The sequence below is a fragment of the Mirounga angustirostris genome, unplaced genomic scaffold, assembly GCF_029215605.1.
Source record: "Mirounga angustirostris isolate CCGP_5_RB_7025 unplaced genomic scaffold, mMirAng1.0.hap1 SCAF_15, whole genome shotgun sequence".
NCBI lineage: Eukaryota > Metazoa > Chordata > Mammalia > Carnivora > Phocidae > Mirounga > Mirounga angustirostris.
In genome coordinates, this window is record NW_026991723.1 from 22,723,902 (window position 1) to 23,300,617 (window position 576,716).

The 576,716-nt window shown below is 41.6% G+C and overlaps 4 protein-coding genes, 2 long non-coding RNA genes and 1 pseudogene across 19 annotated transcripts; 5 read left to right on the forward strand and 2 right to left on the reverse strand.

The window, feature by feature from the left end:
• Window positions 1-87,667: 87,667 nt before the first annotated feature.
• TLE1 (TLE family member 1, transcriptional corepressor) lies at window positions 87,668-178,335 on the reverse strand. Of its 11 annotated transcripts, none has more exons than XM_064579441.1 (20): window positions 177,038-178,333; window positions 176,118-176,218; window positions 174,617-174,680; window positions 174,453-174,497; window positions 148,695-148,757; window positions 146,932-147,006; window positions 132,641-132,842; window positions 131,890-131,906; window positions 118,714-118,830; window positions 114,725-114,778; window positions 114,066-114,218; window positions 112,607-112,751; window positions 111,432-111,622; window positions 109,780-109,856; window positions 96,425-96,674; window positions 94,286-94,533; window positions 90,970-91,117; window positions 89,379-89,529; window positions 88,398-88,474; window positions 87,668-88,251 (listed from the first exon to the last, which is right to left on the reverse strand). In XM_064579441.1, exons 1-20 carry the CDS (start codon window positions 177,059-177,061, stop codon window positions 88,144-88,146), a joined length of 2,310 nt encoding a protein of 769 aa, XP_064435511.1. In that variant the 5' UTR covers window positions 177,062-178,333; the 3' UTR covers window positions 87,668-88,143. The 11 variants fall into 11 exon arrangements, with proteins under 11 accessions (XP_064435511.1, XP_064435509.1, XP_064435508.1 ...); XM_064579439.1 differs by having other exon boundaries at window positions 146,902-147,006; XM_064579438.1 differs by having other exon boundaries at window positions 132,641-132,845; window positions 146,902-147,006.
• A 219-nt stretch (window positions 178,336-178,554) lies between these two features.
• LOC129045738 (uncharacterized) lies at window positions 178,555-349,884 on the forward strand. Of its 2 annotated transcripts, XR_010407714.1 has the most exons (8): window positions 178,555-178,769; window positions 227,679-227,838; window positions 230,709-230,820; window positions 298,380-298,742; window positions 303,157-307,844; window positions 346,129-346,317; window positions 348,546-348,959; window positions 349,079-349,884. It is a non-coding gene; the product is annotated as an uncharacterized LOC129045738 (long non-coding RNA). The 2 variants fall into 2 exon arrangements; XR_010407713.1 differs by lacking the exon at window positions 178,555-178,769 and having other exon boundaries at window positions 227,462-227,838; window positions 348,772-348,959.
• Window positions 286,096-286,188, reverse strand: LOC123850355 (U2 spliceosomal RNA; annotated as a pseudogene).
• A 6,187-nt stretch (window positions 349,885-356,071) lies between the features above and the next one.
• Window positions 356,072-365,052, forward strand: LOC135362713 (spermatogenesis-associated protein 31D4-like). 2 transcript variants are annotated; one of them, XM_064579450.1, is made up of 4 exons: window positions 356,072-358,606; window positions 359,888-359,932; window positions 360,529-360,599; window positions 360,848-365,052. In XM_064579450.1, exons 1-4 carry the CDS (start codon window positions 358,418-358,420, stop codon window positions 364,974-364,976), a joined length of 4,434 nt encoding a protein of 1,477 aa, XP_064435520.1. In that variant the 5' UTR covers window positions 356,072-358,417; the 3' UTR covers window positions 364,977-365,052. The 2 variants fall into 2 exon arrangements, with proteins under 2 accessions (XP_064435520.1, XP_064435519.1); XM_064579449.1 differs by lacking the exon at window positions 356,072-358,606 and having other exon boundaries at window positions 358,714-359,933; window positions 360,539-360,599; window positions 360,872-365,052.
• A 46,159-nt stretch (window positions 365,053-411,211) lies between these two features.
• LOC135362702 (uncharacterized) lies at window positions 411,212-416,574 on the forward strand. Of its 2 annotated transcripts, none has more exons than XR_010407693.1 (3): window positions 411,212-411,914; window positions 414,141-414,554; window positions 414,674-416,574. It is a non-coding gene; the product is annotated as an uncharacterized LOC135362702 (long non-coding RNA). The 2 variants fall into 2 exon arrangements; XR_010407692.1 differs by having other exon boundaries at window positions 414,367-414,554.
• Window positions 416,575-428,537: 11,963 nt separating this feature from the next.
• Window positions 428,538-430,598, forward strand: LOC135362661 (spermatogenesis-associated protein 31D1-like). Its single transcript, XM_064579146.1, has one exon. The coding sequence runs from the start codon at window positions 428,553-428,555 to the stop codon at window positions 430,557-430,559; it is 2,007 nt and encodes a 668-aa protein (XP_064435216.1). The 5' UTR covers window positions 428,538-428,552; the 3' UTR covers window positions 430,560-430,598.
• A 14,768-nt stretch (window positions 430,599-445,366) lies between these two features.
• On the forward strand, window positions 445,367-491,916 carry LOC135362747 (spermatogenesis-associated protein 31D1-like). The gene is made up of 7 exons (XM_064579875.1): window positions 445,367-446,785; window positions 448,758-448,823; window positions 450,018-450,126; window positions 482,410-482,471; window positions 483,191-483,431; window positions 487,479-487,539; window positions 487,812-491,916. The coding sequence occupies exons 1-7, from the start codon at window positions 445,367-445,369 to the stop codon at window positions 491,914-491,916; spliced, it is 6,063 nt and encodes a 2,020-aa protein (XP_064435945.1).
• Window positions 491,917-576,716: the final 84,800 nt, after the last annotated feature.

Here is a 576,716-nt window from a genome sequence, read left to right on the forward strand (position 1 = left end):
CTGGGGAATTCAGAGAATTCCCTCACTACCTAATTACTGGCCTCCAAAGTATTCAGGAAAACTATGTTTCTCTAAGGGGAATTCATCTTCTGATTATAGAAACAGTCCTTCAATTCATTTCTCTGTGGCTGCTCTCTATGGGTTTAACAGCAGCCAGGGCTTCCATTCATAGTTGAGCACAGCTGATTATCTTTGTTCTCTGTTTAGACAACTTAGATAAGCAGAATGCACTGCCTAAGTAAACATGTGAGTGGACATAAAAGGAAACAAGAAAATCTTCAGGTAGAACTCAAGTTCTGTAAATATATTTTAAGAGAGTGTTGAATGGAAGATCATTCAACATGTTTACAAAGATTGTTTTAAGGTGACGAGATTATTGGTGATATATAGCTATTTTTCCTTTCCTTTTTAAATGTATTTATGAATTTGCTGCAATAAGTATATATTTGGGGTTTTTTGTTATAAAAGAAAAAATATATTATTTTTAGCTTTATGTTAAGTAAAATACATGAAGAAAAAAGTACATGTATATGGAAGCTCAAGAAAATTGCTATTGTGACTATTCTATTTTCTCATCTCTTCACCTGTCTCCAGCTGGTTTACATCGTTCTGACTATTGCTTTCTCAATAGTAGCTTCTTAACTTTAGACATCTTTTGTATCTTTGATAATTACCAGACTTTTTTCTGGAAGATGTTAAGGTCAATATAGTAGTATGTAAGTCTAGAAAATAATAATTAGGAAATGAAACAGAGTCCAATGAAAGAAATCAACAAAATATTCTTTTATAGAACTTTGTGTTGATGTATAATATATAAAGAGAAGAATGCATAAATCAAAAGTATACATATCATTCACAAAATGAACATAAGTGTAACTTCCACCCAAGTAATGAAACTTGATGTTGAACATGTTTGTCAAGTCTATTTGTGCTGAATGTGACAGTAGTTTCATTTTTATTGTTTTATAAAAGTATCCTATTGTATAAATATACCACAATTTATTTATCTATCCTACTGTTGGTGGATATCTGGGTTGTTTACAGCTTGAGGATATTATCAAAAAAATGCCACAATGAACATATTTACTTATGTTTTTTAGAAGACCATATTATGTCCTTCTGTTAGGTGTATACTTGGGAGTGAATTATTGGGTCATAGGGTTACTGGATGTTCAGCCATAGGAGATATTGCCAAACAGTATTACAAAGTCATTATACCAATCTGCATTCCTACCAGCTCTGTAAGATAAAGTTCTACTTGCTCCACATTCCTACCAACTCTTGGTATTTTCCAACTTTTTAATTTTAGCCCATTCTATCAGGTATCAGTACTACATGTTATACCACTGTGATTTTAATTTACATTTCTGTGATGAAATATAATGAGGCTATGGACCTTTCATATGTGTCCTAGCTATTTGACTATCGTCTTTTGTGAAATGCCTGTTCAAGTATTTTGCCTACTCTTCTATTGGGTTGTCTGTATCTTTCCTTATTGATTTGTAGGTATGTGGGTTGTGTTGTTGTTTTTTTTTAATATATTTCAGATACAAGCTTTTTAACAGGGATATTTACTTCAAATGCATTCTCTCTTCTAGGTGTGTGCTTCTACCAGGGTGGGGAGCAGATCATCTTAATGTATCATGGAAAGAGGTGATTAGAGCTGAAATACAGTCCCTGTGGGGGATGGTCTATTTGCACGTCATTTATTATGATTTGGCCCTTACGGATCCCAAATGAAAGCCTGAGGTGACTACTGAGACCCTTTCTCCTTGGCAGGCCCTTAATTCCAATTATTTCATCCCAGCCTCATGAAAGTGCTTAAACCTCTGTTCATCTTCTCAGCCTCTCCATTGTTCCTTACAAATCAGCAAATACCTCTAGTGGAAAAGTCATGTGGGAGCATGTCCTCTCTATAAGCCAAGAGGATACAGGGAAAGATATGAGGAAACAGAACAGCAGCAATAGCAATTTGTTGGAGCTTCCATATACATGTACTTTTATTTAATATCAGGCCAAAAATAATATGCTGCTTTTAACTTTATAATAGTATAATTTTATAAATTATAATCCATTAAAAAGGCTTAGAAATAATCACCATTCCAGTAACAGTGAGCATTCTGTCACTCAGCTTGTGATTTCCAAATACCTTTTCCCAACAAAAGGAAGAGCTCATTCTAAGCCTATGGCATGAAATATTCCAGATGAACCTGGAACATTTTGTGAAACTAGAAAGCAAGGAACCTATTGAAGACTATCACAATTGTTAAAAGGGACTAGGAGACAATTTGAAAAGGATTACATGGCCAAAGATGAAATAATCTGAATATTAATATTAATAACCACTGCAATGAATTAAAACACATTATATATGTTTAAATGCATTAGACTGTTATGATGCTAAAATCATTACTCATTGACTACCTTTGGAGAATGCCAGGGAATGAATTCAACATTTTGAAAACTGGCAAACAACAAATAATCAAGAATATATTTGCCTTTCCTATGCTTACTGTACAGAAATATACCAGCTTATAAATTAGGGAGGAATTATAGTGTTAAATTGTCATCAATATGCAGCCCTGGTAAACTAACAAATGGAGAAAATTATCATTAATGGCTCCTTATATCATGAAGAGAGTGATAACCAGATATATGCCTGCTACTGGAAGTAGATACCATCACCTATAAAGAGAAGACTCCAGATCTAACTTTCAGTTTCTAATAGATATGGGGAAAGACAATCTCATTAAATTATAGTTTGAGGATACAATCTGCAAAATCAAGAATATGGACAACTATAGAGAAAAAATGACCCAGCTTCTCCAGTGAATGGGGGGGGGGGGGGAAGAGGAGAGCCTATAAATTACAAGAAAATTAAAAGACGTATCAACCAATTGCAATATACAAATCTTATTTGGATCCTGATTTGAACAACTGTTTAAAAAAAGAATTTTTTTAGACAATCTGGGAAATGTGACCACTGACTAGCTATTTGATGATATAAAGGTATTATTATTACTCTTCCAGGTATGATAATGGTTATGTGAGTCTGTTGTCTTAAAAGAGTCCTTACCTTTTAGAGATACATACTAAAATATTATGAATAGAATGATTCAATGTCTTGGATTTGCTTCAAAATGATCCATCTGTGGGTAGAGGTAGATGAAACAGGATTTGCCATGAGTTAAAAATTGATCACGAAAGGCAACAGGAATATGGGTCTTCCTTGTACTATTTCTTCATCCATTTGTGTAAAGATAATAAAAAGTTTAAAATTCTAGAAAATTTATGATTAGTACCTTCTTTCTCTGGGTGAATATTAAGGCTTGGCAAAAATAAACTAATGAGACTACATCAAAATAAAAAGCTTCTGCACAGCAAGGGAAACAATTAACAAAACTAAAAGGCAATCTATGGCATGGGAGAAGATATTGGCAAATGACATACCTGACAAAGGGTTAGTATCCAAAATATACAAAAAGAACTTACAAAACTCAACACCCAAAAACCAATAATCCAACTGAAAAATGGGCAGAAGACATAAATAGGCATTTCTCCAAAGAAGACATATGGATAGCCAACAGACACATGAAAAGATGCTCATCATTGCTTATCATCAGGGAAATACAAATCAAAACTGTAATGAGGGCGCCTGGGTGGCTCAGTTGGTTAAGCGACTGCCTTCGGCTCAGGTCATGATCCTGGAGTCCCTGGATCGAGTCCCGCATCGGGCTCCCTGCTCGGCAGGGAGCCTGCTTCTCCCTCTGACCCTCCCCCCTCTCATGTGCTCTCTGTCTCTCTCATTCTCTGTCTCAAATAAATAAATAAAATCTTTAAAAAAAAAAAAAACTATAATGAAATATCACCTCACACCTGTCAGAATGGCTAAAATCAACAACACAAGAGACAACAGGTGTTGGCAAGGATGTGGAGAAAAAGGAACACTCATGCACTGTTGGTGGGAATGCAAACTGGTGCAGCCACTCTGGAAAACAGGTTCCTCAAAAAGTTCAAAATAGAATTACCATATGATCCAGGAATTGCACTACTGGGTATTTACCCAGAGAATGCAAGAACACTTGTTCAAAGGGATACATGCACCCCCATGTTTATAGTGGCATTATTTATAACAGCCAAGATACGGAAGCAGTCCAAGTGTCCATCAATTGATGAACGGTAAAGAAAATATACAAGGGAATATTACTCAGTCAAAAAAAGAATGAAATCTTGTCATTTGCAGTGACATAGATGGAGCTTGAGAGTATTATGCTAAGCAAAATGTCAGTCAGAGAAAGACACCATATGATTTCACTCTTATGTGGAATTTAAAAAACAAAACAAACAAGCAAAGGGAAAAAAATAAGAGAGAGAGACAAATCAAGAAACAGACTCTAAATTATAGAGAACAAACTGATGGTTACCAGAGGGGGGCGGGTTGGGGGAATGGGTTAAATAGGTGATGTAAGAAAGTGTTGAATCACTATATTGTACACCTGAAACTAATAAAACACTGTATGTTAACTAACTAGAATTAAAATAAAAACTTAAAATATATATATTGGAAAAAATCACATGACTGTTTCAGAGCTAACCAGAGAGAAACCACAGGGCTAGGAGAAAGGCTGGCCAAGCTAAGTTGGGCAACGCTGGGCAGGCCATCAGAACTTACTTTGCAGCCCATGGCTTTAAAAGGCTGGTTTTCCAGAGTGAGTCCAATATTAATTTTATGACCAACCCAGGGACAGTTATGTAAAGCTTTTGCCTGTTTCATTTTTCTATCTCTTAATACAAGTACTTCGTGGAATTTCATAACCAAGAGTTGGAAAGCAGAAGAATGTTATTTTAAAGGGCCTTGGCAAAATTTCTCCTAGGAACAGAATTGTCCTTTGTTAAGGAAAATACCCTGATGAGCCATTTAGGTAGAACAATGGTGGTAGTCTAAAAGAGAGTAAAAGAAAGAAATAAATGCCTTTTTATATTTTTCATAAATGAGAAGAATCTGGATGGTGCACAGAGAGGTGAGTGACTTCAAAACAAAGTGCGGGGCGGGGGGGTGGGGCATGTAGAATGTACGGACAGTAAGGGAACCGAGCATCCTGGAGTAAAGCTTCTCCCAAGGCAAAAAGATTGCTCATGAAATTTTCAGTACTAACATGGTGTTGTAGCTATTTAGAACAGGGATGGCTAAATTTCAACTTTGAAGTATCTGTTGTGCTATAAGGTGATATGACCACCATAACCCTCCATTGTTGCCAAGCCATTAAGTAAAAGTAACTGCCCACACAGCCATATGTGAGTGGTTCTTGGAAGAGAACCAAAGGGAAGGCAGCTGTTCTTTATGTTGAGTGAATGTGGGCAGAAGGAAGAGAACCACGGAAGAGATGTGTATTCATTAGAACAGGAGCAAAATAAGACTGGGGGCTGTGGATCCTCAGATATGAGGCAGAGGACAATCTTAGGGGAGGAAGTTTGAGCCAGTTCATTTGACTATTAAAAGAATATCCAAGAAGCTAACATGGGAGGACAGTTAGAAAGCAATTTAGGCTACCATATTCTGTAATCCTACACTATGAATTCTGGGAAAAACCCTAGAGATCTCCCAGAATAGCAGTTTTGAACTTGATCCACAAAACACCTGGTTTCTCAAAGGTGGCTCAGGGGCTTTTTCAGAGGGGACATGGATTTGGGTCCCTAATCCTTGCTTCAACCAGAAAAGTTTAATCTATATTATATATTAGGATTCCATATCAGATGTTACTTTTAAAAAACACTTTTGCTGCTAAAAAGAAGGCAGCACTGGTATCATCTAACCACCCCCCTCCATGTTAAAAAAAAGGCAGAGGAGTTGAAAAATGCTGAGAAACTTGCCCACGATCACATATCAGAACAGATGTTAGAACCCAATTCTTATGATCCCCTTGACTGAGAGGCTATCAAAGGTGCCAGTGGAAAAATAGATATATACTCAAGGCAGAATGGCCTCTGCAGTTTCATGGCTTCTCAGCAATTACACAAAAGTCACCGTAGGCCAGATATCAGGAGTCTCTACCAGGTGGTAGAGAGGGGCTTGCAGGTTAAGGAGACTTTGCCCTCTCTCTGCCTGCTGCAAATACCCATCATAATTAAGTTTCAAGGCCCTGCAGAAAGCCTGAGGTTTAAGAAGAAGCCCCAAATTCAGCTATCCACCTCTCTTGCTCCCACTCCATGAGACAGTCTGAGCTGCCTTCTCCTGCATTCTGTTTTTTTTTTTCTTCCCCTTTTGTTGATACATAATTGACATACAATGCTGTGTAAGTTTAACATCTCCAGCAAAATTACTTGACCCTAATGTGCTTCTTTTTTTTTAAGATTTATTTATTTATTTGAGCGGGGTGGGGCAGAGGGAGAGGGAGAGAAGCAAGCTCCCCACTGAGCATGGAGCCGGATGTGGGGCTGGATCCCAGGACCCTGAGGTCATGACCTGAGCGAAAATCAAGAGTGAGACGCTTAACCAACTGAGACATCCAGGCACCCCAACCCTAATGTATTTCTAACAGTCAGCCACCATTTCTCCATCAAATTCTATCTTCAAAGCCAAAAATTAAATTTCGGAAAGTCTCAGGCATAATGGAAAGAAGACTAGGTTAAGAACCAAAAAAAAAAAAAAAAAAAAAAACAACTCTAGGTCAACAAGATAATTCTATGTGGCCAGAAGTAGATTAATTAACTCTTCATCTGTAAAATGGTTCTAATAATATTTACCTCATAGGGATATTACATAAGGAGCAAATGAAGTAAGCCACTTAAAACATCCATCCCAGGATATGTTAGTCACTCAATAAATATTAGTTGTTGTTTCTTCACATTGTAATTCAACCTCACAAAGAAGCCCTACATATTTGCTTGGCATTCTACCACTGGTACTCAGCAAAGGCAAGGAAGCCAGCAGCAGTCAGAAAGGACGTAAATAAGTATTCTTTTTTTTTTTTTTTTGAGGGGGGGAGGGGAGGGGGAGGGGGAGAGGGAGAGAGAGAATCTTAAGCAGACTCCACGCTCAGCACAGAGCCTGACTCAGGGCTGGATCTCACGACCCTGAGATCATGACCTGAGCCAAAACCAAGAGTCGGACACAACCGACTGAGCCACCCAGGTGCCCTATGTGAAGATGTATTTCTTATCTGTGACTGAATTCTGAATGTTCTTCCTGAGATGCTGATGTATCCAGAGTAAAAGGCAAAGTTGTTTCCCTCCAGAACATATGATCTGAAAAAAATGGTAGAGCTGTTTTGTGGTCACGGTTGACTGTCTGCCCAGGCCAGCCTTCCTGTGATGGCTGGGGAAACACTGGCATCTCAGAAAATATTTCATTCTGTTGGTTGAAGCTTGTAAAGAGGCCCAGCCACATCACAAGTCCTCAAGCAGATGAATATAGCCAACTCTAAAGAAAACTCAGCTCTCTCTCTTCACACAAGGTATGTTAGAACAGTAGGTTCTGAGCTTCCTATGGCAGCAGCAACTCCATCCTCTTATCCTTCCCCTTCCCCAAGCCCCCTTACAGCATTCTTCCTCAATTGCACATACTCAACTAGTGTATTTATGTAATTCAAAGAACAGCTATAAATCCCTCACAGTGGAATAACTGCTCCATTTCCCTTGCGATGAATGCCCAGTTGCCCAATTGCTAATCTGTAGCCATTCTGTTGCCTTACACATAGTCCCCTGACCTGCCCTCCGATGACAACCGTCCTTTCTAATCACAAACTCATTGCTCTGAATAAACCAAAGGTATGATTTTAATAGTTCTTCTAGAGTTTAACCTAATTTGCAACCCCCAAGGCAGCCTCAATTCATAAGCACAAGCTCAGGGGAAAAAATTTGCACAAAAGCTGATACACACTTGTATCAATCAGCAATTGTCACAATAATGGTAAGTAACAAACCAACCTAGTACTTAACAACCATACCATAAGGCTCTGCTTCAGGCTGTAAGCCAGTTGGGACAACTCTATTTCACAAGTGCTCATCCTGGCCCCTGACTAAAGAGGCAGCAGCCCTTATCATGGGGAGAGGTCAGAGTTCTCCCAGAGATTCATGTGGACACACAAAGCATCTAAAGGCCTAGGAACAAAGCCCACCCACTGTCATTTCCTACTACATTCCATTAACCAAACTCACAATGCCAAGTCCACATCAGTAGGGTCAGGAAGTATACTCTTCCTATGGAGGTAGTGGAGAGTAAGTGAACATTTGCTTAACAGTGATCTAATCCACAACACCAATGCACATGTCAGCTATTTGTTCCCTATACATCAAAAATTCTCAATATTGATGTTTTCCTTGCCCAGAATTGGAAGTTAGGTAACGTGATACTTCTACAAATAGAGAAGTTATCCACCACAACTCTAACACCATTGCCTATTCATCATTAGTTAAGAGATACGGACTAAGGCTTTCTGCTAGTTGTGTAAAGCAGTCACTAGAAATAGACGCATGTATAAAAGATGTGTCATTTAAACACACACACACACTCATAAACCACAGACATTTTTGCAAATTCGCCAGTACCATGGGGGAACCTCCAGCTTGTGATCTGGCCTTTTATGTGGAGTTTCACTTGAGTATTTGCTTTGGAATTTGATAAACACAGCTATTCACAGGGCTATCACCACATGGTACATTTGCTACCACAGAAACACAGAACCTCTTCTACAGGAACATCCCATACCCACCCTGTAAGCTGAATTCCTGCCATTTCCTAAAGTTCCCACAAAATAGCTCTATGCACTCCTACTTAATGGTAATTTGGAACTGGGGTAATGCATTCATCTTGCACACTCTTCTCTTGCCTCCTTCCTCTGTCAGAATTACCTTTATCATGTTTTATTTTTAAACTTAAAAAAAAGTCAAGAGGTAGGGAAAACACTGGGAATGAGCAGGGATGAATATATGGCTAGGGTTGGTCTTCTGGAACTTCTACTTTTCCTACCAAATTAAAAGAATTAGCAGCAGGTTGAGAATTAGCCTCAGAACTTATTTGCCTATTATTTAATTTTTTGTTGTAATGTTGAAAAAAACAAACCTTTCTTTCCCCTTCCTATATGCTCAGGATTTAAGCTAAAAGAAATTTAGCAAGAGACCCAGTGGGAAGTTAAACACCAATCGTGAAGTCTCAAAGACAAGAACACACAAAATAGCAGAGTGCCCCGGCTCTGTAGTCAGATACATGAGGGTTTCAATCCAGACTCTGTTGCTTCCTCTGCCATCAGGCAAAACTGCTTAATGCAATGCTGTTTTAGTTACTTACTGCTATGTAACAAACCACCTTAAAACTTAGTGGTTTAAAACAACAACCATTTTACCACAGTCACAATTTTGTGGCTCTAGAAAGTATACAGTAGGGATGCATTGTCTCTGCTCCACAATGTCTGTGGACTCAGACTAAGTAGCACGGGGGGCTGGGAATGGCTGAGATGACCCAATTCTGGACATATGTTGAGGTCTAGATTCTGGTTAGTTAATCTTTTTGATTCTTTTCCAAAGAGTATCTAATAGGGCTGGAATGTCCAAGATAATTCCTGGGTTAAGACAGCTAGAAGAGCTGGTTAGTGCTGGCCAAGCCTCTCCTCTCTCAATCTCTTTCTCTTTCTTCCCTGCCCCCAACCCCTCCCTCCCTCTCTTCCTCTATAGCCTCTCCACATGGCTACCTTGGGCTTATTCAAAGCAAGACAGTCTCAGGATGCTTGAATTCCTTACATGGCAGCTGGAACAAAAGCAAAAGCTATCAGGTGTCTTCAAGGTTAGACCCAGAGCATTCAAAGCCACTTCTGCTACATGTTATTGATCAAGCCAGTCTCAAGGGTCAATGCAGATTGAAGCAAAAGGAGAAAAATACCCAGCCTCTCAATGGAAGGGTGGCAAAGAATTTGCAGCCATTTTTAATCCACCACAGATGCAGTTTCCTCATCTGTGAAATAAGAGCAACAAATCCTATTTCATATGACTGTTTTGAAGATTAGATAAAATGCTTGTAAAGGGGGCGGAGCAAGATGGCGGAGGAGTAGGAGACCTGGATTTCGTCTCCTCTCAGGAATTCAGCTGGATAGGGATCAAACCATTCTGAACACCTACAAACTCAACAGGAGATCGAAGAAAAGAAGAGCAACAACTCTCTCATCAGAAAAGCGACCACTTTCTGGAAGGTAGGACGTGCGGAGAAGTGAATCCGAGGCGATATTCGGGAGGATAGATGGGGGGGAGTGGCCTCCGTCGGCCACTTCTGGCAAGTGATAGAACCACGGAGCACAAAATCGGAACTTTTAAAAGTCTGCTCCGCTGACGGACGTCACTCTGGTGGCTAAGTGGGGGGTGGAACCCTCCGGGACAGTGTGGTCTCAGGACCCTCGGGGTCACAGAAAGACCAGGGGTGCCTGAGTGTGGCAGAGCTCCCAGGTAACAGAGCAGGGAAGCCAGCTGCAGAGGCCGAGCCCAGGCGCAGGCTCTCAGCTCGGGGTTGCCATAAACTGTGATCCGCGGCACAGTCGGGCCCCTGCTCCTCCAGCAGGGGCCCAACAAGCGGCAGATCCGGGGAGACTCACCTTCCTCCCCCAGAGGAGCCGCGCAGGACTGCACCGCAGGGATCTGCTGGGTTTGGAGACTCTACCCGGGGTCGGGTGCCAGAGATAGAAACGCGCAGTCACAGGCCAGGTGAGCACGGAGTGAGGCCGGAGACCAGGGAGACAGGAGTGACTGACGGCTTTTCTCTGGGGGCTCACTGAGGAGCAGGGCCCCGAATTCTTGGCTCCACCGGGGCAGAGGCTGCCATTTTCACTCTCCGCCTCCAAAGCTGTACGGAAAGCTCACAGGGAACAAAAGCCCCGGAGAGCAAACCTGAGCAGATTACTTAGCTGGGAGGGGGCAAGGGTGGGGCAATTCCGCCTCTGGCAAAGACATTTGGGAACCACGGCAACAGACCCCTCCCCAGAAGATCAGCGAGAACAGCCAGCCAAGACCAAGCTTACCGATCAATGAGAACGGCAGAACTCCAGCGCTAGGGGAATACTGCACATAGAATTCATGGCTTTTTGACCATGATTCTTTAGTCTTTCAAAGTTAATTTTTCTTTAACTGTCTTTTTTTCTTTTTTTGAATTTTTCTTTTTCCCTTTTTCAACCAACATCTTATCAATCCCTTTTTTTAAAAAAACATTTTTATTTTTCATTTTTAGAGTCATATTCTATCCCTTCATAGTAGTTACCCGTATTTTTGGCATATATATATATATGTTGTTCTCTCTTTAAAATTTTGAGATAGTTTCTTCTAACGGATTAAAATATACCCTAAATCTCTAGTATATGGTGTTTTCTATTCCCCTGCCTGATCACATTCTCTCCCTTTTTTTTTTTCTTTTTTCTTTTTTTAAATCCTCTTCTTTCTTTTTTCAAACAACTTCTTATCAATTCCTTTTATAAATTTTTTTATAATTTCCATCTTTACAGTCATATTCCATCCCTTCATCATATCAACCCTTATTTTTGTACATATATAAAGTTTTTCTTTCTTTAAAATTTTGGGAGGCACTTTCTTCTAAAAGACCAAAATACACCCCAAATCTAGTGTGTGGCACTGATCTATATACCAGCCTGATCATATTTGATCACATTCTGGGTTTTTTTGTTGTTGTTGTTTTGTTTTGTTTGTTTTTATCTTTATCTTTTTCTTTTTTTTCTTTTTCTTTTTTCTCTCTTTCCGTTTCTTTTTCCACTGCTTCAGGTCTTTTCTGATTTGTTTACAGTATATTTTCTGGGGACGTTGTTACTCTGCTAGCATTTTGTTCTCTCATTAATCTATTCTCCTCTGGACAAAATGACAAGACGGAAAAAATCACCTCAACAAAAAGAACAAGACGTAGTACCGACTGCCAGGGGCCTACTCAATACGGACATTAGTACAATGTCAGATCTAGAGTTCAGAATCATCACTTTAAAGATACTAGCTGTGCTTGAAAAAAATATGGAAGTTATTAGAGAAACCCTTTCTGGAGAAGTAAAAGAACTAAAATCTAACCAAGTCGAAATCAAAAAGGCCATTAATGAGGTGCAATCAAAAATGGGGGCACTAACTGCTAGGATAAATGAGGCAGAAGAGAGAATCAGTGATACAGAAGACCAAATGATGGAAAATAAAGAAGCTGAGAAAAAAGAGAGCTAAACAACTACTGGATCACGAGGGCAGAATTCGAGAGATAAGCGATACCATAAGACGAAACAACATTAGAATAATTGGGATCCCAGAAGAAGAAGAAAGAGAGAGAGGGGCAGAAGGTATAATGGAGCAAATTATAGCAGAGAACTTCCCTAATTTGGGGAAGGAAACAGGCATCAAAATCCAGGAAGCACAGAGAACCCCCCTCAAAATTAATAAAAATAGGTCAACACCCCGACATCTAATAGTAAAACTTACGAGTCTCAGAGACAAAGAGAAAATCCAGAAAGCAGCTCGGGAGAAGAGATATGTAACCTACAAGGGTAGAAACATTAGATGGGCAACAGACCTATCCACAGAGACCTGGCAGGCCAGAAAGGACTGGCAGGATATATTCAGAGCACTAAATGAGAAAAATATGCAGCCAAGAATACTCTATCCAAATAGGCTGTGATTGAAAATTGAAGGAGAGATAAAAAGCTTCCAGGACAAACAAAAACTAAAGGAATTTGCAAACACAAAACCAGCCCTACAAGAAATCTTGAAAGGGGTCCTCTAAGCAAAGAGAGAGCCTAAAAGCAACATAGACCAGAAAGGAACACAGACAATATACGGTAACAGTCACCTTACAGGCAATACAATGGCACTAAATTCCTATCTTTCAATAGATACCCTGAATGTAAATGGGCTCAATGCCCCAATCAAAAGACACAGGCTATCAGACTGGATTAAAAAACAAGACCCATCGATATGCTGTCTGCAAGAGACTCATTTTAGAACCAAAAACACCCTCAGATTGAAAGTGAGGGGGTGGAAAACCATTTACCATGCTAATGGACACCAAAAGAAAGCTGGGTGGCAATCCTTATATCAGACAAATTAGATTTTAAACCAAAGACTGTAATAAGAGATGAGGAAGGACATTATATCCTACTTAAAGGGTCTATCCAACAAGAAGATCTAACAATTGTAAATATCTATGCCCCTGGGATCGAGCCCCGCATCGGGCTCCCTGCTCTGTGGGAAGCCTGCTTCTCCTACTGCTATTCAACATAGTATTGGAAGTCCTAGCTACAGCAATCAGACAACAAAAAGAAATCAAAGGCATCCAAATCGGCAAAGAAGAAGTCAAACTCTCACTCTTTGCAGATGATATGATACTTTATGTGGAAAACCCAAAAGACTCCACCCCAAAACTGCTAGAACTCATACAGGAATTCAGTAAAATGGTAGGATATAAAATCAATGCACGGAAGTCAGTGGCATTCCTATACACCAACAACAAGACAGAAGAAAGAGAAATTAAGGAGTCGATCCCATTTACAATTGCACCCAAAACCATAAGATACCTAGGAATAAATCTAACCAAAGAGGCAAAGGATCTGTACTCAGAAAACTATAAAATACTCATGAAAGAAATTGAGGAAGACACAAAGAAATGGAAAAACGTTCCATGCTCATGGATTGGAAGAACAAATATTGTGAAGATGTCAATGCTACCTAGAGCAATCTACACATTCAATGCAATCCCCATCAAAATACCATCCACTTTTTTCAAAGAAATGGAACAAATCATCCTAAAATTTGTATGGAGAGGGAGAAGCAGGCTTCCCGCAGAGCAGGGAGCCCGATGCGGGGCTCAATCCCAGGACCCCAGGATCATGACCTGAGCCAAAGGCAGTCGCTTAACCAACTGAGCCATCCCGGTGCCCCTTACACGGCATTTTAAATGGTAGCCTTCATTACTGAGACTGAACAAGAGAACATTTAAAATTCCCATGATCAGCTCTTAGTCTTACTGATATGAAAGGAATAACAGAATAAAACTTTCCAGAGATATCAACATATGACTGACAGATATAATTCAAAATATAATATAATATAAATAAATGTTACTATTCTATGGTTCCCTATTGATTTATTCCTGTTATTATTAGCCTTGTATTGTTTTCATGGCATGGATAAATCTAATATCCATTCCTTATGGTAGAACAAGCCAGCATTATGGTGGAACTGTACTACAATCTGTGGGGGGATGAGGAATGCCTAGTGGTAGGAGAAGATGCTTAGAAAGAAAATTCTATTGTTGGAAATGGCCTGTGTATGCCATACTTTCTTCTAAAGACATACAATGGACAAAGAGGAGAACTGACCTCCTGCAGAGATAGACTCTTCCCTGGGTGGTAAACAAGGCACTGTAGACCAGAGAACAGAGTCTTAAGGAAGAGAACTTGAGTTGAAATCCCAGCTCTGAAACTTGCCACATAAGAAAGTTCCTTACCTCTCTGCACCTCTGTTTCTTTAACACAGGGGTTTATGGTATGGAGTATGAGCACATGGAGATGCTGAAAGGCCCTTTTTTCAGGACCTGTGTCAATGGTCACAACTACTCAATGTCCCAGATTTTATATCCATTCTTCACTTTAAACTTCCTGTTCCCTTAAGGGTATTCATAACAATAGCACACATGACCTTAACTTTGAATTAGAGAATTAACTAACTTATCCTGGAAACAACTTGAGAAATCTGAGCCTCCAGAAGGGAAGGAGCATCTCCAGGGACCCAAGAATCCTGTGAGGAAGCACGGAGCTTTCCTATTGCTACCAAAAGCCTGTCCAGAACTACCTCTCCTGAACTGTACATTTGGTTTCCTGCCTCTCCCAGGTGACAGGATGGTCTCATGAGAAGCTGATGTCTACTTCTCCCTCTCCATTGCTTCCAACTATTTCCATCTGGGCTTTATATCCAATAATCCATCAGAACAGCACTCTCTAATGACACCAATGACACACGTGTCCACAAAACAACAGACATTTTGTTCCTCATCCCACTTGACCCTGTGCAGCAGCATTTGACACTGTTGATTTCTCCTTCCTTTCTGAAACACTTTTTCCTTGGCTTTAAGTGACACAAAACACATGTTTTTCCTCATACCAGTTGCTCCATCTATATCTCTTCACAGGTTTATCCTCCTGTACCTGACAATTAAATTCTGGAGTACCTCAAATCTTGGTCCTGGGTCTTCTCCTCTTTCACTCCACACTCAATGTCTCCGGGTACTCTTATCCTTGACTCTCCCTCAATGGCCTGTTAACTACACAAAAATTGACATCTCTAGTCCAGACCCCTCTGATGGACATTTCCTGCTAGGTGTCTCAAAGGCACTAGAAACCCAAAATGTCCAAAGTTGAATACTTGATCTTCCTCCACAAAGTATGGTCTATAAGTATACTCTATCATTTCTCCATTTATAAAACTGCCATCTGTCTAGTTTCTCAAGCCAGAAAACAAAGTCACCCTTGATAGACTTCGTTCCCTCTTTGCTATCTTATCAATTTTATCTCCCATTTTTTAGTCGTCAACTTCTATCTCTGTCAACCTCTCACTGAGCCTAAATAAACTAGTAGTTTATACCTCAATCAGTATTTTTTAAACTGATAATAAACAAATAAATAATAAATGTAGTAGATGGTAACCAGTACTCTTTTTAATGAAATAGGCTACTCTAGCTAAAACAGAAAAGAAAATATGAGAGTACACCACTCATAAAGAGGGTTAAGTCTTCTCTTGACATAACTTTGTGCGTGTGTGGGGGGACGGGGGCAGTATATACCAGGTCATGAGATAACATGTATTAAGAAATTAACAAAGAATCACCTGCAAAAAATGTCTGACAGCCTGACACAATCCATTCTGGCCCTCCTATAAAATATTCTCTAAAAGGCAACCAGAGTGACTCTTCCAACACATAGATCTGATGTCACTTACCACAGTGTCTCCCACTAACAACCACCAAGGAAGGCCACCTTTCTAGCCACAACCCAATCTGGAACATATTCACCCTCTTTTTCTGTGCTCCTTCTGATTTCCATATTCCCTCCTGTCATAGTAAAATTTCATAGGCTGTTTCCTTTGTCTGTTTCCCCTGCTTAACTGCCTAGTTAGCACTTACTACGTATCTTGCTTTATACACTAGAACACATTTGTACTTTTACTTGTTTTATGAAATTTGGTTAATGTCTGTCTTCTCCACCGAACTTAAAGGTCAGTGAGGTCAAGGACTATATTTTTATCCATCATTATATCAGTAGCGCCTATCTCATTCCTTGGCACTAGTAGGTGCTTTGGTTATATTAGTTAGATCAATCTGAATGTGAATCTCTGGTCTGACACTTATTAGTTATGGAAGAGCTCAAGGTATTATCCCCACTGAGCTTCAGTTTCCAATCTGTAAAATAAGAGTGACAACACCTCTCTGGGTTATGGGGACCAATATGTCTAAAGTACCCTGCATGTAATAACACTTAAATTATTTTTTGACAAATGAATATATGATGTAATTTCCCAAAGGATCCAGTTTTCCTGGTACTAAGATAACAGTCTCAATTTTCTTCAGCTTCAACCTCTAATTTTAACCTATTTCCTCAACTTTTGCCAGTTAGGGTGAGTTTTTTCAGTGTTTCTTTTAAGTAGGGCAGCCAAATCCAAGCAAACCCATTTGCTTGGCTAGCTCAATAGCCCAAACATCTACTGACTTCATAACTAATCACAGAGTTTAACACTGATTTGGTCTTTACTTATATCATTTTTCTTCCTCAGACCATGTACCCTGGAGAGCAAGTCCATAGACTCCATTTTGTACATATTTTACAATTTTCCCAGCAGGGGGATGAAAGGCAGCCTGGTATTTTAGAAAAGGCACAAGGTATGGATTGAAACGACCCCTTCCTTTTACCACTTGTTAGCTGGGTGACCCTCGGCCAATCCCTTAAATCTCTTTAAGCCAGTGATTCCCAAACACAGCTGAACACTGGAATCGCCTGTCATTTTTGTTAATATTTTTTTAAAATACTAATGCTGGCTTCTACCCCCAGGCATTCTGATGTAATAGGTAATGGTTGCTGCCTTAGCACTGGGATTTTTGAAAGCCCTCCAAGGGACTCTACAGCTAAGTTTGGAAGCCATTGTTCCAAACAACAAATTCCCTTGTCTATAAAACAGTGGTGAAAATATTCCCAGTTATAAAGCGTTAATGAAATACTTGGGGGGAAAAAAAAGAAATCCTCGAAAAAGATCACAAATGATACAGGGTCTGGCACACTGTACATGATCAGACAATAGCAGTCACCACTGTTAGCTGGTGGTGGTGGAAGTAGTGTACATAGTTGTGAGGGATCAGATAATAAAGATGCACAAGGACTCTCACCAGCCTAGCTAGCTATGTAGCACACTGAGACTCCTTTAAATGTCAGCCTGATTTCTATTTCTATACATCTAGAACTTTTCTGGACTTGTAGAAAGCACCTTACTGCAGAATCATCTTTAATTTGGATTTACCTGCAAGTGACATGGACACCTACCTTTTTCGCGTCATGTAGCAAAAGTACAACACATCCTATGAGTCTAAGAACTAACCAAGAAAACTTTTGCAGAGGCTTCAAATTTTACAGGGCTAACTTAAACACGTGAGGATAAAATTCTGATATCAAGTTGCATCTGAGCCTTGGAAACTATTTTGGGTCAGCTACACAGCAGAAGTTTGGGCCTGGCAGAAAGCCGTAAAACTGAGCCAAAAATAAACCAAGGACCATTATAAAAATGTTGTAAGTGCCAAATGCATGAGATGTTAAATTACAACATAATGGAGTAAAAATTTATAAAAGAGGCTTTCCAATGGTGGCACTAAGGTTTCCAACCCAGAGGAAGAAGGTTCAGGGGGAAAAGTCTAGAGAGTGAACCTATCCTTGGAAATTAGCCTTTCAGACAGCTATGAATGCCCCCATCCAAGGCTATTTACAATTTATTACCCACCAGGAATCAAGAGCATTGATTTTCCCCCTATTGGAGAACACAGGCTGGATTGCCAGAATACAGGGAAAAGTTTTCATAAAAATTAATTGGGCCACTCAGCTTTTCACTGTATTCAGCAAATGCTGCTCCATTTGCCCTTCTCCTGGCCTGGACATGCTCTTCCTGCTCTTCTCTCAATATCCAGCCATTCCACAATGCACTCGGGTGCATCTATTCGTTATTTATGGTCTTATTTTCCTGAGCTCCAGAAAAGGCAGTCCCGTGGTAGAGGCTTTCAGGAAGGACGACAGCAAGCTCTGGGCTTCTCCCTCCTAGCTCTGCCCCGCCTGCCAGTCTCTCTCTGCCCAGTCCATTCCCACCCTCCTTTTCCTCAATTAGGAACTGCTACCAATTGCACATGGACAGATTTATGCATGGCTGGGGACCAGCTAGTCTCCCACTGATTGTCTAAAAGAAGAGTATGTTCTGTGTCAAAAATGCTTTGCACAGAGTCCAACTGTTTTCTTGGAAATAGCTTCTTTGACCCAGGCCCATAATTTTTTTTAGGTTTGAATTTTATAGGCCTGATGCACAGTCTGTCAACATTTTCTCTGTGAGACTTATTCAGGGTACAGCATATTTCTGAAATGTACAAAGGTTTGGGGATATTTCTATCATCCAGTGCCAAGAGAATGTCCTGGACAAGAAAAGAGTGGGAAAGGCAGAGAAGCAGGCTTAATGACCACTTACTAAGGGATTTTTGAACACCAAGGCAGAAAGGATACTCTATCAACATTTTTGAAGTACTTGATATTAAAATAGCAGATTCAATTATGCTAACCTCTACAGTGAGGCCACTAGGACTACTAAGATCCAAAGAATGGCTTAACTGGCCCAGAGCCGTGCATTTCTTACCATATGGCCCTTGTCTGGGAAGACCAAATGGAGAAAGAAAGGGTCACCAATACCTCTGTGCATCAGACCACAACCTCAATTCTCCCTAAAGATTTGCCCTTCTCACATATGTTATGATATATCTTTGCATAAGCTAACAATAGGGCAGGCAGTAGGCTTCAGATGGATAAGGGTTATTTTAATCTATTCACACAACCGGGAATGCAGAGTCTCGATGCTCATGTGATACCCCCTTATGCAGAAATTCAAATAAAGTGATTTGCTTGCTGAAAATGGCAAGGTGATGATTACAGATAAGAAATAAAATATGGGGGGGCGGAGCAAGATGGCAGAGAAGTAGGAGACCTGGATTTCATCTGGTCTCAGGAATTCAGCTGGATAGGGATCAAACCATTCTGAACACCTACAAACTCAACAGGAGATCGAAGAAAAGAATAGCAACAACTCTCTGAACAGAAAAGCGACCACTTTCAGGAAGGTAGGACGTGCGGAGAAGTGAATCCGAGGCGATATTCGGGAGGATAGATGGCGGGGGAGGGGGCCTCTGTGGACTGCTTCTGGCAAGTGATAGAGACGCAGAGCACAAAATCGGAACTTTTAGAAGTCGGCTCTGCTGAGGTACATCGTGCCAGTGGCTAAGCGGGGAGTGGAACCCTTGTGGGACAGTGTGGTCTCAGGACCCTCAGGGTCACAGAAAGACTGGGGGTGCCTGTGTGCGGCAGAGCTCCCAGGTATCAGAGCAGGGAAGCCAGCTGCAGAGACAGAGCTGAGAGGCGGGCTCTCAGCTCAGGGTTGCCATAAACTGTGATCCGCGGCACAAACGGGCCACTGCTCCTCCAGCAGGGACCCAACAAGCAGCAGATCCAGGGAGACTCCCCTTCCTCCCTCCGGAGGAGCGGCGTGGGAGTGCACTGTAGGATCTGCTGGATTTGGAGACTCTGTATGGGGTCGGGTGCCAGGGAGAAATGCTAGGTCACAGGCCGGGTGAGCACGGAGTGCGGCCGGAGATGGGGAGACGGGAGTGATTGACTGCTTTTCTCTGGGGGCTCACTGAGGAGCAGGGCCCTGAGTTCTCGGCTCCTCTGGGTCAGAGATTGGGAGGCTGCCATTTTCACTCTCGGCCTCCAAAGCTGTACAGAAAACTTGCATGGAACAAAAGCTCCCAAGAGCAAACTCAAGCAAATTACTTAGCCCGGACAGGGCAAGGGCGGGGCAATTCTGCCTCCAGCAAAGACATTTGGGAACCACGGCAACAGGCCCCTCCCCCAGAAGATCAGCAAGAACAGCCAGTCAAGACCAAGTTTACCAATCCATGAGAACAGCAGAACTCCACTGCTAGCGGAATAATGCACATAAAATCCATGGCTTTTTTACCATGATTCTTTAGTCTTTCAAAGTTAACTTTTTTTAACCTTTTTTTTTTTGAATTTTTCTTTCTCCCTTTTTCAACCAACATCTTATCAATCCCTTTTTTAAAAGACATTTTTATTTTTCATTTTTAGAGTCATATTCTACCCCTTCATAGTAGTTACCCTTATTTTTGGCATATATATAAAGTTGTTCGCTCTTTAAACTTTTGAGATAGTTTCTTCTAACAGATCAAAATATACCCTAAATCTCTAGTGTACGGTTTTGTTCTACTCTCCTGCCTGATCACATTCTCTCCCTTATATTTTTTCTTCTTTTTTTAAATCCTCTTCTTTCTTTTTTCAAACAACTTCTTATCAATTCCTTTTATAATTTTTATAATTTTCATCTTTACAGTCATATTCCATCCCTTCATCATATCAACCCTTATTTTTGTACATATATAAGTTTTTCTTTCTTTAAAATTTTGGGAGGCACTTTCTTCTAACAGACCAAAATACACCCAAAATCTAATGTGTGGCACTGATCTATGCACCAGCCTGATCATATTTGATCATATTCTGTTTTTTTGTTTTGTTTTGTTTTGTGCTGTTTGTTTTTATATTTTTCTTTTTCTTTTTTTTCTTTTCTTTCCTTTTTTCTTTCTTTCCCTTTCTTTTCTCCCAGCTTCAGGTCTTTTCTGATTTGTTTAGAGTATATTTTCTGGGGACGTTGTTACCCTGTTAGCATTTTGTTCTCTCATTAATCTATTCTCCTCTGCACAAAATGACAAGACGGAAAAAATCACCTCAACAAAAAGAACAAGAGGTAGTACCAACTGCCAGGGGCCTACTCAATACGGACATTAGTACGATGTCAGATCTAGAGTTCAGAATCATCACTTTAAAGATACTAGCTGTGCTTGAAAAAAGCATGGAAGTTATTAGAGAAACCCCTTCTGGAGAAATAAAAGAACTAAAATCTAACCAAGTCGAAATCAAAGAGGCTATTAATGAGGTGCAACCAAAAATGGGGGTGCTAACTGCTAGGATAAATGAGGCAGAAGAGAGAATCAGCCATATAGCAGACGAAATGAAAGAAAATAAAGAAGCTGAGAAAAAGAGAGATAAACAACTACTGGATCACGAGGGCAGAATTCGAGAGTTAAGCGATACCATAAGACAAAACAACGTTAGAATAATTGGGATCCCAGAAGAAGAAGAGAGGGGCAGAAGGTATAATGGAGCAAATTATAGCAGAGAACTTCCCTAATTTGGGGAAGGAAACAGGCATCAAAATCCAGGAAGCACAGAGAACCCCCCTCAAAATTAATAAAAATAGGTCAACACCCCGACATCTAATAGTAAAACTTATGAGTCTCAGAGACAAAGAGAAAATCCAGAAAGCAGCTTGGGAGGAGAGATATGTAACCTACAAGGGTAGAAACATTAGATTGGCAACAGACCTATCCACAGAGACCTGGCAGGCCAGAAAGGACTGGCAGGATATATTCAGAGCACTAAATGAGAAAACTGTGCAGCCAAGAATACTCTATCCAGCTAGGCTGTCATTGAAAATTGAAGGAGAGATAAAAAGCTTCCAGGACAAACAAAAACTAAAGGAATTTGCAAACACAAAACCAGCCCTACAAGAAATCTTGAAAGGGGTCCTCTAAGCAAAGAGAGAGTCTAAAAGCAACATAGACCAGAAAGGAACACAGACAATATACAGTAACAGTCACGTTACAGGCAATACAATGGCACTAAATTCCTATCTTTCAATAGATACCCTGAATGTAAATGGGCTCAATGCCCCAATCAAAAGACACAGGCTATCAGATTGGATTAAAAAACAAGACCCATCGATATGCTGTCTGCAAGAGACTCATTTTAGAACCAAAGACACCCCCAGATTGAAAGTGAGGGGGTGGAAAACAATTTACCATGCTAATGGACACCAAAAGCAAGCTGCGGTGGCAATCCTTATATCAGACAAACTAGATTTTAAACCAAAGACTGTAGGGGCGCCTGGGTGGCTAGGTCGTTAAGTGTCTGCCTTCAGCTCAGGTCATGATCTCAGGGTCTTGGGATTGAGCCCTGCATCGGGCTCCCTGCTCAGCAGGAAGCCTGCTTCTCCCTCTTCCACTCCCCCTGCTTGTGTTCCCTCTCTCACTGTGTCTCTATCTTCAGATAAATAAATAAAATCTTAAAAAAAAAAAAAAAAAAAAACCAAAGACTGTAATAAGAGATGAGGAAGGACACTATATCCTACTAAAAGGGTCTATCCAACAAGAAGATCTAACAATTGTAAATATCTATGCCCCTAACATGGGAGCAGCCAATTATATAAGGCAATTAATAACAAAAGCAAAGAAACACATCGACAACAATATAATAATAGTGGGGACTTTAACACCCCCCTCACTGAAATGGACAGATCATCTAAGCAAAAGATCAACAAGGAAATAAAGACTTTAAATGACACACTGGACCAAATGGACTTCACAGACATATTCAGAACATTCCACCCCAAAGCAACGGAATACACATTCTTCTCTAGACCCCATGGAACATTCTCCAGAATAGATTACGTCCTAGGTCATAAATCAGGTCTCAACCGGTACCAAAAGATTGGGATCATTCCCTGCCTATTTTCAGACCACAATGCTTTGAAGCTAGAACTCAATCACAAGAGGAAAGTTGGAAAGAACTCAAATACCTGGAGGCTAAAGAGCATCCTACTAAAGAATGAATGGGTCAACCCCGAAATTAAAGAAGAATTTAAAAAATTCATGGAAACCAATGAAAATGAAAACACAACTATTCAAAATCTTTGGGATGCAGCAAAGGCAGTCCTAAGAGGAAAGTATATAGCAATACAAGCCTTTCTCAAGAAGCAAGAAAGGTCTCAAGTACACAACCTAACCCTCCACCTAAAGGAGGTGGAGAAAGAACAGCAAATAAAGCCTAAACCCAGCAGGAGAAGAGAAATCATAAAGATCCGAGCAGAAATCAATGAAATAGAAACTAAAAGAACAGTAGAACAGATCAACGAAACTAGGAGTTGCTTCTTTGAAAAAATTAACAAGATTGATAAACCCCTGCCCAGACTTATCAAAAAGAAAAGAGAAATGACCCAAATCAACAAAATCATGAATGAAAGAGGAGAGATCACAACCAACACCAAAGAAATACAAACAATTATAAGAACATATTATGAGCAACTCTATGCCAGCAAATTAGATAACCTGGAAGAAATGGTTGCATTCCTAGAGATGTATCAACTACCAAAACTGAACCAGGAAGAAATAGAAAACCTGAACAGACCTATAACCACGAAGGAAATTGAAGCAGTCATCAAAAATCTCCCAACAAACAAAAGCCCAAGGCCAGATGGCTTCCCAGGGGAATTCTACCAAATATTTCAAGAAGAATGAATACCTATTCTTCTGAAACTGTCCCAAAAAATAGAAATGGAAGGAAAACTTCCAAACTCATTTTATGAGGCCAGCATTACCTTGATCCCCAAACCAGACAAAGACCCCATCAAAAAGGAGATCTACAGACCAATATCCCTGATGAACATGGATGCAAAAATTCTCACCAAAATACTAGCCAATAGGATCCAACAGTACATTAAAAGGATTATTCACCACGACCAAGTGGGTTTTATCCCTGGGCTGCAAGGTTGGTTCAACATCCGCAAATCAATCAATGTGATACAATACATTAACAAAAGAAAGAACAAGAATCATATGATCCTCTCAATAGATGCAGAAAAAGCTTTTGACAAAGTACAGCATCCTTTCTTGATCAAAACTCTTCAGAGTATAGGCTTAGAGGGTACATACCTCAATATCATAAAAGTCATCTATGAAAAACCTACAGCGAATATCATTCCCAATGGGGAAAAACTGAGAGCTTTCCCCCTAAGGTAAGGAACGCGGCAGGGATGTCCACTATCACCACTGCTATTCAACATAGTATTAGAAGTCCTAGCTACAGCAATCAGACAACAAAAAGAAATCAAAGGCATCCAAATCGGCAAAGAAGAAGTCAAACTCTCACTCTTTGCAGATGATATGATACTTTATGTGGAAAACCCAAAAGACTCCACCCCAAAACTGCTAGAACTCATACAGGAATTCAGTAAAATGGCAGGATATAAAATCAATGCACGGAAGTCAGTGGCATTCCTATACACCAACAACAAGACAGAAGAAAGAGAAATTAAGGAGTCGATCCCATTTACAACTGCACCCAAAACCATAAGATACCTAGGCATAAATCTAACCAAAGAGGCAAAGGATCTGTACTCAGAAAACTATAAAATACTCATGAAAGAAATTGAGGAAGACACAAAGAAATGGAAAAAGGTTCCATGCTCATGGATTGGAAGAACAAATATTGTGAAGATGTCAATGCTACCTAGAGCAATCTACACATTCAATGCAATCCCCATCAAAATACCATCCACTTTTTTCAAAGAAATGGAACAAATCATCCTAAAATTTGTATGGAACCAGAAAAGACCCCGCATAGCCAGAGGAATGTTGAAAAAGAAAAGAAAAGCTGGCGGCATCACAATTCAGGACTTCCAGCTCTATTACAAAGCTGTCATCATCAAGACAGCATGGTACTGACACAAAAACAGACACATAGATCAATGGAACAGAATAGAGAGCCCAGAAATGGACCCTCAACTCTATGGTCAACTCATCTTTGACAAAGCAGGAAAGAATGTCCAGTGGAACAAAGACAGTCTTTTCAACAAATGTTGTTGGGAAAATTGGATAGCCACATGCAGAAGAAAGAAACTGGACCATTTTCTTATGCCACACACAAAAATAGACTCCAAATGGTTGAAAGACCTCAATGTGAGACAGGAGTCCATCAAAATCCTAAAGGAGAACACAGGCAGCAACCTCTTCGACCTCAGCCACAGCAACTTCTTCCTAGAAACATCACCAAAGGCAAGGGAAGCAAGGGCAAAAATGAACTATTGGGACTTCATCAAGATAAAAAGCTTTTACAAAGCAAAGGAAACAGTCAACAAAACCAAAAGACAACTGACAGAACGGGAGAAGATATTTGCAAATGACATATCAGATAAAGGGCTAGTATCCAAAATCTATAAAGAACTTATCAAACTCAGGGTACCCGGGTGGCTCAGTTGGTTAAGCGACTGCCTTCGGCTCAGGTCATGATCCTGGAGTCCCGGGATCGAGTCCCGCATCGGGCTCCCTGCTCGGCAGGGAGTCTGCTTCTCCCTCTGACCCTCCCCCCTCTCATGTGCTTGCTCTCTCTCATTCTCTCTCTCTCAAATAAATAAATAAAATCTTTAAAAAAAAAAAAAAGAACTTATCAAACTCAACACCCAAAGAACAAAGAATCCAATCAAGAAATGGGCAGAAGACATGAACAGACATTTTTCCAAAGAAGACATCCAAATGGCCAATAGACACATGAAAAAGTGCTCAATATCGCTCGGCATCAGGGAAATTCAAATCAAAACATCAATGAGATACCACCTCACACCAGTCAGAATGGCTAAAATTAACAAGTCAGGAAATGATAGATGTTGGCAGGGACGCAGAGAAAGGGGAACCCTCCTACACTGTTGGTGGGAATGCAAGCTGGTGCAGCCACTCTGGAAAACAGTATGGAGGTTCTTCAAAAAGTTGAAAATAGAGCTACCCTACAACCCAGCAATTGCTACTGGGTATTCACCCCAAAGATACAAAAGTAGGGATCTGAAAGGGTATGTGCACCCCGATGTTTATAGCAGCAATGTCCACAATAGCCAAACTGTGGAAAGAGCCAAGATGTCCATCGACAGATGAATGGATAAAGAAGAAGTGGTATATATATACAATGGAATATTATGCAGCCATCAAAAGGAATGAGATCTTGCCATTTGCAACAACATGGATGGAACTGGAGGGTATTATGCTGAGCAAAATAAGTCAAACAGAGAAAGACATATCATATGACCTCACTGATATGTGGAATTCTTAATTGCAGGAATCAAACTGAGGGTTGTTGGAGTGGGGGGTGGGGTGGGAGGGATGGGGTGACTGGGTGATAGACACTGGGGAGGGTATGTGCTCTGGTAAGCGCTGTGAATTGTGCAAGACTGTTGAATCTCAGATCTATACCTCTGAAACAAATAATGCAATATATGTTAAGGAAAAAAAAAAAGAAGAAGATAGCAGGAGGGGAAGAATGAAGGGGGGGAAATCGGAGGGGTAGACGAACCATGAGAGACGATGGACTCTGAAAAACAAACTGAGGGTTCTAGAGGGGAGGGCAGTGGGAGGATGGGTTAGCCTCGTGATGGGTATTGAGGAGGGCACGTTCTGCATGGAGCACTGGGTGTTATACGCAAACAATGAATCATGGAACACTACATCTAAAACTAATGATGTAATGTATGGGGATTAACATAACAATAAAAAAATTTTTTTAAAAAGTAAGATGTTAATAATGGGAGCTAGTGAGTAAAGGGTAGACAAGGTCTCTGTACCATCTTTGCAACTTCTCTGTAAATATAAATTTTTAAATTATAAGTTTATTTTTTAAACACAGTAAATACCTTCTTTTTAAAGAAAGGGGAAAGGACAGGAAGAAGAAAGCAACAGTCTTCTGTTAATCTGTATTTTTTCAAGAAAATAATTTACTTTGTTAGGTTTTTAAATTAATTTGCACAGAACTTTATCTGGGTAGTCATTTATTCTACAATGTTTTTAAAAAACACAAAAGTATATGGGCACCTGGGTGGCTCAGTTGGTTAAGCAACTGCCTTTGGCTCAGGTCATGATCCTGGAGTCCTGGGATCGAGTCCCACACCAGGCTCCCGGCCCAGCGGGGACCCTGCTTCTCCCTCTGACCCTCTACCCTCTCATGCTGTTCCTCTCTCACTCACTCTCTAATAAATAAATAAAATCTTTTAAAAAATAAAAAACACCAAAGTATAAAAATGTTATAATAAATTCCCATATATTCATCCCCACCACACCAGCTATTTTCATCATTTTTGCCAGTTTTACTTCATTTAATTTTTTTTAAAAATCAACACAGAAGGAACAAATAATGCAGCTGAAGACAGCCATCAATGTCTTGTAAATCAGAAAAAGAATGGTACTATTAATAATTACATTCAAAATTTGGTTCTTTGAACAAACAAATAAAATAGATAAACCACTAACTGATTATTTTTTAAAGGATAAAACACAATTGACAAAAGACATGAAAAGATAGTTGGAGAAAAGGGAAATTAAAAATGACTTTTAAATGTTTGAAAAGATATTAAATATCATTGCTAATAAAAGAAATACAAATAAAAACTATAACAAGATTCCATGGTTTAGCTATCCTATTGGCAAAGATCAAAACACTTGGTAACGTCCAGGGGGGCAAAAGGAGTGAGGAAAGAGGCAGCCCTGTGTAAGAAGACGAAGTGTAAACTGGCAAATTCTTAATGAAAGATGGTTTGGCAATATTTTTCCAAATTAAAATATTCATACACCCTTGACCCAGCAATTCCATTTCCAAGAAATTATGCTACAAATACACTTACAAATATAAAACAAAGATGCATGCAGAAAAAATTTATTTAGAGCATTCCCCCAAAAAGGCCATATTTGCATATTAGAAGTAATTCCAATGTTCAATAGATGATTATCTTTTAAATTATTATAGTACGTCAAAATAACAAAATATTATAGCACCACTGAAAAGACCAAAGCAGCTCTATATAGAATATTTTGAACAGGCTCCAAAATATAATAATGAGTTTAAAAGCAAGGTTCAGAAGAGTTTGTATAGCATGGTAAATCTTTTTTTTTTTTTTTAAGATTTTATTTATTTATTTGACAGAGAGAGACACAACGAGAGAGGGAACACATGCAGGGGGAGTGGGAGAGGGAGAAGCAGGCTTCCCACGGAGCAGGGAGCCCGATGCGGGGCTCAATCCCAGGAACCTGGGATCATGACCTGAGCCGAAGGCAGACACTTAACAACTGAGCCACCCAGGTGCCCCTATAGCATGGTAAATCTTGTGTGTAAAATAAGGAAGGAAGGAATCCCAGGTCATTGCATGGAACTTGTAGAGTTGGACATGTCTGCTCTTGTTAGCAGCTGAGTAGATTTTACTTTGCACAGACATCACGTTGTTCCTGAGCATGAATTTCTTCATGCTTTACTAAATCTCTCCTCTCTTCTGCCTTCCTTTTTGAAGGAATCTAGTACCTAATGTAATAATCATCTTCATTCAACATGACTAGATATGTTCTTCACCCTATCACCACTAACTGCCTGGTCGGTTGCCCGGATGTTGTAAGTGTATGATAAGAGAAGAAGTTTTCTATAATGTCACTAGGAAGGAGATGGACACTATTAATTTTAACAAAGTTCAGGAGATATACTAGTGGTACATAAATCTTCAGAGTGCAGGATGCCTGACTGCTGTTATCAGGTTTCCCATAAAGCCCTTTTCCATCCCTCTACTCTTACCTTGACTCTCACAGCAAAACCAGAGAAAAGAGGGGGAAAAAAGGAAAAAGAAGAAGAAGAAAAAAAAAAAAAAAAAAAAAAACCACGGAGACAATGACCAAAGAAAAAGAAATTTCAAAGTGGATGGGCCTAGGTGGAGAGAGAAGCTTCTCTGGATATCCCCCAAGGCAGATCTTTTTATCAATTTTTAAGTTAATGTGTGAACATGAGAGTTGCTGGGCTTATTATGAAATTTTATGAAAGCAAGAATCTCTGTTTCACACATGATCAAAAGATCAATTGTCAGACCATAATGCATTTTTTCATAGGTTCTCCTACCAGTCATCAGCCCTGGGGTACCTGGATGGCTCAGTCAGTTAAGCATCCAACTCTTGGTTTCAGCTGGGGTCTTGATCTCAGGGTTGTGAAATCAAGCCCCGCACCAGATTCTGTGCTCAGCATAGAGTTGGCTGGAGATTCTCTCCCTCTCCCTTTGCTCCTTCCCTTGCTTGTGTGCTCTAAGAGAAATAAATAAAATCTTAAAAAAAAAAAAAAAAAAGCACTAGCCCTCCACCTCTATTGCCAGGCCCTGCCCACAGGCTCCAACCTTACTAAGTAGAGGCCTCGACTCTGGAGGCCACCCCAGAAGACAGATATGCACTATTTGGATATGCGAGCTCTCCTGATGTCATCCATGGCTGCTCTTGTTGGGAGAAGGCTGAAGACACTGCAGAGTTGCAGAGGAGAAAGAGGATCCAGTGAGAACATTCAGGGGGGTACCCTCAGCCAGAATCAGAGTAATCCCAAAGCTACTTACCCATCCCCACCAGTGGTCATGACAAAGAAACCACTATCCTAGTCTCTTGCGGCATCTTGCAATATGTTTCATCAGAGATCATCTGATTTGATTCAAGACTAATATTTTTGCTTGCATAAATGTGGTATTTAACATTTTATCATTCTTCCTTTGCCTCTAGGGGATAATTTAGGTAAGCCAAGAGATCTACAATCAGAAAGGGATGTCCTTTTCACTTTAAATTAGCCCAACCAACTCTCCCACAGGTTCTAGAGCCAGTCAGGGCGAGCAAGGAAATGGGTTACTCTGGAATTACCTGAAGTGCCAAATGTACCTAATGACCTTTCTAATTTAGGGAATTACATTGCCTTCTGTGGCTTCTATGAGGAAAAAGAAATCCTTTGAAGGGTCAAGATGAAGTCACCTAAAGACTTTCCTCACATCTGAACCAAGAAAACCAGAGTCTTAGTTCCTCCTTTTAACTATTCAAATTACAGTAACTCCTTCTCAATTTGGAAAATTTTAATTCAACATCCAGGATTTAAATACACAAAACTAATGTTTGCCCCTTTTATTACATACCAAGTAGAAAAAAAATTAACTATCACTTATAAAGAAATTCATCTGTTTTCAATCATTCTTAAAATTATTTTATGCTCATTTGCATATAGGTAATATTCTAATTACAAATGTTACATATATAATCACTAAAACAGATCCAAGAGAACCTTTACTTGGCAAACTTTAGTATGTATTTGCACCAAGAACCACATACTTTAAAACACATATGTATATGTACATATGCGAGATTAAGAATGCTTTTAATTTAGGCGGTCTTTCCTCATTTCTTAGTATTCAAACAAGCAAAGGTATCCTACATATAACATTTCTGCTGATTTTATCTTTCTCATCCACAAGTCTTGAAGCTGAACAAAACATTTAAGAGAAAGACTGAAATCTGAGAAGTGAATGAGGTACCATGGCTTTCAAAATGTCTGTAATAATGTTTCTTGAGCAAATTTCTTAGTATCTGTTAAAATGTGTATGAGTCAGGGGCAGGATGGGGATAAGAGCAAGAGAACTAGATGCACATCCTTAATCATTCTCTAAAATGATACATTTTCAATAATTACAATTATAACAAAATATAGAGGAGGGGACAGAATAAAACAGAATTTCCCTGCATTAATCCATTCAACAAATGCATGTGGCAGGCATTATTATCAGGCCTGGGGATTCATCAGTGAATAAAGGGGTCCCTGCCCACTGGGAGCTTATGTTCTAGTGGAAGATGATAGGCACTGCATGAATAAGCATGCAGAAAATGAAGCGGGTTAAGGGGAAAGAGAGAGGTGGGAGGATTATGTTCTCTAGACAGGGTGGTTGGGAAAGACTTCACTAATGAAGTGGCATTTGCACAGAAAACTGAGTGTAGTGAGGGAGTAAGCCATGACAATATCTTCAAAGAGTACCCCAGGCTAAGAAAATAGCAAGTACAAAGGCTCTCAGAAAGGCCAGATCTAATAGGGCTTGATAGACTATTGCAAGGACTTTCTATTTCATTCCAATTGGATTTATGTTTTAAAAGATTCATTCTAGCTGCCATGCAGTGACTGATCTGTAAGTGACAAGAGTGGAAAAGAGTCTAGTAAAAGCTATCAGCACAGTGCATGCCAGAGAATTTAGCAACTTGGACTAGAGTGGCAGCAGTAGAGATGATGATAGATGGTCACTACCTGGTTTTAAGGTGAAAACAACAGATCTGCCAACAGAATGGATGTGAGGTACAAAGGTGGGAAAAAGAGCCAGGAATGACCCCCTGGGTTGTGGCCTGAGCAATACGCTAAGCAGAAGGACCACTTATTGAAATGGGAATACTGGAGTCACAAAAGATTGGGGTGTGGAACTCAAGATTTCAGTTTCACAGTTTTTAAGGAATCATTGCAATTCATTGTCCAAGAGAAGTTGCCATGGAGGCGGACAGATGTGAGTTAGAAAGTCAAGGAGGAAATCTGGCCTGCAGATATAAATTCGAGAATGGTTACCTTATAAATGGTACTTACAGGAATGGACTAGATGTAATCACATCTAATGGTATAGAGAGAAGAGGAAAGAAATGGAAAGACTGAAGCCTTGGACACACTGACATGTAGAAGCCTGGAAGGTGAAGCGTATCTCACAAGAGAGACTGGAAAATAGGCGATAATCAAGAGAAAAGAAAGCACTGTCCCTGGAAACCAAATGAAGAAAGTGCTTCAGGGAGGAAGGGAACAACTGTATCAAATACTCTAAGAGAAGAGTGAAATGAGGATTGAGAATTAACTACTGAACTTGGCCATACAGAGTTTGCAGATGACTTAACAGTCATCTGGGGTTACAGAACAATGGGGAGGAAAACCTGATTGGAATCTGTGGGCACATACACACTCATACGCACTCCTGTCCTGCTTACAGGCTCCTTCCTCCTGATTAGGTTAGAACGGAATCCCATATGTAGGGTAATTAACTGCTTTGTACTACATTTCACTTCAGTGGACAACTTTACACAGTTACGTTTTTATTTGACAATTTGGAATACATTCTTAATAAAGGGTGTCAGAAGAAAAAGAGACCTGGGGCAACTAGGAAATAATAGTTTATATGAAGGATAATGTTCCCACTAAAATAACTACTCCATTCAATGTGTCCTGAAGATGCCCTCAAAGACCTTAGTGTCATTACTCTGTTGGCTTTGCTAATGAGGATAAACAAAAGTTTTTGACAGGCAGAAGCCACAGAAACTTCCTTCACTAGCCACCAATGAGGAAGGCAAGCTGTGAAGACCGGAGTAAGCTTGGATCTGCCTAAACATGGAAGTAATCTTTTCACTGGTCTGTGTCTAAGAGCCAACAAAATAGAAGATGACATGTAAGTGAGACGCTCCTGTTCTTACCAAATGGGCTGTTTAATGTGTTGTCCTTTACTTGGGGTGTCTGAGCTCCCCAAAGGGTGCACACATTGCCTTTCAGCCTTGAGGACAAAAGAATAAAACACAATTCATCACTTTACCAAGAGGGCTAAGTATGGTTTGAATTAATGCGCTAATCTCTAATGAAGACAGCAGCCATTAGTTAAACAAGAAAACCATTAGGGCTGGAACAGAAATGCCAGTACATTCACAGATCTACTGATGGCTGCTAGATATTAGCCACAACCTACAAATCCTGAAAAGAGATTAGTAAAATGTAGTCTACTTCCAAGACTGAAAGCTCTACTCCTGTTAAATGAAACTGAGGAATGAACTGGGCCTATCAGCATGGCCAGATCTCAAAAGCATAATGCTGAAGGGAGAGGAGCAATGCTCAGAAAGACTGATATAATTTGATGCCATTTATGTACATTTTAGAAAGCACTCACAAAATAATATTCCATATTGGTTACAGATATGGAGAGAGAGAGTTTTTATAGAGGTGTATAATGCCCCATATTAAACTACTGATGGTGTCTGCCTTTGGAGGTGTTAGAAAGGGAAACGGTACAAGATATGATGGTTAAATGGGATATTAACAATTAATTCTGGGTGATAAGAATATGGGTATTTGCTATGTTCTCTTTTATACTTTACTATATTTGTTTTAATTTTTAAAAACATTTTTAAATAAAATGATAGCATACTGAGAAGTGCTCTACATCATGAGGTGCTCTAGGTAGGAAGGAACTGTGGAGACCTGCAGCCCATATAAAGAGAGGGTCCATGAGTGGCTGCCACATCAACTATCACATGGATTTGCCTGTGCATTGATCTTAGGTCTCTCTGCACCTTGACTACTGCCATGCAGTCTAGCAATCATTTCACAATTCACTTATCCTGGGATGATGTGGTCAGGGAGTTTACAACTAAATAAGAGTTTAACTATAAAGAACTACTGTGATCCAAGGATTCGACAGATCTTAGGCCAGGCTGTCTTTCAGAAGCAGCTTCTCAGCCAACCCCTCAACAGCTCATCAGAACCCACCCAGCCACATTTTTGACCACCAGGGAATGGAACACTCTGATTCCTCATTAGACAAGGATTGCAGGGAAGCCAAGGAAACTTAGCAAGATGAAGACTTTTTAGCAGACCCCAGAAGCAGTCACTAAGTAAAAGCTAAGTAGCAGGGAAACAGCAAAGCTTGTTGATAAATCAGATTCAGGAAGAAGAGTAAAGTATCAATTATGTTCAAATCCAAATTATCATTTTGGCAAGTGCAATTTGGCATCCAGATGGACCACACTAAACAGTTCAATTCTATTTAATTATTTAAATATCATTTTGCAAATCACTTACTCGGCAAGTAGAGCTGTTAAAAATCTAATGTTTTATAGGAACCACATTACAGTTTTGCTACACAGGGGAAGACTTTCAGTAGTCTTTACATCATTTACAGTAGATAACTCTAAGGTTTCAATAGAGTGCATGTTCCAGCAAGGAAGAAGGGAACTAATACTCACTGAGTTCCTTACATGTCCCAGGCCTGGGGCTACAATGTTTTACCCACCTTATCTCAACTCATCCTCACAACAGTATAAGGTCAATACCATCTAGAGATGATATCCTGAAGATTTATTCTAGAATCTAGAGTTCCTAGAGATGAGAAAACTAGGCTTGAACTGTTGAAGTAATGTGCTTAAAGTCAGACGGCTGGGAAGTGGCAGCTCCAGACTTCAAAGCCTTTCTTCTAGAGATAGCTCATTTAAAATAATAATGATAAAGCAATACAGATTTCAGCAGGAAACATTGTATGTAGCCATCACTGTAAGTGAAAATGAAAATTCTGTGATACATCTGAAGAGGTTTTATGAAAGGACCTGTAAGAAACATGAATTCTTCGGCCCATGATGCACTGTCCCCAGGATTCTGTAGACTGGAAATCTCCCTAACTGAGATTCAGTAATCCATGATCAAACTTTAATGAACACATGAATCTCTTGGGGATCTTGTTAAAAGGCAGATTCAGATTCAGCAGGTCTAGGATGGAGGTGAGATTGTGTAGGTCTAACAAGCTCCCTGTGATAATGATCTTGCTGATCCATGGACCACAGTTTGAGTAACAAGGTATTAAAGGATATTTAACTATTTTGGGGTGATATTTAACTATTTACGGGGACAATCTTCTGCTAAGGGAAATCATTAAATCATATTTTGAATGACAGGATCTCATCTTACAAAATTATTTTTTTATGTCATCAGATTTATATCTTTTAGAACACACCCTAAAGGATGACTTATCTATAAAAGGGGCTTCTCTCAACTTCCCAAAACTACAGATCTATTATTTCACAAAATATCTACCCAAATTCTGTGGTCTCTTTTTCAATACATTGCACACACTGAATTCTCAGTTAAATATAAGGCATAAGGAATAAGCTAGTTTCAAGATGGACTTTTTGCTAGTGACCATTAATATGTTTTGCCTCACATAACAAAGAAACTGGTTAAAAATAGCAGAAAGTACTGGACAATTCTAAGCATTTTTAATAAGATATGTCTCTATGATCTCAATAAAATGATCTAAGACATGTAAGGATCCTTTGAGATATTTTTTCTTTTTCTTTTTTTTAATATCATCTTAAAAATTACACTAAAGTTTAAGTATTTCAAACCACTATTTTAGGAAGCATAAAAAAAAGACTATAGCCACTTGCTTTTTAATTTATATGTGAGCAATTTGTTGAAATTTTCAGATACATGCCATCCTGTGATTTAAAAAAAAAAAAAGACTGGTTGTCATTCTTAGCCATTCAGAGAACGTAATCCTCCTCTAATGTTCTAAAGAATGTATACATATTGGTCAATTATAATCAGGTTAGAAGTGTTAACCCTGATGATAATTAAACCAAAATCATGGTTTTGGGCCAACATGTATCTGCCATAAGAGGGATAATGATAAACAATTGCGCTCCCTCAGCTCACTCGTTTGATTAATTGGAGTGTATTTTGTGGCTAAGGCAATCCTGACAAATCTATCAGAATGCCTATGTCATCAACATTTAAACTTCTACTTTCTGAATTCAAGAATCTTACCCTCAAAATCTTTCAAGAATAGTGAGTATTATGTATGCCTACAAAATAATCCACTGCCTCATTTTTTGTTGACTACTCAGCTCTCTCTAGATATAGATAGAGATAGAGATATATAGATAGAGATAGAGATATAGAGATATAAAACCATACCCTTCCTGCCCCATGAAGCCAACTCCACCCCTAACCAGTCAGCCCTAAGCCAAGCAGAGTATTCCTTTTCCCTGGGCAGAGTAATTGGTTCAGGGATGGACTCCTAATCCAACCGGAGTCAATAAAACATGAGAAAGGTTTGTTGTCACAATCCAGGAAAGAAGCTTCCTGACTCCTCAGAGGAATGATCCTGAAGGAACCCTCTCCCTATTGCTGGCAAATATTAATGAAGCCATCTTTTAACCACAAGGGGGAGCCAACCCTTATGATGAAGCTGGCACCAAGGCAGGGAGCAAAAATAGAAATAACTTGCAGGTTGTCCCATAGGAACTACCCTTCATATACTCTTTCGATCTCCTATGCAACCAATATTCCTCTAATTGATCTATGAAGACATTTTGAAAGCCCCTTCAAATGCCTTGCTTTAGTTCAAAAGTACACTCTGCCACATTTCCCCTGGCACCATAGTCCAATATATCTGTCAAAGAAGGAAATGAGGTTACTGTAATGATGACCCAACCACTTCCTCTTCTTGGAACTCCAGGAAATAAAATAAAGCTCATAATTCAATGGTTTGCAGAGTCTCTCTTCCTCTTTTTGAAAACTGGAATGGCCAAATGGCATTCTCCCGTATCTGATTTTCCAGCATACCTCATGGTTGCCAGGATTACTCAACAATCTCATTTACAAGTTTTTCTTAAGTTTACTGAAATAAAAGTTAAAGAAAAACATGCATTTATAGCAAGGGGGTGCTTCACTCTCTTTACAATCTTTTTGCCCATTTTGGCTCTCTCTTCCCATTTGACCGCAATTCTAATTAAGGAAGGATTATTACCATTTTCTCATTTGTGTTAAATTTAATAGAAGTTTCTTTATCCCAAAAAAGAAGTCCAGAGGTAGCTAGCACATGGTAGGTATGGCAGCTTCATAGTCATCAAGGACTTGGGTTTCTTTTCTCTTACACCTCAGCAATCTTTAACATGTTACCTCACAGTCCTAACTAATTAAGAATGTCAACCTTCTTATCCATATTCCAAGCAGTACAAAGGAGAAAGGGAAACAGAAGAATGTTCCCCTTCCTTTAAAGGACTGCATTAATTAATTTATGCTAGATTGTGCTATGCTTATAAACTCTAAAATATCAGGGGCTTACAATATTTTTTTCTCACTCTCTCTACTCCTCAGATTCATCTCTTACCACTCAGACTCAATCCCCATATGCACTTGTACCTCCTCTATTCTGACTCAATCTCTGACCCCTCTATGACTCCTTAACACATTGCACTGTGCGCTCTGGAACCCAAAGTCCGCTACGCTGGTAACCTCCTTTCTGCACCTTCTTGCTGCAGCTGGAGTTTTCAGGAACCACTTAAAGAGTAGCCTTTTCAAGCAGTGGCTGTTTTTATTCTCATACCCAATATTTAACAAGGCTTAAAGATAGGCCAGATTCCTTCCCCCTCCTGTTCCTTATCTCGATTTCCAAACAATTGTTTTCCCCCAATCTCTAAAATTCCCCAGTGACATGGAAACATGTGTTATCTGATTAGATTACCACATTAGCCTGCCCTTGTGGCAGTAATTTACCTTTCACTGGTCTGAAACCATATTAATGGTTTAACCATATTAACTGGCCTCCCATATTAATGTCCTAGACCTTGTCGTTACCAACCATACTGCCTCCAAAATCTCAGTTTCAAGAATCTCATTTAGGTCACCATCTCCTATTGTTCTTGCCCATCCCTCCAACAATCCTGATCCAATAATTCTTCAGCCATATTGGGACCTCCCATCGAGTGCCCTTACATTTCACTGTCTGCTACACACTCTTATTTGCCTCCTCACCCTTATATATGCCTGCTGTGTATGTCCTTGTATCTCTCTCCTCTGTCTTATACACCCAGCAAGATCCCAGTCTGACCGGGTGCCCGCATCCAAGCAGCTGAACATGGCAGGAGAAAGCCCCACAACAACACTAATGGTCACCATTCAATGTGTGTGCAAACCCGACGTGGGGCCTTGACACTGCCAGTTGAGCCTTATTCAACTTTTTCTGATACAATTCACTCTGCCACTCTTCAAGAGGTCCATCTCATAATTTCTCCTTTCTCTGCAAACCTCCAACAACTTGTTGTTGTTGTTGTTGTTGTTTTTACAAAAGGTTAACTGCTATGACAAACCACCCCAAAATTTCATTGAAAAGACCATGAGAGCTCTGGAGTCTAAGTGAAAAGCAGAGAGAGGTGGGGAAAGTATAGAAAATAAGACAGCATCAGCAACAGACTTTTTCTTCTTTACATCTGTCTTAAAGGCCAGCTCTGGTTTGCTGTGTAGGACACCCCCACAGCCATCTGCTCCCCACCAGGGCCAGAAAGCCTGGGCATACGGTGATTAATATTCTCCCAAAGTCATGGAGTCTAGACTCCAGTCTTGGTGCCACTGACCTATTGCTGCACAAACCTTCCAAATATGGAGAATTACCAACTACATCAAAGACGTGAAACTGCAGAGACATAATTTTCCTTATAAAATGGTACGATCAGCTTCTATGATTTCTTTCTTTTAATATATGCAAATGAATGGAGAGGTGGGAGTGGTTTAACTTCTGTGAATCTACTTGAACTCCTCTGGGGAAAGATGTAAATAAGTAGAGCCACAAGGTTCATTGTAAAGACACAGACATGCTATTATCATCATTAGTAATTATTTTATTAGCTAATTGTTATTACATTTTGATGCATTCACATGAAGGCAAATTTTGTCTTCCTGCTATCTCTGCCATTAAAACAAAAGAATAATGCTCTCCTAGATGATAAGAATAATGACTACACCTGTCAAAATAGATTTATATCTTGAGTCTCATGCAGCCTCTGCAGCATGTTTTGCCAGGAATAGTCATTTGTTCTTTTTCCTTTTCTTTTTTTAGGGAAGAAGACAGAAAGCAGATTTCCACCTTTACTCTTGAGCCTCCCTCTTAAATGATGCTTGGGGCAACAACCCTTCAAAATTAGGTACCAATCAGCACCAATTCCTTTGGTAACCATTGTAATAACATTAACATGATGAACTAATGAGATATTAATGCAGTAGTAATAGACATTTCCATAGGAGTTCCATTGTAATTGAGTAGGTTAATAATCTGCCTTAATCTGTGCTTGGCAAATGTATGTATGATGAATAGGGAAAGGCAGAATTTTGATGACTTTCAGCTTGTAAGGTGTTTACTCTTTCAAAACAGAAAAACAAAAACAAAAACAAAAAACTTGTTTTTAAAAGTAAATGTCTAAGTGAACAGTGGAGAAACAGCCCAGAGTGTCATAACCCTGATTCCTTGAGGTGTCGCAATGCGTTTTATATATTTTACTTTCTAAACAGCAATCGATGTGGGGAATGGATATTTAAGATCTTTATTTGTATTCGATATGCATCTCGTAATTCATTCATTTATTTGACTTTTAGTCTATCAATATTTAGCAATTATAATTACGGATGGCAGAGCCTTGGGGATTTGACAATGGTGCAATCAGTGTCACTTTTAAAGGGAAGAAACACCACATACCCACTCCCCACACACATACACACAGACACAGATACACACATCTACATAAACACACATAAACACTGTGAAAGAACATTCCAAAGTGAAGTGAGAAATGCTAAGAGAGTCATTCAAAACAGGGTCTGGAGGATATTGAGGAAGAAAGGCCTATGCACATCTCCTGTTTCAATTTTTGGAGTACCACAGACATTTGACTTTTATCCATTGCACCTAGGCTATCTTCTGGAAGATATCATTCTACTTTGGACTGAAATAGAGGTAATGTAACACCCGTTAGCTTAACAGCCAATCTTGTATTAGATAGTCAGTTTAACTTTGTCGGCACCAATCATAATTCCTTCAAAACACGTTATGTAACCTTGTGCTTTTTGCCTTTATAAATCTGCACTTCTTGCTTGTAAACTGGGGCACAATTTCAATTTCTAATTTCAGTCCACACTATGTCTTCTGCATTGAATCCCTAAGACCCCAAATAAACGCTCTAGTTGCCTTACAGCCTCTTCTTCTTGGTTGACACACACACACACACACACACACGCACATGCGCGCACACACACACACGTGAACACTCATTCACACACTGAAGAGCTCCTATTATTTGAAAGAAATAAAGAAATAAGGTCAAGAACCTAGAAAGAAATAAAAAGGAATATAGTGATGGAAAAGAAAAAGCAAAAGCAAGACTGAAAAGCCAAGATATTCAGTCTTTCAAATGGATTCAAGAGGATACCTGCAAATAACCCTGGTTTGAACTCTACTGAAAGAGAAAAGAGTGAAAAGAGCAAGGCCTTTATATGATTATTTATTCCAGCAAACAACAGCACATGGCAACTCAGAGCCTTTCTATTCCCTGAGCTAATATTTGGAAGACATTGTATCTCCAGGGCAAATTCTAAATGTTCCTCTTCTCTCTAAAGAGGAAAGGGGAAAAAATCAGAGGTTTCCATCATTCAAGGATAAAAAGAAAATACTGGTGAAATTCAACATTGAACATTGTACAAGGAAGATAAAAAATTAAGAGGAAATGTGCTGATAAGCTTTGCTTAGCAAATACAAATGAAGGCTAAGTAAACCCATGTGATTTTTTTTTTAAGGCAGACTGTTGTTAAATTAACTGGCAACATTTCAAAATCTCCTTAACAGTGAATGCTGAAGCCAATTCTATTCAAACACTAGCCCCATCCACATGGGATCCACTTTCTCGGACTGTTCCAAATGGTCTGGTTATGCCCACCTGAATACCAAGAGGAGACAGCCTGTGGATTTGCTAGCTTCCTCTCACCTTCCCCAATTCCATTTCCAGCTGATAATTACAATGGCCCCATTTTTCTACTTTCCTTGGAAGTACCTTAGCATGACTCAGCACCAAGAGCTGGCCTGGAGCACCATCTCCAGGGTGTTCCCTTAGCTCTCTCATCACAGCCAGGGGATGATCAGGGTCTGCCTCTAGCTTCACCCAGCATTTCATCACTTCCAAACTTCCTGACCTATCTGTAAATTTGACACCAGTAAGAGTTTTCAACTCTTAAGTCTTCAGGGGAATTAAACAGGCAGAACAGGGAGGAGAAAGACCATCATCACAGATTCAGAAGGGGCTATTTTCAAATCCTATTCTCAAATTCAAAACTCAGAATTCAAAATTCTGTTTTCAAATTCAAGTTTTCTTCACTTAATACTTTGTTACTTTATCTCTCTGCATTTCAGCTTCCTCATATATAAAAATATTGGTATTAGACCCCTCAGACTGCCATAACAGAATAACACAGATTGGGTGGCCTAAACAACAAAAATTTATTTCCTCACAGTTCTTTAGGCTGGAATTGCAAGAGCAAGGTATTGGCAAGGTTGGTTTCTATTGAAACCTCTCCTCCTGGCTTGTAGATGGCCACTTTCTCGCTATATCCTCACATGGCCTTTCCTCTGTGTGCACACAGACAGAGTTCCCTGGTGACTCTCCTCTTTTTTATTTTTTTATTTTTTTATTTTTTTATTTTTTTTTTTTTATTTATTTATTTGACAGAGGGAGACACAGCGAGAGAGGGAACACAAGCAGGGGGAGAGGGAGAGGGAGAAGCAGACTCCCAGCTGAGCAGGGAGCCCGACGCGGGGCTCGATCCCAGGACTTTGGGATCATGACCTGAGCCGAAGGCAGACGCTCAACGACTGAGCCACCCAGGTGCCCCTCTCCTCTTTTTTATATGAACATCAGTTAAGTATATGACTCTTGATTTTGGCTGAGGTCATGATCTCATGGCATTGAGCCCTGCTTCAAGCTCCACGTGCAGCAGGGAATCTGCTTCTCTCCCTCTGCACCGCCCCCTCCCCCCCACCACCACCGGGGCACTCTCAATCTCTCTCTCAAAATAAATAATCTTTAATAAGGACATTAGTTCTATCAGGTTAGGGCCCTACCCTTATGATATCATATAACCTTTATTACCTCCATAAAGGTCCTATCTCCAAATACACTTATACTGAGTGTTAGTGATTGCACATATGGATTTGGGGGAAACACAATTCATTCCCCTGGAAATATTTTAAGGATTCCCAGAGTTTTCATACTATATGATGGAAACTTCTGCCCAGAAAAGTACACAGAGGGTGAGAGGAGATAGAGAAGTCCAAATCAAAGCAGCATTGTTTCAGGAACATGTCTGTGAAGAAGGATAAAACTTAGTTCATATATTTTCTCTGGCCCTTATTAGCAAAGAGTCTATATTTATGATATACCTAAATAATGATCTTTTTTTCTCTTCTATTAGGAAACATTGGCACAACCATAGCCCATATGGCCAGAATATATAGAATTCTAATTTCTGTCCCTGCCATTGACAGATATAGTAATTTTGAATATTACAATTTCCCTCTGTTTTTAGAGGAAATCAAATATTACATAATAAACTGCAGTGCAAACAAAATGTTGCTATGCTTCTCAACAATTATAAATAACCAGATCAACCTTAATCAAATTGGGGAAAACATTTAGAGTCTACTGAGACCATTAGCTGCAGGGTAAGGTAAACAAAATAAATAGAATACTCTTAATGAAAGACACAGACCCTTGTTAGCTCTGCCCATACCTCTTCTGAATAAAAACAGTGGTGTGCAACACCCTGGGTCCGAGTTACCTAACCCTAAGTTTGCCTAACTCTACACTAGTCAAGGAAAGGACATGGTTTCCATGTCTCCCCAGCAACAGGGCTTGTAAGGCCCCTCCACTAGCTCTATTTCCTTGCAGACTCCATGAAACCTCATAACAACCCATTCTCCTTTCTTGGACTGGCTTCAGTGGGTTTCTCTTTCTGCAATCAAGGAAACCATCACTACCAATTTTGAGTCTAGGACTGCAGCTTCTCTGTGACTTTCAATGCCATCAAATCTGGGAAAACACTCCAAAGCCTGAATGTCTCTCAATCCAGTGGCTCCTAAAGGACTTTTTGTTGGTATTTTGTTTATTGGATGTTATGTGTCTGATTTTATTACTGTTACTCCACATTCAACGTATGTGGAGGCTGTCAGTACTGAATCACCATAACAGGTCATCTCCATTGGCGAAGAATTTGTCTTGGCATCTGCAGACGAATTCACGTATAAATATTAAAACATATCTTGAGCTAAAGAAAAGCACTGGTTAATGTTTCCCAGTAGAAAAAGAGCATCAATAGACAAGTTTTAAAACTGAGTTTCTTACCCTTCAAAGGATGCTAAATGCAAAAGAGGAAAAAGCCCAGAGCTAGGAATCAAGATTTGGTGTCAAATCTCCCTCTAACTAGGCTCCGTGACCTTGCGTACTTGTCCACCAGAACTTGCAGGTTCCTTCCCTTTCTAATGAGGATAATACCACCTTCCCAGGCTGCCAGAACTGTTACAGGAAGTTGGTAAGGCAACGGAAGCACTTGAAGGGCTGATGGAACGGCTAAAATGCAACATCAACGGTAGGTTTTAAAAAATAATATATTCTTTACTGGTATAAGTAAAATCCTGCCTTGATTATTACAAAGTATGATTATGCTCCCATTTTGAAATGTGAGAATATTACACTTAAAATATACAGAAATGCCCTTTTATCTAACAAGGCTCCACTCTGACATGCAAAATCTCCTTATGAGAACCAGCAGGTCTTCCTGTAGCTCCCCAACTCAGTTCCTGACTTGGACAGGAGCTGGGCATGATATGGGCATATGGTGGCTGACATCAATCTTCCTTCCTCATCCACACCTCTACTTCCATTCTTCCTATTTCAATCTTAAGCATCATGAGGCCAGCAAGTAAATCTTATTTTGCATTATATGCTCAGTGTCCCAGAAATACTGTGCTCAGTAAATACTGAACAGTTTTCAAATAAATAAAACTTCCCTGCAAACCATTCCTTCTTGTAAAGAAACTACACTGCTACAACACAAACTTTCTCATCCCCTCATTTTTATTTAGGAATCCTCACACTACCTTTAACAAACATATATAGTACTCCTCCCACTTGATTTAAATTGTTGAGGTCAGGAAATTTGTCTTCACCTTTTTATATTTTTTCCACTGCATTTAATGCAGTAGGAACACAGTAAATACTGGTTGACTGGTTGAATAATAACTTGAAAATTTAATGAAACTGATAATTTGTTTAAAAAAAAAAAAGGTCAAATTAGTTGTGTGATGAGTTGACTGACCGATGCAACAATCCTTTAACACATAAATTCTTCTCACTTTTAAGGAGCAGTGATTTGAACCAATATGTCCAAAGAGTCACAGATTTTTAATTCTTAGCCTTCTTATTAATATGTTATACTATTTTATTAACTACTCTGTGCCTTCAAAGCCTACTTTGTTTTAATGGGGAAAGGACAGGAGAAGAATATGTAAGAGACACCTTTGGGAAAAGAGAAAGGAATTAACATTAAGGTTTTCTAGTTTGAAAATATTAGAAAGCATTCCAAAATAAAACAAGTCAGCATTCTCAATACTGGAAAATGACAGTGACTAAAAGTCTTTCTGCCTGTATGAGCACTGTCCTCTGTCCCCATCCCTGGTGCTGGGTAACTCGGAGATATAATTTATGATGGATTCACAAACAAAATGGTCAATGGTTCAGCACAAACCAAACATGAGCAGACACATTTCTAAACCCAACCGTCATGCTGCTTACACAATCTGTTGATCCACTGAACAAATATATGTTGAAAGATTAAGCGGGAGTTGACTGCCATTCAGGAAGATAAATGTAGAGTAGACTCATTTTCCGCCTGACTTAATGCTTAAGGATTTGTATTAGAAGGTTGTTGGGGAGGGGGATGTCTGCGCGGGATGGGAGGGAAGGAAATTCCAGTCACCCAGATCTTTAGAATGAGATTATCTCACCAAGGACCTCACACAGAGGCCTTTACCAGCCATCTTTCACATATGGGACCTTCCTTTCCCCTTATTCTTTTATTGTAGAAAAAAAAAAAAATCCAAGGAAATAAACAAGTGCTTCAGGAGCACTTGCCTTGGCTATTCAGGCCTTGTTGATGGAACGATAGGAGACAGAATGTCTTATACAGTACAGTTTGAGATTTAAAAGGGGAAAAAAGAGTCAGGCTGTCATAAAAGCACATTGTTATCCAGCTGTCTCATAAAAGGGCTGTGAGCCATTAAGCTATAGAGAGAACTGAAAGCCTGAAGCTAGAAACTCAGTGTTCCCACTGTTGGAGCCAATGCCATCCCCAAGTAGAGAGCTCGGCCAGCCTTGATTCAGCTCATATTTGTTGACACCTTCCTCAATTGAGGTATGAGGCCAGGCTTCTGGAGTTGCATTTGTCCAGCTTTGTGGGGCTGAAAAAGACAGCCTTCACTGCTGTTGATCCTGCTATAAACATTTGAGTTTCACAAGAGAGCTTTGTTAAAAAGAACTAAAGAAAGAGAGGGGAGGGAGAAAGGAGAGAGGAAGAAGGAAGGAAAGAAGGAAGGGAGGGAGGGAGGAGAAATGAGAACAAAAGAGAAAGAACAACCAATTGTAAAACATAAGTAGAATTTCCTTGATGTTTAAACCGGGGACATGTCTACAACATAGTAATACAATCATGCTGCTTCCTTGTTTAGCAAGCTGTGAACAACTTTCAGAGACATCCAACAACTCTGGCCTGGTCAGGAACGCATTCAAAAAGAAAACCACTAAGCACTGCAAAAAGAGAAGGATCTTGACCTACTGAAGTACATGTGCCAATAAATGCACTGGAAAGCAATTCACTTCAATTCAACATTTACTAAACACCCACATGGATGGTGGAATAGGAGGAGGAATCGTACAAGCTTACAAAACACCTGACTCTTGTCCTTGCAAAGTACATATGCCAACAAAGACCATGTGGACATGTGCAGAATGGTACCTAGATGTCCAGGGAGAGGTATGTTTCCTTTTGTATTGAAGAAGAAGTTGAATCTTTTAAAATGGGGAGGGGAGGGGGAATTAGGCAGGTGCTAGATTTAAGCAGTGCTGTGAAGAAGTAAAGGGAGATGACTAAGGACAATTGCAAATATACATGGTGCACATGAAGGACAAAGAAAAATAGTATTCAAAGTGGGCTAAGAACATCTTTATCTGCCAAGCAAAGTGATGAGTTTAGAAAGCAAAGGGGTGTTGGGTAAAAATGACTGGTGATAGGTCTTGAAGTTATTCTTAGTCAGTCATGAGCCCTTGTTTTTCATTTTCAAATGCATCTAGTAGAGGATGGAGAATTGCTAAAATATAAATGTATGCACATAATTCTCTAAGCCAGACTTTTTTGGGTTCTTGTTCTCTTTAACTTTTAATTTTGTTCCTTCCCATCTGATTTCCTACCCTGAATCATCACAACGCCCCAAGTTGAAGATGTTAATGACCAACATATTCTCACCCACTGTTTTAGTTTCTCATTGTTTTAGTTGTTTTATTTTACTTGGAAATTTTGTGGGGATTTAAAATGATGCCACGCAACAGGTGAGTTTGGACCATTCCATCAACATAACAGCCCCATTTTCTCTTTGGTGCCACTGTTATTGGCTTTATTGTTCATGAGCTCTTCCTTCAGTTCTGAGTAAAACCAACCATAATAGCACTAAGTCTCAGTCAACGAGTTTTAAATTTTGGACCTATGAGTCTGCAGTCCATTTTATTCCATTTGTTTATTTTAACTAAATGTCATCGACTTTGAACTGTTTAATCTGAAGCATCTTTGAACTGTTTAATCCGAAGCATCTGATCTCTCCTGTTCTTGGATGGCTAGAATCTGGCAAGCCAAAATGTTAACTACAAGAATAGAAAAGAAGAAACACCGAAACTAATGAATTCACTGGAAATGGTTAGCAGTCTAAAGAAAATATGACCATCTGGGTTAAGTTATTATAGGTTATGGATTGGGCTTTCTGTTTGGTTTGGCTTGGAGCAGAGGGAAGTTTTCCCTCCTATCACCCTTCTATACTTGGTCTAGAAGCACAGTGTCAGATAGTATTATTCTGTGAGGGGCTTTAGATCTTCTGCAAGGCTATCCCATTAGACAAGCAAATCTATGTGAATCTTGCACATGATGGGAATTGGAACGCTTTCTCACATATATTCACACAGCTTCCTGAACTTTGCCCTGGAATGCACAGGGAACATAGTGTATGGTCTACTTTCACTAGATCCAGGCACCTCAGGTTCAGGTGAGCAACTCTGTCTTAAATTACCTACCCAGGTGAGTATGAGCTAGCTGAAGGCTAAGCACAATCTGAGAGTCTTTTCACCTAACATAGGCAAGGACTGGTGCAGGCTCTCCTGATTGATTTGTGGCTGTCCCAGGGAAGGGAACAGGATGAATGTGAGCCCAACCCTACTCTAGCAGGAGGTAATACTGGCCTAGATGCCCCTCAATAAAGGAATACAGAAAAATAAATGGTCATTGGGAGATTTCAAGGAGAGGAAAAGTTAATGATTCTCCACAAAATTCTATCTGGATTGAAAAAATAATTCTGTTTTTATCCCCTAAACCTAGGAGAAATTCTTACAGAATAGTAAAACTAATGGTAGCCAAAGCTAATGGAGTGTTTTAAAAAGTATTTTATTCTTTCTCAATGAAGCTCCCCATATAAGATTACATTTTCAGAAGGAGCTAAAAGTTATTTTGCCAAAATTAGAAGCATAGTTAGAAATTCTGCTCCAAATACAATGGTCTGCTGGATTTGAAATACTGCTCCAGAGACAAGCCACATGGCTCTAGAGAATACCTGAATCAGCAGAAGGTGGGGAGGACTGTGAAGATGGTATTTATTATGTCTTGAGACGACTCTATAGGTCACTGCTGATTTCTGTTTACACTGTGCTGACCTTTCACACTCCGGAGCAGTTTGTTCAGCTGTGATCTACAACCAAGAGCACATGCAGTATGTCATCTGTGGGGCCCTGGGCGAGCCAACCAGTATACCCACAAAAAGAGGCAGTACATGGACCGAGAAACGTCCATCAGCCTGCAGTTCTTTGAATTGTCTGTTTTCTCATTCTGTACTTTTGTACTAACAAAAATTTACATGTCTTGGGATACTAGTGTAAAGCATGATCCGAACAGACCGGATTTTAACAAAGTGATTATTTCCACTCTACATTATGGTAACTGCAAAATGAGCCTGTAGAAACAATCCTATCTCTAGGTCATTATTTTACCCATATCAATTAGGATATGTTCAGTACTGGAGTGCAACATAATACTTCTTGTAATGGTCTATGCCAACTCTTTTGCAAAGGATTATTTGAGGTCACCAAGCTGTGATTGTAAAGAAACCATGTGCAGTTCTTTCATCCTTTGAGATTGATGTCTGTGTTCGGACTTGTTGGGGGTCTGTTTCTTGAATTTGGAGCTCCCTGATCATTTTATCTAGCCATTCAAAAGCAGAAGATTCCTTCTGTTCTTCCTGGATGTGATTGCTTAACTTTGCCGCCACAGGGAAAATGCTTTGTGATTATTTCAAGGCTAAAAAAAAAAAAGTCTCATACATATGTAATGTAAGCGATAATAATATAGTGTTTGTTTCCCAGACAGAACTCCAATTCCAGGGACTGAACTACTTTGGTCACTCACTCCTGACCTACAGTATTAGCTCATGTGGGGGGGGAGGGGGACTCTCAAAGAGGAACTCCCATATACAGATTAGCCTTAATGATGACCTCCTCTAGAAAACCTTCCACATACTCTGTGTTCACTTAGCATGGTGTACTCCCCCACAACAGCAGTCCACACTGTACCATCACCCCACATAAGTGGCTATTTGAGGGCAGGACTTTATTCATCCACACAGCATCAGTTCCGAGCATAGTACCTGACAAACAGTAGGCAATCAATAAATGTGGAAGTAAATAGTGATTCTTTTACTTCTTTAAAATCCATTGCTACCTTGGGCTCTGAAGCCATGGATACCTTTAAAAAAGGAGAAGGATTGAGAAAGAAAAAAAGAGAAGGACAGGGAGAGGGAAGAGAAGAAGGAAAGAATGAGAGAAGAGGAAAGAAAACAAAAGATTAAAAGAAAGAAAGGAATAAAAGAAAGGAAAGAAGGAAATGAAGGGAAACCCATAGCTCTGTGTCTAAACATAAGGAATGAGGGCATAATAAAAGAAGTAATGTAGATGAATATAAAGTAATCAAGTAAGCATTATTTTTTGAAGATGAAACAAACAGAATTTAGAATCTGTTTCCAGCAACAGAGCAGACTTATCCCTCCAGGCAGAGCTAAAATGCTGAATAAAATATTTAAAATGTCATTTGAATGCATAGCTTGGCTAGCAGGAAAATATAAGGGTGGATTGGAGGCCAGAGATGAAAAGTGTGAATCTAGAAAGGTAAGCAAGCAGTAAAGAAAGAACTTGTTTTAGGACTATCTAAAAATCCTCAAAAGACCTATAACTCAGGGGCTCCTGGGTGGTGTAATTGGTTAAGCGTCCAGCTATTGATTTCTGCTCAGCTCATGATCTCAGGGTCATGAGTATGAGCCCCGCATCAGGCTCCACGCTCAGCACGGAGTCTACTTAGGATTCTCTCTCTCCCTTTGCCCCTCCCTACCACTCATATGTTATCTCTAAAATAAATACATAAAATCTTAAAAAAAAAAAAAAAGAGGCCAGGCCTATAACTCATTTTGCCCTGGGCTGTACCCCAGCTCTCCTATGAGAACAGGTCAGATCGAAAAGCTTTGGCATAAAGTACCCCCTCCACACTATACCCTCTCCTGCCCACCCAAATACACACACTCCCAGAGGGCAGAGGAAAAAAACATCCATACACTTTACAGAGGGAGATGTTGGGCATATATGCCTCACTGAGCTTTGGCTTTGAATTTAGATGAAGTAGAAAAAAAAAAAATTATACCATGATTATTTCTACCAAGAAACCCCATTTATTTGGGTATGAGAGAAGGATTCCTTCTGTCTGTATGACTCCCAAGAAATTACACATGGAAAAAAAATTCCTTTATGTGGTCCAGCCATCACATTCACAAGCCATGAATGAAAGAGAAGAAAAGGAGAAAGACATACCACTTCCATTTCCCAGAGGTTGTACACACCAATTCTGGCCACAATTTACTCATATGAACTTACCTAGCTGCATGTGCCACTTTTATTCTGGGTCCCAGGATTCTACTGATAAAGAGAAATGGAAGAATGAATACTGGGGTGGGGGGGAGTGGAGGTAAGCTCCGTCTTTACTTCCAAATACTGAGATGACCTCCAAGAGAGAATTAAGGTAATACTTGTACCTCAGACATCTTTCCAGTTAGTGACAGAACTTTTGAGTTTTATTGTGGAATAAATCAATTTTGTTTGTCTTTACATTTTCATTAAAAAATATAATGAGATAAAAAAATGTATGTGAAATTGGGAATCAATTTCCTAAATAATAAGAAAAGGGGAAGAAGAACCCAAGAACAACAAGTCATATAAACTGCAATTAAAGTTCTTTTACCAGGGAAACTTGGAAGTTTCTAGGATAGATGAACCTGATCAGAACTGAAGCAGCCTTATTGTTTCTTATCTCTTTTCTTTCATTTTTCTCCTCATAACACAAATTTCCTCAAAAGAGCATAGTGGCAAAGCACCCCTGCAGAGGTGGAAAAACAGGGAAATAACTGGTTTCTTTTTGATGAATGAAGCATAGGAAATTGTCATCTTAAATACTGAAAAGGTTTAAAAAAAGAGGTTTTCTATACTAAGATAGCATCTTTAAACAAAACAAAACAGTGGGACGCCGGAGTGGCTCAGTAGGCTAAGCGTCTGCCTTCCTGCTTTCAGCTCAGGTCATGATCCCAAAGTCCTGTGAGCCCCACATCGGGCTCCCCGCTCAGTGGGAAGTCTACTTCTCCCTCTCCCTCTGCCTGCCGCTCCCCCTGCTTGTGTACTCTCTCTCTCCTGTCAAATAAATAAATAAAATCTTTAAAAAAAAAAAAAAAAAAAAAAACAGCAAATCCACAGCTACTGTTACTAAATGTTCTTTGCAGAAGGGAAGTGTAAGTTTCTCTCTATGGGATTAGCTTTATATCAAAAACAAACAAAAATCACAACACCAAATCTGAAAATCCACAAGACAGGCATGTGCAATTTTCCAGATATAAGGGGGATATTTTGGGTTTTTGTGTGGTGCCTCCAACTAATCAACCAAAAATAAATAAATACATAAATAAATAAATAACACTGTTATGCAAATATCAAAATAGCAGTGATTAGTGGGAATGATTATTCTGGCTAAGTGAAAGAGAAAACTGTTATGGGCTAGTTTCAGGATATGAAGAGGACAGTCTCACATTCTCTTGCACACTCAAACATACATCTATACCGTATACTTTTGCTGAGTTCCAATAACCATTTATTTTTTTTTAATTTTTTTTTTTTAAGATTTTATTTATTTATTTGTCAGAGAGAGAGAGACAGAACACAAGCAGGTGGAGAGGCAGGCAGAGGGAGAAGCAGGCTCCCTGCTGAGCAAGGAGCCCGATGTGGGACTCGATCCCAGGACCCTGGGATCATGACCTGAGCCGAAGGCAGCCGCTTAAGCAACTGAGCCACCCAGGCATCCCCAGGATATGAAGAGGACAGTCTCACATTTTCTTGCACACTCAAACATACATCTATACCATATACTTTTGCTGAGTTCCAATAACCATTTATATCAGCACAAAAGATCTCCAAATGATTCAGCTCTATAATCTGAATTTTCAGTGTCTCTACTTAGTCCCTGCACATGAATAGCAATAAATCTATAATAATCTAGTGCCACAAGACAGGAGGAAAACAAACAAAACACCTCTGCAAAAAAGTGAGTGCTGCTAAAGAGCATTTTGCCGTCTGGTTTTTTAACGAATCTGTTAAGGGTTTTCCTTATAGCAGGTCATACAACAATCCTCTTCACTGGTCTTCTTCCTTCCCCTTCTATTTCTGGAATTCCCTGGGTACAGGATAGGAAGACACCAAAATGCAGAATTTACCCAATGGCCTTAACTCTCCGAAAGACTGGGATTATGAAAAACATTAAAGATATTTAGTTAAGTTGCAATTTGATATGAGTGTATTTTGTAGGATTGTTTTGGGTTTCATTGTAACGTAGATCCATATAAAAAAGCTTAACCAAACAGGGCTTTATGTTTCTCTTGTGACAAGTGGAGGAGTAGGCCATCCTGCTCTATTTCTATCTTTTCACGCTGCCATCTTTAGCACTTTGCTTTCATCCTCATGGTCTCAATGTGGCAGCTACACCTGCAGGGACATTCCAGACATGCAGAGACACAAGAGACAAAGAGGAAAACGAAATGTCTATATCAAGAAAGCAAAACTTTCCTAGATATCCCTAACAGAATTCAGCTTAGGTCTTGCTGGCCAGAATTGAAGGAAAAGCTGCAGGAAAGGCTAGACGATGCGCTATTTTCACTAGACATACTGCCACATCAAACAAATCAAGGTCCTAAATAGGAAAGATATGAAAAATGGTATAAATATTTAATGCCAAAATTCTAGAATTTCAATCCTTGGAAAAATAAAGCTTCTCAGAGGAAAGTGCAATATCATATTCACTTTTTGCTCTCCAAGTGCTGAAACATAGCACATAGTCATTCGGTAACTATTTCTTGAGTTCCTATTATATGCCAGGGGCTGCCTTAGGTGCTTGGGATACATCCAGATAAAAATTCTTGTCCTCTTAGATCTTACCTTCTAGCAGGCAGAGACAAATAATAAACCATAGTCTCAATAGATAAATACACTCTATAGCTTATTCATAGGTGATAAATTCTATGGAAAAAAAGGTATAGCTGAGTAAGGAGAATTTGGAATGGAAGGTTGAATGGATGGGCTATAACAAAAATAAACATAATTTTGTATTAATTTGCTCTTCTTTTTACCTCAGACCCTTCTAATTTCTGGAACATATAGTGTGTTTTATCTTAGAAAAAAAAAAAAAACAGTTCATTATTTTTTCAACTCATTCTTGAAAGGGCTGAATCCAGCTGCTGTTATTTACACAAGAAATGTCAATGATTGTGTCAGGTAGTGTGTTAGGCTAGACATTGCTTCACACAGGGGGAACTGTTTGCAATTTACTTAAAGGGTCTAATTCCATAAGGAAAAAGGAAAATTCTGAGGAAAAAAAGAGCAATCAACAAAGAGAAAATGCTCTCCTGACCTAGTGCCTTTTGAGTGTCAGAAGCATGGTCTTTCTGGGGAAGGTGGCTTTTCAGTGGGCATAGTGCAACTGAACTCTCTTCTGCTTTAAATCATAAAAATAAGAACTACACACAGACACACATACACACAAACACACGAAGTTACATTTCAGAGTTAAAAAAAAAAAAAATCCAAAATCAACATCTCCCAAGGGATTGGAGTTTGATTGATTTTATTTAAAGTCTGGGTGGGTTTCTGACCACTAAATATTTGCTTAATTATCCCAGCAATGAAGAGTGATGCTCTCATTAGCAGGGGTTAGAAGCCCATCTGTGTTCTCTGTCAGTTTTTTGTATAGGATTGTAAACCTGCAAATTGCATGTACAGTTGGGGAGTTGGAAAATTGTAATTGCAGCTCTGATGATATTCATTATGCTGTGAACTTGGGTAAGGCATTTTTTTCCCTGGGCCTTGGCCTATTTGTGCATAAACTGTAGCTAACAGTACTCCACAACAATACACAATTTCAATATTTTAATGCCAAGCCAAAAAGTCTTGTCTTGTGTACTACTCATTGGCAAAAACAACTGATGTTCTCCCAGATCCTGAAGCTGAGGTTATTACATAGAATCCAAAGAAATTACTACACAGTTAGAAAGTAAGAGGAATCTTATCACTTTGGAATTTGGAAGCACAGAAATCGCAAACATGCCATGTCCCCTGTCCCTGAAGAAAAGTGAAAATGAATATTTCTCCAGAAGGATGTGAAATACTGTGAGATGAATTTCACAAGTGTTTAGGGATTTAAATGACCAAACCAAAGTCATTTGATAGTTACTCTCAGCAGGGGCAAATCCAGATTTTGCAGGCCTGGAGCTTTTACGTTTTTGTCAGAGAGAGAGAGGAGCTCTTTAGTAAAAGGAATACTTACTGAATATTTCTTTAGAATGAAAAAAAGTCACAACACAATAATTTTTTTAATGGAGAATATCACAGAAGTCACAAGATGTATAAAAAACTGACATTGTAACTTCTTGATGCACCGCCCTAATACTTTTCCCTACAATTTTTTGTCTGCATCCTTGACCATCTCTTCACATAACAACAATTTTGAAAAGCACTTTCAGAGGCAGATTTACCATGAAGCAGATAAAGCTTCAGCTTCGGGGCCTCTCACTCCCATGGGTCCCTTGCCAGGCCCTATACCAATTTTGTATTTTCTTCAATTCCCATCACAAAAGAAAAAAAAATTATGGTGTTTTCCTAACTGTGTATGTTACATTATCAGACTATATTCCTGAGAGGAAAGAACTTTCATTTACTAGGCTTCGATGAGAACCAAATTTTCTACTAAGAACTGAGGATTGGACAAATTATCCCTATTAGTTCCTGACTCTGTACATTTCAAATTTTGTTTTTCCTCCACTACTCACACCCTTACGGTGCTGGGTTATGAAACACGTTCATAGTGCAAGACCACTGCTTCTCACACCTTCAGGGCACAACACCGGGTCAACTGGCAAAATAGGCAGGAGGAACATTCCAGGAAGCCATTCCCATAGCAGGACACCTAGCCTAATTCCCATTCTAAATAAACACTCTCTATGTACTTCTAAAAGTGACTATGAAGCATGTAAATACATCTCACCAAACCCAAACTACATGTATCCCCAACTCAATTTCCTCTTAGGTAAACACATATGGCCATTATAATACCACCCTATGCAAGAGAAAGAATAGTGGAAGGAAAGCTGGAATGGAAAGAGACCATGATCTTGGAGGGAGGAAAGATGGTGGAAGAGTAGGGGACCTCGTTTCATCTGGTCCCTCGAATTTAGCTGGATTATCTATCAAACCATTCTGAACACTCATGAATTCAGCCTGAGATGTAAGAAAGAGACCATGATCTTAATATGTTTCAAATGTTTTACTTTTACAAATTTTATACATATGATCTTGCAACTGAGTGGCCCTGAGTTGAAACATCATGCACTTAATGGTAAATCTTCACTGATTCTGAGTCCTAAGGGCTCCACACATGTTTCCATGATGGGGGTGATGCCTCAGAGGAAGTAAATGGCTACACAGGTGTATAATATTCTGAGCTTCAGAAATAGCATTTTGGCATTTCTAGCTCATTCGAATCTGGAGATGTGAATTCTGGTTTGGATTTCAGAGGACACATATGATTCTCTCAACTGTGATTCACTCATCTATCAAGTTACCCAAAAAATACTTATGGAATTCTATCATCCAGAGACTATGCTAAAGGTTGTAGTTGACAGAAGAATAAGTAAGCCACAGTTCCTGCCCTTAAGGGATCTAGAATCTAGTGGAAAAGAAAAAAAAAAATACATAATGCAAGGCAGACTGCATTGGAAGAAGAAAGGAAGGAGATGTTCAAATTAAGAGTCCAGGATGGTCAAACTGTGAGATCATTCATCTGAATAATTTTATAACCTCTGATCCTCTCTGATTCTCAGTTTCCCCGTCTATAAAACGCAGGTAGTAATATTCATCTCACAAGACTAATGTAAGGATTAAAGGAGATAAAATTATACAAAATTGCCTAAATTTAAAGCTTTCTGTAAATATCATTCCCTCGAAGCAAAAGCAATCTTACTCTTTTATATATCTGCTTTTGTTCTAATGCTCAATAAATCTCTGTTGAAAGTAGAATAGTAAATAACCAGGTGAATGAAATAAAAATATAAGAAAAGATGTAAGGACTTCCAAGGGAATATCTGATCTTACCCAAGACTTAAAGGATGTTTTGAACATGGTGAAGAGATAACAAGAATGCATCAGACAGGAGTCTTTCAATGACAAATGACACACTCAAACTGGCTTCATCAAAAAAGAGGGAACAGTTGGCTCATGAAACTGGGGAAATTTGGCCCCAGGCTGGCAGAACACTGGTATCCAAACAATATTCTCAGAACCAGATTCTCTCCACTGCTCAGCTTTGCTTTTCTTCATGTTGGCTTTATTCCCAGGCAAGCTCTTCCCATGCCATGGCCAATGGTCATCTTCAGCTCCAGGTTTGTTTACATGGGCCCAAATCTACAATCTCTGTGGAAAGAGTCTCAAATTTGGAACATGCTAATGAAGATGGTTGGAGGGGTGGCATACCTTCGGGGAGGCATTCCACCCAACCTGAATTTTGGACACTGAGAATGGGGAATGGGTAGATCCCTAAAAACATCCAGCAGCTTAAATAGAAGGGGGGGGAAAGAATTTCTGTGGAATTCTCCTACAAAGGACATTTCAGGTAGAGAAGAAAACAAGAGCAAAAGCTCAAATGTTTACTGAGTATGCACTGCCATGGTGTCTGGGAGGACAGAGAGGTTAGAAGGATGTGATTCTGGCCTCAGGTAAGGGAGGTAAGGCATGTCTGAAAAATAAACAACTATAATCCAAGATAGGAAGTGAGTAAAGCCTTAAAAAGGTAGATAAATATCATTCATTCAGAGAAGGCAGAGATCTCTTTCAACTGGAAGGACTGGAAACCTTTCAGAAAAGACCTGGCACCTGAATTTGATTTTGAAGGAGCCTGCAGGAAAATGGTATTCATAAATCATCTCAAAATCAGCCCTGGCATTGGCTTTTGGAACTGTGGACATCAGAACTTCCAGTCATTTCTCAAATCATCATCATGGTCAAAGATCGGAGTGGAAACAAAGGCAGATAAGAAAGGTTACAGGGTGGTTTGTATTGTGGCAAGAGTTATACTGCCTGGGCTAAAATCTCCATTTTAAATATCAAGTAATTATATGTTCTTGTATTTGTCTCTTTATTCGTCAATTTAACTAGAGGTCTTTCTTTTATTGAGGTAGAGTTCACATAACATAAAATCAAGCATTTTAAAGGGTACAATTCAGTGGCATTTAGTACATTCACAAGGTTGTTCAATCATTACCTCTATCTAGTTCCAAAATATTCTCATCTCCCTAAAAGGAAAACCCATACCCATTAAACAGTCACTCCCAATTACCCCATCCCCCACGTCCCCTAGCCTCTGGCAACCACTCATCCGCTTTCTGTCTCTATGGATTTCCCCGTTTCTGAATACTTCGTGTAAACGAAATCATATAATATGTGACTTATTGTGTCTGGCTTTTTTACTTAACACAGTATTTTCAAGGTTAACTGAACCTCTTTTGATATTCCTTCCCATAGTCTATAATGTGGGGCTATAAATATCAACTAAGTTCTACTGCCTAGCAGCACTCCTGAAATGGGCCTTCTACCACATAATGTCCACTCACCCTGGTAATCCGTATGCCCCAGGGGTCATGTCCTAAGAAGTTCTTTGGGCTCTTCTGTAGACATAAGCAAGTCTTGATGTATAACAACTGTAAATTAGCTGTTTGCATGCTGGGTGCTTGCAGACTCCAAAACACATTCTTTGGCCATACAGAACCCCTTCACCAAGGATAGTCAGTCAAGAAGCCCAAGAAGTAGGCAGAAAGCAGGGTGGCAGCTCAGCCTTCAATCCTATCCCCCACCTTCTTTTTATCCTTTATCACAAAATTTAACACCTCAAAGGTTCTTAGAGAACACCCAGTTTTTTACATAATGAAACTGAGGCACTACAAACTTAAAAAAATATCACATAGGCAGAGAGTATCAGAGCTCATATAAAAGCTCAGACATTCATGGGCTAAATTCAGTGTTCTGATATGACATGGTGTCTAGTACATTTCTCTCTAGAAGCAAGCACCAAGTGTAAGAAAGCAGCAAATCTAAAGAAAACCTCTCAACTCTGGGGAAGCTGAAAGGAGTCTCATCTAGCTGTGTTTTAATTTGTGCAAATAATAAATGAGGTAACACTGTCCTTCACAAAGGAAGAGAGAAGCTGGTGTATCTGCATCCCACCCTCTCATTTTGGATTTGCTCCCCAGGGCACTGAAATTGAATGACCCATACTGGGGGAGAGGGTAGGATTAGGGGACAATGTTTAGGATTCAAGGGCAATGAAGGCATCTTATTCATTCAGGAGCAGCTAAAATGCTCTTTCTCCCTCCCTGAAAAAATCGCTCGTAAATGGGAGCTAAGATCCTTCTAGGTAGAAATGCAAGCCTGTAAATACCATGTCAGGATCTTGATTTTTTTGTAACATAAAGTTAATGATGCTTAAAATATGCACAATATGTACCCCTGTGGAACACTGAATTATCTTGATGTCTGAACTTCGGGGATGGTCTATAAAGAAAATAATTCAGAAGTGAGTAGACATAGTCAGTACTGTAAAACGCAATTAGGGAGGGGGACGGGGAAGCGCCAGGTGCATATGCAGCCGAATTGAGGGGGAAACAAAACAATGCTCCAATGTGCTCATCTTTGTTTTTTAATCTCATCTTTGAAAGATTTACTTTCTGAATTTTTGCCTGACAGATTTGTAAGCATTTCCTTGGGACAATTTACTTCTTTCTTTTTACCTTTCAGGAAAAGGTGCTTTCAAAAACAAGCCAACTGGACCGTTTTCTCCCTGCAGAGCAACAACACTCAAACCCTCTGCAGCTAAAACAAACAAATAAACCAAAAAAGAAAAGAAGAAAAAAAATTCTTCTAACTAATATTTAGGCTTTCAAAAGCAGGTTGGCTTCAAGCCTCACTAGGATAATCATTTGCACCTTCCTTCAGCCACACGTAATACAGTCTTTATTCAGCAAATAGCAAAGTCGTTTCCCAGCAAGTCAAAGGTCACTTTTTGCTGTATTAATAGCTGCTCTGGGAGGGTCAGTGTTGTGCTACCCTACATTTTTTCCAGGGCCTGGAGATGCAATTTCCTACAATCTGCAGGCAATTTCCTACCAATTTTCTTGGGGAGCTAATAGGCTGTGACAGGAGATGGAGCTAGCAAGCAGCAGGCGGCTTCAGAAAAGACAAATTGCATCTCTGCCACCTAACTGGGCAATCTAGATCGACAGAGTTTATAGCTTTGTAGTGTTATTGGGCCCCATGCTAACAGCAAATCATTCACGCTGCTCGCTGAATTTCATATTCCCTTCCTTCCGACTTTGTTATTGCCACATATCACTTTGTAGCACTTTCCCTGGAAACTGCAGTAAAAAAGGGGATCACATATATATTAGGGACTTAAATGTCTCCTCAATTGCTTACCAGAAATTATTAGCATTCAATAATTTCTGTTTACGGAGTTAGGGCCAAGCTGGTGATTTTTAAGTGAAGGGATGGGAAGGTTGGAAAGAAGAGCCAAAAAGGAATGAAGAAGATGCTGTGCAACAGGTTGCAGCCCTTTGGCCAGCACAGGAGAAGTTATTTCTTCTATCTAGCAGGTCCATGTGCTTGTGTACAGTCAAATGCATTTCAAAAAATTATATAAACACTTGCAAAACGTGCTCCTGACACTGATTTATGCTTTGCCTAGATTGTTTTTAAAAAGTTAACAGTTTGGGGCGCCTGGGTGTCTCAGTCATTAAGCGTCTGCCTTCTGCTCAGGTCGTGATCCCGGGGTCCTGGGATCGAGCCCCACATCGGGCTCCCGGCTCGGCGGGAAGCCTGCTTCTCCCTCTCTCACTCCCCCTGCTTGTGTTCCCTCTCTTCGCTGTGTCTCTGTCAAATAAATAAAATCTTTAAAATAAATAGTTAACAGTTTAATACAACAGTGGAAATGCTTTCATAGGATTCAAAAGAAACACCCTTATTTTACTGAAATAGTCTTCCTTATTATGTAAGTAATACACATTCAACCTGAAAGATTTAGAAAAGATAAGAGAAGGGGGAAAAAAGTCAGATTTAAAAAAACACCTAGCCATTGTATCAACTCAAGCATTTTTGTCAATTAATTTACAAGAGTACTACTCTGGGCCAGGTACTGCACAAAAATGAGTAAGACAGGTTCCTGCTGCCAGGGATTTCAGTCTAGTGGAGGAGACGGGCAGGCAAAAAGATAAGTTGTAAGACAATGTGCCTCGGGATCTGAATGCTAAATGTGAAGAAAGGGGGAAGAGACTACCTGCAAAATTAAATTGAGGGGAGAAGCAGAACAGCTCAGATGGAGTTAAATAGTGCAGGTAAATAAACAGCAGAGATTCAGAGTCAGCTCTGCTTTCCTTAAAGTGGTTCTATTTGAGAGGATCGATGTGCAAATAGTAACCAAAGCACCTCATTATTTGCATCTAGAGACCATCACTTGAAAAGCATATAAACAGTAATGTTTTGGACAACATGATCTATGCTATAATGACTGTACTAATATTAGAGTAATATTACAGTAACTCCACCCTCACCCTGGTATAAGAAGGCTGGAAGGAGTTTAGGGTTACAAGGGTCTGCACAGGAGAGGGTGTGGAGCAGAGTATGTGTCCGAGAGAAATGCAGAATTCCAACCTAATCTTACGAACTGAAATGAGAAACACCTCTCATTTCTCTGGACTAGATTAGGCGGCCACTGGCAGAACTGTTTAGTCTCTGCTGTATTTGTTGATACCTCCATAAAAAATTAGTGTTATGATGCTGTTTTTTTCAGCTATCACACCAGGTATGTGTAGAGGTAAACAAAAAAGATCACCTCAGTGGCAGAAAAGGAAAGGTTTTGGTGTGGCAATTTTTAAACCTCGGGGATTTGCAGGGCTGATTTCAGCAGATCATCCTGGCTCACTGGTTTTGAGAGCAGGCAGGGGAGGTTCACTCAAGTAGGAGAAATGTGAAGGATTCCAGCAAAATTTTTTGTTCTAAATGATCTCTTCCACTTGCTACTTATGAATCTGAAACTTCATCATCCATATTTATTCCTATCCTGAAGGCTTACTTAGATGACCATCAGCCTTAAAGACAGAATGTGTTTTAATCTCAAGGTGTTCAGAGCCAGGCCTACAATAATCCTTGGTGTAAATGACTGGCTGAATTGAATAGAATCAAGAGTCCCTATATTAAAATGCAAATACCCTCTGGTATAAACCAGTCACTACCCAAGTACCCCCACCTGAGGAGGTTCTAGTTGAACAATCTGGGCAAAGGTCTGACATCTGCATGTTTGACTCTCCTGCATCGCTGATTTAGAAAACCACTGGGACAAGCATGGGGTGAGAGGCATGGAATAGACATCAAGTACACGCAGAAGGAACCTCTAAGGACACGATGACACACTGTGGAAAGAGCATATGAATGGGCCCTCCATTCAAAAAAAAAAACTTTAAATCTTACGAGCTATGGGAACCTAGCCAAGTGACCTAGTCAGAACACTTTATTTCCTTATCTACTATAGTGTGAGTGGTTATAAGGGTCACAGGAGGTAATACTTGTGAAGCTCACCCCATTACGGCCAGGACTGGCAGAGCACCTTGCACAGAGGAGGCTGATAATTAAATGGCAGCTCTTCTCTCTTCCTCTCCTCCTCCTCTTCCTCATCATCCTCCCCCCTCCTTCCTTCTCCTCCTCCTTTTCAACCCCTCCTGCCCCCAGTCGACAGTGGGATATACTATCCTCCCCTGCCTAAGCCATCCCTGACAACATGAAATGCAAAGCTCCTCCACAGTTTCTCAAGGATCCACATGGATTCAGTCCAAGCACTGGGTACGGTGTTCTCTCTGCATCCTCCCTCCTTCCCTTTCTCTGTCATTGCATTCTCTTGGGCATAGAACTTCCATTCTATGATGGGTGAGCCATCATAGAATACTATTACACCAGAATGGATACTCTCAGTTCCTTCTTGCCATTTCTAGACATAATGGTTTTTAATCAGATTCTGTACCACTTCTTGGATGCTGCGTTCACTTTGCTCTTTCCATAAGTATCAGAAAAGTGAGCCCTAAACTTAATACCACTGGAACCATATGACTCAAAATGGCACCCTGTGGCTTGAAAGAAGCAAAGGGCTTCATTAGGCGTTTTACTTGCTACTTGAAGCATTAGGTGAGGGAGAAAATTTAGCTCATCATATTTCCTTCATAGATAAAGACAAATTTAGGACCTATCCAAGATCACACAGTACTTCATATATTCCTCAATTTCAGAATTGAAAGAAAAACTTACGGGCATATTTTCATGACCTTCATGGACTTAGATATAAGGGGTTCAGACTCTATGACTGTCATGGGGGCATCTAAGAATTAGGAATGAACTAGGAAGGTCACCACTGAGACAAAAAAAATTACATCTTTCATATCTGCTTAACCTTTAAGACTAAATGCCCATCAGTTACTGAATCTAAGAATACTTAGAAATAATGTTGAATGAAATTAGTAAAGCTTGCAATTTTTCATAATATGAATAAATGAGACAGAATTAAAAATATTTCCTACTTAAATTAACACTGTCCAGTGGGAAAGAAAATTAGTTTATGCTTAGTAGAAAGATACATAAAATTTTACTATAATTCAGCCCTAAGGAATTTTTTAATTACCTGGTAATGAAAAATGTAAAATTACTGTGACTGCATGTGCTGAGATCTTTCAACACCCATTCCTCAGCTTTAAACCACTTGCCATTTGAGTATCTAATTTCATATGTATTATATGTCCAAAATGTTTGGCCCTTCAAAAGACAGGAGTGAATATAAGATAACATCTAGCAATAACTTGTACTCAACAAGGGAAAAAAATGGTAATATCCACAGATTGTACAGATCCAACTGAGTTCAAATTCCAGCCACTCATTTCTTAATCAAGAGCAGTGACAAAATCACAAATTCCATTGCTGCTCTGTCTTCAGAATTAGGTCCAACGAATCAAAAATCACAACCTTTACTAGTTTGTGTGATCTCGCCAAGGATTAAGCCAAAAAAATATTTTCCCAATCAGCAAATGTTCCTATGAATGGATTGGCCAACAACCCCAAATGCATTTCTTTGAATTATATCTTGCATGCAATTCCATTTTTCCAATGATCCATTAGTTAACCAGAAATACTGTACATATTTCAATGGATTAGGAGACCTTAAGGGAATTGATGCATCTCAAATGAATGCCTCAGGGGACTCTGGTTCATTGCATAGAAGATAATTCTTTCCTGAAAAGGAGCAAGCTTCATTTGAAATTAAGATTTGGAGATCATAAACAGAATCAATTGAGCCAAGAAGTCTTTTGTAATGTATGGTGCATGGGAGGGAAATGAGCATTTGCAGGTTATGTGGGGAGTAAAAGGAAGGCCTAGTGGAATGAGAGAAACCTTTTCCCCTACCTGTGTCACTTCAGAGCCTATAAACAGTATGCTTTGTGAAGGAGACTTAAAGGATTTCCCCAGTCAATGTGCTACACTAAGAAGTTCATTCTTGAGAGAGGGAAAAAGAGAGAGAGAGAAGAGGGAGAATAAATGTTGGTCATGTTCCAGAATATCTTGACGCCATTAACCACAAAATAAGTTATTAGCTTATTGTGAGTGCAGCCAGTTTTTAAAGTAAGGGAGTAATCCACTGTGGACTGCAGCAAGGAAGTGGAACAAAGGGTGTGAAATGGGCAGATGGATTTGATTTTAAACAAATTAGACCCATGACAAGGGATGTAACAAGTCATTTTTCAGTTTTCCATGCTATGGGTTAACTTCCCTTCGTGACCTTTCCAGCCTGCTAGCTCATTTTTCCCCTACCCAGATCTCAGTCCTTTCTGGGGCAGCAGTTTTGTGCTTTGTGATTGTCAACTACTGTCTCTTGCTTCTACTAAACTGATCAAACAAGGCACCACAGGGACTGCCACAGCTGATTGCTTGATTACTTAATCTCCAAACTATTTGTTCTCTTAATCTCAGACTCATTCCTGGACATATTGATAAATACAAGAACAAATGTTCAGGAGATGTCACATCTTTGTAACTCCAGATTCTCAGAACACTCAACGATCCCATACTGGTATATAGCCATCAACGCGGCTGATACCAACCCCAGGCTGACTCATGATATGGATCATCTTTGTCCCTTCCACTCTCTTTAATTCCATGCTTGCCTCCCTGCCCCAACTTCATGTGTTCAATGGCTAAAAGCTACCAGAGGCCAACCCTGTGCAGTGAGGTGAACCCCTCCACCAAGCCTGAACTCCCTAGCAGTATCCACTATCTCAAAATGTCCTGCTGTCATCTCACTACCTCAGTAAAACTCCCATGTCTTTACCGCTAATCTCAGCTAGAGTTTTGGAGGGAAGCAATGGGTATATATAAATTTCATACTAAGAGGTGAATGACTGACCCCTTTGACCAAAATTGCAAGTCTGCTAACTGACCTTTCCCTGTAGTCCACCTTCGCAGAGCTCCCAGGGTGATCTGTCTAAAATGAAAAACTGACCAGCTTCTGATGGTTCCCTGTGACCCACAGAAAATGTTTAAGGCCCCACCCTCACTCCTGGCTTCCCGGCTCTACCCAAACACCCACCATTTTGCCCAGGACTCAAACCTTGCTCCTCCCTCTTCCCATCACAGAACCATACTGAAATATTTACCTGTCCTCTGAACTTTCACAACTTGATTTAGAACACACGTCCTCAGTCACAACCATTTAGCAACATCTGAGTTCAAAATCTTAGTTCAAGCATCACCTTCTCTGGAAACTTCCTTGACCCGCATCCAATAGCAAAGTGTGCACGGCTCACTCATTGGTGTCAAAATCCTACCTAGCTCATGACAGCAACTCCCGGCAACATTCAGTGGATTTCTGCAAATTCACCCATACCCAAATTGTCCCATGTCCAGCTATAACATGCGAGTGGCAGGACACTTGTGTACTGAGAACAGAAAAACACGATCATCCAGTGTGTGAACAAACGGCAAAAAATGAGTGTGTGGTAGACTCAGGAGCCCACACAACGAGGCAGCTCGTAGCTGGCTTCCGCTCCCAGAAAGAGGGACACCGAGGCCATGCCCTTTAGTTTCGCCCCGCGGTTAGATGCAAGGGGACAGGCGGAGCGGGGAAGCCACCCAGGCCCCAGAAATGATGGCGGCCCCCACCGCCACCGACAGGTGAGGGTAGTCTGTCTTCCGCTTCTCCCAAACACGCCCTCCAAACCCCTCTTACCTACACAGCGGTCTGTCCTTGCCAGCCTAGTTCTCGCCCCGTGGTGACACAGGAGGCAGAGAATGTGCAGCAGGTAGGGCATGAGAGGCGACAGGAATGCGGCCCGCTGTGGGCCCGCGGATCAGGGCCAGAGCCGCTCCCCGGAGCAGAGGGACGTGCGGGGCACAAGGCGGAACAAGCCGCTACGGGTCACAGACAGTGAGGACGGGCCGGAAACTGAAAAGGTCGAAGGGCTGGGTTCCAGGAAATTCTTCAGGTGAGCAAGAGTGAGGCTGCCAGACCACTCGGGGCAGAGGAAAACCGCGGAAGCCAGGAAGGTGTCGTTAACCACTGCTGCAGATCTCGCGAGAAAGTAGAGACGGCCGTCATCCAAAACAGCGCTCGCCTTGGGGTTATTGACCGACAGGGGGCGCAAAGAAGCTCCCTGTGGTTCGGGAAGCTTTTCCATATCGTGAATCTGGGTGGTGAAGGCAAGCCAGATAAAAATCAAGGACAAATTTTATTTTATTTTTTTAAGATTTTATTTATTTATTTGAGAGAGAGAGAATGAGAGACAGAGAGCATGAGAAGGAGGAAGGTCAGAGGGAGAAGCAGGCTCCCTGCCGAGCAGGGAGCCCGACGCGGGACTCGATCCCGGGACTCCAGGATCACGACCTGAGCCGAAGGCAGTCGCTTAACCAACTGAGCCACCCAGGCGCCCAAGGACAAATTTTTAAAAAATTATTGTTTATCTGAAATTCAAATTTAACTGGGTTTCTTGTATTTGCTAAATCTGGCAAACCGAGGACGGTGGTTACATGGGTGTAAACCGGTGCTTCTCAATTTGGTGTGATTTTACCCCAGTGGACATTTGTGAGCATCTGGAGACATCTTTGGTTGTCATAACTGGGCTGGGCATGCTACTGACACCTAGAGAGTAGAGGCCAAGGATGCTGCGACACATCCTCCATTGCACAGAGCAGCTCCCACAACAACAGATTTTCCAGCCCAAAGGTCAGTAGTGTTCATCTGTGTAAAAATTCAGCAGCTGACATTTGATAGATTCATTCTACTGTATGTATAACACAATAAATGAATTTATGACCAAAAAAAAAAAATTCTGAACCAACAAAATTACTCTGCAATATTAGAAACCTTAAAATGTGTAAACATTTGAATTACTTCAGATAAAGCATCTCAAGAACACAATCAGAAAAAAAAAAAAAAAAGAGCTCCCATTTTTAAGTATATTTGTTAACTGGAATGTGCTTCCTTAAATTTGAGTCCATGAGGAGAGTGGGCAATATGGGGGCTCGAGGATTTTGTGAGTTGCATATTTCTTCAACATTTCTATAAGACTTCATGGCCATGACCCCCTGGGGCATCCCAGCAGACTCACAGGGACACTATGAGATATTTTATATTTTCTTTTCTTTTTTTTTAAGTGAATTCCACGCCGAGCATGGAGCCCAATGTGGGGCCTGAACTCACAACCCTGAGATCAAGACCTGAGCCGAAATCAAGAGTCCAACGCTTCACCAACTGAGCCACGCAGGTGCCCCAATATTTTACATTTTCAAGGGACACAGAGATGTACTTAAAACAACTGCCAGACGAGCGAATTGTATGAACAATTAGCTTGAGCTAATTTACAGTTTTAACATTAAGTCACAAAAAATCAATATGGATCAGGAAATGAGGGGTGGTGGTTTAATCTGATTCTAAAATTTGACAAATTGTTTAGTTTCCAACTGGTGTACACATCCATGAGTAAGTATGGTCATCTAAAAAAAACCAAAAAACCGAAGTTTTTTCCTTCAATTTATGTGTGTTTAAATGGCTACTAAGTTTATAGGACACAAGTATTATTAAGTTGTTTGGATATAACTTAATGCTGTTAGATATTTCTTTTGGCATGGGGTGCCATTAAAACGTTACAGGGTGCCATGAACAAAGAAAGTTTGGGTACCTCTGCCTAAGAGACCTGAATAATGATATAAATTCAGCAGTACTTATATAACACATACCACAATATTTTGCAGTTTTTGAAAATAAATGTGTCTTTTTCCTTAAGGAAAGGGATTGTCTTATCTTTGCCCAAAGACAAGGAATGTTTGCTAAATGACTATTGAAGGAAGGGGGGAGGGGAATGACTTTTCATTTACTTATTTTTATTTTATTTATTTTATCTTTTTAAAGATTTTATTTATTTATTTATTTTATTTGTCAGAGAGAGAGCAGGAGAGCGCAAGCACAGGCAGTGGGAGAGGGAGAAACAGACCCCCGTTGAGCAGGGAGCCCAATGTGGGGCTCAATCCCAGGACCCTAGGATCATGACCTGAGCCCAAGGCAGATGCTTAACCAACTGAGCCACCCAGGCACCCCAACTTATTTTTAAAACCACTTTTTTAAAAAAGAATTTATTTATTTGACAGAGAAAGAGCAAGAGAGCACAAGCAGGGCAAGTAGCAGAGGGAGAGGGAGAAGCAACCTCCCTACTGAGCAGGGAGCCCAATGTGGGGCTCAATCCCAGGACACTGAGATCATCACCTGAGCCGAAGGCAGACACTTAACTGACTGAGCCACCCAGGCTCCCCTTAAAACCAGTTTTATCAAGGTATGATTGAAAGACCAAAAACTATATGTATTTAATGTGCACAATTTGGTGAGTTTGGAGATAAATTTACACCTGTGAAGCCATCCCCACCAAAAAACATGTCTTTTTGAAAGAGGGAGCTTCTTACCCTGAGAAGAAAGTAGCTAAGGTATGATTTCAGTCAATGGGATAAAATATGAAAACCCACAAAAAAGAGAAGAAAGGAAGGAAGGGAAATTTGGGACCAGCAGATCTGAGTGGCAGGCTTTCCTTTCCCTGTGTCTTGACATGACAACACAGACACAACAACCCCTTCTGTTCATGGGAGTGGCTTGGACTCCATGTGAGCACAAAAGGCTCAAGATAAAATTTCCTGGGCTGAACATTAGAGAAGCTGATGTCACCACATCTATCTCATAATCACCAGTGGAAAACAGCCCATTCTTCCTCGAGTTAGCATAGAATTTTCCAGTTGTGTTCAAAGCACTGCCACAGACATGTTCATTTTGTCACCTGCTTCTCACTTAGCAAACAGCACGAACATCACTGGGCCCCCAAAGCCTGGCCCTGGTTCAAATTCTCTGGCTTTCCAGAAGGCATCCAGGCCTCTCTGCTTTTGCACAGGGCAGTATCTCCTTGACCGTTTGCAGTTTTCCCCGATTGTGTCATATCTAGACACTCACAGGCAAGCACAATTAGTTGCATCATCTAGTGCCAGGGCAGAAATGCCAAGCTGGTGAGGAAATGAATCAAAACGAATTGAAATTACCTGCAGAGAGCTGATGAGGGAGGCTCAAGCTGCAGCAAACATCAATGAGTGAAAAAAATGATCTGCCTGAGAAAATCAATGAAACCAAAATGAGCTGACCATAGAGACGAATTCTCTTATATACACAAGTCATGTCTGACCTCAGACATGCTTAGCAAATCCAGCACTTGCCCAGCTTACTAAAGAGAGCATGACCTCTTTCCTCTGTAGCAGTGCTTCTCGAACTTAATCATGCCCATGAGTTACCTGGGGATCTTGTTAACATGCGGATTCTGAATCAGTAGGTATGGGGTGGGGCTTGAGAATCTACTCTTCTAACACACTGAGGCTGCTGGTATTTAGACCACACTTGAGTTGCAGGCTTCATGGTGTGTTCTCTCTGGCCCAGCAGCATCAGCATCATCTGGGAACTTGTTAGAAAGGCAAATTCTTGGACCACAGTCCAGACAGACTGAATCAGAAACTCTGGATACAGGGTATAGAAATCTGAGTTTTAACAAGCTCTCCAGGTGATTCCAGTGCACTCTGAAATTTGAGAACCACCAATATTCTAGATCTGGACCACTTTTTCATATACATTCATTCCCATCTCTACCATGAAAACTTCTCTTGGTAAACAAACTCTAAAATCTCTTGCCATCCTCTGAAATCATCATCCCTTACATTTCTATTTTATGTCATTAACTTTTCACATATCCTTATTTGTCTCCTAAATCAATAGCTATTATCTTGTCTTCCAAGCTATATAAAGAGCTACTTGAGAACAGGGACCATACCTTGTTTAGCTCTGTGTCTCCAGTTCAGCAGGGCTTCCCATATACCATGTGGTTAATAAATACTTGCTGATAGGCTGATGATATGTGGATTCACACCGAAGCCAAATATGACTAAGCGAGGGGCAGGAATTCAGTTGCTAGTATGAGCATGCTCTTCAAGTGGATAAAATACAGGTATTTGTATTAATTATCTAACATTGCGTAACAAACCACAAGAAGAACCTTAATGACTTAAAATAATACTGATTTACTATCTCTCATCGTTTCTGTGAATCAAGAATTTAGGTTGGGCTTGACTGGGCAGTTCTAGCTTGGCTTGGGGTCTCTGATGAGGTTGCAGTCAGATATGGGTGGGCTGAAGTCAACAAAAGGCTTGACTGGGCTTTAAGAATCTGATTTGAAGATGGCTCACTCACATGGTTGACAAATTGGTGCTGGTTGTTAGCAGAGCCCTCAGTTCCTCTTCACAGGGCTGCTTGAGTGACATCACAACATGGCAGCTGGCTTCCCCCAAAGAAAGTCACCCAAAAGACCAAGGCAGAAAATGCTATACTGTCACCTTCTTAGTATTCTATTGGTTACATCTTCCTTATTCAATGTAGGAAGAGATTACACAGGGCCTGAATAGGATAACTGGTGGGCCATCTTGGAGGCTAGCTATTCTATGTATATCTTCTGGTTGCTACAGATAGTAAGTTTACTCTCAAGGAGTTCATGGTCTTAGAGAGGAAGAAAAAAATAGTAAGCAAGTTCACAAATAAGGATTTAAAACAAGTACATGCATAAAAAAATAACAGAAGGAGACAGATGAGAGAGTGATTTTAGATAATGAAGTCAGGGGACTCTCTGAGGTAATGATAGCTGAGCTGAATGACAAGAAGGAACCTCCATGTGGCAACAAGATGGAAGGAACAGTTGGTGCAAAGGCACTGGACAAACCCGAACAAACTTGGCATGTTTCAGAAACAAAAAGAAAGGTGAGTGTGTCTAGAGGGTAATAAAGAAACGGGGAGTGCCAGTGAGGAAAGGCCAGCATCCAGAAAGGCAGGAGGGAAACTGGAAGACTTTGGTGTCTCCAAAGCCAAGAAAAGAGTTTCTAAAAGGACAGGGTCATCAACTGTTTTAAAAGCTGCTGAGACTCTGAGCAAGAAAAACATAAAACGTTGGTCAATGGGTTTGGCAATAAAAGCATTGGAGACCTTATCAAAAGCAGTTTCCATGGCATGGTTGGGATTAGAAGCCTGAGTGTGTTAAACCAAGGCTGGACTTGAAGAAAGGGAGGGAACTGGTATGGGATTACTCTGAGAAGAAGTAATGTGACACAGAGAGGACAAATATAACAGTCCCTCAGGGGCATGGAGTTCAGCAAGCTTTTTTGATTTCAGGCTTTGAGTTTGGTTTTTGAGCTTTGAGTAGGTTACCCCTATGTGGACTGAAGGTAAGATATAGAAGTCTCTGGAAACATAGCAGTCACTCAGTATATGCACTTTCTATCCTTACCCTTGTGACTGGGTTTTATTTAGACCCAACTAATTTGAGACAGCTAATTTGGCAACTTGGGACATTTTTGTTCCTAACTTAATTGAGAATGGTTGTTCTTCTGGTAGCTCTTCTCATTTAACCCATGATACTCAGCACCAGCACACTCTACGTTTCCCCACCGTAACTTATTAATATTTTCCTGTTCTCTATGTGCTGCAACCTGAAGGAGGTTAGGAAATACTTAAAAACACTGAGTGGGAGTCAAGGTCAGACCAGGCCTTCTTTCTTTTTTCCTATCTCCTCCTGGATGGGCCCCTGGGTTTCCCTGTCCCTCCTCCCTCCAACTTCCATTGTCCATCCTGCCCTTCTCCTGTGGAGTTCTATCCACTTTCAGGTCGACAGCCTTGTACAGGACAGTATACTCAAGTTCGGGGCTGCTACCTGGAGAAAGAGGTGAGGGAAGAGACTGATAAAATCAGTGATCCACACGTGCGCATAGGTTAATAATGGCAATCTCCCTGGTGGCTCTGAGGTAGCATGACCCCTACTCAGGAATCCCAACTCCAGGGGCAGTTCATCAGGATGTGAAGAACCCTAACGAAGAGTCCATACTCCAGATTCTACAAATGCTTCAGATATTATCTAAATCAGCACCAAGTTTCCTTAATTGGCATAGGGATGTTAGGCTTAAGTTTTTCATCAGAAAACTAAGTATGTTCAAGCTTATAATTATATACATGTACCGCCATCCTGCAGGAACAAGGCAATAAGCCTACAGAACAACAACTCCAGAACCTTCTCCACTTCCAGAATGCCATGTGGTCCTGCAAGGACTTGTTACCTAATTCAACTAGAAGATTTGCTGACCTTTCCTCTAGGCTTGAACACCCCGAGGACAGAGAACAAGGACTGCTCAAGCCTAGAGGAAAGGTTGTATGCTGTTTTTGAACCTGTTTTCCTACAAAAGTGGGCACATTCTATTGGAGGCCAGATTCCACTTTTAACAGACCACCAACCACTTCAGTTACCTGTTGCTGTGTGATGGACCACCCCAAACGTAGTGGGATGGTCCTGCTTCTCCCTCTCCCACTCCCCCTGCTTGTGTTCCCTCTCTCGCTGTGTCTCTCTCTGTCAAATTAAAAAAAAAAAAATCTTAAAAAAAATTCACTCTCATTTATACAATAGGATATTACATAATGCTAAAGATTAAAACAAAATAAAGGGGTGCCAAAAAACTCTGTAATAAAAATCACTGAAGCAGTGATTTATTCATTTTCAAAATTCTGTTGGTTGGCAGTCTGGGTCATTCATTGTTCTGCTGGTCGCATGCAGGTATGGTCATCTGGTGGTCTGACGGAGGCCATTGGTGCTGGCTGTCAGTGGGGCCTCTCATCCACCATTTGAACACTGAGCCTCCTGGGGAGGCTAGACTAGAACTTTTTTTTTTTAAAGATTTTATTTATTTATTTGACAGAGAGAGAGCGAGAGCAGGAACACAAGCTTTGTAGATGATGATCTCAGGCTTCTCAGAGTTTAAGTGGAAACTAAAAGGCCTCTAGAGAAACTAGCTCAGTGTCACTTCCATTGTGTACTATTGGTCAAAGGGAGTCCCAAGACCACCTCAAATTCAAGGAGGCAGAAACATAGCACCTGACACTTGATGGGACTATCAGCAACATATCAGTGCAAAGAGGTGTGGCCACAGGGAGGAATAATGCGTGGGGACATTATTATAGTGATCTACTCCCCCACTGGTAGTGAGGTGGGTCAGGGACGGGATACAAAGAACTCCCACATATTCCCACCTCTGATCATTTAACACAAGAACCCAGCACATGAGGTTAAAGTGCATCCTTAACCAGAGTAGATGTAAACCTCTTTTTTCAAATAGTCTTCTTGATAATTTTGAATTTTTCTTCTGGACAAACTTCTTGTTAGATCTAATGAAGCCCTCTTTCCTCCCCACCCTCTTTTTTTAATCTCATCATTTATCTGACGGAGCGTTCCAAATATTCCAAGGAGGAAAAGGGTCAGCACTGACATTTTGGATTGCCTATGTTTGTATCCTTAACACTACTTTCAACCTCCAGCTCCAGGGCTAGAAGGTTTTTAAGTCACCTCTATGAGTGGTTAAGTTAGTTGGTTAAAATTAGACAGATTAATACAGAAATCTACTTCACCTGCACATGGAATTTGCAACGTATGACAATTTGCTTTTAGGACACCACTGTCAACCCCAGTCCACTGCCCTTGCCATTCCTTGAGGCACCTCGTGAATTGAATGGGACACGTGGCCTGCTGACGTACGGACTCAGTAGGGATTATAACATTAAACCTGCTTTTAAATATTAGTAAGCCTTATTTTATAAATATGTCAACTTATATCTATATATAAATATTGAAGTAGTAATATTTGTATATATATGCATGTATGTATATAAATAGTAAATCTATGTTTATAAATTGAAGCTATTTCTTCCCTTGCCTCTAGTGGAATATCTTTCACACCTCTCTTTGGCGACCCTAACAATTACCGTAATGGAATGTATCATTTGTTACCTTATTTTTTAATTAACTGTGTGTATGACATCTGTCATACTCAAGGCTGAAATTAGGGTGAGAGGCATTTGCTATGGGCACAAAATTTAAAGGGGTGCCAGAGGGGCGCCTGGTTGGCTCAGTCATTAAGCGTCTGCCCTCGGCTCAGGTCATGATCCCAGGATCCTGGGATCAAGACCCGCACCAGGCTCCCTGCTCAGCAGGAAGCCTGCTTCTCCCTCTCCCACTCCCCCTGCTTGTGTTCCCTCTCTCGCTGTGTCTCTCTCTGTCAAATTAAAAAAAAAAAAACTTAAAAAAAATTCACTCTCATTTATACAATAGGATATTACATAATGCTAAAGATTAAAACAAAATAAAGAGGTGCCAAAAAACTCTGTAATAAAAATAAATAATACTTAAAAAACCAAACCTGGGAGCGGAAAAATCCATGATAAACAAGTGTCAAAATTTTAAGTAAAGCCAGGATGGAACAGGATCAAAATTTGGGTGAGGTGAGTGGGGCAGCAATGTGCAAGGACAGGGTTAGATATGCCTTTATTTAAAATACTCATATTGTGTTCATGATAGATTTTTTTAAATAGTCTTTTTTTTAGGGCGCCTGGGTGGCTCAGTTGGTTAAGCGACTGCCTTCGGCTCAGGTCATGATCCTGGAGTCCCTGGATCAAGTCCTGCATCAGGCTCCCTGCTCTGCAGGGAGTCTGCTTCTCCCTCTGACCCTCCCCCATCTCATGCTCTCTCTCTCTCATTCTCTCTCTCAAATAAATAAATAAAGTCTTTTAAAAAAATAGTCTTTTTTGGGGGGGAACAGTTTTAGGTTCACAGTGAAATTCAGCGGAAGTACAGAATTCCCATATACGTGCTGCCCCCACGCAAACAGCCTCCCCACTATCACCATCCCACACCCAAGTGGTACATTTGTTACAACTGAGGAACCCCCATTGGCACATCATTCTCACTCAAAAGTTTCCATTGGGGTTCATTCTTAGTGGTGCACTTTCTGTGAATTTTGACAGACATATAGTGATGTGTATCCACCATTTTAGTTCCTGACAGAGAATTTTCACTGCCTTAAAAATTGTGCTCTACTTATTCATCCTTCCCTCCCCGTTACCACCCCAGCAAACACTGATCTTTTTACTCGCTTTGTAGTTTTGCCTTTTCCAGAATGTCATAGAGTTGGAATCATACAGTATGCAGCCTTTTCAGATTGGCTTCTTTCACTTAGTGATATCCATTTAAGCTTCCTCCATGACTTTTCATAGCTTGACAATTCATCTCTTTTTAGTGCTGAGTAATATTCCTTTGCCTGGATATGCCACAGTTGATTTATCCACTACATTGGCCTAGGTTTTTCAAGAAACAGAACCAATAGGCAATATATACATATATGTATATATGTATACACAGAGGGAGAGAGAGGAATTTATTTTATGGAATTAGCTCATGTGATTATGGAGACTGAGAAGTCCCAGGATCTGTAGTCAGCAAGCTGGAGATCCAAGGGAGCCAATGGTGTATGCCAATCCACCTCAGAGGCTAAAAGCAGGCAAAGACTGTCCCAGTCTGAAGACAGGTGGAGAATGAATTCCATCTTATTCAGTCTTTTTGTTCTATTTGGGCCTTCAACTATTGAATGAGGCCCACTCATAGAGGGGAGGGCAATCTGCTTTATTCAGTCTACTGATTCAAACATTAATCTCATCTAGAAACACACACACACCCCAGAATAATGTTTCAGCAAATATCTGGGCACACTGGGGACCAATCAAGCTGACACATAAACTTAACCACCACATCCACTCACCTACTGAAGGACATCATGGCAGCTTCCAAGTTTTGATAATTCTGAAGGAAGAGGCTATAAACATCTATGTGGAGGTTTTTGTGTGGACGTGTTTTCAGCTCCTTTAGATAAATACCAAGGAGCACTGACTGCTGGACTGTAACATGGTAAGAGTATGTTTAGTTTTCTAAGAAACTGACAAACTGTCCTCCAAAGTGACTGTACCATTTTGCATCCCCACCAGCAATGAGAGTTCTTATTGCTTCATATCATCACAGATTTTTGTACTAACGTTGATATTTTAAAAATTTCAGTAAACCATTATTTATCTTGATCACTGAGTTTTTTGGTAGCACCTTAAACTTGGAGCCCAAGAAGAGTCCTTCCTCATCCATCCTAATCCTGGACCAGGACTTGGCTCCTTTAGGGCAGAAACCATGTCTATTATTATTTTTAAAGGAAATTTGGCAAATAGAGTAGTTAGTAAAGTACCTGACATACAGTGAGTGCTCAATAAATGTTAGCCATGGTATTATTATTATGTCCTTCCAATAGTACCTTCCAGAGTTACCTGAACATAGTAAATGTTTGTTGAATGAAATATGGCTTTTTATACAATTGAAGTATCCTCTAAACTTTCATGTATTTTAAAAGCATGCTATTACCTGTTTAGCAGACTTGGTGTTTGGGGCCTGTCCATATTTTTTACATTTACCTCTAACATTTCAAAAGTTGGAAATCAAATCTACTGCTTGTAGGTAGTAAATGCTTCCACTGAGTCCTGGATGGGAAAAAGAAAATATTTTCTATTCAGGCTGGAAAAAAAACCTGGTTTCCTTTGCCTTTCTTGTTATGGAGTGCTGTGCGGATATGCGTTTGCTCTGGGATTCTATTGGTGATTAAAATAACATTATGACTCAATAAAAAGTGCACCAGGCAGCATCACTTACACATGGCTACATGTCACTGTGCTTATTTTCTATTTCAAGTTCTATTCAGTAGTGACTTTAGGGTTTGCTCTCATGTTTTTATCAACTCTAGTTTTACTTGATCAGCATTTGTTTCTTCTAGGATTTTCCTCACATCCTAGAGTCATTGAAATGTTGATCTGAAGGACTTAGAAGATTTCAATTGCTGGCAAATTACAGAATTACAATTCCTAATGTAGAAATAGCCATAAACTAAAGTAGCTCAGAATAGAAATAATGGTGACAAGAGAACCTTGTGAAACAGTCTATGGAAATGCCAGGAGAAACACTGTCCACCCGAACAGGATAGGCCCTGATATTTTTGTGACTATGCCAAGAAGTAATTCTCAAAGTTCTCACAATTGTGCAAGGCACAGCTGTCAATCACTGACATAAGGAACCATGCATTATGTACAATCAAATTTGTTCAAATCAAACACACATTTTTTGTTTATACTCATTTATATATCTCCCAACCTAACTCAAAGAAATCGTATGTGCCTCAAGGGCTTTAGTCAAGCCCGGGTGGGATGTCCGCCTGGACCACTTCACTGTGAAGAAAGAGAAGAAGGAACAGAGAAAGTGGCAAGTTTAATGTTTTTTAGCTTGTGGAAATATTAGCTAAAACTGGTGTCTTATCTTAATGTTTTTCTGCCCCTCCTCCCCCCAGGAGGGGGAAGAAAGGCCAGCACCAAAATCCATGTCAGCACGTCTGTGTGAGTCATTGAACCAACCCAACTAACTCTCCAACACCTCGCCCCCAGAAAACGCGTTGAGCTGTGGCTAGGGAGAAAGCTTCCCTCAGCTATGAATGCTAAGAGGAATGTAGCTAACGAGGGCAGCATGGACTCAGGGCTGAGCTCGTCATATGTGAGTACTGCTCTACAGAAGTGTTTTATCAGACAGGCAGGTATGTGCTAAAAAATTTAAGAGTTTATATATTTCATACCACCACTAACAGGTAGCAATTGATATTTACTAAGTGCAAATAATCCACTGATTTAAAACGTAGTCGATTTAATCTGAATAATTTAAACCTAGTGTTAGTAGAGGAGGCCAGAGAAGATGGCATGCTGAATTGTATTTTTATTTTAACAAAAGGCAGCTGGAAAGGCAAAAAATTCATAATGTAAGTGATTCAGCATCTCTACACAATGCTAAGGGTTGAAATCCTTTTGAAGCCCTCAGTTCCTTTTGAAGAGTTCCTTCTGCTGCTAATTTGCCCATGATACTAAGAATTAGCCATCCTGGGGCGCCTGGGGGGCTCAGTCGTTAAGCGTCGCCTTCGGCTCAGGTCATGATCCCCGGGTCCTGGGATCGAGTCCCGTCCCTCATCGGGCTCCCTGCTCCGCGAGAAGCCTGCTTCTCCCTCTCCCACTCCCCCTGCTTGTGCTCCCTCTCTCGCTGTGTCTCTGTCACATGAATAAATAAAATCTTAAAAAAAAAAAAAAAAAAGAAATAGCCATCCTGTGTTGAAATGTTCAGTTGGATTATGGCCGTGGCAAAGCATTTTTTAACAGTATATCGCTTACCTGTGGGGGATTCAGCTCTGCACATGTTAGGGACCACCTAGAGCTTTTTAACTATTTAGACATGTACATTAAGATTTCCAACTATTTTGGGGCACCTGGGTGGCTCAGTCAATTGAACATCTGCCTTTGGCTCAGGTCATGATCCCGGGGTCCTGGGATCGAGCCCCACATCGGGCTCCCTGATCCATGGGGAGCCTGCTTCTCCCTCTTCCTCTGCCCGCCGCTCCCCCTGCTTGTGCTCACTCACTCTCTCTCTGTGTGTGTGTGTCAAATAAATAAAATCTTAAAAAAAAAAAAAAAAAGATTTTCAAATATTTCATCCTAAGAGTCCACATCTTCTAGAAGGCAAAACATCTAAAATGGATATAAATTATAAGGAGATGTGACCAAATATTTAGGCACTACTGCAGAGATTAAAATCAACTAACATTTACATTCTGTATACTGAAAATTCAGAAAGTACACATATTTCAGTGTCAAAATATCTGATATAATAAATTACAGCCCAGAGGAGGTGGTCATCATACTGTGAAGTATTAGTCCAGAAATCAGAAAGACAAACATGGTAGACAAGGAGATTTGCACTTTGACAAAGTGGCTATCATGGAAAGCAATAGTAATCACCTGAACCATATTCCTGAATTATTTGTTTGATAGGAGTTAGGACAGACATCTTGGCTAGGTAGATTCTATTTTATTCACTCTTTAAATAAGAGTCTTTCCAGCCCAATGATATGTCATGGGATCAAACAAACTGGCATTTGCGGTTATCAAAAGGATGCCTGCCACCTAGGCAGACACGTGAGTTTACTGTCAGTGGCTGGCTGTCAGCGGCCTTTCTGATCTTGTTGCCATGGAAATTGACATTAGATAGGTGGGGAGAGGGGGAGTTATAGGTTGCATTCTTATTTCATTATTTCAAATAAGATGTTTGAACCTTTTGCCTTCTTTGCACCCATCTGAAACTGGTTTCCCTGGTAACAGAATCATGGATGCCACCCCCCTAAGAGCTGAGAGCAGGAACTCTTTCTTTGCTGATCTCAGAAGACAGCACTGAAGGGGAGAGCCAACAAGGCTATGATTCCTGGGATCAGCTAAGGGGGTATAAGGAAGAAAAGGAATTGGAAGTCACCTGAAACTTCCTAAGGTTAAAAAAAAAAAAAATGCAAGGTTTTCAATTCAGGATCTAGTCATTCAGGTAAAACAAATACCCAGGTGGTAGTCTGCCACCAATTTTAAAAATTGCCATCACACGAGGTAACTACCTAAACCCCACTGGTCCACACAACTCCTCTCAGACAGCCTGCTCATGCATTTTCATACACATCATGCTCGCTTTTCTTAAAGGGGACAAAATGGAAAAGGAAAATTCCAGACAAGGACTCATTGGGTCATCTCTCCCCATAGATCAATGTTTTCTCATCCTAAGTGGTCTGCTTTCCAAGGGACTGTAAGTTGTTCTTAAAAGGATTTTCACCGCAGAGGGGTGTATGTTCAGTGGAGAATGGGGTAGCACTAAAATGGTTGGTCTGCTTAAAAAAATACTACTACTACACAGGAAACCATAGGGGAAAGGAAAGAGTGGCCATTAAACTAAACTATTAAGAATGGTTGCACTTTACATTCCAAATGTGAAGTTATGTATCAGGGCTATTACAATTGTAGAGTGCTGTGCAATGGATTCAGTAGAATGGCCATGTAAACTGAAAAGCAAACTAATGTCTCTTCAAGCTCTGGAAACCACAGAAGGAATTTGTTCCCAAGTGGAAAACTCTAGGCAATCAACCAATGAATCACTCACCCAAAGAACAAGAGCTTTGTCTTTCTCATCAACTATCTTTTATGCACAAGTAGGATATGGTCACTTCATACAATTTCAGAAAGAAAACCAGAAGGGCACAGGTTTCAGCACAGACCTTATTTGAGTGCCGACGGTTTGTATTATGGAAAGGGAAACCGCGTGTTCCTTTCTTTAATTTTGCCATTTAAAACATTCCCATGAAATGTTATACCCAGTAAAATAAGTTTGATAAAAATAAAGCCCTTGATTGAGATGCTTGTGTTGGGTGGAGGTTAATAAATTTTACTTTTGTGCAAACAAGAAAGCCAACTACAGAAATGAAAAATAGGTTTATAATACATTCACACCCTATGATCTAGCAATCCTATTCCTGAGATTATTCCAAGGAAATACTTCAAAGGAGGAAGAAAGCAGTTCTATATGTGAAGATGTTTAATGCAGCAGTAGCTATTAGAGTTAAAATGTGATAGGCAACGTTGTAGAAGTAGTCTAATAAACAGCGCTGTGTCATTTGATGGAGCCAATAAAAAGAGCTGGACTACCCAGAAATATGAGGAAGGAAAGGACTCGAGATAGCTTAATAAAAAGAGCAGAATGCAAAATGGAATGTGTGCTGTGCTCACATATGAATGAATGCATGGGAAATACATCAAAAATAGAAATATTAGGATGGAGAGGTTTTGAGGTTTTTTAATGCTGTGTAGCCCCTTCCTTCAATGACATATATATCATATACATACATATATATCATATATACACATATATACACACATATATCATACATATACATATGTATATACCATATATACATATGGACCCTTCCCGCCTCACTTTTGCAAGTGGCTTTGCACACTGGCTGTTGCTTATTACAGAGCATACAGTAAAGCTGGGTTGTTACACTGGTTACTTCACTAACTAGACACAGAGTGAGGAGAATAGAGAAATAGAGAAATAATAGCATGCCCTGTTCACAGCAAGGGCAATGGCCACGTGCATCAAAAATTGCTGACACCCTGGGGCACCTGGGTGGTGCAGTCATTTAAGTGTCCAACTCTTGGTTTCGGCTCAGGTCGTGATCTCAGGGTCCTGAGATCGAGCCCCGCTTCGGGCTCTGCACTTAGCAGAGTCTGCTTGAGGTTTTCTCTCCCTCTCCCTGCTCCTCCCACTTGTGCTCTCTCAAATAAATCTTTTTAACATTGCTGACACCCTAACAATTAATGGACTAGGTAGAAATTGTGCAAGCCTTATAGCTCATTCCTTTTGGGTGAAATGCATAATATAGCCTTTAAAATGGCAAGAGCTACACACCACCTGGACTCTAAAGGATACCGAAACATGGATTTTCCTCTTGGAGAGGATAGTCCGAATGATTAGTGTTCTAAGAAATGAAGGGAACCCTCCCGATCTAACCTATTAAGTTGAAGCGCACTCACTGGCATGGCCAGCATTTTTCCAGAGCGCGGAGTGAACAAATACCCGTTGTCAGCTGACGGTGCCAGGACGTGAACATGCTGCAAAGCAATTCCAAGTTTCTTTACATATTGTCTTTTCAGAAGGTGACATTTGAGTACGGTCATTCTAGGGAAAGATGAAAGTGCAAAGGGTCCTGGACACAGAGGCTTGACTTCACAAGACACACAGATAGGCTTGAACCAACTGAACTCGAGTTCCCAGTGACTGTTCAGTTACTAATGGGACAGCTTTTGTTAAAAGTCTGCCCTGAGACCAAGGCATTTGCAATTAAAAGGCAGCTGATGAGGTCAATGGTCAGCTAAATGGGACCTCAAATAGCAAAGAAAAGTATGACCAGTGCTGTGTTAAATTCTCAAAACAAAGTCTGAAAAAAATAAAAAGATGGAAATTCTTTAAAATTGCTTAGAAATTCTCAAATTTGTTAAAATTGTTAAATTATCAGAAAATGGCATCTTGTTTAATCCCTTCAACAACCCTGTAAGGTAGGTATTTTTAGTTTATTTATTTATTTATTTATTTTAAAGATTTTATTTATTTATTTGAGAGAGAGAGAATGAGAGAGAGCACATGAGAGAGGGGAGAGTCAGAGGGAGAAGCAGACTCCCCGCCAAGCAGGGAGCCCGATGCAGGACTTGATCCAGGGACTCCAGGATCATGACCTAAGCCGAAGGCAGTCGCTTAACCAACTGAGCCACCCAGGCGCCCAACGTAGGTATTTTTATTTCAATTTTGTAGTTGGAGAAAAGTCCTGAGAGGGGCTAAGGAAGTTGCCCAAGGCCATACCCAAATGATAAATCCATATCACACCTGGGATCTGTGCCTGATTCCAAACTTGGTGTCCTTCCAACACATCACAGTGCCCAGTGGGCTATTTCTGGTTCACATTCTCATTACCAGTAGGGCATCACACCTGCTCAACTACAAAAGAACCTTTGGTTTTAAACAACAAAAACAATATAGAGGTAGGTTATAGTTCCCTACTTTTAACTCACTATTAAGGTTTACCATCATTGGGGTTAGGAAACAACCTCTTCGAAGCAAGCAAAGGATAACGGTGGAAAATAATGAACACGCTTTCTTAATATTGAAAATAGAACATACAAGTTTATGTAACAGAAACCTATCCTGAGAAAATTAGACATCCACTTTAGGTGTCTAAAAGAAGTTATCAAGGCTCTACAAAGGGTTTCCTAGATATGCTAATGGGACAGATATCTTAAGTATGGGGATCGGATGGTCAATGAGCTGCCCTCGTCAGGATCCTTTCGAAGAATGAATCTAAGCTCGAGCAAAACTAAATGGGAAAATGAGGTATTGCTTATTGCCTCTCATTAGCAAATATTTTTTTAGAGTAAGAACAATGTGGTGGACCTGAGGCAAGCTAGCATGACCATGCCCTGCTGGGAGTAGGATAAATAGGCCTAGGATTTCTAGAAAGCCATTTGGCAGTGTATATCAAAGATCTGAAATAACATTTTATCTTTTGATGCAGTAATTCCATTTCTCGGGATTAATTCTAAGGAAAGGAACAGAAATAAGGAGAGAAAATGATATATGAACATTTTCTTTACAAGGATTATAACAATATCTCAATGTTTGAAATAGCCTACATACCTAACAAATGAGAAATGAGCAAATTATAGTAAATATAACATTGAGTTGTTTGTGAATAAATTTTAATAAAGAAAAATAAAGTCAACTGACTTACAAAAAAAAAAAACCCCAAGTAACCCAATTAAAAAATGGGCAAAGGACATAAATAGATGTTTTTCCAAAGAAGACATACAAATGGTCAACAGATACATGAAAATGTGCTTACCATCACTATTAAGAGAAACAGAAATCAAAACACAAGGTGGTATCACCTTACACCTGTTAGAGGATACCTATTATAAAAAAGACAGACGCTAGCAAGTATGTGGAGTGGGAAGCCTTGGTGCATTATTGGTAGGAATGCTCACTGGTGCAGCCACTATGGAAAACGGTATGGAGGTTCCTCAAAAAATTTTAAATACAACTATCATGTGATCCAGCCATCCCAATTCTGGGTTTATCAAAGGAAATGAAATGACAATCTCAGAGATATCTGCCCTCTCATGATCAGTGCAGCACTGTTCACAACAGCCAAAAGAAAGAAACAACCTACGGGTCCATCAGTGGATGAATGGATAAAGGAAATGTGTCTCACACACACACACACACGTACGCACGCGCACGCACTCACGCACACACACAAATGACTATTGAGCCTTTAAAAAGAAGGAAATGCTGCCACTTGCAACAACACGGATAAACCTAGAGGTCACTATGCTAAGTGAAATAAGTCAGAGAAAGACAAATACTGCATGGTATCACCTATATGTGCAATTAAAAAAAAGAAGGTTGAACTAGAAACAGTAGAATGGTGATTGCCAGGGGCTGGGAAGTTGGGGAAATAGAGAGAGGTTGGTAAAAGGGTACAAACTTTCTGTTTTAAGATGAACAAGTTCTGAGGGTAACAACACTGTAGTGTATAACTGAAATTTGCTGAGACAGAACTTAAGTGTTCTCACTACTCCCCCCAAAATAAACATTTGAGGTGATGGATACATTAATTAGCTTGATGGGGGGAATCCTTTCATAATACATACTTCTATCAAATCATTATATTGTACACTTTAAACATCTAACAATTCTTTTTGTCAATTACACCTGAAGCTGAAAACAAGAAAAGAAAAAGAAAGTGAGAAACATTATAAAACCACACGGACAAGGTGGTAGAACAGAATTAAGACAATAGGCTTTGGAGTCTGACCACCTGGGTTCAAATCTGACTCCAACCAACAATTAGCTGTGTGATTTCCAGCTAGTTACTGCCTCTCTATGCCTGTTTCCTTATCTGTTAAATGAGCATGAACCCCGTAACTACCTCATTGGGCTTTTTGAAGATTAAGTGAGATAATACAAAGTGCTCAAATGTCCTTGAGTTATTTGGTATTTGGGAAATACTCAACAGATGTTCATTCCTATTAATCATCTGTATTACATTGAACATATTTGGTATGAAAATATTGTTTCTAAGAGGCACCATTATGAGGTTTATTTTCTTCCTCATACCTTACTATATTTTCCAAATTGAAATCAGTGGTATATGATACTTCTATGAATAAAAAAAAAATTATCATGCGGGAACATCTGGAAGCCCTTGGCCCATTGCCCGGCATACAACAGTTCTTCCAAACACTTGCTGAAATGGCACAATAGGTTGTCCTCGACAGCTAATGCCAAATGAGTAATTTACATCCCAGACTGTTGAGAGCTGCCTGTCAATCCTTTACTGTTGGGTTTCCTTAGGGCAGTGCCTCACCCATATCCCCCTCCGTCACCATCAGCAGATTCTTCCCCAAACCCCTCTCCCTGGAATAATTTCACCTTAGTCACCAGCCTGGTGGCCACCTCGCCAAGGGCTTGAGGTCACATCTTCAGTAAATGCTGGTGGGCTGACTGAATCTAATATGATAATCTGAAGAATAAAAACACTCTATAAAGTCAGCAGCTTATTGTTTTACACACAGTAAGTATTCCAATTTTCAAAGAACAATTTCTAACTTTTAATTATGCATCACCACTCCAATTAAACATTCTCAAGGCTTCCACTACATTAGGTCCTTACGGTAGGTTTTCCAACCCTGATAGAAGGCTCATATAACTCAGATTAAATTATGACTAAATGCAAAGAGCAACTTTTTAAAGTACTCAATTTGCACTTAGTTGTATTATAATATTCAGCTTCAAAAGTTCGTTTTGAGAGCAAAGACTAATGCAAGAACAGCCACTTCAAAACAGTATGTCTTGTGTTTTATTGTCCTTTTAGTTCTAATCCTTACCCACAAAGCTTAAAAGATGGGAGAGTTCCAGTCTTAAGAGAATATGAATATACTCTAATAGTTTTTGAACACACCGATAGTTCACTGTAAAGATTATTGCTATAGATTAGCAATTCTCAAAGTGTGGTCCCCAGTCCAGCAGCCTCAAGATCAACTGGGAACTCGGAGAAATACAAATTCTCAGGTCCTGATCTACTGACTCAAAAACTCGAGAGATGGAGACCCAGAAATCTGAATCTGTTCCTCCTGGTGATTCTGATGCAGTCTCAAGTTTGAAAACCACTTTTCTAGAAACATGAACCAACTAACAAGCATTTAACTGTTTAAGTGCCAGGACAAAATATGAAGCCAAAGCTTTGGTTGCCTGGAGAGTAAATTCCCCAGGGCAGAAAATAACCCTTACCCAAGCTTCATCTTGCTCAGGGGAGCCCGAAACTGTGGTGATCTGACAACTTCATTGCTGAGCGAAGAGGGAAGAGAAGATATCCGAGAAGAAAAAAATCCATAGATCTAGAGCAGAGTGGAGGGCTTGAAATGTCATCACTCAAATTTCAAGCTGATGACAGAGGCAGCAGTCTCCTGATGGCATGAAGCAGCATGCCGAAGTTAAGAATTTGATCTCTCCGATTTGTTGGAAAACTCATTTCGGAAAGTCACAACCTCTGTGTGCCATTAGCTCAAATGCCATTTTTTAAAATCCCTGTATGAACGCTCTATGGCTTTAAAACCAGATGCTACTTACCGGTCACGAAATTTAAAAAAAAAAAAATTAGGCCATCAAAAATCCCATCTCTCCACCACTGTGAAGATTATAATTTACGTCAAACACTTCCCTACCACCTGGCAAATAGCACAAACTTAAAAAAAAAGTTAATCATCATATTGATGAAATATTTTGTCCTAATTTTAAGTGCTAGAAACATCTAGTTAACTAAGGAAAGGCATTCCAAACCTAATCTCACTAGGATTTCAATTTTTACCCAGCGAATTTCAATTCCATGGAAGAGTTACATGGCAGAAACCCACATTCAAGGTGCAAAGACTGCAAGTGACCAAAAAAAAAACCCAAACCAACACAAAACAAAACAAAAATATTAAATACATCTAGGGATAATGACAATCATCTCCTAACATTTTTATAGGTGGAATTGCCTAGCACGGCTCTTGGCACATACAGGCGATCAACTTCTAGTTGAACCTGAATTTATAATCCATATTCAAGGCACAGGATATACCAGGGTTTCAACAACCCCATGATTCCAGGCTCCTTGGGGACAGGAGTGTGACTCCTAATTTCACAGTTTAGGAAGAAATCGCTTTCCCACTCATATCCCCCAATTGTGAGACAGTTGCCACTCAGTCCTGCATCACGTACCTGCTCCTGATCCCCAAGACTCAGAGAAGCAGGCATGACTACTGTATCATTCCCATTTTATGTGTAGGGAAGCCATTGTCTCAGCAGTTCCCCAAGATTCCAAACACCCTGAGCAGAGGAGTAGGACCAGCCCTCAAATGCCTCTTCCAGTACCTCACTAGCAAATGGAAGTGGTTTCATCAGATTCAAGATAGTCGATGAGCTGTAAGGGCTAGACCCTCAGAAAATCTCGCTAGAGAAAGAATCTCAGAAGCATGGGAAACAAGAAAGCATGGAAGGAAAAAATGCACCAACAGAAAACAGGACTATTTCTTTAACCCAGAGTCCTTTCAAATACGCTCCCCCTCTTCTTGATGGGCAGGTACACAGCTGCACAGCAAGCAAGAGACCCCACTTTCCAGCCCCCCGCGTGACTAAGTCCCAGCCAATAGAAATAATGACCAGATTCTTCAGTCACCTGCTTGCAAAGACATCCGTTTCCTTGGACTTTCACTTTCCCCACTGCTGGCTAGAATGGGGGCAAGGGAAGCAAGCATGAAAACACAGAGCTACACTGCTGGTCTGGGTCTCCAGGGGAGACACAAACCCCTGTGGTCTCTAAGCCACTGTACTGGTGGGTCTCTATTGTAGCAATGTAACTTCTCCCCTCCTATTACAGAAAATAAGGGAGGCAGGCAGGAAAGGAGAGACAACAGAAAATACTATATTAATAAGCCATCAGAGTCTACAGTATAGAAACGTACTTCATTATACAAGGAAGTGATGAGAGAGAAATCAGCCTTAGTAATCAGGGCTCTGCCATTCACTTAATGAGAAGAGAAAATATTGAAAAAACTCTCTGCATAAACAAATATTATTTTGGCAAAAAGCAAACAAAATAATGTTAAATGTATAAAAACAAGAAGGTCTGGATAACAAATGAAAAATATTAAGACAAACTGCCAACAACTTGCTCGATCCTAAGAAAACAAGAACATTAAAACTTCCTTAGGTGCTATTTTTAAATAGCCAGGAAATGTGGTTTAAAAATATTAACCATTCTTTCCTAAAGTATAACAGTAAGTAATAGATATATGAAGATATGAGCCATATAGCCTTTTCGGGAAAAGGAAACATGCATGGTCAACTTATTAAAAGCCCAGGGTTACAGGTTTCATCTAATCAAATTAATAAAAGCTTGTCCACCAAGAGGAAGACCGGACTAATGAGAGATTGCAATGGCTAGAAGCTGCAGGGAAAGCCTTAATGAGAAGAATGGGGCTCAGTGCTGGGTGTGACTGGCTCAGGTCAACCCATATAATAGATTAAGTAAGTATTACCGAGACAAAACCAGTTGGCATCCCACCTTTCCTTTACAGGTTAATGAATTCCACAGCTTTGTGAACATCATCAATCTTAACACTGAACATAAGTCACCCACATGTCTTGAGATGTGAAGCTTGCCAAGGGAGACAATAAAAGATCTGAAGATGCTGGACTCTCCCAGAGAAGAGGATATTCTGTCTCCCAGATAATCACTAAGAAAAAGCAGAGCTTTAATTTGTGACCTCCAATCACAAGAGTATTTTTAAAAAAACACAAATCTTGATGAAGTTATTTTAGCTTCCCAAATAAAAGTATCATGAGTAAACCTTCAAGTACTGACTATTTCTGGTCCTGAGTTCCCAGTAACTCAGAAGTGTTGATTAGGTACTAGCGCAGTGCGAGCCCACGACTGAATCTATTTGCAAATTCAAAAGTGCATGCTGAAACTTCCTCTGCACGTGTGTGGACTTTGCTTCTAAAACCCACATGAGTGATCCCAAAGCTTTGATTAAAAACAACAAAGAAGGAAAAGGAAAACCACTTATTGGTACTAAAGCCTTTACTGTAATAAACCAAATATATTTACAATTTATACAAATGTTTAACCTTCAACAAAAATACAAAAAAACATTTCACAAGATGCAAAACCAGGAAACAAGTTCATTGGAGACACCACTGCTCTACCAAGCACAGACGGTGAGGAGAACTGCAAGGAACAGGAAGGTAATCTCGGCAGATCACACAGACAGGAAAGAAGAGGCTCTGCCTACTCCCCTTGGCCCCTCTGTCCACTCTGCCTTGGTGCTCCGTTTGGTCTAGGTAGATGGGTGACCTTCAGTTGATGGATTCGTCGCCTCCTCTTTGTAGACTCAAAGTAGTTTTGTGTCAAGGTTTGGAAACAGGTTTTCGTGGTTTTTTTTTTTTTTTTTCTCCTTTTAAAGTTACAACTTTTCTATTTCTACAAATTCAAAACATTTTGGCCCGATTCAACTCTAAAAGTTAAACCACATCATGTTTTCAGTAGATGACTTCGTAGACTGTAGCCTTCTTGTCCCCTGAGCCAGTGACTATGTACTTATCATCCACAGAGATGTCACAGCTCAGCACGGACGAGGACTCTTTGGACTGGAAGAGAAAACAGTGGGAGCAGGTTTAATGTGAACAGAGCTGCTCAGGGGCCCTGCGCCTCCCCGAGGTGCCTTCACTGCCGGAGTCATGGAGAACGCCCTGATCAAACGGTCATTCTGGGTGAGGAGCACTGACTTACTTACCTGGAATATACTAGCTCCGTAGGGGGTCCGCCAAGCATTGAGGAGGTTGTCTTTGCCAGTACTTACAAACCACTTACCTAGAGTTAGCAAAGGAACACGGAGGTGAACACGATTAAAATTCCTCCTATACTCTTAGCAACCTGGACTTCAACAAACTCAGAGCATTTCTAATCATGAACTATCATGTCCAAGGGCTTGGCCAAGGACGGGAGGAGAGAGAGCAGGCTTTAAGTCAGGGCTCCACTGTGGGCCATCTGTGGTCTTGGGTTTTGTCTCAGCAGCAGCAGGGACCCTGTCAGCCCCACAAGCCACCGGATACACTTGGGACGGCATCACACCCAGCACACAGTGGGTCCTCAAATACTGACTCGATAAAGCTGCTGGCTTTTAGTCCATTTCCTCATGATGAAATTGGGACTGGGGAGGATTAAAGGATGAACTTAAGTAAAATGCCAGATACAATGGGCTCAGTGACTAACAGCTACTCATCCCTCCACCCATCTCGAGAACAAGGATCTGACCCCACGTGAACTTCTTCCCTCTTCATCTTCACCGCAGAGTATGTAACAGTGTGGGGCAAGCTGAGTGTGCCCTTCTCTGATCCTAGTTCCCTATGCTGCTCAGCCTGTAAGAACTTCCAACGTGGCTGCCCCAGGCTTCTATTAATCCTGCCCCCTTTCAGAGTGGTAACTAATTGCCCTCCACCTCTGCCCCAGACTTCCCCGCTTAAGAAAAAAAAAAAAAAATCTGTGTCAAAACCTTGTATTAGGCAACTACATCCCCTGCTGACTTTTCCCACATTAGGAAAACAGGCTGAAACGGACATCACTATGCTCTGAGGAACATATTAAGACAATAGAATTATTGCATCCAGTTGCTCAGAGAACATTTTTTCCAGACATGATCTCTACTATTTTTTTTTAAGAAGTATTTTCCATTGAGGCCATTGGCGTCCTCCAGTTTCCTTTCAGCTCAACTCACCACAATAAGCAAATTTTAGGGACAGCACGCAGCTCTCATGGAGATGCAGCTGGTACTTGTCAGGCTTATTTACGTGAAGAACTTCCACATTGCTACTCTCCATGCCCACGGCCAGCCACTCCCCAGTTGGGCAGTATCCAAGGGAGAAGATCTGTAGGAAGCAGAACAGGCTCACTAGTGATTTTGCCCAATAAACCGAGAAGTGAAATGGCAACCAGAAATGGGGGTAAAACAGCAAGAGAGGGGGATGTAATCAGCAAACTCCAGACTGCAGTATAGTCCACAGGACAAGAGACCCAACACAGACCAGCCAAGTGTTAAACATCTTTAGGAAAACAATCAGAAAGCTTGGAATACATACATCACATGTGATGAAGTTATTTTTTTTTTAATTTTACGTATTTAAGTCATCTCTACCCCCAATGTGGGGCTTGAATTCATGACCCTGAGATCAAGAGCCGCATGCTCTACCAACTGTGCCAGCCAGGTGCCCCCAAGAAATTATTCTTAATAATAATGACATCTGTGTGTAAGTATGTTCTAATGTGGTCCTTGTCTTTTGCAGATACTTAACTGGGATGCTTGTGGATGAAATGATACAATTTACTTTAAAACGATCCAGTGTTTGGGGGCAGGTACGATACAGGATATGATACAGGTCATGGGTTCGCAACTGTAAAGCTCAGTGATGGGCAAGTGGAGTTTACTGGACACTTCTCTGTACTTCCATATATGCTAGGGCATTCTCTGCACCCATGTATATTTGAAATTTTGCATAAGAGGTTTTTTTAAAACAAAAGGCAGACCAAAACAGTACCCTAGCTTATACTGGGAAAAGGGCTAGAATGAGGAAGACTCTAAGAAACTCCACAAAAGACTAACAGGACATGAAATTGAGTAATATGCATAGCTGTATGCAAGTAATGATCAGAAGAACAATTCCACCCACAGAAGACACTTAAAATGGCACCATCTTTCCCCAAAACAAGCCTAGGTTCAGACACTCGATATCTAACGCATTTCCACGATCCACAAAGATGCCATTTCATATCATTTCAAACCTCCATCAATCTAGTCAGCCACGAGTCCATTTTCCCAGGGATGAATAATAAAATGGGCATCCACAGAGACAGCACCGCATTTTTTTAAGCCCCCTAATGCAAGGGAAATGAACTAACTTTCAGAGCTGCTGTGATTTTTTCTCGACTCCTCGTGATAACCCTGCCTATTTTTCAAGCTCTCTTTATATGTGAATCAAATAATCATCTCTCACCCCACGTTGGACAGTGGGAATATGTTCCAACAGGTCAAACTGTAGGCTCTTCACTGAGTAAGTTCCTTCAATGAACTCATACATAAATAAAACTAACAGGTCTTCACCGATAGGGTTTTAGAAACCACTCTAAGCATTTCAGGGACACTGTCTGTTTGTCTGTGGGGGTTCTTTTTGTTTGTTTTAAATCAGCGTCTCATAGTCAAGGCTGGTCTATCTGCCTTGTTCTTACTCAGGTGGGGTGTGAAGGAGGGAGAAGGATGCCACACGCAGACCACGTCAGAGATTGCCGGGGGCAGGGAGCGGGGAGCCCGTCACCTGGGAGGTAAAGTCGTGCTGCTGCAGCTGCCGCCCCTCGCGCAGGTCCCAGGACCTGACCGTGTTGTCCAGGCCGCCCGTCCAGAGCTTGGTGCCGTCGTTAGAAATGTCAATACAGCTGGCCCCGTCTGTGTGGCCCTGGAATTGCCTGATAAAACAAACCAGATTGAATAATGATTTCCTGCCCAAGCTCAAGGTAAACACTGTTGTGTTGTTAGCTTTGGACTCGGTGTGCATGTGTCATCTCTTCAGTGTCTGCTGATGTGCAAGATCACACTAACCTTCCCCCGAGGAGGGAGCAGCACCTGCAGATTTTCCTTTTCTTTTTTCGAGGTTCAAGTGCCAAAGACGTGGAATGCCATTTTAGGTCATCACACGGGAGGAATAAAATACGCTCTTATAGCTCTTCTTACAAATCCGTCTGGAAGGGAAAATTCCTCCCAGGTCTGGAAAAGTGTCTGAGTGTTGAAGGGGGTGCGGGGGAGGACAAACACACAGAATCCCGAGTATGTTCTGTAAAGAAAGATGTAGGCCTGCATCACGACATTACGAGCTCAGGGTCCAGAAGCACTTACTTTTCCATGAGTGAATCCACACAGCGATACCCTTCATGGCAACAAAGCATATGAGCTCACATATTTACTCAACCTTGCTTTCTGTATTAGAAAGAGCCCTACATTAGGAAATCTGGACTCCCAGAGACAAAGGGTCATGCTGGCCTCCTGACTCAGGGGCCAGCATGAGACAAAGCTAATTGCTGAGGCTGACCCATGGGCACCTCAGCGGGGAACCTGCCTTGAAGCTGAGCACAAGGTTGTTCTCTTAAAGGGAACTCTTGTGCTTCAGTCAAAAAACACTACCAAAACCAATCAACCAACAGGGATTTGCAGAGTGCCGATGCTCTGCCAGGCCAAAGGCGGGGGGGGGGTTGCTGAGGGAGAGGCCAAGGTGAGCCATTGCAGGGCTGGTGATTTGTGGATCCGGACCTGGTTTTCCATGCCAAGAGGGAGCCAGCAGGGATGTGACCAGAACAGGCCCAGTCACTATGGTGAACCAGGAGGGATTCATTGGAGTGGTTTGAGAATTTCAACACCCAAAGTTTCTACGTCTGTCCTTCCTCTAGGTCCCCCTCACCTTATTGTTCCCGCAGAACTCCAAACTTCTAAACTGAGCTTAGAATTTAAAGAGCGTGGAAGGTAAGATAAAAGCACCACTTGCCATGAATTCTGAGACAAGAACTATCACTTCAAAGACTGTTCCTCCAAAAGCTATTCTTAATGTCCACCTTAGTCCTCTCTCCTGCACGCACCCAACCGTCCCCACCCCATCCCAGGCACACGTTCCCCAACCAGCCCCACTTTCCTCCAAGACTCCCCATAGGTCATGCAGGACTACTGAAGTCCCAGGTTCATCTTTTGAAAGTTCTGCTATTCCTTCCCTCAAACTGCTCTGGAAACCCAATGACCTCTCTGCATTTCACCCCTGCCTTCTCTAGAACTCATGAAATACTTTACTCCTTGACTACAAATGCCTTTCTCTGCGGACTTCAGGTGCCTGGTGGATGTTCCATCCCTCTGTCCACAAATCTCAGCGCTACTCTTAGGCTCCCAGAAGATAGGTTTAGACCATGCAGGGTCTCAGTAAATACTGAGATACTGAGCAGACTCCATGCCACCCTCTCACACAGAGTAGCCGTTAGCCACATGTGGCCAACCCAAAGTGAGCAAGACATTCATAAAGCACTACCCCATTATATCCAGCAGCTGTTTACTCCCGGAGACCGGCACAGAGCAGGGGTTGGGAGCACAGACATGAGAACAGCATGCCTGCGCCCCATCACATCTCCCCCACACCCGACTGTGTGAGCCAGGCAGGCAGACTTAACCTTTCTGTGCCTCAGGTTCCTCACCTATAAAATCAGGGTAATAGCAGTGCAGACGTTATAAGGATTAAATGGATTAATATTTGAAAAGCCCTTAGCATTAAAATTTTAAAAGTGTTATTTATTCAAATTTTTTTTAAAAAAGAAGAAAAGAAAAAAACAGCAAACACTGGCCAGGCTAAAAGTCTGAAGGGGCTGTCAGCTACAGCTACGTGTGTCCATTGTGCTCATTCTGAGCTGCCCAGCACATGACAAGAGAAAAATAATGGTCACGGCATCAGCCACACACAGGGACAGAGTGGGGCTCAGTGACACTGACTGGATACCTACAGGGGTGGTTTGGAAGGAGACGAAGCTGGTATACTGACTTCGAAAGTCCATCCATTCACTCTGGCACATGGACCCAAAGCATCAAAGGAGCCCTGCTAAATCATCCACCAGCCTAACACCACACCATAAATGAAGAGTGTTTCTGAGCAAAGAAAACGGAATGAAAAAGCGGAACACACATCAGGTTTCCCTGGGATGTTTAACTAGTGCTTCCCTTTGTAAAGACTTTTCTGTAACATCTCTGGTGTGGACTCTTGACTTCAGCAGAGGGAAGGCACTGGCTAGAGCCAAGGACAGACACAGAGGTGGCAGGACTGCAGCTGCCACCGCAGTTAAGAGAACAGATTGCAGGAAGCCGGGCTCATTCCTAGGGTGGAATGACTCCTGGACAGCACTGATTTAGTAATTGAGAAACATGCATACTTTAAAACCATTTTGTGGGCAAAGTTCATGGAATCTCCTTTTAAAAAATATATATTTATTTATTTATTTATTTGACAGAGCGTGTGCTCACAAGCAGGGGGAGCAGCAGAGGGAGAGGGAGAAGCAGGCTCCCCGCTGAGCAGGGAGCCTGATGCGGAGCTCGATCCCAGGACCCTGAGATCATGATCTGAGCCGAAGGCAGACGCTTAACTGACTGAGCCACCCAGGCGCCCCTGGAATCTCCTCTTCTAATGTCCTTTTGTTGATTTTCTGTTATCCTCTATCACTCGGCTCCTACTTACACAAACAAGGTTCTAGCCAAAGCCAAAAGCACCTAGTATTAAGGACCCTCCATACCGCCAGGTAATCCATGGTATGTATATGTCAGGAATATATTTTGAACAAGTCTGGCATCTGTAAGTGGCTGAGGAATGGGGATGTTGGGGAGGTAAAAGGAAAGTGTGGGGGACACCGAGCACAGCAGCAAGGCTATAAGCTCCCCAGAGGGGCAGGGTCACAGTTTTGTCTTCACACTCCCGATGCCTAGAGCTCCAAGCCTGGCACACAGGAGGCTCTTTACACGGGCTGAGAGCCTGGGTGCAGGCCCAGAAGCAGGAGGAGGTCTTCAGGCCCAGGTACCCAAGGAGGGAACCCCCACCCTAGAAAACCACCGCTGCTCACCTCACCAGCGTCTGGTTGTGCAGGTCCCAGACGGCGATGTTACCGTCACTGCAGCACGAGAAGCAGACCTTGGAGTCGGGGCTGATGGCCAGGGCGTAGCACGCGGGGGCCGAGGACGTCAGCTCTGCCTTGATGCGCGGGGTGGGAGCCGCCAGGTCCCAGATGGACAGAGTACTGGCCTCCCCTCCCACGATGAGGGTGCAACCGTCAGGGAGCAATTTGCAGGAACGGATGTAGTTATCCCTGTTCTGTGAAATAAACGTAATTCAATTGCTATGATGCATGACCAAGCAATAACAATACCATGCTCTCTAACTGCTATCTTGGTTTTTGACTTGAAAAAGTGGTATTTCGTGGACACCTGCAAAGCAAGAGTTCTGTAGCAAAGATTGGGTTCCAATTGTAACTGTCCCCTTTGAAACAGTCAACAAAACAAACTCTGAGGCTCGCTCGGGCATGTGCAAACACTAAATGGAACTTCTCTTGACGTCCAGTTTCCTGCTGAGTAGAAAGAACTGAAATGATCAGCGGATGTAAGGTAGGTGTGCACGTACTTCTCTGTGAAGAAACCACTTTTCAAAGCTAGTTTATAAATCTCTGACCTCATCACCCGCCCTTATTTACTATTTGGATAGTGCGGACCTGCTGCCTACCTTCTGGTTTTCATTACTCTTAAATCTCTATCTAAGGCTTGTGCTGACTCTTCATTAGCCACGTGGCTCCTTATTAGAACTTTAACAGAGCTGCTTTCTCAAGGGGTAATACGGCTGCTGCCGTTTTCAACCCTCTCAGTCCAAAGAAATCAATAAAAGAGGTCATCTCTCTATCAAAACCAGCACATATTAAAAAAGGAAGGTGGGAGGGGCGCTTGGGTGGCTCAGTCAGTTAAGCATCCAACTCTTGATTTCGGCTCAGGTCATGATCACGGGTCGTGGGCCCCGTGCTGGGTGTGGAGCCTGCTGAAGATGCTCTCTCTCCCTCTCCCTCTGCCCCTACCTCTGAAAAAGAAAAAGAAAAAGAAAAAGAAAAAAGGAAGGTGGGACCTGAAATGACCCTCCCTTCCCTGAAAGAGATAACTGCTATCCTTCAACCCAAATAGACAGAACTGAAGTTCTCGCTATGCTTTGGCCATGGCCTATTATTCAAAGATGAGAAAAAACTTTAAGCACATAAATCTCAAAAAAGGTGATGAGTGTCACAAAATACTCCTACTATTTTAGAACGTCGGCCTATGATCTTTTAAAGTTATGTGATTAAAAGGTAAATCAATAACTCCTCAAAAAAAAAAAGGCTTTTGTATCTCAAAACACCATTGTTCTTTTTTTTAAACCTCTGGCTCCCGAATCCTCAGCAATGGCTGGGCAGGCGGTGGGTAAACTGCACCACCGGCCGCGGCAAAGCATAGGCAGGCCCCGTATCAGGGGCAGTGTGGCCCTGATTCCGCGTCAGGCCAGTGGTATGTGGGCTATAAACTCTGGGGTCACAGTTTGTAGAGATCGGAACATGCCCCAACATGTGCTATGATCCTGAAAAATGCAAAACGGTATTCTACTCTGAGAGCAGGTGGATTAGGGTACTCCGGGAAAGCGTTCTCACCATTCCCGTTTCGCAGGCGGCCGCCCCCCGTTTTTTTGCAGTGTGATCTATTAACCTTTCCTGAAGTTCAGGTAATAAAACCCAGCCAGCCCTCCCAGGTCTCCCTGAAAACACAGACCCTGTTCAGAATGCTTTTTCATGCCACGTTATCAAATGTTTACTATTCAATATTTATCCGAAGGCCGCAGGGAAATTAAAAGTTGGGTGGATTGCAGGGCTCAGAGTCCAGGCCTCGCTGTGCTTTCATTCATTAAATGGGAAACCCCCTTTTGAATACACATTCAAACAAGGACAGCTTCTGTAAACTACTGTACAATGTTTTTTAAAAGAAATCCATCAACTCTGGGATTTAACCGCCGAAAGAGCAACAAATGAAACGTTCACATTTCAGGGAGAGGGGTGGGGGAGCTAACTAGCTAACACAGGAAACAGAAAGGGCTTCCATTTCCTCCTAATGGGAATAAAACCCAGGCCCAAACAGCCATTTCCTTATTGAGTCTCCAGAGAGACATTACCCTCGTGCGCCAGTTCCTGTTCGCTCACCAGACAGTCGAGCTGAGAGACGGGGCTCTTGTTGCCGGGGTGGCTGATGTCCCAGACCTTGACGCAGCCCTTCCCGCCCGTGTACACGTGTCTCGTGGGGTTGCTGATGGTCACGGCGCACACCACCTCCCCGTGGTTCAGGGTGTTGATCTGGCGCGCGTGCCGGGGGATTCCAGGTCCGATGAGGGCGTCAGGGGGGAAAGGGACAGGCTGCATCTGACCGTCTGCAGTAACGTGGAAGGAGTATGCACTTTTGGAGAGGGGGATGGTTGGAGAGAAAGACAGGATAGGAGACAGAGAAAACATTTATCATAAAGCAGCTGGTCATTAGCTCAGCAGCATCTATAAGGAAGACAAAGAAGGGAACGATTCTCCTTAGGATTTTCTTGAGATCAATAGAAGCTGAAGTATTTACCGAAGGAGCAAATTTAAAATACATAATAACGGAAGCCTAGGGTGTACCAAAAGACAGGTATATTGAACTATATTTTTTAAGTATTTAACTTATTTTTCAATTGTGTCTAACCATTCCATAAAGCATTCCTTCCAATCCCATATAAAATGCTAACTATGTTTCCAAATTAACATAAAATACCTCCTTCCATGTACATTGTATAATTTTATGATTTCTTAGCATAATTTTAAATGATTATTTTTTATGCTTCAGATGAAGCCCTTAAGAACTTGTAGTAATTTCACACAGTAAACAGTATATTTCAACACTGACAAACAAAAACAGTTTTCTCAATGCACCAGTTTCAGGCTTGAATTTACTCTCGCATAATCAAGAGAAAATAATAAAAGATTCTCTTACATCAAATAGCTTGATGATAGATTTCAAGTTTTCTCCTTGACAATCTCCCTGTCTCCTTTGGCCATGAACCCCAGTTTTATCTAAGGCAGCAAAGCTACTCTTTGCTTCACCATGTTCCCACCACTGAGATGTACATGGCTCAACATACATGCACTGCTGGGTGGCATTAAGCTCATAACCTCAAAGGAAGGGGTCCTGGGGGGGATACAGAAAGAAGCTCTCTGTACCTCAATTTTGCTATGAACCTAGAACTGCTCTAAAAGGTAAAGTTTATTAATTAAAAGAAAAGGAATTTTAAAAGGGGAGGAGCATCGGGGTTCCTGCCTGCCCTCTTTTCTTACTCCTTCCTAATGCCTTAACTATGAGCAAGGTGACCCGAGCTCCACCAGCCCTTGGGGGCCACAAGCTGACTCTGAAGATGGAAATCAACTGCTGAAGGAAGTGGAACACAAACACAGGATGCAGAGCCCTGCTGACAGCCGGTATCTTTTTATGGGAGAGAGAAATAAACTTTTATGTTACTTCAAGCTATTGTTTTCCTCCTGGGTTCAATATGAACAAACCTAATTCTAGGACATTCTTGTTTCCACCCCAAAATCTTAAAGCATATTGTACGCTTTAAGATCTAATGACTTGAAATCCAAGCACTAATATATCACAGGCATTATAAAACATGCACAGAAGAAAAGATACTTTAGAGGGTGGAAGATGCAGAAATGCTAATATCCACCCCCAACATCCAAACGGATGGAATTATGCACTTTGAAGACCACTGCTTTCACTTTCTTCCTATCTGAAGCCATCACTAGGCATTCTAGAAGTTCACCATGAAGCCTTTTCTATAGGTCTGCATACATAACAAATGAAGTATGTAGAGTTTCCTCCTGTCCGTGACCCACTGGGTAAGTCTGGGCCCTTTATGGAACTTGTCATTGGCACCTTGCAGTCCCTTTACAGATCTAAAGACCATGGGTATTAACACAGAACTCAAATTTTCATTTTAATGCTAACTCAAATTTTGTAAAATAACTTAGCATGCACAAAATTGAAAACTGATACAGGGTTATCAGGTTTCCAACCTGCTCACACATAAAACCTACATACTTCCCTAAGCTTGAGAAGAAAATATATGCTGTTGTTTTCACTCTATGAAAGCAAAATACCAAATACATGAAGGCTTGAGAAAGAACTTCCCCTTCTCCCAACCAAATGACACGATCTTAGAAATATGTTATTTCCTGACAAACTGGTTCCAATAACTAATATTACATGGCTAGCTGGACCAAATCCTTAACATTACTCTTAATGTGAATCATTGAGCACATATAATGGGAACCCTACAGAATGTACTAGAAAATTAATATACAAAACAACCATAGCTCAAAGCCCTTACATCAAAACAAGCCACTAAATCCCTTATTTTTTTTATCCAACAGTATCCTTTGGCGTCCTCAGTTAACATATCAGACCCACATGATATTTTAATACATGTGCATTGAACCTATGCCATTTATTATGGGATATTCAGAGTTGGGATCAAGTAGCATTGTACTGCCCTTGAAGATGGGACCACAAGAGCTGAAGAATTCTTCAAGGTCCAGGAGCAATTATGTGACCCCCTAAGCTGGGTCTGAAAATGACAAACAATGAACTAGGTAAAGCTGGAGAAATGACCAGAGTGTTTCATGAAACAATCAAACGGAACGTATTTGGTTAGAACAGTGGTTGACACAGGGGGAGAACCTGCCTCTTAAAGCTTTCTTTAAGAGAATAATGGCGCACGTGAAGGTCTGTTTCTTTGTCTGCCATAAATCAAGGTGGGCACCTCCAGGGAGGCAAACTCTCCACCAGGTACCCTTTTAGCAATTCTGGATTTTTAGGGGAAGAAAATTTTACCTTGCTTCAATTAGAAACCCTCTTGTTACTGAGTTCAATGTTCCAGATTAAAACAGATGCACGAAGTGTAGACAAGAGAGCTGTACGCTCCTTTTTTGGAAGACACCCACCTCTCTCCCAGGTGTCTTCTTCTTTAAACCACACAGGAGGTCTGTGATCATCATACTGAGGCAATTTAAAATTGATTCACAGAGCAGTGAACTGCTGCCAGAAGCTGGGAACATTTCTGGGTCCCCGGGGAAATGCACAGGGATGTTAATACATCAGTCACAGGGGGCCTCACAGGAAGCTGGTGCCGCCTGCGGTGCTGGAGAGCCTAATCAAATGAACAAACCAGAACGACACAAAGGGCTGATGGGTCTCAAAGAGAGATCAACTGGAAGGAAAAATCAGGGGAGCAGACGAGAGTCTGGAATTATTCACCTACAGGAACACAAGACACAAGCATATCGATGAGAAAAGGCCACGCTGATGGTGTATCATGACGACATTAAAGACATCCCAGAAGGAAACTTAGATTCTCTACTTATTGAAGAGCCAGGAAAAGTAAAATCAACCAGGAAGGAGAATTTATAAACACATAGTGAGGATTTATAAATATCTCCCAAGCCTGAATTCAGAAAGAGGCCAGCCACCAAAGAATGCATATGGAAGGACTGGATTTACAGAATTTCAAACACAGGCAGAATTCATCTGTGCTGTTAACCCAGAGTGGGGGTTCCCCTCAGCTACTGGAGAGGACACAAGAAGGGCTTCTTCAGTACTCTTGGTGCAGTCACTTAGCTATACACACACCATTCATGCACTTTTCTGTATGTCTATCTCAATTCTAAAAGCTGAGATTTATTTGTTTGTTCAAGAAAAAGTCAAGAGGGCTCCTGACTGATGATCAAGTGGACCAGGTCCACAGCTAAGTCAAGAGCCCAGACTCGTGTGTTAAATGTATGGGAGATGCCCGGCTCGCTGGCCTACCTGTGGCCATCCTTCCCGGCCTCACTACCTGTAGCCTGTAACGTGTCTGTTCCTGATCCACAAGACAGAAATACAACCAAGTATAAGGGATGCAGGGGTTGCTCTAAGGGTGAGAATAGCTGCAAAACCATTAAACATTGAACACCGTGCTCCACACCGGCAGGGCCCTCAGAGAAAGGGAGCATCGGTATCAAACACCCATGACTTTAAAAGAGGAGAGTGAGGGTATGCTCAATCAAGGGCTCTTTTATCAACCAGTGGGCGAGCGTGAGGATCAGGAATGCAGAAAGGGAGGAAGGTGCGGTGTGGGAGTCAGGAAAGCACATGGCAATGACGAGGCAAAGGAAATCCATAGATCCTGAAGGGCAAGAGTGGAGAGACAGCCCTTGACAAAGAGGAGAAGAGGACACGTAGCCAGGACTGTGGCACACTGTGAGGCAGAAAGAATGAGCTCCTGATGCCCTCGTTAGGGGCCACACTGCTGGGGCCACCCACTTGCACCCAAGAAAGCCTCAGAGAACTGAGCCCCTGCCCCAACCCAGCTTTCTGCACAAGCACCTGCTGATCAGGATCTAATTACGAAATCTGGTTGGAGAACTGAAAAGAATAAAGCCCCCTGGACAGCACAGATGTAAAAAACTGAATGAAGTCAAACTCTTTCGGAGCTGAGGCCACTTCCTTTATTGGGCACACAGCAGAGGGGAAGGAACTCAAAGGAAGGAGTCCCCACCAGGAAGCCTCTCGGGGACAGGAGCAAGCTGGAAAACAAGACCGTGCTTTGGAGAAGCAGGTTGTTTTTTTTCCTAGCTCTGCTGCTAATAAAACTATGCTGTGTTCTGCGGCCAAAGGAAAACAGGTGTTTACAGAGTCGTTGGTTTGCTGGAAATAGACAGGAACGGCAGCAGCGGGATCCAGTAAACGGTGATGAAGAACCACAGCCCCCAGAGATCATGGCCGCAGCCAAGACCCCGCCGCCTGTGGACTTGGCATTCTCAACGGGGAAGCTCCGGCTGTTGGAACAAGTATCAAAAATCCAATCACGCGCTCTTTGGGGCTCGCCAAGTCCTTCACAATATATTGTGGCTGGGCCTCAGTTCATGTGACCGTCCTGTATCTGGAACTCCCTGCCACGTGGGACAACAGGCCAGTCCCCTAAAATACCGCACCCTGTCACGTCTCCAAGTTGTGCAAATACTGTTCCCTCTGGCCTAGAATAGCGCCGCCTCCCTCCTAAGTGCTCGTCACTTGCTCTCCTCCTCAGTCTGCCACAACCTTCCCAGGCAGGAGGATTCTTTTCCAGGGTCCTGTCTCTTCCTATAAATCTCAGCTATGGCACGTACCACACTGTGGACTTCACACGTGTTTACACTTCTCGTTCGTTGTTTTTCTAACTGCAGAGTTCTTCAGGGACAGGTGGCCTGACTTCTCCAGCCAGCATACTGCTGGATCTCAACACCCCAAGTCATTCATCGCTACCCTACTTGCTTAGAAGTTGAGGCATGAAAGGTTACTCTGGCAAGGAGAGTAAGCTACAAGAAAGTGGAGGGTCCTCTAGCCACCTGGGTTATGCCAGCCAACTTTCCCCCAGAAATTTCCAGTCGTCCTACCAAATGTCACTAAGAGACAGTATCAACATTCCCGAGGGGGGAATGCGGTCCCTAGAGAGCCGATTTGGACCGAAACAAAAGGCAATGAAAGCAACCACAGTGATGGAGTGAAATCCATGGCCCTTCCCCAAGTCAGCAGAGCCCAGTGGATGCAGGACCCTTCCAGAAGCTGCCACAGGTCACAGGCAAAAAGCGCGATCCTGCGCCTGGCAGCTGAAGAGCATACCATAGAGTAAGTAAAAAAAAAAAAAAAAAAAAAGTGAGGAGACACAGATTAGAGGTTCAGCTAGCCACTAATAAGATGTGGGGGCCATAGGTAACTTACTTGTGCCTCATTTCCCTATATTTACAACATGCCCTGAGAAAACTTACCCACTAAACATGACTGAGGAGTTGTGGTGTAAATGAAGTTGCGTGGGAAGGTACTTCCAGAAAAGCATGACACACAACATAGATTCAACCTCTGGTTCTCGCATCAGGAGGTAGCTCACTATTCCTTATTATCTGGAGATGAGAAGCAATAGTACAGGACAGGGTCACTGGCCCACTGGGCTAGTAAGTGGAAGGGCCAGGATGCAAGTTCAGGGCATCCAGGGCAGGCCCGCCACAAAAGGAGAGCTCTTAATCCTCACCCTGTCTTCACATTGGCACTAACTTGGACATTATTGCCTCGAGAGGGAAAACACGTGCCCATCAAGATGGAGACAGGTAGCCTACACAAGAGAAATCTTCTTGTCAATGTCATCAGGGCACTTCATTATAGAGTCCTGGCCCTGGAGGCTTGGAGGGCTTGGGGCATCTGGGTCATCCTAAGGTATATGAGAATAATGTAATTTATGACTGTGAAGGATACTCTTAGCCTCAAGAACTAGAATAATGAAGGTGGTGGCAGGGGGACTGGGATGTGAGGTCATAAGGAAATCAGAGCCATATTATTCTAAGATTTCAGGAAAAGAAAATAGGTCCTTGGGAATACGATTCATCTATTTATGGTAAAATCTCCTTCACTGCCGATATAACAAGCTTTACCTTTAACATTTTGTAAGGCCTGCATATCTAACCCATAACATCTATAAAACACAGGATTTTTCTAGTTTGGCGTCCCAGGATCCTTCCAAACAGCAAATATGCAGATGAGGGCACAATTCCTATCCTATTTGGAAGATAGCATATCTACAGGAATAGAGGGCTTTAGTAACAATTAAATTACAAGGTGAGAACTTAAAGCATTAAGATGGGAGACTCTGTGTTTGTTTCCTTATTTATGACCTTAATGTAGGACTATTCCCATTTTTTTTGAAAAGGCAAATGCAAAACCTCTTAAAATGGACATGAAAAAGATGAAAAAGGAAATGGGAGATGGTCTAGTTGATAATCTAGGAGGTTCTCTAGCAAAGTTAACATTTATGACTTTGAATTCTAGGCCCTACTTCCTCTACCAACTAAATGTTTGAAAACCTGTGGGGAGCCTGGGTGGCTCAGTCGGTCAAGTGTCCACCTTTGGCTCAGGTCATGATCTGGGGTTCTGGGATAAAGTCCTGCGTCAGGCTCTCTGCTCACCAGGAAATCTGCCTCTCGCTCTCTCTCTCATAAATAAATAAAATCTTTAAAAAAAAAAATAAATGTTTGAAAACATGTAAATGTGCTGGGTAAAAACAAGGCTCCCATGCAGGACAAGGAATCAAACCGAGAGATTCCTGGATGAAAAGTAAGACAAAGAAAAGTTTAAAATACAGCCCTTTCAAAGCTCAATTCGAAAAGGCAACCAAGAATCATGTGAGCAAGAAAGAAACAAAGCATACTTATACCTGATAAACTGAAAGGCATTTCTGAGAAGGGGAAAAGGGAGAGAGAGACGTGCAAGGAGGTCAGCTCTCTAGTAGCTACACATAACTCACATCAAAATAAAGGGCCTTCCAGGCGCCTGGGTGGTTCAGTTGGTTAAGCGACTGCCTTCGGCTCAGGTCATGATCCCAGAATCCCGGGATCTAGTCCTGCATCGGGCTTCCTGCTCAGAGGGGAGTCTGCTTCTCCCTCTGACCCTACCCCCTCTTGTGCTCGCTCTCTCTCTCTCTCTCTCTCAAATAAATAAAATAAAATCTTCAAAAAATAATAAATAAAGGGTCTTCCATTTCAATATAATCTCAAGAAATTAGCTACACATTCCCAGAAGATCAAAGAGTAGAAAAACAGAAATTAAACCCAAACCCAAATGTGATAATGAGGCATAAAACAAGCATGTTACTTTTGGTGTTTAATAGACCAAAAAACACCCAAATATCATAACCAGTGAAAAGAGGGCCAAATTAATTTCCAAATCCACTAAATAAGCTAGCTGTGGATTCTAGACATGGTCAACAGAGGAACCAGAAGCAAGATCAGGACTGGAAAATGGGGTGGGGGGTGGGGGCAAGGGCTGGCCATGGAAATGTCTCCTCGGCTGGAAGCCGGGATGGCCTCTCCTCACTGCTGCAAAACATGTTTTCCTAGGAAGCAATTTTACCCCACATGTAGTTAAGATTTTCTTTTCTCTTTAGGCTCCAACTCCAAAAAGGTACTTTAAAGATTTATTTAAACACTAAACGAGTGGGTGTAAGATTTCTCAATTACATGTCTAGCATTAAAATACAGGGTGAAGGAACCTGGAACGAAGCTGGATCTTAAGCCAAACTATTATTAGTCTGAGTTATTACTGACCTCTAGGTGCCACCACACGAGGCAGGTAGGGCACAGCCTCCAAGCATGGTCGGAGAGGAAAGCGGTCCTTCAGGGCCAAAACGCCGTTTTGGGGGGAGGGCAGTGTGAGGCACAGCAAAGAAATGTTGACCTAACTAAACCAGAATTTCTCTTACCAGGAATCTCCACAAGACTCAGGGGAACACATTTCCTAAAACTAAAAGTGAGTTCAAGTGAAGCTGACCAAACAATACCAATTAAATCTCCCCTCGAGTGCTTGAAAACAGTCGGGGTTACCTCTTATAAATCAGCAGTGCTGAACTCTAAAATGCAAAATGTGAATCTCTTTTAGAAAGGATGAGTCACAGTCTTACACAATCCCGGACTCATTTCCCACGTACTCAATGCACCAAATATTTGTTTATGGGATATTTGTGCTCAAGGGGACAGAGGGACTTCAAAGTTTCAGTTCTCATAGGGAAGAAGCAGGTAGAGATCTGACAGGGGCACATGACGGTCACTCAAGGCCAAGGCGTGCAAGGGGTAACAAGATGTTACAAGGTGCTCCTGGAGAGGGATCACATTTCACAAGGCATCAGTGAAGGCTTCGTGTTAATAAGGTGGCAACAGAAATGGTCTTTGAAGGACAGAAAGTTTTTCCACAGAAAGAGGTAAGACTGGCAAAAAGGGACATTGCTCCAGCTAGGAGGAGGAAAGGCTCTCAGAGAATGGAAGGTTCTCTCTTTCGGCCCATGCACAAGATGCAAAGAACACATGACATGAGGCTAGAATAACAGGTGGGGGTAAAAGTACTAGAGGAGCCTTGAATGCCCCATCACCAGTTTATGTGCAACTGCTGAAGATCTCTGAGCAAGAAAGGAACCTAATCAGGTAAGCACTTTATAAAGGGGACAACTTATCTAGGATCTTACTGACAAAAGTCAGTAGGAATTAAGTGAGATTTCAACAATGAAGAAGACTGGTGAAATGTCACTTAAACAAGGAAGAATCACAGGCTAAAGTTTGCGCCCAGATGTCGGAGAGAATGAGGATGATGCCTTTAACAAAGATAGAGAGGTCAGGAGAGACAGGTGTGGGGGTGAAGGAGACAAGGAAAATGACCAGGTTGGTTGGGAAACCCTACTGAGTTCCTACATCATTTTAACACCAACAACAAGTACAAAATAGGGGCAACAGGAGTCACCTTGTTCTATTCTACTTTGATAAAAACAAAGCAACACAAAAACCAACAATGTAAGGCCAAGGGCCTTTGCATATGCTCCTTCCTCCTTCCCTATGGGATTAAAACAGCTCAGAAACACTTCTTCCTTGAAGCCTGCCACATGCTTTTACAGAATAGCGTTTCTCTCGGTCATAGCTCTTCTCTCAATTACAATTATGCATTCAATTTTGTGATTATTTGATTAATGTGGTCTCTCCATCACTAGGCTCTGAGCTTCCAATAGGGTCCCTTAGGCCTATGTAGCAGGTTTCAATTAAATCAGTGGGAGAGGACAAGAGGGAGGTGACTGTTAGATTTTAGTGAGCAGATGGTGCGGGAACCTGAAATCACATCGCACAAGACAGGGCTGAAGCAACGGACATATTCAGCCAGAAGAGAAGCCTTGTGGCAAGATGGTGGTCTCCAAATATCTGAAGAGCTGCCATGAGGGTGATGGATAAGTGGTGCGCTGTGTGGTCTCAAGGGGTAGGAAAGAACCAGGATCGATGGATAAAGGTTCCAGGGAGACAGATCTCAGCTCGAGGGCTGGAACAGTTTTCCCACAGCCAGGGAAAGTGGCTCATTCCAGGCACCACAGCAAGGCCCGGTTACTAGACACGCATGGGCAGAAGCACACAGCCACTGGTGAGGTTATCATGGGAGACTTGAACCACAGATGAGCATTCACACGAGAGGCACTGTCAAGGTCCCTCCAGCCCCACTGGAACTCTCCTGGCTCTGCCGCTCGGAAGGAACTCATCCATTGGCACAGGAATCCCTCAAGCTCCCATGTGCTGGGACCATGTGGCAGGCTGTCCCCTCTACCTACAATGGTCCACCTTTTCTGCCCTCTCTGCTCTGTGGGCTTGTTCCTCCTGCGCATGCTTAGCTTTCAGTGTATCCTCCTCACCCCGAGGAAGCCCTTTCCATCCTAACCATCATCACTCTACATGTCTGCCTAGCCCCCACTGCTCTGCCTTCAGGGCGCCTCACAAACATACTGCAGCATTTGTCCCTCTCATGTTTCCACATCAGCAGGCCCTCCAAAGGCGGGGAAGATGAACATTCTCTTTCCTGGAGTCTGCCCAGCACCTGGCACAAAGCCTGACACAGTTCTCGCGCAAATGTCCAAGAGTAACCATCCATCGCCCTACCCAAATATTATTTCGATTGGTATTTGTCAGAGGATGACACTCATAAACCTTTACCACACCTCGCTCACCCTTACCCTGGCCATGTTGGTTTGTCACCATTTCTCTTAGGTGCCTCAGACCAAAGCTGTTCGAAGTGTGGTCGGCAAACATTTGCTACCGTCAGCACGGAGATCAGCTCACTCAGGGACAGGAAGTGATGAAAATGGTTATACAGCAACTCGACAGAGTCAACTCATGACAGCTGACTCTTGTAATAAAAAACGGACTGGGGCGCCTGGGTGGCTCAGTCGGTAAGCGTCTGCCTTCGGCTCCTGATCCCAGGGTCCTGGGATGGAGCCCCTAGTCAGGTTCCCTGCTCATTGGGGAGCCTGCTTTTCCCTCTGCCCCTCCTCTTGCTGGTGCTCTCTCTCTCAAATAAATAAAATCTTAAAAAAAACACAAAAAAACCACAATAACTGGGACTTATACTGTGTATCTTTCTTCCCCTATTTGTCTGTTACAAGAGTACCAATCTTGGTCATGTTGGGAAAAAACTGGTCGCCATAGAAGCTTTGAGAAGCACTGCCTCAGGGAGTATTACTTTACTCAACAATGAGGACAGCAAGCCCTCTCATACTAATTAATGGATTAAAACAAAGGAATAGGATGTATAGCCCAGATCCCAGAGACAATGGTGAACTCCATTTTTCCCCTCTGATATTAACTCGATCTTCCTCACATAACATGGCTCCCCTCAACCTTAAAAGAGAATCCTAAAGAATATATTTTCGCTGTTTTGGAGGGCAGTGACCACTCTGATCCAGAGACTCACCCTCATACGTGACTCTCACAACTTTGCTGCCGTGCCCACTGTCATTGACCCTGAGCATGTCGTACCCTAGCTTAACATAGATGTGAACACAAAGAAATCCAAGGTGCTCGTAAGCCAAAGGCATGAGTATTTTGGCTCTAATAAGCATGACATCAGTACTATCATTCAGAGAAGGCTTCATCTTTGTGTCTAATTGCATTATTCTCACACACACACACACACACAAACTGTAAGGAGCTAGGTCTGATTAATGGTCCTCTGTACCTTCAAGACCATCACAATAGCTCATAGCTCGTCCCACCCCACCTCACCTGCCTCACACGTCCCATTTAGGGTGGGGTCTTGGCAGCCAGACATACCCCCACACCTCCGACTCTTAAAACTGGCTTTCCCTACGGGCGCCTGGGTGGCTCAGTTGGTTAAGCGACTGCCTTCGGCTCAGGTCATGATCCTGGAGTCCCAGGACCGAGTCCCACATCAGGCTCCCTGCTGTCAGCAGGGAGTCTGCTTCTCCCTCTGACCCTCCCCCCTCATGCTCTCTCTCTCTCTATCTCATTCTCTCTTTCAAATAAATAAATAAAATCTTAAATCTTTAAAAAAAAAAAAAGAAAGAAAGAAACTGGCTTTCCGTAATGGTCAGTTGAACTTGGCATTATTTGCTTATTATTTCCCTGAAGATTCATCAGTTACTATTAATTATTGCCTCTCATCACATTACTCATTTGTCCTTTATCCACTCACCAGTCTGTAGGACACACGACAGCTACGTTGCCAGAAACCACGGATAAGAAATACCCACTAAGGGCCCGGGGGCATCCCAGGCTGGATGCAGAGGGGCAGACCCAAGAAAATAAACAACATAGCAGTTCAAGGTTATTCAATCAGAAGAGAGCTACAAGGTAAGAAAACATTTACAACACTGTCCCACCCCCTAATCCTGCTCTTCCCTGGGCCTAGATATCACTGTAAGTTCTTAACATCTCTCTACCAGTTCTTAGTATAGAAAAAGTCTTGTTTCATCATGAATCAAATTACCATGAAATAGATATTATAATGCATGTAAAGTAGAGCCGTGGAAATGCAGGTGATGGAGTAAGGATTCCAAAAAGCAGGTGATGGAGTAAGGATTCCATTTTTCCTCATGCTGCTGGTTTATTTGAAGAAAGGCTCTGATTCAAATCACACAAAGGTGACCAGGTAGTTGAATGGACCACTCAAAATAATGTAATATGCAACATGCAGGAGACACATAAATGAAAGCTGAGAGCAACCACACAAAGGCAGAGAGTATAAGGAAAATAAACTGAAGGCCTATGACGCATACCCCTATTTGGAAAAATCAAAATTGTAAAAGGCCCTACAGAAGAGCAGAGTACATGTTGGGAAGTAAGACAGACCCCCCCCCCCATATTTCAATTTTGCTTTGTATGGAAATTAAGGACTTCAGAAATTCTTCAAAATCTCATTTCTAATTACTAACATATGGGAAGCAAGTGATTTTAAGTGACCCCGGAAGAATAACCAACGGGGTTTTTCAATTCTGAATGCTCTTTTGCCCCTTTAATCCATCTTTCATGCTTTCCCACAAAGCCACTCTGAGTTTTGTAATCTTGGACTTCTCCGAGTCAAGCACGCACCAAACTTTATTGGGGCTTGGGGAGGGGTGGGCAGGGAGGTTCCAACCTCCAACGCTGGGATCCAAAAGACGCCACAACTACCCTTCATATAACTCCAGTTTCCACCAAAATAAGGAAAAGGTAGCACTGAGTCAGGTAGAAAGATGACATGTTTCCAATTTCAGAGATCTCAACAGTTGGTGACAGCTTACTACTGCCCACAGCACAGTCCTGTTGAAAACCTCCAGCAGCTACGCTCTGACCAAAGGCAGAGCAGAGTAGCTTTCTGAAGAGGCGTCAAGCAAGGAGGGCCAACCACCCCCGGTTCTTGCCTCCCTCCTGGCCCCCGTCTACAACAGCTTCTCTCCAGAAATAACTAAATGCATGAGATCACCCATAGTGAGAAGACAGAGGCATGACACCTACAAGGTGCCTATTTATAGAAAGTGCTAACGCTCCTCAGGAAAAGACACTAGAAATCTCCTTGGAAACGTCCAAGCCTGTGTTCCCTTTGGAATTCTAGTCTGCTAATAGCCATGACTAAGTAACTGCCTTTAAAACAAAACTGAAGAGTCAGAGGTACTTACGGTTTCCCCCCAGGGATTCCTGCCAGGTTTGGAGGGATGGTAGGTACTCGCATGTGAGGGGGAGGATCAAACCCAACCTGGAAACAAAAATAAGACATTGAAGACTCAGTTTATGCAGAGTAGGCACTTTGTGAACATCTATAAAGACTTTTCACTAGAAATTCCTACATCTCCAACGAAACATAAACAGGAACAGTAACATGTGCTAACATTTTTCAAAAAAAAAAAAAATTACAATGCAAGAAGTAATATAACCACCTGTAAATATGACAAGCCATGCTTCTTTCTGGGGAGGTTGGCTGGAGTGTGGTCTATTTGTACATCGAGAACCAGCTTCCCACAGTAAATACTTTCTGTGGACTTAGGATGTCCTGCCTTGGCCAAGCAAGTACAGAGAGCAGTATGTTGTCTGAGTCAGGATTTCTCGACATTGGCACTATCAATGTTTTGAGCCAGACAGTTGTTTGGGGCTGTCTTGGGATATTTAGCACCATCCCTGGCTTCTACACTCTACGTACCAATAGCATTCTCCACTTCTGATAATCAAAAGTGTCGGGGCGCCTTGGCGGCTCAGTCGTTAAGCGTCTGCCTTTGGCTCAGGTCATGATCCCAGGGTCCTGGGATCGAGTCCCACATCGGGCTCCCTGCTCAGCGGGAAGCCTGCTTCTCCCTCTCCCACTCCCCCTGCTTGTGTTCCCTCTCTCACTGTCTCTCTCTCTCTGTCAAATAAATAAAATCTTTAAAAAAAAAAAAAAGTGTCTCCACATATTACCAGATGTCCCTAGGGGGACAAAATTGCCCCCAGTTTCATACCACTGGCCTAAGTTACTGCTTAAACACTCATGCCCTAATGAAGGTTATCTAGTCCGTTAGCTGCCCACTTTGCTTTAAACTATCTTGTCCCCAGTGCACAGCCTTTCTTACTAGTGCGACATGAGGGGAAAAAACCCACAAACTTCACTATCAGCCCAAACTACTGGAGATCATGCCATCTGAAGAGGGGAGACGAGAAAACTGAACATGACATATTCTAAATAGCCAAGAGAAATATATAGGGACTTCTATTTGATACAGGTTATCATCTGTTTCCTTTCCCGGATGCAACTGAGGATTACAGTCGATTTTGCCCTTTGCATAGTTTTGTATCTTTCTGGTCAAAAATGAGGCTATTTACATAGTCATAAAAGGCTGGGCAAGAAGATGGGCAAGCTGCCCCAGGGTTCAGTCACCTCTGTTTTCTCGTTGCCTTCAGATCACTGCTTACACCTGAGTCACACTGTTGGGTTTAAAGGATAATATAGACACGGAAAGAAAACATTACAGCTTCTCAAATAGTTTTTCCTAAGAATTAAAGAGGGGAAAATAAAAACCCTCAAGAAATGAATGAAAAGGCTTCTGTGAGCTACTTGAGTCATTCCACTGCCTTCCAAAAAAAAAATCTACTTGGGGGGAGAAAACCAGATGTCCCCTGAACCGCCAAAGTAGCTCCTAAACACTGCCTTGTTTCATCCACAAAAACAGCAAACCCAGAAGCGCTGCGCCCTAACTTAATGCAGCGGCATGCTGATGGCAGCGGGCAGGCTCAGGGACACTGGGGCTCTGTTCGCAGGCGTGGGCGGGGGTCCCGGCCCTGGCCTGCCCGCAGCACCTACCATCGGGGAGCGCCCGTAGGCCACCACGGCGGCGGCGGCAGCGGCTGCACTCATCTGCGGGGACATGTTGTGCAGGCTGGCGTAGGCGGCGCCGGGGCTGGTCAGCTCGCCATTCATGCCGGCGTGGGGCACCATCCCGAACGGGGCGGGGTACGGGCCGGGCACTGCCAGCGGCGTCCTCAGGCCGGCGGCTGAAAGGAAGCACAAGCCGTGTGATGTGACTCAGCCTGAACGTCAGTTCCAGAGTCACTTCTAGTGCCATTCATGAGGGGCGAGGACAAGGAGGAAGGCTTGGGTGAGGTGTGTGTGTGTGGGGGGGGGTTTCATCACCACCAACTCAGCCGAATTCATCTCCAGGGGAGAACGGACCCCAGGAGAAGCACTGCCCACGCACTTCATCCTTGGCTTGGCAGCACTGGGAAACCGGGCAATTAAAATTAAACAGCAGTACTGTACCCAATTCACAGAAGGCAAACCAAGGCACAGGGCACTCACTACCTGTTTACCTGACTTAATCTCAAAAGAAGGTTTTGATAAAATCCAGGATTTCTCCTTTCCATTCCCTGCTACCAATTCCAGATGAAAACCTGACCCTGGATTTATTACCTAAACCAAAGCCTGGGTTTAGGAGGAATATTCTGGGGCTTATTTTCCTCTGGGCCCAAGGTGTTAAGGAAGAGAAAGTTAGAAGTTACCAGTTGATTCACAGGCTAGATAGAGTCTCAGTGAAACCCTCCCAGGTTCTACTGACAGAGAGACCACAGATTCTTGAGGGATGGACCGGGAGAAACCCGGCCAACTCAAGTAAGCAAGAAGCACACGTGGGCTGGCCGTTCCGGTCAGTATTAGGGAACTCAGACATGCAGTGACAGTTTTGTAAGGAGCTTACGGGCGGAGTAATTATCGGAAACTTTATTGAAGTCCCTAGGATTTGGATTATGGGGGGCGGGGGAGAAAGAGAGCCAAATGTAAACAGTCGGAGACTGAACAGGGTGCAGCTGCTGAACCTAAGGACAAACATCTGTTTCTTATCATGGCTTTTCAGGGATAGGAAGGAGGCAGGCAGTTGAGTGCGTCTCATATTCACGGGGAAATGGCGTCAGGAGGGCACAGACAACGAGTCAAGCCCAGAAAGGGAAAAACAAAACAAAGCACAACAAGAGGCAAGGCTCTACCCGCTTGGTTAACGAGGGGGTCCATGGCTGGAGGCTTGCCGAGGCCTGGACGGAGTCCTGGAGCGGCACTGGTGCCCGGCGTTGGCATGTCACTCCGAGGCGTCGGTGTGCTGGATTTCAGAACAGGCGTGCTGGCTTTTTCATGCTGGTATCATTAAACAAATTAAATGAGTATTATTTTTAATCCAAGCCATATTACACAATTTATCACAACAGCAGCTGGGACACTGGGCACCTTCTAGCTACTCCCTCAGCCAATTTTCATAAATCCACACAATGTTGACAGCATTAACTTGTGAGCGAGAAATGTTGACCTTTCCTCTTCCTGCCAGAATTAAAACTCTAGCTAGAGACACAGAACATGATCACACTTCTTCCTCCACAGATTTTATTTTAAAAAGTATTTTTCCATCAGGCGTGTGGACTTTGGATCCAGGCCAAGTCAGAACGATGACCACCCAGCGAAAAATTCCCAGTCACTCAGAAACAAATGGCTGGGTCACCAAGAATGTCAGAGGGAGGATCCCTTTTCTAATCTTGCCTTTTAGTGGCAATGGGATTGAGACTAATGGTGAGAGGCAGCAGGGCCGTGGATTTGTTGAGAAACAAACCGGCATCTCAAAGGCAAAAGCCCTAGAAGGATTCTATCCGTCTGAGAGATGTGTGTGGAGGTAAGCACTGCCACCACTTGCCTACATAATGGGTGCGGACCCATTAGCACAGAGGCCTTCAGGAGTGTGACAGTAACAGGGTCCCGGGGCATCATCCTCTGCATCTCAACCTTTCATTCCTTTAAATCCCAGTCTGAGGAGCGCCATGGAGCAGCAAACAGCATGCATGGGGCTAGGGAGAGACCGCAGCTCCCTGTGGCCTTGGATCTGATGGGCAGTGTAAACTTGGCAAGCTCCTCAGGCTTTCCTCCCCTTCGGTGAAATGGGATAATGCCTAGGAAGGCTGTATACGAATCAAATGCAGGACCGTTATGGCTCGGTTTTTGTGAGTTAAGAGAGGACACGCTCCACACTATTTGCTGAATGGCTGAAAGCAGGCTCGGAGGCTCCACCCTCCCTGCACCTGCTCCAGGCTTCTCTGGAGGCTGCGTGAGTACATCCCCATTCTGACTCCAAACCCAATCCCAACATGCCCCGACACAGTGGGTCAGTCTAAAATAAGGTAAACTCAGGACTTCAATTTCCTATGAGGTTGCACATCCCCCAAATAAGAAAGCACTGGACATGGAAGCTTGCTGTCTCTCTCGAATCACGGCCCAAGACACACTACCGAGAGGGAGAAAGGAAACACCATGTGGGACAAAGAGCAGGAGGAGTTGTCTCACTTTTAAACTTAAAAATATACCTCTCACTCCGTAAAAGCCCACATTTCAAATACTTTCGGGTCCTCTGAACCGCAAAGAAAAATACACTGCTGAATGGGCAAAGTGACGGCTCAGGAGACCTACCAAGCTCATTTCTTTGGATTTCAAAGAAGTGGAGCTTCCCGAAGAGGCCGTGGACGCTGGGCTGCTGGAGGCATCTTTCTTCAGCAGGCGGTTTTTGTCGATCCCATTTTCCCTGGGTGAATGGGCAGGGCTTGCTCGCGGAGAAGAAGGGTCCTCGACAAGTATAAGCAAAGCTTGTGTGATTTCACTCATAACGGACGGACCTTGCCCTTTACGGACTCTATTTCCACACTAATTCTCTAAATTAAAGGAGGCCACTCTAAGTCCTTCAGATCTGGGGGACTTGGGAGTGTGCCCCCTGACTAGCAATGTTGTTATAATTAACAGGATGGTGTTTGCAAACACACCGTGAAGACAGCACAGAGGAAAGCACATCCAGGAACAATCCTAAGCGTCCTCATGCTCAAATACTTTGCCCAGAGGGCACAGGAAGGAAAGGAGCACCAGGCACCCAACTTAGGAATCCGAAATGACTGGGAAAATATATATATATATTTTTTAAAGGAAACCAAAGTTCTTGTCAGACCACTATTGCTCCATCTATGAACAACCACTAAGTTTTTAATGTGCAAAGTTGTGAGAAACCAAAATACCATGGCTCTACTTTCTGTTTCTCATAAGTCACCCTGAAAATAAAGTTTGAGAAAATGTGTGGTTACCTCATTAGACACATCCACAACTAAGTTGTCATCGCTTTTGTCACCATCGCTGTCCTGGAAAAAAAGATGTTCATGCCGTTTATTAAAGGGTTGGAGGCCCAGTTCAATTCCTATAGTTCTTGGTAGCAGACACACTGAAAAAATGGCCCAGGACATGCCTACAGGTCCCCTTCCAGATTGCCAGATTGCCTTCCCCCCCCCTTACCTGACATGGGGCTACCCAAAGCCACAGGCAGGAACTGTTGCAATAGAATACCTGCTATAGATCATTCAGGTGAGAGCAAGTTGCAAACACTGGGTGCACAGTAAGAGCTCAATGAATGTTTGCAACAGGTGCATCTCTTATAATCTGAAATCTGCCCATGGCCTTCTATCAGGGCTCTTTTCCCACTGGATGTCAAATTAAGAACATGATTTCAAATTAAGAACATGACTTCGTGTCATTGCTTTGTGTGTATCATCTTGAAGATAGCCAACAAATCTAGTGTTCACAATTTATAATTATAAAGAGAAACTTCAACCATGTTCCCATGGGGTTACTCATTACTGAAAGAAAAAAAAGGAACACTAAAAACCAAAAACAACAAAGCTATCAACTTGATTGGGATAACGTACCAAGATCTAACCTTATGTTAAGAATAAAAATCTTTTGCAATCAGCATGAAATATTTTAGGAGAGATGGAAGAACACGGGATGGCAAAATCTGGAAGGCACTCGCATCCTGCAGGAGGGCTCGTATTCCCTCTTCATAAAGCTGTAAAATTTGCTAACCCAGGAAACTGCAAGGTTGTCCTAAGTTTGAAAAAGCTTTAGAAAAGCTATTCAACTATGTGCTCACTCCTACATCGAGTTTAGGGCAGACTGAAAAAGTCTACTTTCTTAGCCAAAAGGCCTCCTGTCCTTTAGTACAGAGTGATACAATGAGCCTATGAAAGAAGTAAGATCTCACCTAATTCTCAAAAAGGAGTAGGTCACTAATTTATGATCTACACAATCCTTTTACTGAATCACTATCAATTACAAATACATGAAGGTCTGACAATTTGTACTAATAAGTACAAGTGCAAATATGAGCCATGTTGGCTTTCTGTGGGGCCTCCAAGTCCAGCTAGAAAGTTACCCTCAACTTTAAATTCGTATCTTTTACATGTTTTTTTCTAACTATACCTAGAGTTTTACATGTGGAAGACCCAATTTACTTTCTTCAATAGGATGTTACTAGATTTAATTTAATCACTGTTGTTAAGGCACCATGCAATTCACTACAACAACATAAAATTATAACCAACGAGGAAGCCTGGGTAACTCAAAATAACAGCCTACTGAAAGAAATATTTTCATGTAATAAAAGAAAAAAATAAAACTAAAGAAGATTTGCTTTTTCTGTTAGTAAAGACCACAGAAAAGCACAAACGTTTTCAGGTGTTAAGAACACAAAGACAGAGGCGCCTGGGTGGCTCAGTCAGTTAACCGTCCGTTTTCAGCTCAGGTCATGATCTCAGGGTCCTGGGACTGAGTCCTGCATTGGGCTCCCTGCTCAGTGGGGAGCCTGCTTCTTCCTCTCCCTCTGCTGTTCCCCCTGCTTGTACTCTCTCCAATCTCTCTTTCTCTCAAATAAATAAAATCTTTAAAAAGAAAAAAAAAAAGAACACAAAGACGGGGGTTGCCTGGCTGGCTCAGTTGAAAGAGCATGCAACTCTTGAACTTGGGGTTGTGAATTCGAATCCCACATTGCAGGTAGAGATTAAATAAAATAAATATTAAAAAAAATGGGATGCCTGGGTGGCTCAGTTGGTTAAGTGTCTGCTTTCGGCTAAGGTCAAGATCCCAGGGTCCGGGGATCCAGTCCTGCATCGGGCTCCTTGCTTAGCAGGGAAGCCTGCTTTTCCCTCTGCCATTCCCCCTGCTTGTGCTCTCTCTGACAAATAAATAAATAAAATCTTAAAAAAAAGAACCCAAATATGGTGGTGGTGAAAAAAAATATAATCCAAAAGGTTTTCTTACAAAAAAATTTATTAAAAAGGTTCACATAGTATACAAACTAGCAAGAAGAAGCAAACAGCTCACTTATTATGATGGGACTATGAAGTGAGTTTTTGAGTAGTCTGTAATTTCAATCTTAGGTTTGTTTTGGACCCTTCTGCAAATGTGAACCTTCACACTACAGTGTAGGCTGGTCACTAGAGAGCTAAGGTCTGAGGATTTTGCCCCAGATTCTCCAACATCAACTCAATACATCACCCTCAAACTACCTATACATCTGGACATACTTAATATGAGCAGGTTATAAAACAGTAATGCAGAGCTATGGATTCTAGATCACTCACCACTAAATATCTACAAGAGCCTCATGCACAACTCAAAATTGTATTACCGGCAACTTCCGAATTTCTGCACATCATGGACATTTTGAATAGCTTATTAACAGTTGATGCCATATATAAAAGTACCTGCAGGGGAAACCGGCTGTGGGCAAAGGTGAGGGGCAAACATTATGTGCTACAAAGCCCTGGACTGGAATGGGGAGAACCTACAACTCCAAGTTCTCAGAATGTTATCACAGTGCAGAGTGTGGACCATTACAAGGACCTCTGGCAAAATACCCTCTCCAAGGGGCGCCTGGGTGGCTTAGTCGGTAAGGAGTCTGCCTTCAGCTCAGGTCATGATCCCGGGGTTGTGGGATCGAGCCCCACATCAGGCTGCCCACTCGCTCCCTCTCCTCCCTGCTTGTGCTCTCTCTGGCTAACTAACTCTCTCTCTCTCAAATAAATAAATAAATAAAATCTTAAAAAAAAAAATACCCTCTCTGAGGCCCTCAGCTTGGGGATCCTGGCATAGTGATCAAGAGCATGGATTCTGGAGTTAGACTGCCTCCAGGTTCCACCACTAACTCTGAACTTGGTACAAATCACTTACAAGTTCTGTGCTTCAGTTTCTTTATCTACAATGGAGGCGACGGTACTGAATTCACAGAGCTGTTTGAAGAGTCAAATGAAAAAATCCATGTAAAAGCACATGGTATGTGGCACAAACAAGCTGTCGCTCAGGAAATACTAGAGACTGTTAGCTATTGGCTTGAACCAGCCAGCAGGAGGCAGAGGGGCCTCGTGTGTAACCCCCATCTTGCCGACCCGCCAGCCGCTTTTTCCATAAGCAACGGGAAGTGGGCTAATCCCAGGTTCTACTCTCATCCTGTTCCTGAGAATGTGTCCGTCTTGAAATAGACACACTTGGGGATACACAAGAAAACTCCAAGTCATTTATCAGCTGCAATGCTGATGACCCTCAGACTCGAGCCAATTGCCATTTGGCTTGGTTTTGCTCTCCTCATGAAATGTGGTTCCAGCTAGGTGTGAGTCAAGAGCCCTCCCTTCACAGTCATGCATTCTCAATCTGCGGGGTCTGATCTAGATGCTTCCGAGGTTTTTTCCGTTTTTACCATGGACTTACCTAGCCAAACTGCTCGCTGTTCAAGAGGATGAACTCTGCCTCAAGACCGAACATGAGCCTGAATAAGTCAACAGAATAGCATCCAAAAAGGTGCTCTGTGACAGCCATGTTTTTAGCCTGGTTATTTTAGCAGGATGGGCTACCAAATTTGCAGGACCCAGGACAGATGACAATGCAGGTCCTGGTTCAAAAACTGAGAATTTGAAGATGGTGAGGACAGAGCGTCAAACCACGGGCAAAAGTCCCTTTAAGAGCAGGGCCCCATGCAAATGCACAGGCTGGAGGTCTGGCCCCTGCACGCTGCTATCCCCTCTTATGAGGAACTTAGGCAGGAGGCCTAAAAGGTAATCATGAGCCTGACCGAGCAGAGTTCACAGCTCTAGAGGGAAATAGTACCCTTCTAAGAACCTATCCTCTTGATAGTATTATTTTAAAGGATGTGGAATTATCACTATGATCTTCGAGTATGCTTGTATGCTCACTTAGAAGGTGAACAAGTAAGCAAACAAATACTGTTTCAAGTCCTTTATTTACTTACATAGTGGCTGGAGTCCTTATCATCCACCTTTCTTTTTTTGATGTCATTGGAAAATTCAGGTCCATTTCTGCGTTTATCTGTGCCCCTTAGACTGTCTGGGACCAAGAGGGAATTACTCTGTAAGACACACACACAAAAAAAGAAAAAAAATTAATCAAAGATTCCTTCCCAGGTCTCTTTGTACACATGAAAACCCAACCTGGAAGTGATAGCTATTTTAAGAAAGGTGATACCTACACCAACTTTGACTCCATGTAATTCATCTCATCTGAAGACTTTGACGGCAAACATTTAGAGAGGTGTAAGCGCTTAAAAGGGAGACCCTGACTATGCAATGAAGCCATCCAGAGCCTGGTGGATCCTTCAGGCCCTACTCACTCAAAATGCTCTTCCATTCTCTTTTTACTGTTAGAGAGATGGGAGCTTGCTGTTTACAGGGGGATGTGTTTTTACTCTTTCCCACTGCGATTTCCTGGCCAGGAATGTAAACGGCCTAGGAGCGGAACCCTGAGATTTTTCTATCAGGCGTATTCTGTGACTGTGACAGTGTGTGCCCCCGAAAAAGACACACAGAGAGTAGGTGGGATTAACAGCATGGCTTCCTAAAAGGCAAATAACATTTTCCACAGCAACAATGAAGGAACTCTTTTGAATTCTTTCAATTTGCTGTTTGGAAATAAGATTTGGTGTTCCTCGCCAATAGCACTGAAATTCAAGACCTGAAGCAAGTATTTCAGCCAGGGAATCTTCAACAGCGAGGCCAGCTCCCCCCACACAAAAGCAGGAACAAGGACTAATCTTTTCTACCAACCACACAGGATACTTTCCTTCCCATGTGCTGAGTACGAACTGTTGACCCAAAGAAAACAGGCATTTTCGATATTTGGGGGGTCACATGACATGATCTGACATCCCTTCAATTCCCATCTCCCCTCAGGCTAAAGCATCAGAACATGTTACAATGAGTCCTTTTAAGTACATGATTAGCATGCGCAAGGGGGCAATTTGTTCAGTGATGTGTTACTGCCTTGAACAATACTGAAGGAGCTGTGCAAAAATCTCCTGCACAAAGCCCAGATAACCCCAATTTCTGAAAGAGGCTGGAGAACTACCCGGGGGGTGTCCAGGGCCAAGAGACAATTATGTTACCTTTCTCTGCCACAATTTAAAAAAGAAGGGGCTGGGGGAAACCTTTAAGTCAGACCACCTCTAAAGCAATGGCATGTACCAGAAGCAAATTTTTAAAAGCGGGGTTGGGAGGGGAGAGAAGGGGTGACTTCGCTCCTAACCATACCAAGGTAGTCAGCCAGGTGGCTGGGTCTCTAAGTTCCCTCATGAAAACTGTGGACCCCACCATGGGAACATTCCCAGCTCAACTACACACAGGAGGAAATCAAACTGGGGAGCAGGGAGCCATCTGAGGCCTCTTTGCCTACTGCAGGGGCTGACAGTGAGGCGAGCTGAGCTTTGATTCATGACCGGTCAAGCTACACAAATGCAGGAGGCTTACATAAAAGCAGAGGGAGGGACTCGTGTGATTCAATACAGAGTAGCTCAGAGTAATGTCTTTAGCACAGTGTGTGGGGCTGAAAGGTGACCTGGCCAGATCCCTCCACTGAAGACCGTGGTAAGTGTCTGCTAAAAACTAACCCCTCCGACCCAGACCCCCTGGCTGATAGGACACAGGAGACTTAACCAAACTCCTGAAAGTGCTAACGTGCACTCCAAAAAGCAGAGCCACGGGAGGAGAACAGCAGCGTGCACGCAGGTGTAAACAGTGTTCCAGTGCACCTGCCCGTGTTCTAGATCTTATCAGCTCTCCAAAGTCTCCTCGTCCAGACTCTGACCTGATGCACTGAGGGCAGCACCATAGAGCATTCCACTTTACATCTGCCCCAGGGCCCAGAAGAATGTGGCACAGACTTTGTGTCCACTGGCAACTTTATTTATTTATTTATTTTTAAGATTTTTATTTATTTTTTTGACAGAGAGAGACACAGTGAGAGAGGGAACACAAGCAGGGGGAGTGGGGGAGAGAGAAGCAGGCTTCCCACTGAGCAGGGAGCCCAATGCAGGGCTCGATCCCAGGACCCTGGGATCATGACCTGAGCCGAAGGCAGACGCTTAACCGACTGAGCCACCCAGGCGCCCCATCCACTGGCAACTTTAAAGTGAAGTCTCTCTCCACAGGGTCACCTTCGAAGCCTTCCTGCTGTAACCAGCGCTGGGCATCCAAACTGCTCAGCCATTCAAAGATAGCTTTTTAACGATCTTCTTTTTTTTTTTAATATAGTCAAGTGGTATTGTAAACATAAAAGTAAACTTTGCTTCTGTTAGCAACAATGCAATTTCTGTTAGAAACAGTAACAGTCCTAGAGTTGGACCCTGGAGCCTGTCAAGCTTTGAGGCCTCTGCTTCTACATGTTAGAAGTTACTACTGTAATTCCTGCTTGAACGGCTTAAATGAGGCCAGAATCTGAATAGGTTTTGAAAAGCTCTGGAAGTTCCTCTAAATTTGGACAGGGCTGGTAATTAGCACCGCTACTCATGTGAAAATTGGCTCCATTCAAAATGGCAGACTCAAGACAAGTTGCAAAACACAGTGTCTCATCGTAACTTTGATGCTGTAAAATGCATTCAAAACAAGGCAGCAAAGATGGTGGGCTGGGAAGGCCTGGGGGAACCACAGTCCGGAGCAAGTGGGGAGCTGGTTCACGTGGCAGCCCCGCCCAAAACAGGCCACTTCCTTTCACCCCTGTTCCCACGAACCTGTTCTTTGTGTAATTGTCCCCAACATCTGCCAGCCCTGACACTGCTTTCGTTGTCGTTCCTGATTTTTTTTTTTTTTTAAGATTTTATTTGTTTATTCATGAGAGACAGAGAGAGAGAGAGGGAGGCAGAGAGAGAAGCAGGCTCCCAAGGAGCAGGAAGCCCGATGCGGGGCTCGATCCCAGGACCCTGAGATCATGACCTGAGCCGAAGGCAGACGCTTAACGACTGAGTAACGCAGGCGCCCCAAGATTAACTTTTTTTTTAATTTAAGATTTTATTTATTTATCAGAGAGAGAGAGACAGAGGCAGGCAGAGGGAGAAGCAGGCTCCTTGCTTAGCAAGGAGCCCGATGTGGGACTCGATCCCAGGACCCTGGGATCGTGACCTGAGCCGAAGGCAGACGCTTAACCATCTGAGCCACCCAGGCGCCCCTGTCGTTCCTGATTTAAGCAAATGGCTCCAGCCTAACGAACTTCACTGTCAGCAACAACAGCTATTTTGGTTAACGACTGCCTAGGTGACCCTAATCCTCATGGTTCCCTCGTGTGCTCCCTAGAAACCCAAAAGTGACTTCACAGGTATTACTGGATGTCTCATGATACCAGAAGTTTTATTTCCCCGCCCCGCCCCCCTCCCCATGCTCTGTGTTTTCCTCACATACCAGCTTATGTTCCTCATGACCCAGGGGTGGAGTAACAGTCATACTGATGGTCATTGTGAGCCATTTTGTACACATTTTAAGTATAAAAAGATTCTACCTGGGTATTGAATGAATATCATTTGGATCTTTCAAAATTTATCTTGATTCTTTCTTGATTTGTTCGATCTGGACTAGAATAAGATAGTATCACATTTAACATTTAATCAACATTTAAGAAGAAGCCATTTGCAAAACAATGAAACTCAGGTTACTTGACTTTAAGTTTTTTTTTTCAAAACTTGTGCACTGGAAACACAGAAGGTTAATTAGAATCACACCTCTGAAGAGGCCAAAGCAACCTTAAAAGATTTATTGTTCATCTTCTTCATCCCCCCACCCCTTTATCTGGGGGCTGACCAGTGAGGGGAGGCGATTTACCTAAAGTCAAGGCATCTCCACTCCCAGAGGAGTGATTCTTATACTCAATTTATGTACATAAAATACTTGCCCCCACCTACTTATCACTTAAGAGTCACGCTGGCTCTTTAACCATTAACATTTAACCATTTAACATTCTAATGTGACATAATAATGCCTAGTGCATGCTGCATGCTTTCTCTGACCGCCCCCCGCAAACCACAGTCTCTATCTCTCTCTCACACACACAAACACACTTGGTTTTATGCCACTTTAGGAAAACCGTCAACATCTTAAAAAAATTACACTCGACATTAAAATGACCTGAAAACAGTCCCAAATTCCTGCCTTTCCACTCATGAATCCTGCCATTTATAACCCAAGATGCGTACAACAACAGGCCTCAGCAGAGAGCAACAAAGCGGTCCAGAGACCCACAGCACCTCTTCACACGATGTCACTCATGGCCGCTAGGACCTCTGCAGACTTAGCTGCCACCAGACTTCTCCTCCCAGGGTCCATATTTTCAAAGGCTTTAATCTACCAAACAGCATTCATCAAGGAAAGTTCAATTTCAAACATTTAATCTGCGAAATAAATATTTAATTGTGAATCAGAGGTTTTTTGGGTTTTTTTTTATCAGCATGAGAACTAGAGTTACCACGCTGACTGATACACTCTAATGCTAGCCAAGAAACTCAATGTTTTATTCACCTTGCAGCTGGTAAAATTTAAGTGTCTGCCAGAATTTTTCAGAAACAGTAATTACTGGGCAGATTTCTATTACAAATGTCCCAAGGTCTGGGATTTTTGAGACTGTATATATAGTTTCCCTTTGTATTAAAATTTTTTAACTAAACAAAATCATCTTATTTACTTTGTGTCTTCCACCAGAGCTCAAAACTGGACATTTATACAGCCCACAGGGGAGATTACGAATCTGAGCAAATCAAGGTCGGAAAACACACTATGACTTCAAAACAAACTAAAAGTCTAAAACCATGATGAGTTTCTGTATCTTACACGTTGCACACACTGATGGGAATGCAGCCAAGTCAAACAATAAAAGTAGAGGTATATCTGACAGGTCTCTGGAGAAAAAAAGATCCCCCCCGGAGCATTGAGTACCAGAGTCAGAAAGAGGGTCCACAAGACCTGTTAGCCCCACTGGTGTGCCTTTCTCTCTATTTGTAGGTGGAAACTACACATGAAATGAAGAGATGAGGGGCAAGGACCGAGAAAACATGCAGCCCAAGGGAACTCTCCCTCTTAAAAAACTGGAGAACTTAAAATCTCAGTGTGCACCTTCACTGACCAGGCCAACTGTTGGCTACCATTACTATATGCTTCCTGAGGGTCATTTCTCCCACTTGCAGTGACGTGATGCTTAAGAACAGTGACAAGACTACAAGAGCTACTCAGAGAAGAAAAGGAAAAGTAACAGAACTTCTCCTGTTACAACTGGGGTACACCAGCTCCAGTCGCCAAATCCAGATCACATCTAACTGGGTGAACCATGTTTCATAAACACACATACCAGGACTAGCCTCTGCTATAGTTCTCTGGGTGCAAGTTAACTAGAGAGTTGGCAGAGTGTTTGAACCTAGTAGGTAGAAGTGCACGATTATTCTCCCAAAGCAAAAATAAACATCCAAATGCAATCATTACACCATACCTTCATAGAAGAACTTCCAATGGTAAAGCATCAGAGCCTGCTGCACTTGGGATTCAGTTGAATCAAAAGAAAACATCACGATTTGGATCTGTGTCACCTTTATTCTCATGGTTCTGGACAATGCTGTTTCTATTTCATGCTCTGAATACCCACTACTCAAGATCGAGGCAGAGAGACCCAGATGCTTCAATATGGATAAAAACCCGTCCGTATATGCTGGTTCCAATACTTTTGCTTTTCTTTAGCAATTTAACAGTAATGGCTGTTCACGTAAACGGAGATACTCTGGAAGGTAAACTCCAGAAAAAATGAAAGAAAGCAGGTTTAAGGGAGTGTTACCCTGTCAGTGTTACCAGAATACTTGTTACAGAGCCTTCATGTTTCCTTCATCGATTCTGAGACCTCAAAGCAAGTCTTCTGCCAACCATGTCTAAACCTTGAAGGCACCAGCAGCAACTGTGCAAGGAAAACCCGCTCATGGAGACAGCAAAAGCTAGACAGGTTTCCCTAATGTGAAAATAATGCACATTATTCAAATGGATTTCTTTTAGCTGCCTTGCCGATTCCCCTTGGGATCTTTCTCCTCCCCGCAGGAAAAGCATTTGTGTCAGAGGTACAGACTGGAAACTCATGACACCTCATTTATCCTCCGTTACACTAAGGCAGTGGGAACCTAATTTGCTCGCACACTCCACACTGACAATTAACTTCTCGGTGAACATTAAAACAATTAGGCAGTGACGCACCCCCATCACATCTGTGTGCCTTCTCCATCTACACCTGGTACCAATTAAGCCGTCACCCCTGCGCTGTACTTTTCGCTTCAGTCCAACGGGTCATTCACAGATTCTGCCTGACATTTCAACAAATGCGTTTTTAACCCCTAAAACTAACAGGATCCCCACCTGTCAACGGGGAGGAGGGTAAGAAAGTGAAGATGTGTGGAAATGTGTCCATTTGGCAACCGCATCACATCTCAGGAGCCCTGCCTGTGAGGCAGATCTGAAGGGTACACATCGATTTTTCCTATAGTTTGAATGCAAAATATGGAAAGGACCCCGCGTGTTCTCGCACCTCGATCTGGGAACTCTGCAACTGTCAGACGCAGATGAGTGGTTCAGTCAGAACTCCCAGAAGGGAAGCTAGCCATGTAGCAGGCATACAGACCCAGTAAAGAGGTGAGCTGGAAGCTGTACTAGTGCAGGAGACAGATACCCTGGCATCACTCGCAACGTCCCCAGTTTGCCCTTCCACCGCTTCAGGTAAAGAAAAATAAAACACACCACACACACACACGTGCGTGCACGCACACACACACACACACTTTAGAGCTGACAATAAATATAGTTATTTCAAAATAATTTTTAAATGCCCTCATGACAACTTCATTCCCCTCATCAGGACCTTGGTGACAGCAAAAAATCAAATCTGTATTTCAAACTGTTTTTAAAAGCAGTTTTCGTAGAGCTACTATTTAGCTGTCACTGTCGCTCTTTGTTCTCTAGTCCCTGAGGACACACTTTCTAGTACAAAGAAACCAGAAAGCACTGGGTCAGGACTTGCCGGTGAGTTAACTTGGGTATCTGACGGCACTCACCTCCACCTCTCCTCATCTGAAAGACGGGAGACCCAGAGTTTCCTGCTTACTACGTTTCAGAAGTAATGATAAAAATGATCATGGGGCCAAAAGGAAAATAAAATTTTTAAAAACCTGCTCTCAATGGTGGGCTTAAGTTACGTTTTCTAATTACAGAGAACAAACTGAAATCTGAAGAGAGTTTCGGAGGAAGGTAATGTTTTCTACCCGCTTTCTGGTTTCTTAGAGTCAAGATGCCTGATGCCCATCTTTACCATGAGCACAGTGAGATAAAACCTGAACATTTCTCCAGTTACATATGGGCCCCGATACCCTCCCCGGTGAGTTACGGTGTCCACAGTAAAGACACACCTCCACCTAGTACAGGACAGACCACTCCCAACCATCTAGAAACTGCTGTCGCTTTCCTTTCTTCCGGGCTTCACCCTTCTCACGGCAGTGATGCAGGGAGCTATTTTTTAAGCACATAGTTTTAAATTTTGCCAAAAAGGAAATCTGCTGAGACAACTGAAGAAAACTTAGTGTTTTCCACTGTGCCTAAATATTGACATTTTAGGTGACTCATCTCAGTTTTATCCTTCACTTCTAGGCGATTCCTTGAAATAAGTCAGGGGATAAACAAACAGTTAGGCAGAAATACTTCCTCCTTTGATGAACTTGAGCATCATGAGCCCAACCAAGTTCAAGACGGGCTGGGGTCTGTCTCCTGCTCTCCGCACTGAGAAACATCAGTCACGGCCCACATCTCCACAACTGCCTCACACATTTGAAAACAGGAAAAGAAACCACCAGTAACTACATGGAGCATGACTAATGATGCATTTATGGCTGTCTTGTTACTCTGCAGGTAGAGAGGATAGGGAGGACATTCCAAAAGGCTTGCTATGCTCTGTCTGATGACTTCCTGTTTGTGGTCCCTAAAACCCCTCACCCCATGAGGCAGCTTCCATCACCAATTTATAGATGAGGCTAGGGGAAAGTTCCAAAGGATGAAACACCTGGTCCGTGACAGAACACCACTGTGGTCTGCCTCTGTCCAAAACCGGTGTTCTTTTTATCACCCCATGCTCGAAGGGCTACTGGGAGCTAATGTGATAGTCAAAAAAGCAAAATTTCAGAAAAAAGCCAACAGTGAAGTATTCTACAAAGAGACTCATGTCTTAGGTTCTCCTTGCACTCTGTAGTGTTCAGTGTGATTTGAGAAAAAAATCATGGGTGATCCTTAGTAGGATCTAGTAGGATCTGGTCTTACCAATTAACTAGTTAAGCAGAACAGCTCCAGAAGAAACACAAAATAAAGACACCACCTCATATTAAATCAAGTGATGACTGTCATCACTATTTTTAAGTTCTAAAGATGAACTCGATAATTCTACAAAGTCAGTTATAGGAGTGACAACCCAGTTCCTCAGAAAGACATAATCTAAATCTCTACCTCCATTGATTAACTGTATAATTAGAAGCACCTAGCCTCCCTGAGCTTGGTGTCTTATTGGTAAGATGATGGTGTTGCACCATTATGACCTCTAAATACATTAACAGTGTAACACTTTTCGGGGCCAGGGACCCCTTTTGAGAATTTGATGAAAGTTATCATTTCTCTCCACAATTAACAGAAAGCAGCACCAACCCAGAACATGATGCACACAGTTTTAGAGGGGTTCAAGTACCTCCTGAAGCCCACATGTGTACCCCGCCTAAGTCCACAGACCCTGTGCTCTGGAGTCTCTCCCAGACACCTATCCCCATCATCTCCTCCCTCTTCCAAACATTCCAAATAGTGATCACACGTGTTAGGCATTCCAGTGTTTTTGATTTAACAAATATGTGCCTGTGACATTAAAAGATATCACTGCAAAATGGCAGCAAGTACAACTAACCTTTGAACAACGTGGGGATTAGGGGTGTGCCTCCCATCTCAGTCAAAAATCCACACCTAGCTTTTGATTCCCCCAAAACTTAAGTACTAATAGCCTACTGTTGACCAGGAAGCCTTACCTATGACACAGTTGATTAACACGTATTTTGTACATGTACTATATACTATATTCTTAAAGGTAAGCCAGAGAATGTTAAGAAGATCGTAAAGAAGAGAAAACACACATACGGTGCCGTCCTGTGTTTATCAACAAAAATCCACACATAAGTGGACCCGCAAAGTTCAAACCCGTGTGGTTCAAGGGTCAATTCCACACGCAGTGCCTCACACAGTATCTGACACGTAGTACGTGCTCGCTAAATATTTGTTAAACGAATGAGTATCAAAGCACACGTTCTGTCATGTTTTTTCAAGACCCATACAAATGCTCTGTCAACTCTGATTCCAGGTCTTTCAAGCAGACTTACTGGAAGATTGCCTTCAGCCAAAACTGAACACAATTCATCTTTACATTAATTGAAATACCCAAAGTTTTTATTACCACGTAAGAAATAAAGTCCTTTTTGTTAGGTCATGTCATGTCTTTGCTCAACTGTAGCACTCTGACAAGTAGCCTTATGTTAAAAAAAAAAAAAAAAACAACTTGCAAACAAGTTTTGCAAATTAGTAAAAACAGTAGTCAGATCTTAATTTAAAATCAACAGCCAAATAGCAAAATAAACCTCTTAAAAGCTCTTCCCTTCATCATTCATCTCTTTCAAAAAGAAGAAAATTAAAAAACAGTGTCCATATTTTCACTGTCCTTACCTTCATTTTTTTCTTGGGCTTTACATTAAAACAGGCTACAGTAAGGCTCGTTTGTTTTCCTACCAAATAACCTTAAGCTAGCAAATGTAATAATTTTGTCACTAGAAATAAACAAATACAAACTATCTACAAACCAGGTTTAGATGCACAGATGAAAATCCATACACACTCACATTCCCTCTGGGTCTACAAAAGTCCCTGATTGCTGCACTTGATACAGATAATTATCATGTTTGTTCAATACAGAGAGAACAGCAGGAAAAAAAAAAAAATAAGGACCAGATACTAGCGTGGAATGTCTCAGAACTCCTCAGTCTTATTTATGACAGAGGTTCCCCGTTTGGTCCAAGGACCCTGAGGTTCCCAGAGACTGTTACAATCTCTACGGAGGCAGATCTTCTTCCTATACCTCAACCAAAACAATGTATTGCCACAGAGAGGACACGGAAGCTGATGAGACTACATCTATCCTCTCTGCAAACTGAAGGCACTGAAGATACCTGCAAACAAGTAGAACAAAGCCACTCTTCCCACTACAATTTTTTGTTTGGGAAAGTAGTTAATTTTCATTAATAAAGTTATTTATGCTAACACAAATTAAGTAGCTCTTTACCAGTTAAAGTGATTTTGTTTTTGTTTTTGTTTTTTAATTTCTTAATCCAGAAAAATTTCAAAATCTGTAATCCACACAGAGAAAAATTCCCTGGGGTCATCAATAATTTTAATTTAAGATGTAAAGATCCTGAGACCGTAAAGTTTGAAAACCACTACTCTGTTGGTTTGAAAACAAAACAAAACAAAAAAAACAGCAGCAATATAGGGTAATCAACTGACTTTTTCACCTAGTAAAATTTGACTTCATAATTCAAACCACTTTATTAAATAGAGAAGTACTACAATATTTTAGTCACTAGCAGTACACATCCTCTCATTACCCACTGCTTCTCATATTCAATTTTACACAAGTTTAAAGAGCTACTTCATTTTATATAACTGCAGCGAAACCCCACTTACATAAGTGGACAGTGAACAGTTTCATTCCTCTACAGACCGAGTTAAATGTTTAGGTTACAAATTAGTGCAGTTTTCCCATTTTATATCATCATCACCAAGAGAGGTCTATAATAATTAGGCGGAAAACACAGTATGTATACTTATTCTGAAAAAATTATCATTCAGACTTGTGAAAAATTTGATGTGAAAGAGACAGGCAAAGAGCACATTAAATAACCATTCATTTTATGGTATTGTACAGATTGGTTTATGCCATGTATCCACCATATTTTGACTTGAAAGTTCACTGGCGGTGAACTCAACTTGAGGACCTAAAAACGGATCGAAATGTAAGGACTGTTTTGCATTTGGAGGGTACAACTCCTCACCCTTCCTCCACCCCACCCTCACTTCCGCAAGTGAATTAAGTTCTTGCTTACATTTGTCAGCCAAAAATACAAACAGGTTATTTGATACACGGAGACACACAAGCAGAGCTATGGAAAGCAGTTCTACTGGGTTCAGCATGCACACCTCAGCTCATCACTCGTGCCATGGCATCTCAGAGAAATACATACTATGGTACCCCTTCCACAACTATCTAGAACTCTCGCTGAAACTTTCTACAACCCGAGATCTTCTCATACTTTTGTCACCTTTCCTCAACGCTTTGAGAAAGGGCTTGTAATATGTGTGCCTACATATCCCTAACTACAGCTACATTTCCTGTGTTGTCTTACATCTCACAAGCACTCGACAAATATACAGTGATTTAAGATGAAACAGTACCGAGAACAGAAAGCTAATTTAGAAATACAGTTCCAAACCTATAATCAGTTCAATAAATTAAAACCTGCAGCAGACTACGGGACAGGAGCTTTCTCAACATCTCCTGCCATCTCTGTTCTTCGGTCCAGGATTAGGGTTTTTAACTTGACATTCTATTGAGTGAACATGGCTCGAAAGAGGACAATCTACAGTGACACGGAGACGGCAACAAACATAAAAGTCACCACGATTAAAGTCAGTTCACGTAGGTTTGTACTTTAGGAGTAGGGTATTTTATTCCCTAGCTGGGGTTTTTTTCTCCCCTCTTTCCCTCCCAACATTTTCCAGAGAAAACTTATGAGAATTTTAAAACTAGCCACCCCATCTTTTCACCCTTATCCATTGCCCCCAAAGAATCCTGCTACATAAAGTACACAACCAACTCTTGATTTCAGCTCACGTCATGAGATCGAGCCCCATGTCGGGCTCTGCACTGGAAATGGAGCCCGCTTGAGATTCTCTCTCTCCCTCTGCCCCTCCGGCCCCATCCCCCATCTCTCTCCCTCTCAAAAACAAAAAACAAAACAAAACAAAAAAACCACAAAACAAAAAAAGTAACACCAAGATCAGTCTCAAAGAGAATTTTAAAAGTAGCCACTATTCTACACAGAAGAGGGAAAAAGAACTTTCTGCACACAAGTGATTCACCTATCTTCCCCCTCCCCCAAACTCCTAAAAAAAAAAAGGATCAGAATGATTTAAAAGTTCAGTATCCCAATTCTGCTACCATATTTAGATTCGACCTGGCCAAAATACCGCCATGTTCAAAAGGAAAGGAAAGGAGGAGGAAAGGAGGCACAAATTATAGGTTATCCTCGCTGAAAAGGGGCCAATTTCTCACTCCATTTTAGATTCGATCTCCCCATAGCTTACTGGCAGATACACGTACAGACTGAACGTGCAGTATGTAAAATGGGTAAGATTTAGGCCGATGAAAAAATGAACCCTATAAAGCCTAGAGCCTCCGTCCACGGAGTTTCCTTGTTCTTCAGAGCTTACTTAGACGCTCAGTTCTTTGGTCAAAAATAAATTTAAGTTCAAGTTCACCCTCCAAGGACAATTACGAAAAGAAAACTAGATATGGAAACCTAGCAACTAAGATGCATTTGAGGAGGATAATGAATGGTGTAGGTAGAAATAAGACATTACTAACCAATTTCACATATGGATTGTGACCTCTTGCCTGTAAAACTGATTTAAGACAAAAACGAATACTCTTTTAAAACTCCAGGCAACCTGGAGTCGGAATGCAATGATAAACATATTTTTAAAGTGAGTCTGGGGCACATACAGATCAAAGTGTATTTCCAAGTGAGTAATCACAGCAGACAGCTTTGCCTCCAAATCATGTCCCTCTCATCTCACAAAAGTTTTATTAAAAAAAAACACAAAGGTCGGGGGGAGGGAGGGTAGACCATCATAATATAAAAAAAGAAAAGAAAAAAACCAGGTCACTGAGAGAGACAGGGAGCATATGCGTGTCTGCGGCCGTGTTTAAAGAAAGGCAGCTTGGGGTGCATTGCTGGAAGGGCAATGTGTTTATGTACAGCAGGCGTTTGAGTACTTACTGTGCCCGGTTCTCTGTCTGCTCCCGAGGTTACCAAGAAACGCACAGACATGCCCGTTCAGACACAGAGGCAAGAACAGAAATAAAAAAAAGGGGGGAATAATTAGAACACAAGCCCCAAACAGTTTTAAAAATGGCTTTTATTTATATAAGTCATTGCACATTCCTAATACAGTGATTTCCTGAAAATTACAGTATTTTGTAAACATAAGATTTACAGTTTAACCATACACAAAGCCTATTTTTTTTATTTCTTGACAGAATAAATTACTTTTCTTCAAAAAATTAGTCAAGTGCAATTTTGCCCAATATTTAATGCATACTAGAATTAAAGCCTATGAAACTAAGTAGTAACAGATGCAATTATCAAACCTTTCATTTGAACACATTCACTTTCAAATTTAACTTCTTATTGCGCCCCATTTAACAACATTACTTTCTTTGAAAATTACCCAATTAAGCAGTTAACAGTTTTCCATAATATGGTACAGGCCGCTGGCATTAACTAGGCAGTTGCCAAGATGTCAAGATGCCTGCAACCTAAAGAGATCGAGAAATCTACAGATGCCCACGTTAAACCCTGAAAACTTCCAGGGAGAACTGGGTTTCAGTGGCCAAGCTTTGCGACAGTTCCTCTTAGCTCATTGTTTGCTCTCTGTATGGGGTGGGGCTTTCTTTAGCGGTGCACACAACTTTGCAGCACTGTATGAGTATTAGGACCAAGTCCTAATCTGGCTTGCCAGGCCTCTCACCTCTGTGGTGCTCTGCATCGTGGTGCTTCTTGTCATCTTTTATTGCCAAGTGAGACTGCCCACTCAGAGCACTAGACAGCGCCAGGAGGCCAGCACTGCCCCCGAGGGGCGGGATTCCAGGAGGCTGAAGGCCCGAAGGGTGAGGCGTTAGGGGCACTGGGGGTCCGTGGCCATGAGAAAGATGCTGAGCTTGCAACTGCTGCTGCTGTTGGTGGTGGTGAGAGAGGAAGGGGAAGAGGAGGTGGGGGTGGGGAGAGGAGGAGGAGACAAGAGGATGGGGAAGAGGAGGTGGGGGTGGGGGGAGGAAGAAGAGATGAGAATGGGGAAGAGGGGGTAGGGGTGGGGAGAGGAGGAAGAGATGAGAGGAAGGGGAAGAGGAGGTGGGGGTGGGGAGAGGAGGAGGAGATGAGAGGAAGGGGAAGAGGAGGTGGGGGTGGGGAGAGGAGGAGGAGATGAGAGGATGGGGAAGAGGAGGTGGGGGTGGGGAGAGGAGGAAGAGATGAGAGGAAGGGGAAGAGGAGGTGGGGGTGGGGAGAGGAGGAGGAGATGAGAGGATGGGGAAGAGGAGGTGGGGGTGGGGAGGAGGAGGAGATGAGAGGATGGGGAAGAGGAGGTGGGGATGGGGAGAGGAGGAAGAGATGAGAGGATGGGGAAGAGGAGGTGGGGGTGGGGAGAGGAGGAAGAGATGAGAGGATGGGGAAGAGGAGGTGGGGGTGGGAAGTGAAGGAAGAGATGAGAGGAAGGGGAAGAGGAAGTGGGGGTGGGGAGAGGAGGAAGAGATGAGAGGAAGGGGAAGAGGAGGTGGGGGTGGGAAGTGAAGGAAGAGATGAGAGGAAGGGGAAGAGGAGGTGGGGGTGGGGAGAGGAGGAAGAGATGAGAGGAAGGGGAAGAGGAGGTGGGGGTGGGGAGAGGAGGAGGAGATGAGAGGATGGGGAAGAGGAGGTGGGGATGGGGAGAGGAGGAGGAGATGAGAGGATGGGGAAGAGGAGGTGGGGATGGGGAGAGGAGGAAGAGATGAGAGGAAGGGGAAGAGGAGGTGGGGGTGGGGAGAGGAGGAGGAGATGAGAGGATGGGGAAGAGGAGGTGGGGATGGGGAGAGGAGGAAGAGATGAGAGGATGGGGAAGAGGAGGTGGGGGTGGGGAGAGGAGGAAGAGATGAGAGGAAGGGGAAGAGGAGGTGGGGGTGGGAAGTGAAGGAAGAGATGAGAGGAAGGGGAAGAGGAAGTGGGGGTGGGGAGAGGAGGAAGAGATGAGAGGAAGGGGAAGAGGAGGTGGGGGTGGGAAGTGAAGGAAGAGATGAGAGGAAGGGGAAGAGGAAGTGGGGGTGGGGAGAGGAGGAAGAGATGAGAGGAAGGGGAAGAGGAGGTGGGGGTGGGAAGTGAAGGAAGAGATGAGAGGAAGGGGAAGAGGAAGTGGGGGTGGGGAGAGGAGGAGGAGATGAGAGGATGGGGAAGAGGAGGTGGGGTGGGGAGGAGGAAGAGATGAGAGGATGGGGAAGAGGGAGAGAAAGAGGTGAGAGTGGAAAGAGAGGAAGAAGGGGAGGAGATGAGAGAGGAAGGGGAGGAGGAAGCGATGAGAGAAAGGGGAGGAGGTGAGAGTGGAAGGAGCAGAGGATGAGGGTGGAGGTAGCAACAACATCCAGGGGGAGAAGTACCCACAATGGAGGAAACACAACAGGAGGTTCAACAAACACATGACAGGAACAAAGAGACAAAGGGAGGAAAGGGGAAAAAATGTGATTAGCATTTTCAGTTCATCAAAAGCTTCCATCTATACAGTTATCTTTCCCCATCTTCCCAAAATATAATTCGAGATCTATCTACACTGCCTCTTTCTGGCATGAGTCATGCCCGCAGAGTATGGCTACTGATGAGCAGCCAGCCAGGCTAGCACTCCCGTGTTAGATCCATCTCTAAGCACCTCCGGGGATGAAGTCCAGTATGTCCCCAAATGCAAGACTCTTCCTGATTTCAGGAAGGTTAAAGCGGGGGAGGCACAGATGTGCACCCTACAAACCAGTAACTCTACTCTTCTCCACTAGTCACCAGTTACAAGTTGACTCTGTTTCTCCAATATTCTTGTGCTAACTTACCACGATGGTATGATGCGGTGTAACCAAAATACTACCTTAAATTAACGGAAAGCTGAAGAAAGATCTAGCGTCTCTTAGGCAAGCCCCTTCCCCTCACAGGTACCCCTGTGTCCTTATTTCACTGAGGCCTCACAGACCTAGGAGGAAGCACGGACACTCCCATTTCACAGAAGGAACCAAGGCGCAGGGCATCAAGGAATCTGCCGAGGTTCTCCGATTGGGGGGGGGGGGGTGTCACGTAGAAATGATCCTCATGGCTGCACTCGGGTCACCATCCCACCACACACAGAGGGAGGCCCTGGGGGCCACGCTGTGATAGCTCAGCCGTAGCCTGAGACTGTGTTTATCGCTTCTCTTCTCCTGAGCCCCACACCCCAAACCCATCTCTTCCATGTCACAGAGGGCAACACTGAGACCCAGAGAGGCCGTGACAAGGAACCCCCAGTGTGGGACTCTCCCCACAGTGACCCACATCCCCACTCCCAAATGCCTTTGCCTCTATCCCTTAACTCATTCCAGAAGTTAGAAATCTGTTCACACTAAAAAGTACCGTTGCTTTCATATATTATATTGAAGAGCATGTTGTAGTAAATGAAAAAGTATCCAAGAAATGGCCCCTGAGCCATAAATCTGGCCACATTTCAGCTGTCCAACATAAAACTCGTTTTTGATGAGACAGTAAAAACGATTAAAGCTCAATTTCTAAGGTGTAATGTTAGAAAATTCTTAAGATTCTGATTTGTGCTCACTTCCCTGGGACTCAATTACTCGTTTATTTATTATCCCCTTGCGTGTACTGAATATATTAAATCTTACGCCAGATCTTCAGTAATTTCTACCCAGACCACTGATCTTTAATTGAATCCTAAACATGCTTCCCGCCCTCGAGAGAAAATAGCATCTTAAAGCCAGAAATCTGTGTCTACAGTCAGTTTACAGTAAATTTTCAACCACTCTTGGCACCTTCTAAAAAAAAATCTTCAGGAGCCAACCTTCTCTTGAAATTCCCCTTCCCCTTCTTTCTAAGGGGGGAGCACAGGGCTAAGCAGAGGAAAAGTGGAAAGGGGGAGAAAGAGGTCAGAGAGGCCAGCATTAATAGTATTCTTGGCAAGTATTTATAAACTCCTCATTCACCATCTGAGATCATAATAACAATTTCTTTACACCTAAAATGACCTTCCTGTCATCCCAAAGACACTGATTCTTGCTCTGTCACCTTTTAAGAGCTTGGCAAGAGCAAGAAATAAAACTGGAGAGGCCGGGAGCGGCATCATGGTCCACTAGGCATGCTCATTAGCACTTAATTAGGAACTAGACACCTGCCATAAGAAATGTGCTCGGAGAAGGATGAGGAACAGGTCTGCCCTACCAGCAATTGCTATCATTACTTAGAGAAGAAAAGCTATGTCCGGCTTCTGGGGGGGAAATGCAATGATGCATACACAAGCAAGTGCAACGGGGTAATTAAGCACGGCGCGGATTACAAGATGAGAGAAGCCAAGCAGAGGGGAAGGGATTTAACTACTGGGTGGGGGACACCACCCTTTCACCCCTCCCTGCACACCCCGCTCTCCCAAAAGTCCAGAACAGAGTCAACAAGGGACTTTTCCAGGGGTGTGATTTTATGTCACGGCAAAGGCATACTCAGGCAAATGCCTGGATACATGAGAAGGAAAGTAGAGCTTTTCTGCCAAATCCAAGTTGGTTCTTAGAAAGATGAACTAGAAAGCGTTCTACAATATATTACTGAAAAGAGAAACTAGCTTATATAATAAAAGGGCTTCGCCACAGCTGCGAAGTAGACCACATGATTAAACCCCACAGTTAGGCTGAGAACTATCAACAGGGATGTCTGGGGGTGCCTGGGTGGCTCAGTTGTTAAGCGTCTGCCTTTGGCTCAGGTCATGATCCTAGGGTCCTGGGATCAAGCCCTGAGTTGGGCTCCCTGCTCAGTGGGGAGCCTGATTCTTCCTCTCTCTCTGCTGCTCCCCATGTCTGTGCTCTCTCTCGCTCTCTCTCCCGCTGTCAAATAAATAAAATCTTGAAAAAAAACAAAAAAAACAAAAACAGGGACGTCCAACAGCTGTAACTGGCTCTGGGAAACTCCCACCTCTACCCAGCTCTGGTTTCCCAGGATCCTTGAAGAAAGCTCACTATCCGTTATTAGAGGCAACCAAGTTTCTCCATCCCTTGCTCGGCCCTTTTGAAAGCTGCTCCTGCTTCTTCTTTTTATTTTTATTGCTATATTTTATTTTTTTGAGAGAGAACATGGGGTGGGGGGCAGAGGGAGAGGGAGGGAAAATCTTAAGCAGGCTCCATGCCCAGCACGGAGCCCCACTCAGGGTTCAATCTCACGACCCCTGAGATCATGACCTGAGCCAAAATCAAGAGTCAGACGCTTAACCAACTGAGCCACCCAGGTGCCCCAAGCTTTTTTTTTTTTTTTAAAGCAAAATCCTACCAAACTGGAAAGAGTAGTAAGCACTGAGAGCATGGATCACAAGTACTAAAGATGCTGTAGACCCAGGAACATGGATACTGCAGCCTCACGCTCTACTTCTCATCCTGACAGGCAGCGTGCCTACATACCCCCCGGCCACTGTCTGGCCTCAGCTCAGAACACTCCCAAGGCAGGAAGGGTGGGCATCGTGGATCCCATTTCACAGAGCAGAGACTGGCTTGCCGCGGGGCTCACAGCCAGAACAAGGAGAGCAAACCTTTTATTCCCTAGAACAGCCTTTCTCCTGTGACCCCAGCAGCCCAGCCATGTTCACGAGGAGTTAGCCTGAGCGTTCCCAAGCATGGGGAAGGAAGAGGGCGCTCTCCTTCTCCAGTGAAGACCTCACTGTCTTTCCCTTCCCAGGTAAGGGGAGGCTCCTGAGGGCGTAGAATACCACACATGCTGAGACACTCCACCTTTACCATGCAGCCCTAACGGAGGTGACAGATGGAAATTTGTTCTTAGATTCGTGCCTCATGAGTCCCACCTCTCTAATCCCCACTTCCCAATATTCTGCGCCCCTATATCTGAAAAAGGATGATCTCTTTAACTCCGGCTCTCTTCCAAGGAAGCATATAAAGAAGAATCAAGCCCAAACAGTGACAGCTTATATGGCTACTCTCAGAAGATGCTTAACAAATAGTGTCGTATCTGAGATACACACACACACACACACACGGGAATGAATAGAGGGCCCGTATCCACCAGAGTAAACAACTCCACACAGACAGCCCACCTGTTCCACGTGTGTTTGGAAGGACATTTTCTCTCAACAAGGCTTACCTGAGACAATCCGGGGCCTGGCACCTTCCCCAAAAGGGGGAAAAAAAAAATGAATGCTATTTTAAAAATGTATTTTGGAACAAAAGAGGTACTGACATTGCTATACAGCCAGCAAAACCTCAAAAAAACCCAATGGCTCTACCAACTGGGGAATCTGCACGCAATGGTCCTCCACAGACCCAAACCTGCACAGATCAATGGGGAAACTCAGATGTTTCTCAATGGGACAGCGAGGGTGGGAAAATCCCAACCTTCTACCTCCTCGTTACCTTCCACTAATTAGTAGACTTTTTTAAAATGAATGCTTGCAGATTTATATTGCACAGGACTCACAGGCAAAACAGTTTGTAAAGCTATAGGAAAAGGCATTTTTGATGAGCAATGGTGGTTTTTAGCATTGCAGGTGGTTTCTCAGATGACCAGTGGTTCTCAAACAGCAATTTTGACACCCCCCCCCCTTTTTCCACCCTGGGGACATGTGGCAATGTCTAGAGACATTTATGGTTGTCACACCTGGGAGGATGGGGGGAGGGACTATGTATGGATGCTATTAAACATCCTACAATGCATAAGACAGCCCCTCGTCACAGAGAATTAACAAGCCCCAAATGTCAATAGTGCTGAGGCTGAATGTTTTTACCCGAGATCTAAGCTGGAATTCTGTCCCATTACATCAGAATTCATGTTCTTATACAGCAAGCAACCTGACAAACTGTTGCTTAAAAACTAAAAATGCTTTCCAACACTCAATTGTTCACTGTCCCTTCATCGCCATCAAGTACCTTGTCACAACTCAAAAGACAAGCATCTGCTTCCCAGAGTGGACTCCACTGACAATTTTAAAATAAAACAAACAACAACAAAAAGCTCACATTTCGTCAAATGACTTTAAAAAGCTACACTGGAAACGTCCACGTATCGGTGTTTTGCGCCTCCAAGGTGGTCGCAGAAAGGTTTCGCTGTTGACAGAAGGAGAGACATGCACTCGCTCTTACCCAAACAGTGTGGACAGGCTGGGAGTGAGACAAGGAAAACAAACACCAAACCCTGAGTTAATGATAATGAAAACCCATGACTAAAGTCACCTCATCCATGTCAAACAACAGCGCCGCATTCAGAATTTTAATTCGTGTTTTACCTAGTGCAGCCTGGGTCAATTATGTTACTATAATGAAATTGACTTTGCTGTTTACATTCAGAGCTTTAACGTAACGGCGTCATGGCTTCCACACTTGTGTTTCTAAAACACGTGCTTTATCGCCACCGAGCTGCCTATACAACGGGAACGGACACCCAAAAGGAAAACGAAGGCCAACACCCCCCTTAACCTCACCAGATGCTAAGCTCTTTATCACCGACCACAGAATCAACTTGAATTTCAGAAATCTACCCTGCTCTCTAACCTTAGGGAAAACCATGTCACACAGATCACAAACTGAACCCAACCAGAACTGAAACCATGCCCCCAAAATAGCATCTCTCATGCCTTTAAAAGCATGCCAATAAGTGACATTTATAGCATTTGGTATTTAAACACTTCTAAAGGGGGAAAAATGTGAAAAGTAGCATTTGTTCCCAGTTCTCTCCAAATCACTCTTCCTCGATTTCTGCTATTTCCCTGTTCTTTAAAACACTCCGCTCTTACCTGGGGAGACTGCAGAAGGAGAAAATTGGCATGCTACAGTAAACGAGCCGGGAAAGTGCGGAAGAGCCATGTGGGAGCAGAAACGTCAAGGACACTACTATAGGAGTTATCTGAAAACCTCCCATTATGTGAATGGCCTCTCTCGTGAAGAGTGGCAAGGGTGATAAACAGGCAGAAAGTGCTTACTGGGGCCAAGAATTCTCAAGCCACTTGAACATAGTTTAAAAAAACAAACAAACAACAACAACAATCCACTGAAAGGCCCCATCTCCATGCAGGAGCATACAGAAAATGACACCCAGAGACAAAACTGATGGCCTGTATGGAGGCAGGCACCAGGATGAAGGCCTATAACTCTAAAAAAAGACCTGAACTCATCTTTACTCTTTCTGCATTGCAGCGAATCCACAAAGGCCAACTCCTCCTGCGTCATCACTGACGTCCTTGCTCGTCTCGCCTGCCCCGGATGACAGTGACAGCAGTGACAATGATCAGAGCGCTGGACTGAAAGGCCTGAATCAGATGAAGTTTTAAAAAGCCATGTTGATTTAGGCAGATCCACTTCTAAAGCCAAGGACGGTTTTGATGAAAAGATGCTCAACATCATTAGCCGGCAGGGAAACCTACAAATCTAAACAACGAACATCACACCCACTGGAACGGCTAGGCTCAAAAAGATGGACGATAACAAGTGCTGGAGAAGATGCTGAGAAAGTGGAATTCTCATCCATTACTTTGGAAAACAGTCTAGCAGCTGCTCAAAGTGTTAAACAGAGTTATCACACGACCCTGCAAGGACACTCGTAGGTTCAGTCGAGAGAAAAGAAAACAGGTCCACACCACATATACACAACGTTCACTGCAGCATTATTCATAAACAGCCAAAAGGTTTGGAAACAACCTCAATGTCCATCAGCCGGTGACTGGATTAATAAAGGTGGTGTATTAATACAATGCAATATTATTCATCAATAAGGACTGAAGTACATGCTACATGAACAAACCTTGAGAACTCTATGCAAAGTGAAAGAACCTCACCACAAAAGGCCACATGTTAGCGGATTCCTTTTACACAAAATTCCTTTTACACAAAATGAACACGCAAACCCACAGAGACAGAAAGATCGGTGGTTGCAGGGACTGGGGGGCACTGGGAGGCAAGGGGGGTGACTGCTAATGGATATGGGGTTTCTTTTTGGAGTGATAAAAATGTTCTAGAATGTGTGGTGATGGTTGCACAAGTTTGTGAATATACCAAAACCCCCTGATTCATATGCTTTGGGAGGGCGAATTTTATGGTATGTAAATTATGCATCAATTTAAAAAAATGCATAGGTCTAACTCTTAAAATGGGGTGCTCTACTTTCTACTCTGAAAAAAGACAAAATAGGATAATGTCTCCTTCCAAGGAACGAAGTACAAATCATATAAATATATGCGGGGAAATTAAAAAGTGAACAATGCCTCAACAAGTTTTCTAGCAACTAAAAAACCACGCTGACTATTCAGAAGAACCCAGACATTGAAGCCAAGCCCTGCAGAGATACCTACCTGTACTCTCAGTAAAAAATTTAACTTGAACCCAAGGAGAAGGAGGATACACACCAGACTTTGCAATATTGCTCCTTCTCCTTGGAAAATTAACAGAAGGGCTGGACTACTGGAATTTAGGAGGAGGGTAGATCACTAAATATAAGTTAGTAGAGCCAGAATATGGATGCTAGTTGTAGCCTGGTCATTTTCTGCTCTTGGTAGCAGGCAAGGCATTATTCTCCGAGGGCGAATTTGTTTTATAAAGAAACTTACAGCTGGGTTATTGATGGGCTTTCCAGGGATTAACTGCATACTCATAAGAATAAGAGGCTAACCTCATCCTCTTAAACTTCACACACTACAATCCAATAGATAGCTGACAGCTACAGCCTGAGGAGAAAAATAATCCAACATTTTGCTAATCTTTAAACCAATCATCTCATGCAACAATGGGGAGCCTTTAGGTCTACAACTCAATCTCTTAAGGACAGGAAGCGTCCTTCTACAGACAAATCAGGAGTTTGTACTCACAGCCATCCCCTACACAAACATAGATAGACACCACAAAAGCCCCGAGACCTCTTTTATTTTATACTAAGTTGTTTTAAAGCATACAGAATTTTAAGTTCACCTATGAAGCAGGGATATAAACATCTGACCAATAACTGGAGGCCCAAAGGCCTTGACAGAAGTTCTTCTGTTCACAGGAAATTAAGTCAGACTCCGTCCGACCAAATGAGAACGGAAAAACAAGGTGGCCGACACTAACCCAAATGTTTTGAGTTCCTGATGTTCACAGGCATTGCTATGAGCAACTGCTCAAATTTTCTTACATCCAACAGTCAGCACTGGGACAGCTGTCAAAAATCAGGCATTCTGTGGTATGGGAAGGACAATCCCCACTGGTCATCTGGCTATCTCTTCTCTCTCTTCTTCCAATTCCATCACAATGATCTGTGCAACCCCTCAGGGCCAGCAAAGGCCTTGTTCCCCTTTCTCCTAAGTAAGGACGCCAACGATGTCTTATCCTCACTTCTGCTTCTCAATTTTCTCTCCACCTGCTCCCAAAACTTAACTTTCCCCCCTCTGTTTTGAACCTTACGTCTGTTGATCAAGTTAAATAGCCAAGGCTTCTTCACTGCTACATCCTAAGTAAAAGCCATTCGCGCATGACAACTGAGTGGCAGGAGCAGAGCATCTGGATGGGTCTAATCTCAAACACTGACATCCACGTAACCACTAGAAAAGACTAAAGGGGAAGTGACCCGCTGCTCGGAGCCACCACCCCTCACACGAAACTTGGCCAACTGGACCCACAGATCTGCCTCAGGCACTTAGAGAAACAAGGTAGACAGAACCACAGTTCAAGGAGTCAGGACCATGCTGGGTAAAGGCTGCCAGCCAAGGTCCTATCCCCACAAAAGCCATGCAGGGTAGATGGTATTATCCATCTGCAGATGGAGACACTCAAAGAGGTTAACTGGTTATATGGGGTCGCAAAGCTACCAAGTGTCCTACTCAAGTCCATCTGACCCTAGACCCATGCTTTACCTTTGTGCAAGGTAAAACACAAGGCAAACGCTCTTAGAAAGACGAGCACATGGGGCTCCTGGGTGGCTCAGTTGTTAAGCGTCTGCCTTCGGCTCAGGTCATGACCCCAGGGTCCTGGGATCGAGCCCCGCATCGGGCTCCCTGCTAGGCAGGAGGCCTGCTTCTCCCTCTCCCACTTCCCCTGCTTGTGTTCCCTCTCTCGTTGTGTCTCTCTCTGTCAAACAAATAAATAAAATCTTTATTAAAAAAAAAAGAAAAAGAAAGAAAGATGAGCACAAAGCACCATGAAGCTGGGCAGCCAGTACTTGGATACAAGTGGACATCCAATTATGCAATTTTTCTTTTTAAATTACACTCAGCCAATCATATTTTACCTTTAAGCAAAAAGCAACCATCTTTCTTTGGGGGTGGAGAAACACTGGCTGAGAAAAAGTACAAGGGAACTTCCTGGGGTGAAGGAGAGAATCGGCACCCCAAAAGTAGTGTGGGTTACAGGGTGTGTGCTCATGCCAAAGTGATCATCCTATATATTTAAGATTGGTGCAATTCACAACATGGAAATTATACCTCAATTCTAAAAAAAAAAAAAAAAAAAGCCTGTGTGTACAAATACATACGTATCTATATCTATATGATCTGTATTAACTACATGTGATATAAACCCACTAAAACATAACACTAATTATCTGGAAGCCCAATCTCAACTAAAATCAATTATTATCATAGCAAGTAGAAGAAAGTTCTTAGTTCCAAGCTCCCTCAAATAATACAGGGGAAAGTGATCTCGAAGAGTCCTTCAATCGTTTTCCCTTTGTGGAATGGAAGATATCGACCATTCCACAAAGTGTTGTCATCTATTTTGTTTTGAGCATTTTTAATAGAATTCCAAATTGGGGGAAAAAAAAATCTTTGAGGAATTCTGCTTACATCACGGAGGCAGTACTGATGTAAGGAATAAATTAAAAAAAATAAAAAATTAAGGTCTCCAGTAAGTTCCCTTCCCACACAAACCTGTTTTCTAAAGCACAAGTGAGCTGTGTGTCACACCAAATAAACCCTATACCTATTAAGATTTCTGCATTATTACTCTTTGTATTGCTACAAGAACATAACACATTTAATAGCAAAAAAGTTATAAAAAGCAAAATTCAAAAAGTAGGGTTGCAGTTATTATTCTGCCAATTATCAAATCTGCTATCCATCACAACTGTTTAAAAGAAGTGCCCCACGAAAAGTAACTATTTCAACAGTTTCTCCAAATATCAAGTATCTAAGAAGCTTATCTTTCTGAAATACCAGTAATCTATATAAGTTGAAGGCAGGTGGTGTCTGGAATGGAAAAGGTTTAAAATTCAGTATTTTCTGTCAGGTAGGAGAACTAAGTTCCCCATGCTGGTGAGAAATGGGCATCATTAGTTCACTCAACGCAGACGGAAAAAAGAGAACCTCCCTTCCTCCTCTAAGACCAATCCACAGTCCCAGGACACAAGCTGAGCCCACCTTAGCAGCGTTGGCGTCCTTGAGAAGATTTCACGTTTTCCAGGTCTGCTAAAGAGAAACGTCTTTAGCCCTGCCAAGCAAGCAATAAGCCCCTTGACTGTACCTTAAAGGGAAGGAGAATGTTTTGGCTCCTTTGCATTTTAAAGGCTACTCTTTCATGATCTTTCACACTTGTAATAGATGTCTAAACCGTTAAATTACTATTTCTTTTCTTAGCCCGAAAGTCGATGCAGACGAAGAGCGTGGCCTCTCCTATTGTTCTTCGTCCTGAGCCGGCCCCTGAGTGATACTGACAGCAGCTATCAAGAGGGGGCTGCATTTACTCTGCACAGCTGCTGCCTGTAGGAACAGACAGCCTGCCGGAGCCTCCTCCCCTCTGGGGAGACAGGTTGACACACTGCATGTTCAATGAAGGGGTGCAAAGGTCCACTGAATTGTCAACTCAATTTTATGCTACTTCAATTTTCCAGGACGCGCACAATTCCTTTCGAGCAAAAATCAAGCATATGCCAGAGCATGAAACTTACAGTGCAGGATAATTATTGATCACTACAAACTTTCAAAGAGCCTTCTGACATAAATTAATAGACTGAGCCAAAAATTTACAATTAGGAAAACCGCACATGCTAGTAGGCTGAAGACATGCAATTGGCGTTAAGTCTTGTGCTCGGGGCCCAATTCCCTGATTTGGGTTATTGTTGCTAGCTATCAGAGCTAATCTGCCTTTATAATCTCAACAACATGTTTCCTGGATGAAAGCCATTCATAAAATTAGTGATTCATCTGCCCTTCTCAAGCGACCTGCCATTTTCATCTTCTGATTCAGTTCAAAAGGAGTCTTACCTATAAACATCTGGTTAATACAATTTCCTCCTTTCTAATGTGTGGGACTGGACAGGGCCTTAGGGAATTTACGGGCACGAGGTTCACCATCGAGAAAGGATATGTAAAAATCTAGAGACTATCAGAAAACAAACATGTTCCACAAAGTGTAACTGGGTACTTGAAAACTGCTTTGCATATGTTTCTCTTTAATCAAAACAGGCTTTTCCATCCTCATTCATTTGGGTTAAAAAATTTCTGTGCTTGAGCTACAAGTACAATTTGCTATTAGTCTTTGCTAATCAAACACGGTACATGCAAAAGTACCAGTGAATATTTGATTTGATCTCTGAAATAAAGCAATTCATTACACAAGAAAAGGGTACAGAAAGCAGCCGACAAATGCAGATGTAATTGTGTTTTTTGTTGAATGTGATTAGAGAACCCACTAAGTAACAGTCAAAAATGTGATCTAAGGGTGGAGGGGGGAGAAAGGCAGAGCCTGGGTCTGGGGGGAAGAGGAGGAGGGGAGAATTGTTTATGCAGAGCTAAGCTGTCAAGTGTAATAAAGCAGCTTGAATAAAATTTAAGCTGAAAATCCACTGAAGCTCCCCATTTCAGGGAGGAAAAAGCTATTAAAAGGAAATGAAGGTCACCCTCCCACTTTATTTCACCTAATTGACTGCCAATAGCTTACCACAGGCAACCCGACTGCAGATCGGCAATTGAGAAACTGATGAAAGGAGAGTTTTCAAGCTGAGGCTCATTCTTTAATCCTCCTCGGCTCTTATGTTTTTTCTCCATCTCCAGTTGGGATGTAATTTTAAACCCTGATGGATTAACTGGTTCCATTGTCTGTGGCCATCATTGGACTATGGCACTCTTAATCCATACAGCAGCATGTCTAATTATCATTACAAAGTGTCTGAGGGAACTATAAAGACCAGCAGGGCATCTTCTCACAAGCAATTAACATAAATTGATAAATGAGTGATTTGAATCCGCTCAAGGCACTCACATATGAATAAAATCAGAAAGGATGGTCCCTTGTTTCAGCTACTTCTTTGGCTTAGTCTGGAAGGGCAGAAAACATGAGAACGGTCCCGGGGTCCCCAGGCCTGCAGTGGCGAGGGCAAACTCAGGGGGATGTGGTGGGGGGACAGGTGGGGGATGGGTGGGGGACGAGATGGAACACTGAGCTCATTAATGCAGAGCAAATGACCTGTGATTGACAACCAGTCGTCGGCGTGGAGCACTAACTGAACTCAAGGCAGGAGAGCAGAAACCTGGTGAAAGGCTAGAGAGCACTGGGGCAGACAATTATCACTTCTTCAACGGCAAGAGAGCGCTCTTTCCATTGGGGTGCCACTTAAAAATTCATGCAAGAGGCACAAGGAAGAGAAAGAGCAAACAGTTCTCTTGGGTCTAACACCCCAGAAAGCAAAAGGCAAAAGCAAAGATGGCTAAAGGAAAGGATCATGCTGAGACATGTCTTGACCTCCCTGCAATCCAAAGTTGTAATAAGCCCGAAGTAAGGAAAGTATTTAAAACTCTAACCTGGAGCTTTTACTTGACTAAGAGAGCAAGGGTGGTTTAAGTGTCAGGGTATGAACTGTATCTATTTTCCCACTGAATAGTAGATCTATTTTTCTTCCCCTCCTAAAAATGTTTCTATCACTTTGCTCATGCTCATCTGTCTTCCCCTACACACCTCGCATACCTGAGCCCTCCTCCCCCACCCTTACCGACAAGCCAACGTTAAGCCTACAGGACATTATATATACAGATAGATTAAGCCATCAAATTAATAAGAAATGAAAGCTGGTTATACACACTGTAGGAGGTAGACCTGGTAGGCCACGTACCCCGATGATGGCATTCAACTCTGCCATGGTCACCTGCTTGGCACGCTCGACAGCCTGGGCCACCTGTTGTTGATGCTTTGAAAATAAGGAGAAGAAAAAGTGTTAGCAAGGAAGCCAAAGAATTTCACTGTACCTTCCAAAAACAACAACAACAACAAAAATATAAAAGCATATGCAATGCAGATTCAAGCAGAATATGGGGATTTAAATGGGAAGTTTCTCAAGCACGGATTATTTCACAGAACACATGTACAGCAGGAAAAGGAAAACAGAGGACAGGGCTTCCCTTATTTCTAACCAACACTAGTTCCCACTTAACTTCTGATGGGAATTTTGGGGTTGGAATGATAGAAAAGTCAAAGAAGACGTCAAAACTGGTAACTGGAAGCCTTAGAAAATCACTGTTATTAGGGATTTGGAAGATGACCCAGGTTTGCAAAAAGGGTTTGCTGTTAAGTTTGAGCAGGTACAGTTGACAGCCAGTTTAAAACCCCCATTTCTATACTTAAAATTTAAACATTCAATCTTTGATTACTTCTCTGGTCAACAAATCTTTTTTTTTTTTCTTTTTTTATTTTTTTTTTTTTAATTTTTATTTTATTTTTTTTTTAAGATTTTATTTATTTATTTGAGACAGAGAGAATGAGAGAGACAGAGAGCACATGAGAGGGGGGAGGGTCAGAGGGAGGAGCAGACTCCCCGCCAAGCAGGGAGCCCGATGTGGGACTCGATCCCGGGACTCCAGGATCATGACCTGAGCCGAAGGCAGTCGCTTAACCAACTGAGCCACCCAGGCGCCCTGGTCAACAAATCTTAACCCGCCAGTAGTTTTGGGGGATTCCGCTCCTTCTTTAGCCTTAAGATTTTTTATCTTCCTGAGAGGAAAAGGAAGGATTCCCCACCCCCGCCCAACTCTTAGTTCACAGGCTGGAAACACTCTGCATGTCTCCCAACTCCACTCACAAATAAAAACAAAGTCACATCTTTGCTTTGGGAGGCATGAGACTGTAGCAGAAACCAGTATTACTAAAGTCTAACAACACCATTCCAAAGGTCAACACATCTAAACTGTATCAATGAATAGACGTTACACTGGAAAAGGCAGAGAGGAGACCTGCTATCCACTCTGGAGCAGCAGATTCCAACAGGAACAGACACCCAATATTCTAGCTGTGGGTCCCAGTAAGCTTTTCACTGTCTCAAGATACATGCATCCTGTACACACTGAACACACAGTTTATCATTTACTAGCTTGTATCCAAAAGTAAACTTGAAGGCAAAACTAAACTATATTGGTTTTGAGTCCATTTCACAGATTACTCATATAAAGAGCTTTTCCCACGCAGACCTGACTTGATGTACAGGGACAAATGAAACACCTGCTTCCATGGTCAAGTCAACCCTGATGGAACCATTTTTAAAATACAGTACAGGAAAAGCTCTCTAGAAGGACACTTGAATCATCAGTAGCTTCCCAAGCTTATACTACTCCTCAAAGAAAAGCAAAGCTTTACGTTGAATCATCATTTTGCAGTCTTCCATGGGGAAAAAAAAAAAATTAATTTGAGGTTGAGCTATCCACACTACGTTTACAGTGTGCCCTCAGCTCTGTTAGATGGGATAGCAGGGGGTTCACTCACTTCAGCTGTAGCAGATGTTCTTCACACTTGTTCCTTGTGATAAAATTAACATCTTAAAACTAGCTAATTTGCAAACAGAGAAGCAACATAATTGCACTTTAACAGCTGAACAGTTTTACTTACTTCCTGAGACAGAAATGGGATGACTTGTGCACAAATTGTATTCAATCTCTTGGCGATTTCAGTCTATAAAGACAAAGCCATATAAATGTTTAGTATACTTCATAATCAGTTCAGAAAGATAAAACATCATACCCAACACTTTAGCCCTCCACTACCTCACTCTTGAGGGCATAAAATTGCTTTCCCAAGCTATGTTGCTAATATTTATCTTGAGATAAACAGTAGATATTAATCCCACCTGCAAAGTAAGACATAATCGCATGCTTTATTGGTCACTTAAAGGAAAGATAATGGGCAGTTTAATTGAGTCAGAAAATCTACATGGTTTAAGACTATATGATCCTTTAACCTGGTGAGTGCAAACCCCCTCGTATGCTTCTTCAATTATGGTGTACTACCGCATTTTTATGTCGTTATAGCAAGTTCATTCCAACTGGTGTCAGAAGCCAATGGGGCAGGGGCACCAACAAACTCGGTCTAGCCTTCAAGATAAGGTCAAAAGTGAGAGAGCAGAAGAAAGGAGCCCACGGGACCACCTTTCTGCTTGTCCCAACTCTTACACAACTCAAATGGGACTTTAACATCAGTAGCCTTCACGGAGTCTCACTATTTCAACAGGCCAAGAAAACATTGCTGAAACAGAACCCATGTCCAGCATGAGGGTCAAATCGAGATGTGCTGGGTTATCTGTCGAGTTTCACCACAATGCGGCATCAGCAAGCACCTTGCTGAGAGAGTCCCATGGGTCAGCAGAGGTCACAAATAATGTCCTGAGTCTGTGGCCCAGGCTTTTGTAAAGAAAGTAGGAGAGGTCCCTGCTCAGTTCCAAATCCACAGCATTCCCTCTGCTGCAAGGGACAAACTGGCCAAGGGAGGCAACAAAGAGTGCTCTGCTTCCAGCCTAGGGTAGAATCCACCTGCCCACCCGGCCTCCAATCTCCTCCTGCAATGCAAAGCAGCTCTGCTTTCCTCTAACTCTGAAGAACCAGTTCTGCTTAAAAAAAAAAAAAGTCATCTGAAGAGTCCTAGCCTTGACCTTATTTATTTCATCATTTTCTGTCAATGCTTACTAATGCCACCTCTATTACTGAATTAGGCAATGAAAAGGAACATGAGGAGAAGAAAATTATGAAGCGTACAGACCATGCCCTTGAGAAACAGAATAGAATAAGTAAGATGAAGTAGAAACTCACAAACTGTATAATCAAGTACATTAAAAAGAGCTGCCTTCGTCTTCCAAGACAATCCTAGTTAACTGAGCAACAAGGCCTTTGGTTTGAAGGGATGGGATTTAGGCCAAACCAACTCAATTCTCCCTGACCACCAATGAGATAGGGTTTCAGATCTCACCTTGGAAGAAAGGGGGAAATGACTGGTACAGAGAGCAAAACCATGACCTTGCTTTACCCAGCGGAGCAACAGATCTATGCAAAAAAGGTGCAGCTGTACCAGGTGCGAAAACAGAACTGTGTCAGCCCCACCCAGCTCATTTGATCAAAGCCACACACTCAAGCTAACTCAAGGTCATGGCTCTCCTCGAAAGTATGGGCAGGCTTCCCCTTACTTTGCACAGGAATATATATTTGAGTACACGTATAGGAGTAGGGATGCCCTTTGTGGACTTGTAGGTCCTTATTCCTTACTCCCTACCTACCGTACATTCCAATACCATTCTGTACTTTCCCCTTCTCCAAAATTCACATTTAAGGTCCACTTTTAAAGAGGATATATATATGCTCACTTTGAGCATACACAGGCACACAACGAGATATATACACAGAAATATAAAAGAAAGTCAAAAGAAACTTAAGTCTATCATCCAGGGATAACCACGAGTAAGATTTTGGTGATTCTGGAAAGGATCCTTCCACACTCTCAATGCATACATGCGTACAAGCCCAGAGTAGAAAGATATATTTCCTACACCAAGGGGTCCCATTATATACATGGCTTTTCTATACTATGTTATTTCCACCCAAAACTGTATTATGGATACCCTCCCACTCAATAAATACAAAGGTGAATAAGAACATCATTCCACTATACAAGCATAGTGGTGGTTAAGCACTCCTGATATCAGTGGATATTTATGCTTCATCTAATTTTCCACAATTACAAACTCTGTGTCGAATAGCCCTCTACATAGATCTCTAAAAGGAATCGCTAGAAGTGAAACTGCTAGGTCAAAGGGTATAAGGGTATACATGTTTTACCCTGTAATGCATGCTGATAAACTGCCCAGCAGAGAAGGTTACCAATTTACAGTATCACCCATCTATGAGGGGGCTTGCTCTCCTACCCAATGTCAATACGGGGTTTTGTTGACCTTTTTTTTTTTTTTAATCTCTATCCACCTAATAGATTAAAACAATGATCTCATTTTTATTTGCATTACTTAGATTCTTCCTGAAGCTAACTAAACATCTTTCCACATATTTACTGGTCCACTATTTTCCCTTCCTTTATTTTTCCCTTGGTATTTATTCACTGTCTTTTTGTCATAGTTCTTTCCATATGACAAATATCAACACTTTCCATAGCTTTTCCAGCTTGCCACTTGTCTTTCGACCTTGCTTACTATGGATTTATTGCCAGGAGTAACTTTAAATTTTTATGTGGTCATTTGCTAAAGAATATTTTTCCTATGTTCCTGGCTTTCGGGTCAGGGTTAGAACACCCCAAAATCATAAACGCCATTCTTAATTCTCTTCCTAGTGCTGCTAATGGAATTTATTTTGGTTTAAGAAGAAAAGATCATCTCTTTAATTAGTAATAATAATGATACGTGTTATTACATAGGATGGCTTCGAGGTAGAACTTAACTGTCAGGGTCGGTTAAGACCCATAAACCTTTAATAATATCAAAGTTCCTAAAAACAAAATAAAAGAAGTACAGATTAAAGCATAGGCAATATAAATCAGGTGAGAGTAAGTAAGAATGAAACAGAAGAAGAAGGTTAAAGATCAAAGCTCAGACCGATGAAGAGACATCAAAAGCCATACCATCTGTCCTGGGAATTCTCAATAAATGGTCTGGAGAAAGAATGGAAATAAGAGCAACATAGGAGGCTGTTATCCCAGCTGTCTCCCCCGCCCTCTGCCAGGTCTCTAAGCCCTCATCCTAAACTAGCCTCCAACAAGTGACCCTGATTTGGGGCCACAAAGCTAAATTCAGACCTCACCTCTGGTTTACCGGGAAATTCTCCAAGCTGCCCTGATTCTCCCTAATGACAGTATACCTACCCTCCTGCAGCGTGAGGATGCAACTTGTTTCCCTGACAGTGCCTTATGAGCTCGAAAACATCACCGCCATCCCAGGAGGGTTTCATAAACATTTTCCCCAGCCCTGAAAATAGTGTGGATGGCAGCATAAAAACTGACAATAATTCTTAAGTATTATCTCTTGCTTCAGTGCAAGGATATTTTGGTCAGATCTTTAATTCAGCACAAATTAACAAGCAATAGTTTGCCACCTGGGCTTCTGACCACAGAGTTTGCAAGCAGGTTCAATGGGACATTTGACCCGGCTTAAGCAGGTATTAAGAAAGTTCTCAGACTCTTTTAAGACTGCCTTCTACCTGCTCGGAAGGCTGGACAACTCCAGTGGAAAAACAAATGAACAAAAAACCCAAAGCAAACCGTATTTTCCACCTAGAAATCATTCTCCTGCCCAAAGCTGCAGATACATTCGGTACCTGCTAACAGTCACGACACTTATAAATAAATTTTCCCTGCGCCTGTATTTAGGACACCACGTAAAGCAACAACGTTAAGGCATTCGAGAGCTTTCCCCAAACCAGATCTGCCAAAGCAACTTCATGCCCAGAAACTTAAGCAGCAGGTGAAAGGCCCCAGCATCAAGCCTTACTTCAGGGATAGCCACCACACACTGGGGGAGCAGGAAGTAGGAATCCAGATTACCTGCCCAGAACAATCTGCTGTTTTCCTTGTCGATGCCAACTCCCTTCAATGATTCGCTTATGATAACAGGGCTGGCCCTGATAATCCAAAAACTTGGGTTTGCATCTCAGCGGATTAGCACTAGGTGTCCTCAGGGAAGTCACTTCAACTGCTGGGCCCCAGGTCTCTGCCAATCGCTTAGTCAGAATCAAGGGAGCAACTATGTCAATTACAGCTACACTATTACAAAGTGCTAGACTCCTACCCTGACCCTTCAAGGCCTTCCTCAAATCCACTTAGAAGCTGCCCCGTAACACAAACACTTCTCTAGGCCCTTCATGATCCTACTGTCATTTAGCAAAGGAAGCCTGTATGTTTAAAATCACATTTACAGAGGGACTCCTGGGTGGCTCAGTCAGTTAAGCGTCTGCCTTCCGATCAGGACATGATCCCGGGGTTCTGGGATCGAGTCCCGCCCATATCAGGCTCCTTGCTCAATGGGGAGCCTTCTTCTCCCTCTGCCTGCCGCTCCCCCTGCTTGTGCTCACATGCGCTCTCTAATAAATAAAATCTTAAAAAAATAAAATCACGTTTACATAAAGCTTCCGGCCAGCTTCCTAACAGCTTCTGGCATTAAAGTCTTCTCCACGCAAGACGGGAAGCATGACGGCAAGACTCCTTCTGAACGCGGACACAGCTCCTCACCAGACCTGCCCCACTAACACTGACCGCACGACGGCACACATTCAACACTTTCAAAGGAATGCTTTGAGGAACTAAGATGGAATCCCCACACACCCTAAACTCAGTGACCAAAATACAACCAGATAAGCTGTTCCTCAATAGCGTCTGAATAAGACTATTTACAGGAAGAAATCCTATCTTAGGAGGCATGAGATTCATGTGCATGGATATTTTAACTGAGCTCAATATGGTCAAATACCTCCAAGGCCAGCGAGGAACCAAATCCTGGCGTTTTCTCCAGGGCTCCTAAAGAGAACACATGTCCTTCCGGGCATGTGAACTTGAAGTTTTAGGATTTTATGATTCCTAAGAGCTCAGCTCTCCACCTTTTCATATTCCTTACACCTTGTCTAATTACTAGACTGAAGAGCCCACCCCCCCACGTCTGCCCACTTCGCCATTACACGCAGAGTAATATATAATGAGTGCTGTCTGAAGCTCAAACGGGGCGAAGACTGCTCAAGAGTAATTGCCCACGGGTCTCAAAGCAATCCAGTGGCACCTTGCCCAAAGTCAGCTTAGGGAGCGGAAACTCCACCACCATTAAATTGCAAATTGATGGCTCATAAAAAATGCTGCTTGTGCTGAGGGCTGGCAAACTGATCTTTTGGTTTCCTTGAACCAAGCGGGAAGCCAAGAGAAAAACTCAGTGGAGTGTTGGTAAGAAGTGTCTGGCAACAGATAAACGGGCAAGAACGTGAAAAACAAAGCATACAAAAAAAGGAAATAATCTCTAAATCCCTTCTTTTTTTGTGAAGATTTTATTTATTTGACAGAGAGAGAGAGAGAGCGAGAGCAGGAACACAAGCAGGGGGAGTGGGAGAGGGAGAAGCAGGCTTCCCGCCGAGCAGGGAGCCCGATGTGGGGCTCCATCCCAGGACCCTGGAATCATGACCTGAGCCGAAGGCAGACGCTTAATGACTGAGCCACCCAGACGCCCCTCTCTAAATCCCTTCTGACTAGAAGTCTGAGTCTATGAAAGGACAGCCTGAAATACAGGGGAAAAAAAAAAAAGTTTAACCTCACCGACAACCAAATAAAATGCAAATTTTGCTGTATGTAAGGAGGGTCATTCCACACCAGTTAAGTTCGTTTATTTAAAAAAAAAAGAAAAAAGAAGAAAATTAATAAAATCCAACAATGATGAGTCCTCTGGGAAGCTGGAACAATCATACATTACCGATGACAGAGTACATTGGCACAGTCGTCTTGGGAAGAACCGGGCAATGTGTTTCAAGAGCATGAAATTATTCAAACCCTTCGGTAAGGCCTCCCACAGCTAAGAATGTATCCTAGGGAAACGGTTGCGAAGAAAAGCATTCCAGGCATGAAGCTGTTCACTGCAGCACTCGTTTCAAAGCAAAAGAGAAAAAGCCAGGTAAAGATGTAACAGCAGCTCCACACATCACAACCACCTGCAGAGCTTTTGAAAAACTTAACATTCCGGGGCGCCTGGGTGGCTCAGATGGTTAAGCGTCTGCCTTCGGCTCAGGTCGTGATCCCAGGGTCCTGGGATCGAGTCCCGCATCGGGCTCCCTGCTCTGCGGGGAGCCTGCTTCTCCCTCTCTCACTCCCCCTGCTTGTGTTCCCTCTCTTGCTGTGTCTCTCTCTGTCAAATAAATAAATAAAATCTTTAAAAAAGAGAGAGAGAGAGGGCGCCTGGGTGGCTCAGTCGTTAAGCGTCTGCCTTCGGCTCAGGTCACGATCCCAGGGTCCTGGGATCGAGCCCCACATCGGGCTCCTGGCTCAGCCGGGAGCCTGCTTCTCCCTCTCCCTCTGCCTCTCCCACTGCTCATGCTCTCTCTCACTCTCTGTATCTCTGTGTCTCAAATGAATAAATAAAATCTTTAAAAAAAAAAAAAAGAAAAACTTAACATTTGCCCTCCTGAGAAATCAGTTGTCTAAGACTAGGAGAATGGTTAAATACACGACTACATCAACCCAAAGGCTATGGCCAGTAACCATTAAGGTGATACTTATGGATAATGATGCTTAAATGGCTAACCCATTTACTAGACAGAGCAGGAGGGGAAGAACAAAGATGTGGTGTTAGTGTGCCTGTTTTTTTTTTTTTTAAACATACGCGTGTGGCCAAACACTGACATTTGATACCCAAAATAAAAACAGTGATTATGCTGGGGTGGCAGGGTTATCTGTAACTTTTTTTTCCCCCTCCAGTGACCTCGGGAACACCACCCAGGATTGACTGTTTAAATGTATGATGGCACAGGGAAGGGAGAAAAGGGTAGTCAGGCCCACCATGCCCGTGATTGACGGTGGCGCCGGGTCATGACAATGCCGGCAAAGCCTGAAACCCTTTGGGTGCTCAGCCCTCTGGCAATCCTCTTACCACACTCGGAGAAACCGACGCCGAAAGGAAATGATTTGCCCAGGATCATAAAGCAAGATTAGAAGCCACTTCCTCTGCCTGCTCCTTTCTCGAGGAAGTGGCACTGGGAGATGGGGCCAAGCTCAAAGCCAGAAACAAAGCTGATGAACTTCAGCCTTGTCTGCAGGACCATGGCAGCACAGAGTCAAGAGCATGTCATCCCTCTGCCGACAACAGTACCCCAAGAAGCGGCCCCCGTCTGCCGGTAACATGGCAGAGGTGCTTTGCAAGGCAGAGGAGGAGTTTTATAATGGACCTCGGTTATAAATTGCCAACAAATAAAGAGCAGCCACCCAACTCACCGCACTTTCATCCTCCCCTTCACAGGCAGAGAGAATTCATGCATCAGCCCTAACATCAGACAATCCAGCGCCCCAGGAAAGCAAAATCCACAAAAGCACATCCACAGAATACATCTCTAGATCCTAAAGATGACATCGGATATACCTAAGAAAAATCCAGGATGGGGCACCTGGGTGGCTCAGTTGGTTAAGCGACTGCCTTTGGCTCAGGTCATGATCCTGGAGTCCCAGGATCGAGTCCTGCATCGGGCTCCCTGCTCAGCAGGGAGTCTGCTTCTCCCTCTGACCCTCCCCCTTCTCATGTGCTCTCTCTCATTCTCTCTCTCAAATAAATAAATAAAATCTTTAAAAAAAAAAAAAGAAAAATCCATGATGTCTGAATAAAAACTGCATGCCTAAAATGATCTATGCAAAGCACTGTAAATAATCTCCCAATACTCTCCCCTGCCCTTTAGAGGAGGGGAAAGGTTCCCTGCCTAGAGACTTTCTTCAGAAGGTCGGCTTTTCACCAGCCTGTCTCCCATGATGGCGCCTTGCTTCACCAGCACATTCACAAAAAGGTAATTTTATCTTAAATTCTAATGCATCAGGGGCGCCTGGGTGGCTCAGTCGTTAAGCGTCTGCCTTTGGCTCAGGTCATGATCCCAGGGTCCTGGGATCAAACCCCGCATCGGGCTCCCTGCTCAGCGGGAGGCCTGCTTCTCCCTCTCCCACTCCCCCTGCTTGTGTTCACTCTCTCACTGTGTCTCTCTCTGTCAAATAAATAAATAAAATATTAAAAAAAAAATTCTAATGCATCAGAGTAGCTTTCTGTTTAAAATACAGTTATGTCGATAAAGGACTAACCACATTTTGGGGAAATCCAAATGAAAAGGGCTTGGCGTCTCTCTGAGGTTTTAATGGTTTATTGAGGTTGTGTGTGGTTTTCAAACTTAAGGGTGCAGCGGGATCCCATGAATGGGAAGGCTGGGCCCCACTCCCAGAGTTTCGGAGTCAAGAGGTCTGCAACCCAAGCATCTGCATTTCTAACAAGTTCCCAGGTGATTTGCAACTCTTGAACCGGGGACCCCACTTTGAGAACTGCAGGCTCTGCCAAGACAGTGGCAGCATCTACTGCTTAGCACGCATACCAGGTCCTCGGACGCCTCATCAACCAGCACAGGTGCCCAGTGAGAAGGGCCTGAAAGGTTAGGAAAACCCACCTGGGGTCAGAAACAAGCAGGCGGGGAGGTCAGCCCTGCCTCTCCTCCAAAGCTTGGCCACAAGCCATGGCGCCCTTCTCTGCCCATTTTTTATAAAACAAGACCACGGCAGGAACAGAGCCCGGGGGGTACAGGAACACATTTGCCTACTGTGGGAAACCTCAAACAATATTCATTTAAATGATTCCATCCCTGGCAATGTAGTCTAGCCCCTTCTTCAACCCTATGATTAAAACAAAACAAAGAGTACCAGATGACAGAAACCCTTTAGTGGCTCAATTAATCAGAACAGAAGTCACCAATTACTGGCAGATAATAACTTTTATGTCCTACCTCCCCCTCATTTGGCAGCTCCTACCGTGTTCTAAACCTGAGCCCTTTCCAACTGGGCGCAGACTCCATCCTGTCCCTGCTATGCAGACTCGCGGCTTCTCTGAAAACAAGGAGGGGTTAAAAGGAAGAAGGGGGAGAAAAAACAACAACAACAACAACAATCCTGCTGAAGGCTGCCCGGGTGGAGAGCAACACTAATTGCTCCCATTCTCTGGCTCCTCACGAGGCAGATTGCAGGGGCCTGCATCTCCGGAGAAAGCTCTCGTATCTTCGCGGCAGCTCTCAGCAGAGCAACTCAAGTGCCCTTAATTGTTTATGTTCTTAATGCAGAGCCTCTTGAATGCATTCATTTTTAATAGCAGGCTTGAGTGTGGGGCCCATCAAAGAATGACAAAGCAACTCTACTCATTGGTTCTCTGTCCTGCGATGATGGTCTTTTGATGTATTTGCAAATGACAAGCTTGGCAGGCCCCACTTGAGGGCTGCCCTCTTTTTTTTTTTTTTTAAGGATTCAGTTGCATTTTCCAAGATGAAGTTGAGTCTGCATCACTGTGTATTTGTGTAAAATTCTCCCCCTTCAGTTCTTTCTAATTAGTGACTTAAATGTTTTGACCCAACTGTTGCCAAGCAGAGCATTTGGGCTTTAATTTGTCATTTTGGTAAAGAAGCATCCTTGACAAAAGCATCGCAGCTGTTTCAGGGCCCAAATAGCACATTTCCATTATTCAGAAACCCTTGTTACAGAGTTTAGCAAGTGCTGTTCACATGAAATCCTACCAACTTGTCCCAGGATGGAAAAAACCAGCTTTTGGTGGCCTTAAAGGAAAATGCAGTTACTTACGCCACAGAAGGTTTTCAAGACACTCTGTGGGGTGAATCACAGAGCACAACCATGAAGTCACCACCTATTGTTCTCGGAATGGAAAGCGAACAAGCCTCTCCTGGAACACACCCAGAGCAAGCCTACACCTTTCACCCTCTTCACAGGTCTTAGTCATTAGGGAGCTCATGAGAAATTAGATAATATCATACAATAGCAGGATGAGTGGGAGGAAAAGCAGACTACATCATCCTGGCACAAAGGCTAAAATTACAATCAGAAAAATAAAATATGCCCACGTAAAGACAAAGACTGCATGGGAATATGCAAAAATCCAGTTACCACTGAAAACCAGGTTTATGAGACTGTTTCTTTTCAAAATTTGTATAAATTTACAACATTTACTTTTCACTGTAGCTACCTTTTAGACCTGTGTTACCTGTCTTCGGTTGGTACTGACATCTAACCGTCAACAATGACTATCTCCACATCTTACATCATGACACAGCAAACAAGCAGTGCATACTACCCATAAAGAACTAGTTATCATTAGCTTTAACATTAACCATTGCCTCGCTCCCCGCATTTTGTTGGGAGATCACTGGATAAACAGTTGGGTGTGAGTATTTCCCTAACAGGTCCATAGCCAATCCATATAGTGGGAGAGGAAATTCCTGCCTGGGGTGACCATGAGCCAGGGGTGCCCTTATTTTATTTTATTATCTTATTTCATTTCATTTCATTTTTTTTTTTTTACAGATGTATTTATTCGAGAGAGCGAGAATGAGAGAGAGCACATGAGGGGGGGAGGGTCAGAGGGAGAAGCAGGCCTCTCGCTGAGCAGGGAGCCTGATGTGGGACTCGATCGAGGGACTCCAGGATCATGACCTGAGCTGAAGGCAGTCGCTTAACCAACTGAGCCACCCAGGCGCCCCTCATTTCATTTTTGAGAGCAAGCGAGAACACATGCATGTGCACACGAGGGGGTCGGGGGAGGGGCTGAAGGAGAGGGAGAATCTGAAGCAGGCTCCACGCCCAGCTCTGAGCCTGACGCAGGGTTCGATTTCACAACCCTGAGATCGTGACCTGAGCCAAAACCAGGAGTTGGACGTTTACCCAACTGAGCCACCCAGGCGCCCCAAGGGTTCCCTAATTTTAAAAGCATGCCGCAGCTGAATCACGCACACACATACATGACAGTGCTACTTTTCTTCCAAAGCAACATCTTAGGCAAAAGAGCTACTCCACCAGTAGGCCTATGACATCAGTGCTGTGTGGCATGTGACGGCAGAATGGCCACCGCTAGTTAGATACATGTTTGTGATGGTGAGAACCCAAGGCAAAGCCTTCAGAGCCTCAAACTCAGTCTCCGTCAGGAAGTTCCCCCCCCGCCCCCCACGCCCCAGGGCTTTACTGCTCCCAGGCTGAGCTACTGGAGAGGTGGTCCTCTGGGAAGGAAGACAAGGTTCCTGGTCTTCCCAGTTGGAACCTGGGATTCTCTCTGCAATCCACATCATGTGCCAAGAAGCCCGCCAAGCTCCAGGATGCAGCGGAATGGGGCATCACAGGCTGCGAGCCACTGAGGTAGAAAAAGAGCTTGTGCCCAGTGAAATCAACAGTCAAGAAAAAAAAAATTATTATTATTATTATTTTTTTAAAGATTTTATTTATTTGACAGAGACACAGCGAGAGAGGGAACACAAGCAGGGGGAGAGGGAGAAGCAGGCTTCCCCGATGCGGGACCGGACCCCAGGACCCTGGGATCATGACCTCAGCCGAAGGCAGACGCTTAACGACTAAGCCACCCAGGTGCCTCAAAAAATTATTTTCTTGAAAGCACCTAGGATCATGATTAAAATGAAATGTGGGCTGCTGGCGAAAATTTTCAACGCATACTCCTTTTGCAAAAGCTTTTAAATATTTAGAAGACGGTAAGTACAAGGATTCTCGATGACAGACTTCACTGGTGTATTAAAGATTCACAGAGTATTTACTCAGCCAAGCAGGCGGAGGCAAAAAGGAATCTCATTTTAAATACAAATTAAATTACTAAAAAAAACCCCAAAAACCCAGAAACAAAACAAAAACCCTGATCATTGCATCACAATACAATCCACAGAGAAATCAAAGCAAGAGAAAAATAATTACCAATTCTTCAAGATAACAATCAAGCTACTTTCAGGGGCAAAAGAAAAGAAAAGTGTGCTGTGAGAGGTAATTTATTCAGGGTTACGTGGATTGACCAAAAATATATATAATTAAAAGCATGTCAAAGAAAGGCCCGGAGTCCCCTTTTACCCAGTCATGCCAACTTATAATGTGAAAGTGACCCAGCGTCACGAGGTTACTGGGCTGTCCAAGCTGTACTGGGGAAACATTACATAGACGGGGGAACAGGTAGGGTCATGAATGTGAGAAGGAGTTATATGCCGCGGGCCCCAGAAGTTACCGCTTCTGTAACTCACCAGTTCTTTGACAAGTGGGCAAATCAACTTATGCGCTCCTGTGTGTTTTTAGAAAGCATCCCAGATACCCCTTCATTAATTATGTGGGTTTGGGACATGTCAATTCTCGTTTCCCAGAGCAGAAGAAACCAAACTGAACCCGATATTCTGTTACCCTGGTTCCCACTGGGCCGGGCTGGCTCCATAATGCTGAGCTCCTTCTGGAAGAACAGAAGAGACTTCCTGCCATTTGGACTGTGAAACACAGTAATCCACCAGGGAATAAAGGTCAATGTTGCACTTTTGGTCATTACTGAATCATTTGAGATGATCTGTGGTGAGGATGAGAGGAAAATCGAAGGCTGCGAGAACGCTGCAAATGGCCTGACCTCAGACCAATTTTCATCTCCATCTGTCTAATAGACATGTGGATAAAAGGCCCTCCCCTCCCTCCTTCTGGGCCACTCGGCTGTTTCCAAATCCGCGGCACAAGCCAGGAACCAGTTAAACAATACATTAATAAGAGGAAATAACCTTCTAAGCCCCAGACCGACGCTTACTCAGGTTTTAGGCCATCGGCTGAAGTTTGGAACACAATTTTCCAGTCTGCAAGCAGTGATGCAAAGTAGAAATTTTAACGAATACAGAGAAATCATCTGCAGTGCAGGAGCATGTGCCAAAATCTCCTTGTTTGTACATGCAAATATATGCATACTTACACCTCCACCCCCCACCAAAAGACAGCCACATGATTTCTATTACATCTGCTAGTACACACACCAAGGGACATAGCAGCAGTTCCAGAAACTGCATGCTGCTACGAAATAAATCTCTTTTTTTCAGGTGTCCAATTAATGCTGCTTAATCATTATTAAGGCATTTCAATCCTTAAATACAAAATATTCCTGGGAACGCAGAGCCTAATTATCATTTAAGTCACGGAATAAATGTCAACATCCTGACTTTATACTAATACTCCCCTTCACTGGTTTGGCCGAGCTACTTTTTTTAAGGTAATGTTGCACCATATATAAGTTTAGGCCCCCACAGTATATCAATGTCAAACAACATCGTGTCAAGCTAAGATTCAATTCAGGTAAGTGCCACTGCCAAATTTTCTTGTTCCCAGACGGGCTTTAAGATTATTTTATTGCTTAAAATTTAATTTGTTCCAACTCGTGTCTCCATGACAACGTTGGCTAACCCTGCAAATCATTTGGGTAATTGGATATCTTATCTTTCTATTGCTCTCAAATCGAATGATTCTGCTAGAATTGTAACAGCCAATCAAATTTACAGTCCTCCTGAGTAATAGACTTGGAGAAGTAGCCACATTCATCTCCTCTTTACAGCCATATTAACCAGTATGCGACAAACAGTAGAATCTGGTCTTCAAACTATACTCCAAATTATAAATGGTGTCAATACCAATATTCTCACAGTGCAAAGCCCACTCAAAAACTCCTTCCCTTTTATACTGTTTTAATTTGAGAAGCAACAACTGGTACTCATTCCACACAAACCCTGAGCAGTTTCAGTTACTTTGAGGGAAACTGACTAGAGTCCTAATCAGAAAAAAAGAAAATAAAAATCACAGCTTTGGGGGGTATTTGACCTTGCAATAAAATAATGACCAAAGCCATAGCTACGTAAGATTATACTAGCGCACTGACATTGATCTGTGGGGTTCTTTGGGTGGGAAAGCCATATTTGATGCATTCGTCAAGAAATAAGAATGAATACAGATGCAACAACTAGCTCAAAAATCTCTGTACCCCAGAGAAAGCCACATCGCCAAAATGTGACACCTCTTTGTACTTCCCTGAATGTACGAATATCACAGCATCGAGGGCAAGTCAATTATGGAATACAGATCTCTTATGAGATTCAAAAGTCAGCAATTTCCCTCGAGTTAGTGGTATGCTTCTGGCCTTTGGTCAGCTAAAAAGTACAGAAGTTGGATACGTTTCCGTGGTCCAGTTCCAATCTTCTCGGTAGCTGTGCACGGAGACGGGTTCCGCAGGCGGTAGCTCACAGCCCAGGCACTGCCGAAGAGCCAGGCTCACAAACGGAAAAGGCTCCAGAACCCCGGCCAACTGGCAGGCTGCATGGGTTGTCAAGAACCTCGTGCTTCCCCTGCAGATAGATACTCGGGCCTTCAAGACCGATTCTCAAGCTCAACAAAGAGACAGCAACATGGGGCTGCTCAGCACATAGATGTCAGCAGGCTGCCGAGCCTTTAAGCAAGTGTGAGAGCAGGTACCGGCACCATTTATCTGAACACAATTTGAACGGTGCCCTCCTCCATCCCAAACGCTTATGATGACATCCAAGAAGTTTCTATGGCACCTATGGCATCATGCATGATGATAAGAGCCAAAAAACCTAAACTTCCAGTGTGTCTAATCCCAATGCCCCTGCTTTTCTCCCCTGTGCATTTTTTTTTTTTTTAAGATTTGTTATTTATTAATTTGAGAGAGAGACAGAGAGTGAGAGAGAGACAGCACAAGCAGGGGAAGAGGCAGCGGGAGAGGGAGAAGCAGGCTCCCTACTAAGCAGGGAGCCCGATGCGGGGCTTGATCCCAGGACCCTGAGATCATGACCCGAGCCAAAGGCAGACGCTCAAGTGACTGAACCACCCAGGCACCCTCCTCCCCTGTGCATTCTTTTTCCTGCTTCCCCAGATATTAGCACGTAAGCAGCAGCTGTGACTGAGACCATCCACAAAGATCTCAAGCCCATGGAGGATGTGGAGAACGGAACACAAGTATCTCCTCAAACTTCTGCACAGCGTTTTACAGGTTTCCACAGCTACAAGGAAAATGGTCTGTATTTCTACCTCACTGAGGCTGGAGACTTCTTCCTTCTCTAACCAAGCAACAACTTCACCTGGTAATTCTCACCTCGCTTTTTTTTCCAGGATGACAAAGCCTCTCTTCCAATTAAGAATTGGATTTTCCACATTATATTAAAATACAATAAAATAAATAAAAATGCACCTCTCATCCTTTCATTCTGCCAAAACTCACTTCCACAAAATGAATTAAATCCTCTCTGTTGCTCCTCTACCCCCTTAAATGAAAGAACTCAACGTAACTTTGTTCTCACTGGTAGTGGTATGAACTACTTAAGGCTGTTGCCTTCCAAGGGCACATTTTGCTGTTTGGCCTAAATAAGGCATTTGAATTCCTCTGGATTCCTCGACAACAGGAGGCTGCCAATAGGTGATTAAAAAAAAAGGAAAGAAACAAAAGAAAGTTTCCTTTGAGCCTAAAGATAAATGCTTCAGATCTTAGAAGGAAACAAATAAAAATCTCTGTAATTGAGGGGAAATAATGAGAAGGGAATAATGCAGATATAGGGAGGAAGGAAGCTGCTGGGCTTGGAAAAACAAGATGGGAGCCTGGCCTAGAATTCCAACAGCAGGGTACAGTTTTAAAGGAACCAATAATATATTTGGATAATCAATTTCAAGAACAAGTATCCTTCCCTCGGGGTGCCCAAGCGCCAGGCACCAATGTAACCGCTCCTGTGTCAAAAACTCACTTATTCCTGGTAACTACCCTATATGGGGTAGGTGTTGTTGCCATCCCCTAACTTACTGGCCTGTTTTCTCTTCAGTGAGGAGGAACAATGAGTATCCACACACAAGGAGGCTGGAAGGATTTACAGACAGCTCCTAGGGCACATGGGCATTCAATGGATGGGAGGTGACTGCTCACTCTCATGTCCCAAATCAGCTTACTCTACAATAATCAGCCCAAGGAGCTGACTTCTGAAATCCGAAGAGCTGAAAAAGACAACAGGGACACCGGGGAACGGAGCAGGCACCTGTAGCTGCAGGCTGCTCGGAGACGGGGGGGACCCTTCCTCCGCCCCAGTGGCCCATCCTTTATCCTCTCCATTCCAGACCAAGATGCAGATCAATGTTAAGACCTCCTTCCCTAAACCGAATGCGACCTTTTTATTTTCACTCACTAATCCATAGAAGCCTTTCAAATGGCACAAATAAAGGCGGCTGCATTTTGTTCTCTAAATCAATTTTCTCCCCAGCCATCAACTAGATGTTCCCGCACAGAGAAAGAACAGCCCTTCCCTTCTAATTCAAAAATCCATACTGCCATTGCCCTTGCAAACTGCTAAACAAGCAGTATTGGCAAGTCACTTGTGTTCTGGAATATATTTACTGCAAATCCCAACGGCTCGCCTCCTAATGCAGTTTTCTATTGTGTCTGTGCCTGTCAATACACTGGCTGGTCACCTTACTTGTAAGAGGCTCTGACCGGCTGTTTGCTCAAAGCATCAAGAGGGTGCCTAGGAAAGACAAAGGCTGTTGCTCCTGGAGGGCCCAGCCTTGGAGAGCCTCCTCTGCATGCTGGGGCCCTCAAAGAGGTTTTGTTTTCTGGCACTTCATGAAGTCCTTGTACCACCCAGGGCCTCTGAGGCCAACGTAAACTCTCCAATAGGACAGTTTCCATCCATCCAAAGTTCCAAATCAGAGTCGTTTAGCACAATTTTTTCCGGGTTTCCTACCTAACAACATTAAAACTATTCCTCCCCTCAGAAAATATGTTGATGGTATCTTAAAGGTACACATTATGAAGGACCAAAAAGTAGGAAGGCTTGGGGAGCGGGGGAGGATGGCTTCTCTGTTAAGTGCAAATCTCTGCTTCCAGGTGACAGATGAAAAAGCAAGCACCCTAACACCATATAATACAACCATGCCAAAACACAAAGGGCAAAGTCTAGGAGAACAGTGCTGTAAGATGCTGTAAACACCTGTTGAGATGGAATTCTTAAAATGTACTTGGAGAAAAGCCCTCCTTCACGTGTCAGTCTAAAACGGGGTTGGGAGTTAAGAAAAGGCCTGGCCTTGCAAGTTTTCCAGAATTTCTCACTTCTTTATTGGGGGAAGGGGAGCGAAAGCTCTATGTTAAGATATGTGACGGGCAGATCCTGGGATCATACAGGTGAGAAGAGCGTGGGTGTTCACTGTTTATTTCCTTCTCCTTTTCTGTATATTTGAAATTCTTCCCAATAACATGTTTGGTGGGGCAAAGGAACTACGTAAAGACCGAAAGTAAATAATCAAAAAGGTATGATCATGATTCTTAAGAAATCTGGCAACTCAGACAAGTTAAACGTCTTTATACTTAACGCATTACGAGCTGCTGATCCCCAACTCCGTTTCAGGGCTGCGGTGGTCCTGAGGAGACCAGCAGCGGCCCCAGGACCAGTGATGTGTACACAGAGCAGACACCCAGGCCTCAGCAACACACTACTTCTGTTTTTGCTCTTCAGTACAAACCCAAATACATCACTATAATTAAACTCCCCATGAAGAAGCCTCCGTGGATGTTCTGACTCTAAGTCACTTGTCCAAAAGAAAAACTGAGCAGAAGTGGTTATATGAGAACTGAGGTCCTTTAAACATCTAGCGAAATTAAACAGACTTCATTCTTTTTTTTTTTTAAGATTTTATTTATTTGACAGAGAGAGACACAGTGAGAGAGGGAACACAAGCAGGGGGAGTGGGAGAGGGAGAAGCAGGCTTCCCGCCGAGCAGAGAGCCCGATGCGGGGCTCGATCCCAGGACCGAGATCATGACCAGAGCTGAGGGCAGACGCTTAACGACTGAGCCACCCAGGCGTCCCAAACAGATTTCATTCTTAATTTCACCATCAGAATCCAGCCTGGTACTCTCGGCTCAAGGTTTTAATCTGGATTCCACAGATTTACTGAAGGATCTTAAGATGTCCCCAAATGGCCAAAATTGTTGGGCAAAGCTATCCTGGTGTATAAAAATGTGTGGGATTTTTTTCCCCAGCAACTTCCACCTGATTTTCATACGGGTTCAGGATCCAAAATGGTTACAACTACCACTCTCTTAAGAAGCACATTAAACACTATCTAACAAGTGCCTACTCCATCTGACCCATTGGGAAGGGCATGGAGTAAGTCTCAAGTGCACGCTTCGAGGAGACTGCGGTCTAGTTGGAGTAACAAAAGACACACGTGAAAAAACATTATTACAGAAATTGCTGCAAAAATCAGTGATGTGACAGGCTCCTGTTGGGAGAGGTCATGGAAGGCCTTAAAGTAAACAAGGAGTGTTGCTATTTGAACTGGACCTTGAAGGATACTGAGGAAGGCCATGTGAAGCTGGACAAAAAGACCAGGGCTTTTTATAAAGAAAACAGAAAAATGCACAACATATTTTAGGGAGGAAGAAGAGACCCACTGGCTGGATTAAAGGATTTGGTGGAAGAAAGACAAAGGTGATCAAGTAAGACTAGCAGGGACAATAATCAGGGGCAGACACACAAGGCTGTGAGTGATGCACACAGGGGCCACCACTGGAGGGGGAAGTCAAAATCAGAAAGAACAGACAGACCAACATGCCCAAAGACCCACCACTTTAAAAGATGCTCCCATTCTGGGGCTGGAGTTCTGAGCGTTCGGACATAGGCTGCTGGTCTCTAGAGTGCACTTACCCAGTGGCCGCACAGGACATGCCAATAAGGTGCGTGGAGGAGGTGAGAAGTTTTATTTTAACCCCACTGCTTACAATTTCCATTTATTACAAGTGGATACAATATGTTAGTACATAATGCTTTTATAACTTATAAATTTGTAAGCAAACAAGTCTGGTGATGTATTTGCAAGCTTTTCGCTGCCAGGTTTCACAAAATACCACGGACTGACTAATAATTTAGTTAGGCCAATAACAGCGCCCAACAGCGGCAAACCCAGTACATCCTGCATGTACTTCGACAGTTCCACAAAAGGTGTGATTTGGACATGCAAGTTCAAATACACTTACATTCTCTCTTTTTTTTTAAAGATTTTATTTATTTATTTATTTGAGAGAGAGAGAATGAAAGACAGAGAGCATGAGAGGGAGGAGGGTCAAAGGGAGAAGCAGACTCCCCGCTGAGCAGGGAGCCCGATGCGGGACTCGATCCCAGGACTCCAGGATCATGACCTGAGCCGAAGGCAGTCGCTTAACCAACTGAGCCACCCAGGCGCCCTACACTTACATTCTCAAAACCCAATTCCACTCATCTCAAGTGAGTAATGAAAATCGAGTGAGTATCCACCAGTACACTGCAAATTGTACACACACCTCTACCTCTTTGGCGTATGCAGGAGTATAGACACAGGACGCCTAACAGCACTTTTCTCTATCTGGCAGATGAAAAAATAAATTCAATGGATTGAATCCTCAGAGTTTGTCTTTTCCTCCCAGTCTTCTCCCTATACCCAAAATGACCTTCACCCTACCCTCTTCCGGCTAACATTTTGTGGTCAAAGAATGACTAAGTAGCAAATAAAACTTCTAGAAAAACTAACATATTTGTTTGTTATGCCTACTGTGAGAATGTGTGCAGGAAGGGCCTAACCACTGGGCTCACAGTTGCTTTCCTGTTGCTTCAAAGCAGGCAAACAGAATTAAACTCAGTAATTATTAAAAACTGAAATGTGAAATAATGAAATACAGGTTTGTGCAAAATCACAGGTTACTTGATAAAACTTGTGTCAACATTTCTCGAAGTTTCATAAAATGCATGGCAAATGGGTGGTCTCTAAACTAAACGATTCTGTAAACATTACAGTTTTGCAAACAATTTTAGAACCATTTTCTGCTAAGCCAAGTGAGTAACAACACACAAGTTAAATATCTTAATTTGTTAAAATTTCACTGTGACTTTTTTTTCGTTTTTCAGATCAAACCATGCCTCAGAAAAAAATGAGAAAATCTCTCCCACACCTGAGTGCCCACACCTACACCCACACACACTCTAAATTAAAACACCAAGCCACAGTCATAGAACAATCCTATGGCACATTTCATATTACAAAACTCACCAATCTCATTGGTGAGGACTGTTCTCAATCTGTAAATGCCTACTTTTGTCAAATAAGCCTTCCTATAAAAACAACTGCCTAGAATTTAATTGAAAACCATTATACCAAATACTCTACATCAAAGGTACTAGTTCTGAAAATCTCAATTTTTCAAAACCTGAAGTAACAGTAAGCAACAGGGATGGGGGGCCGTAGGGATAATCGAGCCAATCGAAGCCTATGAGAAGCCCAGTCAGTTTCTTAGTTTTCTCCAACGTAATCCACTCCTGAAGACCACAAATATTTAAATAATAGAAGAGCAAACACTCAGATCTATGGAAACCTAAAATGGTTCCATGAGCCAGTAACTGAATATATCGTTAGCCTAACTACCACACAAGATGATTTATTTAAAGGCTTTCTAAAGGAACAGATTCTATGTTTCTTAATAAACACTATTTGGAGGATCAGCTTAAGCCTCTGGCCAAAGACTCTACTCAACGGACACAAGCAGGCACTGGGTTTTGAACACTAGTGAGGGGAGCGGTCTAGAGAGACAACTCTCCTCTCCTACGAGGACCCATTCTGAGAACCTGCCTAGTCTAACCCTTCATTTTACAAGGAGGGAAACTGACGCCCTGGCAACTAACTAGTCAATGACTCACCCAGTCACTAATCAAAGTCCCCTAAATAAGGGACGTCAATGAGCTGTATTTTTACACCAACGCCCATCCTAAAGATCACATATTTTGTGCCTTCTAGAGTTTCTTGGCATTAATTTTGAATTTTAAAAATATTTCTTATCTGAAGGACTATATTTTTTGACCCCTGCCTTAAATTCTGTGTCTGAGGCGCTGCAACCCTCACCTCACCCGAGTCTCGGCTCTGGATAGTAACCATGAACTAGCCAACTGTTGAAGGGGTCGGGTAGGGTGAGAGAGAACGTAGGGAGGAATTGCCCTGCTTGCTGATTAAAAAAACAAAGGCTAATCTTGCGCTTCAAAATCTGGGTTCTTTTTTTTTTTTTAAAGATTTTTTTATTTATTTATTTGAGAGAGAGAAGGAGAGAGAGCACATGAGAGGGGGGAGGGTCAGAGGGAGAAGCAGACTAGACTCCCTGCCGAGCAGGGAGCCCGATGCGGGACTCGATCCAGGGACTCCAGGATCATGACCTGAGCCGAAGGCAGTCGCTTAACCAACTGAGCCACCCAGGCGCCCCCAAAATCTGGGTTCTTAATACACAGGGAGCTTTATCTCTTTTCACTGAAGCTTGTGAAGGGCAGGCCTGGCTAATGATGTGAAGTTGGGGACCACTCCAATCTTGATGACAGCTAGTCCCTTTGTATTACAAGGTAATTAACACCTGGTGGAGCTTAACTCTTAAGTGCAAGTACTCCACTAGTCTTTTCCCATTCTGAGACGTGGACTTGGGGAAAAAAAAAATCTCAAAGTGAGAAACTGCAGATGGAAAACACACGTGGTTAAAAAGCAGGAAGAAAGGTAAGACTTGCAGACAAATAGTAAGAGTCACATCTAAGGGATTAACCTGCAGGTGAACCCCTAACAGTTCCACCTAAGCACTTTAAAAACACTACCAGAGGACAATTTATTTTTTAAGGGAAACTTTAAAGCACACATCAAAACTGTGAAAGTGGCTTCACTCTGAAATTTACGTGGTCTGAGACAGGGTGCTGGCTGAAACATCACATGGCACTTGGTTATGTTAAGCTCTCATCTGTTTCTCTTTCTCGTCTCCTTCCCCACCCCACAACCAGCACTGCAGAGTATGTCTTTCCTTCCAGAGCTAGTCCTTTCATTTATTTTTAAATTCTTGGCCGCCCTGGAGAGCACTGAGTGCTCACTCTGCCCGCTCTTCAGAAGAAGAGAGGCACAGAGAGACAAAGTGACTGATCACACTCACTGTGCCCTGGGCCTCAACCAGGAGTCCTGACAACAGTTTCCAATTTCTTTTGTTCTTAGACATATTTTAACCTGCAGTAGCAGTGCTCAGTTGGCTACGACTTTCTACCTACCCATGGCTGTGACCTCACAGGCCAGTCAGTACTACTGATTTTCATGAATTCTTAGAACATGCATCTAGCCCCGACATGATTGTGTATCATGAAGTTGTCAGCACAAAGAGAGAGAGCAGGAGAGACCTGCAGCCAGGCCGACTGGGTCACCACAGACAGGCCCAAAGGTGATTCCACCACTGGCCTCATCCTCCAATGGCAGGGGGCTGGGTAAAGTAAAGCAGCACTGAATTCTAGGGACCAGGTGACCCAAACTCCAGCTTCAGCAGAAACTTGGCCTTGACAAATCCGGACACTGAACACATGCCCATAGCCGTAGGCAGAGCAAAACACCTACCCAATCTACCTCACAGGATGAGACAAATCTGAAAACTGTTAAGTGCTGTACAAATTCATGTCACTAAAGACAACTTATGGCATGGCTTCATCAGCATCCTGAAGAGATACACAAGTGGAATAAATAAGGCTTATGTATGTATTTACAGTGCATCTTGTTCCAAAAATATCAAATGAGGTCATACCACACCACATGACAGAAAACAAAACTTGAAAGATCACACTGCCAAACACACCAGGCACAGCCCTCAAAACAATCAGACTCACGTTCATCTGCTGTTCTGTAACACACCCTAACCCTCTGGTGGCATCATGACGGGTCATGAGATGTCTCTACCTCTCCCGGGTAGATATACCTAGAATTTACAATCTACCTGGAGAGAGATGGACAGGCAGAGATCTACAAAAGACTCAAACAAAAACAAAAACAAACAAAAAAGAACTGTCTTATTTTAAGATTTTATTTATTTATTTTGAGAGAGAGAGAGTATGAGTGTGCGGGGGAGGGGCACAGGGAGAGGGAGAGAGAATCTCAAATAAGACTCCCCACTGAGCAAGGAGCCCAATCCCAGGATTCTGATACCTCGGCATGAGCCAAAATCAAGAGTCGGGTGCTTAACCCTGAGCCACCCAGGTGCCCCTCAAAAACAAAACAAAACAAAACAAACAAACCCTCCCCCCAAAAAACCTGTCTTAATGTTACAGTAAAAAAAATTAAGTACCCATTACCATCCCTAGAGCACTGACTTTTCAGTAACCAGCACATATGGGAGCAGAGAAAGTGAGGGGAAGGCTTATCAGGAAGTGTTGACACAACATAAACATGGACTGTGGGCACCAAACCAAGTAAGGAAACCACAATTATACCATTCTCGATTTGGACGCGCTTCCACTTTAAAACTTCCAGACGGAAAAGTCGGTGGTGAGATTTGACACTGAAATCTCTAAAACTCACTCCTTCGACAAACCCGCTGAAAGGTGGGGAGAGGGAGCGGTCACACTGCAGACAAATCTTAACAACATTAAAGCTCTCTCCGTGGAAAGTTTCCCCATTGCTGCATTTTTTTTTTCAGTAACAAAGATGTTGTCAGAAATGACAATTTTTTGTGTCCCCTGATGATGCCTTGCTAGCATTTGGTTATAAGCCATAAAGCAGGACTAATTTCAGCCTGTCAGGAGTCTCGCTAATGCCCAGTTTCCCCCCAGAGAGAATTCCTGTCAAATCTAATGAGAGCTCCAAAGGCCCTCTCTACAATATAATGAGCACTTAGGCCATGCTGGTGATCAGGCGGCAAAAAGCATCAATTTGAGCCTGGCTACACCCTGGGGGCCAGACGTCACCAGTTTTAATAAGAATTATGATTACTAGCTGCACCAAATGCCTCCTCAGAACTTATTATTAATGTGTGACATTCAGAAGGATGTTTTTCAAATGTAAGGCCACTTTAAACTGAATTACAGCACTGCTTTGCACACCACTCTAGTTAAGGGTCTGTCAGCATTTACAGTATAAACTAAATTTCAGGGGTCTCAATACCCTACTATGAAGAACATGGCATCTCTCAGCTTTTCACATTTGTCAAATTACTGAGCCAATTATACACAGCATATTATTAATGCATACTGGCTCATGGATGGACAATATTACCCACAAATGCCCAATAGTGTATAAAAACTCATTAGAAACCTATTTTCACACCATGGGGCTCCTGACCCTCCTCGCCCCTTCTTCCTTTTTCCTACTCGATAAAGGAGAGGTCATGTAACCATGTAACCTACAGGAACCCAGAAGAATTACACACCTCCTTTACCCCCCCCCCCAATAAATCCTATACCAGCATACAGCATCACACAGAGGTGGTGTTTCCTTGTAAAAGAGGTGGTGAAGTTATTAAATCCTCTCGAGTTTATGAATTTAAGAAAAAGCTCACTCTTCTCTTACCCTTCTAGAATTTTTGTTAGCAAAAAAATGTGCCTTTGGGGTAATTCATTTAAATGACCATAGATCTTCTGGCCCAATTACTATCAACAAGTTACAACTACCTCAATCAGGCACAAGCCATTGAAACACAAAAAACAAAGGCACAAGCCCAATGTAATCTAGGCTACCAATTTTGCAAATCAGGATAAAATCAGCATTTTTAAAGGCCCAATTATATTATTAATGAAAGGCCTTGAACCTAACTATCCCTTTCCAAACACATATCTGAGAACAGATCTAGTGTACACGACTTAACATTATGAAATCTATGATGAATTAAAAATCAAAGAGTGTGGAGTTACAAAAGCAGAATTCAACTCTGAAACACACTTGCTTAATGAAAGTCTTTGAATATAAGGAAGATCTGAAGGCTGAACTAATCAATTTTTCCACTGTGCCCCAGCCGGTCAGCCATGCTCTTTAATTTAATGAAACAAGGGTTTGAGATGAAATAGCACATATACATCAAGTAAGAATTGTATTGTTGCACTTTGAAATGTGTCCAACTGTGCAACTTCATCTGATGATAATTTTTTAAGAGGCAATCGATTTCTAAAAGACTTATTGTACCAGCGTCTTGATGAAAAAGTGAATGTCAGCATATCTCCAGAATACTTACACCCTGCCATTAATGCTTTCTTTGGCAGACAATGACTACTCAATCGAGGGTCCTTTGGGCTGAGCAATCATTTAGCTTTTCTTCTCTTATGAGGTCCTTAGTGCCTTGTTCCAGCTCAATACTCTTTTTATACACCATTATAGTAGCCATAAGTGTGAATTTTATGGGAACTTGCAAACTCATAGTCATAGCTAGAGCTTTCCAGTCACTAATCTTTTCATGCTTTTAAAACCACTAGGACTGAAGCGACTCCCAATATATGCTGTGGCCATAAAAGAATGCTTTTTCACCTCCAAATCTGCATCAATTGAGAAATTTTCCAAAAAGATGTTTGCTAATAAGCCACTAATCTTGAGTGTCACTTTATGCAACCTTGAAGCATGAAGAGAACCTCAGTTAGTCGTATACGATGTTTAACCTGCTTAAGGAACTCCTGAATATAAGACCACACTGCTGTCCAAACCAGCAAAAAAACAAGCTATTCTGAATTTCAGAACTCTACAGGATACCCAGGTCTTTCAAGAGGAGAATAAATCTACCCAGGTGGAAAAGTCAACTCAGAGACTCAATTTCTATCAGCCTAGAAACAGGCTGGTTCACATTTCCAAAGCACCTCTCACCTAGTCATTTAAAGATTTGTAACTGTCAAGAAGCGACCCTTGTGCAAAATACTACCACCAACTCACAGGAAGGGAAACCAAGGCAAGAAAACAGCATACAAATCCCCCCACCACTGAGGACAAAGCCAGTTTTATGGAATCATGACTGATTTCTCTCATTTCAACTAGAGATTTAACTAAAGCTTACCTGTTTATGCATTTCTATGTTTAATCCATATGACATTTCATAATACTGCAAAAAGAAAAAAAAAACCAAGCATTTCGTTAACTCACGTTTTGCAATGCTAGGAATGGAACACATATTTGCTAATCTTACATGAAAAGGAGAAAAGTCTAATCTCTGATACCTACCATCACATAGTGCCTCTGCATTTCTGTCTTTTCACTTGCCAGTTTCTCACATTCCAATTTAAGGCTACAAAAACAAAACAGGCAACTTAATGTAAACATTATGTCACTTGTTTTAACATCTGCCTCACATATTTGCACTTCAAGTAAAAACACAGACCAATTTGGAAAAGCCATAAACTATCTAGGTAAACATGCAAAAGCTTTGTCCTTGCATTTTATAGAGAAAAGGGGTCAGGTGAACAGGACAGGGTCTCCATTCAACTACTATTCTTTTTCTTCTTGGTGCATACCTGGTCAGATGCCAAGAATGAAAAATCTGTCAAAACCTCTGATCTACCCAGAAGACTGATTTCTCCTCCTGCTCATCTGTTCACTCCTACTTCCCCGCACCAGTTTGCTCCTTTGGACTCCATTAAAATCTGGCCTTTGCACAATTTTCAGCGTCAGACATAGGCCTGTCCCATCTCTGCCAACTCAAACAGTCTCTAGGTTTGAAAACTGTACTTGTAAAGTTACTTCTACAATTGTTGGTCCCTTTTAAAATCTTCGGTTTTTAAATCCCTGCCAAAATATGTGAAGTAGCTACTGCAATAAAGTGGGTTGAAGTCCTCCCTGCTTGGTAAACAGTGTGGGCAGGTATGCCTCAAGTTCCAGAGATGATTATCTTCAAGCAGACAAAAGGTCAATAATCAGAAAAACCTCTGACAAAATAAGAAAATTCACACCCAAGCATCTGTGTGCTTGTTCTCAAGCCTGACAAAAATAAAAACTGTCATTACACAGTTATTTCTTAGCTCTTATCATTGAAGACTTCATAGGAACAAGGGAAAAAACTAATATTTCCAGAAAATTTACAATCACTTTTCATTTACAAACCTTTTGAAGTAGGTCTCATTAGATGAAGAGACTAAGCTGGGATGTATATAAATGAGACTCCAGTCCCCTGTCCTGCCCAAACCAACCCAGAGTGACGCCAAAGAAGGGGAGCTTTCCCTACACCTATCCACCTCCCTCTTCACCACCAATGATGGGCACAGCTAACAGCATTTATAGCCTTCCATAACGAACTTTGCCTCAGACAACACAATCCTCTAGTAAGGCAAAGAGCGATTTCAACACCGGCTCTGCCTCCCTAAACCTGCACTCCAGGGCTGGGGCATCGATTGAACCAAGGTTTCAGCTCAGCCTGTTGCAAAATAAATAAACGAAGTGCAAATATTGACGGTTCTCATGCAACTTCTAAATACTCAAAAAAAAAGACTCCTTGGAACCGCAGCAAACGGGCAAAAGGGAAACAATGGTAGGAGGAGGAGACTAGAGAAGAGGCGGCCCGGGAAGAACCTGGAAAGGGGGTAACATGAATGACAGGTCTTAACCGCGACTCCACACGCCACCGCCTGGACGCAAGTACTAAGTACAGCCGCCACAGCCCCCAGGCTGCGCGAGGAGGGGACGGGGCTGCCCCTGGACTACCACGCGCCCTGCGCGGCCGGACACGCACCTGTGATACTGGGCCTGCAGGAACTGGAATTCCTCTTTAATCCGGTCCAGGGACTCCGGGATAGTGAACTTGAAGGGCTGGCCTGCGGCCTGGTGCGGCGTCTGGGGGCGACCGGCGAGGGGAACCGAGGGACAGGGATGCGGGTAAACAGATAAAACAGTTAAGTCAGAGGACGGAGAAGTAGGTGGGACGTGAGCAAAAAATAAAGTTAGAAGTGGCGCAAAACGGAACCCTGAACTCGAGTTTGCGCTGCACTTTATGCGGGGGGGACAGCGGACCCTCGCCGGATCCGGAGCCTCCAAAGATTCCAGGCCTCTTCCGTGCTCCAGGGCGGGTCGTAGTACATGCGCCCGGGGTCACCGGCTGGAGGGACAGACAGGGGCTCCCCAGCGGCCGGGGAAGACCAGGCCAAATTGTCGTCGTAGCCACCACCCCCTCCCCACGGGGGCGATAATGACCCCGGGAATCGGAGGAGAAAAACAACTCCTTAACGTTCCCCGTTCCCAGAGTCGCCGGGGCCACCTCCAGGCGCGCCGGAACGGGGGCCGCATTGATATGTAAATGGGCGAGACAAGAAACAAAGGGGGGGCGCCCTACCCGTCTCGGTGGGGGGGAGGTTAGGGGGAAGCTGTCGCTACGGGAAAGAAACCTCAGCCTCTCCGGGCGCCCCCGCCCACCCTGTCTAGACGTCAACTCGGAGGGGGCCCAGAGTAAAGGAGAAAAATTGAGAGTTTCAGCTCACTCCCCACCACAGGAGGGGACGGTCCCCGACCTCCCCAGCCTCGCACCCCTAGAGGCTGGGGGGGTCCTCCAAAATGTAGCAGACACCCGTCTCCCTACAGCACCGGAAGAGCGCCTATCCCCACCCCACCCCCAACCCACTGCTCGGCCCCTCCACCCAGCACCCTGCCGCGCCTCACCGGGTGTCGGCTCTGCGGGAACATCGCTCTGGCGGCGGCCGTAGCTCTGTTTCCGGGCAACTCAATTCTCCGCTCAATTTCCAACTTTAATCCCGCCGAGAAAAATTAAGCCGAGAGGCCAGGCAGAAACCCGGAGCGCGGGGAGCGCGCTGGCCACGCACGCAAGCGCGCTCGGCGGGGCGCACCGGCCACTCGGCTGCTCCTGCTCCCGCCGGTGCGGGTTCCCTCGCTCAGGGCCACATCGCGGGGCACCCGGGGCCCGAACGCACCAAGAACCTGCGCGGTAACGCCGGCGCCCAAGAAGAGCGCGCGGGGGCTGTGATCCAACCCGCGGGCCTCTGCTGCCCAGGCGGAGAGGTGGGGGCGCGGTGACTCCGGCCGCGCTCCCCTCGGCGATCCCCGTCCCGAGCAAACAAATCCAGGCGGGCTGCTTTCCTTCGTTCTTCTCCCGGTCCGCCTCCTCTCCGGGTTTTCCCCGCGGCGCCGGCCGCAGGCGAGGTGCAGGTGGCCCGGCGCCCCCGGCTAACCCCACACAAACAAACCTGGCGACGTTCGGGACCGACCGCTGCGGGACAGGGCAGCGCCTTCAGCCGGGCGTTCGTGGGTTCCCGGGAGGCGGTGAGGAGCGAGGTCCGGGCGGCGGAGGTTCCGCGCCTGGCGCTCCGCTGCCTCAGCCCGGGCGGAGGAGCGCGGGATGACGACGAGGCGGGGAAAGTGCGGAGGGCGCGCCGGGAGGCGGCTCGGCACGCCCCGTGCGACCGACACTCGGTGTTCTCCGCGGTTGCACAAACTCTCCTGGCCCGGCGGGGCTACACCGCGGAGGGCAGTCCCGCAGCCGCCCGCCGCTCCTCGATCCCGGGGTGCATCCGGGCGCCGCGCCCCGCGCGCACTCGCCCCGCACGGCCGCACCGGACTGTTCCTCCAAGCCCCTTCCTGGGCCCTCTTTCTTTCCTTCCCTTCGTCTGCCTCTCTGCAAAGGGCGCTCCAGCCCGCTGCAAAGTTCTCTCACGACCCGGGGGGCGACATCCACGAGATGGGGGCGGGGGGGGGAAGCAGGAGTGCGCTCCGCCGCTCGGCCTCCCTACCCGGCGGGCAAACTCCGCGGACCGGTCCGGAGTAGTAGCGGCGGGGTTTAGGTCGCCGCGGGCCGGCGGAGGTCCGGGCTGGCGGCACGGGTCCCGCCCGGCCGTGAGAGGGTGGGGGTGGCGCAGTCGGCTGCTTCGGGGACGCGGGGCACAGGGTACTTGCCGCTGCTGCTGCTCCTGCAGCCGCCGCTCCCGCCGCCGCCGCCCGCGCCTCTCGCGCCGGTTACATTAACACGCGGTTTCACACTCCGGAGCTAACCAGCGCCGGCCCCGCCCAGCCCTGCGCGGGCGGGGGGCGGGAGCGCAGAGCCGGCGGGGGACGTGGGTCTGGGCGGTAGCAGAGGGGAAGCGGGGAAGCGTGCGCCAGCCAATCGCGTGCGCCGTGCCCAACGTGGGGTGCTTACGCAACGCCTCCCCGAAGCCAACGGCAGCGCAACACTGGACGGGCCGTCCTCCCCCTCCTCTCCCACCCCACTCGCTTCCATCTCCACCGTCTCCCCCGTCTCCCCTCCCACACCCCCCACCCCTCCTCCGCCAGCCGCGTCCTCCCGGGCTCGGTGAGGAACTGTTCCTGGAGGAGCCGCGGGACGCCGAAACCAGCCAATAGGAAGAGGCGAGACGCGGAGTTTGGCACTGTGGATGGGAAGGTCGGTGGAAAGGAGAGCGGCGGGGCCGGGCTGTCAATCAAAGTAACGTGGGGCCGGCGAGGGTGCGCGCGGGAGCGCGCGAGCGGGAGGGACCGGCGAGCGTGCAGCCGCGGAAGCTAGGGGCTCGAGTTTGCAAAAATCCTGCCACTTGTTCACTTTTCCCTTTAAAGGAAATCATCAGATCTCCGTGAAAGTAACTCAGAGGAGACTAACCGCGTAGTTCCTTATGGGGGGGGGGGGCGGGGGGTTGGTAGTTCGAGCCAAATGCGTCTTTCGGTGCTTGCCCCTTGTTTGATGCTTCTCTTTTGAAAGTGAAGTCACATTCAAAAATTTCTCTGAGGATTGTTTTTCCTTGAGCTGCCTTTTCGTGAGAAGGGTTGGACTGTGCACTTGGTGGAAAATGCGGCAGCGCATTGGTTGGCGTACGTACACCGGCCGTCTAAGATTAGGCTTTTAATGCTCACGCCCCCCTTTGCACCCAAGGTGGTAGGGATTGGCTTTTATTGGAGCATTTTTTTTAAAGATTTTATTTATTTATTTGAGAGAGAGAGAATGAGAGAGAGAGAACACATGAGAGGGGATAGGGTCAGAGGACGAAGCAGACTCCCTGCCAAGCAGGAAGCCCGATGCGGGACTCGATCCTGAGACTCCAGGATCATGACCTGAGCCGAAGGCAGTCGCTTAACCGACTGAGCCACCCAGGCGCCCTTATTGGAGCATTTTAAACGACTTTGCAAAAAGGTCGGCCTGCCTTCGTTTGGCGGGAAGGATACCCTAAGGTGCTCCCAGGGTAAGGCACGCACGTCCCAGTCGCAGATGCGAGGCTTTTGCCCGTGGCTCGAAATCTCTGGTCCGTCCTTGTCTTCGACTTCGCTGTCGAAGGGGTCTGGGGTAGGGAGTCGCTGAGAGTTTTAGGGGCCTCTCAGCAACATGACCGAGTCTGTTTCCAATTACTAAAAACAAAGGGAGACAATGGGATAAACCAGCTTGGAGACCTGGAACCTGTCTTGCCCGCCCTTACGCCATACTTCGGGGGGTACCCCAGGGCTGAGCTGCGTGAGGAGCTAAATGGGAAGCGTTGGGTACATGACGTAGCTAAAATTCTTGTGAGTGGAACTTGACCTAAAAGGTATTTTGAAATTTTAAATAAATGGGGCATACTTGGTAAATCTCCAGTTTTTGTGTATTTCTCCAAATAGACCACATAGCAGAACACCTTCAGTGTTGCCGCATTTATACTTTTGTTGAAAGAACAGTTAGGTTGAGCTATTTCCATACGATTGGTGAGTGAATAATGCTGTTGTAGCCCAATGGTGTTGAGTTCTTCCGTAAGAAAGACATCTTTGACAAACACTCATCCTACGTTGGAAGATACTTAACAAGTTTTGGGTATTAATAACCCTCACGTTCTCATTATTTTATTTTCAAGGGACTTATGGAAAGGCATTTATTTAAAGAGAAATACATTTTATTCGAAGATTTGCTTTCTCAGAGACCTTTTTCTTGAAATATTAAAAGAATCATTTTAGATAATACATTTCACTGTTGAGGTTGTTTTTAAATATGCATGATATTGATTTGTCTATAATTGCATCAATCCCAAATATCAATTATAAATGAAAAATTAAAGGAGTCATTTTAGCCACCGTGTACAAGGCCACAGAAACAAGTTCGGCATGTGGTTTTGCAGTGTTCTCATTAAGTGGGGTTGGGGAGGGGGTTATAGTATTCCTTTTGCTAACATGAAGAATGAAAAGGAAGCAAGCACTGTCCCTCTTTCCTAAGTTGAATTGAGTGATGACTGGAGCTGGCTTTTTCCACATAGAGGACTTTTTGGAATAGTATGATTCATGGGCAACTAAGTTTTTTGTCCTTTGGCAACCTGCGTTCCTTGAAATCTTCATCTAGTGACTGGGCCCTGTGTGTCAGTCTGTGGTCAGTTCATCCCATAATCAGCTCCAGGACTGTGTAGAAGGAACTTGGATGCCACAAATAAGCCTGTGCATGCTGTGTCAGCTGGGGCAACTGACACTTCTCCCTGGCTTACCCAAGCTTTAGTTTGATTTACTGGCACACACTGGTAATTGGGTTTAAACAGAGAAATTAAAACGGTATATTTTGAGAAAGGAGCCTTCTAAATTTCTTATAATGTAGTATCTGGAGAAAAGAAGGAGTAATGATTTTAAAATTGGAAGACCTTTAATTGTGTGCATAAAGATGGTTGGTTTTCGAGTGCATCCCATCCTCCTTGACAGAGGGAGAAGGCTGGGCCCCTTTTCAAGGTCATATTTTCTCTGTGATTCTCATGCTGTAATAATTATACGACAAAACTCTCATCAAACTGCATTACAAATGATGGTGTTTAAACAATCAAGTAGCTTTAATCTTATGTTTTAAATAAATATGTGCAGATTGTCTACAGCCTGTTTAAAAAAAAATAATCCTACTCATGAAATCTATCATTTTAGTCTTCTATTTAAAGTCTGTTAACCATAATCTTTTTTACCTTTAACATATTCATATGTTGATGATGTTTTTCCATGAAATGATATTAAGTACTCCACTTCCATAGAAAATTATCTCTGAAAAAAACAATCCCCTCTTTATCCTCTGCAAAGAAACAAGAAGATTGCGAGATTGTTTATCTGTGATGCATATGGGTCTATTTCCATTCATTTGTTGCTGACTATCAAATTTTCAACTCAACCAATGGCATAAGTCACTACAAAAACTAGATGTTATATATCGTATAGGTTCTAGACATAATAGAAAAAGCTATGGATGCTGGTCATGGAAATTATGCATTTTTTTTTATTTTATTTTTTTTAAAGATTTTATTTATTTATTTGAGAGAGAGAGAATGAGAGACAGCACGAGAGGGAAGAGGATCAGAGGGAGAAGCAGACCTCCAGCCGAGCAGGGAGCCCGATGCGGGACTCCATCCCGGGACTCCAGGATCATGACCTGAGCTGAAGGCAGTTGCTTAACCAACTGAGCCACCCAGGCGCCCAATTATGCAACTTTTAAATCTATTACTTTTTAATTTGAAATGAGTATGTCAATTTCTGAAGATCACTTGTTATTTTCTCTTCCTTTTAGCTGTGAGTTATTGCTTATACATTTTATCATTTGACTTTTTTTTTAACTGAGAGTTTTATTAAACCCATGAATGTAGGGTCCAGAAGAATTTTCCCAGCATTGCTTTATAACCTTTTCCCCCAGACCTTTACCAAAGGAAAGAGCAGGATGGGTGTGGGGCATGGAGGAGAGAAAGCAAAGAAAGAAAAAAAAAATCAGTAGCAGATCCATGCAGCAGTAAAACCTCAAATAAAATCACATCCAAAGAATCTCTTGCGGTTTCACACAATATGGTAAAATTAGAGATTGCAGGAAACCAACTAAATTAAACTGGGAGCATTTGAAGAGAAACGAGTAGAGTTTATGAAAATGACACATTGACTGACCAGTATGGTTTTTTATCAACAATTTCTTTGTTAAGATGCAGATCAAAGGAACCTGCATATGTTTTCATTTTGTTCTAACTAGAAAATTACATCCAGATGTTTAATAGGCATTTGGTTGGTTTTTCAGCATTGATTAGATATGTTGGTTCTGTTTGCTTACAAGTGTAGCCGGATCATTAGCTAATGCAAAGAAATGTTTGCTGTGAGTTGCTAATTAGGGCTTTTGGAAACCCTCCATGCTCAAGAACAATTTGTACAGTGGCCAGATGAACTTGAGGGACTTGAGGAAGTTGTTTTCCCTTCTCTGTTAGGGTGGGGAGAAGCAGACAGCCCCATTCCCTAATCTCCCTTTGCCTACGGGGATTGGGATGCTATCCCTGAGGATTAGAGTGCAAATAAATTAGGAAGAGACCACACAGGCACTCCCAAACACAGAGATGAATGTGCCTTTTCTGGAACAACCACCATGTTGGGGGGGTGGGGTGTGTGCGGGAAGCTAACATCTAAAATGCTGAACAGTAACATGTGGAAGATGCTCGGTGCTAATGTTATCAAATACACAGCCTTTTTAAGTATACTTTAGAGACAGATGGGAAAGCCCTTTATGATAAACGAGTGTACTTGAATTCATTACTGTAGTACTTATAATTAAAAATGTCTCCTTTGCAATTTCAGTACTTCTGCAGGGTACAAGAGACCAAGCTTGGGAAGGGGAAGGCTGGGGCTAGTGAAAGGGACGGAGGGAGTGGAATTTTGGATCTGAGGATGAGCCTGGGAGGAAATGCAGTGTTTACTTTCACAGCCACTCATTTGTTTACCTTGTTAAAGCCCCAAAACTTGTAGGAGATTAGCCATTCACATGGTATTCAAATAAAGTGTTTGAGAATTTGAGGCACCAGGCGGATACACTTCTTAGCTGGCCAATCACGTTTTGTAAAAACACTTGGCCTGCAGACGAACACCACCTCGGTGGAGGCTGCACTTTTGTTTATTTAAGTCTGTATTTCTAGAGAGGTACCAGTCCAAAATAGCCTGTGTCCATAAGCTATCAGAGAAGTGCAGTCACAAATGCCACTGGAACATTTTCTCCCACATATTAATGCCCCCTTCTAGGCCTGTTTAGATCTTATGCACATGGATGGCACACTCCTATGCGTTCATGTAGATTCATGATTAGTTTTCCTTGAAATGGTTCAAGCAGAGGGCCTATCTGTCAGAGCTCTCCAAGTCCTTGGGGAGCTGCCCTTGAAATGCAAAGACAGTATTTTGGGGCAAGATCAGACATTTCCTGGAGCTCAGAGCATAACATACCAGTGTGTCTCAGTGAAGTTAGCAAGCCTCTGCCTTTTTTTAACCCATTCTAAAGTCTGATAAAAGTTGAGATAGTAACATTTTTTTTGTTATTCTTTCAGTTTAGCATTTAGCTCAACAGAAGCCAAAGTCATTTGGTAGGCAAAAGGAAGTTAAAGGAAGCACCTTTGCTGGTCCTTCCTACATGTTCACATAAAACAGAGCTGACCTTGACCCCTGAATGCTGTCTGGGATGGCCCACCTTGCTGCAGACCCTGGACTTGCTAGATCAACATTAAAACAGGACACCTCTCCTTTGACCTTAAAAGCTTTTGTTTTGGCAATATCGTTTAAGTACCTTTTCTTCTTGAAACTAGTAATTGCTTTGAAGAGTTGAAGCTGGAGTTCAGCTTAGCTGTGATCTCTTTGTTCCTCATGGTTGAAGGCAGGTCTCTGGGAATAGATAAGGAGCTAGAACGCTAGGCAGTATTCCAGTTGTCTTTTTAGTCTCTATTCTAGGCCTAGATGAACCAGTCAAATGACATAAATACAGAACGTTAGGACATTTCACAAGACAGCTGGCCTGTGCTCTTTAAAAAGTCAATGTTAGGGCTACCTGGCTGGCTCAGTCATTAGAGAATGCAACTCTAAATCTCAGGGTCTTGAGTTCAAGCCCCAAGTTCACTGTGGAGCCTACTTTAAAATAAACAAACAGGCGCCTGGGTGGCTCAGTTGGTTAAGCAACTCCAGGTCATGATCCTGGAGTCCCGGGATCGAGTTCCACATCGGGCTCCCTGTTCAGTTGGGGGTCTGCTTCTCCCTCTGACCCTCTTCCCTCTCGTGCTGTCTCTCATTCTCTCTCTCAAATAAATAAATAAAATCTTTAAAAAAATAAAATAAAATAAAATAAATAAATAAAAATAAAAAGCCCGAGTTACGGGTATGGGGAAGGGAATAGGGAGGACTGTTCCCTAAAAACAAAGGCATATGATGGACATGTAATATGTGAATCTTTATTGGCTCCTTGTTTAAAAACAAAACAAAACAAAAAAACCAGAAAAACAAAAAACCCCAACAACTATGAACGACTTTCTTGGGCAATTTGAATGTGGACTAGATATTAGGTAATATGGAATCATGGTTAATTTTCTTGATGTGAGAAAATTGTGGTTGTGTAGGAGGATGTTGTTCTGAGAAGATTCTTGGTAAAGCCTGTAACTTCAAATGATGTCTGTAACCGCAAATAAAAAATGTGTGTGCAGAAAGAGAAAGCAAATTTGCTGAAGGGTCTACCGTCACAGAATTTAGGGATAGAATCTGTCACTACTCCTTTTAGTATTTCAACTTTCCTGTATGTTTGAAATTTTTCATGATAGAAAGTGGGAAAACCATTTCAGGGATAGTGTTACATCTTTTTCATGTGCCAAAATGGAAATTTCCTTTATAGTTAAAAGATTGTTTCATGATGTTTCTAGTTTTAAAAAGTATGAAAAAAATGGTGTTGTGTTTGTTTATTTTTTTCTCTGATCATGGAAAAGTTGTCTGACTAATAACCAAAGGATTACCCACTCTGCTCAGGTTCTCTTAGTTCTTTTATTTTTTATGTTATTTTTGTTTGTTTTCCCTGCAGTCTTAAATGACCCTTAGTTATCAAGTAATATTAAATGGAAATCTTTAAATAAATTAACACATTACATTAGCAATCCTCTGATGCATCGTTTTTTGGGCCATCAACCTCAGAATTACCAGAAAATCTACTATAAAACAAAAAACAAAACTTTATATATTAAAAATAAGGTAGCAGCAAATAAATTTTAATTTCTTAATTCCCATTATAAATAGTGGTTCTACTGGCCTTTTCATTGCTTGAGCCTCACAGTGAAATTTATAAATTGTTGGTTTAATTTTGGAATTTCCTTAATATTTTGAAATACAATGCTGAAACAGATGATTGCTCTGCATACTAAGCTTTGAATATTAATCTTGAAAGAAATGAAAATAGCACTAAATCTCGGACACTGGTGTTATGCTCATCTAGAATCACAGAGGCACATATTTATGATGTGCTAATAAATAAGTAGTTTCCCCAAAAAGTCGTGAAAAGTGACAAGGCATAATCTAAGAGTTGATAGTTGGAAGGTCCCATCTATCTTTTCTTTTTCTTTCATTGTAGCTGTTTCGCGTGTTTTTTGTTTTTCCTATCACCATTATGTTTATTGAAAGGAAAAATTTCTGTGACAGTGGTAAGCAGATTCGGGTTCTGTGTGAACAGATTAAATCCACAACTTTCAGCGAAAAACTTGAGTACCTTACAGGGAGGCGAATAGGAAGATACAAGGCAACCGGGACTTTTCACATACTGACTAATCCGTCCATCCAATATTTCTAGCCACCATCCACCTAAGCAAGATTGTGTAAAATGAAAATGATAAAAATTAACAGCTTCACCCTGCAGAAAAAGCCCCCAGGGGACAGAGTTCCCATTCTGCTTTTCCCCATTAACAGCCTCCACACTTCAGAAGAACTGGCAAGCTACAATTGGCACTTGAAAAAAGTGTTACAAAACACTGACAAGTATTAGAGGAATGTTGATTAATGTAAACAGCCTGCCTCAAGGAATCATACCTTTCTTAGGAAAACTGGTTTTCCAATTAGCATTTCTATGGAGACCGGTATCTCCAGGTAACTCCGGGGAAGGTTTCAAGAAGTTATTTGCCTTGTTGGTGAGAGGGGGTGTCCTCATATTTACATCTTTAATTTATGAAAACTCAGAAAAAGCAGTTGATAGGTTAAAAAGTCAACGGACCTTAAAAAGGAAGGAAATTCTGACACGTGCTACAACGTGGACCAGCCTGTAGGGCATTATGCTCAGTGGAATAAGCCAGACACAGACAAATACTATATGATTCCATTTAGAGGAGGCACACAGAGAAAGCAAATTTGTTAACAGTAAGTCAAGTTGCCAGGGGCTGGGGAGGGGAGGGAATGGGGGAGTTATTGCCTAATAGGGACAGAGTCTCGGTCTTGCAAGATGTCCTCTGGATGGACAGTGGTGATGGCACCACAACCATGTGAATGTACTTAATGCCACTGAACTGTGCTTAAAAAGTGTGAAGGGGCGCCTGGGTGGCTCAGTTGGTTAAGCATCCAACTCCTGATCTCGGCTCAGGTCTTGATCTCAGGGTTGTGAGTTCGAGCCCCACATTGGGCTCCATGCTGGGTGTGTAGAGCCTACTTAAAAAGAGTTTTTCTTTTTTTATTTAATTTAAAAAATGGTTAAGATGATACATTTTATGTTATGTGTATGTTACCAGTCTCTTTAAGTCAATAGGATTCCTTTCTTTGGTCATGCACCAGTTTCACAGTGGATTCTCATCCTGTTATTTTCCTAAATTTGTGGGTATCCTTGCTTATTGAGCACTTACTATGTGTCAGACATTCTTCTAAGTGCTTTATTTGTTTGTATCACCTCCTTTAACCCTCACATCATTTCTATTAGGTAAGTACCATTATCATCCATGTTTTATTGACAAGAAACCTGAAGCCCAGTACTTTCCCAGAGTCGCAGTTGGGAGGGCTGGTTTTGAACCCCAGCACTTGGGAGAGCTCACTAGGAGCCACGTCCCACAGCTGAGTACTTAGGTACCATTTCTCACTCTCCTCTCATGGATTACATCCCTCATTGACCTACTGATAAAAAAACGTTTATATGTATTTTGCCCACAAGTTTGGTAGGATTTCCTCAGCACTTTGGAGGTAGGGTTGATGCTTTAAGAATTTATATCCCTGCAAACAGAGCTCACAGCTGCCTCAGGGCTCTGGAATTGTGCCCACCAGCAGGGAAACACAGCCACTTTCAGTCGTGTGCTTTCTGGCAGCACCCAGTCCATACCCCACATTGCAAAAGCAGCAGCAGAGGAATGAGGGAGACCGTGAGTCCTAACTCGATTAGGACATCAGGGCAAATTGTGTTTATTTACAGCTTCACAAATGATAACATTTTTAATTTTTTTTTTTAATTTTTTATTCTTATGTTAATCCCCATACATTACATCATTAGTTTTAGATGAAGTGTTCCATGATTCATTGTTTGTGCATAACACCCAGTGCTCCATGCAGAACGTGCCCTCCTCAATACCCACCACCAGGCTAACCCATCCTCCCACCCCCCTCCCCTCTAGAACCCTGTTTGTTTTTCAGAGTCCATCGTCTCTCATGGTTCCTCTCCCCCTCCGATTTCCCCCGCTTCATTCTTCCCCTCCCGCTACCTTCCTCTTCTTCTTTTTTTTTTTTCTCAAGATATATTGCATTATTTGTTTCAGAGGTACAGATCTGAGATTCAACAGTCTTGCACAATTCACAGCGCTTACCAGAGCACATACCCTCCCCAGTGTCTATCACCCAGTCACCCCATCCCTCCCACCCCACCCCCCACTCCAACAACCCTCAGTTTGATTCCTGCGATTAAGAATTCCTCATATCAGTGAGATCATATGATACATGTCTTTCTCTTTTTGACTTATTTCACTCAACATAATACCCTCCAGTTCCATCCACGTCGTTGCAAATGGCAAGATCTCATTCCTTTTGATGGCCGCATAATATTCCATTGTATATATATACCACATCTTCTTTATCCATTCATCTGTCGATGGACATCTTGGCTCTTTCCACAGTTTGGCTATTGTGGACATTGCTGCTATAAACATCGGGGTGCACGTACCCCTTTGGATCCCTACTTTTGTATCTTTGGGGTAAATACCCAGTAGTGCAATTGCTGGATCATAGGGTAGCTCTATTTTCAACTTTTTGAGGAACCTCCATACAGTTTTCCAGAGTGGCTGCACCAGCTTGCATTCCCACCAACAGTGTAGGAGGGTTCCCCTTTCTCCGCATCCCCGCCAACATCTGTCATTTCCTGACTTGTTAATTTTAGCCATTCTGACTGGTGTGAGGTGGTATCTCATTGAGGTTTTGATTTGGATTTCCCTGATGCTGAGCGATATTGAACACTTTTTCATGTGTCTGTTGGACATTTGGATGTCTTTTTTGGAAAAATGTCTGTTCATGTCTTCTGCCCATTTCTTGATTGGATTCTTTGTTCTTTGGGGGTTGAGTTTGATGAGTTCTTTATAGATTTTGGATACTAGCCCTTTATCTGATATGTCATTTGCAAATATCTTCTCCCATTCTGTCCGTTGTCTTTTGGTTTTGTTGACTGTTTCCTTTGCTTTGCAAAAGCTTTTTATCTTGATGAAGTCCCAATAGTTCATTTTTGCCCTTGCTTCCCTTGCCTTTGGCGATGTTTCTAGGAAGAAGTTGCTTCGGCTGAGGTCAAAGAGGTTGCTGCCTGTGTTCTCCTTTAGGATTTGGATGGACTCCTGTCTCACATTGAGGTGTTTCAACCATTTGGAGTCTATTTTTGTGTGTGGTGTAAGGAAATGGTCCAGTTTCATTCTTCTGCATGTGGCTGTCCAGTTTTCCCAACACCATTTGTTGAAGAGACTTTCTTTGTTCCATTGGACATTCTTTCCTGCTTTGTCAAAGATGAGTTGACCATAGAGTTGAGGGTCCATTTCTGGGCTCTCTATTCTGTTCCACTGATCTATGTGTCTGTTTTTGTGCCAGTACCATGCCGTCTTGATGATGACAGCTTTGTAATAGAGCTTGAAGTCCGGAATTGTGATGCCGCCGGCTTTGCTTTTCTTTTTCAATATTCCTCTGGCTATGCGGGGTCTTTTCTGGTTCCATACAAATTTTAGGATTATTTGTTCCATTTCTTTGAAAAAAGTGGATGGTATTTTGATGGGGATTGCATTGAATGTGTAGATTGCTCTAGGTAGCATTGACATCTTCACAATATTTGTTCTTCCAATCCATGAGCATGGAACGTTTTTCCATTTCTTTGTGTCTTCCTCAATTTCTTTCATGAGTATTTTATAGTTTTCTGAGTATAGATCTTTTGTCTCTTTGGTTAGATTTATTCCTAGGTATCTTATGGTTTTGGGTGCAATTGTAAAAGGGATGGACTCCTTAATTTCTCTTTCTTCTGTCTTGTTGTAGGTGTATAGGAAAGCCACTGACTTCTGTGCATTGATTTTATATCCTGCCACTTTACTGAATTCCTGTATGAGTTCTAGCAGGTTTGGGGTGGAGTCTTTTGGGTTTTCCACATAAAGTATCATATCATCTGCAAAGAGTGAGAGTTTGACTTCTTCTTTGCCAATTTGGATGCCTTTGATTTCTTTTTGTTGTCTGATTGCTGTGGCTAGGACTTCCAATACTATGTTGAATAGCAGTGGTGATAGTGGACATCCCTGCCGCGTTCCTGACCTTAGGGGGAAAGCTCTCAGTTTTTCCCCATTGAGAATAATATTTGCTGTAGGTTTTTCATAGATGGCTTTTATGATATTGAGGTATGTACCCTCGATCCCTATACTCTGAAGAGTTTTGATCAAGAAAGGATGCTGTACTTTGTCAAAAGCTTTTTCTGCATCTATTGAGAGGATCATATGATTCTTGTTCTTTCTTTTGTTAATGTATTGTATCACATTGATTGATTTGCGGATGTTGAACCAACCTTGCAGCCCAGGGATAAATCCCACTTGGTCATGGTGAATAATCCTTTTAATATACTGTTGGATCCTATTGGCTAGTATTTTGGTGAGAATTTTTGCATCCATGTTCATCAGGGATATTGGTCTGTAATTCTCCTTTTTGTTGGGGTCTTTGTCTGGTTTTGGGATCAAGGTAATGCTGGCCTCATAAAATGAGTTTGGAAGTTTTCCTTCCGTTTCTATTTTTTGGAACAGTTTCAGAAGAATAGGTATTCATTCTTCTTTAAATGTTTGGTAGAATTCCCCTGGGAAGCCATCTGGCCGTGGGCTTTGTTTTTTGGGAGATTTTTGATGACTGCTTCAATTTCCTTAGTGGTTATAGGTCTGTTCAGGTTTTCTATTTCATCCTGGTTCAGTTTTGGTAGTTGATACATCTCTAGGAATGCATCCATCTCTTCCAGGTTATCTAATTTGCTGGCATAGAGTTGCTCATAATATGTTCTTATAATTGTTTGTATTTCTTTGGTGTTGGTTGTGATCTCTCCTCTTTCATTCATGATTTTGTTGATTTGGGTCATTTCTCTTCTCTTTTTGATAAGTCTGGCCAGGGGTTTATCAATTTTGTTAATTCTTTCAAAGAACCAGCTCCTAGTTTCGTTGATCTGTTCTACTGTTCCTTTAGTTTCTATTTCATTGATTTCTGCTCTGATCTTTATGATTTCTCTTCTCCTGCTGGGTTTAGGCTTTATTTGCTGTTCTTTCTCCACCTCCTTTAGGTGTAGGGTTAGGTTGTGTACTTGAGACCTTTCTTGCTTCTTGAGAAAGGCTTGTATTGCTATATACTTTCCTCTTAGGACTGCCTTTGCTGCATCCCAAAGATTTTGAACAGTTGTGTTTTCATTTTCATTGGTTTCCATGTATTTTTTTAATTCTTCTTTAATTTCCTGGTTGACCCATTCATTCTTCAGTAGGATGCTCCTTAGCCTCCATGTATTTGAGTTCTTTCCGACTTTCCTCTTGTGATTGAGTTCTAGTTTCAAAGCACTGTGGTCTGAAAATAGGCAGGGAATGATCCCAATCTTTTGGTACCAGTTGAGACCTGATTTATGACCTAGGATGTGATCTATTCTGGAGAATGTTCCATGGGCACTAGAGAAGAATGTGTATTCCGTTGCTTTGGGGTGGAATGTTCTGAATAGGTCTGTGAAGTCCATTTGGTCCAGTGTGTCATTTAAAGTCTTTATTTCCTTGTTGATCTTTTGCTTAGACGATCTGTCCATTTCAGTGAGGGGGATGTTAAAGTCCCCCACTATTATTGTATTGTTGTCGATGTGTTTCTTTGCTTTTGTTATTAATTGCCTTATATAATTGGCTGCTCCCATGTTAGGGGCATAGATATTTACAATTGTTAGATATTCTTGTTGGATAGATCCTTTAAGTATGATATAGTGTCCTTCCTCATCTCTTATTACAGTCTTTGGTTTAAAATCTACTTTGTCTGATATAAGGATTGCCACCCAGCTTTCTTTTGGTGTCCATTAGCATGGTAAATGGTTTTCCACCCCCTCACTTTCAATCTGGGGGTGTCTTTGGTTCTAAAATGAGTCTCTTGCAGACAGCATATCGATGGGTCTTGTTTTTTAATCCAGTCTGATAGCCTGTGTCTTTTGATTGGGGCATTGAGCCCATTTACATTCAGGGTAACTATTGAAAGATAGGAATTTAGTGCCATTGTATTGCCTGTAAGGTGACTGTTACCGTATATTGTCTGTGTTCCTTTCTGGTCTATGTTGCTTTTAGGGTCTCTCTTTGCTTAGAGGACCCCTTTCAAGATTTCCTGTAGGGCTGGTTTTGTGTTTGCAAATTCCTTTAGTTTTTGTTTGTCCTGGAAGCTTTTTCTCTCTCCTTCAATTTTCAATGACAGCCTAGCTGGATAGAGTATTCTTGGCTGCATATTTTTCTCATTTAGTGCTCTGAATATATCCTTCCAGTCCTTTCTGGCCTGCCAGGTCTCTGTGGATAGGTCTGTTGCCCATCTAATGTTTCTACCATTGTAGGTTACATATCTCTTCTCCCGAGCTGCTTTCAGGATTTTCTCTTTGTCTATGAGACTCGTAAGTTTTACTATTAGATGTCGGGGAGTTGACCTATTTTTATTGATTTTGAGAGGGTTTCTCTGTGCTTCCTGGATTTTCATGCCTGTTTCTTTCCCCAAATTAGGGAAGTTCTCTGCTATAATTTGCTCCATTATACCTTCTGGCCCTCTCTCTCTTTCTTCTTCTTCTGGGATCCTAATTATTCTAATGTTGTTTCGTCTTACGGTATCGCTTATCTCTCGAATTCTGCCCTCGTGATCCAGTAGTTGTTTATCTCTCTTTTTCTCAGCTTCTTTATTTTCCATCATTTCATCTTCTATATTACTGATTCTCTCTTCTGCCTCATTTATTCTAGCAGTTAGTGGCCCCATTTTTGATTGCACCTCATTAATAGCCGTTTTGATTTCTACTTGGTTGGATTTTAGCTCTTTTACTTCTCCAGAAAGGGTTTCTCTAATAACTTCCATATTTTTTTCAAGCCCAGCTAGTATCTTTAAAGTGATGATTCTGAACTCTAGATCTGACATCGTACTAATGTCCGTATTGAGTAGTTCCCTGGCAGTTGGTACTACCTCTTGTTCTTTTTGTTGAGGTGATTTTTTCCGTCTCGTCATTTTGTGCAGAGGAGAATAGATTAATGAGAGAACAAAATGCTAGCAGAGTAACCACGTCCCCAGAAAATATACTCTAAACAAATCAGAAAAGACCTGAAGCAGTGGGATAAGAAAGGGAAAGAGAGGAAAAAAAAAAAAAGATAAAAACAAAAACAAACAAAACAGAACAACAACAACAAAAGGAAAACCAGAATGTGATCAAATATGATCTATATGGTATATAGATCAGTGCCACACACTAGATTTGGGGTGTATTTTGGTCTTTTAGGAGAAAGTGCCTCCCAAAATTTTAAAGAAAGAAAAACTTATATATGTACAAAAATAAGGGTTGATATGATGAAGGGATGGAATATGACTGTAAAAATGGAAATTATAAAAAATGTTATAAAAGGAATTGATAAGAAGTTGTTTGAAAAAAGAAAGAAGAGGATTTAAAAAAAGAAAAGAGAAGAAGAGACAGAAAAAAGGGGAGAGGATGTGATCAGTCAGGGGAATAGAAAGCACCATATACTAGAGATTTAGGGTATATTTTAATCTGTTAGAAGAAACTATCTCAAAATTTTAAAGAGAGAACAACTTATATATATAAGCCAAAAATATGGGTAACTACTATGAAGGGATAGAATATGACTGTAAAAATGAAAAATAAAAAAAATTTTTTTTTTTAAAAAGGGATTGATAAGATGTTGGTTGAAAAAGGGAAAAAGAAAAATTCAAAAAGAAATAAAAAGACAAAAAGACAGGTAAAAAAAAATTAACTTTAAAAGACTAAAGAATCATGGTAAAAAAGCCATGGATTCTATGTGCAGTATTCCCCTAGTGCTGGAGTTCTGCCGTTCTCATTGATCGGTAAACTTGGTCTTGGCTGGCTGTTCTCGCTGATCTTCTGGGGAGGGGCCTGTTGCCGTGGTTTCCAAATGTCTCTGCCGGAGGCGGAATAGCCCCGCCCTTGCCCCCTCCCGGCTAAGTAATCTGCTCAGGTTTGCTCTCCGGGGCTTTTGTTCCCTGCGAGCTTTCCGTACAGCTTTGGAGGCGGAGAGTGAAAATGGCGGCCTCCCAATCTCCGCCCCAGAGGAGCCGAGAACTCGGGGCCCCACTCCTCAGTGAGCCCCCAGAGAAAAGCCGCCAGTCACTCCCGTCTCCCCGCTCTCCGGCCGCACTCCGTGCTCGCCCGGCCTGTGACCCCGCGCCTCTATCTCTGGCACCCGACCCCGGGTGGAGTCTCCAAACCCAGCAGATCCCCACAGTGCGCTCCCGCGCGGCTCCTCCCAGGGAAGGAAGGTGAGTCTCCCCGGATCTGCCGCTTGTGGGGTCCCTGCTTCCAGGAAGTGGTTGCTTTTCTGATGAGAGAGTTGTTGCTCTTCTTTTCTTCGATCTCCTGTTGAGTTTGTAGGTGTTCAGAATGGTTTGATCCCTATCCAGCTGAATTCCTGAGAGGAGACGAAATCCAGGTCTCCTACTCCTCCGCCATCTTGCTCCGCCCACAAATGATAACATTTTTAAAAATAAAAATACAAAATGGGCGGGGGGCATAGGTAGTTCTGTGATTAATAGTGGTTTGAAATGTCCTGGTAACAGTAGACATGTAGTCAGGGCCCTGATAACACGTCTGGAAACATTTGGCATGTTGAATGTGAATGGATTTATTCCTAGCCTCCAAAGCCCTCTTAAAATCAATGGCTTTCAAGGATCTTTGACCAGGACCGTAGTAAGAAACACATTTTTTTAAATCTCAGTCTAGTTCTCGGTCTTTCACACATGCACATGCACGCACACACAGGTCACAAGCACACTTTGCAACACCTCATTTAAAAACATTGCTTTCAATTATGCAGTCATACTAGTGAGGGTTCTCCAGAGAAACAGAACCAGTAGGGGACTGAAGTTAGGAACTGGCCGAGAAGTCCCACCATCTGCCATCGGCAAATTAGAGAACCAAGATAGCCAGTGGTATAATCCAGTTCATGTATAAAGGCCTGAGAAGAGAGGGACCACTGGTATAAAGTTTTGGAGTCTGGAGGCAAGAGGACCAGGAGCTTCACATCCCAGCTCAAGAAAAGAGGAAAGTTTGCTGTTCCTCCACCTTTTTGTTTTATTCGGGGGGCCCCTAATGGATTAGCTAACGCTCACTTGCAGTCGTGAGGCCCACTGAACACCTGAAACTGATATGCTACATGTTAATTATGTCTCAATTATAAAAAGGCCTAGTGCCCTTTTCATAATGAAAAGGACCAGCAAAAAAAAAAAAAAAAAAGCTAATCTCCGGAAACACATCCACATACACACCTAGAAATCATGTTTTACCAGCTATCTGAGCATCCCTTAGCCCAGTCAAATTGACATAAAGTGAACCATCCCAGCTATACAATTTTTAAATTTGATTAACACCTCTGGCTTACAGAAAGTCGTGAACCCCAAAACTATAATCAATGACATTAGGACAGATTGTTTCTTTCCTTTACACTTTTTCCAACAATAAATCATAATCCCTGCCTTTAAGTCAGTCATAGTTCCAAATCAGTAGGATTCAAAGCTCTTCAGGGAATTTCCTGCATATCCTTTTGTCACCCCCTGCTCTGCTGGCCCTTTTCTGCCTCCTCCCCTCCCCTCTCTGCATCCCCATCCCAGCATCCACATCCCAGGGTACCCCTCACCCATCTCCCTGCCCACACACACCCCCAAGCCTAGAAACAAAAACAAAAACATAAAAAGAGAGTATCAGGCTCAGAGACAGAGGGTCCTAAAATGGAATTCCTATCTGCTTCTTACTATATGAACTTGGGCAAACCACTTGCCCTCTCTGGGCCAGTTTCCTCACTTATAAAATCAGGATGATAGCAATGGGTTTCTCATGGTGGTTGCTAGACTGAATGAGATGAGCTGAGCTAACAGTATACTCCTTAACACGGTGGTTGGCCCTAACCGCCTGGTTCCCTTTCCCTTTTTTTTGCCTGGGACTTAATGAAGACCCTTCCCCTAGCAGCTGGGGGAGTACCATCCTGCTACGATGCAGCCTGGAAAATCACAGAGCAGCATGGATTCCCAAGGGGTTTTCTGTGGGACTCTAGTCTGGGTCTGCTCATGGCCCAGTCCTCTGGGGCTCAAGAAGTACATCATCATGGTGTTTCTTGGGGACAGGATAAGTGGATCTCAGGGAAAGGCAGGAGCCACTGACCTTGAATGCCCTCCCCCTCACCCCCCTACCACTACATTCATAGGCTGTTTCATACTCAAGAAGAAATAACACTAATACACATATCTTTTTGGAAGTTAAAAATGGAATTTGAGGTGGGAGGGCTTTGAAAAATAATGAACAACAGTTCATCACAACATACGACGGTTGCTTTTGGTGGCTAAATGACCCGGGCTGCCCCTTTAGATAATATAATAAGAAAAAAACGTGGCTAACCAGTGAGAGCTTAATGGAATTAGGTCTCACATATGCTCCTCTTGAATGTCACACCATCTCACCCAACAAATATGAAGTTGTGCGTTGGAAAGACCTTGAGAAACACATATAGAAATTAGGAAGTCATTTAGATATTAATGGAACTTTTTTTAGGAGTGTGGTCTGGTCTAGGATTATTTTTGAACTGGGAACTTTCACTTTCCTCCCAGAGACTTTCCTTTCACATCATCTATTTTATTAGCAATGGCCAAGGTCTCTCAAATTTGTGAATAAGGTTTAGTGAGAATTGATGAGCCCTGTCTAAGTAAGAATCCTAATGGCCGTGGGTTGCTGTTATATGGTAGAAGTCAAACTCAGTTATCTTTAAATTCAACAATTCTGTGTCTACCAAGAGACTATTTAGGACCTCTTCTATGTGTCTTTCTTCATTTGAAATCTTTCATTTGAAATCAGCATACTTTAGAAAGATGGAAAAAATTGAAATATAAAACCTGTGTTTATGAGAAGAGTGAAAGAAAAGAAGAAGTGGTTTTTCTCTCTAGGTGTGGCTATTTCCAGTCTGGAAAAATTAGACCATCAGGTAAACAGTCTTGGCTACTCAAATTAGGCTTTAAAAAAAAAAAGAGGGAGAGAAAGAGAACCTTATGATTTATAAGACATAGTATATTTAGCATTGCTGTATATGTATACCAATCCTATCGGCTTTCCCTCCCCCATGGCAGCCATTTCAGGAAAAGTTCTGTTTGGGAAGATAGAACAAAGCCTATCTTTATGCTGTGAACAGTACTGAGCTCCCAGGATTGGAGGAGGGGAGATGGAGAAGGAATAATGAACATGCAGAAGGTGGTACTTAGTTCTTTTTAAATTTCACTCAATAAGAATTCCTTCAGTGTCATATGGGGAGGCATATTAAGGATTTGCAATCTGCCAACTGTTATCCAATGTCTTCAAACAGGTCCTTCAAAATATACCCCTCTTTTTCAGTAACTGTGTTCACATAATAATGTTCATTCACAGGCATTAGGATGAGCATGGACTGGAAGGTCCATAACTGCACTGGGCTAGAATTAGGAGATTTTTTTTTTAAAGATTTTTTTATTTATTCATTCGAGACACAGAGATACAGAGAGAGCATGAGCAGGGAGAGGAGCAGAGGGGGGGGAGAAGCAGACTCCCCGCTGAGTAGGGAGCCCGATGTGGGGCTCAATCCCAGGACCCTGGGATCATGACCTGAGCCGAAGGCAGACGCCCAACCATCTGAGCCACCCAGGCACCCCAAATTAGGAGATTCTTTTCTAGGCATGAAGTATTCTCATTTCCATCACCCCTTTGGGTTGCATGTAACAGCCAAGATGGTGGTGGGGAAAGGTATGGGTGGGGAGAGGGTGTTCATTGTGAGTGGAAGAGGTTAAGGCTGAGAATGTTGATTTCCAGCGCAAAAAGAGCCTTCCTTCTATGAACCCTATCATTCACGTTTCTTGAAAAAGAAAGATTCTATCTGATAAGATAGAATACTGTATAGTTCAATAATCTCAACAGATATCCAATAAGAATCTCAAGCTAAATTTAGTTTCACTGAGTTTAGCTCAGTGGTCTATGCAGAAAGCAAAAGCAACAGTTCTTCCATATGTAAAAGGAATCAGTAGGGAAATAGCCTCTTGTTAGGACCCAGAAAAGTGCAAATCATTTACAGTTTGGTAATGATGGCCTCCAGCAAGCCTTTAAAGGGAATGGAACTTCTTTGGTGGAGCAGGGTTTTTTCCCAGCAACAACTCTTAGGGGCTAATGCCCTACTCATAACGCTCCAGCTATAGACCTCATAGTGTGGGCTTTTGGTCCTTAGGCAGACATTTTCTAGTCCCTTAATTATTTTTTTTTAAAAGATTTTATTTATTTATTTGAGAGAGAGAGAGAGAAACAGCATGAGAGGGGATAGGGTTAGAGGGAGAAGCAGGCTCCCCACCGAGCCGGAGCCCGATGTGGGACTCGATCCCAGGACTCCGGGATCATGACCTGAGCCGAAGGCAGTCGCTTAACCAACTGAGCCACCCAGGCGCCCTCTAGTCCCTTAATTATTATTATTATTTTTTAAAGATTTTATTTTATTTATTTGACAGAGAGAGAGAGACAGCTAGAGAGGGAACACAAGCAGAGGGAGTGGGAGAGGGAGAAGCAGGCTCCCGGCCGAGCAGAGAGCCCGATGCGGGGCTCGATCCCAGGACCCTGGGATCATGACCTGAGCCGAAGGCAGACGCTTAACGACTGAGCCACCCAGGCGCCCCTGGTCCCTTAAGTATTAAGACTTAGCTGCCCCACGTCTCATTTTGGGGGTGGTTAATGGAAGTTAAAAATTTTGAAGCATAATCCATTCCAAGTAACAAGTTATTAACCAATATGTTTATTTAGATAGACACTAAAAATACAGTTCTCTTCTAGCCATTGAAGACATAAGGAGCTATATAAAAGTCAATTCTTCTTTCAGAGAGTGTATAACTGGGAAATAAAAACTAATATTTTAAATGATGAGTAATAATAAGAATAAGAATAAGAAACTCTGTAAGATAGTACATGCTAAGGGTCAGATGAGTGTTACAGTCAGTGAGCCCTGTACCTGGAGATGACATGAAGGCCTTCAGTACCTCATGTTGGGGACCCAGATTCTCTCAGCTAGCACTGAACCTTTGCCTCTTGGTAGGGCAAAACCAAATACTGACATATTTCATTCTCTCATACAAATTAAGGCTAATTTTACTAGCAGAAAATAACTCTTATATTTATGCAATCTAGAATAGAAACAATTGGGTACATCTTCATGAAAAATAATCTGGCTATTCAGCTATGCCTGGGCGACTCTTTCTGAGCATTTCCAATAATACTTGTTTTCTACTCATTAATTCTTTCCAAATGCTCACTTAGCACTAAAGGTGTAAAAACTAATGGGATGAAAATTTAAGTTAAAAAATTCTATCCATTAACTTAACTTGGGCTGCAGTTGGTGGAGAGAGGGCCCGGGAAGACTGTCACTACTCTATTGTAGCAATCAATTTCTTTGGCTCAGCTCCTGAAACAGTAGCATCCCCTGAAGCAGAGTTTGGGGACCGCTTTCAAGCTATAGCAGTGGTCAGAGGGTATTTTAGTACCAGCAGGTTGGCAGGTTGAAGGAAGATGCCTTTTGGCACCTTCATGGTCTCCATTACCATCATTACCACCTTCTAACCATTGTTCCTGAGTTCACTGTTCTGAGTACTTTACATATGAATTCATCTATTCCTCACATTGACTCTGAAGTCACTACTGTTAACACCTGATGGTTAATCTTATGCATCATCTTGACTGGGCTAAGGGAGATGCCCAGAGAGCTGGTAAAACATTATTTCTGGGCGTAACTGTGGCAGGATTTCAGGAAGGGATTAGCATTTGAAGCAGACTGAGTAAAGAAGATTGCCCTCACCCGGTGTGAGTGGACATCATCCAGTCAGCTCAGGCCTTGAATAGAGTAACAAAGGTAGGACGAAGGGCACATTTGCTGTTCGCTTGATCTGAGACATCCATTCTTTTTTTTTTTTTTTTAAGATTTTCTTTATTTATTTGACAGAGAGAGAGACAGCGAGAGCAGGAACACAAGCAGGGGGAGTGGGAGAGGGAGAAGCAGGCTCCCGGCCGAGCAGAGAGCCCGATGTGGGGCTCGATCCCAGGACCCTGGGATCATGACCTGAGCCAAAGGCAGACGCTTAACGACTGAGCCACCCAGGCGCCCTGACACATCCATTCTTACATCCTGCCCTCTTACAGCACTGCTGGTCCTCACACTCCGACTGGGATTTACACCGTCCCCACTCCCACCACCTCTACCATGGTCTCATCCTTGTTCACTCTTTGGCCTTCAGCTGAGAGTTATACCATCAACTCTCTTGGTTCTCAGGCGTTTAGAATCTGACTGAATGACACCACCAGCTTTGGCTTGCAGGCGGCCTTCTCAGCCTCCATAATCACATGAGCCATTTCCTGTAATAATTCTCTCCCTCCCTTCCTCCCCCCATATATCTCCTATTGGTTCTGTTTCTGTAGAGAACCCTGATGAATACATCTCCATTTCACAAGTGGGAAACTGAGCCCCAAATCTCACAGCTAGTGAGTGGCAGAGCCACGTTGCAGTCAGCGTTCTTAGCCTGGATGCCGGCCGCCTCTCAGATGGATTACTGACCACCCCTTCAGCTAAGGCCAAACCTCTGGGTTTAACTGAAGGAGCTGGACTTAAAGCAGTCCAGTTTGGAGATGTTAGGAGTTTCTGTCACCCAGAAGCATCAGAAGAACCATAAAAGGAAGAGATCTCTCTTGAGCTCACCAACAGCAGCAATATAGGAGTGGTACATTTTGGGGCAGGTACAAGATTTGTTCAGATGATCAATATCTGCTCTGATTCTTCCCTGGCATCTTTTTTTCTTTTTTCTTTTCTTTTCTCTTCTCTTTTTCTTCTCTTTTCCTTTCGTTTCCTTTCATTTCCTTTCCTTTCTTTTCTTTTTTCTCTTTTCTTTTCTTTTCTTTTCTTTTCCACTAAGCTTTTTATTTTAATTCCAGTATAGTTAACATACAATGTTATATTCCTGGCATCTTTTTCTTCACTTCTGGCCCTTAAGGAAATCGAGACAGCTTATAGCAAGTGTTGTTCTTTTCAAGGGCCTCATAGTGTCTTTTGGACCTAGTTTGGGTGAGCAAATGTGGGCTTTACCTGAGGCAAGGAAGAGTAAACATGTTTGGAGAGTATGCCTGGTAGTACTTGTAGGAGAGGGAATTCTATCCCCCTCTTGTCACAAATGATAACTCTGAGGGAGTCTAGGAGAAGTCACATTTCTGCCCCCTTTCTATCCTCTTCTTGACTACCTTTCTCTCCATCCTCCATTCCCTCCAATAAGCTAATCTGGGTCACACATTTTTGGTGGATGTTGTTACTGTTCATTAAAGTTCAGAAATCATGCCCATCTTTCTCTTTTTTTCACTGCCATCATGAAAGGCCAGCTTAGACTTCCAGGTGCATTCTGAAGATGCTTAGACTAAGGAGGTAAATGCAAGTGGGAAGCCTTGCTTACAGGTCCTGGCCTTGGCCTCCTCGTCCTCTACATATGTACCAGACATGCACTGATTTGGAGAGGGGGCATGAGTGGAGCTGGTTAGTGCACTTGCCCACCTAGTTCTTTCTTCCCATTTTGGCTCTTGTTCAGAGTGTGTCTGTTCTCTCCATCAGCAAAAATCCCTGGGGAACTAGAGAAGGAAGGGATAGGAGCTGTACTTCAGAACTCTCCTCTGAACTTCTAGCATCAGGAGGACAATGTTAGGCAATGCTACCACTTTAATATTAGCGACTGACACAAGCTGAGGGAGGAGAGGCAAAGATATATGGTCCCAACAGGGCCCACGAATGGACTGGTTGTATCTTTGTCAATATTGAATCAAGAGCCATAAAATATTTCATCTTCTGTAATCCAATAATCTCACTGCTGGAACTGCGTCCCGAGGAAACAGTTCAAAGTTAAGACAAGATAATGGTAGGTATATGGTGCCCAGATCTTAGTTTCTAAATACCATTATCCAATAAAAGACATTAGAGATCCTTGGAGAAATGGCTGATTCAGATCTGGGGCAGGGAAACCTTTTGTTGTTAGTGGATGAGCAGTTTTGAGTGGAGAGGTAGTGAATTGTGCTTTGGATTGAGCTTGAGGTACCTGATAGACAGCTACAGGTGTTCAGTGGGTACTACCCAGATATGGATGTGGATGTAGTTCTGTATAGACACAGAGATGTAGATATAGACAGATTGCAGATTGGTAAAAGGGCCTGCCCAGTAATTCCTTCATCATTTTGCAGGAAACTTCTCTCAGGTCCTTGGTGAAAATGAATTTTTCTGGGTCCCACCTCAGGGAGCAGAACAACTGCATTTTTATGATATTCCCCAAATCATTTTTTGAAGCATATTTCAGTCTAAGAAATATTTAAAGGATTGTGAATATGCAAGGAGCTATTGTGGGAAATTGAGAAGAGTGAGAGAAGCACAAGAAGTAAGACATAACCCTGGGTGATATAGTGCCTCATGGCCAAGAAGCAGAATTTGACTATGGAGCCCTGGCCAATCTTGTTGGGAGGGCAAAAGGGATACTGAAAGCATAAATATAGAAGGGAAAACCATGAAACCAAACAGGAGAAAATATACATAAAATTTTACCCAGTCACAAGGTAGAGACTTTGTAAGCATACAAACAAATGAAGGAAACACAGTATGACTGGTTTTGACTTCGTGAATGTTAAATGCTTCAGCATGTCAAAAAAAAAAAAATCACATACACACAAGATTAAAATGAGAATTGGGGGAAACCCTGCAGCATATATGACCAAGTAAAATCATATCTTTAATATATGGGACTTGTATAATCCATTTAGAAAATTATGAATACCTTAGTAGAAAATGAGCAAATACATGAATAGGCAATTCCCAAAGAAAATATAATTGTCTATATATGAAACAAATGAGTATGAAATACATATTTAAAATGTTTTTTTTTTAAATAGTAGGCTCTACACCCAACATGGGGCTCAAACTCACAACCCCAAGATTAAGAGTTGTGTGCTCTACCAACTGAGCCAACCAGATACCCCTAAAAATGCCATTTTTATTTTTATTATTTTTTAAACACCGTTTTAAAAAATTCCACATATAAGTGAGATCATGCAGTACTTGTTTTTCTCTGACTTATTTCACTTAGCATAATGCCTGAAATGCCACTTTTTAAAAAAGATTTCATTGAGAGAGCGAGCACACACGGGTGGGGGTAGGGGCAGAGAGAGAGGGAGAAGCAGACTTCCCGCTGAGCAGGAAACCCAACTCAGGGACTCAGTCTGCACCATGAGATCACTACCTGAGCCAAAGGCAGACTCTTAACTGACTGAGCCACCCCCATGCCCTCTGAAATGCCACTTTTAATTCTTCAAATTGGCAACTACTTTTGCCAAAAAGTATAGTAATGCTCTGGCATAGAGAAGAGGGAATAAGCAAATTCACCCGTTGTTAGTAGAATGCATTTGGTGCAATTTTTCTGAAATGCATTTGGAAGTATATATCAAAAAGAAAATACTCCTGCCCTTCAAAATCAATTCTGCTTCTAGGAATTTCTCTTTTACATTTATGTAAAAAGATGTTCCTTCCAGTATTATTGGTAATATCAACAAGCTGGAAACAACTTAAATATGCAACAGCGGTGATTTGGTTCAATAAATTATGGAAGTCATAAAATGCTGTATTTTCCTTTTTTTTTTAAGGTTTTATTTATTTATTTTAGAAAGAAAGCATGCAAGAGAGCGAGGGGGGAAGGGCAGAGGGAGAGGGAAAGAGAGAATCTCAAGCAGACCCCCTGCTAAACACAGAGCCTGACATGGGGCTCAATCTCACGACCCTGAGATCATGATCTGAGCCAAAACCAAGAGTCAGACGCTTAACTGACTGAGCCACCCAGGTGCCCCATTGCTGTATTTTCTGAAGCTTTTACAAAACATGCTTTAGTAAAAGGATCCCAAACCTGGGTGCCAAGAGGTAACAGAATTGAGTGAGGTAGTCTGGATATAAAGTAGAGACATGGAAAAGAGAAGGATTGTTTCACTTTCCTCTTAACCCTACTATTAATTTTTTTTTTTTTTTAAGAGTTCAAGTGAAATTAGACATAGTAGCTGCCAGTGTCAGTTGGAGAGCAATAGAGTAGTGGAGACTTCAGTAAAGTAGAGAGCATAGGCCCTGTCTTCACAGGATTAGCTATTCCTCAGCTCCATGTGGTTGACCACTGTGTGAGCCAATCAAACATCTTCATTGGCTATCAATTTACAACACTTGCCTTACAATTTTTATTGGCAAGAAAATATGTATAATTATTAAGTGAAAAAAGTACATAATGCAGTAGTATATGATATTAGTATATCATAGTATGATATTGGATTGGAGAATACTTGTGTGTATTTGTATATGTGTGCATATCTTAATATATGCCCAGAAAAAAAGCCTGGAAGGAAATAAACCAAAATATGGCTTTATGTAGATCTTATGATCAAGGCTGTTTGAATTTTTTTGTTTGCATTTTTAATATTTTTAATATTTTCCATAACAAATGCATATATACTACTTTTTTTTTTTTAAAGATTTTATTTATTTATTTGAGAGAGAGAGAATGAGAGACAGAGAGCATGAGAGGGAGGAGGGTCAGAGGGAGAAGCAGACTCCCCGCCGAGCAGGGAGCCCGATGCGGGACTCGATCCCTGGACTCCAGGATCATGACCTGAGCCGAAGGCAGTCGCTTAACCAACTGAGCCACCCAGGCGCCCCCATATATACTACTTTTAAAAACAACCAAACAGGGGTGCCTGGCTGGCTCAGTCAGTAGAGCATGTAACTCTTGATCTCAGAGTCATGAATTCAAGCCCCCATGTTGGGCATGAGGCCTACTTAAAAATAAATAAATAAGAATAATAAAAGCAACCAAACAGGGGCACCTGGGTGGCTCAGATGGTTAAGCATCTGTCTTCAGCTCAGGTCATGATCCCAGGGTCCTGGGGTCAAGCCCAAGTCAGGCTCCCTATTCAGTGGGGAGCCTGCTTCTCCCTCTCCCTCTGCTGCTTCCACTGCTTGTGCTCTCTAGCTCTGTCAGATAAATAAATAAAATCTTTAAAAAGTTAAAAAAAAATAAATAAAAGCAACCAAACAAATCATCAAAAGATTATTGTGAAAATACCTAGGCTTGAGTGTTTCGTTTTATTGTGTTTTTCTCTATAGGCTTGAGTTTTTATACCCAAGAGGAATATTCCTGAAAAGCTCAGCTGAAGTCCTATCTCTAGCAGTAATATTGTCACCTCTTGACCTGATAGCCTGGTTATTTATTATTATTATTATTATTATTATTACTACTACTACTACTACTTTCTATGTTTTTGCTTACGGGCTTTTGGCAACCTCATCACCATTGCCGAGAAGTTTATGGTAGTGTGAACCAGTGAGAATTTACCTGTTCCAAGTTTTGGGAAAAGTTCTGTTTCTTCATAGTTATGGATGTACACTTAATAAAGACAGCTATAGAAATATATAATATCTACTCAAGACCTTGCAGTGCTATTAGCTTAAATAGCACAAATCCGTGCACTATACTTCAGTTCAAATGTCCTTATAAAATCAGTTATGGAAAAGTTGCTGTTCACACAGGTACATGAGCAATCTTAAACAGTGATAAGTTGGCTCTTTTTCCCTGAGCTTGAGAACAGCGGCCGATTCACACTTTGGAAGTCAGGCCAACAAATCTAGCAAATGCAAATAGAGAGTTGGAAACCTGTGAACGCTTTTATTCCCTTCACAGACTTATATAGCAAAATGGGTTGCTTTGCAATTGTGAAGGGAGAAAAAAAAGAACAGGGAAGCAAAGAAGAAAAGAATGTGTTGGCTTTGTCTGCCAGTAGTTTGAGTAGAGAGTGGTTTTTTGGGTGTTTTTTTTTTTTTTTTTTTGGATGAAAAGTAGGATCTTAATGGGCGCTCAGTCAGCTCAGTCAGCCTCTGAAAGCTCTTCTTGTCAGCTCCCTGGATAGAAGGACCCATTGTTTTCCAAATCTGAAGTTATCACTCTTCCCTTTATCCTTTCTTTTGGACCTTTTAGTGTGTTTGCTTTATCAGAATATTTTAATCCCTAATGTGGGGACTTGGTGTAATTTATCTCATTAAGCCTCTCCTATTTTCTTCTGTTTACATGACTAATATTATTGTGCTTTATAGACCTTATACCAACAAGCCACTCCTTTGTCCCATTGTTTCCGCTCTCGGGCCAAAAATCAACAAATGAAGTTTTATCTTCCCAATCTTGGGCCTCACCTACTTGTCATTCAGTTTGTATAGATTGCATGAAGAGCATGTTCCTTTGAAAACAATGCAAGGATTCATTTTTATGACCTAAAAACAAACAATTACCGTTCTCAAAAGGTCCTGGCCGTCTCTCTTTATGAGTATAGACTGGCACAGACTCAACTTATGAGGGGAATAAAAGCATATACTTCCTTGTGGGTGGAAAGCCCAAAGTCCCCAACTAATGATGCCCGGCTCCCTAACTTGTATTTCTTTTGTGGTGTATAGAATATCCTAGAAGCAGAGAACCTGAGCACTGGAAGGCATCTAGCGGGGTTATCTTGTCCAAAGCCCTGCCCTTCTCCAAGACCACACCCAAGCCAGACTGAGTCAGACAGAGGAGAATCAGTCTTGAGCCATACAAAGGAGAGCCTTCGCTGAACATGTATTTTGAAATACCATGTCAGAAAATTCCTTTTCTAAAAATCCGGTCTAATAAAGCTTCCCTTGTCATTTTCTCAGTGACTTTTTCTTTTCCAGATTGAAAATAAGTGGGTACTATCTTTAGGGAATCAACAACCATTTAATGCGCAATTATTTCCTAGAAGGCAGCGGGTCTCAAACTTTAGAGACCATCAGAATCACCTGGAGGCTTATTAAAAACATGTATGGGGTGCCTGGATGGCTTAGTCCTTAAGCATCTGCCTTCGGCTCAGGTCATGATCCCCAGGGTCTTGGGATCGAGCCCCACATCGGGCTCCCTGCTTGACGGGAAGCCTGCTTCTCCCTATCACACTCCCCCTGCTTGTGTTCCTTCTGTCGCTGTCTCCCTCTCTGTCAAATAAATAAATAAAAATCTAAAAAAAAAACCCCAAAAAACATAAATTGCTGGATGCCACCCCCCAGAGTGTCTGATTAGGGAGGTGGAGGAAGGCTTGAGAATTTGCATTTCTAACAGGTTCTCAGGTAATGCTGATGCTGTTGGACCAGGGACCCCACTTTGAGAACTGCTGATTCTAGGACCTCTCAAGGAGAAATATGAGAATAATTAGGAGGCAGAAACAAGTAGATTAACAACAAGTTAAGCAAGTTAACCTCCACATGGAAAGTGATGTTAAACAAATTAACCCCTTCGTAGAAAATGCTAAATGCCTATCAGAGAAGTTCTTTGCTGTCACAGAGCTCATAAGCTCAGAGGCCAGTGAGCGAGGCTGGCCATGAATGGGAGTTTAGGATGTTAGCCGTTTACACAGGGAACCGTGTGAATACAGAGGAGGAACACAGCATTCAGGTTAGTAGGAGAATAGGCCTGAAAGGCTCCTTGCAGAACTGGAAGCCTGGGGAGTAATTCCCAGGCTGATTTTTCAGGAAGGGAAGGCATCCAGACAAAAGGGCAGGGGTGGCCTGGCTCTTCCAGCAGAAGGAAAGAGGGAGCAGGGAGTTTTCATGGAGCAGCAAGTCATTCAATTTTCTCAAAGTGGGGGGGCGGGGGTGACAAATGAGGTGGTGATGACAGAGCTGGAGAGGTAGGCAGGGGCTAGATCAAGAAGGAACATCAGAGGGGCACCTGGCTGGCAACTCTTCATCTCGGGTTTTTAAGTTCAAGCCCCACGTTGGGTGTAGAGATTACTCAAAAATAAAATCATAAAAAAAAAAAAAAGAGGAAGGAATGTCAGAGCAGGTTGCAGGAATTTGGTAATATTCTGAAGATTACTATTTGACGTAGAGTATAAGGACAATTTGATAAGGCTCCATATAAGGGGACATTGGAGATAAAAGAGTAGACAGCTATCTCCAATGCTTGTATTTCCTTTTCTCAAACTAGGACTCCTCTACCCAGTTTACTTTGGTTTTCAGCTGATGTCGGGGCTTGGCTAGCCTTCCAGTCTATGTGTAGACAAAATTCCCTTTCCTTTTAATTTCGATGAGATTTTGGAATTTCATAAAGGGGGTTTGCAAAGACACCAGGCAAACATAAAACCAAAGTGAACAAAGAGAATACAGAAGTTGGGTCTGGAAGTAAACAGACGAAGTTTTTAGCTACGTTGTTTACTAGCAATACTGCCTGGGGCATGTTACTTAAGTCCTTGTGCCGTGGTTTCTGTACTTAAATTGAGACTTAATTCCCTAATAAGATCCATAAGATCTTCTGTGGTCTGGGCCCTACATGCCTTTTTCAGCCTCATCTTAGATTCATCCACTCTTTCTGCTCCAACCAACCACATAAATGATCCTTCAAGCTTGTGTTCGTTGCGCTCCCTTCTACTACAGGGCCATTGCACATACTGATTCCTCTGGAATAGTTCTTGTCTCCCTCTTCAGTAATTTCTGCATTTATTTTTTTTTATTTATTTATTTTTATTTATTTTTTTAAAGATTTTATTTATTTATTTGACAGAGAGAGACACAGTGAGAGAGGGAACACAAGCAGGGGGAGTGGGAGAGGGAGAAGCAGGCTTCCCGCCGAGCAGGGAGCCCGATGTGGGACTCGATCCCAGGACCCTGGGATCATGACCTGAGCCGAAGGCAGACGCTTAACGACTGAGCCACCCAGGCGCCCCAGTAATTTCTGCATTTAGATCTAAGCCAACTCCCTGTAGGAAATCTCTGATCTCCCTGAACTGGTAAACTCCCTCCTATTATTACAGGCTTTTTTGTTATGGGGAACTTTGATGTGATAGCACTTCATGGTTATTATTTGTGAAATTATTTGCTCAGTGTTTGTCTCCTACTAGACCAGGGTTCAGCAAACTATAACCAGCTTTGGCCTGTACCGTGTTTTTGTAAATAAAGTTTTATTGGAACACGAGCAAACCCATTTATTTACATATTACCTATGGCCATTTTTATACAACAATGGCAGAGTGGAGTAGTTTCAGTAGAGACTTTATGACCTAGTAAAATATTTACAGTCTCTTTATAGCAAAAATTTGCCAATTTCTGTACTAGACTATAATCTTTATGAGAGCAGGTACAAGGTCTGCTTTTGCTTATTCACATGTCTTCGGCATCTAGACCAGTGTCTCCTACATAGAAGATGCACAATGAATATTTGTTTTTGTTTTTCTTAAATAAATGCAAGGAGTTCGTTTTTTTGTTTTTTGTTTTTTGTTTTTTTTTGACAGAGAGGGAACACAAGCAGGGAGAGCGGGGGAGGGAGAAGCAGGCTTCCCACCAAGCGGGGAGCCCGATGCGGGGCTTGAACCCAGGACCCTGGGATCATAACCTGAGCCAAAGGCAGACACCTAACGACTGAGCCACCCAGGCGCCCCAAGGAGATTTTTTTTTTTTAATTTTATTATGTTATGTTAGTCACCATACAATACATCATTAGTTTTTGATGTAGTGATCCATGATCCATTGTTTTCGTATAACACCCAGTGCTCCATGCAGTACGTGCCCTCCTTAATACCCATCACCGGGCTAACCAATCCCCCCTCCCCCCTCCCCTCTAAAACCCTGTTTGTTTCTCAGGTCCATAGTCTCTCATGGTTCATCCCAAGGAGATATTTTTTAAATGCCTATTTTACCAGAGTGTTAAAAGGGTTAAATAAGATAATATATGGAAAGAGCCCTGCAGTATACTGCCTGGAACATAGCAGATGGTTAATAAAAATGTTAGCAGTTATTCTCAGTTGTTCCTTAGGGCATTTTAATCATTTTTCTGGGTCTGGACCTAAGCCGTCCCCTGGCAATGGGCTGAATTGCATTCCTGTCCTTCACCTGTCCTACCATCCCTTGTCTTCTTGTCTTGGCCTCCTGAGATGGGAAAGGCATTTCCATTTTGGGCTCCAGGAACTCCTTCCTTGGAGTCAGATTCTTAGCAACGTCTTCTCCACCCTTCCTGGAGATTTCCTTCAAGGATGTTCAGTCTATTTGAAAGCATATTGTTCTCAAAGCTTGTCCTAGCCTTAGGGTGACACTCCTTTCACCTGCCCTGGAGCTTAGCTTCACCGGGTCACCTAAGTGATGGCAGTTCTGTCTTATCTTATGGCCACCTTCTTCAGGGACAGCAGACAACCTTTCTTCTGGTTCAGCAGGAGAAGCTGTAGTGTTGGGAGAGAGCTCCTAATGAGAGAGCAGTGTGCAGAAGCTCAGGAACTGAACATGTGTGGTTTTATAGGCGAGAGGAAAGAAGGATCAAAGCCCAGCCCAGAGGCTGTTCAGCCTGGATGCAGGCCCAGCTGGATGCAGAACCCCAAAGGAGGGAGCATTTACTAAAACCAGAGGTCAGCAAGCTGTGACCTATGGGCCAAATCCAGCCTGCCTCCAGTATTTAGGTGCCTCTTGCACTGAGAATGGTTTTTACCTGTTTAAGTAGTTGGAGGGGAAAATCAAAAAGAAGAATAACACTTTGTGACATAAAAATTATATGAAATTCAAATCTCAGTGTCCATAAATAAAGCCCTATTAGAATACAGCCGTGCGCATTCCTTTACGTCTCTGGCTGCTTTCATTTTACAAAGGCAGAGTTAAGTAGCTGGCCTCAGAGATCATTTTCGGCCCATAAAGCTGAAAATGTTTACTGTCTGGCCCCTTAGAGAAAAGGTTTGTCAACCCCCGAGTTACGCTACTAGCCTGAGCTGTGAGGATGACTTTGACCCGAGCTCAGCAGTGCATGACCTGTATGCACCCCACCAGGTCCCATCCCGGGGTGCAGCCCAGGGTGTAGCAAGGGAGGAACAGGTTAATTCGATGGATTAGAGGAATCATCTCTGATGGGGGTGGGAAGGGATGAGAGGAGAGAACAAAACAAAATGGCCTGGTTTCACCACTTTCAGCAGTGGCACCCTGAGCTAGTGTCTTCACTTCTCTAGGTAGCAATTCTCACGTTCTGAAATCCGAATAATTATAGTCAGATATAAAGGTGATGTTGCAAGGACCGGATGAGCAAATGCATGCAACAATGCCTGGCATTTGGTAGGCACTCAATAAATATTCACTGCTATGACTAGGATTGGATGGAGTACAGCAGGGGAAGAACTGGCCTTGGAGAGGAGAGAGCCACCTCACTGAGCGGCCTGTAGATTAGAATAAAAACAAAGGACATTGGTGGTGAACAGACCTGGGGTCAGTTCAGTCTCAGCTGGTGATGCATGTATCCATCACTGCTGTTTGATCTCCGTAAGGTCAGTTGACTTCTTTGAGCCTCAGTCCCCCTGCTAGCCCCTTGATGTATCTCCAATGTCAAGTGGGGCCTTCCTGCTCTTTGAGGAAACATATCCTTCTGGTACCACCTGTCACCATTTCAGGTGACACACCCGGGGCTTCTGTTTCACCCTGTGCCAACAAGCCCATTCTGAGAATTCTCTTTCGGCAAGCATTTCATAAGTTTAGCACATTTATTGGAGATCAGAAGAGTGTCTCTTTGGAGAGTGGAGCATGTTGTGCCCCTCACCCCACCCCACAGTCTTTTTCTAAACCTCCTGCTCTCCTCTTGCTTCTGTCTCTTCTTTCTGAGTGAGGAGCCCCCAGGATCCCCCTCACCCCCAATTCTCCACACATTGCCCCATCTCCCTGCTTCATAGCCCAAAGAGGCTGATTAAGGCATTTTCCCACAAAGATGGTTCTGTTCCCAGGAGGAATTCTTCTACCAGCTGCTAAAAGAATAAATTTCCTCTATTCCCTAACAAGCAAAGTAGGGCTAATTATGCCTACCTCACAAGGTGTTTGTGGGAATTAAATGAGGTAATGTATCTGCCCGCTCCTGGCATGTAGCAGGCATTCAGCAAATGTTACTTCCCTCCCCTCTTGATTCTTCCTTTGAGATTTGAAGGAACAAAGAGAAGCTGAGAGACATTTTGAGGTGGGACAAGGGTAGATAAAGCAGCCAGGAAGGTCATCTCCTTGACCATCACCCTTCAGTGAAGTAGAAGAGATTCTCTGCCAAGACAAACTGGAAAAGGTGGAGGGGCTCGGGGCGGAAACCAGACAAGACTAGTTTATCTTGGAGTCCATCCAAAAGGGCTTAGTTACTAAAACAGCAGTTCCTCTGCATAAATCCTTCAGGTTCTTGAAAAATATTATTAAATCACTTCAGTATCATAAATAATCCTAATTTTATTAATCTTGCCTCTCAGGCTGAAGCGCAGCTCCTGCAAGGCTCCCTGCCCTCCTGAGCACACAGCTGGAGGGGAAAGGCCCCCAGGCAGAGGACAGTACCTGGGCCCCTGGCTGAAGGGCATTAGGTGGCCTGCAGGTGAACCGGACATTCCCTGAAGCTTCTGAGCCCTTTCAGAGAACAGCTCTCCCTAGTAATCTTTCTTTAGGTGCAGGACTCAGAGAGGGAGCTTTATTAGCAAGATACGGGGTGCAGGGGCATGGGAATTCATGGAATTCTGTCTATTTGGATTTGACTAATGTCCTGTTTGCATTAGTATTCTTTTGCTTTCTTTTCTTTTTATTTTTTTAAACCCCAGACTACATTTTTTTTTTTTTTAAACTTCTTCCAAAAGAACTGGTAGAGGGCTCTCTTCCATTTTGTTCGGGGCCAAGGATGTTTCTACCTGATGTTGTGAAAACAAATGGTTCTACTTAGTTAATGCCAAATTGTACCCTAATGCCTTAGGAAGCCCTTGCTGTCCTCCCCAACTGCCCTCACCCATTTCTCTCTCTCTGTCTTTCTCTGTTGTTTGTTTTTTAGTCAAGAAATTACTCAGTTTTTCTTTCCAAAGCAAAGATAAGTTGAAGAATAGCAACACCTGTCTCTGTTATTTGGCATTGTTTGGGGCTAACACACACACACACACACACACACACAGAAAATACCTAGGGATTTAGGAAACATGGGTTCAGTTCCTGTTAGTCCCCTGTGTGTCTTCTGAAAGAGTCTTTATTAAATGTTTTGGCTTTATGACTTAATTTTTTCCTCAAATATAAAATAATTTGTGATACCAAACACTGTCAAGAAATATAAACAAAAACCATGGGTAATGTCCTTCCACCCTTAGAAACCCCACTGTGCACATCTTGATTCATCTCCCTAGAGTTTGGTTTTCTTTGCAGATATGCGTCCGTAGTTACCAAATGTGGTCTGTTGAAGTCGGCTTTTCTACTCACCATTATTTCATGAGCATTTACCAGTCATTAAAAATTTTTCAAAAGCACCCCTCTTAGTGGCTTCGTAATATTTGTAGTGTCATTCAGTCGTTCTTAGATTGTTCCGCAGGTAGGCTGGGTCTCCTTCTTCACTATATAAATAATGCCACAGTGAGCCTCTTTGTACTTTGTGCTTCAATATTTGAAAATTTCCATAGATGGCATTCCTAGAAGTAGGATTACTGGACCTCACATTAGTCTTCACTGACTTCAGTCACTCCAACCTGTTACATTTTGGATCTCATAACAAAGTGTTTAGGAACTGAAATAGGTTCTGGCTAATTTTTGTCTGTATGGTGATTTCCTGGTATGCAGCTAGAGGACAATAAAATATAATGTGTTGTAATTATGATACTGCAATATTCCTAGGTGATAGTCATAGTAGCTAACATTTATTGGGTGGTTAATATGTACTAGCCCCTGGTTTAGTGTTTTACAGATGCCAACTTATTTAGTCTTGCCACAGCTCTAGGAGGTAGATACTAATACCATCGCCATTTTACAGATGGGAAAGCTGAGGCACAAAGGGGTTAAACCACATGGTAGGTGGGTGAGCCAGGGTTCAAACCCAATCATTTAGGCAACAAGCCCTTAACCACTAGATGATCCTGCTTGGAAATAACCAAGTGGGTGAGATGCCTTATCATCCACATGTTGAGGCTGCAGTGCGGGGTGGGTGGGGTGTCTAAGCTGGAAGGGGGATGGTGACCCCACTGCTCACTACTGAGTTACAAACCTCCTTCCTGCCCCCTTCACTAGCTGTGCGCCAGGCTGGGCAAGGACAGGAAAGAAACCAAGTTGCAAAGCACTCAATTCTGTATTTGAAAGGAAAGAAGAATATATATTAGCATGGTCTCAGGAAACTCATTATTCAGGAAGGGAGGAAGGGGAAAAAAAATGAAATATACTGCTGTAGGGTTTTGATTTTTTTGTTGTTTTCATTTTTGTTTTTGACAATCACTCGAGCATTAGGCTTGCCTAATTAGAAGCAATATTTTCCTTACATTTTTCACCAATCCCATTTCAGTGGGTTCTCAGCTTATCTGTTGCTACAGTATTCAGAAGGGAGCTAAATAATGGGAGTCTCTGGAGACGACTGTAACCGTGAATTCTGAAGGAGGTAACTAATCATTTTTGATCCTGTCCACTGCAGATCGCCTTGGTTACAAATGACCTCCAAACAACTGTTCGACTTGGATGGTTCTGAAGGCACCTGGTTGTGGGGAGTGCTGCTCAGGACTGAAGTTCTGATTAATAGCCATTTTCTTTTGTCCCACCTCCTTACGTTTACTTAGAATAATACTGGTGTGACAAAGACTACACAGGGTGTTTCTATTTAGGTAGCGAAGACTGGTGATGTGGTGAAGCAAACACAGCACAACCACCACAGCGAAAAACAAACACAGTAGGAAGTACATCTTGCTTCACCTTCCTATCTTGCCAGGTTCCTCTTAGGGAAACCTGTCCAGAGGATTTGCTCTGTTCACCCCGCTCAGTACTGAAATGGGTAAAACTGGAAAGAGCACCAGCAGTGAACTAAGGAAGAAAGAACCAGAGAACATTTTGAGAATGCTGCTGCCATAGAAATCCTCCCAAGGGGTCGCTGCAGTCATCCCAAGAAGGGGCCAGATGGAAGCCATCTCACATTTCATGACCTAGTCTTGAAGTCATGAAGTGTTATTTCTGCCTCATCCTATTTGTGGAGACAGTAGATACCCTCTCCTCCCACCCCAGGTTCAAAGGGACCCTGCCTCTCAATGAAGGAATGTCAGTATCACGTTTGGAGAAGAGCTTGTGGCCGAATGTATATTAGGGTGGACATCTTTAGAAAATAGGATCAGTCATACTTGTACACAAAAGAATCTTGATTCATAGATGGAAAAATCCCCGAAACTCAAAAAGTTATCAGAGATCCCAGAAAATTATCCATGTGGTGATGGAAAATATACTGGTTGGTGGATACAGTGAGAATTCTTTTTCTTCCTATTCTGAATTGATGAACATCAAATTTATCCATAGGTAGGGGCACATGGCTGGCTCAGTTGGTTAAATGTCTGACTTTATTATTTTTTTTTTAAAGATTTTATTTATTTATTTGACAGAGAGAGAGATAGCGAGAACAGGAACACAAGCAGGGGGAGTGGGAGAGGGAGAAGCAGGCCTCCTGCCGAGCAGGGAGCCCAATGTGGGACTCGATCCCAGGACCCTGGGATCATAACCTGAGCCGAAGGCAGACACTTAACGACTGAGCCACCCAGGCGCCCCAAGTGTCTGACTTTAACTCATGTTGGTGTCTCGGGGTCCTGGGATCAAGCCCTGTGTTGGGCTCCCTCCTCAGTGGGGAATCTGCTTGTCCCTCTCCCTTTGCCCCTCCCCCTGCTCGTGTCCTCTCTGTCTCTCTTTCAAATAAATAAATAAAATCTTTAAAAAAAAAAAAAAATTTATCCAGGGGCTCCTGGGTGGCTCAGTCAGTTAAGCATCTGCTTTCAGATCAGGTCATGATCCTGAGGTCCTAGGATCAAGCCCCCCCCCCCCCTTCAGGCTCCCTGTTCAGGCAAGGGGTGAGCCTGATTCTCCCTCTCCCTCTGCCCTTGCCCCCTCATATGCTATCATTCTTGCTCTCTCTCTCAAATAAAATCTTTTTTTAAAAAATTATCCATAGGTGGTCTCACTGGGTTTTACCTAGGAAGCAGCATTTTAAAGATGACTTGTGTCCTTGATTTCAGAACCATTTTGTATTTTATTTTACCATATAAGTAGGCATGGATCAAGTTCAAATCCCTTGTTACTTATAGCAAAAGGTTTCTGGTCATCTTATTTTCAAATGTCATTTGTAAGCATATCCTTTCTTCTTGCTTGGTGAGTGAGGCTTTCCCTCCAACTGGATCTTTCTCATGCTTTTAATAAATAATGATCCAGGTTTTCAGGATCCAGAATACTCCAGAGCTGTAAAGTAGGCACTGCTGAAAGATGTATTAACTCCTTCAGGCCTCCAAGGTGCTATTTAAAATGTTATTGCTTCATATCCTGTAATAGAGGCTTGAACCTTATTGATGGCCTTTCTCTCAATTGTGTGTGGAGGGTGAAGGCTAGGAGAGCAAGAGGTGATGAACTGGAACAGGAAGCTGAGTTAACTCTTTCAACAAAGTTTAAAAGAGACAATTTGTTTTTATAAACTCTAAAGCCTAAATAGTACTGAAGCTTCCAGAATAAATCAGTAGCTAAGATAATGTTATTAGATGTAATAATTACTGGAGGGATTACATCCTTATTGATGCTGAATGAAAATAGGTACGTTTTGTACTTACATTATGGCAACGTTTCCCATACTGTACAAAAGTGATGTTAACTATAAAAATAGGTGCAGCCTGATTACATATAGAAAGCTTCAAGTTGTCATCTTTTTTATTATTATTAAAGGTTACTCAGGTTTGTGCAAACATCTTCAATTCATAGGTTCAGCTGTTATTTGATATATGGAATAGAAAGATAAAACCAGGGCTCCTGGGTGGCTCACATGGTTAAGTGTCTGCCTTCAGCTCAGGTCATGATCTCAGAATTCTGGGTTCGAGTTCCACATCTGGCTCCCTGCTCAGTGGGGAGCCTGCTTCTCCCTTGCCTCTCTCTCTCTCTGTGTCTCTCTCTCTCTCTCTGTGTCTCTCATAAATAAATAAATCTTAAAAAAAAAAAGATAAAACCATTGATGGTGAGTTTTTAAAATTCTACCTATAATAAATGAATATGTACATATTCATTTATTATAGCTGGATAATAGGTATATTTTGGAACTTGTATAGCTAGTGAGTGGTCTGATAAATATATAACAAACAGGTCTCAGGCAAGAGAGCCCTGACTTAACAGCATTGACCAGTTTCTGTGGTGTAAATATTTCCACCATGACTGATTGCATTCTACCAACATGGCATCACAGAATGCAGAACTAAGGGGAGGTATGTTCAGTGGGCTCTTCTGAGCTCTATGAGCCAGTCCTGCACACCACTGTTTACAATTTTTGGAAAGATAGTTGGATGATTCCCGGATAAATCTTGTTATAATACTAAGGGGGACAAAAGACAAATTTTAAGTGGCACATTCTGTGGCAGGGACATTTAATGCTGACTGAATTTCTGCTTACTCGTTGACATTTCTCATGGGCCAATGAACTGGGAACAGAGATGGAAGCATTTAAAAATTGATATGCAATGCCCAGCCCTCTCTTGCCTTGCCACTGCAGTAAAGGAAGTCATGTGTTCCCAGTGGTACAGATAGAAAATGTAAGACACAACCTGTATCAACGTGTTTCTGTGAATGTCCCCATATACCAACACTGCCTGTCTACCATGCTTCTCTTAGCAATTGCTGCCTAATAAGCCATCCCATACAGAATGGCTTAAAACAATTTATTGTTATGTCTCACAACCCTGTGAGTTGGCTGGTCTCTGCTGGACAGTTCTGCTCTTCTCATTTTGGGTTTCCTGTGATTTGTAGTCAAATGGTGGCTGGGGCTGGAGTCCTTGGAAGGCCTGAATGGAATTGAACTGAAGATGGCTTCTTTAGTCACATCTGGTACCTCAGTGCTTCTCCACATGGGGTCTCATTCTCTAGGCATCTGTGTGTGGCCTCTCTCTGCAGTAGGATGGCCAGACTTTTATATCATGAGTGACTTCAAATACAGAGGCTGTTGGGATTTCCTAAGCTTGAGGCTGAGAACTGTCACAGTATCACTTCTGCTACATTTTCTTGTGAGTCATGGGATCAGTGCAGAGGCAGAGGAAGGTTACTGTCCAAGGGTGTGATTCCAGGAGAGAAGAGTCACTGGGGACCCTCTTTGGAGAATATCCACCGCATACCACAAATAAGAATAAACCTTTGCGGGCGCCTGGGTGGCTCAGATGGTTAAGCATGTGCCTTCGGCTCAGGTCATGATCCTGGGGTCGTGGGATCGAGCCCCACATTGGGCTCCCTGCTCCTTGGAGAGCCTGCCTCTCCCTCTGCCTCTGCCTCTCTCTCTCTGTCTGTCATGGATAAATAAATAAAATCTTAAAAAAAAAATAAATCTTTGCTATGTTAAGCCACTTAAATTTCAGGGTTAATTCGTTCCCTTAGGAAAACCTAGCATAATCAGACTAATCCAGAAATCAGTTCTGTTATTAGTGAAGATAGGGTAGGTTCTGCTGCAGAAGCAAACCTGAAAACTTTAGCAGCTTAACACATGGTCCTCTGGGGTTCTGATGGCTCCCCAGTGCTGCCTCTGTTTAGTGGTGACTCAGCGGTCCAGGTCACTTGCATTTTGTTAGTACACCATCTAGAACATGTGGCTTCCAGTTTAGTGGGGCAGGAGGAAAGAGGACAATGGGGAACTAACTCATGGCTCCTGAGTACCTATTGACCAGAACTGGTCACATGCCTCTTGTCCCAACTATAAGCAGGCTAGGAAATTTGATGGAGCATGTGGGTATTTTGTGATTAGTAAATGTCTCTGCTATAAAATTATATGGAGCTCGGTGTCTCTTTTGTTTTTCCTCCCTTCCCCTTACTTTACCCTGTATAAGAAATTTAAGAAGGGAGAGGGTGGAGTGGGGAGGGAAAAAGGAAGGAAGCCGAGAATGAGAGAAGTTGGAATACAGGAAGGAATTTATAAGATGCAAAATACGGTCATTAAAACTATCAACAAAACAAAACCATTAACAAGTACTGATAAAAACTATTAACAAATAACTGTAATAGCAGAGGTTTTCACTATGCTTTTAACCCATTTTTTTTCTTTTTAATCAGCAATGATAAGGAAACTAAACCAGATTCAGTGTCATCTTATTGGAGGTACAAAGGCAAATAAGAGGACAGAAGTGATTGAAGAGCACTTCAGAGAGCTCAGGACATTCAAATCAGCAGGGCCTGATTACTTGCATCCCAGGGTACTTAAGGAATTGGCAAATGTAATTGCAAGACCACCAGCCTTTATTTTAGAAAAGGAAGGTTGGACAGGAGAAGGTCCTGACAAGTGGAATCAGCAGATGGAGTACCTGCTTTTTTTTTTTTTTTTAAACAGGGAAAAGCACAACTGTAGTAATTATAGACTATTCAGCTTATCTTGGATACCTGGGAAGATACAAGAACAAATCACCAAACAATCAATTTGCGACCGCCTAGAAGAGCACAAGGCACTGGGTAGTAATCAACGTGATTTTGTGAAGTACAAATTATGCCAGACCAATTTAATTTTATCTATGAGAGACTGATGAGCCTGGCAGAAGGGAAAGCAATACTACAATTGGACTTCAGTAAGGTTTTTTTGTTTTCTTTTGTTTTTAAATCCATCCCCTGACAGATTCAGCATCAACTCTCCAAGAGGATACTACCTACAACAGCAGTTGTGTGGGCATGTCTCTGGATCAGAGTGGTAAAAGCCAAGATTCTGCTCCAGTCTGACACATTCGTTAATAATAGTATTATTATTTTAATGAACTGATGTGAACAAAGAAGATGACAGTAGAGAAGATGTTGAGGTACAAATAGCATTCTCCACCACTGATGGGAAATATGAAAGAAAAGAGGAGATATAAAAACCTGTCTAAGAAATCCAACAGCTAAGTAATATGAGATCCAGAAAGGTAGAGAATGGTAAAAGAAAAATCATATAAGGGAGCAAGATGGCAGAGGAGTAGGAGACCTGGATTTCGTCTCCTCTCAGGAATTCAGCTGGATAGGGATCAAACCATTCTGAACACCTACAAACCCAACAGGAGATCGAAGAAAGGAATAGCAACAACTCTCTCAACAGAAAAGCGACCACTTTCTGGAAGGTAGGATGTGCGGAGAAGTGAATCCGAGGCGATATTCGGGAGGATAGACGGCGGGGGAGGGGCCTCCGTCGGCCGCTTCTGGCAAGTGATAAAGCCACGGAGCACAAAATCGGAACTTTTAAAAGTCTGCTCCGCCGAGGGACGTCACTCTGGTGGCTAAGCGGGGGGTGGAACCCTCCGGGACAGTGTGGTCTCAGGACCCTCGGGGTCACAGAAAGACCGGGGGTGCCTGAGTGTGGCAGAGCTCCCAGGTAACGGAGCAGGGAAGCCGGCTGCAGAGGCGGAGCCCAGGCGCGGGCTCGCAGCTCGGGGTGGCCATAAACCGTGATCCGCGGCCCAGTCGGGCCCCTGCTCCTCCAGCAGGGACCCAACAAGCGGCAGATCCGGGGAGACTCCCCTTCCTCCCCTGGGAGGAGCCGCGCGGGAGTGCACCGCAGGGATCTGCTGGGTTTGGAGACTCCACCCGGGGTCGGGTGCCAGAGATAGAAATGCGCGGTCACAGGCCAGGTGAGCACGGAGTGCGGCCAGAGACCGGGGAGCCGGGAGTGACTGACGGCTTTTCTCTGGTGGCTCACTGAGGAGCGGGCCCCGAGTTCTCGGCTCCTCTGGGGCAGAGATTAGGAGGCCGCCATTTTCACTCTCCACCTCCAAAGCTGTACGGAAAGCTCGCAGGGAACAAAAGCCCTGAAGAGCAACCCGAGCAGATTACTTAGCCCGGACCGGGCAAGGGCGGGGCAATTCCGCCTCCGGCAGAGACATTTGGAAACCACGGCAACAGGCCCCTCCCCATATGATCAGTGAGAACAGGCAGCCAAGACCAAGTTTACTGATCAATGACAACGGCAGAACTCCAGCGCTAGGGGACTACTGCACATAGAATTCACGGCTTTTTTACCATGATTCTTTAGTCTTTCAAAGTTAATTTTTTTTAACTGTCTTTTTCCTTTTTTTTTTTTAATTTTTCTTTTTCCCTTTTTCAACCAACATCTTATCAATCCCTTTTTTTTAAAAAAGAAACATTTTTATTTTTCATTTTTAGAGTCATATTTTATCCCTTCATAGTAGTTACCTGTATTTTTGGCTTATATATATAAGTTGTTCTCTCTTTAAAATTTTGAGATAGTTTCTTCTAACAGATCAAAATATACCCTAAATCTCTAGTATATGGTGTTTTCTATTCCCCTGCCTGATCACATCCTCTCCCATTTTTTTTCTTTTTTTTTTTAAATCCTCTTCTTTCTTTTTTCAAACAACTTCTTATCAATTCCTTTTATAAAATTTTTTATAATTTCCATCTTTACAGTCATATTCCCTCCCTTCATCATATCAACCCTTATTTTTGTACATATATAAATTTTTCTTTCTTTAAAATTTTGGGAGGCACTTTCTTCTAAAAGACCAAAATACACCCCATATCTAGTGTGTGGCACTGATCTATATACCAGCCTGATCATATTTGATCACATTCTGGTTTTTTTTTGTTGTTGTTGTTGTTTTGTTTTGTTTGTTTTTGTTTTCATCTTTATCTTTTTCTTCTTTCTCTTTTTTCTCTCTTTCTTTTCCCACTGCTTCAGGTCTTTTCTGATTTGTTTAGAGTATATTTTCTGGGGACGTTGTTACTCTGCTAGCATTTTGTTCTCTCATTAATCTATTCTCCTCTACACAAAATGACAAGACGGAAAAACTCACCTCAACAAAAAGAACAAGAGGTAGTACCGACTGCCAGGGACCTACTCAGTACGGACATTAGTACGATGTCAGATCTAGAGTTCAGAATCATCACTTTAAAGATACTAGCTGGGCTTGAAAAAAATATGGAAGTTATTAGAGAAACCCTTTCTGGAGAAGTAAAAGAACTAAAATCCAACCAAGCAGAAATCAAAAAGGCTATTAATGAGGTGCAATCAAAAATGGGGGCGCTAACTGCTAGAATAAATGAGGCAGAAGAGAGAATCAGTAGTATAGAAGATGAAATGATGGAAAATAAAGAAGCTGAGAAAAAGAGAGATAAACAACTACTGGACCACAAGGGCAGAATTCGAGAGATAAGCGATACCATAAGATGAAACAACATTAGAATAATTGGGATCCCAGAAGAAGAAGAAAGAGAGAGAGGGGCAGAAGGTATAATGGAGCAAATTATAGCAGAGAACTTCCCTAATTTGGGGAAGGAAACAGGCATGAAAATCCAGGAAGCACAGTGAACCCCTCTCAAAATCAATAAAAATAGGTCAACACCCCGAAATCTAATAGGAAAACTTACGAGTCTCATAGACAAAGAGAAAATCCTGAAAGCAGCTCGGTAGAAGAGATATGTAACCTACAAGGTTAGAAACATTAGATGGGCAACAGACCTATCCACAGAGACCTGGCAGGGCCAGAAAGGACTGGCAGGATATATTCAGAGCACTAAATGAGAAAACTGTGCAGCCAAGAATACTCTATCCAGCTAGGCTGTCATTGAAAATAGAAGGAGAGATAAAAAGCTTCCAGGACAAACAAAAACTAAAGGAATTTGCAAACACAAAACCAGGCCTACAGGAAATCTTGAAAGGGGTCCTCTCAGCAAAGAGAGGCCTAAAAGCAACATAGACCAGAAAGGAACACAGACAATATACGGTAACAGTCACCTTACACGCAATACAATGGCACTAAATTCATTCCTTTCAGTAGTTACCCTGAATGTAAATGGGCTAAATGCCCCAATCAAAAGACACAGGCTATCAGACTGGATTAAAAAACAAGACCCATCGATATGCTGTCTGCAAGAGACTCATTTTAGACCCAAAGAAACCCCCAGATTGAAAGTGAGGGGATGGAAAACCATTTACCATGCTAATGGACACCAAAAGAAAGCTGGGTGGCAATCCTTTTATCAGACAAATTAGATTTTAAACCAAAGACTGTAATAAGAGATGAGGAAGGACATTATATCCTACTTAAAGATCTATCTAGCAAGAAGATCTAACAATTGTAAATATCTATGCCCCTAACATGGGAGCAGCCAATTATATAAGGCAATTAAAGAAAAGAAACACATCGACAACAATACAATAATAGTGGGGGAATTTAACACCCCCTCACTGAAATGGACAGATCGTCTAAGCAAAAGATCAACAAGGAAATAAAGACTTTAAATGACACACTGGACCAAATGGACTTCACAGTCATATTCAGAACATTCCACCCCAAAGCAACGGAATACACATTCTTCTCTAGTGCTTCTCTGGAACATTCTCCAGAATAGATCACATCCTAGGTCATAAATCAGGTCTCAACCGGTACCAAAAGATTGGGATCATTCCCTGCCTATTTTCAGACCACAGTGCTTTGAAACTAGAACTCAATCACAAGAGGAAAGTCGGAAAGAACTCAAATACATGGAGGCTAAAGAGCATCCTACTGAAGAATGAATGGGTCAACCAGGAAATTAAAGAAGAATTAAAAAAATACATGGAAACCAATGAAAATGAAAACACAACTATTCAAAATCTTTGGGATGCAGCAAAGGCAGTCCTAAGAGGAAAGTATATAGCAATACAAGCCTTTCTCAAGAAACAAGAAAGGTCTCAAGTACACAACCTAACCCTCCACGTAAAGGAGCTGGAGAAAGAACAGCAAATAAAGCCTAAACCCAGCAGGAGAAGAGAAATTATAAAGATCAGAGCAGAAATCAATGAAATAAAAACAAAAGAACAGTAGAACAGATCAACGAAACTAGGAGCTGGTTCTTTGAAAGAATTAACAAGATTGATAAACCCCTGGCCAGACTTATCAAAAAGAGAAGAGAAACGACCCAAATCAACAAAATCATGAATGAAAGAGGAGAGATCACAACCAACACCAAAGAAATACAAACAATTATAAGAACATATTATGAGCAACTCTATGCCAGCAAATTAGATAACCTGGAAGAAATGGATGCATTCCTAGAGATGTATCAACTACCAAAACTGAACCAGGAAGAAATAGAAAACCTGAAGAGACCTATAACCACGAAGGAAATTGAAGCAGTCATCAAAAATCTCCCAACAAACAAAAGCCCAGGCAGGGCCAGATGGCTTCCCAGGGGAATTCTACCAAACATTTAAAGAAGAATGAATACCTATTCTTCTGAAACTGTTCCAAAAAATAGAAATGGAAGGAAAACTTCCAAACTCATTTTATGAGGCCAACATTACCTTGATCCCCAAACCAGACAAAGACCCCATCAAAAAGGAGAATTACAGACCAATATCCCTGATGAACATGGATGCAAAAATTCTCACCAAAATACTAGCCAATAGGATCCAACAGTACATTAAAAGGATTATTCACCATGACCAAGTGGGATTTATCCCTGGGCTGCAAGGTTGGTTCAACATCCGCAAATCAATCAATGTGATACAATACATTAACAAAAGAAAGAACAAGAATCATACGATCCTCTCAATAGATGCAGAAAAAGCTTTTGACAAAGTACAGCACCCTTTCTTGATCAAAACTCTTCAGAGTATAGGGATCGAGGGTACATACCTCAATATCATAAAAGCCATCTATGAAAAACCTACAGCAAATATCATTCTCAATGGGGAAAAACTGAGAGCTTTCCCCCCTAAGGTCAGGAACGCGGCAGGGATGTCCACTATCACCACTGCTATTCAACATAGTATTGGAAGTCCTAGCCACAGCAATCAGACAACAAAAAGAAATCAAAGGCATCCAAATTGGCAAAGAAGAAGTCAAACTCTCACTCTTTGCAGATGATATGATACTTTATGTGGAAAACCCAAAAGACTCCACCCCAAACCTGCTAGAACTCATACAGGAATTCAGTAAAGTGGCAGGATATAAAATCAATGCACAGAAGTCAGTGGCATTCCTATACACCAACAATAAGACAGAAGAAAGAGAAATTAAGGAGTCGATCCCATTTACAATTGCACCCAAAACCATAAGATACCTAGGAATAAATCTAACCAAAGAGACAAAGGATCTTTACTCAGAAAACTATAAAATAAATACTCATGAAAGAGATTGAGGAAGACACAAAGAAATGGAAAAATGTTCCATGCTCATGGATTGGAAGAACAAATATTGTGAAGATGTCAATGCTACCTAGAGCAATCTACACATTCAATGCAATCCCCATCAAAATACCATCCACTTTTTTCAAAGAAATGGAACAAATCATCCTAAAATTTGTATGGAACCAGAAAAGACCCCGCATAGCCGGAGGAATGTTGAAAAAGAGAAGCAAAGCCGGCGGCATCACAATTCCGGACTTCCAGCTCTATTACAAAGCTGTCATCATCAAGACAGCATGGTACTGGCACAAAAACAGACACATAGATCAATGGAACGGAATAGAGAGCCCAGAAATGGACCCTCAACTCTATGGTCAACTCATCTTTGACAAAGCAGAAAAGAATGTCCGATGGAAAAAAGACAGTCTCTTCAACAAATCGTGTTGGGAAAATTGGATAGCCACATGCAGAAGAATGAAACTGGACCATTTCCTTACACCACACCCAAAAATAGACTCCAAATGGTTGAAACACCTCAATGTGAGACAAGAGTCCATCAAAATCCTAAAGGACAACACAGGCAGCAACCTCTTTGACCTCAGCCAAAGCAACTTCTTCCTAGAAACATCGCCAAAGGCAAGGGAAGCAAGGGCAAAAATGAACTATTGGGACTTCATCAAGATAAAAAGCTTTTGCACAGCAAAGGAAACAGTCAACAAAACCAAAAGACAACGGACAGAATGGGAGAAGATATTTGCAAATGACATATCAGATAAAGGGCTAGTATCCAAAATCTATAAAGAACTCATCAAACTCAACCCCCAAAGAACAAAGAATCCAATCAAGAAATGGGCAGAAGACATGGACAGACATTTTTCCAAAGAAGACATCCAAATGGCCAACAGACACATGAAAAGTGCTCAATATCGCTCGGCATCAGGGAAATCCAAGTCAAAACCTCAATGAGATACCACCTCACACCAGTCAGAATGGCTAAAATTAACAAGTCAGGAAACGACAGATGTTGGCGCGGATGCAGAGAAAGGGGCACCCTCCTACACTGTTGGTGGGAATGCAAGCTGGTGCAGCCACTCTGGAAAACTGTATGGAGGTTCCTCAAAAAGTTGAAAATAGAGCTACCATATGATCCAGCAATTGCACTACTGGGTATTTACCCCAAAGATACAAAAGTAGGGATCCGAAGGGGTATGTGCACCCCGATGTTTATAGCAGTAATGTCCACAATAGCCAAACTGTGGAAAGAGCCAAGATGTCCATCGACAGATGAATGGATAAAGAAGAGGTGGTATATATACACAATGGAATATTATGCAGCCATCAAAAGGAATGAGATCTTGCCATTTGCAATGACGTGTATGTAACTGGAGGGTATTATGTTGAGTGAAATAAGTCAAACAGAGAAAGACGTATCATATGATCTCACTGGTATTAGGAGTTCTTAATTGTAGCAAACAAACTGAGGGGGTGGGGTGGGAGGAGGGATGGGGTGACTGGGTGATAGACACTGGGGAGGGTATGTGCTCTGGTAAGCGCTGTGAATTGTGCAAGACTGTTGAATCTCAGATCTGTACCTCTGAAACAAATAATGCGATATATGTTAAAAAAAAAAAGAAGAAGAAGGTAGCGGGAGGGGAAGAATGAAGCGGGGGAAATCAGAGGGGTAGACGAACCATGAGAGACGATGGACTCTGAAAAACAAACTGAGGGTTTTAGAGGGGAGGGGGGTGGGAGGATGGGTTAGCCTGGTGGTGGGTATTGAGGAGGGCACATTCTGCATGGAGCACTGGGTGTTACGCACAAACAATGAATCATGGAACACTTCATTTAAAACTAATGATGTAATATATGGGGATTAACATAAGAGGGAGGGAGAGAGGGAGGGGGGGAGGGAGGGAGGGAGGGAGGGAGGGAGGGAGGGAGGGAGGGAGGATCGATCATATAAGAAAATGCCCTGGAAAAGGACATGCATCTTTACATTAAAAGAGTCTCCTAAGGGCCAACTATAGTAAGTGGGGGAAATAACCCACTTGGATGCAACTTTATAAAATTTTAGCACTCCAAGAATAAATAAAATTTTCTAAAAGCTTCCAGAGGGAAAAATTAGACCACCTACAGAGGAGTGAAAATTGGGCAGCCAAATTCTCATTAACATCTCTGGCTGCTAAAAGATTAAAATAGAGTAGTCCTTTCAGTTCTGGGGGAAATTGAATTTGAAACTAATTTCCATACTCAGCCCAACCTTTCAATCAACTGTGAGAGTAGAACATAGGCATTTCACATAAACCAGGACTAGGAAAGTTTATTTCCCGGGAGCCCTCTCTTAAGAAGTTACTTGAATATGTATTCCAGCAGAATGAGGAGGTTATCCAACAAAGAAGAATTCAAGGGATCTAACACAGGAAAAGGAAGTCAAATATGATATAAAATCTTCCTTTTTTTTTTTTTATTTTTTATTTTTTATTTTATTTTTTTTTTTTTAAAGATTTTATTTATTTATTTGAGACAGAGAGAATGAGAGACAGAGAGCATGAGAGGGAGGAGGGTCAGAGGGAGAAGCAGACTCCCTGCCGAGCAGGGAGCCCGATGCGGGACTCGATCCAGGGACTCCAGGATCATGACCTGAGCCGAAGGCAGTCGCTTAACCAACTGAGCCACCCAGGCGCCCCTAAAATCTTCCTTTTTTTTTTTTTTAAAGTAAGCTCCACATCCAGCATGGAGCCCAATATGGGGCTTGAACTCACGATCCTGAGATTAAGACCTGAGCCGAAATCAAGAGTCAGAAGCTTAACTGACTGAGGCACTCAGGCGCCCCTAAAATCTTCCATTTGGGGGCAGGAGAATGAATAGCTCCAAAGGTAAGTGTTCCGGGGCAAAAGAGAACTCCATGCAGTTCATAATGTGATTGAGAGAATGAAAATCAACCAACTGGGGCACGTGGGTGGCTCAGTTAAGCGTCTGCCTTCAGCTCAGGTCATGATCCTGGGTTCCCCGATTGATCCCCGAGTTGGGCTCCCTGCTTCTTCCTCTCCCACTCCCCCTGCTTGTGCATGTGCACTCTCTCTCTCTCTGTCAAATAAATAAGTAAAATCTAAAAAAAGAAAAGAAACCAATCAACAAACCAAGAAGAAAACCTTCAGAAAAAGTATATATTTAGTCAATAAAGACAGGCAATTAAGAAATCCAGAAAAACAAAAGGCTAATTAAGACTATTATCCAATTTTGAAGAATTATAATATATTATATGGAGTGTCAGAGAAAGACCAGCACATGGTGCTAAAACATTTTCCTTTGAAGTAGAAGAGAGTTTATGACATTGCCCTCATAGAAAAGGAAATAGTCCTAACATGGTACTTAGCTTGGTAGTGTACAATATTGATATAGTCTTAATGTAAGTACTCTGATTGATTTTAAACTCTTACAGTCACCCTAAGGACAAACTAAGGAAGATCTTGGTTATGTTGCAGGGAAAAAAAAGCAAACATTAATCTTCATAATATAAAAGTATAGCTGACAGAAGGTGGAAAGTGGAAAATGAAGGAAATAGGAGAAGAAAGATAGTATCACTGATAACCCACAACTTCTATAATGGGAAGTCAAGATAGTGATTCAAGTTTTTAGAATGAGAAATTGAGGCATAGCATAGCATACTATTTAAAGTTAACAAGGGTAACCAAAACAAAACTTAAAAACAATGATAGTGAATACCCCAAACTCAGAGGAGTTGGGAGGAAGAAGAAGATAACAAAAATGAGCTGAATTCTTATTATTTCATAACTGGAGGCCATTTACAACCAAGAAATTGAAAAGAGGAACGATTTTCCAAACACCCCATATATTCAAAGAATGCATAATTCATGAGTGGTTTTTCATAGGCATACATGTAAGATCCTGGGGCACAATCTCAGAGCACAGGTATCAGCAATGTCTATAGCTTAAGGACACAGTATGGTGCCGATGATGTTACAGCCATGGCATTTTTTCCCATTCCAATATTCATGCCCGATTATAAGATCATCTTTGCAAACTTCAAGTTGTATATGCTTTAATACTCTTTTAAATTTTCTCAGAATTATCTCTAATATTTCACAGAGTACTCTCTCCAAAATCAATAGTGTGATTGTGGCCTCCTTACAGTATTTTATTTCATTTAACTTCTGTTCCAAAAAAAAATTCTCAGAATTGGTTTTTTTTTTTTTTTAATATTTTATTTATTTACTTTTTAGAGAGCGAGCGAGAGAGAAACAGCATGAGAGGGGAGAGGGTCAGAGGGAGAAGCAGGCTCCCCGCCGAGCCGGGAGCCCGATGTGGGACTTGATCCCAGGACTCCGGGATCATGACCTGAGCCGAAGGCAGACACCCAACGATCTGAGCCACCCAGGCGCCCTCAGAATTGGGTTTTTGCTCCCACTGAATGAAAGCTTAGATGACCTTGTTACTGGATAAAAACTATTTTAAAATTATAACTCTAAAGATTAAACTAACATAAAAGTTACTTGAATCATGTCTCGTTCTTGTGCATTTAAATAACAGCATGGTTCATAAGCTACTGTTAAATGATGGCAGGTGCAAGTAAAACTCTGCCATAACTTCCTAAGTGAGATCCAAAAAATTCAGTCACCTAACATGTGGAGTCAACTTAGTGCAGAGTTAACAAAATGAGCACGATGAGCCAGCTGCAAGAGGACAGGAGCCAGTCACCAAACTTGTCATATCCAAATTCCCACTATCCAGGAGGGTGTAATTACAAGTTCCACTGTACTTCTGATTACTGGCTAAAGTGGCATATGCCCCATAGCCACACAGATAAACACAGTTGCCATACACACTGCCTGCTAGCTTTAAATTATGCAATTCTTGATTACTCTTGGCAGGAGTTAAACTATTTCAAATTTTGCACAAAACAAGTACTTACCCAATAGGCCAATTACACTATTTCAAATATTCATTATCCTTATTTATCTGAAATATAACCATAGTGTAAAAGAGCAGTCAGTATTTAGTTCTTAAAGTTGGGGGATGGGTTGGGGCTGTTTGCAACCAGAAGAACTAAAAGCAGAAATGTTTAAAACAGTGTTTACAGGAGATGACTGGGGTTGGGAGGAATCATCATAAGCTTCTTTGTACCATTTCATCTATACTGCTTAATTTATTTATAAGGTGTATTTACTACTCTTAACACTAAGTATTGTACCTCTTTTACTATTTCTCAAAGAAATACCTGTTAAGATACTTGTAATACTTGTTAAAATGCAGATTCCCTGGTTCTAAACATAGTCCTGCTGAATTTGATCCCCTTTGCTGGGGCCCAAGAATTGGCATTGGAGCTGTTGGTTTAGGCGTAGATCTAAAGTGTTTATTTGTTCATCCTCTTCCACTATATTTCAGGATTGAGCTTCTTGTGAGAGCATTACATGCTATCTTTCCTTCTGTGGTGCTTAACGTATCCTAGCATCCTTCCTTTTTATTTCTTTACCACCAAGATGGAAAAAAAGATGACTTCTTTCTCTCTCTTTTTGCATGTGGTCTTATCTAGGGGAATAACAATTCTTTTCAAGATCCTTTAAGCTGTGTCACCTCTTGAACATAGAACACCTAAGAGAATCTGTTAAGTTTTAAAATTCATGACAGTGACCAGTTTCTTAATTATGTAGGGAGAAACATTTTGCGACTGTCTTTGTATCTTATTTTGGTGCTGATAATTTTTTCTCATTCCTGTGGACTGCAGGAATATTGATCTCAGCTTTACTTTGACCATTAATGAATTATGATGGCAATAAGCAGAGACACACACCTCCAGCCTCCTGGGAGCTTAATCTTCTGCTACAACGTTTGTATTGGTAAGTCAGCACCTGTGTAATCTATATTCTAACTATTTGTTATTCTCCTTTAATTACATATTGGTGGTGGTCCATTTGCAGCCTGAGAGCAACCAACTAGAGAGTCAAAGAGATTATTAAAATATTGACTTTAAATTAGAAGGCCAAAAGGAAACACAGCTGGCTGAGTTCCTACCCATTCCAATATGATGGCTCAGGCATAGTTATTCCCTTTCATGTCAAGTAAAGTTCGGTCTAAAAAATTAGTACAGAACTTTTACCTTTAAAAAAATTTGAAGTATGATTAACATAAAATGTTATATTGGTTTCAGGTATACAACATAATGATTCAACAATTCTGCATATTACTCTGCTCACCACGATAAGTGTAGTTCCCAGCTGTACCATGTGGTGTTCTGGTGTCACCATATTTCTGTTAGCATCAGCTTTACCTCATCTGGTAAACACCATTTTGTTCAGTAGCTGATACATTTTAACATCCTATACTTCCTACTTGATACAGATCAGTCACTCAGGTTGGGGTTTGGGCATTGTGGATGGCCAAGTCACTCCCAGAAATCTTTTCCTTTTAGCATTTGGGTAAATAACATTTTTGTCTTGACATAATTTCAAATTTACATGAAAGTGTCAAGAATGGTACAGGAAACGCCCTATGCCCTTTATTGAGAATCATATTTATTTATGTCTTGCACCATTCACTATCATTCTGTGAATCTATTTTTATTGCAAACTTTTTCTTTCAGAATTATTTGTAAGTTGGAGACATTAAGCCCTTTTACCCTGAAATATTTGGGTATGTTCCTAAGAACAGCATTCTCTTTTTTTTTTTTTTTTAAGATTTTTAAAATTTATTTATTTGACAGAGAGAGACATAGTGAGAGAGGGAACACAAGCAGGGGGAGTGGGAGAGGGAGAAGCAGGCTTCCCGCAGAGCAGAGAGCCTGATATGGGGCTCGATCCCAGGACCCTGGAATCATGACCTGAGCCAAAGGCAGACGCTTAACGACTGAGCCACCCAGGCACCCCAAACAGCATTCTCTTTAATAATCATGGTTGTTATCAAAAACAGGTATCTTTTTTTTTTTTTTTAAGATTTTATTTATTTATTTGAGAGAGAGAATGAGAGAGAGAGCACATGAGAGGGGGGAGGGTCAGAGGGAGAAGCAGACTCCCTGCCGAGCAGGGAGCCCGATGCGGGACTCGATCCAGGGACTCCAGGATCATGACCTGAGCCGAAGGCAGTCGCTTAACCAACTGAGCCACCCAGGCGCCCAAAAACAGGTATCTTAATAATGATATAACATAAGCCACATTCCAAATTTAAATTCACATTTTCTCAGTTGTCCCAGTAAATAATTTTAAGCTAATTTTTTCCCCAGACCAGGATCATACATTGAACGGAGTTGTCTTGTCTCCTTTGTTTCCTTTATTCTGGAAAGTTTTCTCAGCCTTTGCTTTCTTTCTTTTTTTTTTTTTTAATTTTATTTAATTATGTTATGTTAATCACCATACATTACATAATCAGTTTTTGATGTAGTGTTCCATGATTCATTGTTTGTGTATAACACCCAGTACTCCATTCAGTACGTGACCACTTTAATACCCATCACCAGGCTAACCCATCCCCCCACGCCCTCCCCTCTAGAACCCTCAGTTTGTTTCTCAGAGTCAAAACTCTCTCATGGTTCGTCTCACCCTCCGATTTCCCCCACTTCATTTTTCCCTTCCTGCTATCTTCTTCTTCTTCTTTTTTTTTTTTTAACATATAATGTATTATGTGTTTCAGAGGTACAGGTCTGTGATTCATCAGTCTTACACAATTCACAGCACTCGCCATAGCACATAGCCTCCGAAATGTCTATCACCCAGCCACCCCATCCCTCCCACCCCCCACCAATCCAGCAACCCTCAGTTTCTTTCCTGAGATTAAGAATTCCTCATATCAGTGAGATAATGTGATACATGTCTTTCTCTGATTCACCTATTTGGCTCAGCATAATACCCTCCAGTTCCATCCACATCATTGCAAATGGCAAGATTTCATTCCTTTTGATGGCTGCATAATATTCCATTGTATATATATACCACTTCTTCTTTATCCATTCTTCTGTCGATGGACATCTTGGCTCTTTCCACAGTTTGGCTATTGTGGACATTGCTGCTATAAACATTGGGGTGTACGTACCCCTTTGGATCCCTACTTTTGTATCTTTGGGGTAAATACCCAGTAGTGCAATTTCTGGGTTGTATAGTACCTCTATTTTCAACTTTTTAGGAACCTCCATACTGTTTTCCAGAGTGGCTACACCAGCTTGCATTCCCAAGGAGGGTTCCCCTTTCTCTGCATCCGCGCCAACATCTGTCGTTTCCTGACTTGTTAATTTTAGCCATTCTGACTGGTGTGAGGTGGTATCTCATTGAGGTTTTGACTTGGATTTCCCTGATGCCGAGCGATACTGAGCACTTTTTTATGTGTCTGTTGGCCATTTGGATGTCTTCTTTGGAAAAATGTCTGTCCATGTCTTCTGCCCATTTCTTGATTGGATTCTTTGTTCTTCGGGTGTTGAGTTTGATGAGTTCTTTATAGATTTTGGATACTAGCCCTTTATCTGATATGTCATTTGCAAATATCTTCTCCCATTCTGTCCGTTGTCTTTTGGTTTTGTTGACTGTTTCCTTTGCTGTGCAAAAGATTTTTATCTTGATGAAGTCCCAAGAGTTCATTTTTGCCCTTGCTTCCCTTGCCTTTGGCGATGTTTCTAGGAAGAAGTTGCTGTGGCTGAGGTCAAAGAGGTTGCTGCCTGTGTTCTCCTTTAGGATTTTGATGGACTCTTGTCTCACATTGAGGTCTTTCAACCATTTGGAGTCTATTTTTGGGTGTGGTGTAAGGAAATGGTCCAGTTTCATTCTTCTGCATGTGGCTGTCCCATTTTCCCACCATTTGTTGAAGAGACTGTCTTTTTTCCATTGGACATTCTTTCCTGTTTTGTCAAAGATGAGTTGACCATAGAGTTGAAGGTCCATTTCTGGGCTCTCTATTCTGTTCCATTGATTTATGTGTCTCTTTTTGTGCCAGTACCATACTGTCTTGATGATAACAGCTTTGTAATGGAGCTGGAAGTCCGGAATTGTGATGCCGCCGGCTTTGCTTTTCTTCTTCAATATTCCTCCGGCTATGCGGGGTCTTTTCTGGTTCCATACAAATTTTAGGATTATTTGTTCCATTTCTTTGAAAAAAGTGGATGGTATTTTGATGGGGATTGCATTGAATGTGTAGATTGCTCTAGGTAGCATTGACATCTTCACAATATTTGTTCTTCCAATCCATGAGCATGGAACGTTTTTCCATTTCTTTGTGTCTTCCTCAGTTTCTTTCATGAGTATTTTATAGTTTTCTGAGTATAGATCTTTTGTCTCTTTGGTTAGATTTATTCCTAGGTATCTTATGGTTTTGGGTGCAATTGTAAATGGGACTGACTCCTTAATTTCTCTTTCTCCTGTCTTCTTGTTGGTGTATATGAATGCCCCTGATTTCTGTGCATTGCTTTTATATCTTGCCACTTTACTGAATTCCTGTATGAGTTCTAGCAGTTTTGGGGTGGAATCTTTTGGATTTTCCACAAAAAGTATCATATCATCTGGAAAGAGTGAGAGTTTGACTTCTTTGCCGATTCGGATGCCTTTGATTTCTTTTTGTTGTCTGATTGCTGTGGCTAGGACTTCTAGTACTATGTTGAATAGCAGTGGTGATAGTGGATATCCCTGCCGTGTTCCTGACCTTAGGGGGAAAGCTCTCAGTTTTTCCCCATTGAGAATGATATTTGCTGTGGGTTTTTCATAGATGGCTTTTATGATATTGAGGTATGTGCCCTCCATCCCTATATTCTGAAGAGTTTTGATCAAGAAAGGATGCTGTACTTCGTCAAATGCTTTTTCTACATCTATTGTGAGGATCATGTGGTTCTTGTTCTTTCTTTTATTAATGTATTGTATCACATTGATTGATTTGCAGATGTTGAACCAACCTTGCAGCCCAGGGATAAATCCCACTTGGTCGTGGTGAATAATCCTTTTAATGTACTGTTGGATCCTATTGGCTAGTATTTTGGTGAGAATTTTTGCATCCGTGTTCATCAAGGATATTGGTCTGTATTTCTCCTTTTGGATGGGGTGAAAAATCCTTTTGTCCAATCCTATTGGCTAGTATTTCAGTGAGAATTTTTGCATCCATGTCTATCAAGGCTCCTGGTATGTAATTCTCCTTTTGGATGGGGTCTTTGTCTGGTTTGGGGATCAAGAGAATAGTGGCCTCCTAAAATGAGTTTGGAAGTTTTCCTTCCATTTCTATTTTTTGGAACAGTTTCAGAAGAATAGATATTCATTCTTCTTTAAATGTTTGGTGGAATTCCTCTGGGAAGCCATCTGGCCCTGGGCTTTTGTTTGTCGGGAGATTTTTGATGACTGCTTCAATTTCCTGAGTGGTTATAGGTCTGTTCAGGTTTTCTGTTTCTTCCTGGTTCAGTTTTGGTAGTTGATGCATCTCTAGAAATGCATCCATTTCTTCCAGATTATCTAATTTGCTGGTATATAATTGCTCATAATATGTTCTTATAATTGTTTGTATTTCTTTGATGTTGGTTGTGATCTCTCCTCTTCGTGATTTTATTTATTTGGGTCCGTTCTCTTTTCTTTTTGATAAGTCTGGCCAGGGGTTTATCAATCTTGTTAATTCTTTCAAAGAACCAGCTCCTAGTTTCATTGATCTGTTCTGCTGTTCTTTTGGTTTCTATTTCATTGATATCTGCTCTGATCTTTATTATTTCTCTTCTCCTGCTGGGTTTAGGCTTTATTTGCTGTTCTTTCTCCAGCTCCTTTACGTGGAGGGTTAGGTTGTGTATTTGAGACCTCTCTTGTTTCTTGGGAAAGGCTTGTATTGCTATATACTTTCCTCTTAGGACTGCCTTTGCTGTATCCCAAAGATTTTGAACAGTTGTGTTTTCATTTTCATTGGTTTCCATGAATTTTTTAACTTCTTGTTTAATTTCGTGGTTGACCCATTCATTCTTCAGTAGGATGCTCTTTAGCCTCCATGTATTTGAGTTCTTTCCGACTTTCCTCTTGTGATTGAGTTCTAGTTTCAAAGCACTGTGGTCTGAAATTAGACAGGGAATGATCCCAGTCTTTTGGTACCGGTTGAGACCTGATTTGTGACCTAGGATGTGATCTATTCTGGAGAATGTTCCATGGGCACTAGAGAAGAATATGTATTCTGTTGCTTTGGGATGGAATGTTCTGAATCTATCTGTGAAGTCCATTTGGTCCAGTGTGTCATTTAAAGTATTTCCTTGTTGATCTTTTGCTTAGATGATCTGTCCATTTCAGTGACGGGGGTGTTAAAGTCCCCCACTATTATTGTATTGTTGTCCATGTATTTCTTTGCTTTTGTTATTAATTGCCTTATATAATTGTCTTCTCCCATGTCAGGGGCATAGATATTTACAATTGTTAGATCTTCTTGTTGGATAGACGCTTTAAGTAGGATATAGTGTCCTTCCTCATCTCTTATTACAGTCATTGGTTTAAAATCTAATTTGTCTGATATAAGGATTGCCACCCCAGCTTCCTTTTGGTGTCCATTAGCATAGTAAATGGTTTTCCATACCCTCACTTTCAGTCTAGAGGTGTCTTTGGGTCTAAAATGAGTCTCTTGCAGACAGCACATCGATGGGTCGTGTTTTTTTTCCAATCTGATAGCCTGTGTCTTTTGATTTGGGCATTGAGCCCATTTACATTCAGGGTAACTATTGAAAGGTATGAATTTAGTGCCATTGTTTTGCCTGTAAGGTGACTGTTACTGTATATTGTCTGTGTTCCTTTCTGGTCTATGTTGCTTTTAGGCTCTCTCTTTGCTTAGAGGACCCCTTTCAAGATTTCTTGTAGGGCTGGTTCGTGTTTGCAAATTCCTTTAGTTTTTGTTTGTCCTGGAAGCTTTTTATCTCTCCTTCTATTTTCAGTGACAGCCCAGGTGGATATAGTATTCTTGGCTGCATATTTTTCTCATTTAGTGCTTTCAATATATCATGCCAGTCCTTTCTGGCCTGCCAGGTCTCTATGTTTCTACCACTGTAGGTTACAGAATTCTTCTCCCAAGCTGCTTTCAGAATTTTCTCTTTGTCTCTGAGACTCGTATGTTTTACTATTAGATGTTGTGTTGTTGACCTCTTTTTATTGATTTTGAGGGGGTTCTCTGTGCTTCCTGGATTTTGTTGCCTGTTTCCTTCCCCAAATTAGGGAAGTTCTCTGCTATAATTTGCTCCATTATACCTTCTGCCCCTCTCTCTCTTTCTTCTTTTTCTGGGATCCCAATTATTCTAATGCTGTTTTGTCTTATAGTATCACTTATCTCTTGAATTCTGCCCTCGTGATCCAGTAATTGTTTATCTCTCTTTTTCTCAGCTTTTTTATTTTCTATCATTTGGTCTTCTATATTACTAATTCTCTCTTCTGCCTCATTTATCCTAGCAGTTAGAGCCTCCATTTTTTATTGCACCTCATTAATAGCCTTTTTGATTTTGACTTGGTTAGATTTTAGTTCTTTTATTTCTCCAGAAAGTGTTCCTCTAATATCTTCCATGCTTTTTTCAAGCCCAGCCAGTATCTTTAAAATCGTCGTTCTGAACTCTAGCTCCGACATCATACTAATGTCCATGTTGAGTAGGTCCCTGGCAGTCGGTACTGCCTCTTGTTCTTTTTGTTGAGGTGATTTTTTCCGTCTTGTCATTTTGTCCAGAGGAGAATAGATGAATGAGAGAACAAAATGTTAACAGGGGAACAATGACCCCAGAAAAATATACACTAAACAAATCAGAAGAGTCCTGAAATGGGGGAAAAGAAAGGGAAAGAAAGAAAAAAGAAAAAAAGATAAAAAACAAAACAAAACAAAAAACAAACAAAAAACAGTATATGATCAAATATGATCAGGCTGCTGCATAGATCAGTGCCACAGACTAGATTTTGGGTGTATTTTGGTCTGTTAGAAGAAAGTGTCTCCTACAATTTTAAAGAAAAACTTATATATGTACAAAAATAAGGGTGAATACAATGAAGGGAAGTAATATGACTGTAAAGATGAAAATTATAAAAGATTTTATAAAAGGAATTGATAAGATAAGAAGTTGGTTGAAAAAAGAAAGAAGAGGTTTAAAAAAAAAAGAGAGAGAATGTGATCAGGCAGGTGTTTAGAACAAAGCAAGACACAAGAGATTTAGGGTATATTTTGGTCTGTTAGAAGAAACTGTATCCCAAAAATTTAAAGAGAGAAGAACTTATATATATATATACCAAAAATAAGGTTAACTACTATGAAGGGATAGAATATGACTCTAAAAATGAAAAATACAAAAGATTTTTTAAAAAAGGGATTGATAAGATGTTGGTTGAAAAAGGGAAAAGAAAAATTAAAAAAAAGAAAATTAAAATAATTAACTTTGAAAGACTAAAGAATCATGGGGAAAAATCCATTAATTCTATGTGCAGTATTCCTCCAGCACTGGAGTTCTGCTGTTTCCACTGATCGGTAAACTCTGTCTTGGCTGGCTGTTCTCGCTGATCATCTGGGGGAGGGGCCTGTTGCCGTGGTTCCCAAATGTCTTTGCTGGAGGCGGCATTGCCCCGCCCTTGCCCAGTCCGGGCTAAGTAATCTGCTCGGATTTGCTCTCGGGAGCTTTTGTTCCCTGCAAGCTTTCCGTACAGCTTTGGAGGACGAGAGTGAAAATGGCGGCCTCCCAATCTCCACCCTGGAGGAGCTGAGACCTCGGCCCCGCTCCTCAGTGAGCCCCCAGAGAAAAGCAGTCAATCACTCCCGTCTCCCTGTCTCCGGTCGCACTCCATGCTCACCCCGCCTGTGACCGAGCACTTCTGTCCCTGGCACAGGACACCATGTGGAGTCTCCAAACCCAGCAGATCCTTGTGGTGAGCTCCTGCGCCGCTCCTCCCAGGGGAGGAAGAGGAGTCTTCCTGGATCTGGTGCTTGTTGGGTCCCTGCTGGACGAGCAGTGGCCCGACTGTGCCATAGATCACGGTTTATGGCAACCCCGAGCTGAGAGCCCGCGCCTCGGCTCTGTTTCTGCAGCCGGCTTCCCCGCTCCGATACCTGGGAGCTCTGCCACACTCAGGCACCCCCGGTCTTTCTGTGACCCCGAGGGTCCTGAGACCACACTGTCCCACGAGGGTTCCACCCCCTGCTTAGCCACTGGAGCCATGTCCCTCAGCGGACCCAACTTCTAAAAGTTCTGATTTTGTGCTCCGCGGCTCTATCACTTGCCAGAAGCGGCCTTCGGAGGCCCGCTCCCCCACCGTCTATCCTCCCGAATATCACCTCGGATTCACTTCTCCGCATGTCCTAGCTTCCAGAAAATGATCACTTTCCTGTTCAGAGTTGCTGCTATTCTTTTCTTCAGTCTCCTGTTGAGTTCATACGTGTTTAGAATGGTTTGATCCCTATCCAGCTGAACTCCTGGGACCAGATCAAATTTAGGTCTCCTTCTTCTCTGCCATCTTGCTTCTCCCCCAGCCTTTGCTTTCTTAACTTGACAGTTTTTTTTTAAAGATTTTATTTATTTGAGAGAGAGAGCGCATGCATGCATGTGTGAGCAGAGAGGGGCAGAGGGGGAGGGAGAAAGAATCTGAAGCGGACTCCACACTGAATATAGAGCCCCATGTGGGGCTTAATCCTGGGACCTTGAGATTAAACCAAGATTTGGATCCTTAACTGACTGAGCCAGCCAGGTACCCCATTAACTTGACATTTTTAAAGAGGGCAGATCAATACTCTTCTTTTTGTTTTTGTTTTTAAATTTTGTAGAAAGGCCCCTCATTCTGGGTTTGCCTGGGGTTTCCTCATATTTAGCCTTGGGTTATGTATTTTTTGGCAGAGATACCATTGAGGTGATGCGTCTGTTGATGTACCATGTCAGGAAGTACCTGATGTCCATTCATCCCAATATCGGTGACATTGGCATTGATCTCTTCGTTAAGTAACTTTTTCCACCATAAAGTTACAGGTTTTCTCCTTCTAAATTACAAGTAATTTCTGGGAAGATATTTTGAGACTATGTCAATATCTTGTTTCTAAAATGTTTTCTGACTACTTTAGCCTCCACTGCTGATGTTCTGACTCCATTATTCCTTATGGATTTATTAGTTGGCATTTTGCTGTAAGGAAGAGTTTTCCATTCTCCCATTTACTTATTTAAGTATGAACTCATGGATTCTTACATTTTTCTGTGTGTTATAATCTCTTATTGTCATTTTTTATTTTGAATCCAGATTTTCCCCGCTTTGCCCAGAGGCTGGCCCCGTCATCCTGGTTTGTCTTTTTGCTGTGATTCCGTGATGCTTCGACGCACCACCTCATCCTCTTTAGCTCATCTTCTAATTACTCTGCCCCATCCCAGGAATTACTCGTTTCCCCAATGATCCCCTAGGTCACTTTGGTAAGAAAATCGAATGTATCTTTTATGCCCACCCTCACTTTTCCCTTCACCTTTCAGTAACTTGTCCCATGAGTCCCTACTGTGACCATGATTTTCAGCATCAAGGTAGAGGGAGAATTCTGATCAATTTATTTACCTTAAAACTGTTTTGGAATGGTTGTATTACCTTTCTTAGAATTGTTTGCAATTTAAAAGAGGAAACCAGTTAGGAAGCAATATTCAATTTTTAAAAAATAATCATAGGATGTTAGTGGTAAAGGAGATGTTAGATCACAGGGTCACAAACTCACGAACTCAGGACCCTGGCATTTAACGTGAATGTGTGTGTGAAAAGGCCACTGGTGTCAGTGACAGAGAGTGTGGTACAGAATGGGTGGAACTGGAGGGTACAAGTCTACCTAATGACATTTAAATGAAAATAAGTGAATAAATAAAACGCTGGGCAGACCAAGCAAAATTTTGTTTATAATTCTTATTTATCAGGGGGTCTATTGTTAAGGACTTTGGTGTTACAGAAAAGCTAAACTCTGGTGGTTTTAACACTGTACTTAGGGGAACCACTGAGGTACTTTGTGGAACTTTGCTGTGGTCTCAGGAACAGTGGACAGATCCACTTGACCTCCTAAACTTCTGCTTCCTTACTACCCATTTGATGCGATAGCAGTGTGTGAGATTCTGTTTGAAGGAAGGGATCTGTGGATTTAAAAAATATATATATTGGAAGATTTATTTATTTATTTTAAAGAGAGAGCACGCGCGCGAGCAGGGGAAGGGGCAGAGGGAGAAGGAGAGAGAGAAACCTGAAACAGACTCCGCGCTGAGCACAGAACCTGATGCAGGGCTCGATCTTAGGACCCTGAGATCATGACCTGAGCCTAAATCAGGAGGCAGTTGCTTACCTGACTGAGCCACCCAGGTGCCCCAGGATCTGTGGATTTTAAAACAAGTTTGAAAGGCGCCTGGGTGGTTCAGTTGGTTAAGCAACTGCCTTTAGCTCAGGTCATGATCCTGGAGTCGATCTAGGATCGAGTTCCACATCGGGCTCCCTGCTCAGCAGGGAGTCTGCTTCTAAATTTCTTTTTTTTTTTAAAGATTTTATTTATGTATTTGACAGAGAGAGACAGCGAGAGAGAGAACACAAGCAGGGGGAGTGGGAGAGGGAGAAGCAGGCTCCCCACTGAGCAAGGAGCCTGATGTGGGGCTCCATCCCAGGACCCTGGGATCATGACCTGAGCCAAACGCAGATGCTTAAGGGCTGAGCCACCCAGGCGCCCTGAGGGATTCTGCTTCTCCCTCTGGCCCTCCCCCCTCTCATGCTCTCTCTCTCTCATTCTCTCTCTGTCTCTCAAATAAATAAAAATCTTAAAAAAATAAATATAAGTAAAACAAGTTTGAAAACCACTGAGGCAGACCAGCTCCCTCATCTTGCTGATAAGTAAACTGAGGCTGTCTGGGGATAACCAGCATTGCCACAGTTGTTAGTGGCAGAGTTAAGACAAAAACCCTGGCCTTCCAATACGTGGTCCAATCCCTTTTCCCTACACAAAGCCATTTCATCTAAAGGTGGAAAATCAGGTACCAGTGGAGTGGGTTGTCCTAGTGTCATATAGCATACACAATCAGTTACCTCTGAGTGAAGATGTCCTGGTTGACAGGAAGTAGACAGCCCTCCATGCTCTGAAGACAAATATCCATCTTGATTCTATAGCTTTACAATTTGAACATGTATGTGAGTGAATATTTGGGTAGAACTAGGTGATCAGACACTTTCGTTGCTGATTGGCATATTATAATGATACTTTATAAGGAAAATTTTTTTTTAAGATTTTATTTTTAAGTAATCTCTACACGGAACATGGGGCTTGAACTCACAAGCCTGAGATCAAGAGTCATATGCTCCACTGACTGAGGCAGCCAGACCCCAGGAAATATTATTTCCAATAAATATATCAGTAAATTTTTCAAGTGTAATTCTTAAAACTGCTAGAAGTGTTTTTCTTAATTGACAGAATATCAAGGAACTTTTCCATTTCCATTCTCATGAAATCATCCTTTTACTATCATAAAGTGTTTTATTTCTCCAGTTAAAATTCACGTATTTTATTTTATTTATTTATTTATTTTTTAAAGATTTTATTTATTTATTTGACAGAGAGAGACACAGCGAGAGAGGGAACACAAGCAGGGGGAGTGGGAGAGGGAGAGCAGGCTTCCCGCTGAGCAGGGAGCCCGATGCGGGTCTTGATCCCAGGACCTGGGGTCATGACCTGAGCCGAAGGCAGACACTTAACGACTGAGCCACCCAGGTGCCCCAAAATTCACGTATTTTAAAGAAAAATAAGCTCTATTATAAATAATTATATAGACCTTATAAATCACTTGAATACAGCTGTTTTAATCATGTTGTGATCTATTAAAGTCTCTAGTTTTATTACAGTATAACAATTAACAGCTGGCCAACTTGCCTAAGTAATTCCGTTTTTAAATTTTTAGACTGTTTACACAAAATATAAAACTGGAGTAATGATCTGAGTACTCTTGCAAGGCCAGTTCAAAATTCCTATGTCTCTTTTGTCTTTCATACAAAAGTGAACTTTGTCTTCAATCACCCACTTCACTTTCTCTTGTGTAGTAAAGGTAGAAATAATATTTTTAAGAGGAAGGTATATTTGGAGCGCCTAGGTGGCTCAGTTGTTGGGCGTCTGCCTTCGGTCAGGTCATGATCTCAGGGTCCTGGGATTGAGCCCCACATGGGGCTCTCTGCTCAGCAGGGAGCCTGCTTCTCCCTCTCTCACTCCCCCTGCTTGTGTTCCCTCTCTTGCTGTGTCTCTGTCAAATAAATAAATAAAATCTTTAAAAAAAAAAGCAAAAGAGGAAGATAATTCAAAATGTATGTTAAGTGTTAACATATGATTTAAAGAGGACAGGGACCCAGGCAGCATTCACCCTAAAGTCCTTACAAACTCGATTTAAAATATTGCCCATTTAAAATCTAGGTCCAAATGTGCTTCTGTCCAGATTAGATTGCTCTTGAAAGAGGCATTACTTTAACCTTTTGTGGATTATTTTCTGATATTTTAGACTGTACCATTCCTTTCACTCTTTTTTCTGTCATCTTTCCTTTTAGGAGAAAGGAGGTTTTTTAATGTTTTGTATTTTTTTTTTCCTTGAAAGGAAATACTAGACAGAATGAGTGAAAGTGCAAAGAATCATATATTATTACTGAGCCTGAAATGAATTATATTAGCATCAGTGTCTACTTTTTAATAAATTACGGTCCATATAGGCCTTCTTATTATAACTTCTTAACTCATGGATTCTTACATTCTAATTATTGTTTGGATTATTTCCCCTCATCCAATAATTTATCCTTGGATTTGTCAGTTTACTAAGCTATTTTATTATTTGACATGTTAGATTTCCCCTGTTGTTAACCCCACAGGGCTATATGAATATTTATTCTACTTCATGGAGAAACAGTTATTAAGTGTTCACAGGGTTCAGGGACATTTTTCAGTTGTTTGTTATCTGTTTCCTCTTCCTTCCCTTTCCTTTTCCATTTTGAAATTGTTTTCACCTTTTACCCATAAGAAGAGGTGGGTTGTAGGGGGTAGACTTTATAAAATATAATGCCTGTTTCACAGGGCCATTGGGAGAAGTAAATAAAACCATAGCTAGGGGGCTCGTAGCACAATGCATGACATCCAGTATTTACTTTTACTTTTCTGTCCTTTCAAGAATCTTAGTTTGGCAAGCTTGATAGGTCATCAGAACTGCTGTGCTGGACAGAATTTTCCTTTCAGTAAAATGAGAGCCTAGGAGTAACTAAGCATGGCTCTTGTAGGATTTCCATTTAAATTACAATGGATAAGTTAATAGTTTTGCCAAAGCTGGAAGCAAGACAGTGTAGTGTGATGGGAGGAGCCTTGGTCTTAGGACAGAGGACTAGGGCTCAGTCACTAACTTGCCAGGTGACCTTAGTCACCTTGCTTTGGGGCTTCAGTTTCTTCAACTGCATAAGGATGTGGATGATTCCCAGGGCACTTTTGATTCTAGAACCTGATGGTTCTACTAATGCAGCATTTTTAGAAATGGATTTATCTGTGTGATGGAAAAAGACTTGGACAACGTACAGCCACATGGTCCTGCTGGTTATTCCTGAGTGCTGGGACCAAGGATGGCCTTGTTGCCTGCCTGCCTGCCTGCCTGCCTTCCTTTCTTTTTACCTTCTTCCCTCTCTCCTTCCTCCCTTCCTTTTCTCCCTCCTTCCCTCTTTCTTTCCTTCCCTGTCCATTTCTTCTTTTAGTAATTATTTATAGCTCCTTCCATGAGCTAGGCCTTCTAGCTAAGCCCTGGGATCCAAGAGTGAACAAAATGTCAGTCCTGCGTTCACGGAGCTTACAGTCAGTCTCTCCCCCCCCCCCCCCCCCCCCGCAGATATATGAATATATATATTTTTCTCCTTTCCTGAAAAGTGTCAAACATATAGAGAACCTGAAGGAAGAGTTCCTTGAACATCTGTATCCCCTAGATTCATGCATTATTAACATTTTTTGTTCCCTCCTCTATCTCTGTGTATATATGTGTGTGTGTATTATCATTTAAAAGTTGCAGACACCATGCTTCACCTCTATGCAATTTAACATGCATCTCCAAGAATTAGTATACTCTCATAAATAACCATAATACCATCATCATACCTAACTTACCTAACCCCCCAAATTATCACCAATTTTATAGAATTATATGATGTCCATTCCATATTCAGATTTCCTTAATTATCCCAAAATATGTCTTTCATCGTCTTTCCCTTCAGATTCCAGTTCAACAGTCAAAGTTCACATATTACATTTGGTTTTTAAGTCTCCATAGTCCCTTTTTTTTTTTTTTTAAAGATTTTATTTATTTATTTTAACGAGAGAGACACAGCGAGACAGTGAACACAAGCAGGGGGCGTGGGAGAGGGAGAAGCAGGCTTCCCGCGGAGCAGGGATCCCGAGGTGGGGCTCAATCCCAGGACCCCGGGATCATGACCTGAGACAAAGGCAGATGCTTAACGACTGAGCCACCCAGGTGCCCCTGTAGTCCCTTTTAATAAAAAACTATTCCTCCACCTTTTTAAAAAATTTTATTATGTTATGTTAGTCACCATACAATACATCATTAGTTTTTGATGTGGAGATCCACGATCCATTGTTTTCGTATAACACCCAGTGTTCCATGCAGTACGTGCCCTCCTTAATACCCATCACGGGGCTAAGTGAGTGAGTGAGATAGAGCACAAGCAGGGTGAAAGGCAGAGGGAGAAGCAGTCTCCCCACTGAGCAGGGAGCCCGATGCAGGACTTGATCCTGGGACTCTGGGATCATGACCTGAGCCAAAGGCAGACGCTTTACCGACTAAGCCACCCAGGCACCCCTCCTTAGCATTTTTAAAAAGAAGGGCTCATTGTGACTACCCCTCATTCTTCCCACCCTTCTCAATCCCACCCAGGGTTAAATGCCACTAGTGTTCTGTGCCAGGTGTCCTCATCTGAGAAATTTGAACCATCTCTACCTTGAAGCATTGTTGTGAGAATTGGAGATTAATAGTAAGACAGGTAAAGGGCATAGGGCAGAGTCTGCTGTGTTACTATATGCTCGATACATCACCACTGTTATTCTTATTGTTGTGGTATTTGCCAAAATGAGAGAAAAAGAGTTGAACTTGAAAAGAGACAGGGCAGAAGAAAGAAAGTAGAGAAGAATATTCAGTTTCTACATGGTTACTTCAAACAACTTTCCAACAGTGTTTTGTGCTTATGTGGTGACCTCAGTAAATGTTCCCCTGCGACAGTGGTATGACACAGTCATCATTAACATTTTTGCAGCCCTTTACAGTTTACAAAGCACATCCACGTTCATTATCATGTTGGATACACACCGTCTTTCATGGAGGTAGATGTGTTTCCTGCTTCGCCCAAGGACACAGAGGAACCAGTGGGGGAACTCAAATTAGGAGTTCTGATTGCACAACAGACTTCTTTTGCTGAAAATGTGCAGCCTGGCACAGACACCAAATGTCTCCTTTCTAAATTCCTGACCACGGGACTCTTTCCTTATGGTGTAGGTTACTGAAATGCTTAGTTAAAGCTCCCTGAGTCTATTTCAGACTTGCAGCTCCTCAAGCTGCATTGGGTGACATTTTCTGTACTGTCATGTGTTGTCAGTCAGCCAGAAGGCTTCCGTTATTTCTTTCTCTCTGCTCTCACAGAGAGAAGTACTGGGTAATGAACCTGAATTAACACCGTCACATGCATATTAAAATGCATTCAAATCCCTTAGCTGGACTAATTTCCTTGCTCAAATCGTATAGCATTGGACAGACTAAAAAACACCCAAAGGTTGGCCCTTGTTCTTTGAAGGAGATAGATTTGGTATTTCTCAATGTTGACATTGAATTTTTTTTGTCTGGTCATGTTTAGCTCTTTTTTGAGAAAGGAAAGTATTGCTATTTTAAACAAAAACAGACAATCTTTGGGGCACCTGGGTGGCTCAGTCGGTTAAGCGACTGCCGTCGGCTCAGGTCATGATCCTGGAGTCCCAGGATTGAGTCCCGCATCGGGCTCCCTGCTCAGCGGGGAGTCTGCTTCTCCCTTTGACCCTCCTCCCTCTCATGCTCTCTGTCTCTCTCTCATTGTCTCTCTTGCAAATAAATAAAATCTTAAAAAAAATAATAAATAAATAAAAATTAAAAAAAATAAAAAACAGACAATCTTTGGTTTATCAAACTAGTAGTGTGACATAAATCATTTTAGAGGAGATGAGGTTTTTTTTTTCATTTACTTCAAGATTTTTTCTAGTTTCTTTTGTGATTTCTTCTTTGTACCATGAGATACTTAGATCTGTGTTTTTTTTTTTTTTTAAGATTTTGTTTATTTGACAGAGAGAGAGCAAGAGCAGGAACAGAAGCAGGGGGAGTGGCAGAGGGAGAAGCAGGCTTCCTGCCGAGCAGGGAGCCTGATGTGGGACTTGATCCCAGGACCCTGAGACCATGACCTGAGCTGAAGGCAGACACTTAACGACTGAGCCACCCAGGCGCCCTAGATCTGTATTTCTTAAGTTGCGAATATTTCTGATTTCCTAGTTATCTTTTTGGCAGTGGGACCTGTATTTCTACTATGTTTTAGTATCTGTGATGTCCAGGGAGCAGGGTTTTTTTTGTTTTTTTTTTTAAATGTAGGCTCCACATTCAGCATAGAGCCCAATGTGGGGCTTGAACTCATGACCCTGTGATCAAGACCTGAGCTAAGATCAAGAGTCGGATGCTCCGGCGCCTGGGTGGCTCCGTCGTTAAGCGTCTCCCTTCGGCACAGGTCATGATCCCAGGTCCTGGGATCAAGTCCCACATCGGGCTCCCTGATCAGCGGGAAGCCTGCTTCTCCCTCTCCCACTCTCCCTGCTTGTGTTCCTGCTCTTGCTATCTCTCTCTGTGTCAAATAAATAAATAAAATCTTAAAAAAAAAAAAAAAGTCGGGTGCTCAACCAACTGAGCCACCCAGGTGCCCCCAGGGATCAGATTCTGTGTGATTTCGGTCATGTGAAAGTTGCTGAGATGTGCTTTGCTATCCAGGTTATGTCAATTTTATAAATACTCCAGGTACACTTGAAGAAAGAAATGTTTTCTATAGTTGTTACTGGGAATGTTCCTTGTACATCAGTTACAGCAGGTTTGTTAATCTCTTTCAAACCATCTGTATTTTTTACCAACTTACTTATTTTGACTGTTGGCCCACTCTATTATTTACTGAAAAAGGGGTGTTTAAATCTCTCACTAAATGTGTGTATGGATTCATTTCTTTCTTCAGTTTTTGCTGTATATATTTTGATGCAAAGTTATTAGGTGAATACAAATTTAGAATTGATCTATCTTCTGGTGAATGTAACCTTTTTCTCACCAATTTATCTCGACTGGTGCTTTCCTACTTTGATATTACTACATCTGTACCATCTTTCTTCTGGTTAATATTTGCATCCTCTTTATCTTCCTTTTCCTTTTTCTATCCAATTGCTCTCAATCTTTTTAAATATTTTACGTGTGTCTCTTTTAATATTCTACCATCTTTCCCTTATATATTTTTGCTGATGATTTGAACTTAAATTATAGACATTGTGCTGTTCAAACTAATTTTTATCATATATCCCTCCCAGATAATTCCCTAATATCATCTAGTACTCAGCTGATACTCAAATACTACCAGTTGCCCGTAAGGTGATTTTTATAACTGTGTGCGTCATTGCATTTGACTGTGTTGTGTTGCTCCTAGTCTTTTTAAAATCTAGAATAAGCTAACTTAATTGATACACTGTCGTATCAATAGTGACTGACTATAAAGGAAATGACACAGATATTTTATTTTTTTTCTTTTTTGATTGTGTATCATACTTAAAAAGGTTGAAAAAAAACCACACAAGGATTCCAAGGAAACTGTCAACAATCAGTAGGATCCAAGTGGTACCTGCAGGAGGAATATATAGGACTTTTAAGACTATGTCATTGATTTGAAACAGATATTTTAAAAATCACTCTTAAGCTATGTATAAGAAATACAGTCAGTACATCTTGTTTGTTACAATTATCTGACATCCAGAAAGTAGAAGTAAGAAAAAAACACGTGCTTTTATATCTGCCGTCAATTGTGAGCATGACTGCCTTCTTGATATATTTATCTATTTCTATCTACCTACCTATTTGTCAGTATTTTTTATATGGTTGAGACTATTCTGTATAGAATTTTGCCTTTAGTGTAGGCAATTTTATATCACATTTTGTACCTTCTTATTCTTTAAAATTAATATAATTATAATTTTTAATGGGTGCATAATGTGCTGTTAAGTGAATGTTTCTTGATTTTGCAGTCATCTCCTGTTGAATGTTTAGATTTTTTCCAGTTGTTTTTAATTGTTAATAATAATATCATAAACATATTTTTGAAGAAATTTTAGCCTGTTTTACATTATATCCTCATTTTAGAGGCTGAGATTATTCTGAGGTAGTCTCATTATAGAGAAGTAAAATTTCTGAGTTTAAAGGCATAACCTCTTTTAAGGCCTTCCAGAAAAGTGTTGCAAATTTTAAAAATCCGAAAGCTTACTGCATTGGAATGGATGTCCTGTTCAAAGGGGACACAGACTAGACTCCCTAGAAGTGAGGGCATTGGCATGTGACTTGGCATAGACCAATCAAATTGGCCCCTTCCCCACACTTTGAGGATGAAGTTATTTATGCAAGGAAGCAGGCCCAACAGAGAATCAATCTGGAGGCAGCATATGATGTACGGTGCTGAGATGGTAGTTCAAGCCATGAGGTCCAGCATGCGATGGTGTTGGCAGCAGTGTCCTTAGCAGCAGGACTCAGACATGATCTTGGCTCTGGCCCTGACCAATGTCTAGTGTCTCTTATTCTTTACCATTTGCTGAGCCTGGTTGACCAGTCTTTCCTGATCTATGTTAATCCCAATATCCTTTAATAAATTATTAAAACCAACCAGAGTTGGATTCTACTGCATACAAAAAAGAACTTGACCAGATTTCCATGCAGGGATTCTGCCCCTGTGTAGCAGGACCTATTTTAAACAGCAGGAGAATCAGCATGCACAATGGGAGATCTGAGACAGTAGAGAGGGCTCAGTAAGGTAACCTACCAGGACTAGGAGTTGGGAAAGTCTGGTTGAATGAACTGGGGCGGGGGGAGGGGGGAGTACAGTATTGGAAGCTGATGGTGAGATCAGCTTCTTTAGAAGATAATATCAATCATTCATGGACTCTGGATCTGGTTGTCAACAGAGTGATTCAGGAGTCCAGCCATTGGAAATGTGACTCCAGAAACCAGGTCTGAGAAGGTGACGAAAAGTTAAGCCACTAAATGTCTGGCAAGCCACGCAGCCTTGGTTGGGGCTGATTGTGGATGTGAGGCTGTAGATAGGATAGAGGGGCAGGAGCGGAGGATGTTGTATAGACTTGAGGTGGAAGATTACAATCATCATGGAAAGGCCATGCAACCACTTTTGGAAATTCTCTTTGGCAATTCGGAACCAGTTTTCAAGTAATACTACCAACGTAACCTCATTACATACAAAGTCTGCTTTGTGTCTGACCAAAACTTGTGTTGCCCTGGCTGGATCACCTTTGCCATGGGAATGGGCCTGGGGTAGATTTAGGCCACTTCAAAAATGCAGAGAACATAGGTTGTAACCACTGAGGTACCTAAAAAGCAATCTTTAGAATAACTATTTATTTAGCCTTTATAGTTTTCCAAAGTTATACCAGTGCTTCGAATCAACTGTCTCCTTTAAATCTCTCAACAACCCTGAAAGGTAGGAATTAGTAACCCTGTTTTCCAGATGAAAGCACAGGCTGAGAAGTTAATTACCAGATAAGATAGCAAATGAGTAGTAAAGCAAGAATTCAAACCCAGATCTGGTTCACTCTAAAACGTGCTCTTTCTTTAGGCAGCACTTAAGGAGGGTCCAGAAAGACTTGAAACAATTTCAGCGTTACTGTTGTCTCCTCCGGAGACTGCTTTAAAAGGAACAGTACACATCTGACTCTATAAATTTGGGATTTTAAAAATCACTGTTAACATAGATGGAAGTCCATTTGCAAAACAACCAATAGAATTCTGCCCAAATGTGGTGAAATCTTTGATTCAGGGCTTAAAAAACAGTAAAAAGTAACAAACAGTAGATCTGAATACAACTGGAGTAATAAAACATCTTCACTGATTTTCATACTCAGCAAAAGTGTTTTTTTTTTTTTTAAAGATTTTATTTATTTATTTGAGACAGAGAGAATGAGAGAGAGAGAGCACATGAGAGGGGGGAGGGTGAGAGGGAGAAGCAGACTCCCTGCCGAGCAGGGAGCCCGATGTGGGACTCGATCCCGGGACTCCAGGATCATTACCTGAGCCAAAGGCAGTCGCTTAACCAACTGAGCCACCCAGGCGCCCTTTTTTTTTTTTTTAAAGATTTTATTTTTAAGCAATCTCCATACCCAACGTGGGGCTTGAACCCACAACCCCGAGATCAAGAGTCAGAAGCCCCACTGACTGAGCCAACCAGGCGCCCCTGTACTAATTCAAAGACACATTGAAAAGTTAGCCTAGCTTGTGTGACCCCGACTGAAGATTGTCTCTGCATGAGCATGCACCTTTCTGCCAGGGTACCGAAGAGCTAGCCCACTTGTGAAGGGGTTCATTTCTGGGCATTTCTTAATGTATATTTGTCACTGCACACACACATAATAGCTAGAAATGTAACACTCTAGAATTCATTTGGCTAACAGCAGGCCTGTCTTCAGACGGACACTAATGCTAAGCAGTGATATCTTCCATGCTGTTTCTTTCTTGCTACACTTATTTCAGAAACATCCCAGCTTCCAGCCAGACAGTCCTAGACTGGCCCTGCACAGCAAGCAAAATAAACCTGTTTTGTAAAAATCACTCCTTTGATTTGTCCCAGCCTTGGACTCTGCTTAGTTAGGGGCACTGATCATGAGGCATGTCATCTTGGGCCATCCTGGTGGGGTGAGGAGTAGGCCACCCGTGGCTTCCCAGCTGCACTGCTTGGGGAGCGAAGGATTCAGAGCAAAAGACTTTTAAAAATATAATAATAATAAAAAAAAGAGAACAGAAGGGAGAAGACCTCTTTGAAAATCCTTACTGTCTCTGACTATCTCCATTTCATTAGTGTTGGCCTGACAATGTGGAAATTTTCTTTTTACTTTGATATCTGTCTAACCCTTGAGTTTAAAATTGCGGTAAGCCATCCATCAAGGTTAGCTAAAACAAAGTTGGAACTGGGGATCACCACCTCGTCCTTTAGCTGTTGTACATTTTCATGTTCATCCTTTGAAAAGTAAGACCACAATATATTTTATTTACTTGAGAGCAAGAAAAAGAGCACAAGCAGGGGAGAGGCAGAGGCAGGCTCCCCACTGAACAGGGAGCCTGATGGAGGGGCTCAATCCCAGGACCCTGGGATCATGACCTGAGCCAAAGGCAGACGCTAATCAACTGAGCCACCCAGACACCCCAACAGTATATTGTTTTTATTATTCAAGATCCCCTTGGTTACTGACAACCAAAATCCAAATTGAATTTGTTTAGGAAAAAGGGAGGAATTTATTAGGGGGATATTAGAATATTGTAAGTAACCAAAGGTGTGGTTAAAAGTCAATCTATGGGAAAGACAAGGAAATAGCCAGAAATTTAACACAAAGTAAAATAAAACCAGACCCAGGGAGCAAACTGCTATTAGTATTCTTTTCATCTGTACTCTTCCTGGTTGTTCAGGTCATTCTCTCATTGTAGGTATTGACTTTCACATATTGTGGCTAAAACACCAAAGAGTCAGTACTTTATTTCTTAATTCCAGACAGAAAAGTCTTGTGGAAGGCCCTGATTATCCTGGCCTCAGACAGGGGCACCAGCCTGGTTCAATCAATTGTGTCAATGGCCTGGGGCCATCTAAAAACATGGCAACATGGCAGCCCAATCTCTTTGAACCACATAAGGAATATGGAATGGAGCAGTTACAAGAAGGGAGTTTCTTGGAAGGAAGAAGGGGTTCTAGTCAAACAAAATAGCAGACACCCATTATAAATATATATAATATACTTGCACACAGACCTGAGAAATGGTTCTTATCTGGTGTTGGCCATTTGCCAACCAGACTCTTGATAAAAGTCAGAAATCAATATGATATGTATATATGGCAAGAACTATAGGATTCATTCATTCATTCATTCAAACTTGGGACTCCAAAGAAGACAAAATATATTAAGAATAACTGGATCCACACTCTAATGAAAATCAAATACATGGTAGTTTACACTCCTATTTACCCTTGTCATTGTGGAAGAGGACCAAGAACTGCGAGTTCTTATATTCACCTCTAGTTCCTCCTTCTGAAAGCAGTGACCACTACAAAATTATGTAGCTAAGGGAATTTTCTTTTTTCTTTCTTTTTTTTTTTAAAGATTTTATTTATTTATTTGAGAGAGAGAGAGCGAGAGCAGGAACACAAGCAGGGGGAGTGGGAGAGGGAGAAGCAGGCTTCCTGCCGAGCAGGGAGCCCGATGCGGGACTCGATCCCAGGACCCTGGGACCATGACCTGAGCCGGAGGCAGACGCTTAACGACTGAGCCACCCAGGCGCCCTGCTAAGGGAATTTTCTATGCTTGTTTGAACTGGATTCTCTTCTGCATGCTCTCCATTGTTTTTGTCTTATCTGGTTTGGTCTAAGCTAAGGTGTCCCACTTTTTATCTTGGAGCTCTTACCTCTGTGTATATTGCCTCTGCTGATCCGCTGGAATGGCTGTGTTCACCATGGCCCCCTGACCTGAGTGAGTTCTGTAGGCACCGTCTTGGGTTACTCTCTCTCCAGGGGCTGATGGTAGGTGGAATGTTCAAAGCCCCTTGGCAGGATGAATCCTCTCTTGACTGTTGTCTGAAGAGCATATAGGGAGATTGTTCCTTTACTAAACTCCATAGTGTTGTGTTATGTAAGATCATGAAACACTCCTTCTCTCCACCATCCATCTCACCTGACTCCCTGACATGATATATTGCCAGCAACTTAGATATTACTGTTCATTAATTCATGCCTAACATGCACTGGCTTATGCTAAGTGTTATTGAATGTCTAAAAATAGGCACAGAGCCTGGAAGTGAGAAGTGAAAATTGCAGAATAGTTGGGTGGGAAAAAAATGATGGGACACATAGAGGCCTTTTGATACTTTTCCCTGTGGTTATCTTTTATAGGTTAAATAAGATTAATATTCTTGGTGAACCAAGGACAATTAGCCACTTTAGATGTTTTATTTCTTCTTAGCCTGCTCCAAAATCTGTTTTATTTATTTAATTTAACAGGACATTGCCTTGATTGGGGTCATTCAGATAAGATGCTTTGCTTTACATGTTTGCAATCATGTTTGCATGTTTGCATTTCTGAAATTTTGCATTTCAAATCAGGCAACTAGTTTTAGCAAATACACTTTCATGTACATTCGTCATGAAACCATATTAAAACCAACCCCCAAAATGGTCTTTAGAAGTGAAAGCCATTTTCTATTTATAAGGAGAATTTGGGGGGAAACAGGGAGGTTTGGCTTTATTTTAAAAACAGTACAGTTGAGGAGTGTCTGGCTGTCTCAGTCCATAGAGCATGCAATTCTTGATCTTGGGGTTGTGAGTTTGAAACCCACATTGGGTGTAGAGATTACTTAAAAATAAAAAATCTTTAAGAAAAAAACAGTATAATTGAGTATATAATTTTTTTAAAGATTTTATTTATTTGTCAGAGAGAGCAAGCGAGAGAGGGCACAAGCAGGTGGAGCAGCAGGCTGAGGGAGAAGCAGGCTTCCCGTGCAGCTGGGAGCCTGATGCGGGGCTCGATCCCAGGACTCTGGGACCATGACTTGAGCTGAAGGCAGATGCTTAACCAACTGAGCCACCCAGGGGTTCCAAGTATATAATTTAAATGAAAAATTGTAGGCTGGTGAAATTGTGGAAACAGCCCAAGTGTTCATTGACTAATGAATGGATACGGAAACCATGGTGTATGTGTGTATGTATATATTATATATACACACATACACTGGAATATTACTCAGCCATAGAAAAAATAAAATATTGCCAATTGGAACAAGCTAGAGAGTATCACGCTAAATGCAATAAGTTCGAGAAAGACAAATACCATATGATTTCATTTGTATGTGGAATTTAAGAAACAAAACAAATGAGCAAAGCGGGGATAAAAGAGAGACAGAGGCAAACCAAATAGCCGTCTCGTAACTCTAGAGAACAAACTGGTGGTCACCAGAGGGGGGTTGGTTGGGGGGATGTGTGAAATAGGTGATGGGGACTAAGGAATGTACATGTCATGATGAACACTAGGTGTTGTATGAAAGTGTTGAATCATGGTATTGTACACCTGAAACTAATATTACACTGTATGTTAACTAACTGGAATATGAATAAAAACTTTAAAAAAATTGTAGGCTAGGGTTTTTCTAATTGTATTAACAAACTGAACATTCTGACAGGGGCAAAGAAAGGTGGCAATACTCCTATCCCTAATGATTACTGAAGTACAGACCTTTCTGCCTTTATTTCACTCCTGCTCCCCTGGGACAGTACAGGATGAGCATATTGCTTACACTCATCCTCTATTTTCCAGGAAACCTGGCTAAAGCATCTTCTCACATGCTACAAAGCTGATTTCACAAATAATTTTATTACTATGGTATTATTTAATCTTTCTAACATATCTATAAGGTAAATATCCTAGGCCCACTGGCTGTCCAGGTCAGGGCTGGGATGTGTATCCACAATTTTTGATTTCAAGTTAAGGACCTTTCTCACTTCATTCATATTTCTCAAATGGGTCTGACGATCCTTGGAAGTCTTCAGTTGTATTCTTAAGGGGTCTCTAGTTGTCTATGAGAATTTAACTTTGTGTTTCCATTTTGGTGATGATAATAAATGACTATCAACCTCTTTTGGTTCCTTTGGATGAGCAGCTGAACAGAGAGCTGCCACATGCTTTTGGGGCCTGCGTTTCTATCTGTGTTTAAGATTTTATGGTGCCAGGGAGTGCTACTTTAATTGTCGGAGACAAATGATTTGGGGGAAGAAAAGAACACACAGGTAGTTAAAATGTGAAGGTTGTGTTCTCACTAAGTGAAGGCCAAATGACTTCATCACAAGATGTATGAAGGAAGGTTCTGCATAACTTAGAGACAAGAGGTAGAAACACTGAGTCATTGTACAGCATGTCAGCACACTAGACTCAGCCTGCACACTGGCCATATTCAGGTTGTGGGGTGGAGTGGCCATCTACACCTGTCCCATTAAATTAAAATCATTCATATGAATATTATGAGTTCTGTGTTTGTTGATCTGCAACTTTGTTTTAATTTTATTGTTGTATATTTATATGCAAAAATCCTTTATGTCTAGTTTATCACTATGTGATTTATTTGTTTGCTTGTCTATTGTCTGTTTTTGTTTTTGTTTTTACATTAGTATATAAGCTTCTGGAGAGCAAAGGCCTTGCTTGTCTAATTCACTCTTTTACATGATAGTTGGAGCTTTGGGAATGGAAAAAATCTAGGGAGATCTTGTAGACCAAGTGCAGAAGAGGGTCCAGGATGTAAGGCTAAGGAAGTTAAGTATTTAAGAGGTGAATAATAGAGGGTGAGTTGGCAACAGACACTAAAGGAGCATCTAGCAGAATGAAGGAGTATAGTCTCATGGAAGGCAATGGAAGACAATGTTTCAAAAAGGAGGTCAGAGTTAGAGGTATAATCTGCTGCCCAGAAGATAAATATAGTAAGTGTCCCTCAACTGTAGTGACTTGGAGGATGTTGGTAACCTTGGAGGAAGTACATTTTATTGGAGTGCTGGGGTGGAAACCAGACTGGAGTGGACAGAAGCATAAGAGATGGGGCAGTTGAGGCAGTAAAGGTGAACAACTCAACAGCTTTATGAAATTTGGGAGATCCAAGGATTTAGCTAGAGTTGGACATAGGGCCAAGGGAGGAATTTTAAATTTAAATGGGAGGTAGTTGAGCTGACGGTCTGAGGCTAGAAGAGAAGCTGGAGTTGAAGAAGATGATGTCACCAAGTCTGCAAGAGGCAGGAAGGATGGAATCAGAAGATAGGACATAGTGGGCTGACATTGAGTAGGGTACCACTTCCACTGAGAGGAGGGAAGACAGGATATTTACTCAGTACCTGCTGTTGACAAACAAGAAGGAACATAGTCCCTATCCTCGAGAAGCTGCAATCCAGTTGGAAGGGCAAGACTTTGCAACAGAATAGAATAACTCCATCTGTGATCAGTCTACAGTGAGTGCTGTAGCATTTCAGAGGAGATCAAGGAAGTTTTCATGAGAAGTGGCATTTGATTTGAAACTTGAAAGCAGAGTAGGATTTTCTAGCTGGAGATATAAGTGGTAAGAGAAAATAAAGGAGAAGAAGAGCCCATTTCATGTAGAGGGACTGGCATGAACAAAGGATTGAAGTGCTGTACTTCAATGAGTTTATCCTTCAGGAAAGAAACAGGGACTTCTTTTTTATTTTTATTTTTATTTTTTTGGACCTGTACTCTGATAGAAGAAAGCAATTTAGAGGAAGAAAGAGACCTTAGAGATTATGCCGTCTAGTGTCCTTATTTTTCTAGGTATTGAAAATTGAGGTCCAGAGAGATGGAAGTGACTATTGAAAGTCACAAAACTCAAAGGCTTTAGTTGGGCTCTGGCTCACAAATGTAGCATCTGCAACATTACACGTGTTATAAGAATAAAATACGTTCAATAAAACTGATTTTTATTGAATTACATCAGAGATGCAAGGGAGTAAAGATCAAAAGATGTTTAAGATTTTTGTTTGTTTATTTGTTTTTAAAGAAATATAGTTACATAGTCAACATGGTTATATTCTAACAAAATTTTGCTATGGAGACATTTCATTACACCCCACATTAATGATGAGATAAGGACAAATTGTTACTAAGAGATTGATGATTTCCTGCAATTCACTGGACCTTTCTTATACTTGTCTACTGTGCCTTGGCCATTTTAAGCCCCAATGGGCCAAAAGTGAATTTGAAGAAAAATTTATGTGAACTGAAAGTATATATTTACAATGGAAGAGTAGAAGGAAATAGTAGCAAATTGGTAACAAATTACCACACACTTAGTGGCTAAAAACAACCCAAGTATATTAAATTACATTTCTCAAGGTCAGAAGTCCAACACAGGTCTCACTTGGCTAAAATCAAGGTATTGGTAGAATTACATTCCTTTCTGGAGACTCTGGAGGAGTATGTGTTTCCTGCCTTTCTTTAGCTTCTAGAGACCACTCATGTACTTTGGCTTGTGGCCTCTTTCCTCTGTATTCAAAGCCAGCAACATTAAACTTCTCTCATCTTTTTCTGTAGTCACTAGAGACCTTAACCTACCTCTGAGCACAGCCAGAAAAGAGGTTCTCTGCTTTTAAGGACTCGTGTGATTAGATTGGACTCACCTAGTTAATTTGGGATTACCGTCTTATCTCCAGATCCTGAGCCTTAATCATATCTGTAAAGTCCCTTTGCCATATAAAGTAGCAAATTCACAGGTCTGGGATTAGGACATGGACATATTTGGGGAGAGGGATGTTATTTTGCTTACCACGAAGAAGAAGGAGGAGGCAAAGAAATACTATGGATTATTAGAGAGATGACTTACAGGTAATTAGAGAAGAAAATGAGCATCAGGAGCTAGTATAAATTCACTGAATCAGAGCAAAGATCATTTTCTTGCTTAGCAGAGTTACTGGGCAGACAGATGTGGAAAATGCCAGGGACAAATTTGTCAGCCTGGTTTTTCTCTTAAGATGTTCTTGTGGAAAGATAAAGGAATGTGTGTAAGATGTCAACGCAATAAGCTCTCTTCACAACTCATTAAACAACTGATGAAAAGTGGAAATAGATATAAACCTGAATGAAGGCCCCCGATGTGTCACAGGGCTTTTTGTCCTTGGTCCTTCTTAGTCATAGCATTATCAGTGACTTGGATGGGGACTTAAAGCTCAGGCTTGTCAAATCTGCAGGTGACACACTAGGATTAAAAAGTTAGGGGAAATCTTAATAAACTGGGAAGATGAAAGCACATGAACTGTGACAATAATAAATGTGAAATCTTTTTTTTTTTTTTTAAAGATTTTATTTATTTATTTCAGACAGAGAGAATGAGAGGGAGGAGGGTCAGAGGGAGAAGCAGACTCCCTGCCGAGCAGGGAGCCTGATGCGGGACTCGATCCCGGGACTCCAGGATCATGACCTGAGCCGAAGGCAGTCACCCAACCAACTGAGCCACCCAGGCGCCCCAATAAATGTGAAATCTTAAATTTCAGGGAGAAAAGCAGTTAAATACAGGATGGATGGTACTAGATTGGGTGTCAGTAAAAATAAAAAAGATAACAGTGTATGTGTGTGAAAGTAGAGGTATTATCAATGGCATCAGTTAACGATTTTTGAGCCTCTGCTATGTATTGGATACAGTGCTAAGGGCTTTATATATGTCATCTATTTTCACCCTCAGAATTCATAAGGAAATAATGATTATATCTGTTTCACAGATTAGGGTTTGGGAATGTGAACTAACTTGCCCAAGATTACAAAATTATCTGTCAATACAAATTCAGGTCTGACTCCAAAGCCCATACTCATGTAACAGAATCACGGGAGTGTTTTCAAAAAGTTGAGGCATTGTATTAGTAAAAATACAGTGTCCAGGTCATTACAGAACACATGTTGGGTGTATCTTCCAGTTTGGGTTCTTCACAGTAAGAGGAGATTAGACAGACTTGAATGTACAAAGAGGAGTATGGCCAGGGTCTTGAGTGGTTTGGACACCAAATCATGTAAGGAGTGATGGAACAAACATGGTATATTTTGCCTAAAAAAGATGTGGGTTGGAATGGATGGCACAAAAGTATTATCACTTCTGAAAAATATTTGAAGACAGAGTTTTTTTCTTCTGGAACCACGTGGGGGCAGGTTTTGGTTCAAGGCAAGTTGATGATAAGGATTTATGTCATGAAGCCAGTATTCAAGGACAGGTTTGATGTGGACATAGCAACCAAGTTCTTTCATCTTTAGGGTTAAATAATGCTTGGCAGGGATAGGTGCTCAATTTGTCTCTGTTGAATGTGTGAATGAGTGACTTTGCCAGGGACATCATATAAGGAATTAGTGAATTCAGAAGCAAGTCAAAAGAGATGAACTCCAGAGTTATTTCGAAGTGGAATTTTTCTTTGATTTGATTTAGATATTGACTTGAGCTAAGCAGGGCAAACCACCCACAGCCCTGGGTCTGCTTTCTTCACCTAACTGTAAGTCAGTTCAAAGTCCTGATGGCCTGATTCACACTAAGTTCTAATGACCTGAATATCAACATTGAAAGTATTTCATATTTGCATTACTAATAGGTCTCTTTCTAAACATGTTGACATTTTATTTTATTTTTTTTAAGATTTTTTATTTATTTTTTGACAGAGAGAGACACAGCGAGAGAGGGAACACAAGCAGGGGGAGTGGGAGAGGGAGAAGCAGGCTCCCCGCAGAGCGTGGGAGCCCGATGCGGGGCTCCATCCCAGGACTCTGGGATCATGACCTGAGCCAGAGGCAGACGCTTAATGACTGAGCCACCCAGGCGCCCCAACATGTTGACATTTTAATTGTTCTTGAGTGGCCTCCATTATTTTTCCCCTGCATTTTGGCAATATTGGTTAGATAAATCATAGGAAAAAACAAATTAAATTTGCAATCTAGCCTCTTTCAGTAAACAATCTGGCAATATAAGGGTCCTTAGAGGTTGTAGCTATGATAGTAGCTGCCTTGAGTCAAGTGGAATTTGTTTACAGGGTTCATTTAGAAAGTGAGTCATAAACTATGGAACAGTAAAGACCAAGAGGATACAGACATGGAAGGAGATATCACAGAGCTGGGCAGAGTTGGCGGTGGCCTATATTCTATATTTGAAGAGTCTAAGGAAAGGCCATTGTCTAGCTTTAATATGTTATTATTCATTAATAATAATAAATAAAAATAATGTTGAGGCCATACATGAATCAAAATCCCATCTTTAATACAACAAGATACATAAATATTACTAACTTGTGGTTTCAGTAGAGTAAGACAGCTGAATTTCCCCTAACATCTCTGCATTTCTTTTGCTCTATTTTGATGCCTGGCTAGTGGACCCAAGTGGGGGGCTGTCATTGAGTTGGCAAGAGTAATACTTTTTTTTTTTTTGACAGAGAGAGAGACAGCAAGAGAGGGAACACAAGCAGGGGGAGTGGGAGAGGGAGAAGCAGGCTTCCCGCTGAGCAGGGAGCCCGATGTGGGGTTCGATCCCAGGACCCCGGGATCATGACCTGAGCCGAAGGCAGACGCTTAACAACTGAGCCACCCAGGTGCCCCAAGAGTAATACTTTTAAATCCACTTCCCCAGCCCACCAGTATTTTATACTTAGTTATTAGTAACCCCTGCCATTATTATGTCTTATGAAGTTCATTATGAGACCATGTCACCATAGATACCTACAAGTAATCCATCTGTACAGTTATTTAGCCCTTTGGAAGGTGCCACATTGAAATTTAATTTGGGGGATTCCCAAGTTAATTTCCCATTATGGTCATCCTAGTTAACAACCACTTGCTCATTTGTCCTAGGTGCTTGAAATTTCTACTCTTGAAGTAATTCCTTTAGTTTTCAGAGAAGACTATTTGGGAAAGGTAATGCTAAATCACTTGAATAGAGTTGGTTTATCAGATTAATTTGCCTGTCTTTCCTTTCCTAGAATCCCCTCTATATCACTCAGGCTCTCTTCAGGATATGGATAACCTAGTCAAGCTGGGTAATTGAGGAGAGTTTAATGAAGGGGCTATTTACAAAGTGTGTGTGGCTTAGGAACACCCCATGCTAGTGATACATGGGCTTCATTACCATACCTAGGCCTGAAGGCGCAAGGGTCAGTTACTGGAACCTGGAGAGGTAGCTGTATGAAGAGGGTACCTGAAAGTTGCTATGCCATTTGGTGGATAGATGGAGCAGGAAGTAAGCTGGAGAATACATATCCACACTTCACTCTCCTCTCTCCTGTCACCTGCTGCTTCCCCACATTAACTGAAGCCACACAAAACCAGAGGGCAAGGAAACCATTGATGTCCACATAGGTCACTCTCTGGAGGCAGGATGGAGAGTGGATCTGGAGGGACAACAGCAAGAGATCCAGAACAATCTGTAGCAAAGTCGGTGTTCCCAGGTCACTGTTCTTGGCTTCCTTCTCATAGTCCTATTCCCACGGGCCATCCCACTTATGGTATCTACTACTTCACCCTATAGGCTGATGTCCAAATAACTCCACCTGAATCTTCTGGAGGCACCTCACCCTTAACATGTCCTGAATGAATGAACCATCACACTCTTCATCTTTATGTCCTTTATTCAACCTGCTTCTTCTCTTGTATTGTCATAGTTAAGGTATCTCTATCTTGGTGTCCAAGTCAGAAATCCAGGGATCATTTTATACCACAGTCTTTCCCTCACTCCCATCATCCAATCCCCAATTCTGCTGATTTTACCTCCAAGATATTTTTCTATCTAGCTTTGTATCTAGCTCCTGTTTTCTGTATTTCTACTCCCACTTTTCCGGTTTAGGTCATTACTACGTCTTATAATCTTATGTTCTGGCCTCCAGTAGATTCTCCCCCTTAGAGAGAAAGTGTGTGTGTACGGAAGAGGGAAGGGCAGAGGGAGAGACAGAATTCTCAAGCCTACTCTCCACCAAGGGCAGAGCCTGAGGCAGGGCTCGATCCTATGATCTCAAGATCATGACCTGAGCCAAAACCCAGAGTTGGATGCTCAACCAACTGAGTCACCCAGGTGCCCCTCTCCCATTTTTTAATTTTTATTTTTATTGAAGTATAGTTGACACACAGTGTTACCTTAGTTTCAGGTATACTATACTGTGATTCAGCAAATGTGTACATTATGCTGTGCCCACCACAAATGAGGCTACCATCTGTCACCATACAACACTATTACAATACCATTGACTCTATTCCTTATACTATGGCTTTCATCCCTGTGATTTATTCATTCCTTGGCTGGAAGCCTCTATGTCTCGCTCTCCTTCAAACATTTTGCCCATTCCCCTCTGACAACCATTAGTTTGTTCTTTTTATTTACTCACCGTTTCTGCTTTTTGTTTGTTTATTCATTTCTCTTATTTTTTAGTTTCTACATGTAAGTGAAATCATATGGTATTTGTCTTTGTCTGACTTCTTTCACTTAAGCATAATACTCTCAGTCTGTCTTGCAAATGGTGAGATCTCATTCTTTTTTATGGCTGAGTAATATTTGTGTGTGTGAATTCTTTATCCATTCATCTATTGATGGACATTTGAGTTCCTTCCATATCTTGGCTGTTGTGAATAATGTTGCAATAAATATAGGGGTGCATATATCTTTTTAAATTAGTGTTTCTGTTTTCTCTGGGTAAATACCCCATAAAGGAATTACTGGATGATAGGGTAGTTCTGTTTTTCATTTCTTGAGGAACCTCCGGTTTGGCTGCACCAAATTACATTCCCACTAGCAGTACACAAAGGTTTCTTTTTCTCCTCTTCCTTGCCAGCACTTGTTAGTTCTTGTCTTTTTCAGTAGGTTCTCTTTTGAAACTATGACTCTCATTGCCATCAGAGTATATCCTTGGAAATCAAATTCTATTCCACTTATTCATTTATTTAGAAAATATTTCTTGAAAACGATTGTGTGCCAAATATGCTAAATGTTGGAAATTCAGAAATAAATAAGACATGTTTTCTGCCTTTAATTGTAATCTCATGGTGGAGAGAAGTAAGGATAGATTCATAGTATTATAAACAAGGCACTTAGCTTATAATAAGGGTGAGGGTGGCAGAGAAAACTCCTTGGAGAAATTAACAGTTAAGTTTAGCCCTGCAACACTAATAGGTCTTAATCAGGTAAAAGGAAGAAGAGGAGGAAAGACAGGCAGGGAAAGATATTTTAGGCTGTGAGTGCAACCTGGTACATGATCTGAAAGCAAGGGAGAGAGCATAAAGAACTGGAAAATTTTAAGGTAATATAGTGTGCGTAAAGCAGAAAGCATGAAATCCGTGGCCAGACAATGAAGAGTTTTGTTAAGGATTTTGGACTTCATCTCAAAGATTATGGGGACCCCTGGAGGAGTTTAGGCTTGACATGATCAAATTTGTGTTTTGGAAGGATTACTCTTGTAGTTGTTTGGCAAATGGATTTGAAAGGAGTTAAAACTGGAGGCAGATTAATCAGTTGTTAAAAGCTTTCACTGAACTCAGGAAGTAGCAGTAAATATGTAATGATCCAAAATATATTAAAATAGGATCATTTATAGGATCCATTGAAGGATTGAACTTGAAGAGTAAAAAAGAAAAAGGAATCTAGACTGATACATGGGACTGTGGCTTGGGCAACTGGATGGGCAGTTGCTAGTATTCACCAAGGTAGATAATTCAGAAATATGAGGTATAGGAAGGTCAGATAATGAACTCAGTTTTGGACACACTGAATTTATGGTTCTTATGGGCCATTCAAGTGGAGATATTGAGTTAGATATTCATATCTAGATTTTGAATTACAGTAGGAGATGAGATTTCTCAAGTCATGCCTATTGAATGAAAATAGGCTCCATGAAGGACCAACTTTAAAGCTTGTGGGAGGAAAGAGAGAACAAGTGTTCAGAGTTAGGAGGGGAAATGAATCTCCATATCCACTGGATCAAGGCCAAGCTCTTAAATTGTAACTTTTCTCTCCCACTTTATCTCGTGCCAATCCCCAATTTACATTTTAAGTTTTATTAGTTCTCTTAAGTTCTATTAGGTCTTTTAAGTTTTTTTTTTTTTTTTTTTTTTTTTTTTTTTAAAGATTTTATTTATTTATTTCAGAGAGAGAGAATGAGAGAGAGCACATGAGAGGGGGGAGGGGCAGAGGGAGAAGCAAGCTCCCCGCCGAGCAGGGAGCCCGATGCGGGACTCGATCCTGGGACTCCAGGATCATGACCTGAGCCGAAGGCAGTCGCTTAACCAACTGAGCCACCCAGGTGCCCAGGTCTTTTAAGTTTTATTAGTACCAAGCTGCTAGTGGTTCTCCATGCTTATGTAGGGTCTCTATTCCTTGGATATCTGTCTATTGTTTGTTTTTAGTGTTTCTTTCTCTACCTAGAATACCTGTTCCCTTCTTTATCTGGTTACAGCCTCATTAGCTATCAAAAGTCACCTGAACATTGCCTGCCCTGGGAAGACTTGAGTCCCCTTGGTTGAACTAGATACCCCCTCCTTCATTCACATAGCTTTTGTTTATGTATATATTCTAGCACTTATCACATGGTATTGAAACCATCTGTCTACCTAGCTTAGCATACAGATTGTTCCATGGGTTCAAGAATGGTGTTGCAGGTTGGATTCCCCAGGAAGCAGATTTTGAGATGGAGTTTAGTGTACAAGATCTTTATTTAGGAGCACCCTTGTAGAAACACCTGTGGAAAGGAGAAGGAAGCAGGAGTGGGCCAAAGGAGAAGTTAAGCCTTGATGCAAACCCAGTTGTCTCATCTGACACCATAAAGAACTCTGGAGCTAGAACAGCTTTTCAGAGTTGCTTCAAATTGGCAGTGGGATGGTTAGGTATCCCCTACCTAATAAGTCACTGGGAGGAGCTGAGCAATAGTTTTCCTCCTCAGACAGGCTTGTGATCTCTAATTCTTTAGACACACACCTCCCTGCTCCCTAATGCATGGAATCCTGCCTGCTGCATGTATTTATATTACTTACAGTCCTTTGAGTTTACTACCCCTGTCAGTTGCTAACAGATGTTTATTAAACTGAACAAAAATCAGTATCACTGCATCACACTTCTCAAGAACATTCATGTATATTTATTTAATCAAAACAGCCCTCAAAAGTTAGATATCATGATCACCCCCATTTTACAGATGAAGAGACTCAGTCCCAGAGTCGCTCAGTGATTTGCCCAAGGTCTCTAGCCAGGAAGTGATAGGATTATGACTTATATCAAGTGTTCTTATTTAAAACTTCATACTCTTCCACTGTGACATCTGAGGGTGTTGAGATGTTACTGATGGAAGAAGACTGGGTGGAGATAGGTCTTGACTAATCTAGGCTAGATGGAAAGGAAAAATATACCTTAACAAAACCAAAAATATTCAGGGAGAAAGAAACTAGAAAATTTCCAAGCTGGCAGCCTTGGAAAAGGAGACTATTCTTTTAGGACCTCCTTTCCTCAGAAGGTTTCAAAGGAGTAAAAACAATTAGAGCTGCAAGGGAGAGTAGGAGACAAGACAAGGTTGATGATCAAAGGGGAGAGCAGCGTAGGAAAATAACATTTCATAGACAGCCATGCACACACTGAAAATGTGTCAGCAGCACGAGGTCATTGTTAACTGCCAAGGATAAGACTGAAATAGATTGTTAAATGAGAGACAATATTGCCAAGGCTGAGTTGTTTGCCTGCTTCAAAAGGACAAAATTCTGGGAGGCAGAATGAAAGAAAATTTATCCAATTGACTATAAAATGGAAATATGATGGCTCCAGTGCTGGATATGGATTAGAACTTTTTCTTTCATTACACTAAACTTGACTAGTCAAAAGACTTTGAAAATAACATTTTTCTTCTCTACATAACTTTAAATAAAGGATTTTTTAAAAGAAATTTGTTTTTTGGGGGGCGCCTGGGTGGCTCAGTTGGTTAAGCAACTGCCTTCGGCTCAGGTCATGATCCTGGAGTCCCGGGATCGAGTCTCGCATCGGGCTCCCTGCTCAGTGAGGAGCCTGCTTCTCCCTCTGACCCTCCCCCCTCTCATGTATTCTCTCTCATTCTCACTCTCTCAAATAAATAAATAAATCTTAAAAAAAATAATAAATAAATAAAAGAAATTTGCTTTTTATTAAAATGCTGGAGGGTAAAATTTTTGTCTTCATTAAAAAAACATTTTAAAGTTTAATTTTTACAGTCACAGAATACTTGTTTCAGACAGGAGAGATTTAAGGACACATACAAGATATTTTCTTCAGGTAGAGCTAGCTAGCTGATGAACTGCATATGGAGTGTGAGGGCAAGAGAAGAATAAAAATTGATACCAAAGGTTTGGGCCTGAGCACAAATGAATGGTCACTGAGATGCAGAAAACTATGACAGAAAGGGCAATGCACATGGTAAATATCTGGATAAAGAGAATATTTTTCTCTCTTAAAATCTTTAGATATTGATGACTATCAAAGGCAAAAATTTTAACATTGTCTAATGGGATTTTCAGTGTAAGTAGATATAGTACTTATGATTGTATGTATTATAGGGTTGTAAGATTTCTGCATTTCACTTGAAGGGTAACATGTGAATTCTAAGTAAACTGAAAAGTAAGGTATGTAATTGTAATCCCTAGAACAAACTCTAAAATATTTATGCAAATAAATAAAATACTAAAAATATATTTTTTAAATCCAATAAAAGGCAGAAAAGGGAAGACAGGAAAATCAACACAGAGGGGACCAACATAAAACAAATAAATGGCCAAACTAAATCTAAATAAATCAATAATTTCCTTAAATGTAAATACTCTAAACACATTAATTAAAGACAGGGTTAAAAAAAGTACAAAACCCAACTATAGGATATCTGCAAGAAATTCACTTTAAATATAATAATATAGACAGGTTAAAAGCAAAGTGATGCAAACAGATATACAACGTAAATACTAATAAAAAGATAGTGGTAGTGGCTTTATTAATATCAGACATAGATTTCAGAATAAGCAAAAATACCAAGGATGTTACATACTGATAAAAAGCATCAATTCATCAAGAAGATATGATGGTCCTAAATGTGTGTGCACCTAAAAACAACTTCAAAATATATGATAAAAACTGATAAGATTAAATGGAAGAATATTCAAATCCATTATACTTAGAGACCTTGAAACCCCTCTCTAAATAATTAACAGAACAAGTAGACAGAAAACCAGCAAGTATATAGAAGATCTGAATAATACCAACACCTATTTGGCATGTATAGAAATGTTCACACAATGACAGCAGAATACATGTTATTTTCATCATCACATGGAACATTCACCAAGATATACCAATTTTGGGCCACAAAACAAATCTTAACAAACCTAAAAGAATTGAAGTCGTACAAAGTATGTTTTTTGATCACAACAGAATTAAGCTATAGTAGCAGAAAGGTATCTGGAAAACTCCCAAATATTTAGAACTTAAAAACATACCTCTAAATAATTCATAGGTCAAAGAAGCTTCCTAAGAAATTATAAAATATTTTGAGCTGAATGAAAATAATACAACATATTAAAGTCTGTGGAATTCAGTTAAAACAGTGCTTAGAGGAAAATTTATAGCACTAAAATGTTTACATTAGAAAAAGAAAGGTCTCAAATAGTCTTTCATTTTAAGAAACTAAAAAAAATGAACTGAACTCAAAGCTATCAGAGGAAAAAAAGTGTAACAATAACAGAAATCAATGAAACTGAAAACAAACATTAGAGAAAATTAATGAAATTAAAATCTAGTTATTATTTATGTATTTAAAGATTTTATTTATTTATTCATGAAAGACAGAAAGAGAGAGAGAGGCAGAGGGAGAAGCAGGCTCCCCAATGAGCAGGGAGCCTGATGTGGGACTCAGTCCCAGGACCCTGGGATCATGACCTGAGCCAAAGGCTGATGCTTAAACGACTGAGCCACCCAGGCACCCCAAATAGGATTTATCTTGGTAATGCAAGGTTATTTTAAGATTCAATATCACTGTAATTTACTACATTAACAGATAAAAGAAGAAAAACCAATTAATCATTTCAATGATTTTAGAAAACTTTTTGATAAAATTCAGCCTTGATTCATGATAAACTCAGCTCTCTAGGAATAAAAAGGAACTTCTTTTACATGATTAAAAAGGATATCTATAAACACCTGTAGTTAACATCATACTTAATGATGAAAGACAATATTTTCCCCTAAGACTAGGAACAAAGAGAGGATGTCTGCTCTACCACTCCTATTCAATGTACATAATGGAAATCCTAACCAGTGCAGTAAGGCAAGAAAAAGAAAAAAAAGGCATTCAGATTGGAAAATAAAACTTTCCAGATGACATTATCCCATAAAATTTTGAAAATGAACGAGGTTGGAAGACTCATACTACAACATCAAGACTTACTAGAAAGCAAGTCACCAAGGAAATGAGATACTGATGAAAATATAGACACACAGTTCCATGGAATGGAATAGAGACTTGAGAAATAGACTCACAAAATTATGGTGGGTTAATTTTTGAAAAAGATACAAAGGCAATTCCATGGAGAAAAGATAGTCTCTTCAAAAAATTGTGCTTGAACAACTGGACATCCATGTACAAAAACACAAAAATGAACCTTGACCTATACTTCACATTTTATACAAAACTAACTGAAAATGGACAATAGAAGTAAATGCAAATCATAAATCTATAAAACTTTTGAAGAAAGCCTAGGAAAAAATCTTTGTGGGCTTGCATTAGGTGGAGAATTCTTAAATATGACACTAAAAGGAAGATTTGTAGGAGAAAAATTGACAAATTAGACTTTATCAAATTAGAGACTTTTTGCAAAGTTGCTGTTAAAACAATGAAAAGACGAGTCACAAGTTGAGGGAAAAACTTGCAAATCATACATTTAGCAAAGACCCTGCACTTAGAATATATAAAGAACTTTCCAAAATCAACAATAAGAATACAGCCCAATTTTTTAGAAGGCAAAAAATTTCAATGGACACTTCATCAAAGGAGACATATAGATGGCAAAAAGTGCATGGATTCTCAGCATTATTAGGCATTAGTCATTAGAGAAAGACAAATTAAAATTACAAGGTAAACTACACACCTACTATAATTACTAAAATTAAAAATGAACAAACAACTGGCAATACCAAGTCTTGATGAGGTTGCAGAACAGCTAGGACTCTCCCCATATATTGCTGTGCGAATGCAAATTGGTACAGCCACTCTGAAAAATAGTTTGGAAGTTGCTTATCAAATTAAACATATACTTACCATATGATGCAGTGATCCCACTCCTGAGTATTTATTCTGAAGAACTGAAGAGTTACATTCACACAAAAACTTGTACAAAAATGCTTATAGCAGCTTTATTCAAAATTGCCAAAATGTGAAACAACCCAAATGTCCTTTGATGAGTGAATAGATTAATCACTGTGATATATCCATGCAATGGAATACTACTTAACAATAAAAAAAAATAAATGATTTCATACATCCAGCAACTTGGATGAGTGTCAAAACCATTCTGCTGAGTGAAAGAAACCAAGTTTTCGAAGTTACATACTATGTGATTCTACATACATGTCATTCTGAATATGCTGAACCTTCAGGGATGAAGAACAAATCCGTGGTTTTCTGTGGTCAGTGGTGGAATGTTTGACTAAAAACAGGGGGTAGGGGAGTGATGGAAACTTGTGTCTTGATAAGGGTGGTGGTTAAATGACTGCATTTGTCAAAACTCTTTGAATTTCACATCAAAAAGTTCGATTTTATTGTATGTGGATTAAAAATAAAAATTTAAAAAGTAACAGTAGTTTCAGGTTAGAAATCACACAGACACACTAAGTTGAGAAGAGAGAATTTAACTTCTGTGCTCCTACCCCAATGGTACTTCAATTATGTTAGAAAAGTCTGTAGATAGGTAATGGAGTGTGTGCTGTTGGAAGGGTTAAATAGCAGGGGATCATTAAGTGTATGGGCTAGAAAATGCACTGCATAGTTAGAGTGGTAGTTAGGACTTACATGTGTGAAGGGGGTAAAGTGGCTTAGCTTGATGAGTGTCTTCATCTGTTGCGGTCTGCTATAATCCGATACCATAGACTGGGTGGCTTAACAACAGAAATTTATTTCCCACAGTCCTAGAGGCTGGAAAGTCCAAGGTCAGTACCAGCAGATTCAGTATCCTCACATGGCAGAGAGAGAGTGACAAAGCAAGCTCTCTTGTGTCTCTCAGGGCACTAATCCCATCTTAAGAGCTCCACCCTCCTGACTGAATTATCTCCTAAAGGCCCCATCTCCAATACAGTCACATTAAGGCTTAGGATTTCAACATATGAATGGCGGGGGGAGGGGGGCACAAACATTTAGTGCATAGCAATGGACTCCCTTGAATTGCCCAAATTGAGTTCGCTTGTGTTGGTGATAATAGGGCTAGTTCCCTTGGCCAGGTCTATACTAAATGGAATAAAAGCTTTTCTGAAGTCCTAACATTGCTTAATCACATCCCCTTACCCTCCTCCTTGTTCACTAGTAAGGGAGGCTGGGTTCATCAGGCAATCAGTGTCTAGTTGTGTTTCCCCACAAAGGTCTCTCTAAAACATTGAGCCACTCTGAGAACAATTCACCCCATGGGGACATTTTCCAAATTAATGCTCTTATTTGTTATGGGCCATTAAACTAGAGCAAACAAAGAAACTTAAAAACCCCAAAACCCAATTATCCAATTTTGAGGTGAAGATTAGTTGGAACCAAAAGTATATGTTAAATTTCTTAAAAGACTCAAGAGTTAGAGCACAAGTATTAGAAGATCAATGAGAAAAAAAAATCAAGCGCTCTCAACTGAAATCTTGCAGAGGCCTGCCTTTCATAAAGAGATGACTTATGGCTTTTGGTCTCAATTCTTTAAGGAAGAAATGTTGGTTTTCCAAAGTCCCTTGGAGGGAGAAATGAAGCTAAAAATGGATGTTCTCAAAAAATAAAAATACATTAGAAAATAAATGAGATTCACTTATAAAAAATATTTATAGGTTTCCTACTAATATTGAACCTCAATTAATTAAGCTTCAGACTTTTCCTTTCTGACCAGAAAAGCATCTGTTCTGGGTTGTTGATTCTGTTCAGTGCAGTGCCCTGGTTACTAATTAGCAAGGTTGAGAATGAGATGGACGTTCTTTTGTGGAAGTTAAGGAAACTGACAAAGACACATACATTCCATCTATTTCTAACTAGGTGGAAGGTAGAAATAACTTTGAGTAAGACCAGGATTTTTCGACTTAAATACTTTGGGGTTTGATCTTGGATGCAGGTGAATATGTAGGTATTCAGATCTCCTCCATTCCACCCCATGGAGTAAGGATGACTTAACATCGTGCATGTGTTCCCCTGCGATCCCTCCCATACTTGTGCGTACCGTGCCCGAATTCTTCTTCACATAGTTGCTTTGGGCAGCCAACAGTGTATTGGTTTGCTAGGGCCGCCATAACACAATACCACTGGCTGTGTGGCATAAACAACAGAAATTTAGTTTTCATAGTTCTGGAGCCTGGCTGTCCAAGACCAAGGTGTCAGCAGGTTTAGTCTCTTTTGAGACCTCTCTTGGCTGGCATATATATGGCCACCTTCCTTCTATGTCCTCCCATTCTCTTTCTTTCCTCTGTGTGTGCACTTCCCTGGTGTCTGTTTTGTGTGTTTTCCTCTTAGGACACCAATCAGATTGGATTAGGGCCCACTCTAAAAAGCCTCATTTTAGTTAATCACCTCTTTAAAGACCCTTTCTCCAAAAACAATCACATTTTGAAGCACTGGGAGTTTCAACATACGAATTTGGGGTGGGGGGGAGCAGGACACACAATTCAGCCTCTTCCACTCACTCCACTCACATATAATCTATTTGCTCTCTGTGCCACAGAGTGTAAATGCAGTGTTTTACTTAAGAATAATTAAAAAGTGAGTATAACCTACTTTTTTTTTTTTTAACTGCAAATATTTGCCAACCCCTGAACCAGAGTATACTGCTTTAAAAAGGTTTATTGCACGATCCCATCTTCATGCAGCCCTCATGTGTCTTGGGGCAGTGGGGCAGGAGGTGCCCACTATGAGCAATACTCCCCTCAAGGGTACAGCAGGATCATCTGGAAATGGTTTCTCAATGGAATCTGTGTCAAGGCTTCATTGCCACCGCAGAGTCAACCAAAGCCAAGAGCTGTAGGGGACTGCCCTAAAACACTGAGTCAGCGTCGCTGCCTTTTGGAGTGTTCCTCCACCTCCTTAGCCTGGAGGGGGGCCAAGATTGTAAAACCTAAAAAAATTTGAGCCACAACGCTTCTATCTCACTGGAAAACATTGCAAACACATTTGCACATGCACACACACAGATTAGAAGAATATTTCTTAACAAACTTCAGTTAACAGCTATTGTCACTGAAGAGCGACGAAAACCGTTTATCGTTTAAGAAATTACTCACGCTCACAGATTGAGAGCTAGGAATAGTCCCATTATTCTAAATGTAACATCCAGGGAACTTACATTGAGAAATGGGACAAAGGGATGGTTTAGGGCTGCGGATGGGCGTTTAGTACATACGAATGTATTTCTCAAGCATTGGTGAATTCTCCAGAATTATGCAACAGACACTGGCTCAGAACAATCCACTTGAAACAAAGCAGTGGTTATATTTTAGCTACCGACTTTGTTACCTTTTTTTCCCTAGATAATCTATAGTATTCTTTTATTCGAGAAGCACATTTTAGCATTTCTGGAATTGGACTTCAGTCTTGCAATAAATATAAAATTTAATGGAGTCCCTCTCCTTCTCTTCTTCCTCTTTTTCCTTCTCTTCTCCCTTTTCCTCCCTGGAAAACCCTTATTAAAGAGCTGGTACATTTTACAGAAAACCGTGTCTTAGAATCGAGGTCAAGTGTTTCCAATGTGTGGAAGTCCAGGTTGAAGACTAGCATTTCCATTTAGTTCTCCTCATTTGGTTCACAGTGTAGACGCTGATGATTTGCCCTCTAGGATTAGAAGGAACCTCAGTGGGTCTGTGCTCTGACATCCTCTCAGTTCTCTACCCTTAGCAGGGTTCTTATCAGGGGTGTGTCCTCATAAGGCCCCGAGGGGACTAAGCCTGCCAAAGGCCATGTGATGTGCTGGCACATGCCAAGTTCCAGAAACAAACACAGTGACCTTGATGGCAATACAGTGTAACGTCTCTTTGCTTCAAATCTATTCAAACATATATTTGTATAAGTATAAATTTCAGAGAAAACCTTTGTTTTGCAAGGTAAAGTACACTGTGTGTGTATATATATATGTATATATATCACACATATAATTTATAATATATATGTAATTATAGTATTACATGTAATTTTTATAATAAAGATATATAATATATATGTACTTTCTAAACAAAAAGTAAAAGCTAACATCTTACTATAAGTTAGAATAAAAGAACATTAGCTCTAAAATCACTGGAATATGCTAAATAATTACATCAAGAATAGGCTAGAAATTAGTCTTCTAGAACAATCTGTCTCATAAATTAGCATGAGAGCTTATTTGCATATATGCTATGGGTGCATTTGAAAGTGTGTGCGTGTATATAGTATATATGGCATATGTAACATTTTAAAGGGAGTAAACACATGTAGTTAATTCCTGCGGCAAAAGATAATTTCAGTGTTTTTGCAACATTTGACAATCACTTCATCTTTGTAATACCATCTAAATTAGCATTTTTAAGAATCCCATATATTACTTAACAGAAAAGGCCTAAGTAGTATCAAAAGAGACTGGAGGCAAATTAAGTTTCCTTTTGTCCAACTTTGTGTCACTTCCTGCCTCCATAAATAGGGAAAGCAAAATATCTGTGTTTCTTATTCATGTACATCTGCCAAACCAATTAACACCTCCTGAATGTTATCTTAATTGCATTTATTAACATAACATTAACATAGCAGGGAGATAACATTCAGGAGGTATTAATTGGTTTGGCAGGCACTCTAGAATGGGGAGCACAGAGAAGGGCCCTTCTCAGTATCTTGCTTTTTTTTTTTTCTTTTTTGGTGGAGAGGAAATGAGATTACATCGGAAAAGAGAAAATATATCTTAACCAAAATGGCAGACACATCACAGGGTCACTTGGTTCTGCTTTCTGAATGTTGCAAAGAGATGCCCAGCTCTAAAGCCTGACTCCTGGACAGTTTACCCAGATGCTTCCTCTGTATCAGTGGCTCTTTACAGTTCTGGCTCAGGAGGCCTTTGGAAGTGTGGAGGCACAGAAATGCCTCCCGGGGACGCACTGAGCTATAGTCATAAATCTTTACAGTACCGTAACTGCTTTAAACGTAATCAGAATAAGTTCCCCTGATGAGAATTTAATACAGCTCCTACCCTTACAGAATCATAGAACTATAGAATGTTATGACTAGATTCATCCATCCATTAATTCATTCAGTAGGCATTGTTGAGCACCTGCTATAGTCCAGGAACAGTATAATGCTGGGGTAAAGAGATAAACAAGACTCAATACCTGGCTCAAGATGTCCAGCTGACCCAGGAATTAGCCGTGTAGATAGTGATTGCAGATGTGTGGCTTACAGTAGACACCTAATACATATTTATTAAGTGAATGAATTCATGAAACGTTATCATTGTGGTTCCGCTCTGGTGGTGGTATGGAGGGTGGGAAAGGTGGGGTTTAGAGACTCGTGTATAAGAAGGCAAAACTAAATCGCAGGAGACACACTGAGGGTTGCTGGAGTGGGGGGGGGGATGGGGTGACTGGGTGATAGATACTGGGGAGGGTATGTGCTCTGGTAAGTGCTGTGAATTGTGCAAGACTGTTGAATCTCAGATCTGTACCTCTGAAACAAATAATGCAATATATGTTAAGAAAAAAAAAGAAGAAGAAGAAGAAGAAGGTAGCAGGAGGGGAAGAATGAAGGGGGGGAAATCGGAGGGGTAGACGAACCATGAGAGATGATGGACTCTGAAAAACAAACTGAGGGTTCTAGAGGGGAGGAGGGTGGGAGGATGGGTTAGCCTGGTGATGGGTATTGAGGAGGGCACGTTCTGCATGGAGCACTGGGTGTTATGCACAAACAATGAATCATGGAACACTACATCTAAAACTAATGATGTAATGTATGGGGATAATATAAGAATAAAAAAATTAAAAAAAAAAAAAAGAAGGCGGCAAAACTGAAGACAACAGATGATATGGAAAGAGTCGAATGATTAGGGCCCAAACCAAGGCAGAAACACTAGGGATGAAGGGGAGGGTGTAGGTAAGGAGGTCCACATATAGCAACATTTGTTGAGGGTTTTCTTTGTGCCAGGCAGAGCTCTTAGCACGTGGTATGAACTTAATTTTCTCAACAACCATGTAACGCAGTCTTATTATTATACCCATTTTAAATGAGGAAACTGAGTACGGTGGGCTGAATAGTGACCCCCCAAGGCTGTCCCCCTCTAATCCCCAGAACCTGTGAATGTGTTACATTACATAGCAAAAGGGACTTTGCAGATGTAATTAGGTTAAGGATTTGCAATGGGGAGATTATCCTGGATTATCCAAGTGGACCTGATTCCAGGGTCTTTATATGAAAGGGTCAGGAGGAGTAGAGTCAGAGTCAGAAGATATAAGGATGATAGCAGAGGTCAGAGAAGAGAGAAAGTGCCACGCTGGAGACTTTGAAGATGAAGGGGCCATGAGCCAAGGAATGTGGGTGGCCTTTGGAGGGGCTTTCCCTGGGCACTGTGGAAGGACACGCCTCTCGGTTACTCACCCTTTTCTCTTTCTTTCATTTTCAGTATTTCTGTGGGAAAATACTTTAATTGTACAGTATCTTTCCTTTTTATCTTTATTCTATTTTATTGTTTTTTGTATCTTTTTAAAAAAACATTTCTCCCATTACATTATAATTTTCATGAAGGCCATTTTTGTATTATATCCCTTTGACCCCATATCTGACACTGTGCCTGACACACACAAAAATGTGCTCATTAAATGTGTGTTAAAGAAAAGTTGGAACGGAAGAAGCTCCCCAATTTTCTTAGGGTGACATAGTTCCTGCCTGTCAGGGTGTCCCCTCAGGGTCAACAGACTTGCAGTCATTTTGTGACATGGAGGTACACCAGCTCTGATCCCTCTTCAGTGAAGAATTTATCGACCTAGCTATTGGGAATGCAGTCTGCAGATAGACTTTAGTTATTAGAGCCTTAAGGAATTACCTCACCTGCAGGAAACTACCTTGCCCAAGGTTACATCCTTCTCGTGGTGGCCCATTCCCAGCAACTGATTGAAATGGGTGTAACAGCCTGGTCATTTCATTCCAGCATGGGGCAGCTCTGGCAGGCCATTTTAGCTCCTGGCTGAGCTGTCCCAGGTTGTCATTAGGCTCATATTGCGCTTGATTTCGGTTTCCTCATCCCTTCCACAGGTATTGATCCCAAGGATACTCCTTGATAAACATCCTGCCCACTAAACTCTTAGAGTTGGCTTCCTGGAGACCCCAATCTCAAACAATCACTAAGCATGAATTCTCTCTTGAGCCAGGTAGTTATAAATAAACAAAAACAGAATCCAAAATTTAAGAAAAAATTATAGAAGAGCTTACTATTAAGGAAATCCTATCCATTAATTATTACCTTTTCAATGAGTTACGAAAAGACTGCTATTATTAAAGATTTATCAGTAGGATCCCTCAGTATGCTGATGCCCCCCCACCCCCGCCAGAAACATGGTTTGACAGTCACATCAGATCTCTCTGTTAAGTATCTCTTGAACTTGTCTCTTTGCATCACCATCATCCTTTTAATTCAAGCCACCCATAACTTCCCTCTTGATGTAATGAACACGTGTGAGTTTGTTATTTTGTCTCCTTCCAATTTTTCTCCATGCTGGAAGGGTCACTACCCACCCTAAAGCTCTGTTGTAACTCCCCATCACCCTAAGCATAGAGTCCAATTCCTTAACATGGTATCCAAAAGCCTAATTGGGCTTCTTCCTGTTTCTAGACTCATCTGTGGCATGCCCTGATCAGCCTCCCCCTTCACCCCTGCCTCCTTTGTTTCCTGCCAAAGTTCTCCAGACTGTCCACACTTCCCGCCCACTTCCCCAGCCTTCTCCTTGAAAGATTTCTTTCTCTTTTTCTTTCTTTCTTTCTTTCTTTCTTTCTTTCTTTCTTTCTTTCTTTCTTTCTTTCTTTCTTTCTTTCTTTCTTTCTTTCTCTTTCTTTCTTTCTTTCTTTCTTTCTTTCTTTCTTTCTTTCTTTCTTTCCTTTTCTTTTCTTTTCTTTTCTTTTCTTTCTTTCTTTCTTTCTTTCTTTCTTTCTTTCTTTCTTTCTTTCTTTCTTTCTTTCTTTTCTTTTTTCTTCCTTCCTTCCTTCCTTCCTTCCTTCCTTCTTTCTTTCTTTCTCTCAAGATTTTATTTTTATTTTTTTTATTTTTTATTTTTTAAAGATTTTATTTATTTATTTGAGAGAGAGAGAATGAGAGACAGAGAGCACGAGAGGGAAGAGGGTCAGAGGGAGAAGCAGACCCCCCGCTGAGCGGGGAGCCCGATGTGGGACTCGATCCCGGGACTCCAGGATCACCACCTGAGCCGAAGGCAGTCGCTTAACCAATTGACCCACCCAGGCGCCCTCAAGATTTTATTTTTAAGTTATCTCTACACCCAACATGGGGCTGGAACTCACTCACGACCCCTAGATCAAGAGTCGCATGCTCTATCAACTGAGCCAGCCAGGTGCCCCTACCAGATTGATTTCTACCTACGTCTACTCACCTTTCTCTCATTCCCTGAGGATGCATTTGGTATCTCTCCTATTTGCTGTTATGGCACCTTGTACTTGGTCGTTTCAATAGCTTTACTGTTCATAACTGCCTCTAAACTTGGCTGTCTCAACCACCAGACTGAATTCCTTATTCGTAGCCATGAGCATAGCAACTAACCCAGTACCTAACACATAGAAGGTACGTGGGTAACATTTGTTGAAGAATGAATAGGTAACTGAAGTCTCATGAAAACCCTAATACGTAGTAGGCAGGGTAAACCTTTTTGGCCATATTTTAGATACATGGAAATTGAGGGCGACTTAGCCAAGCTTATATTGCATTTACGTCTTCTGATGGCAAATCTAGTGCTACTTACTATAAATGCTTTGATCCTTCATTCATTCCACATTATATGATTCCACAAATATTTGAAAGCCTAGTGTCTTGGGCTCTATTATAGGTGCTGTATTGACATAATCTCTCTTACTGAGCTTACATTCTGGAAGGAAAGATTGATAGTAAACAAGTAAACTATGTTGAGTAGAGGTAAGTTCTGTGAAGGAAATGTGATGTGGTGATGTGATAGAGCAGCAGGATGTAGAGGAGAGTGGATTTTTTAGAAATGGAGATTAGGGAATGCCCCTTGAAGGGGGTGACATTTGAACTAAACCTGAAAGATAAGAAGGAGCCAGTCATGAGACAAGCCAAGGAAGAACCTTCGTGGCAAAGCAGAGTATTTGCTAAGCCCCGCAATGGGAAAGAACTCAGTGTGTTCAAGGATCAGAAAGAAGGCCAGAATGACAAGATCACAGTGAATAATGGGGCAATGATGGGAAATGCAATCAGAGAGAGCATCAGTCTAGATCATGTAGGGATGGTAGATCCTGACCAAGGGTTTGGGTTTTGTTCTAACTGAAATGATAAGCCACTGGAAGATTTAAAGGAGGGTCTGGTAGTTACTTAATCCAGACGATGATAGACTGGGAGTCCTAATGATACAGGATATTTGAATGATTAGGATTTCAGGAAATAAAATCTCATGTAATTTGGAAAATGTAGTCTAGTGAGATAAGAGCTCTAGAAACTTTGTGTACCCAGTGGTTATTTTACCTGGAGAATTACCATGATTTTATGGTGATAAACCATGATTACCTTCATACTAATAAACCCCATATCCCAATTTCCAGCCCCTTATTTCTAGTTGCCTGCTGGACAGCTCCTCCGTGATGTCCTGAGATTTATGTCTAAAGGCAGATCTATTGGCTTACCCACGTACCCTACCATACAGTGGTATCCTCCTTTATAATTAATGACCTGTTAATTTACTTTTTTAACTTATAGGCATCCTAAACAGCAACCCAGTAACAAAAACCCAGCTGATGACCAGGTCCTGCTGCTTCTACCACCCAAGTATTTCTCAGTCTCAGCTTTATTGTCCTTGCATCTCTTCAGTTTCTCATCTGCTGTCACCTGGACTTTTGCAGCCAATCCCTAAATTATCATTAATCTTCTTTACTCCAGCCCATTTCACACTATTGCCAGACCAAATCTTTTTTTTTTCCCCAAAATGCAAGCTCTGTTCTGAAATATCTCCACTACAAAAATACTTTCTTATTGTTAAATAGCCAAATCCTATCACCAAATAAAATCCCAGAGTGTATCCTTCTGGACCTTCTTCTATGATTATACATACATACTCACAAATTAGATTATAACCTAATTCTGTTTGGTGATCTGCCTTTTTTAAAAATAGATTTTCAGTATTTTTCTAAATGAATTAATACACATCTACATCATTTTTGGTGGCTTTGTATTATTTCATTATATGAACGTACTATAATTTAAATAACTTCCTTTTGAGAGCCATTCAGATCATTTTAGCTTTTATGAATGATACTATATTGGACATCTTTCTAATATTTATATACTTATATCTCTTTCTGTTTCACTTTCTTAGGAAAAATTTACTTGAAATTGCACTTTTGATCACATATAATTTCTTTTAATGTTTTTGTGGTTTCATGGTTTATAATTGTCTTCAATCGGAAATTTTTTGGTATGAGGTATGAAACAATGGTCTGAACATTGTTTCTCCTAAAATGGTTGGCCAGCTTTCTGATTATTATTTATAGTTCAATTCAACCTTTCTCCAGTGATTTGGCATGCCAGCACTTTGTCATACACTAAATTCTTACAGAACTTCAAGTCTATTTCCGGGCTTTCTATTCTATTCCATCAGTCTGGCTACAAATTCTAGCAAAGATGCCCTGTTGCTTTAAATCTAGTAGTTTTCTAATAGGTTTTAATATTTGATAGGCCAAATTCCCCTCTTTGCTCTTTATTTATTTGCTTTTTTTTTTCCTGGTATGGCAGAGATTTACTCTACCCGCCCCCCTGCATTTTATTTTCCAAGTAAAATTTAGCATCATTTAATCAAGTTTCAAAAAAAAACTTTGTTGAAATTTTTATGTTGATTGTATTAAATTTATAAATTGTTTTGGAAGAAATTGGCATCTTCAGAACTATCTTTCTAAAATAAATCTCGTCTTATCTTGATCCTGCTTAGAAACCTGTCATACATAGTTCCCCCTGAAGGGAAAGTTATATTTCTTTCAATGGCATGTAACACCTTACATATTTTCACTGCTGCATACCTTTCCTTGTCCTTCAGAGACTTAGAAAATCTTAGATTACAATACCTCAAAGAACATGGAGTAGTCACTGGAATCTCAAAATTGGGGCAATGGAGGAGATGAATTACAGAGAATGTACTGGCAGTTCAAAGATGTAATTTGGAAATCTGTCTACCTCATTTGCAAAGTTGTAACTGGAGTTAGGAGCTCCCAAGCTTGATTGCATTTTGGCATGTTAAGTCCATCCAGTGGAAGAACATCAGTTAGAACCTACAAGCATTCCAAGAATATGTGCATAATCAAGGCTATCTTTCTTTTAAGTCTTGGGAAAACTGTGACTTTCTAAAGTTTGGCTCCTGCCTCTTGACACTGAAGAAGAAAATTCCACTAACTGCAAAATAAATAATTTGGCTGCTTTGTGTTTAGCTTACAACATTATCTCCAAACCCTGGCCCTTGTAAAAGTTTCTGTTGGCTCTTTTCATCCCTCCTCTCCCTTCGTTGTTCTCTGTGTGTTTCCCCATTCTCTACCATGTACAATTTGGTGGTAGAGATCTGGGTCAGTGATAGTGGGTGAGCGAGAAGGAAATGAAAGGGAACAGGGAGAAATGTTAAGAAAACTAACTTTGCAATGTTAAGTCTTGCCGAGAGGACTTTAACAGTCTTTTAAATTTTCTTTTTATTTTTAAAATTATTTTCAATTATTTTTAATTTTTTAATTAATTAAATTTCAACTGCCCTTTCAGACATAGGATAGCATGTAAGAATTCAAATGTAAACACTCTCATGGGATATAGACTATGATTTTTTTCAGACATCCAGCTTGGTCCTGGATACTCAGTGTACTTGTTTATATAAACCATGTTAGCTGGAAAATCTTATAAAAATTCAGTCACAGTATTCAAGCATTGGATTCCATGGTTATCTTGCTAAAGTTGGGATATAAAACAACTTCCTCATTGCTTTTAGCACTGGGAGGAGAGTAAGTGCATGAGTCTTCAATCTCCAGAGATTTCCATTTTGGTCAGTGGTTTTAGGTTTCCCTCCAAACCATCTTATTGGAGAGACGCTAAAATGGGTACAATAGATATAGCTTGTGTTTTTTCTACCTTTATTTCTTTGCCTTTTCTTTGTAAAGTTGATATTAATATTGTGTAATAACATAATTAAAAGATGGGCCAAATAAAACAGAAGGAGATGGGTGCAGTTTTTAAACTGAATCATCACCATTGAATAATCAAAAGCCTGGGATCATAGCCCATGCAAGTTGAAATGAAATTGCTATATGACAAAATAACGCCAAGAGTGTATTGACCTTTATTTCTAATGTATGTTTTCTGGATGTCCTACATGTGCTTCTGCAAAGAAGATAGCCCTGCTTCATGATAGATGAAGCTGTGAAGCTGTAAAACCACAACTGTTAGAGGAGTCGATGTGTTTTTGAGATGATTTTTCAAAAGTCTAGAATATCTATTTCAAACTAGTGAAAACATAGTATCAATTATTAAACATTAAAAGTAAGGGAGGAAATATAGAGAACCCGTACAATATGGTTTTTATCCTTAAGAAATGTTATACGTGCACCACAAGCCTAGTTTCCCCTTTTGAGTGCAGAAGCTTAGTCATATAAGCAGGAATAAAAAAAAAAAAATCAACCAAGCCATTTGCCTCTCCCAAGATCATGAATTACAGAGCTGAGGGTTCAAGGACACTGATTGCCCATACAACTCTGCAGGGAGTTGAACTGAACTCAGTTTGAGGTCACCACACGGCAGCAGAGGACAGAAGATAATGAGATGTCTGGGCAGTGGGGTAGCTCTTCGGCTGCTCATCTGAGAAATCCTGGTGCATGGATGAGGCGGATGTGACTCACTGATTCAACTTGAAGCAGGAAGAATGGTGAACACAAGGAAGGGGGAACAAAGAAAAACTCAGGATGGTGGGAAATAGCCGAGATTAAAAGCAATCTTTACAGGGGGCCTTCCCTAACCAGGGCTAAGAGTTGGAAATGTATGTTTATCTGCTATTAGTCCACTCACCAGAAGGGACTTTTTAGTAGAAATTTGAAAGGAATTTCATGCAGTAGACATGCACAGACACATTAGTAAGTTATGTCCTTTGCATAGGGAAGCTGCAAGTTTACCAAACATTATAGAATGTATATTCAGATGTAGAGAGATACTTCTGTTTTTTTTTCATTGATAAAAAATATCACAAATATACACATAAGTAAAGAGGAAAAATACACTAAACCCCCTGTACCCATTGCCCAGCTTCACCAACATTTTATCTATCTTGGAGAACATTCTTTTTGATGAAGGAAGTTGGCATCAGAAGAGGCCTAGAAACATACTCTGAAGAGGGGCAAGCAAAGGCCCAAATTGTCAGCAGGGTTCCCTGAATCCCTCCAGTGTGACATTATTAACACATTATGGCATTACTTGTTAAATGAAAGGTATTAGCTCTGTGAATAATCAGGTAATCAAAAAGTACTTACTGCTTTGGCTTTTTATTACAGGTTCTTCAGCCACTTACATTTAAAATTTTTTTAATATATCATTATTTTAAACAGACATCATTATTTTAATTATATCCAATTAAATATACCTGCATGTCCTCAGCATGCATCATTATGTACTTTACTAAAAAGCACTTTGAATCAAATTACATACCAGCATTCTTTATTATAATTTATGTGCACATATCTGCAGCAGATTTATACATTTTGGAGATTAATTATCAAGAAATTTGTTTAGACTTCCAGTAAATGTGAAACTTAACTTGAACTTCAGTATACTTTGGTATTTATAATTTTGTGGTATTTTCTAATATCATCCTGGAAGACACCGCTTTGTTTTTTCATCTGAGGAGAGTATGGGTACACGAAGAGAAATCATTACAATTTCCAGATCCATTTGTGCCCAAGTCTTTACATTTTTTCACCTCTCTCATTTTTGATTCTCCCAAATAATAGACTGAAAGATCGTCTATGACTCAGTCCCAATCACATGAAAATAATATTGCTAAGTTATAGGAATATAAGAAAATATAGCCCTTAGTGATTCCTATTGAAGGATTTTAGCTCTTTTTACCCAAGGGTTTAGCCCACTTTTTATATATATATATTTTTAAGATTTTATTTATTTGAGAGAGAGAGAAACAGCATGAGAGGGGATAGGGTCAGAGGGAGAAGCAGGCTCCCCGCTGAGCCGGGAGCCCGATGTGGGACTCGATCCCAGGACTCCGGGACCACGGCCCGAGCCGAAGGCAGTTGCTTAACCAACTGAGCCACCCAGGTGCCCTATATCTGTTTTTGCATCACTCACAGATAAGCATGAGTAATTCTTACTGCTGGTGTTTGGCATATGATAGAGTAGTGCAAGGATCCTTAAACTAGAATTCAACATGTTGTTCTTACATTCTAGACAGCAGTCTAGTGTCACCTACCACCCCATCCCTGTGATTGTTTATAACAAACCGAGCCACTAAATAAACTCACAAAGGAAAGGCTCAATCTCTAGAGGTGTTGGAGGCAACCTGTTGGTCCAGTTTGATGCTAATGTCTTGACTGATTCCCATAGCCCAGATTCCAAATTTTTGGATTGACTCTATGACTTGAATCCTTAACCTTTCCTCAACTCATATGCACTGGTTTTTGGCATATTTCTTTATTTCCTCCAGTATATGAACCAAAGTTTTCCTGTGTGGTTTCTGTGTTAACTCATCTCTCAAGCCTTGGCATCTCTTGTTTTCTCAAGGGAGGATGCCTGTTGTTAGAGCAGCTCTTTGCTGTTCCCCACCTCCTTCCTTTCAAGGGAGGGTAAGAGTTAGAAACTGGGTTATTCTGTGACCTGAGGTATGTCAGTTACATTCTCTAATACCAGTTTTATCCCAACTGAGGGATTTGTGACTAGGTCATCTCTAATGGTTTACATTCTCTTTTGTGTTTTTGAAATATTTGCCTTATTTTTTTTATATTACATGATTCTGTATGATTATATTGTCATTGTAAAGGTTTTAAATAGTACCCAGATACATAGAAAATGATTGTAGAGACCTCTTAACTTCGCTGCCCCTCCTAACTCTCCTTTTATAGCCAAAGATAACTACTCACACTAACATTTCTTGATTAATTTGTCTAATAAAACTTTGTCAAACAAAGTTGATTCTTTGTGACCTTTTAGCAGCTATAATTTGTGCATTCTATTTTGAACACTGTTAGTCATTCAGGAGGCTGTGTTGGTGAGGAATGGTGTGGGTGATCGAAAAGGCACGAGCTTTCAGCAGAAGATTTGAAATACAGTGAATTGTTCTTCTTGGCTTGAATAAGATTCTGTGAAGTTAGTTTTCTCCCTTTCCAATGACAAGAAAACTTGAGGGGGAGGAGATGGTGGTAAGAGCAGAGGGAGGAAAAAATGTTTTCTGTCATTTTATAGATTGCCGTGTGTAAAAGTAGTCATCAGAAAGTTTATTTCCATCTTCACAATAGCCCATGAAACTTATGTGTTTAGTGGTATATTTTGGATTAAGTTTTGTGACTTCAATGACTAAGTTTTCCATTGACTAGAATAACTGAGAACAAAGATTGTGGTGAAATTCTTTGTTCATAAATAGATGTTTCTCTAAAAAAAAGTTTTCTGTTAAAATGATAAAGCATGACAATTTCTAGTGGCAAATTACTGTATTAACAACATGAGAGCAAAATTTAAAGAACTACAAATATATTGGTATGCTCTGGTTCCCTTTTTGTTACTAGTATTACCTATTATCAATAGCTAATTATTTGAGCAAAGTACTATTGTAGAAAACAATTTACCTACCCTTATCAGACCCCTTGTAGAGTAAATATAGTTCCAAGGCTTTTAGAAAGTGACTTGAATAGCATATGAAGCTCTTTTGGTTCCCTTTCTATTATTAATCTCTTCGTTTTAGCAGATGGTATTTAGAACTCATTTTACATAAGAATTTATTAAACTGATAAGAACAGATACTACACTTGATCTTAGCCAAAAGGCCGAGAAGCGATTTTACATAAGAATTTATAAGAATGAATCCCATTTTAAGTTTCAGTTTCTTTGCTTCTTTGCCCCATGTAAAATTAGATAAAAAAAAGACAGTTCCTATATGCTTTAAACATCAACCTCAGTAATTTTTTTCCCCACACAGGAAAATTTAACACATTTTTCTTCTCATTAAACAACAACAGCAACAACAGCAAAACCAAATCAAAACAACCCCCCCCCCGCCAAAAAAAAAACACAAAAAAAACAGTGACTAGCACTTAGAGCCAAACTACTAAAGATTATGTTACTGAAAGCAAACAATTTTGCACCTCAAATTTTATACCCAATCAAATTTGTGTTCCAGTGAAAGAACAAAATAAAGATATTTTGGACATGACCAACAGATTACTTTGAAAGTAATATTCAAAATATATTGCTGTAAAACAATAAGAAAAGGAAAAACAAAATGAATACAGCAACAAGAAAGATTTGGGCCCAAAACTATTAAAGTTATTGCTGAGTCTAAAGAACTATTGACACATAATAAATAAACAGTTATTAATAATATGGAACTAAAATTCCAACCTGTAAGTAGTAGATGTGGGAATAGAGGGATTTAGAGAATAGGAAGCCAGAATTCTGGTGGGGCCAGAACTGAAGATGTCTTGAAATTCTTTCCTTGATCAGGAAGATAATAGAGATCCTGATTATTTCTAGATATTGAGAAGATACATATGTTTGTTTGTTTATTTATTTATTTATTTTAATATTGTATTATTTGACAGAGAAAGAGAGAGAGAGAGCACAAGCAGGGGGATCAGGAGAGGAGAAGCAGGCTCCCCACTGAGTGGGGAGCCTGATGCGGGGCTCAATACCAGGCCCCTGAGATCATGACCTGAGCTAAAGGCAAACATGTAACTGACTGAGCCACCTGGGTGCCCCAAGATATATATATTTATATGTGAATATTAAAATGTCAAGGCAATCCCTAAGAAAAATAGGAAAAGAATAGAATACATGTCTTTTTAAACATTTAAAAAAGAAAAAAATGGAACAACTACATTAATTCAACAAAAGGCAGAGGACAAAAGAGACTGATGGGAAAGAATGATAAATGGAAAACATGAAAATAGGTCGTCAGAAATATGTCAGACATAGAAGTAGTGACACTAAATGTGAATGGCTTACATTCTCCCATTTTAACACAACCTTTTAGACTATATATATATGTATAAATTTTATGCTCTTAAACTCTGTGACATCCCCAAAGAAAAGCAATAAAAAATGTTTGACAAGAATATGCAATAATTATGAAATTGTATGCAGGACAAAGTTATGAAATATAAAGCAAAGCGAAGAAAAAAAAGAATGATGAAAATACAGAGAAGTGGATAACCCATAATCATAGTGGGAGAATTTACTATAACTTTCTCAAAAATGAATAAATTCAGGAGATAGAATTTTAAAACACATTTAACAACCTTGCTATAACATATATAATTTACACATTTTAAATATTTATAAACTTGATGATCATCAACTAGAGAATTGACACAATTTTCAAGCATCCCTGGAACATTTACAAAATTTGATCATATGTAAGTCTACTGGGAAAACCTCCATAAATTCCAAAGAGCAGAAGTCATAGTTCATATTTTCTGAAAAAAAATAGTAAAATTAGGAAACCTGGGTGGCTCAGTCGGTTAAGCGTCTGCCTTCAGCTCAGTCATGATCCCGGAATCCTGGGATGGAGCCCTGCATCAGGCTCCCTGCTCAGCAGGGAACCTGCTTCTCCCTCTTCCTCTGCCTGCCGCTCCCCCTGCTTATGTATGCTCTCTCTCCATCAAATAAATAAATAAAATCTTTTAAAAAATATAATAAAATTAAATAGTAACAACAAAAGGAGAATCCTCTAGCCTTAATCTACATATTTCAAAAAAAAAGATATACTCTCTTCTAAATAACTCCTGGTTTAAAGAGGAAATAAAGACAGGAACTATTAATTATTTATAAATAAACAAAGCTCTACCAATCATCGCTTGTTGACTGTAGCTAAAGCAGCACTTAGAGGAAATTTTATAGCCTCAGTTCAGTTATTAGAAAATAAGAAGGGATTGAAAAATTCAGTAATTGAGAAAAGAAGCAATAAAATAAACAAGAATGTACACGAATGGAGATAATAAATTAATGACATAGAAAAAACAGAACAATTGGCTTTCTCTATAAAACCCAAAGCTGCTTCCTTGAAGTGGTCTATGAAGTAGACAAAACCTTTGTTGAGTCTGATCAAGAGAAGAAGAGGTAGGATAGAAATATATTGTAGAAACAAGGGCGAGGACTTAACTACAGATTCAGAGGAAATCTTTAAAAATCATAAAAGTATTATGTCTTCGACCTTGAAATAACATATTCAAAATCTATTTGAAAAGACACACTTTTCTAGTAAAATGTAAATTACTAATATTATGTTAAAAGGTGATAGAAAACCTAAAGAGAACAGTAGATGAAATTGATAAAATAATAAAAAAAAACCAACCCTCCCAAAGATACACAGTCTTAACTATTTTATGAGCTTTAAATCAACAAATGCTTAAGAACCAGTTAATCCCTATTGTAAATAAATAGAAGGAAATCATCCCAACTCAGCTATCTTTCTATACACAGTCAAGATACTGAAATTGACAGTGACTGCATGCACACTCAAAATGACCACTTCGGGACAAGCTTCCTTATATACATACATCTAGAACTCCAAGTAAAATAGTATCAAGTTGAATTCATTATTACCAAGTAGTATTAATCTCAGGAATGCAATAGTTGAACACTAGGAAATCTTATTAATGTATTTTACTACATTAAAAAGTTGGAGGAAAAACCATTGGTTCACCCCAGGAGTGCTAAAATACACATGATATAAAGTCCACATCTCTTTGTGATTTGAAATAAAACAATTCCTAGGTTAGTCAGAGAAGGAAACTTCATTAACTTGGTAGAGGGTATCTACCAAAAATCTAAAGCAAATACAAAATTATATGGTAAAATAGAGTATACCATTGAAAGCAGGAACAAGACAGGAAGGCTTATTATCACTACCCTTACTCAAAATAATAATAGATGTCCTAGCTGAAGCTTTTAGATAAGAATAAAAAATAAGAAAAAATAAGGAAAGAACAAAATATTTCATTATATTTTATTTATATAAATTTTATTTATATAAATACTATATATATGTATTCTGTCTACAAAATCCAAAAGAATCTATTGAAAAACATTAGCACTCTTAAGAGTAATTAGTAAGAATTACAGTATCGACTTGTCAAAACCAGTCGCTTACCTGGATCTCTACAGTAAGTAATCAGAAAGTTTCATAAAAATGCCTTGTGCACAAAAGCAACAAAAACTATTAGGAAATATGCATGCCTATATGAAGAAAAATACAAGATGTAATTGACAGTCATAGAAACCCTCTAAAAAAATACCATGTTTCAGTTTGGGAATACTTAATGTTTAAAAGGTGTCAGTTCATTTCTCTCTGGTTAACCTATAAATTTAATGCAGTCCCAGTTATAATTCCAGCAGGATTTTTTGTGGAATTAGATATACTGATTTTAAACTTTTTCTGGAGGACAAAGTGTAGGATGGGGGTTATATATGTATTGATTTTATTGTGTTTTTTTTAAAAGATTTTATTTATTTGAGAATGAGCGCACATGAGCACAAGTGGGGGGAGGCAGAGGGAGAGAGGGAGAGGAAGAAGCAGGTTCCCCACTGAGCAGGGAGCCCGATGCGGGACTTGTTCTCAGGACCCCGAGATGATGACCTGAGCCAAAGGCAGACGCTTAAACTGACTGAGCCACCCAGGCACCCCATATTCATTTTATTGTTGTTCTTTGTATCGCACACATGTTTTAAAATTCTTATTTATTTCTTTGATGTCTAGTAAAAGGTTTAAAAGAGAGAATGTACAATATCAACTATAAAGATTTTGAAAAAAGAACAATGAAAGAGGACTTGTTCTACCAGATACCAGAACATGACATGTAGCCATACCAATTGAAATGGTGTTGAAGTGATTGGAGAGAAGATAGATGGCTAATTGCAATAGGCATTAGAGAGTCCTGAGCAAGTGTGTATTTATTATATGGACAAGTTTGCATTTCAGATTACATAGCAAAGTGCAGACAATTTCATAAATGGTGCTGGGAACATTAGTTTTTTATTTGGAAAGAAAATAAAGTGAGAGCCCTGTCTCTTAGAAAAATGAATTTCAGATGCATCAAGGAGCTAAGTGTAAAAACTTAGTGGAAAAGTCCTTTTTGGGGTGAGGCACAAAACTCAGGGCCATTAGGAAAAAAAAAAGATTAGCAGATTTTTATAACAAAATTAGAACTTCTATAGGATTAAAGGCAATAAAAATCTATGACCATAAGTTTTTCATATAGCGCATTTGTAGCTTATGTAATTCAAAATGGATTATGATCAATAATATATTGAGTTCCTAAAACTTGAGAGAGAGAATCTTAAGCAGAATCCGTGCCCAGCCGAGAGCCAGGTGAGGGGCTCGATCCCATGACCCTGAGATCATGACCTTAGCCAAAGGCAGATACTTAACTGACTGAGCCCCCAGGTGCCCAAAACCCAACATTTCTTTTAACGCAGTATTCCCACCATGTGCGCAAAATATACACACCTGAATGTTTATGGCACTATCAATTGATCTAAGTAGGAGAATCCATAGTAACTTATGGAACATCCATATTCTTGAAAGTTAAGGGACAGTTAGAAAAATGAGGCACTACTAACCGGAGAAGATCTTTGACATATAATATTTCTTTTCTAAAAAAGTGACAAAACCGTGTATAAAGTATAACCTCAACTATATAATGTGTTATAATATTTCTTTTCTAAAAAAGTGACAAAACCGTGTATAAAGTATAACCTCAACTATATAATGTGTTAAAAAAGGCCAAACCAGATGGGCGCCTGGGTGGCTCAGATGGCTAAGCATCTGCCTTTGGCTCAGGTCATGATCTCAGGGTCCTGGGATCGAGTCCCACATCGGTCTCCCTGCTCCTTGGGAGCCTGCTTCTCCCTCTGCCTCTCTCTCTCTGTCTCTAATGAATAAATAAATAAAATCTTTAAAAAAAAAAAGGCCAAACCAGATATTGGTAGAGGTATACATATGTGTGTGTGTGTGTGTGTGTATAATATATATAGTAGGAGAATATATATATATATACACACACACACATATATGTATATATATATATACACACACACATATATATATGTGTGTGTATATATATATAAATAATAGAAAAAGAACTGGAAGGACACATACCAAATTGTAAAGAGACAATTCTTGTGGAGATGGGGAAAAAGATGTGGGAGAGGAAAGATGCACATTTGTTGCTGATATTTATATCAAGTTGTAGATAATTTGAAATGTATTGATTGATATTATATTTCTTATATTTAAAAAAAACTATCTCCTTTTCAAACTTCTGATTATTAAAAGGGAAGGTCATGGTTTCACTAGTTTATACTTGATCTATTATGTAGATGACATAGCATTGCAAAAGGGAATTACAGCCTTCCATTTTTATTACATGTTACGCTCATGATTTTTGCACTCAGGACTGTTCTTTGGGTGACCAGAATGTGCACAGAACAGTGGATCCTCGGGTGCGGTGCCTGAGGGGCGGCCTGTTCTCACTCCGGGATTACTCTGGTTGATTTGCCTGAAGACCAGATGCCCCCTGACAAAGTAGAGGCAGAAGCACAGAGCATCTTGCCCTCGTGCTTTTGTGGACTGCCCTAGTCCACTAAACAGAAATTCCTTTGCAACGAAGGTCAGCCTGGTGCTGTTTTGTGTGTAGCAGATGAAAAAGTCACTGGAACCAAGAGCTTCTGTGAATTTCACATGCAGAGACTCACGCCTCTTTGCCCTTTCGTGTTTGCAAGATCTGTCATTCATGGAAGGAAGTTAGGTCGTCTGAAATAACTTGCTGTATGACTAGCCATAGTGGTGGTTATCACTGCTTTGTACTCTGCCCTGGGATAGTAACAAATTTAGACTGTCCAGTATAGTACAATTCCCAAAGCAATTTCTCTCTTTGTTTCTCTTTTTTTTTTCCCTCTCCCTCTTTCTGTCTCTCAAAAGACAGGCATTTTTTAAATGTCTGTTTCCTACTTTAAGTTACATCCATTTCTGTCCACGAGTCTTAAACCAAATAGTAATTCAACATCAGATTTGTCAATATGAATACAAGAAGCTTAAAATTAAAAAACCAAAGAACAAAAAAACCCACCAACCTTCTGCCCTTCCTTTCCCCTAGGAGAGTTACCCTGTGTTGGAGTAGAAAGGGGGTTACACTAGGAATCCAAAAATCGGTTTGAGGCCTGCCTTCCGGGATCTTTTGCAAGTTACTTCTCCTAGGCTTCACTTTATGTCAGCTGTAAAATGGAGAGATTGGAGGAACTGAGGAAGAGGGGGGATGGAGGGGATATAGATAATGAAGTAGAAAGGGCTTTGAAAAGTGTAAAGGACAGACCAGCGTGAGACTTTATACAAGCCCATTGCTCCCCGTCTTACACACACACACACACACACACACACACACACAGGGCTGCATGCATGCTTTGGATTTCTGTTCTCTTTCATTTATGTTCCCTTTAAAGTAGGCATTTGAATCCCTCGGAACACATTCAGCTTTGTCTTTTGTGACACATACCCATTGATCTCACCAACACCTGAGGCCTTGGATTTACTTGGTTCTACCTTTTAGGCAGTCCCTGTTTTCTCCCAGAGGTGCATTTAGCTTAGTGTCAAAAGCACAGTGTGTTCCCTTTTTTGTTAACTTAACCTCTGTGTTGTTTTTTAAAAATCAGATTTGCAAGAACAGGGACTCTAGAAAGCCTGTGATATGTAAATATTTAGCCAGGCAGATAGGGATAGCGAGCGTTTTTCTCTCTTCACAGAAAACATGATTTTATTTGCTAAAGCTGTAATCTTGTTTGATAATCCATCAGTTTATTATCAGCTATGTGGTGAGACATAATGCCACAGGGAGATAATGAAGAACCTTCACCTGATACAATGGGGTTGATTACAGTGACCGCAGGAGAGAGAGTCTTCTGGAGGGGATTATGTTAAACATAGCCTTTCTATTTACAGTTGATTTCCTCTGAGCGCTTTAACCGTTCCGCTCCCAGCCTAGGTAAGTAGGTCATCTGAAAAACCTTCAAAGAAGAGCGCAGTCTGCAGGTGTAGAACAACTAGACGTGTCTCTTTCTCAGGCCTCATTAAGTCATTGTGTGATGCTCAAGGCATTTATGAATCAAACAAAAAAGAGATACTAAGGCCTGGCATTGAAGACCGTATTTAAAACAAACAGAACCCAGAGAAGTCCAGTTTGGAAAGGAGCAGGAGACCCTTCCGCCCAGCTCTACGTGTTAAGTCCAGTAAACCAGATTAATAAACTGAAATTTTAATATAACCTCGATTTGTAGCACTCTCAAGGGTGGTATATGTGGTTTTGGAACCAGGGGCAACACCCCGCTAGGACGACCCTCCTGGTGGGGCAGTGGGAAGGCACAAATCCCCAAGGGGGGGGCAGGAAAAGCGGGAGAGGGGAGGTGCCCCCAGGATACTGCTGGCTGGGAAGAGACAAACATTACTTTCCAGCTCTCATCTTGAAATTCTTTTCTTTCTTTGAAATGTCTCTTCTTGGGATTATCCACTCTGCAAGATGTCTCCCCCTGAAATCCTGTCTTCAAGGGGCAGGCCTCCTGAAAATAGAGGCTGTGTGTTTGGTAGTTCTAGATTCTCTCACTTGAGCCTCTCTTGAGAGAAGCAGATGAGCAAACTGAGTTTCCAGGAATTTAAGGATCTTGCCGCGTGAAGTATCTTCTTTTGCTCCCTTCCCACCTTCCCTTTCCTCCTTTTCTTTGTCCTCGGAAGACATTTTCTTAAAAAGGTAGATTCTGAAGCCGATGCGTGGTTTTAGATCCCTGGCTCTGCACGACCTTGGGCAAGTTACTTATCTTGGAATGCCTCCGTCCTCGGCAGGACAATGAGGACCACAGTATTAGTTACGTCCTACAGTTACTTGGAGGCCAAAGTTGGTTCGTACCAGAGCAGCACTTAGCCCAGTGTCTGGCACACAGCAAAAAGTGAGGTTTAGTTCTTGCTTCTACTGTGGCTGTTTCCTTCCTTCCAGTCCCTGCTTTGTCCCCTCATCACACATGAAGTGAATGTAATCTCTGTGATGGGCATTGTGGCAGGCTGGGGAAATGAGGGAGGAGGGGCTCCCTTTTCCAGAAGATTCACTCTCTGTGAGGGATGGGCCATCGGATAAGTGTAGGAGACGGCCACATGATAGAGGTGTGTCGCAGCCTCCAGGTTATCACAGACCAACAGTTTGGTGTCTGTGGTTAGCTGGGAAGGCCTCCTGAGGAGGAGACCTGGCATTTGAGTTGAACACTGGAGAGGAAGAAGTGTCCACTTGGCCAACAGTCAAGGGACAGGTGTTCTAGGCAGAGGGGGCAGCACGCGTGAAACCATGGCTGTGTGTGAAAGACCATGGCACGGATCGGGAATAAGAAGTTTTATTAGTAGAGCTGCCATAACAGAATACCACAGAGGGGGGTGGGTCGAAACTAACTTTCTCACAGTTCTGGAAGCTGAGAGTCAAGATCAAGGTATTGGCAGGTTTGGTTTCTTCCGGTTTCTTTCTTTCTTTCCTTAGCTTGCAGATAGTTCCTTCTCACTATGTCCTCACTTGGCCTTCTCTCTATATCCTAATCTCCTCTTCTTATAAAGACACTCGTCGCGTTGGCTAAGTTCCCACCCATGTGACCTCATTTCGCCTAAATTACCTCTTCAAAGGCCATCTCTCTAAATATAGTCACATTCTCAGGTACAGGGGGGTTAAGGCTTGCACATTTGAATTTGGGTGAGGGACACATTGCAGGCCCTCACGGAAGGCATCTGTGAAGTCTGGCTGGAGTCAGGTGCATGTGGCTGAGTCTCGGGACGACGTTGTGATGCCCGGATCTTGAAAGGCCGGCTTCTCATCAGGCTGAGGAGGGCGTCGGGGACTGGGTGTGGGGGGCCTGGGAATGGAGCATGTAGGCTCTGCGGGGTGAGGTGCGGACCAGAAGGATCCACACCGTAATGTGTCAGAGGAGACTCTGGCTTGAATTCCAGTTCTGTTCCATCACTCCCCAGGGCTTAGGTGGTAGTTGAAGGGAGGTAGTGATTCCCCAGCATGAAGAAGGCCCCTGAGAACAAGGATGTGTGTGGGTGTTGGGGGAGGGCAGGTGCTGTGGCCGCATCAGGCTTGTCAGGCTGGCGCACGTGAAACAGCACCTGAGTAACAGATGGAGTGGACTCTGCTTTTTCCGTTTCACCTCAAAGGCCCCTCAAGTGTTCCTCACATAATCACGTATCTTACTACTGTAGTTTGTAAATGAGAGAGCAGCCTCCCTTTCGGGCTCCTGCCAGGTAGAAGCACACAGCCGCGTCGTGCTGTTGACAGTCAGAGAATGAGATGATTACCCCTCTCCATTTTTAGAATCCAGCTCAAACTCAAGCGCTTCGGTGCAAAAAAAAAAAAAAAGAGGTGCCGTGCCGGGAGAGCGGCATCATGTCGTGTGGGTCCCGTTGGGTTTGGAGCCTGGAGACGGGTGTCCTGCCCTGGCTCTCCCTGCCATGCCTGTAGCCGCGTGGGCACACATCAGTTCCTCTCTTTGAGACTTGGGCTTCTCTTTCGTAAAAAGGGGAGAACGAGACATACCTGACTAGGGACCGGGGTGAGGATTCCCGAGAAAACGTAAAGCCCTTTGTCGTCATTAACGCATTATGCAAATGTCAGTTCCTGAGATTAAAAAGAGAAAGATTCAGGGTGTTCGCATTTGGCAGTTTTGGTGACTGGGTAGAGAAAAGGAAGCGTTTCGATTCCAACCCCAGCTCTGTACTTGGGTGAGGACCTTGGGCAAGGCAGTTACCAACGCTGCTCTCCCTACCCTGCTCTGTGTAGTGGGAAGTGGTGTCTCTCTGTCGTCCTCCTTCCCTTCCTCCCTCTGTCCCTCCCTCAGCTCCTCTTCTCTCAGACGATGTAAAGATTAATTGGATGGTGTCCATGCTGTCTGCCAGGGAGATAGAAAGCATGAAGTATCATCTGGATGGGCTTGGTAAGCACTAGATTCTCCTTCCTCTGCTTTTGACAGAGTGACAGCCCATCGCTGTGTTTAAACAAGTTAATATGTATGTTCCTTGACATAAGGAAACGCTCTAATCATGAAATACAGCTTGCATGTCATTTGGTTTTGAGATTTTATTGAGTACTACTAATCTTGACATATTTTGGTTGGCACCACATTCTTGGTAGTGGGTTAGCGGTTGAATAGTTTGCAGACTTTGTGAAACAAAATCCTCATTTAATGGTTTAGTTTGGCTACATTTCGAAAATATACAAAAACATAATGCACTTTTATTTTATAGGGATTTTTTTTTTTCCACTTGTGGCTTCGGTTTGGCTCTCCCCCCCCTTTTTCCTCAGTGCCCTTTCTTTTCTTTCTCTCTCTCTCTCTCTCTCACTACACCTCTCTGTCTCCCGTCTTTCTCTGTCTGTCTCTCTGTGTTATGTTCCAGTTCCACAGCCTACAAAGAAGGCTCCAAAGAAAGACAAGCTTGCGAAGTGACTGAACCGCAAGCAGAAGAATCCTCTTTGTACTACTTGATGTCGGGAATGTGTTTACACCCTGGCCTAATGCTCTGGACTTTTGTGTGTGAGTGCAGGGGTTCAGAACATCTGAAGGCCACCGCACGGTGGAGTGACAGGTCTGAAGCTCCCCAGTAGAAGCACCTGGACCTAAATGTGCAACAAGACTTCAGTCAACACCAGCCCCCAGAGTCACTGAACTCCATGACATTATGCCCAGGCGGGAAAAGTAACAGGCCTCTGGCTCGGGTTCTCCTCCTCTATTTTCCTTTCCCGGGCTCTCAGTTCTGACCCAGCGACAATGTTTAGAAAGCAGAGCTCAGTTCAGGCAGTCCTCTCAATTACTTTGGCTGGAACCTTCCTGAGTACATTTTGCTATCTCTTTGTGATATAAACAGGGGCACTCACAGTTGGCAGGGGACGCTCTTTCTGTTTTAATTTCGCAAGGCATAATTATAGTTCCAGGGTCTGGAAGCAGCATAGAGTTCTTTGGAGAACTTCACAGGGATTCTTCTGTTATGACATAGTTTATCTGGGGGAAAAAAAAAAAGTAAGGCAAAAGGCATTTCCAAAGAGGAAATAATAACACTATTCATGTTAGCATGCCATTCCATATTGAGTGGATCACAAAATCAGAGTAGACTTTTTTGTGGCGGTTCGCGGCGCGGGGGGTGGTTTGGGGAGAAGGAGGTGTCTCAAAATGCTGGACTCATAGAGTGTGGGAAAATCTGGATAAATCCTGATGAATGGATGTGGGTGGAGTGGGATATAAGGATATAAAAATAAATGTTTTTACTTAGGAAAGCAATAATGAAACATCCAGCTGTATCTGAGTGAATTTTTAAGTACCCTGGGCCCTGGGGATATGGAAAAAGATCTCACCATAGTAATAATAATCTGGCCTAAACCTAAGTCATAAAATTCCCTCTGCTCCCAGATGTTCAGTTAGAGGGCACTTGGTTACTCTGCAGATGTAGCGAGAAATCACAGCCCTGCCAGGGTAATGGAGAGAGAGTGACGGGGGTGGGGGGGATGGGGCTGTTTTCTTTGTGACAAAACCTGTTTTTATAGGTAATTCTGATGTACAGTAGGTATTAAATAGAGCAACTAAATGATGTTTTATTTGAGATTAGTGCTGGAGCGATATTCTCCCCATGGCACTAATAATCCAGCAGCTTCCCCTGCCCCATTTCTCCCAGGCTCCCTGCTCTGTGTGTTCTGGCATAAGGGCGAGCCACTGCCTCCACATTTCTGTCTCAGAAAAGGAGAGAATCACCTTTACTAACTGTGCTCATGGTATTTAGAAAAGAGGGGTCTCATGCACTTTGTGTGTGTGTGTGCGGTGGGGGTGGTAAGGAAGATAGTAAGTGAATTCTGCCTTTGCAATTTAGAGCTAGGGATGTATAGAGAGGGGCAGCTCCAGGTTAAAAAAAAAAAGGGCATTTCAAGAATGCTTATTTCAGAGGTCCTTTTATGCACGTACGCAGGTTTGAAGTCCAAGGGCCCTACCGTGTCAGCCTCACATCTCGGCTTTCTGCGCCACACAGGATGCACAATGCCTGCTTAATTGTGTGCTCCTCGCATACTTCAAGGGCTTGTCACAGGAACAACAACGAGAGGCCTGTTGTTGAAACCACCTCGTGTCCATCACAGTGGGGAGAAAAAAATAAGGTCATTGTGAGCTCGGAGCATTGTGAGGTTTGAGCCTGCCCAGATTATTTCATTCATGTTAAAATGGAAGGAGATGAGAAACGTATTGCATGAGAAGACAGAAGTGATTTTACATCGGCCCCTTACCCTCTCTGGGATCTGGGAGCTCCACTCTCCTGGAGTGCCCCCCATAGCCGGAGGTGAGTTCTCTGCCACCCCACCCCCTACTCCACTCTGCCTGGTTGTGTGTGTGTGTGTGTGTGTTTCAATTTGTTAAGATGCTAAAATCTGCTTTGTGTGATTTATGAAGGAACTTGAAGCGATTAGTTTCACAGTGCATGAAAATTCCTCAGGTTCGGGGGAGGGGGTTGGCCAATCTGTTACACTGTTTGCCGTGGACTGGATGGGAACATGAGCAGCTCGGAGCCATAAGGAGATTGTGTTGAGTTATTAAACACTTGTGGTAAAGCTGCTTATTGTTAATTCCCCGATGTCCTGCTGAAGCGATAGGATAAAATCAGATCGGATTAGATCAAAGAGCCTGGGAGCCAGTCTTTGGAGCAGATTCATTTAATCAATAAAGAGACCTCCTGAGAGAGGGGCAGAGAAGAGCGGCCCGTCCTGGTCGCTCCGGAGATTAAGATGGGGGTGGAGGGGGGAGTGGTGGGAAAGGAACAACATTTACACGTATTTATGTTCCCCCTTTTTCGAGATGTAATTCTCCTCTGAAACATTTTGCCACACTCACCAAAGGATGTAAACATTTCTGTAAGATCTCATTACTCCAATACTCCCATTACTCAAATAATGCCCTATAAAGCAGGAGTTTATTTAAAAAAAAAAAAAAAAAAAACTACCAAACCAAAACCAACTTCTGTTCCATAAAAAGTATTTCAATAAAAGCAATTTAGGCTTAAATGATTCCCCAAGAAACATTAATCCCTTATGAGTTAATCTGCAAATTTTCCTATTGTCCCTTTGTGAGGAGAAAGAATAGAGAAACACCCAAAGGCCAAAGTCTGGCCCCACCCCCCTCTTTGTATTCTTCTTGCTGCCTACCTCCCAAACCCTCTCCCCTCCCCGCCCCCGCCAATAATTAGAAAGCATTGTGTATTAAGAGGTATGATGCACGTCCTTCATCCGTGATTAACACTTAAACCAGTGCATATTCATTCATCTCTTAGCCCTACCAAACCCCACTAAAATGAGGACTCGTCAAGAAGGAAGTGACACCCATTAGAAAGTTAACCACAGAAAATGAGAGAAAAAATGAAGGATGGAGCAAATTAAGGATGCGAGTCCCTCAATGGTTATTGGCTTTAATGGTGTTATAAAAATGATGTCGGCTTTTACCAGGAATAATTTATATTCCGAATTAAATAAGGATATGTATCTATAAATCCATTCTATAAAACTTAATTTTCCGTCTAGATATGCTGATTACTTCAGGCCCCAGCATACCTTTACCGGTTGTTAATTACCACGGGATGGTTTAACACTATTTTCCAAATCAGCATGCATGCATAAAATGACTGCAATCCAATTTGACACATTATTAGTGATGATTATTGTCACAGATAAATTAGATTGAACAGAAAATAACCTTCATCCTTAGCATGTTTTAGCTCTCAGAATTAATGTGATTTGGTGAACACATATAAATAAAAATCTGATGAGTCCCTGCTGACTCCAGGGCCTGCTGGTGCTGAAGTGTATCAATTTCATGCAGATGATGAATTCCTTAAGCATTCAATGATAATCATGCTTGATTTGACAAGACTTTCTCATGCTATTTTAGGGCCTTAATTTTCTGTGAAGTTCTGTCAAGTGCTCATCAAGCACCCACTTATCTCCGTATCTTAACCTGGCAGCCAATCACAAGGTTGCCTAACAATATAGCTACCGAGTGCCAGTCCATTAATATTCGAGTCACGTGACTGTCCAAGGAGAGAAACCAATCAATGGCTGATTAACATTCAGGTCACATGACTCCCGAGGAGAGTAAATGAGTTACACAGTAAGACATCAAACAAATTTTCATCTTGAAAGAGTGATTGCTTTTTCTGCTGCTGTGATGTTTGTCAAATTCGCTCTAGCCTTGTCCAATTAAGCTCCATGAGCTGAATTAATAATGAAGAGATGTAAGTACTGTGCCAGCATGAGAACTGTGAGTGGTGCCACGGAATATGAACTGCTAAAAAAATAAAAAAAATAAAAAAAATTCTTAGAATGATTGAAAAACCACATCTGGATAACTGGAATAATTGCTTTTGCAATCTCGATGCTGTTTTGTACTCTCCGGTGCAAAGCGTGAACTGGAGTATGCTGGGACGTGGTACTTTGTGTGATCCTTCAAAGATGAATGTGGTTTTGAGTTTAGAATGACTTTAAAGGCATCACACACATACACGTTAATTGGATTATTGTTTGTGACCCTGGTAATGAATTTCATTTGCACACTCAATTATGTTCTGGGGCCTTCTAGAGACATGATCTCTCAAGATTTTTAAACTGTCCACAGAGGGGAAGGAGATTATTCGTATTCTTGTTTCCTGAGTGAAAGAAATGACTAAACCAAGTACTTTCGAGAGAATTTGCAAACGTGTGTGCATGCGTGCATGTGCCCATGCGGGCTGTTCATTTCCTTAATATTCACAGGTCAGTCAGTTAAGTTCATTGAATTATTTCAAAATGCACAGATGAATCTAAAGAGAGTTTTCTGAAAAAGGCACATGCTTTCTTACTGGTGATAGCCAATGACAGCTTTCTTGTAGTTTCAGGGGAAGTTCTATTTATTCACAAAGTCAATTGCATTTCAACACAGATGCGCTACTAAATTCCAGTGACATGTTTAGAATAGAGACCCTATGACTAATAAAGCTTTCATTTCTTCCCTGAAGGGAGTGAGACTTGACTAATGGTTTATTGGAATTATCAAAGAGTGTCAAATCCCACTTAATAAGTTCCAGCATGAAATTAGCTAAATTCCCAAAGGCCTTTCTAAAACAATATAGTCAAATAAAAGGTGTTGCGTGCGCTGGAAAGAGTGTTAAAACCAGTTCCTTGGAAATGACGAGAAATAAATCTAACTGTAGGCAGGAGGCAATGTTTATGTATACAGTTAATAACCTTCTTAATGGGACTGCTTGGCTTGGTGATTCCCATATGGGGAGGAAAGTGAGATGTGGAACACAGGGTAGGCGAAGGGCCATAAGTCAATTCCCAGCACTGTTAGTCAAGGATGGAAATTGCAAGGAGAGAAGCAATGGATTTAAAAGCCCCAGCAAGCAGAGAGCGAGGAAGGAGAGATGAGAGGTGTGAGGGGCGGGGGTGGGAGAGGAATGGTTGAGTCCAAACTGGACCATCCTGATGCAGGGAAAACCTACTTATTAGGCCAAAGAACAAGGGATCCCTTCCGCCAAGAAGGATTCCTTTCTGACAGTTCCTTACTAATGACTCAGGAAGGAACATTGCCATTAATAATTTCTCAGGATGAGTGAAGACCGAAAGGGGGGCAGATTATAGAAATGGTTTTGGGGCGCCTGGGTGGCTCAGTCGGTTAAGCAGCTGCCTTCGGCTCAGGTCATGATCCCAGGGTCCTGGAATCGAGTCCCACGTCGGGCTCCCTGCTCAGCAGAGAGCCTGCTTCTCCCTGTCCCTCTGCCTGCCTCTCTACCTACTTGTGCTCTCTCTCTGTCAAATAAATAAATAAAATCTTAAAAAAAAAAAAAAGAAATGGTTTTGGGGGATTAGTGTGTGTGTGTGTGTGTGTGTGTGTGTGTTTAAAGCAAAATCAGAGATCGATCCCAACCACAAGGCTTAAACTGGATTTCAGAGACTTGTGAAAAGACAGCTCTGAGTTAGTCTGAAAAATCTGAGGCACCCAAGGTAATGTAAGTTTAACTCATCTTCTTTTCCCGAATATTTTACCCGTGACTCGAATTGCAGCAAGCTGGGAGCCTGGAGCCCTACTCACATTCAACCCACCAGCGACGGAGCCGCTTCCTACAAGCACCCCACTTCCTGACACTTGAAGCCTTGGCATGGAAGGCGGCTCAGTCGCTTTAGAAGGCCCTGAATAGAAGGGTATTCCACTTTCTGCATAACTTTACATAATTAATAGTTTTCCATGCAAACTATTGTTTGCCTTAATTGTTGTTTCAACAGCTGTTTTCATTAAATTGTAAAGCCCGCTGTGTCTAATCCTTTGAGCGCCACTATTGATAACAAGCACCGCTCTGAAGCTTGCTCTGGAGGAAGAGTTAGCTCCCTGCCAAGCTGGAAAACCGTCCTGAAGTTACTTGAAAAATAAGGCCTACAGTGGGACTGGTTGTGTAGCTAATCCATTAGGCTTTTCAAAAGAGCCGTGCTCTGGACCCTTACGGCTAAATTGACCCAACAACCAATCAATGCCTTTATTTGCTGCGTGGCTGCCCCTGAAGGGTCTTCTAGCTGGGTCCAAGTCATAATCCAAGCCTCCATCAGTACTGGGTCCCTGATGACATAAATGGCCAAACTTTCAGCGCGGCTGGCTCGGGTCCAGTCACACCATTTTGAAGATACAAAGAGGCTGTGTTGCGCGGTGGAATTCATTTTCTTGTTTACTTCCTCCAGAAACAAGAGCATCATCAGCACGCTCAGTGCATCGGATCAGAGCGCGGAGTTGTTGACAGAAGCTTGGCGAGGCTTGCCGGCTTTCCACAAGAAATGCTGGCTTTCTTCTCGTACACCCCCTACCGTTTGTGTCTCTGCCAAGTGTAGCACATCAGAGGGGCCATTCACATAATGACTGTGAAGTCTCATGATACACTTTGATGAAGTGTAACATTTTTTAAAGGATTTTTGTCTGTGCCAAAATGATCGAGGCAGCTGACTAAAAATCGTCCCATCAAAATCAAGGCTGATGAATGGCAGGCGGAGGCAGGAGCCTCCCCTGAGAAGGTGGGGGGATTCCGCAGCCCAAGTGTCTTTCTTTCTACGACTCTGTGCACCACAGATTCGTCTTCTGAAAAGTCATCTTTGTTTCCGATGAATATAGGTCAGTGGCTGATGCTTCAACCTCCAACATTTCTTAAGTCTTTTTTTTTTTCCTACCAACCCCCAGAAGATACAGGGAATGATTCCTCTCTGACGGTTCCCTACTAACGGCTTAGAAAACAACGTTGTTCCTGACACGCTCTTGGTTGGAAAAAGCATACGAGGCATTTCAGCGCAGAGGTTTGCAGGCAGAGGCCGACCCTGGACTCATGTTCAGGTAATTTTGGACTTCTCTTGTTCAGCCGGAATTAAGAGTATGATAACACAATAGTGGTCCTGAGCCAATGAAGAACAGAATCCATCTGCGAACAATGTCTACAAAGATCATGAGCTTCTTTGGGACAAACGTCATGTGTTTATTAAATGCCTGGTCTGTCACGACTACCATTTATTGAATACCTGCTGTATTCACATGGAGTTTGTGATCTTCACAACAGCTCCAGTTTACTCCCTCCATTTTAGGCGAGGGAAGCCAAGGCCCAAATGAGGAACCCGAGGCCGGGAGAGGTTAAGTAACTCAGCCAAAGAGCTGGGAAGTGGGGAAAGCAGGGTCTGACCCGTGCGCTTGCTCACATGATGTGTTCTCTTCCCATCTGTGGTTCACTGCTTCCATTTTACGCCTGATACAGCTCATTAAATGGTGCTCAGTGGGAGAAGAGGAAACAATTTGTGGTTGAATTGGTAAAGGCAGTGAATAAAATGGATTTACAGTTTGCCATTCTCACCTCTCCGCTTTTCAAGGAGACGTTAGCTATGTGGCATCCTTTTATACCGGTGAGCAAATGTATGCTCAGAAACCAGGTTTGGGCATGAGAGAAGCTGGAGTGAGGTTTTGGCTCACCTCGGCCTGTCTGTAGGTTATCTTCTTATTCAAGGTTGAAGCTCGGGACCGGTCCTGCCCTCGGGAGGAAGTGTGGGTGGTGAGCTCGAGGACTTCTCAGAATGTCACAATCGAAGAGACACCTGTGCTCCTGCAAGTTGATGCAGAAACCACAAGTGGAAAGGGAGTTACAGTTCAGTTGCCTTTCGAGTTTTTGTTTCTTTTGGAGCAAGAATCTGTGTCAGAGTGGGATGGAGGGGACTGGAGGAAGAGCGACAGTGAGGAAGTCAGGGAGAGGAGAATTATACAAATGCCTGCGTTTGAATGTGCAAATGACATTCCCTTGGGCTTCTTTAAATGTCTTCATATTGTTTCCCTAAGTACAGTCAAATAAAAGGTGTCAAAAGCTCAGACAACAGAACAAAGGCACCAAGCTAATTTTGTGCACACATTGCAAGGAATAAACTACAGGGTTTCACTCCCCTGTTTCCAAAGAAAGCATATTTCAGGAGCCAAGATGGATGCATTCCGGTTTGCACTTAGATCTTACTAATTATTTAGACTTTGAAAAGAAACAGCAACCCAAATCCAAGTGTTGCAGAGAAGTTTAGGCACCCAACTTTGTACACCTGAGGCTTTGTGAAAGAAAGGGTGAGGGAGGCTAACGGACCGCAGAGGTGTGGGGAAGGCTTCTCATGACATGGAAGCCAGGAAGGAGTTACACACAGCCTTCTGCACAGGAGCCTTGTGTAATGGACCCCAAGGTGTTGTGAGAGGTCTTTCAGCCTCCCTTCCATACCACAGTATGGGCTTATGCATTTTATGGAGGGTGAGTATCCTATTGGGGAGTCGATCACAAACTCCTTAGCCCATTTCAAATAGAAAGCACTCAGACTTGAAAGGAAAAGGACTCCAGTATAGTACTTTCAGGAGCCCTTGAGTGAGGGAACCACAAAAATCCATCTGATTTTAAAGAAGACTCTCACTATCTCACCCCCTACCCTCACTTTCCTCATTGGAAAAATGATGGTTTTAGATTCTCTGAATCCCTCCCAGCATTAAAAGTGGATAGTTTTGGCATTCAGTAAGTACAGACTAATGCCTTTCATTTCCACTGATTCTAAGAGGATCTTGAAACTAATTGAATCAGTCCAAATTGACAAATAAAAACGTCTATTTGTCACTTTCCAAATATGCTCTATTTCTGATCCTTTGCTCAACATTTCTCAAAGTGTGGTCCCTGGACCGAGGACATCAACATGGCCTGCCCCTGCCCCAACCACTTACTGAATAGAAATTCTGGAAGTGGGGCCCAGCCATCTGCATTTAAACAAGCCCTCCAGGTGATTTTGGTGCTTGTTCAAATCCCAGACCGCTTGCTCAAGCTCTCCTGGCTGCCTGGAATGCCTTTTTTGAGGTCTACTTGAGACTTTGCTCAGATTTTGCTTTCTTCAAGAAGCCTTGCCAGCATCTCACAAATGAAATTAAGTTCTCCTTTTCCTACCATCTTGGAGCATTTCCCTTCTACCATTGTCAAAGAACTTACTAGAACTTCCTTCCAATGCTGTATCGGTATGTGTCAATCTTTGTCCAAGATGTGGAGCCTGGCAGGGTGTGGTAGGCTGCCTCTAAAATGGCCCCCAAAGATCCCCATCTGTTGGTAGTCATGACTTGTGAATTCCTCTCCTTTTTTAAAAATTTTAATTAATTAATTAATTTATTTATTTTTTGTATTCCCCTCCTTTTGAATGTGGGTTGATCTATTTCTGTGGCAGAAGTGATGGGATGTCAGTTCAAGATAAGGTTATAAAAAGACTGACATCCATCTTGTCATGATCTCTTGCTTGTCCTCCCTCCCTCCCTCCCTTTCTTCTTCCTGCTTCTTCTCCTTCTGTCTCCCTCTTTCCCCCTTCTCCCTCTCCCCCCACCCCACTCCCCACCCACCAGCCCAGCCACCATGTAAACAAGCCCAGGTTATCCTGCTAGGAAGGCCCTGGAGGATGAGAGGCCACATGGAGAAGCATGGAGGTGGCCTTGAGGAAAGGCACGTGTGAGTGAGCATATTAAGCGGGTCCTCCCCTGAGTTGAACCTTGAAGTGACCGCAGACCCTGCCCACACTTTGATTTGCAGCCTTTTGAGTGACCCTGAGCTAGACCCACCAACTGAAGCTGCTTCTCCATTCCTGAGCCACAGAAACTATAAGATCATAAACGTCTATCATTTAAGTTGCTAAGTTTTGGAGTCATTTGTTATGCAGCAGTAGATAACTAAATATATAGGACTGGCATGCTTTTGCTTTGTCTCCAAAGCACATAATAGGATGCTTTGCTCATAATAGTTTATTATATGATTGTTGGACTCCGAGGAATGTTGCCTTGAGAAATTTTCAAGAGTAGTTAATTTCTAGGTTTAAAAGGGATGTATTCACTGTCAGTCCCAGGCAGCATATGTTGAATAAGTTACAGGAAAGGAACAAAAAAGGTGAGGGTTAGGGGAGCCTAGAATGAAAGGAAGAAGGGGAAAACATATGCTAAGTTTGAGGGAAACTCAAGTAGGCTTCTGGACTGCAGTTGTTGTTCTCCAGCTTGATGAAATAAGAGATGTTTTAAAAACCATCTGAAGAAGATTGAGGCCCAGCTACCCAAATAAATATGTGCAATATGATAGAGAAATCCCAGAAGTGCCAAAATGTCAACGAGAGGCCACCATTTGAAGACCCAAGTGCAACAATGTAGAGTCTGAGTTTGGATTCAGCCAAGACAAGTATCCAAATGACTCTGCCTCGCATCTCTTCTTTTGTCCCATGAGATACCTTTGTCTCAACATCCTGACATTCATAAGTTCTCATCGTCAGCTCCCAACTTTGCCTTGACTAATCTTCGAAAAGGAAGAACCACAAATCAGGTGGGATTTGGGAGTAGCTGGAGTTCAGTCTTCCTTCTTGTATGCACCATCGACCTCTTGCCTGGCTCAGGGTACCTCTGGTTTCTTTCCCCTTTCTTATCTGCACGAGGGCTGACCGTGCCTGAGAGGAAAGAGAGAGTTTTGAAGGCAGGCCAGCAGCCCACCTGCTCACAGGACCAGAAGCTTGTCCACAGTGTGATGACATTCTGTTCATTCCACCCTTTGGGAGCAGAAATGCAACCTGGGCGCTCCTGAACACTACTGCTTGGTGCCTTCCACCACGCATGTGCCCGCGTACACATGTACACACATGGGTGTAATGCACTCCTCTGAAAACTTGCATCACAGAGAGAATGCATCCATCTGGAACCAGCAATGGAACGTCCTTCTCCTGGTACTTCAGGACATAATGGAGACTGACCTCAGAGATTGCTGATTGGGTGAAGCATGAAGACTTCTAATTTCAAATGAGCTTGTCTGCACTTTGCTTGAGAAAACTCTTGGCTTGGATGACACCCACTAAAATACGGTTTATTTGGTGTAAGTGCAAGTATTTTTCTTTTCATTTTAATTTTCTCATTTCCTGAACACAGTGCTTTCTTTCTGAGAATTGTTTCATCCCACTCTTGTTGTCATGTTTGGCTGCATTTTGAAGAGTAAAAAATTGTTTAAGAGAAAGGCTCAATTAAGTTTTATATATTAGCTTGGCGCCTGCTTGTGTTACTTAACTAAAGAAAAGCCAAGTAAAACTCTATAATTCTGTGATTCAAGGCACAGCACTTTGGAGTAAGTGTCGGACAAAATTGTTTCTCTTACCATATGAGAGGTGGCCTCAGCCAGCTTTTTTGAGTTTGGAGGAATTTTGAAGTTGTTGCTTTACAGAAACTGTGATCTGGTTGGGGAGATCCTCTGGGCTCAACATGCTGCAGTTTCTCACTTGTTCCTCTCCTTACATGCCTTCCTCACCCTTCCCAGCGAACTTTCCTTCTGAGGGGCACTGGGGAGAAATGACCATCTCCCCTTGCTCTCTCCTGGGCTCTCCCCACGGAGAAGGGAAATGTGAGATGATGAGAGCCCCACATGGCTCAGTGGGGTGAGTGAGTGGGTGAAATGGCTCACAGGGGGCCATTTTCTCCTGAATTCTCAGTGGAATCCGAGTCATGCTACGTCCAAGGGGACGTAAGTTAGATTAGATAATGAATTCTCTGCAAAGCTCACTTTCCCCTTGTGGATTTACCTGAATCCACATTTTGAGGAAAGATATAAAAACCATATTGGTCTCTGGTCCAAGTAGTTATTTCTAATACATTCTTGTCAGATACTAAAAACGGTATCCTAATCTCTCTTCCACTCTTGCATTCATGTCTCAGTTGGCTCAGCAATCAAAGCCTGGGCTACAACCAACACCCTCTTTCCCCCTCCTCCCCCCACCCCCTGCCCAGCTCTGAGGGCTCGTTCTAGCTCCTCTGCCTGCTTGTCCTCACCTATCCTTGTCCAACTTTGATTTGTTTGGTCTCAGAAATGCTGAGGTGGGTCCTTGCTCTTCCCCATCGGAAACTTACTCTTGCTGCAGAAGATGCTGAGCGTAGTAGGCAGGGACCAAACAATGCTGGTGCACAGTGATGGCATTCCAAGATCCAGCGCTGCCCAGCCCCTGCCTCCTCCCTCTGTTTATCCTTTTGTCAACGTGGAAGACATTTTCCAGGACAGAAAAGCCACACATTCCTGGTATAATTTAGAGACTACTGTTAAGCAGATGGTATAAGTGGTTTATTTTTAAGGAGGTTATTACTGGTCACAAAACTTCCAAGTCAGCTATTTGCAAGGAACCCTTATGAAGGAAGCCCCTGTTTGTGGTATCCACCCTCAAGAGCATCTGACAGAGGGCTTACTGTACTTTTGCGCTCAGCCACACTTAATCCATTTATAAGACCCCTTTGTATGAGATGCCTTTCCAGAGGAAATTAATGTAGGATATTGCAAACAGCTTTTAAGAATGTCTTTTCTATAGAAGAACTGTGTCGTTCTGAGAGCAAAGTGAGCTTTTTTCCCCCCCACATTGTTATGACTTGACATCTCCAGTGTGGAATGTTTCCAGCCAGTTATGATAAGAAAAGCCTGGATTTTTCACTGTTGTGGAAACCACAGTAAAAGAAAGCTATTCTATTATCTATTCACTTACTCTCCTCCTATAAATATAAATGCATTTAAGAGATGGGTCCAAGTTTGGGGAAGAGAAGTGGCAGCACTTAAAAATCAGGCAATGAAAAATTGCAAGTTCAAGATGACAATGGCTAGTCATGTGGACAACAGAAAATAAACATGTGCCTTCCAGGGAGGAAGATATTTTCTCGCCCAGTAATAAATTTTAGATTTTGGATTTCTGGGAATGAAAACAAATTTTTAAAATTAAAAACTGACAGCAGATGCCAACTTTTGGGGGTTTTGTTTCATAAGTAGGGCATCATAAAGAAAGCAATTACTGTCTTCAATTTCATCATCCCATAAAATAAAGGACTGACAGTGTGATACAAAAAGAAAAAGTAAGCACAATCTCTTAAAGAACTGTTCTTTAATAAACCTATCTGTATGTAAAATGTCAATACAGTGGGCTTTGGTTTTTCATTCCACAACAGACCATGAACTTGTCCTTACTATTTGGCCCCAGGTCAAGACCTGGTATAGGGAACCGCTGTGCCAGGCATTACGATATGTTGGCAGTGGAGTCATATGACCTGTGGTCAGGTCTGTGCCTTGTCACAAGTGGGTGTGTGTGGTCTTGGGCCAGGTATTTCTCAAGTTTCATCTCTGCTTGTATACAACATGGATAGGAGTGGTCCCACTCTTCCTAAGGCTATTGGGAGGATTTCATGAGGCAACAAGGGAAAGGGACTGGTGCATAATGAGGGCACAGAACTTAACAGCTCTTATCAGGGGACTGACATACCTCCCCCCCCACCCCGACCCTTCCAAGGGCAGACTATAGACTTAAAGCAGAAATGTCGAAAGGAGTTGTCATTAGACGAGCATGATTTTTTGTTTTCTGTTTCTTTGCTGAAGTCATCTGGATTTTATTATTTACATTTATAAGCAAAGCATTTAGCAGATAGAGAATATACATTTGGAAGAAAAGAAACAATATGTCGTGGACATGCCAGTATGGAAAGTGGAGTTCATAGAGAGGCAAAACTTACAGCTTTTCAAGCAGAGACCCATAAGTCCTGGTAGCAGACACAGTCTTGTCTCCGAGAGCTGCTTTTTGCGGTCAGCTGGAGAGACCTCAGTGTTCTCCTCAAACCTTAGGTGCAAGAGTGCTCCCCCTACCATTTATTTTCTTTCTCTTGTTCTGATTTTGTCATCGTTAGTCAACTTCTGATTAATAACTTGCCTCATCCGATATTTTGCTCTGAGCCTCATTCTCACCTGGCCTCTGTCCTTTCTACCTGACAGACTCCTAGTCATCCTTCAAGATGGCCTCTTTTAAAAAGATTCCTTCGTCTGCCATTTCCCTAATTCCTTTTCACTGATTTCTTTTCCCTCTCAATCTTTTTCCATGAAATTATGAGATCTGTGAGATCTAGAAAGGCAGGGATGTCATTATATGACAGGGTAGCATTATTTGCTTTTCCAGGTGCAAAGTAAGCACTTCCAAATGCTTGTGGGCTGGGTGTTGTCATAAAGACATTGAATGAAGATCAGCTTGTAGGTGAACAAGACGTTCGGCGGTGTTGTAGCAGAGTAATGTGGATGAGCCATTTCTCGGGGGAAATGTTTGTGTGTTTTTAAACTGTTGCTGAAAGAGCACTTTCCTCTGGGGAGGGAGTTACTGAACCACAACCAAGCAATTATAACAATAGCAAGTGCATTTTATTGAGTGGGTACTATGTGTTGATACCCAGTGTGTTGATAACAAAGTGGCTTACCTGCATTATCTTCTTAAATGCTTGCAGTCGTCCCATTAGGTCTTTCTCATCCCTGCTTTACAGATGATAAACTGAGGTTTGGAAGGCTTACAAAATCTCATAGGTCACATGGGTGCTGAGTACTGGAGCTGGCACTTGAACCCAGGTCTGATTCTGAAGCTCAGGTGCCTGCTCAGGCCACCACATGCCAGGTAACCTCCATCACCCTGTCTGGTACCCTCAGAGCAGTGACGAACACCACAGAGCTTGAGGTCGCCGAGACATGTTTTTGCAAAAGCATTACACTTCAAAGGAACATGTCTTTAGAAATACATGGAACGCTTATAGCTGGGGAGATTCTGAAAGTTTGCTGATGGATGGGATGATATATTTGGGTACTTGAGAAGACTTTTATGGGGATGCAATTAATTTTGCAACAGGTAACATCTGAGTAAAAAAAAAACTTACAGGTATAAACGTGCGGCATGGGAAGAGAAATTGTGGTAGACTCAGCCTAAAACAACTCCAATTAATTTATATGTGAGGAGCTCAAACCCTCTATGAATCTTACCTTGTGGCAAAGAACCAGTGCCTAATTGCAAAAATGCTAAGTTGACAGCATTCTCCCATAAGTGAAATGCAGAAAATGGGCTCAGTTCCAGTCTTTTCACTAAAGATTTAGTTCTTTTTCTTTTTTGCCCCACGAACGTAAACTTAATAAACAAACAAAAGGATTAGGTTTTTTTTTCTCAGTAAGAATTTCTTCACTAAAGGACTATTAGCTAGCTTTGAAAAATCTGTATTAATGAAAACACATTGTTAATTACACCACTGATTATAATCTTTTATTAATTCCTAAGTCTAAGAAGCGCCTATTAACTGGAAACAACACAATTTAGGAAATAAACCACAACAAAATCCTAGAAGAATAAAAGTACTTTGCCACAAATGGTTTTGACCTCTTATCATCCCTTTAATGTTCTCTAACATTCTTGAAGACTGGGTTTGTGTTGACTCTTACTTTCATATTATCCACAGTTTCCTGCGGTGGTTGAACTGGAATGAATTCTCATCTTCTCGGAATTGATCCGAATATTGGTTTCCTTTGAAGTCAGTTTTAACTTTGCTTCTGAAGTAGCAGAGGAAGATCAGGATTATTCCCCCCTTTGCTTGACCATAGCTATTCTTGGCCTATTTTAATGTACAAGCACCTGCCTTTTTGGTTTTAAGGCCATTCCAATGAGCCAGGAGTCTGACTGGCTGAACAGAGAAAGACAAATACTAAGTATATGATCTCACTTACATGTGGAATCTAAAAAAGCTGAGCTTGTAAAAACAGAGTAGAATGGTGGTTACCGGGGACTTTGGGGCTGGGGGAATTGGGGAGATGTTGTCTAGGGGTACAAACCTGCAACTAGTAGAGAAATATATTTGGGAGGTCTAATGCACAGCATAGTGATCACACTCAACAAGACTGCATTATAAACTTCAAAGTTGCTGAGAGACTAGATCTTAATTGTTCCTAGTACAAAAAAGAAATAATTATGTGACATGATAGAGGTGTTAGCTAATGCTACAGTGGTAATCATACTGCAATATATAAATGTGTCATGTCAACACATCATGCATTGTAAACATACATGATGCAATATGTCAATTATATCTCAATTAAAAAATAAAAATATATAAAGATTTTGTTTATTTCAGAGAGAGAGAGCGAGAGTGAGCGAGAGAGCACAAGCAGGGGGAGCTGCAGACAGAGGGAGAGGGAGAAGCAGACTCCCTGCTGAGCAGGGAGCTGGACTCGGGGCTCCATCCCAGGACCCTGAGATCATGACCTGAGCCGAAGGCAGACGCTTAACTGACTGAGCCACCCAGATGCCCCCTAAAATAAAAAAAAAATTAAAAAGGAGTGGCTTGAGGGGCGTTTGGGTAGCTCAGTCAGTTAAGCATCTGACTCTTGATCTCAGGGTCGTGAGTTCAAGCCCTGCACTGGGCTCCACTCTGGGTGTGGAGCCTACTTAAAAAAAACAAAAACAAAAACAGAGTCTGGCTTGAAATCTGTATGTGGTATGGCAAAATGTGATTTTAACCTTTAAAGACAAAAGAATACCCTTTATCCTCTACTGTGCTGATTTCTTTGGGGGATAAAGATTAATTAATTGCAAGGGGAAGAAGTGTGCCGCCTATAATTATGTGGTATGTGTAAGAAAAGGCTAGGTCAAGTGCATGAACACAGCTTCTTTTATAAAACAAGACCTGACTTGGGTGAATAAAAGCAACACTGGGAATCGGACCAGTGAAAGAAATCAACCCAGATGTTACTACGTTTTATTATGAAAGTAACAATAGCATGAAATCACTTTTTTAAAAATTCAGAAACAACCTACACTTATTCTCAGTTAGAACTCATTATTGGTCCCTCGTTGAACTTTGGAAAGATTGAAGCTGAAAGAAACCAAGTGTTCAGAATGCACCAGCAAAATTCTCCTTAATTTAATGATTGGGAAAGAATAGGATCAGTAGAAGGTTAGATGTAGCATTGAATCCTTTAAAAAAAAAAATCTTAAAAGGCCACACGTCGTCACATCGACTGGGAGTAGGTATAACACAGACTTCTTTCAACAGAATTGGGTAAATATTTGACCTCCAATGTCATTACAGTTAATGTATATTCTGGACCTCAGAGGACATTCAGACGGGAGCTGTGCTTTCTGATTGGCTCCCTCCTAGCCTTTGCTTGCTTGGAAAAGACTGGTAATATACTTTGTCCTTAACTTGGTGAAGTTCAATTCCTAGCTGTTCAATAGCTAAGACAATAATGATCTCATCCATTGACGAATTAAGTTCATGTGATTTGTAAATCAGTACATGATAATAATAACTTCTGGGTTAATTGTTAACTCTCAGAAAGTATTCAGGCCAATACCATCCCTTTATCTAATCCTGAGAAGATGAGATTGAGATGTAGTTGGTGCACATACGTGCATGAATGTCCCATAAAATAAAAGTTGATTACAATTACATTAATATTCCTAGAACTTGTCTCTCTCTTGTGATTCCCTTTAAGGATGCAACAGACTCCCCTATGTTAAATTACTCATTCTGATAACTATGTGAGAAGAAGAGGCACAGATGGTATTTCTGAGAATGGCATCAAAGCATTTAAAATGCTCATTGGCAACATATCGCATATTTACATGTGAGTGGAAAGTCATCTTTTGGCTACATTAATGCTGCAAAAATAAACAGGCTTTGGTCTCTGATGCAAAGTTTAAAGTTCTCATGGCAATATTTGTTTCTTCACTTTGCTTCCCAGGTACAATAAAAAAGTCAACATTTATCCGTCAACTGCGTGTATTAAACACCCACTGTGTGTTCAGCATCAGGTGCTGTTGGAGCCTTAGAGAGAAAGACATTCAAGGACTTTATAGTTTAATGGGGGAGAAGGAGAAACACAAATGTGTACATGTAAACAAGCAGGGCTGCAGACGTATAAACATACACACAGTCCTGACCATCTGCGCAAAGAGAGAGGCAGAAACTGACTGCAAGGATAAAGGTGGGTGGAATGAGGCAGGCGCCTGAAATGAGGTGAGCCTTGTTTTGCAGAGGCTGTGGTGGGCTTTGAATAGAATTTGCTTTCCATTTCTCAAAAAATTGAGGAGTAATATACACACGGGAACAGAATTTTTCATCCCATTTGCGGTGCGGTTGGTCGGGGTCTGGGATTTGAGGAGAGTGTATTTGGAGTGCAGGCACATGCTGTGGCATGGTTCTCAAAGCGGGCTCCAGACCATCGGCATCCAGACTGGGGCACTTGTGAGAAACCCAAATTCTAAGGCTCCACCCCAGACCTACTGAGTGGGAACTGGCAGTGGGGGCCCGGCCCTCCGTGTTTTTCACAAGCCCTCCAGGACAATCCGAGGCTCATGGAGTCTGAAGACCACTGCTCTGTGCGGTGGCTGGGTGTGAGTTTTGCGCCAGGGCAGTATGCCTTTGAAAGGGTCTAGCGGATGTCCACAGGAGGCATTCTAGAGGGACAGAGCAACTGGTGAGGAGGGGGCAGTTAGTGAAGGCCTGAAGGCTCCCTCCAGAAACTTTAAGAGGCTACTTTGAGCCCTCGGAAATATATCTCAGAGTCTGATTCTGAGTTAATGTCTTTAGAGAATTCTAACTTTCGCATTTCCTGACTTTTATGAGCATGTTGAGTGTTGTAATTCCATGAGGCTTTTAGATGTAATTTCCTCTGCTTTTAAGGAAAAGATGAGATAGGGGGAGGGGATTTTTTAGGGGAGGGGTGGCGGCTGGTAGTGAGATGGTAAAAACAGGGAAACCATTTTCAAAAGGAATAAAACATCAGCAAAGTTATTCTTTAAAGACATTGCTGCAAAGCCCGTATACATGTACTGAAACATAACAGAATAATAAGAAAAGCTAATATTTTTATATAGCTTTGATGATGTGCCAGGCATGTTCTAAAGTACATACATATATTAATTCATTAATCCTCACAGCAGCTTCTGAGGTAGGGCCTATTGTTATTCCCATGTGATAAATGATGTAACTATAGCACAGATCGGGTAAGAAACTTGCTCAGGCCCACACAGCTACTGCTGGAATTAGAACTCAGGCTTTCACGCTGTGTTTTGAACCCTTAACGCTATTTTATGCTGCAAGAACTTAAACACTGGATGACGAGTATTTTCTGTTTTGAAAAAGTGACTCATTGTTCTGAATTGTTTGGCATTTGAGAATTAGGCTTCAGGGCCTGATGATTTTCTTATTTAATTTTCTGGTTGGCCAGCCGAGTATTTCCCAAGTCTACCCACTTCTCACAGAAGGTAGCCGAAGCTGACTTCTGGGTAGAGTAAATCAGTTACAAAATAAAGGTTAGGCTCAGCGCCCAGAGCAAAGCTTGAAAAGACTCTGGAATGATCTCCCTTCAGCCCCGAACCATTTAGCTTGGCCTCGGCAACCCCTCCAGGGCTTGGGAGCTCCTAGAAGCCCAGGTTTCCCCCTGAGTGCAGGAAGAGGGGCTTCCATGGGGTAGAGGGAAATAGGGGGAGAAGAAAGGAAGGCCTCGGCCTGTTTGTTGATAGGGTCTTGTCCCCTTCAGGTCATTCTCAGGACAAACAGTGGTCACCATTTTTTGGTGAAGAGCATGGGCTTTGGGGGTCAGATGACCACCTGGGTTGGAGGCCTGAGTCCTTCAGTTACAAAATGCAGATCATATTATGCTTGTCTTAGTGTTGTTGAGATAATGACATAAAGGCACTTAAAGTTCTTAAAACTATACCTGGCACAGAGTAAGCACTGGGGTGCTCCTTCTTACTTCTTCTCGTTTCCTGATCTCCTCCTACTTGCCTGGCACTGTTCTACAGCTTTTGAAAGAATGAATGATTAGCTAACTCTATTGCTCGAAGCAACACTATGATCAAGGTAGCTACCATTTTGCAGGGGAGGAAACTGAGTGTCAGTGGGGTCCTTTGCCCAAAGTGATCCAAGCAGGGAGGGGCGCAGTGGGGCTTTCTGTGTGCGGGACCTGAGCCGCCGACTGGGTGGCTCTGCCGTCCCTCGTCCCACAGACATACAGGGTCCCTGCAGGCGCCTGCACTGGATTCAGATACTTGGCTGCGGGGTCCTGGGGAAAGTACTACTGAGTTATAGCCTTGTTCATGCTTTTAAAAAGGCTGGATTTGAAGTCGCTTTTAATCACTTGACTCATAAACTTCTACCCCTCCTGGGGGAGTCCTCCCCATAGATTGTCTTGTGGATGCATCAGCACAAGAAGTGTTTGACGGGACCTGCAATTTGCTTGTCATTTTCTGCCCATGCGAGTGGTTGATGAATGGTCTGAGTAACACATGAGATGCTCTGTGAGGGTCCGAGAGTAGACCCTGCAGTAGCATTCCCTGACACTTCTCACATCTTCTGTCGCACTGCCACTAACACATTGACATCATACGCTTGGAGCTCGCTGTTCCGTGTTTACCTCTGAAGGACCAGCTGGTCCAAACTAGGAGAGACAGCATGTATGTTAGGATCCCTTGTGACCTCTGACCTCTGCCTAGGCCTGGGTTGCTGTCAGGGTCAAAGCCAGGCACACCGCTCAACCTCATGCTGCTGTTTTTTGCTGTTCTCTGTTAGTCAATCAACAGGTTTGGACTTCTTTAGTAGATTGATTTCTTCTCCTGATGCCTTACTGTGTCCATGTCAGACAAGGCAGGCCAGTCTTGGGGACCCAAAAGTAGGTATCCCTCGATGTGTTGTGAGAGACCGAAATTCAGGAGCGTATATGTTTTGTTTTTTTGTTTTTTTGTTTTTTTTAGAGAGTGAGCGAGAGAGAAACAGCATGAGAGGGGAGAGGGTCAGAGGGAGAAGCAGGCTCCCCGCCGAGCGGGGAGCCCGATGTGGGACTCGATCCCAGGACCCTGGGATCATGACCTGAGCCGAAAGCAGACGCTTAACCATCTGAGCCACCCAGGCGCCCAGGAGCATATATGTTTTAACTGCTATTTACACAGTAAATCTTTTGATGTTATAAGATTTACTTTAAAGTATACTATATGCCAAGAAAATAAAGAAGCAAGAAGCAAAATTTACAGTATCAATAACTACATAAACCTAAAAATACAGACTGTACTTGACTTTTAGGTAGCAGGTTGAAACATAAAAGGTTGCCAATATTTGATATTTTTGACCTATAAAAACAGAATGACCCTTGGGGAACAATGGAGTTAAAATTAGGTGAGAAAAGAAAAGATTCAAAAATAGCAAAATGGAAGCCCCCCTCCCTCTTCCCATTTGTTAATAAGACAAGTGATAAACTGAGGGAGTTTAGCTAGAAAATTTAGCAGTATCTTTATTGGCTAGGGGTGGGAAATTTTTATAATTCAGGAAAGATAAGTTGGGTGATACAAAATATTAGAGGAAAAGTATTGTCAGGGGCACTGACTTCACCCACCTGAATAAGTCTCAGTTTCCTCATCTGTAGATTGGGAACACTGTGCTGGATAATTCAATGTGAAGAGTCTGAAACTTAATAGACACCTGAAATAGGCATGGGATTTGGAAGGCAACTCTGTGAGTCGGGATGCTCCACAGTAGAGAAAATCCTTTTTGAAGATGTATTGGTTAGGCCGATCAGTTTAGGATTGGTATCTTTACATATATGTTTCCAAGGCCTGTTTAAAACTTGACATTAAACAGAAGCATTCCTGAGTTGCTACATTCCAGGGGATTTTAGACACACAGATTTCATGGCCATCATCCAAAAAAAAAAAAAAAAAAAAAAATCCATTTGTAGTTTGACCACAAACAGGAGGTGATTCTTGTTACCATCAGAACACCCAGAAACATCTTCTTGCATCTCAGTGTGACAAAGGGCATAGAACATACATTCTCACCCCCTTCAGAGGATTCTGAGGAGCTACAGGGTGGGGGTGGGGGTGCGTGGACAGAGAAGGAGCCTTTTCTGGGCAGTTAACAAGCCAGTCAGGTAAGAGCATTTCACAGATGCATTGGAGAGGAGCGATATCATGATAACATCTGTATTTTTGAGGAAGTCCATCAACAAGGTCTAAAGTGAATTCTTCAAATGGGAGTGTGATCCCCATTTCAAGGAAGTGGCCCAATGCTAAGAGAGAACATTTTCAAAATACCAAGAACATGCCAGGTATTCTTTCAAATGTTTAAAAGCATTCATTCTCTTAATCCTGAGAACTCTGGGAGTTCAGCATGGCTTATACACATGATAACAGTGAGGCAGAGCTGGGATGTGAAGGTTGGTGGTCCACACAGAAATGGATTAGGAAAGCCTAGATAACCCTGGGAGAAGAGAAACTGAACAAGGAACAGAAGCTTTCTTTAAGTCAGGAATAGTGGGAAGAACCACAAGTTTCTATCCTAGTCCTGCTATGATTCTTTTTTGGGGGGTGGGGGGAAGGGGCAGAGGGAGGGGGAGAGAGAGAATCTCAAGCAGACTTCCCACTGTGCTCAGAGCTCCACATGGGGCCCAATCTCACAACTCTGAGGTCATGACCTGAGCAGAAATCAAGAGTCAACTGCTTGGGGCGCCTGGGTGGCTCAGTCGGTTAAGCATCTGCCTTCGGCTCAGGTCATGATCCCGGACTCCTGGGATCAAGCCCTACATCCAGCTCTCTGCTCAGCGGGGAGCCTGCTTCTCCCTCTGTCTCTGCCTGCCACTCCATCTGCTTGTGCTCTCTCTCTCTCTCTCTCTCAGATAAATAAAATCTTAAAGAAAAAAAAAATGAGTCAACTCCTTAATGGATTGAGCCACCCAGGTGCCCCCCACTATGATTCGTTTAACAGAACAATGATGTGTCACTTAATTATGTTACACACACACACACACACACACACACGAGTTCTCACTCTCAGCTACTCTGTTGTCTTCATAAACCCTAAGATAATGCATCTTTCCAGGTGCTGTTAGCGGCTGGTGGCTGGATGGGGGGTGTGTGTGGCCTCAGCTGATAGTGCAGGTTAAGTGCAGGGCTTGGTATCCTAAGGACCTGGGTTCAAATGCTGGCTCTGCTACTATTCAGCTGTGTGACTGCTAATCAGCTGTGTGGCCCTAGTCAATTGCCTGACGTCAACTATTAGTAAAATAGGTTTAATAATACCTGCTTCACACAGCTTCTGAGAGGTTTATTTATTTATTTATTTATTTTTAAAGATTTTATTTATTTATTTGACAGAGAGAGAGAACACAAGCAGGGGGAGTGGGAGAGGGAGAAGCAGGCTTCCCGCGGAGCAGGGAGCCCGATGCGGGGCTCGACCCCAGGACCCTGGGATCATGACCTGAGCCGAAGGCAGACGCTTAACGACTGAGCCACCCAGGCGCCCTTCTGAGAGGTTTAAATGAGCGCAGAGGTATAAAGTAGTTAGCACAGTCCCTCGCACACAGTAAATGCTTAAGAAACAGTGAAAATAGTAGCTCTTTCTAGTCACCTAACAAAGGAAGCCGCCTCCTTTTACAATACTCAACAACGGTTCCAGGTTTGACTGGGGTGTGACACTCTATAAACGTGTTCCTCAAGGTATTGCAGTGGACCCAATAGATGAAATATATTTAAAGATACTGTTCGTTATCTTGCCAATTTTATGGGCCAATGAACCAGGATCTACACTAATCATGGAAATGAAGTGAAAAAGGCAGTTCTACTAAGCTCAGAGTTTTGGTAGGGCAACTCTTCCCACAGATGCCTCCACTGGGTTTCCTTTTCCCCATTTGCTTTTCTACTTCTGTGCACGAAGCCGGAGCTATGTGTATTTTTGTTCCCAGTGTTCTCATGTGTTGATTTGTTTCACCTACTAAAATGTAGTGAGCTTAAGAAAAGTTCAATTAAAATGAAACATAAATATTTTCTTTCTTACCGTGTCATTAAAAACTCTCTCCCCGACTCCTGCATAGTTACTTGGCACCCACCCAAAGGAAACATTTTTCCCTCTTGGCCCCCAGTGTTTAAAGCATAGAGGAAACAGATCTGCTTAGTCTGTCTCGACAGGATCCTTACATGGGGAGAGGAGCAGAGGTTTCCAAGGATTGGAAAACAGAGTACAAAGTAGGAAAGCAAGCAAGGAGGAAAAAGATGGAGAACACAAGCAGAAAGAGGGAGAGGGGGAGATGTCCATTCTAGGCTTTTCCATGAAATCGGTTTCTGGAAGATGGCATCTTGCCTTGGGTTTCTGCATCAAAGAGATAAAACTCACTGTTGACCTTCCTCCAGAAGAGAGTCCAATGCAGCATTATTCCTGGCTATTTTTGATGGATTCTACCATTATCCAACATAGCTAGTACTTCAGGTTCACGCTATTGGGTGATAAATCATCTTTACTAGCCACAGTGGCACTAATATTTATTGAGCAGTTACTGTGTGCTATGAAGTTAACAAGGATTAGTTTCTTTAATCCCTAAAGAAAATCTTATGAGCTAGATACAACTATATCCCCAATGTCAAAAATGGGGAGCCTGAGGTTTCGGGAGGATGGTGGAGGCCGGATTCAAATCCCAGCAATTGGACCCCAGAGCCTTGCGCCCTGTATCATATTCTATAGCACACTCCATGTTTTCAGACACTGTTTCAAAGCTCTTCCCATTCTAACTCTTCTCTTTCTCTCCTTCCTCCTAATCTTTTGCCTTCCCCTCTTTCCATGAGTCCACCCCATGCGTCAAGTTCTATTTTGTAAGTGGGGGATCATCCAATTTTATTTCCTCTCACAGAGTTAAGGTATTCCTACCAGGCATCTTTTCAGTAGTTACCAATCCAGTGAAAATACTCTGGCTCCACAGCAAATTCAAATAGAGGGAACTGCTCCATCTAGAGTTTCATTTTGCAAGTAAGTTGTTATCTGTTCCATATAATGCCTTCCTCCCATCCTCCCTGCCCCTCCTCCCCAGAAGCCTTTGCCTTGTCTAAACATTAGGCTTTCTATTCCAGGTTGGGCCCAAAATAAACTGATCTATGGTGGCGTGCACAGCCGGTCGCTTCCTGTAGAGATTTGGAGGGCAGCGCATTTCTTTTCATCCTCTTTTCTAAACAAATATATCTCTATTTCTATCTTTCTTCCTAGGGAATGGTTCTTCTCTTCTTCTTCCCATACTCTGCTCTCTTTCCTCCCCTGCCCCCTTTCTTTTATCCATTTAGCTTCTTCAATTTCTGTTCTGCCCACTTTAAAACAATACCATCGGCCCTGAGGTCAGAGTGAGCTGTCGTTTAACGGTGTGCTTGTTTGCATTGGCCCATCCTGACATTCAGGTAGAAAAATTTCATCCAGAAAAGTGACACAGAGGCAGCTGAAATCCAGATAAGGGTTTCTTCTGATCTTCATTTATCGATACATTTGTAAGGAGGACATGGAATTTTTTGCTTTCAATACCCAATTCCAAATAAGATAAATCCTTGACCCTCAAAAGCAGTGGTTGCTAACACCCTTAAAAATGGTTGAACAAAAAAAAAAAGCTCCCAGGCAGATTGGTTTCATGTGGTTACATATGATCGCACTGTCTTTCCTTATGAAGTACATTATATTTGCTAAGCTGTGTGATTTCGAGTAGCTAATCTCTGTGTGCCTTGGTTCCCTCCACTATGAAAAATGAGGGTAATCAGAATCACTACCTCATAGGGGTGTTGTGAGGAATGGATTATAAATGTATCTTAGAACTGTACCTAACATTGGAAGTTTAAGTTGGTACTTATTATCATTCACTTAAGATGCTAGACCTCCTCTTTCTTATCCTAGTAGTAGCACTTTGCTGCCCTGTCTGCCTTCCTTCCATCCTTCATAATGAAAATATTTATTTGGTACCTAATATGTGCCAGAAACTGCTGGGCTCTGGAACATAACCGTAAGCCAAAGGAGACCGAGTCCCTACCTTCATGGATCTTACAGTCTAGTGGGGAGGCAGGCAGAAATCCAACAGTCCTACAAGGTGGTGTAAATGTCCTGTGATACATTCCATGAAGGGTTCGTGAGCTGGTTGAGGGGGCCCAGGGAGCTTAGAACATGGGGATCTGGCCCAACCAGGGAGAAGAGGGTCTTCCTCAAGCATCCCTCAGGAGCTGATAAGGGTTAAGCGCTAAAAGGCGTATGGGAAACAATGTGGCAAAGCAGGGAGGCAGGAGTGTTCGAGGCAAGGGACTCTGGGTGATGAGAGCAGAGCCGTTGAAGAGGGAGGAATGTGATGCAACAAGGAGAGGGAAAGGAGCCCGAGGCCCGGATTAGGTCCGCAGAGCCCTCTGGGCCAAACCTGGGAGAGAGTACACACTTGAGTTAGTCTTTGGAGCAATGGAGAGCCAGAAGGAAAAAAAATAATTTTTATTTATTTTTTTAAATTCCTGTATAATTAACACACAACCTTATATTAGTTTTAGGTGTACAATATAGTGAGTCAATGATTCTCTACCTTGCTCAGTGCTCATCATGATAAGTGTGCTCTGAATCCCCTCCCCGTATTTCACCCCCACCCCCACTTGCCCTCTGGCAAGCACCACTTTGTAGCCAGAGAGAATTTTTAAGATAGGTTTTAGGTGTATGTGGGGGGTATTCTGATTTTAGTGGTAGTATTTCAATTTCTAAAAGATTACTGTGAATGAATTATTGTGAATTGATACTATGAATTAATGTGAAGAATGGTTGGGGGCGGGGCTAAGAAATAGGAGGCTATCGCGGTCACTTAGGACAGATGACGTCAGCATGGCGGCCGGTGCTGGGGGTGGCCAAGGTGGGGGATTTGCATGGATGTGAGGGCATTTCACAAATAAAATCCTGTAACGCTTAGAGATGGATGAGGTTGGGGTTGGAGCAGAGAGAGCCGGGTGCCACGGATGACTTCATGAATTCCGATGAGACTGAACACTTTCCCTTTTGTTTCCCTCCAGTGCCCAAGAGGTATAGGTCGGTACGCCCTGGGGTCTTTTACAGAGTAGCAAAAGCCGGCAGCCCCTAAACATTTGGGAAAGGCCACTTAGGCGTGCTGATTAGCCAAAATAAAAGAGGAAGTTGACCTTCAACCCTTGTCTTTGTTTTGTTCCAGCTGCAGAAATCATTTTCGGTTGCTCTCTGACTCTGGTAAACAACGCTCCCTGTCACCCTATCCCTTTGACGGTCGGTTCCACTTGTGTATTTCCACTGGGACATGATTCTCACTGACAGTAGAAAAGTTCAGCAACCAGACCTGCAGCTGTGAAAATACTTGCTCCTCTCCATAACTGTTAGTACTTGCGGGAAACACGTCACAGGGCCAACCACTCACGGGTCCTGAAGTGACCCTGTTATTTTGGGACGTAGCAAAGGAAATGATATTTTAAAAACCCAGGTGGCACCCTCTCTGGGTATTGAAAGGTGTAAGTGATAAAAATGGTCACCATACTTGAAGAGCAAGGGGTGGGGGTGTGAACCAGTGCTGGATGTTCCGCAGACTCTCTCCATGTGTCAGCAGAATATATCTGAGCTCAGTGAAACAACCCAGGACCAAAGTGTTCTCTTCAGTTGAATAATTAGACAGCAGCGGTGATCAAGTTAGAAAAGCTAACTATCTTCTGTCCCTGCTTTAGAATTTTTATTACAAGCCCAACACCATCCTTAGGTGGATTTAAGAGCGTAGGAGAAAGACTGCTAGATTTTGAACTGTGGTGAGGATAGCCCATGTTTTATTCCTGTTTGTATCCAGGCACATCCCTGGGGCTCGTCACTTAGTACATACTCAGTGCACGTTAGTTGGAGAAAGGATTCATATGTGTTTTCATGCGGTATTTATATGGTATGGCGAGTTCATAATTTTTTGCCCCACTAGGTAGAGATGGTTGCTTCCAGTCCTCCATATTTATATTGAACACTATTTCGCAACAAGGGTGTTCTAACGTGAAATAATAAGGAAATCATCTTTAGTACGATTTTATATATACAGAGAGACACGCTTGCTGGCTGGGTGCAGATATGTATGTTCGCCCTGAAAGACGCTTTAGCAACCTAAGTTGCACTAGAATGAGGTTATTGATGTGGGAGGAAGGGAAAGTAAGATAAAACTCAGAGCTTAATTTCTAGACAGGATTGCTACTTTCAGAACGAATTTCAAATGCTTCTTGTGTACCTGGCATGGGCTTTGGAGGTTTCCCGATGATTTGTGATTGGAAATGACCTGGCACGTGGTCCCATGGTCCCCAGTCCTTTGAAGCGATTGTCTGTTCTCCTGGTTGCTGTTCCCTGCTTTCCCACCATCAGCTCCCCGGGCAGGACCCCCCCCCGCCCCATTTCTTCTGGTCTGCGCTGTTGGATAGGTCCCTTTACTCCTCTCTTTCTAACTCCGGGTTTGACTTCTCCTTGTTGCCCCTTACTCTGTCACTGGTTCTCAGCTTGTGCTTCCCAGACCAGCAGCATTAGCATCACCTGGGAACTTTATAGGAATGAAAATGCTGGGGCCTCACCCTGGACCTACTCAAAAAGAAACTTCGGCATGGGGCACTGCAGTTCGGTTTTAACAAGGAGGTCATCTCAAATGTGAGGACCACTGCTGCTGTAGTATGTAAAGCTCAGTTCTGAGCATGTCACCACTTTGTTCCCTTTATTGGCATCCTCACCAACAGCCGTGGAAGCATGTATATCCATGTCCTTCTATCCTAGGCCTTCTCCAGCAGCACCAGCTCTCTGCCCTTCTGCTGCCTCTCTCCGTTAACATTGGTTCCTCGGCTAGGAATGCCCCCTCTCCTCCCTCCTTGTAGAAACCTTACTCATTCTTTTTTTTTTTCCTTCAAGTTTTTATTTAAATTCCAGTTAGTTAACATACAGTGTAATACTAGTTTCAGGCATACAATAGATTCAACACTTCCATACAACACCCAGTACTCATCACTGTAAGTGCCCTCCTTAACCCATGCTCCATTTAACCCATCCTTTGCCCACCTCTCCTGAAAATATTATCTACTCCCTTCTTGCCATGGTACATAGATTGTAGGTAGGTAGATCAAATTTAGTAGACATCCCATTTTGCTTTTCCCTCTTCTTAATGTATCCTCGATGAAATCTTGATTTCATGCCAAGGCGATCGATCCCCTTTTGTGGAATGTTTTCAGATACTGCTTCTCCTCTGCTCCCTCAGAGCACTATGACTCCCTGAGTGCATGCTCCCACCTCCTGTAGACAGTGTTTGTATGTGTGTGTCTCCCACCCCAAATAGAGTGTGAGAGCTGGGGAAATCTAACCTGTCTTTTACTTTGACTCCGTGTCCTCCCACAGCAAAGCACAGGGCCTGGGATATACTACACATTGAGTGAGTGTGGCCAATTTAACAATAAAGCAAAGTATTTGCCTGAACGTTGAAGTCTGTACTGTGACAGCAGGACTAGGAATGAGTTTTTCCTTTCCAATGTGGTTTTTCTCACATTGTGGAGAATATTAAACTGGAGTCAGGAGACTTAGGCCAGACCAAGCTTCTTTGGTGACTTCTTCTAAGACCTCGGGTATGGCATTTAATGGCTTTGCTTCCATTTTTTTCATCTATATAAAGTGGTACCAATAATATCTCTGGGCAGAGTTGCAGTGAGGATAACAGCACATGTTATCAAAATAAAATACTACATTGATTTCTTACATTTAAAACAAGGCTACCCGTTTTCTGGTTGCACATAGGGCTATTAAGAACATTAAAGACAACCTTTAAATAGAAAGCTTCATGTTTAGATTATCCAGGGGGTCTTTCTTCCAAGATTAGCCCAAGATTTTTTTTTAGGGAAATTGAAATCTTATGGTCTGAAATTTGAAGCAAGAAAATTCAAACTTTAGTACCATTTCCCTATTCTGACTTGTTGATGAGAAATCAGCGTTCCTGCCTACCTTTCAGGCTTTGAAGGGATTTTTCAAGCTTTATCTTGATTTGATAGTTGGAAAAAAAAGAAAAATAGTCAACCAAAGACACATTTTCTAAGCCCTTGTCCGGCCCTACCCATTAGAAAAGTGTGAGCTACTGTTCTATCAAAACTAATTAAACCTAAAATGTATAACCAACTCTCAATTACCAAGGTTAATGGGACTACGTGCATACATAATTATACGCTACATTTATACAGTGCTTTTAACTTCTTCAAAGCACATTTCACTGTATTGCATATATAAAACAGATGGATTTTTTTTTTTTGAAATCCACAAATAAGGTAAAAAAGAAATCTTGGAATCAATAATTTCAACTTTCTACCTTTCCAAAGCTATTAGAACTAGTGAAATTGTCTAACAGGGCTTTTCATTGCCCTATTCTCTCCTTGACCCATCTCAACTAAAGGTGAGAAATGACTGAAAAATCTGGAGGAATCTCTGGAGGAGAGGAAGCCAAGGACTCAGGCCATCCACAAACTAGATCATTAGCTCCAGGGTAATTAAGAATAATTGACTGTATGTGTGATTATATCCAGAAAGTCCAGAAAGAAATGAAAAGCCATAGGAAGTGATGCGTGAGTAACAGGATTTATGGGGCTCTTTTTATTGTCATTCACTCAACAAGCATTATTAAGCACCTACTGTATGCCAGGTGCTTTCAACAAAGAGGATGGATACAGTCGTAGCCATGAACAACCCAGGCAAGTCTGCTGTTGTCATGGAGATCATCTTCTTGAATAGTGAAGACAGACAGTAAACAGGAACATAAATACACAAACAAGCTAACTTCAGGTAGCTCTAAGCACTGCAAAACCCATCAACACAGGAATGGGATACTGAGTGCCTTGGGGAGGGGATGCTATTTTAGACAGGGTAGCCAGGGAAGGCCTCTCAGTATATATTTGAGCTGCAACCTGCCATGAGGAGCCCACCCTGTGTAGGTCTGCTAACCAGAATGATGGCATGAATGAACTCACCAAGTATGCCAGAGGGAGGGAGACCGGGCCGGTCCCAGGTCTGTGGTTTTTTGTTTTGGGTCCTTTTGTGGATATTACTAAAGCCTCTCCAGGACCCCTGATTTATCGCCTCTACAGTGGGGGTTGCTAATACTGATCACCTTGACAGGGGTGCTCTGAGCCATAATGGCTAAACAATTGTGAGGAGCTATATAAATGCTAAATAATGATCACAGTAATAACCTTTTATTAAAGTCAGCACCGTGATAGGCAGCTCACACTCGGATGCCTTGGCGAATGTGGAAATCGATACGGTGCTCCCTGTGCACACCAACACTATCCTTTAAAATAGAAAAAATAAATGAGCCGATGATCATGATATTCGAAGTGTTAGTGATCAAATAACTGTCTTGAGAGAAAGCTGGTATGTGAAGTGTAAAATGGGAGTAGCAAGATAATGGCACAGTACAGCCCAGAGCAGGTACAGGATGACCGGTGAAGGCCCCTGCGTGCTTGCTGGTGCTCGCGCCGCCTGCCCCAGGGCGGTCATTCTAACTCGTCAGGACTAGGCGCTGCCACCACCAAAAGCGTTGGCAGACGGAAAGCGGGATGAGACAGAGCCGGATCAGCAGCATCACTGCCAGCAGGCCCATCTGGCCCTCTTGGCCTCGCTAAGCCTTCGCCGGGGGCAGGACTGAGAAGCCAGCACCAAGGGGCCCTACCTTGGAAGGGCACCAAGGAAGTGAGGCGGGAGGGAAGAAGGCAATGAACATGGCGTTTTTCCCTTCTAGAATGAAATACCCCAATTCCGGGAAAGACTTTGGCTGGCTTCGTACCCGATCCTCCCTCCACAATTAGAGATATGAACCCATTCCGTAGCTGCTCTCCACCCTTCCCCGCCAAGCCTCTCCCAGAATTTAACATGAAAGCCACAAAAAACGAATTCTTTTGTGTGTGTGTGGGGGGGGAGGGGTCCTACCATCTCTTTGCTATAAATATGCATGTGCCTGAACATTCTTTCCTGTCTCGCGCCTCACGTGGGACAGTCACACTGTGTGACGCACACAAGCATGTGCACACCTGCTTACCGCCCCCCCCCCCCAGTCCTTTGTTAAACCCTGGCTCAGCTATTATGCAGTGCCTGTGGGGTGTAGGCCACAGAGCAGAAAAGTTTACATTATTTTTTTTCCTCTGAAAAGCAGGAAGAGAAGACAATTAAAAAACACTTATTTTAAGGCTGATACTAAACACTTGGTTCTATATTGACTGAGCAAGTCACTTTCCCACCATGGGACAGGTAGACTCGAGATGACCTCGGAGGTGCTAAGAGCTCCCAGGGCACACTGCCCTAGAACTTAGAGAGGTTAAAAAGAATATGGGGGGTGCCTGGGTGGCTCAGTCGTTAAGCGTCTGCCTTCGGCTCAGGTCATGATCCCAGGGTCCTGGGATCGAGCCCTGCATCGGGCTCCCTGCTCCGCGGGAAGCCTGCTTCTCCCTCTCCCACTCCCCCTGCTTGTGTTCCCTCTCTCGCTGTGTCTCTCTCTGTCAAAATAAATAAATAAAATCTTTAAAAAAAAAAAAAAGAATATGGCAGGATAATCCTAGTCTTCAGGAAATTATGGTTTAAATTGGGGTGAGGGAGGATCAAGAGCCTCAAAAAAATCTAGTTGATTTTGCCCAAATGGAGAAATTTTAAAATGTTAAGTACACTGGGGCATCACATTATGATATTATGTAAAGTATTTTGGATGAGCATGCAACATGGGACATAGTAAGTGCTCAGTAAATTTTCTGCTGGTAAGTAAAGCATTTCTACCTACCAGTGTCTCAGGCGGCTCAAACTTGAACTCATTTATTTAAGTATACCATTTCTTTAAGTGCTCTGTTTCCCAGAATAGTCAGTGAAGGAATGTAAGGACAACTGTCCTCAGGAGATGTGGTCATCCTCATTGTCAAATAAGTCCAGGCAAAGGTGGTTCAAGGCTTTCAAATTGTGTTTGGTAAATTTTTTTTTTTTAATTTATTTATTAGGGGAGAGGGGCAGAAGGAGAGGGAGAAAGAGAATCTCAAGCAGACTCTCCGCTGAGCATGCGGCTCCACACAGGGCTCCACAGGGGGCTCGAGGCAGGACTCAGAGATCATGACCTGAGCCGAAATCAAGAGTCAGACGCTTAACTGACTGAGCCACCCAGGTGCCCCTATTTGGTTAGTGTTTTTAATGCCTTGTTGATAATGGTCATCAATAGGTGGGAGATAAAGTCATAAGGAAGGAAGGTACCAGCTCAGATCCTGTGTTCTTTTTATATATTTGAGAGAGAGAGAGAGAGCGCGCACAAACTGGGGGAGGGGCAGAGAGAGAGATAAGCAGATTCTTCACTGAGCACAGAGCCCCAGGGGGGCTCAGTCCCAGGACCCCGATATCATGACCTGAACTGAAATCAAGAGTTGGACACTTAACCCACTGAGCCACCCAGGTGCCCCTGGATCCTGTACTCTTAAATTAAGCTAACCCATACTTAACAAAATCTGGTATCAAACCCCAAGCAATGGTTCCCAATTATTGTCTTGGATCCTTTATTTCACTTTGCTTTTTGCTTACCCATTTTGTATTTGATGAGTAATTTTGGCTTTCCCACTTTTCATCTTTGGCACTCCTTCAGAAATGGGTTATGTGTATCTTCTGGCTCTTTCTACCTCTGGCTGCTCAGAAGTTTTGCCCCTACGCAGCCAAGTTTTGATCCCAGGATCATTTCCTGGCTTTGGCCTGTCTCAGTGGCATCCATGCTGGTCTTGACTTCTCCAGATGGGGGCATGCACAAGAGGAAGGATCAAACAAACCAAACAAAGAAACAGGAAAGAGTACCTGGCTTACCTTATACTGTGCAGGACTGAGGGCTTGCTATTGTACAGTCTCTGCCTCCTTATGCCTCTCTTTTTTTATGTATTTATTTATAAATTTTTATTTATTTATTTATTTATTTATTTATTTATTTATTTATTTATGTACATAAACTCTATGCCCAACGTGGGGCTTGAACTCACGATCTTGAGATCAAGAGCCAGTCCAGGCACCCCTCCTCTCCTTTTTTTATTTCCTCCTGTTTCTGACTCTTTCTACTTCAATTTTTATTGTCTCCAGCTTCTAACTGGCCAGTCTTCTTCTAGTATCCCTTTGTAAGACTTCAGTGGGAATGAGAGTGATATCCATTATGCAAAATAAATTTGAGAGCTGGGAGGAATTGCTGAAGCTCTAATGTCTTTATAGCACTTATCAAATGCCATTTAACCATATTTTTGGCAAACTGCTCTGGCTTTCCAGGGAGTCAGCTGATGGGTAAGTAAATAAATATCTGTCAAATGATTGAGGGAATACGTACTACTTGTACAGCGTCATATCAGGACCTTTAAAAAATACACAGTATGTTTTATGACACTTCATCCTTGGCTTAAGAAGGACATCTTCTCATGCCCATGCACAAAAAGGCTGCTTTGAAATATCAGCAAGGGCCAGACTGGGTTCACGATTTCTTCTGGAAAATAAGAAGTCATCTCTCAATGCACAACCAGCTTCATTTGGGCAAAAGGGAATGTGAGCAAAGCACTGGTTACAGCTGTAACAGGCACCTAGGAGCCAATGAGTTGTAGAAGCTGAACATTTTACTATCCATGGTTTCCTCCAAAACATCTTCATAAACAGCAAATTCATAAGACATAAATGATTAGAATGAAGTGAGCACCGTAGAACTAGAGGCAATACAACTTTGATATCACCCCAGAAGCCTCTGATCTCCTGTCTGATATAAGAATCTTTTACTGACTTTTCTTTATAATTTTACCACCCTTAGAAGCTTCCCTTGGGCACCTGGGTGGCTCAGTTGGTTGGGCGACTGCCTTCGGCTCAGGTCATGATCCTGGAGTCCCGGGATCGAGTCCCGCATCGGGCTCCCTGCTCGGCGGGGAGTCTGCTACTCCCTCTGACCCTCCTCCCTCTCATGCTCTCTGTCTCTCATTCTCTCTGTCTCAAATAAATAAATAAAGTCTTTAAAAAAAAAAAAGAAGCTGCCCTAAAAAGTTTCATTTCACCCAGTTTTGATATCAAAATAGATTAAAAAAGAAAAACAACAACTGCCTGCATATTCAACATCGGACATGAAAAAGAAAACTAGGGTTTTTTTTAACAAGATATTTGGAGGTGTAGGGGCACCTGGGTGGCTCAGTCAGTTAAGCGTCTGAATCGGTTTCAGCTGAGGTCATGATCTTGGCGTGATGAGACTGAGCCCCGTGTCGGGCTCTGCATTCTCTCTCTCTCCCCCTCTCCCTCTGTCCCTCCCTCCCAGCTCACATGCTCTCTCTCTCTCTTTACAAAAAAAACTTGCAAAAAAAAGATATTTTGAAGTGTACAATTTCTTTTGGTGATCAGGACATTTATTCTTTGGTGCACTTTTATGTTTGCTGAGTTAGTCACTCCACTTTCTCATATTTCAAAGGTATTCTTCCCAAAGCTGCCTTTTCTCCCATACACATGCTTTCCTGGATTCAGTGGGACTTGGAAGGATACTGAGCTCCTCATAGAATGGTTGTTGCTATCTCATGATCAAAATTAGTAGTAATACTACTAATTTTTACTTTGCTTCAAAAGTCTCTTCCCTTGCCCCCTAAAGTCTGTACTTTCAAAATGGTATCTACATCTTTAATTACCCCTGACAATAAACTCTCACCTCAAAATCTGTTTGATCATGCACTACACCCATCATGATCTTCAAATATCCTATTTTTTTAAAATCCCATTTATGTCAGGTTCCCAAAGAGTTATAATATTTGCAGTGGGGTTGTTTTTTTTTTTTTTTTTAACTGTTCCTGTAATTGCTATTTGTAATTCTTGCAAATCAAAGTTGTATAAATGATTGGATACCAGTTGAATTATCTACCAAACTGGGATGAAGTGGTCCTTTAAACTACTGTGTAGCAAACAAATCCACAGAGTAGAATGAAATGGAACTTGGGCAACTGGGTATCCACAGAGAATCAGATCAGATGCTGTAGTTTTAACAAAGTACTTCAGATCCATAATAATCCTGCTAATTACATTTCTTCCAAATTAATCAGCTAATGTCGTTTTCCATGAAGAAGAGGTCTTCGTGAGTCCGGGTGAGATAGGATTTGGGAAGGCAGGGAGCAACAGGGAAAGCTCCCGGGGATGGGATCAGTTGGAGCAAAGGACAGAAGGTAAAAATGAGAAGGCTATGTATGCTTGAGAAGCAATCTGGACCTCAAGTGTGATAAATAGAAGCTTACGACATTGCCACCTCTTTGTGAAACATCATATTTTTGTTATTTATTAATTATTTTCCCTGATGCAGGTTTCCTATTTTTTTATGATGTAATAAATAGTGATATCTGGTCTCATTTTTCTCTGTATTTAGATACAGTGACTAGAGTGCTAAGACTGAATGAATAGTTTCATGAGAAACAAGATCAGTGGGGAAGGTTGGGTCAGATTATGAAAATCCTTAAAATGCTTATCTTGGACTTTACCCATAGAAGTCATTTAGTGTTTTGTTTGTTTGCTTGTTTGTTAATTGGGAGCACCATGAAGAAAACAGTGTTTTTGATGGTTTCTAAGGGGATGAAGACACTAGGCAGTAAGATGATACAGCAGTAATTTGGGCATTAAAAATAAGGTTGGACAGGGCTGGTGATGGTGGTGATGGATCAGAAAGGAAGGGGTGGGTGCAGCATTATAAGGGGAGGATTTGGCTTCTTTCTCTTGGTCTTTTCAGTCACTTAGGCTTAGTACTGTTCAGTCTTCCTGATTTATTTTCCTTACCATTTATATTTTCCTTCTTCCCTTGATAATTTACTTTTTCTTTCTGATTTTTCTCCCCTCTTTTCTTTCTTTTGCCTGCATTTAGAACTTTTTTTTCTTTTATGTTCCTATACAGGATGATAACTGAGTCAGTCAGGCAGATATCAGATGGGAGATATGGGTAGACATTAACCATTAGATTCACTAACTAATTAGAATATGTTGCTGCTTAAAAAATTTGTTTTATACCTTTTATCTTTAGTTTGAAAGAAGGAAAGAAAAGAGAAGAAAAGAGATAAGAAAAAAAAGAGTAGACTGAAAAAAGGAGAGAGAAAAATTTTCGTTTATTTATTCATTCAAGAATGCTGTTTCCAGGGGCGCCTGGGTGGCTCAGTCAGTTAAGCGTCTGCCTTTGGCTCAGGTCATGATCCCAAGGTCCTGGGATCAAGCCCTGCGTTGGGCTCCCTGCTCAGCCAGGAGCCTGCTTCTTCCTCTCCCTCTGCCGCTCCCCTTGTTTGTGCTCTCCTGCTCTCTCTCTCTGTCAAACAAATAAATAAAATCTTAAAAAAAAAGAATGCTATTTCCAGAGAAAGAGAGCCAAAAAGATAGAGAAAATACAACAAAATGACTTATGTTACTGTAATTTTATTATACGTTTCCCCGTCTAAGTCAGTTGGTAAAGTAGAGATGCCAGGAGGCAGAAGATGAAGGTGTGATGGGTAGTCTTCTTCTGTTCCTTTAGGTCATGTTGTTCTTCATATCAAAAGGTGGAGTTAAATCCCTACCCCTAGGCCTTAGTGACTGGCTCAATCACTAGGATGCTCTGGGAATGACTTTTTGGAACTTTTGAGGTGAGATCGCAAGAAGTCTGCGTCTTTTGGAACATTTACCTGTGGCATGCTCCCTTTTGGAACCCAGCCACTACTTTGAGAAAAGCCCAAGTCGTCTGAGACCCTCCAGTTGTCAGACCCAAATAAGATGCTAGCCAGCATCCCTTGCCAGTCATGAGTGAACCATCTTGATGTCTGGCTCAACTGAGCTATAGATAATTGCAACCCCAGCTGACATCTGACTGCAATTCCTAGGAGACCCTAAGCAAGAACTGCCCGGTCAATCTCAGTCAACCCACAGAATAATGAGACACAGGAATAAATTACTGTTTTAAGCTACTACACTTTGGTGTGATTTCTCATATAGCAGTAGATAATTCTTTCATGCTTATATGAGACATAAAGAAGTTTTATCACGTGTTTGAAAGATTCATACTGCCACCCAGAATGCATGCATATATTTTTTGTTTCTTTCTCCTCCTAAAAATCACTTTATTACTCATTAGCTTTGAAATTGGAATCTGAATTGACCTTGATCAGCAATCTTAGGAAATATTTAAGCAAATATTTTATTTTATTTTTTTATCATTTTAATTTATTTTTAAAGTAGGCTCCACACCCACAGTGGAGCCCAACACGGGGCTTAAACTTAGAACCTTGAGATCAAGACCTGAGTTGAGATCAAAAGTTGGACATTTGACTGACTGAGTCACCCAGGCGCCCCAGCAAATACTTTAAACACCATCATATTTTGTGTACTGGCTCAGGATAAAGTGATACAGATGTGACAAAAATAATTCTGTATAATCAAAAGATGGAGTTTAAGTCCTAGCTCTGTCATTCATCACTGTGTGATCGAGGGCAAGTTATTTAATGTCTCTGATTCCTAGTTTCCAATGCTATACTGTATTTGAAAGTATTTAGTAATGCCTAGCACAACATATTCAATAAATGTTCATTTCTTTCCATTTCTATGAAAGTCTCATGCTCATAAGTGCAACCATGTCAAAACATAACATATTATCGTACTGCTTCCTAAAACTGAATATTTTTATTAGTTATCAAATATTCCCCTTGATAAATATTTCATAAGCTTTCATAGTGTTGCCTTTACTTTTGTAATGTGATCTACTTTACTTTTCCCGTAGGATAACTTGTTTAGTAGATGTGGGGGCCTCATTCTGTTGCTAGGTCCTCGCAAAAGTACTTTAGTGACCACCGTCTGTTTTTCAAGGACATGACCCTGTTTCATATCTTGAATGTGGTTCTCTACCTTCGTACAAATGTTAATAAGTTAAGTGCATACCAAATAAGAATTTTAATTCAGTTCATCATATGTTTATGTATTTAAATTTAAGAGTCAAATTGATATAATTGGTAACATTACCCATTTGCTTTGATTTGAGATGCCAAGTGATTGAAAATTTTTCTAATTTGGAAGTGAATTACCTTGCTTATTTGAATTTATCATTTTTGCATAATTAGGATGAACTAATTTAATTTGCAGTTATCCTTTTAAATGACTTAAATGATGTCTGCTGAGATACTCAAGGCCACATGATTAGTGGAGTCATCCTGAGTAACACTCTGTCTCATGAGTTGGAAAGGACAATGGAACTTGTGAACCCGGGAATGAAGTTACAAACTTGATCTTTTCTCCATTAATATATATATTTTTCTGCTTGGTTTCCCTGACCTCACTCTAGGCTGCTTTATGTTTTCCAGAGGGACCACACATTGCAATTTGGTGATGGTCCTCCTTTTCCAACTCTGTTCTGATTCCATGTCATTTTCACTTGATGTTCAGCTCACATCTCAGCTCTTCCCTCAAAGGGAAGGCTGGTTACTCATTTGGCGGGTTATGGTAGGAATCCCCGACTGCTTTTTATGGGGACTGAGATTCTTCCAGCAAATACTATTTTTTGATGATATGTTTTAATGAGCCCTTTAAAAATTGGGACACCAGACTATGTCTAGTGTAGCTGGAACCTATAACTTTAGAACAGTGTTTGCAATCTAGTTTTGCTCCCATTAAAATGGCTGCCTATTAAACTCATTAGTGGAATCCACCATATTGTGTTGCTTAACTTTTTCCATCCTCTTATGGTTTTCAGTTTTTCCTTTCACAGAAAGCACTGGCCTAAATAAATCCTTTACTCTCTTATAATGCTTTCATTTTGATCCTACTGCTGCTGAAAATCAATCAAACTTCTTCATCATGGCAGTCTCCACCCCGCCAATCTCCCATCAACCTTGTTAACCACGTTTTCAAATATATACTCAAGAGGTAGTCAACAAAGTTGGACTCAAGCTTTACCTCAGCCTTTTTTTTTTTTTTTTATTTCCCTGTATAGGACATTTTCAAGAAATAGGAGCTTTGTCTTACTCTTTTCAAGGAGCTTTCAGACCAATTAATAAAACAAAGTAGATAACTTGTTACCAACATTAGAGTCTCATTTGAAACTAATTTCTACAGCTCAAAATGTGGCATAAGGCAGATCCCTATTTAAGAAGGGCCTTATTATTTAAATTGTCTTGAAGACCCTGAGATTGTATGTAAGAGTACTGCTATGGGAGGATGTGAAGCACAATCTTGGCCACTCCAGTATTTAACTTAAGTGCAGAAAGTGAGGTCATCTCCCAAAGCACAGGAATTGATTTTACCCTGAGCCCCTCCTTGGTATTAAACTCTTATAATCACAGAATATAGAAAAGGAAGAAACTTGGTGTTTATTCTCATGGTCTCATTTTACAAACCAGGAAATTGAGACTCAGAGGTGCGAGCTCATTAAGCTCATCCAGTTATTTAGTTGGTTCCTTGGACGAGGATAGTTTCAGAAAGGATGCCGAAAAGTAGAAGCATTCGAGAACTATTTAGGAACTGTAATATCCACACTGACTGACTGATTGGTGGTGGTGGGGGCTGCTGAGAGACTGAGTACGGACAGGGAAGATTCAAAGATCGTACAGATTCTTTAGCTTTAGCACCCATGCAAATGGGAGGCATTCATTTTGAAGGAGGACATAGGAAAAATGTATCTGCAGAGAAAGATGAATTCAATCTGGGAGTTTTGGGTGTGCCTTTGCAAAATCCAAGACAATGTGTTACAATTGAATATACAGAGGAGGCAAACCATGAGGCTCTTGAGTTAGGAAAGCTTCATAAAGCCTATGTCTGAGGGGACGTTAGCATCATCCATAGCCAGTGTGAGGCCAAAGAAGACAAAGATGGAAAGGCATCCCTTAGGTTTCGCTATAAGGCAATTATTGGTGACCTTGGCAGGTGACGGTTGAGTGGAGTGGTGTGGCCAGAAGCCAGACTGCAGTGGGTGGGAAAGTGAGTGGGAGGTGGGAAGTAGAAAAACAAATATGAGCAGCTATGAAGAAGTTTAGGACAGTTGAGGGGAGGGAAGGAGGGCAGGCCCGCAGGGTAAGATGTAGAGGGAGGGTTTGTCTGACACGGGACAGAGTTGGACATGTTTCAGTACCGGTGGGAAGAGGCCAGTTTTTCTATCGAAGTAATTTTTCTCTTCTCTGGCTCCTGCCTTCTGTCTAAAGGTCTGTGTAGTTCCTGGAAATCTCAGAGCAGATCTTTTAGGAGCATCAGAATGATCTCTTGCTAACCCATTATGAACTCACTCTTTTTTTTTTTTTTTAGATTTTATTTATTTATTTGAGAGAGAATGAGAGACAGAGAGCATGAGAGGGAGGAGGGTCAGAGGGAGAAGCAGACTCCCTGCCGAGCAGGGAGCCCGATGCGGGACTCGATCCTGGGACTCCAGGATCATGACCTGAGCCGAAGGCAGTCGCTTAACCAACTGAGCCACCCAGGCGCCCCATTATGAACTCACTCTTAACAACCAGCTTTTGTTATCAACTCATAAACCCATATTCCCCTCTACTTCCCAGATGCTCCACTCACATTAAATAAAAACATTTCTCAGATTTGTAAATGGAGGTAAAGAGAGCAGAACTAATCTTGCCACATCTCAAATTTGCCTGTGTGGGGAGTTCAAACTGAGAAATTAACATTTCAGAGAAATTTTTAAAGATTTGAAGAAATCGTATTTTATGATTAATATTAATCACACAGTTACTGACTCTCTTTACATTTACTCCACTACTTTTTTTTTTTTTTTAAGATTTTATTTATTTATTTGACAGAGACACAGTGAGAGAGGGAACACAAGCAGGGGGAGTGGGAGAGGGAGAAGTAGGCTTCCTGCTGAGCAGGGAGCCTGATGCAGGACTTGATCCCAGGACCCTGGGATCATGACCTGAGCTGAAGGCAAACGCTTAACGACTGAGCCACCCAGGCACCCTCCACTACTTTTTATTGATTGCCTCCTATATAGCAGGTCTTTGGCACGAAACACCTCAACATGACCCAAATATCTTGATTTCTAAATATTTTATGTTTTGAAGAGAAATTTCTGGGGTTTGTGGCGATTTTCTACATTTTTGGTACAGTGTTCTCTGCTATGTCAAAACAGTGTTCTTTAAGGTACAGCTGAAACTCTTTTGACACCCTACATCCAGATTCCCTTTCTATCGCCGAAGTAAATCCCTGCTGTGTGATTCTCAGTAGGAAAAAGGGCCCTGCTCCTCACTGTGGAAGTTGAGGAGGCCAGATGGCTTCTCTGGACCGAACCGGCAGCCTGAGGTGTAGACAACAGACCCAGTCATTCAGCGGGCAGCTGAGGTGTAGACAACTCTCCCCAGGGGTGTTACATCGAGGGAGTGGTAGGAAACCCCAGGGACATTGAGAATCACTCTCACTGATGGCAGCAGTGCTGAGTGACCCCCAGCGGGGCTTCCAGGAGCCGGTCCTGGCTACGTCTGCCACTGCCCGGCCTCCCTGGGTTCCCACCTCTGCTCTGAGCCCGCTTCCTGTTTGATTCACTGAGCTCCCCAAGACCTGCCTAAAGAAGTTCTCTTCCACTTGGGTTAGCTGGAGGTGGTTTCTGTCGTTTGCCATCAAGAACCCTGGCTGATTCAGAGGGCCACAGTGGAATAATAAAGCAATGAACCAAAACATTTATATTCAGCTTACGTTTTGTGGACTGCGGGCATTGTGCTAAATGCTTTATTTTTTTTTTTAATTTTAATTTTTTTTTAAAGATTTTATTTATTTATTTGACACAGAGAGAAAAAGCACAAGTAGGCAGAGAGAGAAGGAGAAGCAGGCTCTCCACTGAGCAGGGAGCCAGATGCGGGGCTCGATCCCAGGACCCTGGGATCATGACCTGAGCCAAAGGCAGCTGCTTAACGACTGAGCCACCCAGGCGCCCCTGTGCTAAATGCTTTAAATAAATGATGTCACCAAATCCTCAAAACAACAGGGTGAGGCGGGCATGTGGGTCTATTCTTTCTAGTGTCATCTGAAGAGCCTCCTCTTTTATGAGGCTTTTCTGACTTCTTCTTCCTCTTGTAAGTAGACTTGATTCCTCCTTTCTGTCCACTGTATGTCCCATAAAGAGGAGAGCATGTATATGTGTTTTTGGTACAATGCAGACATATATCTACACATTCTCTCCTCTCTCTCTTTCTCTCTCCCTCTCTATATATGTATATATATATATATCACATATATAAAGTATATTGGCAAGGTTTCAATATAATATAATATACAATATATATATTTTATTTCATTACCTCTTATTAAGCTCTTACTATGTGTAGATGTGCTTAGCAGTTCACTTGCATTATCACATGCTGTTCCCACCAGAACTCTATGAGTTAGATTTATTTATTCATTTTACAAAAGAGGAAATGGGAACAAGAAACGTTAAATAAATAAATTAATTAAATTTTCAAGACATTACCCTTTTCAAGAGTTGTAGAGTTGAAATTTGAACATACTCCATTTTGTTTGTTTTGACTTCCAACACCTCTGCTCTTAATACTCTGTAAATTACCTTCACATTCTCATTGTGCTCATATGGGTGATGCTTCCCTCCTGTCCCGACTAAGACAGAGTCTGCATTTTCCTTTTTCCCCCCCTCACTCTTCTAGGAGGGAAGGCAAATTCTCTGTTTCTTATGATACTTCGCCCATTCCTCTGTCCATGACAGACAGTGCGAGTCAATGATTATACTCTGTCCCATGAGCCATCTCAAAGATCTCTCTCCCCCTGTTCGACAGAAAGTAACTCCCACTTGGTTAGAGATGAATCTTATTTGCTGTGCCTGGCCTAGAACAATGCCTCTCCCATAAATAAATATGCTTGGCAAATTATTGTTAGAGTATTGCTTTTGTCTTTATCTCGCAGATGAAGAAATTATAATTAGAGAATTAAATAATAAGCCATTCACCTGGGGCTATTTGTGTCCACCTTGTTGGGTTTTTGTGAAGATTAATTGGATTCATACACATAAAACTCTTCAAATCGCATCTTGGCACAAGGTAAATTAGGTATTAGGACTACTGCTGAAAAGCACACAGGTTGTATCCGGGAGAATTAAATCCATAGAGATAGAAAAACTGATGGTGGTTGCCAGGGGCTGGGGGAAGGAGGGAATGGGGTGTGACTGCTTTAATGGGAACAAGGTTTCCTTGTGGGATGATGAAAATGTTGGGAACCAGATAGAGGTGGCGGTTGCACCACATTGTGATGTACTAAATGCCCCAAAAAGGTACACCTCAAAATGATTAATTTTATGGTATTATGAATTTACTCTCAAAAAAAAAAACACCCGAGTCACAGAGGTTGTAACAGGAAGACCCAGAGAGTGAGTGCTCACGCCGCCCTGGTAATATAGCCAGAATGTGGACTTCAGTTCTCTAAATAAAGCGTTCTTTCCACGTCAGTATGCTGCTTTAGAAATCAGGGAAAGTTTATCCTCACTGCAGGGCAGTTGTGATCTGTGTGCTGATAATTGCAGATGGAGGAGGAATGTTCCCACCTTAGGCAGGAAAACAAATACAATTTTAATGTCCTTTATAGTTTACCAAGCAGTTTTGGAGAACAATGGGTTGCAAATAATCAGAACTTACTGTACCTGAGTGACCCGTGTAATGTGCATAGTAAATATGACAAGGGGAGGGTGGGCCTGGAGGGAACTCTTGAAAGTTCACAGTCTGAAAGGTCTCTAACCTGCGCTTGGGGGATCGATCTGTCTTTACTGATTGCAAAGGAAACTCAAAGACTTCGGAATTGTATCTATTAAAAGCCAAGTGACATCATTCTCTTCCCTGGTCTATAAGCAGCGCCACTGAGCTTGCTGAGGCATTAATGGGGCTGGTGATGGCCGCTTAGTCTTGTGTAAATAGACCTTTAGGGTACAGTCATGACTTTGCCATTAAGCATGAAGCCACCGGGAGAGTCCTCATGAAAACACATAAAATCTCAGATCTTTCATTGCTAATCTCTTTGGAGTTTGCTTTATTTATACCTGTGTAAATGTGTTGTAGCAACAGCCCATTTCATAAACACAGCCACCTCATTGCTCCTTAATAAACAGGAAGGTATTAATAAACAGCCACCTCTCATTTTAAGGCAACTTGGCATATAGAACTTGGCTAAAAATTAAGCAGCAAATGGATGTCTTAATTTATTACATGTTCTTGTATTTGTTTTAAAGGGATGTTGAGGTGGCCTTGATCTGATTTCTGGCTCAAGTGGGAAGCCCAGATGTCTGTCATCTATCTCATACCCTGGGCCCTGATACACCTGTGGAGTGGAGGGTTCCCTCTATTGCTTATAAAACCTTAAAGATACCTTGAAAAACTTTTTAGATATTTTTCTCTTTCTTTCAGCTTAAACTATGAACCTTCTGCCTCTGCCACTGGAGATACAGAGATAACATTGTCATGGGAAGATGGTCACCACAAGAGCTATTACCTGTAGCATGGGTGATAAGGACCATTCTAAGGTCAGGGGACAGAGTACCAGGGGAGCAGAGGAGAAAGGGTGTTGAATTCTCTTGGCCAGACTGGGGTGTGGGTGTGATATGGGATGAGATTAGTGGGGGAGTTGAGAAAAGAGATGGCATTTAAGCTGGACCTTGAGGGCGCCTGGGTGGCTCAGTTGGTTAAACGACTGCCTTTGGCTCAGGTCATGATCCTGGAGTCCCGGGATCGAGTCCCGCATCGGGCTCCCTGCTCGGCGGGAAGTCTGCTTCTCCCTCTGACCCTCCTCTCTCTCATGCTCTCTGTCTCTCATTCTCTCTGTCTCAGATAAATAAATAAATAAAATCTTTAAAAAAATAAAATAAAATAAAATAAACTGGACCTTGAAGAATTTCCTTGGATGGAAAGGGACTGGGAGGGTGTGTATGTGTTTGTGTGGTGGGGACAGGGAAGAAAGTTTTCCAGAGCAATGGAAGAACCCAGAACTCTTTGTGTTTGTATTTAGAAAGAGAAAGAGTTCTGCACAGTTGGAGTGTGGGAATCAGCTGGAGGGAGGGGTAGGCCCAGGAAAGAGTTCGCTGAACACATCTCGCTTCCCTAGCTCATCGGTGAGAAGGAACAAAGCTGTGGAAGCTTTAGTTGGCCCACGTTTAGCTCACCAAGATAAGAAGGCAGAGAGTCATGGCAAAAGGACGCAACGGGGGGAAAAGGCCAAGAAGGACAAAGCTTTCTGTTTTCCTAGGAGTACAGATGATTATCATGATTTTAGACAGCAGATGTCAGAAAATGTACCACTGAGGGCCTGACTCAGCAAAGATGTTAACAGAGAAGGTGCTTTAGTGATCTGTGTAGACACGTCAGTGTGGGTGAAGTGGCTCAGAGGCTTATGGCCGCCATTTGTGATCCTACAGAGTGTCACTGCTTCTTTGGCTTTCATTTTCAGCATTTTTATTTCCAGATTTATTTTGGTGATTAATTTTTACCGTATGATTATCTGTATTTATTTTAGATGAGTAACATTTGTGTTTAAATACATTTTCTGTACTCTTAAGGCTGATTTCATTGGCCTGAGGTTAATTTTTTTTCCTTGAGGAATATAATTCCATTTTTTACCAAGAGACTCAATGGGAAAATTCTACTTTATCACCAGTTTTAAGTAATTTGAGTATTCCATACATCAGTTACAATCATGTTTGCCAGAGTTTCACAATTGAAATATATTACCTGTGTTGAATATTTGCCATTTGCCAATCCCAGTGAGCATTTCACCTGTCTCCATTCTGCTCTGTGCCCACCACCGGCTGGGCTTCCTTGCCGGCTGATGTCCAAGGCAGCAGCTCGCTCCATCCCTCTCAGGGCTCGGGCAATCACCCCCCGCTCCTTTCTCCCCGCAGGCCTCAGGGTGCTCCCTTTTGTTGGAAGCTCCCGTCTGCCATCTTCAGTCCCTCAGCCCCATCTACATCTTTGTTAATTCCTCAGTTGCTCTCTGAACATTCCCAGTTTCCTGCAGGACCTGACTGATGCATTATGTAGATAAAGTTCACAGAAAGCACATTGAAGATACATCTATGATGCTTTCATAAGTTTACTAAATAAATTGCATTCAGTGGAGTACAATTAGGAAACAGCTTTTTTTCCTTTACATCGAAATGTAACGTAAAACATCTTAAAGATGTACCGACAACTAACAGTGTTCTTTAGGGCTTTTTCTCCCTCACCTCTTGAAAACGCCTCAGGCAGAGTTGTATTTTGGTTGTTAGTGAAGAGTTATATTTTGGAGATAGATATATATATATCCCTGCCATTATATATATATATATGTGTGTTAGAAACCTAGTTCACCCTAAAAGAAACACACAAACACAACTCCAGACTTCCCATCCTGTATGCAATTTAAAAGCTTCCCTCAAGCTCTCTACCCTCTCCTCAGCTCAATTCTGACTGGAAGCTTGGGGTTTGACGGTAGCAAAGACGGGCAATACTGTCCTTCCACTCTCTCCTTTCTTCCCCTGTCCCCTCAGGTCCCCAAACTGTGGATTTTTGTAAACATCCAGGGTGGGGGTAAGATACCAGCCTCCCCTCTGGCAAGTGCTGGCCTTCCCAGTGATTCGCTGGAAAAGCCTTCCTCGGTTGGCTCCAGACGGGCGTCGGCATCCCTCTCACCTGTGCATATAAATTTGCTTTTGAGGAACGAACTTTCTTTCTTTCTTTTTTATTTTATTATGTTTTGTTAGTCACCATACAGTACATCAAGGAACTTTCTTTCTAATGCATTTCTAGTTTTCCCTTTCATAGGCTGCCGGGGAGGTGAACAATGGATGAGCGTGGCCCCCTTTTAATAATTCCTGAGAGGATGTGTCTGGTGCCTCCCTAGGAGGACACTGTCATCTGTTTCAACAGCCTTGCAGCTTTAGCTAAAACCGTGAGACATCAGGAAATGTCTAATCTCGCATCCCGTTATGTGAGCATATATTAAAAGGCATATTAAGAAGAAGAGGAATACAGATGGAAGGAAGAAAGGCTTTCTCCACTCTGCCCTGTGGATTTCTACAACACCATTTTCATGTTTGGCAATTGTACCTCATTAAATGAATTACGACTATGGCAAATCTTGAATTAAAAATATTTGTAACTGAATAAAGCCATTCTGTTATTAAACGTAATTGCTTTATTTCCTCACATATTCACAGGAGATGCCATAGATCTTATTTGGAGTTTTAATAAATTTTTAAAAATCACCATCAAGGAATAAGGTTCTGATTACTCAAGCAACCACACTAACCAAAAGCGGAGCCACTTTTTTTTTTTTTTTTACCTTTTGCTTTGAGAGATGTTCATCTCAGGTCCTAATTTGCCCAATAAGTCTGAGGCAGTGATTAGCAAACTAAAGGCCAAATCTGGCCAGCAGCCTTTTTCTGTAGACAAATTTTTATTGGAACATAGCCATGACGATCTATTTAAGTACTGTCTATGACTGTTTTTGTATTACAACTGAGCACAGTTGAGCAGTCGCAACAGAGAACACATGACCTGCAGTGCTGAAAACATTTATTATCTGACAGAAAAAGTTTGCTGACCTTGGTCTAAGATAATGTTTCTGAATATTCTTTGACTATCATTTATGCTAGGAGCTCCCTGAAAGCAGAGACCAAATACGATTTCTCTTTGTATCTTTAGTGCCTATCACACTGTCCTGTTGGAAAGAAGTGCTCAAGTCCAGAATGAATGAAAGTAACCTAATGCAGCTGCATAAATAATCATGCTCCGCCCACCCCAACCTTAAAGACTATGGGAAAGAGCCACTGAAAACCAGGCGGAGCGTGATTTTCTACTAGGACAGTTTTGGTTTGACTTTCAGGAAGATCTGTATCCATTACTCTGATCTTGGTGTGCTGAACAGGGTTGCTCCTGTTCTCATTTCAGCAATTCAGGGGTGGGTGGGAAGGCAGGGATGTGGGGGAGGGACCAGTGCAACTTTTGCTGCCGCAAGAGAACTGGGGCAAAGGCATTTATGAGGAGGTCCCAGTGTCCAGGTGCTGGGCAGCATGGTCAAGGAATTGCTAAACTGACATCTTGGCTTGTTTGTCTTCCCAAAAGCACTCGCCCCAGCAGGCATATTCTGTCTTAACATTTGGTACTCTGTGGAAAAGGAGATGTTTGGGAGGCAAATGTAGCCTGTTCTCTGTACTCCTTCCTTTGTTTCAATGCTCCTGTTGACTTTCTCTACATATGTAAATGTAGATTAGTTTTTGTAAAAAAAAATTTATAGATCTAATACCTTGTTTGTATAGGCAATTGGAAAGGGCCCAGGAAAATACTCTTGGCCGGTTTCCTTTAATAACCAAGCCAGAAGTGGCAGTTATGTAGGAAGTTTATTACCACCCTGGCCCTTCTACTGTCAGACATCACTAATAGATCCCCGCATGCTTTCTGACAGACACAGCCTCCGAATCCTTCCTAAAACGTTCCAAGTAACTGCCACCAATTGGTCAGAATTGGCACACGAGATGAAACCTTCCTTGCCAAAGCTGGTTTTGCATATTTCTAGGTGCGAGGATCTCATTCCGCCTTTTATTTCTTCCTCAGCTCCTCATGTGGAAATGTATCCAGGCCCCAAAGGCAGGAACAGGGAAGGGCTGGCAGGCAAAGCGAGGCATTCTCGGCAGAATGCGGAGCACAGATAACAATGTGAGGTGACCAGCTGGAGTAACGCGGAGTACACACTGGGAAGTCACATGAAATGAACATGGAATCAGAAGGAAGAGCTAGATTGAGGTAAGCATGGGCATCTAGGCCAAGACATTTGAATGCGATTTGGGAAGTCAGTGCTCCCGAAGGCTGGTAAGGGTATTAGGGTTCTCCAGAGAAACAGAACCAATAGGATAGGAGATGTACACACACACACACACACACACACAGACACACACACACAAAGGGGTAAGGGTGGGCATTTTTTTAAGGAGTCGGCTCTTGTGAGTGTGGAAGTTGGCAAGTTCAAAATTTGCGGGGCAGGTGATCGGGCTGGAAATTGTAGCAGGAGCTGATGTTGCAATCTTGAATCCTACGGCAGTCCGGAGGCAGAATTCCTTCTTTGGAGGACCTCAGTCTTTTCTCTCAAGTCCTTCACCAGATTGGATGAGGCTCACCCACATTGTGGAGGGTCGGATCATTTGCTTTGCTCAAGGTTTACTGATTTAAATTTTAACATCTAACAATGATGTCACAGAAATTATTGGCTAGAACAAAGTTCATTTAAGTGAAACAGAGTTGATTTAAAGAAAATTATTAAATAAATATTGTGTGCAGATGGTATAGGGATATGTCAAGTATATATGTACTAAAATGGCTGAGGTCAGAGAATGGTAAGCGACAGAATTGCTATACTCTTGTCACAAGGAAATGTCATAAGGAAATGTTTGGTTTTTTTTTAATAAAGATTTTATTTGTTTGACAGAGAGAGAGAGAGAGGGAACAAGCAGGAGGAGCGGCAGAGGGAGAGGGAGAAGCAGGCTCCCCGCTGAGCAGGGAGCCCGATGCGGGACTCGATCCCAGGACCCTGGGATCCCATGACCTGAGCCAAAGGCAGATGCTTAACAGACTGAGCCACCCAGGCGCCCCAGGAAATGGCATTTTAAGGAGATTAATTCTGCTGCCTTGAACAAAGGCCATGACAGAAAATATTCACCAACAAATAATAAATATGAAAATGTTCTCTCCTGTTATAGTAGTAAAATCATGCCTTTTCTAAAGATGCTAACTTTTTGCCAGATTTCCCGAATGTAATCTTCCCAGTGTGCTTTTTAAAAAGTAGTTGTTTGTTCTTTTTCTCCCCCCCTAACAAATAGAAGTTTTAAATTTTATGAATCTTAGTAGTTGGGTCTTCTGCTTTATGATTTCTTAAAAGGATTTTAAGCTTAGAAAGTCATCCTGGTTTGGTTTTTGTTTTGTTTTGTTTGAGATATTGATTGATTGATTGATTGATTGATTGATTCCTCTGAAAGAGAGAGAGCAGAGGGAGAGGGAGAAGCAGGCTCCCCACTGAGCAGGGAGCCCGATGCGGGGCTCGATCCCAGGACCCTGGGATCATGACCTGAGCTGAAGGCAAGATGCTCATGACCCCGGGATTGTGACCTGAGCCACCCTGGCACCCCTCATCCTGGGTCTTAAATTCACAGGTCTAACACCTTGCTTGGGCATTTGGAAAAAGATATTTTTAAATATTTAACTTTTTGGTGTATCTGGGGCTTATTTTGTTGTACACTAGGAGCGATGCATCTAGACTAATTTTATTTTCCTTAAATTCCTACTCAGTTACTCCTGTACAAGTTCCTTTTTGGTGATGTCATTTTTATTTTCTAGCAAATTCTTACATGGATCCAGATCAATTTCCGGACTAACTCTGGTCTGTGTTCTGTGTCTATACATTGTTTCTTTCAGTAGTAAATTACTTTAATGATACGATACGGCCTTATATCTAAATATGTAGTGTGGCTAGTCCCATCTCATATGCTTTCTTCAAGACTTTCAGTGATAAACTTATTTTTCTTCCTGAGAACATCAGAATCTAGTCAGATTCTCCAGAAGTTTCATAGAATGTTAATTGGATTTTGTGTAAATCATTGTGAGGGTTATAATGAATTCATGTATAATTCATTCTGTATGACTTTATGCACATTTTCAATCAACTTTTGATGTTTGTGACTATAGAGCACAGATCAGATTTGAGTCAATGAATTAATCTAAAATAATAATGAAGACATGTTATCTCCATTGCCCCCTTAACTTGAGCAATTTAGATGTATAAATAGCCAAATTGAATTTAATTCCCTTCATTTTTGCACCTAAATGTCTGGTCTAGGTGTAATCCAACAATCAGGGATCCAAAGGCTGGCCTCAGGGAGCAGAATAAAAGAAACGATGATAAACATTGTCAGTGAAAGGATTTAGAAGCTCTTGAAGGGTAATTCACATTTCAACTTTTAACTTTCATTTTAATTCCCCAGGACTTCAAATGGAAACCCGTGATCCCTTCTGCAAGGATCTTCACCTGGGGTGTTTTAAAATTTCTTTTTCTCATTTCCTTTGCCCTTCTCATGCTGGTAGTATCTGAACAGCCTGTTCTCCTGGCTCTGGTTAATTCTTGGTACTCTTGAATCTCTCCTGACAGCAGAAAGCAGTGATCAGACAGGTTGAATGATTCAATGGAAATGTAATCTGATCTCATCTTAGCCATAGGTAAGAAGCAACCTGCTGGGAACCAGAATTGTAATGCTGGGAATTATCTGATTCCTGCAGCCCTCTCTTCTTTCTCTGCCCTGGTGAATGATGGCTGAGATTTGAAATTTAAGGCATGTAAAACATGGTAAACATCGATTTGTTGACTTGCCCATTGAACCGGACATATTGCCTTCTTGCAGGTAAAACTAAAGGTCACGAGTTCTAGATTTTATTTATAAGGGCAAAGCATTGGAGTGTATCCACTTAAGTTGCTTCTCGATTCAGGGATGTCTTCTTTTCCTTTAAACTATTCTTCCAGCTTTGGGGCCCGGTGCAAAAGCAAAGCAAAACAGCAACCAAAAAGCAAAGGACTCTCCGACAATACAACACCTGAGCTGCAAAGATGGACGACCTGTAGAACAGAGTTGACATGATGTGACCAGTCAGTTCCCAGATGTGAAGGAAAGGAATCCTCTGCAGCGGACTAAGGAAGGCCAGTTACAATGCAGGGAAACCGAGAACTGGTAGGAAAAAGTGGATAAACTTACAGGAGAAGAGAGAAAAACTGGACATAAAAGTATAAGGAACAGAAAACACAGGAAACTTTAGTGTTGGTGGTGACCCGTTACACTGCTGTCCCCCAGCGATCACATCTCCCTGTATTTGCCCTTGTGTAGTCCTCGCTCTTTGAACTGGAATAGGGCCCGTGACTCATTCTGACTGACTAGAAATGGTGGAGTGATGCTGTACGCCTTCTTGTGTCTATATGGGAAGACTTAAGAAGTTCTGCTTCTGGGCTCTGAACCCCTATCTGCTTTATAAGGATTCTGTTACTCTGCTGGCACTTTGTGGAGAGGCCATGGGAGAAAAGCCCAGCTCTTCGGTGCCCAGCCAAGCCCAGGCCCCTGCTGACCGACAGCTGGATGAATCCATAGAGTGGCAAGGTCAACAGAAGAGTCACCTGGCTGAGCCCAGCCCAGATTACAGAATTGTGAGCAAATAAAATGGCCATTGTTTTAAGCCAGGAAGTTTTAGGCTGGTTTGTTCTATCACAGAACATAACCGTTGGGATGATAACGGAGAAGCATCAAGGACCAAGGCCCAGGGACTCTGTTGTCTCGGACAGCATGGTGTGGAGGGAAGATTCAGGTCTGGATCCACAGCAAGCTTGGGTCATAGCCTCACTTTTTAGCTTTTTGCTCTGTGGACTGGGGCAAATTATTTAGTCTTTCAGGGCCTCAGTTCTGTTATCTGTAAAATGAGAAAAATATTTCTTCCCTCACAGGATAGTTAAGAAATGAAATGAGTGAAAGTTTGGGGCACATATTAAGGACCCGCCAGACATGAGTTCTGTTCCATTTCCTCCTTACGGTTCCCTCCCTCACCCCCCACCCCCCAGGTCTGACCTAAACTGCATTAACCCTTAAGGGTAGTCCTGTGCCCTGCTAAAGGTCATTCTGTCATAGGTTGGTTTTGCACTGTGTATGTAGTTCATAAACAACCACTACGTTTATATGAAAAAAAAGTAATCCACGAAATTCTAAGTGATGGATTTTTTTTTTTTTTAATGATGGTAGCTTCTGGGGCCAGTGTGCCTCTGTGTCTATATCCTGGAATACACCTGCTCCTCTGGAGTACCACAACTTTTTATTAGACTAAGCTTGGGCCATGAAGGAACATTACATTCAGTTTATTTTATTGCAGATGGTAGGAAGGCATGCACTAGATTTCCATTAGATTTTCACCAAAAAACTTCCTAATGTTTGTAAAGTTCACTTAGGCAAAAATTGCACATTTTGAGGCAGCACAGGATAAAATTTGGTTCTTACTGAACCCCCCACCTTCATACTAGAAGGTGAGTTAGGACCCTGGAAAGATAGAAGTCCCATATTGAGTGTCTGAATTATGTTAAAACTGTGCAGACTCCAAGTTTCCAAGCCTTCTGAGAGAAAATACACATACATCCATACACTCACATACACACATGCACACACACGAATGAAAGAGAGGACTAAGGAGAGAAGAAGTAAACCTGCCATGACCTCAGTTTCCAATTTGTAAAATGAGAAAGCCAGACTAGAAGGTTCTCCAAAGCCATTTCCTGCTCTAAGTGTAGCAGACATCTCAAATGCTGGACCTGTATTAGCCCTTTGTGGACAGGGAGATGAAGAACACGGGTTGCTCTCCAGCAAAACTTTAATTGCAGAGCTTTAATTAGAAAAAGAATCAAAATTCTCTTTCAGATTATGTTTTTTTTTATTTTATTTTTATTTATTTATTTATTTTATTCTTATGTTAATCCCCATACATTACATCATTAGTTTTAGATGAAGTGTTCCATGATTCATTGTTTGTGCACAACACCCAGTGCTCCATGCAGAACGTGCCCTCCTCAATACCCACCACCAGGCTAACCCATCCTCCCACCCCCCTCCCCTCTAGAACCCTGTTTGTTTTTCAGAGTCCATCGTCTCTCATGGTTCGTCTACCCCTCCGATTTAATTTTATTTTTAATTGTGCTTTTATTGTTTCCATTTTATTTTATTTTATTTTATTTTTTTAAGATTTATTTATTTATTTGAGAGAGCGAGAATGAGAGAGAGAGAGAGTACATGAGGGGGGAGGGTCAGAGGAAGAAGCAGGCTCCCCACAGAGCAGGGAGCCCGATGCAGGACTCGATCCCGGGACTCCGGGATCATGACCTGAGCTGAAGGCAGCCGCTTAACCGACTGAGCCACCCAGGTGCCCCCATTTTATTTTAAAAGAGAGATGAAAGCTGCAATTTGCCAAATTGCTGCACACTTTTTCTTGCCATACAACTGCCCTAGCAAGTTAACCTAAAAGAGTTTTCCAAAATGTATTTTTAATGAGAAACTGAGATCGCTGAAATTTGTCTTGAACATTTTTTTTTTTTCCTTTAGACCTCTTAGGGCTCTGGAGTTTCCATACCTCAGTGCCGAGAGCATGGCAAAGGAATTCGGCTCAGCTTAGTAATTACCTTGTGCTAGTCTTGCTCAAAGTTGTTTTTCTCTTAATGGGTTAGGAGAGCCATTCAGATGCTTTGATTCTAGTCATCCAAGTTCCAATGGGGAGGGTAGGTGAATGTGTATGTAATGTTTAGCCTATAAAAATGGCCATATCCAGAGCTTATGCAGAGTAAATTCTTACTAGGGACTCTGAGTAAGGGCAGGTCAATGTGGAAGAAAGCATGAGAAAATGAAAGAGCTGAAGTAAGTCTGGCAGTATCCTTCCTTCTCCTTCTCCAAATTAAGTCTCATGATTATAGTGGACATTTATCTTTGCCCCCTCTCATGGCATGAGGGAAAGATCTTCCCAAAGTCTCCCAGTGTGCTTCCAGAATGCTGACTCACTCCCAGACTCCACAGTGGAGCATGTACATTAGTTTCTCAGACTTTCTGTGGTGAAGGACCAGTTTGCTTCCTCTCCCACTCCCCCATCCACCGTGGGCTGATACTTGCACAAAACGCAGTGCAAATGAATCACTGAAAAAAATGACACAAAAAACAAAGATAAACAAAATACAAGCCTCAGTTTTAATTATTAGACTCAATTACTCTGGCAGATTGTAATAGAAGTGTCTGTCATCCTCAGTGTCTACCCTTGTTGCAGGTGGTAACAAGCATGTGGAAACAAGTGCTGGTCCATGGACCACACTTTGAGTAGCACTGGCTAAGACCAGGCCAGTAGTATTCTCCAGTTCCCGGTAGTTATCTCAGGAGTGTTCTTATGACCTGAGCTGGTGCCATTCACCTGAATATTGGGACTTTAGTTGAGAACACTGGGGCAACAATTCTCTATTTTTTCCTGGCTGGATGCCATCATGGGACCACAAGAGAAGCGGCTTGGGAATGTGTCAACACTGAGAAAGCAGAACCAAGGGATAGTGAGTCAGAACCCGGATCTACTCCTATATTGCAGAGAAATATAAGCCAATAAATTAAAATTAAGCAAGCCAGAATTCATCTGGTTTGCTCTCATCTGCAGGGGGGGGGTCTTATGTGATACAGTGATTAACTGGCATATTTCTTCATGAACTCTCAACTAGTTTCTCTTTTGCCAGTCATCTTTCTGAAACAGAGTATGCCGTTCTTCTGGTTATGAAGCTTCCCACTGCCCTCAGTACAAAGTTCAAGTTTCCTTAAACTGTCACTCAAAGGCTTCCACCGTTGATTCCCCTTCTACTTTTTCAGCACAATTTTTTGCTACTCTCATCCTCAGGCACCTACCGTGCTTTAGCGTGACCAGACATGTATTTTTATATATGTTCTAGGTTCGCTCATGTTCCCTCTGGCTGGATCGCACTTACTCTTCCCACACCCTTTTCTGACTTTCTAAGAATAGAACCTTGAGAACATAAGGTGTTCATTATTCTGAAACATTACGCATCACCATCATTCCTGCTGATTCAAGGGCTAATTTTGCAAGCGTTGGCAGGAGGGCAAATTGATGCACCCAGACATTTGATAAGAGTTGCACTGAGACCCCAGAGATCTCATTTCGTAGGGAATCTAATACGGTTTTACTAAGCAAATCTCAGAAAGCAACATGCTTAGACAAAGTATGACTTTAGTTACTATAAAAATGAATAAGCAAGAGATGAAAACATACATCCACACCAAAGCATGTACAGAAATAGCAGACTTATTCATAAAAGCCAAAGAGTAGAAACAACCCAAATATTCAACTGATCAATGTATAAATACAACATGGTGTATCTATATAAGGGAATATGAGTTGCCATAAAAAGAAGGAAGTATCGATACATGTTACAACATGGACGAACCCTGAGACAGTATGCTAAGTGAAAGAAGGCAGATACAAAAGGCCATATATTGTATGATTCCACTCATATGAAATATCCAGAATCGACAAGTCAGTAGACAAAGTAGATTAGTGGTAACCTAGGGTGGGGGCAGGAGGAATGAGAAGACTGAAGGGTGAATGAAGTCTATGGGGAAGAGTTTCTTTTTAGAATAATCAAAATGTCCTAAAGTTGATTGTGGTGATGAATGCACCACACTGTGAATACACTAAAAGCCACTGAATTGCACACTTTTAATGGATGAATTATATGGTATGCGAATTAAGTCTCAATAAAGTGGTCTAAAAAAAAGAAAACGTATAGGAGCGTTATTCATAGTTGCCAAAACTGGGAAGCAGCCAAGATGTCCTTCAATAGGTGAATGGATAAATCAACTGTGGTACATCCAGACAATGGATATTATCCAGTGCTAAAAAGGAATGAGCCATTAAGTCATGAGAAGACATGGAGGAGCCTTAAATGCATATCATGAAGTGAAAGAAGCAAATCTGAAAAAGGCTACACACCGTAGGATTCCAACTAGATGACATTCTGGAAAAAAACTCTGAAGACAGGAAAAAGATCAGTGGTTGCCAGGGATGATGGGGCAGGATGGGATAAACAGGCAGAGCATGGAGGATTTTCAGGGTAGTGAAACTACACTGTATGATACTATAATGGAGGATCCATGTCATTATATGTTTGTTCAAACCCATAGAATGTAAAACGCCAAGAGTGAACTCTAATGTAAACTATGACTTTGAGTGAGAATGATGTGTGTCATTGTAGGTCCACAGACTGTAATAAATGCCCCATGCTGGTTCTGGACATTGAGAGTGGGAGAGGTTGTGTGTGTGGTAGGGAGGCAGAGGGACATATGGGAACTCTGTACTTTCTGCCGAGTTTTGCTGTGAATCTAAAACTACTCTAAAAAATAAAGTCTACAGAAAGAAGAAGAGGAGGAGGAGAAGGAAGGAGAAGAGGGAGAGGAAGAGGAAGGAGTCCTGAATACCTCACAAAGCTCATCTCAGTTGGCACCAGCTATAAATTTTTCCCTGACCCTTCTCTCTTCTCCTTCCTGGCAGAAGAATTAATTACTCCTTAATCTGTGTTTTCATTGTGTTCTTGTTCCTACTTCCTTTACAGTTCATATCACTTTATTGTAGTTGTTTGCAGGTCTCACTAAACTATGACCTGCTCAGGGGCTGAGGCAATACCTTGTTTTGTTATTTCTACTAGAAATACTACATAGTAGAGTTCAGTAAGTTCGGTGTGTGAATGAATGAGAGACATCTCACAGCTCGCTACTGTTTTCAGTATAGTTTAAAAAGGATTTTTGCCCCAGAATCCGTTCTTCAGGTCTTTTGTTATCCTGAAAATAGCTGTCCCCATGTGGCTTATCCCAGGGACAGTGATGAGGATGGGAATGAGAGAGCATTGAGGACTGTCCCTAGAAAATGGAGGACATATGAGAATCTTGAACCAATGGCGTATCTAGACTTACCTATATGGAGTCTCTTCAAATAGAAGAGTATTATTCTACTAGAGCTTTTGGAAAATACTCCTCCTTGGAGACAGTACGACCAAGTGCAGTATAAAATCCAGGACCAGACTTAGGTGGTGACACAGGTCAGCTGGGGCTGTGAAAAGATCTCACTCCACCAAAAGCCATCTCTGCCCCCTCCGGATGGCTGCCTGAGTTGCTCATGTGAAAGCTTTATTATAAGGCTTAGGGGTTAGATGTATGTAGATTGTGTGAGATGTATTCCTGAGAAGGATGGCATTTTAAACTATCGTTATTCACTTACACCTTACTGAGAGTCATTCGTAATATGGCTCTTGAAAGCAGGTTTTCAGAGGGCAGTAGAGAAAACCTGTAAAGACATTGGTGCCAAGCATGAAAAGGAAAAGGTACCTAAAGGGGTGACAGAATAACAAAAAGAACTTAACTTTTCTTCACAAACTTGCCAGCAGTTAATGGACAAAGTGGATATTTTTAGCCACACAGCTGCTTTAATTTTAGGAGTAGGGTGACTTTTTAAGAAATCACTTATTGTTTAAAATAGAGGTGTTGAGAACATTGGGGATTTCATTGTCAGTGCTCTGCTACTTACAACTGAGTGATCTAGAGAAGTCACTTACCCTCTCCGAGCTTCAGTTTTGTTCTTTCATAATAGGGACACTATAATACCTGTCCTGCTCACATCATGGGGTGATTGTGCGGTTGCTCCCAGTAAACTTCTTTAAAAGTTAGCAAATCATTTACACTTGATTTTAGTGTAGAGAAGGTAAGTGCTGTGAACCTCCCCTACTGAATATCCGTGGAGGTTATTTTTGGTGAGATTATATATATATACCTTTAATATCTTGTTCCTTTAAATTTTGAAGGAACTTCTACCAGGTTCTGAAAAAACTTTTAATTCAAGGCACATAAATGTGCATAAGGATATCTAGTCAACATACGCCCTTTTAAAAGAGAAAGGACGTTCTTTGACTATCTTCTCAAAGAATCATTACTTTGTGTCAGAAAACTGGAGAGGTTGGACATGCAGAGTTGCCTTTTCTAAGGGGCATGATGTGTTTGAGCATTTGCGACCCATAGTACCTGTCACTTTGCTCCTGTGTTCCAGAGATCACCTGGCAATTCACAAATGCAGCAGGACACCTGTCCTGTGTACACGTGTAACTCTCGGCCTGCAGAGGGCTTTTCCCTAGAACAGCACCATGAGGCCCTTAAGGACAGAGACCAGGACTTACAGATGTTTGTGTCTCTTGGCTTCCAAAAGAAAATATTAAAGGAAAATGTGGCTGGGACTGCATGTCAGGATGAGGAGGAAGTGGTGCTCTCGGCAGATTTGATCTTCCGGGCAGGCAACCTGTTCCTGCATAATTGAAAGGAGACTCTGCTGGGCCAGGGTGAAGGCTGTCCTACCCTTTCACAGACGATGAGTTAACAGTGCTAGGCCAGGGGTGTCAAATAAAGGGCATCGCAGTTTAAGAAAGACATGAGGAGTTAGGAGGCCATTCAGAGGAGAGCTGTCATGAAGATAAAGAGTTTAGAAAAGAAGACGTAGGAAGAGTGGAGGGAAATATTGGGATTATTTAAACCTGACAAAAGGAGCCTGGAAAAATGTCACAGGTTGAAACATATGTGGGGATGATCATATAGGGTGGGGCTTCTCAACCCTTTTTCATGGCAAGGCACTCTCAGGGAAAGATATACAAGGCCCACAAGGGCAATCAGATGAGGCTCTTCAAGGCTACCCTCGGCCACCAGAGGCCTGAGGGGATCACTGGCTTAGCGCACTGTAACCTATCCCGGCCTTTGGGGAGTTTATGAACTGTTTGTGCTCCTCCCCAAATTCATATGTTGAAACCCTAATCCCAGTGTGATGGTATGAGGAGATGGGGACGTTGGGAGGTGATTAGGTCATGAGGGTGGGGCTCTCATAAATGAGATTAGTACCCTTAGAAAAGAGACGCCAGAAACCTCTCACCCACTTTTTCTGCCACATGAGGTTGTAGGGACCTGCCTGTGAGCCAAGAAGTAGGGCTCAACAGACACTGAATCTCCTCTGTGCCTTGATCTTGGACTTCTTATCCTCCAGAACTATGAAAAAAATATGTGTTGTTTAAACCACCCAGTCTATGGTACTTCTGTTACAGTGCCGCAACTCACTGAGAAGAGATTTGTACACCTCATAGGGAACTGATGTACAGAACACAGATAGCCTGTATTTTAGGTAGAGTAAGAACTGGGGTCAAAATTTTATGGAAGAGTGAAATAAAAGGAGAAAACACTTTATTCTTCAATTTGAAAAACACTGGATTGTTTTGTCAAAGGGTGTGTCTCTGTGTGTGTGTGTGTGTGTGTGTGTGTGTGTGTAGCATGTCCCCAAGATTTTTATGCAGTTTAGCTTCATTAACTTCAGGAAAGTAAGTGCTACAGACTTACGTCGAAGACCATTTGAAGGTTTAATGATTTACATTTATTTTTGACTGATTTTAGTTTTGGGAATATTGAATAATGCATTATTGATTTTGATTGAGTCAGCCTCTCTGACTGAAGATACTAAAGGCTGAATAAAACAAAAACTGAAATGTGCTATGCAACATGGACAAAACTAAATAAGTGTGAAAGAACTTTAAGGTCTGTATCTGGGCTCATGTGAGGCAAAAACATTTTTTAAAAAGATTTTATTTATTTGACAGAGAGAGCACAAGCAGGGGCGCTGCAGGCAGAGGGAGAGGGAGAAGCAGGCTCCCCGCTGAGCAGGGAGCCCGATGTGGGGCTCCATCCCTGGACCCTGGGATCATGACCTGAGCCGAAGGCAGACACTTAACCGACTGAGCCACCCAGGTGCCCCAGGCAAACACATTCTATAGGAAAGATGGATTTGAGGACATATGTGATCCTGAGTGTAAATGTCAGGGTACAAGCAAAAATTCCAGGTAGTTTTGCAAACTTTCAAGGCAGTGGAACTGGTAAGACCCAAGTCAAGGTCTCCAGACAGTAAAGGGGGACCCAGGTAATATACGGGCTATAGATGGAACAAGCAGAAAATTTCATTAAGGTAGCATAGAGGAATATAGCCATAGGAAATAGGATGGCAGGGTAGGGCAGAGAGACCTGAAGGACCTAGGAGAGGTGGAGGGGTCTTCTGGGTTAGTGGTGGGCGGGGAGGGGTTGTGGACACACCCTCTTCAATTCACCCCACCCCCCGAAACCCTTTGTGACTCTTACGTGTTCTGTGATGTGAGCTTGGGGAGGATATATATTCAGCGTCTGCACACTTAAGAGCTCAGTTGCCTACAGGCAGCCTTGCGATTCAGACAATGGAGTTCAAAAATTGGAATGTTCTCTCATTTCTGAATACCTATACTGAACCATGTCTGAGCTTCAGCTCAACATGGTTGGAGATTGACCCCAACTTCACCTTCCTGTGTGGGTTGGGATTGCTTCTTCTGTTCCTGTGCTACCTGATGCTTCCATTTCCAACTTGGAAAACCAAACCCACCCAAAAGGTAAGGAGCCCTCAACACAGATTATTATGGTTTCCATTTCTAATCCCAAATCTTATTTACTTTAAAGATTTTATTTATATATTTGATAAATAAGACAGAGCCCAAGTTGGGGAGAAGGAGCAGAGGGAGAGGGAGAAGAAGGCTCCCTGTGGAGCACAGAGCCTGATGTGGGGCTTGATCCCCAGGACCCTGGAATCATGACCTGAGCTGACGGCAGATGCTTAACTTGACTGAGCTCCTAATCCCAAAATTTAAAATGAGTTTGGTAGGGTCAGAGAAACACCTAAAATGGGAAGTCTAAGAGAAGAGACATTCGCTTCTCTAGGACAGGAGGTCTGGAAGGGCTAAGGGTTAAGGAAGGACTAAGGTTTCTACTTCAAACTCACAGGCTATCTGGATGTGGTGGCAGGTCTTGGGTAAAATCCCAAACACAGGGATTCTGTAGTCCTTATTTAGAGAGTATGGAATCTGTACGAGAATGTTTCCCAGCATTTGATCATAAGTCACATTCCCATGTCAGGCATCACTCGATCAAGCCTTCATGTTGGGCTGATCAGGAGAATGGTGCTGAGCCTCTGGGAAGAGACTGGGGTCTGAACTACGTCCTAGGATACAGGGTCCTACCTGAGGGAGCACAGATGTGACTGTTGGACTTCATATTCTTTCTTTCTTTTTTTTTTCTTTAAGATTTTATTTATTGGAGAGTGTGAGAGCGAGCACAAGCCAGGCGGAGGGGCTGAGGGAGAGGGAGAAGCAGACTCCCCGCTGAGCAGGGAGCCCAATGTGGGGTTCGATCCCAGGACCCTGGGAGCATGACCTGAGCCGAACGCAGACGCTTAACCGACCGAGCCACCCAGGCATCCCAAGAGAGAGCATAGGCAGGGGGAAAGGCAGTGGGAGAGGGACAAGCAGACTCGCTGAGCAGGGAGCCTGACATGGGACTCGATCCCAGGACCCTTGAGATGATGACCTGAGCCAAAGGCTGACGCCTAACTGACTGTGCTACCCAGGCGCGCCCAGACTTCATTTTCTATGTCCTCATTGAACAAAGGACTTCTGACTGAGACTCTCAAGTGTGGACCTCCCAGATAAAATCCTCCTTTAAATTTTTTGAAGAAATATTGAAAACATTTTATCACCTTTAAAAATCGATAAAAGCAAGGAACACAAAGTTCTATTAATTGAAATAAAGTCGTACTATTCTTGGATAAAGAATGTCTCCATTTTAAGAGTGACGGATGAGTCCCAACCCCCCCCCCCATTCTTTTATTTTTGTTCTAGCGTCAGGGCAGAGCCAAGAGGAGGAGGAAAGGTGGGACTCTGAAAGGTAAGATTCTGCCTATTCTACCTGAGCTCTCCAAGGGTGACCCTTCCTGTCCCTTCCATGAGGGCTCAGGCCCATGACCTCTGAGGAGTCCAGCTGCTAGACACAGTCCCTCTTAGAAAACAGAGGCCTCAGAGCAGTCAGAACCTGAGACCCTTAGATTCCCTGCTCTGACTCTCTTCCTGAGCATGAAGCAGTGATGGATCTGGGCAGTGGGTGTTGCCCAGAAGGTGGCTGTGTGAGATGTCAAGAGTCAGAACTTCTGTCTCCTGACTTTGTGAAAGACTTGTGACATCATGGATACTCAGGACCGACTTTGTGAAAGACTTGTGACATCATGGATACTCAGGACCCTTCCCTGAGGTAACCACTGACCTCTGTGCTTCACAGAGGTGGTCTGAGTATCACATGAGATAATTTACATGAAAGTACTTTATCCATGAAGCAAGAATACTAACCAGGATCACATCATTGACCATTTGACCTCATCTATTGATTATTGGGGCTTTCAGAGTCTAATATCCCATGGGTGTCCCAGAAGGGGACTCCTGTATTAATGCCTATGTTTCTACTTTCACTACATATATCCCATTCTCCCGGTTTCCCAGACTACAGATGCTCCCAGAGAGAAGATGAGGAAGTCCGGAAGCTGATGTCTGTTTTAAGAAGGTGACCAGTCTTTCCCCTTTTATCCTGATCCCTCTTAGAGGACGTTTTATGCAATTGTAGGATTCAGTGCAGCCTGCTATAGCCATGGGAGGGGGTAGCCATAGGAACAGGTATTGGGGTGAAGGCTACTGAGTACGTTGTGAAGTCATAAAGGGGGGGGCATTGGGAGGGGTCAGCAGGCTTCAGGTGGCCCCTCCCTCTTGCCAGGCCAGCATGTCCTCCTTCCCTTGTCCTGGTCCTGGCTGCAGCTTTGTACCTCCTGTCTCCTGCAGCCCCCTAGGCCGGCATCATGATACCATCCACTTTCGTCAACTGCTATGTCCAGACCCCTCCTGTGAGGTGTGTAATAGGACAACTGCTGAGATCAATCGGCTGCTGTTCCCAGAGGCCCTGGAAGATGCTACTCCCTTGGCTTCCACAGCCTCTGTGACTTCCTCATCGTTCACTCTCTCCCCTGACTCCTCAGCAGGCCCTCCAGGAGACCTAATATCAGCTTCTCTGCCTGAGCCTTCCCCACCACCTGCCTCCATCTTCTCACCTAACCCAGTGACCCCCTTGGCTGACTTTTTTCCACCCTCACCACCGGGTGATTCTTTGCCACCAGAGTCTTTTCCTCCCTTGGATTCCGAATTCCCAAAGGACAATTTCCCACCCCAGTCCCTTGCCTTTCCTCCAATCCCACCAAATGATGCTCAGACAGTGGATCCTGCTGTCCATCCAGAGGCCACTTTGTCTCTAAATACTGAGACCTTTGCTTGTCCTAATGCACCACCAACCCTGTCTGGTTCACCACCGCCAGACTGCAGTTTAACTATGACTCAATCTAAATCGATTTCCATCTCAATGACGCCTGTTCCAGAGATCTCATCTCCAGATAGCTCTGGTGGGTTGCCTACTTATGTCCCGACAATCATGGGCATTAATGCTCCCAGATTGTCAATTTTAGACTTCCCTTGGTGGCAAACTCATGCCAAAGACTTCCTCCCTTCAAATTTGGCTCCATATAATGTCCATCACGAGTTGCTGGCCCTCCATTCTTCAGAGGCTTCTTCCAGGGGAGACCCTGCAGCCAAGCTTGTGGAGCCTGCTAACCTCTCACTTCTCAGCCCTGATGTCCTGGCACTCCTAGAGAAACAAGTCCAAAAGAGGAGTGACTTCTGGATGTGGAAGGAAAGGAAAAAGGGTTCTGTTCCAAAACAAACAACTGCTGATAAACATGACTTGGCAGTCCCCCTTCCTTTCTGGAGCAGCAAAGACCAATCAAGGGAGCTGTATGTACATCGGCAGCCCCCATATCCTACAACCACCTTAAAGGAGGGCCATTTACAGCAAACCCCTATCCAGCTCTTCTGGGGTCTCCCAACTCTGCATAGTGAGTCCTTGTTCTCTGCTGCCCATGTCTTGGATAGTTATTCTTCCATCTTCATTTTTAACAGAATCTCGAATGCCTCCACAGAGCAGGAATCCCCAGTAGTTCCCCATCCTCTTCCTCTGTGCTTGCCTGAGAACCAGCCCCAACCCCAGCCCCTACCTATCCCTCAGGTCCAGCCCCAGGCCCACCTTCAGTCCCCACTCCCAATCCTGCCATCTGGTCCTCTAACCCAGATTAAGGTCTGTGGAGTGTGTTTTCACAGACCTGAGAAGGAATCAGAATGTCTCCTGTCAACTGAAATGCAACAGCTGGAATGGAACATGTTGCAGAAGGAACAGGAAACTGTGTGGGGTTTACCCGCTGTTGTCCAAAGATCCCAGGAGGACTTCTGTCCTTCAGCTCCTAACCCTTCTCTTAATCACCGGGCCTCCCAGGCCCGTGTTGCAATCTCTATCCTTCCTGGGCAGTTTCCTCTCACTGATGAGCTTCGAACAAAACTAGAGCGTCACCTTCGAAAGAGGCTCATCCAACACCGGTGGGGCCTGTGCCGCAGGATCTGTAAGTCTCTATCACTGATGAGTCCAAGTATTTTTTCAGAGACCCCTAACTTGCAGCGCTATCATGGACGCACATGGATCTCTAAGAGTGAGAGTAAATTGAGCGAATCTGAAAGCTCTGAGGGGGACTCAGAAATGATTCAGCTAGAGGATGATGACCTGGAGAAGGACAACGATGACCTGGAGAAGGATCAGGGACCCAACCCAGAGAATGGCCCAAAAGATTATCTGTTGAGTGACCCAGAGAGCTCTTCAGGTAATGTTATGGGGTATGATTCTGAAAAAGAACTTAGGAGCCCATCAGAGAAAAACTCAACAGTGTCTGTGGAGACTTTAGGTCAGAGACAACTTGAAAATGTCTTGAAAATACATTTGAGCAAAAAGTTTGAGGAAATCAATGAGGGTCAGCTCCCCGGGACTGTGCACAATTCATGGCATAGTATGAAGCAGACATCGCTTCTTTCTGAGAACTCCCACACTGAAATAAAACAGAGAAGTTTGCCACCATCAGAGGTTCAGGACTACTCCCTGAATACCTTCCAGGAGCTTCCCTTTATTAAATCTAGTGCACAACAGATGCTGGAAGCCCATATTAAAAAGTTTCATATGAGGATGACGTGGGGCCTTCCCCCCAGGGTCCTTGAATCCATAGAGCTCTTTAAACTGATAAAGGACACATCCCATTCTAGCTTTTCCTCCTCAACCAACCTGATTTCTGAGGTAAATTCCAAACCGGGGGGCTTCAACTCCCTTAGAGGCAGCTCTAAATCTCTCCATGGAGACAAAGTGGGAACAGCAAATTCAGCCCCCATCCTGGATCATCCTCTCCCTGCCGCCTCAACTGTGGGCAAGGAAGAACAGAGAATTCCGAGGCAATCACCCTCTGCTTTCAACCATGAGTTTGTAGAGGATGTTCAGAAGATTAAGGATGGCACACAGACTCTTACACCCAACAAACATGACACCAGAGGCAACAGATGGCCCCCAAAGCTGCCTGCAAGGCAAGCTGGGGCCAGACATGAGCCAAAGGATAAGAGTGCAAATTCTAGAGGTAGAGGAGGAATGCAACAGGGCAAAGAGAAGAATCTAGAACCTGTCATTGTGCCCACAGTGTCCAGGGAGATATTCAGGGCCAAGCAACTTGATGCTCATCAATCACAATCTAATACCTTGACAACCAGCACGCCAGTAAGCTCCCAAATCATAAAGGTGAATGATAATAAAGTCAAAACTACCATCCCCATTAAAAGCCCCCCACCAAACCTATCAATTCCCCAAGATCCTAAATCCTCAAGCCTTAAAGAACAACTGTTGTGTGAGTTAAAGATTAAACTGGAAAAAAGAGAGCGTAGCCGGGCCCAAGCCCAACGCACTGGCCTGCCCCCTGCCTCAGAGAGTTTGACTTACAAGGCCTCACTGACTCATGCCCAGGGTGTCTCCAGTGGGGACATGGGAGCTTCTCAGGTGCTGCATGTCCATCCAGAGGACACAGGAATTGGTATGGAACAACAGCAGAAGCCTTGGGTCCCTAGGCATGTCTTAAGGAAGTGCCAGAATAAGAATCTCCCACCAGCTGCGGTGACCATGAGCCCTCCGGGCTCCAAGGCACAAGAGCTTGGTGGAGGGGATGCAGGACTGGGGACATCCCAACTTAAAAGGAACAGTTTCCCTACTGAGGATGTGGCATTGAAGAAGAGGTTCCCTACTCAGGACGTGCTACTGAAGGAAAAGCTGGGAAGCAAGCCTTCCCAGACCCTATCACAGAAGGGTCAGCCGCCTCCTGAAAGCCTTTCCCAGAAGGGTCAGCCTCCTTCTGAAAGCCCTTTCAGAAAAAAAATGAAGCATTTTTTGCAATGGCTTAATCCAGGGATAAAATGCAAGAGGCAAGAAAACTCCCAGGAGAAGCGCAGCCCTCTATCATCTGTGGAAAGCAGAGGCCTACTTAAAGGTAGAACTGCCTTTACTGGGACAACCAAAGCTCAGAAATCCATGACAGACGTTGGGGAGTTCCTAAAAGAGAAAGTGGGGCGTTGGCATGCAATAGATAGCACCTGCCCTCAACAGCCCATTCCCTCCCCAACCAAGTATGGGAAAACTCAGCAGGAAGCACAAGTGCAGGCCCAGGCACAGCCTGTCCAGGGGTATCCTTTCAACTACAGGGCTCCCTCCTGTAAGGTGACAAATACCAAGTCCTGCCACCAACAAGCTGTCTTTGCTGGCCAAGGCCATCCTGGAAGTATTAGACAGATCAGAGACAAGGACAGACAGCCACAGAAAGCTGTGGCATTTAAGGACCAGCGACTGCATAACAAGTATCCCCTATCCACGCCCCACAGGGAGCCTGCACCCCACCCACACGCCACCTGCAGGCATCAAGCTGGCCGGGGGCCTCCGGCCACTCACCACTGCCCAAGGCACTGTGTTCAGAGATCTGACTCTACTCTTTAGACCGAAAACCCTTCTCCAGAATTTCCAGGGGGGGATATTTCCCACCCCAAAATAATCCCTTGTGAAGAATATTGATTCTCTCCAATAAATGTTTCTCTAATAATAGCAATGTCTTTTCTGTGTACTGTACTGGGGGCATGGGTTTCAGGTAACTCAGTTCAGCTGTTACTGATTGCTTCCTTTGGCTTCTAAAAGGTGACTAGTCTCCCGGAGCTCTTGAGAAATAGATATCATGTGCCCCCCAAGACCCCCAAAGCCCAATTCCTGATGAAGTTTGAGGAGATGGGCTCTGTCTCCTGCCCTTTGGCTTAGCCTTACTGAAAATGTATAGTAGCTCACACCTTTGCCCTCATTGAATGTTTTATACCCTTTAGAGCAAGTGTTCTAGGATCAAACACAGGTATAGTTTTCAGAAAATAATGATTAAGCCACTGTTTTTACTTCACTGTTACTACACAGTAGCTTAATCATTATGTAGAAGTCAGTGATCAGAGGATCCCACAGGTGGGTGAACTCTGAATGGGAGTGTTTGGGGGAGGGTGTCGTCCCAGTTGACCTTGGGCGGTTGGGGTAGGGTCGAAGAACAGCATAGATGCTGCTTAAGAATCTGTCATGTGAGTCACGTTAAACTTGACATTGAGGTGTCCCACTGGAAGCGCTCCCCTTCCCTGGGCCTTTCTTCAGGCTGCCCGACTGATGACGTTTTGTGCAGAACAAATGCAGAACAAAAGCATCACTTAGCTGTTAGTGGCAGGAATGTTGACCAGGCAGCTACCACCTTCCAGGGTAAGACACCTTTGAAGAAATGAAAAGTTGAAAGAGTGACCTTGCTGGTGGAACAAAGACTTATGTCTACTCATCCCCTTATCTTGACCCTGTCCTGCTCCCCTTCTTCCTCAGTCTGACCTAAGCACCACCACTTTGAGGCCAATGGGAGCACGGCACAGCCTACTGATGCCTTATACCAAAAAGGCATGGGGCTGTTCCTTGAGTACTCAAACAATATCTGCAGGCTGTCGGGCATGGCATCCCCTTTGGCGATCTTGGTGCCTTCCTTCCATCCATGCTTGATGGCAATATGTCAGATATTGCTTTCAGTATGGACAGGATGGAGGTGCCACCTCTCATATTCACTGGCCTTAGTGGAGCCATGGTAGATCTTCTCCAGAAGATGTGCAACTTATGAGCCAGAGGTGAGTTCTCGACTGCGTACCAGGGTACAGATATTTGGGTGCTTCTCATGGAACTCCATGGAATGCTTTTTTTCAGCCACGACTGCACACGTACGCACACTTACAATAGGGTTTTGGGGGGAAGGCAACTCCATTTGAGACTGGGACTCAAAAACGGGGTGAGTGTCCTAGAGAGCACCTGAGGTAGTCTTCTGGACAGACTCATGACTGTTCAGTGCTAAAACAAAAAACCAGATGTCGACGACCTCTTTCACTACCACAGTTGTACCTTCTTGTCCAGGGTTATCATTGACCATACAGTATCTGAATGTTAGGGTCACAGAAAGAATGCAGATTTTGATGCTGTGGAGGCCCTGAGAGGGACAATAGGTGGGATGGGGCCAACGGCAGGGAACCTGAAGAAGTGAGGAGGTCCTGGAGGCTCTAACATCTATGTGGATAAACCAGCCAATAACACAGCCTGCCAGTTCCTACATAATCTCATTTTAGGGTCCCTTATGGCCAATCCAGTGCAGTTACCACTCCTCTGTAGAGCTTATTACTGGGAATACTTCTGGCATCAGGAATAGTATAGTCTGACATTCTGTCCTTTTGCCTCATCCCCCCATCCTTCCAGTGTATATGTCCCCTCTTTATTTTTCAACTCCTCGTCATTCATTTTCCACTTCTCGCCTATCTACCAAGGCCTTGTCGTCCTTTCCTCACTCTCCAAGGTAGAACTGATGGCTTATCAGGTAACCAACATGTAAAAAGCTCCAGTACAGCATAGGAAGTAGAGTCCATGGTATTGTAATGGTGTTATCTGGTGACAGATGGTAGCTGTAGTTGTGGTGAGCACAGCATAGTATCGAGTTGTATACCTGAAACTAATGATATTGCATCAACTATTCCATTAAAAAAACCCAAAAAACAAAACAAAAAAAAACCAGGCTCCAGTACAAGTGGGCCCCATCTAATCCCCTTCAATCCTTCCTGTCTGGCAAAATCTTGTCTCTCTGCCTTTTCTAGAAATGCCTTTCCGTAAGTATCTGATTACTGTTGGATTAAATCTCACGTCTCACAATTGAGTCTACTCACAATTGAGAGTACTGAGGCCACAAGAAATTCAGCCCCAGCACTACCTGGAAATCATTCACTGATTCCACAGATACTTATCCCAGGCTTACTAACGTGAACAAAATAAATGGGAGTTAGGTCACTATTTCCTTAGTACATTTTCTCCTGTTACTCAGATCTATTTTTATTTTATTTTAAATTTTATTTGAGAGACAGCACAAGCACTAGCAGGGGAAGTGGCAGAGGGAGAGGGAGAAGAAGACTCCCTGCTGAGTAGGGAGCCCCCCATGGGGCTCGATCCCAGGACCCTGGGATCATGACCTGAGCTGAAGGCAGCCGCTTAACTGACTGAGCCGCCCAGGCGCCCCTCAGATCTATTTTAAACTTCCTTCACTTTCTTCAAACTTAGGCCATCTTCACTTGCCCAGCAGATGTGCTAGACCACAGTTCACAAGCGTGACGTGGGAGCTTTTCACAAAACAAAAAACAAAACAAAAACCTTCCAAAAAGTATTTTCCTATTCCTCTTTTTCCTCTTCCTGTTATATGGAAAGAGGTTTCCTTCCCAATCTCAAAGGAAACATACTTTTTGAAATGTCTTCATTGAGAGATAGCTAAATTCTAGTCTCGATGGACTGATCTACCCTTTCCACGTCTCCTTCTGCCCCTCTTCCTGTCCTTCTGAGGCACCCAACATCTTTTTTTTTTTTTAACGCTTTTTACTACAGAAATGTTTAAATACGTACAAGAGCAGATCGAACAATATAACTTCCCACATATCCCTCACACAACTTGCACTATTGTCATTTGGCAGGTGTGTTACACCCATCCCATCTTTTACACTATGATTAAAGTGCAAAAGCCCATTTAAACATCTTGCCATCCCTCTCTGAGACATATGCCATGTGCCCATGTCAAAGCTCTCACATTTCTTTGATATTTATCACCTGCGGAACATACTCACAACAGATGTATGCAGCATTGGTGACGAAAAACCACTGAGCTTTAGAGGCTTTGGCAATCAGTTCTGCTCTGCCATATAGTCAACCCTGAGGAGCCATTTGAGTGAATTCCTCAACTCCACACAAGAAGTAATCTTCCAGAGCAAATTCAGGGCACAATTTCACTGTCCCTTAATCACACAGTAACTGTAACTTTCAAAAAACATAGGAGAACACTTTATGTTGTTAATAAAGACTTGACACTGCTCTGTTTTCAAATATTTAGAAGAAAAATTTGTCCTGTCACTTTTCAAATGAACTATTGTGTTTCAAGTTAAATACAGTAGATCAAACACTCCCCTCTTTCCCAAAATGCCATTAAAAGTAAAAGATGAGATGAAAAAAATGCTCAATATCATTAGCCTTCAGGAAATGCAAATCTTAACCAGTATTTGCTAGCGCTTCACACCCACAAGGATGGCTAAAATCAAAAAGAGAATACAAGTGTTGGTGCGAATGTGGAGAAATTAGGACCCCCACACAATGGTGGGAATGAAACATGGTGCAGTCTTGGAAAACACGCTGGCAGCTGCTCAAAATGGTAAACATAGAGTTATCATATGACCCAGCAGTTCCACCTCTAGGTATATACTCAAGAGAAATGAAAACATAGGTCTACACAAAAACTTGTAGACAAATGTTCACAGCTATCTTATTCATAAGGTCAAAAGACAGAACAATGCAAACATCCATCAACTCAGAAATGGGCAAATAAAATATGACAGATCCATATGATATATTTTTTGGAATAAAGAAGACCAATCCATGCCACAACATGGAAGAACCTTGAAAACATTATGTGAAATGAAAGAAGCCAGTCACTAATGACCACATATAATTCCATTCACATGAAGTGTTCTGAATAGGGAAGTCTAGAGACAGAAAGCAGATTCATCTTAGAGCTGGGGGGAGGACGGGAGAGGGGAATGATAGCAAAAGGGTGCAGATATTTTTCTCTCAAGCCATGACAATGTTTTAAAATTGATTGTGGTGATGCACGTGTCTGTGCATATACTGAAAATGAAGGAATTATACACATTAAATCGGTGACCTGTATGGTATGTGAACTACATACCATAAGTAAAAGTTTTAAAAATAAGTGCTTAAGGATGACAAGAAGGGGAGCATATAAGACAAAAGATGTCAACATATTTTTGGAAGATGGAAATCCGGTGGAGGAGTGCTAACTGACTAGCAGAGCAAACAAAGTGCTGGCAAATCATTCACACTGCAAAACCCAGGAGACGAGCAACCTGGTGGCACTAGAGAAAAAGAAATGAGGGGTTCCGTGTTAATAAAAAAGTTGAATTTTTGTTCTTTTTTTGTTTGTTTTATATTGCACATAATTTCTAAAATCTCTTTTTTTTTTTTTTTGAGTGGGGGTGCTCTTTGCCAGTATTTTGTAAAACCTTGTTGAAATGTTAGCATGCTTCAAATGTGCAGAGAGGATCCCAGGTTTCTTGCGTGGGACAGAACCTGAGACAACTGTTTTAAAGTTGGCATTGCACACGTCTGGGGTCTGAGTATGGTGGAAGCAGCAGCAGCTGGAATCAAAGCCAGAAATCTCAACGGCTGGGTTAAGTTCATTTTTGAAATGTAAGTATTGGAAAATAAACTTGTGCCGAAGTTGCATACATGGTAAAACCATACCATTTATACAGATTTACCTAGTAAGATTTTGACCTGTTTACAATCTCTCTCTCCTTTCCTCCTTCCCCTTCTCTCTACATAGGAACACACGTATACACGTAGAAAAATTATGCATACATTCTTGAATATTTGAGAATACATTTCATGCATCATGCACTTTCTCCCTGAATATTTTTCATTGTGTATTTCCTAAGAAAAAGCATATTCTCTTACAGCACAGTTATCTCCTTCAGTAAATTTCACATTGACATGAAACTTTTAACTAATCTCCCATTCACATTCCATTTTTATCAATTTATGAAGTAATGTCGTGTGTGTGTGTTTGTGTGTGTGTGTGCGCGTAAACCTCCTTTACAGGATTTAGTCTAGGATCACATACTACATCTAGTTGTTGTGTATCTTTAGTTTCCTTTAATCTGGATCAGTTTCCCAACCTCTTTTAGAACAAGGCCATTTTTGAAAAATAAATTTGCTGTGCCATATTTATAACCCCTTCTCACCTGGAAATTTTTTTGGGTGGAGCTTATCTTGCTCGGACTTTAAAGGATGTTTTTATAATTGTGAGTCCTAGGGGCCTTAGGGGCAGTCAAGATCACACTTCCTATTTAAAAACAATTCCAGAGATGCAAAGATACGTGGAGGGATTTTTCTTAACAGACATACCTCCTGCAGTCAAGGGAGGGTATGTGAAGTGGGATGGGCTTGAAGTGTACCTTCCTTTTGGGTAGAGACAATGGTGAAGCTGTGGATGCAGGAGAAGAGAGATAAAGAAAGGAGCTGTCATTACTGGTAAACCCTCCTCATATGGGAGGGAAAGGACTGGGTGTCTAGGGCCAAGACTGATTCATCAGAGAGGGAATATAGGCAAGTCAAGTAAGGAAATGATACAGGGCTTAATTTCAACAGTTTATAATCTAAATGACGAAGCTGTAAGGGTTCCAACAATTAGATGACTAGGTAGCACGGGGAGATGAAATAAATACACGTAAACCATCAACAAAAATGACATTATTTTTAAAACCGGTAGAGATGACAATAGGTATTTTGGTGAAAAGTTTGAAGGTATATGGGAAAAATACTTTTCATGGAAAAAGTAAGCATAGGTGTCATTCAAAAAATGCCAAAAGGTATTGCTAAATATAATTACAATTGTGCTCATTAGACATTATGCTAGAGTAGCCCACTTCCTAAATCAAGATGAGTTTGGTCCTGTGGGCTGTTTTTACAGCACATTTGCTCTGTAAAATAAAGGAATCTTCAAAAATGTTGGGGGAAGAAGGGGGATTTGAAGGAGAGAAGAAAGGGAGCAGCAGGGTGAGACACTGTATGTGTGGAAGAGAACCTGTAGGGCGTGAATAGCCTAAGAGGGATTTGGGGAAATAAAAGAATTACTAAAACTTCTAAATTGTGTGCCACAGGTCCATGGGTGTGTCATGCCCTTGTCTCCCTCTTTGTCATCCTTTCTGTTCCTTGGTACAGACTATTCTGCTTTCTCCTGCTCTTTAGTGAACTTGAACACTTTTGAGGAGATATGGGGGGTGGGGCTGCCGTTGAGTCTATTTCCGGTTTCACACAGGTAAAAATGCATGAGGGAGAGCTGCAGCTGAAGGCAGAGTGGATCTGGGCGATGTAAATCCCTGGGTATAGCGAACTTTCAGAGATGATGTGAGGTCCAAAGTGAGATGACTACGTAGTAAAAAGGGTCTCAGGTAATATCAGGGTAACAGGTGGAACGAGAAAATTTCACTACGGTAAATATATGATACGGTGAATAGGTGGAGGAGGAAGGTAGGTTGGAGGCATCTAACGGGCCATGGAAGGATGGACACATCTGCTGCGCTGGATGGTGGGGGAAGGGGCATGTGAGTTTCTCTCGCCTGTGTTGTCCCCTCCCCCACCCTCAAGAACCTTTGGTGTCTGTACTAAAGCTCTGTGATGTGGGCCTGGAACTCTAGTCTAGAACATGTATTCTCAATGCCCAGCTGCCTGAGGCAGCAGTGCATTTCCAATGATGTGAATCATCTTTGTCTGAGAAGCCTTAGTGCACCACGGCTGAACTCCAATTAAACTTGCTCGGTCTTCCCATCCTTGCCTTCCTCTGTGGGGTGGGGCTCCTTCTTTTGGTGCTGTGCTACCTAAAGAGGAAACCTTGTTCACCAATATTTTGGAAACAGAGAGATGTCAATCAGGTAAGTAAAGTCCCTCAGAGATATTAAATTCTTCTTTTCAAATACGTGAATTCAAAGCTAACAACTTCCAAATGATGCTTTTACTGAATCTTACAAATTTTACATTGTATTTCCTTTTCTTTTCTTTTTCCTTTCCTTTTCTTAAGTAAGCTCTACGCTCGGTGTGGAGCCCAACACAGGGTTTGCACTCATGACCCTGAGATCAAGACCTGAGCTGAGACCAAGAGCCAAGCGCTTAACCGACTGAGCCACCTAGATGCCCCTTAAGTTGTATTTTAATTTTCATTTGGTTTAAAATATTTTTTTTTTTCTCTTGAGTCTTTTTCCTTGAACTGTGTATTAATAGTGTGTTATTTAATCTAATCTAAACATTTTGGGATTTCCAGCTATCTTCCTGTAGTTGATTTCTAGTTTAATTCTACTATGGTCTGAAAACCTACTTTGTGTGATTTCTATTTTATATTTGTTAAGGTGTGTTTTGTGGTGCCGAATGTGGTCCATCTTAGAGAATGTTCCATGTGAGCTTGAGAAGAATGTGTATTCTGTGGTTCGATGAGGTATTCTATAAATGTCAATTAGATCAAGTTGATTGATGGTGTTGTTTGGGTCAACCACATCTTTACTGGTTTTCTGCCTGCTGAATCTGCCCATTTCTGATAGAGGGCTGTTGAAATCTCCAACAATAACAGTGGATTCATCCATTTTTTCTTGCAATTCTACCAGTTTTTGCCTCACATACTTGGACACTATGTTGTTACATGTGTACATGTTAAGGCGTGTTGTGTCTTCTTGGAGAATTGACCTCTTTGTTGTTATGTAATGCTCCTCTTTACCCCTGATAATTTTCCTTGTTGTGAAGTCTGCTTTCTCCAAAATAATACAGTTACTCCTCTTTTCTTTTGGCTAGTGTTAGCATGGTACATTTTTCTCTGTCCCTTTGCTTTTAATCTATCTGTATCTTTATATTTAAAGTGGGTATTTTATAGACAACATAACATATAATTGGGTCTTGTTTTTATCTACTCTGACAGTCTTCTCTTTTAATTGGTGAATTTAGAGCATTTCCATTTAGTGGTTTTTAAATATACTTGGATTAATATCTCTACTGGTCCGTACTGTTTACTATTCATTATACCTATCCTTCTACTCTTTTTCTGTTTTTTTTTTTTTTTTCTGGTTTTAAACAGGCATTATATATAATTCCATTTTCTCACTTTTGTTAGCATACCAATGATTCCCTGTTTAAAAATATTTTAGTGGTTGTCCTAGAGTTTGCAATATACATTTACAACTAATCTAAGTCCACTTTCATATAACGCTATACCAATTCATAGATAGTGCAGGAGTGTCCAATTCCTCCAGTCCCTTGTAACATTGATGCCACTTATCCATATACTGTAATCACCCAACACATTATTATTATTATTGTCAATTGAGAATAAGATGAATGGAAGTTTTATTTTATCTTCATTCATTCCTTCTCTTCTTTGTCTTTATGTAGATCTGAGTTATGTTCCTTCTCCCCAAAATACTTTTTACCATTTATTCCAGGGCAGGTCTGTTGCTGATGAATTCCCTGTTTTTATTTCTCTGAGTTTTTATTTCTCTTTCACTTGTGTAGGATAATTTCACTAGATATAAAATTTTGGATTGGTTGTTTTTTCTTTCAATACTCAACATTTCACTCCAATCTCTTACTTGCATGGTTTATGATAATAGGTCATAATTCTTATGTTTTTTTCCTCTAGAGGTAGGGTTTTTATTTTCCTCTGGATTCTTTCAAAATTTTTCCTTTTGTTTTCCTACAGTTTGAATATGATATGTCCATGTATGAACTTCCACAATGTATGGTTAATCTGTCATTAATTTTGGAACATCCTTGGCCATTATTACTTAAAATATTTTTTTTTTTTGTTCTTTCTTCTCCTTCTGGTATCCCAATTACCTATATGTTACACATTTTGGAACACAGTTCTTGGATATTCTAGATTTTAGCATTAAAAAAATTCTTTTTCTCTTGCTATTTCAGTTTGGAAAGTTTCTACTGACTTTTATGCTAACTCACTTATTCTTTCCTAGACCATATGCAACCTACAGATGAGTCAATCAAAGGCATTCTTCATTTCTCATAGTGCTTTTGGTTTCTAACATTTCCTTTTGACTTTTTCTTACAATTTCCCGGTCTCTGATTACATTTCTCATCTATTTTTGTATGTTGTCTACCTTTTCCATTAGAGCCCTTAACATAATAATCATGGTTATTTTTGATACCATGTATGAGAATTCTGAAATCTGTCATATCTGAATGTACACCTGATGCTTGGTTTGTCTCTTCAGATTGCTTTTTCTTGCCTTTTAGCATGCCTTGCAATTTTTCTTTGAAAGCCAAACATAATGTATTGGGTAATAGGAATGGAAGTAAACAGACCTTTAATGTGACATCTTATGTTAATCTGCTTAGGTGTTGGGCTGTGTTTAATATTTACTGTAGCTATACATGTCAGAGGCTTCAGTTTCCCCTAGTGTCCTTGTTTTTGTCTCGCCTAGTGTCTTTAGGTTTCCCTAAATCTCCCTAAATAGAACCTATACCTTGCAGTTCCTTTTAGCTATGATCCTGTCACTACACCGGAGTCCAGTCAATACTTTGGTAAGGTGTCAGGGGAGAGGATATGATTAAATACAGTCTTTTAATGGGCTTATGTCCCTGGATTGTGATGTTCACAAGTGTTTCAAAGGTTTTGTTGTTGTTGTTGTTTTGTTTTGTTCCACTCCATAGATGAGACAGGAAGACTTAAGGGGGCTGCTGTAGTTGGGTAATTTACCTTCTCCCATGTGGCATAAGGCTCTGGTAGGTTTTTCCCCTGCTGAGTGGGCCTCTGTTCTGGAGAACACTCCGGGAATATTTTCAAATGGTTACCTTTCTCTCCAACCCTACACTCCCCTGCCAGAAACATGAGCATTTTTTTTTTTTTTTGGTAGCTCTTTACTGTGAGAACCAGGTGGGGTTCCTGGTAAGAAAACCCATAAATAAGTGGGGGCCCTCCATTAGATTGTGACTCCAGGAGTTTCTCACTCTCATGCTAGCCCATATGCATCCTCCAGCAATTTGTCAAAGTGTCTCTTTAAGTGTTCCTACCAGGAGAGCAGTGCAGAGCCTCCAGTGGCTTCTGTTCCAGGTAAACTAATCTAAACTATGATTTTCTGCATTGACACTCTCTAAAGATTTGGGGTAGTGGTTTGCCACTATGGATCCAAGAAAAGTCATTGATTTTTAGTCTGTTCAGCTTTTTGCTTCTTTCACAGACTGAAGTGATGACTCCCAGGCTTTTTAAATGTTAGATCTGGAACCAGAAGTTGCCCTTCAGAGAATGATTTTTTATTTTCCTGTCCCTCTCCCCACATTTCTAAATGAGTTTGGTAGGGTCAGAGAACCACCTACAATGGGAAGTCTAAAGAAAGGATAGACATTCACTGCTCTAGGAAAAGAGATCTGGCAGGGCTTAAGGGTTAAGGAAAGACTAAGTATTCTACTTGAAACTCACAGTCTATGGGGGTATGGTGGCATGTCTTGGGTAAAATCCGAAACACAGGGATTCTGTAGTCCTGGGTTGGGTTATTTCGAGAGTATGGGATCTGTGTAAGAGAACAAAGTTTTCCAGCACTTGATCATGAGTCACAGTCCCAATCAAGCATCACTCGGACAAGCCTTCCTTTGTGTTGGGCTGATCAGGAGAACAGTGCTAAGCCTCTGAGAAGAGCCAGGGGTTTGAGGTTTGTCCTAGCATGCAGGGTCCTACCTGAGGGAGCACAGATGTGACTGTCGGGCTTCAGTTTCTATGTCCTCATTGAACAAAGGACTTATGACTGGGAATATCAAGTGTGGATCTCCCAGACAAAATCCTCCTTTGAGTTTTTCAAAGAAGTAAATATTGAAAACATTTTATCAGCTTTCAGAATTGATAAAAGCAAGGAACGCAAAGTTCTATTAATTGAAATAAAGTCCTACTATTCTTGGATAAAGAATGTTTCCATTGTAAGAGAAGAGTGAGAGATAAGTCCCAACCCCTCATTCTTTTATTTTTGTTCTAGCATCAGGGCAGAGCCAAGAGGAGGAGGAAAGGTGGGAATCTGAAAGGTAAGGTTCTGCCTATTCCACTTGAGCTCTCCAAGGGTGACCCTTCCTGTCCTTTTCATGATGGCTCAGGTCCATGATCTCTGAGGAGGTCAGCTGCTAGACACCGTCCCTCTTAGAAAACAGAGGCCTCAGAGGAGAGGCTTATGGAAAGGCAATCAGAGCACAAAACCCTTCTCAGATTCCCTGCTCTGCATGAAGCACTGATGGATCTGGACAATGGGTGTTGCCCAATAGGTGGCTGTGTGAGACGTCAAAAGTCAGAACTTCTGTCTCCTGACTTTGTGAAAGACCTACGACATTATGGATACTCAGCTTCCTCTTTGAGGTATCCATTGCCCTATGTTCTTCATAGGGTGGTTTTCAGTATCACATGGGATAGATAATACATACAAAAGCCCATTGTGAATGATAAAAATACAAGTCTTACTTTCATCGATCATGTGACCTTATATCCTAATTCTTGGAGTTCTCCAAGTCCAATCTACCAAGGGTATCACTTAAAGGACACTCTACTCAGCCTCTTATAAGATCTCTTGCTTCTATCTTCATCATTCTCCTGGTTTCCCAGGTGGGAGAACTTGCCAGAGTGAAGTAAAGGAGGCAAGAAAGGTGCTTTCTCTTCTGCAAAGGTGACTAAACATTACCTTCTTTCTTGTACCCACCCCCCCCCCCCTTTTAAGCAGAGTCTATGAATTTCTAGGGCCTCAGGGAAGCCCGGGATTGACATGGGATGGAAATTCCTCAGAGTTAGAATGTGAAAGTCTTGGGGATGTTGGTGGTGGTTGGGGGTGGGGGGCGCGCTACCTTTGCCAGATCTGCCAGGGTCACATATATTTGTTCTGGTCCTGGCTGCAGCTTTGTACCTCCTGTCTCCTCAGCCCCCTAGGCCGGCATCATGATACCATCCACTTTCGTCAACTGTTATGTCCAGATCCCTCCTGTGAGGTGTGTAATAGCACAACGGCTGAGGTCAATCGGCTGCTGTTCCCAGAGGCCCTGGAAGATGCTACTCCCTCTGTGATCCCCTTGGTTTCCACGGCTCCTGTGACTGACTCATCATTCACTTCATCCCCTGACTTCTCAGCAGTCCGTCCAGGAGACCTAATACCAGTGCCTTTGCCTGAGCCTTCCCCCCCCCCCCACTATCTTCTCACCTAACCCAATGACCTCTTTAGCTGACTTTTTCTTACCCTCACCCCCCAGGCACTCCCTGCCCCTGCAGCCAAAACCTTGGGATTCTGAATTCCCAGTGACCCATTCCATACCCCAGCCCCTTGCCTTTCCCCCTCTCCTACTACATGACATTCAGAAAGGGGATCCTGTTGTCCAACTAGAGGCCACTTTACCTCTGAATACCATCTCCGCTCTTGACCGCACCGTTTCACAAGGTATCAACCTCTTACCAAATCTGTCCCAGGCAAGGAATCCCACTGATTCATTTGCTTGTCATCATGCACCACCAACCCTGTCTGTTTCACCACCGCCACACTGCACTTTAACTGTGACTCAATCTAAATCGATTTCCATCTCAATGAAGCCTGATCCCGAGAAGTCATCTCCAGATAGCCCTGCTGGGTTGTCCACTTATGTCCCAACAATTAGAGGTAGTGACTGCTCAAGCCTGTCAATTTCAGAATTCTCCTGTTGGCAGGCTCAGGCCAAGAACATGTGCCTCCCCACGTCAGCACACTCCAGTTTTCAGCAAGAGCAAATTTACCTCCATCTACCGGAAACCTATCTCTGGAGAGACTCTGCTACTAAGCACAAGGAGGTCAGTGCAATTTCTTTCCCTGGCCTTAACTTCCAGGCACTCTTGGAGAGAGAAATGAAGAATAGAATGGCCTTCCAGATTTTAAAGAGACAAGTAAAAGAGGAGGGGCCATTTTCTAAACAAATGTGGTCAGAATACCAATGGACATCTGAAGGGAATTTGCTGCAGCCATCTGATGTACAGGTCACCACAGCCCCCAAAACTGGCTGGAATATTGAAGGCAAACCAGGGTGGCTGCGTATCTATCAGCAGCTCCTCAATGTCAAGTCTTTGGGGGAAAACTTGCATCAGAAATATAGCCAGTTCTTCTGGGGTCTTCCTTCTTTGCACAGTGAGTCCTTAGTAGCCACTCTCCTGTTTTCTAGTAGTACTTCCCCACTAGAGTCTCACTTTGTCTTATTCAATGGAATTCATAATACGTCTGCAGTCAAAATGCAGGATCTCGTATCTCCACCACTTTCTCATTCCCATCCCCTTCCTCTCCCCAGTGTACATCTCCAACCCCTGCCTCAAACCCTGTCCCAATCCCAGCCCCTAACTTTCACTCGGGTGAACACCCAGGCCCATTTTCAATCCCGCCTCCGAATCATACCATCTTCTTCTTCATCCCAGGTTAGGGACTGTGGAGTGTCTTTCCATAGATCCAAGAATGAGTCAGACTCTCATATCTTTTTTTTTTTTTTTTTTTTTAATTTTTTTATTCTTATGTTAATCCCCTTACATTACAACATTAGTTTTAGATGAAGTGTTCCATGATTCATTGTTTGTGCACAACACCCAGTGCTCCATGCAGAATGTGCCCTCCTAAATACCCACCACCAGGCTAACCCATCCTCCCACCCCCCTCCCCTCTAGAACCCTGTTTGTTTTTCAGAGTCCATCATCTCTCATGGTTCGTCTACCCCTCCGATTTCCCCCGCTTCATTCTTCCCCTCCTGCTACCTTCTTCTTCTTCTTCTTCTTTTTTTTTTTCTTAACATATATTGCATTATTTGTTTCAGAGGTACAGATCTGAGATTCAACAGTCTTGCACAATTCACAGCGCTTACCAGAGCACATACACTCCCCAGTGTCTATCACCCAGTCACCCCATCCCTCCCACCCCACCCCCCACTCCAACAACACTCAGTTTGTTTCCTGCGATTAAGAATTCCTCATATCAGTGAGATCATATGATACATGTCTTTCTCTGTTTGACTTATTTCACTCAACATAATACCCTCCAGTTCCATCCACGTTGTTGCAAATGGCAATATCTCATTCCTTTTGATGGCTGCATAATATTCCATTGTATATATATACCACATCTTCTTTATCCATTCATCTGTCGATGGACATCTTGGCTCTTTCCACAGTTTGGCTATTGTGGACATTGCTGCTATAAACATCGGGGTGCACGTACCCCTTCGGATCCCTACTTTTGTATCTTTGGGGTAAATACCCAGTAGTGCAATTGCTGGATCATATGGTAGCTCTATTTTCAACTTTTTGAGGAACCTCCATACAGTTTTCCAGAGTGGCTGCACCAGTTTGCATTCCCACCAACAGTGTAGGAGGGTTCCCCTTTCTCCGCATCCCCGCCAACATCTGTCGTTTCCTGACTTGTTAATTTTAGCCATTCTGACTGGTGTGAGGTGATACCTCATTGAGGTTTTGATTTGGATTTCCCTGATGCCGAGCGATATTGAGCACTTTTTCATGTGTCTGTTGGCCATTTGGATGTCTTCTTTGGAAAAATGTCTGTTCATGTCTTCTGCCCATTTCTTAATTGGATTCTTTGTTCTTTGGGTGTTGAGTTTGATGAGTTCTTTATAGATTTTGGATACTAGCCCTTTATCTGATATGTCATTTGCAAATATCTTCTCCCATTCTGTCGGTTGTCTTTTGGTTTTCTTAACTGTTTCCTTTGCTTTGCAAAAGCTTTTTATCTTGATGAAGTCCCAATAGTTCATTTTTGCCCTTGCTTCCCTTGCCTTTGGCGATGTTTCTAGGAAGAAGTTGCTTCGGCTGAGGTCAAAGAGGTTGTTGCCTGTGTTCTCCTTTAGGATTTTGATGGACTCCTGTCTCACATTGAGGTCTTTCAGCCATTTGGAGTCTATTTTTGTGTGTGGTGTAAGGAAGTGGTCCAGTTTCATTCTTCTGCATGTGTCTATCCAATTTTCCCAACACCATTTGTTGAAGAGACTGTCTTTGTTCCATTGGACATTCTTTCCTGCTTTGTCGAAGATTAGTTGACCATAGAGTTGAGGGTCCATTTCTGGGCTCTCTATTCTGTTCCATTGATCTATGTGTCTGTTTTTGTGCCAGTACCATGCTGTCTTGATGATGACAGCTTTGTAATAGAGCTTGAAGTCCGGAATTGTGATGCCACCGGCTTTGCTTTTCTTTTTCAATATTCCTCTGGCTATGCGGGGTCTTTTCTGGTTCCATACAAATTTTAGGATTATTTGTTCCATTTCTTTGAAAAAAGTGGATGGTATTTTGATGGGGATTGCATTGAATGTGTAGATTGCTCTAGGAAGCATTGACATCTTCACAATATTTGTTCTTCCAATCCATGAGCATGGAACGTTTTTCCATTTCTTTGTGTCTTCCTCAATTTCTTTCATGAGTATTTTATAGTTTTCTGAGTAAAGATCCTTTGTCTCTTTGGTTAGATTTATTCCTAGGTATCTTATGGTTTTGGGTGCAATTGTAAATGGGATCGACTCCTTAATTTCTCTTTCTTCTGTCTTGTTGTTGGTGTATAGGAATGCCACTGACTTCTGTGCATTGATTTTCTATCCTGCCACTTTACTGAATTCCTGTATGAGTTCTAGCAGTTTTGGGGTGGAGTCTTTTGGGTTTTCCACATAAAGTATCATATCATCTGCAAAGAGTGAGAGTTTGACTTCTTCTTTGCCAATTTGGATGCCTTTGATTTCTTTTTGTTGTCTGATTGCTGTGGCTAGGACTTCCAATACTATGTTGAATAGCAGTGGTGATAGTGGACATCCCTGCCGCATTCCTGACCTTAGGGGGAAAGCTCTCAGTTTTTCCCCATTGAGAATAATATTTGCTGTAGGTTTTTCATAGATGGCTTTTATGATATTGAGGTATGTACCCTCTATCCCTATACTCTGAAGAGTTTTGATCAAGAAAGGATGCTGTACTTTGTCAAAAGCTTTTTCTGCATCTATTGAGAGGATCATATGATTCTTGTTCTTTCCTTTGTTAATGTACTGTATCACATTGATTGATTTGCGGATGTTGAACCAACCTTGCAGCCCAGGGATAAATCCCACTTGGTCATGGTGAATAATCCTTTTAATGTACTGTTGGATCCTATTGGCTAGTATTTTGGTGAGAATTTTTGCATCCATGTTCATCAGGGATATTGGTCTGTAATTCTCCTTTTTGATGGGGTCTTTATCTGGTTTGGGGATCAAGGTAATGCTGGCCTCATAAAATGAGTTTGGAAGTTTTCCTTCCGTTTCGATTTTTTGGAACAGTTTCAGAAGAATAGGTATTAATTCTTCTTGAAATGTTTGGTAGAATTCCCCTGGGAAGCCATCTGGCCTTGGGCTTTTGTTTTTTGGGAGATTTTTGATGACTGCTTCAATTTCCTTAGTGGTTATAGGTCTGTTCAGGTTTTCTATTTCATCCTGGTTCAGTTTTGGTAGTTGATACATCTCTAGGAATGCATCCATCTCTTCCAGGTTATCTAATTTGCTGGCATAGAGTTGCTCATAATATGTTCTTATAATTGTTTGTATTTCTTTGGTGTTGGTTGTGATCTCTCCTCTTTCATTCATGATTTTGTTGATTTGGGTCATTTCTCTTCTCTTTTTGATAAGTCTGGCCAGGGGTTTATCAATCTTGTTAATTCTTTCAAAGAACCAGCTCCTAGTTTCGTTGATCTGTTCTACTGTTCTTTTAGTTTCTATTTCATTGATTTCTGCTCTGATCTTTATGATTTCTCTTCTCCTGCTGGGTTTAGGCTTTATTTGCTGTTCTTTCTCCAGCTCCTTTAGGTGTAGGGTTAGGTTGTGTACTTGAGACCTTTCTTGTTTCTTGAGAAAGGCTTGTATTGCTATATACTTTCCTCTTAGGACTGCCTTTGCTGCATCCCAAAGATTTTGAACAGTTGTGTTTTCATTTTCATTGGTTTCCATGTATTTTTTTAATTCTTCTTTAATTTCCTGGTTGACCCATTCATTCTTCAGTAGGATGCTCTTTAGCCTCCATGTATTTGAGTTCTTTCCGACTTTCCTCTTGGGATTGAGTTCTAGTTTCAAAGCATTGTGGTCTGAAAATAGGCAGGGAATGATCCCAATCTTTTGGTACCGGTTGAGACCTGATTTATGACCTAGGATGTGATCGATTCTGGAGAATGTTCCATGGGCACTAGAGAAGAATGTGTATTCCGTTGCTTTGGGGTGGAATGTTCTGAATATGTCTGTGAAGTCCATTTGGTCCAGTGTGTCATTTAAAGTCTTTATTTCCTTGTTGATCTTTTGCTTAGATGATCTGTCCATTTCAGTGAGGGGGATGTTAAAGTCCCCCACTATTATTGTATTGTTGTTGATGTGTTTCTTTGCTTTTGTTATTAATTGCCTTATATAATTGGCTGCTCCCATGTTAGGGGCATAGATATTTACAATTGTTAGATCTTCTTGTTGGATAGATCCTTTAAGTATGATATAGTGTCCTTCCTCATCTCTTATTACAGTCTTTGGTTTAAAATCTAATTTGTCTGATATAAGGATTGCCACCCCAGCTTTCTTTTGGTGTCCATTAGCATGGTAAATGGTTTTCCACCCCCTCACTTTCAATCTGGGGGTGTCTTTGGGTCTAAAATGAGTCTCTTGCAGACAGCATATCGATGGATCTTGTTTTTTAATCCAGTCTGTTAGCCTGTGTCTTTTGATTGGGGCATTTAGCCCATTTACATTCAAGGTAACTATTGAAAGATAGGAATTTAGTGCCATTGTATTGCCTGTAAGGTGACTGTTACCGTATATTGTCTGTGTTCCTTTCTGGTCTATGTTGCATTTAGGGTCTCTCTTTGCTTAGAGGACCCCTTTCAAGATTTCCTGTAGGGCTGGTTTTGTGTTTGCAAATTCCTTTAGTTTTTGTTTGTCCTGGAAGCTTTTTATCTCTCCTTCAATTTTCAATGACAGCCTAGCTGGATAGAGTATTCTTGGCTGCATATTTTTCTCATTTAGTGCTCTGAATATATCCTGCCAGTCCTTTCTGGCCTGCCAGGTCTCTGTGGATAGGTCTGTTGCCAATCTAATGTTTCTACCCTTGTAGGTTACATATCTCTTCTCCCGAGCTGCTTTCAGGATTTTCTCTTTGTCTCTGAGACTCGTAAGTTTTACTATTAGATGTCGGGGAGTTGACCTATTTTTATTGATTTTGAGAGGGGTTCTCTGTGCTTCCTGGATTTTCATGCCTGTTTCTTTCCCCAAATTAGGGAAGTTCTCTGCTATAATTTGCTCCATTATACCTTCTGCCCCTCTCTCTCTTTCTTCTTCTTCTGGGATCCCAATTATTCTAATGTTGTTTCGTCTTATGGTATCGCTTATCTCTCGAATTCTGCCCTCATGATCCAGTAGTTGTTTATCTCTCTTTTTCTCAGCTTCTTTATTTTCCAGCATTTCATCTTCTATATTACTGATTCTCTCTTCTGCCTCATTTATTCTAGCAGTTAGCGCCCCCAATTTTGATTGCACCTCATTAATAGCCTTTTTGGTTTCTACTTGGTTGGATTTTAGCTCTTTTACTTCTCCAGAAAGAGTTTCTCTAATAACTTCCATATTTTTCTCAAGCCCAGCTAGTATCTTTAAAGTAATGATTCTGAACTCTAGATCTGACATCGTACTAATGTCCGTATTGAGTAGGTCCCTGGCAGTCGGTACTGCCTCTTGTTCTTTTTGTTGAGGTGATTTTTTCCGTCTCGTCATTTTGTGCAGAGGAGAATAGATTAATGAGAAAACAAAATGCTAGCAGAGTAACCACGTCCCCAGAAAATATACTCTAAACAAATCAGAAAAGACCTGAAGCAGTGGGATAAGAAGGGGAAAGAGAGAAAAAAGAAAAAGAAAAAAAAAGAAAAAGATAAAGATAAAAACAAAAACAAACAAAACAAAACAACAACAACAAAAGAAAAACCAGAATGTGATCAAATATGATCTATATGGTATATAGATCAGTGCCACACACTAGATTTGGGGTGTGTTTTGGTCTTTTAGAAGAAAGTGTCTCCCAAAATTTTAAAGAAAGAAAAAGATATATGTACAAAAATAAGGGTTGATATGATGAAGGGATAGAAAATGACTGTAAAAATGGAAATTATAAAAAATTTTATAAAAGGAATTGATAAGAAGTTGTTTGAAAAAGAAAGAAGAAGATTTAAAAAAAGAAAAAAGAAAAAGAAAAAAAAAGGGAGAGGATGTGATCAGGCAGGGGAATAGAAAACACCATATACTAGAGATTTAGGGTATATTTTAATCTGTTAGAAGAAACTATCTCAAAATTTTAAAGAGAGAACTTATATATATAAGCCAAAAATATGGGTAACTACTATGAAGGGATAGAATATGACTCTAAAAATGAAAAATAAAAATGTTTTTTTTTTTAAAAAAAGGGATTGATAAGATGTTGTTTGAAAAAGGGAAAAAGAAAAATTCAAAAAGAAATAAAAAGACAAAAAGACAGTTAAAAAAAAAATTAACTTTAAAAGACTAAGGAATCATGGTAAAAAAGCCGTGAATTCTATGTGCAGTATTCCCCTAGCGCTGGAGTTCTGCCGTTCTCATTGATCGGTAAACTTGGTCTTGGCCGGCTGTTCTCGCTGATCTTCTGGGGAGGGGCCTGTTGCCGTGGTTTCCAAATGTCTCTGCCGGAGGCGGAATTGCCCCGCCCTTGCCCCCTCCCGGCTGAGTAATCTGCTCGGGTTTGCTCTCCGGGGCTTTTGTTCCCTGCGAGCTTTCCGTACAGCTTTGGAGGCGGAGCGTGAAAATGGCGGCCTCCCAATCTCCGGCCCGGAGGAGCCGAGAACTCGGGCCTGCTCCTCAGTGAGCCCCCAGAGAAAAGCCGTCAGTCACTCCCGTCTCCCCGGTCTCCGGCTGCACTCCATGCTCAACCGGCCTGTGACCGCGCGTTTCTATCTCTGGCACCCGACCCGGTCTGGAGTCTCCAAACCCAGCAGATCCCTGCGGTGCCCTCCCGCGCGGCTCCTCCCGGGGGAGGAAGGTGAGTCTCCCCAGATCTGCCGCTTGTTGGGTCCCTGCTGGAGGAGCAGTGGCCCGGCTGTGCCGCGGATCACGGTTTATGGCGACCCCGAGCTGAGAGTCCCCGCCTGGGCTCCGCCTCTGCAGCCGGCTTCCCTGCTCCGATACCTGGGAGCTCTGCCGCCCTCAGGCACCCCCGGTCCTTCTGTGACCCCGAGGGTCCTGAGACCACACTGTCCCGGAGGGTTCCACCCCCCGCTTAGCCACCAGAGTGACGTCCCTCGGCGGAGCAGACTTTTAAAAGTTCCGATTTTGTGCTCCACGGCTCTATCACTTGCCAGAAGCGGCCGACGGAGGCCCCTCCCCCGCCGTCTATCCTCCCGAATATCGCCTCGGATTCACTTCTCCGCACGTCCTACCTTCCAGAAAGTGGTCGCTTTTCTGTTCAGAAAGTTGTTGCTCTTCTTTTCTTTGATCTCCTGTTGGGTTTGTAGGTGTTCAGAATGGTTTGATCCCTATCCAGCTGAATTCCTGAGAGGAGACGAAATCCAGGTCTCCTACTCCTCCGCCATCTTGCTCCGCCCCCCCTCCAGACTCTCATATCTTGACTGAACAACAACACCTGGAATGGCACGTGTTGCAGAAGCAACAGGAAAGCTTGTGGGGTTTAGTCCCTGTGTTCCAGAAATCTCAAGAAACCATTTGTCCTCGAGCTCCCAACCTTCCATTGGTTAGCTGGTCATCCCATGCCCATGTACCAGTCAGTCCCCATCCTTCCCGGCCATTTTCATATCACCTGTGAACCCCAGGAGACATTGCAGTTACATAGTCCAAGGAAGGTAATCCCATGCTGGTGCCTCCATGACTGTACAAACCTAGAGTCCCTAGCACTGATGGAGCCTCAGTGTAAATTAACAGAAATCTCTCAGCAAAAAAGCAGACATGTTCACTCACAATTCTATGAGCTTCAGGGCCATAGTAGCAAAGATCTAGCAAAGACTGAACTGAATCTCCCAGGAAGAGTCCATGAGAGGGTCCCAACAAAGTTCCAGCTAAGGAAGGATATGAGGAGGAATCTTGGGTATATCCTAGAGAAGAGCCCACAAAGGGTCTCAGAATGCTACTTAGTGAAGGGTCGCAGGGCTGCCTTGGAGACAAGTAACTGTGTGTCATTCAAGGAATCACTCAGGGAATGAATTATTAAATGTCTCAAGGAAGGAGACAGACCAGAATCAAATCAAAAGCACTCTTAGATTACATATGAGCAAGAAGTTTTGGCAGATCACAGCAGATAGGATTCCTATAGGTGTGTGTTGTTCATGGCTGGCTGATGACAATACCTTGTCTTTCTCTGGGAGTTCCCAGACTACCTCAAAAAACACAAATTCAAAAAAGACTATGGTGGGTAGGGTTTACTGCCAGGTCACCACTCTAGAACTTTCTTTTCTTGATCCCAAAACGCGACAGGTGCTAGAGGCACATATTATGAGATTTCGCATGAGTCAGAGGTGGGGTCTACCCCTCAGGGTTCTTGAATCCATAAAATTCCATATGTTGAGAGAAGCCAAAACATGGCCTCTTCCCCAAGTTGACTTTCCCTCCTTAGCCATGCATATTTCTGGGGTGGATTCCAAAGCTGACTTTTTTAAACCCCTTAAGGGAAGCTCCAAAGCTTTTTTGGGAAACAGGGTGAGAACAGCAAATTCAGTCCCCACCCTGGATCATCCTCTCCCTACTATGTTATCTGTGGGCAATGAAGGACAGGGGGTCCTGAAGTCATCACACTCTCACACTGAACACAAGCCTGCAGAGTGTATCCAGATAGCTGAGTGCGGCAGCCAGACTTTTCAGCCCCTGACACACAGCATCGGAGCTCAAGTCAGACCCAGTGAGACTGTAACAAAAAACACATGTGGCCCAGAGGTGCCCACAAGGCAAGCTGCGGCTGGACATGAGCCAAGGCATGAGAATGTGGGTTCCAGCAACAGAGTAGAAACGGTACAGGGCAAAGTGATGGTGGAGAAGAATTTAGAACATTCTGCCATGTCCAACCTGTCCACGGATATATTCGACACCGAGGAGCTCTGGACTCTTCAATCCCAATCTTGTGACACCTTGACAACCAGTGAGTTGGGAAGCTCCAAAATGATAAATGTCAGTATGAGTAAGGTAGAAACTGGCCTGACCACTGAACATCCCTCGCCAAAAATACTGGTTCCCCAAGATTCTAAGCTATCAGAGCTGAAAAGACAGCTTCTGAGTGAGTTAAAGTTTAAATTGGAGAGTGAGGAGCATAACCAGGCTCAAAGATGTCCCACTGACATGCCCCTTACTTCAGATAGCTTGACTTCCAAGGCTTCCCTGACTCCGTCCCAGAGTGTCTGCAGTGGGGACATGGACGCGTCCCAGGTGCTGCATGTTCAATTGGAGGACAGCAGAATTAGCACGGGGCAGCAGCAGGAGTCCTGGGACTCTAAGCTGGCCTTCTGTAAGTGCCGGGCTAAGAATTTCCCACAAAGAGAAAGTGAAAGGAAAGTGAGACCTCAGGATTCCCAAGCAAGAAAGTGTGGAAGTGAGGACTCAGGAGTAGGGACATCTGTAGGCAGAAAGGAGAGCTACCGTGTTGAGGACAGAAAATTAGAGAGGGCTTCCCCATCTCTGTCACAGAATGAACAGTTTCCTCCTGAAAGTTACTTCAGAAAAAAGATGAGGCACTTTTTTCAGTGGATCAATTCCAAGAAAAAAATCACAGGGCAGCAGGAAAGTCCCCAGCAAAAAGGCAAGTTCATGTCAACCTTAGTGCAGCACCAAGACCCCGTTCAAAGTGTGACTACTTTTGTGAGTGATGGGCCTCCTGAAGCTCACAAGCTCATGACTACCACTGGGAAGGTCCTAGAAGAGAAGCTGGCATGTAGGTATGGACCTGAGGCCTCAGCATTAAGCCAGCAGCAGGAGGAACTACAGGCCCAGGTAGGGCCTGACAAGAGATATTCCTCCAACTGTTGGGCTCTCTCTGACCCACAACAAAAGAAACGGGCAAGTATCAAGTCCTGCAGCCATGAAGCCGTCTGTGCTGGCCAGAACCGTCTTAGAAGTGTCAGACAGAACAGACACAGGGTCAGACATCCCCGAAAAGTTGTGGCCTTCAAGGACCAGGTATTAAGCCAGAGTCAACCCCCTTCTTCTCTGCCCTCCGGGGAACCTGTGCCTCATCCAAGCCTCACCTGTGTGCATCAAGTATGCCAGGTCCTTTCGGCCACCAGGGGTGACCCTGGTGAAAGTACTGTGTTTAGTGATTTGACTCTTCTACTCAAGCAGAAAATGCTTCTCCAGCACTTCCACAGAGAAAAATTTCCCTAAAGAAATCATTCTGTCCTTGTTAAGAAAGCCTCACAGTTTTCATGACAATATATCCTCTGATGAGAACAACCTTCAGCACAACAAAGAATATCAATCCTCCTCAATAAATGTTTCTTCTAATAGAGAGTGCTGTTCTCTGTGTGCTGCACTGGGCCTGGGGCTGGGGCTTGTGCTTAGGGAAAGGAGGAACTGTGTTCAGCTCTTACTGGTTTCCTCTTTGGCTTCTGTAAGTGCACCAGTCCCTTGTAAGAAGCCAGACAGTGGCCTTCTCAGTTTTATCTTGGGGTCCTTTATTTGACCCTGCTCAGATGTCCTGTATTAAAACATTTACTTTTTTTTTTTTTTTCATAAAAAGTACAGAAAGCTTACTCTGAAAACCTTCGGGCCTTTACAAAGTGAGAAAAACCATTAAAATCTAGAACTTGGCTCAAACTCTCTTTTCATCTGCTCCCAAACTATCCGTTGGGTGGGATGAGTTACTATGTCTCCTAGGCCTCACCTCCTGGAGGCTACTCAGGGCTTATTAGAACCCAATGATACCATTTCAGCATAAGAGTATACGGGATAGTCTTTGAGCATGAAGACAGTACCTCCAGGGATGTTGCCAGGGACGTTGTCCTCCTATATGGTGCCTGCCTTCCCAAACATGCAACATTTTACACCAAGGTTACGGTAATTTAGGAGTGCATTAATGATCTATTGCTGTGTAATGGATCCTACAAAATTTAGTGGCTTAAAAAATACATACTTATTATCTCACAGTTTTTGTGGGTCAGAAATTCAGGCGAGGCCTACCTGGATTTTCTGCTTCAAGGCCGCAGTTAAGCTGTCAGCTGAGGCTACGTTCTCTTCTGAAGGCTTGACTGGGGCAGGACCAACTCCTGTACTCATTCACACAGTTGTTGGCAGGATGCAGTTCCTCAAAGCCTGTTGGACTGGGATCCTCAGAACCTTGCTGGCTATTCGTTAGAGCTGGCTGGTTCCCTGTCATGTGGGCTTCTCCAACATGGCAGCTTACTTCATCAAAGCAAGGAGAGAGTTTGCAAACAAGACAGAAGTTACAATCTTTTGTAAACTAATAACGGAAATGACATCCCATTACCTTTCCTTTATTCTATTAGTCAGAGGCAAATCACTAAGTCGTGCCTATGCTCAAGGGTTGAATATCGGTAAGTGGGGATCATTGGAATCTTCTTAGAAGTCTTCCTAATGCACAATAAAAAAATTTAAAAAAAAAAAAAAAAAAGAAGAAGTCTTCCTATGCAAGGGTTTCTTCTTGGACACCCTACTCAGTTTGCTGAAGCAAAAGTGGCCAAAGGTGCCAAGTGGATCTTTGTCCTCATTCATATGCAAGTCATCAAGGTCAAAACTGTTTAATGGCTAAATGGAGCGGCGGCTGGTAAGTAAACATCAAAGAGATTGGAGCATTCAAAGAAGGAAGGAAAGGTGGTATAGAGAGGTAAAGGTAATACGGGTTTTTCCTGAATGGTAAAGTAAAATGAGCCCTCAGGACCACCTGACTTCCCAGTAGTCGGACTTAGAGGGGAGGAAAAAGTAGGTGTAACATGTCTCATCCCAGCTCTACCACAGTCTCTCCACTTTGCCCTAGCTCCCAGACCATAGGTCTAAAGAAGTAACCTTCAGCTTTTGTAGACCTAGTCAAGCTTATAGAGGAAGCAAACCCTTCAGGTTGCAAGGTTTAATTTCTGTTCTTATTAATTAATATCTTTAATATAGTACATCCATCATTTCAAATTTAACTCTCACAGCTTGAACATCAGAGAGAATTGGTCACCCAGTTGATGGAAAAGCCAGTACTAGGGATCTTCCAGCATGTAACTCCCATTTTGAGGTATTTTTCACGTACCTATGGCTTGAGCACTTCTAACTAAGGGAGATGTGAAGGCTGAAAGGGGTTGAGTTAATAAGCTGGGGTCACATAACAAGTCATATCTAATGTCTACTGCTTCCCTTCAGAGAAATATTGAATGAGGCAATGAGACAGAATTTGGACACTTAGAACATCTAGGAAGCGATCTGTCCAAATGACTTGGTAACACCATCTATGAGTGATCTCATACTTCTTTTCTGCTTCTAGGATTGTTTTCCTTTCTTTCAGATTCCTGTTCCTATGGGAAAGCATCACGATCCTAAAAAACTAACAAAGTGTATTAGCTGAAAAATGATTGGAGAGATGAAGATCAATTTCTCTAGAAAAAGATGTGCTTTGTGCCCACAGTCAGGGATCACAGTGTTATGAAATTTTAGGAGAGTGCCATTTACGTGATATAGTGTGCTGCCGGAAGAACTGTCTCTGATATATAATGCAATGGGAATGGGTTACCTGAATTTTTACAACCTCAAGCTTAAACTCTAAACCTAACGTCAGGGTTGACAAAATGCATGAATTGATTGGTACCTTAATGTGGATTGGGCATAGGGACCCCAGTTCCCAGCTTCAGGCATTGTGAATTTCTCTGGTGCCAGGTGGTGCCTAAGGCGATCAGAGTCCTTGAGGCAGCCATCAGAAGGGCTAACACAGAACTGTGCCCCAATCGGTGGTTGCAGTGAAAGGGCCCAGGCTATGAGAAGGGGCTCTTCTCTTGAGCTTTTTCCCCTAGAACTTCCATTGGTCCTGGATCAGAGCCTAAACTAGGCTATTTTCCTGGGGTCACAAAGGCACATTTGGTCTTCATTAGGAAGGCCAAGTGGCAGGTTCAGAGACTTGTAGAGGCTGCCTCCTTATTTCTCCCAGGAGACTCAAGATCTGTTCCTTCCTTCATTGGTGGGAGTGGGGAAGCAGGGAAAGAACTGATTCATATGTAAGTGTAGCAGTGCTTCCCTGTGGGGAGGAGGTTGGGCTGGCAATGACAAGAGTGGGTAATTTTCCTCTGTAGGGATTCTCTCCCAGCTTAAGGCAGCCTTCATTTGAGGCAGGATATTTTACCAAGCTATTGATTGCTGCTTCTATTCCCTGCCAGAGGGGACTCCAGAAGGAACAAAAGTTCACTTCCCTTTTTGTCTTACAGGAAGTTCTGAGCTTCTGGTCTCAGGGGTTATTAATGGTTTTCATGTTTCCTGACCCCCAAAGAGAAGTTGTGAGGCACCTGTTGCATAGTCCTGTCCAGACTCCTACGGGTGAGGAAAATTTTCACCAGGTGTTCTCAGGAGAGAGGAGATAGGGGTTGATGTAGGTGCTGGGTTGAAAGGAGAGTTGCCTGAAGGTACCAGTGGCTCCAGCGACTTGATACTAAGGGTGTAAGGTGAGTTCCTGAGTGGATGGGTTCTGTGTGGAAGTCCTCTAGGAGACAGCACTATTTTTCTGAGGGATGAAATGATGTTTGCTGAGATGAATGATCATCAAGCCGCACTACCTTGGGAGCTGCACCGAAATACTGCATTGCCACACTGGCCAAAGTGGCTATACAACCACTGGCCTGTTAATGGGCCAACGGAGGAGCTTGGGCAACGAACATCCCAGTGGCCACCATGATGGACTCAGGAGCAGAGTCTCTTTCTTACATATTTGCCTGATATTGTATATTTGCCTGAGAGCAAAAGCCTCTCCCCCCCACCCCCCATCCCCGTTGCCAGGGATGACTAATATTGGATACCTTCCTTCAACATGGGGGCTCTGATCCAGCTTTAATTTAATTTAGAAAAATTAAGTACTGCTTGTTGTATTTCAATTTTGTAAAGCATGCTTTCATGTATATTATCCCATTTAATATTTACAATCCTTCAAGGTAGATTTATTTATTTTTTATTTTTTAAAATTCAATTAAAATATAATGTATTATTGGTTTCAGACGTAGAGTTCAGTGATTCATCAGTCTTATATAATACCCAGTGCTCATTACATCCCAAGGCCTCCTTAATGTCCATCACCTAGTTACCCCATCCTTCCACCTCTCTCCCCTCCAGTCACCTTCAGTTTGTTTCCTATGATTAAGAGTCCCTTATGGTTTGTCTCCCTCTCTGATTTTGTCTTGTTTTATTTTTTTCCTCTCTTCCCATATATCCTGTTTCGTTTCTAAAATTCCACATATGAGTGCAATCGTATGATAATTGTTTTTCTCTGATTGACCTATTTCACTTAGCATAATAACCTCTAGTTCGATCCAGGTCATTGCAAATGGCAAGATTTCATTTTTTTGATAGCTGAGTAATGTTTCATTTTATATCTATATATTATATATCTATATATCTATATATCTGTATCTCACATTTTCTTTATCCATTCATCTGCCGATGGACATCTGGGCTCTTTCCATAGTTTGGCTATTGTGGACATTGCTGCTATAAACATTGGGGTGCCAGTGCCCTTTGGATCACTACATTTGTATCTTTGGGGTAATACCCTGTAGTGCAATTGCTGGGTTGAAGGGAAGTTCTATTTTCAACCTTTCTAGGAGTGTCCATACTGTTTTCCAGAGTGGCTGTACCAGCTTGCATTCCCATCAACAGTGTTTTCCACTTCGTCACCAACATATGTTGTTCCCCACCTTGTTAATTTTAGCCATTCTAACTGGTGTGAGGTGGTATCTCATTGAGGTTTTGATTTGTATTTCCCTGATGCCCAGTGATGTTGAGCATTTTTTCATGTGTCTATTGGCCATTTGTACGTCTTCTTTGGAGAAATGTCTGTTCATGTCTTCTGCCCATTTTTTGATTGGATCATTTGTTCTTTGGGTGTTGAGTTTGATAAGTTCTTTATAGATTTTGGATACTAACCCTTTATCTGTCAATTGCAAATATCTTCTCCCATTCTGTCGGTTGTCTTTTGGTTTTGTCAACTGTTTCCTTTGCTGTGCAAATGCTTTTTATCTTGATGAAGTCCTAATAGTTCAGTTCATTTTTGCCTTTGTTTCCCTAGCCTTTGGAGACGTGCCTAGCAAGAAGTTGCCACGGCCAAGGTCACAGAGGTTGCTGGCTGTGTTCTCCTCTAGGATTTTGATGGATTCCTGTCTCACATTTACGTCTTTCATCCATTTGGAGTCTATTTTTGTGTACGGTGTAAGGAAATGGTCCAGTTCCATTCTTTTGCATGTGGCTGTCCAATTTTTCCAACACCATTTGAAGAGACTGTCGTTTTTCCATTGGATATTCTTTCCTGCTTTATCAAAGATTAGTTGACGATAGAGTTGAGGGTCCATTTTTGGGTTCTCTATTCTGTTCCATTGATCTATGTGTCTGTTTTTGTGCCAGTACTATACTGTCTTGACAGTGTAACAGCTTTGCAATAGAGCTTGAAATCTGGAATTGGCTATTCGGCGTCTTTTCTGGTTCCGTACAAATTTTAGGATTATTTGTTCCAGCTCTGTGAAAAAAGTTGATGGTGTTTTGATAGGGATTGCCTTGAATGTATCGATTGCTCTAGGTAGCATGGACATGTTAACAATATTTGTTCTTCCAAACCTTGAGCATGGAATATTTTTCCATTTCTTTGTGTCTTCCTCAATTTCTTTCATGAGTTTTCTGAGTACAGACCCTTTGCCTCTTTGGTTAGGTTTATTCCTAGGTATCTTATGGCTTTGGGTGCACTTGTAAATGGGATTGATTCCTTACCTTATCTTTCTTCTGCCTCATTGTTAGTGTATAGAAATGCAACTGATTTCTGTGCATTGGTTTTATATCCTGCCACTGTGCTGACTTCCTGTATGAGGTCTAGCAATTTTGGGGTGGAATTTTTGGGTTTTCCATATACAGTATCATGTCATCTTCAAAGTGTGAGAGTTTGACTTCTGCTTTGCACATTCGGACGTCTTTTATTTCTTTTTGTTGTCTGATTGCTGTGGCTAGGACTTCTAGTCCTGTGTTGAACAGCAGTGGTGAGAGTGGACATCCCTGCTGTGTTCCTGACCTTAGGAGAAAAGCTCTCAGTTTTTCTTCATTGAGAATTATATTCACTGTGGGCTTTTCGTATATGCTTTTATGATATTGAGGTGTGTTCCCTCTATTCCTACCCTGTGAAGAGTTTTAATCAAAAAAGGAAGCTGTAGTTGTCAAATGCTATTTCTGCCATTTATTGAGAGGATCACATGCTTCTTGTCCTTTCTTTTATTTATGTAGTGTATCACACTGATTGGCGTGTGGATGTTGAACTACCCTTGCAGCCCAGGATTAAATCCCACTTGGTCACAGTGAAAATAATCCTTTTAATGTTCTGTTGGATCCTGTTGTCTAGTATTTTGGTGAGAATTTTTACATCCATGTTCATCAGGGATTTGGTCTGTAATTCTCCTTTTTGGTGGGTTCTTTGCCTGGTTTGGGGATAAAGGTAATGCTGGCCTCATAGAAAGAGCTTGAAGTTTTCCTTGCATTTTTATTTTTTGAAACAGCTTCAGAAGAATAGGTATTAATTCTTTGTTTGGTAGCGTTCCCCTGGGAAGCCTCTGGCCCTGGGCTCTTGTTTGTTGGTAGATTTTTTATTACTGCCTCAATTTCCTTGCTGGTTAGGGATGTGCTCAGGTTTTCTATTTCTTTCTGTCTCAGTTTGGTAGTTTATATGCCTCTACAAAGGCATCCATTTCTTCCAGACTGCCTAATTTGTTGGCATATATTTGCTCATAATTTGCTCTTAAAATTGGTTGTATTTCTTTGGTGTTGGTTGTGATCACTCCTCTTTCAGTCATGGTTTTATTTTTTTGGGTCCTTTCTCTTTTCTTTTTGATATGTCTGGCTGGGGGTTTATCAATCTTATTCTTTCAAAGAACCAGCTCCTAGTTTGGTTGATCTGTTCTACTGTTCTTTTGGTTTCTATTTCATTGATTTCTGCTCTAATCTTTATTATTTCTCTTCTCCTGCTGGGTTTAGCCTTATTTGCTTTTCTTTCTCCAGCTCCTTTAGGTGGAGCTGGAGGTTAGTTTGAGATTTTGAGGCCTTTCTTGTTTCTTGAGAAAGGCTTATATTGCTATATATTTCCCTCTTAGGACTGCTTTTGCTGCATCCCAAAGGTTTTGAAAAGTTGTGTTTTCATTTTCATTTGTTTCCATGAATTTTTTTTTAGTTCTTCTTTAATTTCATGGTTGACCCATTCATTCTTTAGTAGGATGCTCTTTAGCCTCCGTGTATTTGAGTTATTTCCAAATTTCCTCTTGGGATTGAATTCCAGTTTCAAAGCATTGTGGTCCAAAAATATGTAGGGAGTGACCCCAATCTTTTGGTACCATTTGAGACCTGATTTTGTGGCCCAGTATGTGATTTATTTTGGAGGATGTCCCATGTGCACTCAAGAGGAATGTATATTCTGTTGCTTTAGGATGGAATGTTCTGAATATATCTGTGAAGTTCATCTGGTCCAGTGTGTCATTCAAAGCCCTTGTTTCCTTGTTGATCTTCTGCTTAGATGATCTGTCCATTGCAGTCAGTGATGGTTGAAGTCCCCTACTATTAATGTATTATTATCACTGTGTTTCTTTAATTTTGTTATTAATTGGCCCATATAATTGGCTGCTCCCATGTTAGGGGCATAAACATTTACAATTGTTATATATTCTTGTTCGACAGACCTTTTAAATATGATAGAGTGTCCTTCTTCATCTCTTATTATAGTCTTTGGTTTAAAAGTTACTTTGTCTGATATAAGGACTGCCACCCCAGCTTTCTTTTGATGTTCATTAGCATGATAAATGCTTTTCCACCCCCTCACTTTATTTTTATTTTTAAATAAAGATTTGTTTTAATTATTTGCCAGACAGAGAGAGCGTGCAAGCACAAGCAGGGAAAGCTGCAGGCAGAGGGAGAAGCAGGCTCCCCACTGAGCAAGGAGCCTGATCCCAGGACCCTGGGATCATGACCTGAGCCGAAGGCAGATGCTTACCTGACTGAGCCACCCAGCTGTCCCTCCACGCCCTCACTTTAAGTCTGGAGGTTTCCTTGGGTCTAAAATGAGTCTTTTGCAGACAGCATATTGATGTGTCTTGCTTTTTTAGTCAGTTCAACCCTGTGTCTTTTGATTGTAGCCTTTAGCCCATTTACATTCAGAATAACTATTGAAAGATATGAATTTAGTGCCATCATATCACCTGTAAAGTCACTGTTTCTGTATATTGTCTCTGTTTCTTTCTGGTCTGTGTTACTTTTGGGCTCTCTCTTGGCTTAAAGGATCTCTTTTAATATTTCTTGTAGGGTTGGTTTGGTGACCACAAATTCTTTTAGTTTCTGTTTGTCCTGGAAGCTTTTTCTCTCTCTCTTTTGAATGACATCCTAGCTGTATAAAGTATTCTTGGCTGTATATTTTTCTCATTTAGCACTTTGAATATGTCATGCCAGTCCTTTCTTGCCTGCCAGGTCTCTGTGGATAGATCTGCTGCCAATCTAACGTTTCTACCCTCGTAGGTTTCAGATCTCTTGTCCTGAGCTGCTTTCAGGATTTTCTCTTTGTCTCTATGATTAACATGTTTCACTATTATATGTCGGGGTGTTGATCTATTTTTACTGATTTTGAGGGGGTTCTCTGTGCCTCTTGGACTTGGATGCCTGTTTCCTTCCCCAGGTTAGGGAAGTTCTCTGCTATAATTTGCTCCAATATACCTTTGCCCCTCTCTCTCTTTTTCCTCTTCTTCTGGGATCCCAATTATTCTAATCTTGTTTCACTTCATGTTATCACCTATCTCTCAAAATCTCTCCTCATGATCCAGTAGTTGTTTATCTCTTGTTCTCAGCTTCTTTATTCTCTATTATTTTGTCTTCTCTGTCACTAATTGTCTCTTCTGCCTCATTTATCCTAGCAGTTAGCATCCCCATTTTTTATTGCATCTCATTAATAGCCTTTTTGAGTTTGACTTGGTTAGATTTTAGTTCTTTTATTTTTCCAGAAAGGGATCCTCTAGTGTCTTCTATGCTTTTTTCAAGCCCAGCTATTATCTTTATAATCATTATTCTGAACTCTGTTCCGACATCTTAACATCTTACTTATGACCATATTGATTAGGTCCCTGGCAGTCAGTACTGCATCTTGTTCTCTTTTTGAGGTGAGTTTTTCCATCTTGTCATTCTGTCCAGCGAAGACTAGACGAATGAGAGTACAAAATGGTAAAATGGCAACAACCACCACAGAGTACTATATACTAAACAAATCAGATGAAACCTGAAACCCAAAAAAAAGAAAAAAGAAAAATTAAAAAATTACCACCCCCCCCAAAAAACCCAAAGCAAAAATAATCAGACAGGTGGACAGAACAGAGCAATACACTGCATCCTGTGTGTATTTTGGTCTGTTTGTTAGAAAACTAGATCTCAATATTGTAAAGAATGAAAAACTTATATATGTACAAAAATAAAATTGAATATAATGAAAGGATAGATTGTAAGTGTAAAAATGAAAACCAAAAGAAAAAAAAAAAAAAAGAGAGGTGGGGGGAAAAGAAGGAATCCACATACAGGTGAACAGAACAGAGCAATACACCATACCCTGAGTGTATTTTGGTTGGTTTGTTAGAAGAAACTATAGCTTAACGTTGTAAAGAAAGAAAAACTTATGTACAAAAATAAAATTAAATATGTTGAAAGTATAGAATGTATCTGTAAAAATGAAAGTTAAAAAAGACTAATAAAACAAAACAAAACGAAACAAAACCCAAAGTAAAACAAAAAAACTAAAGAAGAAGAAGGAGGAGGAGGAGGAGAAAAAGAGAATATGATCAGACAGGTGAAGGGAACAGAGCCATACACTGGATTCTGCATTTATTTTGGTGTGTTAGAAGAAACTGTATCCCAAAATGGTAAGGAAAGAAAAACTTATGTATTTACAAAAACAAAATTAAATATAGTGAAAGGATAGACTATAACTGTAAAAATGACAATTAAAAAACGATTTAAAAAAAGAGTTGATAAAAGAGAAACGGGTTGAAAAAGGAAAGAGAAAAAAATCAAAATTGAAAGACTAAAGAATCGTGGGAAAAATCCATGAATTCTTTGTGCTGTATTCCCCTAGTGCTGGAGTTTTGCCATTCTCAAAGACTGGTAAACTTGGTCTTGGCTGGATGTTCTTGCTGATCTTCTGGGGGAGGGTCCTATTGCGTTGATTCTCAAGTGTCTTTGCCCCAGGTGGAATTGCACCGCCCTCACAGGGGGACAGGCTATGTAATCTGCTGGATTGCTGTATGTGTCTTTTGTTCCCTGAAGGCTTTCCTCGCAGCCTTAGAGATGAGAATGAAAATGGTGGCCTCCCAGCCTCTGGCCCGGAGCCGAGAGCTCGGGGCCCCATTCCTCGTTGTGCCCTCAGGGAAAAGCAGTCAATCACCCTTGTCTCCCTGCTCTCTGTCTGCTCTCTGTGCTGAACCAGCCTGTGACGGACCATTTACATCTCAGGCATGGAACCCTGTTTCGAGTCTCCAAACCCTGCAGGCTCCTGTGATGCACACCCACACAGCTCCTCCTGGGGGTGGCGGGGGTGGGGGGGTGTCTTGCCGGTTCTGATGCTTGCTGGGCCCCTGCTCAGGGAGCGGTCACCTGACCCGGCCACGGTTTGTGGTTTATGGCAACTCCAAGCTGAGAGCCCACTCCTGGGCTTGCTGATTTACAGCGGGCTTCCTAGGCCTGATGCCCAGGAATCCTGCCACACTCAGGCAACCCCATTCTTTCTGTGACCCTGGGGATCCTGAGAACACACTGTCCCACCTAGGATTCCACCCCACTTCACCACCTGAGCACCTTTCAGGCGGGGATGTCCCTCACCAGAGCCGACTTCTAAAAGTTCTGATTTTGTGCTCTGCTGCTCTATACGGTAGCCGGCTGACGGAGGCTCCCGCCCCCCATGGTTTATCTTCCCATATATCGCCTCAGATTCACTTCTCCGAACCTCCTACCTGGTAGAAAGTGGTCACTTTTCTACTTGTAGAGTTGCAGCTATTCTTTTCTTAGATCTCCTCTTGATTTTGCAGGTGTTCAGAATGATTTAGCTGAATTCCTGGGAACAGATGAAACTAAGGTCTCTTACTCCTCCACCATCTTGGACTCCAATCTCAGTAGATTTCTTAATCCCCTCTTATAGAAGGGCAACCTGAAGGACAGAGAAGGTAATATATATTTTGTGGGCTAGCATGGAAGAGGGAGCCAGGGATGGTGAGCCCCTTTACACTGTGAGGAATTACTTGGATGTAAATGACAGCAAATACAATTTCACTGACTTAAAAAAGAGAATCTTTTGGCTTAGGTACCTGAAAAAGTCTGTGAATAAGGCTGGCCTAAGGCAGGAAGGTTCATGCTGGAGCTCAGTTGATGCCTTCAAGATTCACTTTCTATCCATTTCTTGGCCCTATATTCTGGACTGACTTTCTGTCTGACAATTTTGTAGCTTTAAGTGTATCTTTCAAGCTTTAAGTGTAGCTAAAAATGGGTTGTGTCTCTCAGTAGTCCCTGCAAAAATCCCATCGTGCCTTATTGGCTCCAGTTGGGTCACATGCCCATCCCTGACCAATCACTGCTGTCAAAAGCATACAATCATCTCTTGGCCAAGCCTGAGTTATAGATGCATTCTTAAAATAGGAGTGTCAGGGAAAGACAACTCCACCTGCACATAGACTGAGACTGAGAATGGGGTTAGTTCCCTGGAGGTCAATAAAGGGACTGTTTCCAGAAGGTGAGTGAATGGTAGGTATCAAAACAAAAACTGATGTCTACTCCAGCCCTCTTTTTCACTGCCCTATTTCTGCTTTCTTGTCCAGAGTTATGCCACGACTAAAGCTTGGAGTTGCAGTAAATGCTGATTCTGTGGAGACTTAGGGATAGGAAAGAGGTGGGATGGGGCCCAGGAGAGGAACTTGAAGTAGGAGGCATCAGTCAGAGTCCCCAGCATCCATGTGGATAGACCATCCAATAATCTGTCTTCTTACCGTCTACCCCTTCTCATCCTTGAGCCCTTTACCTCCATTCCAGTTTAGTTATGGCCATATCCTAGAACTTATCACCAGGAACACTTCTGCCATCTGAAAAGACAGTCTGACATTCCACTTGATTTTTATCCTTTCAGCTTATGCCCTCAATATGCCAATCCTTCAACCTGTTCAGGAACTACAAGATACTTTACACATCCCCCTGTCCATCTGACAATGTTTTGTCTTCATTCCCTCCCTCTCCAAGGAAAACTTCATGGTTCATCACTTAATTCCAAACCTAAATAGCTCTACTTTCAACAGCCTTTCATTCGCCTGTCATCTGCCATGCGTGGCAAAAGTCAGTTGTGTCTTTTTTAGACCCGTCTTCTAATAAGGGGCTGATTCCTCTAGGATAAAATCAACATAAGTAAGTATGTTGCTGCCACCATAAATGTTCTGTAATAATGGTCAGCTTCAACACTGCCTGAAAACAATCCATTAGTTTGTTGTGTTGGTTCCTGTGTACTGGCATTCTTCTAAGCGTTAGGGGCACACCAGTGAAGGAAACAAAGCTCCCTGTCTTGGTGGAGCTCATGACTGTTCCTTAGTCAATTCTCTTGCCTAAGTGCTCAAAACGATTCCACTTTCCTACAATTTCTCCACACTCCTCACTGGTTGAGCATGTGTGCTGGATCATGACAGGGGAATGAGAAGTCACCAGAACTTTACATCATTAAAAAAAATTTTGAAAGAATAACAAAACCAAAATGTGAACACCCATTCCTTCTTTCCTCTTTCCTTTCTATTATACTGGAAGGTTTTCCTCGGGGATCTGTCCTTGCTTTCCAATTTACAACATCTTTTTGCACTGTTGGAATATTTGGCTTAATCATCTGCTTTTCTAAAAGACCGACACCATATTTACCTCAGTACAGTCTGGCACGTCCAGCAGAGTTCAGAAACCTTTGGACGGAAGAGCAATCCGAGGGATTTAGAAGCTGAGGTTCCCACCAGCATGCTCTGGGGGCGGAGCCACTCCCAGGGCAAGCCACACCTAGGGGTAGGGCTACGTCCTGTGGAAGCCACACCCGGGGGCGGGACTAAGTCCAGGCGGGACCACATCCAGGGTGAGCTGCATCCAGGGGTGGAACTACGTCTAGGGGAAAGCCACACCCAGGGGCGGGACTAAGCCCGGGGCGAGCCGCACCCAGGGGCGGGCCACACCCAGGGCGAGCCACACCCAGGGGCGGGACTACGTCCAGGAAAAGCCACACCCGGGGGCGGGACTAAGTCCAGGCGGGACCACATCCAGGGTGAGCTGCATCCAGGGGTGGAACTACGTCTAGGGGAAAGCCACACCCAGGGGCAGGACTAAATCCGGGGCGAGCCACACCCCGGGGTGGGCCACGCCCAGGGCGAGCCACACCCAGGGGCGGGGCTACATCCAGGAAAAGCCAAACCCGGGGGTGGGACTACGTCCAGAGCGAGCACCCGGGCCGGCCACATCCAGGGCGAGCTTCACCTAGGGTGGGGCCAGGTCCAGGGTAAAGCACACCTGGAGGCGGGCTGCGCCCGGGGCGAGCCACACCACTGGCCAGGCCTGACAGGCTGTGGTGTTTGGCTTCCTGATGGCGGCGGTGCTGGGCTGTCTGACAGTTAAACCGCTCACCTCAGGCTTCTGCATCCTGTCTCCATCACTTCTGGAAGCTGAGAGTTTTGAATTGCCTCAAAGTCAGATTTTGACGAAGGCTTCTGGATCCCAGTGACCTTCCCTCCTGCCCTGCCAGAAGGACTCTTCCCACCGTCTGCCTTTTCCATCCCGGCTGCTGGGCCTGGAGGCCTCTCAACGCCTAAGGGCCTCAGAGAGAACCTGCTGAGGCTTGGGGGCGGGGCCGTGCCGGGGCCACGCGAGCCCCCTTTGCGGAGGTCACTGGATGGAACTTGTGGAGCTGATTGTGGTAATAAATGTAGCGGCGATATTGACCGCTGTTAAGACTTCACCTTGCACCAGCTGCCTGGTCTCGTATGAGAAACCTGTCTCAGAGCTCATCTATTATGTGCAGAGATAATAATATCTAACAGGCGTGGCCCTGAGACCTGGAATGAAGAAGTGAAGAGTTTTGAGTGGTGTTAAGAGTTGATGTTACTGAAGGGTTTGGGGGCGCTTGTGGTGACCTCATGGGCCTTCCAGCTCCTGGAGAGCCCAGTGCCTTGGAAGTGCCTGCCAGTGCACTCAGGACAGTGAGACGTCAGGATGCAAGTTCATACAATAAGTTAAGAGTCATCATTCCTGATTCTCCGCAGAACTGGAAGGATACCCACAGTCTGCTACTTGTTTTCAAAGGAGCCAAAAAGAGCTTTAATCGCTGGGCCCTAGCGGTGAGTCCAGTAGGACTGGTTCGTGGAAACCTCAGGTATAGACCAATTGAGGCATTATGGACAGGATAGAGGCAGAACCATTTGTCACGCCTTGCCTGATCCAGGATAGCAGGACGTGAACCTCTCCAGCAGGAAGGACTACGTGTTTTTAATTAGGCAGAAACTCTCAGGTAATTGCCTTAAATTGCAGGTATTGAAATATTCACGCCTACTGTGTGTCCTGGTTCTGTGTTAGGAAGTGTTACCATGTTTATCATAGTAAGAGGTGGAAGACAATCCTATTTGTGACTGTTTCCACTATTAGAAAGTATTAAATGTGAATTTGAAAGATACAGAAAAGTAGAATAAACCTCATAGATTCCCACCTTCAAAACAATTACCATTAACTTTTGATGCATCTTCTTAGAGATTTTGCTGTGGCTACTTTTAACATTGCTTAAATAATACATACTTTAACTGAAAAACTATCATAAACGTTTTTATGTTATTATAAACTTTCATAACGTTTTATGATAACATTCTATTAAGTGGTAGAATATTAAACTCTACTTTTTGTTGACATTTGGTTCGTTTCTAACTTTTGAAATTTCAATATTTTGCTTGCGATGTTTGGTCATAATTGTACTTGTTTATAAACTGTCGTGTTCCAAACAGCATAAAGCTTTTCCTAAGTGTCTGATTAACCCAGGATTCTGCCCTAGGCCAAATGCTTTTTTCTTCCTCCAGCCTCCTTAGATGAGTTATGCGCTCTTGTGGTTAGCTGCTTCAGCACTAGACTCTCCTCTGATTATGAAGCCAATGAAACCAACTGCTTTGCTAAACATCCTTTTTTTTTTTTTTTTTTTTTAAGATTTTATTTATTTATTTGACAGAGAGAGACACAGCGAGAGAGGGAACACAAGCAGGGGGAGTGGGAGAGGGAGAAGCAGGCTTCCCGCCGAGCAGGGAGCCCGATGTGGGGCTCGATCCCAGGACCCTGGGATCATGACCTGAGCCGAAGGCTGGCGCTTAATGACTGAGCCACCCAGGTGCCCCTTGCTAGACATCCTTAATGTAAGATCTTCCAAACTGAACCTGTTGTCTTCAGCTCTAACCTTCCCTTCCGCATACAGTCCCACTATCGGTAGCACCTGAAAATCCAAGCAAGAAACACAAGAGCCATTTTACATTCTTCCCTCTTCATTGTAGCTAGTCAGCTACTACATGGAGAAGCTAGAAGAATATGCTGTGCAGAGAAATCCTAGAACTCTCACAGTATACTACATTCCCCCAAATAGATTATAAGATCCTTCAGGGCATGAGCTATATTTTTGTAATTAATTTTATTATATTAGTAATAATATGTTTGCATTCTCCCTCGTCAGAATTAAAACATTCTCGTAAAGTTAAATACTCCATTCCAAAATAAAGTGTCCCTTTCCACATCAATTAATTAATTAATTTGCTATTTATATCAATATAGACTATTGGTTTCCTACTTGATTCAATTGGTTTCCTACTTGATTCGATTCAGTCTGCTACTATCAGTATTTATTTTGGTGCCAAAATTGTCATATTAGCTAATTAGTTCAGTCTGACTTCTGTGTTCTTTTGATTTAGCTCAATCATTTTTTACTTTCTGACACAAAAAGACGTTTCAAGCTCCTTGTATACTTTTCCCTGCATAATCCCTCAGTTGCTGATTTCGTTAATGGAAAAGGGTATTTAGAAGCCAGGGTCAGTTTGCTGGATGTGTTCATTATTATTAGGATGTTGCTGCTTGTGGACCCTCTCAGTAGTTAGGGAATATGTGTATGTATATATATGCACACACACACACACATTTAAATATTAATTTATTTTTCTCTGTCTCTCCATGTGTTGAAAGTTGTGAGTTCCCACCAATACTTCTAGTTATCATCTACCACCACAGGGTTCATTCTAGTTTTCTCCCTTTCCAGTTTTGTAACTTCTTTCGCCAACAGTGAGAAATCTGGCTCCATTATTTTTTTTATATATGTACTTACTCAGTCGGTTCTCCTGTATGGAGGCCATTTCTCATCACCACCACTGTCTCCTCCATGTATGGATGTCCTCTTCTACCACCAGTGCTTAGATAACAATGTGTGTGGCAGCTGTGTTATGTAGACACCAATACTGCACCAGGCAACCCTTCTATACCAAGCCCCTCTTCACCGTGCTGGGCTCTGACTCTCAGCTCTGGGTCACTGCTGACGCTTCCCTAACAGCCCTCCTCCATCCCCTTTTGGTGTGAATGCCCATTTTGCTTGGCTCACCTATTGGCTCTAAGACTGACTTATTCAGAAAGGGAAAAGGAAGTAAAATGCTGTATCTTTTTCCTTCTACCTTTCTCAAGACATAATTGATGTGCAACAAGCTGCATGTATTTAAAAGTGTACAACTTGATGAGATTTGATAATGAAATTGTCATAATCAAGATAAACACATCCAGCTCTTCCCATTCATTTTGAGTTTTTTAAAATTAAAGTTTTTATTTTGAGATAAATGCAGATTCACATGCATTGTAAGAAATAGAGAGATCTCACGTATACTTTATTCAGTTTCCTCCAATCATACTATCTTATGAAACTACAGTATAATGTCACAACCAAGATACTGACATTGCCATAGTCAAGATATAGAACATTTCTATCACTGCAGGTATTCCTCCTGTTGCCATTTTATAGACACACTACCTCCTGCCCCTACTGTTCCATCATCTGTTTTCCATTTTTATAATTTTGCCATTTCAGTGATAGTTTATATATATATGGAATCATATACAGTGTAACTTGCTGGAATTTGCCTTTTTTACTCAGCGTAGTTCTCTGGGAGATTCATCTAGGCTGTTGTGTGCATCAGTAGTTCACTGTTTTTTTATTGCTGAGTAATATTCCATGGCATGGATGTACTGTAGTTTTTGTTTCTGTTTTTTTAACCGTTGGCTGAACAACAGCTGGGCTATTTCCAGTTTTGGCTGTTATGAATAAAAATACTGTGACTATCTGTGTACAGGTTTTTGTGTGAACATAGGCCTTCATTTTTCTGTGACAAATGCCCAGCAGTATAATTGCTGAGTTGCATGTTTAGTTTTTTAACAAGTGGAAACTGTGGCTGTACTGTTTTATATTTTCATCAGCAACATGAGTGATCCAGTTTTTCTTTATCCTTGCCACCATTTGGTGTCACTATTTAAAAAAAATTTCTTTAGCCATTCTGATAAGTGTGTAGTGATATGTTACTGTGGTTTTAATTTGCACTTCCTGAATGACAAATATTAAACATTTTTGGGGGGCTTTTTTGCCATCTGTCTTTTTGGTGAAATGTCTCTTCATGTCTTTTGTCCCTGTTCTAATGGGATTATTTTATTTTATTTTATTTTTTACCATTGAGTTGCCAGGGTTCTTTATATATTGTTGATACTAGCCTTATGTTGCCTTTGTGGTTTGCAAATATTTTTTCCCAGTCTATAGCTTGTCTTTTCATCCTCTTAACAGCCTTTTGCAGAGCAATAGTTTTAAAGTTTGATGAAGATCAATTTATAAACTTTTCCTTTTATGGGTCATTTTTTTGGTGTCACATTTAAGAACTCTGTGCTGAGATTTAAATCCTGAAGACTTCCTCTGATTTTTTTCTGAAAGTCTTATGCTTTTATGTTTTATAGTCAAGTCTGTGATCCATTTTGAGTTAATTTGTATATAAGGTGTGGGACTTAGGCGAAGTTCCTTTTTTTGGTGTGTGGATGTCCACTTGCTCCAGCAGTATTTATTGAAAAGTTAGCTTTATTCCATTGAATTGCTTTTGTAGTTTGTCAAAAGTTCATTGAACATTTTTGTGTGGTTCTATTTCTGGATTCTCTATTCAGTTTCCTAGGTGTATGTATCTGTCTGTTAATTACCCACATGGCCTTGCTTATTGTAGCTGTAATAAGCTAAGTCTTAAAATGAGCTATGTCTAAGATTGACTCTTCCTGATTTATTCTTCTTTTACAAAATTGTGTTAGCTATTCCAGTTCATTTGTCTTCCCATATGAACTATAGAGAATCTTGTCTACAAAAAGTCTGCTGGGATTTTGATAGCAATTGTGTTAAATGTGTATGTCAATTTGGAGAGAATTGACATCTTTAGTGTGTTGAATCTTCCAACCTATGAACATAGTATAGCTATCATTTTTGGTATCAGGGTCATACTTCATAAAATGAATTGGAAAGCGTTCCCTCTTCCTCTATATTCTGGAAGAGATTTTTTGGAAGACATTTTGTAGAATTGGTGTTAATTCTTCTTTAAACATTTGGTTGAATTCTCCAGTGCAGCCATCTGACTCTGGAGATTTTCTTTTTGGGAGTTTTTAAGTTAAAAATTCATTCCTTTACAGTTGCAGAGCTATTCAAATTATCGGTTTCATATTAGTGGGCTGTGGTAGTTTGTGTTTCTTAAGAACTTTATTTCACCCAAGTTTTCAGACTTACTGGCAAAAAATTGTTGAGAACATTCCCTTATTACTGTTTAAATGTGTTTAGGATCTGCAGTGAGGTTCCCCTTCTCATTCTTGATATTGGTAATTTGTGACTTCTTTAGATTTTACCTGATAAGTCTGGCTAGAGTTTTATTAATTTTTTTTTTAATCTTTTCAGAGAACTAGTTTTTTGTTTCATTGATTTTTCTCTACTTTTTTTGGTATGTGTTTTCTATTTCATTGATTTCTTCTCTGGTTTTTATTATTATTATTTTACTTTGTGTTTAATTTATTTTATTTACTTTGTGTTTAATTTGCACTTCTTTTTTTTAGTTGCTTAAGGGAGAAACGAAGGTCATTGGTGTGAGACTTTTCTAATGTAGGCATCTAGTGCTATGAATTTTTCTCTTAACACTGCTTTAACTACATGTTGGAAATTTCAGTATGTTGTCTATTGTTTTCATTCTGTTCAAAATATTTTTAATTTCCCTTTTGATTTCTTCTTTGATCCATGGGTTATTTAGAAGTTTTTAAATTTCAGCTTAAATTATGAACCTTCTGCCTCTGCCACTGGAGATACAGAGATAACATTGTCATGGGAAGATGGTCACCACAAGAGCTATTACCTGTAGCATGGGTGATAAGGACCATTCTAAGGTCTGGGGACAGAGTACCAGGGGAGCAGAGGAGAAAGGGTGTTGAATTCTTTTGGCCAGACTGGGGGCTTGGGTGTGATATGGGGTGAGATTAGTGGGGGGGTTGAGAAAAGAGAAGGCATTTAAACTGGACCTTGAAGAATTTCCTTGGATGGGAAGGGAGTGGGAGGGTGTGTATGTGTTTGTGTGGTGGGGACAGGGAAGAAAGTTTTCCAGAGCAATGGAAGAACCCAGAACTCTTTGTGTTTGTATTTAGAAAGAGAAAGAGTTCTACACAGTTGGAGTGTGGGAATCAGCTGGAGGGAGGGCTAGGCCCAGGAAAGAGTTCGCTGAACACATCTCACTTCCCTAGCTCATCGGTGAGAAAGAACAAAGCTGTGGAAGCTTTAGTTGGCCCACGTTTAGCTCACCAAGATAAGAAGGCAGAGAGTCATGGCAAAAGGACGCAACGGGGGGAAAAGGCCAAGAAGGACAAAGCTTTCTGTTTTCCTAGGAGTACAGATGATTATCATGATTTTAGACAGCAGATGTCAGAAAATGTACCACTGAGGGCCTGACTCAGCAAAGATGTTAACAGAGAAGGTGCTTTAGTGATCTGTGTAGACACGTCAGTGTGGGTGAAGTGGCTCAGAGGCTTATGGCCGCCATTTGTGATCCTACAGAGTGTCACTGCTTCTTTGGCTTTCATTTTCAGCATTTTTATTTCCAGATTTATTTTGGTGATTAATTTTTACCGTATGATTATCTGTATTTATTTTAGATGAGTAACATTTGTGTTTAAATACATTTTCTGTACTCTTAAGGCTGATTTCATTGGCCTGAGGTTAATTTTTTTTCCTTGAGGAATATAATTCCATTTTTTACCAAGAGACTCAATGGGAAAATTCTACTTTATCACCAGTTTTAAGTAATTTGAGTATTCCATACATCAGTTACAATCATGTTTGCCAGAGTTTCACAATTGAAATATATTACCTGTGTTGAGTATTTGCCATTTGCCAATCCCAGTGAGCTTTTCACCTGTCTCCATTCTGCTCTGTGCCCACCACCGGCTGGGCTTCCTTGCCGGCTGATGTCCAAGGCAGCAGCTCGCTCCATCCCTCTCAGGGCTCGGGCAATCACCCCCCGCTCCTTTCTCCCCGCAGGCCTCAGGGTGCTCCCTTTTGTTGGAAGCTCCCGTCTGCCATCTTCAGTCCCTCAGCCCCATCTACATCTTTGTTAATTCCTCAGTTGCTCTCTGAACATTCCCAGTTTCCTGCAGGACCTGACTGATGCATTATGTAGATAAAGTTCACAGAAAGCACATTGAAGATACATCTATGATGCTTTCGTAAGTATACTAAATAAATTGCATTCAGTGGAGTACAATTAGGAAACAGCTTTTTTTCCTTTACATCGAAATGTAACGTAAAACATCTTAAAGATGTACCGACAACTAACAGTGTTCTTTAGGGCTTTTTCTTCCTCACCTCTTGAAAACGCCTCAGGCAGAGTTGTATTTTGGTTGTTAGTGAAGAGTTATATTTTGGAGGTAGATATATATATATCCCTGCCATTATATATATATATATATATATATATATATATATATATATATATATATGTGTTAGAAACCTAGTTCACCCTAAAAGAAACACACAAACACAACTCCAGACTTCCCATCCTGTATGCAATTTAAAAGCTTCCCTCAAGCTCTCTACCCTCTCCTCAGCTCAATTCTGACTGGAAGCTTGGGGTTTGACGGTGGCAAAGACGGGCAATACTGTCCTTCCACTCTCTCCTTTCTTCCCCTGTCCCCTCAGGTCCCCAAACTGTGGATTTTTGTAAACATCCAGGGTGGGGGTAAGATACCAGCCTCCCCTCTGGCAAGCGCTGGCCTTCCCAGTGATTCGCTGGAAAAGCCTTCCTCGGTTGGCTCCAGACGGGCATCGGCATCCCTCTCACCTGTGCATATAAATTTGCTTTTGAGGAACGAACTTTCTTTCTTTCTTTTTTATTTTATTATGTTTTGTTAGTCACCATACAGTACATCAAGGAACTTTCTTTCTAATGCATTTCTAGTTTTCCCTTTCATAGGCTGCCGGGGAGGTGAACAATGGATGAGCGTGGCCCCCTTTTAATAATTCCTGAGAGGATGTGTCTGGTGCCTCCCTAGGAGGACACTGTCATCTGTTTCAACAGCCTTGCAGCTTTAGCTAAAACCGTGAGACATCAGGAAATGTCTAATCTCGCATCCCGTTATGTGAGCATATATTAAAAGGCATATTAAGAAGAAGAGGAATACAGATGGAAGGAAGAAAGGCTTTCTCCACTCTGCCCTGTGGATTTCTACAACACCATTTTCATGTTTGGCAATTGTACCTCATTAAATGAATTACGACTATGGCAAATCTTGAATTAAAAATATTTGTAACTGAATAAAGCCATTCTGTTATTAAACGTAATTGCTTTATTTCCTCACATATTCACAGGAGATGCCATAGATCTTATTTGGAGTTTTAATAAATTTTTAAAAATCACCATCAAGGAATAAGGTTCTGATTACTCAAGCAACCACACTAACCAAAAGCGGAGCCACTTTTTTTTTTTTTTTTTACCTTTTGCTTTGAGAGATGTTCATCTCAGGTCCTAATTTGCCCAATAAGTCTGAGGCAGTGATTAGCAAACTAAAGGCCAAATCTGGCCAGCAGCCTTTTTCTGTAGACAAATTTTTATTGGAACATAGCCATGACGATCTATTTAAGTACTGTCTATGACTGTTTTTGTATTACAACTGAGCACAGTTGAGCAGTCGCAACAGAGAACACATGACCTGCAGTGCTGAAAACATTTATTATCTGACAGAAAAAGTTTGCTGACCTTGGTCTAAGATAATGTTTCTGAATATTCTTTGACTATCATTTATGCTAGGAGCTCCCTGAAAGCAGAGACCAAATACGATTTCTCTTTGTATCTTTAGTGCCTATCACACTGTCCTGTTGGAAAGAAGTGCTCAAGTCCAGAATGAATGAAAGTAACCTAATGCAGCTGCATAAATAATCATGCTCCGCCCACCCCAACCTTAAAGACTATGGGAAAGAGCCACTGAAAACCAGGCGGAGCGTGATTTTCTACTAGGACAGTTTTGGTTTGACTTTCAGGAAGATCTGTATCCATTACTCTGATCTTGGTGTGCTGAACAGGGTTGCTCCTGTTCTCATTTCAGCAATTCAGGGGTGGGTGGGAAGGCAGGGATGTGGGGGAGGGACCAGTGCAACTTTTGCTGCCGCAAGAGAACTGGGGCAAAGGCATTTATGAGGAGGTCCCAGTGTCCAGGTGCTGGGCAGCATGGTCAAGGAATTGCTAAACTGACATCTTGGCTTGTTTGTCTTCCCAAAAGCACTCGCCCCAGCAGGCATATTCTGTCTTAACATTTGGTACTCTGTGGAAAAGGAGATGTTTGGGAGGCAAATGTAGCCTGTTCTCTGTACTCCTTCCTTTGTTTCAATGCTCCTGTTGACTTTCTCTACATATGTAAATGTAGATTAGTTTTTGTAAAAAAAAATTTATAGATCTAATACCTTGTTTGTATAGGCAATTGGAAAGGGCCCAGGAAAATACTCTTGGCCGGTTTCCTTTAATAACCAAGCCAGAAGTGGCAGTTATGTAGGAAGTTTATTACCACCCTGGCCCTTCTACTGTCAGACATCACTAATAGATCCCCGCATGCTTTCTGACAGACACAGCCTCCGAATCCTTCCTAAAACGTTCCAAGTAACTGCCACCAATTGGTCAGAATTGGCACACGAGATGAAACCTTCCTTGCCAAAGCTGGTTTTGCATATTTCTAGGTGCGAGGATCTCATTCCGCCTTTTATTTCTTCCTCAGCTCCTCATGTGGAAATGTATCCAGGCCCCAAAGGCAGGAACAGGGAAGGGCTGGCAGGCAAAGCGAGGCATTCTCGGCAGAATGCGGAGCACAGATAACAATGTGAGGTGACCAGCTGGAGTAACGCGGAGTACACACTGGGAAGTCACATGAAATGAACATGGAATCAGAAGGAAGAGCTAGATTGAGGTAAGCATGGGCATCTAGGCCAAGACATTTGAATGCGATTTGGAAAGTCAGTGCTCCCGAAGGCTGGTAAGGGTATTAGGGTTCTCCAGAGAAACAGAACCAATAGGATAGGAGATGTACACACACACACACACACACAGACACACAGACACACAAAGGGGTAAGGGTGGGCATTTTTTTAAGGAGTCGGCTCTTGTGAGTGTGGAAGTTGGCAAGTTCAAAATTTGCGGGGCAGGTGATCGGGCTGGAAATTGTAGCAGGAGCTGATGTTGCAATCTTGAATCCTACGGCAGTCCGGAGGCAGAATTCCTTCTTTGGAGGACCTCAGTCTTTTCTCTCAAGTCCTTCACCAGATTGGATGAGGCTCACCCACATTGTGGAGGGTCGGATCATTTGCTTTGCTCAAGGTTTACTGATTTAAATTTTAACATCTAACAATGATGTCACAGAAATTATTGGCTAGAACAAAGTTCATTTAAGTGAAACAGAGTTGATTTAAAGAAAATTATTAAATAAATATTGTGTGCAGATGGTATAGGGATATGTCAAGTATATATGTACTAAAATGGCTGAGGTCAGAGAATGGTAAGCGACAGAATTGCTATACTCTTGTCACAAGGAAATGTCATAAGGAAATGTTTGTTTTTTTTTTAATAAAGATTTTATTTGTTTGACAGAGAGAGAGAGAGAGGGAACAAGCAGGAGGAGCGGCAGAGGGAGAGGGAGAAGCAGGCTCCCCGCTGAGCAGGGAGCCCGATGCGGGACTCGATCCCAGGACCCTGGGATCCCATGACCTGAGCCAAAGGCAGATGCTTAACAGACTGAGCCACCCAGGCGCCCCAGGAAATGGCATTTTAAGGAGATTAATTCTGCTGCCTTGAACAAAGGCCATGACAGAAAATATTCACCAACAAATAATAAATATGAAAATGTTCTCTCCTGTTATAGTAGTAAAATCATGCCTTTTCTAAAGATGCTAACTTTTTGCCAGATTTCCCGAATGTAATCTTCCCAGTGTGCTTTTTAAAAAGTAGTTGTTTGTTCTTTTTCTCCCCCCCTAACAAATAGAAGTTTTAAATTTTATGAATCTTAGTAGTTGGGTCTTCTGCTTTATGATTTCTTAAAAGGATTTTAAGCTTAGAAAGTCATCCTGGTTTGGTTTTTGTTTTGTTTTGTTTGAGATATTGATTGATTGATTGATTGATTGATTGATTCCTCTGAAAGAGAGAGAGCAGAGGGAGAGGGAGAAGCAGGCTCCCCACTGAGCAGGGAGCCCGATGCGGGGCTCGATCCCAGGACCCTGGGATCATGACCTGAGCTGAAGGCAAGATGCTCATGACCCCGGGATTGTGACCTGAGCCACCCTGGCACCCCTCATCCTGGGTCTTAAATTCACAGGTCTAACACCTTGCTTGGGCATTTGGAAAAAGATATTTTTAAATATTTAACTTTTTGGTGTATCTGGGGCTTATTTTGTTGTACACTAGGAGCGATGCATCTAGACTAATTTTATTTTCCTTAAATTCCTACTCAGTTACTCCTGTACAAGTTCCTTTTTGGTGATGTCATTTTTATTTTCTAGCAAATTCTTACATGGATCCAGATCAATTTCCGGACTGACTCTGGTCTGTGTTCTGTGTCTATACATTGTTTCTTTCAGTAGTAAATTACTTTAATGATACGATACGGCCTTATATCTAAATATGTAGTGTGGCTAGTCCCATCTCATATGCTTTCTTCAAGACTTTCAGTGATAAGCTTATTTTTCTTCCTGAGAACATCAGAATCTAGTCAGATTCTCCAGAAGTTTCATAGAATGTTAATTGGATTTTGTGTAAATCATTGTGAGGGTTATAATGAATTCATGTATAATTCATTCTGTATGACTTTATGCACATTTTCAATCAACTTTTGATGTTTGTGACTATAGAGCACAGATCAGATTTGAGTCAATGAATTAATCTAAAATAATAATGAAGACATGTTATCTCCATTGCCCCCTTAACTTGAGCAATTTAGATGTATAAATAGCCAAATTGAATTTAATTCCCTTCATTTTTGCACCTAAATGTCTGGTCTAGGTGTAATCCAACAATCAGGGATCCAAAGGCTGGCCTCAGGGAGCAGAATAAAAGAAACGATGATAAACATTGTCAGTGAAAGGATTTAGAAGCTCTTGAAGGGTAATTCACATTTCAACTTTTAACTTTCATTTTAATTCCCCAGGACTTCAAATGGAAACCCGTGATCCCTTCTGCAAGGATCTTCACCTGGGGTGTTTTAAAATTTCTTTTTCTCATTTCCTTTGCCCTTCTCATGCTGGTAGTATCTGAACAGCCTGTTCTCCTGGCTCTGGTTAATTCTTGGTACTCTTGAATCTCTCCTGACAGCAGAAAGCAGTGATCAGACAGGTTGAATGATTCAATGGAAATGTAATCTGATCTCATCTTAGCCATAGGTAAGAAGCAACCTGCTGGGAACCAGAATTGTAATGCTGGGAATTATCTGATTCCTGCAGCCCTCTCTTCTTTCTCTGCCCTGGTGAATGATGGCTGAGATTTGAAATTTAAGGCATGTAAAACATGGTAAACATCGATTTGTTGACTTGCCCATTGAACCGGACATATTGCCTTCTTGCAGGTAAAACTAAAGGTCACGAGTTCTAGATTTTATTTATAAGGGCAAAGCATTGGAGTGTATCCACTTAAGTTGCTTCTCGATTCAGGGATGTCTTCTTTTCCTTTAAACTATTCTTCCAGCTTTGGGGCCCGGTGCAAAAGCAAAGCAAAACAGCAACCAAAAAGCAAAGGACTCTCCGACAATACAACACCTGAGCTGCAAAGATGGACGACCTGTAGAACAGAGTTGACATGATGTGACCAGTCAGTTCCCAGATGTGAAGGAAAGGAATCCTCTGCAGCGGACTAAGGAAGGCCAGTTACAATGCAGGGAAACCGAGAACTGGTAGGAAAAAGTGGATAAACTTACAGGAGAAGAGAGAAAAACTGGACATAAAAGTATAAGGAACAGAAAACACAGGAAACTTTAGTGTTGGTGGTGACCCGTTACACTGCTGTCCCCCAGCGATCACATCTCCCTGTATTTGCCCTTGTGTAGTCCTCGCTCTTTGAACTGGAATAGGGCCCGTGACTCATTCTGACTGACTAGAAATGGTGGAGTGATGCTGTACGCCTTCTTGTGTCTATATGGGAAGACTTAAGAAGTTCTGCTTCTGGGCTCTGAACCCCTATCTGCTTTATAAGGATTCTGTTACTCTGCTGGCACTTTGTGGAGAGGCCATGGGAGAAAAGCCCAGCTATTCGGTGCCCAGCCAAGCCCAGGCCCCTGCTGACCGACAGCTGGATGAATCCATAGAGTGGCAAGGTCAACAGAAGAGTCACCTGGCTGAGCCCAGCCCAGATTACAGAATTGTGAGCAAATAAAATGGCCATTGTTTTAAGCCAGGAAGTTTTAGGCTGGTTTGTTCTATCACAGAACATAACCGTTGGGATGATAACGGAGAAGCATCAAGGACCAAGGCCCAGGGACTCTGTTGTCTCGGACAGCATGGTGTGGAGGGAAGATTCAGGTCTGGATCCACAGCAAGCTTGGGTCATAGCCTCACTTTTTAGCTTTTTGCTCTGTGGACTGGGGCAAATTATTTAGTCTTTCAGGGCCTCAGTTCTGTTATCTGTAAAATGAGAAAAATATTTCTTCCCTCACAGGATAGTTAAGAAATGAAATGAGTGAAAGTTTGGGGCACATATTAAGGACCCGCCAGACATGAGTTCTGTTCCATTTCCTCCTTACGGTTCCCTCCCTCACCCCCCACCCCCCAGGTCTGACCTAAACTGCATTAACCCTTAAGGGTAGTCCTGTGCCCTGCTAAAGGTCATTCTGTCATAGGTTGGTTTTGCACTGTGTATGTAGTTCATAAACAACCACTACGTTTATATGAAAAAAAAGTAATCCACGAAATTCTAAGTGATGGATTTTTTTTTTTTTTTTAATGATGGTAGCTTCTGGGGCCAGTGTGCCTCTGTGTCTATATCCTGGAATACACCTGCTCCTCTGGAGTACCACAACTTTTTATTAGACTAAGCTTGGGCCATGAAGGAACATTACATTCAGTTTATTTTATTGCAGATGGTAGGAAGGCATGCACTAGATTTCCATTAGATTTTCACCAAAAAACTTCCTAATGTTTGTAAAGTTCACTTAGGCAAAAATTGCACATTTTGAGGCAGCACAGGATAAAATTTGGTTCTTACTGAACCCCCCACCTTCATACTAGAAGGTGAGTTAGGACCCTGGAAAGATAGAAGTCCCATATTGAGTGTCTGAATTATGTTAAAACTGTGCAGACTCCAAGTTTCCAAGCCTTCTGAGAGAAAATACACATACATCCATACACTCACATACACACATGCACACACACGAATGAAAGAGAGGACTAAGGAGAGAAGAAGTAAACCTGCCATGACCTCAGTTTCCAATTTGTAAAATGAGAAAGCCAGACTAGAAGGTTCTCCAAAGCCATTTCCTGCTCTAAGTGTAGCAGACATCTCAAATGCTGGACCTGTATTAGCCCTTTGTGGACAGGGAGATGAAGAACACGGGTTGCTCTCCAGCAAAACTTTAATTGCAGAGCTTTAATTAGAAAAAGAATCAAAATTCTCTTTCAGATTATGTTTTTTTTTATTTTATTTTTATTTATTTATTTTATTCTTATGTTAATCCCCATACATTACATCATTAGTTTTAGATGAAGTGTTCCATGATTCATTGTTTGTGCACAACACCCAGTGCTCCATGCAGAACGTGCCCTCCTCAATACCCACCACCAGGCTAACCCATCCTCCCACCCCCCTCCCCTCTAGAACCCTGTTTGTTTTTCAGAGTCCATCGTCTCTCATGGTTCGTCTACCCCTCCGATTTAATTTTATTTTTAATTGTGCTTTTATTGTTTCCATTTTATTTTATTTTATTTTTTAAGATTTATTTATTTATTTGAGAGAGCGAGAATGAGAGAGAGAGAGAGTACATGAGGGGGGAGGGTCAGAGGAAGAAGCAGGCTCCCCACAGAGCAGGGAGCCCGATGCAGGACTCGATCCCGGGACTCCGGGATCATGACCTGAGCTGAAGGCAGCCGCTTAACCGACTGAGCCACCCAGGTGCCCCCATTTTATTTTAAAAGAGAGATGAAAGCTGCAATTTGCCAAATTGCTGCACACTTTTTCTTGCCATACAACTGCCCTAGCAAGTTAACCTAAAAGAGTTTTCCAAAATGTATTTTTAATGAGAAACTGAGATCGCTGAAATTTGTCTTGAACATTTTTTTTTTTCCTTTAGACCTCTTAGGGCTCTGGAGTTTCCATACCTCAGTGCCGAGAGCATGGCAAAGGAATTCGGCTCAGCTTAGTAATTACCTTGTGCTAGTCTTGCTCAAAGTTGTTTTTCTCTTAATGGGTTAGGAGAGCCATTCAGATGCTTTGATTCTAGTCATCCAAGTTCCAATGGGGAGGGTAGGTGAATGTGTATGTAATGTTTAGCCTATAAAAATGGCCATATCCAGAGCTTATGCAGAGTAAATTCTTACTAGGGACTCTGAGTAAGGGCAGGTCAATGTGGAAGAAAGCATGAGAAAATGAAAGAGCTGAAGTAAGTCTGGCAGTATCCTTCCTTCTCCTTCTCCAAATTAAGTCTCATGATTATAGTGGACATTTATCTTTGCCCCCTCTCATGGCATGAGGGAAAGATCTTCCCAAAGTCTCCCAGTGTGCTTCCAGAATGCTGACTCACTCCCAGACTCCACAGTGGAGCATGTACATTAGTTTCTCAGACTTTCTGTGGTGAAGGACCAGTTTGCTTCCTCTCCCACTCCCCCATCCACCGTGGGCTGATACTTGCACAAAACGCAGTGCAAATGAATCACTGAAAAAAATGACACAAAAAACAAAGATAAACAAAATACAAGCCTCAGTTTTAATTATTAGACTCAATTACTCTGGCAGATTGTAATAGAAGTGTCTGTCATCCTCAGTGTCTACCCTTGTTGCAGGTGGTAACAAGCATGTGGAAACAAGTGCTGGTCCATGGACCACACTTTGAGTAGCACTGGCTAAGACCAGGCCAGTAGTATTCTCCAGTTCCCGGTAGTTATCTCAGGAGTGTTCTTATGACCTGAGCTGGTGCCATTCACCTGAATATTGGGACTTTAGTTGAGAACACTGGGGCAACAATTCTCTATTTTTTCCTGGCTGGATGCCATCATGGGACCACAAGAGAAGCGGCTTGGGAATGTGTCAACACTGAGAAAGCAGAACCAAGGGATAGTGAGTCAGAACCCGGATCTACTCCTATATTGCAGAGAAATATAAGCCAATAAATTAAAATTAAGCAAGCCAGAATTCATCTGGTTTGCTCTCATCTGCAGGGGGGGGGGGGTCTTATGTGATACAGTGATTAACTGGCATATTTCTTCATGAACTCTCAACTAGTTTCTCTTTTGCCAGTCATCTTTCTGAAACAGAGTATGCCGTTCTTCTGGTTATGAAGCTTCCCACTGCCCTCAGTACAAAGTTCAAGTTTCCTTAAACTGTCACTCAAAGGCTTCCACCGTTGATTCCCCTTCTACTTTTTCAGCACAATTTTTTGCTACTCTCATCCTCAGGCACCTACCGTGCTTTAGCGTGACCAGACATGTATTTTTATATATGTTCTAGGTTCGCTCATGTTCCCTCTGGCTGGATCGCACTTACTCTTCCCACACCCTTTTCTGACTTTCTAAGAATAGAACCTTGAGAACATAAGGTGTTCATTATTCTGAAACATTACGCATCACCATCATTCCTGCTGATTCAAGGGCTAATTTTGCAAGCGTTGGCAGGAGGGCAAATTGATGCACCCAGACATTTGATAAGAGTTGCACTGAGACCCCAGAGATCTCATTTCGTAGGGAATCTAATACGGTTTTACTAAGCAAATCTCAGAAAGCAACATGCTTAGACAAAGTATGACTTTAGTTACTATAAAAATGAATAAGCAAGAGATGAAAACATACATCCACACCAAAGCATGTACAGAAATAGCAGACTTATTCATAAAAGCCAAAGAGTAGAAACAACCCAAATATTCAACTGATCAATGTATAAATACAACATGGTGTATCTATATAAGGGAATATGAGTTGCCATAAAAAGAAGGAAGTATCGATACATGTTACAACATGGACGAACCCTGAGACAGTATGCTAAGTGAAAGAAGGCAGATACAAAAGGCCATATATTGTATGATTCCACTCATATGAAATATCCAGAATCGACAAGTCAGTAGACAAAGTAGATTAGTGGTAACCTAGGGTGGGGGCAGGAGGAATGAGAAGACTGAAGGGTGAATGAAGTCTATGGGGAAGAGTTTCTTTTTAGAATAATCAAAATGTCCTAAAGTTGATTGTGGTGATGAATGCACCACACTGTGAATACACTAAAAGCCACTGAATTGCACACTTTTAATGGATGAATTATATGGTATGCGAATTAAGTCTCAATAAAGTGGTCTAAAAAAAAGAAAACGTATAGGAGCGTTATTCATAGTTGCCAAAACTGGGAAGCAGCCAAGATGTCCTTCAATAGGTGAATGGATAAATCAACTGTGGTACATCCAGACAATGGATATTATCCAGTGCTAAAAAGGAATGAGCCATTAAGTCATGAGAAGACATGGAGGAGCCTTAAATGCATATCATGAAGTGAAAGAAGCAAATCTGAAAAAGGCTACACACCGTAGGATTCCAACTAGATGACATTCTGGAAAAAAACTCTGAAGACAGGAAAAAGATCAGTGGTTGCCAGGGATGATGGGGCAGGATGGGATAAACAGGCAGAGCATGGAGGATTTTCAGGGTAGTGAAACTACACTGTATGATACTATAATGGAGGATCCATGTCATTATATGTTTGTTCAAACCCATAGAATGTAAAACGCCAAGAGTGAACTCTAATGTAAACTATGACTTTGAGTGAGAATGATGTGTGTCATTGTAGGTCCACAGACTGTAATAAATGCCCCATGCTGGTTCTGGACATTGAGAGTGGGAGAGGTTGTGTGTGTGGTAGGGAGGCAGAGGGACATATGGGAACTCTGTACTTTCTGCCGAGTTTTGCTGTGAATCTAAAACTACTCTAAAAAATAAAGTCTACAGAAAGAAGAAGAGGAGGAGGAGAAGGAAGGAGAAGAGGGAGAGGAAGAGGAAGGAGTCCTGAATACCTCACAAAGCTCATCTCAGTTGGCACCAGCTATAAATTTTTCCCTGACCCTTCTCTCTTCTCCTTCCTGGCAGAAGAATTAATTACTCCTTAATCTGTGTTTTCATTGTGTTCTTGTTCCTACTTCCTTTACAGTTCATATCACTTTATTGTAGTTGTTTGCAGGTCTCACTAAACTATGACCTGCTCAGGGGCTGAGGCAATACCTTGTTTTGTTATTTCTACTAGAAATACTACATAGTAGAGTTCAGTAAGTTCGGTGTGTGAATGAATGAGAGACATCTCACAGCTCGCTACTGTTTTCAGTATAGTTTAAAAAGGATTTTTGCCCCAGAATCCGTTCTTCAGGTCTTTTGTTATCCTGAAAATAGCTGTCCCCATGTGGCTTATCCCAGGGACAGTGATGAGGATGGGAATGAGAGAGCATTGAGGACTGTCCCTAGAAAATGGAGGACATATGAGAATCTTGAACCAATGGCGTATCTAGACTTACCTATATGGAGTCTCTTCAAATAGAAGAGTATTATTCTACTAGAGCTTTTGGAAAATACTCCTCCTTGGAGACAGTACGACCAAGTGCAGTATAAAATCCAGGACCAGACTTAGGTGGTGACACAGGTCAGCTGGGGCTGTGAAAAGATCTCACTCCACCAAAAGCCATCTCTGCCCCCTCCGGATGGCTGCCTGAGTTGCTCATGTGAAAGCTTTATTATAAGGCTTAGGGGTTAGATGTATGTAGATTGTGTGAGATGTATTCCTGAGAAGGATGGCATTTTAAACTATCGTTATTCACTTACACCTTACTGAGAGTCATTCGTAATATGGCTCTTGAAAGCAGGTTTTCAGAGGGCAGTAGAGAAAACCTGTAAAGACATTGGTGCCAAGCATGAAAAGGAAAAGGTACCTAAAGGGGTGACAGAATAACAAAAAGAACTTAACTTTTCTTCACAAACTTGCCAGCAGTTAATGGACAAAGTGGATATTTTTAGCCACACAGCTGCTTTAATTTTAGGAGTAGGGTGACTTTTTAAGAAATCACTTATTGTTTAAAATAGAGGTGTTGAGAACATTGGGGATTTCATTGTCAGTGCTCTGCTACTTACAACTGAGTGATCTAGAGAAGTCACTTACCCTCTCCGAGCTTCAGTTTTGTTCTTTCATAATAGGGACACTATAATACCTGTCCTGCTCACATCATGGGGTGATTGTGCGGTTGCTCCCAGTAAACTTCTTTAAAAGTTAGCAAATCATTTACACTTGATTTTAGTGTAGAGAAGGTAAGTGCTGTGAACCTCCCCTACTGAATATCCGTGGAGGTTATTTTTGGTGAGATTATATATATATACCTTTAATATCTTGTTCCTTTAAATTTTGAAGGAACTTCTACCAGGTTCTGAAAAAACTTTTAATTCAAGGCACATAAATGTGCATAAGGATATCTAGTCAACATACGCCCTTTTAAAAGAGAAAGACGTTCTTTGACTATCTTCTCAAAGAATCATTACTTTGTGTCAGAAAACTGGAGAGGTTGGACATGCAGAGTTGCCTTTTCTAAGGGGCATGATGTGTTTGAGCATTTGCGACCCATAGTACCTGTCACTTTGCTCCTGTGTTCCAGAGATCACCTGGCAATTCACAAATGCAGCAGGACACCTGTCCTGTGTACACGTGTAACTCTCGGCCTGCAGAGGGCTTTTCCCTAGAACAGCACCATGAGGCCCTTAAGGACAGAGACCAGGACTTACAGATGTTTGTGTCTCTTGGCTTCCAAAAGAAAATATTAAAGGAAAATGTGGCTGGGACTGCATGTCAGGATGAGGAGGAAGTGGTGCTCTCGGCAGATTTGATCTTCCGGGCAGGCAACCTGTTCCTGCATAATTGAAAGGAGACTCTGCTGGGCCAGGGTGAAGGCTGTCCTACCCTTTCACAGACGATGAGTTAACAGTGCTAGGCCAGGGGTGTCAAATAAAGGGCATCGCAGTTTAAGAAAGACATGAGGAGTGAGGAGGCCATTCAGAGGAGAGCTGTCATGAAGATAAAGAGTTTAGAAAAGAAGACGTAGGAAGAGTGGAGGGAAATATTGGGATTATTTAAACCTGACAAAAGGAGCCTGGAAAAATGTCACAGGTTGAAACATATGTGGGGATGATCATATAGGGTGGGGCTTCTCAACCCTTTTTCATGGCAAGGCACTCTCAGGGAAAGATATACAAGGCCCACAAGGGCAATCAGATGAGGCTCTTCAAGGCTACCCTCGGCCACCAGAGGCCTGAGGGGATCACTGGCTTAGCGCACTGTAACCTATCCCGGCCTTTGGGGAGTTTATGAACTGTTTGTGCTCCTCCCCAAATTCATATGTTGAAACCCTAATCCCAGTGTGATGGTATGAGGAGATGGGGACGTTGGGAGGTGATTAGGTCATGAGGGTGGGGCTCTCATAAATGAGATTAGTACCCTTAGAAAAGAGACGCCAGAAACCTCTCACCCACTTTTTCTGCCACATGAGGTTGTAGGGACCTGCCTGTGAGCCAAGAAGTAGGGCTCAACAGACACTGAATCTCCTCTGTGCCTTGATCTTGGACTTCTTATCCTCCAGAACTATGAAAAAAATATGTGTTGTTTAAACCACCCAGTCTATGGTACTTCTGTTACAGTGCCGCAACTCACTGAGAAGAGATTTGTACACCTCATAGGGAACTGATGTACAGAACACAGATAGCCTGTATTTTAGGTAGAGTAAGAACTGGGGTCAAAATTTTATGGAAGAGTGAAATAAAAGGAGAAAACACTTTATTCTTCAATTTGAAAAACACTGGATTGTTTTGTCAAAGGGTGTGTCTGTGTGTGTGTGTGTGTGTGTGTGTGTGTGTAGCATGTCCCCAAGATTTTTATGCAGTTTAGCTTCATTAACTTCAGGAAAGTAAGTGCTACAGACTTACGTCGAAGACCATTTGAAGGTTTAATGATTTACATTTATTTTTGACTGATTTTAGTTTTGGGAATATTGAATAATGCATTATTGATTTTGATTGAGTCAGCCTCTCTGACTGAAGATACTAAAGGCTGAATAAAACAAAAACTGAAACGTGCTATGCAACATGGACAAAACTAAATAAGTGTGAAAGAACTTTAAGGTCTGTATCTGGGCTCATGTGAGGCAAAAACATTTTTTAAAAAGATTTTATTTATTTGACAGAGAGAGCACAAGCAGGGGCGCTGCAGGCAGAGGGAGAGGGAGAAGCAGGCTCCCCGCTGAGCAGGGAGCCCGATGTGGGGCTCCATCCCTGGACCCTGGGATCATGACCTGAGCCGAAGGCAGACACTTAACCGACTGAGCCACCCAGGTGCCCCAGGCAAACACATTCTATAGGAAAGATGGATTTGAGGACATATGTGATCCTGAGTGTAAATGTCAGGGTACAAGCAAAAATTCCAGGTAGTTTTGCAAACTTTCAAGGCAGTGGAACTGGTAAGACCCAAGTCAAGGTCTCCAGACAGTAAAGGGGGACCCAGGTAATATACGGGCTATAGATGGAACAAGCAGAAAATTTCATTAAGGTAGCATAGAGGAATATAGCCATAGGAAATAGGATGGCAGGGTAGGGCAGAGAGACCTGAAGGACCTAGGAGAGGTGGAGGGGTCTTCTGGGTTAGTGGTGGGCGGGGAGGGGTTGTGGACACACCCTCTTCAATTCACCCCACCCCCCGAAACCCTTTGTGACTCTTACGTGTTCTGTGATGTGAGGTTGGGGAGGATATATATTCAGCGTCTGCACACTTAAGAGCTCAGTTGCCTACAGGCAGCCTTGCGATTCAGACAATGGAGTTCAAAAATTGGAATGTTCTCTCATTTCTGAATACCTATACTGAACCATGTCTGAGCTTCAGCTCAACATGGTTGGAGATTGACCCCAACTTCACCTTCCTGTGTGGGTTGGGATTGCTTCTTCTGTTCCTGTGCTACCTGATGCTTCCATTTCCAACTTGGAAAACCAAACCCACCCAAAAGGTAAGGAGCCCTCAACACAGATTATTATGGTTTCCATTTCTAATCCCAAATCTTATTTACTTTAAAGATTTTATTTATATATTTGATAAATAAGACAGAGCCCAAGTTGGGGAGAAGGAGCAGAGGGAGAGGGAGAAGAAGGCTCCCTGTGGAGCACAGAGCCTGATGTGGGGCTTGATCCCCAGGACCCTGGAATCATGACCTGAGCTGACGGCAGATGCTTAACTTGACTGAGCTCCTAATCCCAAAATTTAAAATGAGTTTGGTAGGGTCAGAGAAACACCTAAAATGGGAAGTCTAAGAGAAGAGACATTCGCTTCTCTAGGACAGGAGGTCTGGAAGGGCTAAGGGTTAAGGAAGGACTAAGGTTTCTACTTCAAACTCACAGGCTATCTGGATGTGGTGGCAGGTCTTGGGTAAAATCCCAAACACAGGGATTCTGTAGTCCTTATTTAGAGAGTATGGAATCTGTACGAGAATGTTTCCCAGCATTTGATCATAAGTCACATTCCCATGTCAGGCATCACTCGATCAAGCCTTCATGTTGGGCTGATCAGGAGAATGGTGCTGAGCCTCTGGGAAGAGACTGGGGTCTGAACTACGTCCTAGGATACAGGGTCCTACCTGAGGGAGCACAGATGTGACTGTTGGACTTCATATTCTTTCTTTCTTTTTTTTTTCTTTAAGATTTTATTTATTGGAGAGTGTGAGAGCGAGCACAAGCCAGGCGGAGGGGCTGAGGGAGAGGGAGAAGCAGACTCCCCGCTGAGCAGGGAGCCCAATGTGGGGTTCGATCCCAGGACCCTGGGAGCATGACCTGAGCCGAACGCAGACGCTTAACCGACCGAGCCACCCAGGCATCCCAAGAGAGAGCATAGGCAGGGGGAAAGGCAGTGGGAGAGGGACAAGCAGACTCGCTGAGCAGGGAGCCTGACATGGGACTCGATCCCAGGACCCTTGAGATGATGACCTGAGCCAAAGGCTGACGCCTAACTGACTGTGCTACCCAGGCGCGCCCAGACTTCATTTTCTATGTCCTCATTGAACAAAGGACTTCTGACTGAGACTCTCAAGTGTGGACCTCCCAGATAAAATCCTCCTTTAAATTTTTTGAAGAAATATTGAAAACATTTTATCACCTTTAAAAATCGATAAAAGCAAGGAACACAAAGTTCTATTAATTGAAATAAAGTCGTACTATTCTTGGATAAAGAATGTCTCCATTTTAAGAGTGACGGATGAGTCCCAACCCCCCCCCCATTCTTTTATTTTTGTTCTAGCGTCAGGGCAGAGCCAAGAGGAGGAGGAAAGGTGGGACTCTGAAAGGTAAGATTCTGCCTATTCTACCTGAGCTCTCCAAGGGTGACCCTTCCTGTCCCTTCCATGAGGGCTCAGGCCCATGACCTCTGAGGAGTCCAGCTGCTAGACACAGTCCCTCTTAGAAAACAGAGGCCTCAGAGCAGTCAGAACCTGAGACCCTTAGATTCCCTGCTCTGACTCTCTTCCTGAGCATGAAGCAGTGATGGATCTGGGCAGTGGGTGTTGCCCAGAAGGTGGCTGTGTGAGATGTCAAGAGTCAGAACTTCTGTCTCCTGACTTTGTGAAAGACTTGTGACATCATGGATACTCAGGACCGACTTTGTGAAAGACTTGTGACATCATGGATACTCAGGACCCTTCCCTGAGGTAACCACTGACCTCTGTGCTTCACAGAGGTGGTCTGAGTATCACATGAGATAATTTACATGAAAGTACTTTATCCATGAAGCAAGAATACTAACCAGGATCACATCATTGACCATTTGACCTCATCTATTGATTATTGGGGCTTTCAGAGTCTAATATCCCATGGGTGTCCCAGAAGGGGACTCCTGTATTAATGCCTATGTTTCTACTTTCACTACATATATCCCATTCTCCCGGTTTCCCAGACTACAGATGCTCCCAGAGAGAAGATGAGGAAGTCCGGAAGCTGATGTCTGTTTTAAGAAGGTGACCAGTCTTTCCCCTTTTATCCTGATCCCTCTTAGAGGACGTTTTATGCAATTGTAGGATTCAGTGCAGCCTGCTATAGCCATGGGAGGGGGTAGCCATAGGAACAGGTATTGGGGTGAAGGCTATTGAGTACGTTGTGAAGTCATAAAGGGGGGGGCTTTGGGAGGGGTCAGCAGGCTTCAGGTGGCCCCTCCCTCTTGCCAGGCCAGCATGTCCTCCTTCCCTTGTCCTGGTCCTGGCTGCAGCTTTGTACCTCCTGTCTCCTGCAGCCCCCTAGGCCGGCATCATGATACCATCCACTTTCGTCAACTGCTATGTCCAGACCCCTCCTGTGAGGTGTGTAATAGGACAACTGCTGAGATCAATCGGCTGCTGTTCCCAGAGGCCCTGGAAGATGCTACTCCCTTGGCTTCCACAGCCTCTGTGACTTCCTCATCGTTCACTCTCTCCCCTGACTCCTCAGCAGGCCCTCCAGGAGACCTAATATCAGCTTCTCTGCCTGAGCCTTCCCCACCACCTGCCTCCATCTTCTCACCTAACCCAGTGACCCCCTTGGCTGACTTTTTTCCACCCTCACCACCGGGTGATTCTTTGCCACCAGAGTCTTTTCCTCCCTTGGATTCCGAATTCCCAAAGGACAATTTCCCACCCCAGTCCCTTGCCTTTCCTCCAATCCCACCAAATGATGCTCAGACAGTGGATCCTGCTGTCCATCCAGAGGCCACTTTGTCTCTAAATACTGAGACCTTTGCTTGTCCTAATGCACCACCAACCCTGTCTGGTTCACCACCGCCAGACTGCAGTTTAACTATGACTCAATCTAAATCGATTTCCATCTCAATGACGCCTGTTCCAGAGATCTCATCTCCAGATAGCTCTGGTGGGTTGCCTACTTATGTCCCGACAATCATGGGCATTAATGCTCCCAGATTGTCAATTTTAGACTTCCCTTGGTGGCAAACTCATGCCAAAGACTTCCTCCCTTCAAATTTGGCTCCATATAATGTCCATCACGAGTTGCTGGCCCTCCATTCTTCAGAGGCTTCTTCCAGGGGAGACCCTGCAGCCAAGCTTGTGGAGCCTGCTAACCTCTCACTTCTCAGCCCTGATGTCCTGGCACTCCTAGAGAAACAAGTCCAAAAGAGGAGTGACTTCTGGATGTGGAAGGAAAGGAAAAAGGGTTCTGTTCCAAAACAAACAACTGCTGATAAACATGACTTGGCAGTCCCCCTTCCTTTCTGGAGCAGCAAAGACCAATCAAGGGAGCTGTATGTACATTGGCAGCCCCCATATCCTACAACCACCTTAAAGGAGGGCCATTTACAGCAAACCCCTATCCAGCTCTTCTGGGGTCTCCCAACTCTGCATAGTGAGTCCTTGTTCTCTGCTGCCCATGTCTTGGATAGTTATTCTTCCATCTTCATTTTTAACAGAATCTCGAATGCCTCCACAGAGCAGGAATCCCCAGTAGTTCCCCATCCTCTTCCTCTGTGCTTGCCTGAGAACCAGCCCCAACCCCAGCCCCTACCTATCCCTCAGGTCCAGCCCCAGGCCCACCTTCAGTCCCCACTCCCAATCCTGCCATCTGGTCCTCTAACCCAGATTAAGGTCTGTGGAGTGTGTTTTCACAGACCTGAGAAGGAATCAGAATGTCTCCTGTCAACTGAAATGCAACAGCTGGAATGGAACATGTTGCAGAAGGAACAGGAAACTGTGTGGGGTTTACCCGCTGTTGTCCAAAGATCCCAGGAGGACTTCTGTCCTTCAGCTCCTAACCCTTCTCTTAATCACCGGGCCTCCCAGGCCCGTGTTGCAATCTCTATCCTTCCTGGGCAGTTTCCTCTCACTGATGAGCTTCGAACAAAACTAGAGCGTCACCTTCGAAAGAGGCTCATCCAACACCGGTGGGGCCTGTGCCGCAGGATCTGTAAGTCTCTATCACTGATGAGTCCAAGTATTTTTTCAGAGACCCCTAACTTGCAGCGCTATCATGGACGCACATGGATCTCTAAGAGTGAGAGTAAATTGAGCGAATCTGAAAGCTCTGAGGGGGACTCAGAAATGATTCAGCTAGAGGATGATGACCTGGAGAAGGACAACGATGACCTGGAGAAGGATCAGGGACCCAACCCAGAGAATGGCCCAAAAGATTATCTGTTGAGTGACCCAGAGAGCTCTTCAGGTAATGTTATGGGGTATGATTCTGAAAAAGAACTTAGGAGCCCATCAGAGAAAAACTCAACAGTGTCTGTGGAGACTTTAGGTCAGAGACAACTTGAAAATGTCTTGAAAATACATTTGAGCAAAAAGTTTGAGGAAATCAATGAGGGTCAGCTCCCCAGGACTGTGCACAATTCATGGCATAGTATGAAGCAGACATCGCTTCTTTCTGAGAACTCCCACACTGAAATAAAACAGAGAAGTTTGCCACCATCAGAGGTTCAGGACTACTCCCTGAATACCTTCCAGGAGCTTCCCTTTATTAAATCTAGTGCACAACAGATGCTGGAAGCCCATATTAAAAAGTTTCATATGAGGATGACGTGGGGCCTTCCCCCCAGGGTCCTTGAATCCATAGAGCTCTTTAAACTGATAAAGGACACATCCCATTCTAGCTTTTCCTCCTCAACCAACCTGATTTCTGAGGTAAATTCCAAACCGGGGGGCTTCAACTCCCTTAGAGGCAGCTCTAAATCTCTCCATGGAGACAAAGTGGGAACAGCAAATTCAGCCCCCATCCTGGATCATCCTCTCCCTGCCGCCTCAACTGTGGGCAAGGAAGAACAGAGAATTCCGAGGCAATCACCCTCTGCTTTCAACCATGAGTTTGTAGAGGATGTTCAGAAGATTAAGGATGGCACACAGACTCTTACACCCAACAAACATGACACCAGAGGCAACAGATGGCCCCCAAAGCTGCCTGCAAGGCAAGCTGGGGCCAGACATGAGCCAAAGGATAAGAGTGCAAATTCTAGAGGTAGAGGAGGAATGCAACAGGGCAAAGAGAAGAATCTAGAACCTGTCATTGTGCCCACAGTGTCCAGGGAGATATTCAGGGCCAAGCAACTTGATGCTCATCAATCACAATCTAATACCTTGACAACCAGCACGCCAGTAAGCTCCCAAATCATAAAGGTGAATGATAATAAAGTCAAAACTACCATCCCCATTAAAAGCCCCCCACCAAACCTATCAATTCCCCAAGATCCTAAATCCTCAAGCCTTAAAGAACAACTGTTGTGTGAGTTAAAGATTAAACTGGAAAAAAGAGAGCGTAGCCGGGCCCAAGCCCAACGCACTGGCCTGCCCCCTGCCTCAGAGAGTTTGACTTACAAGGCCTCACTGACTCATGCCCAGGGTGTCTCCAGTGGGGACATGGGAGCTTCTCAGGTGCTGCATGTCCATCCAGAGGACACAGGAATTAGTATGGAACAACAGCAGAAGCCTTGGGTCCCTAGGCATGTCTTAAGGAAGTGCCAGAATAAGAATCTCCCACCAGCTGCGGTGACCATGAGCCCTCCGGGCTCCAAGGCACAAGAGCTTGGTGGAGGGGATGCAGGACTGGGGACATCCCAACTTAAAAGGAACAGTTTCCCTACTGAGGATGTGGCATTGAAGAAGAGGTTCCCTACTCAGGACGTGCTACTGAAGGAAAAGCTGGGAAGCAAGCCTTCCCAGACCCTATCACAGAAGGGTCAGCCGCCTCCTGAAAGCCTTTCCCAGAAGGGTCAGCCTCCTTCTGAAAGCCCTTTCAGAAAAAAAATGAAGCATTTTTTGCAATGGCTTAATCCAGGGATAAAATGCAAGAGGCAAGAAAACTCCCAGGAGAAGCGCAGCCCTCTATCATCTGTGGAAAGCAGAGGCCTACTTAAAGGTAGAACTGCCTTTACTGGGACAACCAAAGCTCAGAAATCCATGACAGACGTTGGGGAGTTCCTAAAAGAGAAAGTGGGGCGTTGGCATGCAATAGATAGCACCTGCCCTCAACAGCCCATTCCCTCCCCAACCAAGTATGGGAAAACTCAGCAGGAAGCACAAGTGCAGGCCCAGGCACAGCCTGTCCAGGGGTATCCTTTCAACTACAGGGCTCCCTCCTGTAAGGTGACAAATACCAAGTCCTGCCACCAACAAGCTGTCTTTGCTGGCCAAGGCCATCCTGGAAGTATTAGACAGATCAGAGACAAGGACAGACAGCCACAGAAAGCTGTGGCATTTAAGGACCAGCGACTGCATAACAAGTATCCCCTATCCACGCCCCACAGGGAGCCTGCACCCCACCCACATGCCACCTGCAGGCATCAAGCTGGCCGGGGGCCTCCGGCCACTCACCACTGCCCAAGGCACTGTGTTCAGAGATCTGACTCTACTATTTAGACCGAAAACCCTTCTCCAGAATTTCCAGGGGGGGATATTTCCCACCCCAAAATAATCCCTTGTGAAGAATATTGATTCTCTCCAATAAATGTTTCTCTAATAATAGCAATGTCTTTTCTGTGTACTGTACTGGGGGCATGGGTTTCAGGTAACTCAGTTCAGCTGTTACTGATTGCTTCCTTTGGCTTCTAAAAGGTGACTAGTCTCCCGGAGCTCTTGAGAAATAGATATCATGTGCCCCCCAAGACCCCCAAAGCCTAATTCCTGATGAAGTTTGAGGAGATGGGCTCTGTCTCCTGCCCTTTGGCTTAGCCTTACTGAAAATGTATAGTAGCTCACACCTTTGCCCTCATTGAATGTTTTATACCCTTTAGAGCAAGTGTTCTAGGATCAAACACAGGTATAGTTTTCAGAAAATAATGATTAAGCCACTGTTTTTACTTCACTGTTACTACACAGTAGCTTAATCATTCTGTAGAAGTCAGTGATCAGAGGATCCCACAGGTGGGTGAACTCTGAATGGGAGTGTTTGGGGGAGGGTGTCGTCCCAGTTGACCTTGGGCGGTTGGGGTAGGGTCGAAGAACAGCATAGATGCTGCTTAAGAATCTGTCATGTGAGTCACGTTAAACTTGACATTGAGGTGTCCCACTGGAAGCGCTCCCCTTCCCTGGGCCTTTCTTCAGGCTGCCCGACTGATGACGTTTTGTGCAGAACAAATGCAGAACAAAAGCATCACTTAGCTGTTAGTGGCAGGAATGTTGACCAGGCAGCTACCACCTTCCAGGGTAAGACACCTTTGAAGAAATGAAAAGTTGAAAGAGTGACCTTGCTGGTGGAACAAAGACTTATGTCTACTCATCCCCTTATCTTGACCCTGTCCTGCTCCCCTTCTTCCTCAGTCTGACATAAGCACCACCACTTTGAGGCCAATGGGAGCACGGCACAGCCTACTGATGCCTTATACCAAAAAGGCATGGGGCTGTTCCTTGAGTACTCAAACAATATCTGCAGGCTGTCGGGCATGGCATCCCCTTTGGCGATCTTGGTGCCTTCCTTCCATCCATGCTTGATGGCAATATGTCAGATATTGCTTTCAGTATGGACAGGATGGAGGTGCCACCTCTCATATTCACTGGCCTTAGTGGAGCCATGGTAGATCTTCTCCAGAAGATGTGCAACTTATGAGCCAGAGGTGAGTTCTCGACTGCGTACCAGGGTACAGATATTTGGGTGCTTCTCATGGAACTCCATGGAATGCTTTTTTTCAGCCACGACTGCACACGTACGCACACTTACAATAGGGTTTTGGAGGGAAGGCAACTCCATTTGAGACTGGGACTCAAAAACGGGGTGAGTGTCCTAGAGAGCACCTGAGGTAGTCTTCTGGACAGACTCATGACTGTTCAGTGCTAAAACAAAAAACCAGATGTCGACGACCTCTTTCACTACCACACTTGTACCTTCTTGTCCAGGGTTATCATTGACCATACAGTATCTGAATGTTAGGGTCACAGAAAGAATGCAGATTTTGATGCTGTGGAGGCCCTGAGAGGGACAATAGGTGGGATGGGGCCAACGGCAGGGAACCTGAAGAAGTGAGGAGGTCCTGGAGGCTCTAACATCTATGTGGATAAACCAGCCAATAACACAGCCTGCCAGTTCCTACATAATCTCATTTTAGGGTCCCTTATGGCCAATCCAGTGCAGTTACCACTCCTCTGTAGAGCTTATTACTGGGAATACTTCTGGCATCAGGAATAGTATAGTCTGACATTCTGTCCTTTTGCCTCATCCCCCCATCCTTCCAGTGTATATGTCCCCTCTTTATTTTTCAACTCCTCGTCATTCATTTTCCACTTCTCGCCTATCTACCAAGGCCTTGTCGTCCTTTCCTCACTCTCCAAGGTAGAACTGATGGCTTATCAGGTAACCAACATGTAAAAAGCTCCAGTACAGCATAGGAAGTAGAGTCCATGGTATTGTAATGGTGTTATCTGGTGACAGATGGTAGCTGTAGTTGTGGTGAGCACAGCATAGTATCGAGTTGTATACCTGAAACTAATGATATTGCATCAACTATTCCATTAAAAAAACCCAAAAAACAAAACAAAAAAAACCAGGCTCCAGTACAAGTGGGCCCCATCTAATCCCCTTCAATCCTTCCTGTCTGGCAAAATCTTGTCTCTCTGCCTTTTCTAGAAATGCCTTTCCGTAAGTATCTGATTACTGTTGGATTAAATCTCACGTCTCACAATTGAGTCTACTCACAATTGAGAGTACTGAGGCCACAAGAAATTCAGCCCCAGCACTACCTGGAAATCATTCACTGATTCCACAGATACTTATCCCAGGCTTACTAACGTGAACAAAATAAATGGGAGTTAGGTCACTATTTCCTTAGTACATTTTCTCCTGTTACTCAGATCTATTTTTATTTTATTTTAAATTTTATTTGAGAGACAGCACAAGCACTAGCAGGGGAAGTGGCAGAGGGAGAGGGAGAAGAAGACTCCCTGCTGAGTAGGGAGCCCCCCATGGGGCTCGATCCCAGGACCCTGGGATCATGACCTGAGCTGAAAGCAGCCGCTTAACTGACTGAGCCGCCCAGGCGCCCCTCAGATCTATTTTAAACTTCCTTCACTTTCTTCAAACTTAGGCCATCTTCACTTGCCCAGCAGATGTGCTAGACCACAGTTCACAAGCGTGACGTGGGAGCTTTTCACAAAACAAAAAACAAAACAAAAACCTTCCAAAAAGTATTTTCCTATTCCTCTTTTTCCTCTTCCTGTTATATGGAAAGAGGTTTCCTTCCCAATCTCAAAGGAAACATACTTTTTGAAATGTCTTCATTGAGAGATAGCTAAATTCTAGTCTCGATGGACTGATCTACCCTTTCCACGTCTCCTTCTGCCCCTCTTCCTGTCCTTCTGAGGCACCCAACATCTTTTTTTTTTTTAACGCTTTTTACTACAGAAACGTTTAAATACGTACAAGAGCAGATCGAACAATATAACTTCCCACATATCCCTCACACAACTTGCACTATTATCATTTGGCAGGTGTGTTACACCCATCCCATCTTTTACACTATGATTAAAGTGCAAAAGCCCATTTAAACATCTTGCCATCCCTCTCTGAGACATATGCCATGTGCCCATGTCAAAGCTCTCACATTTCTTTGATATTTATCACCTGCGGAACATACTCACAACAGATGTATGCAGCATTGGTGACGAAAAACCACTGAGCTTTAGAGGCTTTGGCAATCAGTTCTGCTCTGCCATATAGTCAACCCTGAGGAGCCATTTGAGTGAATTCCTCAACTCCACACAAGAAGTAATCTTCCAGAGCAAATTCAGGGCACAATTTCACTGTCCCTTAATCACACAGTAACTGTAACTTTCAAAAAACATAGGAGAACACTTTATGTTGTTAATAAAGACTTGACACTGCTCTGTTTTCAAATATTTAGAAGAAAAATTTGTCCTGTCACTTTTCAAATGAACTATTGTGTTTCAAGTTAAATACAGTAGATCAAACACTCCCCTCTTTCCCAAAATGCCATTAAAAGTAAAAGATGAGATGAAAAAAATGCTCAATATCATTAGCCTTCAGGAAATGCAAATCTTAACCAGTATTTGCTAGCGCTTCACACCCACAAGGATGGCTAAAATCAAAAAGAGAATACAAGTGTTGGTGCGAATGTGGAGAAATTAGGACCCCCACACAATGGTGGGAATGAAACATGGTGCAGTCTTGGAAAACACGCTGGCAGCTGCTCAAAATGGTAAACATAGAGTTATCATATGACCCAGCAGTTCCACCTCTAGGTATATACTCAAGAGAAATGAAAACATAGGTCTACACAAAAACTTGTAGACAAATGTTCACAGCTATCTTATTCATAAGGTCAAAAGACAGAACAATGCAAACATCCATCAACTCAGAAATGGGCAAATAAAATATGACAGATCCATATGATATATTTTTTGGATTAAAGAAGACCAATCCATGCCACAACATGGAAGAACCTTGAAAACATTATGTGAAATGAAAGAAGCCAGTCACTAATGACCACATATAATTCCATTCACATGAAGTGTTCTGAATAGGGAAGTCTAGAGACAGAAAGCAGATTCATCTTAGAGCTGGGGGGAGGACGGGAGAGGGGAATGATAGCAAAAGGGTGCAGATATTTTTCTCTCAAGCCATGACAATGTTTTAAAATTGATTGTGGTGATGCACGTGTCTGTGCATATACTGAAAATGAAGGAATTATACACATTAAATCGGTGACCTGTATGGTATGTGAACTACATACCATAAGTAAAAGTTTTAAAAATAAGTGCTTAAGGATGACAAGAAGGGGAGCATATAAGACAAAAGATGTCAACATATTTTTGGAAGATGGAAATCCGGTGGAGGAGTGCTAACTGACTAGCAGAGCAAACAAAGTGCTGGCAAATCATTCACACTGCAAAACCCAGGAGACGAGCAACCTGGTGGCACTAGAGAAAAAGAAATGAGGGGTTCCGTGTTAATAAAAAAGTTGAATTTTTGTTCTTTTTTTGTTTGTTTTATATTGCACATAATTTCTAAAATCTCTTTTTTTTTTTTTTTTGAGTGGGGGTGCTCTTTGCCAGTATTTTGTAAAACCTTGTTGAAATGTTAGCATGCTTCAAATGTGCAGAGAGGATCCCAGGTTTCTTGCGTGGGACAGAACCTGAGACAACTGTTTTAAAGTTGGCATTGCACACGTCTGGGGTCTGAGTATGGTGGAAGCAGCAGCAGCTGGAATCAAAGCCAGAAATCTCAACGGCTGGGTTAAGTTCATTTTTGAAATGTAAGTATTGGAAAATAAACTTGTGCCGAAGTTGCATACATGGTAAAACCATACCATTTATACAGATTTACCTAGTAAGATTTTGACCTGTTTACAATCTCTCTCTCCTTTCCTCCTTCCCCTTCTCTCTACATAGGAACACACGTATACACGTAGAAAAATTATGCATACATTCTTGAATATTTGAGAATACATTTCATGCATCATGCACTTTCTCCCTGAATATTTTTCATTGTGTATTTCCTAAGAAAAAGCATATTCTCTTACAGCACAGTTATCTCCTTCAGTAAATTTCACATTGACATGAAACTTTTAACTAATCTCCCATTCACATTCCATTTTTATCAATTTATGAAGTAATGTCGTGTGTGTGTGTGTTTGTGTGTGTGTGTGTGTGTGCACGTAAACCTCCTTTACAGGATTTAGTCTAGGATCACATACTACATCTAGTTGTTGTGTATCTTTAGTTTCCTTTAATCTGGATCAGTTTCCCAACCTCTTTTAGAACAAGGCCATTTTTGAAAAATAAATTTGCTGTGCCATATTTATAACCCCTTCTCACCTGGAAATTTTTTTGGGTGGAGCTTATCTTGCTCGGACTTTAAAGGATGTTTTTATAATTGTGAGTCCTAGGGGCCTTAGGGGCAGTCAAGATCACACTTCCTATTTAAAAACAATTCCAGAGATGCAAAGATACGTGGAGGGATTTTTCTTAACAGACATACCTCCTGCAGTCAAGGGAGGGTATGTGAAGTGGGATGGGCTTGAAGTGTACCTTCCTTTTGGGTAGAGACAATGGTGAAGCTGTGGATGCAGGAGAAGAGAGATAAAGAAAGGAGCTGTCATTACTGGTAAACCCTCCTCATATGGGAGGGAAAGGACTGGGTGTCTAGGGCCAAGACTGATTCATCAGAGAGGGAATATAGGCAAGTCAAGTAAGGAAATGATACAGGGCTTAATTTCAACAGTTTATAATCTAAATGACGAAGCTGTAAGGGTTCCAACAATTAGATGACTAGGTAGCACGGGGAGATGAAATAAATACACGTAAACCATCAACAAAAATGACATTATTTTTAAAACCGGTAGAGATGACAATAGGTATTTTGGTGAAAAGTTTGAAGGTATATGGGAAAAATACTTTTCATGGAAAAAGTAAGCATAGGTGTCATTCAAAAAATGCCAAAAGGTATTGCTAAATATAATTACAATTGTGCTCATTAGACATTATGCTAGAGTAGCCCACTTCCTAAATCAAGATGAGTTTGGTCCTGTGGGCTGTTTTTACAGCACATTTGCTCTGTAAAATAAAGGAATCTTCAAAAATGTTGGGGGAAGAAGGGGGATTTGAAGGAGAGAAGAAAGGGAGCAGCAGGGTGAGACACTGTATGTGTGGAAGAGAACCTGTAGGGCGTGAATAGCCTAAGAGGGATTTGGGGAAATAAAAGAATTACTAAAACTTCTAAATTGTGTGCCACGGGTCCATGGGTGTGTCATGCCCTTGTCTCCCTCTTTGTCATCCTTTCTGTTCCTTGGTACAGACTATTCTGCTTTCTCCTGCTCTTTAGTGAACTTGAACACTTTTGAGGAGATATGGGGGGTGGGGCTGCCGTTGAGTCTATTTCCGGTTTCACACAGGTAAAAATGCATGAGGGAGAGCTGCAGCTGAAGGCAGAGTGGATCTGGGCGATGTAAATCCCTGGGTATAGCGAACTTTCAGAGATGATGTGAGGTCCAAAGTGAGATGACTACGTAGTAAAAAGGGTCTCAGGTAATATCAGGGTAACAGGTGGAACGAGAAAATTTCACTACGGTAAATATATGATACGGTGAATAGGTGGAGGAGGAAGGTAGGTTGGAGGCATCTAACGGGCCATGGAAGGATGGACACATCTGCTGCGCTGGATGGTGGGGGAAGGGGCATGTGAGTTTCTCTCGCCTGTGTTGTCCCCTCCCCCACCCTCAAGAACCTTTGGTGTCTGTACTAAAGCTCTGTGATGTGGGCCTGGAACTCTAGTCTAGAACATGTATTCTCAATGCCCAGCTGCCTGAGGCAGCAGTGCATTTCCAATGATGTGAATCATCTTTGTCTGAGAAGCCTTAGTGCACCACGGCTGAACTCCAATTAAACTTGCTCGGTCTTCCCATCCTTGCCTTCCTCTGTGGGGTGGGGCTCCTTCTTTTGGTGCTGTGCTACCTAAAGAGGAAACCTTGTTCACCAATATTTTGGAAACAGAGAGATGTCAATCAGGTAAGTAAAGTCCCTCAGAGATATTAAATTCTTCTTTTCAAATACGTGAATTCAAAGCTAACAACTTCCAAATGATGCTTTTACTGAATCTTACAAATTTTACATTGTATTTCCTTTTCTTTTCTTTTTCCTTTCCTTTTCTTTTCTTTTCTTAAGTAAGCTCTACGCTCGGTGTGGAGCCCAACACAGGGTTTGCACTCATTACCCTGAGATCAAGACCTGAGCTGAGACCAAGAGCCAAGCGCTTAACCGACTGAGCCACCTAGATGCCCCTTAAGTTGTATTTTAATTTTCATTTGGTTTAAAATATTTTTTTTTTCTCTTGAGTCTTTTTCCTTGAACTGTGTATTAATAGTGTGTTATTTAATCTAATCTAAACATTTTGGGATTTCCAGCTATCTTCCTGTAGTTGATTTCTAGTTTAATTCTACTATGGTCTGAAAACCTACTTTGTGTGATTTCTATTTTATATTTGTTAAGGTGTGTTTTGTGGTGCCGAATGTGGTCCATCTTAGAGAATGTTCCATGTGAGCTTGAGAAGAATGTGTATTCTGTGGTTCGATGAGGTATTCTATAAATGTCAATTAGATCAAGTTGATTGATGGTGTTGTTTGGGTCAACCACATCTTTACTGGTTTTCTGCCTGCTGAATCTGCCCATTTCTGATAGAGGGCTGTTGAAATCTCCAACAATAACAGTGGATTCATCCATTTTTTCTTGCAATTCTACCAGTTTTTGCCTCACATACTTGGACACTATGTTGTTACATGTGTACATGTTAAGGCGTGTTGTGTCTTCTTGGAGAATTGACCTCTTTGTTGTTATGTAATGCTCCTCTTTACCCCTGATAATTTTCCTTGTTGTGAAGTCTGCTTTCTCCAAAATAATACAGTTACTCCTCTTTTCTTTTGGCTAGTGTTAGCATGGTACATTTTTCTCTGTCCCTTTGCTTTTAATCTATCTGTATCTTTATATTTAAAGTGGGTATTTTATAGACAACATAACATATAATTGGGTCTTGTTTTTATCTACTCTGACAGTCTTCTCTTTTAATTGGTGAATTTAGAGCATTTCCATTTAGTGGTTTTTAAATATACTTGGATTAATATCTCTAATGGTCCGTACTGTTTACTATTCATTATACCTATCCTTCTACTCTTTTTCTGTTTTTTTTTTTTTCTGGTTTTAAACAGGCATTATATATAATTCCATTTTCTCACTTTTGTTAGCATACCAATGATTCCCTGTTTAAAAATATTTTAGTGGTTGTCCTAGAGTTTGCAATATACATTTACAACTAATCTAAGTCCACTTTCATATAACGCTATACCAATTCATAGATAGTGCAGGAGTGTCCAATTCCTCCAGTCCCTTGTAACATTGATGCCACTTATCCATATACTGTAATCACCCAACACATTATTATTATTATTGTCAATTGAGAATAAGATGAATGGAAGTTTTATTTTATCTTCATTCATTCCTTCTCTTCTCTGTCTTTATGTAGATCTGAGTTATGTTCCTTCTCCCCAAAATACTTTTTACCATTTATTCCAGGGCAGGTCTGTTGCTGATGAATTCCCTGTTTTTATTTCTCTGAGTTTTTATTTCTCTTTCACTTGTGTAGGATAATTTCACTAGATATAAAATTTTGGATTGGTTGTTTTTTCTTTCAATACTCAACATTTCACTCCAATCTCTTACTTGCATGGTTTATGATAATAGGTCATAATTCTTATGTTTTTTTCCTCTAGAGGTAGGGTTTTTATTTTCCTCTGGATTCTTTCAAAATTTTTCCTTTTGTTTTCCTACAGTTTGAATATGATATGTCCATGTATGAACTTCCACAATGTATGGTTAATCTGTCATTAATTTTGGAACATCCTTGGCCATTATTACTTAAAATATTTTTTTTTTTTTGTTCTTTCTTCTCCTTCTGGTATCCCAATTACCTATATGTTACACATTTTGGAACACAGTTCTTGGATATTCTAGATTTTAGCATTAAAAAAATTCTTTTTCTCTTGCTATTTCAGTTTGGAAAGTTTCTACTGACTTTTATGCTAACTCACTTATTCTTTCCTAGACCATATGCAACCTACAGATGAGTCAATCAAAGGCATTCTTCATTTCTCATAGTGCTTTTGGTTTCTAACATTTCCTTTTGACTTTTTCTTACAATTTCCCTGTCTCTGCTTACATTTCTCATCTATTTTTGTATGTTGTCTACCTTTTCCATTAGAGCCCTTAACATAATAATCATGGTTATTTTTGATACCATGTATGAGAATTCTGAAATCTGTCATATCTGAATGTACACCTGATGCTTGGTTTGTCTCTTCAGATTGCTTTTTCTTGCCTTTTAGCATGCCTTGCAATTTTTCTTTGAAAGCCAAACATAATGTATTGGGTAATAGGAATGGAAGTAAACAGACCTTTAATGTGACATCTTATGTTCATCTGCTTAGGTGTTGGGCTGTGTTTAATATTTACTGTAGCTATACATGTCAGAGGCTTCAGTTTCCCCTAGTGTCCTTGTTTTTGTCTCGCCTAGTGTCTTTAGGTTTCCCTAAATCTCCCTAAATAGAACCTATACCTTGCAGTTCCTTTTAGCTATGATCCTGTCACTACACCGGAGTCCAGTCAATACTTTGGTAAGGTGTCAGGGGAGAGGATATGATTAAATACAGTCTTTTAATGGGCTTATGTCCCTGGATTGTGATGTTCACAAGTGTTTCAAAGGTTTTGTTGTTGTTGTTGTTTTGTTTTGTTCCACTCCATAGATGAGACAGGAAGACTTAAGGGGGCTGCTGTAGTTGGGTAATTTACCTTCTCCCATGTGGCATAAGGCTCTGGTAGGTTTTTCCCCTGCTGAGTGGGCCTCTGTTCTGGAGAACACTCCGGGAATATTTTCAAATGGTTACCTTTCTCTCCAACCCTACACTCCCCTGCCAGAAACATGAGCATTTTTTTTTTTTTGGTAGCTCTTTACTGTGAGAACCAGGTGGGGTTCCTGGTAAGAAAACCCATAAATAAGTGGGGGCCCTCCATTAGATTGTGACTCCAGGAGTTTCTCACTCTCATGCTAGCCCATATGCATCCTCCAGCAATTTGTCAAAGTGTCTCTTTAAGTGTTCCTACCAGGAGAGCAGTGCAGAGCCTCCAGTGGCTTCTGTTCCAGGTAAACTAATCTAAACTATGATTTTCTGCATTGACACTCTCTAAAGATTTGGGGTAGTGGTTTGCCACTATGGATCCAAGAAAAGTCATTGATTTTTAGTCTGTTCAGCTTTTTGCTTCTTTCACAGACTGAAGTGATGACTCCCAGGCTTTTTAAATGTTAGATCTGGAACCAGAAGTTGCCCTTCAGAGAATGATTTTTTATTTTCCTGTCCCTCTCCCCACATTTCTAAATGAGTTTGGTAGGGTCAGAGAACCACCTACAATGGGAAGTCTAAAGAAAGGATAGACATTCACTGCTCTAGGAAAAGAGATCTGGCAGGGCTTAAGGGTTAAGGAAAGACTAAGTATTCTACTTGAAACTCACAGTCTATGGGGGTATGGTGGCATGTCTTGGGTAAAATCCGAAACACAGGGATTCTGTAGTCCTGGGTTGGGTTATTTCGAGAGTATGGGATCTGTGTAAGAGAACAAAGTTTTCCAGCACTTGATCATGAGTCACAGTCCCAATCAAGCATCACTCGGACAAGCCTTCCTTTGTGTTGGGCTGATCAGGAGAACAGTGCTAAGCCTCTGAGAAGAGCCAGGGGTTTGAGGTTTGTCCTAGCATGCAGGGTCCTACCTGAGGGAGCACAGATGTGACTGTCGGGCTTCAGTTTTTATGTCCTCATTGAACAAAGGACTTATGACTGGGAATATCAAGTGTGGATCTCCCAGACAAAATCCTCCTTTGAGTTTTTCAAAGAAGTAAATATTGAAAACATTTTATCAGCTTTCAGAATTGATAAAAGCAAGGAACGCAAAGTTCTATTAATTGAAATAAAGTCCTACTATTCTTGGATAAAGAATGTTTCCATTGTAAGAGAAGAGTGAGAGATAAGTCCCAACCCCTCATTCTTTCATTTTTGTTCTAGCATCAGGGCAGAGCCAAGAGGAGGAGGAAAGGTGGGAATCTGAAAGGTAAGGTTCTGCCTATTCCACTTGAGCTCTCCAAGGGTGACCCTTCCTGTCCTTTTCATGATGGCTCAGGTCCATGATCTCTGAGGAGGTCAGCTGCTAGATACCGTCCCTCTTAGAAAACAGAGGCCTCAGAGGAGAGGCTTATGGAAAGGCAATCAGAGCACAAAAGCCTTCTCAGATTCCCTGCTCTGCATGAAGCACTGATGGATCTGGACAATGGGTGTTGCCCAATAGGTGGCTGTGTGAGACGTCAATAGTCAGAACTTCTGTCTCCTGACTTTGTGAAAGACCTACGACATTATGGATACTCAGCTTCCTCTTTGAGGTATCCATTGCCCTATGTTCTTCATAGGGTGGTTTTCAGTATCACATGGGATAGATAATACATACAAAAGCCCATTGTGAATGATAAAAATACAAGTCTTACTTTCATCGATCATGTGACCTTATATCCTAATTCTTGGAGTTCTCCAAGTCCAATCTACCAAGGGTATCACTTAAAGGACACTCTACTCAGCCTCTTATAAGATCTCTTGCTTCTATCTTCATCATTCTCCTGGTTTCCCAGGTGGGAGAACTTGCCAGAGTGAAGTAAAGGAGGCAAGAAAGGTGCTTTCTCTTCTGCAAAGGTGACTAAACATTACCTTCTTTCTTGTACCCCCCCCCCCTTTTAAGCAGAGTCTATGAATTTCTAGGGCCTCAGGGAAGCCCGGGATTGACATGGGATGGAAATTCCTCAGAGTTAGAATGTGAAAGTCTTGGGGATGTTGGTGGTGGTTGGGGGTGGGGGGCGCGCTACCTTTGCCAGATCTGCCAGGGTCACATATATTTGTTCTGGTCCTGGCTGCAGCTTTGTACCTCCTGTCTCCTCAGCCCCCTAGGCCGGCATCATGATACCATCCACTTTCGTCAACTGTTATGTCCAGATCCCTCCTGTGAGGTGTGTAATAGCACAACGGCTGAGGTCAATCGGCTGCTGTTCCCAGAGGCCCTGGAAGATGCTACTCCCTCTGTGATCCCCTTGGTTTCCACGGCTCCTGTGACTGACTCATCATTCACTTCATCCCCTGACTTCTCAGCAGTCCGTCCAGGAGACCTAATACCAGTGCCTTTGCCTGAGCCTTCCCCACCCCCCCCCCCCACTATCTTCTCACCTAACCCAATGACCTCTTTAGCTGACTTTTTCTTACCCTCACCCCCCAGGCACTCCCTGCCCCTGCAGCCAAAACCTTGGGATTCTGAATTCCCAGTGACCCATTCCATACCCCAGCCCCTTGCCTTTCCCCCTCTCCTACTACATGACATTCAGAAAGGGGATCCTGTTGTCCAACTAGAGGCCACTTTACCTCTGAATACCATCTCCGCTCTTGACCGCACCGTTTCACAAGGTATCAACCTCTTACCAAATCTGTCCCAGGCAAGGAATCCCACTGATTCATTTGCTTGTCATCATGCACCACCAACCCTGTCTGTTTCACCACCGCCACACTGCACTTTAACTGTGACTCAATCTAAATCGATTTCCATCTCAATGAAGCCTGATCCCGAGAAGTCATCTCCAGATAGCCCTGCTGGGTTGTCCACTTATGTCCCAACAATTAGAGGTAGTGACTGCTCAAGCCTGTCAATTTCAGAATTCTCCTGTTGGCAGGCTCAGGCCAAGAACATGTGCCTCCCCACGTCAGCACACTCCAGTTTTCAGCAAGAGCAAATTTACCTCCATCTACCGGAAACCTATCTCTGGAGAGACTCTGCTACTAAGCACAAGGAGGTCAGTGCAATTTCTTTCCCTGGCCTTAACTTCCAGGCACTCTTGGAGAGAGAAATGAAGAATAGAATGGCCTTCCAGATTTTAAAGAGACAAGTAAAAGAGGAGGGGCCATTTTCTAAACAAATGTGGTCAGAATACCAATGGACATCTGAAGGGAATTTGCTGCAGCCATCTGATGTACAGGTCACCACAGCCCCCCAAACTGGCTGGAATATTGAAGGCAAACCAGGGTGGCTGCGTATCTATCAGCAGCTCCTCAATGTCAAGTCTTTGGGGGAAAACTTGCATCAGAAATATAGCCAGTTCTTCTGGGGTCTTCCTTCTTTGCACAGTGAGTCCTTAGTAGCCACTCTCCTGTTTTCTAGTAGTACTTCCCCACTAGAGTCTCACTTTCTCTTATTCAATGGAATTCATAATACGTCTGCAGTCAAAATGCAGGATCTCGTATCTCCACCACTTTCTCATTCCCATCCCCTTCCTCTCCCCAGTGTACATCTCCAACCCCTGCCTCAAACCCTGTCCCAATCCCAGCCCCTAACTTTCACTCGGGTGAACACCCAGGCCCATTTTCAATCCCGCCTCCGAATCATACCATCTTCTTCTTCATCCCAGGTTAGGGACTGTGGAGTGTCTTTCCATAGATCCAAGAATGAGTCAGACTCTCATATCTTGACTGAACAACAACACCTGGAATGGCACGTGTTGCAGAAGCAACAGGAAAGCTTGTGGGGTTTAGTCCCTGTGTTCCAGAAATCTCAAGAAACCATTTGTCCTCGAGCTCCCAACCTTCCATTGGTTAGCCGGTCATCCCATGCCCATGTACCAGTCAGTCCCCATCCTTCCCGGCCATTTTCATATCACCTGTGAACCCCAGGAGACATTGCAGTTACATAGTCCAAGGAAGGTAATCCCATGCTGGTGCCTCCATGACTGTACAAACCTAGAGTCCCTAGCACTGATGGAGCCTCAGTGTAAATTAACAGAAATCTCTCAGCAAAAAAGCAGACATGTTCACTCACAATTCTATGAGCTTCAGGGCCATAGTAGCAAAGATCTAGCAAAGACTGAACTGAATCTCCCAGGAAGAGTCCATGAGAGGGTCCCAACAAATTCCAGCTAAGGAAGGATATGAGGAGGAATCTTGGGTATATCCTAGAGAAGAGCCCACAAAGGGTCTCAGAATGCTACTTAGTGAAGGGTCGCAGGGCTGCCTTGGAGACAAGTAACTGTGTGTCATTCAAGGAATCACTCAGGGAATGAATTATTAAATGTCTCAAGGAAGGAGACAGACCAGAATCAAATCAAAAGCACTCTTAGATTACATATGAGCAAGAAGTTTTGGCAGATCACAGCAGATAGGATTCCTATAGGTGTGTGTTGTTCATGGCTGGCTGATGACAATACCTTGTCTTTCTCTGGGAGTTCCCAGACTACCTCAAAAAACACAAATTCAAAAAAGACTATGGTGGGTAGGGTTTACTGCCACGTCACCACTCTAGAACTTTCTTTTCTTGATCCCAAAACGCGACAGGTGTTAGAGGCACATATTATGAGATTTCGCATGAGTCAGAGGTGGGGTCTACCCCTCAGGGTTCTTGAATCCATAAAATTCCATATGTGGAGAGAAGCCAAAACATGGCCTCTTCCCCAAGTTGACTTTCCCTCCTCAGCCATGCATATTTCTGGGGTGGATTCCAAAGCTGAGTTTTTTAAACCCTTTGAGGGAAGCTCCAAAGCTTTTTTGGGAAACAGGGTGAGAACAGCAAATTCAGTCCCCACCCTGGATCATCCTCTCCCTACTATGTTATCTGTGGGCAATGAAGGACAGGGGGTCCTGAAGTCATCACACTCTCACACTGAACACAAGCCTGCAGAGTGTATCCAGATAGCTGAGTGCGGCAGCCAGACTTTTCAGCCCCTGACACACAGCATCGGAGCTCAAGTCAGACCCAGTGAGACTGTAACAAAAAACACATGTGGCCCAGAGGTGCCCACAAGGCAAGCTGCGGCTGGACATGAGCCAAGGCATGAGAATGTGGGTTCCAGCAACAGAGTAGAAACGGTACAGGGCAAAGTGATGGTGGAGAAGAATTTAGAACATTCTGCCATGTCCAACCTGTCCACGGATATATTCGACACCGAGGAGCTCTGGACTCTTCAATCCCAATCTTGTGACACCTTGACAACCAGTGAGTTGGGAAGCTCCAAAATGATAAATGTCAGTATGAGTAAGGTAGAAACTGGCCTGACCACTGAACATCCCTCGCCAAAAATACTGGTTCCCCAAGATTCTAAGCTATCAGAGCTGAAAAGACAGCTTCTGAGTGAGTTAAAGTTTAAATTGGAGAGTGAGGAGCATAACCAGGCTCAAAGATGTCCCACTGACATGCCCCTTACTTCAGATAGCTTGACTTCCAAGGCTTCCCTGACTCCGTCCCAGAGTGTCTGCAGTGGGGACATGGACGCGTCCCAGGTGCTGCATGTTCAATTGGAGGACAGCAGAATTAGCACGGGGCAGCAGCAGGAGTCCTGGGACTCTAAGCTGGCCTTCTGTAAGTGCCGGGCTAAGAATTTCCCACAAAGAGAAAGTGAAAGGAAAGTGAGACCTCAGGATTCCCAAGCAAGAAAGTGTGGAAGTGAGGACTCAGGAGTAGGGACATCTGTAGGCAGAAAGGAGAGCTACCGTGTTGAGGACAGAAAATTAGAGAGGGCTTCCCCATCTCTGTCACAGAATGAACAGTTTCCTCCTGAAAGTTACTTCAGAAAAAAGATGAGGCACTTTTTTCAGTGGATCAATTCCAAGAAAAAAATCACAGGGCAGCAGGAAAGTCCCCAGCAAAAAGGCAAGTTCATGTCAACCTTAGTGCAGCACCAAGACCCCGTTCAAAGTGTGACTACTTTTGTGAGTGATGGGCCTCCTGAAGCTCACAAGCTCATGACTACCACTGGGAAGGTCCTAGAAGAGAAGCTGGCATGTAGGTATGGACCTGAGGCCTCAGCATTAAGCCAGCAGCAGGAGGAACTACAGGCCCAGGTAGGGCCTGACAAGAGATATTCCTCCAACTGTTGGGCTCTCTCTGACCCACAACAAAAGAAACGGGCAAGTATCAAGTCCTGCAGCCATGAAGCCGTCTGTGCTGGCCAGAACCGTCTTAGAAGTGTCAGACAGAACAGACACAGGGTCAGACATCCCCGAAAAGTTGTGGCCTTCAAGGACCAGGTATTAAGCCAGAGTCAACCCCCTTCTTCTCTGCCCTCCGGGGAACCTGTGCCTCATCCAAGCCTCACCTGTGTGCATCAAGTATGCCAGGTCCTTTCGGCCACCAGGGGTGACCCTGGTGAAAGTACTGTGTTTAGTGATTTGACTCTTCTACTCAAGCAGAAAATGCTTCTCCAGCACTTCCACAGAGAAAAATTTCCCTAAAGAAATCATTCTGTCCTTGTTAAGAAAGCCTCACAGTTTTCATGACAATATATCCTCTGATGAGAACAACCTTCAGCACAACAAAGAATATCAATCCTCCTCAATAAATGTTTCTTCTAATAGAGAGTGCTGTTCTCTGTGTGCTGCACTGGGCCTGGGGCTGGGGCTTGTGCTTAGGGAAAGGAGGAACTGTGTTCAGCTCTTACTGGTTTCCTCTTTGGCTTCTGTAAGTGCACCAGTCCCTTGTAAGAAGCCAGACAGTGGCCTTCTCAGTTTTATCTTGGGGTCCTTTATTTGACCCTGCTCAGATGTCCTGTATTAAAACATTTACTTTTTTTTTTTTTTTCATAAAAAGTACAGAAAGCTTACTCTGAAAACCTTCGGGCCTTTACAAAGTGAGAAAAACCATTAAAATCTAGAACTTGGCTCAAACTCTCTTTTCATCTGCTCCCAAACTATCCGTTGGGTGGGATGAGTTACTATGTCTCCTAGGCCTCACCTCCTGGAGGCTACTCAGGGCTTATTAGAACCCAATGATACCATTTCAGCATAAGAGTATACGGGATAGTCTTTGAGCATGAAGACAGTACCTCCAGGGATGTTGCCAGGGACGTTGTCCTCCTATATGGTGCCTGCCTTCCCAAACATGCAACATTTTACACCAAGGTTACGGTAATTTAGGAGTGCATTAATGATCTATTGCTGTGTAATGGATCCTACAAAATTTAGTGGCTTAAAAAATACATACTTATTATCTCACAGTTTTTGTGGGTCAGAAATTCAGGCGAGGCCTACCTGGATTTTCTGCTTCAAGGCCGCAGTTAAGCTGTCAGCTGAGGCTACGTTCTCTTCTGAAGGCTTGACTGGGGCAGGACCAACTCCTGTACTCATTCACACAGTTGTTGGCAGGATGCAGTTCCTCAAAGCCTGTTGGACTGGGATCCTCAGAACCTTGCTGGCTATTCGTTAGAGCTGGCTGGTTCCCTGTCATGTGGGCTTCTCCAACATGGCAGCTTACTTCATCAAAGCAAGGAGAGAGTTTGCAAACAAGACAGAAGTTACAATCTTTTGTAAACTAATAACGGAAATGACATCCCATTACCTTTCCTTTATTCTATTAGTCAGAGGCAAATCACTAAGTCGTGCCTATGCTCAAGGGTTGAATATCGGTAAGTGGGGATCATTGGAATCTTCTTAGAAGTCTTCCTAATGCACAATAAAAAAATTAAAAAAAAAAAAAAAAAGAAGAAGTCTTCCTATGCAAGGGTTTCTTCTTGGACACCCTACTCAGTTTGCTGAAGCAAAAGTGGCCAAAGGTGCCAAGTGGATCTTTGTCCTCATTCATATGCAAGTCATCAAGGTCAAAACTGTTTAATGGCTAAATGGAGCGGCGGCTGGTAAGTAAACATCAAAGAGATTGGAGCATTCAAAGAAGGAAGGAAAGGTGGTATAGAGAGGTAAAGGTAATACGGGTTTTTTCCTGAATGGTAAAGTAAAATGAGCCCTCAGGACCACCTGACTTCCCAGTAGTCGGACTTAGAGGGGAGGAAAAAGTAGGTGTAACATGTCTCATCCCAGCTCTACCACAGTCTCTCCACTTTGCCCTAGCTCCCAGACCATAGGTCTAAAGAAGTAACCTTCAGCTTTTGTAGACCTAGTCAAGCTTATAGAGGAAGCAAACCCTTCAGGTTGCAAGGTTTAATTTCTGTTCTTATTAATTAATATCTTTAATATAGTACATCCGTCATTTCAAATTTAACTCTCACAGCTTGAACATCAGAGAGAATTGGTCACCCAGTTGATGGAAAAGCCAGTACTAGGGATCTTCCAGCATGTAACTCCCATTTTGAGGTATTTTTCACGTACCTATGGCTTGAGCACTTCTAACTAAGGGAGATGTGAAGGCTGAAAGGGGTTGAGTTAATAAGCTGGGGTCACATAACAAGTCATATCTAATGTCTACTGCTTCCCTTCAGAGAAATATTGAATGAGGCAATGAGACAGAATTTGGACACTTAGAACATCTAGGAAGCGATCTGTCCAAATGACTTGGTAACACCATCTATGAGTGATCTCATACTTCTTTTCTGCTTCTAGGATTGTTTTCCTTTCTTTCAGATTCCTGTTCCTATGGGAAAGCATCACGATCCTAAAAAACTAACAAAGTGTATTAGCTGAAAAATGATTGGAGAGATGAAGATCAATTTCTCTAGAAAAAGATGTGCTTTGTGCCCACAGTCAGGGATCACAGTGTTATGAAATTTTAGGAGAGTGCCATTTACGTGATATAGTGTGCTGCCGGAAGAACTGTCTCTGATATATAATGCAATGGGAATGGGTTACCTGAATTTTTACAACCTCAAGCTTAAACTCTAAACCTAACGTCAGGGTTGACAAAATGCATGAATTGATTGGTACCTTAATGTGGATTGGGCATAGGGACCCCAGTTCCCAGCTTCAGGCATTGTGAATTTCTCTGGTGCCAGGTGGTGCCTAAGGCGATCAGAGTCCTTGAGGCAGCCATCAGAAGGACTAACACAGAACTGTGCCCCAATCGGTGGTTGCAGTGAAAGGGCCCAGGCTATGAGAAGGGGCTCTTCTCTTGAGCTTTTTCCCCTAGAACTTCCATTGGTCCTGGATCAGAGCCTAAACTAGGCTATTTTCCTGGGGTCACAAAGGCACATTTGGTCTTCATTAGGAAGGCCAAGTGGCAGGTTCAGAGACTTGTAGAGGCTGCCTCCTTATTTCTCCCAGGAGACTCAAGATCTGTTCCTTCCTTCATTGGTGGGAGTGGGGAAGCAGGGAAAGAACTGATTCATATGTAAGTGTAGCAGTGCTTCCCTGTGGGGAGGAGGTTGGGCTGGCAATGACAAGAGTGGGTAATTTTCCTCTGTAGGGATTCTCTCCCAGCTTAAGGCAGCCTTCATTTGAGGCAGGATATTTTACCAAGCTATTGATTGCTGCTTCTATTCCCTGCCAGAGGGGACTCCAGAAGGAACAAAAGTTCACTTCCCTTTTTGTCTTACAGGAAGTTCTGAGCTTCTGGTCTCAGGGGTTATTAATGGTTTTCATGTTTCCTGACCCCCAAAGAGAAGTTGTGAGGCACCTGTTGCATAGTCCTGTCCAGACTCCTACGGGTGAGGAAAATTTTCACCAGGTGTTCTCAGGAGAGAGGAGATAGGGGTTGATGTAGGTGCTGGGTTGAAAGGAGAGTTGCCTGAAGGTACCAGTGGCTCCAGCGACTTGATACTAAGGGTGTAAGGTGAGTTCCTGAGTGGATGGGTTCTGTGTGGAAGTCCTCTAGGAGACAGCACTATTTTTCTGAGGGATGAAATGATGTTTGCTGAGATGAATGATCATCAAGCCGCACTACCTTGGGAGCTGCACCGAAATACTGCATTGCCACACTGGCCAAAGTGGCTATACAACCACTGGCCTGTTAATGGGCCAACGGAGGAGCTTGGGCAACGAACATCCCAGTGGCCACCATGATGGACTCAGGAGCAGAGTCTCTTTCTTACATATTTGCCTGATATTGTATATTTGCCTGAGAGCAAAAGCCTCTCCCCCCCACCCCCCATCCCCGTTGCCAGGGATGACTAATATTGGATACCTTCCTTCAACATGGGGGCTCTGATCCAGCTTTAATTTAATTTAGAAAAATTAAGTACTGCTTGTTGTATTTCAATTTTGTAAAGCATGCTTTCATGTATATTATCCCATTTAATATTTACAATCCTTCAAGGTAGATTTATTTATTTTTTATTTTTTAAAATTCAATTAAAATATAATGTATTATTGGTTTCAGACGTAGAGTTCAGTGATTCATCAGTCTTATATAATACCCAGTGCTCATTACATCCCAAGGCCTCCTTAATGTCCATCACCTAGTTACCCCATCCTTCCACCTCTCTCCCCTCCAGTCACCTTCAGTTTGTTTCCTATGATTAAGAGTCCCTTATGGTTTGTCTCCCTCTCTGATTTTGTCTTGTTTTATTTTTTTCCTCTCTTCCCATATATCCTGTTTCGTTTCTAAAATTCCACATATGAGTGCAATCGTATGATAATTGTTTTTCTCTGATTGACCTATTTCACTTAGCATAATAACCTCTAGTTCGATCCACGTCATTGCAAATGGAGGCAAGATTTCATTTTTTTGATAGCTGAGTAATGTTTCATTTTATATCTATATATTATATATCTATATATCTATATATCTGTATCTCACATTTTCTTTATCCATTCATCTGCCGATGGACATCTGGGCTCTTTCCATAGTTTGGCTATTGTGGACATTGCTGCTATAAACATTGGGGTGCCAGTGCCCTTTGGATCACTACATTTGTATCTTTGGGGTAATACCCTGTAGTGCAATTGCTGGGTTGAAGGGAAGTTCTATTTTCAACCTTTCTAGGAGTGTCCATACTGTTTTCCAGAGTGGCTGTACCAGCTTGCATTCCCATCAACAGTGTTTTCCACTTCGTCACCAACATATGTTGTTCCCCACCTTGTTAATTTTAGCCATTCTAACTGGTGTGAGGTGGTATCTCATTGAGGTTTTGATTTGTATTTCCCTGATGCCCAGTGATGTTGAGCATTTTTTCATGTGTCTATTGGCCATTTGTACGTCTTCTTTGGAGAAATGTCTGTTCATGTCTTCTGCCCATTTTTTGATTGGATCATTTGTTCTTTGGGTGTTGAGTTTGATAAGTTCTTTATAGATTTTGGATACTAACCCTTTATCTGTCAATTGCAAATATCTTCTCCCATTCTGTCGGTTGTCTTTTGGTTTTGTCAACTGTTTCCTTTGCTGTGCAAATGCTTTTTATCTTGATGAAGTCCTAATAGTTCAGTTCATTTTTGCCTTTGTTTCCCTAGCCTTTGGAGACGTGCCTAGCAAGAAGTTGCCACGGCCAAGGTCACAGAGGTTGCTGGCTGTGTTCTCCTCTAGGATTTTGATGGATTCCTGTCTCACATTTACGTCTTTCATCCATTTGGAGTCTATTTTTGTGTACGGTGTAAGGAAATGGTCCAGTTCCATTCTTTTGCATGTGGCTGTCCAATTTTTCCAACACCATTTGAAGAGACTGTCGTTTTTCCATTGGATATTCTTTCCTGCTTTATCAAAGATTAGTTGACGATAGAGTTGAGGGTCCATTTTTGGGTTCTCTATTCTGTTCCATTGATCTATGTGTCTGTTTTTGTGCCAGTACTATACTGTCTTGACAGTGTAACAGCTTTGCAATAGAGCTTGAAATCTGGAATTGGCTATTCGGCGTCTTTTCTGGTTCCGTACAAATTTTAGGATTATTTGTTCCAGCTCTGTGAAAAAAGTTGATGGTGTTTTGATAGGGATTGCCTTGAATGTATCGATTGCTCTAGGTAGCATGGACATGTTAACAATATTTGTTCTTCCAAACCTTGAGCATGGAATATTTTTCCATTTCTTTGTGTCTTCCTCAATTTCTTTCATGAGTTTTCTGAGTACAGACCCTTTGCCTCTTTGGTTAGGTTTATTCCTAGGTATCTTATGGCTTTGGGTGCACTTGTAAATGGGATTGATTCCTTACCTTATCTTTCTTCTGCCTCATTGTTAGTGTATAGAAATGCAACTGATTTCTGTGCATTGGTTTTATATCCTGCCACTGTGCTGACTTCCTGTATGAGGTCTAGCAATTTTGGGGTGGAATTTTTGGGTTTTCCATATACAGTATCATGTCATCTTCAAAGTGTGAGAGTTTGACTTCTGCTTTGCACATTCGGACGTCTTTTATTTCTTTTTGTTGTCTGATTGCTGTGGCTAGGACTTCTAGTCCTGTGTTGAACAGCAGTGGTGAGAGTGGACATCCCTGCTGTGTTCCTGACCTTAGGAGAAAAGCTCTCAGTTTTTCTTCATTGAGAATTATATTCACTGTGGGCTTTTCGTATATGCTTTTATGATATTGAGGTGTGTTCCCTCTATTCCTACCCTGTGAAGAGTTTTAATCAAAAAAGGAAGCTGTAGTTGTCAAATGCTATTTCTGCCATTTATTGAGAGGATCACATGCTTCTTGTCCTTTCTTTTATTTATGTAGTGTATCACACTGATTGGCGTGTGGATGTTGAACTACCCTTGCAGCCCAGGATTAAATCCCACTTGGTCACAGTGAAAATAATCCTTTTAATGTTCTGTTGGATCCTGTTGTCTAGTATTTTGGTGAGAATTTTTACATCCATGTTCATCAGGGATTTGGTCTGTAATTCTCCTTTTTGGTGGGTTCTTTGCCTGGTTTGGGGATAAAGGTAATGCTGGCCTCATAGAAAGAGCTTGAAGTTTTCCTTGCATTTTTATTTTTTGAAACAGCTTCAGAAGAATAGGTATTAATTCTTTGTTTGGTAGCGTTCCCCTGGGAAGCCTCTGGCCCTGGGCTCTTGTTTGTTGGTAGATTTTTTATTACTGCCTCAATTTCCTTGCTGGTTAGGGATGTGCTCAGGTTTTCTATTTCTTTCTGTCTCAGTTTGGTAGTTTATATGCCTCTACAAAGGCATCCATTTCTTCCAGACTGCCTAATTTGTTGGCATATATTTGCTCATAATTTGCTCTTAAAATTGGTTGTATTTCTTTGGTGTTGGTTGTGATCACTCCTCTTTCAGTCATGGTTTTATTTTTTTGGGTCCTTTCTCTTTTCTTTTTGATATGTCTGGCTGGGGGTTTATCAATCTTATTCTTTCAAAGAACCAGCTCCTAGTTTGGTTGATCTGTTCTACTGTTCTTTTGGTTTCTATTTCATTGATTTCTGCTCTAATCTTTATTATTTCTCTTCTCCTGCTGGGTTTAGCCTTATTTGCTTTTCTTTCTCCAGCTCCTTTAGGTGGAGCTGGAGGTTAGTTTGAGATTTTGAGGCCTTTCTTGTTTCTTGAGAAAGGCTTATATTGCTATATATTTCCCTCTTAGGACTGCTTTTGCTGCATCCCAAAGGTTTTGAAAAGTTGTGTTTTCATTTTCATTTGTTTCCATGAATTTTTTTTTAGTTCTTCTTTAATTTCATGGTTGACCCATTCATTCTTTAGTAGGATGCTCTTTAGCCTCCGTGTATTTGAGTTATTTCCAAATTTCCTCTTGGGATTGAATTCCAGTTTCAAAGCATTGTGGTCCAAAAATATGTAGGGAGTGACCCCAATCTTTTGGTACCATTTGAGACCTGATTTTGTGGCCCAGTATGTGATTTATTTTGGAGGATGTCCCATGTGCACTCAAGAGGAATGTATATTCTGTTGCTTTAGGATGGAATGTTCTGAATATATCTGTGAAGTTCATCTGGTCCAGTGTGTCATTCAAAGCCCTTGTTTCCTTGTTGATCTTCTGCTTAGATGATCTGTCCATTGCAGTCAGTGATGGTTGAAGTCCCCTACTATTAATGTATTATTATCACTGTGTTTCTTTAATTTTGTTATTAATTGGCCCATATAATTGGCTGCTCCCATGTTAGGGGCATAAACATTTACAATTGTTATATATTCTTGTTCGACAGACCTTTTAAATATGATAGAGTGTCCTTCTTCATCTCTTATTATAGTCTTTGGTTTAAAAGTTACTTTGTCTGATATAAGGACTGCCACCCCAGCTTTCTTTTGATGTTCATTAGCATGATAAATGCTTTTCCACCCCCTCACTTTATTTTTATTTTTAAATAAAGATTTGTTTTAATTATTTGCCAGACAGAGAGAGCGTGCAAGCACAAGCAGGGAAAGCTGCAGGCAGAGGGAGAAGCAGGCTCCCCACTGAGCAAGGAGCCTGATCCCAGGACCCTGGGATCATGACCTGAGCCGAAGGCAGATGCTTACCTGACTGAGCCACCCAGCTGTCCCTCCACGCCCTCACTTTAAGTCTGGAGGTTTCCTTGGGTCTAAAATGAGTCTTTTGCAGACAGCATATTGATGTGTCTTGCTTTTTTAGTCAGTTCAACCCTGTGTCTTTTGATTGTAGCCTTTAGCCCATTTACATTCAGAATAACTATTGAAAGATATGAATTTAGTGCCATCATATCACCTGTAAAGTCACTGTTTCTGTATATTGTCTCTGTTTCTTTCTGGTCTGTGTTACTTTTGGGCTCTCTCTTGGCTTAAAGGATCTCTTTTAATATTTCTTGTAGGGTTGGTTTGGTGACCACAAATTCTTTTAGTTTCTGTTTGTCCTGGAAGCTTTTTCTCTCTCTCTTTTGAATGACATCCTAGCTGTATAAAGTATTCTTGGCTGTATATTTTTCTCATTTAGCACTTTGAATATGTCATGCCAGTCCTTTCTTGCCTGCCAGGTCTCTGTGGATAGATCTGCTGCCAATCTAACGTTTCTACCCTCGTAGGTTTCAGATCTCTTGTCCTGAGCTGCTTTCAGGATTTTCTCTTTGTCTCTATGATTAACATGTTTCACTATTATATGTCGGGGTGTTGATCTATTTTTACTGATTTTGAGGGGGTTCTCTGTGCCTCTTGGACTTGGATGCCTGTTTCCTTCCCCAGGTTAGGGAAGTTCTCTGCTATAATTTGCTCCAATATACCTTTGCCCCTCTCTCTCTTTTTCCTCTTCTTCTGGGATCCCAATTATTCTAATCTTGTTTCACTTCATGTTATCACCTATCTCTCAAAATCTCTCCTCATGATCCAGTAGTTGTTTATCTCTTGTTCTCAGCTTCTTTATTCTCTATTATTTTGTCTTCTCTGTCACTAATTGTCTCTTCTGCCTCATTTATCCTAGCAGTTAGCATCCCCATTTTTTATTGCATCTCATTAATAGCCTTTTTGAGTTTGACTTGGTTAGATTTTAGTTCTTTTATTTTTCCAGAAAGGGATCCTCTAGTGTCTTCTATGCTTTTTTCAAGCCCAGCTATTATCTTTATAATCATTATTCTGAACTCTGTTCCGACATCTTAACATCTTACTTATGACCATATTGATTAGGTCCCTGGCAGTCAGTACTGCATCTTGTTCTCTTTTTGAGGTGAGTTTTTCCATCTTGTCATTCTGTCCAGCGAAGACTAGACGAATGAGAGTACAAAATGGTAAAATGGCAACAACCACCACAGAGTACTATATACTAAACAAATCAGATGAAACCTGAAACCCAAAAAAAAAGAAAAAAGAAAAATTAAAAAATTACCACCCCCCCCAAAAAACCCAAAGCAAAAATAATCAGACAGGTGGACAGAACAGAGCAATACACTGCATCCTGTGTGTATTTTGGTCTGTTTGTTAGAAAACTAGATCTCAATATTGTAAAGAATGAAAAACTTATATATGTACAAAAATAAAATTGAATATAATGAAAGGATAGATTGTAAGTGTAAAAATGAAAACCAAAAGAAAAAAAAAAAAAAAGAGAGGTGGGGGGAAAAGAAGGAATCCACATACAGGTGAACAGAACAGAGCAATACACCATACCCTGAGTGTATTTTGGTTGGTTTGTTAGAAGAAACTATAGCTTAACGTTGTAAAGAAAGAAAAACTTATGTACAAAAATAAAATTAAATATGTTGAAAGTATAGAATGTATCTGTAAAAATGAAAGTTAAAAAAGACTAATAAAACAAAACAAAACGAAACAAAACCCAAAGTAAAACAAAAAAACTAAAGAAGAAGAAGGAGGAGGAGGAGGAGAAAAAGAGAATATGATCAGACAGGTGAAGGGAACAGAGCCATACACTGGATTCTGCATTTATTTTGGTGTGTTAGAAGAAACTGTATCCCAAAATGGTAAGGAAAGAAAAACTTATGTATTTACAAAAACAAAATTAAATATAGTGAAAGGATAGACTATAACTGTAAAAATGACAATTAAAAAACGATTTAAAAAAAGAGTTGATAAAAGAGAAACGGGTTGAAAAAGGAAAGAGAAAAAAATCAAAATTGAAAGACTAAAGAATCGTGGGAAAAATCCATGAATTCTTTGTGCTGTATTCCCCTAGTGCTGGAGTTTTGCCATTCTCAAAGACTGGTAAACTTGGTCTTGGCTGGATGTTCTTGCTGATCTTCTGGGGGAGGGTCCTATTGCGTTGATTCTCAAGTGTCTTTGCCCCAGGTGGAATTGCACCGCCCTCACAGGGGGACAGGCTATGTAATCTGCTGGATTGCTGTATGTGTCTTTTGTTCCCTGAAGGCTTTCCTCGCAGCCTTAGAGATGAGAATGAAAATGGTGGCCTCCCAGCCTCTGGCCCGGAGCCGAGAGCTCGGGGCCCCATTCCTCGTTGTGCCCTCAGGGAAAAGCAGTCAATCACCCTTGTCTCCCTGCTCTCTGTCTGCTCTCTGTGCTGAACCAGCCTGTGACGGACCATTTACATCTCAGGCATGGAACCCTGTTTCGAGTCTCCAAACCCTGCAGGCTCCTGTGATGCACACCCACACAGCTCCTCCTGGGGGTGGCGGGGGTGGGGGGGTGTCTTGCCGGTTCTGATGCTTGCTGGGCCCCTGCTCAGGGAGCGGTCACCTGACCCGGCCACGGTTTGTGGTTTATGGCAACTCCAAGCTGAGAGCCCACTCCTGGGCTTGCTGATTTACAGCGGGCTTCCTAGGCCTGATGCCCAGGAATCCTGCCACACTCAGGCAACCCCATTCTTTCTGTGACCCTGGGGATCCTGAGAACACACTGTCCCACCTAGGATTCCACCCCACTTCACCACCTGAGCACCTTTCAGGCGGGGATGTCCCTCACCAGAGCCGACTTCTAAAAGTTCTGATTTTGTGCTCTGCTGCTCTATACGGTAGCCGGCTGACGGAGGCTCCCGCCCCCCATGGTTTATCTTCCCATATATCGCCTCAGATTCACTTCTCCGAACCTCCTACCTGGTAGAAAGTGGTCACTTTTCTACTTGTAGAGTTGCAGCTATTCTTTTCTTAGATCTCCTCTTGATTTTGCAGGTGTTCAGAATGATTTAGCTGAATTCCTGGGAACAGATGAAACTAAGGTCTCTTACTCCTCCACCATCTTGGACTCCAATCTCAGTAGATTTCTTAATCCCCTCTTATAGAAGGGCAACCTGAAGGACAGAGAAGGTAATATATATTTTGTGGGCTAGCATGGAAGAGGGAGCCAGGGATGGTGAGCCCCTTTACACTGTGAGGAATTACTTGGATGTAAATGACAGCAAATACAATTTCACTGACTTAAAAAAGAGAATCTTTTGGCTTAGGTACCTGAAAAAGTCTGTGAATAAGGCTGGCCTAAGGCAGGAAGGTTCATGCTGGAGCTCAGTTGATGCCTTCAAGATTCACTTTCTATCCATTTCTTGGCCCTATATTCTGGACTGACTTTCTGTCTGACAATTTTGTAGCTTTAAGTGTATCTTTCAAGCTTTAAGTGTAGCTAAAAATGGGTTGTGTCTCTCAGTAGTCCCTGCAAAAATCCCATCGTGCCTTATTGGCTCCAGTTGGGTCACATGCCCATCCCTGACCAATCACTGCTGTCAAAAGCATACAATCATCTCTTGGCCAAGCCTGAGTTATAGATGCATTCTTAAAATAGGAGTGTCAGGGAAAGACAACTCCACCTGCACATAGACTGAGACTGAGAATGGGGTTAGTTCCCTGGAGGTCAATAAAGGGACTGTTTCCAGAAGGTGAGTGAATGGTAGGTATCAAAACAAAAACTGATGTCTACTCCAGCCCTCTTTTTCACTGCCCTATTTCTGCTTTCTTGTCCAGAGTTATGCCACGACTAAAGCTTGGAGTTGCAGTAAATGCTGATTCTGTGGAGACTTAGGGATAGGAAAGAGGTGGGATGGGGCCCAGGAGAGGAACTTGAAGTAGGAGGCATCAGTCAGAGTCCCCAGCATCCATGTGGATAGACCATCCAATAATCTGTCTTCTTACCGTCTACCCCTTCTCATCCTTGAGCCCTTTACCTCCATTCCAGTTTAGTTATGGCCATATCCTAGAACTTATCACCAGGAACACTTCTGCCATCTGAAAAGACAGTCTGACATTCCACTTGATTTTTATCCTTTCAGCTTATGCCCTCAATATGCCAATCCTTCAACCTGTTCAGGAACTACAAGATACTTTACACATCCCCCTGTCCATCTGACAATGTTTTGTCTTCATTCCCTCCCTCTCCAAGGAAAACTTCATGGTTCATCACTTAATTCCAAACCTAAATAGCTCTACTTTCAACAGCCTTTCATTCGCCTGTCATCTGCCATGCGTGGCAAAAGTCAGTTGTGTCTTTTTTAGACCCGTCTTCTAATAAGGGGCTGATTCCTCTAGGATAAAATCAACATAAGTAAGTATGTTGCTGCCACCATAAATGTTCTGTAATAATGGTCAGCTTCAACACTGCCTGAAAACAATCCATTAGTTTGTTGTGTTGGTTCCTGTGTACTGGCATTCTTCTAAGCGTTAGGGGCACACCAGTGAAGGAAACAAAGCTCCCTGTCTTGGTGGAGCTCATGACTGTTCCTTAGTCAATTCTCTTGCCTAAGTGCTCAAAACGATTCCACTTTCCTACAATTTCTCCACACTCCTCACTGGTTGAGCATGTGTGCTGGATCATGACAGGGGAATGAGAAGTCACCAGAACTTTACATCATTAAAAAAAATTTTGAAAGAATAACAAAACCAAAATGTGAACACCCACTCCTTCTTTCCTCTTTCCTTTCTATTATACTGGAAGGTTTTCCTCGGGGATCTGTCCTTGCTTTCCAATTTACAACATCTTTTTGCACTGTTGGAATATTTGGCTTAATCATCTGCTTTTCTAAAAGACCGACACCATATTTACCTCAGTACAGTCTGGCACGTCCAGCAGAGTTCAGAAACCTTTGGACGGAAGAGCAATCCGAGGGATTTAGAAGCTGAGGTTCCCACCAGCATGCTCTGGGGGCGGAGCCACTCCCAGGGCAAGCCACACCTAGGGGTAGGGCTACGTCCTGTGGAAGCCACACCCGGGGGCGGGACTAAGTCCAGGCGGGACCACATCCAGGGTGAGCTGCATCCAGGGGTGGAACTACGTCTAGGGGAAAGCCACACCCAGGGGCGGGACTAAGCCCGGGGCGAGCCGCACCCAGGGGCGGGCCACACCCAGGGCGAGCCACACCCAGGGGCGGGACTACGTCCAGGAAAAGCCACACCCGGGGGCGGGACTAAGTCCAGGCGGGACCACATCCAGGGTGAGCTGCATCCAGGGGTGGAACTACGTCTAGGGGAAAGCCACACCCAGGGGCAGGACTAAATCCGGGGCGAGCCACACCCCGGGGTGGGCCACGCCCAGGGCGAGCCACACCCAGGGGCGGGGCTACATCCAGGAAAAGCCAAACCCGGGGGTGGGACTACGTCCAGAGCGAGCACCCGGGCCGGCCACATCCAGGGCGAGCTTCACCTAGGGTGGGGCCAGGTCCAGGGTAAAGCACACCTGGAGGCGGGCTGCGCCCGGGGCGAGCCACACCACTGGCCAGGCCTGACAGGCTGTGGTGTTTGGCTTCCTGATGGCGGCGGTGCTGGGCTGTCTGACAGTTAAACCGCTCACCTCAGGCTTCTGCATCCTGTCTCCATCACTTCTGGAAGCTGAGAGTTTTGAATTGCCTCAAAGTCAGATTTTGACGAAGGCTTCTGGATCCCAGTGACCTTCCCTCCTGCCCTGCCAGAAGGACTCTTCCCACCGTCTGCCTTTTCCATCCCGGCTGCTGGGCCTGGAGGCCTCTCAACGCCTAAGGGCCTCAGAGAGAACCTGCTGAGGCTTGGGGGCGGGGCCGTGCCGGGGCCACGCGAGCCCCCTTTGCGGAGGTCACTGGATGGAACTTGTGGAGCTGATTGTGGTAATAAATGTAGCGGCGATATTGACCGCTGTTAAGACTTCACCTTGCACCAGCTGCCTGGTCTCGTATGAGAAACCTGTCTCAGAGCTCATCTATTATGTGCAGAGATAATAATATCTAACAGGCGTGGCCCTGAGACCTGGAATGAAGAAGTGAAGAGTTTTGAGTGGTGTTAAGAGTTGATGTTACTGAAGGGTTTGGGGGCGCTTGTGGTGACCTCATGGGCCTTCCAGCTCCTGGAGAGCCCAGTGCCTTGGAAGTGCCTGCCAGTGCACTCAGGACAGTGAGACGTCAGGATGCAAGTTCATACAATAAGTTAAGAGTCATCATTCCTGATTCTCCGCAGAACTGGAAGGATACCCACAGTCTGCTACTTGTTTTCAAAGGAGCCAAAAAGAGCTTTAATCGCTGGGCCCTAGCGGTGAGTCCAGTAGGACTGGTTCGTGGAAACCTCAGGTATAGACCAATTGAGGCATTATGGACAGGATAGAGGCAGAACCATTTGTCACGCCTTGCCTGATCCAGGATAGCAGGACGTGAACCTCTCCAGCAGGAAGGACTACGTGTTTTTAATTAGGCAGAAACTCTCAGGTAATTGCCTTAAATTGCAGGTATTGAAATATTCACGCCTACTGTGTGTCCTGGTTCTGTGTTAGGAAGTGTTACCATGTTTATCATAGTAAGAGGTGGAAGACAATCCTATTTGTGACTGTTTCCACTATTAGAAAGTATTAAATGTGAATTTGAAAGATACAGAAAAGTAGAATAAACCTCATAGATTCCCACCTTCAAAACAATTACCATTAACTTTTGATGCATCTTCTTAGAGATTTTGCTGTGGCTACTTTTAACATTGCTTAAATAATACATACTTTAACTGAAAAACTATCATAAACGTTTTTATGTTATTATAAACTTTCATAACGTTTTATGATAACATTCTATTAAGTGGTAGAATATTAAACTCTACTTTTTGTTGACATTTGGTTCGTTTCTAACTTTTGAAATTTCAATATTTTGCTTGCGATGTTTGGTCATAATTGTACTTGTTTATAAACTGTCGTGTTCCAAACAGCATAAAGCTTTTCCTAAGTGTCTGATTAACCCAGGATTCTGCCCTAGGCCAAATGCTTTTTTCTTCCTCCAGCCTCCTTAGATGAGTTATGCGCTCTTGTGGTTAGCTGCTTCAGCACTAGACTCTCCTCTGATTATGAAGCCAATGAAACCAACTGCTTTGCTAAACATCCTTTTTTTTTTTTTTTTTTTTTAAGATTTTATTTATTTATTTGACAGAGAGAGACACAGCGAGAGAGGGAACACAAGCAGGGGGAGTGGGAGAGGGAGAAGCAGGCTTCCCGCCGAGCAGGGAGCCCGATGTGGGGCTCGATCCCAGGACCCTGGGATCATGACCTGAGCCGAAGGCTGGCGCTTAATGACTGAGCCACCCAGGTGCCCCTTGCTAGACATCCTTAATGTAAGATCTTCCAAACTGAACCTGTTGTCTTCAGCTCTAACCTTCCCTTCCGCATACAGTCCCACTATCGGTAGCACCTGAAAATCCAAGCAAGAAACACAAGAGCCATTTTACATTCTTCCCTCTTCATTGTAGCTAGTCAGCTACTACATGGAGAAGCTAGAAGAATATGCTGTGCAGAGAAATCCTAGAACTCTCACAGTATACTACATTCCCCCAAATAGATTATAAGATCCTTCAGGGCATGAGCTATATTTTTGTAATTAATTTTATTATATTAGTAATAATATGTTTGCATTCTCCCTCGTCAGAATTAAAACATTCTCGTAAAGTTAAATACTCCATTCCAAAATAAAGTGTCCCTTTCCACATCAATTAATTAATTAATTTGCTATTTATATCAATATAGACTATTGGTTTCCTACTTGATTCAATTGGTTTCCTACTTGATTCGATTCAGTCTGCTACTATCAGTATTTATTTTGGTGCCAAAATTGTCATATTAGCTAATTAGTTCAGTCTGACTTCTGTGTTCTTTTGATTTAGCTCAATCATTTTTTACTTTCTGACACAAAAAGACGTTTCAAGCTCCTTGTATACTTTTCCCTGCATAATCCCTCAGTTGCTGATTTCGTTAATGGAAAAGGGTATTTAGAAGCCAGGGTCAGTTTGCTGGATGTGTTCATTATTATTAGGATGTTGCTGCTTGTGGACCCTCTCAGTAGTTAGGGAATATGTGTATGTATATATATGCACACACACACACACATTTAAATATTAATTTATTTTTCTCTGTCTCTCCATGTGTTGAAAGTTGTGAGTTCCCACCAATACTTCTAGTTATCATCTACCACCACAGGGTTCATTCTAGTTTTCTCCCTTTCCAGTTTTGTAACTTCTTTCGCCAACAGTGAGAAATCTGGCTCCATTATTTTTTTTATATATGTACTTACTCAGTCGGTTCTCCTGTATGGAGGCCATTTCTCATCACCACCACTGTCTCCTCCATGTATGGATGTCCTCTTCTACCACCAGTGCTTAGATAACAATGTGTGTGGCAGCTGTGTTATGTAGACACCAATACTGCACCAGGCAACCCTTCTATACCAAGCCCCTCTTCACCGTGCTGGGCTCTGACTCTCAGCTCTGGGTCACTGCTGACGCTTCCCTAACAGCCCTCCTCCATCCCCTTTTGGTGTGAATGCCCATTTTGCTTGGCTCACCTATTGGCTCTAAGACTGACTTATTCAGAAAGGGAAAAGGAAGTAAAATGCTGTATCTTTTTCCTTCTACCTTTCTCAAGACATAATTGATGTGCAACAAGCTGCATGTATTTAAAAGTGTACAACTTGATGAGATTTGATAATGAAATTGTCATAATCAAGATAAACACATCCAGCTCTTCCCATTCATTTTGAGTTTTTTAAAATTAAAGTTTTTATTTTGAGATAAATGCAGATTCACATGCATTGTAAGAAATAGAGAGATCTCACGTATACTTTATTCAGTTTCCTCCAATCATACTATCTTATGAAACTACAGTATAATGTCACAACCAAGATACTGACATTGCCATAGTCAAGATATAGAACATTTCTATCACTGCAGGTATTCCTCCTGTTGCCATTTTATAGACACACTACCTCCTGCCCCTACTGTTCCATCATCTGTTTTCCATTTTTATAATTTTGCCATTTCAGTGATAGTTTATATATATATGGAATCATATACAGTGTAACTTGCTGGAATTTGCCTTTTTTACTCAGCGTAGTTCTCTGGGAGATTCATCTAGGCTGTTGTGTGCATCAGTAGTTCACTGTTTTTTTATTGCTGAGTAATATTCCATGGCATGGATGTACTGTAGTTTTTGTTTCTGTTTTTTTAACCGTTGGCTGAACAACAAACAGCTGGGCTATTTCCAGTTTTGGCTGTTATGAATAAAAATACTGTGACTATCTGTGTACAGGTTTTTGTGTGAACATAGGCCTTCATTTTTCTGTGACAAATGCCCAGCAGTATAATTGCTGAGTTGCATGTTTAGTTTTTTAACAAGTGGAAACTGTGGCTGTACTGTTTTATATTTTCATCAGCAACATGAGTGATCCAGTTTTTCTTTATCCTTGCCACCATTTGGTGTCACTATTTAAAAAAAATTTCTTTAGCCATTCTGATAAGTGTGTAGTGATATGTTACTGTGGTTTTAATTTGCACTTCCTGAATGACAAATATTAAACATTTTTGGGGGGCTTTTTTGCCATCTGTCTTTTTGGTGAAATGTCTCTTCATGTCTTTTGTCCCTGTTCTAATGGGATTATTTTATTTTATTTTATTTTTTACCATTGAGTTGCCAGGGTTCTTTATATATTGTTGATACTAGCCTTATGTTGCCTTTGTGGTTTGCAAATATTTTTTCCCAGTCTATAGCTTGTCTTTTCATCCTCTTAACAGCCTTTTGCAGAGCAATAGTTTTAAAGTTTGATGAAGATCAATTTATAAACTTTTCCTTTTATGGGTCATTTTTTTGGTGTCACATTTAAGAACTCTGTGCTGAGATTTAAATCCTGAAGACTTCCTCTGATTTTTTTCTGAAAGTCTTATGCTTTTATGTTTTATAGTCAAGTCTGTGATCCATTTTGAGTTAATTTGTATATAAGGTGTGGGACTTAGGCGAAGTTCCTTTTTTTGGTGTGTGGATGTCCACTTGCTCCAGCAGTATTTATTGAAAAGTTAGCTTTATTCCATTGAATTGCTTTTGTAGTTTGTCAAAAGTTCATTGAACATTTTTGTGTGGTTCTATTTCTGGATTCTCTATTCAGTTTCCTAGGTGTATGTATCTGTCTGTTAATTACCCACATGGCCTTGCTTATTGTAGCTGTAATAAGCTAAGTCTTAAAATGAGCTATGTCTAAGATTGACTCTTCCTGATTTATTCTTCTTTTACAAAATTGTGTTAGCTATTCCAGTTCATTTGTCTTCCCATATGAACTATAGAGAATCTTGTCTACAAAAAGTCTGCTGGGATTTTGATAGCAATTGTGTTAAATGTGTATGTCAATTTGGAGAGAATTGACATCTTTAGTGTGTTGAATCTTCCAACCTATGAACATAGTATAGCTATCATTTTTGGTATCAGGGTCATACTTCATAAAATGAATTGGAAAGCGTTCCCTCTTCCTCTATATTCTGGAAGAGATTTTTTGGAAGACATTTTGTAGAATTGGTGTTAATTCTTCTTTAAACATTTGGTTGAATTCTCCAGTGCAGCCATCTGACTCTGGAGATTTTCTTTTTGGGAGTTTTTAAGTTAAAAATTCATTCCTTTACAGTTGCAGAGCTATTCAAATTATCGGTTTCATATTAGTGGGTTGTGGTAGTTTGTGTTTCTTAAGAACTTTATTTCACCCAAGTTTTCAGACTTACTGGCAAAAAATTGTTGAGAACATTCCCTTATTACTGTTTAAATGTGTTTAGGATCTGCAGTGAGGTTCCCCTTCTCATTCTTGATATTGGTAATTTGTGACTTCTTTAGATTTTACCTGATAAGTCTGGCTAGAGTTTTATTAATTTTTTTTTTAAATCTTTTCAGAGAACTAGTTTTTTGTTTCATTGATTTTTCTCTACTTTTTTTGGTATGTGTTTTCTATTTCATTGATTTCTTCTCTGGTTTTTATTATTATTATTTTACTTTGTGTTTAATTTATTTTATTTACTTTGTGTTTAATTTGCACTTCTTTTTTTTAGTTGCTTAAGGGAGAAACGAAGGTCATTGGTGTGAGACTTTTCTAATGTAGGCATCTAGTGCTATGAATTTTTCTCTTAACACTGCTTTAACTACATGTTGGAAATTTCAGTATGTTGTCTATTGTTTTCATTCTGTTCAAAATATTTTTAATTTCCCTTTTGATTTCTTCTTTGATCCATGGGTTATTTAGAAGTTTTTAAATTTCAGCTTAAATTATGAACCTTCTGCCTCTGCCACTGGAGATACAGAGATAACATTGTCATGGGAAGATGGTCACCACAAGAGCTATTACCTGTAGCATGGGTGATAAGGACCATTCTAAGGTCTGGGGACAGAGTACCAGGGGAGCAGAGGAGAAAGGGTGTTGAATTCTTTTGGCCAGACTGGGGGCTTGGGTGTGATATGGGGTGAGATTAGTGGGGGGGTTGAGAAAAGAGAAGGCATTTAAACTGGACCTTGAAGAATTTCCTTGGATGGGAAGGGAGTGGGAGGGTGTGTATGTGTTTGTGTGGTGGGGACAGGGAAGAAAGTTTTCCAGAGCAATGGAAGAACCCAGAACTCTTTGTGTTTGTATTTAGAAAGAGAAAGAGTTCTACACAGTTGGAGTGTGGGAATCAGCTGGAGGGAGGGCTAGGCCCAGGAAAGAGTTCGCTGAACACATCTCACTTCCCTAGCTCATCGGTGAGAAAGAACAAAGCTGTGGAAGCTTTAGTTGGCCCACGTTTAGCTCACCAAGATAAGAAGGCAGAGAGTCATGGCAAAAGGACGCAACGGGGGGAAAAGGCCAAGAAGGACAAAGCTTTCTGTTTTCCTAGGAGTACAGATGATTATCATGATTTTAGACAGCAGATGTCAGAAAATGTACCACTGAGGGCCTGACTCAGCAAAGATGTTAACAGAGAAGGTGCTTTAGTGATCTGTGTAGACACGTCAGTGTGGGTGAAGTGGCTCAGAGGCTTATGGCCGCCATTTGTGATCCTACAGAGTGTCACTGCTTCTTTGGCTTTCATTTTCAGCATTTTTATTTCCAGATTTATTTTGGTGATTAATTTTTACCGTATGATTATCTGTATTTATTTTAGATGACTAACATTTGTGTTTAAATACATTTTCTGTACTCTTAAGGCTGATTTCATTGGCCTGAGGTTAATTTTTTTTCCTTGAGGAATATAATTCCATTTTTTACCAAGAGACTCAATGGGAAAATTCTACTTTATCACCAGTTTTAAGTAATTTGAGTATTCCATACATCAGTTACAATCATGTTTGCCAGAGTTTCACAATTGAAATATATTACCTGTGTTGAGTATTTGCCATTTGCCAATCCCAGTGAGCTTTTCACCTGTCTCCATTCTGCTCTGTGCCCACCACCGGCTGGGCTTCCTTGCCGGCTGATGTCCAAGGCAGCAGCTCGCTCCATCCCTCTCAGGGCTCGGGCAATCACCCCCCGCTCCTTTCTCCCCGCAGGCCTCAGGGTGCTCCCTTTTGTTGGAAGCTCCCGTCTGCCATCTTCAGTCCCTCAGCCCCATCTACATCTTTGTTAATTCCTCAGTTGCTCTCTGAACATTCCCAGTTTCCTGCAGGACCTGACTGATGCATTATGTAGATAAGTTCACAGAAAGCACATTGAAGATACATCTATGATGCTTTCGTAAGTTTACTAAATAAATTGCATTCAGTGGAGTACAATTAGGAAACAGCTTTTTTTCCTTTACATCGAAATGTAACGTAAAACATCTTAAAGATGTACCGACAACTAACAGTGTTCTTTAGGGCTTTTTCTTCCTCACCTCTTGAAAACGCCTCAGGCAGAGTTGTATTTTGGTTGTTAGTGAAGAGTTATATTTTGGAGATAGATATATATATATCCCTGCCATTATATATATATATATATATATGTTAGAAACCTAGTTCACCCTAAAAGAAACACACAAACACAACTCCAGACTTCCCATCCTGTATGCAATTTAAAAGCTTCCCTCAAGCTCTCTACCCTCTCCTCAGCTCAATTCTGACTGGAAGCTTGGGGTTTGACGGTGGCAAAGACGGGCAATACTGTCCTTCCACTCTCTCCTTTCTTCCCCTGTCCCCTCAGGTCCCCAAACTGTGGATTTTTGTAAACATCCAGAGTGGGGGTAAGATACCAGCCTCCTCTCTGGCAAGCGCTGGCCTTCCCAGTGATTCGCTGGAAAAGCCTTCCTCGGTTGGCTCCAGACGGGCGTTGGCATCCCTCTCACCTGTGCATATAAATTTGCTTTTGAGGAACGAACTTTCTTTCTTTCTTTTTTATTTTATTATGTTTTGTTAGTCACCATACAGTACATCAAGGAACTTTCTTTCTAATGCATTTCTAGTTTTCCCTTTCATAGGCTGCCGGGGAGGTGAACAATGGACAAGCGTGGCCCCTGTTTAATAATTCCTGAGAGAATGTGTCTGGTGCCTCCCTAGGAGGACACTGTCATCTGTTTCAACAGCCTTGCAGCTTTAGCTAAAACCGTGAGACATCAGGAAATGTCTAATCTCGCATCCCGTAATGTGAGAGCATATATTAAAAGGCATACTAAGAAGAAGAGGAATGCAGATGGAAGGAAGAAAGTGAGGAAAAGAAAAATTCAGTGAGAAAATAAGGGGAGAGAAAGATAAGGAAGAGTGGAGAGAGAAAAAACAAGAAACGAGATCCCTAACCCAGATGTCCTGAAAGTCTTGCTGATGACTTGCCTTATAACAGTAGACTCTAACATTGCCTTGGATGCTAAAGTATGATATCTTATTTGGAAAGAGTTCAGCGTAGTGAAATTAGTGATAACTTCCCCCCAAAAGTAGGCACTGAGGAACACTGCACTAAATTGCTAGAAATTATTTTTTAATTGTAGCACACATTTAATCTTGCTCCTCTAATATCCATTTCATCTTCCTTGAGTGACAACCATGAAGTTTAGCAGGGATGAATCTTATCTTCAGATACAGAGGAGGGTCCTGCTTGCTCTCGGCCTCTCAGAATAATCCCATTTCCTTGCCATAGTGATTGATAGGACTTTAAGCCAATCAGTGCATAGCATTACGCTAGCACCAAGATTGTTATCGGGGTAGTCCAATCAGAGTGAAGCTTGGGACTCTGGTGTGATGGTTCTAAAAACTGACCTCGGCCTTTGCTCTGCCCTTGTATGTGAATGCAGAATCAGTATCTGTGCTGCTGGCCGCCATTTTAGGAGGCCAGCCCCAGAACAAAGCCAATGTCTGAAGGCAGACAGAACTGAAAGAGAAACTGCGGAAAAACTGAGCCAGAGCCTGGACCAAACCATGAAAAGTCCTATAGACTTTTCAGTTATAGACTTTACACTTCATTGTGTAAACCAGTTAAATAGCTTTTCTGTTATTTGCCACAGAAATAATCTCCACCGATAACACTTCTGTGGCATTTGATTAAATTAACCTGGATTAAAACAGTCCTTATTAAAAGACAATACATTTATAGCTTCTGAATATCAAATACATTTACAGTTTCTGTTATGTGCACATTGTAAAGGATCAAAACTAAAACCCCCAAAGCCAAACCGTACTGCCTTATTCACACAGAATGAAAGCTATGAAACTTTAAGGAAAACAAAATTTTTAATTAAATATCTTAATATTAAAGTTGCTTAAAGATAAGGGAAAAACTATAGATGAGCCAGAACTGAAAGAATTTGAAAGGACAACAGTTACTTTGACATAACCTTGTGCCAAGCTAGGCGGAATAGAAATAAACAGAAAAACAAGCAAACAAAAACACAACTGGTAACACTTTAAGGTCATACTGACTGCTAGTGACCTTCATATACATCATCACACTGAATTCTTACAATAATCCTTTGAGATAGCTATTGGTCCCCCCCCCCCATTTTACATTTGTGGAAACAGGCTCAGAAAGGAAAAGTAATTTGTTCAAGATCATAGAGTTATTTAGTATCAGAGACAGGCTTTGAGTCCAGATTATGCTCTTTCTACAACCTTGCCGTTTCTTTGTAAGATAAAACTAGAAGCTACATGGGTCTGTAATGCCAGGTAGGGTTGGAGCAGCTCAGCTGAAACTATGGTACACCGGTTCCAGAATGCATTTAGCACTTGCTTCGTGTGCTGGAGGTTTGTTATACCGCAGACCCTAGGCTTTAGCGTTTTCGGCATTATTTAATTTACAAACAAGTCTGGCCCCTTTCCTTGGGAATAGCAAACACAAGGGAAGATTTGGATTCAGTTGTGTTTGCTTCCGCAGAACCTAACCACACACAGGACGCCTTATTCTGATGCACTGCTTCCTTCTCATTTTCCTAAAAAGATTCACGAACCTCTGCCAATATGATAAGTGTTGGGGGAAATGACTTTCTGAATTGTCATTCTAGGAATTGCCTTTTGCAGCTGAAACTTCACCACTTAGTCAAGCCCTCCCCTGCCATCTGCTCAGCTCCAGAACTGTTGCAAAGGTTGAGAGGAGCTACTTCAATTACAAAGAACCACATCTATGATCACACTTTTAGGCTCACCAGGGCACTGTCATGAGGTCTTAGGTCTTCAAAGGCAACCCGTTTATCATCAACTCATTGTTCACAAAAATTCATCTGCACCAACCTTGTAGTCCGTGCTCGTAAACTCATCTCATGCCCAGCTCTGGGGCCGATGCAGTCTTAGAGAATCTAAAGAAACCTGGTTCCGTTTTGATGGCTTACTATCATTAGTCTGTTGGTGTGTGTGAGTGATGTGCCGGCCAACAGTAGATGCTGTTCCTCAGGTCTCATTGTTAGACCCTTCTCCAGTTTTTGTCAGGAACCCTTCTTGTACTGCTGTTCTGGAACCTACACCCTGGCTTTTCTTCCTGTTCAGGTTTTTAGTTTATCGAGGACAGAAGTTCTTTTATTAGCAGTTCAGCCCTCGTAGAGGCCTGGGTAAGTCTTTGATACTTGCTTCCATGTGTCTCTAACACTTCATTCATTCATTCATTCATTCATTCATTCATTCATTCATTCATTCAGTGTGTTTGTTTATTAGAGAATTTTTGCCACGTAGTACTTACTGCCAGTCGGAGAGATACAAAGCCTCTTAGGTCATGCTCCCTAGAAGCAGAGATTGAGGTGGGAATTCTTATGTAAGTGATAAACTGAGGGAATGCTGGGAAGGTGAGAGGGAAAGAAGCAGGGGAAGAAGCAGGGCTGTTATATCCCTGCTGTCAGTCGCCGATGGGCTGTGGACCACCCTGGGGCCGAGTGTGAGTGGAGGCTAATGTAAACTCCCAAGCGTCCCCGGACACTTCCGTCAGGCAAGGACATTTCCTCTGGGTGACTTGAGGTGTAAGCCTTAGTAGCTGATGCCCGTGACGTCTGGGGGATGAGTGCACTCTGAGGACAAAGGGGCCTGCGTGGAGGAGGAGTAGCGTCTGCTGCACAGTGATAGGTGGTACTTAGTCTCTGAGTGATGCCATGCGATGGGTGATCGGACAGTGTGGATGTGGAATGATAGAGCTATGTGCATGAGGAGCACATAAACAAGCTAGGTGCGGGGATGCGCCAGGGGAATGGAAGGGACGGGAGAGGGGGTGGTTGTCGAGGAATGTTCCCTGAGGCACTGACTGATAAATTGAGTCCTGAAGGGTAAGACAACATGGTGGCAGAGAGGAAGGAAATTTCAGGTGGAAAGTGTGAGCAGGAACGTTAGGGAATAGGGCTGCACTGTGATTTTTGTGTGCCCTAGGCATTTTTGCCTAGAATATTAAAAGCTGTATTTTATGGACTGCATCCATATAAATATACGGGTAATCCGGTTGGATTGTATTTGTTTATGTTTGTAGATTTTAAGAGTTTGAAACATTTTTGTGGGCCCCTAAAGTAACTTGGGCCTGTGCCTATTGTTCCTGTGGCTATGGGAGCCCTGCTGGTGGAGGTAGGAATATGTGGAAGGCAGCCCTGACTACTTCGGTGCCGCCGGATGCTAAGTGAGCAGCCATTTCTGTCCACCTTTGCTCCCATCCCTGCCTCGTCACCATCCCCTCCTAAAACCACGCTCTACTGAGACTGGGCTGGGTTGAACAGTCACCTCCCCTAAGTCCATCTCCACCTCAGAATGTGATTATTGAGAAATAGGGTCTTTGGAGATATAATTAGTTAAATTTAGAGGAACATCCTAGATTCGGGTGAACCTTTCACCCAAGGACTGGTGTCCTTTTAAGAAGAGAGGACACGGAGGGAAGAAGGCGAAGGGGAAGATGGAGGCAGAGATTGGAGTGACGTAGCTACAAGCCAAGGAACACCAGGAAGCTAGGGGAGAGGTGGGGAACAGATTCTTCCCTAGACCATTTGGAGGGAGCATGGCCCTGCTGATACCTTGCTGTTGACTTTCTTAGCCTACAGAATGGTAAAAGAATAAATTTCTGTTGTGTAAGGCACCCAGTGTGTTGAGCTTTGTTACGGCAGCCCTAAGAAACTGGTATGCACTGTCTCTGCAGAATGTCTTGTCTGAATCTCAGGTGTCCCCGGTTAGGACTGTCTGGGCACAGTGGAGCCCAGACTCCTGCTTTCTTTGCCTTTTCTTTCCTGAAGCGGCTCTTTCTTCCCCGCATTGACCATGAGTCCCTCGGTGCTGAAGAGCAAGCAGGGGAATGTACCAGCCCGAGAGGGTGCTAAGGTAGCTTTTACTGCCCCAGGGTAGTTCCCTTCATTCCTCCGTTGTGGCACATTTCTCATCAGTAGTGCTGGATGCTGGAAGAAAATCTGGCCATGTTTTCAAAGTTCCAAAGACAAGCGTTTGCTCTGGGGGACAGGAGAAGGAGAGGGAGCTAGGTGCATTTATTGTTTAATAGCTTTCTTTTATCCCTGATTCAGCCATAAATACCCTGCCCATAAAACTAGGCTTTTCCAATCTTCTCGCTGTTTGATAACAACAACAACAACAACAACAAAAATTGGTTGAGAAGTACTGTTTAATAAATGCAAGAATGAAGATGACATGCTGGAATATTCACAAACTAGATGCTACTGGAGGGCAAGGACTGTATCATTTTCTTCTTAATGCTCAGCATCTGCTACAGGGCCTGGGACATCATAATCTTCCGGTAAACCTTTGCCAAATAAATTAATCTATCATTGAATTGATGACCAAGGTGACTTAGCTCATCAGGGTCACTGGGTAGATGTTTGTCACTGCATCATATGCACAAATTCTAAAGTTGCATCTTTGGATGAGACCATGACTTCTTAGGTGGGGGTATCTGAATGAATAGCTATGTTCTCCAAGTAGTACCTCCAAATTAGTTCTCAAGACCAAATACTCACCACTTACTTGTTAATACACGTGATAAAGGTATGTGCTTTATATTCCATTTTACCAGCACCAAACTATAATTTTATAGTTGAAGATTTTTGTTAGTGACTGAAAACTCTTCATTTCTGGTAGGTTTACTGGATGGGGAAAGTAACTAACATTTACTGAGTGTTTACTATGAGCTAAGACTGTGCTAAGCACTGTAAATCTAGTATCTCACTTCATCCTCGCAACCTATCTATGAGGTTAGTGTTATCACCGCTTTACTGATAAGAAAACTGCTTTTAGACAGATTCATTAATTTGCCCATAAGTGGCAGACCCTGGATTCAGATGGTTGTTTCTATAACTGCCAAACACTCTGCTGGTGAAACTCAAGCTTTAGTGTGCTAAAAGTGATCTAGGGGAGTTTGATAAAAATGCAGATTCTTAAGGTCTCATTCCTAGGGAATCAGCAGGTCTATGGTAATGAGGAGAGCCTGTATATTTAATTATCACACCAGTGACCTGAATGCAAGTGGTCCATAAACCAACTTTGAGAAGCACTGCTCTATATATGAGATGTCAAATATGCAGTGTGATTTTTTGTTTGTTTGTTTTACTCTAATGTCATAGATGCAATATCATTTTCTCCCTTATGGATGCCCAGTTGTTCTAGCACCATTTATTATGATGACCATTCTTTCCCCACTCCCTGTAGTTTCATTTTTGCCATGAATCAAGTGTCCATATATACATGGGTTCTGAACATGACCCTCCCATTTTATTTTTTCCATATAATTCATAATCATCATCCATTGAAAACATACTTTGAGAAATTCCACTGTGGACTAAAGGGCAAGAAATGTTGGAAAACCCCATGGATCATTTTGTGACTGGATATTAGATCCATAAAATTAGGGATGGCCATTTACGCAGCAATGCTCAGTTTTTCCTGGGATCCTCATTTAAATCCATTGGCCTACCCAGTGCGATTTCTGGAATTTGTAGAAATTTGTAGGAATTACTCTTTTTGCCTCCCAACTGTCATTGCTCTCCTTCTCCAGATCCTCTTTGACCAAATCAGTGGGACATTTTGGAAAGCAAGTCATCTTTTATTAAGAGCATCCTATCTCACTTTCAAATGTCATTAGGGAAGAAAGATGACATATAGACATAGCAGTATTCACCTCTCAGGTTCTGCTTTTGAACATACCTTTCCCCTCCCTGCAATTTGTGTTGCCTCAAATGGGGAGCCTACTGTAAATTCAGCATCACTGACTCTAATTTAAAAATGAGAAATACAGCAGATTATACATATTTGCCCATGGGAACAAAAGGCTGCCATTTAAATATGGCTTGATGACAACAAATAATTTTGATATACTGTCAAGCAAACTCTTAAAAACGTCTTTCACTTTTATAGTATTATGTGATACAGGTTAAAAAGCATTTGCAATGAATTGTGGGTGGCGAAACTGAGGCATAGAGCTGTGAAATTATTTAACTAAAACCATCAAGGAAGTTGTATCAACAACCAGAGATTCCACTGCCTAGCTTTTCAGTGAGTTCTGGGGTTGGAGGTAGTTACCCAGCTGGATTCCCAAAAGGGCAAAAGCTCTCCATTAGAAATGGTTCATGTATATGGGAAGGGGGAAAAGAAAAAAAAGGAGAGAGGGAAACAAACCATGAGACTCTTAATGAGAGAGAACAAACTGAGGGTTGATGGAGGGAGGTGGGTGGGGGATGGGCCAGACGGGGGATGGGGATTAAGGAGGGCACTTGTTGTGATGAGCTTTATGGGTGTTGTATGTAAGTGATGAATAACTGAATTTTACTCCAGAAAACAATATTGCACTGTATGTTCACTAACTAAAATTTAAATTAAAAAAAAAAAAGCTTCATGCAACCCCCAAGTGTCCATTTACATCTGCAGTCATAGTCAAGCAGTGACCCGGCTTGCCACAGGAAGTGTGGGGCTAAATGAAGGGCTGGCATTCAAATGATTACAGTATGGCCGCCATCAATTCTCAACACTGATACCTCAATAGCATAGAAAGCGTTGTGTTTTTATTTTGTTTTCTGCTATAGGGGTGTGATAAACTCAGACAAGGCTGTGCTATGTAGTAAGTATCTTTTCTCCATCCTCTGTTGGTGAAAAGCTGAACAACTAAATGTTGAAAGAACTTCAGTTGTTCTGCAATTGGTTGCACAACTCTTCAGGCCTCAACTGGTGATTTGTTGGTCACTTGGGGAGAAGCAAATGAATTTGGAGACCCAAGACATCACCCACAGCCACTGCACTAATGGGAGAAGTTCATGGCTTTCTTCCTTCTGCACAGAGTCTAGTTTCTCTATCTTTTGTGCATAATTAGTTGAACTTTTTCTTCAGGAGACTGTGCGATTCTCCTAATAAGATAGTGACCATACTTGTATTTTTCCTGTGCCAACGCAGTCGTATTTTATTGTTAAATTGGAAATAAGGGTCATTATGTTGTTAATTGGCATTGATATTTTCTTGGACAGCCACACCCCTGATAGGCCAATAGACAGTGCTAGGGAAAGGGTCGTGAGCCTTACTTGAAGGTGGAATAGAAGTTTCTCAAGCTTCCCCGATAATAAGATTGACCTGAGGTGTTGGCTCAATATTCAGATTTCCAGTCTTCTCCTTGGGGATGCTGATTCAGAGGGGTTGGGATAGGTCTTTAGAATACATATTTTAATAGCTATGTGATGACTGTTATCATTAGGGTAGTGTGGGAAACACTGCCCTAGGAAGTGTGATTTTGAAAAGGCAATTCCAGTCCGGGGGGCCCCTGATTCCCAAACATCCCCCGTTGTTCCCATGGAGGTATCTTTCTCTTTCTTAGTCCTTTTCCAACCTCTATTCTGTACCTGCCACCAACTGCCATTCAGTCCCACTTGGGCAGGTTGTTCTTAGCTCGGATTCTCATGCTCGTCACTGGACCTCAGCCTGGAGTCTCCACCTGAATTCAAGTCATTCCCATTCCATACGTTGCAGTCACAGTGGTACCAAATGACTTGCCTTTCCATGCCTATCTCAACCTCTTCAAATCTTTTGACCTTTTTCATGTTCCATTTTCTTTTTTGGGGGGTGGGGGTGGGGGTGAGGGGCAGAGGGAGAGGGAGAGAGAAAATCTCAAGCAGGCTCCACGCCCAGTGCAGAGCTCACCCCAGGGCTTGATCTCACAACCCTGAGCCCAAATCAAGAGTTGGATGCATAACCAGCTGAGCCACCCAGGCGCCCCCTCATGTTCCATTTTCTGCATAGAATGCCTTCTCTCACTAGTGTGCTGTCGCACTTCTCTCTGTTTCTTCAAGTGCTCAGACGTCACTTCCTTAGGAGTCTTCCTCAGCTTCCCTAGGCAGAGTTAATTCTTGTCTCTGTGTTCTCATGACATGTTGGATTTCTCTTACCTGTAACATACGTTAGGTTGTAATGATCTGTTTACTTGTCTGTCTCTCTCAGTAGGCAGCTTGGAGAGGGACAGTGTCTTCATATTTATATTCCAGTGTCTAGCAGAGTGCCAGGTACATAGTAGGAATTTTATAAGTATTTGCTGAGTGAACTTTAGACTTTAATAATTATATATTAAATGATTATTATCAAATAAAAAAGATATGGATTAGTTTATTTATACAAGTCCAGATGTTCATTTATTTGTTTATCCATTTATTCAGACAAATATCTGTTGGACCCCTATTAATAATGCTAAGCATAAGTGATTCAGTGATAAGCTAAAAATATACATCATCCTTGCCTTCATGGAGCTTTGAAGTGAGAGAAATCTATTAATACAGTAATTACGAAATGAATAGACGATTTGCTACAATGAAAAATACCAAGGGTAGGCATATGGGGGCAATGAAAGAACATAATGGGGGGGGGTGAAAACTGATCTAAGTGCTGATAATGAAAAGGAATTATCTAGGGAGAAAGGGGAGTGAAGAACCTTCCAGGCTCAAGATAAAAGCCTGTTCAAAGGCCCTGGGGTGGGAGAGAGTATGGCAAGAACAAGGGACTGAAGGATGGATGGTATGTGGAGCGGAGAGAGCAAGTGGACCCACGGCCCGAGAAAAGACTGTCACCTAGAGGTTAAGAGTTTTCATCAGCCCTGTTGAGAAGTTGTGTCTTTATTCTAAATGCAGTGGGAAACCAGTAAAAAGAAACCTGAGTAGTTTGGCGTGTGTATAATTGCAGTTTTGTAGGGATTTATACCTATCAAATGATGATTTGCTTTGCTATTTATTTTTGTTTTGACCATGCAGACTACTTCAGGACAGGACTCATGTCTTATATTTCTTAGCATTCCCAGCCTCTGGCACCATACAATAAGTAGAGAGTGGGCGACCAAGAGATGTGTGTTTCTTGTTTTATTTCACAATCTTGAGAGTTGAGGCTTTTTGTAAACACACTTAGAAAGAAATTTAGTTAACTAGACCCACTGGATAGCTTAAAATGACATAACATTTTGTGTTTAAATTGTGAGAAACATGTTTGATATGGTGAATGGACAGCTGGTTCCCCACTACAGTCTTAATCCATGAAGACCATTTCGTAAGTGCTCAGGAAACTAGTCAGCATTCGTTTGAGAAGAACCTGTCTCCCTTGCTTAATAAAGTTATTTTATTACTGGTGATGCTTGGGGTTTTGCCGTTAGGAATCAGTGCTAGAGCTGTAATGATGCTTTGGACTTTTAAAAAAGTCCTTTTTGAAAATGTAGATAAATACCTAATTGGGAGTAAAAGGTATATTAATATTTATCAGCTGACATCTTTGGGATAGTTTGATGGGGATTTAAATATAAAGGGAATTATGTATCAGGGGAGAGCAGGGGCATCAGTGATGTGGAAGCGAAGTCTACTTCCTCAGTTTTGCTTCTGTGGTCACCTCTAGAAACAGAAGTCGTTTTGTGACTGATGGCAGTGATTGTGCTACTGACCGAAGCTGAATCTGTCTGGACGTTGGTTTCACAGTAAAACAAAGAGTACTTTTCTTCCTAATCTTTAGGACACTATGAAGTTTAATGATATCAATGAGGAAAAGTGCGATGGACTTTGGGAGATGAGTTGCTTTGTCATACTAACTGAGCTGGTGGCATCATCTACCCAAAGCCTTTGTGATTCAATGGAGTTCTCAAATCAACTTCTTAGAAACAAGTTCTTTTTGTAAGGCCAGGATTTCATTAGAACATCAGTGTACTAATATTAAGTGTACTTTCTGATCTTCCCTCAAATTTCTTCCAGACTTCTTTATTTGCCCCATTGCTCAATTAATTTCTAGTTGCTAGGGCGGGGGAGGGGCTGGAGCTTGAACGAAAAAGGAAACCTTTGTTGATGTTTTGGGGCAAGGGTGGTTTTTCCAGAATATTCCATGATGATTTGAAAAATTAAGAACTCTGTGCATGATGGGGACACATTTCCACTATGCACATTCAATGAGACTTTTCTTATTTCCCTCTATGGCTTTCTCCACTCTGCCCTGTGGATTTCGACAACACCATTTTCATGTTTGGCAATTGTACCTCATTAAATGAATTATGACTATGGCAAATCTTGAATTAAAAATATTTTTAAGTGAATAAAGCCATTCTGTTATTAAACGTAACTGCTTTATTTCCTCACATATTCACAGGAGATGCCATAGATCTTATTTGGAGTTTTAATAAATTTAAAAAAATCACCATCAAGGAATAAGGTTCTGATTACTCAAGCAACCACACTAACCAAAAGCAGAGCCATTTTTTTTTTTTTTTTTTTTACCTTTTGCTTTGAGAGATGTTCATCTCAGGTCCTAATTTGCCCAATAAGTCTGAGGCAGTGATTAGCAAACTAAAGGCCAAATCTGGCCAGCAGCCTTTTTCTGTAGACAAATTTTTATTGGAACATAGCCATGACGATCTATTTAAGTACTGTCTATGACTGTTTTTGTATTACAACTGAGCACAGTTGAGCAGTCGCAACAGAGAACACATGACCTGCAGTGCTGAAAACATTTATTATCTGACAGAAAAAGTTTGCTGACCTTGGTCTAAGATAATGTTTCTGAATATTCTTTGACTATCATTTATGCTAGGAGCTCCCTGAAAGCAGAGACCAAATACGATTTCTCTTTGTATCTTTAGTGCCTATCACACTGTCCTGTTGGAAAGAAGTGCTCAAGTCCAGAATGAATGAAAGTAACCTAATGCAGCTGCATAAATAATCATGCTCCGCCCACCCCAACCTTAAAGACTATGGGAAAGAGCCACTGAAAACCAGGCGGAGCGTGATTTTCTACTAGGACAGTTTTGGTTTGACTTTCAGGAAGATCTGTATCCATTACTCTGATCTTGGTGTGCTGAACAGGGTTGCTCCTGTTCTCATTTCAGCAATTCAGGGGTGGGTGGGAAGGCAGGGATGTGGGGGAGGGACCAGTGCAACTTTTGCTGCCGCAAGAGAACTGGGGCAAAGGCATTTATGAGGAGGTCCCAGTGTCCAGGTGCTGGGCAGCATGTGGTCAAGGAATTGCTAAACTGACATCTTGGCTTGTTTGTCTTCCCAAAAGCACTCGCCCCAGCAGGCATATTCTGTCTTAACATTTGGTACTCTGTGGAAAAGGAGATGTTTGGGAGGCAAATGTAGCCTGTTCTCTGTACTCCTTCCTTTGTTTCAATGCTCCTGTTGACTTTCTCTACATATGTAAATGTAGAAGTGGCAGTTATGTAGGAAGTTTATTACCACCCTGGCCCTTCTACTGTCAGACATCACTAATAGATCCCCGCATGCTTTCTGACAGACACAGCCTCCGAATCCTTCCTAAAACGTTCCAAGTAACTGCCACCAATTGGTCAGAATTGGCACACGAGATGAAACCTTCCTTGCCAAAGCTGGTTTTGCATATTTCTAGGTGTGAGGATCTCATTCCGCCTTTTATTTCTTCCTCAGCTCCTCATGTGGACATGTATCCAGGCCCCAAAGGCAGGAACAGGGAAGGGCTGGCAGGCAAAGCGAGGCATTCTCGGCAGAATGCGGAGCACAGATAACAATGTGAGGTGACCAGCTGGAGTAACGCGGAGTACACACTGGGAAGTCACATGAAATGAACATGGAATCAGAAGGAAGAGCTAGATTGAGGTAAGCATGGGCATCTAGGCCAAGACATTTGAATGCGATTTGGAAAGTCAGTGCTCCCGAAGGCTGGTAAGGGTATTAGGGTTCTCCAGAGAAACAGAACCAATAGGATAGGAGATGTACACACACACACACACACACACACAGAGACACACACACAAAGGGGTAAGGGTGGGCATTCTTTTAAGGAGTCGGCTCTTGTGAGTGTGGAAGTTGGCAAGTTCAAAATTTGCGGGGCAGGTGATCGGGCTGGAAATTGTAGCAGGAGCTGATGTTGCAATCTTGAATCCTACGGCAGTCCGGAGGCAGAATTCCTTCTTTGGAGGACCTCAGTCTTTTCTCTCAAGTCCTTCACCAGATTGGATGAGGCTCACCCACATTGTGGAGGGTCAGATCATTTGCTTTGCTCAAGGTTTACTGATTTAAATTTTAACATCTAACAATGATTATTGGCTAAACAGAAATTATTGGCTAGAACAAAGTTCATTTAAGTGAAACAGAGTTGATTTAAAGAAAATTATTAAATAAATATTGTGTGCAGATGGTATAGGGATATGTCAAGTATATATGTACTAAAATGGCTGAGGTCAGAGAATGGTAAGCGACAGAATTGCTATACTCTTGTCACAAGGAAATGTCATAAGGAAATGTTTGTTTTTTTTTAATAAAGATTTTATTTGTTTGACAGAGCAGAGAGAGAGAGGGAACAAGCAGGAGGAGCGGCAGAGGGAGAGGGAGAAGCAGGCTCCCCACTGAGCAGGGAGCCCGATGCGGGACTCGATCCCAGGACCCTGGGATCCCATGACCTGAGCCAAAGGCAGATGCTTAACAGACTGAACCACCCAGGTGCCCCAGGAAATGGCATTTTAAGGAGATTAATTCTGCTGCCTTGAACAAAGGCCATGACAGAAAATATTCACCAACAAATAATAAATATGAAAATGTTCTCTCCTGTTATAGTAGTAAAATCATGCCTTTTCTAAAGATGCTAACTTTTTGCCAGATTTCCCGAATGTAATCTTCCCAGTGTGCTTTTTAAAAAGTAGTTGTTTGTTCTTTTTTTTCCCCCCTAACAAATAGAAGTTTTAAATTTTATGAATCTTAGTAGTTGGGTCTTCTGCTTTATGATTTCTTAAAAGGATTTTAAGCTTAGAAAGTCATCCTGGTTTGGTTTTTGTTTTGTTTTGTTTGAGATATTGATTGATTGATTGATTGATTGATTGATTCCTCTGAAAGAGAGAGAGCAGAGGGAGAGGGAGAAGCAGGCTCCCCACTGAGCAGGGAGCCCGATGCGGGGCTCGATCCCAGGACCCTGGGATCATGACCTGAGCTGAAGGCAAGATGCTCATGACCCCGGGATTGTGACCTGAGCCACCCTGGCACCCCTCATCCTGGGTCTTAAATTCACAGGTCTAACACCTTGCTTGGGCATTTGGAAAAAGATATTTTTAAATATTTAACTTTTTGGTGTATCTGGGGCTTATTTTGTTGTACACTAGGAGCGATGCATCTAGACATTTTATTTTCCTTAAATTCCTACTCAGTTACTCCTGTACAAGTTCCTTTTTGGTGATGTCATTTTTATTTTCTAGCAAATTCTTACATGGATCCAGATCAATTTCCGGACTAACTCTGGTCTGTGTTCTGTGTCTATACATTGTTTCTTTCAGTAGTAAATTACTTTAATGATACGATACGGCCTTATATCTAAATATGTAGTGTGGCTAGTCCCATCTCATATGCTTTCTTCAAGACTTTCAGTGATAAACTTATTTTTCTTCCTGAGAACATCAGAATCTAGTCAGATTCTCCAGAAGTTTCATAGAATGTTAATTGGATTTTGTGTAAATCATTGTGAGGGTTATAATGAATTCATGTATAATTCATTCTGTATGACTTTATGCACATTAAGTTAGATGTATGTAGATTGTGTGAGATGTATTCCTGAGAAGGATGGCATTTTAAACTATCGTTATTCACTTACACCTTACTGAGAGTCATTCGTAATATGGCTCTTGAAAGCAGGTTTTCAGAGGGCAGTAGAGAAAACCTGTAAAGACATTGGTGCCAAGCATGAAAAGGAAAAGGTACCTAAAGGGGTGACAGAATAACAAAAAGAACTTAACTTTTCTTCACAAACTTGCCAGCAGTTAATGGACAAAGTGGATATTTTTAGCCACACAGCTGCTTTAATTTTAGGAGTAGGGTGACTTTTTAAGAAATCACTTATTGTTTAAAATAGAGGTGTTGAGAACATTGGGGATTTCATTGTCAGTGCTCTGCTACTTACAACTGAGTGATCTAGAGAAGTCACTTACCCTCTCCGAGCTTCAGTTTTGTTCTTTCATAATAGGGACACTATAATACCTGTCCTGCTCACATCATGGGGTGATTGTGCGGTTGCTCCCAGTAAACTTCTTTAAAAGTTAGCAAATCATTTACACTTGATTTTAGTGTAGAGAAGGTAAGTGCTGTGAACCTCCCCTACTGAATATCCGTGGAGGTTATTTTTGGTGAGATTATATATATATACCTTTAATATCTTGTTCCTTTAAATTTTGAAGGAACTTCTACCAGGTTCTGAAAAAACTTTTAATTCAAGGCACATAAATGTGCATAAGGATATCTAGTCAACATACGCCCTTTTAAAAGAGAAAGGACGTTCTTTGACTATCTTCTCAAAGAATCATTACTTTGTGTCAGAAAACTGGAGAGGTTGGACATGCAGAGTTGCCTTTTCTAAGGGGCATGATGTGTTTGAGCATTTGCGACCCATAGTACCTGTCACTTTGCTCCTGTGTTCCAGAGATCACCTGGCAATTCACAAATGCAGCAGGACACCTGTCCTGTGTACACGTGTAACTCTCGGCCTGCAGAGGGCTTTTCCCTAGAACAGCACCATGAGGCCCTTAAGGACAGAGACCAGGACTTACAGATGTTTGTGTCTCTTGGCTTCCAAAAGAAAATATTAAAGGAAAATGTGGCTGGGACTGCATGTCAGGATGAGGAGGAAGTGGTGCTCTCGGCAGATTTGATCTTCCGGGCAGGCAACCTGTTCCTGCATAATTGAAAGGAGACTCTGCTGGGCCAGGGTGAAGGCTGTCCTACCCTTTCACAGACGATGAGTTAACAGTGCTAGGCCAGGGGTGTCAAATAAAGGGCATCGCAGTTTAAGAAAGACATGAGGAGTTAGGAGGCCATTCAGAGGAGAGCTGTCATGAAGATAAAGAGTTTAGAAAAGAAGACGTAGGAAGAGTGGAGGGAAATATTGGGATTATTTAAACCTGACAAAAGGAGCCTGGAAAAATGTCACAGGTTGAAACATATGTGGGGATGATCATATAGGGTGGGGCTTCTCAACCCTTTTTCATGGCAAGGCACTCTCAGGGAAAGATATACAAGGCCCACAAGGGCAATCAGATGAGGCTCTTCAAGGCTACCCTCGGCCACCAGAGGCCTGAGGGGATCACTGGCTTAGCGCACTGTAACCTATCCCGGCCTTTGGGGAGTTTATGAACTGTTTGTGCTCCTCCCCAAATTCATATGTTGAAACCCTAATCCCAGTGTGATGGTATGAGGAGATGGGGACGTTGGGAGGTGATTAGGTCATGAGGGTGGGGCTCTCATAAATGAGATTAGTACCCTTAGAAAAGAGACGCCAGAAACCTCTCACCCACTTTTTCTGCCACATGAGGTTGTAGGGACCTGCCTGTGAGCCAAGAAGTAGGGCTCAACAGACACTGAATCTCCTCTGTGCCTTGATCTTGGACTTCTTATCCTCCAGAACTATGAAAAAAATATGTGTTGTTTAAACCACCCAGTCTATGGTACTTCTGTTACAGTGCCGCAACTCACTGAGAAGAGATTTGTACACCTCATAGGGAACTGATGTACAGAACACAGATAGCCTGTATTTTAGGTAGAGTAAGAACTGGGGTCAAAATTTTATGGAAGAGTGAAATAAAAGGAGAAAACACTTTATTCTTCAATTTGAAAAACACTGGATTGTTTTGTCAAAGGGTGTGTCTCTGTGTGTGTGTGTGTGTGTGTGTGTGTGTGTGTAGCATGTCCCCAAGATTTTTATGCAGTTTAGCTTCATTAACTTCAGGAAAGTAAGTGCTACAGACTTACGTCGAAGACCATTTGAAGGTTTAATGATTTACATTTATTTTTGACTGATTTTAGTTTTGGGAATATTGAATAATGCATTATTGATTTTGATTGAGTCAGCCTCTCTGACTGAAGATACTAAAGGCTGAATAAAACAAAAACTGAAATGTGCTATGCAACATGGACAAAACTAAATAAGTGTGAAAGAACTTTAAGGTCTGTATCTGGGCTCATGTGAGGCAAAAACATTTTTTAAAAAGATTTTATTTATTTGACAGAGAGAGCACAAGCAGGGGCGCTGCAGGCAGAGGGAGAGGGAGAAGCAGGCTCCCCGCTGAGCAGGGAGCCCGATGTGGGGCTCCATCCCTGGACCCTGGGATCATGACCTGAGCCGAAGGCAGACACTTAACCGACTGAGCCACCCAGGTGCCCCAGGCAAACACATTCTATAGGAAAGATGGATTTGAGGACATATGTGATCCTGAGTGTAAATGTCAGGGTACAAGCAAAAATTCCAGGTAGTTTTGCAAACTTTCAAGGCAGTGGAACTGGTAAGACCCAAGTCAAGGTCTCCAGACAGTAAAGGGGGACCCAGGTAATATACGGGCTATAGATGGAACAAGCAGAAAATTTCATTAAGGTAGCATAGAGGAATATAGCCATAGGAAATAGGATGGCAGGGTAGGGCAGAGAGACCTGAAGGACCTAGGAGAGGTGGAGGGGTCTTCTGGGTTAGTGGTGGGCGGGGAGGGGTTGTGGACACACCCTCTTCAATTCACCCCACCCCCCGAAACCCTTTGTGACTCTTACGTGTTCTGTGATGTGAGCTTGGGGAGGATATATATTCAGCGTCTGCACACTTAAGAGCTCAGTTGCCTACAGGCAGCCTTGCGATTCAGACAATGGAGTTCAAAAATTGGAATGTTCTCTCATTTCTGAATACCTATACTGAACCATGTCTGAGCTTCAGCTCAACATGGTTGGAGATTGACCCCAACTTCACCTTCCTGTGTGGGTTGGGATTGCTTCTTCTGTTCCTGTGCTACCTGATGCTTCCATTTCCAACTTGGAAAACCAAACCCACCCAAAAGGTAAGGAGCCCTCAACACAGATTATTATGGTTTCCATTTCTAATCCCAAATCTTATTTACTTTAAAGATTTTATTTATATATTTGATAAATAAGACAGAGCCCAAGTTGGGGAGAAGGAGCAGAGGGAGAGGGAGAAGAAGGCTCCCTGTGGAGCACAGAGCCTGATGTGGGGCTTGATCCCCAGGACCCTGGAATCATGACCTGAGCTGACGGCAGATGCTTAACTTGACTGAGCTCCTAATCCCAAAATTTAAAATGAGTTTGGTAGGGTCAGAGAAACACCTAAAATGGGAAGTCTAAGAGAAGAGACATTCGCTTCTCTAGGACAGGAGGTCTGGAAGGGCTAAGGGTTAAGGAAGGACTAAGGTTTCTACTTCAAACTCACAGGCTATCTGGATGTGGTGGCAGGTCTTGGGTAAAATCCCAAACACAGGGATTCTGTAGTCCTTATTTAGAGAGTATGGAATCTGTACGAGAATGTTTCCCAGCATTTGATCATAAGTCACATTCCCATGTCAGGCATCACTCGATCAAGCCTTCATGTTGGGCTGATCAGGAGAATGGTGCTGAGCCTCTGGGAAGAGACTGGGGTCTGAACTACGTCCTAGGATACAGGGTCCTACCTGAGGGAGCACAGATGTGACTGTTGGACTTCATATTCTTTCTTTCTTTTTTTTTTTCTTTAAGATTTTATTTATTGGAGAGTGTGAGAGCGAGCACAAGCCAGGCGGAGGGGCTGAGGGAGAGGGAGAAGCAGACTCCCCGCTGAGCAGGGAGCCCAATGTGGGGTTCAATCCCAGGACCCTGGGAGCATGACCTGAGCCGAACGCAGACGCTTAACCGACCGAGCCACCCAGGCGTCCCAAGAGAGAGCATAGGCAGGGGGAGAGGCAGTGGGAGAGGGACAAGCAGACTCGCTGAGCAGGGAGCCTGACATGGGACTCGATCCTAGGACCCTTGAGATGATGACCTGAGCCAAAGGCTGACGCCTAACTGACTGTGCTACCCAGGCGCGCCCAGACTTCATTTTCTATGTCCTCATTGAACAAAGGACTTCTGACTGAGACTCTCAAGTGTGGACCTCCCAGATAAAATCCTCCTTTAAATTTTTTGAAGAAATATTGAAAACATTTTATCACCTTTAAAAATCGATAAAAGCAAGGAACACAAAGTTCTATTAATTGAAATAAAGTCGTACTATTCTTGGATAAAGAGTGTCTCCATTTTAAGAGTGACGGATGAGTCCCAACCCCCCCCCCCCATTCTTTTATTTTTGTTCTAGCGTCAGGGCAGAGCCAAGAGGAGGAGGAAAGGTGGGACGCTGAAAGGTAAGATTCTGCCTATTCTACCTGAGCTCTCCAAGGGTGACCCTTCCTGTCCCTTCCATGAGGGCTCAGGCCCATGACCTCTGAGGAGGTCAGCTGCTAGACACAGTCCCTCTTAGAAAACAGAGGCCTCAGAGCAGTCAGAACCTGAGACCCTTAGATTCCCTGCTCTGAGTCTCTTCCTGAGCATGAAGCGGTGATGGATCTGGGCAGTGGGTGTTGCCCAGAAGGTGGCTGTGTGAGATGTCAAGAGTCAGAACTTCTGTCTCCTGACTTTGTGAAAGACTTGTGACATCATGGATACTCAGGACCCTTCCCTGAGGTAACCACTGACCTCTGTGCATCACAGAGGTGGTCTGAGTATCACATGAGATAATTTACATGAAAGTACTTTATCCATGAAGCAAGAATACTAACCAGGATCACATCATTGACCATTTGACCTCATCTATTGATTATTTGGGCTTTCAGAGTCTAATATCCCATGGGTGTCCCAGAAGGGGACTCTTGTATTAATGCCTATGTTTCTACTTTCACTACATATATCCCATTCTCCCGGTTTCCCAGACTACAGATGCTCCCAGAGAGAAGATGAGGAAGTCCGGAAGCTGATGTCTGTTTTAAGAAGGTGACCAGTCTTTCCCCTTTTATCCTGATCCCTCTTAGAGGACGTTTTATGCAATTGTAGGATTCAGTGCAGCCTGCTATAGCCATGGGAGGGGGTAGCCATAGGAACAGGTATTGGGGTGAAGGCTACTGAGTACGTTGTGAAGTCATAAAGGGGGGGGCATTGGGAGGGGTCAGCAGGCTTCAGGTGGCCCCTCCCTCTTGCCAGGCCAGCATGTCCTCCTTCCCTTGTCCTGGTCCTGGCTGCAGCTTTGTACCTCCTGTCTCCTGCAGCCCCCTAGGCCGGCATCATGATACCATCCACTTTCGTCAACTGCTATGTCCAGACCCCTCCTGTGAGGTGTGTAATAGGACAACTGCTGAGATCAATCGGCTGCTGTTCCCAGAGGCCCTGGAAGATGCTACTCCCTTGGCTTCCACAGCCTCTGTGACTTCCTCATCGTTCACTCTCTCCCCTGACTCCTCAGCAGGCCCTCCAGGAGACCTAATATCAGCTTCTCTGCCTGAGCCTTCCCCACCACCTGCCTCCATCTTCTCACCTAACCCAGTGACCCCCTTGGCTGACTTTTTTCCACCCTCACCACCGGGTGATTCTTTGCCACCAGAGTCTTTTCCTCCCTTGGATTCCGAATTCCCAAAGGACAATTTCCCACCCCAGTCCCTTGCCTTTCCTCCAATCCCACCAAATGATGCTCAGACAGTGGATCCTGCTGTCCATCCAGAGGCCACTTTGTCTCTAAATACTGAGACCTTTGCTTGTCCTAATGCACCACCAACCCTGTCTGGTTCACCACCGCCAGACTGCAGTTTAACTATGACTCAATCTAAATCGATTTCCATCTCAATGACGCCTGTTCCAGAGATCTCATCTCCAGATAGCTCTGGTGGGTTGCCTACTTATGTCCCGACAATCATGGGCATTAATGCTCCCAGATTGTCAATTTTAGACTTCCCTTGGTGGCAAACTCATGCCAAAGACTTCCTCCCTTCAAATTTGGCTCCATATAATGTCCATCACGAGTTGCTGGCCCTCCATTCTTCAGAGGCTTCTTCCAGGGGAGACCCTGCAGCCAAGCTTGTGGAGCCTGCTAACCTCTCACTTCTCAGCCCTGATGTCCTGGCACTCCTAGAGAAACAAGTCCAAAAGAGGAGTGACTTCTGGATGTGGAAGGAAAGGAAAAAGGGTTCTGTTCCAAAACAAACAACTGCTGATAAACATGACTTGGCAGTCCCCCTTCCTTTCTGGAGCAGCAAAGACCAATCAAGGGAGCTGTATGTACATTGGCAGCCCCCATATCCTACAACCACCTTAAAGGAGGGCCATTTACAGCAAACCCCTATCCAGCTCTTCTGGGGTCTCCCAACTCTGCATAGTGAGTCCTTGTTCTCTGCTGCCCATGTCTTGGATAGTTATTCTTCCATCTTCATTTTTAACAGAATCTCGAATGCCTCCACAGAGCAGGAATCCCCAGTAGTTCCCCATCCTCTTCCTCTGTGCTTGCCTGAGAACCAGCCCCAACCCCAGCCCCTACCTATCCCTCAGGTCCAGCCCCAGGCCCACCTTCAGTCCCCACTCCCAATCCTGCCATCTGGTCCTCTAACCCAGATTAAGGTCTGTGGAGTGTGTTTTCACAGACCTGAGAAGGAATCAGAATGTCTCCTGTCAACTGAAATGCAACAGCTGGAATGGAACATGTTGCAGAAGGAACAGGAAACTGTGTGGGGTTTACCCGCTGTTGTCCAAAGATCCCAGGAGGACTTCTGTCCTTCAGCTCCTAACCCTTCTCTTAATCACCGGGCCTCCCAGGCCCGTGTTGCAATCTCTATCCTTCCTGGGCAGTTTCCTCTCACTGATGAGCTTCGAACAAAACTAGAGCGTCACCTTCGAAAGAGGCTCATCCAACACCGGTGGGGCCTGTGCCGCAGGATCTGTAAGTCTCTATCACTGATGAGTCCAAGTATTTTTTCAGAGACCCCTAATTTGCAGCGCTATCATGGACGCACATGGATCTCTAAGAGTGAGAGTAAATTGAGCGAATCTGAAAGCTCTGAGGGGGACTCAGAAATGATTCAGCTAGAGGATGATGACCTGGAGAAGGACAACGATGACCTGGAGAAGGATCAGGGACCCAACCCAGAGAATGGCCCAAAAGATTATCTGTTGAGTGACCCAGAGAGCTCTTCAGGTAATGTTATGGGGTATGATTCTGAAAAAGAACTTAGGAGCCCATCAGAGAAAAACTCAACAGTGTCTGTGGAGACTTTAGGTCAGAGACAACTTGAAAATGTCTTGAAAATACATTTGAGCAAAAAGTTTGAGGAAATCAATGAGGGTCAGCTCCCCGGGACTGTGCACAATTCATGGCATAGTATGAAGCAGACATCGCTTCTTTCTGAGAACTCCCACACTGAAATAAAACAGAGAAGTTTGCCACCATCAGAGGTTCAGGACTACTCCCTGAATACCTTCCAGGAGCTTCCCTTTATTAAATCTAGTGCACAACAGATGCTGGAAGCCCATATTAAAAAGTTTCATATGAGGATGACGTGGGGCCTTCCCCCCAGGGTCCTTGAATCCATAGAGCTCTTTAAACTGATAAAGGACACATCCCATTCTAGCTTTTCCTCCTCAACCAACCTGATTTCTGAGGTAAATTCCAAACCGGGGGGCTTCAACTCCCTTAGAGGCAGCTCTAAATCTCTCCATGGAGACAAAGTGGGAACAGCAAATTCAGCCCCCATCCTGGATCATCCTCTCCCTGCCGCCTCAACTGTGGGCAAGGAAGAACAGAGAATTCCGAGGCAATCACCCTCTGCTTTCAACCATGAGTTTGTAGAGGATGTTCAGAAGATTAAGGATGGCACACAGACTCTTACACCCAACAAACATGACACCAGAGGCAACAGATGGCCCCCAAAGCTGCCTGCAAGGCAAGCTGGGGCCAGACATGAGCCAAAGGATAAGAGTGCAAATTCTAGAGGTAGAGGAGGAATGCAACAGGGCAAAGAGAAGAATCTAGAACCTGTCATTGTGCCCACAGTGTCCAGGGAGATATTCAGGGCCAAGCAACTTGATGCTCATCAATCACAATCTAATACCTTGACAACCAGCACGCCAGTAAGCTCCCAAATCATAAAGGTGAATGATAATAAAGTCAAAACTACCATCCCCATTAAAAGCCCCCCACCAAACCTATCAATTCCCCAAGATCCTAAATCCTCAAGCCTTAAAGAACAACTGTTGTGTGAGTTAAAGATTAAACTGGAAAAAAGAGAGCGTAGCCGGGCCCAAGCCCAACGCACTGGCCTGCCCCCTGCCTCAGAGAGTTTGACTTACAAGGCCTCACTGACTCATGCCCAGGGTGTCTCCAGTGGGGACATGGGAGCTTCTCAGGTGCTGCATGTCCATCCAGAGGACACAGGAATTAGTATGGAACAACAGCAGAAGCCTTGGGTCCCTAGGCATGTCTTAAGGAAGTGCCAGAATAAGAATCTCCCACCAGCTGCGGTGACCATGAGCCCTCCGGGCTCCAAGGCACAAGAGCTTGGTGGAGGGGATGCAGGACTGGGGACATCCCAACTTAAAAGGAACAGTTTCCCTACTGAGGATGTGGCATTGAAGAAGAGGTTCCCTACTCAGGACGTGCTACTGAAGGAAAAGCTGGGAAGCAAGCCTTCCCAGACCCTATCACAGAAGGGTCAGCCGCCTCCTGAAAGCCTTTCCCAGAAGGGTCAGCCTCCTTCTGAAAGCCCTTTCAGAAAAAAAATGAAGCATTTTTTGCAATGGCTTAATCCAGGGATAAAATGCAAGAGGCAAGAAAACTCCCAGGAGAAGCGCAGCCCTCTATCATCTGTGGAAAGCAGAGGCCTACTTAAAGGTAGAACTGCCTTTACTGGGACAACCAAAGCTCAGAAATCCATGACAGACGTTGGGGAGTTCCTAAAAGAGAAAGTGGGGCGTTGGCATGCAATAGATAGCACCTGCCCTCAACAGCCCATTCCCTCCCCAACCAAGTATGGGAAAACTCAGCAGGAAGCACAAGTGCAGGCCCAGGCACAGCCTGTCCAGGGGTATCCTTTCAACTACAGGGCTCCCTCCTGTAAGGTGACAAATACCAAGTCCTGCCACCAACAAGCTGTCTTTGCTGGCCAAGGCCATCCTGGAAGTATTAGACAGATCAGAGACAAGGACAGACAGCCACAGAAAGCTGTGGCATTTAAGGACCAGCGACTGCATAACAAGTATCCCCTATCCACGCCCCACAGGGAGCCTGCACCCCACCCACACGCCACCTGCAGGCATCAAGCTGGCCGGGGGCCTCCGGCCACTCACCACTGCCCAAGGCACTGTGTTCAGAGATCTGACTCTACTATTTAGACCGAAAACCCTTCTCCAGAATTTCCAGGGGGGGATATTTCCCACCCCAAAATAATCCCTTGTGAAGAATATTGATTCTCTCCAATAAATGTTTCTCTAATAATAGCAATGTCTTTTCTGTGTACTGTACTGGGGGCATGGGTTTCAGGTAACTCAGTTCAGCTGTTACTGATTGCTTCCTTTGGCTTCTAAAAGGTGACTAGTCTCCCGGAGCTCTTGAGAAATAGATATCATGTGCCCCCCAAGACCCCCAAAGCCCAATTCCTGATGAAGTTTGAGGAGATGGGCTCTGTCTCCTGCCCTTTGGCTTAGCCTTACTGAAAATGTATAGTAGCTCACACCTTTGCCCTCATTGAATGTTTTATACCCTTTAGAGCAAGTGTTCTAGGATCAAACACAGGTATAGTTTTCAGAAAATAATGATTAAGCCACTGTTTTTACTTCACTGTTACTACACAGTAGCTTAATCATTATGTAGAAGTCAGTGATCAGAGGATCCCACAGGTGGGTGAACTCTGAATGGGAGTGTTCGGGGGAGGGTGTCGTCCCAGTTGACCTTGGGCGGTTGGGGTAGGGTCGAAGAACAGCATAGATGCTGCTTAAGAATCTGTCATGTGAGTCACGTTAAACTTGACATTGAGGTGTCCCACTGGAAGCGCTCCCCTTCCCTGGGCCTTTCTTCAGGCTGCCCGACTGATGACGTTTTGTGCAGAACAAATGCAGAACAAAAGCATCACTTAGCTGTTAGTGGCAGGAATGTTGACCAGGCAGCTACCACCTTCCAGGGTAAGACACCTTTGAAGAAATGAAAAGTTGAAAGAGTGACCTTGCTGGTGGAACAAAGACTTATGTCTACTCATCCCCTTATCTTGACCCTGTCCTGCTCCCCTTCTTCCTCAGTCTGACCTAAGCACCACCACTTTGAGGCCAATGGGAGCACGGCACAGCCTACTGATGCCTTATACCAAAAAGGCATGGGGCTGTTCCTTGAGTACTCAAACAATATCTGCAGGCTGTCGGGCATGGCATCCCCTTTGGCGATCTTGGTGCCTTCCTTCCATCCATGCTTGATGGCAATATGTCAGATATTGCTTTCAGTATGGACAGGATGGAGGTGCCACCTCTCATATTCACTGGCCTTAGTGGAGCCATGGTAGATCTTCTCCAGAAGATGTGCAACTTATGAGCCAGAGGTGAGTTCTCGACTGCATACCAGGGTACAGATATTTGGGTGCTTCTCATGGAACTCCATGGAATGCTTTTTTTCAGCCATGACTGCACACGTACGCACACTTACAATAGGGTTTTGGAGGGAAGGCAACTCCATTTGAGACTGGGACTCAAAAACGGGGTGAGTGTCCTAGAGAGCACCTGAGGTAGTCTTCTGGACAGACTCATGACTGTTTAGTGCTAAAACAAAAAACCGGATGTCGACGACCTCTTTCACTACCACACTTGTACCTTCTTGTCCAGGGTTATCATTGACCGTACAGTATCTGAACGTTAGGGTCACAGAAAGAATGCAGATTTTGATGCTGTGGAGGCCCTGAGAGTGACAATAGGTGGGATGGGGCCAACGGCAGAGAACCTGAAGAAGTGAGGAGGTCCTGGAGGCTCTAACATCTATGTGGATAAACTAGCCAATAACACAGCCTGCCAGTTCCTACATAATCTCATTTTAGGGTCCCTTATGGCCAATCCAGTGCAGTTACCACTCCTCTGTAGAGCTTATTACTGGGAATACTTCTGGCATCAGGAATAGTATAGTCTGACATTCTGTCCTTTTGCCTCATCCCCCCATCCTTCCAGTGTATATGTCCCCTCTTTATTTTTCAACTCCACGTCATTCATTTTCCACTTCTCGCCTATCTACCAAGGGCCTTGTCTTCCTTTCCTCACTCTCCAAGGTAGAACTGATGGTTTATCAGGTAACCAACATGTAAAAAGCTCCAGTACAGCATAGGAAGTAGAGTCCATGGTATTGTAATAGTGTTATCTGGTGACAGATGGTAGCTGTAGTTGTGGTGAGCACAGCATAGTATCGAGTTGTATACCTGAAACTAATGATATTGCATCAACTATTCCATTAAAAAAACCCAAAAAACAACAACAAAAAAAAACCAGGCTCCAGTACAAGTGGGCCCCATCTAATCCCCTTCAATCCTTCCTGTCTGGCAAAATCTTGTCTCTCTGCCTTTTCTAGAAATGCCTTTCTGTAAGTATCTGATTACTGTTGGATTAAATCTCACGTCTCACAATTGAGTCTACTCACAATTGAGAGTACTGAGGCCACAAGAAATTCAGCCCCAGCACTACCTGGAAATCATTCACTGATTCCACAGATACTTATCCCAGGCTTACTAACGTGAACAAAATAAATGGAGTTAGGTCACTATTTCCTTAGTACATTTTCTCCTGTTACTCAGATCTATTTTTATTTTATTTTAAATTTTATTTGAGAGACAGCACAAGCACTAGCAGGGGAAGTGGCAGAGGGAGAGGGAGAAGAAGACTCCCTGCTGAGTAGGGAGCCCCCCATGGGGCTCGATCCCAGGACCCTGGGATCATGACCTGAGCTGAAGGCAGCCACTTAACTGACTGAGCCGCCCAGGCGCCCCTCAGATCTATTTTAAACTTCCTTCACTTTCTTCAAACTTAGGCCATCTTCACTTGCCCAGCAGATGTGCTAGACCACAGTTCACAGGCGTGACGTGGGAGCTTTTCACAAAACAAAAAACAAAACAAAACAAAACAAAAACCTTCCAAAAAGTATTTTCCTATTCCTGTTTTTCCTATTCCTGTTATATGGAAAGAGGTTTCCTTCCCAATCTCAAAGGAAACATACTTTTTGAAATGTCTTCATTGAGAGATAGCTAAATTCTAGTCTCGATGGACTGATCTACCCTTTCCACGTCTCCTCCTGCCCCTCTTCCTGTCCTTCTGAGGCACCCAACATCTTTTTTTTTTTTTTAACGCTTTTTACTACAGAAAGGTTTAAATACGTACAAGAGCAGATCGAACAATATAACTTCCCACATATCCCTCACACAACTTGCACTATTATCATTTGGCAGGTGTGTTACACCCATCCCATCTTTTACACTGATTAAAGTGCAAAAGCCCATTTAAACATCTTGCCATCCCTCTCTGAGACATATGCCATGTGCCCATGTCAAAGCTCTCACATTTCTTTGATATTTATCACCTGCGGAACATACTTACTCACAACAGATGTATGCAGCATTGGTGACGAAAAACCACTGAGCTTTAGAGGCTTTGGCAATCAGTTCTGCTCTGCCATATAGTCAACCCTGAGGAGCCATTTGAGTGAATTCCTCAACTCCACACAAGAAGTAATCTTCCAGAGCAAATTCAGGGCACAATTTCACTGTCCCTTAATCACACAGTAACTGTAACTTTCAAAAAACATAGGAGAACACTTTATGTTGTTAATAAAGACTTGACACTGCTCTGTTTTCAAATATTTAGAAGAAAAATTTGTCCTGTCACTTTTCAAATGAACTATTGTGTTTCAAGTTAAATACAGTAGATCAAACACTCCCCTCTTTCCCAAAATGCCATTAAAAGTAAAAGATGAGATGAAAAAAATGCTCAATATCATTAGCCTTCAGGAAATGCAAATCTTAACCAGTATTTGCTAGCGCTTCACACCCACAAGGATGGCTAAAATCAAAAAGAGAATACAAGTGTTGGTGCGAATGTGGAGAAATTAGGACCCCCACACAATGGTGGGAATGAAACATGGTGCAGTCTTGGAAAACACGCTGGCAGCTGCTCAAAATGGTAAACATAGAGTTATCATATGACCCAGCAGTTCCACCTCTAGGTATATACTCAAGAGAAATGAAAACATAGGTCTACACAAAAACTTGTAGACAAATGTTCACAGCTATCTTATTCATAAGGTCAAAAGACAGAACAATGCAAACATCCATCAACTCAGAAATGGGTAAATAAAATATGACAGATCCATATGATATATTTTTTGGAATAAAGAAGACCAATCCATGCCACAACATGGAAGAACCTTGAAAACATTATGTGAAATGAAAGAAGCCAGTCACTAATGACCACATATAATTCCATTCACATGAAGTGTTCTGAATAGGGAAGTCTAGAGACAGAAAGCAGATTCATCTTAGAGCTGGGGGGAGGACGGGAGAGGGGAATGATAGCAAAAGGGTGCAGATATTTTTCTCTCAAGCCATGACAATGTTCCGTGTTAATAAAAAAGTTGAATTTTTGTTCTTTTTTTGTTTGTTTTATATTGCACATAATTTCTAAAATCTCTTTTTTTTTTTTTTTTGAGTGGGGGTGCTCTTTGCCAGTATTTTGTAAAACCTTGTTGAAATGTTAGCATGCTTCAAATGTGCAGAGAGGTTCCCAGGTTTCTCGCGTGGGACAGAACCTGAGACAACTGTTTTAAAGTTGGCATTGCACACATCTGGGGTCTGAGTATGGTGGAAGCAGCAGCAGCTGGAATCAAAGCCAGAAATCTCAACGGCTGGGTTAAATTCATTTTTGAAATGTAAGTATTGGAAAATAAACTTGTGCCGAAGTTGCATACATGGTAAAACCATACCATTTATACAGATTTACCTAGTAAGATTTTGACCTGTTTACAATCTCTCTCTCCTTTCCTCCTTCCCCTTCTCTCTACATAGGAACACACGTATACACGTAGAAAAATTATGCATACATTCTTGAATATTTGAGAATACATTTCATGCATCATGCACTTTCTCCCTGAATATTTTTCATTGTGTATTTCCTAAGAAAAAGCATATTCTCTTACAGCACAGTTATCTCCTTCAGTAAATTTCACATTGACATGAAACTTTTAACTAATCTCCCATTCACATTCCATTTTTATCAATTTATGAAGTAATGTCGTGTGTGTGTGTGTTTGTGTGTGTGTGTGTGTGTGCACGTAAACCTCCTTTACAGGATTTAGTCTAGGATCACATACTACATCTAGTTGTTGTGTATCTTTAGTTTCCTTTAATGGATCAGTTTCCCAACCTCTTTTAGAACAAGGCCATTTTTGAAAAATAAATTTGCTGTGCCATATTTATAACCCCTTCTCACCTGGAAATTTTTTTGGGTGGAGCTTATCTTGCTCGGACTTTAAAGGATGTTTTTATAATTGTGAGTCCTAGGGGCCTTAGGGGCAGTCAAGATCACACTTCCTATTTAAAAACAATTCCAGAGATGCAAAGATACGTGGAGGGATTTTTCTTAACAGACATACCTCCTGCAGTCAAGGGAGGGTATGTGAAGTGGGATGGGCTTGAAGTGTACCTTCCTTTTGGGTAGAGACAATGGTGAAGCTGTGGATGCAGGAGAAGAGAGATAAAGAAAGGAGCTGTCATTACTGGTAAACCCTCCTCATATGGGAGGGAAAGGACTGGGTGTCTAGGGCCAAGACTGATTCATCAGAGAGGGAATATAGGCAAGTCAAGTAAGGAAATGATACAGGGCTTAATTTCAACAGTTTATAATCTAAATGACGAAGCTGTAAGGGTTCCAACAATTAGATGACTAGGTAGCACGGGGAGATGAAATAAATACACGTAAACCATCAACAAAAATGACATTATTTTTAAAACCGGTAGAGATGACAATAGGTATTTTGGTGAAAAGTTTGAAGGTATATGGGAAAAATACTTTTCATGGAAAAAGTAAGCATAGGTGTCATTCAAAAAATGCCAAAAGGTATTGCTAAATATAATTACAATTGTGCTCATTAGACATTATGCTAGAGTAGCCCACTTCCTAAATCAAGATGAGTTTGGTCCTGTGGGCTGTTTTTACAGCACATTTGCTCTGTAAAATAAAGGAATCTTCAAAAATGTTGGGGGAAGAAGGGGGATTTGAAGGAGAGAAGAAAGGGAGCAGCAGGGTGAGACACTGTATGTGTGGAAGAGAACCTGTAGGGCGTGAATAGCCTAAGAGGGATTTGGGGAAATAAAAGAATTACTAAAACTTCTAAATTGTGTGCCACAGGTCCATGGGTGTGTCATGCCCTTGTCTCCCTCTTTGTCATCCTTTCTGTTCCTTGGTACAGACTATTCTGCTTTCTCCTGCTCTTTAGTGAACTTGAACACTTTTGAGGAGATATGGGGGGTGGGGCTGCCGTTGAGTCTATTTCCGGTTTCACACAGGTAAAAATGCATGAGGGAGAGCTGCAGCTGAAGGCAGAGTGGATCTGGGCGATGTAAATCCCTGGGTATAGCGAACTTTCAGAGATGATGTGAGGTCCAAAGTGAGATGACTACGTAGTAAAAAGGGTCTCAGGTAATATCAGGGTAACAGGTGGAACGAGAAAATTTCACTACGGTAAATATATGATACGGTGAATAGGTGGAGGAGGAAGGTAGGTTGGAGGCATCTAACGGGCCATGGAAGGATGGACACATCTGCTGCGCTGGATGGTGGGGGAAGGGGCATGTGAGTTTCTCTCGCCTGTGTTGTCCCCTCCCCCACCCTCAAGAACCTTTGGTGTCTGTACTAAAGCTCTGTGATGTGGGCCTGGAACTCTAGTCTAGAACATGTATTCTCAATGCCCAGCTGCCTGAGGCAGCAGTGCATTTCCAATGATGTGAATCATCTTTGTCTGAGAAGCCTTAGTGCACCACGGCTGAACTCCAATTAAACTTGCTCGGTCTTCCCATCCTTGCCTTCCTCTGTGGGGTGGGGCTCCTTCTTTTGGTGCTGTGCTACCTAAAGAGGAAACCTTGTTCACCAATATTTTGGAAACAGAGAGATGTCAATCAGGTAAGTAAAGTCCCTCAGAGATATTAAATTCTTCTTTTCAAATACGTGAATTCAAAGCTAACAACTTCCAAATGATGCTTTTACTGAATCTTACAAATTTTACATTGTATTTCCTTTTCTTTTCTTTTTCCTTTCCTTTTCTTAAGTAAGCTCTACGCTCGGTGTGGAGCCCAACACAGGGTTTGCACTCATGACCCTGAGATCAAGACCTGAGCTGAGACCAAGAGCCAAGCGCTTAACCGACTGAGCCACCTAGATGCCCCTTAAGTTGTATTTTAATTTTCATTTGGTTTAAAATATTTTTTTTTTCTCTTGAGTCTTTTTCCTTGAACTGTGTATTAATAGTGTGTTATTTAATCTAATCTAAACATTTTGGGATTTCCAGCTATCTTCCTGTAGTTGATTTCTAGTTTAATTCTACTATGGTCTGAAAACCTACTTTGTGTGATTTCTATTTTATATTTGTTAAGGTGTGTTTTGTGGTGCCGAATGTGGTCCATCTTAGAGAATGTTCCATGTGAGCTTGAGAAGAATGTGTATTCTGTGGTTCGATGAGGTATTCTATAAATGTCAATTAGATCAAGTTGATTGATGGTGTTGTTTGGGTCAACCACATCTTTACTGGTTTTCTGCCTGCTGAATCTGCCCATTTCTGATAGAGGGCTGTTGAAATCTCCAACAATAACAGTGGATTCATCCATTTTTTCTTGCAATTCTACCAGTTTTTGCCTCACATACTTGGACACTATGTTGTTACATGTGTACATGTTAAGGCGTGTTGTGTCTTCTTGGAGAATTGACCTCTTTGTTGTTATGTAATGCTCCTCTTTACCCCTGATAATTTTCCTTGTTGTGAAGTCTGCTTTCTCCAAAATAATACAGTTACTCCTCTTTTCTTTTGGCTAGTGTTAGCATGGTACATTTTTCTCTGTCTCTTTGCTTTTAATCTATCTGTATCTTTATATTTAAAGTGGGTATTTTATAGACAACATAACATATAATTGGGTCTTGTTTTTATCTACTCTGACAGTCTTCTCTTTTAATTGGTGAATTTAGAGCACTTCCATTTAGTGGTTTTTAAATATACTTGGATTAATATCTCTACTGGTCCGTACTGTTTACTATTCATTATACCTATCCTTCTACTCTTTTTCTGTTTTTTTTTTCTGGTTTTAAACAGGCATTATATATAATTCCATTTTCTCACTTTTGTTAGCATACCAATGATTCCCTGTTTAAAAATATTTTAGTGGTTGTCCTAGAGTTTGCAATATACATTTACAACTAATCTAAGTCCACTTTCATATAACGCTATACCAATTCATAGATAGTGCAGAAGTGTCCAATTCCTCCAGTCCCTTGTAACATTGATGCCACTTATCCATATACTGTAATCACCCAACACATTATTATTATTATTGTCAATTGAGAATAAGATGAATGGAAGTTTTATTTTATCTTCATTCATTCCTTCTCTTCTCTGTCTTTATGTAGATCTGAGTTATGTTCCTTCTCCCCAAAATACTTTTTACCATTTATTCCAGGGCAGGTGTGTTGCTGATGAATTCCCTGTTTTTATTTCTCTGAGTTTTTATTTCTCTTTCACTTGTGTAGGATAATTTCACTAGATATAAAATTTTGGATTGGTTGTTTTTTCTTTCAATACTCAACATTTCACTCCAATCTCTTACTTGCATGGTTTATGATAATAGGTCATAATTCTTATGTTTTTTTCCTCTAGAGGTAGGGTTTTTATTTTCCTCTGGATTCTTTCAAAATTTTTCCTTTTGTTTTCCTACAGTTTGAATATGATATGTCCATGTATGAACTTCCACAATGTATGGTTAATCTGTCATTAATTTTGGAACATCCTTGGCCATTATTACTTAAAATATTTTTTTTTTGTTCTTTCTTCTCCTTCTGGTATCCCAATTACCTATATGTTACACATTTTGGAACACAGTTCTTGGATATTCTAGATTTTAGCATTAAAAAAATTCTTTTTCTCTTGCTATTTCAGTTTGGAAAGTTTCTACTGACTTTTATGCTAACTCACTTATTCTTTCCTAGACCATATGCAACCTACAGATGAGTCAATCAAAGGCATTCTTCATTTCTCATAGTGCTTTTGGTTTCTAACATTTTCTTTTGACTTTTTCTTACAATTTCCCTGTCTCTGCTTACATTTCTCATCTATTTTTGTATGTTGTCTACCTTTTCCATTAGAGCCCTTAACATAATAATCATGGTTATTTTTGATACCATGTATGAGAATTCTGAAATCTGTTATATCTGAATGTACACCTGATGCTTGGTTTGTCTCTTCAGATTGCTTTTTCTTGCCTTTTATCATGCCTTGCAATTTTTCCTTGAAAGCCAAACATAATGTATTGGGTAATAGGAATGGAAGTAAACAGACCTTTAATGTGACATCTTATGTTCATCTGCTTAGGTGTTGGGCTGTGTTTAATATTTACTGTAGCTATACATGTCAGAGGCTTCAGTTTCCTCTAGTGTCCTTGTTTTTGTCTCGCCTAGTGTCTTTAGGTTTCCCTAAATCTCCCTAAATAGAACCTATACCTTGCAGTTCCTTTTAGCTATGATCCTGTCACTACACCGGAGTCCAGTCAATACTTTGGTAAGGTGTCAGGGGAGAGGATATGATTAAATACAGTCTTTTAATGGGCTTATGTCCCTGGATTGTGATGTTCACAAGTGTTTCAAAGGTTTTGTTGTTGTTGTTGTTTTGTTTTGTTCCACTCCATAGATGAGACAGGAAGACTTAAGGGGGCTGCTGTAGTTGGGTAATTTACCTTCTCCCATGTGGCATAAGGCTCTGGTAGGTTTTTCCCCTGCTGAGTGGGCCTCTGTTCTGGAGAACACTCCGGGAATATTTTCAAATGGTTACCTTTCTCTCCAACCCTACACTCCCCTGCCAGAAACATGAGCATTTTTTTTTTTTTGGTAGCTCTTTACTGTGAGAACCAGGTGGGGTTCCTGGTAAGAAAACCCATAAATAAGTGGGGGCCCTCCATTAGATTGTGACTCCAGGAGTTTCTCACTCTCATGCTAGCCCATATGCATCCTCCAGCAATTTGTCAAAGTGTCTCTTTAAGTGTTCCTACCAGGAGAGCAGTGCAGAGCCTCCAGTGGCTTCTGTTCCAGGTAAACTCATCTAAACTATGATTTTCTGCATTGACACTCTCTAAAGATTTGGGGTAGTGGTTTGCCACTATGGATCCAAGAGAAGTCATTGATTTTTAGTCTGTTCAGCTTTTTGCTTCTTTCACAGACTGAAGTGATGACTCCCAGGCTTTTTAAATGTTAGATCTGGAACCAGAAGTTGCCCTTCAGAGAATGATTTTTTATTTTCCTGTTCCTCTCTCCACATTTCTAAATGAGTTTGGTAGGGTCAGAGAACCACCTACAATGGGAAGTCTAAAGAAAGGATAGACATTCACTGCTCTAGGAAAAGAGATCTGGCAGGGGTTAAGGGTTAAGGAAAGACTAAGTATTCTACTTGAAACTCACAGTCTATGGGGGTATGGTGGCGTGTCTTGGGTAAAATCCGAAACACAGGGATTCTGTAGTCCTGGATTGGGTTATTTCGAGATTATGGGATTTGTGTAAGAGAACAAAGTTTTCCAGCACTTGATCATGAGTCACAGTCCCATGTCAAGCATCACTCGGACAAGCCTTCCTTTGTGTTGGGCTGATCAGGAGAACAGTGCTAAGCCTCTGAGAAGAGCCAGGGGTTTGAGGTATGTCCTAGCATGCAGGGTCCTACCTGAGGGAGCACAGATGTGACTGTCGGGCTTCAGTTTCTATGTCCTCATTGAACAAAGGACTTATGACTGGGAATATCAAGTGTGGATCTCCCAGACAAAATCCTCCTTTGAGTTTTTCAAAGAAGTAAATATTGAAAACATTTTATCAGCTTTCAGAATTGATAAAAGCAAGGAACACAAAGTTCTATTAATTGAAATAAAGTCCTACTATTCTTGGATAAAGAATGTTTCCATTGTAAGAGAAGAGTGAGAGATAAGTCCCAACCCCTCATTCTTTTATTTTTGTTCTAGCATCAGGGCAGAGCCAAGAGGAGGAGGAAAGGTGGGAATCTGAAAGGTAAGGTTCTGCCTATTCCACTTGAGCTCTCCAAGGGTGACCCTTCCTGTCCTTTTCATGATGGCTCAGGTCCATGATCTCTGAGGAGGTCAGCTGCTAGACACCGTCCCTCTTAGAAAACAGAGGCCTCAGAGGAGAGGCTTATGGAAAGGCAATCAGAGCACAAAACCCTTCTCAGATTCCCTGCTCTGCATGAAGCACTGATGGATCTGGGCAATGGGTGTTGCCCAATAGGTGGCTGTGTGAGACGTCAAAAGTCAGAACTTCTGTCTCCTGACTTTGTGAAAGACCTACGACATTATGGATACTCAGCTTCCTCTTTGAGGTATCCATTGCCCTATGTTCTTCATAGGGTGGTTTTCAGTATCACATGGGATAGATAATACATACAAAAGCCCATTGTGAATGATAAAAATACAAGTCTTACTTTCATCGATCATGTGACCTTATATCCTAATTCTTGGAGTTCTCCAAGTCCAATCTACCAAGGGTATCACTTAAAGGACACTCTACTCAGCCTCTTATAAGATCTCTTGCTTCTATCTTCATCATTCTCCTGGTTTCCCAGGTGGGAGAACTTGCCAGAGTGAAGTAAAGGAGGCAAGAAAGGTGCTTTCTCTTCTGCAAAGGTGACTAAACATTACCTTCTTTCTTGTACCCACCCCCCCCCTTTTAAGCAGAGTCTATGAATTTCTAGGGCCTCAGGGAAGCCCGGGATTGACATGGGATGGAAATTCCTCAGAGTTAGAATGTGAAAGTCTTGGGGATGTTGGTGGTGGTTGGGGGGGGGGGCGCTACCTTTGCCAGATCTGCCAGGGTCACATATATTTGTTCTGGTCCTGGCTGCAGCTTTGTACCTCCTGTCTCCTCAGCCCCCTAGGCCGGCATCATGATACCATCCACTTTCATCAACTGTTATGTCCAGACCCCTCCTGTGAGGTGTGTAATAGCACAACGGCTGAGGTCAATCGGCTGCTGTTCCCAGAGGCCCTGGAAGATGCTACTCCCTCTGTGATCCCCTTGGTTTCCACGGCTCCTGTGACTGACTCATCATTCACTTCATCCTCTGACTTCTCAGCAGTCCATCCAGGAGACCTAATACCAGTGCCTTTGCCTGAGCCTTCCCCACCACCCCCACTATCTTCTCACCTAACCCAATGACCTCTTTAGCTGACTTTTTCTTACCCTCACCCCCCAGGCACTCCCTGCCCCTACAGCCAAAACCTTGGGATTCTGAATTCCCAGTGACCCATTCCATACCCCAGCCCCTTGCCTTTCCCCCTCTCCTACTACATGACATTGAGAAAGGGGATCCTGTTGTCCAACTAGAGGCCACTTTACCTCTGAATACCATCTCCGCTCTTGACCCCACCGTTTCACAAGGTATCAACCTCTTACCAAATCTGTCCCAGGCAAGGAATCCCACTGATTCATTTGCTTGTCATCATGCACCACCAACCCTGTCTGTTTCACCACCGCCACACTGCACTTTAACTGTGACTCAATCTAAATCGATTTCCATCTCAATGAAGCCTGATCCCGAGAAGTCATCTCCAGATAGCCCTGCTGGGTTGTCCACTTATGTCCCAACAATTAGAGGTAGTGACTGCTCAAGCCTGTCAATTTCAGAATTCTCCTGTTGGCAGGCTCAGGCCAAGAACATGTGCCTTCCCACGTCAGCACACTCCAGTTTTCAGCAAGGCAAATTTACCTCCATCTACCGGAAACCTATCTCTGGAGAGACTCTGCTACTAAGCACAAGGAGGTCAGTGCAATTTCTTTCCCTGGCCTTAACTTCCAGGCACTCTTGGAGAGAGAAATGAAGAATAGAATGGCTTTCCAGATTTTAAAGAGGAAAGTAAAAGAGGAGGGGCCATTTTCTAAACAAATGTGGTCAGAATACCAATGGACATCTGAAGGGAATTTGCTGCAGCCATCTGATGTACAGGTCACCACAGCCCCCAAAACTGGCTGGAATATTGAAGGCAAACCAGGGTGGCTGTGTATCTATCAGCAGCTCCTCAATGTCAAGTCTTTGGGGGAAAACTTGCATCAGTAATATAGCCAGTTCTTCTGGGGTCTTCCTTCTTTGCACAGTGAGTCCTTAGTAGCCACTCTCCTGTTTTCTAGTAGTACTTCCCCACTAGAGTCTCACTTTGTCTTATTCAATGGAATTCATAATACCTCTGCAGTCAAAATGCAGGATCTCGTATCTCCACCACTTTCTCATTCCCATCCCCTTCCTCTCCCCAGTGTACATCTCCAACCCTTGCCTCAAACCCTGTCCCAATCCCAGCCCCTAACTTTCACTCGGGTGAACGCCCAGGCCCATTTTCAATCCCGCCTCCGAATCATACCATCTTCTTCTTCATCCCAGGTTAGGGACTGTGGAGTGTCTTTCCATAGATCCAAGAATGAGTCAGACTCTCATATCTTGACTGAACAACAACACCTGGAATGGCACGTGTTGCAGAAGCAACAGGAAAGCTTGTGGGGTTTAGTCCCTGTGTTCCAGAAATCTCAAGAAACCATTTGTCCTTGAGCTCCCAACCTTCCATTGGTTAGCCGGTCATCCCATGCCCATGTACCAGTCGGTCCCCATCCTTCCCGGCCATTTTCATATCACCTGTGAACCCCAGGAGACATTGCAGTTACATAGTCCAAGGAAGGTAATCCCATGCTGGTGCCTCCATGACTGTACAAACCTAGAGTCCCTAGCACTGATGGAGCCTCAGTGTAAATTAACAGAAATCTCTCAGCAAAAAAGCAGACATGTTCACTCACAATTCTATGAGCTTCAGGGCCATAGTAGCAAGGATCTAGCAAAGACTGAACTGAATCTCCCAGGAAGAGTCCATTAGAGGGTCCCAACCAAGTTCCAGCTAAGGAAGGATATGAGGAGGAATCTTGGGTATATCCTAGAGAAGAGCCCACAAAGGGTCTCAGAATGCTACTTAGTGAAGGGTCGCAGGGCTGCCTTGGAGACAACAAGTAACTGTGTGTGTCATTCAAGGAATCACTCAGGGAATGAATTATTAAATGTCTCAAGGAAGGAGACAGACCAGAATCAAATGAAAAGCACTCTTAGATTACATATGAGCAAGAAGTTTTGGCAGATCACAGCAGGTAGGATTCCTATAGGTGTGTGTTATTCATGGCTGGCTGATGACAATACCTTGTCTTTCTCTGGGAGTTCCCAGACTACCTCAAAAAACACAAATTCAAAAAAGACTATGGTGGGTAGGGTTTACTGCCACGTCACCACTCTAGAACTTTCTTTTCTTGATCCCAAAACATGACAGGTGTTAGAGGCACATATTATGAGATTTCGCATGAGTCAGAGGTGGGGTCTACCCCTCAGGGTTCTTGAATCCATAAAATTCTATATGTGGAGAGAAGCCAAAACATGGCCTCTTCCCCAAGTTGACTTTCCCTCCTCAGCCATGCATATTTCTGGGGTGGATTCCAAAGCTGAGTTTTTTAAACCCTTTGAGGGAAGCTCCAAAGCTTTTTTGGGAAACAGGGTGAGAACAGCAAATTCAGTCCCCACCCTGGATCATCCTCTCCCTACTATGTTATCTGTGGGCAATGAAGGACAGGGGGTCCTGAAGTCATCACACTCTCACACTGAACACAAGCCTGCAGAGTGTATCCAGATAGCTGAGTGCGGCAGCCAGACTTTTCAGCCCCTGACACACAGCATCGGAGCTCAAGTCAGACCCAGTGAGACTGTAACAAAAAACACATGTGGCCCAGAGGTGCCCACAAGGCAAGCTGCGGCTGGACATGAGCCAAGGCATGAGAATGTGGGTTCCAGCAACAGAGTAGAAATGGTACAGGGCAAAGTGATGGTGGAGAAGAATTTAGAACATTCTGCCATGTCCAACCTGTCCACGGATATATTCGACACCGAGGAGCTCTGGACTCTTCAATCCCAATCTTGTGACACCTTGACAACCAGTGAGTTGGGAAGCTCCAAAATGATAAATGTCAGTATGAGTAAGGTAGAAACTGGCCTGACCACTGAACATCCCTCGCCAAAAATACTGGTTCCCCAAGATTCTAAGCTATCAGAGCTGATAAGACAGCTTCTGAGTGAGTTAAAGTTTAAATTGGAGAGTGAGGAGCATAACCAGGCTCAAAGATGTCCCACTGACATGCCCCTTACTTCAGATAGCTTGACTTCCAAGGCTTCCCTGACTCCGTCCCAGAGTGTCTGCAGTGGGGACATGGAAGCGTCCCAGGTGCTGCATGTTCAATTGGAGGACAGCAGAATTAGCACGGGGCAGCAGCAGGAGTCCTGGGACTCTAAGCTGGCCTTCTGTAAGTGCCGGGCTAAGAATTTCCCACAAAGAGAAAGTGAAAGGAAAGTGAGACCTCAGGATTCCCAAGCAAGAAAGTGTGGAAGTGAGGACTCAGGAGTAGGGACATCTGTAGGCAGAAAGGAGAGCTACCGTGTTGAGGACAGAAAATTAGAGAGGGCTTCCCCATCTCTGTCACAGAATGAACAGTTTCCTCCTGAAAGTTACTTCAGAAAAAAGATGAGGCACTTTTTTCAGTGGATCAATTCCAAGAAAAAAATCACAGGGCAGCAGGAAAGTCCCCAGCAAAAAGGCAAGTTCATGTCAACCTTAGTGCAGCACCAAGACCCCGTTCAAAGTGTGACTACTTTTGTGAGTGATGGGCCTCCTGAAGCTCACAAGCTCATGACTTCAAAGCTTCCTGGAGTACCGTAGTCTACCATTTTGCATCACTTTCCTCTGTCCAGCTTTGTTTTGATTAGGATGGTTTATCTTTATCTATGTTTTTTTTTTTTAAATTTAGACTGTTTCTTTATATTTGAAGTGTGTTTCTTGTAGGCAGTCTGTAATTGGGTCTTGTTTTTTAATCCAATCTAACTCTTCCTGTCTTGTCTTAATTTTTTTTTTTTTTTTTTAAGAGAGGAAGAGAGAGATGGGGGAAAGGGCAGATGGAGAGGGAGAGAGAGAATCTTAAGCAGGCTCCCAGCCCAGTGCAGAGTCTGGTGCAGGGTTTCATCCCACAATCCTGAGATCATGACCCTAGCCGAAATTAAGAGTTGGACACGTGACTGACTGATGCACCCAGGTGCCCCAAGTTTCTTTTAGTGAATGTTTAGACAGGTGATAGGTGGAATAATGGCCCTCAAGAGATGTTCATGTCCTAATCCCTGGAACCTATGAATATGTTACTTTATATGGTATAAGTCTTCAGATGGAATTAAGGTTGTTTATCAGCTGCCTTAAAATGGGGAGATCTTGGAATGCCATGTGGGTCCAGTGTGAGCCCTTAATATCTGAGAACTTTTCCTAGCAGAAATCAGATAGATTTGAAGATAGAAGGAGAGGCAGGAGAAATTCAAAATGTGAGAGAATCTTTGATCTTCTGTTGCTGGCTTTGGAAATGGGGGAAAGCAACCATGAGCTAAGGCATTCAGGCAGTTACTAGAAGCTATAACAGCCCTCAGCTGACAGAAAGTAAATAGACTTCAGTTCTACAATTGGAAGGGTCTTAATTCTGCCAGCAACTTGAAAGAGCAAGGAAGCAGATTCAGAGAGTCCCCAGGAAGGAATACATCTTGGCAGATCTTGGTTTTAGCCTGATGAGACTTGTACCAGACTTCTGTTGTTCAGAACTGTAAGAGAATTAATTTGTATTGTTTCAAGACACTAAATTTGTGATAATTTGTTATGGCAGCAATAGAAAACTAAGGTAGACTGTTTATGTATAATGTGATTATTGATTTAGTTGGGTCTGAGTCTATTTTCTTGCTATTCATTTGCTCTTTGTGTTATTTGTAATTCTTTCACATATTTCATCCCTCATTTGAATTGAATATTTTATATTTCATTTATTATTGGGACTTGTTAGTTCTGTGTTTTTTTAGTGGTAACTTTGTGGTTCATACATATCTTTAATATAGAACAGTCTATCTTAAATAATGTGCCACTTCATTTGTGTCTCTCTCTTTTTTAGTGTTTCTCTTTTACTTGTTTTATTCTATTGAAAATATCTGTTTAAATATGTCTCCCTATATTTGTCAGAACTATTTTGGTTACAAGTGGATAGAAATCTAACCCAAAGTAGCTTAATAAAAAATAACACTCATATGGAATATTTGCTAATTCCTGAACCCAAAATGTGGTCATAGGGATAGAGGTATTGATGGGCCAGACTAGGTTATGGACCCACCTTTATGATCAGAATAGCACTGGGTTGATTGTTTCATGAGATAACATGAAGTGGGAGTACAGTTCCTGAAAGATCAGGTGAATTGGATGGAAAAGTATGCTTGACAGAAGAGAAACACTAGAGTTCTCATTTTTCACTACATTCCCAAAATACACTGCAACTACTTTATTTTTATTTTATTTTTATTATTTTTTTAAGATTTTGGTTTTTTATTATTTATTTGAGGGAGAGAGCATGAGAGAGCATGAGAGGGGGGAGGGTCAGAGGGAGAAGCAGATTCCCCGCTGAGGAGGGAGCCCAATGCAGGACTTGATCCTGGAATGCCAGGATCATGACCTGAGCTGAAGGCAGTCGCTCAACCAACTGAGCCACCCAGGCGTCCCACACTGCAACTACTTTAAGTCAGATTTTTTTTTTAATTACTTCTTAAAATGTAAGTAATGTATGATTAAATTTTCTAAATTAAAAAATTAAAACAGTCTCCATAAGTTTAAATAGCCCCTCTGATCACCCCTTCTTAGGAGGTAAACTCTACCACTGTCATCAGTCTGGTATACATTCTGTGCTGTACACTGACCTAGAATATGTATAGTTTATTTCACATAAAAAGGTATCATATTGTGCATATTGCTCTGCAGCATGTTTTCTTTTTTAATTCAACAGATATCTTGTCAATCTACCCATAATAGTGCATGTAGATATACCTTATTCCTTTTAACTGCTGCATAGTATTTCCCTAAATGGATATTCAGCAGTTTATTTTTTTTTAGATTGCTGCTCATTTGTTTCCTATTTTTCATTATTATAAATAATGCTGCTATGAACATCTTTGTATATGCCTCATTGTGCTTGTTTTCAAGTTATTCTCTAGAGTACATACCTTTGAAATGTAATTTCTGGGTCAAACTCCTTGCAGTTTTCTTTTCTTTCTTTCTTTTTTTTAAAGATTTTATTTATTAGAGAGATAGTGTGAGAGAGAGCACAAGCCAGGGGGAGGGGCTAAGGGAGAGAGAGAAGCAGACCTCCCCGCTGAGCAGGGAGCCCAATGTGGTACTTGATCCCAGGACCCTGGGAGCATGACCTGAGTCGAAGGCAGACACTTAGTGACTGAGCCAACCAGGCACCCTTCTTTGCAGTTTTCAGATTGTGTTTGTTTGATTAAAATTTTTAATGAATAAACTTTTGAATAGGAAGTAAATGAACATGGTAAAAAAAAAATATTGAAAAGTTCTGTAATGAAAAGTAGTCTCTTTTAGTCTGGAAGAGTTCCTCTGCTGATGTTTGATGGTCATAAATGCTAAATATTACAAACCATTAATTTTATAGTATATCTTTCAGTTTGGATTCATCTGATGTTCCCTCATATTTAGTTTTAGGTTATATGTCTTTGGTAGGAATAGCACACAAGTGAGGCTGATTTCTTATTTTGTCCTATCAATTTATCAATATTAATCCTACTACTGATAATGTTCAATTTAATCACTTGATTAAGGTGTTGTGTGCCAGACTTCTATACTTTTTTCTTTGTAATTACTATTTTGTGGGGAGGTACTTTGAGACCATGTATATATCTTTTTACTCATCAAACTTTTCATTCTTCATTTATTCATTTCTATTCAGATGGGCTCATGGTTTCTATTTTATTTAGATAATTATAGTTTTATTATCAATATTTATTTTGATGTTCATATTGTCACAGGTTTGGACAGTGGGAGCCCCTTCAAACTAACTTCTGGGTACTTTTGACATATCTCTATCATTCTTTGGACATTTTCTTACTTTCTTATGTAGCACCAAAAATCAAGACCATTGGTATTTTCCCTGTACCAGTCCTGGAACCAGCCATTTCTCTAAAATATCCTAGTTCTGTTTGCTGGAATATGGTATTTAGAAGCCAATATATGGGTGCTAAGAGTGCTAAGTGTGTTCATTGTTACTGGAGTATTATTGTCCCCATGTCATCTCAGTGTATACACACACACACAGACATATAATATACATCTATATTTATCCTATACTTATATACATTAAAAACTAAGAGTTTACACTAATACCTCCAATTCCAGTCAAACATCCAACACTTCAGGGTTAATTTTAGTTTTTTCCCTTTTCATATCTGTAATCCCCTTCTCCAATAGTGAGAAATCTGGCTCCCATTATTATTATTTTTAATTAAGATATAATTGACATTTAACAGGCTCCTATTATTCTTAAAACAGGGAACACTAGTGATATTTGGTAGACTAATATTAATTTTTCCTGTCTCTGACTTGGGTTGTACTAGGGGCAATAATCATTCAACATGAAAGCATATATGATTGAGTTTTATTTGATAATTTAATTTGCATGTATCCTCTTAGAAAATGTCAAATGGAGTAGAAGCTCGGATTTCATATTTGTAGGTATTTATACTGTGTTATCACTGTCGAGAGAAGCAAAATCTTAATTTGACATCACAGGAGGTAATCATAGTTATATACTTCAGTAGAAGGAAATGAATTATTTGATATGAAACTGTCTTTATAAAAAATTTTACTGGCTTTACATCTTTAATGGCAATAAAAGCAACTGATTCCAAGTTGCAACTATGAGCAACCCTCTATGAATTTATTTTAAACACTTATTTAAAATTTTTTCTCTTTAGTTGGAAAATCTTTTTGATAATTTTCTAAGATGTCAGCTACCCTTTTACTTTCCAAGATTTATAGTTAACATTAGAATCAGATATAAAATGTTAGACTTTTTCATACTTGAAGCATTTATTTCAAATTTTTTTCTCTTTAGTTGGAAAATCTCTTTGGTAATTTTCTAAGCTGCCAGCTACTATTTTACTTTCCAAGAATTATGGTTAACATTGGAATTAGATATAAAATGTTATACTTTTTCACACTTACATGTTTTAAAATTAAGGAATCTTTAGTTAAAGGTGATATTTGATTTATTAATGATAACATATTTCTTCCAAATAATTTAAAGTATCTTAAATACTATCAACTATTCTTTTTCAGGTGTTTGGCCTGACATCACTTCTCCACCCATGCATTTCCCTGTTTATGTCTTTAAATATGATGTATGTGCTGACTAGGCTGGACTTCTCTGAACTCCAGTGTTGAATATTGAACAGGTTACTTCTATATTTATTTTAGATAACAAAGAGAAAGCTTAAATTTAACATATACAAAATAAAACCCTTGTTTTTGTTTCTTTTTTCCCCCCAAATTTTTATTTATTTGTCAGAGAGAGGGAGAGAGCACAAGCAGGGGGAACGGCAGACAGAGGGAGAAGCAGGCTTCCCACTGAACAAGGAGGCTGATGATCATGGGATCATGACCTGAGTTGAAGGCAGATGCTTAACTGACTGAGCCACCCAGGCGTCCCTGTTTGTTTCTATTCATTCATTCATTCATTCATTCATTCATTTATAAGATTTTACTTATTTATTTGACAGAGAGAGACACAGTGAGAGAGGGAACAGAAGCAGGGGGAGTGGAAGAGGGAGAAGCAGGTTTCCCGCCGAGCAACAAGCCCAATGTGGGGCTCGATCCCAGGACCCTGGCATCATGACCTGAACTGAAGGCAGATGCTTAATGACTGAGCCACCCAGGTACCCCCTGTTTGTTTCTCTTTAATCAAACCTTATCTTCTCACTTTTTTTTTTTTAATCTTCTCACATTTTTACCCTATCTCAGTGAATAGCAACATCCTTTTTCAGGTTTCTCAGGTCAAAGTTTAGAGTCAGCTTTGATTTCTTTCTCACTTTTATACCCCATAATTGGTCCATGATTAAATCCTTTATAGTATACCCAGAATCTGTCCAATTGTATTTCCTTCTCCTCTATCATAATGGTTCAAGCCATCATCATCTCTGATCTGAATTCTTATAGTAGCCTCCCAATTGTCTTCCTGCTTCCATGCTTACTTTACAGTCTATTCTCTACTGTGAAGCCAGGGTGATTTTTAAAAAAAACATGTATCATTTTACATCTCTGCTCAAAACTTTCAAAAGCTTCTCTTTTTGACTCAGAAAAAAGCCCAGTGGCCTCTGAGTTCCTTCCATATGCTCTAACTTCCCTCTATTTCTGTGGGCTCATCTCCAACATTCTTTCCTTCCATCATTCTACTCTAGCCATGCTACTGGCCATCTTGCTGTTCTTATACCAAGCATTTGCCTGCCTCAGGGCCTTTGCAATTATTAGTGTCTCAGGCTGGAATCCTCTTTACTCTGACATTTGCTTAGCTTAAATCCTTCAGCTTTTTTTTTTTTTACGTCTCTGCTCAAATATCACCTTATCAGAAAGAGCTTTCTTGACTGACCTAAGTAAAATAGCATCTACCTCTTCATGCTCCCTATCTCCTTTATCCTGTTTAATTTTTTTCCATAGCACTTGTCAACTTACAGCATATCCATGTCTACTTATAGCCCCTACTAGGCTATAAAGTCCATAGACTCAAAGACTTTGCTTTTCTTATTAAGTGTCCCCAGTGTTTGGAACAGTGCCTAGAATGTAACTGGTATTCAGTTAGTCTCAATGGAATAAATAAATAAAAGCACCTTCTGAGAGAAAGAATCTATTTTGTTTAGATTCTAATAGTACTAGTCGAGTCAAGACATTTCCAGATGCTTCCTCCTCTTCTCTTTGCCTGACTCCATCCCTGTTGAAAGCAGAGGCAAATTTGTATGTGCAGCTGGGTATGGGATGGGTAAGAAAATGGAAGGTGGGGAATTAGACAAAAAGAAGACCATATCATTCTCTACTCTCCCAGCCTGAAAGTACTACCAGTTTGGCAGAGGGAACTTTTAACTTTAAATGAAGTTGGTGCTTATTAATCAATAATAAACTGAACTGGACATTTAATTACTGAGTTAGATTATTCTTGGCACTACAGAAGTGTGTTTAGGGAAATTAAGGGACCTCTCTTCACCCAACTTTTCATTCAAAGGGCAAGAGAAAAATGAGTCTGTAGATTGGTTACAAAGAGCCTGTGAAGGGAACAGATAAAGCCCCCGCTCCCTCCACCCCCGTAATATCTGGAGTTCTGCTTATTCAACCAATGGTTACCCTTCTATTGTGGTTTTTATCAAAATGTTTAGTAGTCTCTTGTTTACATGTTTGTCTCCTTTACTAGACTATGAGCTCAGGAAGAGAGGGCCACTGTTTTATTAATCCTGTTTATCTAAGACCTGCCATGGTGTCTGATACATAGCAACCATTTAGTATTTGTTGAATAATCTCCCTGCCCCCATCTTAATTCAAGGATTACTTGAATACCAAAAATATCTTGAGTATCAAAAATGGAGTATATGGTGATACACAGGAGCTTATTGCTTAGGTAGTTAAAAATATTATACTGTATTCTAAGATTTAGATCCATTTACCATGATGAAAACTCCCATTTTAAGGGAAAACACTATTTTTGAAATGTATCACAGGATTGGCTTTATTCTTTCCTTCTTGCCCAAGCTCTTAACTGGGCAAGTTTAGAATCTAAATCTAATCTGTTTCCCCTGTTGCAGCAGGGCACGAATGTGGCTTTTATGGAGCCCAGTGTTTGGAATAAATGCTAAAATAATTCCCTTCTCTCTGCATCTGGTATGGCTGTGATTCCTCTTTAAGGGCAGAGCCTGAATCCTTATTATTTAGAAGTTTGAAAGTCAACATCTTGTGTATTCTTGTGGCAAATGCAAAAAATTTAACAATGTTCTGAAAGACTGGAGAGGGTCTGTGTTTCAGTATAAAAACTACAGCATTATTATCACTGTGATCCAGAGATGAAAAGTTATAAAACGTTTTGGCTCAAAGAGATGCCACATGAATTTAATAATTTTCGTGTGGATAATCATTTTCCAAACAAACTGTAGCCATGACTTAATCCTTCCTAGAAAGACAGGAGTGTATCTTCAAACAAACTGCCTAAGCTGTTTATTCACAGTTTGCTTTTTGATTCAGCAAGATGGATTATGAGGGGTAACAACCAGAGCTGTGACAGCTTTGGCTAAATCCCACCTGGCATTCAATCCCTTTCTCCTTTAAAAAGCTCTCCAAGTTCATAATTCTACAAAAGGATTAATCAAACTCATTGGAGGGGTGCCTTGGCTTGGAGGTAGAGGGAGGGAGGGATTTACTATGCCAATTAAAAAATCCATTGTTATAGAAAAATTCTTGGGTTGTTTTATTTGTATAGTGAAAGCGACCCAAGTATGAATCTTATTTGAACAATGGTGCATTGGGCTGACAACGAAGTGAACTAAAAACATTTGGGGCCTATCCCACTGCTTTTAGTGAATCTTCCCTGGTCAGTGACAACCCAGTGAACCTTCTTCAGACACAGTGAAGCTGCCAATTTCTTAGCCTCTAGATATCGTTTCATCCATAGCACTCATCCACGATCACATTATATATACAATACACATGTGAATGTGAAAACTCCTCCATCATATTCATCAGCTTATCTCCTTACTACTATGGTTACCTTCACCTTCATTCCCCTCCTCCTGGCTAGAACTGTCAGTAGGGAAGGAAAGAAAAATTGTAATAGTCTTTCAGTGTATGTGAGAGTTCCAGACAGAGGAGTTGCAAAATATGGGACTAAATGGCAACTAAGTATTTCTTTCAGTTCTGTAATGTCATGTAAAATACCTCATGGTTGGAATAGGCAAGTTAGCATTAATTGGGGCCAGCAAATGTCTACTTTGGGATATCAATATATTGGTTAGTCTTCATCACTCATGAAATGTGTAGCAGGTAATTTGCCATTAATAATTAAAATGGTGATGTTTAAGAATAAATTACTTAAAAATGGGAGTTAAAGCTGCCCTTATTTGTAGTAAAATCATTTTTTCTTTACTTGCATTGAAGCAGCGGAAGAGAGGATAGAATTAACATGGAGAATTGCTGACTATGTCCATGGGAGTGTGACATTCCTGGGAGGACATGTTAGGAAACAGATCGAGGCTCAAAGACCCTGAAACGTAGAAGCAATAGATGGCAAAATTAGATGGCCTTATACTCTTCCATACTCTGTCATCATTCCCTGGATGGAAAGTAATTTGGTACCTCATGCTTCCTTCTTAAAGTAGTTTTTGAGACTTGGTTTCTAATATCTAACTACTTAGCATGCATTTAATTATATATGTTAACAAGAAAGGAAAACCCATCATAAGAAACCATAAATCAAATCTTGCTTTCAGAATGAACTGTGGATTTCAGCTACTTGGTCAGACTTTATACCTGAGTTGTTATTAAGTGCCGGCATTGTTTGCATCTGATGTCTTCTCCCTTTATCAGCATAACTAGGCTGGAAGTGTTGAGCAGGAGTACAGGGTCACATGGTTGTCAACCTATGGGAGTAGGAAATAAATTTTTAAAGTTTGGTGTTTGGTCCCTGGACCATTCAAGAATGGCAGTCTGTTAAAATACTGATGTGTGCATATGGTGTCATATGTTCAGGATATTCTAGTAACAGCCAATCTTTGAGACTCTGAGCTTCAAGTTTAAGAGAAGCATGAAATGAGAATGTGGAATTAAGTCTTTTTCCCTCTTTAGATCTTTGATGCTTTTTTGTCTTTTGATTATTGTTTAATTATTGCCTTAATATTTTTCTGTGTTTTTGTGTTTTGCACATTTTGCACCATTATTTCAGTTCTCCTGGACCTGAGATTCAAGTGCAAGTTGTTGAAATTGTTACATTTTTAACAATACCTTAGAAATATATTGAAATCGGGTATAATCTTACTTATTTTCTTTTTTTATGTTCATGTGTTTATTGATGTCAGTTAAGCATTGTGGTTTATACATTTTTCTATTTGTAACATGTATAAATGCATTTAGAAGTATACAAATTAAAAGTATTTATTTCTATTATATAAATGCATATTAATTTTTTAGTCTGTACCTATATAACATTTCTTTTTTTATTATTAAGTTCAAGTAGCCAACATATAATACATCATTAATTTTTTTTAAGATTATAGTAAATATATATATTTTTATTGTTATGTTAATCCCCATACATTACCTCATTAGTTTTAGATGTAGTGTTCCATGATTCATTGTTTGTGCATAACACCCAGTGCTCCATGCAGAACGTGCCCTCCTCAATACCCATCACAAGGCTAACCCGTCCTCCCACCCCCCTCCCCTCTAGAACCCTCAGTTTGTTTCTCAGAGTCCATCGTCTCTCATGGTTCATCTACCCCTCCGATTTCCCCCCTTCATTCTTCCCCTCCTGCTATCTTCTTCTTCTTTTTTTTTTTCTTAACATATATTGCATTATTTGTTTCAGAGGTACAGATCTGAAGATCTTGCACAATTCACAGCACTTACCAGAGCACATAGCCTCCCCAGTGTCTATCACCCAGTCACCCCATCCCTCCCACCCCACCCCCCACTCCAGCAACCCTCAGTTTGTTTCCTGAAATTAAGAATTCCTCATATCAGTGAGGTCATATGATACATGTCTTTCTCTGTTTGACTTATTTCGCTCAGCATAATACACTCCAATTCGATCCATGTCGTTGCAAATGGCAAGATCTCATTCCTTTTGATGGCTGCATAATATTCCATTGTATATATATACCACCTCTTCTTTATCCATTCATCTGTCGATGGACATCTTGGCTCTTTCCACAGTTTGGCTATTGTGGACATTGCTGCTATAAACATCGGGGTGCACGTACCCTTTCGGATCCCTACTTTTGTATCTTTGGGGTAAATACCCAGCAGTGCAATTGCTGGATCATATGGTAGCTCTATTTTCAACTTTTTGAGGAACTACCATACTGTCTTCCAGAGTGGCTGCACCAGCTTGCGTTCCCACCAACAGTGTAGGAGGGTTCCCCTTTCTTCGCATCCCCGCCAACATCTGTCATTTCCTGACTTGTTAATTTTAGCCATTCTGACTTGTGTGAGGTGGTATCTCATTGAGGTTTTGATTTGGATTTCCCTGATGCCGAGCGATGTTGAGCACTTTTTCATGTGTCTGTTGGCCATTTGGATGTCTTCTTTGGAAAAATGTCTGTTCATGTCTTCTGCCCATTTCTTGATTGGATTCTTTGTTCTTTGGGTGTTGAGTTTGATGAGTTCTTTATAGATTTTGGATACTAGCCCTTTATCTGATATGTCATTTGCAAATATCTTCTCCCATTCTGTCGGTTGTCTTTTGGTTTTGTTGACTGTTTCCTTTGCTTTGCAAAAGCTTTTTATCTTGATGAAGTCCCAATAGTTCATTTTTGCCCTTGCTTCCCTTGCCTTTGGTGATGTTTCTAGGAAGAAGTTGCTTCGGCTGAGGTCAAAGAGGTTGCTGCCTGTGTTCTCCTTTAGGATTTGGATGGACTCCTAGGAGTCTCACATTGAGGTCTTTCAACCATTTGGAGTCTATTTTTGTGTGTGGCATAAGGAAATGGTCCAGTTTCATTCAGGCTGGTATATAGATCAATGCCACACACTAGGTTTTGGGTGTATTTGGTCTGTTAGAGGAACGTGCCTCCCAAAATTTTAAAGAAAGAAAAACATATATGTACAAAAATAAGGGTTGATATGATGAAGGGATGGAATATGACTGTAAAGATGGAAATTATAAAAAATTTTATAATAGAGATTGATAAGAAGTTGTTTGAAAAAAGAAAGAAGAGGATTTAAAAAAAAAGAGAAAAAAAGACAATGTGATCAGGCAGGGGAGTAGGAAAAAACCATACAATAGAGATTTAGGGTATATTTTGATCTGTTAGAAGAAACCATCTCAAAATTTTAAAGAGAGAACAACTTATGTATATATGCCCAAAATACGGGTAGCTATTATGAGGGATAGAATATGACTCTAAAAATGAAAAATAAAAAATTTTTTTTTATAAAAGGGATTGAGGGATGCCTGGGTGGCTCAGATGGTTACGCATCTGCCTTCAGCTCAGGTCATGATCCCAGGGTCCTGAGATCAAGCCCCACATTGGGCTCCTTGCTCAGCTGGGTCTTGCTTCTCCCTCTCCCTCTGTCTCTCCCCCTGCTCATGTTCTCTCTCTCTGTCTGTATCTCTGTGTCTCAAATAATAATAAAAAAAATCTTTTAAAAAAAGAAGGGATTGATAAGATGTTGGTTGAAAAAGGGAAAAAGAAAAATTTAAAAAAAAAAAGAGTTAAAAAAAATTAACTTTGAAAGACTAAAGAATCATGGTAAAAAGCCATGAATTCTATGTGCAGTATTCCCCTAGTGCTGGAGTTCTGCCGTTCTCATTGATCGGTAAACTTGGTCTTGGCTGGCTGTTCTCGCTGATCTTCTGGGGGTGGGGCCTGTTGCCATGGTTTCCAAAAGTCTTTGCCAGAGGTGGAATTGCCCTGCCCTTGCCCGGTCCAGACTAAATAATCTGCTCGGGTTTGCTCTGGGGAGCTTTTTTTCCCCTTCAAGCTTTCCGTACAGCTTTGGAGCCGGAGAGTGAAAATGGTGGCCTCCTATCAAAATCCTAAAGGAGAACACAGGCAGCAACCTCTTTGACCTCAGCCGAAGCAACTTCTTCCTAGAAACATCACCAAAGGCAAGGGAAGCAAGGGCAAAAATGAACTATTGGGACTTCATCAAGATAAAAAGCTTTTGCAAAGCAAAGGAAACAGTCAACAAAACCAAAAGACAACCGACAGAATGGGAGAAGATATTTGCAAATGACATATCAGATAAAGGGCTAGTATCCAAAATCTATAAAGAACTCATCAAACTCAACACCCAAAGAACAAAGAATCCAATCAAGAAATGGGCAGAAGACATGAACAGACATTTTTCCAAAGAAGACATCCAAATGGCCAACAGACACATGAAAAAGTGCTCAACATCGCTCGGCATCAGGGAAATCCAAATCAAAACCTCAATGAGATACCACCTCACACCAGTCAGAATGGCTAAAATTAACAAGTCAGGAAATGACAGATGTTGGCGGGGATGCGGAGAAAGGGGAACCCTCCTACACTGTTGGTGGGAACGCAAGCTGGTGCAGCCACTCTGGAAAACTGTATGGAGGTTCCTCAAAAAGTTGAAAATAGAGCTACCCTATAACCCAGCAATTGCACTACTGGGTATTTACCCCAAAGATACAAAAGTAGGGATCCAAAGGGCTACGTGCACCCCGATGTTTATATCAGCAATGTCCACAATAGCCAAACTGTGGAAAGAGCCAAGATGTCCATCGACAGATGAATGGATAAAGAAGAGGTGATATATATATACAATGGAATATTATGCAGCCATCAAAAGGAATGAGATCTTGCCATTTGCAACGACGTGGATGGAACTGGAGGGTATTATGTTGAGTGAAATAAGTCAAACAGAGAAAGACATGTATCATATGATCTCACTGATATGAGGAATTCTTAATCGCAGGAAACAAAATGAGTGTTGTTGGAGTGGGGGGTGGGGTGGGAGGGATGTGGTGACTGGGTGATAGACATTGGGGAGGGTATGTGCTCTGGTAAGCGCTGTGAATTGTGCAAGACTGTTGAATCTCAGATCTGTACCTCCGAAACAAATAATGCAATATATGTTAAGAAAAAAAAAAGAAGAAGAAGAAGGTAGCGGGAGGGGAAGAATGAAGCGGGGGAAATCAGAGGGGTAGACAAACCATGAGAGACGATGGACCATGAAAAACAAACAGGGTTCTAGAGGGGAGGGGGGTGGGAGGATGGGTTAGCCTGGTGGTGGGTATTGAGGAGGGCACGTTCTGCATGGAGCACTGGGTGTTATGCACAAACAATGAATCATGGAACACTTCATCTAAAACTAATGATGTAATGTATGGGGATTAACATAAGAATAAAAAAAAAAAGAAAATGGTGGCCTCCTAATCTCTGCCTCGGAGGAGCCGAGAACTCGGGTCCCACTCCTCAGTGAGCCCCCAGAGAAAAGCCGCCAGTCTCCCCGGTCTCCGGCCGTACTCTGTGCTCACCCAGCCTGTGACCGCTTGTTTCTATCTCTGGTTTCTATCCCCGACCCCGTGTGGAGTCTCCAAACCCAGCAGATCCCTGCGGTGCACTCCCGCGCAGCTCCTCCCGGGGGAGGAAGGTGAGTCTCCCCAGATCTGCCGCTTGTTGGGTCCCTGCTGGAGGAGCAGTGGCCCGACTGTGCCGCGGATCACAGTTTATGGCCACCCCGAGCTGAGAGCCCACGCCTGGGCTCTGTCTCTGCAGCCGGCTTCCCTGCTCCGATACCTGGGAGCTCTGCCACACTCAGGCACCCCCAGTCTTTTTGTGACCCTGAGGGTCCTGAGACCACACTGTCCCACGAGGGTTCCACCCCCCGCTTAGCCACCAGAGTGACGTCCCTCAGCGGAGCAGACTTTTAAAAGTTCCGATTTTGTGCTCCGCGGCTCTATCACTTGCCAGAAGCGGCCGATGGAGGCCCCTCCCCCGCCGTCTATCCTCCCGAATATCACCTCGATTCATTCCTCCGCACGTCCTACCTTCCACAAAGTGGTCGCTTTTCTGATGAGAGAGTTGTTGCTCTTCTTTTCTTTGATCTCCTGTTGAGTTCGTAGGTGTTCAGATTGGTTTGATCCCTATCCAGCTGAATTCCTGAGAGGAGACGAAATCCAGGTCTCCTACTCCTCTGCCATCTTGCTCTGCCCCCTACATCATTAGTTTTTGATGTAGTGTTCAGTGATTCATTAGTTGCGTATAACACCCAGTGCTCATCAGATCACATGCCCTCCTTAATGCCATTAACATTTATTTTCAATGTATAGTCACAGATATTTTTCAGTGGCATTTGAAATTAAATTTTAATTTTTCATTCTATTTTTCTTTGAAATTGATCAGTATACTTGATTAAGAAATCAGCTTTCATCTTTTTGTGCATGAAATGAATGATTTTTGCTTTTACCTTTTAGGTAACAAATACACTTTTAGGGCAGCTAAGGTTTGGGGATGGGAAAAGCAGCAGGGAGTTGCCAGGATGAAAGTGTTAAATCCCTGAAGAAGCAGAACGCTGAAGCCTATGTAGTGACAATTGTTTGGCACTAGCCTAGTACCAGCAGGTTTTAACATGCAAATCCTGTTTTGTTGCTCTTGTTTTCCTGGTACCCAAACAAAACGAAGATAATCGTTTTCACCCCACCCACAACTGCTCAAAATGGGCTCTTGTTCAATAAAGAAAATAAAGACACTTTCCTTACATGTTTTTGAGAGTCCGAGTTCTGTGGAAATACTCAGGCTAAACACGGGGAGGAAAACAAATATTTGTTAAGTGATGAGCATATGTCTAACATTATACTAAATTATATCAAACACAAAAGAAAATATTAACATTTCTATGAACAGAGACCTACAGACAGGGCACACATCGGAGGCAGTTAGTAAACGTGGCATGTTTTCTATAGGATTGGCATTGTGCAACATTTGTGGTTATGGACCTCTTGAAAATCTATTAAAAGAATAATACATGGTCACACAAAATTTGTATGCAATTTCAGGGGGTGGGACCAAGAATCCCTGCAATAGAGAACAGGACAGTAGCCACTTCTTCATTATTTATGCCGAGAAGTCCTAGTTAAGACATTTATTACTTTCTGTGTTCTCTCACAGCACCATTTATCTCACCTTAGATGTTCATGACTATAAATCAACATTTATTAGTTTGATTATTTGCTTAATATCTATATCCTTAACTTGACTTTAAGCTCCATGGGGACAGAAAAATCCATACTTACTGTTTCATTCCCCATGATGAGCACAGTTCCTGGGGCATAGTAATCACATAAATATCTGTTGAATAAGTCAACAAATGAATGTGGGTATGACATTAAATATAGAAGTTAGAGAATACAGCTAGGGTTATGTGTGCTAGAATTGTCAAAGCAAGTTTCATGGGGGAGGCAGCACCAGTTCAAACCACATTTATTGAGCACCTACCATGGGTAGGGCTTTGGGCTATGCATGGGATGGGAGTGGTATCTAGAGTTTGTTTTTGAAAGTCAGGAAGTTTTGATAGTCACAGACGTCACTTGGGAAATAGCAGACTTAAAGAGTATGGTGGGTAAGTACAATTGATGAGAAAACTAGCACCGCTGGTACATGATGGATAATTGCAGAAAACATGGTGGGACCAAGTTATGAATTGTTTTAAGCAAGATCTCAGAGAGGTTGGATTCTTCATAAGCAGACGTTGTGATGAGGTTTTGTGTGCAAGTGATTTCTTAAGGAAGTGCTCCCAGATGAAATAAGTAAGGGAGTAAAGGGAAGGGGAAAAGGCAATCAAGGGTGTGTGTGTTTTTAGGTAAAGTCTTTGTCTTAGTCTGGTCTGCCCGGGAGTTCTGAAGTGTAAATTACATCTCAGAATATGCCCAGATCCAGGCAAGGGAGCTAGGCATTCATACTCCCACATTACTTAGGCATTGACTTAGAGCTGCCGCAGGGGATATAAATCCCCAGACCCTTTCTGTTTTCTCTGCTGGAGCAAGGATGCAATAGCACTAGTTACACAAGGGCAGTCATCAGAAGAGTAACAGGTATTGATGGCCATTAGAAACAAACCTGAATGAGCGCTGTGAATTGTGTAAGACTGTTGAATCACAGACCTGTACCTCTGAAACAAATAATACATTATATGTTAAAAAAAAAAAAAGAAGATAGTAGGAAAGGAGAAATGAAGGGGGGGAAATCAGAGGGGGAGACAAACATGAGAGACTATGGACTCTGAGAAACAAACTGAGTTTTCTAGAGGGGAGGGGGATGGGGGGATGGGTTAGCCTAGTGATGGGTATTAAAGAGGGCATGTTCTGCATGGAGCACTGGGTGTTATAAGCAAACAATGAATCATGGAACACTATGTCAAAAACTAATGATGTAACATATGGTGATTAACATAATAATAAAAAAAAGAAACAAACCTGAAGCCGGGGATGGGTGCATAGAAAGGTCAAAGGGATGGGAAGGAGTCTCAGGAGAGCACCTGCAGTGTCTGCTACAGGAGTCCTAGTTTGACTTAATAGGCACTAGAGATTCACTGAAGTGGTTCCCAAACCTGGCTATACATTAGAAACACCCGAGGAACCTTTAAAGAAAAATTAATGTCTGGGCTCTGTCCCAGATGAATTAAATCAGAACCTCTTCAGGTAGGACTTGGGCAACAGTGCTTTTTGAAAGCTCCTCCCCCGAGATCAAAGGATTTACTTGAGTATAGGCTCCTGAGCAAGCATGTGGCAGGATGTAAGCAGTATTTTAGGGAGATAAATGGGCAGGGATAGGCTGGATTGAAGGGAGAAAAAACTGGAGACTAGAGTATTGGCAAAAGGTGGTGATGTGGACTATGATGGTGTCAGTGAAAATGGAGATAAAGGAACAAATTTGAGAGATATCTTAAGGAAATATCCAGGAAACTTAACATTGAATGTGAGGGCTTGAAGGGACAGAGGAGTCAAAGGTGGCTTGAAGATTTCCTGGCTGGGTGTCTGGCTTTGAAGCAATGTTCATTGAAGTACTGTGATGCTCAGACTGTATGGAAAATTGTATCAGTCCAGTCATTTGACATTTTCAGCGGGAAAATGGAAGATGGTTATTATTAATGAGGAAGCTTGTCAGGGGACCTACATTATTCTTTGGTCACAACTTAGAAATTCTGCTAATTTAGGCTAAAAGTGATTGTTTAAATCATACGATCCTTAAGATAATAAAATTATATCTTATGTGACCTGGGAAATTTGTTCCCATGGAACTTGGAGCTTGGGAATTCGGAAGATGGTGTTCATAATCCTCTGTCATTCTGTGCTAGTGTCAATATTCTGGTTGACAGAATTGGCATTGGTTAATTTTGCTATTATTGCTAAATATGTAAGTTTATAGCCATCTGTCTTCTTAGTCATAAATTCTCAACCTTGACATAACATGTATTGCTAGACATAACATTAATATTTTATGCTTTTTAAAAATGTGGTGAGGTGTCTCTTTGTGGAGTAATGTGAGCAACTTTTCTCTCTTGACACAATAATTATGCAAGCAATTGAAGTTCACGTATTTTGCCTTAATTGTGTGATGCTTCCTTATATGTACACAGCAAAAAAAGTCATAATTACTAGTGTCACTCTTTTTATATAATACTTTCTCAACATATCACATGAAGAACCCAGTAAGATAGGAAAATAAGGACTATTATCCCCACTTCACATCTGTAATAGCTGAGGCCAGTTCAGTGACTTGCCCATGGTTGCTTAGTACATAAAGTGGTGGGAAGGAAGCATGAAATCAGGACTTTTGTTTCCCAACTCAAATCTCTTTTCTTTATGCACTTCTCCCTCATTCTAAAGCACTGGGAAGTTCATACTACAGACAAATATTTTGAAACCGTACTCTTCAAATAGCTTTCTTATATGTATGCTTAATGTTTTACTTAGATTTTGATTTGATTAGTTTCTAATGATAGTTTTTTTAAGAATCATTTCTTCCTATTTCCCTTAAGACACCTATTTATTAGTTTTTAAAGTCTGAATATTTTTGGATAATGAAGTATGGTAATCCCCCCTTATCCACAGTGGATATGTTCTAAGACCCCCAGTGGATGCCTGAAACCGCGGATAGTACTGAGCCCAATGTATACCTTGTTTTTTCCTATACATACATACCTATGATAAAGTTTAATTTTTTTAAGTTTTTATTTTAATTCTAGTTAGTTAACATACAGTGTTGTATCAGTTTCAGGTATACAATATAGTGACTCCACCCTTCCTTACAACACCTGGTGCTTATCACAACAGGTGCCTTCCTTAATCCCCATCACCTATTTAACCCATTCCTTCACCCACCTCCCCTCTGGTAACCATCAGTTTGTTCTCTATAGTTAAGAGTCTGTTTCTTGGTTTCTCTCTCTCTCTCTCCCCTTTTTCTCCCTTTGCTTGTTTGTTTTGTTTCTGAAATTTCACGTATGAGTGAAATCATATGGTATTTGTTTCTGAGTGACTTATTTCACCTAGCATTATGCTCTCTAGCTCCATTCATATTATTTCAAATGCAAGATTTCATTCTTTTTATGGTTAAATAATATTCCATTGTGTGTGTGTGTGTGTGTGTGTACACAAGGATATATCTATCACATCATCCAGACTTTACCCCTAGGCATTTTTTCCTTTGGCTGGCTCTAACATGTATCCTTTTGCTATTAAAAAAAAAAAAAAACTATAATGATAAGTCTAATATTTTCCTGAGTCCTGTGGGTTGTTCTAGTGAGTTACTGAAACTGAAGGTGGACATGAGAACCCCTGAATTTGTAACTAGCTGGTCTGAAGTGAGCATAGTCCTTTGGGACCCCTGAACTTGTGGCTGGTGTCTAAAAAGCAGTCTTGTGGGGACTGTTCCTTCTGATTTTGCACTTTGGCTTAATCATTGCAGTTGGTATCAGAAGTCTCAGGCAGATTTGGCAGTCTGGAGGACTGTGCCTTAAACCTTGAGTTTGACCAACTTTGGGTAAGGGGAAAGCAGAGAATTCCATAGGGTATGTAAATGGATGGAGAGTGAAATTCTATTTCTGGAAATGTTAAGCTGAGAAGATATGGCCGGCTTGCTGGTGGTCATGGGGTCTACCATGTGATGATAGACACATGAAGAATGTAGATAGGTAGAGTAACAGAATCATGAAATGGGGAGAGAAAGAGAGCCCTGATAATATTGTTTGAACCCGTTGATTTTACTGTGCCAGACGTCATATGTATCCATGGCTTCCTGACTCAGTAAATCATTAAATGTTCCTTTTTGCAGAAACAAGTTTGAACTGACCTTCACCATTGCAGTCAAAAAGTTTGTCAAACATCTGTTCTTTGGACCCAGTGTTTCTCCTGGAGAATCACAAAGCTCCACATGTATTACTGAATGAAATTTTGATCAAGAGTCTCCTTATTATTGTATAATCCTGATAATCAATTAGAACTTCATTTCACATGTACTTTAAATTTGTATTTATTAAGGAAGAAAGCTTATCTCTATGAAAACATTTCATTAATGTGGCCCAAATTTATCCCCCTGAATTATATTATTATCTTACCATATATTTTTTTTGGTATAGAAATTGAGAATAAGGGGGAAAATGTAAAGTCAAAAAGATTCTGGAAATAGATATACTTCCTAAATATTCTTTTTTGAGCAAAGGAAATAACTAAATAAAAGTTTGATGTTCTGGGTATACATACTTGAGATTGGATGCAAGATTTCTGGATTAGAATTATATGATGCATAAATTCCTATATACAGAAATTTGCCCATTTATAAATTAGTGAATAGAATTTATTCAAGTACAGATTATAAATACATGCACACGGTTAAAAATAATGATTGAATTTGCCATAATAAAAAGTAATAAATACTTATTTTAGAAAATGGAGAAAATTTCATTTAAGATGTATTTCTTCAGCACTTAGTATTGTATGAGGCATTCTAAAAATATAACAGAGAACATGACAGACACAGTTTTGCTCTCATGGAGATTAAATTTTAATGGTGTACCAAGAAAACAAAAATTAGCCATAATCTTACTCTCTGAAAGAAAATGGTTGATATTTTAGTGTATTTTCAACATACGTGCTTGAGTGGTATGTGTATAACACAACTGAAATTATGCTCTGCCCACAGTCTTGGATTCTGCTCTTTTCCTTTAGCTTTCTATCTTGAATCTTGCCTTAAGCTATTTAACATTCTTTTTTTTTTTTAAAGATTTATTTATTTATTTCAGAGTGAGAGGAAGAGAGAGAGAGAAAGAGAGAGCATGAGCCAGAGGGACAGAGGGAGAAGGAGAGAGAGAATCTCAAGCAGACTCCATGCTGAGTGTGGAGCCTGATGCTGGGCTTGATCTCACAACCCTGAGATCATGACCTGAGCCGAAATCAAGAGTTAGATGCTTAACTGATTAAGCCACCCAGGCACCCCACTATTTAACATTCTTCAAAAACATTACTGTATAATGACCACTAAAAATAAGGCATATTTATTTACCTTTCTAGAAATCTTTTTTAAAATTATAACACTGTGATGAATAGTTTTGTTCATGTATATTTGTCTAGGCCCTGATTATTTCATTAAGATACATTCTTAGAAGTGAAATGAATGGTTAAAAACACAGGAGTACTTTATTTATTTTTATTTTATTTTTTTTTAAGTAGGCTTCACACTGGGTGTGGAGCCCAACATGGGGCTTTAACTCACGACCCTGAGATCAACACCTGAGATCGAGTGTCAGTCACTTAACTGACTGAGCCACCCAACTGCCCCTGAAAAAGGAGTATTTTAAAGGTTCATATTAATATATATCAGTTTTTCCCTAGAAAGAGTATATTATGTTAGATTCCTACCAAAGAAGAGTAAGAAAATGCTTATCTCACCTTTGCCATCATTAAATATAGATGTACATTTTTTTCTAGCATTGTTTTATACTTTTTATTTAAGGATGCTGTTCTGCAATTATACCTTCTAACTGCTTATTTCAGGCGTTTAAGAAATCAATTGGTATTTTCTTGTGCAATGCCTATTTTGCAGCAGTGCTCTGGTTTTGGAGTAGCAACCAAACTCAAGATACAATAGGCTTCATGAAGCTTTTTTTTTTTTTTTTTTTAAGATTTTATTTACTTATTTGACAGAGAGCACAAGCAGGGGGGTTGGCAGGCAGAGTGAGAAGGAGAAGAAGGCTCCCCGCTGAGCAGAGATCCTGACGTGGAGCTCAATCCCAGGACCCCAGGATCATGACCTGAGCTGAAAGCAGATGCTTAACTGACTGAGCCACTCAGGCACCCTGGCTTCATGCAGCTTTAAGTCAATTTAACATTAGGAAAAATACAGATATACAATGAAACAGCATGCACAACAACAACATAGAAGGGGTTTTATGATTTTCCGGCACAGATTCCAATATCCCCAGTTACTTCACACTTGATATATTCATGGAGATTGGGAGATAAAGCTGTGTGGGTTAACCATCTCAACTTAAGGAAACTATTAGTTCCAGGGTCCCTTCAACTTTTATACAGCTTATTAAGTAGCCTCTTTAGGGATACAGTAGTAGGGCCCATTCTCCAGTGCCCTTAGCAATATAGATTCTTTACTACTTGATAAATAATTTCAGCAGTGAGTTGCAGGTGCTTGGCCAGGACAAATGCTTAGCTGGAGATTATTATTTATCTAGGAACCACTGCAAATACACTCCTAACAGTTTCTTGAGTTAGTCATAGCCATCCTTGAGGCTAGAGGAAAGAAAGCAGTTGTTAACTCTTTTAATCTTGGATTGAATATTCTTTGTGATTCTGACTTTTAGAGTTTATGATCTTGTGTTTGTGGGTGTTAGAGGCAAATAGTTATTTCATGTGCAAATTATGAAAGAGATATGTATATTAATGCTGTGGTCTCTGAAACCAGTCTCCCAACTCCTCCCCTTACTTTAATTCTCCATGCTTTACCTATAAAATGAAGATAACAATGGCATCTACATAATGGGATTGTTTTATGGATTCAGTGAGTTAATGTATGTAAGCCAATTAATTCTGGCACCTAATAACTGTATTAGATACCATTTTATATACTTGCTCAGTAGTTATAACTCTTATTTCTACTTAATGTCTTATTGCAGTTGTTTCCCAAACAATTTAATATAGTGATCTTTGATAATAAGTGTACTTGCTCCTAATTCTTATGGAGAACTCTTTAGTGCTCATTGGTAAATAGGTTTATTTTTAAGGTTAAGACATTGTTATCACTATTTCTTTTAACAATGTACATTTATTACATTTGTTTATTTGTTCGGCTGGTTTTGGCCACAAGTAACAGATACCAGCATACTGACTAAACTGTGTCACCATAAACCAAAACACTGCTTTCCTATCCCATACTATTTAGTCCATCTTAACTTATTTCCCTTCATGGTCTGATGGTGGATTCCAGTAATAACACTGTACATATTCACATTGAGCAAATGAGAGAAGTCAATTTCTTATAACTCTCTTAAGAGTAAGACATCTACTTTCCTAATGAATTTAAGTTTACCTGTCCTTGAATTAATCATTGACTAGCAGGAAGAGAGTGTCCTAAATTAACCAGGACCTAAATTATTCAAGAAAGTAAGATGGAATCAGTGTTGGGAAGTCAACCATAATAGTCACTATGCCAGTATGCCTAGTTTAAAAAAAATAAATTAAAAACTGTGTGTTTATTGATTTTGATCAAGTATGCTTCTGCTATCTAATGAAACTTAGTTAAAAAAATAAACTTGGTGAAAATTTTCACCTGTGTTAATCTATTTCCTAGTATTAAACCATCCTTACCGTCTTGGGATAAATCCTACTTAGTCATAGTGGATAGTTCATACATAATTCAGTTACATTTGTTATTTTAGTATTTTTTAATAGGATCTATATTGATAAATGAAATCTATCAACTTGTATGAATGATTGCTATTTATATTTTAAATAGGCTTTTGAGATATAAGTCACATACTATATAATCCAACTATTTAAAATGTACAGTTCTGTAGCTTTTATTAAATTCAGAGTTATGCATCCCTTACCACAATCAATTTTAGAACATTTTCTCCTTCTAAAAAGAAACTTCACCTTTAGCTGTCCTCCCCTTCCCCCCCCCCTCCACTACACTATGTCCCTTCCCTCAGTCCTGGGCAACCACTAATTTAGCATCTATCTTTATAGATTTGCTTGTTCTGGACATTAATGGAATTGTACAATATGTGGTCCTTTGTGACTTTTTTTTTACTTAGTATATTTTGAAGTGCTTGCTATTATTTAAAATTAGTATTTTGTATCATTTTAATTGTAATTTTATAAGATTAATGGGGTCATTTGGCATCTTTAAAAATATTTGTATATAATTTCTATAACAAGGGTACCATTTGTTGCTTAGAAATTTCAAATAATCAACGGTAAAATCATCTGGCCTCGAAATAATTTTCTGTTAGCTTTTTTTTGTCTGCAATGTTTAGGAGGTCCCCAAGACACCTTCACTTCTGACACCAACTGCAAGTTTGGGTGTCTACAAGATTGCCCTCAGTTTCAAAAATTCAGTAGAATTTGCAAAATGCAGCAAAGCTATTATAGTCACAGTTACAGTTCAGTACAGTGAAAAGAAACAGATTAAAATCAACCAAGACAAGAGGTGCATGGGGCAGGATATAAGAGACACCAACTACAGAGTTTTCAGTGGGGCTTGGTCATGTAGATACGGTTGACCACCTGTGTGACTGACCATAGTCTGTAGCCCTTCCAGAGGTCAGGGTACTTTCACGTGGCCCAAAGTACCCTCACCCCCAACCATAAATCATATTATTAGTGTAACTATTTGTCATGGGCCATGGTTCTGCTTATCTTTTTTTTTTTTTTTTAGTGGATTATACCCTTGGTGTTAAGTCTATGAATTCTTTGCCTAGCTTTAGATTTTCTTCTATGTTTTTATTTTTCTAAAATCTTTATAGTTTTATATTTTACGTTTAAGTCTGTAATCCATTTTGAACACATATTTAGATAAAGTGTGAGACTTAGGTTGAGATTCTTTTTTTTTTTTTTAACTTATGGATGTTCATTTGCTCTAGCACCATTTATTGAAAGGCTTCTTTATCAAATTGTTTTTATACTTTGTCAAAATTGGCTGGACATATTTGCGTGGGCCTATTTCTGGGTTCTCTGTTCTGTTCCATTGACCTATGTGTCTATTTCTCCACTAATGCTACACAGTCTTGGATATTATATATATATTACTATAATCATTATATTTATATAATATACCTACATACATATAGACATGCATATATATAAATACACATAAATGAAAACATACATCTAAATATATACTATAAAATAAATTTTGAAATCATGTAGACTGATTCCTACCAATTTGTTCTTCTTTTTCAAAATCATTTTAGCTATTCTAATTATTTTATCTTTCTATATACATTTTAGGATAATATGGTCTAAAGAAATCTTGCTGGGATTTTGATAGGAATATGTTATATCAGTGTATCAAGTTGGAGAGAAATGATATCTTTACTATGATGAGCTTCAATCCATGAACATGTTATATCTTTTCTTTTACTCAGATATTCTTTGAACTTATTCATCAGTGTTTTGTAGTTTTCAGCATATAAATCCTACTTTTTTTGAGCAATTGTAAATGGATTTTTTTTTTTTAATTTTGGGATTCACATGCTCATTGCTAATATGTAAAAAAAAAAAAAAAGTTTACTTTGTATCCTTGACCTTACTGAACTCACTTAGTTCTTAGACTTTCCTTTAGGTTCTTTGGGATTTTCTATGTACATAATTCTGTAATCTGCAAATATAGACAATTTATTTCTTCCTTTCTTATCTGCATTCATTAATTTTGCTTACTGCATTGATTAGAATTAATTTTAGTATTTGAATAAGAGTGATAAGTGTGGGCCCTCTTTGTTCCCCACATTAGTTTTTCACCATAACTATCATGTTAGCAGTAGGTCTTTTTTGTAGATGCTCTCTATCAAGTTGAGGAAGTTCCCTTCTCTGTTTTTCTGAGTTATTGTTTTAAAACATGAATAGATGTTGAATTTTGTCAAATGTTTTTTCTGCACTGATATTCTGTGATTGTCCTTAGCCTGTTAGATTATATTAACAGGTTGTGTATTGATATCTTGTATGTTAAGCCCTTGATAGTTTATTTTTTATTATTAATATTGAGCCCATCTTTCATCCCCAGAATAATTCCCACTTAGTCATGATGTATAATTCTTTTTATATATTGCTGAATTCTATTTGCCGATATTTTGTTAAGGATTTTGACACCCATACTCATGAGGGGTATTGGGATATAGTTTTGTATGTGTGTGTGACTTGTCTGTCTGGTTTTGGTATCAGGGTAACACTAGCTTCATAAAGTGAACTGGGAAGCGCTCTTTTCTATATTTTGGAAGAGATTGTGTAGAACTGGTGTTAATTCTTCTTTAAATGTTTTTTGAGTTCTCCCGTATAATCATCTGGGTTTGGAGATTCTTTTATGAGAGTTCTAAAATTATAATTCAAGTTTCTTATTAGTTATGGCTCTATTCATCTAATATTTCATATTATGTGACTTGCAGTTTGTGATTTTTGAGCTGTTGGTCCATTTCATCTAAGTGTGTAGAATTGTTTATAGTTTTCCCTTATACTTTAAATATCTAGAGGATCTGTACTTAATCCTTTGTTTCATTACTGTTGAAATTTGTGTCATCTTTCTTTTTTTGTCATTCCTGCTAGAGCATTGTCAGTGTTGTTGATTTTTTTTCTAAAAAACCAGCTCTTTGTTTCACTGATCTTGTTCTATTTTCCCCTTTTTTTATTTCATTGATTTCTGCTTATTTTTATTGTTTTCTTCCTTATGGTTGCTTTGAGTTTATTTTGTTCTTCGTCTAGGTTCTTGAGTTGGGAACATAGATTATTGATTTAGATTTCTCCTTCCTGATGTATGCATTTGGTATTATTAATTTCCCCCTTAGCACTGCTTTTCCTTTATCTCACACATTTTGATATATTACATTTTTATTTTCCTCCATTCAATTAATATTTTATTATTCCTCTTGAGATTTTCTTTTAACCCACAGTTTATTCAGAAGTGTTTTGTTTAGATTCCAAGTGTTTGGAGATTTTCCTGTTATCTTTTATTGATTTCAAGTTTGATTCCATCGGGGTCAGAGAACACACCCTATGATTTCAATTATTTTAAATTTTTTACAATTTATCTTATTGTCTTGGATATAGTTTACCTTGGTATATGTTTTGTGAGCATTTGGAAAGAATGTATATTCTGCTTTGGTTGGGTGGAATGTTCTATAAATGTTGATTAGATCCTCTTGGTTGATGGTATGGATGAGTTCTATTTCCTTGCTGCTTTTCAGTCTAGTTGTTCTATTAATTGTTGAGAGAGGAGTGTTGACATCTTCAACTATAATTGTACATTTTTATATTTCTTTTCAGTTCTAACAGTTTTTGCTTTACATATTTTGTAGCTGTGTTGTTTGGTACATATTTCAGATTGTTAATCTTCTTGGTGAATTGGTGCTTATATCATTATATAATGTCCCTCTTTGTTTCTGGTAATTTTATTTTCTCTGTAGTTTATCAGCTTTAATGTAGCCGCTTTGCTTTTTTTTTTTTTTAATTTTTACTTTATATCTTTTTATGTCCTTTTATTTTTAACCTGCCTATATTGTTATATTTGAAGTGAATTTCGTATAGGTAGCATACAGTTGAGTCATGCTTCTTCATCCACTGTCCTAATCTTTCTCTTTCAATTAGTGTATTTAGACTATGTATATTAATGCAATTTTGACATGTTAGGGCTTAAGTCTGCTGTTTTACTTTTTTCCTCTTCTTTTTTTCCCTTTCTTGTCTTTTTCTAGCCTCCTTGTGAATTACTTAAAAATTTTTGAGTACCTCGTTTTGATTTATTTATAGTGGTTTTGAGTATATCTCTTTGTATGGCCTTTCAATGATTGCTGTAACTATTATATTATCCGTATGTAACTATCAGTCTGTTAGTGGTATTTTACTAGTTTGCATTGAAGTGCAGAAAACTTACCTCCTTTTCCCTTTTTTTTGCCTTCCCCCATTTATACTAAAATTGTCCTAAATACTTCCTATATATACATTTAGAACCACATCAGAGTGTGTTACACTTGTGTTTGAACCATCAAACAAACTTTAGGAGACTCAAGAGGAGAAGGAAACTCAATCCTAATTATCAGTATTTTTGCTTACTGTCTTTCTTCATTCCTGATGTTGCATTATTCCTAATTTAATTATTTGATTTCATTTAGAGAATGTCCTTTTAACCATTTTTTTAAGGGTATGTTTGCTGGCAACATATTTTCTTAGTTTTCCTTCATTTGATAATATACTGATTTTGCTCCATTTCTGAAGGATAATTTCATTGAATATAGATTTCTGATTTCAGAACTATTTCATTTTTAAAATTTTATTTATTTATTTTTATTTTTTATTTTTTATTATTATGTTAATCACCATACATTACATCATTAGTTTTTGATGCAGTGTTCCATGATGCATTGTTTGCGTATAACACCCAGTGCTCCATGCAGAACGTGCCCTATTTAATACCCATCACCAAGCTAACCCATCCCCCCACCCCCCTCCCCTCTAGAACCCTCAGTTTGTTTCTCAGAGTCGGTAGTCTCTCATGGTTCATCTCCCCCTCCGATTTCCCCCCCTTCATTCTTCTCCTGCTTTCTTCTTCTTCTTCCTTTTTTTTTTTTTTTAACATTTAATGTATTATTTGTTTCAGAGGTACAGGTCTGTGATTCAACAGTCTTACACCATTCACAGCGCTCACCATAGCACATACCCTCCCCAATGTCTATCACCCAGCCACCCCATCCCTCCCACCCCCCACCACTCCAGCAACCCTCAGTTTGTTGCCTGAAATTAAGAATTCCTCATATCAGTGAGGTCATATGATACATGTCTTTCTCTGATTGACTTATTTCACTTAGCATAATACCCTCCAGTTCCATCCACATCGTTGCAAATGGCAAGATTTCATTCCTTTTGATGGCTGCATAATATTCCATTGTGTATATATACCCATCTTCTTTATCCATTCATCTGTCAGTGGACATCTTGGCTCTTTCCACAGTTTGGCTATTGTGGACATTGTAGCTATAAACATCGAGGTGCATGTACCCCTTCGGGTCCCTACATTTGTATCTTTGGGGTAAATACCCAGTAGTGCAATTGCTGGGTTATAGGGTAGCTCTATTTTCAACTTTTTGAGGAACCTCCATACTGTTTTCCAGAGTGGCTGCACCAGCTTGCGTTCCCACCAACAGTGTAGGAGGGTTCCCCTTTCTCCACATCCCTGCCAACATCTGTCGTTTCCTGACTTGTTAATTTTAGCCTTTCTGACTGGTGTGAGGTGGTATCTCATTGAGGTTTTGATTTGGATTTCCCTGATGCCGAGCGATGTTGAGCACTTTTTCATGTGTCTGTTGGCCATTTGGATGTCTTCTTTGGAGAAATGTCTGTTCATGTCTTCTGCCCATTTCTTGATTGGGTTCTTTGTTCTTTGAGTGTTGAGTTTGATAAGTTCTTTATAGATTTTGGATACTAGCCCTTTATCTGATATGTCATTTGCAAATATCTTCTCCCATTCTGTCGGTTGTCTTTTGGTTTTGCTGACTGTTTCCTTTGCTTTGCAAAAGCTTTTTATCTTGATGAAGCCCCAATAGTTCATTTTTGCCCTTGCTTCCCTTGCCTTTGGTGATGTTTCTAGGAAGAAGTTGCTGTGGCTGAGGTCGAAGAGGTTGCTGCCTGTGTTCTCCTTTAGGATTTTGATGGACTCCTGTCTCACATTTAGGTTTTCCAACCATTTGGAGTCTATTTTTGTGTGTGGTGTAAGGAAATGGTCCAGTTTCATTCTTCTGCATGTGGCTGTCCAATTTTCCCAACACCATTTGTTGAAGAGACTGTCTTTTTTCCATTGGACATTCTTTCCTGCTTTGTCAAAGATGAGTTGACCATAGAGTTGAGGGTCCATTTCTGGGCTCTCAATTCTGTTCCATTGATCTATGTGTCTGCTTTTGTGCCAGTACCATACTGTCTTGATGATGACAGCTTTGTAATAGAGCTTGAAGTCCTGAATTGTGATGCCGCCAGCTTTGCTTTTCTTTTTCAACGTTCCTCTGGTATTCGGGGTCTTTTCTGGTTCCATAAATAACTGCCACATTGATGATTATAACAGCTTAGTCTAATTGCCTAAACTTGGAAGTAGCCAAGATGTCCTTCAGTAGGGGAATGGATAAATCAACAGTGGTACATCCATCCGAAGGAATGTTTTTCAGCACTAAAACGAAATGAACTATCAAGTCATGAAGAGACATGGAAGAAACTTAAGTGCATATTACTAAGTAAAATAAGCCAATCTGGAAAGGCTACATACTGTATGTTTCAAACTATATGACATTTTGGAAAAGGTAAAACTATGGAAACAGTGAAAAGATTAGTGGTTGCCAGGGATTGGTGGGGGTAAGGGATGTATAGGTTGAGCACAGATAAATTTAGAGCAATTAAAATATTCCTTATGATACAATAATGATCGATACATGTCATTATACATTCATCCAAGTCTATAGTATGATAGCTTTTAAAAATTTTTTGTAAAATAATTCTTAGATATCTGTCATCGCAGTGTTGGAATGTATTGATTATTATTGTTATTTTTATTTAATCTGCATGCTTCCTATCTTATGGCATATAGTGTTTGGCTGAAGTAAAGCTGTTACTGTCTTAAAGTTTTCTGTTATATAAGGATACCTTTTCTGGTCTTTTTGCTAGAAAGAGAGTAGGTTTCTGTTGGACTTTTTTTGGGGGGTGGAGGGGTGTGTACCTTTTGGCATATTCTGGCTTTCAGTTTATTCAGTGCCACATTTAGGATATTTGAGGCAATGAGAAAACCAAGGGAACTCACCTTCACATTCTTCCTTCAATCCTGAGTTCCTTAGTTAGTCTGCCTTCTTTTCTCTACTTTTCAGAGTGCTTTTATATTTGTTTTATATAAAAGACATTCAGTATTTTTTAGTTCTACTTAGCAGGAAAAATAGAGAGAAGCACATTTACTCCATAGTCCCAGAAATGGAAGCCCATTGTGTCTATTCTGATAATTCTTTTTTTTTTTTAACTCTTTCTTGAAAGATAATATCTATCCTTAATCTAGTATCTGCCAACATGGTATATGTGAAGATAGGTTTCTTTTATTGTCTACTTGGGAATTGACTGAACCCATTTCTAGCTGCAGGATGGGTAGATACACTGAGTCCCTAGTATAAATTCTAGTATCTAGATTATAGGCCTTTACCAAGTTGGTTGTTTTAGCTAAATTATGATAGAATCGCCTCTTAGCCCCATTTAATTTTCTGGTAATATGAGTTAATGGACTATATATAAGTCTCTCTCTCTTTTTTTTTTAAAGATTTTATTTATTTATTTGAGAGAGAGAGAATGACAGAGAGCATGAGAGGCAGGAGGGTCAGAGGGAGAAGCAGACTCCCTGCTGAGCAGGGAGCCCGATGCGGGACTCGATCCCGGGACTCCAGGATCATGACCTGAGCCGAAGGCAGTCGCTTAACCAACTGAGCCACCCAGGTGCCCAGTCTCTCTTTTTTTTTTAAAGATTTTATTTATTTATTTGACAGAGAGAGACACAGTGAGAGAGGAACACAAGCAGGGGGAGTGGGAGAGGGAGAAGCAGGCTTCCCACTGAGCAGGGAGCCCGATGCAGGGCTCGATCCCAGGACCCTGGGATTATGACCTGAGCCGAAGGCAGATGCTTAATGACTGAGCCTCCCAGGTGCCCCTATATATAAGTCTCTTAAAAGAAAATTTTAAAGTCTCTTTCAGTCTCTTTTCTCTACCATATAGAACTATGAATCATACCACCAGGATGTTAATATGTGACTTCTAATCCCCGTGTATGCTTTGCCTCCCCTTATTTTCTTGGGTGCTGCAGAATATAAAAAGATGTTGGGGAGTCTGAGAAGGGGGAAGTGGAAAGTGTATTATGGCTATATCATATCTCCTTTTACTCAGTTCATAAATAATCTTTTTTTTTTTTTTTCTGGTTGGATGTAGGCATGTTTTTCCAAGCCAGAGGGTCAGAGTGAGTGAGAAAGAAAATTTTCTGCCCTCCAGGTGGGCCATCCTTGTTTTCAGAGTGATGAATGGAGAAGCCATTACTTGCCTTGCTCATTTCAGCTTTGTTGGTTTAATAGTTTAAGTAAATTCCCTCCAAATTTAGACAATAATTAGTCAGTTTTAAATGTTACTGTTTTTAATCTTTTTTTTTTTTTGATTCCTTATAGGTATTTTAGGAGAAGGGAGTGGCAGCCAGCCTGATGCCATTTAGAACTAAAATCTCCCAGATTAAGCTAGTCTTAGAGGAAATTTAAGAGTAAGTCTAAGTGAAAATGAGTTTTTAAAAATTGGTTTGAATGATATAAGTTGTTAAAATAATTTCTTCATTAAAAAATTGTTGACATACAAAAATAATTTTATTGTTTGAGTTTTTAAACCTTTTCAAATCTGCAAATCAAGTTCCTCTTGGTATTTGAATAGGTGCCATCTGCTGATCTGTAACTGAGCCAATTTTTGCATTTGGGCCTAAATTTAATACTTAATTCCAATAGATGAAACATGCAGATCATTATAAGCAATGAAGCATTTGTAGATTTTTAATTTAATACTTTGCTAAAACTTATATTTACTTAGTAATTCACATAGAGTTTTTAAAGGTACTTGTTATTAATTACCTACACTACTGTGTCAGTTAAACAAGGAGGTCACTTGAGGAGGTATCAGTTATAGCTGCATTAAAAAATAAAAAAAAAAAAAATCCCAAATTTAGGAGTTTAAAATAGCAGCCAGAGGTTAGAACAGCCTATAACTCAGCTGGGTGGTTTTTGCTGATTTGGACTGGGTTTGGTGAGGCTCCTTCATGTGTCTGTGGTCAGCTGTGAACGGGCTAGGTAACTTTGCTGATCTTGACCTGTTCTCTCATATGTCTGGCTCATTAGACGTATCTCTGTTTCATGTGTGTCATCTCCAGTAGGCTAGCTCCGGCATGTGCTTGTGGTAAAAGGGATGTGGAGAGCAAGCACAGAAAGTGTACTGTTTCTCTTGAGGCTTAGGTTTGGAACTGTCAAAGTATCACTTCCTTTCATAAGTCACAAGGGTTGGTAAGAGAGACTCTAGCTATTGATGAACTGCAAAGTAATATGAAAGGTTGTAGATACAGGGAGGGGTATCTACAACTCAATCCACTGTTTTCGAAAAGGATGGAATTGGACCAGGACCCTGTTTCATGCCTGTAGACCAGGTTTCTTTTTATTATACTAACTGTTCTTCCTACTATACTATAAATCTGAGTGGTTATAGGGAGAAAAATGTTTGTGCCTTAGTATATGTCTTGGTCCTCAAGACTGATCTAGAAAGCCGTGATGAATTCACTTTTTATCTTTTGAGTACTAGTACTTCACAAAATCAGTTTTAGAGTATCTGAAGAAAATAGATTTTATATAATGGTAAATGTCTGGTGTTTTCCAAATGTTATCAGTACAGTGAACCTTTGGAAGATTAAGAAGAATTTTTAACATTGCTTTACTCATTTATTTCTTTTGATTATAAATCTCAGGGAACTAGAATGTAATATCAGGATTGTATCATGGTCTTAAGTTCACTTTACATCCTATATCCTAAAAACATTATTACTATTTAGAAGTGATTCTTTTTGGAAAGCAAGTTACAGGGTCAGATATAAAACTTCAAGGTGTGTTTTACCTCATGTTGAAATTTTTATTAGAGCCTACTCACCCCTCATTGTTGCCCTTGCCTTTATGGACCTGGAGATATATGAAAAGATAAAATTGTCATGAATTTGTGGCAGCTTCAAGTTGTCCTGTTTGTTTGTGCCCAAATCTTTCTATGCCAGTTCCAAAATGCCCTCCTGCCAAAATTAGGCTTGGAAAAATAACATTTCATATATGACATACGTTTAAAATTAGCAGGAAATGCAGCCAAGATTTGGAAATTAACAAGGAAAAAGTTATTTCTGAAAACATTTGGGAGCCAAGGAGGAGTGTTTGGCTTAAAACATTAGGCCATTTCATTGTTTAGTAAATTATTTTTTAAAAGTCCCAGAAGGAACAACCTTAACATTTCTTTCTTTTAGTATATATGAACAATTCTTATTTAAAAACTCACTGTCACAAATTAAATGAGTAGTCTAAATGTACAATGTATAGGGTAACTGATATTCTGATAAGCTCTTAAATTTTATTTTGTATAAATTTTTTGGAAATTAAATCATATGCTTCAGTTTTTCCATATGTGAGAGGGATTTCTATTGATCTGCTACCTGCAAAAATAGACAGGGATTGCTAAAGGGATCCAGAACAAGAATCAAACTATCCTTTTTTTTTTTTTAAAGATTTTATTTATTTATTAGAGAGAGAGCACAATCAAGACAGCATAAGCAGGGGTAGCGACAGAGGGAGAGGGAGAAGCAGACTCTCTGCCGAGCAGGGAGCCTGACATGGGGCTCGATCCCAGGACCCTGAGATCATGACCTGAGCCGAAGGCAGACACTTAACCGGCTGAGTCACCCAGGTGCCCCCAAACCATCCCTCTTTAATAGTGCTTTTTAATGTAGAGCACTATTTAGACATGACTTCTTGAGAAGTACATTGTAACGTCTATGCTAAATATGGAATTATCTTGTCAACTTATCTCTGTGAATTAATCTAAGGCAAGGAACATTCACTAGGCAATGTCTGTAGAAGATAGTGAGATGCTAAAGAGGAATAGAGAAGATTTGTAAACTGTGGTCCCTGGCCACAGGAAACTTAAAATCTAATTGAGAACAGAATTTTTTAAATGGGAGGTATAGGCATACCTTGAAGATATCGTGGGCTTGATTCTAGACCACTGAGAAAAAGTGAATATTGCAATAAAGTGAGTCAAATGAATTTTCTGGTTTCCCAGTGCATATAAAACTTATGTTTGTACTATACCATAGTCTATTAAGTGTGCAGTAGCATTATGTCTAAAAGCAATGTACATACCTTAAGTTAAAAAATGCCAGCTATCATCTGAGTTTTCAGCGAGTCATAATCTTTTTGTTGGTGGAGGGTCTTGCCTCGATGTTGAGGGCTGCTGACTGATCAGGGTGGTGGTTGCTAAAGGTTGGGCTGGCTGTGACAGTTTCTTAAAATAAGGCAACAATGAAGCTTGCTGCATCAGTTGACTTCCTTTCATGAATGACTTCTGTAGCAGGCAGTGCTGTTTGATAGCATTTTACCTACAGTAGAATTTCTTTCAAAATTAGAGTCAGTCTTCTCAAACCCTGCCACTGCTTTATCAACTAAATTTATGTAATATTCTAAATGTTTTGTTGTCATTTCAGCAATCTTCCTAGCATCTTCACCAGGAGTAGATTCCATCTCAAGAAATGACTTTCTTTGCTCATACCTAAGAAGCAACTCCTCATCTGTTACAGTTTTATCATGAGATCGCAGCAATTTAGGCCCATCTTCAGGCTCCACTTCTAATTCTAGTTCTCTTGCTCTTTCCACCACATCTGCAGTTACTTCCTCCACTGAAGTCATGAACCCTTCAAAGTCATCCATGAGGGTTGGAATCAACTTCTAAACTCCTGTTAATGTTGATATTTTGACTTCTTCCCATGAATCATGAATGATCTTAGTGGCCTCTAGAGTGGTGAATACTTTCCAGAAGGTTTTCAGTTTACTTTACCTGGATCCATCAGAGGAATCACTGTGGCAGCTGCAGCCTTATGAAATGTATTTCTTAAATAATAACACTTGAAAGTTGAAATTGCTCCTTGATCCATGGGCTACAGAATGATGTACTAGCAGGCATGGGAACATTAATCTTGTTGTACATATCCATCAGAGTGATGGATGATGAGGTACATTGGTTCTTGGGTGACCAGCTACATTGTCAATGAACAGTAATATTTTGAAAGGAATCTTTTTTTCCTTGAGCAGGTCTTAACAGTGGGCTTAAAATAATCAGTAAACCATCTTGTAAACAGGTGTCCTGTCATCTAGGCTTTGTTTTCCCATTTATAGAGCACAGGCAGAGAAGATTTAGCATAATTCTTAAGGGCCCTAGGATTTTCAGAATGGTAAATGAGCACTGGCTTTAACTTAAAGTCTCTAGCTGCATTAGCCTCTAAAAGGAGAGTTAGCCTGTTCTTTGAGGCTCTGAAGCCAGGCATTGACTTTTCCTCTTTAGCTATGCAAATCCTAGATCACATCTTCTTCCAGTAGAAGGCTGTTTCAACTACATTGCAAATCTGTTGTTTAGTGTAGCCACCTTCATTAATTATTGTAGCTAGATCTTGTGGATAACTTGTTGCAGTTTCTACATCAGTACTTGCTGCTTTACCTTGCACTTTTATTTTATGTGGATGGTTTCTCTAAGTCTCATGAAGCAATCTCTGCTAGCTTCAGACTTCTCTTCTGCAGCTTCCTCACCCCCCACAGGCTTCATAGAATTGAAGAGTTAGGACCTTGCCCTGGATTAGGCTTTGGCTTGAGGGAATGTTTTAGCTGTTTTGTTTTTGTTTTTGTTTTGTTTTATTTTACCATTTGTGTACTCACTGGAGTAGTACTTTTAATTTCTTCAAGAACTTTTCTTTTGCACTCACAAATTGGCTAACTGAAACAGGAGACTGAGCCTTTCTAGGCTTTCAACATACTTTGCTCACTGGGCTTAATCATTTCTACCTTTTGATTTAAGGTGAGAGACATATGGCTCTTCCTTTCACTTGAACATTGAGAGGCCATTGTAGGGTTATTAATTGGTCTAATTTTAATATTGGTGTGTCAGAGAGTAGGAAGGCCTGAAGGGAGGGAGAGAGACAGGAGAATGACTGGTTGATGAAGTCAAAATACATACAACACTTATTAAGTTTGCCATTTCATATGGGTGCAGTTCATGGTGCCCCAAAACAATTACAATAGTAACATCAAAGGTCACTGATCACAGATCACCACAATAAATACAATAATAATGAAAAAGTTTGAAGTATTATGAGAATTACCAAAATGTGCCACAGAGAAATGAAGTGAGGACATGCTGTTGGAGAATTAGCATTGATAGACTTGCTCCATGCAGGGTTGCCACAAACTTTCAATCTGTACAAAACGCAGTATCTATGAAATACAATAAAGGGAAGTATAATAAAAAGCGGTTTGCCTGTGTTGTTCTTGTCAGGGTCCCATTTATAGGAACTTGGATTCCTTTGGAGTCTTAGAGCAATTTATAAGAAGACAAAGGCTTGTCTGGGTTAAGAATCTCACAGTCGATTTGTTGATTTCCTGATTTCTGACTGGACCCATAGACATGAAACCATATGTGTTTTCAACCTAACTCAAAATTACACATTTTGAATAGGCTTTTGTAAATTAAAGGGAAAATCTGTTCTGTCATTATGGTGTTTTGCATTGTCTTCCTAGTTGTCTCTTCCCATCATTGTAAGATGGGGTTATCAAGGAACTGTCAGTCTTCTAGTATGATCTTTGTCCTTGAAATAGAGATGTTTTGTTTTTGGAGATTGCCTATCTCTTCTTTGTGAGTTTTCAGCATCCTGTGACTTTCAGATGGGATTCAACATCAACAGGCTAGATAAATCACTAGAATTATGTAGATTTTAAATATCAACTAGAGGAAAGGTGAGCTGGGTTCAACCACTAAGAGTGCAGGATATCACTGGGTGGGTGGTTTGTTAATAGGTAAGGAAATCCAAGATGCTGAAGACTATAATATTGCCATGGCTTTGCCAATCACTCTAGTAAGATATCCTGTAGAACACCCCCAGTTTTTATTGACAACACCATCAGCAGAAAGCAGTGGATGGGATTTGCAAACTGGAACTAGTTACCATTGTATGACATTCATCAGGTCTCTTAATTTATTTAAGTTCCTTCATCTGTAAAATAGAGCTAATAAAAATGCTTACCTCTTAGCATACTTTTGTGGACTTAAATGACAGATTACACTGAAAAATATATTTAAATATAAAGCATTATAGATTTATTAGTTGTTCTTAAAGTATAAGAAATACCTAGAAAAATTTGCAAAAAGTGAAATAGCCCAAAAGCTAAAATCTCAGCCAATGTTTCCTCTGGAATGACTATGGACAATGTATTGTTTGCTTATAAATACCCAGTTTTCAAAGAGTTTTCTATCTTATAGAAAAATTAATAATACTGATAGCTGGAACCTCCAATGGAAAGTGATAAATGACATGCAAAAATTATAAGCAAAGTTCTCAAGAATTCAGAGAAGCAAGGATCACTCTTTGCTGACGCCATTGGGGAAGGTTTCTTTATGAAGCAGTACCAAGCAATTTAGAGTGGGTTTCTATGTACTGGGTGATTTCAACAGGTGAAGATGTCAAGAGGAGGTAAGAGGGCATTCCACACACAGGGATGTATGTGAATGGAGCTGAGTAGATGAAGGTGGTGAGTACAGACTCTTGTAAAACTCAAAAGAGAACAGTGGTTTGTGATGATAGCAGTCCTGAGATACCTTATTTGGGAATTTAAGGGGGTGGATTTGGGATAGAAAGAAGGAAAGAATTAAAGTACAAGAGGAGGGCAAATGTGGTAAGAAGTGAGAGGAGAGGGGGGACCATGGCTAAGGGGTGCCAAATAACAAAACAAAAATCAAAGGAACTTTATTTTATTTTATTTATTTATTTATTTTTTAAGTAATAGTAGCTATGGTTTATTGAGAACTTGCTAGATTCTAGGCACTGCCTTGGTACTTTAAGACATTATCTTATTTAGCTTTATAAGCATCCTTTTTTTTATTATTGTTAGGTTAATCACCATACATTACATCATTAGTTTTTGATGTAGTGTTCCATGATTCATTGTTTGCATATAACACTCAGTGCTCCATGCAGAACGTGCCCTCTTTAATAGCCATCACCAGGCTCCCCTGGTTTGGCTATTGTGGACATTGCTGCTATAAACATAGGGGTGCACGTGCCCCTTTGGATCCCTACATTTGTATCTTTGGGGTAAATACCCAGTAGTGCAATTGCTGGATCATATGGTAGCTCTATTTTCAACTTAAAAAATCAAAGGAACTTTAAAAAACAAAGCTGAATCTATTTGTCAGGCAGGGAAGAAATTCACTGAATGGACACAAAGGGGGATATGTGTTGTAAAGGGAATTTCACATAGTGAAGTTAAGGATTGAAAAATAGCATTATGGATAGGATGGAATATTCTTTGGTCTGTATATAGTTGGTTAAAATAAGTCCTGTTATCCATTGGTGAGGAAAAAGTCTTTAAATAGGTCCAGAAGGGTCTGGCATCCTGGGGTAATTCAGAATTTATGGTCATTTGTCAGCTTCAGTTTGTTAAAACCAGTTGTGATAACACACAATATTCAATTTTGATATCTCCTAAGCAGATGTTGCTGAAGGCAGAAAATTTCCTTTTACATGGGTTAGCCAGAGGAAAGATGAGTGAGATAGTTTGGTATGGAGAGGAACATGATTTTGGCTTGGTCTTTGCTCTCTCTTGCCTCATGGTATGTCTATTTTGATTCCAGGCCATTATCGCAGAATGACCACTGTTAAATTCTATGCTCCATGTATTCCTTTTTAAAAATAGCTTTAATGAGATATAATTCACATATAGTACCATTCATCCATTTAAAGTATACAGTTCAGTGTTTTTTTTTTTTTAAAGATTTTATTTATTTATTTGAGAGAGAGTGAGAGAGAGAAAGAGCACAAGAGGGGGGAGCGGGAGAGGGAGAAGCAGACTCTCTGCCGAGCAGGTAGCCTGATGCGGGACTCAATCCCAGGACTCCAGGATCATGACCTGAGCTGAAGGCAGTCGCCTAACTAACTGAGCCACCCAGGCGCCCCAGTTCAGTGGTTTTTAGTATATGTAAGACTGTCACCAATTTTAGAACATTTTCATCACCTTGAAAAGAAATCTCATACTCTTTAGCTATCATCCTATCTCACCATCCCACCCCCCCCAACCCACCACTCAGGACTAAGCAAGCACTAATCTGTTTTCTATCTCTATAAATCTCACTGTCCTCTAGACTTTTATAAGAATGGAATCATGTAGTACTTGGTCTTTTGTGCCTCACTTCTTTTTTCTAATTTTTTTTTTAATTTTTGTTTTTTTAGAGAGAGAGAGATGGGGCAGGGAGGGACAGAGGGAAAGGGAGAGAGAGAATCTTAAGCAGGCTCCACACCCATCATGGAGCCCATCACGGGACTCACTCTCACCCCCGTGAGATCATGACCTGAGCCAAAATCAAGAGTTGGATGCCCAACTGACTGAGCCATCCAGGCACCCTGTGACTCACTTCTTTCACCTGGCATAACATTTTCAAGTTTTATTCATGTTGTAGCTTGTATGTGGCCAAAGAATACTCCACTGAATGGATGTACCACATTTTGTATATCCATTTATCTGTTCATGGACATTTGGGTTGTTTCTACCTTTAGGCTATTAAGAATAATGCTGCTAAATGTCTGCAATAGCCAAACTATGGAGAGAGCCAAGATGTCCATCAACAGATGAATGGATAAAGAAGATGTGGTATATATATACAATGGAATATTATGCAGCCATCAAAAAAACCCCTGAAATCTTGCCATTTGCAACAATGTGGATGGAACTGGAGGGTATTACGCTAAGTGAAATAAGTCAATCAGAGAAAGACATGTATCATATGATCTCACTGATGTGAGGAATTCTTAATCTCAAGAAACAAACTGAGGGTTGCTGGAGTGGTGGTGGTGGAAGAGATGGGGTGGCTGGGTGATAGACATTGCGGAGGGTATGGGCTGTGGTGAGCGCTGTGAATGGTGTAAGACTGTTGAATCACAGACCTGTACCTCTGAAACAAATAATACATTATATGTTAAAAAAAAAAAAAAAAAGAAGCTAGTAGGAAGGGAAAAATGAAGGGGGGGGGAATCGGAGGGGAAGACGAACCATGAGAAACTATGGACTCTGAGAAACAAACTGAGGGTTCTAGAGGGTATGGGGGTGGTGGGGAGGGGTTAGCTTGGTGATGGGTATTAAAGAGGGCACGTTCTGCGTGGAGCACTGGGTGTTATACGCAAACAATGAATCATGGAACACTGCATCAAAAACTAATGATGCAGTGTATGGTGATTAATGTAACATAATAAAATAAAATAAAATAAAAAATGCTGCTATAGGGGCACCTGGGAGGCTCAGTCAGTTAAGCATCTGCCTTTGGCTCAGGTCATGATCCCAGGATCCAAGTATCGAGCCGAGCTGGGAGCTTCCTGCTCAATGGGGAGCCTGCTTCTTCCTTCCCGTCTGCCTGCCACTCTCCCTGCTTGTGCTCTCTCTCTTTCTCTCTCTCAGTCTGTCAAGTAAATAAATAAAATCTGCTACTATAAATGTTCGTGTACAAGTTTATGTGGGAACATATGATTTCATTTCTCTTGAATATATATATATATACATATATATATATACATATATATGGGTGGAATTGCTGGGTCATAGGATAACTATGTCTAATCATTTGGTGAAGTGCCAGAGTATTTTCCAAAGTGGTTGCCCCATTTTACATTTCCACTAGCAGTTTATGAGGCTTCCAATTTCTTCTCATCCTTGCCACCACTTGCTATTATTTTTGATTCTAGCTATCCTAGTGGGTATGAAGTAATATCTTATAGTGGTTTTGATTTGCATTTCCCTGATGGCTAATGATGTTGAGCAACATTTTTGTGAGCTTATTAGTCATTTGAATTTCTTACTTGTGGAAATGTCTATTCAAATCCTATGCCCATTTTCAACTGAGTTATTTGTGTGTGTGTTTTTTAAATTGTTGAGTCGTAAGAGTTCTTTATACAAGAACCTTATGAGATATATGATTTGCAAATACCCAGTCATTTCTCACTATTCATGGATTCCATATTTGCAAATTTGCCTACACACTGAAATTTATTTGTAGCCCCAAGTCAATACTTGTGGTACTTTCACATTCAAATGTGCAGAATGGCAAAAAATTTGAGTTGCCTGGTGTACACAGACAATAAAACAAACTTCTGCTTTTTTGTTTCAGCTCTCATACTGTAAAAAGGTTTCCTTTTTTTTGGTCAATTTAGTGTCAGAATTTTCTTTTTTTTTTTTTTTTATATTTTTGGGCTTTTTGTCAGTCACTTTGCTGTTTAAAATAACTTTCAAGTGTAATGCTGAAATGCTGTTTAGTGTTCGTAAGGACAAGAAAGCTGTGATGTGCCTTAAGGAGAAAATATATGTGTTAGATAAGCTTTATTCAGACATGCATTATATTGCTGTTGGCCATGTTCAATGTTAGGGAATCAACAGTATATATTTAAAATGTTGTCTTTAAATGGAAACACACACAAAAAGGGTTATGAATTGATTGGTTGATAAAAATGTTGTGACCAGAGGCTTGCAGGAAACTAATCCTGTATTTTCCTTAGGAGCAACAAGTCACTATTTGCTAATCAGTATTTGCAGTAACTTTATAGAACACAGTTACTATGAATAATGAGAATCAAATATATTTTCTCTCATTTTTTTGGGTTGCCTTTTCATTTTCTTGATGGTATGCTTCAAAACATAAATATTTTTAATTTTGATGAAGACCAATCTATTTTTTTCTTTTGTTGTTTGTACTTTTGGTGTCATGCCTAAGAGTCCTTTACCAAACCCAAGGTCATGAAGTTTTACTCCCATGTTTTCTTCTAAGAGTCTTATATTTTTAGCTCTTGCATTTAGGTCTTTGGCCTATCTTGAGTTAATTTTTGTATACGGTGTGAAGTTAGGGTCCAGTTTCATTCTTTTGTGTGTGGTTATTTAGTTGTCCCAGCACCCTTTGTTTGAAAATACTATTCTTTCCCTATTGCATGGTCTTGGCACTGATGTTGAAAATCAGTTGACCATAAATGTAAGGGTTTATTTCTGGACTCTCAGTTCCTTTCCAACCATCTATATTTATTATGCAAGTTCCAAACTGTCTTATTTACTGTTGCTTTATATATTAGTAAGTTTTGAAGTAGGGAAGTGTGAGTCTTCCTACCTTGCTCTTCTTTTCTAAGATTGTTTTTGGCGTTCTGGTTCCTTTACAATTCCATATGAATTTTAGAAGAAACTTGTTAATTTCTATAAAGAAGTCAGCTGGAATTGTGATGAGGGTTGCACTGAATCTGTAGACCATTTTGGGGAATACTGCCATCAGAACAATGTTTAAGTCTTCCTGATCACGAACATGGGATAATTTTTTCCAATTAGGTAGATCTTCTTTATTCTTTCTGCAGAGTTTCGTAGTTTCCAGAGTATAAGTTTTACACTTTTCTTAAATTTATTCCCAAGTATTAAAAAAAATCAATTTCCCAGTTGTCCACTGCAGCCCATCCATTCTTAATTGTTTATTATCTTTCAGTCATGTTCTGTTCTTTCATGTCTCTGAACCCTTATAAATACTGTTCCCTCTGCCTGGAAAGTTTCCAACCCCAAGCTTCATTGTTGAATTCTTATGTATTATTTAAGACTCAGTTCTTCCTCTATAAAGCATTCTGTGATTCTTTTCACTATATTTCTTCTTTTAAAAAAAGGACAAAGGAATTAGAAGTTGATTATATTTTCCTTTATAAAATTTAAGTATTAAGATAGCCTAACTCAGTAATTGAGAGCATGGATTTTTTGATCAGTGGGTCTAAATCCCACTTCTACCATTACCTGTAATTTTGGGCAAGTTACTTGACCTCTCTAAACCTCAGTTTTCTTATCTATAAAACAAGGTCAAAGTGTGTCACATTTTGCATCAATTTCCTTATTTCACAGGCCTGTTGAGAGACTTATATGTATTAATATGGGTAAAGCACTTAAAACAGTTCCTGGCCTATGGTAACTCTTTGTAATATCTACTCAATTCTGAAGCCCATGCTGTTTTCACCAGTCTATGTTGTTCACAGTGGTTGATAAATATTTGTTATTGGAAAAGCTATGGTAATGGGGATGGTAGGAGTTACGGTGGCAGCTGTTTTAGCTGGAACTCAGTTCTGAAGGAGAATATCAAATGCTTTTCTTTTCTAATGAAAGTATCAGGATAAGATCCAATTGCCTCATCATAAGCCAAATGTCAAGCTTTTCCAGCCTTCCTCTGAGAGCTGTCTTATTGGAAATGACTGCCCTTTCATTAAATATACTTTTATGCTACAATTTCTTGATTTTTTTTTTATTGTCAGCTATACTGAAAATTCAAATGGCTATTACAAGTGAGTAAAATCTGCAGACCATAAATGCTTTGAGGTCTAGTTCTGAGTATTATTCACTTTCCATGAATACCTTAGCACCTAGTAGTACCATGGACACAATGAGATTTAAGTAAAGAGCCCTAGATATAAAATTTGTAAGAATATTCTCAAGAGCATATCATATGAAAGCGTGGTAGAAAATATACCTTTTCATAAAGAACTCAAATTTCTTTCAGGGTTTTTATAATCATCTCATTTTCTTAATAAACCTAAGACCTCAGAAAATGTTCTTTGTCCCTGTTCAAATGAGCAAGTTGCTGTAAAAATTATAACCAATTAAGCTCATTTATAAAATATATTTGATTTACACTGTGTATGATTTATACCAAGATCTATCAAAATGACTTTGCCTCTCTTTTGGATGGCAAATCGCAAGGATGTGCCAAAAGGGGTCTTATCATTATGTGCTACAAATGTTATGGAGAATGTATTTTAGAAATAACTTAAAACAACTTTGACTTTGGAATCCAATTTCAAAATAGCATGTCCAATGTATTCATGAATTTAGTAAATACTAAACATTTGTCCACTGTTTTTCTTACTTTTTTTTTTTTTAAACTAGGGCACTAGACTTATTTATACCTCTGTAGCTGGCTAGGGCTCCATGGATTATGGATTAGGGATTATGTTTACGTAAACCAGTTGAGCCTGTATTTTCCTAGAGTATCATACCACTGGGAACTTGAATCTTGTGAGTGGTGTAACCAATATAAGTGGCTTTTATACCTCTGAAATACATTCACTCCTTCCTCGGGTACTCCTGCCCACTCATGTATACATTTCTCTACTTTCTGTGTTCTCAAGGTGTTCTGATTCACTGAAACATCATTTCCTATGGCATTTTTTTCTTTTCTAGTCCAAAGGTTAATTTACAATGATCAGGTTAAATCACTTCTCAAAAAGATGTTTGTATACCTAATGTCATATCTTAGTAGGTTGTTAACAGCAGTAAAGAACTAGAACATTAGGTTTTGCCTTACAGTTATTCTTGTAGCCCTGGAACAAACCCCAGAGATCATTTGATGCAGATTTCTTGCATTCATTCATTCATTCATTCTCCCATCAAAAATAGTTATTGTTGCATGTCCTGTGCCAGGTGTTCTTCAGGGCTCTGAAGAGAGAGAGAGAGAGAGAGAGAGAGAGAGAGAGAGAGAGAGAACCTATTTTGTTTAGTTAGTTATTTACTTCTAGGGGTCTGTTTTCCCACTAGACTGTACATATTATGAAGGCAGAGACCATGTTTGTTTTGTTCCTCTTGTCATATCCTGCTCCTGATACTGTCACTTTTATTTATTTATTTATTTATTTATTTATTTATTTATTTATTTATTTATTTAGAGGCAGAGAGGGGGGAGAGAGAGTCTTTTTTTAATTTATTTTTTTAATTTTCAATTAACTAACACATAGTGTATTACTAGTTTCAGAGATAGAGTTCAGTGATTCATCAGTCTTATATTGACCTGGGTGCTCATTACATCCCATGCCCTCCTTAATGTCCAGCACCTAGTTACCTCATCCCCCCACCCCCATCCCCTCCAGCAACCCTCAGTCTGTTTCCTATGATTAAGAGTCTCTTATGCTTTGTTTCCCTCTCTGATTTTGTCTTATTTTATTTTTCCCTCCTTTCCCCTATGCTCCTCTGTTTTGTTTCCTTAGTTCCACATATGAGTGAAATCATATAATTGTTTTTCTCTGATTGATTTATTTCATTTAGCATAATACCCTCTAGTTCCATCCACGTCATTGCAAATGGCAAGATTTCATTTTTTTTGATGGCTGAGTAATATTCCATTGTATATATATACCATTTCTTCTTTATCCATTCATTTGTTGATGGACATCTAGGCTCTTTCCATAGTTTGGCTATTGTGGACATTGCTGCTATAAACATTGGGGTGCCAGTGCCCCTTTGGATACATTTGTTTCTTTGGGGTAAATACTCAGTAGTGCAATTGCTGGGTCGTAGGGTAGCTGTATTTTCAACTTTTTGAGGAACCTCCATACTGTTTTCCAGAGTGGCTGCACCAGCTTGCATTCCCACCAACAGTGTAGGAGGGTTCCCCTTTCTCTGCATCTCCGCCAACATCTGTCATTTCCTGACTTGTTAAATTTAGCCATTCTGACTGGTGTGAGGTGGTATCTCATTGAGGTTTTGATTTGGATTTCCCTGATGCCGAGAAATATTGAGCACTTTTTCATGTGTCTGTTGGCCATTTGGATGTCTTCTTTGGAAAAATGTCTGTTCATGTCTTCTGCCCATTTCTTGATTGGATTATTTATTCTTTGGGTGTTGAGTTTGATAAGTTCTTTATAGATTTTGGATGCTAGCCCTTTATCTGATAGGTCATTTGCAAATATCTTCTCCCATTCTGTTGGTTGTCTTTTGGTTTTGTTGACTGTTTCCTTTGCTTTGCAAAAGCTTTTTATCTTGATGAAGTCCCAATAGTGCATTTTTGCCCTTGCTTCCCTTGCCTTTGGCGATGTTTCTAGGAAGAAGTTGCTGCTGCTGAGGTCGAAGAGGTTGCTGCCTGTGTTCTCCTTTAGGATTTTGCCGGATTTGTGTCTCACATTTAGGTCTTTCATCCATTTGGAGTCTATTTTTTGTATGGTGTAAGGAAATGGTCCAGTTTCATTCTCTTGCATGTGGCTGTCCAATTTTCCAACACCATTTGTTGAAGAGACTGTCATTTTTCCATTGGATATTCTTTTCTGCTTTATCAAAGATTAGTTGGCCATAGAGTTGAGGGTACATTTCTGTGTTCTCTATTCTGTTTCATTGATCTATGTGTCTGTTTTTGTGCCAGTACCATACTGTCTTGATGATTACAGCTTTGTAATAGAACTTGATGTCCGGAATTGTGATGCCACAGTTTTTAGTTTTCTTTTTCAACATTCTTTTGGCTATTTGGGGTCTTTTCTGATTCCATAAAAATTTTAGGATTATTTGTTCCAGCTCTGTGAAAAATGTTGATGGTGTTTGGATAGGGATTGCCTTGAATGTATAGATTGCTCTAGGTAGCATAGACATTTTAACAATATTTGTTCTTCCAAACTGGGAGCATGGAATGTTTTTCCATTTTTTTCTGTCTTCCTCAATTTCTTTCATGAATATTCTGTAGTTTTCTGAGTACAGATCCTTTGCCTCTTTGGTTAGATTTATTCCTAGGTATCTTATGGTTTTGGGTGCAGTTGTTAATGGGATTGATTCCTTAATTTCTCTTTCTTCTGCCTCATTGTTAGTGTATAGAAATGCAACTGATTTCTGTGCATTGATTTTATATTCTGCCACTTTGCTGAATTCCTGTGTGAGGTCTAGCAATTTTGGGGTGGAGTCTTTTGGGTTTTCCATGTAGACTATTGTGTCATCTGCGAAGAGTGAGAGTTTGATTTCTTTGCCAATTCAGGTGCCTTTTATTTCTTTTTGTTGTCTGATTGCTGAGGCTAGGACTTCTAGTACTGTTTTGAACAGCAGTGGTGATAGTGGACATCCCTGCCATGTTCCTGACCTTAGGGGGAAAGCTCTCTGTTTTTCCCTGTTGAGAATTACATTCATTGTGGGTTTTTCATAAATGGCTTTTATGATATTGAAGTATGTTCCCTTTATCCCTACAGTGTGAAGAGTTTTAATCCAGAAAGGATGCTGTACTTTGGGGAGAGAGAGAATCTTAGCAGGCTCCACACCCAGCATGGAGCCCAACATGGGGATCAGTCTCACAAACCTGAGATCATGACTTAAGCTGGAATCAAGAGTTAGTCGTTTAACTGACTGAGCCACTCGGGCGCCCCAGTGATATTGTCACTTTTAAATAATTTGTTGATTGAATGACTTGGCAGTCCATGGAGAATTACTCAATTTCATATATTTAAAGAACTGAAAAAGGAAAAAAATTATTCTGTAGCTTATTAGGAAGAGGGTAAATTGGGCCTAAAATGGGAGCAGTGTTATCCATACTTATTTGTTAAACTCTTTAGCTATTTTTGATGGAAAACTTGAAAAAAGAGTATTAGAACTGGGAGTGCCTTAGTAATCAACTAGTAAAATCCCTCCCTCCCTTTCTGGTGAGGTTAGAAAAATTAAGCTCCCATACACGCAATGATTTGGGACTTTAACCTAGATTTTTAAGAGCACCAGATCTTTAATCATTTTACTACACTGTGACCCTGTGTGAGGATCACTTCAAAAGTGTGATTCTGTTTTGTTTTTTAGCCTTTAGACACCAAGGTGAAATTACATCTCCCTAGATAAAGATCTTAGCCCTGGAGAGATCCTTAAGCAAATCAGGATAATCAAGTGTGGCAGATGTTAGTTGGCATCATATTTCAGGAAGAAATAACTTGAGTTGGCTGAGTCCTAGAGCTTATACTTGTCTCTTGCATGAAAATGTTGCATGAAAATGTGTTGGGGCTTTGACATGTGTGGCAACCAGTTCTCAAAAGAGTGAGTCACACCTCCTCCTACTCTGCAACTGTCAGTTCTGGCTTTTGGCAAAAGGTTGGAAACACTGCAGTCATGTGGCTTGGTTTGCTAAGAGAGAAGAGGCATGAGCGGGGGGTAGGCAGCACTAGAGGAAAGTCAGGAAGAATATGGGACAAAATGAGGGTAATAATGGAACCCCAGAGAAGGGAGCTGACCATTGGACATAGATCCAAGAAGGAATGAGGCTAATCCACAGCATTTTCTAAGACCTATCAGTTTTAATTCTTGCAGAGAGAAGAGAGAGGTATGATTTAAAAAATGTTGAGTATCTAAAGGTTTTTAGAGTGGGTTGCATTATCCAGGGAAATTGTATTCAGGCCAATAAGGAGAGAACAGGAATGGGGCAGGCAAATTGGTTCTAGACAGAAAAATGGGAAGCAAGGTAGACCCCCTTTCAGGGAATAGTGCTTCGGGTTGACCTTCACTGGATGGTATCTTAGGAGTGCTTGGCCATCCCTTTGTCCCCTGGAGCAATGAATTTATTCCACTCTTGCTGCTCACGGGGCACACTGTTAGGCTACGACTACTTTCATCAGTTTCCTCATTGATTGGTTCTAGGGGAGGGTTATGGCAGGGGTACTCATGCCAAATAGTTAAGGTAGGGCTAGGGTGTTGTTAAGAGCTAACAATGTAGCTCAAACAATAATCCTGAAACATTTGAACTGAGGCTTCTATGACTACTGATATATGAGGTCACCTGAGTTGGGATCTTGGGGGAAGGTATGAATTTTTGAAAACATAAAAGATAGATATGAACAAGGAAAGAAATTTGTATATGTACAGAAGCAAGTAGTAATGGCAACTTTTAGCTGCCATGGAGCAAGGTGGAGTGGGGCAACAGAAGAGGAGTGAATGACAAAAAGGCAATTTGTATTCATATTCAGAGTAAGGCTGAGTTCTGACTCAGGCAGGAACAGACATTTCTGAGCAGAACCAATACATATTACATGACTTTTGAAGAGGGAAAGGAACCACAATGATGAGACAGGACACATAACATAAAAGTAACAGTTCATCACACTTTCACACATCACACATCATGCTTTCATTTACTTTCTCCATTTTTCCTTGTACAAAACATGGCATTATTTTGTTTTTATTTCATAGATAAGGACGTTGAGCCTCAGAGTCATATATATATGTATTCATCCAAGGCTATGCAAATACTGAATCAGGAATTAAATTCAGGTCTTCTGATCCCAAATTCTGAGTTTTTCTTTCTAGATTATACAGCTTCACTCCAGTGAAGTCTGTGCATTGCTCTGGGTGATCTTGGCTAAGGTCATTGCTATGTCGGTCAGTATTGTACCTGCAATCCCTAGTCTGATGCCTGGCATGTGGTAGGCACTTAGTCCATGTGTTTAAGGGAAGAATAAACAAATAAATGGGGTGAGAAATATACATGATGTTTAGTGGTGATGTGAATTAGGCATCTGTCCCAGTAAACTCCACTCCTAGAGATACTTTGTGCTTTTTCATCCACCACCACTGTTGGTTACATGACTCTCTCCTTTTTAGTTACAAAGAGAAAGAAAACACAAGGAGGGATATGGGCAACTAAGCCAGAGTTCAACTAGTATCTGCCTCAAATTTTGGTTAAATGTTAGCTCATATTAAATTACATCATGGATCAACATTATCTTTCCTACATTAAACATCACTGATACAGAACATCTGCCAGATCATATAATATTTTTGGTTTTTTCCTTCTATCCTAGTGAAATAGAGTGAAAGCTTTATTCATTTTACTAATACCTTTGCCTTATTTTGTTTGCATTAAATATTTCTTAATGTTATTGTATAATAATACATATATTTTTGGCAGTTTAATGTTGTTCTGTGTTGAAATCTCCTTGGGAAAAGGAAGCTTGTTTTCTGCTTCTTCTATTTTTCCCACAATTCTGAATACAATGCTGAAGCACTTAGTTGGCTTTTAGTAAGTACCCACTGATAACGTAATTTTCTGAAGAGAAAGTGAATTATTCTCTTTAATTTTGTTCTTGTCTGTCATTGCATAATAAAAGTTGTACATGCCATAGAAGTATGACTTTGCCTATTATGGGGGGAACCTGGTTTTGATATTAGACACAACTAGGTTTTCATACCTGCCCATCACTTAAATACCTGTGGGAAATTTTACAATACTTGAGGTTTGTCATCTGTGAATGGGAATGATAGTTCCTATCTTATAGGGTAATTATGGTAATTACATGAGTGAATAGATGAGAAACCACCAGAATACTGTACAACATATAGTAGGCATTCCATCTTCCTTCTATTCTACTCTTAAATAGTATTTTGTGGGAACGACCAGTTTTAACCTTGAAGTCTGTAATTCTGGACAAGCAACTCAACTTCTTCAAATTCAGTTTTCTGTAAAATGAGACCAAGAAAGAGGATCAAACAGAATAGTTAATGAGAATGAATTCTGTAAACTGCAAATTCTTACACAAATGAAAGATATTTACTATCATCCATATTTTATTGACTATGATGAGGCACTAAGAAAGATTGTTTCCAATTTTCTTTCTTCTTTGAGTAGAGGAAACTTGCCCAATGACTTAAAGTTTTCCAACCTAACTTAGTTTTAGAGAACCTGGCCTTGAAGTAGAGTATTTTCCTTTATCTCTTGGTCACAGAGTCTAATTATGGTGAAATCCCGATTGTTGTCATATACATTTTTTAGTAGGAATGTTAAAAATAGTATCTGCTGTTGTTTGCAGCAAATACCAGTCTTTTTTTTTTTTGCTACTAACTATACCTTTTAATCTATTGACATAATTCCAGAACCACTTTTTCTCTCCCTTTCACCATACCTTCCTTCTAAAAATGATTTTTGTAGTTGATCATAGTAACAAACGCATAAGAACTAATAGATATCAAACACGTTGTAAAACATGCATTTGTAAGCTTTAATTTCAGGAATGGAATGGTCAAAACTCATAGTAAGAAACATGAAAAGAAGGTGGATACATAATGCACATTTTCTTAAGATGTTACAGGGAAGGCTTGTGCATGATGCAAATGCAAGGTTAGTATTAGGCTTAGCTCTCTTTCTGAACTCAAATGGCAGTGTGAATATTTGGCTTCCATTCACTGAACTTCCAGAACCCCCTTAGCAAGATTTATCTTTTCACATGGGGGCTTTAATCAAGGCAAATTCCATCACAACTGTTGCCACACATTGCTTGCCATGTGCTATGTAGTTAGTTTACCCAGAGCCTATTTCAAAGGACTATAATTTCAGTATTTCATCACTTCAGTATTTCATCTGTCATTCTGGCAATATTTGATGCCTCTTTTATCCTTCAGGTTTTTTTTTTTCTCCATATAAACTATTAATATATATGAAAATGCATGTGTCTCTCTTAGATTCTCATTACCATCTTGCCTGCACTGCTAGTTTTGCATGCAGCCTGCAGTAAATTCAGTGTGGATGGTCTTAGTAAGTTATGGAAAAGCCAAATGTGATTGGACAGATTCATAAAATGTAGTTAGGTTGTACACTACTGAATATATATTTCTTTCTCCTTCCTCTACACCCACACACAAGGCAGTGTGTTTGCATATATACATACTCTATGGGAGAAGTCTTGGCCACCCATAAATAAGTTGATAAAGTCCAGGAGTCACATAGTACTTACCAGGCATTGAGTTGCAGCTCATGAATCAGCATGAGCTAACTATAAATAAATGGCCATGGGCTCATTACTGTGCTGGTTATGGGCCTTTTCCAGTGATTGGTTTTTAATCTAAAAATAGGGACCAGTGGGCTGTTTCAAATATTTCATGTCAAGGGAGTAAATGTCCATAATCAGCTGCCTCCTTTTTTTCTTCTTGAATCAGGACTTACTATTAATACATAATGGCTAGGAAAAATGGTTGGCTCCAGGATTTTTAAGTTATAATGTCACCTCAGATGCCAGAGCACAGATCCTTACATGACCCTGCATTAATTGATTTATCATCCCTGTGTTCCTCTTTACTAATTTTCTGAAATGAATTTGCAAGCATGTCATAATGTCATAAAATTAATCTCAGCTAGTTAGCTGATCTGTTTAGTTTACTTTTCCCATTACATTTTCCATGATCTGTAACTTCTGCTTTCTTGCACAGTGTATTTGTCAGAACCCTTTTGGTTGCAAGTGACAGAAATGCAATTTTAAGTGGTTTAAACAGAATTACTGATTGACTTCCTTCATCTGATGGTGTTACAACCAAGAAGAGGGTGTTGGAGAGCAGCCATGTGACCTTTCTTACAAAGGAGAATCTTACTTATTCCTTTTAAAAAATTTACCATTTCTCAATCTGCCACATCTTCTTGTGGGTTCTCCAGAGCTTTTATCCTAGAATAGCCCTTTGTATGAGAACTTTCATATAGAGGAAACAGATAGTAGTGAGATAAAGATTTTCCTTGCTTCCTTCTGTGGGAGAAAACAGATCATCTTTTCATATTCTAACAAAGGCCTGTTGAGTTTAAATCAGTTAAGCTTATTAGGCATAGTCTGTAAGGAACTAAAATGAGGCTTTCTCTTCCCCCACCCCTTTTAAGATGATGTAATCAAAATTCTAAAGGACATTCCAGTTCCACAAGACTATGTGGTTATACATAGTTCTTACGTCTACTGGAATTATATTTACTACTTAGTTTCCAGAGCAGTTTCCAGAGCAGTTCTAAAAACAATTTGATGAAAACAGTAATTTTGTTGATTGATATTCTTTTGCACTCCCTGTTACCTTCTTTCCCTTCCCATACCATTTTCAGGTTCTGTCATAATATTATTTGGTTTATGAAGACAGATCAGTAGATGGAGAACATATATATATATACACCACACACTTTTCTTCCGTGGGCTTAGTATCCTTTGTCAATAAAGAAAAAGACCTCTACCTCCATCTTATAGCCTTGGTGTTAGTCCCTAACAGATGCCTTCTCATTGTCTCTTGGTCGGGAGTCACCATTTGTATCCCTAGCTAAGGAATCCTTCTAGTATGGATAGCTCATTGTAGAGTTGTTTCATAATCACTCTTCAACTTACACCTGCTTCACATTTGGACTTTAATTCTTAGACCAGATGGTCTCACATGGGATTTTGCTTCATTTTGAGTTTCCTTGTGTAGCTGGGCCTTTATATAAATCCAGGTAGGGATTCAGATATGTCTAATGAACTGGTGGGACAGCCTGCCAGGAGACTATTTGGATGGACCGGTTTAGATGAGATTTTCCTTTTCTCCTCTTCCTTTTGTTTTGTTGTTGTTGCTGGAAGATACTGAGGAAGTATATATTTGATATGGAAGCCTAGGGAATGAAAGAATAAGGATTATAGCACAAGGTCTGTTTTTTTAGGTTGATCCCTTGACCTGGTCCCATGGATGTTTGTCTAAGCATTTTGGAGGAAGGGAGGGAGGGAGACAGACAGACAGACAGACACAGAATATAAATGAAAGTTAAGGAGCCCTTTTCTTGAGGTTCTCTGTGAGACAAATGGATGCATATTTCAGTTTAGTTCTCTTGTGGCAAACAATGTTGGAAAGTAGGGAAGAAGCACAGCCCCTCCACTTCTGTAGAAAGCACAGAAATGCTCTGTTTGAGAGCATTGAAGTTTCTGGGGGAAATTAGTATCATTTTCTTCTCAAGATTTTTCAGGCAGCCTTGTAAGCAATAGGAGGCAGCATCCTTCTACAAACATCAAATCTTCATAGTGAGCTGCTGCTCCATTGAATTTAGTAAACTACCCTTGTGTAATTTTTCCAGCAGCAGACATCAGTGAAGGGGTTAGGATGGGAAGAACGTGGTGGAGCCTAGTTGATCATATGGAGGACTGTTTGTGAATTCCTATAATACATGCTTGAGGGAATCCTAAGAATTGCTGAGTGAGAACTGAGATCCTTTGTGAACAATCTGAGCCATTAGTTAGTGAAATAAGAGGTATTACTCTTAATTGGGCCACAGTTATACTCTATGAGACCTGGGCAAACGGTTTACTCTTGCAAAAATCTTGACTTCATAGTCCTCTTCAAGAGATATTTAAGAATTGATGCCAAGATCTTGAGGGGAAAGCCTTTAAATAAAGGCAGAGCTACTGTTGCCACATCTTTATTTCTCAAATAAATTTGTGATCCACTAAAGAATACACATGTACATGTGTATCCACACATACACACAGAAAGAGAGAGAGCACAGAAGCAGTTGATGTTAAAGAATGATCGACCATAGAATGATGCCAAATTTGGACTATTTTGGTGTACTTTCATCTTTTTATTTATTTCTTAGAGACACATGACTTATAAAATCACAGGTGTTTGGGAATATTACTTGCACTATTAGTAGACTTGGGTTATAGTCAATTTTTTATATTCTATACAGGAGATAAGCTATGTATGTTCTAAGGACTATTCTCTTAGTTCCTGGGAATGTCTGTTGAGGTGTAAACCACATATCTAAGATCTTCATATAACTGGGGTTGGGAAGAAGAGGTTATTTTTGCTATTTTCCGAACTGACCTGAATTAGGGCCATTGTCTTTATCATCTATCTAAATTCCTTCCTTTTTTTGAACCATTAATGAAGAACTGATGGCTTCAGTACACTTTGTAGCTTCATTAACTTTATCCAATTTAGAGTACTATTTAATTCCACTCACTAAAAGTGCTTGACTTGTTTCACAAACAAATCTGTACTAACCCATCTCATAGCAGCTTTCCAACACATTCCTGGGTTCTGATTTGGTCAGCCTATTAACTAAGTCACATTTGCAGCCTGACCACTGTTGTACAATCTTAGCAATGTCATCTTCATTATTTATTTACTATGGAAGCTCCAAGAGAACATGATATTTTTTCTGTGGTTGCCTGGTTTGTGTTTGGACATATTGAAATAGTTTCTCCTTCATTGGCTGTGACTTGCATTTATGTGAAAATTTTTTGGTCAAATATTCCAAAGATTTATATAAACACAGCCAAGACAAAGCCTTCCTTTCTTGAAGGACATCCTCTAGGAATAGTAATATTTATGCTTTAGCTTATTCCCCTCTCTTCCTTGGTAGTATGCTGACAGCCATGAGAAATGTGTTTTCTTTAGAAGGATCAGATGTCATTCTTCTTAAGTCATCAGAGCCACCTTTTGCAGAACTTTGGCTAGTTTGCTTACTTTGAATTTCCCATTGATATATCATTTAACTCTAACTAGGTCAAGCAGAGCTGACTGGGTCTAGACAAGACTTCATTTTTTCCCTCCCTTGGCATGCCTACTTTAAAAGTTTTCATTAACTGTTATTTCCAAGCCTTCTCCTGTCTCTTCAAACCCAAGATCATATGTGTCCTTTAAGAGATATAAAAATAAGTGGGAGGAATGAAAAAATACGTTTAGTGAGGTTTAGAAGTCATTCAGACACAGAGAGCTTGACACAAGAAATCAAAACCAGTCTTCCTATATTCAGAGATTTTTTCCCTTATGATAAAATGTGGCTTCCTGTTTATAAGGCTAATTCAAGTACACAAAGTGGTTATCAGAGGGCTTTTGCCATACTGTGTTTTGGGTAATGTAAGTTCAAGTGATTAAAAAATACAGACATTGAAAATCTTAGTAATATCAGAATTAATAATATTGGAAAATCTTAGGAATATTGAAATACTCCTTGGTGAAATGTATTTCAACAAACTGTTTTTAGTGAAACATGCATCATTCTAGCAGACCTTAATAGATATTAAAACTATTAACACATAAATATTCATCTATTTTATTTTAAACACAACCCTGAGATCATGACCTGAGCCAAAATCAAGGGTCGGACATTTAACTGACTGAGCCACCCAGGTGCCCCAGAATAGATTAAAGAAAACAAAAACAAAAACAAAAATGAACAACATTTATGAGATATAATTCATATGCCATAAAATTCACCCATTTAAACTATAGAATTTATTGTTATATATTCATAGAGTTGTACAACAGTCAACAGAATATAATTTTAGAATATTTTTTCTCCCCTTAAAGAAATCCTGTACTGATCAGCAGTCACTTACCATTCCTTCACACCTCCTCCATCCATAAGTAACCATTAATCTATTTTCTGTTTCCATAGATTTGCTTATTTTAGACATTTAATATAAATGGAATTATATAGTATGTGACCTTTTCTGATGCCTGGCTTCTTTTTACTTAGCATAGTGTTTTCCAGGTTCATCTCTGTTGTAGCATATGTTAGTACTTTTTTCTTTTCTTTCTTTTCACTGCTGTGTAATAGTCCATTGTATGGATATACCATATTTTATTTATCCATCATCAGTTGATGAACATTTGGGTTGTTTTCTTTTGGCTCTTGTGAATATTGCTTCTGTGAACATTCATGTACAGTTTGTATTTGAACATTTGGTTTGAATTCTCATAGCTCTGTTTTTGTAAATAAAGCCTTATTGAAACATAACCCCACCCTTAGACATGGAGTTCTCTACTTGTTCCAAATAAAGTCAGTCCCTCCATGCAGAGCTGTAGAGCTCTTTGCCTTTATATCCTGCCTTTCCACTTGGCCAGAACCCCAGAGTTACTGCCCTGGAGCTAGGGGCAAGGACCTGCTTCTCCAGAGTGACCCCTTCCCCTTCCCCTCTCTATAAGTGAAGAGAAGTAGTAACCCTTGGTATTATTGCATGGAATTTCTGTCATATAAGTGAGATGGTGGTGGGGGAAGGAGATTGGGACCCTTGTATTCTTGGCTTGTTGCTCCTAGGGTAGAGCTTCCACCCTAAGAGTGGAGCCAGTTCATAGAAGAATGACCTGGTCCTCTCAGCTATGCCACCCGGAAAAGAACTTCTGTAACACAGGGCTGAGGGGCATGAGCACCCTGCTGTGGTTGAAATTATAGTCCCAGATTGGGAGCTGGGGGAGAAGGAGCCTGTCTTCTTGGCCACACATACCTGGAGTAGACCTTATGTATCCTGGGGATGGGGAGGTGCATAATGTGTGCCTAACAATGCATTGAGATTCAAACACCATAGACTTTTGCTGTGCTAACCAAGATTTAGTACATTTTCTTGAATGATTATTTCTTTGTTTGATTTATGCCCTTAGGGCAATTTCCAGAGACTTTATATATAGTTGCTTTTTATAATTTTTACTAGTTAAATTGTTTGCTGAGGAGTGTATCACCTGAGCTTCTTACTTCAACATTGCAAAATTCCTGCCTCCCTCATTTATATTTAAGCTTAATTATTCAAATATTGAATAATTTAGACAAAATGATAGTATTTTTGTATTTCACTCATCATTACTTTTTTGGGTTTCCAATAGTTTTTCTATTTTTTTAAAATGTGTTTTGACACATGGAGCCTAAAGGGTTTACATGTGCCTACCCTGTTATGGGATAAGAAGCTCACTTTACACACGTGTATTTGCCAAAGCAGCATTCTTAGTTTTCCTTTACCTGTGTTTAATCTTTCTGAGAGAAAACATGGCATTTCTACAATTATTTCTCCCACATGCATCATTTGATCTTGAATAATAACAGATTGTTTTTTGTTAATGGCAAATGATAATACTGTGCTCTTCTATGGGAGGTAACATATCATTTTTTTTCTAAAGAGACTGAAAAATGAAAATAAAATGATATCCCTTTAGTGGAAATTTCTTGTCACTGCTTTAGTCTGAGGTAAAGGAACATGAAAACATATCATGGCTAGGGAAAACAAGATAAATTATGATTGGTAACATTTTTTGAAAATTTGAATGGTTCATGGGAGGATAAGTTGTATGTCAGGGTCTGATGATTAGTCCATGATAGAATCTTTGGAAAAAACACAGACCTCTAAGGAATGATTTTCAAAGTGGTAGCTTATTGACTTCATTTTGGGTGTAGAACTCCTATAAAACCCTACAGCATGATTTCTTAAAATCATTACTGTTCTTACATATCAGCTCTGTGAAGTGGACTTTAGAAAATTACAACACATGGGCTATTATTAAATATGTGTGGTATTTTTTCTAGGTACTTAAGTAATTCTAAATTTGCGGATCTTTTTTCCACAAAGTGATGCAAATAGTGATTTTGCAGCCACAAATCCCCCAAGAACCCCTATTTTTATGGACCAGAGGATCTCTGCTTAGACAGTCAACCACTGTTCCAAACAGGCTGGGCAAGTAATGTTTTCTCTGCTGTTGCATTTGAGATCTTTGCCCATTTCTTTTACTTACTAGAGTTAAGTGGATTTCTGCCCATGAACCTATTTTAAAGGAAATGTTATATGTCCTAGTACTTTTTACCTTCATAGGAATGATTTCAAAAAATTTTTGGAAGAAAATCAACCTTTTTTGTCTCCACATGTGAACTTTGTTGCAGAGATAAAGCTGTCCATGAATCACCTTTGGAGAGGATTTGCAGAGGCCAGTGTCTAGTGGTGGTGGTGACTACAGCAAGAAGATTTCCAGAAGCTATGTTTCTGGCTTAAAAGGGGCTTAGGATCCCAGGAGGTAAGGGAAAATTTTTGTTCTGATTGTGTTACTGCATCTTCTTCATTGTTCTTCTCCAATCTGGGAATGCCTATTTATTAAATAATTACTGTATGCAAAGTAGTGCATCTCTCTCTCTCTCTCTCTTTCTATGTACATCCAAATATACTATTTGATTTAATTCTGAAAGATAGTGAGTGAGGGAAGTATTGCTTTTCTGTTAGGAGAAGTAGCCTTACCATAGCCACAGTGCAGAAGTAGCAGAGCTGGAACTAAACTCAGATGTCTTATTCCAAGGTGATGCTCTTTTTGCTATACTGCGAAGGAAGGGCTGTGTGGCAGGGGTATCCATGGGACATGGGAGAGACCACAGGAGACTCCTCCAGTGTCTGGGAGGCGAGAGATTGTACAGGTTTCAGGAAATGAGGGGAGATAAAGTAAGCATGGGGTAGAGGAGAGGGTCTTCCCCTCTTCTAGTTTTTGGGCATGAAATGCACCTCACTTAGGATCCAGAAGTTTAACTTTTTGAATGCCCAGTAAGCAAAGATTTAAGTCATTTATTAAGAAATTTCTTGGGGTGCCTGGGTGGCTCAGTAGTTAAGCGTCCACCTTCAACTCAGGTCATGGTCCCAGGGTCCTGGGATCTAGCCCCACATTGGGCTCCCTGCTTAGCGGGAAGCCTGCTTCTCCCTCTCCCACTCCTCCTGCTTGTGTTCCTGCTCTCGCTGTGTCTGTCTCTGTCAAATAAATAAAATCTTAAAAAAAAAAAGTCTTGGGGCGCCTGGGTGGCTCAGTTGGTTGAGCGACTGCCTTCGGCTCAGGTCATGATCCTGGAGTCCCGGGATCGAGTCCCGCATCGGGCTCCCTGCTCAGCAGGGAGTCTGCTTCTCCCTCTGACCCTCCTCCCTTTCATGCTCTCTGTCTCTCATTCTCTCTCTCTCAAATAAATAAAATCTTAAAAAAAAAAAAAAGTCTTAAGTTGCTTTCATGAAGGTTTTCAACCTTTTATGAATATTATAAAACTTTACCAGATTTTTATTTTGAAAAACATATTTTAAAACCTAAATCTGGGCAGTATGGATAGTTTGGGGAATCTTCTTTGTACCTTACTTCAATAAAAAAGAAAAAAATTATCAAAATTATGTGTACATAGTTAAGAAAACTAATAGGATAGAAGAATTTTCATTGTTCATCTCCCATTCCAGTCTGCTGCAGAGGCAATCTGTGCTTTTTGTTTTACATCCCTAAGTAAATACGTGTTGTGCACAAATTCTTGAGTTTTCATTTTTAACTTTATCTGTATTCTTCTTGTTATGACAGATAATAGATGATATATGGGGATATATGAGTTAATGTATGAGGATATATGGGCACTCCATCTCCCACCTTTATTTCTGCCCATTTTCTTAATTTTTGGAAAATTATATCACCATTCAGTTTCTCATTTTGTTACCTTTGTAAAGACACATTCTCATATAACCTCTATTTTTGTTCTATTTCTTTGTTTTTAGTTTTAGACAATATCTCTTGACTCCTTGCTTTATATGATGAATATATTAACCCCCTACCCTTCCTTTCACCTGTTCTTTTCTTTTTCTACCTCCCAGCTTCTGATAGCTGCATTTTCACAAGACTGTTAACATTTTCATTCCATTCTATAGCTGTTGTTAAGTTGTGTGTATTTTGTGGGTAATTCTAGATGTTGGAAATTAATAAATACCATTGAAATTTTGTTCGTTTTAAATAATAATAGCTAATTGACTACTTACAATGTGCCAGGCACCATTCTAATTGCTTTACATACAATAGCTCGAATTTCTTTACACACGTATTTACATAAATCAGTTCTCAAAAAATATTTTACAGATATGGAAACTGAGGTGTTGGCAAGTTCACTAATTTGCTGAAAGTCACATAGCTAAAAGTGGTAGTCAACAATTTGCATTAGTGTAGTCTTGTTCAGGAGTACATTTCTGTTTGAATTAGTTTCTGCTGTGTACCAAACTGCACCCAAATTCCAGTGACTTAAAACAGCACCATTTCTTTACCTCATGATTCTGTGGGCCAGAAATTTTGGGCTGGCCTTAGCTGGGCAGTTCTTTGGGGTTTGGCAGGTTTGCCCCAGCCTCTGTGGGCAGTAAGGCAGCCCAGCTTCTGCAGGTTAGATGGATATTGGTTGGGGACAAGGAGAAGACTAGCCATGTGTATCTCATCACCTAGTGCTAGCCTGGTCTTATTCACATGACTGCTGGCAGAATTCTGAGAGAGAGAGAGAGAACAGAAGCAGGACAGGCTTCATGAGGCCTAGGCTTGGAAATGGCACGCTGTCACTTCTGCATTCCATTGGTGAAAGAAGTCACAAAATCAGCCCAGGTTCAAGGGGAAAGGAAATAGACTTCACTTGTTGGGAGTTGCTGCGAAGTTACGTTTTAATAGTGTGCTTACTGTGAAAGGTGGAGGATTGGGACCATTTTTGCATTCTACCATAGTTCTCTTGGCCATTACATGTATTGCTCTCTATATGTAAATATTATTCATTGGAGAGCCAATATGTGCTATGATTACATTTCATTTTCTATGTTTTCAATGTCATCACTTAACATGAAAAATAAAACTGAAGAGACCTCTTTCTTTAGACTCCATCAATTGCTCAGTTATTATATTTTATTTTAATTTGTTTTATATTAGGCCATTTCTTTCCTATACATCTCCCCCCACCATGGGGTTTATGATTGCCATCTCCCCCTTAAGAAATAACATGCTTGCTTTATTATACCTGTAATAATTTATTGCTTTTTGTCTATTTTTTCTAATACTTATAATCCGTTCCTTTTTTTTTTTTTTTTTTGTCTTGAAGATATTCCTGGATCCAAATGATTCTGGTTATAATTTGCACAGATTGCTTTGTAGGCTATCATCCTGAGATTTCTTTTCATGTATTTTTTGGTTTGTTGTTTGTTCTTTATATCTTATATCTTCTCTCCTGGTTTTCACTCATATTTTGCTGGGAAATATCTTCAAGCAACTTCTGCAGAATATAAGTAAACTTTCTGAGGCCTTACATGTCAGAAAATGGATTTATTTTCCTTTTACATTTAAAGGAAATTTCCTGAAAATTTGTCAGTGTATAGTTTTTTAGGATCAAAATATTTTCCTTCAGTATTTTGAAAATCTTGCACAACTGTCTTCTAGCTTCTACTTCTAATGAGAAATCTGACAGTAGTCTGACTCTCTTGTTCCTTTGTAGGTTCTGTGTTTTGTTTGTCCTTTCTCTCTTTCTCAGATATTAGATTTCTCTCTCCTTTTTGTTTTTGAAATTTCATAAAGATGTGTTTAAACATGGATCCTCTGTTACTGTTAGATCCTTTTAAATTTCATATCTTAAGTTCTGGGCAATTTTCATCTATTACTACTTTGATAATAATCTTTCCTTTGTTTTCTCTATTCTCTCTAGAATTCCTATTAGTCAGTTGTTTGACTTCTTAGATTGATTCTGTCTATATGTTTATCTCTGTTTCTTGTTCCACATTCTGGAAGATTTCCTCAGCTTTGTATTTTAAACTTCTGATTGAATTTTTATTTTTTTCAATGATGCTTTTAATTTTTAAGAAAGTTTTATCATTTTCTGATTTTTCCTTTTTTCATTACAGTCTGTTCTTCTTTCTAGATCACATGTCTTCTTGAACATTTCTGGGTATTACCTATGAGAGATTAATTAAAAAAAAAAAAGTTTCCTCCAGGTTCAGTTTTTCTATTTGTTTACTTTGGTGTTTGTTTTTCATGTAGTTAGTTTTCTTCAAATGACCTCTGATTTCTGGGTATCTGTTCATTTATTAGAATGAAAAAGTAGGTAGGTCCTCTGTGAGCTCTGTGTATACAGGTAAATACTTGTCAACCAGTAGGCTTAACTCTAATATGAGTGGGTGGGATGTTTATTCCTGTACAAAGGTGTAAGAGAAGAGAGTGAGGGGTTGATCATTCATATGGAGAGACCTTTTATTAACCCTGTCTTTTCAGCCCACTTCCAAATACCATCCACTCATTGGCTGATGGTATTTCACAGTAACTCCAGGACTCTGCTCCCTCCACGACTGAAATTCTCTCCACAAATATTCTAGTCTGAAGCTTTCTCCTTTCTATTTCACTTATTGACATTCTTTTATTTCTTTTGTATCTTAGATATTTTTTGAAATTCACTCCCCTGAACATATTATTCTGTTATAGATTTATATCTCTTTCATTCCTTCAACATAGTTTTAATAGGTTCTGGAGAAGGAGGAGGGGCAAGCATGTAATCTCAGTTGGATACTTTTATGCAGAAGTTTTCTCCATACCTTACTTTTCAAAAAGAAAAATCCTAACTGTATATACTCTGCTCAGGAGGAATATCCAGTCTTATTTAATTGATGAAGAGAAACTCTTTCATGTGGTAAGATCTATATGTGCTGTATTTTCAGGTCTGTTCAGCTAAAAGTTCTTAAACACATAGCTGTTTATGGTTTAGCACCTACTGGGTTAGGAATGAAAAACTCATATTGCTGTACTGATATACTATCCAGATGTCACTATATTATGGAATATGATAGGACTGTTATATTCCCCTCTTCCAGCTGTTCTGGGATTATCTGATATATGGGACAAGAACTCTTACCATACATGTATATAAATATGCTTAATTAACATAGACAGATTTCTTGTCAGTGGTTGGTATATTAATCTGGCAAATCCTTTTCCTATCCTGCCAAATTTTTGATCCCTTGAATGTCTGCCAGTCTAGTTCTTAATGGCTCTAAATATGGGGAACCCTTCATTTAGACTTCTTGAAGCAGTGGCCCACCTTCTTGTTGCTCTTATTGTAATTCTTTTGGATTGTTCTATTTCTTGCACTCCCTGTTTAAAATCCTAGGAAGTCATTCCCTTCCTCAGTGGGTAGATTTGCCTGGTTTATTCTCAAACCCAGCTCATATTTTATGAAATCCTCTGAATTCTTCAGGGCATATGGCTTGCATGTCCTCACCTCTTTTCTCTCTCTCCTGTAAATTTAGCTCTGTGTCTTCATCATCTGCCAAAGTGTCCCTTAGCTTTCTCTTGAGAGTTTTCACACACACTTTCCCTGTGGCAAGGGGGTGTTTTCTTTGCTGTTTACAGTAGTCTTTTAGAAACACAAATTAGATAAACCATTTGGACTTTCAGTTTCTGCAGTATTAGATCATTTTTGAAGGGAATCAAGATGCAAGATTAATATTTTTTTAGAAGTCTAAAGTACCTCATTCTATTAATTGTATATTCGTTCAAGAATATACATTGAATTTTTTATTGAATCCCTATATATTTGGGGTATTATGGTGGTCAAAGAGCTTATATATAGATTTTATTTAGGTGTTAATAAAATAATCACACAAATAGTGTAAAATTGCACAAGAACTGTGATGTAGAGAGACAGTGCCATGGAAAGTGTCATGGTCTTGGAGGTTGGAGAAAGATCTATTAGGAAGTCATAGTTGACTGTGGGAGGGATGACATGATTATATTTGCATTTAAAAAGTTTATTCAGATTGACTGTATTGGCTGGGGGGCCAGAGAGGATTTGAGTGGAACAGTGAGAGGAATATTCCAGGTGAGATATGATGGTAGTTTGGACTGGGATGGCAACACTGGAAATGGAGAGAAGGGGAAGAATGTAAGAGTTATCTAGAAGGTAAAATTGGTAAGACCTGATGACTGGTTAAATGGTGCTAAAGTGGGAGAGAAAGAAAAATGTCAAGGATAATTTCAAGGCTTGAGTAGATAGATGGATGATGGTGCCATTCACTGGGCTAGGTAATACTGGATGAGGGCCAAATTTGGCAGGGAGGGAGATCCTGTGTTGGGTTTTTATGCCAAATTTAAAGGACTGTTTCAGAATCTGAGTGGAAATATCATGTAGACATTTAACTATAAATAGACAGCTGCAGTTGTGGTTCTGGAATATTTCTATTGCTCCATAGCCTCATTAGCCTTTGGTGTTGTCAGTGGTCTGGGCCAAAGCTTTTCTAATAGGTGTGTAGTGCTATTTCTTGTGGTTTTAATTTGCATTTCTCTAATGACGTGTGATCTTTTCATATGTTTTTTTCATCTGCATATCTTCTTTAGTGAGGTGACTGTTAAGGTCTTTGGTCTATTTTTTTATCAGGTTATTTGTTTTCTTGTTGTTGAGTTTTAAGAGTTATTTGTATACTTTGGATAACAGTCTTTTATCAGATATGTTTTTTGCAAATATTTTCTCCCAATCTGTGGCTTGTCTTCTCATTCTCTTGACATTGTCTTTACATCAAGGTTCATTTTTGATATAAAGTTTTATGTTCTGTGCTATCTGGCTCTGTGTGCTGAAAAATACTTCTGGAATTTGGAAATTCATGTTGAGAGGTGAAGTAGCTTTTGTGAATTCTGAAGTACTCTCTGGAGTGACATTCTAAAATTGATGTCTTAGTTTACCCTTGAAGACTCATATTCTGTGTGTCAGCACTCACCCTCTCAAAGGGAGTTTTATGCTCTTGACATTGGGCAGGTGCGGAGTTTTTGCCATGAAGTAAGAGCTAAATATTGTCTGGATTCTGGGTCACTCATTGGAGGTAATTTAAAACTTACTTAAACAAAAATTGAAATCTATTGCAATAATGTAAGAGGCAATATGACTAGTGGAATGTGCATGTGATGAGGAGTAAAAAGATCTGGTTCCTAGTGTGTGTGCCAACATGTGGTAGCTGATTGTTTTGGTTAAAAAAGTCTTAAAAACCTATTTCCTGGGGTGTCTGGGTGGCTCAGTCATTAAGCATCTGCCTTCAGCTTGGGTCATGATCCCAGGGTACTGGAATCAAGCCCCGCCTCGGGCTCCCTGCTCAGCGGGAAGCCTGCATCTCCCTCTCCCACGCCCCCTGCTTGTGTTCCTGCTCTCGCTGTCTCTCTCTCTCTAATAAATAAATGAAATCTTAAAAAAAAAACCCTATTTCCTTATCTGTAAAATTGGAATAATATTAACTTAATAATAATCTTAATTGGTAATATGCATTGAAATTTCTTCTATGTCTTTTCATGATTTGATAACTTATTTTTAGTATTGAATTATATTAATAATATTAGTTAATAATATTGTGATAATAAATTTTATGTGTCAACTTGGCTAGACTTTGGTACCCTGTTTTTGGCTAAACACCCATCTTAATGTTGGCTGTAAAGGTATTTTTTAGATGTTAGGTTACCATTTAAATCAATAAACTTTGAGTAAAGCAGATTATCCTCCATAATGTGGGTGGGCCTCAAACCAGCAGTTAAAAGCCTTAAGGCAAAAGATTGAGGTCCCCCCCACCCCGCAAAGAAGAAGGAATTCTGCCTCCAGATTGCCTTTAGGCATGGGACTACAACATTAACTCTCCTAGTTCTCCAGCCTGCTTTGAAGATTTTGGACTTGCCAGCGTCCTTAACTGTGTCAGCTAATTTTAAAAAATCTCTTTGTCTCTGTCTTTCACACACATACACACACATGCTATATTGGTTCTGTTTCTCTGGAGAACTCTAATACAGCTAATACAACTGTCTAATCACTATCACAGTAAGGTAAAATCAATGAATGAATATAACTGTGTTATATAAACCTCAGAGCGCCACTCTGAAATATAAATGACATAAAACCCAAATATAGATACCTAGGCTCTCTTGTATAAAGGAGTGATCATTTCCTTGTTCTTTATTGGTATTTGTTTGCCACATCCCACTTTAAAAATGGTTACAAGGTTAAAGAGCAGATCTGGAAGCCAAAAATGGGCTTGGGAGGATCAGTGAAGACCTGGAATGAGGGTCAATGAAGAGCTGGAATGTGCTGGATCTCAGCAGTTTAAAGAAGAGAGGTATTGGTTATAAGCACAAGGATGGGGATGAAATAAAGGTTTCTGGATTCAGTCATTAAAGAAGTAACATGGAGTAGGTTCCATAGACTAGTGGTAGTGAATCTCCACGTGTATGGGCAAATCCAAGGTCACACAATATTTTCTTGAAGTTGTATTTTTAAAAGGTATACTCCAGAGTATACTCTAGTGAGCTGTAAGACTCACACTCTATAGAGTTATTTCAGAAACATTTATTTTCAAAGGATATTGTGCATCATCAAATGGCCAGGACAATAAGTTAATCCTGCAGGCTAGAAGGTCTATTTGTGAGTTTAAGAGTGAAGAAGACACTTTAATATCTTATTTCTTTGTTCAGATCTATCTGCAGATTGTATGGGAAAGTTCTTAATAAAGAAGTTTAAATACAAAGAGGTAAGAACTTTCCTTAATATACTATGCACATTTGATGCTATCATGATTGACAAATTTCCCAGATCAAAAGCTGCTATTAGCTCACTCTTTCTTTAGCCAACATATTTTCATTCAGATTAGTACTGTGCACTGACATGCAAGAGAAACATCAGTTCCTAATAAAATATGGCCCAATATTATCTAATGTGTTATATCTAAGGATCATCTCAAAAATACAAAGTTTAATAGAACTCCTTAAGATAGTGTACTAAATAAATGTCCTTTTTTTTTGTAGTAACCCCATGACCAAATTTATTTTTAATTGCTAGAATAAATGACTTCTGGTCCCATGGTTTTAGATAGATCCAGTCACAGTTGATTCCTTGATGCAAGTACTGATGTGCAAACAGCATGAGGCTGAATGGGTGCATAATCAATAATGCATCTAGAGGCTTTCAACTGAGTTCAGTCAGAGTATCTATTAGATCTTGTCTCTCAATATCTCATCTCTCTAGCTAATTTTTCAGATATTACAGGGAAACTTGGCTGCTGTAACCCACCTTCCTCTGAGCAATAAGGAGAAAGAAATTATTCCCAGAGGGATGAAGAATATTTTTCTTCAGTGGTTCTGTACATATTTGAACCTGTGTCTCAATGATTATGCACAACCAGTGTATATTTCAGAGTCTTTTATTTATTCAACATTTATCCAAAGATATTTAGTGCTTTCTAGATGTTAGGCACTGTTGGGGATAGAAGACACGTTCTCTGATGTTTGTGTACTGTTTAGTGGATGAAGACAGAGATAAACAGGTAAACCAAAATATATGACACTTCACAGCTATTACATAATAAGTCCTAAAAATCATGAAATGAGTATTATAAGGTGGGGAGTAGGATTGGCAGGACTAATTTTTTTTTTTTTAAGATTTTATTTATTTGACAGAGAGAGACACAGTGAGAGAGGGAACACAAGCAGGGGAGTAGGAGAGGGAGAAGCAGGCTTCCCCGCGGAGCAGGGAGCCCGATGCGGGGCTCGATCCCAGGACCCTGGGATCATGACCTGAGCTGAAGGCAGACGCGCAACGACTGAGCCACCCAGGAGCCCCTGGCAGGATTAATTTTATAGAGTAGTCAGGGGAGGCCTTTTCAAGGAAGTGACTTTAAGCTGAAGATTTGGAAAATGAGATCTCCAAGGTCGAGGGAGCCCTAATCCAGAGACTCTGAAGTAGGATTTACAGTTAACCTTGAAGAACATGGGTTTGAACTATGTGGATCCACTTATATGCAGATTTCTTTCAATAAATGCAGCATAGTATTGTAAATGTATTTTCTCTTCCTTGTGATTTTCTTGATATTTTCTTTATCTTTATTTTGAGAATACATCATATGATACACATAGCATACAAAATACATGCTAATTGACTCTTCATGTTATCCTAAGGCTTCTAGTCAACAATGGGCTATTAATAGTTAAATTTTGGCAGAATCAAGAGTTATATGTGGATTTTCAGCTGCACAAGGGGTCAGTGCCTGACCCCTGCATTGGACAGGGGTCAGCTGTAATATGTTCAAGAAACAGAAGGGAAGCTTGCATGGTCAGAGTGCAGACATCAGGGGGTAAGAGTGGTATGAAGGCTGTGCAGGGTCTTGAAGACTGTGACTGGGAGTTTGGATTTTATTCCAACTATATTTGGAAGCCACTGGAGTGTTTTGAGTTGGGGATTGACATGATCTCTTTTTCCTTCCTTCTGCCATTTTCTCCTTGTACTTTTCCAGGCACTTAGCATTCAGCTTTTCCATGGATTTTCTAAGTCAGTATTTTAAATAATATGTTTTCTGGGTAGTTCCTATCTGTTTGAGTAGCTCCATTCTGGGAAGTGGTAGTTATAGTACTGTTACTCCTTTTTTTAATTGCATAATTTCCCCCAACATTTTTGGTTTAAAATCACAGAAAGTGTGATACTGTAATATTTCATGAAGTGAAAGAGTTGGCTCTGTTTTCTTAGAGTTTGCACACTGATAAGTCTATGAATCACATTCAGCCCATAGTTTTATTTGGTCTGTTTGGAATTTTACAAATTGGGAGACTTAACATAAATGTCTGGAGTAATATGATGATCTTATTTATATATATCCAATGGCTCATATAGAGACAGAATTTATAAGAAGGGACTTAAGTCAAAGCTAAAAGACAAAGAGCTGGGGAGGCAGATTTTACAAAGCCAAAGGTAAAAGCCTGGAGACCAACATTCATTGTATATGACTTGCAGTGTATGGGAAACTGTCATATTACATAGCACTTAAAAAGGTCTAATAACCCATATTGTAGTGATGATGCAAATCCCAGATCTAATGCATTTTAAGTATATGACCTTGGACGAATTACCTTTCTCTGCTTCCATTTTATTCAGTGTGAAATGGGGATAGTAAGTACATTTTTCATAAGGTTGCTGTGAGAATTAAGTTATTAGTACTTATGAAACATTTAGAACAATGCCTGTTTTAGTAACATTCCATAAGTATTAGTACATTTTACAGACAAAAAAACCTTGAAACTCAGACAACTAATTGATATCAAAGAAGTTACCCAGCAAATTAGTGGAAGAGTCAAATCCTGAGA

Bases quoted from the DNA above. Each gene is read 5' to 3' on its own strand.
- TLE1 (XM_064579438.1), bottom strand. From the start codon at position 177,061: ATGTTCCCGCAGAGCCGACACCCG. The intron at 114,219-114,724 runs GTAACCACACAT...ATACTTGTCGAG, and splicing joins TTGTGGATGTGTCTAATGAG to GACCCTTCTTCTCCGCGAGC. The intron at 111,623-112,606 runs GTAGAGCCTTGC...GCTTCCTTTCAG, and splicing joins CCCCCTCGTTAACCAAGCGG to CCGCCGGCCTGAGGACGCCG.
- LOC135362713 (XM_064579450.1), top strand. From the start codon at position 358,418: ATGGAGTTCAAAAATTGGAATGTTCTCTCATTTCTGAATACCTATACT. The intron at 359,933-360,528 runs GGTAAGATTCTG...TCCCATTCTCCC, and splicing joins GGAAAGGTGGGACTCTGAAA to GGTTTCCCAGACTACAGATG. The intron at 360,600-360,847 runs GTGACCAGTCTT...TCCTGGCTGCAG, and splicing joins CTGATGTCTGTTTTAAGAAG to CTTTGTACCTCCTGTCTCCT.
- LOC135362661 (XM_064579146.1), top strand. From the start codon at position 428,553: ATGAAGCAGACATCGCTTCTTTCTGAGAACTCCCACACTGAAATAAAA.
- LOC135362747 (XM_064579875.1), top strand. From the start codon at position 445,367: ATGTTATCTGTGGGCAATGAAGGACAGGGGGTCCTGAAGTCATCACAC. The intron at 448,824-450,017 runs GTAACTCCCATT...TTTGTCTTACAG, and splicing joins TACTAGGGATCTTCCAGCAT to GAAGTTCTGAGCTTCTGGTC. The intron at 483,432-487,478 runs GCAACCTGTTCC...CCGGTTTCCCAG, and splicing joins AGATTTGATCTTCCGGGCAG to ACTACAGATGCTCCCAGAGA.